The following is a 565,361-nucleotide window of genomic DNA, read 5'->3' as shown; positions in this document are numbered from 1 at the left end:
AAATCAAGTCAAACCCGTATCTTGTTGTTTTTGAGCCATCCAAACAGAGAGAAGCTATCAGAGATACATTGATAAACAAAATAAAGGCAACACAAGTCATTAATAGATTTAAAAAAATAAAAATAATGTTTAATTTTAAACAACCTATAACTAAATGCTTTAAAGAAAAAACGGATATTACTGCTGAATAAAGTCAAAGTCTTCCCGCTTCTTAAAATAATTCCTAACATTTGGTAAGGTGGAAAATGTCTACATCTTCATAAATTGGCGAACTACGCAGATAATTCGAGTTCGTACTACGTACGTAGCCACATGGAGCAATTGTGAATATATTTTAACTATTTAAATATTGAGAGTACCTATATATCATACATGCATTCGTACGTCTGCAATCTAAATTTAAAATAGAATATTTCAAAACTACTGCTTCCATTAAATGCAGTTACCTACGAATACCAAATTATAATGTGAGAGGGATAAAGCCAATAATACTATTTCATAAAAAATGTTTTTCTCGTCTCTACATCTATAATGTAAAAAAATAAGATATGCTTAATATGTTTATAGGTATCTAAGCATTTAACTTTAAAAAAAATTTGATTTACAGTCATTTTCAGAATCGCATTGAAGTCTTTTATTCCCGATATGGAAAATACATAGTTATGTTCCCGTTACTCGAAGATCATTTTTATGAAAAAGATTGATCGCCACTTATTTAAGTTGAATTATTAATTTAATTTCATTACAGCTATGAAACAATGAACCTACTGTTATATTATAGTTACGAAATCTTTATAAAGAATTACATATATGGTTGTTTTTTTTGTAAAGGTAACTTTATTTTAAATTCTTTTCAGGCGGTACCCAATCTGAGCGTCGTGGTCAGCAAGTCCTATCTTATTACATATATACAGTTTTGAGGACGATGAGTATTTCCCTTATCATCGCCTATGCACATTGTATGGCCGAATGATGACTTAATTAGTTGTCATCATATGGTAGACAGGTGAGTCCGTATGCAGAGTTTCATCGTCATCATTTCAAAGGCATCAATCCTTTGCATTTTTCGAGCCAGGATTGTCCACGTTCCTACTACATTAAGAGGGAGAAGGGAATACTAGAGCACGTATCAATCTGATTTTGGTTTTGCTACCAATTCCTCTTTTCTTACAGATGTTGCTTAAACGAGGCATGGCATCTTTAGCCATGCCTATTCGCCTTTTTATTCATTGTCTTGTTCAAACGTTTTAGATACAAAAATTTCAAATCAATAAAAATATAAAAAACTCGTTTATTTGTAAATTTAAACCATTCTCGAATCCAATTGAAATCGGTCCATCCCCAAAGGATGAGTTTAATTTCAAACACTCGCACACAAGACACACATAGATTATTGGTATTAAATCCCTTTCTAACACACAAATAACCAGAATGGTAAATAAAAACAAACATATAAAAAATAAATTATTGCTGCGTTCGAGAAACGAAATGGTCAGTTTCTTTTAAAACATTTAATGACTTGTGTTACTTGTTTAAAAAAATCTCTAAAAGTCTATTTACAATATTTAAGGTACCTTAATAATGTGGAAATTCACCCGTATTTCGTTATAGTAACAATAGCTTGTGATTACATAACATTAAACTACGTTTTCTTCTCAATTTTGTATAGCTTTTATATCAATAAATCATTTGTGAAAATTTTTAACTGAACCTACCGCAATTTTAGTATTGCAAATGTAGGTACGTTTTTATCTTTGATGAGAATTAGATAACTAACTTTAATTTATATTCCTACACTATCGAATTTCATCAACACGAGCAAAACAAGGCATACATTACTTTTACAAAACACTCAAATAATAATCTCAATTTTATGTAGTGTATCTGATGGTTACTCCGCAATAAATTTTGTAATTTTATTGTCTACGCTTAATGTTGAACAAATTGCATATCCCCTAATGTCAACGTTAAATTAATGCACGTGTATTTGCGTATAAAAGGACATGTACGCATGTTTGCAAACCCCAAACGTATAGTTAGAAAAGTATTGCGCCGACCTTGTTCAGTCCTCATCATGAGAGAGACATTAGAACTGCGTCTATTTTATTTTCTTTCTTAAAAACCTCATAGATTATAGAAACTTCTCTATTATCTACCAGAGTGAATTATTATATACGAGATACATGAAGATGCGAAGAATTCATTAATTTTTATTTTAAAGAATGCCAAATATTCGAGATTGCGGATATTTTACATATAAACAAAAATAAAATTTCACACAATTTTTTAATATAGATTGTATTACATATGTAATAAGAATGAATAAACTATAATATCTAATCAATTTAAATTACAACGGAAAATATATTTATGACAAACGAAAGTAGCCGAGTATCCGGCGAACTGCGGTGTCGCCAAACCAATATTATCTCGCATCAAATTCTTATCATGGCTAACAAAGCTTCAACAGGTACAATTAGGTGCTATCAGGAATCAGCAAACCTACCATTACGGCCCCTTCTAATACAACTCCAGCAGGCCAAGGTAACATTAATAGCTTCAGTGTTTTAAAAGGCATTTTCCTGTAGCAAAATACTTATAATGCCTCAATTATGGCTAATAGACTTATGGGTGCTGTATTAGATCATAGATTTAGGTAACGCGCCATCTAGTTAATGTTTTCCAAACTACTTTCTCAATAAAGTGCCTTGTAAATGCCCTCAATGTTTCGTCTTGGTAGCTCTTTTGTTATATTAAGCTATTATATCTGTATGGTATTCTATTGAAGAAATTCCAGCATAAGTGATGTACTTGATTACCGCAACTGTTATATTTAATACTAGTAGACTCGGCCAAGCGTTGCTGTAGCTAAGATTTTTGTTATATTACATAGTAGTAAACTATTCAAGAGAAACAGCAGAAGAACACCAATCCACCATGCTTTTTTGGTGGGTATGCCATTAAATTGTAGCTTATGTGAAACGTTGGTATTTATTTTGATAAGGATCAATACCTAGGTACGAAGAAAGAGCCTTTTCTAGCGGTGGTATTTTAATAAAAAAAATTAATAAAAGGGCGCTTATTGTGACGTTTTTTATAGATAGTGATGTATCCTGAAAAATTGTAATAAATTATTTTGTTCTATCATTAATAGTTTTCGCAGCGCACGCGATTGAAGGAAGTTTTTGTTTATTTTTTTACACCTTGGGTTAGATTATTTAAGTTTTAGTAAGCATCCTTAATTTTTTTGAATGAAATGACACATAGCCTATGTCACTCGGGAATAGTGTAGCTTGCCAACGGTGAAAGAATTATTGAAATCGGTCCAGTAGTTTCGGAGCCTATTCATTTCAAACAAACAAAAAATCAAATCTTTCGTCTTTATAATAATATGTAGTATAGAAAAGATACTATGTAATAGAGTTAAGTTCCATCAAAAATTATCTTTGGTAATTGGTAATTGGTATATGAAGGAGCAGTGACAGCTTAGTGGTTGAGCGTGCAATTTTTACTGGCTTGTATTTGCTTTTTACACTAAGAGATCAGCTTGTAATACACCCAAAATACGTTGATGATAAAGAAATCAAGGAAATAGATGTAGAAACGTGAGTCCGTACATAGTTTTAGTCGGATCATTATTATTGTTATTAGATGCAAAAACAACTACGTTTTATCGATATTTGTTACCTATGGTGACGTGTTAAACAATATTTAACATATTTGAAATAACTAGCAAAATATATAAATAACGTAGATCAAGAACAACTACTAAAAAATAAAAAAACTCGTGGCGCTACAACTTTTTAAGGTGTGGGCTTTAGATTGATGTATCTGTTTCGATACTATTAGTTTTTTCCAATAGTCAAGTGATCAGACTTCTGTCATTGACATGCCGGTTACCACACGGTGTTTTCCTTCGTCGTACGAGCGAGTGTTAAATGTGCACATCCGGGATTCGAATCTGCGACCACAGAGATATAAAATTAAACTACATATTAGTAATATTTAAAGTATTACAAAAACGCATTAAAACGACTTTTGGTCTATAATTTATTAATTTATTCACACTTCTGCGTGATTAACATACTTTCTTATAATTGTATAATTAATACTTGTTCCTACGGAACGCATCGTGAGGATACCAATACGTTTAATATCAAAACATTTTTGTCAATCATAATCATGGCAACTTTTTGGAAATAAAAACTGGAGATTGAAGACTATGATTTCCCCAAATGGACATCTTAGCCTACGAGTTGATTTAGGTAAAAAACTGTTACTTGCCTACCTATACTTAATTACCGTCCAAGTCATTTTTGTGTTGCATTAACATCACATCATTTGACATCACTATTTCCAGTTAAAAAAAATATTACAGCAATTTTCTAGGTTAAGTAATGTAATTAACACATTATTGTGTACATACAATTCAACCATTCCATACTTTTCATTTAGTTATAACGTATAGTCTGGTTTATAGTTTTATCATAATAAAATATTCCAGCTTATTTAAATAAAAAAGAAAATAATTTATAATTAGATTTAATTTCAACAATTTATACAAAATTTAAATACTTCAGTAATTTTAGAACATTATCAAAAATATTACAACTACTAATCCTAAACATAGATTTAATTAGACATGCACAAAATAAAAAATCAACGAGATATATGTATATATCTCTAGGTTTGAAATATTGTTGTGAAAGAACATTTTTAAGTGGTAATTAATATACTAATAATTACTAATAATTAATAACCATTTAACATATTCATGAACACAAGTATTGAATTAATATGTCAATAGTATTATTGCAAATATTTTATAAACACATGTTTTAAGTTGTAGATACCATCCATTGTTTAAAGTTTTTATTATTTTCTTTATAATACAATCTGCAATCACAGTAAAATATTTATTATATCAAGTGTCCATAGTTGTCAATACACAATTAACAATTATTAGTGTACAAGGAGGTTGTTTCTTCTATCTGCTCCATAGAGATGCTTCTATCTAAGTAAAAAAAGTAGAAATTATATATTTCTACATTAAACCCAAGACGTAATTAGAAATGGGCAGTGACTTTTGTTACTAAAACTTTTTCATATCTATTTATTATGTCTTAGCTAAAATTAAAAGGTATATTGGGCCAATATGTAGCCTTATCTTTCTTATTTATAAAGTCCGTTAATAGAGACATCTCTAATGCACATATTTTTTGCCATTTCTCCCCATAAAGCTCTTTTAATTTGTCTTCAGTCATAACATTATCTTCTACTTGTTCTTCAGTTGTATCTTGTTGTTTCCTTAACCTTTCGCGTTCTTGCCTAGCATCCTCTTTAAACTTAGCATTTGCTCTTACAAACTCAATAAACTCTTCACTGACTACAAAATCATCATTCTCATCCTCCATACAATCATCGTCATCGTCTTCAACGATGTCCTCATAACATTCTGCACCATCTATGTTAAATTGTTGTGATTGGTCCTGTTGAGTTTCACTCTCATCATTTTTCTGATCATTAATTTCTATTGAAACTTCCGATGTTTTTAGGTAATTCTTTTTAATAACATCGTGTAATAATCTATTTTCGTACTCTAGCGTTTTTGCTCTGGCTTTCCAAAAGGCAAGTTCATGTTTCATTTGCCAGTTTGATGCCATTGTGAAATTCTGAGCCCATGTAGACATTGCGATTGAAAATTGATTATTTTTGGTTTCTTTACGACACCTTTTGAAACTATGTTTGCGTTTACGTTTTGCTTTCTTGTTACGTACTTTTTCGGTTTCAATTTTGCTGGGTTGAGGGTGAGATTTATTTTTATTTACCTTTGTTGTGTTCATTTTAATAAAATCTCTAAAATGAAAGCTGCCTGCTGCCAAGTTCTAAGTTGCTAGATGCCAATTGTCAAACCGATAAGAAATGAGAATTGAGATTGCTGCTTTAAATAATCAGGTATTTTGTAACTATAACATTTATATCTGATTGTCTCCATCAGCAATTATAAAGATGATAATTGAAAATTCTAGTGTCACAGTGTTGGTAACCAAACAAGTCCGAAACCGCTTGAACAATTTGTTCAAATTTAAGTGACAGTAGGTCGTAAATTTTTTACACCCCTAGTGGCACTGTTATTGTCATAACTATGATTATATACATATATGCATATATGTCGCAGCCAACTAGCTTAATTAGCGGTTTAATTAATAGCTTAGCCTTTTAACTAAACGGCGCCGTTTAACTAACGGCCTGAAAGATATTCAGCCGTAGCGTTTGTTACAACATTTAATAAACTGACTGGCGAATGCTTAGGCCATTCGTACGATAGGGTCATTATATTTTGGCAGAAATAAAAAAGGTAAACATATTATGACATAAATATATTTATTTTAAAATTATATTGCTTACGTCAAATTTACATTATTATTATCACTACAGTCTACAATATTTCATTGACCAACAAAGTTGAGTTGAAGAGTTTTGTTTCGAGTTTGAGAGTGGCAGAAAGTGGAATTATATTTAAATTAACAGTCAACAGGCTAGGCACGTAATGAAACGTCATCGATCCAAGACATTTGCCTAGCTCTTTGATCAACTGGCTAAACATCTTTCAGGCCGCTAGTTAAACGGCTAGGCTGTTAATTGAACGGCTAATTAAGCTAGTTGGCTGCGACATATAATATATAAAGTAAATCCTTTACATTGTCATACACTAGTCACATTCGAAATAAAAAAGGAATTTTTCGAATCAATTAATTATTAAGTACCTAAAGATATGTAAAAAAATAATTATAAGAATGTTTATATAAAATATTAGGTACTGCAATCCAACAACATCGAGTTCTTGTTCAAGTCAAATTACAACACTTGGTGCTTATAACCCTCATAAAGGCGGGCTTATGGGACATTATAATATGCGGATACAAAATAATGATGCCGATACGTCCTATTAATATCGCCATCAGAGTTAAAGCAGACAAAAAATTTTCCAACATCAAAAGAAGTTTGGATAACTTGAAAGCAATCTATCAAAGTACAGGACCAGCAAGAAAAACAACCCTTTTAAAATCTATAGATATTGTGGACTTAGATTAATACTAGTAATATTATATGATACTGTAAGTAAGAACAATAATTAAAGTCATAGGCGATCATACACTGGCAATTGACAACAATTGTAAACATGACAGTGATGACAATTGAAACTAAACCGTCAGAACACCGACTTAGCAATAAAGTATAAACTACTAGAATCCGAAATCAGAGTTTAGTCAAATTTCAAACTAATCATAAATAGGATTCGGTAATAAATATTACTGCAAAACAAATTATCGTTAATCAACATAATATTATGTTTAATATCATATCATGGTAATTTTTAATTGTTTTATTTTTCAAGGAGCACTATGACAACAGTCATGGTAAATTATTGATTTACAATTATTTATTGTCCCAAAGATTTACAGCAAAATAAAAGTTATTCATAAAATCAAAATGAGGTGTTGCAGAACCTGTTTAGGTGAAGGAAAAGAAATGAAACATATTCATACCATAATTTATATTGCTGGAAACGACGTTCGTCTATCTGATATTTTATTAAATTTTTATAATTATAAGGTATGTATGTATATAATATCTTCAAAAAATAAACGGCCTACATTACCGTTATTACTTACTTTATATTTGACTATATCTATTATGTTCTAAAATAGGTGATGTTTTTCAGGTTGAAAAAATGTTGCCTGAATATATTTGTATTAATTGTGTATACCAACTAACTATCACATATTCATTTAAAATATTACTCGAATCAAGTACAAAAAAGTTGATGGAAAAAATGACTTACATGGAGTCAGAGAGTGATAATAATGACGATTATTTTGCACCAGATGAAAAGGAATTTAGTGAACAAGACATAAAACCAAAAATTAAAACAAATAATATAGAAATTGAACCATCGGTTGACCTTTTTTGTGTTGAATGCAAAGCAATGTTCAGTTCTTCTAAGTCACTATATGAACATTGTATGAAAACACATCCTATCAAAAACACAGTCGGTAGAGCTTGTGAGTATTGCTGTGAAAAATTTGAAGACTTTCGATCATTGATCATGCATAGAAAGCTCCATTTGCGACCTTTCATCTGTGAAAATTGTTGGGTGGGGTTCTACCGACAAGATGACATAATCGGTCATCACTGTCAGCCTAGTCCCCATAAGTCTAAAGATAACACAGACAAAAAGCTTTTACGACAGTGTGATCAGTGTGGAAAGTCATATCCTCCCGGCTACATAAGAATACATATGTTAACTCATGGTAGTAATCGGGCCTACAGTTGCAAATATTGTCCCAAAAAATTCAAAGTACCGGGTAGTCTCAATTCTCATATACTATGGAATCATAAAAGAACAAGAAATCATAGATGTGAAGTGTGCAATGCTACTTTTATAACATCTAGTTCTAGAAGTTCACATATAAGGAAAAATCACTTGAAAGAAACAAAATACTCTTGTGAAACTTGTGGAAAGCGTTTCTTCTCTAAATCAGAACTGCAGAGACATTCTCTGACTCACACGGGAGTTAAGAACTTCCACTGCCATTTGTGTGATAAGTCCTATCAAACTCGCTACGGACTAAATGTTCATTTGAAATCTCATCCACAGCCTGTATTATTGAGTCTCTAACTATAAATAAGTACAAAGTATTTTATTAATGATCTCATTACTATCTGGTATTTAATAAAATAAAATGTAGCCACAAAACTATGTCTAAATTTTCCAATTTATTCAATATTACTATTTTGGTAATACATACTCATTTTCAATATAAATTAATTTTAATAGAATTTAATAAAAAAACTTATACAAAACAAAAGATTAAATTAAAAAAAAATATTGTTAAAATATACTTTGAACTATAATAGTCATGGCAAATGCTAATCTTTAAAATTTTAATTTGTACAATTTGCTGATTTGAGTACCAAAGAAATAATAAAGCTTGGCATTGCAGCATATTATTACAACTGATTTTTTGATCTGAATAATTAGCATTTGTGAAAATACAATAATTACTTTAATGAAATCTTTACACTAATGAACAATTATTAATTGTAAATTTTAGAAAAACAGCCTCTAAATTGACAATATTTCAAATACTAATAGGTATAACTAAGAAACTAAACTAGAAGGCACAAATTTAATTTACAGCTGAATATACTCATACAAGTTGGGAAATTTTTAATGGTGGGAAAAAGGTGAAATGTCCTCGGCAAACATTTATATTATTTACTGTATGTGTAAAATAGGATCAAAATTTTGCAATTGTTATTTGTAATAAAAGTAGTTAACTAATAACAACATTACATATTTTTCCTAAAATTAAAAGGTTTGCTAAGGAAAATCTTATACTACATACAAACTAATGTCTACCTGTGTCGTTGTTAATGAGTGGTTAGAGACAAAGTAAATTGTGCATTTTGAAAATTTAAATGAAGGAATAAATTACTGAATACTGTTTAAAAATATTTAACTGCATATAAAAATATAAAATTTTCTCGTCATATCTACATTAGGCAAGCAAGGCCCAAACCGTCTCAGTCACAACAGATATCTGTAGTCCATTATATTCGAGTGTAACCTGAAAGAAAAATGTTTACTTTAAATTCTAGATCCTCCGATATAAATAATATACAAAATCTCTTTGTAATATATTGAACTAACTTACTTAGAATTGACAATATTCTTGTAACAAAAATTCAATACATAGGAATTATATTGTATAACCATAGCTCCTTACTTTTTAAAAATAACTCGGTACAATTGCTCCGTTCTTACAAAAGTACTCATTTGTTTCATGTGAAAGAAAGAGACGAAAGAGTACTTTATGAATAAGGGGGTACGTATCTTTTTATAACATTCCAAAAGATATATTAAAAAGAATATTAGTTACTGTCAATATCAGGCGTTTTAATGTCATTAACATAATTTGAAGTAAATCAAACTTTACACTTTTAAATATTCCTGAAATAGAATTGAAAAAAACTAGCTGTCAAAGTAAGAATAAATTAAGTAAATAGGGTCGACGAAACCGACGATGATGCCTTAATGAAAGTTACCAAGCAAACTAAATCAACAACTTTTATAATTTAAATTATACGAACAATTATTGTTCATCGATTAAATATTTATCTCCCTACCAGTTCATACACATACTATAAACGTCAAATAGCTAGTCCTAAAGACTTCGCAAATAAATAATTTAACTACTCAAGGTCTGTAGTGACTCTATTAGTAATGTTGTAATTTTATTAATATAAAAAGCCAAGCCAATACAATATTTTTATTTATTTATTATATTGTTATTCGAATCAATGTAGCGCCTAAAAATTGAAATCTAATCCTATCTGATACATAACTTCCTCCATATCTCGGTCCATTTTACCATTTGCCTGATCGCGAGCGTTCTCTTCGGGCCCTTCGCCCCCCAAACCGTCAGACCCCAAATCTTCGGAGCCCGATTCCTCGTTACGATCGCTCGGGTCGTTCGCGGCGGTTGGTATTCCGAGGATAATTCTAATTTGGTCGGTGAGATGAGGCGCTGACAGTAGCTGATGGTAGATTCCTTCGGCCGTGCTTAGGATTTTATCAATGTCGAGGCACATCGACAGGTCGTTGACGTGCTGAAAGTAAATCAAAAATATTTTCATTTTATTTATATAATCTCATTCGGTAATATTCTTATTATGAAACGAAATACAGACTTTTATTGGCATATTTTATTTACATACTTCTTTAAGAAAATTAAATAAAAGTTATTCTCTTAACAAAACAATTTTTTAATTATTAAAGTACAATGTGTCCCGACCAAGGAGGTTTCAATTAAATTTAAGTACACATTATCTGTGGTGAGCGCTGGTTCCGAACCAATAACAGACTTTTGTTTCTTTCATATTGCATTTATTTAATGTACCAATAGCTAAGATATTAAATAAAGTAGTGTATGCAACTGAATATAATTAGGTATTAAAACTCGTGTAATCTTAAAAAAACTACACTCATGTTTTAATACCCTCTATTATATGACAGTTGCATAAACTACTATTAAATTAGTGATTATTGTTTATTAAAAACACATTTTTCAAGTATGGTATAGTTATTAAGAATCTAAGTATATGGATTATGGACTCCCGTACATCAAAAACTATGGGATTCGACATACGGAAGTAGTAGTTCGAAGTTAGATGCGAATTTAAGACGCCAACCTTTGTGCCTGCTTATTCATAATTTTCGTAAGTCAGCTAAAGCGAACATATACACATATATGAGTTATTATAGTTATTTAAAAAAACACGACTTGTCTATGTAGCAACATTACAGATTAAATTGTTATTCTTACCTTCAATATTTCGTTAAAACCATAATCTTTACTGATGAGCTCATCCTTTTCGGCGTCGAGTATGGCAACACAGATTAACAGGTGGAAGTTTGCACACGGCAACCCCGTCCACAACACCTCCCACAGCCTGAAATAAATGTGGTTAATTTAATTAAAACGGCTTATGAGTAATCTATGGGGACTTTAGCAGCTCACGTACATAATTTTACTTTGTTAAAAACAAGATAATCAAATATAAATCTCATAACAAATATTCATTAAGAAATAGTAAAATAAACATTATATCAACTCTTCCCATTGCTATCATTATTAGTTTACTTATTTTTATAATATTTACACAAAATAAATGTAAATTTATAGGCTGAGTGCTACGAGGTTATCGATTACAAGCAATCTCTTCCAGGCAACCCGTGCTAAAAGAGCATATGTGCTAAAATTATAAAAACATTACAAATTATATAGAAATGACGTGACTAACAATAATCTCAGGGTTAGATAGAAGAGTAAGAGATAGAGGTGCTTCTATAAGAGATAATTATAAGATGAGAGGATGGGAACTAGCTGAATAGAATTAGGAAGCATATTCCACAGCTCTATAGGAGATTCTGAAGACATTTACCTCATAATATCACTAAAAGAGAATTCCCGTTTGAACCAAACAAGCAGCCATCGGAAACAAAAGTACATATTCCCGGAGTCCTTGGAAGCCAAATGCTTCGCTAGGTCCGGAACTGCGAACGTCAGCAGCTGCTGCAGATTCAGGAGTTGCTGCTTCATGCCGGCTTGGTCCATGTCGAAGTTCGATGCCTTGAAATTGCAAACTTATTTGAACACATTTAAAAATAAATCAGTGGCGCTGCAACCTGAGGTCTGGTCCTCAGATTTCTGTATCTGTTTCATGATCATTTGTCAATCTAATAGGCAAGTAGGTGATCAGTCTCTTATGCCTGACACACGCCGTCTGGATCTAAGGCAAGATGTTTTGGATGGTTTCCTCACGATGTTTTCCTTCGCCGTTCGAGCGAATGTAGCCACTAGGCCAACATTACTCCATTTGAAAACATTTAGTCAAGTTATACAAGGTACATACATATTATTTTAAATATTTATTTTTGAAGTGAAACTTCTTTAGGCGTCACGACGATGTGCAGCGTTTTTATCGAAGAAAATTGAGAGAGAGTGGGCGAATTACCTAATATTTTTAAAATTAAAATTACGTTAAGAGAATTTATGAAATATTAGTATTTTTAATTTATGCAAAATAATTTATTAAAATCTCAAATGACGAATTGTAAATTAAAATGCTACCTTTTTTTTACTATCGAAGAAATAATAAAAAAAAAATTGATTATTTGTATTAATTTTCGGCACTTTAAATATTTTAATGACATTTAAATTCCTAACATAATACCTTGCTTTTTCCCTCCCTCTAAGTCTCGGAAATTTTTAGATTTGTATAAATATGAACAACTCTTAAAAATTTGTTTCACTTCTGACGTGTGTACTTTGTACGCCCTTTTATATTTCCAGAACTTTTTTCATAAATAAATACTCACAATCTTCTCCATAAACCCAGCGAAGCACCAAAAACTGTCGACCTCATTCCCCAAAAGCAGCAAAAGAGGCGCCAACACATCGCTCATTCCCTGAACGTACCCCAAGTCAAAGTTGTACATCACATATGTCATCAAAATATCTTGCAATAAGAGAACATTCGGATTGTTATCTCCAGCGAAAAACGGATGCGACCTGTCCGTCCTATTGACGTCTTTCTCGACCAAACTTTTCCGCTCCCTGTATTCGCTGAATCGCGACTCTTGCTTCTCAGTGATCGACCGCCATTGGAGCTTCATCGAGAAGTATTCCTCCGTTTTTCTCTTTTGTATTTTACGGATTTCCGAATGCGTCGCGTGCCAGGGGTAATAGTCGAGTAGATATTTCCATACCGACGGGCGGATTGAATGTGCTACGCCCTGTGAATGGGAATAATGAATGGTAAACGCCATTTCGTAAGATTATTGTTGAAGAAAACTTTAAATAGGATGGTAACCTTCAGCTAAAAACTAAATAAAAGCGTTCCACGACAGACCGCACTTCTTGCCGCGCACCACAACTTTATAGAAGCAGCTGCCAATCCAGGTATTTCCGAACCGTTACGAGTTAGGGGGAAGATATGCAACACGACGTTCAGTAACGAAGAACGCGACTAAAGATGAAGACGACTGAGAGGCCTTCAAGAGAAGAGCGTACCTAAAGTTCGGTCGGCTGGTGTCCTTTGGCAGCAGTAACCACATAATTCTAAGTGACTGCAGCTTCATTAAGAAGCCTAGTCTTACGGTTTCATCCGCGTTAATTATAAATCATAGTTTGATGTAATAATATAGCTTTTAACAAATGTAATGTCCAGAAAAAAATTAGTTCGATTCGCGCCAGTATTTTTTTAATTATTAATGTAAACGTGCCGAATTTATTATAGTTAAAACAGCCAATTTGTTTAAATGTGAAAATAAAAATAATAAATCCTCCTATATGCGCACATATTTAACTTACTATCTCAAACAAGTTGAGAATATTTTCAAATTTGTTACTAACTTCTTTATAGTATTTATTATGATAACTTTCTACGCGAAAAAAACGATAAGCTTGAATAACAAGAAACTTTAACTGGAGTTACAGAACAGGGGCAAATGGACAGGAGTATCATCTGATGTTAAATGATACCGCCCCGCCATCCATGGACGCTCAATACCAGGCTTGCGAGTGCGGTGCCGGCCTATTAAGAATTGATACTCTTAAAGTACCCTAAGTCGAATAATAATAATAGCTATCATCACAAAACATTATCAAAGTACTTACACCTCGAAATATCAGCTGTTTAACTCCTTCAACCTCGAGTATTCTTCCTTCTGTATCTTGAAGTCCCTCCCATTTCTCTGTTGATAGTGGTGTGCCTCTAGGATAAAATAAAAAATAATTAATTATTTAAAGTTCCACTGAGTAATTCCATAACTAAGAATTAAAATGTGCTCAATGTAATGTGTAATAACTAAAAATTGTATACTTAACATAACTATATATGCGTATCTGAGCTGTATCTTACAAAAATAGATTTTTGCTTTTATTTTTGAAGTACAAAACATCTTTAAAAATTTATCTGACATTACTATTTATATTATAATTTCGCTGTAAAAAAATAAAGCCTAAAATTGATAATAAATTTACCTTGGTATACAAGGCCGGGGTGGTAATGTAGGTTTAACAGTGATCACTTCATATTCTTCGGACTTCGTTATCGACGTCGTATCTTCCAAAGCACTCATACTTTTCGTCAACAAATCGGCCACCTCCTCGGACACATCCCGCTTGCCATTCAAGCCTTCATTCCCGTAATATACTAAAACACTCCACACTACTTAATTCAATACGTACGGGAGATATCTCATATTTTGTTTAGTATTATTTTTGGACTACCCTCACAAAATCAAATTTTTAAATATATGAATATGACGGTAGTACGGAATTAACTTGAGACTTTTGAAAAGTATTCATGAGTAACGCACTTTAGTATGTACGAATAAGAGAGTAAATATATAATAGTATGCAAAGTAAATGGCATGTTTTTTTTTAATCACGAAAAAACTACTCACCTATATCAGTAAGTTTCGAGAACGCCTCCATCGTAGTTTCATATGGGCGCTGCTTAAAATTGGACACCAAACTCCATACAACATCTGTTGTATTTTCCGTAAAAATATCCAACTCAGTGAACGACTTATTTAAAGCCTGGGAATCGATGTTAGACTCGACCACGACGTAAGTGTTTCTGTCATGTCTTGTTTTTGCCGTTTTCACGTGATTCTTTAAGTAAGCCACAAATATTTCTGCATTTCCATGTTGAAAGTAGAATGTGTTCTGCCAAACTCCGGGCTTTGTCGAGAATTGCATTTGTTGGCTATTACGCGTGACCTTAAAGGTTTTCAGCTCGGCTAGAGGTATTCGGACGATTCTCGCGCGAGCCGCTGCATAGTCTGAGGTCATGTTGCCGCTCAGTGTGCGCTGCCGTCGACCTAGTAATCAATAAAATCTTGGCTTCGAGAAAATTTTACATAGCAAGGGATATTAAAGACGTCATTGCAACAATGTTTCATTGTTTATAATTAGCTTGCTTAATGTGTCCAATTTCACACTTATTTAAAATGCGGTATCTAAATAAGTAAAAACAGAAACACATCGTATTGGTGAAGTCCTTTTGTTTTTTTTAGAGTTGGTTACTTAATTCCTATCCATTTTTATTCAATACTATATACCTATATACTTAACTTACTAAAATAACTACTGAAAATCAGGCTTCAATGTCCACAGCATACTGAGTGAGGCCAAATTAACACTGCACATTAATTAATTTTTTTAAATATTTATTTAGTCTTATCTTTCTGTAATAACGTGTAAATTTTCATATTTGTAAAACCAGTACCAGTGTTTTTGAAAGTAAATGTTTCGCATTATTTTATTTTTTACAAATTTACTATTCTACAAAAACATTTTAAGAAAGATTCTATAAAATATATTGTAGGTGTAGTGTAAATAAAACATTGTTTACTCATAAATACATATTTGAAAATGTAATATAATCAAGCATGAAATTAAAAAAAGAAATAATATTATACATTATAAAAGCAATAAACTCTATAATAACTCAATTGAACTCAATTATATCATCTTAAAGAGAATGTTATCAAGTCCTTTATCAGGTTTATTTAATTCCTTGCTAACTGTTACTAAGACCCACAGTACCCTAACCTTTGATTAAAGGGTCAAACCTAAACTAAACCTAAATTATAGGTTTTAGAGAATTATATAAAATTTTCCTTGATCTCAAAGTACCAATAATCAAGGAAAGTGGTTTAAAAATTTTCCTCCAGTGAATAAGTATATCCAATATATTCAAAATTCAGGTCATATAAATAATTATATTTAAATTTATTTTACCAATAGTATTTACAACAGCCCATTCTTGGTCTTGTGTATCCGAATCAATTGTAATGAGGTCATTTGGTCTCCATTCAATACATTTGGTACCGTCAGCATTTTGTACTACACAAAGCATCCCAATAGAATTGAGATCTGATATGGGACGGCCAATGCATGCTTTTAATAATACTCCATCTTGTGTAAATAGCTCCTGTAAAATATGCAACTATTACAATAATGCATATGCATTTGCCTCCTTCAAAGGTCTCTTTTAAAGTTGATCTCCTCTGTGAAATGCTCAAAAACCAAGGACTAGAATTAAGAGTTAAAGGCAATCAGAACAAATAAACTACTATTTGCTTTTATTATAAGAGTTACATTACCTGTTATAAACTAAACTTTCTATATTTATTATTGTTAACAAACAAAAGTTATATTGCCATGAGCAAGAAGATGATGAAACACAATCTGTATTTCGTTATTGTAAGGTAAATTCTGTATGGCAAATGCTACTTAGTTTGAAGGTCGAGTTCTTAAAAATAATTAGAAACAAAGCAGTTATTGAAACTTACTTTGTACTGATCGGGCAAATCTTCTGTAGAACTACACGACATCTTCTCATTTATTTTGTGATGTATACGAATTTATATTCACATTAATTATATTAATATTTTATAATGAATCACACCATGTTTAATAAACTCCAATACGCAGAAAAATAATAAACAACAAACACAGACCACAAAAAGAGCGCCGAAGGAAACAATGTAGACAAATAGACAGAGTAGAAAGTCATACACCAAGTGTCAAAAGATTTATTTTTAATTTTAAAAACATTTAGGGAAAAGAAGAGATAATTTTAATTAAGAATATGGCAAGGAAGTGATTCTTCTCATACAAAAAATATCGATCAGAGAGATCATTTAAAAGGATCCTATTTTTCATTAAACTTGAAAACAATATATATATATATATATACCCTGTATATACAAGTAAATCTGTTCTCAATCATGTTATAAAGTAATCTAAGTTTTAAGTTTTAGCCTAGAAGTCCGAGTCTAGCCGTATTGCTACCGAAAAGCACGACAATCTACATTCATACAAATTTAGTTTTTGAGTTTTGACTACACGTACACTACTGTTAAGGCATCTTGAATAAGCCCCCTTACCTGGTTTTCTGTGTTGTACTTTCAACTTTGTATATCTATTATTCTATTATCTAATAATATCATCTGTATTCTGTGGAAATAGAGTCTCGGAATGTTGTTTTTCTGAAAGTGTACCGAGTATTCTTATTTATAATAAATGTAATTAATAAATCTAATGGTTGAGTGAATTAAAGTTATTGTTGTAACTTACCAAATACACAAATAAATGTAAATGTACATTGTTATCTGATAGTTGCACAAGCGTATCAGACTTCATAAATTACATTCGATTAAATATTATATACATATACTGATCCTTACGTTCCTTCACGATCGATTTATATTCCATCGAAATGACAAATCTTAATGTGAGTATATTGTGTACGCAGAATATTACAAGTCTCTAAGTTATTATGATTTGACTATCCTGTATCCAAGTTGAGAAATATTCAAATATAGCTGAAATTTATTTAATTTCGACCAGGTGAGCAACAGCAGTACAGACAGTAGTTCTGGGTCGAGTTCTGATTCCAGCAGCAGTGCTTCCAGTTCAACCAGCTCAGGTTCAGGCTCTAGTAGCTCGGACTCTGAATCATCAGCATCAGATGTCCAAACAACTACAGCAGCTTCCAAGTCTCCAAAAGTTACACCTACTGATGAACCGAAAAAGAAAGACGAGCTCAAACAGAGAAGATCATCTAAATCCAAAATCATATCTTCAAGTGATGACGACATTCCTAAAATACCTAGTCCTAAACCTATTGCCAGAAGAGGTATGGCCAAAACCAAAAATGCGGCAAGTGTTCTAGCAGCAAAGAAACCATCAGCAAAGCCTGTAGGGGCTAAATCCCGAGCAATAGCTAAAGTTACCAAAATAGTGAATAATGATAACGCATCAAAAAAGAAAAGTATATTTTCTCCTGATAACAGTTCTGAATCAGACTCAGAGAGTAAGGGTAGTAAGACTTCTAAATTAAGTCCAAAAAGATCCCCTAAAGCAAAAAAGACAAGAAAGTCAAGTGATGATAAGGACACCTCACCACCTTCAATTCAAAATGATGATTCAAATTCCAAGGATAGTTCCAAGAGAAGAGGAAGTAGATCGAGTGGGCCCCCTAAAAAGTTAGAAGATAAAAGTGTGTCATCTTGTTCATCCAGTCAATCATCAGTGGAATCTGTGTCTTCAGATAGTGAAAGTGAGCCGACATCAAAGAAAGGTCTATCTAAAACCAAGTCTAATAAAGTAAGTCTTATGACAATTAATTATTTGGCTTTCAGATCTATAATATACATATTACTAGGTGACCCTGCAAACATTGTTTTGCCATGTATATTATTTCTAGGAAACATTTTTTATAAATGTAACTATCTACTATGATAAAAACTAGGGGTTGATTGTAGAGGGTGAAAATTAGGGGTTGTTTGTATTTGTGTATGAAAAAAAAGTTTTTTTTTCTTCTAAAAATTAAAAATTAAATTTTTGGGGTGGACCATCCTTAACATTTAGGGGGTTGAATAATAGATAGTAGCTGATTGTCAGACTTACTGAATATGCATAAAAATTTCATAAGAATTGGTCATGCCGTTGGAGGAGTATGGGAACAAACATTGTGACACAAGAATTTTATATATTAAATTTCTAACAATTACTTTATTAAAATATAGTTAATAGGATAATTTAATACATTATTACATTTGTGGACATTAATTCACAGAATATTGTTAATTTTTAAGCCTGGAAGGTACATATCAGTTACAATAGTATCTTATTTGCTCAACAACCAACACAGACTTACCTTTTTTAATTAACGGAAATAGCTATATGTGATATTTACTATTTATGTAACTTTTTTTGGTATGTTTGGGATTTCTGGTTAACTATCCAGAGACCGGGTTTATAACCTTTTTATGTAGAAGTTGTCCAGGTGTAGTTATTATAATGTTGTTCATGGAATTGGTCATAACTGTAAAGACTCATTGTGTAGAAATAAATAAATTAATTAATATGTGAAACAAATAACCAAAAATTAATGATCTTAATGCTTTATTCAGGAGATTCAAAAAAGTGGTGACTCTGGTGACTCAGTGCCTAGAAAGTTGACGCGTTCTACCGCAGCACGGGCTTCACGTATGGTGTCTTCTAAACCAAATGATTCTGATTCTGAAGCTGAAGAAAAAAGTAATGGCAAAAGGTAATAAAGAAAAAAGTGCGTGCGTACAAAGTAATTGAAACTTCTTTATAAATTAATGATTACTAAGGTAAAAGCCCCAATAGATGATCATGTATATGTATATCTTTTCACACTGTATATGTGCAAATGATGATATAAATAAATATAAAATCTGCTGACAGAATTGCCATCTAAAGTTCTAATATGTAACTACTAAACGAATACACTAACCAATAGCGTGTGTTTTTTCTCGATCTCCCTTACTATCTCTCCCTCCATGGCACTGTGCCTGATGCAACGTTCGCTCTATCTCACTCTCTCTCTCGGTTTTTCTCACTTGCTTGCTACCTACTCTCGCTCCATGGCTATTTGCTTCATGCTACGTTCGCCCTTTCTCACTATCTCTCCATCGGTCTCAATCGCTCTCTCCCTCTTATTCGACTAAAACGCTGCTCTACTTCATGACGCTAATATTGTTATTATTGCGTTTCATCCGTAAAAATTTTACCCTCATGGGCCTAAAGACGTTTCACTTCAAAAATTGTATATGTATATATATACTTGATAGGTAATTAACAAAGCTGAAGCTGAGAGCCACGGTTAGATATAGATAGTTTTAATAATTTAAATATGTACTTGTTTTCCTGATATAGATCAATGATAGCCTTAAAGGTAATCTGTCAACTAGGGTTGTGCTTTAAAAACCTGGCTTGCACAATAAAAAAGGTCCGTTAACCTAAGCGATTCGATAACTAAAGTCGTACAGGGAATCATATGGGCCCATCAGGCACTGTAGTACTGCGGATTTACTGTCCTTACCATGTAACAATTGTATTAAGTACATTTTAATACGCGAATTGTCGGCGTACTCTGAGCTCTATGTAGCCCACAGAACCAAGAATAAAAAGGTCGGATACGTGACTGAGTCAAAAGGGTGCACACCGTATAAGATAGATGTGCCTTAAAAATTTTTTTTCCAACATCACCTAGTTTTATTTCATAGGGAATCCAAATCGCGCAATTATGCTCCATATGAATTCTCACCAGCGCATCACATAACAGTCTCACAGTAGTGATATTCGTGAGATCCTTCGATTGTCTCAGTACTAACCCAAGGTTTTTATAGGATTTTCGACAAAGTTTTATGAGTTGAAGTAACAAATATATAGAAATATATCATTTATAATAAAAAAATAGGGGTTGATCGTAGACCGATCGTACACCGCGACAGGAGAATTTTATATATATAGAAATATATATATATATATATATATCCGTTCTATGTAAACGTTGATCTAGTAAGATATTAAAAGAAATGTTGATCCACCTTCTTGCAGTGTATAATTGGCTCTTTACAAATATAACTGATATACTTTGATCCGAATTAGAAATGGAAGGCTTGTTTGGGGATCTGCATCGGTCGCTTTGCAACATACTTGCCATCAAAAAATACATTAACATAATGTTTTTGTAGATCCGTAACGGTCGCAAATATTATACCGACGAGTCAAATGTGCATCCGTTTTATATGCGAAATCTTACTAACTAACGCTCGGAAAAATGAGAGATTTAGCTACTCTTTTAATTTTATTCCGGAAAAAGATACAACTATTGAAAATCTCAGTGACGCAATTGATCCTGAAAAATATGAAACATAGAACGGATATATATATATAGATCTTTTACTTGCATCGCCCGTTTGATTGATTCCGATCCTATTGTAATTGTATAGCATAGGCACGTTAGATTAGTTAAAACTAAGATGGAACTTAACTTACTTACTTGACTTGCCTAATAACCCCTAGATGGATCAGAGAGCGTCCGCAGTGTCTCCATTGCGTTCGATTATGAGCCTCGTATTTCACCTCGTTCCAAACCTTTCCGGCTCTCTTTGCCTCATCAAAGCAAGCGCCATCTTGGGAATATGATTGGAATCCCTTCGGAGTGTATGGCTATCCATTTCATCGCTTTATCGGTGTTTCTCGGCAGCGCTCCCAAAGTTGCTCGTTAGAGCTTATCTCGGCCATCAGATGACCAGAATATGGCGAATAATGTCTTCTTCTGTATCTCCAGTTTCAGACACGCCCTCTCATCCGCAATGGGGTACGGTTCTAAACTCCAACACGGATTTATTTCGTTTTCCGAGTGTTAATTTTTTCACGATCGGTGATGATACGTTTATTAAAAAAAGAAAGTAAATTTAAAGTTTTGGAAGTGCATTATCTGATATAGTTCACTGCATTTCCAGTAAGGATAAAGAGGATAAAAGGCTAGCAAAAGCTCGTGCAGCACTAGTGAAATCACCAGCCGTTCTACCGAGATCCACCTCACCCTCGGAGAGAAGATGCCCAGTCAGAGGGTGTGATTCGAAAGGACATTTTGGTAACTCAATGTCAATTTACCACATCTTATAACAAAAATGCACTAATTATTTTATAAGAGGAACTGTTGGAGTTCTTTATATTTTCATTTATTACTTATTAATGAATAATGAATCAAATTCAATATAGAATATGATACAGTTTTAATAGTAAAAGATTTACTGGAGTATTTGATTCTCACTTTAACTTGATCCTAAAATATTCTTTGTACTAAAGATATTATAGATCTATTTGGTGAATTTCTTTTAATCAATATGTTAGTCATTTAATAGATGAAGACAAAACAAAGAAAATTACAATATTGTTATGATTTGTTTTTAACAGCATAAGTTATGCCAAATTTAAATACAACAGAAAATCAAATAGAAATGTGTAAACCTTGATGAATAAATAAAAGAAATTTAGTTTTTGTTTACAGTTGTACTCTTCTTATATCTTCTATTCACTTTTCAGGTGGAAAGGCAGAGAAGCACTTCACCTACGACGCGTGCCCCACGTACCACAACGTGACAGGCGCGTGGTGCGTGGCGGCCGCAGAGGAGAGAGGGGCCGCGGCCTCTGCCAGGAAGAAGGCCGTCAGCGCCATGATGCAGAGACCTAGGGCTATGCCCACCATCGAGCAAAGGGCTTACCAGCTCAAGGTCAAGGTGAGGTCTCACTCAGATATTACATAAACATTGTATTCATGATTTGCGTTGTTTTTGAACTTACAAGTTTGTTTACCTAAGGAGCAAAAAAAGTTTTTAATACGTTACTGAGAATTATTTACTTGCTATCATATCAAGAAGAAAATTAACGCAACCTATGGAATTTATTATTGGCGCTGGGCAGACATATTTTTATCATAATTTGAAATGTGTGTTAATTCCTTTTTTTGTCAAGAGATGGCGCTGTCGGCTCAATAGTTCACGAAAACCAAGCTCTTTAATAATTATATTAAGGTCAATGAACTGACAAAAATATCGTATTCTTAATTTCCTGACTAAGTTAGTAATTAAATAATAATAATATATACTAATTAAACAACATTTATGTAATTGGTTAAGTATTTTTCGTGTGTGTATGTATAATAATTATGAAATAAATACAGATGCCGATCGAATCTGTTTTTGGTTTTATTGGTGTTTGAGTTAATTTTCATTTAATTGGATACAATCCTTAGACTTATTAAAAAAAAAAAATTGGTTGGTTAGCTTATTACAAAATAATTTCCAGGACATGCGTTCAAAATGGAAAGGCAGCCACGAGCTCAAGTCGATGTCGAACGAGGACATCGGAGAAGAGAGAGAACCCGTTTTAGACGGTTTTGTGCCGGACTACGATTTGAGATTGTTCAGAGATGCGCAGGCGCTCGCCGCCGTCCAGATCGAGGAGGAACTGGAAGACATCGCTAGCGATAAGGGAACGAGGTAATTGCTTTTAGAGATAGATAGATGGCGCTGCTTATAAAGAGTTTATTTTTACAGATGTTCTTAGGGAGCGTTCAAGTATTACGTAAAGAATTTTGGTGGGGGGACCTTTTGTACAACGTTACGATGCGGGGTGGGGATTGAATTATGCGTTATTGTTAATATTATTTTCGACTTACACCACATAATTTTAACTTTTAAGTATAAAGAGTCATTAGGTGGTCACGAAACGTTGTACTATACGAAAAAACGTTACGGCGCGTTACATGGGGGGGGGGGGGGTTAAATAATCTCCAAAAATTGCGTGACGTAATACTTGAACGCTCACTTAAGCGGTTCTTAAAACTACATAAGATTATTATTAAATGATTACTAGTTTCAGTGTAATTGTGTATAGCTAAAATCGATTCGGTGGCAGATACGTGGTGATGGGCAAGTACATGATGGAGGTGTGGTACCAGTCCCCGTACCCGGGGGAAGCGGCCCGGGTGCCCCGTCTCTTCGTGTGCGAGTTCTGCCTCAAGCACCACACGTGCGCCACGGGGGCGCAGCGCCATCGCCTCAAGTGCGTCTGGCGACACCCGCCGGGGGACGAGGTACGTCCGTGATTATTACTTCAGATAACCTAAACTAACATTGTGGTAAGAATGTTAAGAATGCATACAGACCTTTTAGGACTAAAATTACTTTTATTTACTTCGTTCGATTAACCTTTATTTATTCAATTCAGATCAAATAACAGGACGTGTCTGGATATTTCTGTGTAGTCTATATTTTATATTTCTGAATAGATTTTCTTAGCTTTGCGCGACGGTTACCCAAATGCATAGCTAAGTGCTAAGTGATGAAAACAACCGAGTGCAATTGATGGGTTCGGTCTATATTTTTTGAATTTCTTTTAAATAAATATATTTGGTTACGTATTTTTTTCCTTTAGAATCATTGATAGACCCGTCTTTTTAATTGAATTTATAAGCAATTAACCGCTATTGTACATGAGTGGTATATTATATATTATAGTGAAAATCATGATTCCGGCTCGAAGGACTCACTTATAAAAAACTTTGCACGTGCTTTAAATACTGAACATTTTATTACTTAATGAACAAATTTGATTACAATAAAATAGTATCATCTATATCAAATAGTCATCTAATCAAATAGTCATCCTAACGAATATTTGCTGTCATTTTTAGACCCTTTAAATAAAAATTATGCTGATGGTTATTACATATTTTTCAATTAATATTTTTTGTATAGTGGAGCTAACTATCTTTAGGTTTTCTTTTATGGTATTGTTTTGATAGGCACGTCAGCCTTTTGTGCCTGACACATGTCGATTGGGTCTAAGGCCGGTTTCACGATTTTTCCTAAACATAGAAAGACGGACAGATTCGCATACTGCAGTCACTATACACATATAAAATAAACGACCCGAACAGGTGTACAGAAAAGACACCCTGAGCGTGTGGCAGGTGGACGGACGCAAGAACAAGCAGTACTGCCAACAGCTCTGTCTCTTGGCCAAGTTCTTCCTCGACCACAAGACGCTGTACTACGACGTGGAACCCTTTCTCTTCTACGTGATGACCAGCGCCGACGAGGAGGGATGCCATATCGTTGGCTATTTTAGTAAGGTGAGTCTTTTTTATTGTTTTCGCCATTTATGATATTTACATTTATTGTCTTCTTTGGAAGGGTGAACGGAATAAGTTTAAGGAATTAAATATTATGGCACTAGGGAGCGTACAAGTATTGGCGGGGATTGAATTACGCGTTATTGTTATTATTATTTTCGACTTACACCACATAATGGTAACTTTTAGGTATAAAAAGTCACTGGGTGGTCACGAAACGTTTTACTATATTTGGGTACAGAAATGTCAATAATCTCCAAAAATTTCGTGACGTAAAACTTGAACGCTCCCCTATCTGGTCAATATAATATGTACAAAAAATATAAATGATTTTAAAACAAATGGTACAGAACTAATCTAAGCGTACGACCAACCAGGCTCCAGAAGATGATGAGAATTATCACTAAATAAATTCAAAGCTCTCTTTTAACGTAAATTAATCAATAAAGCTTTTTTATAAATTTCACGAATATTTAAATGATCCTAATCCTTGGGATTGATTTGCTCCAGTTCAAACAATTTGTATGACTTAAAACTTAGCGATTAAAAAGAGTGGCGGAAAGTTTCTTGCCCGTTCTTGCCCGCTCCACCCCCTTGACTTGCGAACTTGTAGTAAATGTAAATTTACAATTAAACTTCTTTTTTGACGTTCATAAGTGTACTTGTTTACCTATATGAATAAAGTTATTTCGAGTTTGAGTTTGAAGGAGGATGAAATGACGTCGCTCGGGGTGATATAAATTAATTGCTGACACACCAACATAAGCAAGTGTTTTAATTAGTTACGAAATGGTCGCTAAGCTGCAGGTATTACTGTACACGGCTACGTAACAAAGAGTTTTTGACAAATTTATTCCATACAAAAGCCTTATTTGACCCGAAAATGATTAAAAACATTTAGAAAGTAGTTAACCTGCTAAAAAAATATATCATTTCACTATATTTTAAGTTAAACGAATTCGAAATTGTGATTGTTTTTCGTCTTAAGCTACGATCGACAAGATTTTTACTTAATAAGTTAGAAACCACACTCCACGAGGCCCATGGTACTGTATCTCTTGTTAAAACATAAAAAAGACCGTTTTCCGTCTATGGAGACGAGATTTCTTTCAAAGTTAACTTGCGAATACTTAATAAAGAAAAAAATTTTTCTTTGTTATATTAATAACTTTAAAAAAAAGGGTGCGTGTACTTACGTACGCGCGTAAGAAGTTATACTTCTTTGGCTTTCTTAATTTTTTTAAATATTTAATATTTAGTATATTATTCAATTATTAATTAATATTAATAATAATACTTATTATTATTTATTATATTATTAATCGACAATCGCTGTCCTCGTCTGACAAATGATGTTACGCGCTAACTCTCTTTCACTCTACCTTAAATATTTATTATCTTTAACAACCAGTAGCCCTTATTTGCGGCCAGATTTAATTAAGCAACTTTATATGATAATTAATAGAAAAAAATTAGCTTCAATTTGACATATAATTAATAAAAATAGGTTATAAACGTATAAATTTATCGAAATCATACCTGTTTATACCTGGCTGCAAAGAGGTGCGGCCAGGTGCGCAACGGCACCCGTGATTTTTTAGAATCTTCATATTAATTACAGTGATGTAGACGTTATTTTATTTAAATAATAAATGAACGAAATTTTTTACCAAAAATCAATAAAAAATTATTTAATTAAAAATAATGGCGGCCAAATTTTGATAGGCACCCTAGTAAATATATATTCTCTTAATGATAAATAAACATAAAAATTTGGTTTTAAACAAATAGTCGATGAGCGCACCAATCCTGCAGCGGGATCTTAGACCATTGGTATCACTACCGTCGTCCGACTTTATTACTTAACTAGTAGACTCGGCCAAGCGTTGCTGTTTCTAAGATTTTTGTCATATAACATAGTAGTCAATTATTCAAGAGAAAGGGCAGGAGAACACCAATCCACCATGCTTTTTTGGTGGTTATGCCATTAAATTGTAGCTTATGTGAAACGTTGGTATTTATTTCGATAAGGATCAATACCTAGGTACAAATAAAGAGCCTTTTCTAGCGGTGGTATTTTAATAAAAAAAAAATAATAAAAGGATGCTTATTGTGACGTAACTATAAAACATAGAGACATGTTATCGCGACATTTTTTATAGATAGTGATATGTCCTGAAAAATTTAAATACATCATTTTGTTCTATCATTAATAGTTTTCGCAGGGCACGCGATTGTAGGAAGTTTTTTGTTTATTTTTTTTACACCTTGGGTTAGATTATTCCAGTTTTAGTAAGCATCCCTAATCTTTTTGAAAATGAAACATAGCCTATATCACTCGGGAATAGTGTAGCTTGGCAACGGTGAAAGAATTTTTGAAATCGGTCCAGTAGTTTCGGAGCCTATTCATTTCAAACAAACAAAAAATCTAATCTTTCCTCTTTATAATATTAGTATAGATATTTAAACACAGTCAGTGCGCACGTACGGCGCAGGCGCCGATAGGAAAGCAACTCTAGCACTTCACGACCGATTCTACGCACTACTGACAGCTTGACTTTGTCAATTGACACATTGACACTTTACAACCTGTAAGATGTCCATGATTTTTTTTAAATTGATATTGCGTGGTGTTGCCATTGTAATCAAACAAATTACACCGTGTTCTATTATAACCTAATCTCTGACATATATGTATCAAATAAGTATATACAGATGAGAAGTGTTTAAAGTTCAACACCGGTAATGCTTTGTGTAATAAAAATTCTACTCCAAGTTCTCTCATTTCGTTGTTTAATCATAATCGTTTAAAGTAAATCGTACTTTCAATGAAAATAATGATCACCCCACTGGTCCACTATCCAACATCTACTTTTGAATAAATTAAAGGTTCGTGAATGCAATACGATTTTTTACTTTTCAGCAAATTGAAATGCTAAAAGCGAAAAACGTATTCGAAGTTACGTTAATTTTTACTAATTTTTAAATCGTACTTAGCGTACAACGCTAGTACTCTACCATTGAAGCGTCAGCTGTGGGTTCGTCGACCGCTAAGCCACGCCCCCGGGGGGAAATGTCTAGATTTGGTCGCGATTTTGCGTATGTTGATGTAGGGCTTTGGGGGGATTTTGTTTTCGTCTACCGAGTCCTTTGAGGGTTTAGAAAATTTGCAATTTTCATGCTTAAGAGATCCGAATTGTAATTTTATACGGGCCTGTTTGGTTTTCGTATTACACGTACCGGATATGCGACGTAAGGAATATTTTATATGCAATAGCATAGTTTGGTTCAAGAAATATTGCGACGAACGTTTAAATGTAAAATAGTTTGTTACTAAATAATTAAAATAAAAATCCAAAATTTTATGTAATATTTTCTCTAAGATTTTAGTTTCGTAGACCTAATGAAACTAGAACACGTGCTTGTTTTGAATAAATACCATTATGGTACAATTTATTAGAAATTACTCGAAAGAATAAAGCCTAACTAACAGGATTATTGTTATAAACATTGGCAATTTGTTTGAGTTATAGCGCGGTTTCACCTCCAGACATTTCACCTTTGCGAGGTTTTATGACAGCGATCTATAATAATGTAGTCTGTGATTTTAAAAGGAGGCATTTTCTGGAGGTTTATTAGATTAAATTATTTTTATTACTTAAGTTTAATGCATAATATAATTGTATGTTTATTTGTAATAGGGACCCACTAAACATAATAGATTTCCTTATTTTATCAGAATAATGAATAATTTTGGTACCTTTACAAAATATGTAAGTACCTCTGTTCTAATTGTGGCGTAAGGGAAAACTATTGTTCGGGTCGTAGTGAGTCATAGTGCCTTGGGGTAGGTCAGTATTAGAATAATACATAAAGGCACCTCTCAACTTTTTGGCTGTTCATTACGTATTCGAACACAATTTCTTGTTTTATATTACATTAGGCTTTAAGTTAGCGAATATGTGTTCGGCGAGACAAAATTTATAAATTCATGTTTATATAAAAAGCTTTATTTAAATATAGATAGCTCTTCATAACACTTTTAATGTTGCATTAGGAGTTGTAGTATTTTTTTGCACTCAAACGAGTCGAGAATACCCAAAATAAATCGAATCAATAGATCTGTCTAGCCGTTTTGCTATAGTTATCGTGATACAACGAGAGCATTCACATTGAGATGGCGGAGCGAACCTAAAGATTTGAGTTTTAAATACACGATTATATATAACCAATTAGCGATTCTAGTCTAACAAGAATATATATAGTTCCCTATAGACATACAACGACCAATATTTAACTTGCTTAAGCTATCGCGGAATAAAGTTAAATTGAGTATTAGGAATATCCATGGCGCATTATCACATGCATAATTGCATAACTTCACACATCACATCCAAATAAGTATTACTTAGTTAAATGTATTGAATAATTTTTATTGTTTTTTACCTTTTGTAAATGTTTGAACCTTTTTGTAAATATTATTTATTCCATCGTTGGCTATATTTTTAGTAAAATTGTTTGTTTTTGTAAATAATTTTTTTCTAGCTAAACGATTACGAAATACATCAATATAGTTTATATAATATACAAAAAAAGAAACACTAATGCATTTATTTGTACCTGGCTGTAACTCGAAACATCTATTGTTTGAAACGAACCATGACACACTGTGTGTTATTTACAAACACAAATGGCGATTTGATACACACAAGTTGTGCTTTTTGTGTAAATCACCTGACGCGACTAAAGCTCTTTAAAAAAAACAGTAGACGGTCGTCCAAAAAGTCGTCAAAGCCACAAGTACTATCGAGTCGGGATCAAAGTGAAGTGTAAACAATTTTTGAACTCGTAAGGCACCCTTCAGCCGATATTAACAGAATGAAGGGGTTTTTTGTGCTATGTTAAAAGTCAGGGTTGTTTGGAAATTGCGTGCTTTGAAATCACCTGCAGGGCCTAACTCAATTTGTAGGGAAGTTTTTGGAGAATCAAGTATAGTAGTGCAAAAACTAAATTAGCTTATTTTTCTGTTAGAATTTCGAATTTACAACCTGAAATCAATCAAGCCTCTTCAACCGTCTTTTTTGCAAGTTTTTATCAATAATTTGTTGTGAGCCAATATTTCTTATTTTTTAATTTAAATCACTCGTTCCCTTTCGTTATGAACCCATTGAAAATGAGTTCGAATTGAATTCATTTCGTTACCTGTGTGTCATTGTCTTTAAATAAAACTAAAAATCGTACCGTCGCGAATCCAATTTAGACTTCGTTAATAATTAAACTACATTACACACTGATCCATTGAAACTACATCTATCGAGTATGCAATTAAAGTTACCCCTATTTCTATTATTCACAGAATATTTAATAGAATTGAAACGTTATTTGCTTTGCCGCAAGGTAGAATTTGAATTGTTTCGCGCTCGCCACTCATTTACGCGAAGTGTCTACGGTGTAGTGTCGTAGCGCTACGCTTACAACGTAAACGTAGACGGTCTACGACTGCCGTAGCGGTACTTGTAGAAATATGAACGGCTAGACAATGTAACGATTTTTTTAATTAATATTATTTTTTAACGTTTTTCTAGCAGTTTGATTCAAAATTGCATTAGTAACTATAATACTTATTTAGTATTTATACTCTATATACCTATAAGGCAGGTCGTACATGGAAGGTGCTTTGTATACTAATGTGTTTATCAGTGTCTTTGTACGTATATTACTAAACGCAATTGACTATGTAATAACTAATATTCATATTTGTAGTGTGACAGGTTGTACCTAGTCGTCCTGTAGTCGTTTTCGTATAGAATATGCAGCACCGTTGCCAAGACTCCCCATTAGTTATTGAAATCTGTTCAAGAGCGTCTTTAGTGTCGCATTTCAAGACTTAAAATTGCCAAAACAAAGAACTCAGACGAAACATTAAAAATCAATAAATCTTATGTGTTTTATATATATATTTGTAGACAGACGAACGGCGAGACAGCGTCTGTCCGGGTCAACGACCCCGCATCCCCGGATGTTATGTTGAAACTTTGATATGTTATACGTTTGTTACCTGCTAAATGTATAAACGATTAGGGTTATGTGAGGATTTTTGTGATTGTTGCGATCATCCCTCACTATAGTGGTGTTAAGTAATTAAATCGTAAAATTATTTATTATTTCACTAGTAATTTGTGAAAGGCTTTCAAATGACATAAATATATTTCAATGAGGGTAGGATTATTCACCTGATGCTAAATTTGGAAATGTATTGCGCTTTGTATAGCATTGCGAGATTGTGTGAAAATAATATTTTTAATAAAGCTTTATTCGAGTTATGCCTTGAAAAATTGGAAACAGGTGGACCGAATTTTACATATGGCTTAAGAGATAATGGCAAATATGTATTACATTGTTATTTATAAAAAAGAAATCACAGAAATTAAATTAAGCTTTATTTAAATTTAGAAAAATTTGACGTAGCACTTATATCGAGCACGATGACGATGATGAAGCTTTTGAGTACTTTTGGGTTTTTTATTTTGTCAGTTTTATGGTTATACATTTGTTGAGTACAGGACAATACTAAAATTATTCAACCCCTTGAATTAATACGACAATGCAGCTCATATCCCAAACCGCACCTAAGCAGGGGTACATTACACCCCACATCGCGGATGTAAACACGGGCCGTCTAGACTTTAGACGAATGCGTAACGCAATAAATCCAGACGTCTGCTTGTCGGGTTCGTTGGTATGGTACAATAAAAAAGGTCTCTTATATGACAAACGGGGATTTGGATTTTGATTGTTATGCCTACGAGAATATGATTGGTGAAAAAATTTATTGAAGGGAAACTTCTTTAGGCGCATGAGGGTAGAATTTTTACGGATGCAACCCAACAGTAATAATATTAGTGTCACGAAGATGTGCAGCGTTTTTGTCGAAGAAAAGGGAGAGAGGGATTGAGACCGATTAAGAGAGACAATAGAAATTAAATTTTATAAAAATGAAAATTTCGTAAAGAGAATTTATGAAATATTAGTATTTTATGCAAAATTATTTATTAAAATCTCAAATAACGTATTGTAAATTAAAATGTGACGTGTTTTTATTGTCGAAGAAATAATTAAAAAAAAATATATTTGTAATTTGTTTTAATTTTCGACACTTATAATATTTAAATGACAATTAAATCCATTAAATTCCTAACATATCTTCCTTTTTCCCTCCCTCTTAGGAAATGTAAAGTTTTAGATGAAATATAAACAAGACTTAAAAATTAGTTTGCCAAAGAAGTTTCACTTCTGATATGTGTACTTTGTACGCCCGCACTTTTTTTTAAATTCCCTTAATTATTACGAATAATAACAATTTAATAATTGTGCACCTTGCCAGCATATTGTTCTTAGTGTTCCATGTCGCTCGCGTCATTAAAGCAGCCGCGCCCGTCCCGCGGGCACGATCGAAATTGGAAAGTTCTTTTGCACATTCTTAGGGTCGTCTAGACCGCTTAAGATTGGGGTGGGTTAAGGCTTTGAACTCTGATTTTGAATTATTTCTAGACTGCTTTAAATTTAGTTAAGTCATAATGTATTCATTGTTTCGACAGTTAATTTTGAATACAATTTTTAAATTTGGAAATTATTTTATTAAATCGGTAACGTACGAGAATGAAAAATATGTTTTATAGGCAATAAGTATTTACATCACACAATATCATTAAACAGGTCAAAAAGAGAAAAGGTAGGTAGGATTAGCGGGCATATTTATGTCTTTTTGGAGGACAACCATTGTCTCATTTGTACAATGGTTGTCCGCCCAATATCAAATTCATGTGTTAGTCAAACATTTTTATCATGGTGTATTATCCGACCGTTTTGTACAGTTGTAATGTAGTCTAGGGGAAGTTGTTGTGTTATTTTCTATAAGAGCACAAATAGACCACCTGGGACAAAATAGTTTTACGTTTTGCAATATAAATTTTGCATGTTATAGTTATAAATTATAACAAATTAATTGTTAACAGGAAAAGAATTCGTTTCTCAACTACAACGTATCCTGTATTCTCACCTTGCCGCCTTACCAAAGACAAGGCTACGGAAGGCTTCTGATAGATTTCAGTAAGTATACTTATCGATTAAATAAACAAAAATAGAGGTGCTACAACCCTTGGTTTTGGAGTATCTGTCTAAATATGAAGTCGGGGTTCGAACTACAACGATAGTCGCACGTTTAAGCCACTAGGTCTCGGCCACCTTTATTTATAACAAGATTTCGATTATTAATTTACTGTTAAAAGCAAATTATCATTGTATAAGGAATATATGTACACGTCGCTTCTGATACAACTGAAGAAAAGTAATCTCATTTGTTGGGATATTATCCCAAAAGAAAATGTCTACCTTTAACGAGTTGTTTCTTTGTCCCCGTTGGTCCTCGAAGGAATCTTAAGGTGTTTCATTCCGAAGTTTGTTTAGTTAGAAGTACGTTTTAAGAGTACGATGTTTACGTATCGCTACCGGTTATATATTATACTTAGTACATAATGTTCGTCGTATATATGGTGTAATCCGTTTTTAGATACATTTTTAATTTAATTAATAACTGTAAACATCTATTTTTATTAAAGCTGTGAAAAATTATTAATAAACAGTAAAACAATTAAATCAGTGAATCTACAACCTGTTTAGGTCTGGGCCTCAGATTTCTGTATCAGTTTCATGATCATTTGTCAATCTAATAGATAAGTAGGTGATCAGCCTCCTGTGCCTAACACACGCCGTCGACGTTTTGGGTCTAAGGCAAGCCTGTTTACTAACGATGTTTTCCTTCACCGTTCGAGCGAATGTTAAGTGCGCACATAGAAAGAAAGTCCATTGGTGCAAGGCCGGAGATCGAACTTACGACTTCAGGAATCAGAGTCGCACGCTGAAGCCACTAGGCCAACATTGTTGCTGAATAAATAAATACCTAAATTAAAAGTGCTACTGCTACGACTTTTCGTAGAGGCTTGAAGTGGTGGCAAAAATCGATGCAAAATTCCCCAGTAATTTAGGTCACCCTCGCATTAATGTGATTAAAACGTACTTGTCGACGCTTGATGATTTTATTGCTACAGAACAAAAAAAATTGGGATTGCACTGGTTTCTATTACTCATTTGGACAGGCGCTCGTGATATTAATCAGATATAAAAAAAAATATGTTTATTATGGAATATTAGATACAGGTATTACTTATTCCACGTCATTAAATTTGAATCGGTAGACATCCCTACTCATCGGCAAAGAAGACAGACAGACAGGCCGAGAGAAAAAGCCGGCGTAAAAAAGTCTCGGTACTCTTTTAAAATATCAAATCATTAAACAAAATGATTATAGCAAAAATAGATAGAAGAAACCAGAAGGAGGGAAATACGGTCCGGATAGTTTTGCAAAAACTGTCCTTAAATTTATATAATGTAATGTTTTACTTTGTTCTATGATACTTTGTCCAAAAACTGAAAGCGTTTGAGACCTGGGTTTATAGACGTATGCTTTAAATATCTCGGACAGACCCCATACGAAATACAACCGTGCTGGAATGCAGAAGAACAAAGAAGTGCTTATGACAGTTAAGAAAAGAAATCTTGAATATTTCAGACACATCTTATAATATACAAGGCATAGTGGCATGTAGAAGGAAACCTAGCATGTCTTGGTTGAAGAATCTTGACAATGGTTTGGTCAAAGAAGCGCGGCATCCAAAATTGATGTAGCCATGATGATCGCCAACCTTTGAAAGGATCTCGTTTTACAAGCAGTAAAAGAAGAATAAGAATCTACTAAGCAAGATAAAACTTCAACACTATTCTGCCTTATGTTTTGGGATAATTTAATTTTTGTATACATTCTACATTAACCGTCAGTTCAATCTTGATGAATACTGAAATTTGCATCAACGCCATCTACATATATGCATAAGTAAATAGCGATTCGAAATAATTACGATTGCACCTGAACGGTCAACATCGTAAGGCGAGGGGCATGTTTTGGGCCGCGGGGGTTCGTCGCGACGGGCCGTTAACCCCGATCGATGCACTGCAGTATGGATCGGCTGTCTACTGTCTAGACGGCACAGGACCTCACGAATAATTGTAGATGCGAGGAATTTTGATGGCCAGCGTTACGTCTGAAATCGCGATATGTAATTAACAGATAGCGAATTTTGTGCTTAACAATATTTTTCGATTCTTTATACCATACTATTGTGTGTGATTTTCGCGTAAACACACACAGCCAGTAATTGATTTTTGACCACTATCAGCAAGTTGTATCTATACTTTCATGGTCATGATTTCAACGTTGAGGACATCATAGGAACACGTAAATTTTGATCATTCACATCAGAAAAATCAGCATAGTCAGCACCAAAATTCTTATTACCACAAAAGCGTACCAATTCTTAAAATGCCGGCAACGCACTTGCGAGCCCTCTGGCATTGAGAGTGTCCATGGGCGGCGATATCACTTAACATCAGGTGAGCGTCCTGCCCGTTTGCTTTGCATCCTGTTCTATAAAAAAAAAAACATCATTTTATTATGAAACTAGCTGACCTGGCTAACTTCGTTCCGCCCTACAACCTTATAATATCGTTGTTACTTTAATTTAACTTATTTTAGGATTTCATTAATGTTAAGTATTACATTAATACAACTTTTTTGCAAATACAGAAATGTTTTATTGCTTGCCATTGCGAAAGAAGAATGGCAGTTTTACACCTTAGGCATCTTCTCTCTAGCGTCAATATACGATACTGCATGTTAAGCACTTTCTGATATCCAACATCTTTTGATCAGGATCAAAGCATGGTTATGCATCTCCTCATTCAACTCAAGATCGGAATTTCTTGAACTGACACGAATTCGACGTAAAATGATGCGTAGTTTTGTCAACAGATGGTTACCATGGTGACCATATGGTTTTTGCATTCGTAAAATTAATTAATTTATTTATTGTTATTCGATAACTTATCCGATATTTTATTGCTTATTCTGCTATTCGGGACGGAAACAAATCCAACAAATCAAAAACCATGGCAATCGGTCCAGCCGTTCTCGAGTTATAAGTGTTGTAACAAACACGACTTTCTTTTATATATATAGATTTATGAAACTTTATATCACGTGATAATTATTAACGTTATACGTTAAATGTATTTTGGTAATGAGTGAAAGGGCACTGTTACAATGTGAAAGTATTTAGCGTGCTGGCTTCTGTTGAAATTTTTGCTTTCCAATGGCATTGCGTGCGGAACACGGTGTATAACTTAAATAACTATTCAATCGGCTTTCACTTATTTTTACTACACTTAATTCAGGTTTCAGGCGTTAGTTTATTCAATAAGTACTTCGTTACACCTGGAGTAACTGAGTTGGAATAGCATTGACGTAAAATTGTGGCTGTTCCAGTGGAAGCCGGCTGTAGATATTTTTTTCAGTTAACACTAATTATTGCGAAATATTCCTGCTCAATTGTGACTTTTGTAATTCTTGTATTTCTTATTCTTTTGTATTGCATCGCAATTCATGAATACGTGAGATTAGCTTAGTTTTTTATTTATTTTATTATTATTTTAGATTAAGGTTGGTCATTCTATATTTTTTTATAAGATTTGGTTATGCACTTCTTGCACTTTACCCATCATATTTCTTTGTTTTTTTCCTTACTAGGGTTGCCTGGAAGAGATCGCTTGTTAGCGATAAGGCCGCCCGTTACATCCTTTATAATTTTTAAGTATTATGTTATTTCCTTTTCTATAAATGTAACAAATTGTATATAATTGAATATTAAGCGTGAAATCATGAGTTAGGTTTGGACTTATAATGTTCAATTTATTTAAAAGAATGTGATGCATAAAATCTAACGAGATTGCTAAAAAGAACTTTTAGCAAAGTAAATAATTGTGATAGAGGAGCGTTATATATATTTTTTTCTTAACAACATACTTATTACCATTTAAAAAAATATATATTTGTCACTTGATTTAAACTTAAAATTTGTCTGACTAGGTTACCTACTAACAAAGGAAGAAGGGAAAGTCGGATCTCCAGAAACACCGCTATCGGACCTCGGTCTCATCTCCTACAGGTCTTACTGGAAGGAGGCGATCCTCAAACGATTATGTTCAGCTCCAGGACCGACCCTGAGTATACGCGACCTCAGCAAGGACTTGGCTATATCCTCATCTGATATAGTCTCGACTCTGCAAGAACGTGGTCTAATGAAGTATTGGAAAGGCAAGCATATTGTCTTGAAGAAGCAGGTTGGTTATCTTACGTTCATTTAGATATGTATAACATATTCATTACTGAATCAAAGATAAAATTTATCTGTTGACGCCGATTTTGAATACAATTGCTTGATATTTACAGTAAAAGCTTCTATCTACTGAAAATTATAATGATTTTTAAGTTTTTCAACATGGCTGTATACGGCAGTCTAAATTTGAATGCTTATATAATAACCATACGGAATTTGGTTAAATTATGTAAAAAAATTGTAAATTATGAGAAATATTTAGAATATGACAAAATAATACAATTTTTAAAGAGAAATTATTATTTGCTTTATTTATTCACAAAACATCGAAACGAGAAATATTTAAGGTATATAAAATAAATATACAAATCTGGTTAAGATACCCACTGAAGTATTTTGGAACGAACTGTACTGAACTCACCAAAGGGTCTTTCAATAAAAGAGCGTACCAATTCTTAATTCCGGCAACGCACTTGCAAGCACTGGCAATGTCCATGGGTGGAAGTTATCACTTAACATCAGGTTCTGCCCGTTGTTAATTAAAAATAATTAACTTATTACCCACACGATACATGAATACCCCTTTACATAGTATAAAACAACATTGCCCTCGGATTTGACATATTATGTCTGTCTTATTAACCGAGAAGAGCCTGATACAGTTCGATTCTGAATTCTTACATTTTACATTTGTTTTTCCTTTTAAAAGTAATGTACAGCAGTGTCGGCCTAGTGGCTTCAGCGTGCGACTCCCATCCCTGAGGTTGTAGCCTGTAGGTTAGATCCCCGGCTGTGCACCAATGGACATTTTTTCTATGTGCATTTAACATTCGCTCGAACGGTGAAGGAAAACATCGTGAGGAATTGCTTGCCTTAGACTCGACGGCGTGTGTCAGGCATAGGACGCTGATCACCTACTTGCCTATTTGACAAATGATCATTAAACAGATTCAGAAATCTAACCCCAAACCTAAAAAGGTTGTAGCGCTACTGATGTATTTATTTTATCTTGATTCGCAGGATGTTTTGGAGGAAGCAACTCGCCGTGCAGGCCGCGTTCGCTCAGTAGAGCCTTCCTGCCTTCGTTGGTGGGGTGGGCCAACACCGCGTTAAACATAAGTTATTGTTTAAATATATATGCAATCGATTTTAAGATTAATTGGATTAATGCGTCACCCATTAGTTTGGTTAGAACAAATCGTAAATCAACAATTCAGTCAAATGTTATACAAATTATATTCTTTATTTATTCAGAAATTTAAGCACTGGCAATATATTTGTTTATTTTTGTATATAAAGATTTTTTTTTCTCTTTTTTAGGGCTTGGTTAGTTTATTTATCCTCAAGATTATCTTAAATGATATCTCAGAATCTAGATGGCCTCATGGCCCATATATAATTATAAATTACTATTATTTGATCTCTTTTTTCTATACAACAAAAATAAAAAGGATCAATCTAGCAATTAGAGAATGTCCCAATTAAAACTCGTGGTCATGACCAGACCAATAAAAACCTAATATGTAGAACTACTATGCTTTTCATGACATATATTTTTAGTATTTTTTATTACCAAAGATGGGGAAATACTGACACTCAGCTAGTTTGATTCTCGAAAAAAATACAAGAAAATACAAAATGTTCAAAATATAATTATGGACCAAAATTTATTTGGTTTTTCGTAAAACCCGTAAGAACGGAATAGACTAACTCAGTTTTATAATTGTGATAGCGATTGTTGTATCGTTAAATTTTGTACCAAATACAATCGGTTTTAATGCGTCCTGGGGCTTGGGACAAAATCATTCTTCGACAACCCACTAAACAAACGAATTTCTATGAAAACGATCACGTGACAAATGGTCAGATAATTTTATTCCTATTGTGGGTCACGCGTGTTGAAAAGTGATTTAGTCTCAAGCCCTTGAGGTTTAAGTTATAAGCATTTCGATGTTAGTTTTTAAGGTTTATAATATTTGTGTCTATATAATAAACGTATATTTAAAAAAAAAATGTTTAGTATTTGAATATTAAAACACACGATGCAACGGGGCACAATAATGCCCTATCGCTTAAGAGAGCTCTTAGAGACACGATTCACATTTTATATTAAAAATATATACAAGATTTAAATCAAATAATACACATAAAATACGTATCCACTCTTAGGATGAAAACTACGTAATTTAAATAGTTACCATAATGTATAGTAACAATACATTTTTAAATCTTTTACGTGTCCACCACCAAATAGTATTGAGCCGAAAAATGCTCGGTGCCTAAAATAAATAATTTAAGAGTAAATTGGCGTAATTTCTATTACAACTAAAAGGAGGATACATTATACCTTGAATAAGAATGACCCTTTTAACAGGACCTGACAAAAATACTCTATTTTAGCATTAGAATAAAAAAAATCGTCTGAAATATTGTGAATGAAATTAACAAGATAGTATTGCTTATATTATATAAGGGCAAACGAGCTGTTCCACAGCCTTAAAACTGAACTACCGCAGCCCATGGAATCCCAAAAGGCCCATTCACCCACATTGCCTTTTTGGGCTTCTCCCTAAGGCCGGCCCAAAGAAATAAGAAGATATTTACAAAATATACTCTATTTTTGATTAGTTGAAGTAATCTCATATAGAAGACCTCCACTGGCAGCATATTTCACAGCTGCGAGTTTGCAAAAGGAAAGGCTTAGAGAAGCGGACTATGGAATATTCCTTATTAAAATACATATGATAATTGTTGCAAGATGTCTTGAGGAGCATGGTGTAATTATTAATGGTGATTGTTTTCTATTGCCAGTATTTCTCGTTCTAAGCCTGGATTTGAGAACTGGCAGTGAATGTAAATTAAGAAAAACTTTTTTTTATAGTCCTTCATAAGTGTATTGTGTTACCTATAAACGATATTTGGGTTTGAATTGTAAGTTTCTTAAAACGAAATTAAAAACAAAGTTAAGTTGTTAATTTATAAACTAAAATTGTTATTGGCATAAGTTATTCTCTACGCATCATTATGGATACAGTAAGTATTAATTGCACCGTTGCATTGCACTGGTCTATTTATTGAGAAAACCGATAAATATGTAGTATTTCTACGAAATACACGCAATCGCGTGACGTAAATAGAACAGTACAAGAAAACTGATTAAAATGTCCTCGTTAGAAGCGGAATGGTATTTTTGATACGCTTTTCTTAGCTTCACCTAAAACTTTTTATACAAGGTTACTCATGGCCATAAACGATGGTCGACAGAAATTTCTAGAAATATTTGTAAGGCATTTTAGCATGCGTATAGCATAAATTGGCTACCCATTCGATTGCGGCGTAAGATGCATATTTTACAACTTCTCTTTAATGTTCTGTTTAATCCTAAAACTCCTAGTTACCTAAAGCAAAATTTTATGTTTCTCTCTGGCGGTAGTTTTGACTTGCGTTCTCTGGACAACCTAATTCTTGAAACTCCTATTCATAAAACTGAATTCTATCACTCCTCCTTTACTGTGCAAAGTATTCTGCTATGGAATTCTCTTCCAATTGACATTAGACGAGCTCAGTCCTTAAATTTATTCAAAAAGTTTCTTTTTGATCATTTTCTTTCTGCCTCGTAATTAGCTGCCTCTGCTTATACGATTATTATAATATATATTGATTATTGTGACTCTGTTAACCTTTTGTATTGTATTTTAAATTTTGTCTATACATAGTTCTATTTATTATTATTGTTATTTTTCCTTTAGACTTTACTTTATTTTAGTTATAGTAACGGTTATTTTGAGTTTTTTTTTTTTTTGTTAATAATTTTTGCAATTCTTGTACTCTATCCTCTGTAGGTGTTTCTTTTTCATTGTTCCACATTAGGGTTGCTTGGAATGGTGGAATTGTCTCAAAGGTATCGGGCAGTCTCACCACGATAATTAAGAGCTTGAAGAAGTCTTCGCCACTATGAGAGGAAGAGAGAAATTAATAAAACAGAGCAATATTCAAATATGATTTACTGTTCAAGGACATTTTCTTAAATACTTCTTACACCTATTCACACCTACATTATATTATTCTAGTGAGCTGTTGGGGGATTGCACCTTCAGCTATTAACATTTAGAACAACCACGTGGGCCGTGTCAGCAGTAGTTCAATGTTCAAATAATATATATTTAAAATTACTCTTCAGCTGTTAAGAACACACGAGAGCCATGTCAGAAGTTGGTTGATGTTCAAAATTAAATCTGAACAAGTACTTTACTGTATTTTTCGGACCCTTCGCTCACGACTGCTGAAAAGGACTAATAAAGCTTTTTTCAGCAACGGCCTGGAGGCTCACCTGACCTTAATTGATACCGCTGCCCATGAACACTCACTCATCCAGAAGGCTCGCAAATGCGATGCCGGCCTTTTAGTAAGGTCATAAAGTAACTTAAACTGAATTCGCGATTATATATATCTGAAAAAAAAAGGGTTTGGTTGTAAGAAGACTCACTTTATTAAAAGATGTCAGTAATAATAATAATAATAACAAGACATTTATTATGGAACAAAAGATACAGGTATCACTTATTCCACGTCATTAAATTTGAATCTGTAGGCATCCTTAGGCCTAGTCATCGGCAAAGAAGACAGAGGGTGTAGACCGAGAGAAAGAGCCGGCGTAAAAAACTCGGTACTCTTTTAAAATAGCAAATCCTCAAACAACACTTATTTTAAAACAAATATCGCAAATACGTATACCACAAATTTAATGGGACATAATACAAATCGTATTGCATATACCTATACAACCTATGGCAGAATTCTTGCGAAAAAACCGGTCCTAGCACGCATGTTAAATTGATATTTTCTTAAACTTAAATAGATTTAATCTTGAGACCATCAGTAAAAAGTGATTGAATGCCATAATACAGTTTCAACAAAATGGCTTTGGTATTCCTTTTTATAAATCATGGGAGAAATCAGGTGAGCCTCTAGCCCGTTTGCCTCCTGATACATACAAAAAAAGTGATACCACCGCCCAAGGTCACTTACGTTGCCAGAAGGCTCGCAACTGCGATGCCGGCCTTTTAAGATTTGGTACGCTCTTTTCTTGAAGAGTCTAAGTCGAATTAGTTCGGAAATACTTCAGTTGGCAGCTGGTTCCACAGTAGTAGAGCGCGGTAAACACTACCTTAAAAAACGCTCAGTTGTGGAACGACGAACGTCGAGGTGATACGGATAACCATCCGTATTCATGGTAAATGCGGTTCTGATAATTTAAAGTAAATAGGGTATTTAAGGCTCAAAAGAAATGTATTAGAGCAATTTGTGGAGCAAACTGTCTTGATAGTTGCGTACCTTTATTTAAGAAGCTCAAAATTTTATCTCTTCCATCTATTTTGTATATTTTAGAAATATCCCTATTCGTACACAGAAACATACATATTTTTAAGTCGAATGTAGATGTCGAAGTAAGAAGTAGACATGGGGAGAAATTGGCTGTGCCAAAAATCAATCTGGAACTGTTTCGGAAAAACACCTTTTGTATGGCAATTAAAGTCTACAATAAATTACCAAAAGATTTAAAAGATCTTCCGACTAGAGTCTTTAAAAAGCGACATAGTGTATTACTTTTGGAAAAAATGTACTATTCAAAAATGATCTTTTGCGTGAGACACTGTAATTGATATAAATTTAATAAATGTATGATATGTACGATACAGATAATATAAGAATTGACTTTGACTAATAATATAAAATGTAAAATTCCTTAAGACAAATTTGCGCGCCATTGTGTGTGGCAGAATATGCGAACAATTTACGATTGTACCACCCTAACATTTTTGTACCATATTCTTGTAATAAATAAATAATTATTTTTAGTATTTAAAAAAAACACTCTAATTTTAAACTTTTGGAATATAAATTTTTGTTGAAAATACTTGCTGTAATACATTACAATTTAACGCAACTCCAATTGTTGGCCATTATGTGATGTTCCAATTTAGTTTGAATCATATTCGAAGAACTGCAAGTATTATACAGGATCATCTTTACACAGGTTTGTAATATATCACCATAGATGGCGTTACAGTACAAGTTATCCGCTGATAGAGAATGATGCGGATGCTGATAGAAGGGGGCGCTTGATATTGTCTTCCACGTGTCCAAATTTTCAGCAGAATGGGCTCGTCAAGGCCAAAGCTGACGTCATGTTACTTTAACGTAATGACTCGTAATCGCAATGCCGAGGTCGACATACTGTGACCGATAAGCGATACAAAATGTTATTCAATTTTCCCATGGAAAGAGTGCGTGCTTCTATTGATAACTGGCCTCAACGTTTAAAGGACTTTATTACCAATGGAGAACACTTCGAATAAGCTTTTTATATTTTAAATTGTTTTATATTGTATTAAACTAACATACTATAAAAGTAATAAATGTAATTTGCAATAATAAAAAATTGTTTCAATAGATATTTATGGCAAGACTATATTGGTAGTGTACAGAAATAAAAACATTTATGTGGATCCATACGATCCAAAGAAGTTTTGGGGTTACGATTCATCTGTAAGACTGGAAACGTACTCGCGAGCCTTCTGGCAGTGTGAGTGTTCAGGTGGGCGGTATCACTTAACAACAGAATGAGCCTTCTGACCGTCTGCCCAATGTTCTAAGTAAAAATCGAAATGAAAATTAAGAAGATACTTTGTTAAATTTACGTACAATATGACAACAGCGGAACAAATGGGAAAACCTATGCTTAAAGTGTAGAACTAGAAGGAAAGCCTTTTATTTTTTCTATTCCATACTACAAACCTTAAGTTGAATTGTTACTCAAATTCGACTCTACAAAACGAAAGATACACTTAAAAATCGCGCCTCAGTAAGTCGAAATTTCATCAGTTAAATCATATGTATCTCGAAGTTCTTGTTATGTCGAGAACTCGTTAACTCAATTTTTTTTGCATTTCCCTTGACATTCGAGTAATAGAGATTACCCTAATCAGCTTGAAATCTAGAAAAAATACAATTCTATAATATAAGAGCAACTTCTAAGTTAAAGAACAATAAATTCTTAAGATAAATGCTAGTCTAAACAAATGGATAAAAATAAGTTCGGGTTAATAAAACTGAGGTCGTGAGGTTGGGCGGAGACAATGGCTCTCAAGGGCGGATTGGCGACCTCACAGGACGAAGGTTGAGTGTAAGGGCGGTTGTTGCACTAGGCCCTAGGTGACATTAGACAGTATAAGTAACGTTGGCTTCACATTATTCGTTTATTTCGACTGTGATCGTCCATTCGATTGGTGGGATGTTTGAACAGACTTCTTTAACGGTGGTTTAAAGGTGGTTTTTGTGTATAGTGATAAAGTGGTGATGGTTTTTTGTGTCGTGAGTGAAAATGGGAATTAACCCAAATTTTTGTGGTAATTATTTAAGTATGTGCTTTCTTTTTCTAGAACATCATTTCTTTTCAATTATGCTTCTTATAGCTTTTACATTAATTTTAAATTAAAGATTTTAAAAGTCTAACAGAATGTATAGATAAAACTCGTTTAAGAAATTTTGCCCTTAACACAACAAATCTATCTATCTACAGATACATGATTGTGATGCTAATACATAAAGAATATTTCTTGTGTATATCAGTTAAAAAAGTTAATACCAAAAGCCAACGAAGCATTGCAAAATCAATTTAAATGTAAAAAGTAGTTGCAACGGGGAAATTACAGTTTTTGTAATAAATAATATTCAACCATTTCATTTCCGGTATTAGGGTTGAATATATAAAAAAAACTGTTGTTTGTGGCAAATTTATTTCTCTGCCTTATACACTGACCATTTTCTCAACAGGCAAGTAGCTAAGACTGCCTGAAATCAGCAACTTGTGAGTGTTTTTAATTAATCATTCAATATGTCTATCAACAACACACAGAATAACTATTTCATTATTAAATCAAATATTAAGTACAGTATAGAACTGCTTCGGAACTCTTGAAAAACATAAAACGTCACCGCAAGTTTTAGTGTCATTAATTTATAAATACAATTCGTTAGGATTATTTTAATTAGTTCCCATACTTCAAAAATTACTTAGAAATGTTATTTTCAGAAACCTAAGTATCAGTAGTGCTTCTCTATCATACAATTTCGAAGCAGCGCAATTTCGAAGTCGCGGGCACGCACGTGTGTGTGTTTGTGTGTGTGGATGCAAGATATGTTAGGGTCGAACTGCTAATGTACTTTAAAAGAAGGCTTAACTTAGAAAGGCTAAGATTTTGCCAATCCCAGACTACAGTTCAAAGTCAGCAATCTGTTCGATGATCAATTAAGCGAACAATCTCCATTGGTGATTCACTGACGTAAATAGATCGCGCAGAGGCAATACCCAACGACCGTGGAGACTCGAGATATTGGTTTGCTCTCTTTGCCTTAAAGAGTCCTTTGTCTGTGACTTTTAAATAAAAGAAAAGTAATATGTTGGTAGTAGAATAACAAATAAAATGGTTATGTTGTATGAAATTTAAACTTAACATCTATATTCAATATTGTAGTATAAATAGTAAATACAATAATATTATTTTTATTATTTATGTGTATGATATAAATTCATGTAATTACTTACATTTTTAAGAAGATAAGCTACACTTTCGATGAAATCTCGAAGTCTCGAAGAAATCTTGATAACTAAACGTTCTTTTTTCTGATGAAATTAGTCTTTGAAATATATATAACAATCCACTAATTATGCTCACAGCTGCTACAAAACGAAACCAACCTGAAAAATACTGACATAGAAACTTTTTATATGCTTGATTTTCCTACTTTTAAATCCTTGACAAATGATCAATTTGAAAAGTATGTGAATTATTACAGGTGCTGAGAAATAAATTTTTCATCAATCTTAAAATTCATTCGAATATATATAAATTCTAAACACAAGCGAAATTTTTCCAATTTCGTCTTAAGCTTATATCGTATTACATTATATATGTAGTTATATTGTATGTGTATCTTGTATATGTGTTTATATATTTTTAATCAGTAAACAAGATTAAAAATATATAAGATTAAATTATTAAAAATAAACGTGACTTGATAATATTAATATGTTTGATGATGTTTAGTAACATTGATAAGAAATATACTACTGTCATTGTAAATTGTTATTGCAATATGGCTTTAACAAGACTCAAAACCAGAAAAGTAACCTTCACATAATAAGAGTATGGAGTTAATCATACAACATATAGACTATTAAATTATAAACATTGCACATTCTCTTATATCTCTGAACTACCAATTAGACATCGGGTATAGTAGAGTTAATTATAATATTATTTAGTTATTAGTTTTAATGATCTAAATAAAATAAATAAAAATTAAATCAGTGGCGCTACAACCTCTTTTAGGTCATGGCCTCAGATTACTGAATCTGTTTCATGATCATTTTTAAATCTAATAGGCAAGTTGGCACTGGAGGCTGACCACCGTCGACTTTTTGGGTCTAAGACATCTCGGTTTCCTTGAAAGTCCATTGGTGCACAGCCGGGGATCAAACTTACGACCTCAGGTATGAGAGTCGCACGCTGAGGCCAACACTGCTCTCAATTTATAAAATATTTTTTGCCTACTTGCCTTTATATATCGAAATTTAAAGGAACTTAACATCAAACGGCGACGTAGATGCAAAAACCCAAACAATGTCTTGATGATGCTGAGGACATAATGCAAATGTTCTAACCAGATGATGATGCAGTTCTGCAAATGCAGATGTATTTCTTAAAATAGTAACACAACAAAGGCAGTCAATGCATTGATTACTAATTTCCTAAATTTTCCTTTAAATGCTAATAATAAGGCAAACACGTTAATAAGGAAATACACTCGGAAGTGTTGATTTATAAGAGTGAATCACTAGTTTGACAAAATATGAAACCGAGTTCTTTGTTACGAGTTAAGGTGGAATTGGTGCAAATCCTGATCACCAACTGGGCACAATTATGGTTGCCGGGGTTGTGGTTCATTAGATTACTGAATTTCAAACAGCAACATGATGTCAAAATAAAAAGCAAGTCGGTAGACCATTTTCTATGTTACTATACTTAACTAAATTTAATTATTCAAGAACCATATAAAATATCCCTTAAAACCTTAGAACTATTTATTTTTTCTATAATATGGAGAACCGGGAACCTGTTAATTTATTCATATTTAAGTGCGTCGCTCTCGCCACATGCTAGAGAGAACATTGTACATATTATTAGAATTTTAATGCGCGTTTGGTTTGTAGGCAGACAACGTGCAAATTATGATAATACTCTAGATCGTAGATATAGCGAGCTATTGACCATTCATCCTTGGTAAACTTTTAAAACTTGCTTAATTGTTATAGTTGATTTCTCACATTGATATGAAGTAAGGTATATAGAGGAGGGACCGGTATAGTCTAGTGTTCCTAAAAGATTAGCGGGAATCGAAATCAAACAAGCTATTGTGCCGCTTAACTCAGTATCACCTATAATATTAACTCATCCACAGTGGAGGGCTGTCAGCGACGCGAGTGCGGTGCTGGTGCGGCGGGCGGCGACAGATTCGCGATTGGGCTTCCGCGGGCGGGGTCGGTGACCTACGGGCGGCGCGGCGTGTCGGCGCGGAGGCGGTGCGGGCGCGCCAATGTCAGGGCCGGTGCAGCGGTCAGCTGACGTCTGGCGACGCGCGGGGGACGCTCACTCGGCTCCGAGGTGCAGTCGAGTCCCGCACTCCGTCGGAGGTGCACGGCCCTCCGGCGCGCCGCGCTATATTTAGACACGAGCGTTGACGCCGCGCGCTACTCCGGCGCCGGGGCTGTCCTCACGAGTCAGGTACCTGAAGTAGCGCGCGGCGTCCGCGCTTCTCTCCGCATCTCCTGGACACGCAGCAGCACCGAGGCCGCCGCACGCCCATTGTACTTCATCAGGTGCTCTGGTGATAATAGTTCCAGGCGCTTGTTGGAGTACACTTACCGTGTTGGCGGTTTTCTTCAGAGCACGTGGCCGGCGCGTGGCAGGTCGAGGTGAGCTCGCGGAGGTGTGGTGAGTCACCTTATCGCCGGTTGATGACCCGCACCCCCTCCTAGCCGCACCCTGCTAATTTTTGCCGAGATGTCCAGATCACATTTGCATTGGTCGTCGAACTCCCCATCTAGAACAGACAAAGGCAGCCTAAACTGGTTTTGGCATATTTCGTCGGCGACCGCCGCCCGACGCCGTTTTCCTGTATGATTCTTATGGGCATGTCGTCGTGTGCGCGATGTGATTAATTTTCAGACAGCTTCAAGGCCTTAAAAAGTGAAATGGAAGGTGACAAAATCATTCTAGTTTAGAAAATGTACATATAGCAAATTATTTTTCTTATCTTTCAATGTGTCAAAGACCGATGTGGATGTATTTATTGATTAAATAGTTGTAATTTAAACTCAAAGTAAATTGATCTGCAGAAATACAATTAAATGCTAAGTCTGCAAGTTTCGGACGACGTCGTCGATAAATACATCTTTAACTTGAATTGAATGGTGTCGCTAATCATGATTTCTTGCTTGTTTCTGTTTTTAATTATTTTACGTAGGTAAATTACATTACTATATTATCTTAAAAAAGATAATAAACTGTTAGCAAAGAAACAAAAGTAAAAGCCTCGGGTGACTCACTGGAATGTGTCTAATTGTTGAACTGACAAAAAGATTCATTGGGTTAGATTTCAACTTAAATTGAAATAACTAGCCGAAACGTACAACAATATTTGCAAGTATTTTAAACATAATTCAAAGTTTCAAGATTAACTACTTTTGCCGGTATGTTCAGTGATTTAGCAGCTAGATAACTAATAATAATTTTCGCAATACTGAGTCAATCTGAGTCATTGGGTGAACGGTCTAGACCTTTGTTATTTTGATTTCTACTTGTGGGCTGTCGCCGCCATACCGAGAAGTTTCGATCGTGAATAATATTTCTTAGAAGCCCAAACAAAAAGTAGCTCACAAGAAAACCGAACAGATAGTAGGCAATTTTCAGAGAAACATTTGAAATTATTTGATAGTTTATTTTTGATAGAAAAATATTGATAACCATAATTACCGAAAAAGTATATGTTCTGCGTCGTCACGATTACATAAAAAACCGCAATAATAATGTCAGTGTAAGATTTTAATAGCAACCATGAGGGAAAATTAATTTGACATTTAACAATTCAAAGGATATTTGAGATAGCCGAAAGTCAACTCATATTCACTTCTTTCGACTTGGCAAACAACTTTTGTTGCTATGCAATAAAATTAATTAATTATCTCATACGAATAATTTAAATTGAGCTTCTTATGAGAAAACATGCCCAAAAAATCTATTAAATGAGAAATATTTAATTGTCCATTAACCTCTTTGTTCTCAGTATTCAATTATTTATAATCAACTATCCACTTATTTACTTTGAACAATTATTATACAAAAGTTTGTTTATTTCATAACTTGTCCATGTTATTTGTATAGGAATACTGACCATAAATAATATATTTGCGTATAAAAGCTTTTATTGAACATTATGTGAAATTTTGTAAATAATTGAACCAAAATGTTACTAAACATATATATTTTAGATACAGAAAGTTAGATTTTGATGAAATAGTATAACAGCATAAAGGTTCTATGCATTAAACACGCTCCCGAACTAGGGCTTCTCAAAGGAATCTTGACTATTTAAAATTCTATATATTTTATAACTTAAAACATTTTATACAGAATATATTTATGTACCATGAGTTGACATTGACAATATAAATTGGAATCGCAGACAATTTAAGTGCCTTCATAACCTTATTAATAATAATAAACATGTGCCACAATTTTCTATTCGGTACTTCGAAAATCACGTGTAATTACTTACACACGTAACTAGTTACGTTAATTATGGTTTTTTATGCTTAGGGAAGCCAGAAGCCAGACAAACCATAGCGACAAAACCTCCCTTAGGCATATAAAATGTCGCCTTATTTGCACGGGCGTGATTTTAACACAGCTCCATTTTGTGGCAGAATAAGTAAACCAGTAATTTTAATTGTTCACCCAGTTTTGCGTAAATCCCAGAATATTTGGATTAATTCTTTAAAAGTATAAAATAAATATGTTCCTACAATATCTCACACCTATAAGAAAGAATTATATAATTAAATAAAAATAATTTTAATGTTATATCTCATTGATAAGCGTGCTCTGTTTACAATATTCGTAATTATGGTCGAATTCGTCATTCAGCTATTAAAACAAATTGCCGTGACTAATAAAAAAAATAAAACCTTAGTTAGAAAAAACATAAATTATCTCTGTGTATTTTTTTGAGGTGTATTCAAGATTCTTAATATTTAAAAAATATTTTTTAGATGAAAGACTAACAATTAACCTATATAACATGCTATTGAGTGTAATTTCAACAGTTTCGCAATCAAAATAAGCATAGACAACATAGAGCCTTAACAGCCATAAATTCGGGGATAATTTGACGCCCACCCTGTCTGCGTGTCTGACCTTCTCTCCCACAAGGACTTGAGGAAGGTCGGGTGCTAGACATAGGGCGGTCCCCTCGCGAGGGTGCCGAGGATTATAACCTCGAAATGCCCTTAGGAACGAGTTCGCGAATCGCGCTACATGTATTTAAATTTAGAATCTGAAGTAACTATTTAATGATAATAAATATTTAGGATAAAACTATATGGAATAAGTAAAGCAAGGTTATAATAACTCAATATCAATATTGACAAAGACGCCATCAATTGTACCAGTTACTAAAACGACTATTGTGACATCAATAATTTTATATTTACCAATTAAAATAAATTAAATATTCCTAGCATGCAAAATAGTTAATTCAAACAATCCAACGAACCAAATACATAATTTAAATAACTTAATTTTATTTATATTTAATCTAATTTAGTTATGTAAAAGTTATACATATTTATTGAAGAGTTTTAATGGTTCTTGGGATATTGATATGTGTCAATCACAGCAGGAAAGTAACTTGAAAACATTATAATGAATAAAGTACAAAATAACCATCCTTAAACAGAATTGTACATGGTATGTATGGATTGTCTAGATTCTGATTTCTTTTACAAGGCACGTTTTTATTAAAAACCTTGTTTCTATTTTAAACTTGTTTTAATCATTGTTTTTAAAGTAAAACAACTGTAACGGATATCAACGCCATCGAGTGCTTTAAGCTGCTTTACGAAGATTCAACGATTTAACTTTTAGTTAACTACTGGCGTTAATCGAAGAGGTAACATCATAACTGATGAAGCCAGTCATAATCTCGCACGTTTATCGCATACTAAGGGTGAATTTCTGGAACTAAATTTAGGACGAATTATGTCTCCCGTATATCAAAATCATTTTAACGTATGAGAGCCAATAACGTACTTAGCGCTAACTTTTCTGAATATCACCCCTTTTTCTACGGCTATACTACTGTAATTTCATTAGTCCTTGTATATTCATCAAAAGCCAGTCGGTCCAGTCATTTACAAACAAGTTGTGTTATATGAATACAAATTTTAACACTACGTAAATTATAAAACAAAAGTAAAACCCACGAAGGCCAATAAAACGACATATCTACCTGAAAAGCGGATCAGGTCGTCGGTCCATTCACCCTCGACCTTGCCCGACCGAGACGTCTGGACTCCTTATTATTCCACAAAGGAAAATTGCTTAGGAAAATAGGGCGGGAAAATTATTTATTACAAGATGCCATGAGCGCGAGTGCGTACGCTACTGCAATGCTTAAAATGTATTTAATAATTAGGGATTGCAATCCGGCGTCATTTTCAGTCCGGCCGGATACGACCGGATTCCCATCAATCCGGCCGGATCCGACCGGATCCGACCGATTGATTAAATCAAGATGATTTTCGCTTTGTAGTACAAAATAAGTGAGTTAATCAAGTGTCACTGCACTTATGTAGGTAGTTTATAAAAAATAAATCACAAATATATAAAATCGACTTTATTTCCTAACCAAAGTTAAGACAAATAGACAACAAGAAAACAATTAAAATTTAGTAGTGTACGTAACTAGTAATAATTTTACTACGTAACGAGTAGCTCAGTCTATCTAGATTTCACTTTCACAGATAGATCAATTTATAAGTAACAATATTAATTATCAAGTAACTATAATATCTAATAGATACAATTAACCTTACGTAATTAACTGAAATGAGATCAAAATCATTATTAAAGTATTTGAGAATGCTAACAAACAAGTCTTATAGGTATTTATGATTATGATAGATACCATCATGATTTGATGAATCTGTCGAACGAATGAATGGCAAAAATTATCACAATAATGAGTTTAGAACTCTTTAGTTTAATCAACTTACGATAAATAATTATTTTAAGTAATAATTGTAAAAAAATATAAGTATTAAAAGAAAATCAATATTGATTTTGAAAATAAGATCGTAGAAAACAAATATTGTTAATTGTGTCATCAGCTAAACGACTTCTAATAGAGCTGCAAATATAGCCTGCGGCCGAAAAGGCCACATTTTCCCATAACCGCTAGCACCGGATCCGGTCTTCGGATACGGTATATTGGTACCGGATCCGGTAACCATTAAATGTTGCCGGATCCGCCGGATTACCGGATCCGTTTTTCCGGATTGCAATCCCTATTAATAATGCTTATCATATGTACATTACTTAGAAATTTATCAAATTTTCTTATATTTGCGTCTTAGTTGACGATACTGTACGTAGACCTACTAAAGAAAATATAAACTTTATTACAATTTACATTCCCGTAAAAATTAACAATTAAACTTATTCATAATATATTAGTATATAAGTTATAAATTATATATATACGTATGTCAACATGTATGAAACTGACTGACTGTCATAATATCCAATACTAATAATATAATTATCATAATAATTATCCATCTTGTAGCTTTCCTCTTTTGATGTAACTGTGTATTTATCGATATTTCGTTACACGTTTTGTCTTAATTTGAATATAGGTATGTTTTTGAAGACGTTTTGAACAAAGTGGTAAGTCAACTTGTATTATCATGACTTTTGTTTTTAAATGTTATGTATCTCAATTTTACCAGCCGAATTGGAATAAGTTTTCCGAATGCACACAATGTGATTTCTTATATTTTTTAAGACAAGACTTTTGCTGAACCAACCAAAGACTTTTTAAAGGAGTTCTATTTCATAAAATGTTTATTAAAAATCTTTATTATTTCGCCATTAAAGGACTTCAGCGGGAATTCAAGGATCGGGCGCCATAGCTGTTGCTACGCTGTACAAATTGAACCAAAGTTTAAAAAAACAATTTTTGATTAATATTTAAACTTTTTGCTCATCGATGATTGGGTTGATATTCATGGCCGTGACAAAATTATACCAGATTTTTTATCAAATTACACGTTACTATGTAGATACGATCTTGATAGAGAAGCTTAAATAGAAAAAGCTTTTGTTTTCGAAAGATTAAAATCTATAAAAAATAATTGAAACAAGTTTTTATTAGCACACAATTTATAGCTGTATTCGTATATTAAATATCATATTATCTGTGAGAAAAATGTTCATACCAAAAAAATAAATAAATAAAAATGCCTTTTTATTTCTTTTTAGTTCATTATATATACATAAGAAATTAAAAATATGAATTTATTGAATGATCTTGAATTCCCTACGTCCCTAAATTTTCCGAAAGTCTTTGGTAAATCAACTGATATACTTTCATCATCAGCGGTTTCGTATTCTATGTAAAAAGCCTGTGTTAATGCTGCAATTGTATAATAAAATAGTACATTTTAAGTTGTATTACAAACAAACATTTATTCCCTTTATATTATTGTAGATAAATGCTATTTATATTAGCGGGCGTCGGACGAAGCGACCTTGTGTCCGAGACAGCCCAACTATAAAAGACTACAATATAAACCGGCATGCTAACGATACATACTCGAATCGATTTACATTGCTCACTTTGTATGTAATAAATGTTTCAGGCTTGGTGTTTGAAGAGTAAAGTATAAAGTGCATTGCGTAGAAGCGTTTGTTCGCGCCTCGTGGTGGGGAAGCGCGCGCGACGGTTCGCTCGCCAATTTTGCACAGTGATAAGTTCAACGACTCGACACTGGAAGTGCGAACCGAGTTTTATGTGGATACACTGACTCGTGTTTATATAAACACTCATATCCCCTAAACACTTTGGTTTTTAAATATTTTGTTATATAGGACAAAACAATTTAATTTGGACGTTATTTAGAGAAAAAAATTTTTTTAGGGAAAACATACATATGTTTTATTAATATAATACTTTTATCCTTGATTTTAATTTGTCATTGCAAAGTCAAATAGTCCTGGTTTAAAAACAAAAGTATTCAATCTTAAAATGTTTAATAACGCCATTTTGACTAACAAAAAAAATACAGTGACGCAATAACTTTTGGTCTTGGCCTCATTTCATATAATTTTTTATTCCTGACCCCTTCTGTGCCTGATACATGGTGTAAATTTTTTTGGATCTTTTTTAAAGTGTAGAAATAATAGTGTATCTTTTTTTTTCTTTTTTTGTGGGTGCAAAACTTGGGTGCGACCTTACAAACAAATTTTAAATAACATGGTGTATAAATAAGATATCTCAATTAGGCCGTCATGTTCTTTATCCAACCATGTCTCTGTTCCAGGCACCATTAATCATCGTTACACGGCTGCTGCACAAAATGTCGCCTCCATTATTCGCTGCTGATTGTCCACGCCCACAAGAATTGTCGTCTTTCGAATTTAATGAACATTTATTGGTAATATATCGAAGGCTTAGTGGTTATAGTTGCATTACATGAGTATGTCCTGAACAAATTACAATTTCGGATACAATAGACTATTAATTAATTTATTATTTAATGACTGCTCTTGTGAATTTATTAAATTTTATATCATCCTATCTATGTATATAATTATCAGAATTTCAATCCGCGAAATACTAGATTCAACACTAACGTACAGTAGTTTCACACAACACTAAATTGCGTTTTATATATTCAATACACACGACTCATATGAACTTATAAGTATATTTATTTATTTAAGTTTACCACATCGTACATATTTTACAAAATCTTCCATCTAAAATGTATGACAATTTAAGTAAACATAAGTATTACAAAAACAATATTAAATAGATATAAATAGTATATAAACATACACAAATATTCTACAGACAGAAGTATGAAATCATAAATAAAATTATATTCACTAAACTTTAGCTGGAGATGGTGATCTGCTCTTGCCCCAACATCATCAAAATGGGACGCCGGGTCACAGCATACCAAGTAATTATACATATATGAAACTAAAACAATTAGCTGTAGCCTAAAACTTGTTTGTTCGTTATTCTTTGCTTTAATTATAATTAATTGTTAGAACTTAAACTCTTTATAATATATTAGCTTTATTTATATTTCCAAGTTTCCAACCCGACACTATTCGGTTAATTGTAAACTAGACAAAAAATTTGCGAATAACACAAGTACGTCACTTCTATTGTCAGACTATCATTAGATAGGCAGAAACGATCTAGCCTAGGTCGTTGAACTTGTGGCATTGGGAGATTTCCTAGATATTTTGTACAGAGATTGGCTATTAAATACAAAGGTCTTCATTCCTGAAGGTCGACGGATATTATTAATATGTTTCACTTGTGGTCTGACCAGAGACATAAACGTTTTATTAAGTATACGATGTTTCTGACAGCTGAACGCATAGAATTTCCATACAGGGTTACTACCAATAAAATAAGCTAGATATTGATAATGTGTAGAAGAAAAAAAAATAATTGACAGGACACAATGCGTTGTTTTCTGTCTATTAAATAGTTCATATTTCACGTACATTAAATTTGAATTCATAATGTCATGGAAATTAAAAACAAATTTCAAAAATGTAATACATTAATCTAGTAATGGGTTTTGTGCTACGTACTATATCACATGCGTTTATTAATTGAAGAGCAAATAATATTTTTTTTTAATTACTCCATAATATTTTAAATTACATATTTAACACACTACCACTTAAACGTCGGGAAAGTGTGCAAATTAATATTTATCCATCGAATTTGAATAAAGGATTAACTATATTTTGTATAATAATACTGTACGTATAAAACACTGCCGCAGTCTTTAGGACGACAAACGCAATATAAAACCTGCTTGAAAAGGGACGTTTAAAAAGTAAAAAGGAATTAAATGAGCAAAAGATATTTGCAAATACGAGTTTAGAATACAAGTATGGAAGCAGATATCAAGTTCAATGCTCCAAATATCTATATTTAATCGCGTGGTGCGTCACTCTAAAGTCTAACACGATGTTTATAAAATGCTAATAAATCGAAAGCGTTTAATATTATTTTGATTTAAAAAACTAAAATTAACTAATTCTTACTATCGTTAAAATACATATGTGATTCGTTGGGTTCTTCTACGGGAAGTTCATCTTAACAAAACAGTTCTTTAATGTACAAATGGTCGATCAACTTAGTTCTAATCTTATCATTATAATAAATGCTTGTCTATGTTACTATTGTTTAATATTTATTTTACCATGCCAAAAAACAAATTAAAATTAATTTATTTTGTATACGATTGTTTATGTTTAATTAATGTTTTGGTTGTATTTGAAAATTGTCACTTGAGTAGGTAATAAGGACAAAACATTGGATAATTTTAGGGTTATATGATAAAAGGAGTAAAATCAATGTAAGAAACTGTTGTAGCTTTTATAACATTATTTGCCTTAATTCATTATTGTTGTTTGTTTGCAGTAGTATAAATTTTGGCGGTGCCAATTGACATTGAAATATATGATTTACGTCACAATAGTTGATAGTCTTTTGTCTTTACAGAGACTCTATTGTCGTTTATACTCACTTGTCGAAATTGATCCTAGACATGGCGTTTATATAGAAAACTTTATCCTACCAGCTACATTTTGTAAATAGGGACCATTTTGTTTATTAATTGTTTGTTTTTATATTTGTTCGTAAGTGCCGATATAAATAATGGATATTTTGATTTGATTAGATGATACGATTATCTTGTGATAACTTAATTGTTAAGAATGTTTACCAAATATTTGTACGCTGTATATGTAAATAGATATTAAATCTTACTTTTTTAATGCATTGTTTTATTTAACTGCTAAGGAAATCAGGACACATCATCCTTCGCCAAAATAATGAAATGTATTGAAATCAATGAAGGCTCACAATAAGCATTGTGTCTTAAATTGGAGCGATTGAGTTCTGCATTAGGTACACCATTACTCATGAACAGATAAGAACCAAGTTATACAACATTTAATAGAAATATGAATCATGTTGGTGAAGTGGATTGACCGGGCATCAATGGGTTTTCTTTATACTCGTTCGTACGGTGAAGCATTGTAAGGAAACCGGGATTCGTAAGACCCAAAAGTTGAAGGTTTGTCAGGCACATAAGGCCGATCACCTATTTTCCTATTAAGAAAAATAAGTGCGAGCATACGAAGTACACATGTCAGAAACTTCATCGGCAAACTAATTTTTAAGTCTCGTTCATATCTTAGAAATCTAAAACTTTAGATTTCCGAGACTTAGAGGGAGGGAAAAAGGAAGATATGTTAGGAATTCAACCGTCATTAAAAGTGTCGAAAATTAATACAAACTATAAATTTAATTTTTAATTTATTTCTTTGATTTGAAACACGTGGCATTTTAATTTACATCGTCATTTGAGATTTCAATAAATTATTTTGCATAAAATACTAATATTTCATGAAATTCTCTTTACGAAATTTTAATTTTATAAATAGAACTTCTATAAGGTAATTCGCACTTCTCACTCTCTCAATTGGTCTCTCCCTTTTCTTCGACAAAAACGCCGCACATCTTCGTGATGTTCCGTAAAAATTTTACCCTCATGCGCTTCAAAAATTATCACAAAACACTTTTTCAAATGATGTTATGTTAAAAGAATTCTACGACATAATCGCATAATATTCTTTAGACTATCAGATATACTTGAAATAAATTATGATTATATCGTCATTAATAAAATTATTATTGATAATTCTCAATAAATGATAAATGTCTCTTGTCCTACATTAAACGCAAATAATTTTTACCCTACCGCTGTCGCCTGATGACGTCAGGTCAGCGCGTGTAACCTACTTCAGCCAGATCGGAGTTGAGTCTGATAACCAGCCTAGACCAAAATAGCATTTGCGCACGACGATATACAGTAATTACTAACAAATAGAGCAACTGTAATTTTTTTTAAATTATCTTTTAAACGTGTAGAAATTGGCTTGATAGCTTTTTGACTTTGATAGAACGAAATTCTAAATTCAAAAATCATTTTTTCATATAGGTAACAAATTGTACACTTATGAAGGTCAAAAAATAAATAAATATATGAAATGCTTCAAATAATGGAAGAGAAGTTGCAGTAAACTCTCCGCCACTCTTTTTTTTTCTTTTCTTCATCTAATAGGTCCGGGATTACTAACCTGTAGGGGTATTATGCACCCCAGAAATCATATCATATCTTCATACCCCATCACGCTCTCAAAATATATGGTCACCAAGCACCACCACCAAAGATACCACATCTAGAAGCAACAAAACCGAAGGAATATAGACAACATGTCCCATGATTGCTTGGAAAAATTGTGAATAAAAAAACAACAACTGTAAGTTAAAGCCTCGCCACAAACATAAGGGTATATTTTTCTCTTCCTTATTTACGAGTACTTGAATAGAAGAGCAGTGTTGGCCTAGTGGCTTCAGCTTGCGACTCACATCCCTGAGGTCGTAGGTCCGATCCCCAGCTGTGACTTGATCGCATTGAATATAATTGTATTGTTCTATGTACAAACATCGTGAGGAAACCGGCTTGGGGAGCGTTGGTATATAAATTGCGTGACGTATTACTTGAACGCACCCTTGCCCAAAAAGTGCGCGGTGTTAGTTAGATTGACAAATGATCATGAAACATATACATAAACCCCAGGCCTAAAAAGGTTGCAGCGGCACTGATTTATTTTTATTTTTTTATTTACCCGAACATAAAGTATAATTCCAATATAAAATAAATTCACAGTAACGACTGAATGCCAGATATGCTTCAAGTTATCACAAACCATTATCCTTCATTCCGAATTCGTCTCTATCTAGTTTCTATAACGAATGAGGTCCACCCAATAAGTCTATCCGTTCAACGAATCTAGTCTAAATCACTAGTTGACTGCTAATAAGAATGACTACCGGCACTTTGATGTGGTTCAGGATAATAGACCATTCTATTATGGACGTGTGCTGAATTTGTCGGCGTGTTGCCATTTAAATCGTGAATTTTAATACTGTAAGTTATTATTAATTAAGCCATAAAGGCTTATGCTGACACCCAGTATAATATAATAACACTAATTTAAGTTACATAAATAAAACTTAATCTAATACATCACTTGACCCGTTTTAAGTAATCAGCGTGTCCTGTGACACATAGGCCTCTACCAGCTGCTTCCATTATTTACTGATGTTAGGCACAACTTGGACAAGAAGTCCAAGTTGTGCCTCCTATTCTCTTTATATCGTCTGCCCACCTCTTGCTCTGTCTTCCTTTTTTTCATCGCGTGGTTGCCATTCTGTAATTATTTTTGTTCATTTCAACCTGATATCTCTCGTCATGTGCCCGGTTCAGCGCCATTTCAATTGCCTTATTTTCTTTATAATGGCCTCTACTTTGTTCGCTGATCGTATCTCTTCTGCTCTTTTTCGATGTCTCAGTGTTACACCACCGTGCTTATTTCCATTCCACTTTGGCATGTTCTCAACTTTAGAAGATGTTTCTGAGATAATGAACAAGTATGGCAGCCGTATGTGACACTTGGTAGGATACATAGATTGAACACCTTTTTCTTAGCTACCATTGGGAAGTCTTTACTTTTAATAACTTCCTTAAGGGACCAAAATCTCTTCCAGGCGCAAGACACTCTTCTTTGTATCTCAAGATAATAATTAAGTAAGTAATTAGGTACAAATTTAGTACCTACGAAGTGTATTAGTATGTTACCTTTATTAATAATAGAAATTAATAACAGATTCGATATTAACCTAAAGAATGGATCTTTTTTGTGATGATGGGATATTAATTTGAAATGAGTATTGTCAATCCTCACTCATAATTCTTTTTGGCTTTGACATAGCGAAACTATTTCCTACATAGTATTTAAAACATTCAAATTTCAAAATTCCATAGAATTAACTAATGATATTATAAAATACCGATTTAAAAAAGGTATCAAATCAGGTGTTTACAAGTAATATAGCAAAAATCGGATAACATTTCAGTATCATGATTTAAAAGTCAAAATATATCATTCTACACATCATATCAAGTTGGTTAGGTATATTCCCAATAGCTTCGGTAACTTTTGAGATATAGGGTTCGACTATCCACCCATTTTTTTCATTATTTTTTACTTTTCAAATTATTTAAGTCGGTTTAAAATTTGTTCAAATAACTCTATCTGTTGTAATAGAATATAATAATTTTCTCCTCACGTTGAAATTTAATGTGGGTGAGGAAATAATCAATAAAACTAGACTGCAACGCAATATCTTAGCGCATGCCGAATGGAAGACGTCATTTTAGGGTGTATTCTAGAAATTTAGCAATCTCGTTTTTGCTTATCAAGACTATGAATCAACGAATTCACGATCCTTAAGCGGGTGGACATCTATGTGTGGTCTTGAACGAGAATTTATAGTAGGTTTAAAAGAATTTAAAGTTTCAGTTATTGAGCTACCAAATATTTATTTTTTTGTGATAGAATTAATATGAATTAATTAATTAATATTTTTACCATAGCCGGAACCGGAAGGTATAAAACTTCACTATTCTATAGAAGAATAAATCATTTCTTTAGATATTTATTAATCTAACATAATATAAGTTAAGTTCAGATAATTCTCGATCATAAAATTGTTGATCGTAATGATATATTTAAGTTAATAATTAATACTAATTCTTTGTCCGAGGTAGCTGCCAGCTATTTAACCTTTAACCAGCTAACCTTTTTGCTATTTCCTTAAAAAGCCTTATAGCGCTAGGATCCCACGGACCAAGGGTCTTAACACCGAATGGGACAAATCATATTCGGAGCCTAGCATGCTTTAACTAAATATAACTTAATGAACGACTCTAAGTGCTAATATAAGTTCCGATGTAATCTTGTTTTTTTTTCAAACCGTAACTTTTCTCTCCTTATTTGTAGGTATCGTCCTGAACATTTTATCAGTGCTCCGCCATACCTTACAACATTCTAGTAATATTAGTTTGTTGTTTCATTAATATATTTAAAAAAGTATGTTATAGTATTGCTTCATTACAATTCATATACTGTATCTTTTATATAAAGAAAAGCTACTTGAACCTTAATTTATGTTTTAGATGTCGAATTTGGGTATTTATTGTTCTTAGGAACCTATAAAAATCTTCGTTAATTTGGAAATTGGTTTGCGGAAATGTTTTGCTACTAACAGTTTCTTAATTCAAATTTTGGAAGATATCTATTACGTCTATTTTATGCAAATCGTATCACCTGATGTGACCGGATGACCGTCCGGTTGGAGGATATAGATTATTATTCATGTTTCGGAGCTTGTGGTAAGCTCTTCAGACAGGTTGACATAATCTGTGTCTACATTAATCTGTGTGAAACCTGTAACACGTAGTCTATTGAAGAATATTAATAATTTTATTTATCAATGTGTTTTTTCTTAGCGGTCCAGGCGGTCTTTTACTTGCAATCTCTACCTACATGAAGAAAAGATGATATGAAAAGTTGTGAGGAATTCCAAGAAGTGCGTGACTACAAAGATTGAAATCATAATAAATCTAATAATATTTAAAGAGTGTTTTATTTTTCACGATTATTATTGTAAATAACTTCTCGTATTTATTTATGTATTTATAAGTAATCTTACAGCTAACATACATATTATAAAACAAAACACTTTGACAATCCAGAAAGCCAAAACAGATTACATAGATAAACAATATAAATATATGTAACAGAAAACAAGTATGTACATTAATAGACAAAAATATGATTAAAATCTGAATTTTTTTTGAAAAAAAATTGAAACAACAAATAATATTACTGCTTAAACAAAATCATAGTTTTCCCGACTCTTCAAATACTTCCGCACATCTTCTTTGGTGAGGTGGAAAATATCAATATCCTCATATTTGGTGTCATAGTTAGATAAAACCCGAAAGATTGGCGAATTATGCAGGTAATTCGAGTTCGTACAAGGCACATGGAACAATTTTGTGTAATCTAAATAAGCAACTCGGTAGGCAGCTCATGTAAAATTAAAGAATGACCGCCACATGTCCCACAGGACGCCTCGCTGGCGCCTTGTACACGGAGCAAGGACTTCTTTGAAGCAAACGACCGTCTATCAGCGTCACAGTCAATAATGTTAATTAAACCATTGAATAAAGATATAAATAGGTTCACCATGGATCTATGGAATAGAAACCTAAAAATATACGCGTCGAATTGTGATGTTCTTGAATTTGGTTACAAAATGTCTTATTGCCGATTAAAATAAGTCGTAATTGTAAAATTAGTTACTGTTTTAGAGATAAGGCTGTCAGACTTGACATATAACATGCAGGTTTCTTGTTAGAAACCTCGTAAATAACGGCAACGCACTCGCGAGCCTTCGGCATTTTGAGTGAGTCTGGGCGGCGGCGTCACTTAACATCAGGTTCTTTTTTTTAAACTGAAGGCAGTTTATAAAAAAAATTCTGTTTTCTTTCCAAAATTTTCACATCATTGCAAATGGTTCCTATTGCCCATTTGCAAGTAGCTCGAAGCATGAAAGCTTTTTTAAAATATGTACTATGATATTTTATTTATAACGTGAATATTAGACATAATATATGCAGCTTCACGTTTTAATTACTTGTAACTTATAAATATGTGTTTTACCTTACGTTACCGGCTGAAAGCGTTTAACTTGGTAAAAGTGTATTTTCTTTAAAACTTACAATAGAATTCCAACGTAGTTCGCCACTCAGTGATAAGTTTTTTATTATTAAAATTCCAGACTATAAAAAGGAACAAAGGTTTGAGCCAATTGCGTCATGGTCCAATAAACTCATTGCTTGAGTGCTTGTACCTTATGTTTTTCATAAGAAATCAATTTCTTTTTACACGTCATTAACTGGACAAAGGCACCTATTATCTATGTTCTTATTACGCAAACAAGAAAGGTGAATAAAAAAACAATTTTATAAAAAAATAATTATTCTGGTATTTCATGGTAACTGCCGTGTTAGAAAAACCAATATCTATTTCGATAATTTAACTAATAACTCAAAATATCATTTATCATATAAGTAGTAATGAATGTTAGTGCACGTTAGTACTGAATAGTGAAAAAATAGAACACAAGAACATAGTGTCTTCCTCTTAATAGAGACTGTAAGTAGTGTTATTGGACACTTTCTTATGTAAAATATCCTTTATAGAATACCAGGTTAGACTTAAATTACTTATTAGTCTTAAGTTAGGCTAGATCGTAATGTTCTATGATGTCTCTGTAAAGAATGTATAAAATTATTATTAGCGTCAGTAAAAAGATAATGCTTCTAAATTTACATTTATTGCCAGTTCTCAAATCATGGGTAGAACGGACGAGAAGAACATTTTAAACTCACTGCCACTCTTTTTAATGGCCAATATTTGTTTACAATGGTGCTACCATAAACTTACCTCTAAACTTTGACGCAATTCATAATAATAATAAAACATGAATAGAAATGGTATTGCACTTCTTAATAAGGAACTTTAACAACGTCAACTATGGAAAAATATTGTATACTTGGAATTAAGTCGTACAAAAAGTAAATATTAAAATCTGGATCGAAATCACAACCAAATAAGTGGCAAGCTCAGTGGTATATCTGTATATATGTTTCGCCGTAATATGTTTTTGTTACTTACCTTTTTAGTAGCCGCATACCAACATATTTTTTGTTATTCCCATTGTGACTGTTAGCTTTTCTAGAATAAAAACCTAAGTACTAAATCATTATTTTTTTTCTCCAATTTTTCTATCCATAAAAGCCCTACACAAAATACTCGAAATGGTTTGCTGTCTTCGAGTTTTGTGCTTAGCAACATATTTTGCGATTCGTTTTTATTTATATATAGATTATAGATCATTAACTATACATTATGTAATGTAAATGTTTGCAGTCAATTCAATGTTAATTAAACTTTATAATATATATTTTTATTAATTATATTTTGTATATATAATCCCTTCAAATATCTACTGTTATGATAATTCAACGTTACGACCCATCAAATATATCTTAATAGTATTTCACACGAACATAAAATATATACCATACCAAAGTTAAACTTTAACTTACAATGATGAGTAACATGGATTACAGGCAATAAAATGCAAACATTCGCTTGCTATAACATTCTTCGTGACTCGTCAAGTCAGGATTGTGACGCGTGAGTCATTTCCGTTCGCTCCTACTGACGTCACGGGGTGCGTGTTCCGTTATTTTAATCGAATTTCATTCAAGAAAAATATTGAGTGAATATGTCTAAAAGATTTTTCAGTTTCAGTCAAAGACTTCCATAGAATGTGACAGAAAAATAGTTCAGCTCGTAGCAATTGAAACCAATGATTTGATATTTTCACGACGCAAATGTATACTTCAAAGTTATATTTGTCGAAATATTATAGAAGTAGGCAAACAACTTGGGTCATTATAAATCACAAAGTAATACAGCCGTATTGTTTGCCAATTATTTCGTAAAACAGGTTTATTAAGCAACTTAATAATAAGCACAGAAATGAAACCGTTCTTGATATTTCCTATTCTAAAAGAGCCTTCTTCCATACCCATACACAGAACATGCCTTTATAAACTCTTGTACATTATCATATTTGTATATATTGATTTCGTAATCTTACAGCTAAATATAAATGACATATAACAAAAAACAATTATACTTAACAAATAGCCCACGATGGAATACATAATATATACAAAAAGGTTCAAACATTTACAAAATTATAAGTTACTTCCGGGGAGCCTATTTTCTGGTCTGCCCATTGTCAAGTGCCGGAAGATACAGAAGCGATCCAATAAATCCTCGTTACGGTCGAAGAATCGATCTCATCGCGTGCGCAGTCAGTTAATTAATGAGAAAAACGCGTCACGGAGCGCCAATCGCGCGTTTTTTTACGTTCAAATACCGCCCGGAACAGCACGCGCGATTGTAGCTTTTTCTTGAATTCATAACGATATTGAGATCAATGTCCGCAGGGGATAAATAGGTGGTTAATTTGTGTGAAACCTTCTCTGAGGTCTATCAAAGTACTAGTTCTCATCTATTTTATTTTTCATAAGTTTTGGAAAATACGAATAGACACGTGAAAATTTAAAATGTCAATTCAAAAACGTAATAGTTTTTTCAAACCTATCCAAAAAAAAATGTGGTCAGTGATTTTAATTCTATAATAGTTTTAATATTTGATTGTCAATAATTACATGGTTATGGTTATGGTTATGGTTTGTGGACTCGTTTTCCGCACTTAGACTCTCACTAGGTCCGTTGTACGTGAGCCCTGGCTAACTAAGCCAGCCTAACTCCTTCCAGAAGCACAGAAGCTTCCTGGGCACTTCGCAGGCTTCACGGAGCGACCTCACTGTTCCGAGGATTTCTGTACGTTGTTTAGCCACAGCCTCGCACTCCAGGACTACGTGGGTGACTGTTTCCTCTGCGTTGAAACAGCCTCTGCACATGGGGCTGTCTGTCGCGCCTAGGACATAAAGGTGTTTATTAAGGAGGCAATGGCCCGTGATTGTCCCTATCATTATTTTGAGGTTATTCCTGGTTAGATTTAAAAGTTGTTTAGTCATTCTTGTGTTAGTCACTGGCAGAACCAATTTGGATTGCCTGCAGTCCACACTTGATGACCAACGTTGGTGCTGGAGTTCCTCAGATCTCTGGCGAATCCATGTTCGCACTTGCGAGAAGGGCAAGGGTAGGAGCGGATACGGGCCTGCCGGCAACATTTCCGAGCCTCTCCTCGCAAGCTCATCGGCTGCGTCATTGCCGAGAGATCCGCTGTGTCCCTTAATCCACTGTAGGGTGACCCTGTTCGTCAGGGCTAATGCCTCCAGTGCATTGTGGCACTCCAGCACCAGTTTGCTGTTTGTCGTGTTACCCCCTAACGCCATCAGCACAGACGCGCTGTCGGATACGAGCTTAATACAAAAGTTATTAACTCCCAACCGCTTTACGCCTCTGGCTGCTTCGGTTAGGGCAACACACTCGCATTGAAAGATCGAACTGTGTATGCCTAGGGGTAGGTGTGTTTTGATGTTGAGATCTTGAGAGAATATGCCAGCACCGGAGCCGCTCCCTGTCTTTGAGCCATCAGTGTATATGCGTAGCTCGTTCGCGGTCGATCGATCACATTCCTCTTCTCTCAGTTGTACATGGTATTTCTTGTTTAGCATGTGTTGATTAACAATCCTATCGCATGGCGCAGCTATTAGCGGTTGGTATTCTATTGCCCTGTTTAGGATCGCTGTGTGTGTGCTGTAATGATTTTTACCCCATAAATCCAGTACCATAAGCCTTATGGCCGCCAATGCTGCCTCCTGCTGTATGTGTATGTCAAGGGGTGCAACTTGGAGGGCTAGCTCCAATGCTGAAGTTGGCGTTGTTTTCATGCAACCACTGGCAGCGGACAAGGCAAGCCTTTGGAAGCGCCCAAGTTTAGTTATTACTGTTTGGAGTTCTGTCCTCGGCCACCAGACTAGGGCTCCATAAGCCAGCATTGGCCTGATTACGGCGGTGTAGAGCCATAGCGTAATCTTAGGCGATAAGCCCCATTTGACGCCTAGCATCTTTTTACATTGATAAAAGGCAATCGTGGCCTTGTTTAGTTTATGTTCAAGGTGTTTGTTCCAAAGCAGTTTGCTGTCTAGAATCACACCTAGGTACTTGACGCTTTCTTTTAGTCTTAGTTCTGAGTTGAAGAGTTTTGGTAGCCTGTACGAGCCAAGAACCCTTCGGTTTGTGAACAAGACTAGTTCCGTTTTTGACGGGTTGACAGATAGCTCGTGCTGATTGCACCATCTCTCAATTACTCTGAAAGCCTTCCTCATGCAATCACATAAGGTGCTTTCAAAGTTCCCCGATGTTAGGATAGCTATATCATCCGCATACCCTACTGTGTAGAGATTGATAGCATTTAGTTCTGTGATGAGCTCATTTACCACTAGATTCCACAAAAGTGGTGAAAGGACACCGCCCTGTGGGCAGCCCCTGCTGACAACACCACGCGTGGTGGTGTTCACGGTGAACTGTATGGCTCGATGTTTCAGCATGTTATTTATCCACTCTGTAAGGGTCGATGGTACTCCACAAGTGACAAGTGCATTGGTAATGCTCGTGAAGTTCGTTTTGTCAAATGCACCTTCAATGTCAATGAATGCGCCGAGGGTTGACTGCTTTATTTTCAGTGAGTTGCCAATGCGGGATACTACGTTATGGAGTGATGATTCTGTTGATTTGCCTGAGCTGTAGGCATGCTGATTAGGATGGAGGAATTTAGCCAATGTTACCCGACTGCGTATCTCCAGGTCTCCCAGTCTCTCCAGTGTTTTGAGGAGAAATGATGTGAGACTGATGGGTCTGAAGGACTTTGCTTGGGTATAGTCCTCTCTTCCTGGTTTAGGTATAAAAATGATTTTTACTTCTCTCCATTTCAGAGGTATATAGCGGTGAGCTATGCAGGCTCGGAATAATGGCACCAGATAGTCCACTACAAGGCTCCCACCCCATCTTAGTAGGCCTGGGAATATCCCGTCCAAGCCCGCAGCTTTGAATGGAAGAAAAGAGTTGATCGCCCATGTTACCTTTTCTCTTGTGACTATTTTGTCAGCTACCTGCCAGTCGGAGTTGACGGTTGCTCTTTCCGCGTATTTCTGCCATGTCTGCTCATTGGCAATTGTACAGCCAGGAAAGTGAGTCGCCAGCAGTAGCTCACATGTTTCTTCGTCAGTTTTTGTATATGTGTTGTCAGGTTTTTTTAGGCAGCCGACAGAGTGATAGGTTTCCCTAGAGAGGCATGATTTCACTCTGTTTGCCTGGTTGTTGTTTTCAATACTAGTGCAGAAGTGTCTCCAGCACTCTTGCTTTCTAGTACGAAGAAGTTTCTTGAACCGCCGCCTAGCGACTGTATACTTGTCCCAATCCCTAGGCCTCATTGTGTTGCCCGCTCTATTGAACAGTTTTCTGACCTTCCGGCGATGTCTCTCCAGTTCGGGGCACCACCAGTTCTGTTTGCCCCCCCATCTTGGCATGGTGAGGGGGCATGACTGCTCATAGCTTGTCAGAAGTAGGGACGTTAGGTTATTTGCATGTTTGTCTATGTCTTGTGCATCAATTATTGTTGGTAATGTTAGTTTTGCTATCTCGGAGCCGACTAGTTTGTGAAATTTTCCTGAATCAGTTCTCCGAGGTATTCTTCTAGGTTGTGGTTTAGGTAGGTCCCCTTTGATTGCAAAGCGGATCCACCTGTGATCCGAGCATGATAATTCACCAGACACATGCCAGTCATGTATCTGGTCTGACAGGCCTGGCGTTATCAATGTTAAGTCAATTATGGTTTTTGAACGTGCGTTGATAAATGTTGGTTCTGAGCCGCTGTTTGCTAGGATAAGATTATTACTAAGTATGAAATTAAGCATATTCTCACCTCGAGCGTTGGTATTAGCATTACCCCATAGCTTGTGATGTGCATTGGAGTCTGCTGCTATGATGAGCTCCAGTTGCTCCCTCTCGCAGTAGTCGGCTAGAAGACCGAGTTCCGGAGTGGGCACGTCCTCGTCGCCAGGTAGGTAGGCTGACGCCAGGACAATGTCTGGAAGCTCGTTCCTGGGTAACCTAACAACTGTGAGGTCCCTTGAACATAGTTCGTTTATTAGTAATGCTGGTACATGTTTGGGTATTAGTATGCAGGTTCTTGGGTTACTTACGCGGGTGTCCAGTAAGGTTTTACCACCGGTGTTACCCAGGCCGCATATCTTGCCATTCCGGATCCACGGCTCCTGGATCGCGGCGATGGTCTTGGGGTTGGTCTCCAGCAGTCTGCGCAGGGAAGCCGACGCTGTTTGACTATGCTGGAGGTTGGCTTGAATGAGGTCAGTTCGGCGAAGGGGAGGAGCGCAGACAGCTGTCGCTGAGTTCACTCCCCCCGGTCTCCTGAAATAACTCCTCATCCGATGTTAGTTGTGCCGTCTCCATGGGAACGTGAGTCTTGGTCACTCGGCCATCCGCAGCCTTCTCCGTCAGTGACGTGGAAGGCGTTGGCCTCGGTGTCGCCGTCCCCGATGTGCTGGCAATGGCTTGAGGCGGGGCGTCAGCCACCTGCGAGGGTTCATCCTTATCCAGGATGCGGATGTAAATGTTCCCCAGCAGGTAGTAAACACGCCTGTCTTGTTTCCTGATCGTTACGATCTCGGACTCTGGCACTCGGAAGAAGAGAGAGACGCCTGTCGGGTCCTTCGTTCTCCGCTCGTGCGTCAGAGTCCACGATCTGATGTTGTAGTGGCCGTTCTGCCTCAAAAGCAGTCTCATCAGGTTCTCCGTGCTGTTAGAATAGTCTGGGACGTGAAGTAAGCATGGAACCTTGCTGGGGATTGCTGACTGAGGCCTAACTACCAGTTTGGTGTCTGTTATAGGGTTGGTGATGGCATCGCAGGTACTGGTCAGCCACCTCAACGCGTAGGCGTCCTCGCACCACATTTTTAGGACGCCATCTGCGAAGTGGGCTTTGCCCCGGAACCTGATGTCTTTCGTTTCTTCTGTTAGAGGAGCTGCAACATCCGCCATTAACTCGTCGTGCAGCTTACCTTGGATTTGTAGGCGGATGGCTTCCGCCTGTTCTTGGGTCATGTCGAGGAAGGGCTCGGTCATTACAGCAACACAGAACTCATTCGTTTTGTATGCTGCCGCCGCTTCCGCGTAACTGGCCGAGGTCCCTCCCACCGTTCGGGGTCGGTTAGGTTTTACCCTTTTCCTTTCCCCAGTCGGTGTAACTGAGTCCTCAGGCCGTACACGTTTCTGGCCCTTCACTCGTTCGTTGGTTTTCGGTTTTTTACTGTTTTCGGGTCTCGTGCTGCACTTGGAGCCGTCAGGCCTTAGCGCGGCATTCGACGCCGTCGGCTTCGGTTCCCATCTCCTGCCACCTGTTGCTCTGCTAGCTCCAGGGGCTGGTTTTGGGTTAACAGGAGGTCCTTGAGCAGCAGCTAACAGCTCCTGCCGTTCTGCCGCCCTTCTGACCCTGTTGAGCCGTCGCCTCTTTGATGAGCTCAAAACCATAGTCATGGTCGGTTCCTGTATTGCGGTTTTCAGGGCCGTCATGTCCATGGTTGAGGACGCTGCACCGGGTACATTCACCGTCTCAGACACGGTATTCCGCATCGGTCTAACCGTGGATGTCACCCCTTCAGACGCATGCAGTACTGCTGCATCATCCAGAGTGACCCCCTTTGGCTCAACCGACGCAGTTAACCTAGCCGTGACGGAGGACGCTTCCCTGTGCAGTGGTTTTGTCGTTTCTGATGGATTGGGTACGGTCCTGGGTGCAGCCCGGTTTGGCTTGTCCCCAGTCGATTCCCTTTCCTTCGATTCACTGGACGCTGCCGGGCTTGGCGCATCCTTGTGAGAAACAGGGGCATCAAAGTGTCGTGTCACTGGCGCCTTGCACCGTGACCCGTCCTGAGACGCAACCCTGTGTTGTTTGTTAGATACCACATCCTTAGATGTGGCCTTGTTCTTGTTCTGTTTATTTGTTTTTGAAGCCTCTTTGTCCATGAGGTGTTAGGTAATAAATTCACCTTCAGAGCTCTCCACCCGCCACGGAGTCCTCAGTCGGGGGCGTCACTTGCTCAGCAAGCAAACGCCAGAGCTACTCCTCCGGTATAGAGCCAGTGCGTAGGAAGGCAGACGCGTCCGCACGCTGCCAGGAAGTACGGAGCTGTTCGCATCACGAGACGATGACGCAAACTCACCCCGAGTCCCGAGCCTCGCCGACGGCCCCCCCCCCACACCCCGACTCTCGCTTGGTAGCCCGCTTATGGGATACCGCAGCCGGTTGACCACAGGTAGCTAGTCCATGGCCTCCCGTGTGAGGAGAAATCCAGACCAAAGAGGCGTGTTGTGTGCAGCGCACAACTGTTCCCGGCGCACTGTCACACTCAACCCCCAGGACTCCTTCATCCCCCCGTACGGGTCCCCGCGCACGGCACAAACACGCGGGAGGTCATTTACTGTCCACCATCCTATCTTTTTGGATGATGAACTTGCAAGGACATGACCTCTCCATCCCTGCAATTAATCGCTTGGTGGTTTCAGTTGCGTCTATTACATAGGGTAATAGACCAAAAACGGGGTCGGCAACCTCGAGAAGGATAGTCCACCAAACTTGCCTTGGGGATCTCAGTGACCTGCACTCCTCCCAAGACCACGCCACCCTACCCATCAGAGGGATGTGGTAGGGTAGGTCTGCACCTGTGCTACCATGCGATGCAAACATGTCGTACTGGGAACCGTAAAAACACAGACCAGACCCTCCCCCAATAATTACATTAATTAATACCAATTAAATTTATAAATTAAAGTAAATACTTAAGATTATTTAAGTTTAGTAGCGGTGTTAGCCTAGTGGCTTCAGGCTTCAACGTGCGACTCTCATCCCTGAGGTCGTACGTTCCATGCTCGGCTGTGCACCAATGGACTTTCTTTCAACTTGCACATTTAGAACGTACGGCTTGCCTTAGAACCAAAAACTCGATGGCGTGTTTCAGGCACAGGTTGATCATCTACTTGCCTACGCAACTGACCCACGATCATGAAACATATACAGAAGTCTGAGGGCCAGACCTAAAAAGGTTGTAGCCCCACTGATTTATTTATTTTTAGATACTTTATATAATTTTATTAATTATTCTATATTGAAACTATAATAATTTATATATATACATTAAAAAATCTCCATAATCGCCTTTACGTTCACGTCCTAACACCTATTGATAAATATATTATATAATAACTATCTATAAACCTAATTACTATCTAATTCTGTGGAAACGCGTATTTGAATAAATTATAGAACTGTGAATTCCAGTGTCCTTAATACAATTGGCATTATCTGTGGGGTCACGATTCGCAAGGTCGGGGTTGACGGCCGGTGTCGGTGACTCCGCAAGGTGCCCGGAGCCCTAGCACGTAATTAATAACGATTTATCTTCGGTATAACTTAAGCCCTATCTTTTGCAAATATAAGAGCGATAAATCGAGCTTAGTAACTAATTGACATTTATAAATATATGAAATATTTCATAGATAATTTATAAGCACAGAACATTATCTAACACACAGACCAGGCATAAGTTATCCAAAAGTTTTAAAGTTGCGGTATTAAACTATTGTTAATATAACAATGTGATGCGAGAATTCTTGGTATTTAAACCTAATTAGCATATCTCTAGAATTATTACTACACTTAAGAGATCTCAGGGCATCACTATGCTTTAAAATGATTACCTATAAAGCTCGTTTAAATAGGCTAATGTACAAAGTTAAAATTACCAAAGATTTTTATCATTCTTTCTTATTTTCATCCTTTGCCGTTTTAATTAATTCTTGTGCAAATATTTAAAAAAGAAAGCAGGGGGATTTTCAAATTTTAAGTAGTAACTTTATTAATCTGCTAAAAAAACGAATGGTTTGGATCTTAAGCAAAAGCACGGTTATCGGTTACGTGATACACGCGAGCATTTAGAAGAGCATCCACGCGAGGCCTTAGAAAAACTAAATGAGGTTATATGAAAACGGGAGAAAAGAAAAACTTAACAAATGGCATATTACTCGAATACAACAAATTATAATTACAGTCTTGGTCATTAATCATTAGGTAACTTAATACAAGCGCAAAAAAGGAAATGAATTTTAAGAAAATACTTTAAAAAACACTTTTGAATCGTAAATTTTTGAGTTGCATCAGAAAGTACTTCCTAAAGAGAGACGTCGACAAAAAGCTCGGTTCGGTACTTATATCCGCTAGAGTGCTTCTTGTTTTATTAAATTTTTTTGAGAATGCATAGAAAAACTAAGGTAAGTTATATGACATTTAATATAATTGTCTTAACTCTTACAGGATATTAAAATTGTCGTCCCTTACTCATTCCCTACGTCTAAAATAATATCCAAATTCCTTCTGCAAAAACCAACATAAGCGTTCAGGCACCTCTCTTTCGAATTCTTCGCAATTTAAACGGATTGAACAGTGCTTATCCGGAGCTGGATATTTTCGGTAGTGGGCTGATCAGTTTTAGAGAAAGCATTGTTGGGTGCCTATCTCTAACCTAATTGTTTTGCTAATGATTTTTTTTGCTTTACCTAAAATTTCTGGTAATTTTATTGTGAGCTTATTTTATCTTGTATGTATTGTACTTGTATCAATTAATATATTTTTTTTAACACTTATGCTTACTTTAATTGTCATAAATAACTAAATAAATTTTGTTAATAAATAACTAAATAAATAAATATCCTAATAAAAATCCCGCGACTTACAATATCTATTATATTTGCCACCAGTCACCACAAGTAGCACGCATTCACGAGTACGACGCATGGCCAGTCATCGCCCCCCCGCCATATTGTAGGGAGAGAGACAACCCGACGCATGGACGCACCACAAGCAATGTCATACAAGTGACTTCATTCCTTGAACTGTAAAGTTGGTCAGATTTGATCAAACATAATAATAAAATAATTAATACTCCATGGAATGGTTTCACCTTAAATTAGTTAATTGAGTACACGCGACGATCGCCGACTCCAAGATTTTTACATCAAATACAGTAGAACCTCTATAAGTCGAACATCAAGGGAGACGCCAAAAAATTCGAATTATAGAGTTTTCAACCTATGGAGGATTTCGACTTAGGCGGATTTTGATTCGACATAAAGAGTTAAATTTCAAAGGGAATCAAAATTGAACACCTGACACAAAGCAAGCAAACACTTGTTTCCATGAGTCATAAATTTATTATTGTATACTCCTAAAATGTTTTCTAAGAAACAATAGTGTACTCACATTGTCGGCAAGTTCTTAAAGTCGGTAACTTATTTTTGTTCGAACAATAGAGATAATATTCCAAATGATCAAGTTGTAAAGGTTGTAAAATAAAACGTTCCTATGTTCGAGATACAGAGGTCAAATTTAATTTTTCGAGTTATAGAGTGAAAATATGTACCAAAATGGCTTGGAGGGACTCGGTGATTATTTCGATTAACAGAGGGTCAAGATTTCAAGTAATGGAGGTTTTGGTGTTTTAAGGGAAGGGAACAAAACATTTTTTCGAGATTTGGAGGTTTTTGACTTATCGAGGTTCGACTTAACAAGGTTCTACTGTAATACATATTGATAATAGCATGTCATATCCAAGTAATAGCTAAATAATTTAAATAATCATTTACGTTATAATAGGCTTTAGCAAGCAGCTGTCTTTTATCGTGTGGTTCGAATTTATTTATTTTTGTGCCTCACTAGGGATTTCATTAAAAAAACGAATGCCATTCCTTGTAAAGAATTACTCGTTTTGTGCTGCCTTGTGGTTGGTGTAATAATTTTGTAATTTTAGTGTTATAGTTATGGAAGCTACTATTATTTTTAAGTGAATCTATATTTTCCCACACATATAAGTATTTTCTTACTATTAGATGTATAGACTTGCTAAAGTTAAAATGAGCAATTATTTCAGGCTGCCAAATTATTAAATTATTCCAGGAAAATCCAGTATTTTATTTTCACTGCAAGAGCTGCGGCGGCCTTTACGAGAGACTTTTTATATGCTGACCCCACTGGAGTTTTCAATCTAAATCACCCTAAGAACATGTTGTTATAAAAAAAGAACGTATAATTATCCAGAAATCGTATAAAAGATGGACGTTTTAGCATCCAGAATTTTTCAGAATCCAGTTTAGAATTTTCCTTAAGCTAGCTTTCATAAGAAATTATGTATTCGATTTGGGCTAGGTCAGGGCACTGGAGGAGGCTCACTTGGCCGCACATGCGCAAATATAACAATGATGTATTGAATGGCATTACATAGTTATCCCATTATCGCCTTTCACCGGCAAGCAAAAATTCTCTGCTGTATTAAATATATACATTTCTGTCCATGTTATGATAAAAACAATTATAAAATATGGACCTGAGGTCCTAAGACATAATCATCATTTATTATTATTTATTTATTATTAGCAAAACAGCAAACACTTTCATAGCGTATTGAGGCGTATTAATTTATTTTATAGTTATGTGTACCTAAATATTCAATTGCCAATGTTACCTCGACCACCGGTACACTGTAACTTCGATATAGATCTCTTAATATCCGGTAGCACTTCTGTCTCACACTTGGGATCACCGTAGGCGCAGGTTTTTCTCATATTATGTGGTTTAAACTTGCTGATTGGAGCCAAAATATATTTCATTCTCATTTGTTTTATTTTGTACATGCGTGCTAATAGGTACAAGTAACAGAAAAAGGCGTTACTAAAAAAATAATATTATATTAATATTAATAATTTAGTAATATTTAATATTTGCATAGGTAACAGAAGATAAAAGAAAAGTTAAGTTATGGCTACGAGTCGCAATTTACGAATCCACCAAACAAAATTTTTCAATGAAATTAAATCAAAGTCAGTTAATATATAAGGCAGATAATTCGATAAGTCCGTGATAATCATAATTGTTACCAATGTGGTAATCAATTTTAATTAAACAAATTGCTTTCTCGTAGTGAATACGTTTCGCAAGTAGCTTTGTAATTTGTATCTCTGGAAGCGCTTAGCAGACAATTTACATGTCTAATGAATGACTGTGACTTGGCCGAATACCAGTTGTCAATTGTCATGTTTTGAATACACTGCTGCCAGGTCTCCCGATTTTCCGGGAGTTCTCCCGATTTTACTAAATGTCTCCCGATATCCCGGATCCTTAATTAAACCTCCCGATTTTAATTTACTGTTCCACAGATTCAACTCAAGTTACTAAAAACACTGCCTCTACTGCGTGAAACGAATCACCGAACCACCGAACGAATCACAAAAGTAATGAGTTTGTAAAGTATGTAGCGTAAAGTATGCCTTGATGGAATGGAATAAAGTTGAATATAAAACAGCAAACCTTTGGAATTCAGAGAACATAGACAAACCGGATATATAGATAAAATTGCCTCGAGAACCCGAAGATCTAGCACGGGATGTGTATAACTATTTGAATGGTAGCCCAAAACGTACCGGCTTGTTGAAAGAATTCCAAGAATTTTTGGAATTAAAACCACACAAATTGCTGCAACCTTCTCAAACAAGATGGCTCTCTTTAGAGGCAGTAGTAAAGAGGTTGCTAGAACAATACGAAGCCTTAAAGTTGTACTTTAGGGACGCTATTTTCAGCGACCGTATTAAAGCTGCAGAAAACATATTGAGAATGATAGAAAATCCAGTGAACAAGCTATATCTGCAATTTATGGCGTATGCCTTAGGAATATTCAACGAACTAAACAGAACCATGCAATCAGAAAATACAAATGTACACATAATTTACAACAGGGTGATGACCGTAATCTACACAATTTTGGGATGTTATGTGAAAGAAGAATACATTTCAAGAAATGATCACAAAAACATCGACTATAAAAATCCCAGAAAGTACATGGATATAAAAGATTGGTATTTAGGCGCTGAAGTAGGGGCGACATTATCTTCACCAACATTAACAATCAGTCCCGAAGAAATAAAAAAATTCAAGTTCCGCTGTTTAGAGTTTTACATTGAGGCAATTAAACAACTATTACAGCGATTTCCATTTGAAGACGATATGGAAATTTTGAAAAAAATGGAATTTATGGATCCAAAAATAGTTTGTAGTGGCAAAATACTATCCATCGCTGACATATTGGGAAGGTTCCCAAATATAGCACCTTCAAATGTTATTCAACAGATTGACACCGAATGGCGGCTTCTTCGGAATACGAAGTTAAATACTGAAGATGAAAATTTAGAAGTAGGAGCTTTCTGGAAAAAGATAGCCCAGATGCATTTGGGTGATGGCAGAAAAATGTTTCCAAATTTAACTTTGACAGTTTTGAGTTTTATGTGCTTGCCACACTCAAGTGCATCTGTGGAAAGGCTGTTTTCGCAAATAAATTTAACGAAAACAAAGTTACGGAACCAACTCTCTACCCCGGTAATATCGGGAGTCCTGCATACAAAAAACATTTTGAAAAATTCTAATTGCTTCAATTTCGAAATTAAAGACCAAATTTTACAGAAACTTAATAAAAATATGTATTAAAACTCTCCCGATTATTTTTGTAATTTTACCATAAGACTCCCGGATTTTTATAGATATACCTCCCGGAAAATTAAATTTGGATCTGGCAACACTGTTTGAATACGAAGATAACATGACAATGGATTAAATTTTGTTATTTACATATTTTTACATTTTACACCTTAATGAATTTGTATATATATTATAAATGAATTTATTTTACAAATAATGAATTCCTTTGTAATAATTGCTTTTTTATTTAATTGGTAAGTGGTTATTAAATATATAATTTTTTTTTTTGTAAATTTCTTGTTAACACACTGTTATTAGTTTACAGTTTACACATCAAATAAACCATGATTTCGATTTATTAATATTTACACAAAGCTGGCCCGCTACGGTTTGTAAGGAATGGAAAAAGATGAACCCTCGGCATAAATGTACAATGCCACATAAAAATGATGCCTGGTCTGTCCATGGCATATGGCCAACTAAACTTGGAACAATTGGTCCTGCCAACTGTAATAGAACTTGGTTATTTGACCCTGAAAAGATTAGGCCTATTGAGGATAAACTATTGGAAGAATGGACTAACATTTTTAATGGTATGCATTATTAATACTCAATTATATTATTACTATTATCGGAGTTGTTAAAATTTTCAATTGAAATATGTGTTTTAGGAACTTCTAACTATGCACTCTGGGCTCATGAATGGACCAAACATGGTACCTGTGCAGCACAACTGGAACCTTTAAATTCTGAATTGAAGTATTTTTCCATAGGCCTTGATTGGTTGGAAAAATACTCTATGGCTAGGATTTTAAGTGACGCTGGTATAATAGCTTCCAACACTGATGATTACCATATAACGGATATAAACAATGCTGTTAAGAAATCCCTTAATATTGATCCAGCCATTGAATGCAGAAAAATGGATGGAGAAAGTTATATGTCAGAAATTCGTATATGCTTCACCAAGGAATTAAAGTTATGTGATTGTGATGGAGTTTTGGCTCGTAGAGACATTGGTACTGATTCTATCATAACCAACTGTGACGGAAATAAAAACATAATTTATCCTCACTATAAGGAAAACAGTTTATATATCCAACTGTATAAGTTGGTTACATGGCTGCAATGGTTTACCCTGTAATGTAAACATAATTATTAATTAACATTATATTGGATAGCATAATATTAAGAGTTTTATAAAATGATCAAGTTAAATTTTATTTATATTGGGTAATTTTTTGTAAAGATTTACCTTGTTTTCAAATTTTTTGTAAAGATTTATATATTGTAATGTATGATTCCTCCTCCATATGTTGAATGTAATAGCTTTTGTGATTCATGATAAAACAAATGCATTCTTAATTATGTTTACAATATTTAAAATGAATTGTTATTATTATTGTTACAAAATTTCTCTATGTCAATGAATTTTAATATCTACTGTCTCTACAATATCTTCTATTTAAACATTTTTTTTTTAACTTGTAAAATTATCTCAATGAATTTTTCCTCTATGAAATTGATCTTTGATTCCTTTGTACTTAAATGTTTTTCATTTATAATTAAATGGTATTAGAATAATCTAATAGTAATAGTGGTATAAACATGTAAGCTGTTTCATATGACAAACCTGATTTGACAAATTATGCATAAGGATATGTGGTATATGAATACCGCTTGAGGGACAAAAAAATAATAAGCTTAAAGTTAGATTAAATGTTAATTAAGAGAGAACTTGTCATTTCTTATGCTTGAATTTAGCACATAAATAAAAAGTTTAATGTATGTGTTTACTATTTATTTCATACCAACTAGCTTTGGGGTTCAATTGTAGCCCTAAGTAACTTTCTTATTAGTAGTTGGGATTGATTTGAATTCCGTGTTGTGTACGGTATTTCTGTATAACTGAATTGTCCATTGTAAAGCCTCTGGTTGAAATCCCGGATGGGGCCAAACATGCAATAAAAAAATTAATTGTTACCATTGTAATTACTATGTTAGGATAATGGTGTTTATACTTCCCTGTTACTTTGACTTAAAGCTTCTTGTCAATAGAGCTAAAACTTCTAACATATTTTTAGTTAACCTTTTACACATGTAATAACTTTATGGTAAGTATAATATTGATTTCAGTTACTTCTTGTTACCTAGTGCGAGTCCATGAGCGGCAATAAAACTTATTTCTAAATACCAAGTTGTTTGCCCCCATTCTTGTAAATAAATTGGTTCTTTAAAAAACGATGCGCCCACAAACTAGTAAATATACATTTGGAATCAAATATAGAACCAGTTTTTTTTAATTGTCACTAAAGAAACTAGAACTGTGTTACAGCATATTATGAAACAAAACTTCTTATTTAATAAGAATATAACCTATATTTACTTATAGATATATTAAGAGATCTACCAACTTCTCTTAATGTTACTTATAATATCCTTCTTTTAGCTTATCACTTCGATCAGCACCTGATCACTTTGAAGTACTACTAATATTTTCTCAGGTCTTGGCCATCAGTTTGTAAGTTAGGGGTGTACAGGATCAATGTTGTTGCCTCCATTTTATTTATATTAGGTTGAAACATATTATTTATTTCATCAATATAGATTGTCGCGAGACATGCTACAATGAAAACTATTTGATTATTTTATTTATAGAAGTTTAATTGTGTTATGATTAATTTTTTCCAAGTTATTAAAAATAAAAATATCAGTCTAAGATAATGTATATTAATTTAGCAATTATACTCCATAATTGATTATGTATTACTTATGCTGAAACATTAAGTAAACACATTATTGTGTATGTTCCATGAACTGTTATGTTCTAATCTATGTCAACAACAAATACATTATTTCCTCAAACCTCCAATCAAGCTAATCGTTTTTTTTTTACATTTTATGGAGAACTGTTGAGCTAGCTTAAATATTATAATTCAATAAACAAAACAATAATTTGAGATTTTATTTCAGTAATGTGTGTAACATTTTCGTTCCCATAAATTTTTAAATAATCATGTAACACCCATACATACTTTAATATGAATAGTTTGTACAAATAAATATGACCACTGTAAACACTTTCCAAATGGAATTTAATTCTGACCTTTAGATACTATTATTACCGCTGATGGCACCAAACCTGAAAAGAAGAAATACTTTAAAAAACCTTCTTAAATAGTTATAGTCAATATTAAACCTTCCAATAAATCATTTATGCTTAAATTATTTATTATATTATTGTCTTAAATTAATAAGTACATATAAATAATAAGTTTAACTTTGTTTTATATATTGTATGGCTATTATTATTATAACGAGCTAATGAATGATAATTAAGTAAATAAATATATATACCTAATAGATCCAATGGTTTTTCATAGTCATCTGAAGTGAATATCTTTTTTGGGAATGTGGTCATGAATTTAAAGTGATCCTCCTCTGAATATTCTGGTTTATTCATTTGTAAAAATACCCTGAAATAAATAAAGCAATATGTAGCCGAAAATATTTAAGCACTGTGCAATTATAATTAGTCTATTATTAAAATAATTTATTTATTATGAGGCATGCTGAATTCTGTAGGAAAAATATTGATTGGTTTAAGAAACCTGCTGATGTTATCTCACCTAACAGCAGCCAACTGTTCCTTGGCACCAAATGTTTGTGTCAGAGACTGACCATCAGGTAGTCGAAGCTGTATCCTGGCCTGGTCATAGGCCACCTTGGGGCCTGGAGTGGAAATAACTTGCGGAGGGGCTGGCACTGGCGCAGGTGCCGTTTGTCCTGATGCAGCTAACCTGCAATTTTTTTCATCCTTCAATGTAGTTTGAAAGGTATTCTTGTAACTGTCTATTGTAATGTGGAGTTTGACATTTTGTGTTTAAAATAATAGATATGTTAAAGACAAAGGCCTGACCCATACTTTAAAACCATAAAGCATAGATGATGCAGATGTCATAATAAGATACCTTTTCTTGAAAAAGACAAATATAAATTTTTAACTAAGTTAAAAAACAAATATAATTATAATTTCAAATTCAAGCAGAGCCTACTAAGTAATTTTTTTATAATACTGACACCAGAACTATTCTTTCAGTTTACCTTATTTCCAACTGTTGTAGCAACTCTTTTCTACAATTTTAAGTTGAAATATCTCGTAACAACTACACACAATTCTACAAAATTATTCATGTTGTGATTAAGCTTTCCCTTCCCAAATTATCATTTGTTCATTCAGCTTTCAGGTTTACACTAAAGAAGCCTATGTGTAAAACTGATCATAAGAGTAAACATACAAGTTTAACATGAACTCTAAATTTGCAAACACATACAGAGTATATTCTCAATTTTGTTATTTGTGTTTTGAAAATATTTGCCTAAAAGCTAATTAAAACAATACTGACTTCCTTGCTTGCTTATCAGCTTCTATTTGTGCTCTGACTCTATCTCTAGCCTTCTGGTCCTCCATTTTTTCTCGCCTTCTCTGTTCTACCAGCTTTTGCATCTCTTGCTCTTGGAGCCTTAACTTAGCTTCTTGGAGGTCTTTTCCAGATTTGATTCTTAACCTTTCTCGCTCTAAAGCTTCAGCCTGAAAATTTGTCAAAAAGAAAATCAAATATGCTTAGTATATTTACAGTAAGAATTACAATTTTGCCTCATGTGCACTTTATACAAAAGACATATTTTGTTTTAGATTTACAGAATGTGTATATAATCAAATTTAAAACCAAAAGGTACTAAATAAAAATATATTATATATATATTAATTTAATTTATATTAAGGAACTTACCTTTTCTCTCTCCTCTCTTTCTTTTCGCTTTTGCTTCATTCTGTCTTCTAATAGTGCTAATTGTGCTTTTTTTTCCTCTTCAGTCAATGGCTTCTTTTCTTCTGTAGATTCAGAGAAATTGCTATGATTCGTTTTAGCTGCATGAAATTCCATTTCATCTTGATTTTTGAATAACTTTCCACAATCTTCGCATTTAAAAGACTTTGCTTCAACTTCAGCATCAGCAGTTGAAGTCGTCTCGGAAGAACTAGCTGGAACAGTTTCGGTAGCGGTAGAAGGGGTAGGAATTGTAATTTCAGCAGATGCCGCCGCACCACCCACTGTATGCCCAGTACCGGCATCCATCTCCTCCGCATGAGCTAAAAGCCATTCCATAGCCGGCTCCACTCCTTTGTAATTTGTAACGGCCAGCGCCTTTTCACTAAAAACAAATATTGAAACAACCAATGAAATAACCTAACATTTCCTGAAAACAAAACATATCAGACTAACTTACGCTTTTTCCTTGGGGAACCCCATTTCCATTAGAGTTTGTATTTCAGCCATTGTCGAAAAAGTAATCGTTATTTTTTAGTAAATGTATAATAGTTAACAATTTTAAAAGTTAAAGTAATTATCACTTTTCATCCCTCAAAGTATCTTTCTCGTAACAGCCAAGTGTCAAATGTAGTGTCACTAGTGATTTGTCATATTATGTGAATAAGAGTTATGACAGTCAAGTGTCAACTACCCTTAAAAAGGTCTGAGATATAGAGATATAGACACGCCCCTACTACATCTGTAGATTACCATTCATAATTTTGAGATATGACATTTATCAATAAATATTAAACCATAAAATTTGGTTTATGCCAACACTACAACACCGTGTTATTGTTTTTTTGAACTCTTTAAAGATGGCATCGCAAAAACGGCATAGCAGGCGAAAAAGTATACAAAACAGCGACCCTGGGAAGATTTTGGATTTAGTTATGAGTCTTACCGATGATAGTGCTGCGCAACTGGAAGTAAAAATAAATACCTACGTTAGTGTTTTATTTAAATGGCATTTTTCCATTATTGAAAAGTTTTATAGCATAATCACTGTACAGTGTAATTGTATATGTATATATTATATGTCCGTTTTCGTCCGTTAAAAAAAGCGTTTGAAAATCATTGGGCGTAAATCATTATCAATTATCAGTTACGCGACGAATGCGAGGCCGATGCAGTTCTGCAAGTGGTGGTTCACAACGCCGGTATGGAGGCTTCACTTGATGCTGTGGATGCTACTGCTTTAGCTAGAAAAAATAAGATTTGTGTAAGTACGTGTAAACAGCCTAATTTACTCGGTTGGTATTGGGGAGAAAAGATTTGAACAATATGTTATGTAAATAAAATACCTACGTTTTATATAATATATTTTTATTCGGACATAAAGTACTTACAAGTGATGACTTGTCCCTTGAAATCATATTTTTCGGTTTAGTAATTTTAAAGGTAGCGTCAGAGATATCGTTACGTCTTTAAATATTAGTACAATTAGCAACATAATTTCGTTAGAATATTCACTAAGAAATAAATGTTGCATGGAATGAATTTGTAGATGACCGCAAAAATGGCGGATGTGTTGAAATCAGTGGTCGAACAAAACGATATTCTAACGAACTTTGGAGCTGATTTTCAAACAATCGTTTCACCAGTAAGTATATTAACACCCAGTTCTGTTAGTAATAGTAGTTGTATTTTTATTGAAATTATTAAGTAATGGTTTTAGGAACAGTTACTAAAGGCCGATTTACATTATCTTAGTGTTTAGTAGAGTGCTTTAGGATAGTACTTTAGTTGAAACATGTAAACGCTACTTGCTTTAGTACGGTTGTACTTGACTTTCAAGTTGATTCAAAATAGAATCGCTTTTTATTTTTGTTTCAAGTGACACCCCTTCCGCGCCCGCGCAACCCCCGAGAGCTTCCCTCGTTGTGTGTAAACACGTAATTTAGTAAAATCTTTAGGAGAGTGCACAAGTGCCGTGAAACCCGTGCGTGTTTTTTGATTTTTAAAGATGGCTAAATGGTTGGAAGATACAACTATCAAATTTGTGTCTGAATATGTTGTTCACGAAGGTTTGTGGAACGTTAAAAACAATTTATACAAAAACAAACAGGCTAGGCATTCGGCATACACTGCCTTAAAAGAAGCTATTTTATTTATTGTTTATATTTAGTTTATTTATTTCGAATACAATCTCGTCTTCTATTTGTTCCATAACTACAGTTATTATTTTGCGTAGAATAGAGCGTATTTGCCGACGTCGTCGCGCGTTCATTGTGGCGCTGTAATGATACTCTACTGGAAGAAATGTAAATGTTCACTCGCAACGCACTAAAGCACTAAAGAACTTGCCTTTCAACTTGTACTAAAATACTCTCCTAAACACTAAGATAATGTAAATTGGCCTTTACGTTACGTTAGTCAGTAGGTACTGACTGGCTGTTATGTGTCATGACTAGCGTTGCCAGACGTCCCGTATTTCCCGGAAAGTTTTAGGCTTAGTTTAAAAGGCCCCGGCGGGACTGTCTCTGTCCCGTATTTGAACCGTACTTTGTTTTTTATTATTTAAAAATTAAAATTAAATAATACGTTGATTAACTGCTGACGCAAACGAATTACTAAAAAAACGTGTTGTAAAGTTGTGATTTTTCAGAAAATAATATTATTTCTATTCTCTCTTTTAAACTTTAAATCTGAAATAAACTACAACAATGTCTAAGAAGCTGCGGAACATTTTAAATTCCAAATAATCAGAAAAAAACCTGAATATTGCTAAGACAACTTCTGATTGCAAGAGTATGGGAGCGATTTAAACTTGGATCAAAGGGTTTTCCAGTACCGAAATCTCAAACATTTTCCGAATTTCATCCTTCGTTTTTAGTATACCTACCTAGCTCAAACTGTTCCTAAAGGCCGATTTACATTATCTAAGTGTTTAGGAGAGTGCTTTAGGATAGTACTTTAGTTGAAACATGTAAACGCTACTTGCTTTAGTAAACGCTACGCTAAAGAACTTGCCTTTCAAGTTGTACTAAAGCACTCTCCTAAACACTAAGATAATGTAAATCGGCCTTAATAAGTGGACTCACACACATTCCCAATAAGTGGATTGATGTGAGAAATATTTACCCTAAATTTAATAAAAAGCGAGTCGATGACCGTTTTTAATTACGATTATAATTATATTGATTTTTTTTATAAATATGTTGAACTAATAAAAATTCTTTGCTCCTCGGAAAAAATTGTCACTATTAAATTTTGTTTTTAAATTGTCCCGGGTAAAAAAGAGAAAACTGAAATTAACCTTAAATTAACTACAACTTTATATATGTCACCGTAAAATTGTAAAAACCGTTAGATTGTAATCTATCTCGCGAGATTATAAACTGTCGAAAGATTGTGAACCTCAACGAACTGCTTACAAATTAACGTATTATTATTCGGTAGTTATATGAAATTGTTGGGAAGTAAAATTAATCTGTAATTGACCAAAGAAGTTTGAATGATAACTAAGTTAGTGTAGTACAGTCTACCGAATAATAATACGTTAAATTGTAAGCAGTACGCTGAGGTTCACAATCTTTCGACAGTTTATAATCTCGCGAGATAGATTACAATCTAACGGTGTTTACAATTTTACGTTAACATATATAAAAGAAAAAAAATTGTTACTACTCCTAAATAAAGTCAAACTCCTCCCGCTTCCTAAAATATTTCTTCCTCTTTAGTAAGGAGGAAAATGTCAACATCTTCATAAATTTATTGTACATTGGCTATAAAATTCGTATTTGGACACATAGAATAATAAATAGTTGTGAATATCTTCTTCTCGCATTCTTTAAGAAATTATTGACTTTAGGTATTCTCGCTTTTCAGTATGTCACGAAAGACAATATTAAAAAACGCGTGATTATGTTTCCCGTAATAGACAAAACATTCTCAGTCGTCGTTTGTGTGATTGCGCCAAAGATTTTGGAAGAGCACGTTACTATTCTGATACACGAGTGTTTTTTGTAAGTACTTAAAAAAATCGATATACATATTATACAATTGTATACGCTATAGGCACAAAATCACAAATAGGCAGCTCAAAATTTTAATAACAGTAGCAACTTTCGAGTTTCGATGCTTTCACTGTAATAAAAACTCATAAATCAGTTGATATTCCTGTAATGATATCAGAGTAAAAAACGTATTCCTGGTAAGCATTAGAGTTCATGAACCTAATGAACTCAGTCGGTTTTTAATTTTTCAATTATTAGGTTCGTGTGGCCAGTACTAAAAAAGGCCATAGCTCTTGAATACGAATGCACTTTGAAGCAAAAATGCCAGCAGTTACTGCGGGTCGCTAGACGATTGTTTACACAAGTAAGTTTGCATGCTTATTCCTACTACATATACAAACCACACCATAAATTATCATTACTTTTTAATAAAGTATTTTTTCGGAGGTTTATACAAGTCCGAGTAAATATATTCTAGTATATATATATGGCTGTAATTAAAAAAGGGAAAGGGCATATAAATATTATTTTCGTATCTCCATCTCCTTTCGACGGTTGGCGATCATCATGGTATCATAATCTCCTTTAATTTTGGATGACGCGCTTCTGAACAATGACTTAGAGCTTTGTCAATGGTTTGGATTGTCTAAGATTCTTGAACCATGACGTGAATCTGCGGCCAGCTTGCTACCTGCCACTTTAACTTGTGTGATTAGTTGAAGGAGCTCGAATTTTATGGTGTTACGTAAGACGTGTCCGAAATATTCAAGTTTCCGTTTCTGAACCATCTTAACCGTATAATCACTTCTTTGTTCTTTTGCATTCTGTCCAGCATGGTTCTATTTTATATTATATATCTGTACTCTGTCCAAGATATTACTACGTATATTATTACGTTTATAAACCCAGAAACGCTTCCAGTTTTTTAGACATAGGTTCTGTAAGCGTCCAAGATTCTACGCCGTGAACAGAGAAGACGTAAAATCGCGCCTAAAGTTCATTTCAGGCGTTTGTCACAAAGTACTTTTTTTGTAGTTTCGAAAAGGCTTTCCTCGCTTGTTCAACAACGGATTTAGATGCTATGGTCACCCTTTTCATCAATCACTGTACCTAGATATCGTATTTTCGAGACACTTTCCAAGGTCTGATTGTTAAGTCAAAAGTCAAAAATCATTTAATCATATAGGTAACACAATGTACACTTATGAACGTCAAAAAAAGAAATGTATATGAAATGCTTTTAACTTTACATTTAGTGCCAGTTCTCAAATCAAGGGCGTATAACGGAAGAGAAGAACTGGCAATAAACTCTCCGCCACTCTTTTTAATCGCCATGTTTTTTTTACACACCGTTTGTAAGGAGCTGCATAAGGTGTATAAGTTGCGTGAATATCGGCTTGATGTCATGTATTTTTACCTTTTGTACCAATAAGATATTAATTTATATTCGAGGTGGCGTCGTTGGAAACATTGCTCCAAATAGCAATGGATCAAGCGAAACAGTTGACGAAAGCAGAGCATTGTTGTGTACTCTTGGTTGACGTTGAGCGAATGGAGCTAGTGAAGAGATTTACAGGAACTACGAATACGGTAAGTTTTGGAAGCATTATGGGGATTTGCCCTACATTCGTTAATAGGTCGACCTCGTGACTATGGGAGCGTTCAAGTATTACGTCACGCAATTTTTGGAGATTATTGACCCCCCCCCCCCCGCATGTAACGCGCCGAAACGTTTTTCAGTACCTAAGTATAATAAAACGTTTCGTGACCACCAAGTGACTCTTTATACCTAAACGTTACCACTGTGTGGTGTAAAGTACTTGAAAGTGGGAAATAATATTAACAATAACGCGTAATTCAATCCCCACCCCGCCTCGGAACGTTTTATAAAAGGTTCCCCCCTCCCAAACGTAACGTAAGAAATACACTGATCTAATTTTATACATTGTGAGTAGAATAAATTCGTATATTAGTAGTATGCAGCAAAATATTAACATAATTTTTCAGGATGACAAAGAAATGTCTGAGCGTCGTTTTCCAATGGACGTTGGCATAACGGGTCAGGTGATAAGTACAGGCACTTTGATAAACTGCAAAGTCGCCAAAAACCACCCTGCGTATTATTCTGAAATAGATTGTAACTCGGGAGTTGAATGCAAGTACGTATGTTTTTGTAGCTTAAGTTTTGCAGAAATGTTTTTAACAATTTCATAGTAAACTGTTTCAAATTAATCGAATCTGTGCCTCAATGATATCGTTAATGCCTGATTAGGTAAGTCTCAAGCAAAAATGATTTTTTTTAATAGCAAATATCATAAAAATTTACTGTTAAACTTTTCGTTAATTAACTTAGTTTCCATTGTGTTAAAAAGTTCAAAACGCTTTATGATTTTCTAGATCCATCCTTTGTTTTCCAATCCGTGAGCAAACCGGTATTATTGGCGTTGGGCAATTAATTAATAAAATTGGCGATCCGTATTTCGATGCAATGGATGAGGAAATGGCTCTCGCATTTAGCATTTACTGTGGAGTCTGTATCATGCACTCGGTGGTCTATCAGAAGATTCAAGAGGCGCATATAAGGAATGCTCTAGCTAACGAGCTGGTCATGTACCACATGAAAGTACGAAATATTTTAATTCGAATGTTTCGATTTATTTGGTGTTTTTTTGAAATCGCGCTTAACCAGTATAAGGAATGCAGTACTTCTGTAAACCAAATCAATTATACTTGTACTAAAAAAGTTTAACTATTATTATTAATAAAAGCGACGTCTTAAAGGTCGGTGACTCTGAAGTATCCCGTCTGTTAGAATGCTCTGGTTTTCACAACCATCCGCACCTGAATAGTCTCCATTTTAACATTCGTGCGCTGCCCCTACGGGAACTACCTTGTTATGTACTGAAGATGTTCGACGATCTTGGATTCGATAAAAAGTATGTTACCTACCTATCTTTAGACAAACTTTAAGGTTTCACAGGACAGCATATACCTTATCTAATGAATCTGCGTCAAAATCCCTGACACCTTATGTTTTTTTTTATAAAATCTGGGGGCCAAGCAAGCCATGAAATGCAGTTACTGCATACCCTGGACATACGTTTATTTTGGCTATACAAACTATGTATTTTTTTCCTTTCTTAAATTAATGTCAATGTCCTATTACTTTATAGCTTGTTGTACTTGGTAAGTCTAAATAAATTATATCCACTAAATATTCGTTTTATTGCAACATCCACATACAATTTTAATTAATTACAGGTTCAATATAAAGAAGCACAAGCTTGCCCGTTTCATACTTCACGTGAAAAAAGGCTATAGAGATGTGCCATACCACAGCTGGCTTCACGCATTTAATGTTGCGCAGTGGGCCTATGCTGCGTTGACTAACTACAAACTTATCCAGCAAGGATATTTGAGGTAGAGAATTCGTAATCATTCGTAGCTAAGAAAATGCTGTACATTTAATTTGTAGATAATCTTAATATAAATCAATTACGTGTCACGTTGTTTGTCCGCTATGGACTCCTAAACAACAGAACCGATTTCAATCAAATTTGCACACCGTGTGAAGTTTGATTGAAATATTTAACTTAATACAAAATTTAACTTAAAAGATAGGAGCTTATATCTAAATGTATACCCGCATATATAAAAAAATGACATTTTAGTGATTTGCAAGCACTCATGTATGTGATAGCAGGCTTGGTGCACGATATGGACCATCGAGGTACAACAAACAACTTTCAAATTCAGGGCCGTAAGTATTTGGATATTTATTTCGTAATCTTACAGCTAACATAAATTATATACAACTAAAAACAATTATACTTAACATATAGCTAAAGATGAAATACTTACGTCATTCAATATAACGAAAAGTCCCTAAGGACTAAAGGATATATTTGGTTGTTGATTTGGTTGGTTTAACACAAAACCCATACATTAATTCATTCTTTATAACGCAACAGCCACTGTCTATTACGAAGAAATATTTTCATATTTAGACATCAACAACACGTAACGAAATTAATTCTAGAAAGGCACCTGAGGTCATGAACAGCCGTCACACCTTTGTTATTGTTATATATATACATTAACACGTTTGCCATTATTTTTAGATTAAATTGCCTGTAGGAAATTTTGGTCTCAGTTACTAAATTGTCACCTATCTAATATAATTATATGTATAAATTATTCTAATTGGTAAACATTTATGAAAAAAAAATCTATTAAAAATATTAAATAAGTATATTCGGCTGTGTTGTGTAATGAAAGTGAAAGTTTGTATGTGGGGCGTGCTCATGATGCAGATGATTTAGCGCTATGGATATTCTTGATACATACTCTTTTTAAGCATATTCCGCGATAAAACAAGTCGAGGGATAAATAGTGGTCGTTGAATGTCCGGGCTGCGCGATATACAGGGTGTCCCAAAAGTCGACGTCAAGTCGAAATTTTCTCATAGGTAATGCCACACCAGTTATCAGAAAAAAAAAAAAAAAAATAAGTCATGTACATATTTTTGAAGTTATGGATATTTTCCTTTTATTTCAGAAAATGTACACCATGTGACAGTTTTTTCATTCCTGTTGTTACAAATATTTACTTTTTGCCAATTTTTTTCACTTACGTCATCCCGAATAGTGTTTTATGTAACCTATGATCCTAAACTATGTGGCAAGTAGCTTTAAAAGTTAGCGCATTTAATAAGGATTCTACAGTGGTATAACACTGAGTCCAATATTTCTTAAGCCGGCCATAAGATTTTTTTTTGTTAAACAAAGTCTGTTTTTAACAATCTCTTTGAAATTACAACAAATGATTCTAGCGCACCCAAAACGTTCCTAATGACCACAGCGTGGTTTAAATAAGATGGAGAGAGACATTCCATAAAATGTGAGCGAGACAGATAGTGACGCTTATGACATACGGACGCAAATAAGTAAAATAGACAGTTTCTTTTTTATGATTAGATTTATTACTTTTTTTATAGAAGATGTTCAAATTGCCGTCCTTCAGCTGCAATACAGGCTCGACATCTCCTTAAAAAAGATCGTGAAATGAAGCGGGCAAATCGTCCATTATTCACAAATTCTACTGCTTCCGCTTTTTTAGTAGTATTCGGTGAGCTGTACTTTTGGGCACACCTGTGCTGGCCTCAATTCCACGTACCGAACAACTTGGGTCCTCATCAACTGCTTGAAGGACAACTGCCTCGTAGGGTTGTGAAATTCTACCTTCACCGTGCACTTGGTTTGGCAGTCGGCCCTCAGAGAACAGTAGACGGTGCACATTGGTAAAAACTCTGTGATCCGGATAGCGATCTGCATTAGGGTATCTCTCGCGATACCGTCTAGCGGCTTCACTGGCATTACATAAACATTCCCCATAAATGAGGTGCATGTTAGCATATTCCTGTGTAGTGTACGTAGCCATGGTATGGTACAAATACACAATAACACGTAAGTCCAGGGAAAAGTAAAGGTCGTCGTAGACCACAAATGTAAAATCCAAATAACAAGCAAACAAGTCCGTAAACGAAGCCAAAGAAGTTAGAACACAAAATAACACCAGCGAATACGAAAAGATGCGTAGTAAACGAAGGAGCGTTGCGTACTGACCTGTAGTGCGTGTGTCAATAGCAATAAGTAGCGTCACTATCTGTCTCGCTCACACTTTACGCCATCTTATTTAAACCACGCTGTGGTTATAAGGAACGCTTTGGGTACACTAGAATAGTTTTATGACCGATCTAAGAAATAATGAAGTAAGTGTTATACCACGTTAGAATCCTTATTAAATGCGCAAACTTTTAAAGCTGCTTGCCAAACTGGAGTAGTACATTTTTTTTCAGGACGATCAGTTGAACTAGTGCGAAAAATTAATTTTGAAAACTTGGTACGGTATAAAATGACATTTTCCTACAAGTTGGAGTGATCGGCACAGGGTTTAGGATCATAGGTTACATAAAGCACTATTCGGGATGACGTAAAAGAAAAAAAATTGGCAAAAGTAAATATTTGTAACAACGGGAATGAAAAAACTGTCACATGGTGTACATTTTCTGGAATAAAAGGAAAATTTCCATAACTTCAAAAATACATGACTTAATTTTTTTTTTTTTTTCTGATAACTGGTGTGGCATTACCTATGAGAAAATTTCGACTTGACGTCGACTTTTGGGACACCCTGTATAACAACGAGTCTGACACTATAAAAAATATTCGTAGGGAGAAGTCCGAGAATCAATCAATTTTGATGTGTTCCAAAGATCTAGAAGAAAGTCGCTTGTGAAATCCTTATCTAATTAAGATTCCCGGTTGTTTCTGTGTGTCTCTAAAATTACTAAACAGATTTTTATGCATTTTTATCACTATTTTGTTGGTATCATGGAATATAGGCAAGCAATATATGATAATTTTCCAACAAAGTCCTGTACGGTACTTGGGTTACCGGGGTGCTTTAAATAATATAGGATTTTATTTTTACTCTATATTAACTACTCGCATACAATAATAGAATATAAGCGAAATAATGAAATGTTAATTGCTAATGAATGAATGCAATGAGACTGTTGAAGAGAGTGCCTACGTCTGGCTATACTTTCGGGGCATAACTCCGACGATTTAGGAAATCGCCACGCTTATAAAATTAAGAAAGCCTGAGTAAGGAAAATGTACAGCCTTGGCTCGTACAGTACCTTTTATAATAATACTGGGGTCGCCTAATTCCTTTCATTTGTCAAATTGGTTCCTCTCATCTCAAATATTTCAGAGACGACTCTAGCAGCGCTATACTCGAGTGAAGGTAGCGTAATGGAGCGACATCACCTCGCACAAGCGATGTGTGTGCTCAACACGGAGGGATGCGATATTTTGGAGACGCTCCCGAGACGGGATTACGACAGAGCCATTATGACGTTACGGGATTATGTTCTGGCGACGGATTTGGCTAACTATTTCAAGTAAACGATTTGAACCTTTAGTGCATATACATTTCTTTGATCACGAAGGCTACAGATTTTTTTTGTGTGTAGATTAATTTATAAACCCTTTTGTTAAACCTGGTTAAATGATAAGATATTGTAAAAACATAGTTAACTCCCAATTCTTGTCGATCATCGCATTTATGTATGTTTTTATGATTGAAACGGATAGGAGGCTCATCTGATGCTAAGTGATACCGCCGCCCGTGGACACTCAGTGTCAGAGTGCTCGCGAGTGCGTTTCCGGCCTTTAAATCATATATAATCTAGGAATGTCATTACAATAAATTGAAGCATTAAAATTAGTTACGTTTTTTGTTATGTTGTTACGTCATTATAGTTCCACTGTTATGATAGATGAGAAAATTTAAAGTAAATAACTTGTGTGAATAAATAAAAAGACGCGTAGTAAATAATAAGTACAGTGGTTCGCATCTCTACGCCGGCCTCATTCCCCCAAGAGTTTCATATGTTTATTTTAAGCATAATTTGTAGGAATCTCAACGAATTCCGTGCAATATCGTATGACTTCCAAAAGGGTAATCGCGGTCATACCACAGCTCTGCAGTCGTTGCTAATGAACGCAGCCGACCTCAGTGACCAACTCAAAGACTGGGGATGTGTGAAGAAGACCGCTGTTAGTTTTTATTGTTCACGCTTATCATATAGTTCTTTATAATTGTCGCTTTTATTTTACATAATAGTTAAAAATTGTACGTCTGGTACTTTCCCATAGTGTCTTGTCTGAGGTCGTAGGTTCGATCCCCGGCTGTGCACCAATGGACTTTCATTCTATGTGCGCATTTAACATTTGCTCGAACGGTGAAGGAAAATATCGTGAGGAAACTGACATGTCTTAGACCAAAAAAATCGACGGCGTGTGTCAGGCACTGGAGGCTGATCACCTACTTGCCTATTAGATTTAAAAATGATCATGAAACGGATTCGGTAATCTGAGGCTAAAGAGGTTGTAGCGCCACTGATTTATTTATTTTTACATTTGCTATTAAACGTGTAACGCTCAATTTATAACTATTCCTAAAACATATATATAACTCAATACATGTGCATCAATGACAAGAAATACAAACATTAAATCGAATCGACAATTTAAAAATTTAATATATTGCTTCTTTGCAATTGTTTTTGGTGACTGAAGATTGGTTGCAGCATCTTACGCTTGAAGACAACTTATGTTCATAAAATGTTTCATTCGCACAGTCAAAATTCACTAGTAGCCTTAACAAAATTACTTCATATTTTGTTGTAAAATTCTCAACCCAAATCAATAAAGCCGCACGAAAATGAGTATTCAAAGTCATTACGAAACAATCTTCATTGTACTGTGCTTAAAGGCCGATTTACATTATCTTAGTGTTTAGGAGAGTACTTTAGTACAACTTGAAAGGCAAGTTCTTTAGCGTAGCGTTTACTAAAGCAAGTAGCGTTTTCATGTACTTGGTAACACGCACTATTCTACGCAAAATACTAACCGTAGTTATGGAACAAATAGAAGACGAGATTTTATTCGAAATAAATAAACTAAATATGAATAATAAATAAAATAGCTTCTTTTAGGGCAGTGTATGCCGAATGCCTAGCCTGTTTGTTTCTGTATAAATTGTTTTTAACGTTCCACAGACCACAAACATTCGTGAACAACATATTCAGACACAAATTTGATAGTTGTAACTTGTATCTTCCGACCATTTAGCCATCTTTAAAAATCAAAAAAACACGCACGCGTTTCACGGCACTTGTGCACTCTCCTAAAGGTTTTACTAAATTACGTGTTTACACACAACGAGGGAAGATTTCGGGGCTTGCGCGGGAGGGGTATCACTTGAAACAAAAATAAAAAGCGATTCTATTTTGATTCAACTTGAAAGTCAAGTAGAACCGTACTAAAGCAAGTAGCGTTTACATGTTTAAACTAAAGTACTATCCTAAAGCACTCTCCTAAACACTAAGATAATGTAAATCGGCCTTAAAGCAGCTGTTTCGTAGGCGGCAGTACTCAGCGAATTCTTTAAGCAAGGAGAATTAGAGAAGAGTAGAGGTGATCTGCCTCCGAATATCATGGACAGGGAGAAGTGCTTTATTCCAGACCTTGAGATTCAGTTCTTGAATACAACGTGTGTGCCATTATTTGAGTGAGTAGTCACGGATTTAATGATACTTGATTGGTATTGGTATAATTATTTAATTTTTTGTATGAATATTCTTGTGAACAGAATAGTTGGCCGAATAATCCCGAAGGCAAGCCCTTGCTTAAAAATTATCGAGAACCACATTGAGAGGTGGGACGCAGCTATTCCTATTTTTGCAGAGGTAACAACTTTTAAAAAGCAGTAGTTCCATAGATGACCTTCTACTACCATTACTTACTAGTGAGGAGCAAACCAGCCTATAAAATTCTTACATACTATACTTATCGTTTTCATTTACTTATTGAAGAACTTAATTCAACCCCAAATAACAATATCAATTTTAATACAATGGAATCTGTGCTCTTTTGTTTCTAATAGTTTGCGCCTGATAACATTAAGAAGGCAACCGCGAGTGCTTTAATACTTGTAATAAATTGATTCAGCTACTGACTGAGTTTTCGAACTAGTAACCGTAAATTCAATTTTATGCGATTAAAGAATCATTTTTAAGGTTCCCATAACAGCTGGCCTCTCGGTCCTCCTGAGTCCCGAATTGGACAACTTGATAGAACAGAACCTCAAAGAGAAAGAAAGACAGCGGTTGGAAGCTGAACAGGAGGGAGATTAATATATCTTTATTTTGATAGTTATTGTTTGTGTCAATTATATTGTTTGGAATTAAATTATTACATTATGTATTTATATTTTTTGTCTCCCGTAATCGCCGTTAATCGTAATAAAAATAATCTAAAGAAAAATATCAGAATACGTTTATTTTGGGTGCCGATTAAGATTTTATTTACACCAGAAGTCGCCAACAGGGTCAGCCGCATTAGGTGGTGTTACGTAATTGCGTGAATTTCACGTCAGGCGCAATGTTTTTTAATGCCAGGTTTACTTATGTCTTACCAATGCCTATCAAACCTCAAGATAGTACATAATATAATATTTATTGTAAAAATCTAATTATTACACTAAAATAGAAAGGGATATTGTTTAATAAATAAAACAAGTTAATTTAAAATATTTATTTAATAAATGTACCTAAAGGTATACTTTGGATATTATCACAAATGTTAACGCGAATAGAGAGAATCTATCACAGCTAATGTCGGTTACTTAGATAATGGAATGATATTTTTAATTACAATGAAAGTTAACCAGTAAGTCCATTTTCTTTGGGCTGAATTAATTCTTCGATAAACTCCTTGACCATGGTCTCAAGCTCCATTTTCTTCGCCTCTTGAGCGCTGAAAGTATAAAATCTTAAATCAACAGTCCTCAGTGTAAAACTTCCAACATAACTTAAAAAGTATTTTTTAACAGTATTTTACATTGATGGAAAATATCGTGAATCTGGTGTGCCCAAATTAAAAAAAAAAAAAAAGGTTGCGTGTACTTATGTATGCGCGTAAGAAGTTATACTTCTTTGGCTTTCTTTATTTTTTTTAAATATAATTAATTAATAATTAATATTTAACGTAAACAATTTAATAATATTTAATATTTAGTATATTATTCAATTATTAATTAATATTAATAACAATTATTATTATTATTTATTATTTTATTATATTATTCATTCAATTTAATAACTTAGTATGTTTCATAACCTTTTAACTAAGTAACACAAAGACCTATCTTTGTGAAAAAACATTGCTAAATTTCTTTGAAAAAATAATTAAAACTCCTTTATTTGTTTAAAAGGTAAATGTCATTATGGTCATTCAAAATTCTTTGCTAACTTCACGCATATTCTATTTCTTTTTACTTGTAGATTGTCTTATTCCCATCTCGCTCGCGCACGCTATGATCACACTGACAACTTTGTGTCACGGTGCGCGCGCAATCGTAAAATTTCACTCTCATCAATTTTTCATAACGCGCCTAAAGAAGTATAACTTCAAAAATCTACATATTCTTAATGAATTAAAATGCAATCTGAGGCCAAGACCTAAACAGGTAAAGGCTCACCAAATAGTATCGGCCTGGCAGACGAGTTCCGTGTAGTACTTGAGCTTCGGTTCGGTCCCACTCGTGCGCACCGTCACGCTGAGCCCGTTCGAGCAACGGAACGTTATCATTTCCCCGCTCGTGTACTTCTGGTCCAGGCCGGTTCCAGAGATTTCTGGAAAGGATTAACCAGTGGTAGAAAAGTAATTATTAATTGCTTTCAAAACGAAAAAGGTTAAACGATTTTTCATTCCGTAGAATTCTGACAGCTATACATTTTTTGACATGTCAGAGATGGCAAACCTTTTTGGCCGAGCACATCAATTTCTATACGATCATCTGAGTCTATACATACATTTTATTTGTTAGTGAATGTATCCATTTTATTAAGTGCGGTGCTCCACATTACGGCGATAATTACGTCCCTTTTAATCACAAACAGTAAAAAACGCAAAAGTTAAGATAACATTTTGTTTTATTAAAAAAGTTTACTAAACCTGGAATTAGTAGGCAGTGATGCCAGCTAAATAATAAAATAAAGTAATTAAACTTAATTCGATATATTGTTCGTGAAATATTTGTTATTTTTGTGTTACGCCACTTGAATAAGTAAATATTTACCTTTTTGTAGGTAAAACATAAAAAATACGTAGCATTTTATTTTATTGTCCTCAAATGGGTCAAATTTGTCCCTTTTTCGGTGGAGAACTTTTTTAGTAGCAAAATTTATGAAATGTCAGAATTTTACGGAATAAAAAATCGGAATATAGACAGTTTTTTTTTTAAATAAAGGTTTCGAACGTTGAACTTACTCAGTTCGCCTTCCGTGTCGCTTCCTTCAGGAATCTTGACTCCGGCCGTAAAATCATTTACGAACACCACTTCGCACGGACCCACTGTTTTTGGGTACTGAAAAAGAAAGTTTATCATTTTCAGTATAATAATTTTATAATTACATAAATATACTTATTCTTACGCATATCTTATAAATTGGTCTAACAAATTATAAGACCTAATTTGTTGCATCAAAAAAAATAATTATAAAAAAAAGTTTGATTGTTTTTAAATAAAACCAGAATATAACTTATAAATTGGTTAATTTCGAAACATTAAGGAATCAATCGGACATATTTCTGTGTCCGTTTGGTCTTTTTCTACTTAATCATTGTTTTAATTCAATGTAATACTTATAACTCACAATTCCTTTTCCGTGAAAATTCCTTATGCGAAGAAATATCTTCTGCACGACGGTCGGTTCGTTGAAAAGAAAGTACCCGTTGTACGAGACGTGATAGCCGAAGTCACGGTACAACACTTGTAGTTGATTTTGAAGACTCGACCCTCGAGAGTAGAGGTGAGAAGCCAGCGATGCCACCTGGAATAGAACCCAGTAGACGGTGAGACCCCAATCCTATGGTATCAGTTGGAATCCTGGGAAATAATGGACTTATTCCTTATAATTTATTTCCCCCTCCCCCACCCCCCCTCGTCAACAAAAGTAAGCAAAGCTAAACGTATGAATTTTTTGTAGGAATCTTAGAAAATGCATTTCGTTTTCAAACATAGACAATGTGTGGGTAATATGTGTATATAAAAAGTAAATAATTACTGTTAACGTAATAATTAAATAAGAAAATCAAAGAAAGGATGTGTACCTGAACAGCAGCCGAAACCCCATCCTTATCTGGGACAGTGGGACTGCACATGTACCCAATGGCCTCTTCGAACGCGAATATTGGGACTTTGCCTTCCTTCTTCAAGAGTAATGTTGCGTTGCCTGTAATATACATTTTTTTTTAAATGTTGGCCTAGTGGCTTCAGCGTGCGACTCTATTACCTGAGGTCGTAGGTTCGATCCCCGGCTGTGCCCCAATGGACTTTCTATGTGCGCATTTAATATTTGCTCGAACGGTGAAGGAAAACATCGTGAGGAAACAGACATGTCTTAGACGAAAAAGTCGACGGCGTGTGTCAGGCACTGGAGCCTGATCACCTACCTGCCTATTAGATTGAAATCATGAAACAGATTCAGAAATCTGAGGTCCAGACCTAAAAAGGTTGTAGCGCCACTGATTAATTATTTTGAAATGTTAGTACTGCTACATTTTCAAAAGATGGTATGAACAGTATGAAATAAAAATTCGAATTTGTAAAATTAACTTATGAGTTTTTGCATGATTGATAAACAACAATATTAGACCAGAAATCCTGTCTTTATTCTCTGATAAAAATAATTAAATTTACAATTTGCGAAATAATGAAAATGTCTCACCCATCCATTTAAACCCAGTGAGGGTCTCAACAAAAAGCCCTTTGCCCCTCGAGACAGCCGCCAACATCTTTGAACTGACAAAACTGGCCAACAGATACACTGGTTCACTGGCACCGGATTCGTCAGATTCAGCTCGGATTAAATGCTGTTTCAATATCCACCATCCCAGAAGAGAGCCCATTTCATTGCCGGAGAAAACTTTCCATGATTTTGTACTACAAGGATATATGAATTTTAGACAATTGTATGAAAATATAAAAAGATTTTTGCCTAAAAAACATGAATTTGGATTAATAAATAAAAAATAAGGCCCTCACTCAATGTTATATTCAGCCACGGCCAGTCTATCTGCATCGGGATCATTGACTAGTACGAGTTGAACCTCATTCTGTTCCGCTAAAGCTTTACTCATCTCGAGACATTGTTTTTCTTCAGGGTTTGGGAAGACCACAGTCGGAAAGTCAGGGTTGGGATCTTGTTGATCTTTTACACTTAGAGGAGCCTGGAATATGTCATAAATATAGGTTGTAAAAGTTTTTCAAAGTCGAATAAAAGCGAGGCCATGTAAGGTCTCTTATGAAATGGATAAGAAGACACAGAACGAAAGAAAATCTAGTATTTAGATATTATTGTGTATTTATTTTTTCTTTATTTTAGTTAAAGGCAGTGTTATATGTTATTTTGAGTATTTTTTTGTAAATTATTTATGCACTTCTTGTACTTTACCCTCTGTAGGTGTTTCTTTTTTATTGTACGATATTGGTTCTATAGGGTTGCCTGGAAGAAATAGCTTGTTAGGGATAAGGCCGCCCGTTGGTTAATAACTTATAACATAAGTCTTATGTTATATTATGTATGTTATAAGGTAACAAAGTGTAAATAAATAAATATTTTACTCAGTGATATTTTTTATCAATTCATATAAGACAAAAATAATCGCCTTTCAATAGTCTACCTTTAGATTGGCAGCAGCAAAAGCCTTCAAGATAAACTCATAGCCAACTCCATGCATTGCGCTATACACAGTAGATATGTTAGCCTGTTTATTCTGTTCCAGTACATCATTATGAAGACTACTTTGAATATACTCCATGTACTTAGAGGTGACTTCCTCCTGACAGTTCTTGACCATTTCATTATTTTTCAGCTCATCAATATTCCAATGATCATCTGGAATCCTAGAATTAACTGCTAAGAATTAAACTTGCCAGTCAAAATTTATAATACACTCCTTATATGGACATGAAACTCAAATAAAGCCAATCTAGTTCTTTATATAGTACTTTTGTTTACTTATGTTTTATTAAAAAAAATTCTTGTATTAAGGGCAAACACAAAAGAGTTAATGAGATATTATCTTAACTCAGGCCAACATTTATTACAAGGTGAGAGCATGCAGTGTACAAGAATGCATTAAAATTAACTACTCACTCTAAACAATTTAAAATTTCATCCAAAATACTGTCATCATGTGGTGAAATCACTTGAGACCCATTGCCCCAGTAAACTTTGTACCCATTGTCCTCTTTGGGATTATGGGACGCTGTCACCATAACTCCAGCAGCGGCACCATAGAGAATGGTTGCAAAAGAAACCAGAGGTGTAGGACACACTAATGAAAATAGATGCACTGGTATTGATGATGAGATAAATACTTTTGCTGTTAATTCTGCAAACCTAAAATATATATTATTTATAATTTCTTGTTTTTGTTGTACTTTTTTATCATCCCATGTATTAAACATTTTATTTCTGAGATCCCTTATCAAATGTACTTACATGCTTAGTGTAGTAAGATAATAATTTCGTCATAAATTTAAGAAAAATAAATACCTTTTGCTATTATATCTGCCATCAAATCCTACCACAATACCATTGCTTAGTTGACTTTGAGTACAAACTTTTTTAACATAAGAACAAAGTCCCTGAAATTAACAAAAAAAGGTTCAGTGTACTATTGACTATTCATGAGTTGCAGGATAAAAGGTCAATATAAACTTGTGATAGAGCTTAATAAGCTTAAACCACTCATGAGCGTAGGTAGCTCAGTGTATTTGTTTTAATTATTTATAATCCAATATAGCTTACATAAAAATATAATAGTTTATTTCGTTCAATCTTAAGTTTAATACTTAAATACCAGGATAAATAATATTCATATGCTTCACCTGTGCTGTTTGTAACACAACTACATCATTCATGCACATGTAACCAGCACCCATTCTTCCACGGAGTCCAGCTGTGCCGAATTTCTGTCTACTTAACATTGTTTTCTTTAATTTATCCCATCTGCAATGCTCTATGTCCTCAAGAACTTCGTGGTGTGTAATAGAATTCTAAAATAATTAAATAGATATTATATATAAAATCTGTTTAATAAATTTAAAAATTAGCACCATTCATATAAAAAATAACAAACCTTGTCGAGCTGAAGCCAGCCATGTAAAACATTATTTAAATTAGAATCACCACTGTTAATTGAAATCATTTTTAAACTTCAATATTTACTTAGAGTTACAATAATGATTTTCAAAGTAACAGACAAGTCCACGATCACTCACAACGTAAGTAACAAAATTAAAATAATCTCGCAATACGGGGGGCAGATTACTCTCGGGTATTCGATAATGAAACCTTGAACTATGAGATAAGAGTTTTCTTTAGATACTTTGAAATAATAACAATTAATAAACAATGGATTTAGTTCACAATTCACAACTCAGCCTTGGCCAACAAAACAAAACTTGCCGGCAGCAACAGCTAAGAAATTGGAGTTTGTTGGCTGTCTCTGCCACTGTCAACGTCAAGAAATGATTGTCAATCATATAAATCTCAATCTCTCAGTTAACTTCATAATCTGTAAAACTATATTTGCCTTCAGCCTTCTATGCTAACAAACTGCGCAATGTTTTGCTAAGTTTCGAACGCATTATATGTTTGCGTTAGCCACTAAGCCATTGGATCAAGGCTGCCAGATGAAAAAGGGAAATTTTGAAATGAAAAGATCGTACAACATCAAAGTGGAAACTTTTTATTTAAAATGACTGTCTTTTGCCTTAAAGAGTGTAACTTTAAAACTTCATATTCTGAAATCATTTTGACGTCACAAACAGTGCACCTGGCTTTAAATTGGTTTTTACCGGGCCCTAACAAGTCCTCAAATAAATCTATTTTTTCCCAATCGGGACGATACTTCTGTGTTCTGTGTTTGTCCCATTCTGTTGCAGAAAGGTCTCCTCTTTTGGCTAATTTCTTTTTGGAGTACCTGGCGCAGGTAGCTCATCTTCATTTTTACTACCCATTCTTGCTTAAGCGTATCTCAAAAAACACTAAAGACAATAGATCAGAAATGTGCAAATGCAGATCTAAAGAGGATATAATCACTTAGAGCTTAAGACTGATGAAAAAAAACAGGTTTTTGACTATTCCAATACAAGTCTTTACACGACAAAAATAATAAGTTTTATAAGAATGCACACATATAGAGGCTTTAAATGAAAAAAGAGTCTTCACTCAAGTAAAAGATCTAGGCATACGTAAAGTTGTTGGGGAGTTCCCCGAACATAATACTTGCCGGAAAAATCGTACATCTTTGTACGATGTGTTTTCTGTACGATCTTGGTCTAGCGATCGTTCATGAGTAAAAATGACAAAAAATCGTAGAACTATGATTTAAATCGTACATCTGGCAGCCCTGCATTGGATCGATCATGCTAAAAAAAACTTGTTTTTTTGTTATACCGTAGTTATATAGGTATTCTAGGAAATCAGGGCAATAAATGCAGAAAAGATTAAAAAGCAAGCTTCAAAAGTTGGGACAAACATTATAGGCAATCGTAAAATAATTTCCGGGGGTTTTCTATTACTATCACATATTGTATCAAACTGGTAAAAACTGCTTTAAATTGAGTATCTAATTTACATTAATCAGTATTTAAACGAATTGAAAAGCCGGATATCAATTTTGAACTTGTGGCATTCTGTTTCTAAAATTTCATAGGTTATTAACGTAACCTGTCTGCCAGGGTCACACTGATTAGGAAGTTGATTTTCCAATCAGTGGCCAATCATTTAATTGTAATTGCAACACCGGAAACGACCACTCCACGCCCCTGGGGTTGCCCCTGCACGTCCGTCCGACCATGCTTTTAATTCATCGGTACATGCTCTTTTTGTTACGGCTTTAATAACCTTTATGTGAGTTTCATGTAAATAGGACTTAACAAATACCAAATAGTCCTGTAAAAATCGGTAACAAAATAAAATTGAGCAATAAACAACCGTTTCAGAGCTACTGGTCACGGTGACTATTGAGATTACTTAAGTAATCAAACTCTAACTTCGCTTATTAATTTAGTATCACGTACATTATGCATATGAACATCAGTTAAGCACTCTCAACCTTACAAGCACACATATTAAAAGCCCGTCTTAATCTGAGAGGATGGAAAAAAGTTACATTTGTTATATTATGCAATGGTATGACTATGAGTAGGTAAATTAATAATTTATATAAGTTTCTCGATCTCGGAGAATTCTTTACAGAATAAACAACGAACAAGCCGACTTCGGTTGCTAAGAAGAACTCGAAACGTGTAGAAACGAAATAATAAAATAAAGTTTTATATCATAAATAACTTTTGAGCAATACAATAAAACGTTCATTTTTGCCGGATGTAGTAAAAAAATACCTAGATATATATGTTTTTTTAGCGCAACAATTGAGCGTAGTTCAATAAAGGTGGACGTAGCTTTATTAGGTTTGCATTCGTGAGTTTCGTAATAGCAACAAACAAACAATTTATATAAACAGTTTCTAATTAGGTTATTGGATACGTCTTTTGAGGTAGTGTAACTCAGATTTAAGGTACATTTAAGGTACACAAGACTATGAAGTGAGAATAGAACTCACTTTAACGTTTTCAAATTTGAAGACACAAAAGCAAAGGGCCGCCATACTTGGCTAAAAGTGTTTCGAGTTGAAGAGAAAAAAATGTAGTTTTAAACTTCCACGAGATTAGGGATATAGATATATTATGAAACTCGGAATTTTCTATCTGCTTCTCTAGAAATACTAACGTCCTGACCAAACCAAGCCTGGAGAGAGAATCAAAATGGTCGTAGAGAACCTTGAGTAATTGATAGGAATATTTATTTTTAAATATGTTGCGTGCCGATCAATTTGTAAGTAGAATCGACACTAGAGATGTGGAACAAGTTATTTTTACTCATTTGCGGTAATAAAATTTGGCAGGGTGGATATCCGGGATAGCCCAGCGCACCTTCACCCACAACATAAGTAATTTGTCAAGAGCGGAAGACTATTAAGTGTTTGAAAGCATTTCAACTTGGACAGGGATTGCGAATATCTATCCTTTGAAGGGTATACGATTTCTTCCTATTTCCCAGTACTATGACACTAAAGCCTTTAGCTTTCACCGCGCAATCTCTACATAGAATCACCTGAGAGCGGAAAGTATTGCTTTAGTAAGCATTCACATATTTCACAGGTGGTGCCGCGTGCAACCCAGGGCTCCAAGCGAAGCCTATTATCATGAGTTAAGGTGATTTGAATATTCATGCATATACCTGATGAACGGTGTAGGAGGCTTTAAAGCGGTGTAACTTCTACCATGGCACTTTACGGAGCCACTTTGAGGCAGAACTCACTTACGCTAAATAATTAAAATCTTCTACGGATGCCGCAAAGAGGTGAATAATTCGTTGTTACCGAAAGGTCTCCTTACCGCTGCTTGTGTCATGGCTGGCAATTACTGGAGAAGTTCTACTGCTGTTGAGAATTTGAGACGTTTGGTACGAAGTGGATCTCACTATGCAAAAATAGTAGGAAGTCAATAATGTTACAGAAGTAATGGAAACAGTAATGGTACAGAAGGAGATAGCAGATCGAGAGAGGGAGCGCTTTAGGAGGAAACGTAAGGTTAGAATACGCATCTCCTACCTCCTACGTAGTGTTTACTGCAACGGAGGTTTTGGGCTTAACAGCAATGCCGTCGAGGCCCCGGTAGTAAGCATGAGCGCCCCTGCAGCTTCTCTATGCGCAAATTTATTTCCGAATAATATTTTATATAATTCTCTAATATAAAAAAGAACGTATCTTGATGTTTTATTTGTCAAATGGAATAACTTATTAGTTTTAGATTTTTTTTGTCTAGTATTGTCTTTAGGAATAATTCGAGAATACTTTTTGGGTTTACATACTATTGCAATGTTAGCATGTCTGTATAGATTTTATTGTTTCTTCTGGTAATCAAGCTGGAATCTCTGCGCGGCCGTGCTATTACCAAGTCACATACGGACGTTTTGGCTAATCCTGAATTCCCTGTAACAGAACAAACCCTTGAGCTAGTAAATCGCTCATTGATACTTGAAGTCAAGTATTTTTATAAATAAATTCAAATCTGGCAGGAGCACTATTTGCGATACCGGTCAGTTACAAGACTGAACGCATCGTTTGTTAACAAATTGATTGGCGAATTATATCATAATAATATAAATCAAAATAAATTATTTGAGTGAAATATGGGGCCAGAAAATATCATGTTAGCCTCTGTGGAATTTGAAGTATTTGGTGAAGTCCAAGGTAAATATTTTATTTTTAAATAAAAATGTTTTGATACTTTAATGTCGTTTAATGAATAATATTTTTTAAATCGTCAGTTTATTGTTTATCATCATGTCGGAAGTTAGTTTATTCTGAAACTGTATGTGTATTGTAACATATATTTATGATAATCAGTGTGTCTATTTACTTTTATGACTGATTATCGAGATCTCTTATTTTTTCCGTTTTTTTGTGAAAATAAAAATTCATGTTGGTTATAAAAATTCAATTACTATCCAGTGATGCTTCCACCTATTTTATTTAGGCCTTTGCCCTTTGTTGAACATTCTTTCGTACGTCGTTAATTTTTGTCATCCTTGCGTAAGTGCTTTTCTTCACCATACGAACACACGACCTTGAGGTCGAGAGTCGCACACTGAAGCCACTAGACCAGAAAGAAACCAGTAGAGCTTTTAGGGCTGGACCTCAGATTTCTGTTTTGTTTCGTTTATAATAAGCAAGTAGGTGAACATTTTGGGTCTTAGACATGCCGGTTTCCTCACGATGATTTCCTTCACAGTTCGAGCACATGTTAAATGCACACATAGACAGAAAGTCCATTGGTGGACAGTTGGAAATGAACCTTCGACCTCAGAAATGAGATTCGTAGTCTAAAACCACTATTCCAGCACAGCTCAATATAAAAAAACAATAATTTATTTCGAATTCGGTTTGGTACATTATATTGAATCTATAAATAGTTGGGAGAGATTTCCAGTTAGGTTGGAATTGGGTTAAAAGCTTCGATTGTGCAATAAAGCAATAGCTTGTTAAACCTTATTAAATACCGTACTATTATACATATATTATATACTATATTCCCAGCCACCATTATGTGACTATTTAAAACGAAGACGACCGTGTTATTGCTTGTTATCAAATACTCAGACGTAAAAGTGGAAAATACCCGCGAAAGTTAAAACCTATAAATCAATTTGAAAAACGGACTAGCCTACGCCTAGAATGGTATCTTATCATTAAATTGCCACACGCTGCTTTCCTCAATATTTGTAAATAAGCCCTGTTTAAATATGCGTCTCTCAAATTGTATTGAGATGATTTTTAATCTGCAGGTTGTTTTTTCACCAAGTACTGCAAAGAGATGGCTGAGCGTTTGGGTATTGGGGGTTGGGTGAAAAATACGAGAAAGGGCACAATCGTTGGAAGGATACAAGGGACCAAGGAGAACTTGGATAAAATGTAATACAAGTTAAATAATTATTAGTTTTATGTTTGCTTACAGATTTTGTTTTTGCTCTATTAAAAGGTTACGGATATTACTTTGTATTGATACTTATAAAAGTTATCGTGTACATTTTTTAAAACAAACATAATTTTATAGGTTTTCTATTATCATTTTAAAAACTATTTTTATTATCTAAACTTATCTTCCTCAAAGTAATTGTACTTAAACAGCATCTAATATTAACTATGTAAGAAGCAGCTTAAGTAACCATTAATTAATTAAAATCATTGTTTACATTACACCTTTAAAATTCGAAAAGAAGTGCTACTTCCTAGTATATTACTGCATTGCAAAGTTAAAAGCTTAATTTAGATTCAATATATTATTCAAAACATTCATACAAAGAATAATAAAAATGCTTTTCAGGCCTTTCCTTATACCTATTGGTTTTTCTCACTTTTATCAACGTAGTCAATCGTGGTATTTCATGATATTAATAGGCCACCGGCTCTCACACTTATCGCTTTCATGCAATAAAGAGATAGAGATCTTGTCATTATATAATCTAAGGTCCATCAAAAGAAAGCTTAACCTTGCCTGCGTAATCGTTCTATGTAACTAATTATATCCGCTGCTTGGGCTCATGCCAAGCAGTTCCGTGTTGATCCAATTAGTTCCTTGTCAACACATCAATGCCAGCTATTGCAGTTCATTGTTATAATAATAACAATGTGTGTTTGTTATTGCAGTAAGTTATATTACATAAGATTAAGATAATAAAAATCCATCTATTTATTATATATTGCACCTGTTTCTTTGATAAGTATTTTATATGCAAGTAGATGATTAGCCTTCTATTCACATGTCGTCAAGACATAACGGTTTCCTCGAGATGTTTGTCTTCCCTAAGAGTAGTCGAGTAAGTGTAAAATGCGCCAGAAAAATCCCCGTAATTCAAACGCACGACATCAGCGTTGAGAGTCGCACGCCCAAGAATTATCTAGGTCTAGATCTATATTATATTATATTGTTTTATCAGTAATAGATCAAAGATTAAATTATGATATTTATAAGATAATCCAATTACTATAAATATATTGTTTTATTGTTTAAGTATGATTTATTATTAATAAAAGGTTGCATTGATTTGTAATTTAAGTTTAAAGGAAATGTCTTATTTTTCCAGGATCGAGTGGCTCAGTACAAAAGGCTCTCCGGAAAGCAAAATAGAAAAATGTGTGCTTTCTAACTTCGAAAACGTGGCACGTCTGGCATTTAACAATTTTAGTATACGTTTTTAAAACATTTTTATTTTATTTTACCACTGCAAGGGCCCGCTACAGAACCCGCTAAAGCTGTGTTTCTGTCCAAATCTCTCAAAGAGTCGTCGAATCAAAAGAAAAAGTGATTGTGGTTTGCCCATAGACCTTTAAAATTTAAATATCCGTAGCTCAATACAATCAATTTGTATTAAATACAATATTTTATTTACTTTTATTAATCTATGACAAATATTATGATGCTGAGAATAGAAGATTAGACATTACCAGATAAGGTATCGTTAGATAAATATGTAAACGTAAACTTCCAGTAATGTTTGTATCGAAGCATGCATTTCTTTATTAAAAACAAATTTGTATATACGCAGTTTGTGCCAGATGCGATTAGAAGATTGAATACTGTTGAGTTCATAGTTGATAACACATAATGGATCTACTTAGGTGCACTGTCTTTTGTCCAAAGGAATTCTACTACAATTATTTTAATGTTGCATTACATCATTATTGTACTAACGGTCATTGGCGTATATTTCAGCGCGCGAAAGTTCGATTAATGATCTATTCGGTCGCCAAACTCCAAAAAAGTATATTGTTTCTTTTTATTTTTTGTCATCGTTTCTCGAAGTAGGGCGAATGGAAAAAATATATGGTGGAGTTGAGTTGTTTATGTATCCATTTTGAAAGATCGAGACACGATATAAATAACTTCAAGGATTTGAGTATTATATTTATTTAGTTATTTTTTTACACAAATACAGTATTTACAATTTTCTTAACCTATAAAGTAATAATAAAAATAAATAAAATTAAAATTAAAACAAATTTAAAAAGTTTGGTCCCTGTGGGAGTGTACCTTTAACGCTGGCAGCATTTCCTCGCTGTATTGCGAGACTTATTCTTTGAGCCAGGAAAGTGCCAGCTCTGCGGTCACCGGTACTATCTACCAGGCGCCAACTTAAATCTTTAATAAGCGCCTGTGCACTTGAACCCCACGGCCCAAGAGTCTCTACTCCAAAGGGAACAAAATTGAAGTTGGAGGAAAGACTCTTATATTTGTGCCGTTTGTTATTTTCTGCCTGCTCTGCGGCCGCGCCAGCTTTTTGGCTTGTCCGAAAGGAGATGAGACGGGGCAAAGGTGTCTACACAGGTAGCATCCCATACTAAAGCCCGTCCCATTTTCCAAGGGATCAAAGACATTCCATCTGGCCGCTTGCCATCGTCTCTTGCGATGCCTGTTGGCTCCAAAATTGCTGGAACATTGACGGAGGCAAGAGAGCGGCGTATAATGTCGTTTAGCGCGGCATGGCGAGAAAAACGACCTGCACTCTTTTGGCAGTGTAGGCCATGGTGTCCAAGGCTACTTACTTCAAAACCACAGGGACACTTATGGGGAGTACATATGGGCACTCCTAAGCGGAGGCTGATGGCAATTCGAAGTGATTCAGGGTCTAAAAGGGTGCCAGTGTTTGGCGAAGGATAAGCATTAAGCCAATGCCCAGCTTCCCTAGACCCCACAGCCATCAACCTTGCACGGTCTGTTATTGGAATGTGACCTAATAACTTTTTGAATTCACTTTTGCAAAGAGGATCATCCCAGCTCCTTTGAAAGTTGACGCCAGAAGGCAAACTCAAGCCTGGGTTGGATGCTATCCACACGTTTCTTGCATCTGTTAAATCCGCAATCTCGTAGTTTGTAGAATAAGATCTAAGGATTTTACCTACCAGACTGCTAGATTTGTGAGCAGATGAGAGAAACGCTGGAAGAGCTACACTTGTTATCTTGCGTACTCCTAATCCGCCAAAGCGAACAGGAAGCGATGCTTGATTCCAAGAAGGTGTATCAAAACGAACATTTAAAATAGATTCCAAAGAAGTTTTTAAAAGATTATCCAAATCACTTAAAAAAACTGAATGATTCCATAGAGGGCTACAGCGAAGTACGTAAGTTAATTTGGGAACAAAAAGGCAGAATTTTAAAATGAACAAAGCTGAGTGTGCTGTAATATCCAGAAGACGGTGAGAAAGATCTTTAAATTTTGATATTGTCGAGTTAATGTATTCTTCAAAACCTTCTTTGAAAATCGGTGCTCCTAAGAGGTACAGCGATTTTTTATTTATTATTTTTATATTTGGGGCTAAGGTATTAATTTTTTTTATTGTATGGTCGGTGTCCATATTCTCACCATGGAGATATATTTAATAACTTATAATAACTTCAATAGAACAAAAATCCAAACATAGCCAATTTTTGACATTTTGAATTAAAATTTTATGACGAAAATGTATATAGAACATGATTTTGACATTTATACGATATATTTTATCGCAAGCAATCCATTACAGATTTTTTTTTGATTTTAGACAATTACATTAATTTAATGTTTTACATAACTAATTGTTATTACGGGCCGGCGTGCCTCAGTGCTCCAGCTCTCCACTGCGCACCGCAGTCCACCCCGAGACACTGACACAGCAATTCGTGCTGGTATAGGGCCTTAAGGTAGCAATCACCTTAGCTGTTATTATATATAAGTTCTATTTGTATCGGTAGTACATTTGACACCTAAAACAGGACAAGTGTGGGTTCATAAACATATGAACCCACACTAGAGATGTAACGGAATGTAAAAAGATGTGAGTAATAAACACATTATTAAGAAATCGTTTATTTGTAGTTGAAAACATTGTATGTACATAAGCCTATTGCTAAATATATAATACAAATGGAATGATCTCGAAGTTTGACTTAGATTTAACCACCTGAAGCGTAACATTAAGTATGTAATACGACAAAATAAGGCAGCACTTTCACATTATTCGTTGATGGAAATATATAATACAAAAATATATATATATTTTAAGGCACTTTTTATTATGTAAATAGCCTGCGCATGGTTGCTATATTAGTCACAACAGTGAAAAGTATGCTGTTCTTACGACGGTTTTTGTTAATACAGATATAATATGTAAATTTTCGTGTAATTTAATATACCTATCCAATTCGCCCAACATTACCGCTATTATTAAAGCAAGATTTATTTATTTATAGCATACCTAAATAAATTCTTAGGATCGTATTTGGTCACGATTTTTGTGTTAACTTTACAATTTTATTTCACTTCTAAATTTAATCGCATTGATAGTGAACTACAGTAAAATAAGGATTACATCTTAACTTTTCAAATAATTTATAAAGAGTATGTCATAATAATTTAGCCACGCATATCCTCTGAACTTATACCGATTACAACTGATATGTTTAAGTTTTTGTATTTAAAGTAATTTGTTTACTATACTTAGGATTGAAGATAATAGAGAAAAACACAAGTACAATTTACAATTAAATTTAAACGTTTGTTTATATAGGATTCCTTTAATCTCATTAATCAGCCTATTAAACTAATACCAACGTTGGTTTGTGAACTCAGGTCTCATTAGGTCCGTTGTGCGTATATATATAATATAGTTTTTAGAGTATTGGTTTGATCTCGTTAAAACTATAGTCTCTCGGGCTTTATAGTACTTAATCACAGTACACTATATCGGAACTATGTTCGTAATAAAATATCGGTACAGAATAAAACTTTTTTCCTTCTGGCAATATTCCAACAGCCATTACACGTCCATGGTCTATACTTTTTCTTCTGGTGTTTGTAAAGGCACACTGGCTTCTTCCATTTTTTTCGTTAAGTCCAGCGCTTTATGTCGTTTTGTTCTTTCCTTGTGGAAGAAGAGTCGGAGGTAATGACAGGGGAAGATGACGCATTCACCAGCCGGTTCTTCTGCGTCAATATAAACTCCTCTTACAAGGATTGAATTTGAACAATTTAAGAGAATCAGCAACGCCAGACTTACGATGTGGCAAGACCAGTTGCTTAAGTGAGGCGAATCTGAAATGACAAAACTCGTTAAAATAGGAATCTAGAAAATATCCAAATATCTAAAAATGTGTTTTACTGTTTAGACGATTCATTTGATTACGATGCATGCATAAGCTAATCTTTAAATACAAACAAAAGGAAGTATTACATTAAAATTTTCAAAAAAGTTAAGTCTTAATACTCCTCTTAGTGCGTATTAATAAATAATATAAGAAAATTCAAAAATCAAAATACTATTTTAAAAAAACATTGTTACTATTACTGTTATTACACTGCGTTATAATCTATATTGTATAAACGAACCTGGCAAAAAATAAATGTCCAGCAATCCCCAAACCCCCCGCCATACATTAACCGTGGAAGCGAAAGAAAGTAAGTGGTAAACATCAGCGATCAACAGCCTTGGGGCTCCCTGAAGTCTTGCGACAGCCCACCGCATCGGCGCCTGCAGCGAAAACGTCACAACTACCATAGAGTAACCTACTATCTGTGGACAAAAAATAATATTATTCGCTATAAAGAATATATTTATAAACAGGAAATGACACATGTTTCTCACATAATCATAAAATTGATATTACTAGCATAATCTAGAATTCACTAGAAGACATGTTTGCATTGATCTTATCATATATTGACATAACTGTGAGAACAGTGCTCTAAATAAAATATTTTTATCAAAGGTTTTATTAACTTTATATTAGTTTTAATTGTTAGTAAATATTATAATGTATTATTTTTTTATTATCTTTATTATAGCTTAGGCTTGCAGTGAGATTCCGAGAAGAAACATCTGCTTTTATCTAAAAACAGTGCAAGATATTCAATGTTTTTAATGAAACTATATTTATTGAGAGAGTAACATAATATATGTATGGTACACAGCGTAATATGTGAGTCAAGTTTTGTAAGGCCGCCATAATATGACAAAAAACTGAACTAGAAAAAGAACAGAAGGAAAATTCAGAAAACTCGACAACTGTACCGATTTTTTGAGAAATTTTCATCAGACTATATTTTTTTTCTTTTTTACGTTAACTAATAACGAAAATATTTTATGCGATCGTCTTTTGTTTTCAAGACTGTTTCGCTACATAGTAGAAAGTGTGCTAAATATAGATGTATATACTTAGATCTACAGTATATTTATGCGCTTATAACACCTTAGCATAGCTTCATAATATAAATAAAAATCGACGTGCGAGATAAACAAAACAATAAAATGTTGGCGCCTGTAATAATACCTGAACAAACATAGTTATCTTTTCTTGAGTCGGATGAACCATAAGCCAAGTAATTAACTTAACACTTTATTATTGTATTTGTTTATACGTTTATTTGTTGTGCGATGGAAACACCCCGAACGGAGATATCATATTATCATAGGGAAGTGCCCTAGTTCGGTACTAAATTTCCTTTGTGAATTTTCCACTAATTACGTAACTTTTTTACGCTTAAACTGCATATTCATGACAGCGTAAGTGCAAATTGACAAAAAAAGATAAATGTGTACTTTAGATAAAAAGTGTGATCGAATATTTGGTTTTTGTGAAGGAAAGTGGATATGGACATGAAATTTAGAATAGTGAAATTTAGTAATGATAAAAAAATTAATAGTTGTAAAAAATAATGTTTCGGATATAACGTATGAAATAAAAGGCTTTTTAATTTTATAAGGAGGAAAGTATAGATTATGTAAAGTTTATATCAGTTAGGAAAGGGATTTACAGAGCATTTTTTCTACTAGCTGGTGCCCTCGACTTCGTCTGCGCAGGATTAAAATAATATTAGTCCAAATGATGTAGCGTGAAAGACATTTTATCTACTTTAAATACCAGAAGCGATAAAAGTATCTATATTCATTAAGAAATCAATTTATTACTACCAAATGTTCATTGATCTACAAGTTAAATTATCAATTTTTATTGTATTGGTTCATTATTTTAGCTATAGTGGATTACACATAAGACATAGATATATTCCATCTTACATTACATATGTGTAACTCTAGAAGTTTTGGCAGCGTAGGCCAGAATAGCTCGCAGATGGTTGATTTCTTCCTACTTACTTGATATTTTCGACAATTCACACAATATCTTTATAAATTGTAGCCTATGTATTATTCTGATGTACAAGCTATATTATTGTAAAGTTTCATTAAAATCCATTCAGTAGTTTTTACGTGAAAGAGTAACAAACATCCATCCATACTTACAAACTTTCGCGTTTATAATATTAGTAGGATGTTATTTGCTAATACAATTTATACTTAGAGCCATTATTTAGTTTTACTCTTAGAAAAATATACTCGATTTTCTGTTGTATCGTTTTTGTGTCGTTGATAAAGGTTGTGGAGTCACACACAACTATTAATAACTTGCTTATTAAAGGTCCCGGAGCAAAAATAGGAGAATTATCCAATTGTGTTCACGGAAATGAGTAAATAAGGTAATATGAGCGGTTGTAGCCGGTTTCCAGTACAAAGATATTTCTACCCACGTGGAATTCAATGTCACTGCTGAGGACTTCTGTCATTGCCAATTCACAGTTTTCTGCAATTTTACCATTTAACCTGAAGTTCCGTTCAAGTTCCGACTAAAGAATAATTTCGAATTGCAATTTCCATATATAATGACTGAGTCAATATTAATCCTATGCTCAATTTTGCACTTATTTATTAACTATTTGAAGCAATATCGACTCTGTAATTAAAAAAAAATTGAGACGTTACTTTGCCATGTCTACTGTAAGTCGAAAACGTTTTGAGTCATAGTTCGCGGAAAATCTTGACACCAAACCTATATTATCCTAAGATTTATATGTATAATGTTTGAAAATACAATCAATATATATTTTATTTATATCTACTTTTTGACATATGTCAGCCATCGCGCTTATTATCAAGGCAACATGTTTCATGTATTGATGGTATTAGTGTGACGTTGAAGGTAAATAAAGAACTAGTTCTAGAACACTTATATTTAATAATTTTAGATGTAATAATCATGTCTTTTTAATTTGATATATTTTTATTAAGGTAAGTATGAGCGTAATTCTAAAAATATGAATTATTTAGATCCTAGCAAGTGTAATATCAGTTCTTATGGGAAAGTAATATTTAGCAAGGGTTTTTATTTATTTATTGATAAATTAATATGATAATGGAGTGTAAAATATAAATTAAACACTTGGGCTAGACCTACTGGAAAAAGATGTATAGAACGACAAAAGAAAAAAATTGACAGATGACGTAATAAAACTTGCAGAAAACTGGATGAATGTTGCTTAAGACAAAGAGAAATGGAAAAATATGGAGGAGGCTTTTACCTCAAGAGTCATACAAATACAAATACTAGAACACTAACAAAACTAACCTCAATTTTTAGAAGTTAATATAACACAACTAATACTTATATTACGAAATGTATTAAACAATTATTGTATGGATTAATTAATAAAGCTTTAATATTAATAACATTATTTTGATATATTTGTCTTGGTAACGGAGAAAGGTAACGTCTCATAACATAGGCAGTTCTTAATAGTATAATTTATTGACCTTCCGAATAAACAATATCTAATCTGATAAGTTAGTGTATTTATAATACTTATTATAAAAAATCTAAATTAGAATCATTATGTGTCACAACAGAAAGTGATAGCGAGAGATACTTGGCTCTACGCAATGTTCATTATGGAGATTGATATTTAGTTTGTTATAATTAGACCATTTAAATCCGAAGTTGGTTAAAGCAGTACGTAATAGAGCGAGGGCAAGGAGAGGAAACGTCAATTGCGATCTAAGTGGTCACTGACTCAATGGCGAGCATCTGACCCATATGCGGAAAAATAGATCTTCAAAGACTTAGGTAAACAGGTAACCTAAGTTACTTGTGTATTGAAAATAAGATTTGTTATATTGAGCTGTGTAGGCCTAGTGGCTTCGAGTGCGACTCTCACGCCTGAGCCTATCAGAAAAAACAAATGATCACGCAACAGATGACTGAGACACAGGCCTTAAAAGGCTGTAGCACTACTGGTTTTGGACATATTCTTAGCTGGTTCATACAGTTACTAGTATCATAAAGAAATAAGCTTTATCTGTAACTAATATGTGTTGACAAGCTATTAAATTTGACCACATAATCTTCAAACTAATCGTAATAATTGTGTCTTGTGAGGAGTTTTTTTATCAACTGACACCAAATTTCAAGAGATTAGATTTTTTCACGCTTAGCAAAATACCTTTTAACCTACTTCAAAAAATTATATGATTGATTGATGATGATGACGATGATGTATGTTATATAATTTAAAATGAATAATACTTAAATAAGATCATTTATTTAGGCTTTTAAGAACATCCTTTTTAGGTATATTCCATCTTAGTGATTCAGTAACTTTTAACATAATATATGGGAATCCACCCATTTTTTGATGGGACACGAGCGAACCTTAAACTAAACTTACGTCGACATATTATTTATAATTTTTGTTAATAAACAGCTGAATTATTTAGACAATTCTTTTTAAGACACTATGAATTTCTGTTAAGTATTGGGATCAAAGACAATATTTACGTTATAACAGTAATCAATTAATTATATCAAAAAAATAATTAGAATTTGGAATTGGAATTGCGTATTAGCTTTGGTATAACATGAGTAACAAAGTCAAATACAATTATTTCAACGAAATTCAATATAGAGCCATCTACATAGATATATAATTTTGTTAGTAGTAGTTAGGGCGGGTCGTTAGTATTGCGAAAAAATTCCGCGTGTTTATTAATAATTGTATCGTATTGTAGTCAAATTGAGTATTGTGTAGCGAATTGACTCTAAGTGCGAAGCATGAGATTTTTATTGGAGTTCAGCTGTATATATTCTATAGAAATAAGAAGTAATATAACTGAAATAACGATATTTCCTGCGGGTAAAACACAACAAACATATACTATTATAATTTAAAACTACATGACTACAAAAATTTGACCTTTTGGGTAATATTATTGCATCTACGTGTGGATAATATTTACATAATATATTAAATTTGTTATCTTATCATAAAATCTGCTAAGAGAACTTTTATATCCGTAACGCACTAAAAATCGACTAAATTTATTAAAAATAATATTTGTATAGACTTTGAGTTTATTATAACGTAGATAACATTAAGATGGGCAGTTATTAAACAAAATGATTGCACGAATTAGAAACAATAAAAATCTGTTCATTCATTTGAAACTAATGTGTAAGATTTGGGAACTTTTAATAAAAATACCTGTATCAGTCAGGCTTCCCAACTCTTTCATAACAAACTTAATAGTAAAGTCCTTTTTTTTTAACCCACTTGTACTAGTAGGTTTTTTTAAATCTTTATCTTAATTTGCTATATAAGTGACTTCTGAGCATTAGAAACAGACAATTAGCTATAAACTGACGTAACTTTATCAAATTTGTCAAGTATTAAAATCAATGAACATTATTGCATTAGATTTTAATCTAAGCTTATACTTACAAGTGACGTCCAGCAAGATTTGGCAGGATCATCTGGATAGAGGTAAATGTCAATCAAAGCCCACAGACCTCGCCACACGAATACCACAAGTGACCCGACGACTGTCACAGAAAAGACACAGTCCAATATGTATAGAGCTGTTTCCTTACTACTCTGTAACAAAAAAAAAAAAAATTATATTTAGCTCCTAGAAGATTTATAAATTCTAAATCTATTTTATAATACATTTCCTTTTACCCTTTGGATCTTAAATATATTGATATATAAGGGACATTAATCCGAGTTAATAATATACGAGTATATAAAATGGGGGGAGGTCTCACCTGCATAACAATACTTAATTATAATTATATTAACTTTTTTTATAATAATGTATATATCGATTGATACAATAAAAGTTTATTATTATTATTGCAAAAATAAATTAATTCATTATTATTAAATATTGTCTGTGTATATAATGATTATGTTTAAGTAAGTATAAAAGTAACACTAAAACACGACTTTTATTCAAGATAGATTATCTTAGGCAGTAACTGTTTAAAAATAATGCGGTTTATCGTATCATATAAGATTTAATATGAGATAAGGATTATTTCCTGTTATACTCGAGTACCAGATAATAAGTTACCTGAATACCGAATACGGTACTTATAATAATGAGTAATAATTAGTTCTTAACTTTTATTTTTTATTTTCGGATTAATTAATACAATATTATCTGCTAATATTTGTTATATTTCTAATTCTCTTTAAATCTAAAAGACTAATAAGCAATAAGTAACTATTCAGAAATGAAAGAAGTCGTTATTTTTCTTTTTTATATTCCTGCTTATGTGCATATGGTAATAAAATCCCAGTGATAAGAAAACATATCTATTACAACGACTAGTTTAAAACAATACATAATAACTTACTAAACAACGTACACGATGATTTTTTTAATTATTTATTTTATTGAAGGTAATATGTATGTTAAATTATGATCTTTGTAAGACTTCAATACATACAAAGGAATATAATATCTCCATTCATAACCTCGTTACATTACATAATAAATTAAACCTAATAAGTCATGGTTCATAACGTTAGCCTAACTATATTTAATTTGCATATTCGAGGAACGACATTGCCAAAAGAGCTTGTAGTTTTGCAACTATTGATTAAAAAGCTTTTGTTTTATTATCTAAATGATGGTGATTTTAGATATGTTATAATAAATGTAATGTAAGAAAGAATTTGCAATCATGCAACCATTTCAGATTTTCAGATCCTCAGTGACCAATATATGACTGTGATTTGAAAAAGAAGAAATGCCTGTTCGCTGTTTAATTAAAATTACTGATGTACTACCAATTCTAATAACAATGACGAATTTTCGAAAAACAAGAGACGATGGTCGGCTCCGTAGAAATAGTAAGTAGCTCCTTGTACTATGAAACGATCAATGCTCTTATAATGTGAAAATTATATTTTTATGCTTTGTAAAAAATTGAATATATTTGAAAGAAGGGAAAGTCAGTCGCTCAAATAAAGCCCAAGCAATTCTATGAACAATTAAAATATTCCACGTTTATTTCACGTGCTTCAACGCGATACGTAATTATAATTTATATTATTTACTTAAACTGATTTCATTGTTATTAGTCGTATTGTTGATAGTAGACGAATCCAACTAGTAATAAGTTGATTATTCTACTACTCGAGGTACATTAATGTAAGCAATGGATATATAAATATCACAAAAAGGCAGGCTTTAGGTATGAGAGAATAGATACCTTTTTTTATCAGTATTTTTTAAATCATCTAGAATCTTAAAACAATGTTTTCAAGGGGAAGGTGATTGGGTTTCTAAAGTCAAGGTGCTTTTATAGCGTAGGCGAAAATTTGGCCTATAAGTTTGACAACAATTGATTATAAATAGCTTGACGTATTATCATGACATTATGTTAATGTCTTTATTATATGACATAGCAAAAATTTATGACATTTGCATGCCTATTTATATATGGCTGATTGTCCGGATATAAAAAATAAATAATGTGATTATAAAATCACATAAGGTTTGATTGTAATATAGTAAAATTCTAATTGTTAATTATGTAAGATAAATTTGCACGCCATTATATGTGGCAGAATATGCGGAGTTAAGATTGTACAACCATAAGATTTTTATACCATATTCTTGCAAATAAATGATTATTATTATTATTATTAATCACTTCCGATAAACCCCAAAATTGCTCTATAACTTGTCGCTTATTACTTTTATTTCATAATCCTTTTTATAATCCATATCATTTATTTATAGATTATATCAATTACAGATTATCATATTACGTAATAACAACTTAAGTATATCTAATAAAGTAGTTCAAACTACTTAGCCACTAGTCCTAATCATGGCACAAATATCTCACAATCTGGTGCAAAGTTAATAAAATAGTTGATTTGCGCTATCATTCGCAGAATAGAATGTTGCTGACGGGTGAGTTAGCGAAAGCATCAATGCTCTTTAAACTAGGAATACTTGTTGGGGCATATGCATATGCTGTTCACATTATTATTATAGACTTTAAATTTTAATTTTTTATTTAAATAATAAATAACGTAAAACAACTTGCTTGATATTATAAAGTGTAGACATATCTTTATTGTTATGCATAAAAGGCATCTGATAATGGAGGATCTGGTATAAATATGGATAAAAATGATCAGCGTAGAGAATTACCATTTTCTCAAAAAACGGAAGGTTTATTTCATCATCACTCTAGGATGTTTGACTGTATGTTGACTAGTAAATGACACCAACCAGTTAAATATATTCAATAAGGCTAACAAGCCTAAGGAGGCGAGAATTGTTCTTTGATTTGCAGATAATTTTACAATCATAGTAAACATAATCAATTTATTTGGAAAATCGATTCCATAAAAGTAAAGAGTACTATTATTCAGGTTTTAAACAGTTCGTCACCTGGCTATGCGAGTGTTTTAGACTAGGGTGTAATGGTATTTCTTTTAAATCTGCTATTTCTTTTTTTTACTACCCTTTCTAGAGGCTTTGAATACTTCTTCCTGTAAAGTAGTTATTAATTTTCAAGTTTCAAAAAGTTCCGTGGTTTATACCTAATTTTCTTTTCTTTGTAATATAAAAATAACCATATACCATTTTATCTAATTTTAACTAAACAAATAAATCACCGCAAAAAATCATTATTTAAAATCTAGGTACTCATATACTTATATTGTATTTCTATAAAAAAAAGGATAGCATATGTGCTACGCGTCACGGCTGGCGCTACGAACATGCTACGGAGCGTGCTATTTCATTTGCATGTATTTATTACGCATTATGCTGGTTATTTAAATTCTATAAAAAATTGTGTTTCATACCGTTCTGTAAAATGTCGGTGCATCAAAGTAACCCTCGTCTGCATCTATTGAAACACTGTACGGAGCTGACTCCAAATTTCGTAACCCTTTCAGACATATAAGGGCTATTGTTGAAACAATAGTTGTAATTGCCGTAGAAAACGCATCCTCTTCGTAAATGTCCATAAAACTCCAGACACCTCTACAAGCCGCTACGTTGATTAATCCACCCACATAATTGTACAATCTAGTCACAATAAAGAACTTAACACTTCCAATTTCAGGTGTTAATTCTTTGCAACAGTATTCTTGGAAAACGCACAGTAGTAGTCCTAAAATGAGTCCTATCGATGTTGTCACCAGCGCACTTAACAGTGGATCTTCGGGGTAGATGTACATATCTAACAAATTCCATGTCGCCAGCCAATAGATGATAATCAAGGGCCCGGCAATCAAAGTTGTAAAAAGAATATCTATGTATTCTATTAAGCCGGAGTAATGCTCAGGATTGAGCGCGGAGTTAATAAGTAGAATGCTGTCACGCATATCGCCCGTACGACTGAACGTTTTCAGTTTATCATATCTCCTTATCCGATTATTTAACGATGATTTCCTCAGATAATCGATGTATCGAGTAGTTGAACATCAAAGTGCGGCGGTCGGGTCGTCTCCACATACCGTAATATTTACAACTGATTTTCACTTTTAACTGTTGCGCAGTTTCTTAAATATAGAAGCAATAAAAAATGTTTGCAAAGAAAGTCTTGCTTACTGCAGGGATTACGTTCGCGTCACAGTACCTACACGATGAGTTGTGCCGCGATGTTTGCTTCAGAGCTAATTATCGTCCATCGAGTTACAAAAAGGATTAGCAAGAATAATAACACTTATTAGGAAATGTAAATTCAAAAACAAGGACAGTTAATTTTTTAAAAATAAAAGTAAAAAGAATCGTAACTGACTGTTAATAAAGAATTCATATGACATTGAAGGTCCCATTTTATATCAACAAACTAAACTCGACTACTCAATTGTATGCGAAATACGCTTAACACTCACGTTTAATCGTTTAGATAGAATATAGTATTATAATATATTTCTTTAAATATATTTGTAACGCTAAAGTAAGCGATTTATTTAAAAACGGTTAGCGTACAAAATTTACATATTGTCTACTTTAAAACTAAAATTTAGATATTGCTTGTCCTTTGATAAGAAATTAATCGGAATTTAAACGTAGCGATTTGTCTCAAGCAACCACGTCCGTTCACTTTTACCACAATACTACAATGATCAATCGATTGTCAAGTCAAGACGAAAATAACTTAGATATCAATAATGACGTTTCATATATACCTATCTATTATTTGGTATAGGAAAGTCACCGTCTGCATGCTTAGTTTCTGAGGTTTATGGCGTGAACTCGGGTTCAATTTCTAACGAAAAAAAAAGTACTCTGATAGAAACAGTGAAACAGACGCAATAATGTGCCTGCCCCATGTCCCATTAAAGAGTTAACTGACCTGTTTGTAGTTAATACCTACCTTTACCTACCTACCTTTCATGGTAGAGAGAAAACATCAGATAGTTTTGTTTGCTGATGACACGTCCTTGATTTTTAAAACCAAACGACAAATAACAAATTTTGCCGATGTGAACAATGCTCTATCTTCGATTGTCCATTGGTTTAGTATGATTATTTTTCCGACCCAAATATCGGCCAATAGAATTGCACCATTCGACGTCACGTGGTACAACCTACATGGTATTATACTGATAATTTTTTGTGAAAATTTTCTCTGGTCGTTGCTTCAAGAAAAGTATTAAGTAGTTGTTTTATTCATTATGAAATTCTTATTTGTTAACTGTACATTTAGTCTCATGGTGCAATTCTATTGGCCGACATTTGGGTCGGAAAAATAATCCCCCGAATACCACACGAGCTTCAAAATTATCGGGTATTTCCCGATAGGTTCGTTGCAAACAATTAATATAGTCGTCATGACGACTATAAGTCGTGGCTCTTGTGGTATTATAAGTGAATAACCTTCTACTTAATGCAAAAAATTCAAAAGTTATACTTCTTTGGCGTAACAAGATAAAAATCTTTTTTTAAATTTTATCTTTCGCCATGTAGTGTAGTTCTTTCTACGTTTGTACGTTTGTAGAAAAAACTACACTTACAATAAAAAAAGGTATTTAATACATTGAAAATTTTATTATAACGCATTATCTAGTTAAATAAAGGTAAATACCTTTATTTATATAATATCACAAAAGATATATTTCTACATAATTAAAGAAATGGACATTTTCTATTTTAAAATGACTTGACTAAGCTAACTTCAGGGAGTCGGTTTTATGTGATTTAGGTTAACTGGGCATTTATAAAATATCTAGGTAATAAAATTCTAGTGAATTGTGCACATCACAATATATCAAGAATATAAAATGAATGAAATCGGTGCCTTTGATTGTAATTGGTTAAAGGGGAAGACGGATTGTGTCGCGTGTCTATGTTTGGACTAACGCTATTGACCAATCACACGAAATGCGGCAACGTTATCACTTCACATTCTCACTCCTAGGATTTCTAATTAAACAAAAACCATGAAAATGACATCAATACTGTAACTAATCTTTATATAGCAAAACAACAATTGCGGATTCTTTTTGAAGAGTTCACTTTTTTTTAATTTAGTGGTAGCGGATTCAAATTAATTGAAAAATAAAAAGATAAGTCATATTATTTTATTCATAATTTACGATATCTTTTTCCAATTTGTTTCCAACTATCAATAGTTGTGCAGTATAACGATTGAAAGTAGCAAGATTTTATATAAAATAACTAGCTGTACCCTGCAACGCTTCGCTGTAGCAGATTTATATGATTGTAGAGTAATCAGAATCAGATGCAATTTTTTTGTAAATAAACAATGTGTACGTAATTGCGAACAAATGTTGTTTTTCATGTGACTGCGCCATTACTATTGCGGTGGTCACCAATACAAGTGTTTTTCTCGCTTCGGGAAGATGGCGCGGTAACAGCTGATCGTTAAAATAACTGTTTTTTTCGCGGTTGTGACTGATGCAAAAAAATTGATAAAAAACAATCCTTGATGCGGATTATATATCATGCTAAAATTTCAGCTCGATCGAACTTTTTGAGTTTTTAAAGCGTACACAAACCAACATACCATTTATATATATATAGATATTAGATTCTACTTCACTCCTATTTTAATAAACTCTTAAAAATGTGCAGGAAGTTAGCTATCCACTAGAAGTTATTTATTGTGTATATTCAATGTTGGTATCGTTAATATATATATAACTACATGAATATAAAGTCTCCAATAGAATAATTAACTGAGCAAATAACGCACTCTGTCAGAGAATCCTTATCGTAAAATACTTCTTAAGTATCATTTAATACGAGATTATGAATATATGATTAAGAAGCCACAATTTTCTAATGATGTGCGCAAATTAAAACATGTTTTTCATTTTAATTGAGCAAATAATACGCGAATTTTAATATTTTCTACAACTGGGTAATAATAATATATGTGTGTAATAATAAAAGCTTGTATTATTAATTAATAGTCTCGTCTCTAATTCGTTATTCAATTAAATAATTTAACCAATTTATAAACTTTTTATTCCTTCAAGGTTTATTACCTATTATGTTTATTTATATGATTTTTTTATATAGAACACGGGGCAAGCAGACAGAAGGCTCATCTGGTGTTAAGTGATACCGCCGCCCATGGACACTCTCAATGCCAGAAGTCTCGCGAGTGCGAAAACGAGCATCAATTAAGACGGATCAATGACTTTATACGTGAGGTGACTTTTATTGGAAGGTTTACCATAACAATAACTTATATACCAACCGTTCTAAACATAGTAGGAACATCGAAAAAAGCCTTAGGCGCATCAACAACAACAGCGAACGGAGCAGCTATTATATTCCTCAGAGTCCGTAACGCTGCTAGAGATAACGTCGCTGCTGCTGTGGTGGACATTACAGTCTGTGCACTATCTCCTGTGCATTCGTTAAGGAGGTTCCATACGCCTCGCCACGCGCCAACACACCCCACTGCAGCCACACAAGTATATAGCCTCGAGAGCACATAATAAGTAAATCTACCCTTGTCAGGGCGAATATGCTTGCTCAACTGCGTTTGGAATACGCACAAAATGAAGTTCAAGGCCAAACCAAACACGAGGGATACTATCGCGCTGTTCACTGGTTCTTTAGGCAGGACGTAGAGGTCCATCAGCGACCAGGTCGACTTCCAGTAAGTCACAACCGCCGGGGCTACTACAGCACTTCCGAACACCTCATCTGCGAATTCAAGAAGCGCGCTATGGGCCCGCGAGCCAGTCGCGAGCGTGTCGGCTAACCCGGCCGTACTCCCACGCATCTTTGGTTACGAGTGCACACAACCACGGGTCCCGAACGACTACGGATCATTTATGTACAACGGTATCGGCCCTTGTGTGACGTATTGTTGAGATCACTCCCACCCACAACTCTTTTCTTCTTTTTAGTGATAACGGGTGATAAAGCAGCTTAATTTTACTCCCCGAGTATTTGATGATAAGCTTGAGATTGTTGGTTCTATCCGGCTTTTATAACATAGCCTGACTTGCCGTCGGAGCTTGCTTGTAGATATAACAGGTGTTTGGTGAAGATAGATATATTTTATGGTCAAGTTTGTATACTTATATGAGACTGGAGAAATAGTTTTCGTTCTACAGTTATTTCTCTCTAATAAATATATACCTACCAGGATTTTTGTAAAATAAGGTTATTTTGTAGTCAGTTGATTACAGTTTGAACATTAGGTGATCGAAAAACTTGCAAACATGCGGTAATACACTCATATTATAGTTCTTAAATGAGAATGAAATGGGACTTTGACCAATCACATGATTGAATAAATTTTAATGTTGATTGTTATAGTATGTACAAAACATAATTATTGCCCTAGATTATAAGAAATTTTGTCAAAAGATAATATTTTTATCATCACTTAATAAACTCATGTTAACGTTGTAAACGTAAAAAATATATTCGTAACGTAATTTAGCTCTGAATAAGTAGTAAAATGTTATAAAAAAAAAATAAATGTTTTCAGGGTGAAAACTAAAACTATGTAATCTTTGTTAGTCAGGTTATGTTAAACTGAAATATAAATATTAAATTACCTTCCGAAATCTTGTAGTAAATATGTAAGTTGGATGTTTTCCATCGGTGACTACGACGTAAGGAGCCGCTTGGAGGTTGCGTGTGGAGCGAAGAGCTAAGATTAACACCACACCTACTATTAAATACAGCGCTATCAACACTGGTCTGTGGAATAAAAAAATCCTTATTAACACAAACTTTAAAAAAAAAACCTTTTCTCATAATAATATTCGTGGTTAGTATGTTATTGTTTTCGAAATGCAAAAAGTGTATGATTTCCTGTTACGAAAAACGGTAAAAAAATTATATATAGTAAAATTGTTTAGTATGTATAATGTATATATAGTTTGATAACTGAGATAACAAGATTTTACTGACCTTTTTAATTTTTTAAAATTAATGGAAAAATATAAAAAGCGTCGACTTTATACGCACTCGCATAGGATTGAGATGTGTGAGAAAATCGCAGTACAGCTTTTACGTAGTATTTTTAGTAGACAAAAATTTCTATGATGCTATTATTTGGTGTCCTATTTAAAAATATAAACTTGGTACAGGCTACATATATCTTGGCTATATTGAGGAATACGTTACGATATTTTTTTACATGTTTTTACGACTAAAACTATAAATTTAAATTAAATACTCCAAAAAATTACTATAATTATTATTTTTAATAATATCTGCATGATCTATTACATAAGGTCAAGAGAAAGAGGTCATGTTTTGTGTATGTTAGAATAAAGAATACAAATTCTCGTTACATAACTATTTAATGAAGATCATGTGGCAATTTTATAAAATAAATAACGACTGCTACGCACCATCACAATTATGCTACGGAACGCGTAACCTTGCTACGGTGGGGTTACGGATATGGGATAGTATTTATACACCACAAAGCTTTGTGTCATTACGATACGACTCTACGACAACTACCTAACTTATTTATTAAGTGTAACAGTCAAGTAGGACACGAGAAAATAAGAATATTAAATGTCTCATCGAATATTTGGACTATTATAATAAAGGCAAAACGTGTCATGTTTCAATATAATGAGTTAATTAACACTAAAACTAATGACACGATTATAAAATTAATTTAAATTTCAGATAGCTCAGTATCAGCTAGGACATTTTTCATACTAAATTTAAGCATGATTAAAATTTAATAAATTTTAAGATGTCAGGACTAAATGCTTACAACGAAAATACCGTCTGAGATAATGTGCAAAGCTACGCGAAGGTCGGTATAACGTGCCTCACGTATATGCAATGTGTCTAATGACGATTCCCTAAAAAACTATAGCCTTTTCTCGTTTTTCATTCGCTCTAAGCCCAGATTAACTATTTAATATTATAAATCGACAACTGAAATTATAAACAATTAAGTAATAAAAGGGCAACCAATCGTCCGCCATCCGGGAGTACTGGTAGTTAGTGTTGAATGTGTTACAAATTAAATTAAATGACAGACAAAACCGATGACCCCAGAGTTGGTACTTTCTTCCTTCAACGTAAAAACATCCAGCAAATCTGCCAGCATTAAGAGTACTGAGTCACAGGGAACAAACTTTTTAAATTTAGTTGCGTGTTTTATTTCTTTATTGTTATTATTATGTGTAGCTTAGAATTATTGATTAGTGTTTATATGTATGTACGAGTATATGGATATAGTATCCTTATTTAATTTACCAACCCAATTATACAATAATATTTTACCTATGAGGATCCTGATCATTGGGCAAAATAGTAGCGACCATAGTATCCATAAGGCCCCAACCACCTAACCAGTGCATAATGTTGGACATAATGAATATGCATGTATAAAAGCGAGATAGTACTCGTTCTCTAAGCCACCGGCCTGCTTTTCCTTCACCCCATGCGTCAACAGATCGGGAAAACAGGCGAGTTCTGAAATATCAAATATGCCATTTAATCGTTCAGGTAAATTAAAATGTTGTATTTCATTAATATTAAACAAGTTTATTTTGGTAGTTTAATTAAAAATTCATAAAATAATAATCATTATATAACACAAGGTTTATTTAAACTTTTTTTGTTTATTTTTTTTTAATAGGATTTGTGACGCCTTGACAATGAGTTGCTGATCTATATATAACTATCAAGCGTTGGTTTTCTGATTTAATTGTATTTAACATGTACATTCATTCTATTTAAAAACATGTTTTATACCGTCAGCAAGTGAAATATTCGTTAAAGAAATTTCAGTTACTTTAAATTTCACAATTTAAAGAAATACGTAAGGTTTAAGTTCTTAATTGTCTAAGTTGTATCCTGGATATATTCTTACAAATGTAATTATCGTGTGCATATTATATGTTGTATAATTAATATATGACAGACCTCCTTCATATTATAATTATCATCTCGAATATAGGAATAAGCTTTGTGTTGTACAATTTGTCCGAAACAATATATGAACATACCTACTCAAAAGTGCTGGTGAGAAGGGATGATTTGAAAAGGAAACTTTTCTGTTTTCTTTTAAAGCCCACAATCATTTTAAAGAGAATTTATACTATTTTATATGCGTCTAACATTACAACGAAATAAATAGTCAATTCTTACTTTGCAATAGAAAAACAGCAGTGTATTAGAATTCCAAGAACGAAGTTTTGAGCGTACGGAAACATCTTGGCGTGCAGTTCCATAATGCCCCATGAACTACGCCATACTCCTACAACTAAAGGGGCCACCACGACACTTGCGAACACTGCATCACCTTTAAAGAAATTGTATGTGTTACATACATTATGAAATATATATTTATATATAGTGGTATTGCATATTGTTAATTTATTGACTTTGTTTTAACTTTTTTTAGACGTAGAATAATTAAATATGGTCGATACATCCAGTGGGCCACAGCAGCAGTTACACGATCTGAGTGAGTGAGTGAGTGATGAAGAGTATATTTTATATAACACTTGGAACAATGGAATGCGCAGATTTAGTCTAGTAATTTGTTGTCTTCCTTCTTTATAACAATAAAATAATTCAAAAGATTATCAGGATTTGTTTGTTTGACGTCAACGTCGTTTTATAATACATAAACCATATTTGCTAAGGCATTGATAGTCGGAGTTTATTATAGTTAATAATAAAGATAAAGCATTCTGTCTAAAAAATTATATTACTTTTGTAAATATAGTATAATGGACTGATCAGCGCTCAGGGACTTTTATGGAATAAACGAAGCCTTTTGCACATAATTATATTTAGCTTCTTATTTTTTATTCGTGTAATGTATTTTTTGCCTGTAATATATTTTGTGTGACAAAAAGGTTTATTTTATAAAATTTACCGCAATATTTCGCCATTAATTTTCACATTGTGCAATGTGCAACTTCAAAAACTGACAAACAATTTGATAATTAGTTTGAATAACTTAATCTGTATTTTCACCCTTTAGTGACTGACCTTATGTTTGATATGAAATGTATGCTTTCCATATCTTATTAAAAAACCTATATACTAATAACATTACATATATACTAAATAATTGTAGCGAATCATCTAGAATCCGCTACTCGTCGCGAATAGTCACGACATTACGTCATGGCTAAAATATCGGACACAATACATCCGTGAAAGTGATTATTCAAGTTTTAAAATCTGTATAAAAAATGCCTATTATTATCATCATTATGTATTCATGAAAATGAGAAAGAGAACGTGTGCGTTTACTTTGAGACTGATCAACTACTTACCTATAAAAAAATTACCATGAAACCGACACAGAAAACTGAGGCTTTTTAAGATTTTTTTTAAATAAATGAACATCACCTCGACTAACATACAGTTGCAGCAGTAACCTATGTCACACGTATGTGACTGACCTACGTTAAAATAATAATTGAAAAAGGAGAAAAAACACATCTTTCTCTAGACTACACAGACCATGACTTAATATTAAAATCCAATGTAGGTACATGAATATCATCATAATTTAGCGCTACCTGCTCTAGTTTTATAAACTCGAAAAAGCTAACGGGTCAAGGTCAATAACGTTATACATGTTATTAAGATACGTAATAAATAGTACTTATACATTGTAATGGCGTAAACGTTAATCGGCTTGGAAAATGTTAAAAGAGGTATATTGAGGCATTTATCGGAAAAAGTCTAATTCACTTTCGGTATTTTTAAGGATTAAAAGATGGACAAACCAGTACCTTATAATTGATTATGGGTAAATTGGTATATACCTGCTCCAAATCCCAGTTCCTGGCAATCACATTCTGTGGCGTCATTGTCCGCTTCAATGTGTTCCGACTTCTCGGTCTTCTCGATAGTAACAGGTTTTTCAACTTTAATAAGCGGCTCGTTCGGCAATAGATTATCTGCGCCATTCGGTGGCATCTAAAAAGTGTTTAAAAAAATATACTATTTATAAGCCACTTCTACTTTTTAGTCAACTTCATATCCCTTAATTGAAAAAAAAATACGCCTGTTAAAAATATTGACTGTTTGACAGTTTTAAGGTTTGGCTAAACATTTTTTACAAGGCGTTTTCGTGTTATAAATAAACTAAACTTTTAATCTGAGCACTTGGACTTGGACTATAAAGTGTATACATGACTTGCGATAAATCTTGCATCCAGTCTAGTCACTTATCAATATTATAGTATCTAGAGGATCTGTACTGTATATTCGCTCGATAATTCTGTGCCGTAGTAGCGCAGCGTTCTCGTCGAGGTGCTTAAACCTATGAGACGCGAGAACAATACTGAACACATAAGAAATAGCGGATTATTATTAGATACCCCTTAAGGTCTTTCGTGTAGGAAAGTTTAAACCAGCCTTGCGATTCTGTAACTCACTTTTCGAACTCGAGTTTCGAGTTTCGAGTTACAGAATCGCAAGTCAGGCTAAAGAAAAAAAACGTTTGTTACGAAACAAATATAACTGCTAAATTTTTATTACGTAACAAGTCCAAATTTCGAATCGAGTTCAGAAAAAAAACAGCAAAATTTAAAAGATGAACTAGTGCGACGTCAGGCCGTAGGAGATACTGACATCACTATTAAATACAGAAATACCTACTATTACCAAAATGTGGCCAAAAAACTCGAAGGAATAAAAACAACGAAATGCATTTACACAGACACGAATAGGAGGACACCTTAAATCTAGGAGTATCCGAGTGAAAGGCAAATCTAAAAAGCTTCAATGCATTTTAAAAACGATTTCTAAAAATGTTCATATCTCTCACTCAATACAGAATCATGTTTCACTAATGAAACTCAGACCCAAGAGATAAGTCTACCTAACTATATTCATTATTTCAATTATAAATCGGATTCTAGAGGTGGAGGCGTCTCAACATATGACATGACAGTATATTGAGGTCATTGACGATGCTGGATATAGTATCATAAAAAAAAAACATTGTACAATATGTTTATTTTTTTTATATTCCGTGATTCGGAAACATGTAAATCAATAATCGACCACGTGTGTTCAATTTTAAAAAGTGATCGATTTCATGTGGCATTTATTGTGACTGGAATGTCCGAACATAGGCAACTTTTTACTAAATATAGTATAAAAAACACTTGATTATTAACTACAAGAGACAATTAACTATATGAAACAGATATGCAAACAAGTAAAAATTGGTACTTAATCTACATCAGAAAGATGAACAGAAGAAAGTGGAGAAGTGAATGAGTGTAGTTCATTTTAGAAACCAATTCTGGGCTTAACTAAAAATAGATTCTACGAAAAAAATTATTCAATGACCATATAAAATACAACAAGAGTAAAAAAAATAATTAACGAATTTATTAAATACGCTAAAAACCTGCAAAAAATGTGGAGTCTAATGAATAAATTGGCTAGTAACAAATTAAACAAAGATTTAAAACTCATAATAAACACTCAAACAACCGATATTTGTACAGCTTTTAATAAATACTTTTCTACCATAAGGCCATAACTAGGCAATGAAATATCAACAAATTTTAACTTTACACTAGCACTAACTTCAAGTCTTAACTCTGAACTATATAATTTTAATCCATGGACAACACATAAAATCACCAATATAATTAAAACACTAGACACTAATTGTAGTACTGGAATAGATGGAATCAAAACTAAAATCATAAAATGTATCATCAATGATATCTCTGAATATCTCTTGATACTACATAAAGGTGAATATCTAAAGTTTACTAAAGTTACTCCTATCTATAAATCAGACTCTAAAGATATGGCCGCGGTTAAATTGCTCATAAAAGATATTTTAAATTATAACCTTTTTTATTTTATCTTCTGTGTGTAATATAGCCTAAAATACAGCTTCGAATGTAAGTTATTTTAACTTAGCAGCGGAAATAAGTACTGGACGAAGCATCAATCGATTTTGTAAACTATGAAATGTCAAGGTTGTATGACCATTTTCTATTGTTTCTGATATTCACGGTCTTACGTTATTTTTGAAACAATATCTTTTAAAGCATCGCTAATAAGTACTCTTCAGAATAAATTACAGCCATCTTTTATATTAATACTTATATTCTAGAACCAATATCGCTCTATTCCAAGATTATCGCAGACACATATTATTCAGAAAATATCTACTGTGTAGAATCACCATCGCGGCACGGTGCGCTTGCAGTGTTATTTTATTATTTTAAATATTACTTTTCCAAATAAAAAAGTAAATGAGTCCGTAATGTGTACCGTTGATATTTAATAATTTACGCTGTTGCTGCTTTTTTAATTAAAAAGCGGCTGATCTTATTTTAACAACTTAATATTTATCAATTTAATATACATGGGCATACGTAAAAGAATGTGTTTATTTAGGGCAACTAATAACCATCACCCCCGAAGTGTGCATCCATATGCAATGTCAACTCGCGCGCTGACGTGCTCGGAGGCCGCACGCGTTTTCCTATTTGTCATTCACCATTATTTGGTCGCGGCATCTGTACAATGGAAACAGACCCCCAAAGTAGCTCACTTGGGCGAGGTGTGTGAATCACGCGCTGCGCCTGCCATTACCTCGGCCCAGCGCTACCGCCGTGTGCTTGATAATAGATTAGTCAGAGAAATTTTTTTAGAAACCAACTTCGATCATCTCTTAAATATTGATTGCCCATTTAAATTATACGACGAGCTATCTACTTTATTTAGAGACATATACAACCAATGTTATAAAGTAAAAAATATGACTGGTAACAGGGATTCTAGAAATAAAAAGTATTGGTTAAACAATAGCTTAAAAAATATGGTTATTGAAAAAGATAGATTATTCAAAATATGGTGTAGTAATCCAAAGAATATGGTAAAAAGACTAACTTATACTAGGTACAGGAACAAATGTCAAAAGGCAATTTTTAAATGTAACGTAGAACATGATAAAAAAACAATTTCAAATTGTAATAACAATATAAAAAAAGTTTGGGATAAAATTAATGAATTATTGGGTAAAAATAAGCAGTCTTTGGATAATCTAATCTTAAATAACATAACTAAACAAGGCGGCACGCAGGCAGTCTGTAATGATTTTGCTGATACATTCTCAAAGGAAATTGATTAAATAATCCTGTGATGAAAAATGGCTGGAAAGGATGACTTATGTTAAATTATCGAATGTGTGTATGAGATGGCAACCGGTCGATGGCAAGGATATAAAACTAATAATTGATAAAATGAATAAAAATAAATCACCGGGCAGTGATCTGATACGCATGTCTGATTTAAAAATAATTGTTGATAAGATTAGCCCTGTATTATCTAATCTGATAAAATATCACAAATTTGCACAAAAATTAAAGGAAGCAATCGTTCGTCCGGTCTATAAGAGAGGCGATCGTAAAGATTTTTCGAATTATAGACCAATAGCTATACTATCAAGTATTAACAAAATTATGGAAAAATATGTTGTCAATCAAATTGGAACTTTTTTACAAAAAAAAATAATATCTTAACGGAATGTCAACATGGCTTCCAGAAAAATAAAAGCACCAACACCTTATTATTAAATTTTACAGATGAAATTAATGCACATTTGGAAAATAAAAAAATTATTGTAGCTATTTTTTATGATTTTAAGAAGGCTTTTGATACCTTAAATACTGAGAAACTCTTAAACCCTTGGTTCAGCGACTGTCTCACGGCGCACTCTTACCGTGTGAAAGTCGGCGACGCATTCAGTGAGGAGAAACAAGTAAACTGCGGCGTCCCCCAGGGTTCTGGGTGTGGGCCAGTGTGCTACCTGATGTATGTAAATAGCCTCTGTGAAGTATTACATCACTGCTCGGCCCACATGTTTGCTGATGACCTTTGTACTCTGAGCGCTAGTACCGACCTCTCGGTGATGTGTCGCCGGGTTCAAGAGGATGTGGATGCGGTAGTTAAATGGTCACATGATAACGGCATAATATTAAACGCTGACAAAACAAAGATGATAATTATTCACTCCCCGTATTTAAGTTCTATTGATAATACGCCTCCTCTTTTTGCGCACGGCTTTGATTGCTTTCATAACAAGAAAATTAACTGTACGTGTAAACCTATCGAAAAAGTTAATTGTGTAAATTACCTAGGAATAAAAATAGATACGTCTTTTTCTTGGGATTCCCATATAGAATTTTTGTGTAGAAAACTAAGAATATTATTAGAAACGTTTTACCATTTACGTACTAAAGTCTCATTGCCCATACTAAAATGTTTATATTTTGCACTTGTGGATTCCATAATAGGTTACGCTCTTGACTGCTATGGGTTAACATTTAAAACATACATTGATAAAGTAGAATCATTACAAATAAGATTTTTAAAATTACTTGTAAATAAAAAGACAAGGAATCAATGTAAAGGAGATTATTATAAACTATTTAAAATATGTAAAATTTTACCGGCTAGCCTGAAGCATAGATTCCTTGTACTTGTAAATAACCATGGTAAGCAGGATCGTTTTACTAGTTTGGTATCATATAACTGACACAAGGTCAATGTCCAAAGGTAAATTTGAAATACCCATGGTGCAAAATTATTATGGAGATAGAACGTTGAAGAAGCGGATTCCATACATGCTCAATAGTTTACCCGAGGACATAAGACGTGAGACTTCATTGGATAAATTTAGAGGTTTATTAATAACCATTTGTTAAATATCCTGTAACCTATAAGTTAGTTAGTAATAGTAGTAGTGTTAGTAATTTAGTGATTTAGAAGTTATGTTTATTTAAGGCGAGTTACCTGCAGTCAAACTGCGTAAGCAGTTTTGCGGGGTATGGTTTGAATTAAGGTGTAACTTTTTTGTGAATAAATATATTTAAATAAAATAAAGAAATGAGAGAAGAATAGCTAACACTCTGTTCTGGTCACTGGGTGAGATAATGAAAAAAGTCAAAAATCATTTATTCATATAGGTAACACAATGTACACGTCTTATGCACGTAAAAAAAATATACATAAATGCTTCTAATTTTACATTTACTGCCAGTTTTCAAATCAAGGGCGTAGAACGGAAGAGAAGAACTGGCAATAAACTCTCCGTCACTCTTTTGAATCGCCAAGTTTTTTTGTTTAACACAACGTTTTTAGGAGCTGTAACTATTACACCATGTTCCACGTGACATCTTAAGTAATAAATAATAATAAAATAAATTAAAAACAAAGATTTGTCCTCTATCAGCTGGAGGCATGGTGAAATAGGAGCACGCACTTACATTCTCGCGGGAAAGACAAGGAAGGAAGAGAGAAAAGTTTACGATGTATTTTGCCTGAGCATGACAGAACAACTGGGAAATATAATAAAAATTTGTCAAAAAAGTATGGAAATAAGTACACACAGGAGTAAAAAAAAATTAAGCGATTCTTAAATAAAATCAAAATTACACCACATACCGACAAATAAAGTGGAGATGGATCGATCATATATTTAGAGAAAAGAAGCAAAATGAACTGATTCGTAACGGTGTGGTACCCTCGAAATTTGAAAAGAGAGGAGAGATAAAATGGGAGGATGATTTAAAAAAAGAAGCGGGTCCAATGTAAATTCGAATCGCTAGAGAACAAAAATCTCTCTTACAAAAATTAAGAGGAGGCAATATTTATTTAATTAGCGTGTATGTTAAGTAGCATTAAAGGCTTTTATTATTGATTTATGATTGATTGATTAAGTCATAATATCTTCTTCAACTGGTTTGGTTCGTACGTAACATTGTATGGTTTAAGGAAAATGAATCTAGTCATTAAAGCGATAAACATCTCAAGGAAAATCGTTTTGTTGCATCGATGTTAAATTATAGTTCGTGAAAGTCAGGGATTGAATTTTGATGGAAAATTACTATGACCTAATTTACTTGGATTCTAAAGAAGAGATATTCATAAGCCTTCTGCGTCTATGACACAATTATTAAGAATCAAATCCAAGACTTCCGGGTTTTTATCTGTCAACGTCAAACACTAAGTTTTTAAAAATCGACTTTTAATTTACTAATTTTAATGTACTACTTTTGAAAAAAAAATGATTACTTACACGTGTCAATCATGTATTGAGTTCACAATTTATTTTATGTATTAAGAATATAAATTATGCTAACGATTGTTGAACTAACTTATACCAGCCCTGCGATTCTGTAACTCACTTTTCGAACTCACACAGCGGTTTTCGCATCGGCGGTCGCTCTCAAATCAGTCGTGAAGCAGTCATTTTATGATTTGGCATTCTGATACACAATAAACTACAAGCTCCCACCGTTTCACAATGCCAAATCATAAAATGGCTGCTTCACGACTGATTTGAGAGCGACCGCCGATGCGAAAACCGCTGTGTGAGTTCGAAAAGTGAGTTACAGAATCGCAGGGCTGGATTTTAAATACAGAATATAACGTATAATTAGTTTCTTCGCGAGCTCTTTTTGCCTCGTGTCACATATTTGTTTATCTCTTGAGACCACTATTTAGCATATTTCTCAAGTAAATCCTTATTATAAACGTATTGTTAATGTGTCATAAAAACATATATTATTATTCACAAGTCAATGGTGTTATAATTTCGCCATAGATTACATTTTGTAATAACTCTGGACGTTGTTAAGTAATATAATTGATCACTTAATCGTAATTATTACTTTTGAGATGACATTATAGACTAATAAACCATCATTAATTATTGTAGTTATTAGATATAAACGCTATCGAAAGAACTGCCTTGATGGTCTCTGACTTAGAAAATTTACCTGTATTAAGGAAATTTATGCCAAATCTTTAATAGCAATGGGCCTAGCAATGTGTTGTAGTAGTAGTGTAATTAGTGCTGTAATATTTTGATTTGTTATATATTATAATAGAAGCGAGTGATTTGAACTTGAGGTCCTGCGTTTGATACATGTGGAAGAATAGATTTACTATGTACGCATTAAATAATTGATCACACGGCGAAAAAATAATTCGTGAGAAAGCAGTGGCGTGTGAAATTATAATGACAGACAACGATAGAGAGAAATCTGATGTCGCCAAAAGTACTACCACTCGTGTATATGATACAAGTAAGTATCAAAAATAGTTTAAAATGTTTCAGTTTTTGTTTTTATGTAGAGGACATACATCTTGTCTTAATATTGTTTGTAAACCTGTTTTCGATAAGAAAAATAATTTAAAGTAATACTAGTTTTGAAGATGCATTGACAAAATCGAGTCTAATACAATTTTATTATTTAAGGTTTAAATATACTATAAAATAAGACGTAAATATCTAATATGGTTAAGTTTGTTTAATTTATACATGACATACACCTGTGCATATAAGAATATTATGTTGAATATTTTATATTACGAAATCTATTACTTACATATTACAAATTTAAATCTAAACCTAAAACTTTTAATTTCTTTTAATACTACGTACTCAAAAACTTTGTGTCGGTCTGTAACTCGGACTGTACCGGCTATTTACTTAAATATCCTTTAGTCAATTAAATAAAAATACCTAACCGATAAAATATAAAAAATAACTTACCTGGTGTATACCTAATAAGAACTTAAATAATCCAATTCCAAGTATTTATTAAAATCTGTAATGCCTAAAGGATAAGCATAAATCGAAAAGTTGAGCGCGGATTATTCAAAAGCAACCTTGCGTAGTGCTAGGAAGCCTTCGAGTCACTGAAGGGCGCGCGCTTCGAGATTTCATTAAATAAATGTCACCCCTTACAAATAGTAAGGTATAGCGTATCAAAATAAAATGCAATTTATCACGACTGCCTCGTACCAGCGTCTTTGCGCAATACGATATATAGATAAAGTATAGATCCAAATTAATTTAACCTATCTGTATACAATATACATATTTGAATTCGGCTTAAAGGCTAAAGGTATAACAAGGATTTATTTCTGAACTCATTTCAAGTAACCACGTGTAAACTTTAAGATAGAAAAGCGTAGTTTTATTAAAAAAGTATTTATATTTTTTAAAGGATTATTGTAAAAGATGCCAAGAGCTAAAAGAGTTTAGCGCCACGTGATGATTGTTTTATAAATAAAATATTGTTTTTGTATCTCGCTTTGCAATTCACTACCACAAGGCAGAGAATTCCTAAAGAAGGCTTATGTGGGAATACATATAAAATAAATGTATATTTGTTTTATAAACAAATTCCTTAAATTCATTATTTGTATCACGCTTCGCAATTCACTACTAGAAAGCAAGATCGGTCCTTGATATCGTTTACATGGGGATACAGATCCAACACGCAGATTCAAAAATTTTGACGTGTAGTAGAGTACTAAAAGCAGCCACCACAGCACTACGTGAGTACAGCCTTAGTCATAATACAAAATATAATAATTAATTCCATTAATTAATTATTATATTTTTTTTGGAAGGGTTTGATGGAAATATCTGGGCCATGAGGACTGTGGTGATCTGTGGCGTCTTCCTATTGATTAAATCACGAGCAAAACAATTCTTTAATATGTTATTATGAAATAATATAGTAGCTTGTTTGAATAGCTTCTTGATTGTCACTAATTATAATGGTTCATTGGTTGTGACCTGGTGTCGAGGTTGTGCATGTTATATTCGTGCAGTGACGTTTTCAGCTCCTTTATGGTTTATTATTGTTTGTACACAGAACACAACACTTTGATTTTAACTATGTAACTTGGTTGACTATATAAAGATAGAATTGAATACAAATTACGTAAAATATTATATCGTTGTGATTAAATTCCTTTTGAAACTGTCTCATTAGTATTTATAGTAAATACGAAACTTTATAGTATTTAATAAAGAAGGCGGCTTTAAGATTTATGTAATTACGGCTTAAGACATATATAACAATAAACTTTATGTTGTTTAAAGTACACATCTTTGTTATTAATCATATTATAAGACATAAGACAGACATTATAAATGACGATTTATGAACAACTAATTGATTAGTTTAAAACTGCCAACTCGAGATCATCACTAAAAAACTAATTAGGTTAGAAAAATAAAAGTTCGAAAAATTCGGGTTTAACACATGATAACATTAACTGTGATTATACACAAATCTCGAGAAAACCTAAAGGATTCATAATAATAATCAGTTATTTAAGACCACACAATTATTATGTTAAATGAGATAAAGTTTAGATTTTTTCTCAGTATAGCAATCAGGTTAGTAACAAGTGACAATCATTGAGAACTGCCCTGCGATTCTGTAACTCACTTTTCGAACTCACACAGCGGTTTTCGCATCGGCGGTCGCTCTCAAATCAGTCGTGAAGCAGTCATTTTATGATTTGGTATTCTGATAAACAATAAAATATAAGTTCTCACCTTTTCAGAATGCCAAATCATAAAATGACTGCTTCACGACTGATTTGAGAGCTACCGCCGATGCGAAAACCGCTGTGTGAGTTCGAAAAGTGAGTTACAGAATCGCAGGGCTGTGCTACTATCACTTTGCCATGCTGTTCTTTTCGGAATGATTATTTAAAATAGTGCCTTCAAAAACATTACCAGATGCTTTGGTAACTCGACAAGACTTTTCGTTCAAACAGCCTTTGGTTCATTTATACTATTAACAACATTAATTTTTTTGCTTTGTTATGGATATCGTTACAGTATATTTAAAAATATTATATTTAATAAGCTTTTAACTAGGTAAAACTAAGAATTGATTAATAAATGGCTTACTTAATCAATATATCGTATCTGAAGAGAAGGAAATTCACGAAACTTTACAGTAAAAGCATGTCTTTGGTGACTTTTTGATAACAAAAAATTATTACATATTTTTTGAATAAGTGGATGGACGTTTAAAAATTAACGTACTTCAATGACTTCCAAATATCCGTTAGCAAATTGAGAGAACTTCTTTTTCTTAAGCTCGCATAATCCACATAATACGGCATACTGCCTACACAAATCGTTATGCAATTGAATACAATATAGATTTAAGTGTTAGCCTGTTTACACCTGTCTTAGGTTTCATCTGCCATAAATAAATATGTTTATTTGATTGAAATCTGTGGTTATTATTTTATTGTACTTGTTAAGGAGATATTGGGTTTTACTTACCTTAGCTTTTATACAAACAAAACAATAGTTTTTAAACAACAAAAGATTTGACAGTACACGTAATCACTCCCAAAGAAGAAGCCGTATAATGTAAGTCGTTTTACATAATTAGATATCTTATACTTAATTTTATATTATGCGTGTAGATTATGATAATTACACACCTAATCTTAAATAATGCGCCGATTGTCACATTATAATGTAAGATAAAATACTTTATTGCAGCATAATTTGTTCATCATTAATGCTAATTTTTTTTATATAATAGGGGGGCAAACGAGCTTGCGGGACGACCAAAAAGGGCAGTCTACGCAGCCCATAGACACCCATTTTTAGTGGGTGCGTTGCCGGCCGTTGAGGGAGGAGTAGACTCGCTTTTTGAACATTTGGAGGTCGTATCTCTGAGGGAAGACCCCCCGGGAGCCGATTTCACAGTTCGCTAGTTCGCAAAAGAAAATGCCTTGTGAAACGGACTGTGGAAGACCTCCATCCATCAAGATGTAGACTATATAACTTTATTGGTTATATTTTGTTACATGCCTATAAACTTCGTCTTGAACATTGGTCATGCTTATGACTTAGAATTATGCTACCTAACGTATATAAAAACATTTAAATAGATACCTATTTCATACGTAATTATTAGAACATCAAACTGAAATTTTAATTAAATTTTATCGTATATCGCAACTATAATCGGTACTCTCAATTGCGCATACAGCAACAAAAATAAATGCCTATCTCTATAAAAAACATTCTTTAATTGTGCACTAAGAAAGGACTCAATTTAGAAAATTTATCAGTTTTATGTACCTCGCATGAGACGCGAAGATTGCCCGTGTTAAGGAGCTAGAGAATAACAAAGATAATTGTTAAAAATATTGTGCCGATGTTTGTGAGGAACAAATTGATCAAATTAAATTAGGTAGAGGAAGAAATAAAATTTATAATTATGACAGACCGGCACTACCCTCTTTGTTGAGAGAAGTATTAAGGGCTGAAAAGGGGTGTAGCACTCCAACAGTATTATGCAGGACACGGTGACAGATGGGACAGGCGATCAGCCTTCGCTGCCTTACATATAGATTTTTGGGTTTCATATATGCTGGTTTCCTTATAATGTTTTCCTTCGCCAGTTGATTGCGCCCATAGAATATTCAATTGGAGACCAGCTGGGGACCAAACGCATGACTTCAGGCGTTGAAGTTGCCCGCTTTAGCTATTAGGCCAAGCCTGAAGCCAAAACATAATAAAAAGTAAGTAAGATAAGATGAGGTGTCAGTGTAATTTTCATCATCGCCTCATATTGCATACGTAGCAAATTTCTGCCCAGGATTAGTCTTCCCTCTTGCCCTCACGGGCATATTAACTTTTATTAAAATAAAATAAAAAAACTTAAATATTGTACACATAACATTTCTTATGCCATATAACAATTAATCTGTCGCCACCACTGGTACGTAGCCTACATCCGACCTGTAACCAAGGTGGGTAAGGCTTAATAAAGGCCTATGATCCTAGTGTTGCTTTGGCTCTTACAATTTTTTATTTCACACATATGCAGAATTCATAAAGTACAATTGTCTATGAAACACATAACTCTTTCAGTCTCATTTATCTATTCCGATGAATTCGCTTTACTAAAACGGCAACTAGGCTTTATCGAAAAAATGTAAGGATTGATAATAAATACGGAATCGGGAACTGTCTCTCAATGTTCAGAACGATTATTGCTTGAAACAAGGAAAATACCAAAACCAATAATAACGTATAATCATACAACAATTACAGTAAAATTGTCACAGCTATCGACTTGTTACAGTGTACTGCTGATGCTGTTTTAAAAAGTGTAGGTTTTAAAAAAAAAATTACGTAATTTTAAAAAACTTCATCTATCAATAATAAATTAAAGTAAATTATGTAACGTAGTCTATGTAGCATAGTTGATAAAGCAAGCATGTAATTAAATATACTACTATATGAATGTTTCGGGTAGAATGTTAGTTATTTGATTAAAATTTCCTATCTCATTACATGATATTAGTATAAATTACATTTTTACATGTGAAATAATTATTTTTCTCAAGGAGTTAAACCACTAAGTAAATAAATAAATGCAGCGGCAATAGTTATAATATATATAACGAGAAAGTCATTGTGGGTATTTTGAGCGAGTACCAAAAATTTTTTTTTCTATTTAATTATATAATAAATTTACCACATTATTACAACGCTATTCGCTGCGGTCAAGCACTCCAAGCGCCAATTAAATGTATTTTTTTTTTAAATAATATAATGTCAATTTTCATTGCATGATTTTTTTTTTAACTTGCACAACTGTTGACATCGATTTTATTATAGTAGTATATTTCAGTATTTATTATTACAATATTCGCCGGGAATTTTTAACCACCACTCACTTAAAAAATAATGTAGTACATAGCTAAAATACAGACCAAAAAAAAAAACCTACATAGTTTTTTAGACAATGTTTACAATTATTTTACGCAGCAGCCAGAGTGTTGTCATCCATTTATTGATTGACTTCAAAATACCTAAAGCCGTGAAATAACAATGAGTTGCGCCAGTTAATCATCGCCGTACCTATTAGAACAACACGGCTAGTAGATATCTAGTTTGTGTTTGTTTACAAAAATAAACATTCTAATACGCTAACCTATAACTGAGACAACCTTGAAGGATATCAGAAAAAGTAAGAACAGAATTAGCAAAAAATCTGAATCTATTACCGCAATAATCTAAAGCCTGACCAAATAAAAAAGAATCCTTTGTTGTACTTATGTAAAAGTTTTCTTGTGAGTTTTGCTTTTTCTACTGTTAAGAATTTTAAATTGGGTTTGCTAGAAAAAGTGTTAAAATACTTATTACAAGTAATTCTAAGAATTGAAATATTTGGCGTTTTATCGCTTTGAAACTTGAAATCAAAAATATTACAGGATCTGGTAAGGCCAACTTCGAAAGCAGATAATTAAATATCAACATTTAATAACAGTGGACATAGTATTTCAAGAAATTCGTTCATTTTTTTTGAGTCTATATTTAAATGGCGACTACTACATACTACTACATTGAATCTTGCTTCGAAGAATGGAACTGTTAAAAGTGAGAGAGGTAGCTCTGCATTGGTTTTCATCCTACCTTAAGGTTAGGCAACAGCGTATTAGCTTAGGGGGTTATACAAGTCACCAGAAATACGTCACATTTGGAGTACCACAGGGCAGCGTGCTTGCACCGACCCTCTGTTTAATATACACTAACGACCTGTGCAGTCTGCCACTGGACAACGGAAAACTTTACTCATTCGCCGACGATACATCTATGATATTTCATGCTAGCACTTAGGAACAGGTTTCCGTCTTAGCAGAGAAAGGTATAAATAACGTTTCCAATTCGCTTCAAAATAATCAGTCTAATTCTTAGGAACCAAATTTATGTGTTTTAGCATAACAGATCGCACCCAATGACACCAGTCATAAAACTTCACACATGCCATACTAAATATCTAGGAGTAATAATAAATCGACACCTCACTTTCACTTCAGTCGACTGAAACGAGTTGCGGAGGACGAAGTTATTAGAATAATTTATCAATTTGTCAGTCCATTCTAACAAACTGTCTATCGGTATGGGGAGGAACGACTGAATCTTTACTGATTAAGTTGGGACGTGCAAAAAGAGCAATTGTTAAAGTTGCCTATAACAGACCACCTAGAAACTGTAATGAAATTGTTCAGTTATGTGGCTCGTAGCGGAAGCGTAGCATTTAGGTTCCCGGTATTGCTACGAATTACGGGCACGTAGAGGGCACATGATAGATATACGAGTATTTATTTTGTTTATTTTACATAATGAATATTAGAATTAATATGGAGTTTCCGTAATCTTATAATATAAACTATTTTCATTGGCTTGATTTTGTTAAAATACCACAATTTCATTTGCCTTTTTGAAATAATAAGAATCGCATTACAGAAAATTCACTAAGCTTAATCGTCTCATATATAAAATTCTCGAGTCTCATTTATTATTTTAATGTTAGTTATTATTTTAGTTATAAATAAATAATAATTCTCGTCACAAAAAGAAAAAAAAGTTTTTTGTTTAACATGATAATCGACGATGGCCTAATTGCTTCTGCGTCGACTGATTGATTTCGAATTGGTATAATTAACTAAAAACATATTTCAGAAACAAAATTTTTATTATTCTAATGCTTTATGATATACAACGTTCTTTGTTTGTTTTTCGCTACACCTGTAAATTCAATAAAACTATTGTATTCTTCTTTATAACCAAGTGTTATGTTAGTATTGTTGTTATCGTTGTTGTTATACTATCAACATAGGTAATTAATAAATTGAATATTATTAAAAATAGGTTGTGCAATTTGTGTAGGTATACTATCTTTAACGAATCAAAGTCGTTGATCTGCAGCAAATTATGAACTCGACATCTTTGAAGTCGGTAGAAGAGGATTGTCGTTTTGTTTCTTATCTTCGTCGATTTTTTTAATAATTTCTATATCAAACTCCCCAACTATCCGAAATATCAATATTAGACACAACATATCTTATTAATCATACTTTAAGAACTAGTTTTAATTTAAATATTGAATTTTATATGTTCTAAACTATTATTTGGAAACGTTCGAAACATAAAAGTTGAACAAAAAGTATGTTTTTAGAATCGCTTATTCATATCATAGTTTGAAGGCACAACGTTCAAATTTTGGTTCAATCGACCGAAATCAAAATGATCCCGTTTACCAAAGCAATTTGCACCCATTACTCTTTGTTGACTAGGCAAAATTTTTCCTATTCTAGGATTAAAGTCACTTGCTAATATAAACTGCTTGTTGCAGTGCTTCATAGAATTACGTACTTGTTCATAGAATTTCTCTAACTCGTTGTGGCTTGCTATGGAAGTGGGTGCATGGACTTGGATAATAGACATATCTAAATTTATTATTCTTAAATTTAAAATGCAGATTCGTTCTGATACACCAATAAAACTCTCAATGTATTGCTTGAGTCTTTTCTTTAAGAGGAACCCTACGCCTAAGTGTCCCTTTCTTTCACCGAAGTAACAAAATATATGTTCACTATCCTCTTCAATGTTATATCCTTCTCTTCTTATTTCTGATAAGCCAATAATGTCATACCTTATTGAAGCAATACTTTCTTTAAATTCTAGGAGTTTTTCGTCTGATGATAGTGATCTCGCGTTAAATGTACAAATAAATATATGGGAATTTTCTGTTGCGGAAGAGATGTGTGTGTGTGAGAGCCGCCACGCTATATGATCGTATATATAATTATATATATGCAGTAGTGTGTACCGTGTGTTTATTTCGAAGTCACTGATTAAAATCGTAATATTTTATTTTATCATTATGACATATTTAGTTCCTATCACAATATGTTCTTTTCCGCATATTACTTTTACAAAATAATGTCGATGTTTCACATCTGCCAGGCGTCCCGTGACGGCTCACATTTTTGTATTTAATAAAAATAAATGTTTATATTAATAAATAAACATTTATTAAAGTCATCGTTATCTGGAAAAAAAATCGTAATATTTTATTTTATCATTATGACATATTTAGTTCCTATCACAATATGTTCTTTTCTGCATATTACTTTTACAAAATAATGTCGATGTTTCACATCTGCCAGGCGTCCCGTGACGGCTCACATTTTTGTATTTAATAAAAATAAATGTTTATATTAATAAATAAACATTTATTAAAGTCATCGTTATCTGGAAAAAAAATCGTAATATTTTATTTTATCATTATGACATATTTAGTTCCTATCACAATATGTTCTTTTCTGCATATTACTTTTACAAAATAATGTCGATGTTTCACATCTGCCAGGCGTCCCGTGACGGCTCACATTTTTGTATTTAATAAAAATAAATGTTTATATTAATAAATAAACATTTATTAAAGTCATCGTTATCTGGAAAAAAAATCGTAATATTTTATTTTATCATTATGACATATTTAGTTCCTATCACAATATGTTCTTTTCTGCATATTACTTTTACAAAATAATGTCGATGTTTCACATCTGCCAGGCGTCCCGTGACGGCTCACATTTTTTTTAATCTTACCACTGTAATAAGGGTCCGCTACAGAATCCGCTAAAGCTGTGTCCTCTATGAACTATTTTCAAAGATTTTAAAGAAACGCCTTCTTTCAACAGTCAACTGGTTTTTGACACTACTCGTACTAATATTTTATTTACTTTTATTATTATCATGATGCTGAGAATAGAAGACTTGACATTACTAGATAAGGTATCGTTAGATAAATATAGGATTATCTGCACTTCTAGTAATGTTTTTATTGAAGCATGCATTTCTTTACTAAAAACAAATTTGTTTTATACGCAGTTTGTGACAGATCCGATTAGATACATTGAATACTGTTAAGTTCATAGTTGATAAGACATAGTGGATCTAGTATATTGTGTACTGTCTTTTGTCCAAAGGAATTATCCAAAGACTATTATTAATTGTATGATGCATTATAATATTATTGTTGTACTAACGGGTATTGGCGTATATTTTAGTGTGCGAATGTTTGATAAAGAGTCAATTATCTTATCTCTTAATTTATATAAGTTCTATTTGTATTGGTTCCCGATAAATCTATATCTAAACTAATATTATAAAGAGGTTTTATTTTTGTTCCGTTATAACGAAGAACTCGACTCTTTCTTTCCAAAAATATGTATAAAAATGGTTAGTCGTGCGCTTTCGGAACAAGCTAAATTTATTACATGGCAACATCTATAATTACTTACCCTAGTTGAAAATTGTTTTTTTAAGCGCTAAGGTAAAGAGTTTTAAAAATGTTCGATGACTACACAACTTCATTTGAAAAGTTTGACATTAGGTGTCAGGACAATTAAGGGTTAATATATTCTCGAGGTATAACGGGATGTATACAGGCGTGAATAATGAACACATTACTATGACATTGTTTATTTGTAGTTAAAAACATTGTATGTACATGAAGCATTTGCTAAATATACTCGATACAAATGGAATGAACTCGAAGTTTGACTTAGATTTGATCACCTGAAGCTTAACATTAAGTATATAAAAATACGACAAAATAGGGCAGCACTCTCACATTGTTCGTTGATGGAAATATATAATACAACATTATATATTTATATGTATATATATATATATATATATATATATATATATATATATATATATATATATATATATATATTTATGATTTTATATATAATAACACACATTTATATTATTAATATATTTAATAATAGAAATGTGTTTATTCATTTTAAGTACAATGTGTAAGATTTGGGAACCCTTTTAAGTAAGAAATATCTGTGTCAGGGTTATCTTATGTGAAAAGCGTGTTGTTGATTCTTACGACTATTTTTATTATTACGAATATCTGTATATTTTCCGACCCGTTTAATATCCATCTAATTCCCCCAACATTACCTCTATTCTTTATGAAATAATTACAAATATGATTGCTTTAATCATAGCATACATACATAAATTGTTAGGATTATATTTGGCCACAATTTTTGTGTTTACTATACTTTTATATAATAAATGCATCGATAGCGAACTACAATAAAATAATTAGGTCCGTTGTGCGTATCGACCTTATGAAAAATAATATAACTAGTTTTCTAGAGTATTTCATTGATCTCGTTAAAACTACAGTCTCTCAGGCTTTAAATAGTAAGTACTTCATCACAGAATACGGTACAGAATAATCCTATTTTCATTCTGGCAATATTTCAAAAACCATTATCACAACGACCACAACCATGGTCTATACTTTTTCTTCTGGTGTTTGTAAAGGCACACTGGCTTCTTCCATTTTTTTCGTTAAGTCCAAAGCTTTATGTCGTTTTGGTCTTTTCTTATGGACGAAGAGTCGGAGGTAATGACAGGGGAAGATGACGCATTCGCCAGCTGGTTCCTCTGCGTCAATATAAACTCCTCTTACAAGAATTGAATTTGAACAATTTAAGAGCATCAGCAACGCCAGACTTACGATGTGGCAAGACCAGTTGCTTAAGTGAGGCGAATCTGAAATGATAAAACTCGTTAAAATAGGAATCTATAAGATGTCTTTATAAAAAGTGTTTTACTGTTTACACGATTCATTTGATTACGATGCATTTATAAACTTTAAAGATTATACAAACAAAAGGAAATATTACATTTAAATTTCCAAAAAAGTTAAGTCTTAATACTCCTCTTAGTGCGTTTTATTATTAATAATATAAGAAACAACAAGATTTAGAGTACTACTTTAAAAAACAATGTTACTATTACTGTAATTACACCGCGTCTATATTGTATAAACGTACCTGGCAAAAAATAAATGTCCAGCAATCCCCAAACCCCTCGCCAAACATTAACCGTGGAAGCGAAAGAAAGTAAGTGGTAAACATCAGCGATCAACAGCCTTGGGGCTCCCTGAAGTCTTGCGACAGCCCACCGCATAGGCACCTGCAGCGAATACGTCACTACTACCACAGAGTAACCTACTATCTGTGGACAAAAAATAATAAGAAACCTTTATTAATAATCATAATTAATAAAGGGTACTCGCTGTAAATTATTTATTTATAACGGGAAATGACACACGTTTCTCGCATAATCGTAAACTTTATATATATATTTTTTTTATGATTGGACAATTCACACCAATTGACCTAGTCCCATACTAAGCTGGTGAAGGTTGTGTTATGGGTACTAGGCAACGGATATACGGATAACTTTAGAAAATCATTTTGCGAGATAAACAAATCAGTAAAATTTTGGCGCCTGTAATAATACCTCATCAAACATAGTTATCATTTATTGAGTTGAATAAACCATAAGCCAAGTAATTCACTTAACACTTTATTATTATATTTGTTTATTTGTTGTGCGATGGAAACACCCCGAACGGAGATATCATATTATCATAGGGAAGTGCCCTAGTTCGTTACTAACTTAGCTTTTCCACTAATTACGTAATATTAATTTATTTGACGCTTCAACTGTATCCTCATGACAGGGTAAGCGCAAATTGACAAAACAAGAGAAATGAGATTAGATAAAAAGTGTGGTCACAAACATTAGAATAATTTGGTTTTTACGAAGAAAAGTGCACACCGTACCTAGACATGACATTAATTATATAGAAATTTAATAGTTGTAAATAATGTTTCCGATGTTTTCTGCAAATTTTCATAGAGAGAGCCATTTCAAGTGTATGCCCAGAGTCCAACATACTCCTCGTAGACCAAGGGCCATATCATCCTTTCACCATAGAAGGTCCCTTTTTAGGTATATTCCAACCTAGTGATTTAATAATGGGGTCGCGCACTTCTTCGGCGCTTGCGCCAGACATAACGTATCTTATATTTATTATTGTTCGATTAGTGGTCAATTTCGTGTAATCTTATTTGTTATTTTTTAGTCATTTTATTTGTTAATTGGTAACTATATTAACTATATCTCTCGAGCAAGCATTAAACTTAACGAACGTCGACGTAAAAAAAATTGTTTATAAATACTGAATTATTAATAAAATATTTTTTTAACACTACCAGATGCTGAAAAATACTGAAATGATAAACAATATTTACGTTATAAAAGTAATCAAAAATATATTTGAATTGTTTTGGCTTTGCTGGAACATGAGTAAAAATAGGTATATTAAGAAAATTTAACGATATTAAAAATTCAAATTATTGAAGGCGACGAAGATGAAGTCGTTGTATCTTCTGGTTTATCATCACTAGTAGTAGCTAGATAGCTAGTAGTAAAATATTGCGAAAATATTTCCGCGTGTTTATTAATAATTGTTTGATACTGTAGTCAAATTGAGTAATGTGTAGTGAATTTACTCTAAGTGAAGCATGAGATTTTTTACGATTTTTGACGTAACTTTCTTGAATTTGTCAAGTAACAGAATCAATTACCCGAATATTATTGTTTAAGTTTTAATCTAAGCTTATACTTACAAGTGACGTCCAGCAAGATTTGGCAGGATCATCTGGGTAGAGGTAAATGTCAATCAAAGCAAAAAGACCTCGCCACACGAACACCACCAGTGACCCGACCACAGTCACAGAAAAGACACAGTCCAGTATGTATAGAGCTGTTTCCTTACTACTCTGTAACAAAAAAATCTATTAAATAAATTGTCTTTATATTTAACTCCCTGATAATTTATTAATACGTAATCCCTTTGGTACTTAACTAATATACATATAAGTGAAGTAATATATAAAATGGGAGAGGCCTTTTGCGATACGTTGCATGCATAACAATACCTAATTATAATTAATATCCTTTTGTCTTCAGTAGCATAACAAATAGCATATATTATATTAACTTTCATTTGTATGTAAGTACAGATTGATTCGTATATGACATTTTTAGTAATAGGTATACTATTACTCTTAAGGTGGGAACTGACCAACGTTACGAGGTGTAATGTAACATGTAATGTAATGTTACACAGCGAGCATTCGTGCAGTTAGTACGTCGTGTTACGTCGTGTTTCCCCGTAACACGACGTACTGACTGCACGAATGCTCGCTGTGTAACATTACATTACATGTTACATTACACCTCGTAACGTTGGTCAGTTCCCACCTTTATAGGTTAAAAAACGTGCAGGAGTTAGCTATCGACTAGGTGTTACTCGTATCATTAATATATATTATATATGCTACATGAATGTAAAGTCTCCAATAGGATAAATTACTGAGCCAACAACGCGCGCTGTCCTATATCAGGGAATCCTCATCCTCAACAGAGAATAGCATCGTAAAATACTTCTTAAGTATCATCTAAAACGTTATGAATATATGATTAAGAAGCCACAATTTCCTAATGCAGTCAATTTAAAAAATGTTTGACCTTATAATTCAGCGAAAAATGCGAGAAATTAATACTTTTCTATAACTCGGTAATAATAATAAATTTAATGTTTGTATTATTAAATAATTGTCATGTAACTAATTCGTTAATTCATTATACAATTATTTATACAAACTTGCAAAGTCTTTTTTATTTTTTCAAGATTTATTATGTTTATTAATATGAAATGTTAGACAAACAAGCATAAATAACTTATTACAATAATAAATCTGTTAATACACATGAGGTGACTTGGAAGGATTATCATAACAAGAACTTGTATACCAACCGTTTTAAACAAAGTAGGACCATAGAAAAAATCCTTAGGCACATCAACAACAACAGCGAACGGTGGAGATAATAATATATTTCTCAGACTTCTCTCAGAACCGGACCACGTTCCTCTCCAGTTAGTCACAACCGCGGGGGCTACTACAACACTTCCGAAAACCTCATCTTTGGTTATGAGTCCACGGGTCCCGAACGAATATTTTAAATTCGTAATCTAATTATAAAATTTGTTAAGAAAACCTCCGGTTTTAATCCATAACGCACTACAAATCTACTGACTTTATAAAAAAGTAAAGTTCTTAAATTTTATTAAAAACCGAACAACTAGATTTTGACCAATTACATCATTCAATCAATTTTGATGTTAAGTATGGTATGTATAATAACATACGTAAAAGATATTATGTCAAACTGAAGATCATAAATAAAATTACCTTCTGAAATCTTGTAGTAAATATGTAAGTTGGGTGTTTTCCATCGGTGACTACGATGTAAGGAGGCGCTAGGAGGTTGCGTGTGGAGCGAAGAACTAAGATCAACACGACGGATACGATCAAATACGTCGCTATCAACACTGGTCTGTGGAGTAAAAATTCACTTCTTTAAAAACAATCCCTTCTCATAATAAAATTCGGGGTTGATATATTATTGTTTTTGAAATGCAAAACGTGTATGATTTCCCGTTACGAAAAACTGTAAAAATTCATATTCATTTAATTTACATAGTAGAAACACTACAAAAAAGAGTGTTCGCGTCTAAAGGTACACAAGGAAATCTAAAAGCATGAAAAAGCATCAAAAGAGCACAGAAGACTCCCTCTACGACCTTGTCGGCTATATACGAGACCAACTAAATGGGAAAAAACTGATAACGATAGTTTCCTTGGACATAGAGGGCGCCTTTGACAGTGCCTGGTGGCCAATGATACGGGTTCGGCTGGCTAAACTAGGGGTCCCGATTAACCTGAGAAAGATAATAGATAGCTACCTAAAAGAAAGAAAGGTTCAGCTAAAATATGCGGGAGAGGAGGTAAATAGAAATACGTCGAAAGGATGCGTTCAGGGATCCATAGGTGGCCCTATACTCTGGAACCTACTTTTGGATCCATTGCTGCAAGAAATGGAAAAAAAGGGGTACTATTGTCAAGCCTTTGCAGACGACGTCATCATGGTGTTTGTCGGAGAATCAGCATTTGAAATAGAACGAAATGCTAATGCTGCTCTTGCCTATGTAATAGATTGGGGTACCAAAAATAGACTCAGATTTGCTCCACAAAAAACCCAAGCTATGATTATAACTAAAAAAACAAAATATGACAAACCACATTTGAAAATGGGCGGAGTGTCCGTGAAACTATCAGATGAAATAAAAATACTTGGTTTGACTCTCGATGCTAAATTGACCTTTAATAAACATATCTCCAATATATGCAGGAAAGCAACAAATATTTACAAACAATTAGCAAGGGCGGCGAGAATTGGCTGGGGTTTACACCGAGATGTAATTCATATTATTTATACAGCAGTCATCGAGCCGATAATCTTATATGCGGCAGCAGTCTGGGCTCCAGCCACTAAAAAGCTAGGAATTAGGAAGCAATTAAATTCAGTACAACGAAGCTTCGCGCTGAAGCTCTGCAGAGCTTACCGAACCGTATCACTGAATGCCAGCTTGATCCTCGCTGGACTATTGCCCTTAGACCTTAGAATCCAGGAGGCCGCTGTGCTATACGAAGCAAAGAGAGGATTATTTCAGTCTGAATTGGAAGGTGACCTGGAGCAAAGAGTATCGTGGATGAATATTCCTCACCCCTCCAAAGAACCTGATATCAAATTTATAGCCTATAGAGAACAAGAGCGTCCTAGAACAGATGCACCGGCAGTAAAGATATATACGGACGGAAGTAAAGTAGACGAATTGGTCGGTGCCAGCGTTTCCTTATGGAAAAATGGTGCCGAATTCGAGACTTTTAAATTGAAACTATCTTCATGCTGTTCCGTGTATCAAGCTGAACTGGTGGCTCTTCTTAAAGCGACTCAAAGGATCCTTTGTCACCCAGAAACAACCTACGGCGTATATAGTGACTCCCGAAGTGCACTCGAAAGTGTTGCGGGTGGTCGCTCTTTCAATCCCCTTGTAGTTGAAATTCGTAAGAACATAAATAAAGCGCATTTACTCAACAAAAAAATTGATATTTTTTGGGTTAAAGCGCATTCGGGCATGGAGGGGAATGAAAGAGCAGACCAACTAGCAAAGGAAGCTGCGCATCTAGAAGAGGCGCCCGTGTACAATAGATTTCCCATATCGCATTTGAAGAACTGTCTACGTGGAAACACGATAGAAAAATGGAATCACAGATATCGAGACGGTGAAACAGCTGCAACAACCAAGTTATTCCTTCCAAATGTTGCTTCGGCCTTTTCGATAATTAAACAAATAAAACCAACGGGATTGATTACTCAGATGTTGACAGGTCACGGTGGCTTCTTGTCGTATCTTCACAGGTTCAGGGTTAGACAAAGTGCTGCCTGTCCTTGTGACGATGCAGCTGAAGAGACAGTGTTGCATATTCTGACCGACTGTCCCATGTATGGATACGACAGGTATAACGCTGAGCAAGCTATGGGCATGAGGGTAACGGAGACGAGTTTGAAGGGAATAATGCTCAATGTTAGGTTGAGGGGCATCTTTTTGGGATTTGCTGTGAGGGTCATGCAGGGGGTTGTCAAAAGAAATAGGTAGTAGTAGAGTAGTAATATGGTAATAGAAAGTAAACATTCGGGTTACCAATACATTTATGTAAGCTTTTTAACACCTCCGACGACTATATAGTCGGGGAATAATCTGGAAACGTTAAAAAAAAAAAAAAAAAAAAAAAAAAAAAAAGGTACACAAGGAAATCTAAAAGCATGAAAAAACTGTTATATTACTGAGATAACAGTATTTTTTTGCTTTTATTCCCTTTTTCAGATGAATGTAAATTTATATAATCAACTTTGACTTTATGTCCACTAGTGTAGGTTTGCGATGTGTGAGAAAATTTTACAAAATTATGTGGTAATTTTATAAGATTAATAGTGCTACGCGTTATCACAATTATGCTACGGAACGTGTAACATTGCTACGATGGGGTTACGGATATGGGATAGTATTTATACACCACAAAGCTTTGTATCATTATGATACGAGTCTACGATAACTACCTAACATATTTATTAAGTAAAGTATGAGAAAATAAGAATATTAAATGAATCACGAAATATTTTGACTAATATAATAAAAGTGTCTTGTTTCTATATAATGAGTTAATTAAGTCTAAAACCATTGACACGATTCTAAAATTATGACAACTTTCAGATAGCTCAGTATTATCAAGTACATTTCGTTTACAATAATTTACGCATGATTAAAATTTTATACAGTTTTAAGATGTCAGATAACTCTTATAATAGAAGTAATAATATTTTTGATGATGCGCAAAGATACGCGAAGATAGGTCAAACGTGCCTCATGATACTCGTATTAGTCGTTTTTCATTCACACTAAGTGCAGATATATTTATAGTTATTAGTCTGAAAACTACCAACGGAAAACACCAGAACAGGTCAAGATACTACCAAACAAGTTTACGAACACATAAGAAAGTTAAAAAAGAAAAAATGCCCTAAGTGCTTAAGCAATGATATAATTAAATTAGGTGCGCTGATTCTACTTCAATATCTAACTCAGCTCTTCAACTGAGTACTAACGATAGCAGAAGTGCCATCACAATGGTACATGTTTGATATCGTTCGGTATTCCACTGTGGGGTGCTGCTGCAGAGGTTCAATCCATATTTGTGCTGCAGAAGCGGACTGTTCGGGGTATTTGTTATGTTTCTCCGAGGGAGTCGGTACGGAATAAGTTTAAGGAATTAAATATTATGACACTATCTGGTCAATATATTCTTGAAGCCTTGTTGTATGTCCAAAAAAATATAAACGATTATAAAACAAATGGTGACTTTCACCAGTATAATACGCGAAATGGAACTAATTTGAGTGTACGACCAACCAGGCTCCAAAAGATAAACCGCTCCTTATATGGAAATTGTATTCGTTTTTACAACAAATTCCCAAGCGACATTAGAGAATTATCACTAAATAAATTCAAAGCCCATGAAAATTAATCAATAAAGCTTTTTATATATTTGAGGAATACTTAAATGATCCTAATCCTTGGGATTAATTTGCTCCAGTTCAAACAATTTGTATGAAAATACTTGGCAATTAAAAAGAGTGGCTGAAAGTTTCTTGCCAGTTCTTCTTACCCGCTCTACGCCCTTGACTTGCGAACTGGTAGTAAATGTAAATTTACAATTAATTTAACTTCTTTCTGACAATTCATAAGTGTACTTGTTTACCTACATGAATAAAGTTATTTAAAAATGTCTTTTTATCAAGTATGTAGAAGGAAACGGCTTGTAAACAAGTGGAGGAGTGGTCCTCCTGGTAAAAGAAACGTGGAAAGACCACAAAAGCGATGGGCTGACGACATAGTTAAGGTTTCTGGGGAGAAATGGATGGAGGAAGCTAACAACTGATCCGAGTGGAAAGTTCAGGAGTAGGCCCAAAAGGGTTCTATACTGCAGAACACAAAGAAACGGAAATAACAATAACGAACGTAAACAAAGAGTATATATAATAACAAAACTAACATCCATTTGATATGTAATTTTTTTAACAGAGTGGAATTAGCTTTATTATTATTATTATAGAAATGAATTATTTAATATTATAAACAGTAATTATTTGAAACCATTAAATTATAAAACTCGGGAAGCAATCGTGAAAAACTAATTTACAGACAAAACCGACGACCCCAGCCGGTGCTTTCTTACTTAAACGTATAAGTATCTCAAAACAGGAAAATCTGCCAGCACTAAGAGTAGTTTTAGATTACTAAGTACTTTTTAAATTTGGTTTAGTGTTTCTTTTATTTATTATTATTATGTGTAGGTTAGAGGATTTGAAAAGTGTTTATATGTATGTACGAGTATGTGCATAATGTGCATATAGTTTCCTTTTAAATAAATTTACCAACCCAATTATAGAATAAAAAGATTTTACCTGTGAGGATCCTGATCATTGGGTAAAATAGCAGCGACCATCGTATCCATAAGGCCCCAACCACCTCTCCAGTGCATAGCGTTTGATAAAATGAATATGTATGTATAAAACCGAGATAGTACTCGTTCTCTAAGCCACCGGCCTGCTTTTCCTTCACCCCATGCGTCAACTGATCGGGAAAACAGGCGAGTTCTGAAATATCAAATATGCCATTTAAATCGTTTAGGTAAATTTAAATGTCACTCAATATGTATATCATTAATTTTAAAGGTGCTTTGAAAGTGCCGTCACCGACTTATTATAATAAAAGATATATTCATCTCAAAAATGAAATGAGAATAGGCTTTAAGTTGCACGATTTTTCCGAAACAATATATGAACTTAAAGAAATGAAAGCTCTCGTGAGAAAGGATGATTTGGAACCCATCGTGGGTTCCAAATCATTATTTTAAAGATGTACTTTATTCTCTTTTATATTATAGGCAAAACAACATTATAGGCAAATAAATAATAAATTCTTACTTTGCAATAGAAAAACAGCAGTGTATTAAAATTCCAAGAATGAAGTTTTGGGCGTATGGAAACATCTTAGCGTGCAGATCCATAATGCCCAATGAACTACGCCATACTCCTACAACTAAAGGGGCCACCACTAAACTTGCAAACACTGCATCACCTTTAAAAGAAATTTCATGTGTTACATACATTACGAAATATAAAAACAAAAATAATATATTTATGTATAGTTTTATTGCCTATTGTTAAAAAATCCTATACACAGGCCACTAAATAAGAGTAGCGACATATATCTTGAATAGAACAGGAGGCAAACGGGCAGGTGGCTCACCTGATGTTAAGTGATACCGCCGCCCATGGACACTCTCAATGCCAGAAGGCTCGCAAGTGTGTTGCCGGCCTTTTAAGAATTGATACGCTCTTTACTCGAAGGAACCTAAGTCGAATTGATTCGGAAATACTTCAGTGGGTAGCTGGTTCCAGATAGTCGTAGTGTGCGGCACAAACTGCCTTTAAAACCGCTTATTTGTGGACGGACGTCCGGGTGATACAGGTGGACGGACGTCAATATCCGATGATGAAACTCAGCTGCAGGTATCTCCAAGTGACATCACCCTGAAGCCTTGGGGTCGGCCAGAAAATGCAAGAAGTGGAAAAAACGGCAATTTCGTTTCACATTTGCACTATGTATATATTATCACTAATCTATTCTAGATTCTCTATAATCTCTATATATATAAAACTCTCGTGTCACAATGTTCGTTCCCATACTCAATACTCCAAAACGGCTCGACCGATTCTTAAGAAATTTTTTATGCATATTCAATAAGTCTGAGAATCGGCTACTATCTATCTTTCAAACCCTTAAGTGATAAGAGGTGTCCACCCCAAAAAACAACAACCCTTAATTTTCACCCCTCCACAATCAATTTCTATGTTTTATTATAGCAGATAATTATTTTTATTGAACTAAAAAATTTTTTTCCTAGAAATAATATACATGATTTGCCGGGCAGAAATATTTTTTATAATAATTTACTTCAATACATTTAAGACGGGTTTACGAGTCATCATTTGTAAATTGTAACGTCGCGACATCAAGGTCATTTCTAAAATATCAGACAAAAAACATCCGTTAAAGTGAAAAAAAAAGTAAAAATTCAAGTTATAAAATCTGTAGGGATACCTAATACAATATGTATTCATGCGAATGAGGAAAAGAACTTCTGTGTTTCTTTTAAGACTCATCAACTAATTGCCCATTAGAAAAACAATGAAACATACACAGAAATCAGCAAAACTACAGAGAGCATAAATCAATATTATAATCCGATGTACATTACATTATCATTATAATTTTTGAGAAGGTAAAACCTATTACGTGGTCTTGTAAGTGTTAAAATACTGTTTTGGGTACGATTAGTTTATATTTCATCCATTTCTATCAACACAAGCGCTACCTGCCTTTTGATAAACTCAAGGTCAACGACGTTACACAACCTATTAAGACGTAATAAATGGTATTTATACATTATAATACCGTCAACGTAAATCGGCTTGGAAAATATTAAAAGGGGTATTTTGTGACATTTATCGAGAAAATTCTAATTCACTTTCGGTGTTTACACGGAAATAAAAACCGGACAAACAAACCTTATAATTGACTAGTGGACCCCACAGACGTTGTCCTGCGTGATATTTCAAGCTATTAGGATATTAAAGTATGAAAGTACCGACTGCAGCGCCACCTGCCGGGCTGATTTGTGAATCTAAACCATTCCCAGATCCCCTTGAACACACACAAAAAATTTCATCAAAATCGGTCTAGTCGTTTGAGAGAAGTTCAGTGACATACACACTCACAGAAGAATTATATATATAAAGATTACGATTAAATTGGTTCATACCTGCTCTCAACCCCAGTTCCTGGCAATCACATTCTGTGGCGTCATTGTCCGCTTCAATGTGTTCCGACTTCTCGGGCTTCTCGATAGTAACAGTCTTTTCAATTTTAATAAGCGGCTCGTTGGGCAATAGATTATCTGCGCCATTCGGTGGCATCTAAAAAGTGTTTAATAAAATACTATTTATAAGCCACGTTTACTTCTTACTCATCATAATATCCTTTTATTGAAACAAATACTTTTATTAACTCATACAATTTAAGGCGTTGCATTTTTACCAGGTGTTCTCGTAATTTGCATTTTAGAAAGTATTTTTGTCTTTGCGTACTGAATATTAACCAATTCCAATGTAGTAATAAAATATTTAATTACTTTTTACAATACATTTTACATATTCACTATACACCAGTACTATTTATGTTGTATTGGGATGAAACTTCGAGTATATTTTGTTGACATCTTATCATATTCCAAAAAATTTAGGGTAATGTAAAGAAAATATTTACGGGGTGGTTAAAAATATCACTGTGCTACGCTTACTAAAAATCATCTATGACTTAAATTCACGGACTATAACTAGCCAACATAAATGAGGTAAATGGTGCTTTATCTCATCTTGTCTTTATTACAGCGTTGTTATGTCTTTGGGTATTTTAAGAAAAAAACTTTTTAACCGGAGTAAGTTATGTATTATTATAAATTTACAATTCTTTAACATAATTTTAAATTTAACCGACGTTCCGCGTGCTTTACAGCGTGCGTGGTCACGGTGACTGAAGACAAAAGGTGTTGGATGTCAAAAAGTATCACAGTTGTAGAAAAAGTTTTTTCTTTAAATGTGTAAAGGTTATGTCAATAAAAGACAATACTATCTTTGGGTATTTCTATTTTAAAATTCTGAAGATATTAAAAAATATTATAATATATATTATTTTGAAACTATTTCACACATTTTATTTCTTATTCTGCAATATCAATCTTTTAAAAAAAAAACAATAATTTTCAATTTCATAAGCATTGGTATGTTTAAGTATTGTACGCTACCAGCTTCTTCGCAATAATTATAGTTTTGCCAGAAGTCAAACACAACATTTCCAAAGTAACATGTGTTACCCACTCCCGTAGTAATGCCTGTAACCTACAGGTGTCTTGCTGATGTTTGAGGAATGGTACGTTCTTTTCTTGAATGTCCGTAAGTCGTATTGGTTTGGAACTGCAGTTCTTATGTGTGTCTAATAATCGCAATTTTAAATAAGATCATCTAAAGCAATTTAGACCTAAGCAATTTAGTTGGACTGGGTCTTCTTAGAGAGTACATGTCCAGCTAACATTGCCTGGAAAAGATCACTTTATCGATAAGATCGCGTTTAAATTTATGCGTATACCTTATTATGCGTTAAAGTATTTTAACTGGACGCTTCAATCGATTTGGATGGATGGATTGTCAAGGATTCTATTGTTTCTGTACACGGTATTTAGTAAATTTTGAAACAATGTCTGTTTAAACATCGATAAGTACTATTCAGAATAAATAACAGCCATCTTGAATATTAATACTTATATTCTAGAACCAATATCGCTCTATCCCACAATTATCGGAGACACATATTATTCAGACAATATCTATTATGGAGAATCATAAACGATATTGTGATCGGCATACACGGCGCGCTTACAGTGCGCCTGCGGTGCATTTTTACATTTTTATTTTAAATTTTACTTATTCCAAATAAAAAAGTAAATGAGTCCGTAATATGTACCGTTAATGTTTCATAATTTACGCAACAGCGTTCTGTTGCTGTTTTTTTAACTAAGAGCTAGCTCAATTTAATATACATTGACTGATTAAAAAAAGTAATTATACAAATTTACGACCAAATAATAGAAAACGTAAACGAATATTTTTATTTAGGGCAACTAATTACCATCACCACTCACTGACTCAGAAATAGAAAGAAGAATAGCCAACGCATGGAAACGGTTCTGTTCACAGGGTGAGATAATAAAAGACAAGGAAATGCCAATGAGTGAAAAGTGCCGGGGCATGACGGAAACACTGGGATATAGAATAAAAAATTGTCAAAACGAGTAATGAGTAAAAAGGAAAGATGAAATAAATTAAGCGATATTGTAATAAAAACAAAATTTAAAGTCGCATACACCTCATACCGACAACTAAAGTGGAGATAGAAGAGTCATATGATAAGAGAAAGGAAGCAAAAATGCGATATAGAAAACGTAGCGGGTCCAATGTGAATTCGAACCGTAAGAGAATGCCAAGATTGGAAAATTTTTGAGGAGGCCTTTGTCGAAGGACAAGGTGTAATAAATAAACAACCGTTTGCCGATGGATAATGAGTATATATAGGGATTAAATTTGACATTAATTTAGGCATTTCTTTTTCAATACTTTATGTTTAGCAGGTATCTTAAACAGCATTAAAGCCTTTTATTATTGATTTATGATTGATTGATTAAGTCATAATATCTTCTTCAACTGGTTTGGTAACATTGTATACGTATGGTTTAAGGAAAATGTTGTTGCATCGATGTTAAATTATAGTTCGTGAAAATCCGGGATTGAATTTTGATTCCATAAAACTATTACAATGACCTTATTTACTTGGATTTTTAAGAAAATAATATATTAATCAGTCTTCTGCGCCTATGAAACCATTATTAAGAATCAAACCCAAGACTTCCGGGTTTTTAGCTGTAAACGTCAACTACTCCAGTTCAAACAATTTGTATGACAATACTTGGCGATTAAAAAGAGTGGCGGAAAGTTTCTTGCCAGTTTTTCTTACCCGCTCTACGCCCTTGACCTGCGAACTGGTAGTAAATATAAATTTACAATTAATTTAACTTGACAATTCAAAAGTTTACTTGGTTACCCACTTGAATAAAGATATTTTGAGTTTGAGTTTGAGTTTACTAAACGATGAAAGCACCCTTGCGATTCTGTAACTCACTTTTCAATCTCTCATACCGGACACCGCTCATAAATCACTCGAGATGGTGTCATGTTATAATATGGCATTTTGATAAACGATGACCGCGACAAAAGCGCCGCTCCAGTGAGATTTGGAACTAAAATTCGACACTCAACACTTACGCACAAAAATTTTACCAATTTGGTATTCTGATAATGCCATTTGACATCTCGTGTGAATTAAATCAGCAGTGAAGTCGATTTTTTACGTCAAATTAAAACTTCCTTGGTAGATTCGTGATTTAAAATTTTTAGCGAAGTTAAAAGTTGTTTTATATGAAAATTTTCTAACATAGGACAATTTATATGTATTTCGTAAGTCGTATTAGTTTATAAAATAATAAAAACAGCATTTTTAAGAAAAAAATATATCGATAAGTAATATAGGCTTAGTAAAATAGAACTTTTTTGTTGTCACCGAATCCCCGTTTCCAATTCAAACCTCTATTTCAAGAAATAAACGATGTAAACACCTGAAAAAGATATTTCTATAGATGGCGAAGAAAACGCAGACACGAAACGATCAATTAGTTTTGGTTACATACACGGCCTTGTTTACATTCGCTGTTTTTTAGAATTCATTTATTTTTTGAAAAAGAAATTAATTGGTATTGACGAAACCTTGAATATATGCTGCTATATTAATTAACGTAGTGTTTGATAAATAGATGCACTAACTAACAAATACTAAACTAAACATTTTGATTATGTATGGCAATTCGATGCAGACAAGACGAGATAAACCGAGAAAAGTTTCATAGCTTTTGTAAAATATTAATATTTTTAGTATTGCAGTCATTTTCAAATTATTAAATTTCAACTATCCTTCAATTTAAAATAAATCATATCAATAACATTATCGTTTTTGGTTTTGGAAAAACATTTTTCTTTTTACACAAGTATGAAATAACATCATTATGTTCATGTTAACTTTATATAGGTACTTATTAAGCTTTTTATTTTATCTTTCATAACAATGACTTTTTATAAACTATATAAATGTATTTGACAACAAATAAAAAGATAGGTTTTATTGATTACTGTGAAGCTGGGTTTGAATTAGTTTTTAACTTAAGTTGTACTACTATTATACTATATTTTGTTTTTGAGTTACTGAAATAGTGTGTAGATCATCAGATTTTTATCATTAAATAAATGTGAAATTTATAATATTATTATTTTATTGTCCTATAAAATAACATGGCCTATATATTTTTAATTTCTGTTTAGCCATGTATTTTACGCGGTTAATCCATAAATTGATAGTATGACGAGCAGGTAATTTAAATTAAACATATTGTTTACAGTTGTTTAATGCTTGAAAATCGATTTCGTCGGTGTCGCAGTGATAAGCGCAACGTTACTTAATAAACCAGGAAGTCGTTAAATAAATAGGAGATTTACTTAAACATTTTATTACTTTAACAATATTAATACACACATAAATTAACTATAGTATAAAATAATCTTAAATACGGTAATACATTTATGCATATAAAAATTAAAGTTTTTCAACTGGATTCAAAATAGATTCGTGATCTTGGCTTAATATCTCTTCTTAACGTTGATTCTGTTACGCTGGTATAATTGACTGGGTGGTAATCAGTGAGACTGGCCATTCTATTCCTAGTTCTTGACGACGACCCATGGTGGCTGTAATACAATGGATGGTTATCTGTTTATATTGTAAATAGTAAGAAGTTTGGTCGCATCTGTATTGGCATAATAATATTGCGTAGCAATTTAATTATTGTATAGTTAAGGAAAATCATAAAAAAATTATATTATTTAGATTAGGATCGACTTACGTGAAGTAAAAGTAGTACCTTAGTGTATGTTTAAAAAAAAATTGGCATACTTTTGTATTTCTAAGTAATATATCTTAAAAACCATATTTGATAATAGGCAAGGCAAATATTATTTCGCACACAGTATTCGAATCAGTACCATGTATAAAAAAAATCGTGAGGAAGCCAATGTTTAGATCCACAAATCCAAGTACATACCTACTTTAAAAACAATTATTTATTAATGAAACAAATATGTGGCTAAGAACCATAAAGGGTATGTTTAGTGCTAAATTGTAGACAGCACCAGTAACTACCTCTTACATATTTATTGCTTCTGTATTTATAAAATAAGTTATAGCAATGTAATAATAAATTCAATGTTATTCACTTGAAATTGTATGAATTTGTAAATTGTGTGAAATTGTAAGCTTATATCTTTGAACCAACATACCTAGCATCATTATTTTTAGTTTTTCTATGATTGTTGTTTTTCTTTTGAACAATAAATTAAATTTTATTATTTCAATTTAAATTAATATTTTTTGTATTTCACGAATGGACTTTGAAGTTAAGAAACCTGAATAAATATTTTATATTTGACATTGATTAATTATAATTGTTTTGATTTAATCTATGACTTTGTTAATTAATGATAGTTATGATGTTACTAAAATTATTTTTTTATGTATGTAAAACAAAACATAGATAATATAATTTTTGTGTGTTTGATCTCTGAATCACTTAAATAGGTTGCAAAATTAGTTTCATGCCATCTCAACAATACCATAGATTCCCTATCATTGTGTAATCACCCAACCAAAATTAATATTTTATGACAACCTTAAGTTACATTTTGAAAATTTGAGATATGTATCCTGTTTAATTTTAATCCTTAGACTATTTGCTGAGGGAATCCGTTTTAGCTGACACTGATAATCATCTTGATAAGTTTGGATATACGTAAAATTGTAACAATATATCCAGATGATAATGTTAGGTATCTGCTGCTGAAACATAATTAATATTTTAAAGTTGTCTGTCCCTCACAAACATTTCACAAACACTACGGCATGTCAGTTACGGAAAATATAAACTCTTAAATAGACAAAAAGTAAACAAAATATATGTAATATAAATAAAGAAACTTATTACTTACCTCTAAGTGGCCCATTTGCTAGATTAAGGTGGGTTGTACGGTAAACAATTTGTCACACAAGAATCATAATCACAATATTCATAGAAGGTTATTATTGGCAAGGCAATTCATCTTCTTTAGGGATTATTGCACTACAATAAACAATTTTATCTATTTTGAAATCAAACTAGGTTCCCTCATAATGTGTTTGATCTAGTTATTTCACTTCGATAATCAATCTAGTTTTTATCAAATAAAATAGTAAATACCTATTTTGTTTACAAGATGAAAATTTTGACAACATTTTGACAACAAACAACAATTAATTTTTTTTTAAATAAAATGGGTCAATTGTCACGATATTCATAGACAACAACTCATTTGGTAATTCAGATACAAACTCCTTCCACTTACCAAGACGTAAAATGAAGTTGCTTAACAGAATGCTTTGAGATTCCAAAACTGAGGTGAGTGGTGAAGGGAGCGCTGGTAGTAAACTGAATTATTTTTCAAAAATTATAAGAAGTGCCTTGTACGTAGATAAATTAATGTTTATTGCGGGCACGACAAATCTTGCCTTGCTCAATTGGTCCTTTTCAATAGAAATAACGACTCAGGCAGATCAATATCAATAAATTGTAGCAGTTTCGATTTTCAAGACAGATAGAGAAACCAATTCCTTAAGGTATCAAGACTTGTTGAAGATGTTCAACAGGTACTGAGTATACAATTTATTTTATTAAGAATACAAATAATTCTAACAATTGTTGAACTAACTTATACCTGGATTTTAAATACAGAATATAACGTATAATTAGTTTTGTTTTATTTTCTTCGCGTTTATCTTTTGAGACCACTATTTAGCATATTTCTCAAGTAAAGCCTTATTTTATACATATTGTTAATGTGTAATAAAAACGTGTATTATTTAACACAAGTCAATGGTTTATAATTTCGCCATAGATTACATTTCGTATAACCCTGGACGTTGTTAAGTAATGTAATTGATCATTTAGATATCGTAATTATTACTTTTGAGATGACATTATAGACTAATAAACCCTAATTAATTATTGTAGTAGTTAGATATAATAAAATGGAAATCGAAAGAACCTGCCTTGATGGTCTCTGATTTAGAAAATTTTCCTGTATCCAACTTATGACGAATTCTGTGTTATAAATGCTATGTATAAAAACGTTTTTATTAGTTATATATTATTATAGTATCAGTTTTTTCGCAGCTAGGAGAGCTAGTTTCAACCTTAAGGTCCTGCGTTCAACAAATTAAATACTTGATCACACGGCGAAAGAACAATTCTTGAGGAAACCCGCGAATTCAAGACTAAAATCGGCAGCGTGTGAAATGATCATGACAGACAAACAAACAGATACAGAAATTCGATGTCACTAAAAGTACTGCCACCAGTGTTTATTATACAAGTTATTATCGAATATAATTGTATATGTTGCTGTGTAAATTCTAAGTATTCTTTGTTTTTATATAGAGGACATTAATCTTATGATATCGTGTCTGAATATTATTTGTAAACCGGTTTTCAATAAGAAAAACAATTTTAAAGTAATACTAGTTTAGAAAATGCGTTGATAAGAATAAAATCGAGTCTAATAAATTTTAGATGTTTTTGTAGTTTAACAAATATACTAGAAAATAAGGCGTAAACATGTATTAACAAGTTTTAAGCATGCATGTTTAATTTGTTTGAGAATACGTTATACACGTACTCAAAAACTTTGTGTCGATCCGCAACTCGGTTTTGTGCTGGCTATTTATTTAAAAAGTCATTTGGTAATTTGCCTAACCTGTCAAAAAATAAAAAATAACTTACCTGGTATACCTAATAAAAACTTTAAAAATCCAATTGCAAGTGTTTTTTAAAAATCTGTGATTCCCTAATGGATAAGCATAAATCTTTGGACATTAAATCGAGAAGTCGAACGCGGAATATTCAAAAGCAACCTTGCGTAGTGCTAGGAAGCCTGCGAGTCACTGAACGGCGCGCGCTTCGAGATTTCATTAAATAAATTTTACCCCTAGCAAATAATAAGGTATCGTATCAAATAAAATGCAATTTATCAACACGGACCAGCGCCTTTGCACAATTCGATATATAGATAAAGTTTAGATCCGAATTAAATTAACCTATCTGTATAAATATTTGAATTCGGCTTAAAGGCTTAAGGTATTACAAGGATTTATTTCAGAACTCATTTCAAGTAACCACATGTAAATTTTAGGATGTTCTTTTATCGTAACAATATTTATATTTTTTTTTAAAGAATTATTGTAAAGCTTGTCTCTAAGGGTTAGCGCCACTCGATGTATGTATGATTATTTTATAAATTAAGAAATAAATCATTTTTTTTTGTATCTTGCTTCGCAATTCACTACCAGAAGGCAGTGTTTGGTCCTTTCCAAGGCTTACGTAGGGATGCAACACGCAGATGTCATTTAAAAAATTGTAGAGCCATCACTGGACTACCTGACGGTGAGTACAGCCTTAGTCCGAGGCTAGGATCTATTACAAAATATGGATAATTGATGAATTGGAATGGGGGTTTAATGGAAAATATCTGGGCTATGAGGACTGTGGTGATCTGTGGCGTCTTACTATTGAATAAATCACGAGCAAAACAATTCTTTAATATGTTATTATGAAATAATATAGTAGCTTGTTTGAATAGCTTCTTGATTGTCACTAATTATAATGGTTCATTGGTTGTGACCTGGTGTCGAGGTTGTGCATGTTATATTCGTGCAGTGACGTTTTCATCTCCCTTATAATTTAGTACGTATTGTTCGCAGAACAAAAACTCAATTCTTTGATTTGAACTATATAACTAGGTTGACTATATAAAGATAGATTTAAATAAAAATTACGTGAAATATTATATCGTTGTGATTAAATTAATTTCAAAATGTCTCATTTGTCTTTATAGTAAACAAGAAAGTTTTTCGTATTTAATTAGAAAGTTAAGCCTTGAACATTAAAGTGATTAAGATAAAGGCTTAACATATATTAACCCTTTATTGTTCAAGTGTGTTTGCCAAGTCCAGTTTATCAATAAAAATTTAATTAGAAAGTCCAAGAAGATAAAGTTATTTAAGACCACAAAATTACTCATCGCTGTGGTTAGTAACATGTTACAATGTTGAGAAAATACGGTACTATCACTTTGACATACCATACTTTTCGGAGTGATTATTTAAAATAGTACCTTCAAAATCATTACCATTATTCATTAGTTACTCGACAAGGCTTTTCGTTCAAACATTCGTTGGTTCATTTATACTATTAACAATTACTAGTAGGCCTTTGTGATTGAAATCATTACAGTATATTTAAAAACATCATAGGGCTTACTTAAAAAATATGGGTTATATGAAGAGGAGGAAATGCACGGAATTGTACAGTTAAAATCATGTCTTTGGTGACACTTAGATAAGAAATTATTTAATGTTTCATGAATGAGTTGATTGACGTTTAAAAATTAACGTACTGTTAATTATGACTCCGAAATATCCGTAAACGAATTGAGAGCACTTCTTTTTCTAAAGGTCGCATAATCTGCCAAATAATTACTGCCTATACAACGTTACGCAATTGAATACAATATAGATTTTTTAAGTGTCAGCAGTGTAAAACAGGTTACACCTGTTTTTGGCTTCATCCGCCATAAATAAATCTGTTCATTTGATTGTAATCTGTGGTTATTATTTATTCATTATTTCTTGTCACTGTTTAAGGAGATATCGTGTTTTACTTACCTTAGCTTTTATACAATCCAAAACATTTGTTATTAACCATAAAAGATTGTCAATCAACTAACTGTCAATCACGTAAACACTCCCGAAGAAATAGCCGTCTAATGTAAGTCGGATAACATAATTAGATATCATACTTATTTTATATAACGCGTGTAGATTATGATAATTACACACTTAATCTTAAATAATGCGCTGATTGTCACATTATTCATTAAGATTAAACTAGGTAGTTATTGCAGCAAAATTTCCTCATGATAAAATTGAAATTTTACACATTTTTTTATCGTATATATAGCAAACACAATAAGTACTCTCAATTTCGGAAACAGCAACAAAAATAAATGCCTATCTCCGTAAAAATCTATAAAAAAACATTCTAACTTGAATTGTGCGCTGAGAATTAATCTGTAACCACCACTGGTACGTAGCCTACATCTGACCTATAGACCATCTGTCCTTTCGTCCTAGTGTCGCTTTGCCACTTGCAATTTTTTTATTTCACACATATGCAGAATTCATAAAGTACAATTGTGTATGAACCACATGTAGGCAACATAACTCTTTCTGTCTCATTTATCTATTCCTATGAAGAAAAAAAATCATTAAATCATATAGGTAACACAATGTACACTTATGATCGTCAAAAATAAAAGAATAGTATATGAAATGCTTCTAGCTTTACATTTAGTGCCAGTTCTCAAATCAAGGGCGTAGAACGGAAGAGAAGAACTGGCAATAAACTCTCCGCCACTCTTTTTAATCGCCATGTTTTTTTTTTTACACAACGTTTGTAAGGAGCTGCAACCATTACACCATGTTCCACATGACATCTTTAGTAATTAATAATAATAACATAAATTAAAAACAAAGACTTGTCCTCTATCAACAGGAGGCATGGTGAAATAGGAGCACGCACTTACATTCTCGTGGGAACAACACGCTAACACATAGTCGTAATTCAAGTACGACCAGTCACCACATGTAGCATCCGTTCACGAGTATGACGCATGGCCAGCCATCGGCCCCCTCGCCATATTTTAGGGAGAGAGACAACCCGACGCATGGACGACAAAAAAGCAAATAGGCTTTATCGTAAAAAAATTAAGGATTGATAATTAATACGGAATCGGGAACTGTCTCTTAATGTTCAGATCGATTATTGCTTGAAACAAGGAAAATACCAAAAGCAATAATAACGTATAATCATACAACAATTACAGTAAAATTGTCACAGCTATCGACTTGTTACAGTGTACTGCTAATGAAGTTTTAACTTATAGTAAAAAGTGAATATTGTAAAAAATAATTACGTATTTTTCAAAAACTTAATGGTTTACTAAATATTTGAAAGATTGCCTTAAAATATAAACTTCTAATCATCTATCAAAAATAAATTAAATTATATAACGTAGTCTTCGTAGTATATATTTTGAAAATACAAGCAGGTAATTAAATATGTAATTGTTTCGGGTGGAAATTTTCTTTATTTTATGATAATTTCCTCATTAAATGATATGAGTTTAAATTATACTTTTGTGAAAGAATTATTTTTGAGTGAAACCTAAGTAAATAAATTCATGCAGTGGCAATAGTTATAATATATATAGTATAAGGAGAATGTCATTGTAGCTATTTTGAGCAAGTACTAAAACTTTTTTAATAAAGTCGTAATTTATCACACACAAACACAAAGCTGTCCTCTGCTGTCAAACACAAGAAGCACCAAGTAAATGTTATTTTTTTAAAACAATATAAAGTCAATTTTCATTTCTTAAACTTTTTTTAACTTATAGTAGTATATTCAGTATTTATTACTACAATTGACGCCGGGAATGTTTAAGAAAAAAAATTATAGTACACAGCTAAAATACAGACCAAATAAATATCCTACACAAATTAAAAGTTGACAGTTGTTTTTTTTTATACTTGTTTACAATTATTTGACGCAGTATCCAGTGTTGCCATCCCTTTAATGATTGACTTTAAAAACCTAAAGCCGTGAAATAACAATGAGTTGCGCCAGTTAGTCATCGCCTATTACAACAAGGCGGATAGTTGATATCTAGTTTGTGTTTGTTTACAAAAATAAACATTCTAAAACGCTAACCTACAACTGTATCTCAGTTTTGACCTTGAAGGATATCAGAAAAAGTTAGTACAGAATTAGCAAAAAATCTAATTCTATTGCCGCTATAATCTAAAGCCTGACCAAATAAAAAAGAATCCTTTGTTTGCGTAAAAGTTTTCTTGTGAGTTTTGCTTTTTCTACTCTTAAGAATTTAAATTAGGTTCGCAAAAAATTGTCAAAATGATTATTACAAGTAATTCTTAGAATTGAAATAAAATGTTCCATCTTTGAAACTTGAAATCAAAAATATTACAGGATCTGGTAAGGCCTCGAAAGGAGAGAATTAAATATTCTCAATATTTAATTACAGTGGACATAGTATTTCAAATAATTCGTTAATTTTCTCGAATCTACATTTAAATTGCTTCTGCATATAATTCAGCATAATATTACTTTTATGAAAATCTTCCCAAGGCCAAGAGGATGTACTACTAGTGTGTATTTTAATTTTAAAATATTGATTTAGTATTATATAAATTAAGTAATTCTATATGTGTTATTGTCTCAAGCAATTATATATTTAAGTAATGTTTAAAAATAAGCGATTTTAATTGTATATCTCGTAGAAATACAAATCGCGACCATTTTGACCACGACGAGACTCATTTAGTCATGCGTGACACGACTTCAAGAAATTTTAATCCAGTTTAAATCGAACCTTATGAATATTTTTTTAATACTTTAGGTAAATAAATATGTAAGATTTTGTACTATTGGTATTACTTTTTTATTTTATAGTTTTAACTTTTATAGTTCGTCTCTTTTCTTTTACTTTGATAGACTCATACATTAATTTAATTATTTATGTATTAAATAATTTTCGTTGATACAACAGCTAAACACAGTGTGACAGAAATATACGAAAGAGTACTGTAGAAAAAAGAATGCAATGTTTTTTTATACTTGGTGTGGCATTTCTGAATTTGATTTTTATTTTATGTTTCGCCTATAATTAGTAAAGCAAAACCCGTTTTTGACAATTTATTCACGATTTATTTAGATGTTCTGTATATTTCGAGATGTGATAAGGCGGGAATTAGTGGTGAATAAAACAATATATTATTTTAAGTATTTCTTTAACAGTCCTATAATATATTACGTTATGTAGATAATATGAAGTTACATTATAGATTAGATATTAAACTTATATATTAAATCATATTGATGATGCAAAAAAACGACTTGTACCATACAACAGGCTAAGGGTCTGTTTCACAATGTGAAACAGACAGTATATATAAGTTCCGAATTAGCTATTTATTACTTATTGGTAGGATAAACACTATTGTTGCGTTTCACGACTGTCAGATAGCGCTATTCGTCACATAAAGTCCATCATAAGTTATGAGTCCGATGAAGTGTCAAATAGCACAAATTATCTTCCAAATAATTTATCAATACATAAATAATACATAGCTATTTGGTACTTTATCCATACATTGTGAAACAGACCCTAAGTATTTAGAATTCGTGGAAGCTTAACTTAATTGATTAAAAAGAGTTAAAGTCCAATGTAAATAATTTCATATGAACATACGTTCGAAAGGTTTTCAAAAATGTACAATTAGCTCAGCGTAATTTAACATTTCTTTGTCAAGTCTTGAAGTATAAAAAGAATAGAACTTTATAAAGCTCCTTACAAAAGCCTTTATACATTTAAGCTACATCAACTTACACATTTGCTTACAAACAAACTGGGCTTATGAGTTTGATATAGTTTTCCAATAATAAACACATTTTACCTAACTTTTAATTTATTTACTATTATAGATAACAAATTCACAATCTTTGTACCTAGTTACAACGGCCTATGTCGAGCTACACAGTAAATGATGCGCAGACTTGTAACATTGGAACAAATTTACCGTGAAGATATGTTTACAGAATAGACAGGAATCTTTCTCAAGCTTTAGGTCCAAGAAGATACACACGTTGATGACACGGTAAACAGTAGGGAAATATCAGTTTAGGGTTCTTTAAAATTGCTAGGAATGGTATTGTAATATTAAAACAAACAGAAAATACCAGAAATTCATTGGCCTTTTTGTAATAATGAGTATCGCCCTACACTTCCCTTGATATCCGCATTACAGAAAGTTCACTAAGATTAATCATAATAATATAGATATGTTGCTAGACATAGAGTTAAGATGGGATAGTTTTGGCTAACCACGGCTCAGTACTTGTATAACTCTACAAAGATGAAGGATTGTACTAATAAGTGTGTTAAAATACAAAATGTTTAGACGCTAAGTGATAAATCATAAATTAAAAGTAGGCAAGCAAGAAAATCTGCTTAAGATGAAGTTAGTATTTAATATAACTTTAATGCATTAAATACTCAGTTCACAATGTTAAGACATCCTTTCAGAAGAATACATGAGAAACTTTGTATAAAATTCATTATATAACTTTTAATAATATATCCAATCAACATCACTACATCAACATCAAGTAGGGCGTATAAAACTGGCTACAACGAACAATTCCCTTAAATATTCCTTTAACATATACAATCACAGTAAATGGTAGCAAATCTAATATTCGGTACTCATGAACAAGTTTATGTAATGACGTGGAAAATAATACATTTAAATTTTTTTTAATGGGATACAAAAAATCAAGCTAAAAAAATGTTTTATGATATAAGATTACGGAAACTCTATATTAATTCTAAATATTCATTATGTAAAATAAACAAAACACAACTATACCCATCATATGCCCTCTACGTTCCCGTAGTTCGTAGCAACACCGGGAACATAAATGCTACGCTTCCGCTACGAGAGACATAACCACTTCATTACATATACATTATTTATATGAGTATCCGTATATAACCACGAGCTCAATACACAACCGAAACATTTCCTTACTTAGATGTCGTACCATTATTTATTACTTGACTCTTAACAAACAATATCAATCTTCCCGACCCCTACTTAAACTGAACCTACGATGAAACTTAAAAGGCTTTTTCTTTTCTTGCTTTTCCTCCGGTTTCCCATCAACTAGATTATCCGTGCTCTTTGTTACTTGAACGCTTTTCCGTCTATTCTTCATTGATTTGACTAGTCTATAGAATTTTCCTTTTTTCTTCGTAGGGTCTATGTTGAGATCGGAAAGTTCTTCAACTTCTACGCTGAACTCTGATGATATGTCTCCCAAGTCTTCAACGCTCTGACTCTCTACTTCCTTGACTTGTACTTGTGGTAACGAGAGTTTCTTGGATGTATTTGGTTTTGGTTCCTGCTGAGGAGCTGGCGGAGGCGGAGCATCCGGGTCAATGCACTGAAAATAGTCAAATAATAATCAATTATTATAATCTCTCAGCTAGTTTATATCTGGCAGCTATTGAATAAAAGTTCTCAACTTCACAATTGGACAGTGAATTTTTTTGAATCTATCATAACATAAGGGTTTATTATTAGTACACACATAATAAAAGTTGTAAGCTGCTATCTCTATATTATATAAGATAGTATTTATGAAAACCTGTCACATATAATATATACATACATACACATATAAAGTTTATAATATAATACTTCACAGTTTACATATTTATACAAAAAAGGATAATTTATTTATAAATTTTTTGTTATGATACCGTATCGTCGGCAGTTTAAAGCCTAATAGTATAAAGATTATTTGATTGTTTATTTGTATTTTTGCATTGAATAGACTCCAAAACTACATGAGTAATTTAAAAAATTCTTTCACCATAAGAATCCTACGTTATCACTGATGAACATAGGCCATTGAATTTTTAAAAGTTAAGGTTCGGTATGAAAGGACGATAGTGTAACCCAATGTGTGAAAAAGGCCAACCAAAATTCCTAAATTGCGTACGCTACGGTAACTATTGACAATGGAGCAAAGTTATGTACTACATGAAGTAGAAGACATCAATATCTAGAAAAAAGTCCGCGATACCATATGTCTGACAAAAAAAAATTACATTTAAAACCTTACCGACCTTACTTTAGACATCAAGCTACCACCGAATTAATTCGGGTCAAACCACAGAACACAAAAAGTAAAATATAAATTTATAACTAAAAGGCGATGTAAATTGTTTACAAACCATTTATAGATAATTATCTCAATTCAAATGCTGTTTATTTTATCAAAAGCAAACATCAAAGGGAACCCTTTCAAAAGCCTCCAAACTTTTCGATAGCTAAAGATCTCTTGAAATGTCGACTACAATCGAAGCGTACAAAAAATTAATGGATTCCTCTTGGAAAGCCGATTCTATAAATGAGATACTTCGTAAATCTGCAAACTGCGGTACTGATACAAGGAACTTCTCAAAGGGAAGGAAATAAACCAATAAAGGTTTATTTCCGAAAAACGATTACTTTAGAAGACATTACTAACTTTTGTAAAGTTAGTGTGACCGGGAATCGTAAACAGCTTTTGTTTTATAACTCACTCGGGCACTAGTAATTCTTTGGAAACTTCTCCTTTAAATATAAAACGTATTTATTTTAAATTTTTATGATTCTAAGTTTGCAAGTATGACAATTCTTACACCTATAGAAGAAACATTTCTCTCAATTTTAAAAGTAAACGTAGGTATATATGCATATATTTAAAAAGATATAGGGAGATAGTTTTTCCAAATTTTTTATTCACTAACGAATCAAGTAAATAGAGTATTACAAAAAACGCACATATCTTAAAACGTTGGTCCAGCATGCTGTCCTTTGTCGTTTTTTGTTCCTTTTTGTTAATAACCCTAGCAACTAAGACCAAATTGTTACTTACTCGAACTAAAACAACATATGGATATAACCTGAAATAAATAAATTATTATTATATGTGCGTGCCACCAGTCAAGTGGCTTATGCATAAAGCATATGAGAACAGCTTGGAATAACTGCTATTGCTAATATTGTCAAAGCACTTACATCTTCAAGTTTAATTCTATATGAGGGGACCTGTTCAGGGTGTCTCCAGGGCTTGTGGTAAGGGTGATCAGTTAGTGCCTTCCACCCGGGGTAGCGACGGGCAGCTGCTTGTAATTGATGAACTAATCTTGGTGCGAGCTGTGCTGTTACCCTGAAGAAGATAATATTTATTTATTATCTTATTAAGTAGATCAACTACTTATAGACTCACTAATATATTGTTATTAAATCTCTGGCTGGTTTATTTTTTTTTTGTCTAAAGAAAAAATATTAAGAATTTACGTTCTTGTTATTTTCTAGAACCATCTAATTTCTATGAATAACTAAGATTACAACTACAGCTCTTTTAAAGCCATCATGATAATCTCGGCTCGATGATATCACTCAGTATTCAAACACGTAAGAGTCCTACATAAGTACAGTAAGTAATAGAAAAATTGCAATAACAATTACCTGTTGACAAGCCAAGCGGGTAACGCGCCTCTCGGGTCAGACCGAGACACATAGCCGAGCCAACTACCCGGACCGACTGGCCGCGAACGAACCACGAACCCGGTCAGCAACGATAGAGCCCTGGAATTTAACTTATAATATTATATAATATGAGCTATTGTTAGCCTAGTGGCTTGAGCGTGCGACTCTCATACATAAGGTCGTAGGTTCGCACCCCGTATGTGCAACAATGGGCTGTTCTGTATATGTGCGCAATGCGCATTCAACACTCGCTCTTACGGTGAAGGAAAACCACGCATAGGGCATGGTTAGATCCAAAAAAGTCGATGGCGTGTATCAGATTCATACATTGATCACAAAACAGATTCAGAAATCTGAGGCCAATGGTTGTAACGCTACTGGCTTTTTAAAGTATAAAGTATTTGTAAAATCTAATGTTGATTTAAATTTAAATAAAGAGTGTGTTAATATCATACTCACCGGCGTTGTGTAACATTCTGTTCCTCAGCATGATACTGAGCCAGGGCCAATTACAACCGCATCACTTAATTAAAACGTACCTTGTTCTTTTTTATATTTTTTTGGTTATTGTTAATTTGTGTGTTTTTGTGTGTGTGTTTTGTTCATAATAAATGTTATGTCTATGTCTATATCTATATTTGGATAAAATAATGTATACCATAACATATAACTTTACTCTTCATATTTAATATTTTAACACAAGATTTTTAAAAGTAAAACTATTAAATTACATCAAAAAATATTCGACTCGTTTTTTCAGACAACTTGAACTACGTTAATGAAGTAAATAATGTTTAATGTAAAGTCAACAAGTGATTGACAATGTAATTGTGTATATTAGTTGCCTTTTCACAATAACTTATAATTATAGCTAATTAACCAACAACAATTTGTACTGTTTCATTTTATTACCTTAATCTCCATAAAATACTGTCCATTATGATTTATAGTTTCATATAATGTTCATGTCACGTAAAAGATTAAAGAAGTCAATAATTAATGTTGTAATATTTTGTATACACTTAAGAATGCTTAGTCTGCATAAATTGAAAAGTTTTGCTAAACCTAGTTTGTGAAACTTTTTTAATAAAAAGTTAAGCCTGTGTCAGAGAAAATTAATATTTAAGCCAGCTTTTATCCCAAGTAACGAAACTGACTAAATTTTGTCAAACTTTTGTACTAAATGGCATTTTTACTTCAACATCTTTAGGTTTTTTCTTGACTGTACTTGTTTTATTACGCTATATAGTGCTTGATTGATATATCATTCACCTACCTATTTTAATTAAGCACATTTAACCATGTGAAATCAGTGGAAAAAACATTATCAGTCTATCGGGTTCACCTTTCCTGGTAATTCTATCAACAATATCGCGCTATTTGCGTAAAATTGTTTGGTCCTCCCGCTTTAATAATACTATACGTAGATATTATGTAAGTTCATTAGCATACAAATGTATGCTGAGAAATCTCAAGGTCTAAAATTAAATCACACTCCTTCCTGGAGAATAGTAGAAAAAAGTTACTTATAACTCGCGCACATTTTCAGTGGGAATAAGTGCATTAAAATTATTGAGAGATACAAATTAATTATCAGGTATATTAACTTGGCACGAGTAATGAGATTCACTGAAGGAAAACGAATCTAAACAATTACAATGCCAATGTCATGAACTCCAGTACATTCACCAAGGCCGATACGGATTGAGGCATATCTTATCTAGAGTGGCATAATGAGATGCGATCGAATTTGCCACGCTTTTTTTGTATTATCTAACAAACTATTAAATATAGTGCCCTAAGGCATGTTTACTATTGAAAGTTTTATTTTTTTATATATAATATGTAATTATAAAATTCAATTATACGAAAGTAAGAAACATATTATAACTATTATTATATTATTAAGAGTGGTTCCAATTTTCCTACCAAAAGTGTATACAACTTTTAATTGGCATTTTTTAAAAATTGGGATCTTGCTTTGGCTTAAAGAGATTTTATGTAGACTTTTTGTTAATATAATATTGTAGTGCAATAAAGTAAAAATAATTAATACTAGAAAGTAAAATAATGCTACTTAATGTTTATTAATGCTACTATGTAATACTACAGTAACTTATTTTTTTTTATGTTGTAGAAGGCAAGGAGGGCTCATCTGATGTTCTCCACTCAATTTTATGGCTGCCTTTTAAACGTTGGTATGCTTTCTTGAAGGACCCTAAGTCGAATTGGTTCGCAAATACTTCAGTGGGCAGTTCAGTTTCATTACTTGTCAATACTCACAAACAGTTCTAGAAAATCAGCTCCATCGAGTGTGTCCAAGTAAAATCTAATCATATTTTAACTGATATCTAGACTTTGATTGGAATAAGTAAATATTTAAGAATATCTTTTCGACCAAAGTCAATCTAGAGTGAAAGAGAGTAATAGACTTGCTCACCTAACAAATCCTTTTCTTGGTGGATAGTCCTTGTGGTACACAGAATGGTTAAGGATCATCTTCTCGTCACCCGTGTCAAGCCAGGAGCGCTGCAGCACGAAGTCACGGTTCTTGAGTGGCGCTGGACATGACACTGAAGGGAAATGTTCATCATCAAATTAAATTCTGAACTAAAACCATTACCTTCTGTTTCATATGTTTCTGTTCTTTACGTATAAAGTTTCGTTTATATTTACTATTTTTTACTTGAATAAGAAATGAATAAATATACAAAAATAATTTTCTATTCTAAAGGCTTGTCAGTTTGTCAACTTTAAAATAGGAATGAGGCAGAATTAGACAATCTAACTGCCTTATAAATAAAATCTATATATATAAAAGAAAGTCGTGTTTGTTACAACACTTATAACTCGAGAACGGCTGGACCGATTGCCATGGTTTTTGATTTGTTGGATTTGTTTCCGTCCCGTATAGCAGAATAAGCAATAAAATATCGGATAAGTTATCGAATAACAATAAATTAATTAATTAATTTTACGAATGCAAAAACCATATGGTGCCATCTGTTGACAAAACTACGCATCATTTTACGTCGAATTCGTGTCAGTTCAAGAAATTCCGATCTTGAGGTGAATGAGGAGATGCATAACCATGCTTTGATCCTGATCAAGAGATGTAGGATATCAGAAAGTGCTTAACATGCAGTATCGCCATATTGACGCTAGAGAGAAGATGCCTAATGTATAAAACTGCCATTCTTCTTTCGCAATGGCAAGCAATAAAACATTTCTGTATTTGCAAAAGAGTTGTATTAATGTAATACTGAACATTAATGAAATCCTAAAATAAGTTTAATTAAAGTAACAACGATATTATAAGGTTGTAGGGCGGAACGAAGTTAGCCGGGTCAGCTAGTATTTATAATAAATTATTATCCGTTATACTTATAAATAAACCTTAGCTAATTTTTCAATGTTTTATACCTATCATTCGAGAATACATGTTTGCGCTAATCTTTGGTTCGTTTGCATAGAATATATTAAAACGTATGTGCTCCTAAGAACTAATATACTGTGGTTATAAAAAATTATGTTTAAATAATTTGAGTAATCAAGAAATAATTTTACAACCATAAAATGAATATAAATCACCTCGCGTTCCACGTTAAATAGGTCAAACCACATAATTGGAAATGTAATTATCGAAAGCATCTATTGTAAAATAATCTCTTTATTTTATTATTCATAATCATTGTATAATGCGGATTCATTAATACTTATATTACAAATATTGCGAGGAATTCACAACATAATATTAGTACCTAATGTAGAATATATTTCAACTTTCGGATACTTTAGTTAATTTCACACAATACACAAAAGTGATAGTGTTTATTAGGGATTAAATATTATATTTTTTGATCGAAATTATTGTATTGGCTTAGCACTGTAAGGTATGTACTTTTGTGAATAAATAAATAAACATTATCTCTGTTGGCATCTACTATATTATAATTCCTATACACTGGGTTTTTGGAATTAATACCCTTTTTATATGTTAATTCCGCTCTTGTTATCGTTAATACCATTAATTGTCAGTAAGAGAATAATGAGTATTTTAGTTTAAACGTTATATTTTGTATCACATACTCAAGATTCTAACAGGTTTCTCCAATATTTATTTTAAGTAAAATTTACTATCCAGATTCCTATTCAAGATTTCAAATTTAGGTTTATAATATAAAAAATATAAAATTGCGATAAACGGGGTTAATACATATACATAAAGTTTATTCTCAAATTACATCAAAGGCTGATGTAATTTGGGAATAAAGTGAATCCCTGACCTGTATATTGCTTACAGCCGAGTGATTGATCGGATCAGAGGATTGGTTTTGAATATACATTTTATAGGTATTGCCACTGCTGTATTGAAGTTTTCCTTACAAGGGAGGTAAAAAAGGCATAACAGTACATAAGCTTTATTAGTTTTTAAGGATAGGGGAAATATGGCTAAGGACTCATGTTAAGTGAAACCACCACTCATGGACACTCATAATGTCAAAAGGATCTCAAGTGTGTCACTCTATGAAGATGTACCTAATACAAAATTGTTTTATACAATTTATATGTTTGATTCGAAAAAAGATATTATCAAATACAAAAATTAGCATCATTTTTTATATTTATTTTCGTCTATAAACTTGTCAAATATCTGATACTCTTAATTGTATGCAATTTTTATTTCGGTCGTACGATTTGGGTTGGAATTATTGGCAGCTGTACTGAATCCAACCAGTCTTTTGTTCCGGGTCACTCTTCCGTGTTGCAGTTAACGTTTTGAAATTTTTTAAACGTCAAAAAAACAGCCTTCTATGGCGGAGTTAGTAAGCAATTATAGGCTCAAAGCTAGGTTATAAAATTGACAGCCTTTAACAACTTCGATATATTTTAGAACATACGATATGTTCCTACATAGACATTGCTAAAGGGCTCGCAAGTGCGTAGGTAGCCTTTTGAGAATTGGTACGCTTTTCTTGAAGGACCGAAATATTTACAAAGATGTAAGAATCAGATATAAATAACATTTTTATTCGAGTAAACATTAACACTATCCCTAAGTACGTACGTACCAAACATGCCATATTTGAATAAATATATGAATATATTTTATAAAAAAGAGCTTTTTTCTGTCAAGCACCAGCTGTATTTCGCATAAAACTCGGAAGCCCGCATTGCAACAGGGTCGCATTCACTATCTAGAGTAATTAATATTTATGAATCTAGGTGCATTACTTTTCACTCTCATTTGAAAGCTCTTTTAGTTGTGAATAATGCAAGTTTCTACTTACTTTAATTCTCATCTAAAATCCTCTCAAAAACTGATATACGTTCTGTGTTTATCTAACTACTAATTACTAAGTATCTTTCTTATATATTTGTTTCAATATATTATCTCTTTACTGAGACATCGTGAAATTTTGGGTCTATATTTATACAATATATTGTATGCACTTAAAGGAACAGCAAGACAAGCCATCTTTAGTTAAATATAAAGATTTGAATTCAAAATTATAAAATATATGTGCGTGGCCATTTCAATGTAAATGTAAATTTTCTACAGGTTTCTTTTAAACGTTAAATATAATTAATTTCATGTTGACTAGTGTATAAAATAAAATATGTAATAGTTCGCTAATAAGAATATTATCTGCATTTTGATTACATATGATTATATTTGGATAAAATAAATTACATGATTATAAAGTAAAATGTGTCTCTCAGTTCGACTCTGTAACTCGCATTCCTGAATCACAACGCTATCACGTTTCATACCTGCAGTGGTATTCATGCCTTGATGCTTTTCATGCCTGCACGTCGCTTATTTACATTCATGCCAACGTTGGCTATTTGCATTGTCATCTGCGTTTAGCCGCGCTTCGAGACTAACTCATATTGTTATCTGATGGTTTCTCTTGGCTTACCTAACCTTTTGATGTGTAGATATGCATATAATGAACTTAAAACGTTTATATTTTGTAATTTTATACATATGCCCTAATATATGTTAAACAACCCACTTTTATAACATTGAAATTAAAACGTATTCAATTACAATAATTAGATTTAACAGTGTTTATAGATTATTCTAAAATATTTTCTGAATTTGGTGATAGAGTTTGTGCTACCACGAGGTTGCTTCTATTTAGGTCTGAACTGATGTGTATTTACTTTATAGTGCGTATTTTGACTGACTGAGGCGAAAGAATATGATTGAATCTAAAATTAAGAAATCTAATTTTACAAAAAAAATATATTGCCTGAACATCTACTTTTTTAAGAATACTTGAGAACATAGTGTTCCTGTGAATAGATGCGTAAAAGGCTGACATTAGCTGTAGAACTAAGGGGGATTGACAAAGCCGCATACAAAATTGCACCCTTTCCCCTCATCCGGCACTGTAGTATGCTCAGGGGACAATAACCTCACCCTCCTTCGAGATAAAACCGATCCCACCCTTAAAACTTTAGTCGTTAAATAAGAATTGCCTATAAACGTTCACCACAGAATATGAATTGTAATCTGACACCTCATAGCTACGTCAAATTACCTCATAAAATGTTTTATTTAATAAATAAAAACAAAGCGGAAACGACTGATTATAATCATGTTTTATGGATGTAAAACATTATCCAGATTAAATGTAGTTAAATGTAATTTTCTGAAAAAATATAAGTACATTTTACGTTAGTACGTATTTAGTGTCGGTGTCTAATATATTATAGTAATATATATTTGTTATCATATCATAATAGCGACGCAACATAATATAGGTTTTCACGTCCATTTCCATATTCTATGTTCATTCCGCCCCGCGGATATTGAGAAAAATATAATTAATAATGACAGTAACAGCAACGTCTAGTATACCCCGTGCCCCCTTGTGCACTATTTCTTTGTCTCTATCTATATCTACGAAAAGAGTTTTGAGGTTAAATTCCTGTGGATAGACAGATAAAATGTAGTGAAGTTAAAGGTACTCTCAATAGAAAACAAACAATTGGTAACAATTGATGAATATCAATACAATAAATAAAAATTAGGAAAATTTTCGGCATACAATTCTTGTTACTCACTGGCATAGTACCCAACATCGTTGTTGACATTGATGTGGCCGGCGTCTTCGGCCGCCAACATATGCGTGTCCCACACTGACCGGTACTCTGGGTCATGGAGCACGTCATAAAGTGCATCCGGTTCCACGTCTTCGAAATCCGCAACCACCTGAAATAATTAATAAATCAAAAAGACCGACCTTTATTATGTTGTAGATAGGGTCTAACGTTGAAACGACATTTATATACGATATATCTAGAAGAGAGAAATAGCATATATACGATATCGATATATTTAGAAGGGGGGAATTGCTTACAAATTGCGGTAAAACCCTCTCCCCTATCGACCTGTGTTTAAACATAATTAAAACTTTCCCACTTCCTCACATGGCGTGACGTGAAAAGTTTTTAATTTTTTCACATGATTTATTTGTCTGTATATTCTTAGATAAAAAATTTAATTAGTTTTAAAATTATTGAGTTTTCGCATGTTGAGACTTCGAATGAAGCCTCGAAGGAATAGACTACTGTATTAATTAAAATATAAAAGGTTTTTCCCATACATATATGTACATATATTAGATTGCATGTTAATAGTGTACAGTTTTAAAAGAGAAAGTTTTCTTGCTTATTTTATTCTTGCCAAATCACCAGAGGTGGTTTGCTGATCGCGATGCTTATAATAATAATGTTCATTATTAATCTAGGAAAATAGTTGTTACTGAGAAATTACTACAACTGATGCCTATTGAGTTCTAATTTTTCTTAATAAAACAATATTTGGGTATATTCTTCGTAAAATAGCAGTAAAAAAGATCTGTACACGGTAATAAATAAAAGATATCTTCAAACCGATATTCCCCAATGAAACCGAAGAATATTTGATGAATACTACTGAATATTTTATAATTTCTCACATCCCTCAGGTATAAACGTTTTATTTTTTTAAGACTATATATATAAAATAAATATAAATTTGTACGAGCTTTATTTGTATACCGATCTAATGGTTGGCAGTAGGTACTTTCAACTGGAATACAGTATTTTTTTAAATTTATTTCTATATTCATAAATATTAAATATACATAGAGTATATTCGTGTATTAGCAGTTTAAAGATAATATATAAGGGAACTAAACCTCATTTCAAATTAAATTTCAATATTAAAAAGCAGAAAAGGAACAGAGTTGCAAGAAAAGTGTGTTTGTAAAATTATCACATAAAGCAGGAAACTCATTTCTGGACTATTTCCCTGGCGAGTAGGTGTGTTCATAAACAATGCTACGTCGCAACGTAGCGTCACGTCTACGAGTTCTTGTTTCAAAGCTTTCCAAGTTTGTCAGATGACATAATACAATTTATGGTTACAAGAACGTATTAAGTATATTTAACTGTATGATTATTTTCCAGTTTTATCCAGTTTTAGAGTAAAAGACTTAATACCGCTGATAAAGGAATTAAACCGTCTTGTGTTTATTTTACTTTTTCTCACTTTATTTGTTCTCTTCAAATGTTACTTAGCTCCATTTATTTGTAAAACTTTTATTGTAGAATAAAAATCATATATATAATTTTTATATACAATACGAATAGTAAATCACCTAATAATCCTTCAATCGTAAGTATAATAAAGTTTCATAATTTGTATCTGACCTAGTGTATGGACACAAAAGACATTTTAGTAGAAGGAAAAAATTGTTTGCAGGACATACCAGTTCCATTGGAGAGTAGACGCATACTGATCTACTACTAGATGGGTATCTAAATACCAAACAATCTTTATTGTTAACCCTAAATCAGTAGAAGCAGCACTTAAAGAAGAAAAATATTTGCCAATACTTAACACTCATTTATTTAGAGCTTGAAATTGTAGAAAATAATTAAGTAAAAAATTCTTCTAGTCGCAATTTGATACAACCAGATTACATCATTAATTCCAGAAAGTGTTCAGTTAAATGAACAAAAAGAATAGTGAATCGTGAGTTCATTGACGCGACACGAGCTTATAAAAGGCTGTATTTCTTGAGGCTTCTGGGTTTTTGGATTTTATCCAATATAACAGTGTATTATATGGATTTATAGCTATTCATTTATCTTGAACTAATTATATGACACAGTTAAAAATAATAGAATAACTTATTGTTGAGTATGATTTCATCTGTGGTAATTCAATTGAAAACGTCTAAACTAGAAACTTAGGTATGTTCTGTGGTAAACCAAGCATATTTGATACATACCGAAGCACAGTATGAAATTTAATTCTATACTACGAAGTAAAGCTTCATGTCGTATCATGTACGGTGCACTTTTTACTATTCACATCAAAAATAAAACTATAATTTTACTAACGGCAAACGCTACAATAGTCTGCCAAGTTATTGGGAAATCTTTTCTTGATTTCTACCGCAGAGAAAATGGTGACTCACTTAGGGCTACCAATGCAAAGGTAGAATAAATTTACACTTAGGACTTGATTAAGAGAACGAAAACTATTGTGTGCGTGCGTGCGTAATTATAATAAGATACCCAACATGCACATTTACCCAATAGTAATGCGAAAGTTAAAAAAAACCACTAGAACTTGAGACGAGGACGGTACATTATTTATTCTCACAAACCTTACGCTTTATTTGACTCCGTTTGTTTTGTTCACCTCATTTAATCGGAAGATCAAAATCACATGAAACTTTAATTATTGCTTAGTACAAAAGAAAATTACGACAGCTAAGAACTGCCTTGCGATTCTGTAACTCACTTTTCGAACTCTCACAGCGGTTTTCACAACGGCGGTCGCGCTCAAATTAGTCGTAAAGCAGTCATTTTACGATTTGGCATTCTGATAAACAATAAACTACAAGCTCCCTCCTTACCCTCCCGCCTTTAAAGAACGAGAGAAGAAACGGTATCACCAACTTCATACTTAATTTAGTAAACTTAACTTAACATTCTCACGAGCTTTCAGGTTGAAAAATAATATGATTTTTGAGATCGTAAATAAAAATAATGAGATGGAGATTCTACAAAAACCAAAAGTTTCGCCGTGTTAAAGAATGCACGCGGCGCAATTATACATAATTTATAAGATTTTTTGGGTAACCACTTCAGACATTGAATCACTTAGAATGTTCTTTAATAATTAATTTCCCTTATAACTTAGAAGTGGTAGCCCTACGATTGATGGCCGGGAAAAAGTGATTCAGCTCCTTTTAAAAGCAATCTTTGCCTCGGTCCCAACGGATGCGACCTCAAATAGTGGCTATTACATTATGGGATAAAGTTATAGACACAGCCTTCGATGACATTTTAAATAATTTGACAAGTACTATATATTTTTAAATTAGGGATTATTATCTAAGTTACACACCATATACTTTCAGTATTTATCCATGTAGTATTTAAATATTTCTTCAAAAGCTAGCCTAATAGAATTATTTAATCCAATGTCTAGTATTAAATGAACTATTTATAACAATAACCAGTTGTTATTGTTAAAAATCTCTAAGAAAACGGCGTTTATACTGGAACAGTTGCGGATGATATTTTTCAATGAATAGAGTTGAGGTCGTAAAAACACAGTTGTACGAAAAAATTAAAAATAATAATAATACAATACTCAAGAACATCTCCACATTACAAACAATAGCATCGACATAATCCAAACTACTGGAAACTTATAAACCAAGAGAAATATGTATGTATATATGCCTAGTAGAATAAATTTCATTTAATAACTCACGTTATTGAACCGTCTAAAGATTAAAAATATTTCAAGTATATATGAAATAGAAAAGGTTAAATAAAAGACTAATAATATATTGAATTAATTTAAAAAATGGCGCAAGTGTTATCTTGGCATGCTGGCTGGAAGCTGAAATATTGCACTCGTTGCGAAGCCGGTGTGAGCTGCTAATTTAGTATCTAAATGGACAAATTTAAATGTGGTGTAATGTACTTCGTTTAGTGTACAGTCTATAAATTTATAAGCTAAGTAAACTAAATTAATGACACGAAGGCAGACTTTATGGATGAACATTGTAAATTGTAATTTAAGATATATTGTTTCAAAATTTCAGATTCATTGACTGAGATTTGATTCTAATCTGAAGCAGCTTTTGACTGTTAATCTGGTCTTCAAACACACTTAGTGGTCTACTCGTCAATATAGTATTGAGTCAGGGACTAATTTTAATTATCCAATAAAGTCTAACCGACCATTTACCATTAAGTACCTTAAGTTATATAACCTATCATTAGTTAATTTACATATTCATTGCTGGTAACAGATTATTACAGGTGACAAAAAATACAAGAAATTACTATAGGCTTAGTGCCTATAGTAGTAATTTAATTTCAGATAATAGAACTATTGACAGTTCACTCAACGGACAATGAAAAAGGTCCGATAACCAAAGCATTTCGATAACTAAAATCGTACAGGGAATCATATGTGCCCTTTTCAGAAGTTTAGTTCTAGCTGTGGGCACATGAAGTTACGGCGGACGATGTCGCCTTCTGACGTACCCATCAGGCACATAGAAGCTAAGGTACTGAAGAACTGCCGAATCACTGGCCTTGCCATGTAACAATTTTATGAAGATTTATTTGCAAGAATATGGTACAAATATGTTATGGTCGATATATATGAATTTATAAAATAAAAATAACTTACCTTAAAATATAAAAACTAAAATATATTTATTATTAAAAGGAGTCCCTTTAGGCAAGGTTCAAAGATACTGGCAGCGTTCCCCTTTTGAATAGCTAGACTAATTCTTTGTCCGAGGTAGCTGCCAGCTCTTCGGTCTCCTGTGATGTCGGCTAACCTTTCTGATATTTCCTTAAAAAGCTTTACAGCGCTAGGAGCCCACGGACCAAGGGTCTCGACACCGAATAAGACATTTATTTTATGAAGTATATCACAAGCGCGAATTATCGGCGTACTCTAGATGTGTCACTTAGTTTTAAGAAACGATAAATAACTTAAGTTACAGTTTTGTTAGTCGAGCGTCGCAATCCCTAATTTTATGTTAGTTATGCTTTGTTCTGAACCATTAAAGATAGTTAACACTTGGCTTTGAACACAGTGTTTCATTTATTTTAACATCCGGCACCTAACTTAATTCGCGTAAAATATTTGTTTTCTCTTGTATCTTTATAGTAAAATTTTGCATTAATAAAGGTACCAAAAACGCCACCTTTGACAACACCACTGTAAGGACGGGACTAATCTCCAGTTCGAAGATACATTTAATACTCCCTGCTCTAATACAATGCATGAGAATTTATACTAATATAATCATCAATATAGATATAAGGCATAGGTACGCCACACCACAGTCTCTTTTTTTAATTATATTAGAATAATAAATTAAAGAGATATTACTTCTTTAACGGATGTAATACGATTTGATGTTTTGATTTCTTTACAGCAGGTCTTAACAAATTATGTAGTACATGTTTGAGGCATTTATACCATGTACAGTTTTAAACATAAACATTATTTTAATAAATATTATTTTGAGTTTTCAAGAAAGGTAAAACTGAAATATATTTTGTTTAGAATACAAAATGCAGATGCACGTTTAGCGAGAGCAATGAAAATTTAATGTTCATACATTTGCGTTAAAATCAAGTGCATTTTCCTAGAAACTCGTCAAATACAAACTTTATGAATATTCAACAGTTCGTATTTAATTACGCTTCGTCGGTAAGACAAGAATTGTACAGCAAAGTACGGCTGCTTCGAAATTATTTTCGCTATTGCATATAACATCATCAGTTATTATTAAAAAAACTTAATATTTAAAAGAAAAAGGTTTTAATTTACTAGGTGATGTACAAATTCCATTCCTATTTATGAGTCTTCTATTTTCAAATAAAAGTCACCATATTCATATACAAGTAAATTGATCAAAAAATACATATATTAGAACTTTTTGTGGAACCTTGTACTACAGTGTGTGTACTAACAGTGTTCATACTCATACTGTGTCATACACTTTACTATAACGTGTTTATTTATTATTATAGCATTAAAAAATATGTGTTTATTCATTAGACAACAATGCATTATAATGTGTAAGATTTGGGAACCCTTTTAAGTAAAGAAATACCTGTGTCAGGGTTCCCAGCTGTTCTATAACAAACTTAAAAGTAAAATTCCATAAAAATGTGTAATTTAATTAAATCTTTTTTAATATTTTTTTGCATGTTTATACTGTTTTCTAACTATGGCGCTTTATACCCAAAACAAGCCCTAACTACTAAGCTAATAAAAAAAAGTTTTTTCTCTTATTAATTATATATATAACTAATTTAGGCATGTAAGTTAACCCTCCGGAAATGTTGTCATAAAGTAGAATTATGAGGTCAAGTTCCCCCTTAATATTCAGTGGTTGATTTTATTTGTGATACGTGTGAAGATTGTGTTGGACTGTGTGTGTTAAGGACTATTTTCTGCCAAACGTATTTTTCATGATTAATATCTCCTATATTTTGGCGATGAAAAGTTCTGGAATGCCAATAACAATATTACTTTAATTAATATAACTAGATAGGCATATTACGTTTATATTGATAAAAAACTCAATATAATATCAGATACAGCATTTTATAAATTGCTCACGTCACGTTATTTTTATCATTGTTTCTGAATATTTCTTCATTAAATTTTAAGCAACTTCTTGACTGATTTTTGTACAACGCACTTAACGTTCACAAGAACAAAAACAAGAATTTAATGAATTCTCAAATAAATGATAGTTATAAAATACGTTTGCTTTGAAGGCAACATCGCAACAGCAAAGGAATTCTCTGCATAGTTTGATTTCGGAAGTTAGGACAAGAAACTCGTGGTCTGCATATAATATGAGATAATTCCACGAGATGTTGATATTTTGTTCGAAGTTTGATTTAAGCATAACTCTGGAATTGTACATGAACCAAACTTCTGGGACAGAAGTCTGAGTTAAGACAATTTTCTTAACTATATATTGTGTGAAATTTCATATTCCTTTTAGTTGAATGGTGTAAGTAATTGAGTACATCTTCGTATATAAAATAGGCATTTTTTATTTCGTTACATTACAGGAATAAAATGTAAATTCCTTCGGTAGCCAGAATTTTGATGGTGTGTTACTAATAATCCTTAATATAATACTAAATCCGAATATAGATTTTTTAATTCGATTCTTAGAACGTCAGATCTAAGTATATAAACAAGACAGCTACAGCGACGGTTGAACACTTTTAGATTCTGGAAAATGTTTTTCTTCATAATATTTAAATAAAATTTCACCTAGTAATTACATACATATTTGCTTCGAAAATTTATAGTGGGTGATTTAAAATTTAGTAAAAAGTTATTTACGTTTTTTACTCTTCTTTAGAAGAATATGTTTGTAGCCTTTCATATAGCCTTAATAGAACAATAATAATAAATACGCCTTATCAAAAAACAAGTTCAATTAGCTATTACGCTTAGAATCCTGCTCAAAGTGCCAATTATTACCTAAGAAATGGAATAAGCAATTACTCGGTCTGAGATGAATTTCTTAAGAGAGTATTAAACACTTGGTTAGTGTTTAAATTGCAACTTAAAAAAGAAAGTACTTTCTTCGACAACAGTATTGAGACTGTTCTTTGTAAATTTATAATATCGCTTTTTCTGAGCAAAGTAATGTAATTTTTAAATGATTATTTCATAAATTGGAGGAGTGCTTCGTAGCTGCAGCGTACACCTCTCAACCCAAGGGCCCTGACTTCGCATTACGGCTGTACACCAATATATTTTACTCTTTAGTTACGCACTTATTCTTACGGTGAAGGAAAACATCGTGAGGGAACCAGCATGCCTTAGAGCTAAAAATTGACGGCGTGTGTCAGCCATAAAAAGCTTCTTTCAGGTGATAGAGGCGCGGCCTATCTTTTATCGACGGTTTAGTTTCTGCTACACCTACATTATGTACACTCGTAGTAAGAGATAACTCAAAAACAAAAGTTTTCAATTGTCTACTTTTAACAAGAGTCATTACAAGTGGGTGAAGTCAGAGACGTGAGGAAACTTTCACATTTTGGCTCCGCTAAGTGTAGGCTCGTACCAAGCGTGTTTGCCCTGAATTAAAATTAGTTTTCTCTTATCACATGACACTCTCAACATACTTGGGTCATCGTTAGACACGTAATGCCTTAGCCTAATTTAGCAAGTTAAAATGAAATATTAAAGTTCAGAACTTTTATGACTAAATTCCAGATAAATCTCATGACATTTTTAATAGACGATACACTACGAAACTAAAATATTTTAGTCCTTAAACAGACGGAGTTTAGCATGGTTATTCTTTTAAATGGATTTGTTAAATTTTGTCAAGACATTCATAATCGAATTAACTACTATACTACTTGTATGATTAAGCAATATATTTTATATCTCACAATTTACGCTAATATATTACTTATATAAGATAGGGATATAATAAATAAGATTCATCGTAGTATTAACTCAATATACATATTGATTAAGCTAAAAGCTTTTCATCGTTATCATTTAAACACTTGTAACATTATTAAACAAACCTTGACGGTCCGAAGCGCGCCATGGGCGGCATCTTCAGCCCAAACTTTGACGCCGTCCCTCTCATACTCCAGATTCCAGCCGATGTCAGAAGCAAGGAGGTTCTTTAAGGTTTGGAAATCAGAGTCGTCTGCCACTCGCGCCTCACCACGCACCCAGCCAGTACCGCCCATTCGCGCGACATCACAGTACGCGGTCCAAATGACACACTGCTACCGGCCGCGCGGGACCCAGCGAGGCACGCATGCGCAGGGTAGCTTTTTTCGACCGCGTCCTAAAAGCGCGATTTGTTTGCATATTAACAGTGGGGTTTAAAACTGTTTAGCTTTTATGGAGTTTAATTCTATTTCATTATCTTGGACAGCCTTTATGATTTTTCCGAGATTCCAATTGCATACTTTTAATGTTTATATATAAACTTTAAGTAAAATTATAGATAGATAAGGTAATAATGTTAAAATAAAACTTTATGTGACCGACTAAAGAATATTATACTTATCGTTTTTCAGTTTCCGTAGCGCAGTCAAACGCAATGCGTAATGCGGAAATTGCCTTTGACTCCCAGAGGAAAATTGGTTAAGGAATTCGGACTCTACCTTCAAACATATTTCTTTTATTATAATAAGAAGACTTAATATTAAAAAGGACTCATAGACAGACACTTGTATGATTCTGTGCTTAACAGTACGAGATGTAAGAATATATTATATGATATTATATACAAGATTTTCCATCATATACCGTAAAATCAATAATTAAAAAATAACCACAACATTTTTTTTCAAATGTTAAATAGTAAGTAAATAATAACATAACTCCAGATCTCTGTTCTAGATAGATATCGCTTAGTTCTATTCTCTAACCACAGTTAATAGGAGACGGAATGGCATTGCAATGTCAGTTGTCTCACCGCTCGTCACCACCACATACCACAAATAGATACAATCGAAACGGAATTGATTTACTGTAGTTATTAATTCTGTGTATTTCTAAATTTTAACGCCTTCGATTATAATTTAGCAATATATTTGACAACAACAGTATTTAATCATCTTACATCTCTAGTTGTTCTCTTTACTTCTAAGTGAATTGTTTTAGTTATTGTAAAAACATCCTTGGTTTCGCACGTAAAACAATAATCAATTTCCCGCTTCATAATTACGTGCCACAGTCTACTTAATAAACATCTCTTTGTCCTAGGCGATACAGACAGTCCCTTGTGCATAGGCTGTTTCAGCGCTGATAAATCAGTCACCCACGTAGTCCTGGAATGCGTAGCTGTGGCTTCCCAACGAACAGAAATCGTCGGAACAGTGAGGTCCGGGCACTTCCCAACTGAAACATTTTAAAATTACGCAGCAGGAATTTCCGCACACGGATCCAATGGGCGTCTAAGTGTGGAATCTCAGTTCACACTACATGCATACAGTTCCAGCTTCTTCACAAATCTTGTATCAGTGGTTTCTTCCATTCGGAATGCCTGGAAAAGGCCGCCCTTTGCACTTTTCATTTTGTATTTTGTGCTCAGACAAAGAAAATGTTCCCTCTTTCTATATAAATTATAATATATGTTTATATTAACTTTGATAGGATATACCTATTAAAACCAGCAATAAATAATAATTGAAAACACATTTATCGTAGAAAATAATGATAGACCACACCTTTAGTGCTGACAAACCCAATTCTGACTTTCACGCCTCGTAATCCTCTTATACGCGTAGCAACTAGATCCGACCTCCCTCTCACTTCGTTAAGAATGTAATTAATCAATGGTATCCACTGTTTGTGTGGAGAAATTTAGTGCAAACGATATTTAAATCGTATCGGGTGGCCTTAATTGAGGACATTTGTTCTACGAGATTTTTTTTCTACTTAAGCTTCGTATGGTAACCATTTGTTTAGCAACAATGTTGAATCAACATCTTGCTGGCAACATAGCGTGTTGCAGAGTCGACACAAAGTTGAAACAAAGTTTTCAGCAACATTCTTGCCGCTCATCAACAATGTTGATCAACTGTTGCTAAACAAATGTGCTTCAGGCAATACGAGTACCTACACATTTATATCTATATCCTATATGCAGCTTGATGATATCTAGATATGAGGCATGCTTTTTCAGTTCTGATGTATTATTAGCCTTTAGTGCCTGACACTCGCCTTTGACTTTTTAACTGTAAGGCATGACTATTTCCTCATGATGTTTTCTTTCAACGTACAAGCGACTGTTATTTGCACATAGTAAAAAAGTCCTTGGATTTTTTCATCCTTGGTATACCAGAGATAAATGACGAAAGTAGCACAGTCAAGCCACTAGGCCAATACTGCTCTATAGAATCTACTTTTATAGAAAAGTTACATGAATTTCAATTATAAAGTAGTATTTGTCTGATCGTTTAAAATGTTCTATTACGAATTCCAGCACAGTATGTAGACTCGAATAACTATTGTTTCAGCCCCTATGACCAACCACGCAAAGCTCGAAGGATATTTGTTTTGTATCTTAATTAAAACTTCTTTTGTTACAGAATATATTTATTAACAGTCGAACGAAAATAATTATAGCAAATTAATAGTAATAACATCTTTAATATGCTGTTTGTTTGCTAAAACCAAAAGCAATCTAAGTAATTAAATGTCTTTGATTTTAACAGACGACTGTAACGGGACTTGAACGGGAGCTACTCGTGGTGACTGAATATTAGACTGTATTGAATTCGTGTATTATTATTATTATTTACTTAACACACTGGCAGCTTTTAATAAGCTGATGCGCGTGTATTATGGGATTTGGAGAAACTTATCCAGTCTATTTTTAAAGGTGTTCACGGTGGTGAGTGTATGCGGTGATGTTAGTTGTATCGATTATGTATTTGCCTGTTGTTCCCACGAGAATGTAAGTGTGCTCCTATTTCACTATGCCTCCTGCTGATAGAGGACAAATCTTTGTTTTTAATTTATTTTATTATTATTAATTAACTATTATTACTTAAGATGTCATGTGGAACATGTTGTAATGGTTGCAACTCCTTACAAACATTGTGTAAAACAAAAAGCTTGGCGATTAAAAAGAGTGGCGGAGAGTTTATTGCCAGTGCTTCTCTTCCGTTCTACGCCCTTGATTAGAGAACTGGCGGTATATCTAAAATTAGAAGCATTGCATATACATATATATATATTTTTTTTTTTTTTTTTGACGTTCATAAGTGTACATTGTGTTACCTATATGAATAAATGATTTTGACTTGTTATTAAAATCTTATTGGTGACGCACTCAGAGTTAACTCGACGATTTCAACGAACTCTTTACACTTATATACATAAGCTAAGTACACAAAGGTTAGGGCTATATTTTGTAGTTAGCAGTGGCCGATCTGCGGCAATGATGACTGGCAATGATCACGCCAGGCGTACCAAGCTGAAAAACCGTGGCGGGCGAATATTAACTTAGCACATCTTGCTGCTGGTCCTATGTCTTCCCTTCTGAGTTCTGAAACATTGTATATTTAAATACGAGTCATACAATTATATAACGAACATACAATGCGCAGAGGCGATGAGTTGGAGAAACTGATCGTGGTTGGCAACACGGAAGGCAAAAATCACGTGGCCGTTCACAAACCAGGTGGTAGGTCCACCTTGTGTCAAGTGAAAGACTCATTGTGCTCAAAACTATACACTGATATAAGAGAGGCGCTGAACAGAAACCGGTGGAAACAGATGGTCAGCTCCAGACGTTTCCATGCTGACTACTAGCTCACTCACTCACACTCAGTCGGTAGCTCATGTCTGAGAGACAGAGAAGAGAGAGAGTATATTTAAATACAGTTGATATTACAAATTTTTATTAGCTTAACGCCATGCCTTAGACGACGAAACGTCAACGGCGTATGTCATGCACAGAGCCTGATTATCAACTTGCCTATTAGAAACAAAACTGTTATCTGGAACCAAGAGCAAGGGTACGCCACTGATTTCTTTTCTAAATAAATTCAAGGTCTACTCACGATCACAGGTGACATGGCATTCTTTACTAGGCCAGTTACTTCTGTTGCACCAATAGCGATCATTTATCTGAAACAAGCCGTGGTCCCAGGAGCCATCTGCATTCATCATACCGATGGCATCATTTCTTCGACCGCTCTCTTTTTCGATTAAACAAACCCCTGAGAATATAAAAAATATTCATTCAAATAAAACAACATTACGAAGCCGCAAGCCGGTTTCTTTACGATGGTTCGAGCGAATTTTAAAAGCGCACATAGACAGAAAGTCTATTGGTGCACAGCCGGGCGATCGAACCAACGACCTCAAGGATGAGAGTGGCACGCTGAAGCCACTAAGGCCAACACTGTTCTTATATCAAATTTTTTATAGTTGCTAGTTGTATTGGCACTAAATTTTTATAGCAATAAAGCACAAATAAATGGATTATGGAATTAACATTAAGAAATCCTTAATGACAAAATTATATTATTTTACCATGATACATATATAATATATCTTATATTATCTTATCCTTTTTTCCACTATTATTAGATTACCTACAGATTAAATTACAGTATAAGAATTATTCAAGATTTATATAAAAAAAGGTTTTTTCGAATTACAAATTAAAACTAAAAAAGTTCATTCTTTATACCATAATACAATAAATACAAATTATCGCTGCGACTAACTGGACGTAAACTAAAACTTATTCAGCCATAGGACATCGTTTAGGTGAGGACTATAAGTCACCTCTGGAAGTCCAAAGCTCTTAAAACCCAAACGTAATGTAAAAAGTTAAAAACTTACAAAATATACTCACAATCCCGCATTTTGCTTTCAGGAAAACCATGGTGTCTCAATTGTCTCACTAATTCACATGTCGAAAATTCTCGAGCCGAAACCAAAATTAAGACAGAAAAAGTTGTAAAGAAAAATAATTTCATTTTGCAATAAAATACGCTTCTGTTGAGAAATAAAGTGTACAACTTTTGTGGATTCAACTGTCTTATATAGTCCAGATCCGGAAAAAATAAACCGTTATGACGTTGCGCATGAGGATATCTATATTCCGTACGTAACAGGGAGTAAAAATAAGCGTCATAATTTTGTTGCAAAGTCATAAACAAGACTTTGAAAATTTGTATGATTTTTAAACTTTATGTAAGATAAAAATAAAATTATCTTATATAATAGCACTCATTCAAAACTCATAACATAAATAAAAATAATATATTTCATTTAGTGGTTTTATAGTATTAGAACTTGAACCAGAAATATTGACCACTTTTCGTCTGATATACTTGGTTCGTTACGTGTGTCAATTGTCAAACTAAAGCTTTTTGTAAAATATATAGGTACATTTGTGAGTTGTATTTCATTATATTATCTAAATAATAATTTAAATATATGCAATTTAAAACCCAAATAAAATAAAAATTCATTAAATTTAAATATATATGTCGCAGCCGACTTGCTTAATGAGCCGTTCAATTAACAGCCTAGCCTTTTAACTAACTAGTGGCCTGAAAGATATTCAGCCGTAGTGTTTGTTATAAGATTTAATAAACTGCCTGGCTAATGCTTAGGACGTACGATAGTGACCATGTGACAGAATATGAAACATCTGACATAAAAAAATATTTCTTTAAAAATTAAATTGCTCGAGTCACAGCTAATTCACATTATTATTGTCACTACACTTTTCCATTGTACTTGTAATTTTTCATAAAACTTTGGAAAACACCATCAAAGATGAGGATTGACAGTTTTAGTGTTTTGTTGTTTCGACGCTAGCCTAGAAGAAGGTGGCAGAAAGTGGAGCTAAATTTAAATTAACAGTCAACTGTCTAGGCAAGTAATGAAACTTCATCAATTCTAGCCATTTGCCTAGCTGTTTTATCAACTAGCTTAATATCTTTCAGACCGCTATTTAAACGGCGTTATTTAGTTAAGAGGCTAGGCTATTGATTGAAAGGCTAATTAAGCTAGTTGGCTGCGACATATAGATCACATCGAAAGATAACTTATATTATTCTCAATATTTTATGTTAATTAATACAAAAACGACATTAATAATATCTTAAAGATTTTATTGTTTGTTTTGTCTACTGATTTGCTGCATGCGCTAATATTACAAAATGTTTTATATGATGACAATTGTATATAATTTAATCTGAATTATATTTTCAAAATGTTTCTTGTCTTATGTGCGTGCTAATTGATTTTTGTTTTAATATCTAAGTTTTTAAATATTTTATATACAAACTTATATTTGATAGGTGTATGATACGTATGTTTTTATATAAATTATATTAATAAAAATATAGTTGTCTAAATTAATCAGAAATAAAATTATTGTCATATTGAGAAGACGGAATAGGGTAATTAAGCTTGTATTAGATTTATTCAATATTTTCCTGTTATGATCAAAAATTCATGTGGAAAATGGCTGTTTAATTAATTTGGAAGGAAGACTTGAGCAAAAACTCAACAGAGAGCAGCCTTGCGATTCTGTAACCCGAAAAGTGAGTTACAGAATCGCAAGGCAGTAGTTTAGTATCCGACTCTTAATCCTAAGGTTAATCTAAAGGTAACATATTGAAGAAAGCATGTTTTAGAGCCAATAATCGATAGCAATTTTCAGATACAGAATGCTCACAAACTTGTTTATATAAGAAAATTATCAAAATAAAGATGCGAGGCCAAGATTTATAAGGTTGTAGCGACACTGGACTATTATTAAGTACTTCTTACAATTCAATTCTTCGGTTATAGGTCCACGAACACCGAAATATTTTCGTTCAAGATACACAGTTATTCACCTGCATGACTGTCAATTACCTAATTGACATCAATTTGTTGATTGGCAGTTTGATTTCTTTATCCTTCACCTTTCCAATAAAAGACAAAAATTCGCGAGGCGACACTGACTGACAAGGATTGATTTACAATAATTATTATATTACGAAACTCTTTCTGGCCTTGACGTATGTAATATATAGATAAACTCGGTCTAGTAGTTTTTAAAATTAGTAGTCTTTATATATGACAGCTGTAAGGTGTAACTAAAAATGGTTTAAGTAAACAAAACATAAGAAAGAAGTAAAAAGTCAAAAAATCTGATATAATTATTTTTTATTTATATAGAAAAAACTAACATATATGATTTCACAATATTGTTTAAGATCGTAGTCTTTTATAAATTATTGTGTAAAGCGTTTAACAAGGACTTATGTCAGGAAGAGAGCCTTGGCAGTGGTTCTTCCAACCATACCACGCGTTGAATCCATGGCGCTTGAAGATCTTTTTGGCGCAGGTTGCTGCTTTTGTGATGTCGTCCGTTGTCACCTCTGGAAAGGGATTTATAATTAATTTATTTAAAGTAACGCCCGTTAGATCGGAACATTAACCATTAAGGAAAGCAAAGTTATGTTGATGAAAACTACTCCTTATACAAAACACTGAGCAAATTCCGTGCCAATGCAGAAATAGCGCCTAAAGGAATTTTTATCAATATCTATCATTTAAGTTATTGACTAGCATAGCTTATTCTCGTAAATTTGCAGAACTTAAATTTCCTTTCCTTTAATGAGTCAAAGTCGTAAAAGCATAAGCAACTTTCAAAAGGTACAAAAAAATCCAATCCTACCAATACCGAACAAATCGATATATTATGTTTCGTGTCATAAATATGCCAAAAAAGCCAAATGATAGTTTTTGAGTCAAGGAAGAAGAGTAGATTACTGCGTTTTTAATTAACAACTGCATGTTACGGAGTTACTAAGAAATGAGACTTAGGTGATTGAAGATTTAGGTAGATGAAGTTTTTAATATTGGTCCTATCTCCCGACCTTAAGGATAATGGCAATATTGAAAGAGAACGAGTCTCGTCTCTCTCCGTCTTGCACGTTTTAGTGATCCTATATTAATAATATGATCAATTACATTTATCAGAGCAACATGGACTACCTTCTATACATATAGGTAGTGCCTGGGCTAGGTTCACTCCACAACATCCAACGCTCTTCGGGTGATTGATTGATGGGAATGAGGGTTTGAAGGACTGGAATATCTGGGTATCTGGGTAGTGAAATTTTTTTGTGTGGATGGCCCTCAAAATAGTCGGTAGAAATGGCATGAAAAGGCAATTATTATTGTTAAATGTAGGTAGTAATGCCACTTACGCGCACAGGTGACATTGCAGTCTTTTCCGGCAGTGTTCGTATTGCTGCACCAGTACTTGTCGTTGATCTGGAAGAGACCGTAGTCCCTGGAACCATTCTTGTTCACTCTTCCCACTTTGGCTGTGTTACGGCTACTCTCGTTTTCAACCAGACACACCCCTAAAACATTAATTAGATAAATTTATCTTTAACATAACATAGATATTAGATACCTACTTATTAAGTTTTATACAATAAAGAAAAAGAGATAAAATAATTTGTTACAGCATACTAATTTCACTGTTTTATTTTAAATAACTATTACTTACACTAAACTAAACAAGATGTTTTTATTAGTTATTATTGAAAAAGAGAGGTCTATCGTGAGAAGCTCGGAACAAAATAATAATCACGAAACAGATAACGATATCTGAGGCCAAGATTTATTGTCTGTTCGCAAATTATATTAAAACATAAGAAAAATTACTTACAATCCCTTAGTTTATTCTCAGGAAAGCCTTGATTCCTTAATTCGTGAACCAATTGACATCTTGTAAACGTAACGGCTTCTGCTCCGAACAGAGCAACAAGTGCAAAAATGAATACTGCTAACTTCATACTTGTGTTCTCTACTGTTGACCTAAGGCGTATGAAGAATAAGCAATGTATGGAGGTATATATACCAAGCTCTGGGATGTTAACGTAAAAGGGGATTCCTTGGGCTTATCGTACGTGTAATTAATGTCGATAGCGCTGACCAGACTATTATAAATAATGTATAATTTTTAGTAGGCCTTTTTCCACAAAATATAAAAGCGTACCAAGCGTTCAAGTATTACGTATCAAACGAATTTTGGGGGGGGGGGTCGTTTTATAAAACGTTACGATGCGGGGCGGGGAACTTTCCGGTACTTTACACATAATGTTAGCTTTAAGGTTTAAAGAGTCACTGGGTGGTCACGAAACGTTTTACTATCGAGTACAGCAAAACGTTACGGCACGTTACATGGGGGGGGGTCAATAATCTCTAATAATTGCGTGACGTAATACTTGAACGCTCGCCCATCGTAAAGTAAAATTGTTTTAAGCTTTTTGCATTTATATTCGGAATCAATAACAATGACATAAAATTAAGGCAAGAGTAGGAAGTCGATGGTCTATTGTTAAGACTTATTTTTTCTCAGAACCTACCAAACCAATTGAAAATTCTTTTTCTTTAAGGTGGATTTAATAAACCTTCATACAACATGGCCTATTCATTACACCCCAAGTAAATATGTATAATTAGCATAATTTAATTTTCCAATTCAAGTATTCAGCCCTCATAACTCATTATTCACAGGGAATTCCCAACATATTTATCAATAATGTAGATAACTTTGCGTTTTTATATTCTCGTTGACCTTATGAACTCTATATCACTAAACCAATTCTGCGTCCGTTTTACTGTTCTTTTAAGCGTCATCAGTCATCACCAACCCGTAACAATTAATGCACAGGACAAATCTTCAGATTTCTCACTTATTGAAGTATTTTGTTTACACAAAGGAAAATAATCTATTTGTTCAGTCTAGCCGAAACTAACAGCCAGTTATGGATAATATTGTTTCATTTACGGTAAACTGTATTGTTTTATAAAATCAAGCGTAATATAGAGAAACTGCATGACGTTAATATGTACACGTACCTACGTAAAACGTTATATATTATAATAGCGTTTATCTATTTCGTAGGTGCAGTATACATTTTAATTCCCATTTTAAGTAATATTTATTCATTGATTTTCGTTTATTCATGATGTTAGTATGATTATTTATTAGGAATTAATTAGGTAAGCAATGTTCACATGTACATAAAACTTTCTTAAAGGTAAGTTATATTTAACTTATCGATTCGCATATAACAATAATTTTGTAATTCATTGATAACGCTTAGGTCATTAAGCGATAAGATTTGCTTAACGAGGGGGCAATATTACTTAAGATAAAATGAAACAGGTATAAAAGTGAATATTACAAAACCTGAATTGAAAATTGTTTTTGCGTTGTACAAAGGTAAAAATAAACTAAGTTAATACTAAACCTGCTTTTGCTTTGAAAGAACGATTTCTTTACAACATAATGGAAGTGTAAATACTTTGTTTTAATTGTCCGTTGTATCTGTGAAGTCAGAACCCTCAATTATAACGTTAATAAGAGCGACCAATAGTAAACACTTACGCAAAATAAAATGTGGCTCAATAAAATAAATGTATTAAGATGAAATAATATATTAAATTATGGTTATATTCTAATGGGTTTACTTTATCAACCCTTGAATTTCATATTTTTATATGGGTACGGTACCACCTATAATGGGATAAAACAGAAACATTCAACCTTATACGTACTTAGTACACAAACGAGTATATTACGGAGTATACAAAAGGGGTTTCTTTTGTTAAAAAAACTTTGTTTATTAATACTAAAACCGGGTAATTACTAACTCTAACTAAAACTACATAAGGATATAATCTGAATGAAATAGGTTATTATTATACATACAAAAGCACACAATTCTTCTTCGTCCGTTTACCAACGGGCGGCAGTACATTACTTTCTTGAATTTAATCTCGAGTTTAATAAAAGCCAGACGCATCGTGTCAACGATGGATTAAATTAAAAATTATGATGTCACGTTTGTCCCACATACTAAATATAGCTGTTTTATAGACTTCCTAGATTTAAAGTATTTTATATTTCTAGCTAGTAGTTTCTGATAATAGCGCGGTCAACCATACAAACTCTTCAGCTATATTTTAACCAGCCCCCATTGCAATGCGGAAAAAGCTACGCTGTTACCGTGTCCTACCTCGTGCGATTGCTGGTGGGTTTTAGTGGGTACCTATGCACAATTGCACAGTCCCACATAACCCTCCACCACAAGGCAGTGGTGGCGCGGGGTGGTATGTGTAACGCATTTGCCTACAAAAAAGGCCCATTGCAAGACTACAAGGTATATTAATAAAAACTATAGAGTCATACGATCATTAGTAGGTACAGTGTAAACTCCATGTAAAGTCCGTCGATTTAACGACAAACCCCCTAAAGCGTCGAATCACTGAGCTTTGGTTGGTTTACCTTGGCTTCCACACAATCGTTCACTCTGCATAGTATTACACCCATCCTCAATAACGACAATTAAATAATAAAAAGTACTTTTTAAGTTACCGAAATTATTTAAAACTTCAGAGCTGTTAATGTTCTTTTGTCGCTTTATTATCCTAGCCCGTAATAATCTTGACTGTCTGCATCTCACATACCAATCTTTCTAAGAAATCCGATCTATCGTTTACAAATTGGGATCTCGCCTCAATATCGCAAAATGAATAAAATAAGTAAAAAAATACAACATAATTACTGGTGCAGCAAAAGACGTCAGACGAAAACAGACTATATGCAATAGCGTTTAAATATTTTTTTATGTAATTACTATCACTAAATAAACATTCGTCAAACAACGTCTGAAATAAACATTTTCTAATACAGATTTTTCTTCTTTCCATTTAACAACAGTTGAGTGTCGTTATATAGAGTTTACACTGTACTTGGTACCTAAGTTTATTTTCTGCTTCATTTTGTGCTAAAAAACTCAGGGAGGTCAAAAACAATCGTATATTAGTGTGTATACATGGTGAAGTCCACAAATTTTATCATTTCCTAGTATGATTCATCGTCTCAATTGAGAACGTGTAATGCATACAATATTCGCAATAACAATATTTACGTTTGCTATCTTATTAATACAGTTTTTTTACCACTATTCCTGTCTACAGAGGAACGTGTTTAATCTTGGTAGGAATGTCTCGGCAAATCAGAAAAATTTAACGGCATTACTTACATTAAACTCAAACTAACTTTATTCATATACAAGTACAAGTATCCAAGTACACTTATGAACGTCAACAAAAAAGATGTTAAATTGATTCTTAATTTACATTTACTACCAGTTCGCAAGTCGAGGGTGACAAGAAAAACTCCGCCACTCTTTTTAATCGCTAAGTTTTGAGTAATACAAATTGTTTGAACTGGAGCAAATCAATCCCAAGGATCATTTAAATATTTACGTTTAACGAGGGCTTTAAATTAAGTAATAATTCTCTAATTTCGCTTGGGAGTTTACCATAATACATGCAGCTTACCGTGATTTTTTTGCTAGGCTTGCGGGTGAATCATAGTCAAAACTTATTAACGGGCCCACACAACGTAGGTATAGTAATCTCGTCGCCGCTTACTGGCTTGCGTCACGAGGTACAAAGGTAGATGCAGTTGGTAATTGGGCCAACTAGGGCCGCAGTCGTTTGCGTTATAGGAACTATCGAAACATACATTGCTTTAGTTCTACCTAGTCCTTAGCAAGCAGTAACTTAGCATAGTATGCTATTATGTAAAACCCCAATAGTACTCTGAATTAAAATGTATATATTATCATTTATTTATTATACAAGGAAACTTAATAAGAAACTCGTGAATTTCATGTAAACTTAGATTTAATTTCAACTCCAAACGTCTTAAACGCTTCCATTAATTCTTCAGAAAGTGATGTGATCTGAAAAATTGAATGTTTAAATATAATTTGGGCATACACCTAACAAAATAATAATATAATTGCAAAAGATGACGTGAAAACAACAACAATTCAATGGGCTCTCATCATAATATCAAAAAAAACAATCTCCAGCCAACCACTGGAGATACTTAAAACTCAAAAATATTAATTAAATCTGATTGAAATATTTTAGCTTTTAAAATAATTTATTACGAGACATACTTGTCTTATTAACTGCTCTTTGATGTTAGCCGGTTCTTGCTGATATAAGGTTTCATTCTGTTTCTCGTTTGTCATATCCTCTTCTATCTTCTTAAACTGTGACATCTCTTTCTGTGCCTTCTCCTTCCATTCTTTTCTTCTCATATTGAGGTCATGCACTTCCCTATAATTAAGAAAATATATAACTGTAGAAGTTAACTATGAGATTAGTTAAGGTAAACAGGTGATTGTCTAGACTTTATTGAACTCGGGAAATAACAAGCAGTTGAATTGACCTCTCCATGAAAGCCATAATCTGTTGCCTCAAATCGTGATCGTTTTGCCTCTTGTTTCTCGCGTCGCGCCTTGCCACAGATATTTCAGAGAGCTGAGACATCAGCTCCGACAATTCCGTGTTCAACATCTTCAGTTCTCCTTCTTCGCCATCTGCATCACTCTTTTCAGATTCCCTGTAATGAAAATGTCATGCATAAATTATGTTTGTTGAACTGAGAGCCATCTCTAATTTATTTTAATTGTCAAAATACATTTAGTTTAAAAAGCAATTGTGTAAATATATACTTACCTCAAGCTTTCCACAATTACCATAATCTCATGCAAGCACTCGTTTGCACTTTCAAATATCTGTTTTATTGTTTGCAAATTCATCAGTCTATTTTCTTTTTGTGTGAGTGCTTCTGACTGTGTATTACACAATTTCTCAGCATCTGCCATTTCTTGAGCCATCTTTTTCTCTTGCTCCTTAATATCGTCGGCATCCAGTACTATTTGTGCTTTGAATTTTTTTATATCAACAACTAACGCATCTCTCTGAGATGTTAGTTGCTCAACAATTTTCTGCTCTTTCTGGTTTTTCTGTAAAATTGGCTGGAGTTCAATGCTCTCAGAGTTAAGAGCTGCCTTTTCTCTTCTTAATTCTTCTTCTAAAGCCACTATTTCTATTTCCATCTGCAAAAATTTTGTATATGCCTATTTAGTTTTTATAAAAAAAAATTTAGTTATATGTTTGAATTAGAAAATAACTGAAGTGAACTGAGAATACAAATGCATTGAACCTTTTGAATTTTCTGCTCGCTTTCTCCCTTCTGCATAGCATGATTGTTAAGACTCTGTATAACTTCATTTCTATAATCCTCCAAGCGTGAAATCTGAAAAGTATTATATTATAGGAATTATTACTATTTATTGAACATGATGTTATATGCATATTTAGTAGAATAAGATTTCGAAATGGAAATAACAGATACCTTTTCTTGATTCCCTAAAATTTCATCTTCATATGGCTGTAATGTATCCACCTGTTGCTCAATAAATAACATATAATTTAAAAGGTACATAAGTAATGCGTATGATGTTTTTGGTGTCGGTTGCAAAATAGATAATAGAGTGACATCAGTTTGCAATGTTTGAGGCTTGATTGTTATATAGTTAATTATCTTCGTTAAATTAATTATTGGTATTAGATCCCAATAATAACTAGTGTTTTCAGTTCTCTCTTCTTCAGGAGGTGGCTGGAAATAATAATTATTATTAGTCTGTATTAATATTGAAGAGTGTCTAATAATGAAATATTAATTATGTTATGAACTCCAACACAACTACAATGCTACAGATTTATAACTAAAATACATTTCCTAAAAATACAAAATAAAGTATGTACACTAAAAATCTATGTTAAGATATCAACATTTCAAAACTCTTACCTTTACCAGCACTTCTGAGTCAATATCTAATCTTTTTAACATTAATAAGAGGCAGTTAACAACAGATTGAGGTTGTTTCAAATCATTAGCAGTTATAGTATTTGCAGGAAACATAGTATTCCACATCTCAATAAACTTGTCATAGGTAAAAGCTGTAAAAGAGTATTTGAAACATACCTTCAATATAGCCTTAAAAAGAGTAACAAATTACATAATATACAAAGCATTCGTGAAACTTACGTTGATCCATGTTTTCGATATTTACAGCAACACGGTATCAAACACTAGTAATAGACAAAATAAAACAAATTTTGCAGTAAAATAACAAAATTATAAGTTTTTCTAACTTTATTTCTCTTTAATCCTAATGTAATTGTGTTTTTAATATAAACATAACACAAAAATACAAATCATCAACGACGTTTACTTAGACGAAATAAATTTTTGAAACTTTATAAGTTTTAACGTCTCAAACGAACTTTAAATTTTTAAAATGCATTATAGACTATAGTACATTACATAAAGTAAGTCACAGATAAAAATTTATTATGCACATTTTAATATATACACATACATATATAATATATGTATTTGATTTTTGCCTACATCATAAAAACATTTACAATTCAATTAAAACTCCTAAACAATGTAGCGTAATTAAATTAATAGAAGATAAAAGAGGTTAGCACACCTAATTTTCATTACCATAGTGTAAATTTAGTAACTTAAATTAGTGATCTGTAATATAAATGTTATGGGATGTTCTGTCTTATAATAAATCATAACCCATATTTAACTTTGTTCATTGGTTTATTCTTCACAAAACAGTCATTAATTTATATTCTTATAGAAAAACCCATGGAAAAAAATATACATATCTCACTCCTCTGAAGTCTGTCTTGAGTGACATTAGTTTTCTTCTTTTTATTAACCGCCGGTATTTGTGTTGCCACATACATCAAAATATGAAAGAAAGTACTACACAAACGCTACACCACCCCCCTACGGAGACAGAAAAACTAAGGCGAAAAATTGTAGTATATAACAATAAAATAAAAAAAAACTTAAAATATTTGACATTACAAAGAAAAACTTAATATTTACAAATCTAACCTAGTCTTAAATCTAACCGTTCTGCCTGACCTGGTAACAACAGGATTAGGGGCAGAAACGGGAGGAATATTTTCCACAGTAGGCGAGAGTAATGACGGCAACGCAGGACCAGCGGGTAAAAAGCTAGGTGTGCGAGCTGAAGGAAAAACAAACTGCTCGACGAACGCTGGTTTAACGCGATCCACACTTACAGTTACGTCCTTCCCCTTTAAATCAATGTTCAGGGTTTTACCATCAATGGCGTGCTTGATATCAGTTGTAAATTGCGAAATAAATGAAAGCTGGTTGAGCTGTGCGGGAGCCAATTTCTCTCGACGCTGTACAGCGTACAGCAATGGTTTGTGGTCTGTAAAAATGGTTGCATGTTGCACCTCGAGAATGTGACGGAAATGCTGTACACTTTCGTACACCGCCAGAAGTTCGCGATGGTAGGCAGGCCACTGCGACTGATTGGGAGTCAGTTTCTTGCTGAAAAATGACAGAGGGCACCATTGTCCATTGATCAACTGCTGTAAACAGGCGCCGATGTGCATGCTAGAAGCATCTGTAAAAAGACCCAAAGGTGCATCATTTACTGGATGTGTAAGTAGCGTGGCGTCTGATAAACTTTTCTTGCAGTCTTCGAAAACTCTCAACAGCTCGGGCGTCCATGGATACGGTTTGGAGCCTTTGCCATTGATCTCGACTAAAGCGTCTACTAACTGCGCTTGAAACTTGGCGGCATGAGGGATGAAACGGCGATAAAAATTAATCATACCGAGAAAACGCCTCACGCCTTGCACGGTGTCAGGAGGGGGGAAATCTAATAGCTTTTGAACGCGGTCCAGAGGAGGCCGCGTACCATTAGCGTTAATGAGATATCCGAGAAATACAACCTCGCTGGCACCAAGAATGCACTTAGATGGATTTATCACCACCCCGTAATCTTGTAGGCGCTTAAAAAGGACGCGCAGATGCTCTCTGTGGCTGCTCTCGTCCACTGAAAAAACAAGCACGTCATCGATATAAGGTAAGCAGAAATCGAGACCCCGCGTGACCTCGTCGATAAAACGCTGGAAGGTTTGGCCAGCATTGCGCAGCCCAAAGGTCATGAAAGGAAACTCGAAGAGGCCAAACGGGGTAACGATGGCGGTCTTCGCGATATCTTCTTCAAAAACGGGAATTTGATGGTACGCTTTCACTAAGTCAATAGTGCTGAAAATAGTAGCTCCAGCGAGGCTGCAGGCGAAATCATTGATATGACGAACGGGGTATCTATCTGGTATGGTCCTAGTGTTTAATGCGCGATAATCGCCACAAGGACGCCATGTGTTGTCTTTTTTGGGTGTCATGTGCAATGGTGACGACCAAGCGCTTTTAGAGGGTCTTGCTGTGCCGCATTGAACCATGTCTTCAAATTCTTTTTTGGCAGCAGTAAGTTTTTGAGGTGCCAGGCGACGGGGACGACACGACACGGGAGGACCATCAATAGTTTTAATATAATGCACGGTGCTGTGCTTGATGATTCTAGGTAGACCAGGTGGACGCGTGACATCAGGAAACTCAGTAAGTATGTGTGTTAAACTAGAGTTATTAGAAATAACGGTCTTGACACTGGATTGACTGGAGGATGCAATGGAAGTGGGGATAGATAACCCAGTGCTACCATCTAAGAGACATTTGCTTCGGCAGTCCGGTAATAAATTATAATGACTTAAAAAATCGGAGCCGATAATCGGTGTGTCAACATCCGCAATAACAAAATTCCAGTGGAAATCCCTGCGTAAACCTAGGTTAAGATGCAAAGATATGTTGCCATAGGTTTTAATAGAACTCCCATTCGCAGCGCTTAGATCAAAATCTGCAGAAGCACGACGGTTTTTTGCAAGACGCTTAGGAAAACAACAGAGATCCGAGCCAGTATCCACTAAATACTGGAGTTTCGAATGTTTATCTGTAACAAAAATACGGCGGCTTTGATGAGAACAATCAGTCGCCGCGTCTACTGACTGTGTTTCCTGTTTTCCGACGGCGAGGTGTCGGGTTGCCAGTTGCAGGGTTTGGTACATTTGGTTGCCCTGCTATTGAACCTTCTATGGTACCAACACATATCTGGATTTCTAGGTGAGGCACCGCGAGAACGCTGTCTAGATATTGATTTGCTGCGTGAGCGACCGCGAGGATGCGAGTTGGTAAGAGATGCAACTTGCTTGCTTAAATCTTCCACTGTCTTTACTAAAGAATCCAGTACCGATGGTGCAGGCGCTGGCATCGCACAGGAGTACACCTGGTGGCTGGGTCCTGATATCTCTGTGATCTTGTCTGCGAGGTCTGCTATTTTGTCCAGACTCAGTTCAGTTTGCGAAGCTAAAATAGCCTGAATATTTTGAGGAAGACGGCGCATCCAAAGCTGGCGCAAAATATTTTCATCTGTAAGGGTGTTACCCGCTAACGAACGCAGATGACGCAGAAACTGCGATGATCGCCTGTCTCCAAGCTCCTCTACACTAATAAGCTGGCGTACCCGCTGTTCCTCTGACATTGAAAGACGCCGTACTAACTCATCTTTTACCTTTTTATACCGTTGGCCTATGGTTGGGGGTCTGGTAATGATATCCTCAATCTCCCCAGCTAACTTTTCGTCTAATCTACTTATTACATAATTATATTTGGTATTATCACCAACAATACCCGCTATATCAAACTGAGCTTCTACCTGCCCAAACCATACTGCTGGTTTGTCAGGCCAGAAAGGTGGTAACTTGACAGCTACCTTGCACACCGCTTGCTCTTCAGACTTGAGTGTTGATTCTGATGTAGATCCAATATCAGTCAGTTTCTGCTGAAGAGCTGCATTCTCCAGTGTCAGCTGTTGTAATCGCTGTTCTAATTCCCTATCAGCCATTATACCACACGACCAAGCAAGATGAAATAATAAAAAATAAAAAAAAAATTGTAGCTGTGAGAGAGGTGCAGTGGCAGATCACACGGTTAGTATACAGGTAAGCTAAACAGTAAACATATAAGTTGTCATATCAAATAGATATAAATATAACAAATAACAATATATGCACAATAATATAGTTGAAGCGTTTTGTAAATGCGACAAATGACTCGTGAAAGAAAAAAAAACCATCCAGACGATCGCGCTGCTGGCGCACCTGGCCCTGGAGCGACACGATTGGGGGCCGCACCTCGTCGTTGCGCCCTCGTCGCTCGTGCTCAACTGGGAGTTCGAGTCCAAAAAATGGTCACGTCACGTCGGAAACTTCACATCACGTCGGAAACTTCACATCACGTCGGGGTCACCAATTATGGGATGTTCTGTCTTATAATAAATCATAACCCATATTTAACTTTGTTCATTGGTTTATTCTTCACAAAACAGTCATTAATTTATATTCTTATAGAAAAACCCATGGAAAAAAATATACATATCTCACTCCTCTGAAGTCTGTCTTGAGTGACATTAGTTTTCTTCTTTTTATTAACCGCCGGTATTTGTGTTGCCACATACATCAAAATATGAAAGAAAGTACTACACAAACGCTACACCGTCATAGTCAACTGGTTTACAAACGTCACCGAAGTTTGTGCTTCACTTTCAAAATCGGCTTTCGTGGCTACATTTAAAAATAAAAAAATAATATCAAATATAAGTTTTCTTTGTTATGCGGTAAAATTAAAATTTTCTATAATGAGAATTACTAACGTAAGACGTGGAAGAATTTATCGTGTGGGTAGCTTATGCGCAATTCTAGTAATGGTATTGTATGCTCTTCATAAATACGTTCAATCGAACGTTTCAAGTGACTCTGATGAGATATTGGATATAAATTCAGCTGCTGGGTATTATAAATCCCATAAGAATGTATACCCCACTTTAAAAACGGGTAAGCTGTATGTAAAAACATTAACAACACCATGTTCAAAAAAATAAGTACAGTTATATGGCCTAGACCGGCGTCTTACGTTTTGTCACCAATTCATAATACGAGCAATATTTCTATAATATTGGTTTTTCTATGATCAACAATGTATTTATTTTAGAATCTAATTGAAAGAATATCACAATAAATTTTAAGTATCAAAATTGCTCCTATAGTTATTAAATATGTTCAGAGCTAAATTCCTTTTTTTTTTTTCATTGTATAAATAATAATAGCTAGTATTTTTCTGAAGTGTTCAATAGTTATTATTTTTATAAAATCATCCAGAATGGACATCTGTTTTTTTCTGATTTATATTTAAACATTTTAGAGCTAGGAAATTTTGAGCCTAAACTAAAGAAGAATGTGAAAGGGCCTGGTGAGGGTGGGGAGCCCTATCACATGTCCCAGGACAGGGCAAACGACATTGCCGAGTCTGAGAGTGACTATGGGATGAATATTGCTGCATCAGATGATATAGCAATGAACCGGTATGATCTAAATTATTATTTGACTCGTACAATATGAGTAAATGACTTTCATTAAACAGAAATCTTGATCATCACTTATTGACATTGTTGTTTTAGAATTTACACTTTGGTTGTACTCATATGTTACCCTCTCTTGTGTACAATGAACAGTTTCAAAGTAGATTTTAATTTATATTTAGTTAAATCGTTTTATTTATATTTGTTTCATAGGACTGTACCTGATACAAGATTGGATGAGTGTAAATATTGGCATTATCCTGAAGAATTGCCATCAACCTCAGTCATTATAGTGTTCCATAATGAAGGCTTCTCTGTTCTTATGAGAACGGTTCACTCAGTAATAGACCGCTCTCCACCGAATATTCTTCATGAAATTGTATTGGTAAGTGACAATTAAAAAAGAAGTAAATTTTCTACAATTTCAAACTTTAATGTTTATTTTTCAAGTGTTTATTGTACCTAATTAAAATAATAAATTCATTTATATATTAACATCCTTATCTTGGTATATTTAAAGGTAAACCACCAGGAGGTTGCCTGCTTGCATAAAAGATAAAAGTCCAAAAATATTATAAACAATTGAAAACATGAAATATTAAACACTAATGTCTGTACTAATATTATGATAAAAATCTCAACAAATTCCTATTTACAGGTTGATGATTTCTCTGACAAAGACAATTTAAAACTGAACCTGGAGGTCTACATCAGACGTTGGAATGGTAAAGTGCGTTTGATTAGAAATTCCCAAAGGGAGGGGCTGATTAGAACTAGATCTAGAGGTGCACAGGAAGCCACAGGTGATGTCATCGTATTTCTGGATGCACATTGTGAAGTGAATGTCAACTGGCTACCACCATTACTAGCCCCTATATACAGAGACTATAGAATTATGACCGTACCCGTCATAGACGGTGTAGACCACAGGACCTTTGAATATAGACCTGTCTACCAACACGGCACAAATTACAGAGGAATATTTGAGTGGGGAATGTTGTATAAAGAAAATGAAGTACCAGACAGAGAAGCGAGTCTTCACAAACATAAGTCTGAACCGTATAAAAGTCCGACTCACGCTGGGGGTCTTTTCGCAATCAACAGAAGGTATTTCCTCGAAATCGGAGCATACGATCCGGGATTGCTGGTATGGGGAGGAGAGAATTTCGAATTGAGTTTCAAAATATGGCAGTGCGGGGGAAGCATCGAATGGGTACCGTGCTCGAGGGTGGGTCACGTGTATCGGGCGTTCATGCCTTACTCCTTCGGAAACTTGGCGAAGAACCGGAAAGGATCGCTAATCACAATAAACTACAAAAGAGTCATAGAAACCTGGTTTGATGAGGAACATAAAGAATACTTCTACACGAGAGAGCCCATGGCCAGGTTTTTAGATATGGGCGATATAACTGACCAAATCGCTTTAAGAGATAAGTTGAAATGCAAAAGCTTCAGCTGGTTTATGGAGAATGTGGCCTATGACGTGTACGACAAGTTCCCGAGGTTGCCGAAGAATACACATTGGGGAATGGTCAAAAACAAGGCGACGGGTGTTTGTTTGGATACTATGGGGAAAGCGGCTCCTGCTTATATAGGTAAGTAAATAACAACACACACTCGAACACACTTTATATACAGATCATGATCTAATTTGCTTATATTTATTCACCTATTCATTTTAAAACAATATATGGATTCAAAACATCAGTGGTCCCCTCATACTAACGGATTGGCGAAGAGACTCAGTTATGCAGCTTACGCGGTTAAAAAGATTCGCTCACTAACTGATGTCGATACAGCTAGACTTGTTTATTTTAGTTACTTTCACAGCTTAATGACTTATGGCTTATTATTATGGGGTCATTCTGTTGATGTCGAAACTATTTTCATCCTGCAGAAGAGGGCTATTGGTGCAATCTATAAATTAAACTGTAGGAAATCTCTGAGAGATAAATTCAAGGCAATTAATATAATTACTTATCTTTTCTACGCAATATATTTATAAAAATTTTATGTATGTATACAAGAATAGTGATAAGTTTACTAGAATATAACATACGCATAATGTTAATACTCGGAACAAACTCCGGCTGCAATTTCCCCGTACTAGACTTATTAAAGTCAGTAATTATTTATTGGGAAAAGGGATAAAGTTAAGAAATGTATTCAAGAAAAGCTGTGTAAAAAGGCTTACTATAAAGTTAACCATTATCTAGTTGATAAAAAAGCCTGGCACTAGTGCTAGACAGGCTACTTCTAATTAATTTGTGATATTTGTTTTAAAATAAGTGTTGTTAGACATAGTCATTTTGTGTGATGATTTGCTATTTTAAAAGAGTACCGAGAGTTTTTTACGCCGGCTTTTTCTCTCGGCCTACACCCTTCTGTCTTCTTTGCCGATGAGTAGTGATGTCTACCGATTCAAATTTGATGACGTGGAATAAGTGATGGCTGGGGGCCTACCATGAGCTCTTATTGCGAGCCTATTGACAACCTACAACTGAGAAGCATCGCTAATTCGTACCATGACATCGAAAAAACGAGACAGTTTATGTTCCCACGTGCCCCTAGCGGTTATCAGATTTCGTTCGTTCAATTTGTATGAAAATTCGTACCATGACCGCTCGGCTGAACCGAATTTTGACAGTTGCGCTTTCCAACTATGACAGAATAAGCGATTCTAAGAAAGTTACTTTTTGTTCAACTTTTTTGTATCGAAATGTCCAAATAATAGTTAAATCCTTTAAAATTCAATATGTATCTACTATTTCTATGTTTCGGATATTTTGGGGTATTTTGAGTTTAGAAAGTGTGATTATAAATACATAATTAAAATTTCGACGGAGATGATAAACAAGACGGCAATGCCCTTCTACCGACTTCGTAGATATGGAGTTTATAATTTGCTATAAATTTACGACTTTGATTCGTTGAAGTTTTCAGTGTACCTACAAATAATTGCACAAACTGTTCAATAATATTCAATTAATTATTTAGGCATGTCTAACAAAAACATAATTTCCTAATATTTTATAATTAATAAGCATGCCATATCAGTAGCAGATATTTATTATAATTAAATTTTTCCTCATTGCGTTCATGAACTGTATGATTATCCTCTGCTTTTTGTTGTTTAAAAAAACATAGGTATTTTTCAAATTTATAATGTGTAAATAATAAGCAATTTGAAAATATTATAATAACAGTATTTATTTAGTTAGGATGACTCCATCAAGATAGAAAAAGGTGTCTTCAGGCAATGTTCAATTGGATATAAACATATTATATTCATATATTTCATTCTCTCAATTCAGCGAGTTTGTCAGGTTTAAGCTGTAAAGAAGATATAATTATTTATATTATATGAATTAGTTAACGTATAAACTAAATTTGTACAATTTGAAGGAAATAATTTTTATTCTGATTTTCGAGTATTAAGTTGATTTGTGATATCTTTTGCAAAGAGTTTTATCAGGAATTAACTTCGATATAGGTATTTATTTTTAATCAACAAATTTGTGAACAATACTTACCCCATCATATTATTTTATAAGTTAAACAATTTGTAAAACTATGGTTATAAAACTGAAATTTTGTAAACACCAAAATATTGAAAGCTCCTATTTGAGGGAAACGTTTAAAAATAATAAGTGTCACTATCATAGCACCAGAAAACTTTACGTTTAAAATATTTCAAAAGAATAGTTTTATATTAAATAAATATATATATTAAGACATAATAGCTTATTGGAATTGATGAATTATTTAAAATAATTTAATATTTTATTTATTTTTATAGAAACATCTGTCAAAGAAAGTTTAACAGTTAAATTTCAAAACTTACATAGAAACCTCAAACAAAATTATCGTTCTTTCATTCGGTCTTGCGATGCTTATACGTTTCAGCTTCATGCAGTCATGGTACGGAAAAATTCTATTGACCACTGCATTGTTTGTTTTAAGAAAGTTCATGGTAGGCCCCCTGTATCTTATATTCCATAATAAACATATTTTATTTTAATAGCATCAGTGATATCTTTCACAGAAGTATTATTTTAATTAGCAATATAATATATAGTTGATAAATATAGACACAACTGTCGAAAGAAAATATTGATTCAACTGAGTTGGTTGACGTTATTCATTGGTTTTTGGTCACAGTTTATGCATACTAAATAATAAGTAGCTTCTACACAAATGAAAAAAAAATCGCATTCAGCTTAACAAAGTCAACATTAACATTATTCTTTCCCAAGAACACTTATTGTTGGAAAATTTTGGCCAATTTTTTTAGATTAAATCCGAATGATCCGCATAAAATAAGAAACAATATTATATCATATTTTTATGTTATACCTAGTATTTTTTATTATTTTGTGTACCTTACGTAGAATTAAATACATTGCGTGTTGCACTTGTGTCATGTTACCTCACATATTTATATTTAAAATAACACATTACAGAAAAAAATATGATCAGTAGTAGTAATAATTATTCGCATATTTTAGTTCAAACAAACATAAGTAACAGAAATATGTTGTGTTCCCGCTCCATCACCATAATAAGACAAAAGAAAAGATCGGTTCTCGCAACATTCGACCTCAATCGGGCTCGTCAGTAGTAGTGACCACTATTCAACTGTACCTTATGCAATTTGTTTCAGTGTATTTTATATTGCAGGTACATCCTCCTGCCACGGCGCCGGTAATAACCAATTATTCAGGTTAAACGAAGCCGGTCAATTAGGCGTGGGGGAGAGATGCGTGGAAGCCGACTCGGACAGTGTCAAACAGGCCATTTGCAGACTCGGCACTGTCGACGGGCCTTGGAGGTGATTCTCGTGTTAGAGATGTGATAAGTGAAAACTGTTCAATAATCCATACTTAAAACGCGATTTATGAATTCCAGATACAACGAAGAACATAAGCAAATAGTGCATCGCCTGCACGGCCACTGCCTCACCCTTCAGCCGCACTCGCGGACTCTGGGGCTGGCTCCTTGCGACGACAACAACACCTATCAACAATGGACCATCTCTCACAAGAAACCCAACTGGTGACGGCGGACGTGAGATTATGTCGGCTGTTGTAAATGCGAAAGTCGATTTCAGTGGTGATGTCCGTTCGCGATATACCCAGAACCACTGCACGGACTTTTATGCGGTTTTGGCGAGGATCCCGTGCGAAGCCGGGACGGGTCGCTAGTATAGAACTAATGATACGACTTAAAATTTTATAAATAGAAAACCTTTGCCATTTGATACATTACAATGTTGTGTCGATTAATTTTGTACTATCCAGTATGAAACGAGGAAATACTCTCGCATTTACAATATTAGTTTGGAATTTTATTAGATGTGTTGTTTGTTGAGAAGTGTCTTTGACACGATGTGTTCGTTATTTTACTTTTTATTGGTAAAAATAAGTAAGTATAGAAAAAATGCCTAAAAATAAAACCTCATGAAATTATGAGAAATAAATGACGTAATATTGCTATCTAGTTATAATTTATATCACCTTTCAAATTATTTCCACTTTCATTCTCTCAGAATTAATAGTAAAATATATATAATTTACTTTAGGCTATATATATATATAGTGAATTCCCTATTTATTCCGAGATAAGATGAATGATGACGATAAGGATTCCACCTAGATCCATTGATGTACTTAATCATTCCTGCCGTTTTGGCTTATAGTAGTATTACTTTAAATATTGGGGTAATTTACCTATAGGTTAATATTATTTAGTCAATATTTCGAAAATAAATATTTGTTACATAATATAGTCAGGGGCGGATCAACTTAAGGGCTTTTTGGGCTGCAGCCCAGGGCCCCATGGAAACATAGGGCCCCCAGTCCCACTGAAAACAATTATATTATAAATTTAAAAAAATCCAATCATAATCTTCTATCTTACGAGATCGCTATTGGGAATTACAAAGTACCCACACTGATATCCTTTTTTCTCATATGTGACCCAAATTAATTAAATATATATATTATTTCTATGTAAAATAATATTGCTATATGACTGAGCTTGTAAAATTGGCTCATCTTCAGAATATTTTCAGCAGAACTTGTTATATTGTACTGTCACACAAGAACCCAATCTCTATTCTATGACGGCTAAAGCTCACTACTACTATAAGATATGTTATATGCAGCCAGTGAGCCAGGCAATATTTTTTTAATATAAAATATGTGAATATTATTTATTTACATACCTAATACTTAACGAAAATACTCTTTCCAGCTTTTCAATGAAATTTGTCACAAATTGTACTTTTCTATGTACATAAATTCGTAAGACATTGCTCAATTGTATATTCAGAAAAATTAAGTTATATCTGTAAATTTTCCACATTAGTATATAAAATGTCATTTGAATAAAAACTTTCATATTTAAGTAATTTAATCCTTTTATTTCTGACCTCCAAACCTTGATGTTCTCACTTCAATGTAGTTTAGATAACATAAAAACATTAGATGTAGGCACTGTGATGTTGTTTGAATTTTATGTATTTTCTATTACAGTAGCAATAAACTCTTATACATTGTTAAAGGGACTTTAATTTGTGACCTCGAACACAACGCAATATATAAATAGTATTGGTATTCATTAGTAAACATTATTCATTGATACTTCAGTAATTAAAATAGCAAATAATATATAAAATCATTTTATTTGTCATTAGTTGATTTAATAAAGCTAACTAAGGTTAACAAGGCTGTTACAACAAATTTTCTACATCTACTTGTGAGAAACTACTAAATATGTAAGACTCAAGCACCTTGAAATAAAAATGCATTTATAAATGATAGTATTAATTTGTATCAAAGATTAAGCAAAAAGGGAGGCCATCAGCTGTTACTTTGTTAATTTAAATATTACGAGGGCAGCTCAGACCACCGTTCTGTCCAGTTAGAAATACGTTGGGTTGACTCTAATGTTGACCAATTTGGAGATGGTACATCCGGAGCCAGCCAGTTGAAGTCATCTAAAGTATTCCAATTATTACTGTTTTTATCCAAAGATGACATGTTGAAATGCTTTTCTAAATCGTCATAATTGAAGTTATATGGAGCCGTCCGTATTTGTGTACAATCTTCAATAATTCCTTTGCTCGTTACGTGTAAGTATATGTCACATTTAGTGGAAGTGTGCATACGAAGCTGTTGACAGGCAGTCACAATTGTACAATTATTGCATTTATCCACAAACACAGATGATGTCACTGGACCAGAAAGAATAATGCAGCTCTCCAAATTCGTTAAATGTAATGTTGCCATAACCCCACACAAAACTACTGTACAATTCTTTAAATTACGTAATGCCACATCTCTTTGATACAGCTCTTCATTCCCTATAGATAAAACTTCATTTTCCTTGGAATCATAACCAAATAATTTTTCATCCCATTTATTACTGTCAATTTTACCAGTTCCATCGTTTTCATCAAGGGAATCTTGTTTTCCTGTGTGAGATTTAGGCAATTTTTTTCTTGAAAATCCAAACTTCTTGCGGGGAACATATCTGTCTTCCAGTTCATAACATTTTGTTTGCAGGTTTTGGACAATACCAAGATATTTACGCAAATTGAATTCTTTAAGGAAAAATGACGAAGTGACAACAAATTTTTGCAATTCATTAACTTCTCTTTTAATATTATCGAAGTGGGCTGGTAGAATTGTTGTTTCCAAAGTGGGGACTTCAGAGAGTAAATGCTCGACAATTTCTGCACGAATTTTAAATGCTCCTGAAAAATATTCTTCATTTTCATTTGATGCGTCTACCTCTTCCTTTGCTTTGTGTGCTTTTTGTAGTTTTTCAATACGCTGTGCTTCCCTTCTACTGAGCCTTTCTAAAACAGCAGATTTTTCATTCATTTTCCTTTTTTTATTAATTCATCTACTTTCTTAGATATATCGGAGTCTTGCTTTAGGGCTTCTTGAAGTACTGATACAGTGTCCCGACTGACTTGTCTTGCAGTTGTGTGTTTTGAGTCTCTATCAAACTGAAATATTGGATATATATTGATTAACAAACCAACAATTTACTGACATAGTTAATGATTTTTAATGAAATTGTTCTAATCTACATATTAGAATTAAGCTTAAAGGGTAACTATTGATCAAACATGATGATAATGTGTATTTGTATTATGCTTATTTTTTAATTAATGATGATTTTAACAACCTTGACCACTGATTTTAATACTGTGTATATATTAAACACCCTAGTTACCACAAACAAAGAAACACCTAGAAAAACAAAATATAGCCCTGATGTTCATTAAAAATACCACAACAAATAAATTATAAAACAAAAAATTGCCTCTGATGTCATTAAAGTAAACAAAGAAATTTCAATAATTGTTTTAGTTCATTCCAAATAAACATAGACAACACAAATTATGTTAAAAAATATAAATAAATAACACAAAGTTAAAACAAAAAATCAGTGACCAAACAAAGATAATTAAAATTTAATGACCTGCTTAATTAAGTCATCATCAGGTTTGACAAATGTGAAGAGGCCATAACTGATTGTGCCAATGGAGAAAATCCAGAAGAGAGACCTAGCAGCTATATTCATCTCACCAGTTATAGTTTCCCTTCGTTTTCCCAAATTTTCTTGTCCTGTTCTCTAGTTTTTAACCCACCCACAGTTTCACCCACGGAATAGTAACCCTCTATTATCCAATTGTAATTTTTGTACATATACAAACGAAAATCTGGAAAGGAACGTGTAAATATCATTTTTTGACAATTTATTGAAATTTAAAAAAAACATATTGAGGGCTGACACAGATACGAATGTCGCCCTATCGACCCATTCTTCATGTCATGCCAATCGAAATTAAGTCATAAAACACATGATATAAACATAATCTTATTGTTCTTTAATCATAAATAGTTCAGAAAATCACCTCTTTCAGTGTTTAATTTGTACCAGAGCCCGTAAGTAACAGCTACACCGGCAACTTCAACCACAAATATACTAGCCGCAGCTACACCAAAAATACGTCTTAACTTTGATTTAGGTTTGTTTGGAAGCATAATATGATTAAACAAAACCGTACAATAATAATTTTTACTTATCAAAACCCATGGAAAATCACGAGAAAGAAAAGAATCAATCAAATCACAAAATTAAAATGTCGAACAATGTTTGAACTTTGATGACGTAAGGTTAACCAGTTAACCACAGACTAATACAATAAGTCTTAAATGTATGTTTATGCTATCATACAGATGACTAAAATTAATAATTATTATTATAATAATTTGTTAATATCTTTAAAACTGTTAAAATTCCCTGTTACACCTATAATAATCCAACGCCTAATACGCATAAAGTTTAATAATTTCGACATATTTTTGTTTGACGCAGCTTCTCTATACGTTATTACTATTACCTGAATGTATAAATATAAGTATTTTTTTAAATATAACTAATAAAGAGAGCTATTGTTTTAACGGAGATAAAAAAAAGTCCTAGTCAAGTTTTCCTCGCAATTCCAATAAAATGTATTAATCTATTTACCTAGTATATGATGCCCTAATGTACCCTACCTATTGTTATTTCAACCCAAAATCTAAAATTATACAAAGTAATGTTATACTTAATATGAGTTTTAATTATTATGATAATAGTATTCCCATTTTATGAAAGTTAATATTCACCAGTGTATGTACATAAGTACCAATATCTTACGTCATTGATTGAGTCTCTTTTGCTTTAGCATAATTCAATAAATATTTAAGAGTCACATCTTATACATTTGATTCGGCGTTGCCGCACTTGCAATTTGCATGTTTATAGTCACCATTCAAAATTGTACAACCTCGCCTACGCCTCAGGGCGTAAGTAGGATTTTCAAAGCGATATCTCGCGGCGGTTCTCTTAACATTTCGTGTTATTAGATAAATATTCCTGTTTTGATACAGCTTGTGGCATCCATGGTCAAAATTTGTTACCGTGAAAGTTACGACTTTTCCTTAGCAATGATTCGGCTATTTACTTTAATTGTCTTTGATGTTACGTTTTATGCCCTTGGTTTCTTGCTATATTAAACAGCAAGTCTCTCACCCAAAGTCTTAAATCAAACAATCTCTACTACCCCAACTTCAGGAGCAAAAGAATAAAAGGATCAAGATTAGTATAAAGTATGACAGACTAGTTACCAATATATAAAAATCCCTGTTTTCCTATGGCATCACGCGTGAACGGCTGGACCGATTTCGCTAATTCTTTTTTTGGTTGTGTTTGTTATTGTCAGGAAAAGGTTAACATAACATTGATGATGGACAGAATGCGTGCTGCAAATATCGTCAAGGAGGATGTAAGAAAAATTAATATCGTTTAAAACAAATGTTTCGATCGGAGTTATTATATTGATAAAATACGCAGAGGGACCAAACTTTTAAAATTTGTTTTAATTTTATATCGTAATACTGTACATTTGTGTGTTGGATAAAAGAATAGTTTCTATACTAATTTTTTAAAGATAAACTTTTATATTTTTCATTTGGAATAATTTTATTTTAAGCTCAAGAATCTTCCTCTTGGTTGCAAGCTTCTTCACAAGCTTGTAATTCACTGTCTTCATAATTTTCTTGACAGTATCTTGATACTTCTTTATCTGCATAAGACGGTCCCTGTGAAAAGCAGAAAACGATTAGGTCAGATTAGGCTATTGTTGCATATTGCTCAGGATTAATTTTATATTCTCTCTTATCACTTACATAGACTCGTTTTTATGCAAGAAGTTCATCTAAATTTCTGGGTAATTTTTAAACTAAAGGACAAAGAAGAATCTCTGACGGAATCTTACATTTTCTACATACTTTCCAACAGCAACGCCATCAACAAGGTGATAGCGGAACCTGCTCTGGAATCCTTGTAGTTTGTTGTCTATGCATTCCCCTTCACACGGCAACCAATCCTCCCATTCCGTCATCGGACATTCTGAAGACGAGTCGGGGTCCACGGAAATTGATACTTCGCTGCAAAATAAATTCACTCAATATGAAATGGGATCTATACGTATACGTATGAGCTGGGCTAAACGCCTTGCATTAAGCTAACCAGTGCGTAACCTGTATTAGTTTTTTAATGAATATATTTGGTTGGTGGTTGCCTGGAAAGCGACAAGCGTTGGCGGCGTCCATGCGTCGGGTTGTCTCTCTCCCTAAAATATGGCGAGGGGCCCGATGGCTGGCTATGCGTCATACTCGTGAATGGGTGATACTTGTGGTGACCGGTCGTACTTGAATTCATGTATGCGGTGATGTTAGTTATTTCGACTATGTATTGCCGTGTTGTTCCCACGAGAATGTAAGTGCGTGCTCCTATTTCACCATGCCTTCTGCTGATAGAGAACAAGTCTTTGTTTTAAATTTACTTTATTATTATTAATTATTTAAGATGTCATGTGGAACATGGTGTAATGGTTGCAGCTCCTTACAAACGTTGTGTAAAAAAATACATGGCGATTAAAAAGAGTGGCGGAGAGTTTATTGCCAGTTCTTCTCTTCCGTTCTACGCCCTTGATTTGAGAACTGGTACTAAATGTAAAGTTAGAAGCATTTCATATACATTTCTTTTTTGACGTTCACAAGTGTACTTTGTACCTATATGATTAAATGATTTTCGACTTTGACTTGATAAGGCTTGATAAGGCTACCAGTTGCCCTCCTTTTTAATAAATTATTTTAATTGTACTATATTTACACTTGCAACGAAGCGTTAATGGATTAATATTTTTCTTACACTGGAGGTGGCGTAGTAGGTTGATTATTGTTAATTTCTTTATATTCATGTTCTTCTGAAACAAGTAAAACTTAATATTTATGAAATGTTATAGAAATATACGAGATCTCATATAATAAAACAAGACAAATATCTACATATACGAATTGGGGTCTAATCCAGGACAATATGTACCTTGTATGTGCGGTTCAGAGGATTCTTCAGAGTCGCATAGTTTTGGGTAAGTTCTGGTAAGTTCGAAAATTAGTTTGGCGAAAGGTTTTATCTGTTCCTTCGGTATATCCTTGTTAATCGGCGCTGAAGATATCGGTTGTGGGGGCATAGTGTCATCGTTCGATGCCTTAAATAATTTGCCATAATTCTTATTTAAATAATAAATCGTTTACATGCACCGGTACATTCAGATTGCTGCATTATAAAAAAAAACACCGCACAATCAGCCATATAGAAATAGGCATAAATAATATTAAATGTCATATTAATTATCATGATGTCATAATAATAATAACAGTTAATTATAATTCTTGTTAAAACTTATAGTCTAAATACTGTCCAACGATATGAAGGCACCTTGCCTTTAAAAATGTAATCACCGTACCCTTGAAAGCATTACACGGCAGTTATCTATAACTTCTAGGAAGGTGATTAAATAGTTTGATAGCCATAGCGTAACAATTTTTTTAATACAACGGTGCATCCATGTTGATTCCCATGATACAGGCAAGTTTCTTTAAATGTTTTGAATAATTTTGAATGCTTTTTTAATGTCATAACTGCTTTTAGGTTATATAAACTTGGTTCTGTCAAAATACCGTAAAAAAATTATATTAAGTTATTTATTACTGCTACCTATTAATTTAATATTAAGTATATCATATCTTAATATGACCCAACAACAACTGGAATAGAATATAAAATGACAGGTGTAGGAAAATGAATACGTAGTAATATATTAAATTAATTTTACATCCGTTTTGCGTTTAATATTATATATACCATTAAAATCACAAAAATACCTACCTATATAACGCCTTAACTTCTTAAAAATCCTTTAATTGATAATTTTGTATAAGAAAAGCTACTAGGGCAAGACAATAGCGTTAAGATCCACTAGGTCACTAAAAATATGTTACCTCAAATGTAGTACCACTATCCGTTCCAGCATCCAAAGGGTAAAGATTTAAGGTCAAATTCGGTGCCCATTTACGTGTCACAGCATCACACAGTTCCATATTGGACACGCCGAGGAACCAATCTGGTGAAGGCAAGATGGCTGTCACCAGTGACACCCTATGGTGCTGTCGAGTTACTCTGAATGACGTTGTTGTCACCATGTTCGGTTTCGAACGACCTGAACCCTTTATTACTGTACGGACTGAAGAGCCCAACTGGAATAGAATATAACAAGTTTTCATGCTTTTATTTTAGCTCAAAGTACTTATAAAATTATTCATATAGGTACAAAACTAGTTTCATGACCCGGAGATTGGCGATGAACGGTGTCGCCGTGGGGTTTCTGTGCTGTGGAGGGATGGGTTCACTAGACTGAACTATAGCACTACACTGTATGTGTTATTTAGAAAAAATATACCTGTGATAATATTTCCATTTCCAGTTTTGTAGTGTTTCCTTGTTCCGCTAACATTTTCAGTCCCGCACTCGCTTCCGAGTGTATTTTGTATACATTAAAACTTTTACTATGCGAAGCACCGACTACATCACTGAATCGGGCCAATTCCTGTGTCTTTGGGAACATGCCTGGATGTGTATTATACGACCAAATACCGTCAAATGTTAGCTAAAAAAGGAAGTATTCTAAATATATAATATAGTATATATTCAGGTATACAAATTTGTCTTAATGACCAAGCGCACTTTTGAGTCACCCAAAATTGCACACAAAAACAAGTGTAGAAAAAACGCAGAGGTTTTACATTGCCTTTGTTCGTTTTAACGCTCATAATATATACGATTCCAATTTCATGGACGACAATGCTCGCCTGCGCCATTCTGGCGACGTGGAAGACGTGGACATCACAAAGTGGGATTGTCCAGCTCGAAGTCCTAACCTCAATCTAATTGAGCATGTCTGGGATGTTCTAAAGAGTCAAGAGTAAGGTATTCCTCAAAACATTATGAAAAACATATGCTTTCCATGCCCAGAAGGATTCAAGCTAAGATTTTGGCAAGAGGAGGGCACACTTGTCATTACATTTTTACATTTGTAACTTTGTTTAATGAAAAAATCTTGTCCCTATTGCCGACAACATTCCGTTATTTGACCGTCTACATGGGTTTTAAAGAATTCATCAAAAATAATTTTGAAAATGCCAGAATTCACTTCGTGTGTATTTATTTACACGATTATAAGCTAAGCTACGTCAGAGTTAAATTTCATTTTAAACTGAAATCTACCCTAGGACATAAATTCCTTAAGTGTCCGTTTTTTTTGCAAAATATACCTACAGCAATACTTTTTATTCTCAATGTGAAGAAGAAGGTTTTAAAAGTTTAAATTGGTGTTAATATTAAGTATTTTATGATATTAAAACCTAGTGAAACATACTTAAAATATGGCATGGTAGAGAAAATGTATATTCAATAATCTATTAACACCTCACCAAATATCTCGCATCTTCACAAGCCTGACAATTATCATTTTCAACAGGCTGCATGTCTTCCATGTTACGCCTATCCTCACACACTCTCTTTGACAAGGGACCGTCGGAATTATACCACACATCTTGTTTCACTGCCAATACTGCGTATATTGTAACGCATTTGTTGTCTTTCGCTGGTGCTATCCACACAGCCTATGAAATGTAATAAAGAAATATGTTTATTATTATTGTTCCCTCTTGATGTTATATGCAACTGTAGCCGTCATAGTCAATAGTCTCATATCGTACTTGGACATCCATTACATTGTAAAAAATTTTTATTATAACCAATGTAAGGACGTGTCCTTGTAGTTTGGATATATATATTGTAGCTAACTTCTTATATAAGCAGTGTTGGCCTAGTGGTTTTAGCGTGCGACTCTCATCCCTTAAATCGTAGAACCCCGGTTATGTGGGCTCGCTCTTACCGAGAAGAAAAACTTAGTGAGGAAACCGACATGCCTAAAGAGGGCCATAGACGGACCGCATGTTGCAGTCAAGACCGACTGCAATATGCGGTTTGCTCAGGAACTGCTCGAGCGGTCCGTGTATTGCGAATATGAATTTAGTATGGAAACTGCAGATCGCCGTGCGGCGGACCGCATGTTGCAGTCAAGACTGACGTCTATGGCCAGCTTAAAGGTGGCGACTGACTTTGATTATTCGCTCAATGTGAGCACGTTACAGTCGCCACTTTTAGATCTAAAAATTCATTGGCGTGTGTCAGGCACAAAAGGCTCATCACCTATTTGCCTTTTAGCAAAAACAAATGATCACGTTACATGAACAGATACAAACATCTGAAGTATTTTACTCTGCTTAGAAACAGCTGGATTCCTACATACCTCTATCGACTTTTTTGGTTTAATATCCGACTGTATAACCGAATTTTTACATGGACTAGGCACAGAGGGCGCATCTGGCGATACTTTAATCGCCCCGGGATCCAATAAAATAGGTTTTCTTGGGTTCTTTTCGTTGTATTTGGTATCTTCTCGAGCTGATATGGTAAAGGCTATGAAACTCGATACACCGTCGTTTGAGTAAAGACGAACTGAAATTTAAGACAATTATTCTCATTTAACAATAAAGATTTCAAAATAAACAACCCATAAGTCCAGGCAGTTAGTAAAAATACTTTTAAAAACTATTTGAGCAAATCGGTCTGGATACCCAAACCTTTAAATTTTCTCAATAGAACTTACCTTATATCTTGTTTTCTTTTTTTGTGTTACATATATGTAACTGTTAATAGTCAGTGCAAAGAGATTAATTGTAGGTATATTAACGTTTCTGTGTAGTTGTAACAGATTCTTTAACCCCGCTGATTAGACTTGACAGTTGATGACTTGGTTTTAACTTTAAGGCACTGATTATTTATTTTATTCGTTTATTCACTTAATATTACAAGACACTAATTTTGTGACTCCAAAACCACACACGCTATGGAGTCACTTTTTTATGTCCCACTTTATTTAAATTCCTTATTAATTACGAAAATATGTACTGTACAAACCTGTGTACTGATGCCTCGGTATGTACATATCATCATTTATGCCTATAATATCGATTTTAAATCGGTTGTCTGGGGGCAAAGGTTCGGTCTTAGTGCCTAAGGGACGTCGGTTGCAACCAATCTCACTTTCGTAACATTCGTAGCGATTGAGGGCGAAAATTAAAATTATTAAACCTGTAGAGAGTTAATAATTAACGTAGTACACTTAGAATTGTAATAAATAGTCTTCAAACTGGTTTGGGTATCGGTTAAAATCTTTAAGAAATTAACGGATTTGTAAAGGTTTTAAAGCGTTTGTCGTTTACAAAAATTGAACATATGCCACAACAATTATTATCAGACCTCCAAGTTATGCCCCATATACAAGAATCATACGACACGAAGACGTTTTTATCTTTGATAAACCTAATATTAAATTCAATGAAAATTCCTCACCAGTAATTCCAAACATTGTCGACATTTTATTTCAACCACGAGACCATGTTCCACAATTGTGATGCAACAACTGAATTCAGTTTAATTTGTTTTAATCGAGATGATTAAACACAATCGCGATTCTAATATAACTTCTGTATATTTGTTATGTTTGCTTGTTAACATTCATTTCAAAATTAATTTCTTTCATTCATTTAAGGATTTATATTTAGATGTCATTTTTCAAGAAATGGAAACACAATATATAACATTACACATTTATTACTAGTTCACAGTTTAAATAATATTATTAGTTTACTGCTGATATGCAGTCATTGTACCTACTCTTAAATGAAACATTTTATTAAAAATATCTATAATTAAATTAAATCGCAATTTCTTGTTTGTTTAACGCGCGACTTCATTCTGCTCTTCATCACAATCATCTTCACATTCCCGTCTTTCAAAATCCTCGTAGTGATTTTTGCAAAATCTTGGAACTTCTTTTCTCGTAGAAGGATCAACCTATGCGTGATATGAAAAAAACTCATAACAATTAACTAAACATATAATAATATAGGTATATTAATAGTTATACATGCAAGAAAGTAACGGTATATATATATTGGTAACGGTGGTTACGAGGAAATGCTGCCAGCGTTAAAGGTAGACTGCCACTGGGACCAAACTTTTTAAATTTGTTTTCATTTTCTCCTTATCCATATTGGTTGGTTATGATATATTAATTTATAATAATAATAATAATAATAATAATAATGCAGCAGATCTAGACCTAGTGGCTTCAGCGTAAGACTCTCATCTCTGAGGTCGTAGGTTCGATCCGCGGCTGTGCACCAATGGACTTTCTTTCTTCGCAAATGAACATTCGCTCGAACGGTGAAGGAAAACATCGTGAGGAAACCGACATGTCTTAGACCCAAAAAGTCGACGGCGTGTGTCATGCACATGAGGCTGATCACCTACTCGCTCGACAAATGATCATAAAACAGATTTAGAAATCTGAGGTCCAGACCTAAAAAGGTTGTAGCGTCACTGATTTATTTTATTTTTATAATTATAATTTATTTATTAAATGTGACAATCATAAGTCCATATGGTTATTATTTCGATAGTTACAATATTGTCCTAAATATTATATTAGTAGGTTAGCTTTAAAATATATGCACATTGCACACACATTTAAGACACAATTAAATTTTTAGTTAAAACTTTGGACGTACATTAGGATCATATTTCTCCACGGCAACTCCGTCGACCAAGTGAAACCTTTCCCTCCATTGAAAACCCGAGACCCTTCCGTTCTCGCATGGACCGTCACACGGAGTCCACTCTAACCACTGAGTCATGGGGCAATCCTCTGACGATTCCGGATCCGTAACCAGAGGGGGTTGGCTGAAACGTGTCCATAGATATCGTCTTGACTTCTACTGGGGTCAATTTTATGTTTTGTTACTCCATCTTTTATTTAGATAACATATGAAATGCTAACCCCTTTTATAAGCTTTATATATCTATGTAAGCCAATTAGGCGCAACATTATAAACAAAACGATATAAAATATTTTATCAATTGATATCGTTCGAGATGCAAATCTACAAATAAAACTTTAACAACCCAAAAAATCTTACTAAAATGCCGGACCAAAATAATGATTACGCTGAGGTGACAAATGAAAAGCACAAATGTGTAGTGGACACAGGGATTCTGTTGAATGTGTTTCATCTTAAATACCACGGTATCCATAGATAGAGGGAGTAATAAAACATAGATAGAAGTGTTAATGCCCTGTCCGTCAACGGGTGGGTGTGTATAAAGCAGCTCACCCTGTGCTATCTGTGTATCGGTACCTTGAGGGCTCCTCTGGCTCCGACAGACCTTCGGACTCTGTTGATGGTTGCTCCGTTGTCGAAGTTCCTTCCTCAGCTGTGTGTAATAATCGGCTCGATTATCGGGAAGATCTCGGAAATCTATTACTATTTACTCCTAATGAACTCGTTGAAGACACGAATTACGTCCTTACAAATTAAGCAACAAAATATTTAACAACTGCAGAGGGCTAGCGGTCTTATTAAGTGGCAGCTAGGTGAGGGGTACCGGGTTCGATTCCCGGTTCGAGGGCAAGTTTTAATTTAATTTAAAATTAGTTCTTGGCCTTTGGGAGGGTTGTGCGGGACCGGGCGAGTGCCTAAACCGTACATGGAGGACATGGTCGAATTTATAAGGCAAAAAGCACGAATTATAAAAATCTTATAGGTACTTGACGCTGGCTAATGCACAAACCGTGCCAGAGCCATAAAAAAAAATAAAAAAAAAACTGCAGAGGGAAATGTATAAAACAAGCAATTCGCGATACAGATAAACCTGTAATTAGAATATCTCTTACTTGTCGTGTCCGGCTCCGAGGGCTCTTCATTTGTGTTACTTGTGCAGTCCCTTTTGTATGTTTTAACTAATTTGATGCGTAACGTTCCAAAGGGATGCATTTCCTTCATATCCATTTCGTAGAAAGGGGAATGTTTGTCGTACGAGCTGGTCTCTACGCGGGAAATGGCCGCTTGGGGGAATGTTGGGAAATTCGCTGACTGAAAATATGAAGGGAAGACTTCCAAACATTGATGACAAAAATTGGGCACACGAGGCAAGGCATTTATGACGGATTTCATGTCTGCTGCTTAACTCGATTACCTGTGTTGGCCTAGGGGTTTCAGCTGTGACTCATGAGGTCGTAGGTTCGATTCCCGGCTGTGCACTAATGGACTTTATTTATAATTCTGCTGAACGTGTGTATGTCACTGAACTCTTCTTAAACGGCTGGACCGATGTGAATGTTTCTTTTGTATGCGTATCGGTGACGCCCTGGATGATTTAGTTTCACAAATCAGAAGATGGCGCTGCAGTCGGTACTATCATAGTTTGTTTAATATATCTAAGTACGAATCGCCTGAAATATCATGCAGGACAACGTCTGTCGGTTCCGCTAGTATTTCATAAATTCTCTTTACGAAAGTTATTTTAAAAAATAGTATTACTATATGGTAATTCGCCCTTCTCACTCCCTTTCAATCGGTCTCAATCGCTCTCTCCCTTTTCTTCGACAAAAATGCTGCACATCAAGTCAAAAGTCAAAAATCATTTATTCATGTAGGTAACACAATATACACTTATGAACGTCAAAAAAAGACGTTTGGTAAATCTTCGTGACGTTTCCGCAAAAATTTAGCCTCATGTGCTTTTTGCGCGAAAAGGAGTTTCACTTCAATAAATGAATATTTTTATAGAAGTGATATTTTGTACAAGCACATACCTCATAAGACACTCCATTATCCGTCCCAGCATCCCACGGGTAAAGATTTAGTTCCCTCTCAGTTAGCCAACTGTCACCCTGACATAACTCGAACCTACTGACCCCAAGAAACCAGTCCGGCGAGGGATGAATACCCACGGCGGCAGTAATCAGATGGTTCACTTTGTCCGTTCGGATAAATGAGTATGTTGGATAATTCATTTTAAGATATCCATGACCTTTGCCTTTTATTAATGTACGGACACCGCTGCCAATCTGAAAGGTTAAATTTTTGAAAAATTTTACGATAATTTTATTAGTTTTTCTACCGAACACAAAAAAAAATACAAAATTCAAAATCATTTATTCATTTAGGTAACACAATGTACCTACACTGTACCCACTGTACCTATAAGTGTAGTGTACACTTATAAACGTCAAAAAAGAAATACATATATATGAAATGCTTCTAAGTTTTTACTGCTAGTTCTCAAATCAAGGGCGTAGAACGGAATAGAAGAAGTGGCAATAGACTCTCCGCCACTCTTGTTCATAAATACAACATATCTAATCAGTTATAAGTGTTCAAAAACACGAATTTGTTATAATAAGTAATGTTTGGATGTTAGCTCTGATTCATTCCGTACTAATATAGTATAGTATCTCAAGACTAATAACGAATTAAACTGAGACAGGATCAAAAAAGAAAAAGAATCAGAAAAGGTATACACTCCTTAATAACCTATGGTAGATATGTATTCAGTATTTTGTACCTTCTCCCGTATTTCCTGTTCAAAACGTGTTGTATTGGCATACTCAGCGACGTCTTTAAACCCGTCAGTTGTCAAGGAACCTGGCGCCCAGAGGATCACGTCTGCCGCATGAGATGCTCCAACAAGGTCACTATATCTGGGTAACCAGTCATTTTCAGGGTATAGCCGAGGATGGGTATTCCTCGACCATATACCGGTGAATGTTATCTAGAGAAAGGCAAAACGTACATACACCAAATAAATACAAAACAACTATGTTTTTTTTCTTTCCTCTTTATTAATGGAATAGAAGTGACAATGACTCACTTCGTATTTAGCTTCATCACAAATTCCACAGTCATAGTTGACTTGTGGGGTAATATCATCTGGCTGTCGCATATCTTCACATAGGTAAAGGGACAAGGGTCCTCCATCTTCGTACCAGCTCTCCTTATTCTCTGCCACCATTGCTCGTAGTGTAACACAACCATTTCCTGACGCTGGAGCATGCCAGTACACCTGTTATAGGTGACGCCTTCAGATCAATGAGGTCTGGTCTTTCAAATAAACTACTTAGATTTTAATCGGTTCAGCTATCGAAGGACCGTCTCCATGATTAATTGTTTACGCAGTGCGTAGCTATAGCTAATAATGCATAGATATTAAGAAAGGTGCGTTTTTTCAATTTGACGCGAGAGTAATATGTGTTCAATATTTTTTCTTAGATTATACAGTAGTACAGGATACTTCAGGAATAGGAAATTCAGGATAAAGAAATTGATAAGTTGCTCGATTTAAATTAATCTATTAGCACTTTTTGCGTTAATTGCAAACATATGTGTCATACAGAATCGATAAAAATTCGAAAAATCAACGATTTTTCCAGTTTCAGTTATTGTAGACGTACAAACTAGGTATTATACCTCTGTTGAAGACTTCGGAGTACCAACAGCATGTTCGACTGAAAAATGACAGCGGTTACTGAACTTGGTAGTGAGATAATTCCGAGGAGTCACATCTCCTGGCGAAAGTGTGATCATTTTCCGAGGATTCTTTGGATCTTGACGCACTTCTCCCTCAGCTGATATCATGAAACCAGTGAATCTTGATTCTCCATCCGTTTCTGTTATTCGTACTGCAAAATGTTGCTTTTTAAATTGTTGTTATTAACATTGTGGAATTTCTATATGAAATCGAAATGCTATACAATGTCCACATTCCCGCGAAAATTTAAACAACAGAATCAATTTAGATGGTTCTAATTATATTTACAATTGTATAAAAGGCAAATTACTCTTGCACTCTTTCCACTTTATTTCGAGCGTAATCGCATGTAATCTTACAAAAAGGGAATAAATGACGATTCATTACGTGGCCAACACTGAAAATGTTTAGAACTGGCCAGTTAGAGAAACATTACTAATGAAAACTTTTTTCAATGTCAATTTTAGAACTCTTTGGTAACCTAATTTAGTATAATATTGCATTCATTTGTCATTTGTTTTTGTGAATTGGCGGCAAATCTTAAACTCTTGTTACAAGTGAAAATGAACCTAACACGAGAAAATTTTCGGTCAATGATTTTTTTTAATGAAGCCCCATCTCGTGCCACTATTTACAATTGGTTTAACGAGTTTAAGCGTGGACGTAGCAATCTCAATGATGATCCGCGTGAGGGACGTCCTTTAACAGGCAGGCGTCGAGATGATGAGTCATCCGCCATACAGTCCTGACCTGGCGCCTTGCGACTTTCGTTCATTTCCAAGAACTAAAGATAAAATTCGATAGGGCTTTACGAGCCCTGAAGATGCGGTGAAAGCGTACCAAAATGCCATAGAAGAGACCCCTAAAGCGGGCTATAGACGGACCGCATGTTGCAGCCGATACCGACTGCTCTAAGCGGTCGCCGCACGGCGATCTGCAGTTTCCATACTAAATTCATATTCGCAATACACGGGCCGCTCGAGCAGTTCCTGAGCAAACCGTCCGTCTATGGCCCGCTTACGGTAGAATGGGCCCACTGCTTTTCTCAGTGGTTCCATCGAATGCAACGATGTGTAGATAGGAACGGAGATTACTTCCAAAAACAATAAAAGTATTGGCAACTTTCTACATTAAGCCGTTTACTATTAAGTCTAATAGTATTAAGTCAAGTAAATTAAACTTTACTTTTATAATAATAAAGCCTTTTTTTCCATATCCTTCATTTCAAATGTTGTTAGTATTTACGTATACCTATATACCTAAATATTAGTAGTAAAATGTTAGTCTCCTGTGGATATGGACTTTAGGTATAATCCCGATTCAATTCTAAGAAATAATATACTTATATGTAGTTCGCTAAAAACCATTGCAATGTGCTTGACCTGTTTACTTAGCAAGCGCTCCAATTATTAATTAAGTAGTAGTAAACAAAACTTATTCATATATTTCAGGGAAAAAAATTGTTATACCTACCTGTGTACAATTGATTTGGAATATAGGTTTCGTCCGCTCCTTCAACTTCCAGTTTGAACCTTCCATCAGGAGCTGATGGTTGTGTCAGAGAACCATATGGTCGCCGATCACAGCGGAAAGTAAACACATACTGTGCAACATAGAATATAAAAAGACATTTCAGAAGAGACTGCATAATCACTGCATAGAAATTTTTAAAAATTGCGTAGGATTGATGTTGTCTTTATCCGGTTAACTATGCGAGTGGTAAGAAAACTGGAAGTAAACTATAATGTGAACTTCCATTACCTCTTTAGTACATGAGGATCAAGTTACTTTTAAGTGATTGATGCGCGTTAGACAATAATACGTTAGCCGTGACCCTATTTGTTAAAATGGACTTGTGAATTGGTCCAGAAGTGTAGAATTACAAAGCTTTTATCACATATTTAAAATCGTACGTGCAGGAATTTTTTATCCAAGTTAAATTTTGCAAAGCCTAGCCTTAATGGCTTAGCCTTCATGGTCAATAACATCTTCGAGTATAATTAAATTTTATTTTATCAAAATTTCGAACTAGAAACCTTACATAGTACCTACATAATTTGTATAGAATATACAGGACTTTACTTTATGATGCTTTTGCCTATCATCTGTGGTGTATATAACTGTATACATAGATATATATAGGACGTAAAGTTTAAAATATTTTAGATAGATCTAATCATTGTGTATAAACTGGCCGTAGATACGTACACAGTATTTAGGGGTGCTCAATAAAAAGTGTAAAATTATTATTTTATGACGTATGACGCAATAATGTTTTGTTTAAACGTTAAAGAATTATAAGTACACTTTGTATTTCTTTTTTCTTAAAATTCCCTTTTTATAAAATACATCTTCCTGGTCCTTTAAAAATCGTGTACCGTGGGCCGCGGCGACAACTTTGTCATCATCTTCAAATGTATGGTTCCTTTAACCGCGGAGATAGGCAGAAATCACTAGCAACAAGGTCCGGTGAATATAGAGCTGTCCCTTCAATTGGATGTCAGCTTTGCTACTCCGTCACTAGCGTATTTCCCCTCGTAATTTTGATCCTACTACCGATCCCTCACGTGCGGGGGTTGTTCCGACATGAAGCAAACAAGTGAGTTCTATTTTATTAAAACATGAGATGTGATTGCTATTTTGATTATTATTATGTCTAATTCTGGGCTATGCTTAACAGTTTTTTGTCTTTCCAAGGTATCGCATTACTGAAGATCACTCGTATATATTTGAATTCTTTCTTTATAAGAAGGCTTACCATAAAACTAGAATGTAAATTTTAAGCTTTTGAATTTTGATTTCGGCAATGTCTCGTAAACAATTTGACTTGTTAAGTGACAGTTGACAAATAGATAATAATGAGAATATCAAATGTCAAGATTTACATTGTAATTTGCTCAATTTAGGTTGTGCTACCTGGTCTGTGATGTGATTAATGTTTTCCTAGTGTTTTTGAATACAAAATTAAATTCTGTTTCCTGTTCTACGCTTTCGTGTCCAGGAAGTCTGTTGTCAAATGGTGAATAAATGTCGGTAAAGCCAATAAAAATGCCGTCTGCGACGAAAGATTCGACCATTCTGAAGATTGCAGTGGAAATGTTAAATGCACCTGATAAGGTGCCACAGTTGATAGAGTTTGATCAAAGTCAACCTCTCTCCAGCATAATTCAGCTCTTGTGTAAAGCTTGGGGCCTTCCAGATCCTACTAATTACGCTTTGCAGTTCTCGGAGAGTAATAATCAAAATTATATTACAGAAAAGAATCGAAATGAAATAAAAAACGGATCTGTACTTCGATTAGAACAGTCCCCCGCAAAGACGGTCCAGGACATATTAACAAAAATAAACACTGGTACAGACTCCGAACAAACGCAAGCTTTAACGAAGTTATCCACAGTTAGCAGTGACCTCACTTTTGCACTTGAATTTATTAATAAAAAAGGCCTATCTTTAATAATAAGCAACATAGAAACTGGGAAATTCAAAGGAACTGCATTGAAGTATGCTTTAGTTACTTTTGTTGAGCTCATGGATCATGGCATAATATCTTGGGACATTTTGGAAAATCAGTTTATAAACAAAGTTGTTAGTTTTGTCAGTAATCAGACTAATACACAGGATCCCAAGATAATTCAGTCCTGTCTCTCAATACTTGAAAACATTGTTCTTAATAGTTCTGGAAAAAACTCTCATGTTGAAAAAGAAATAACAATTCCTAGTTTGATTTCACATTTAGAAAATTCAGATAGAATAATTCAGCAAAATGCCATAGCTCTAATCAATGCAATTTTCTTGAAAGCTGACATGACCAAGCGCAAGACCATAGCAGCTACCCTATGTTCTAAGCAAGTTCGAAATAAAATATATGAAAACTTGATTACTGAAAATGTATCAAAGGAAACTTCTGTAACTGAGCTGGCTCATCAACTGTATGTCTTGCAGACTTTAACTTTGGGATTATTGGAACCAAGAATGTGTCAAAGGGCTGACTCACAGGAACAAGAGTCACAAGAAAAAATTAAAGAACTAAGGAAATATGCTTTTGAAAATGATGCTAACACAAACATTGAAGTAACCACTAGACGCCAGACAGGTAGTTTATCAAAGGATTTCAAGAAGTTAGGTTTTAAATGTGAAATAGATCCAATAAAAGATTTCAATGAAACCCCACCAGGAGTTTTATCTCTGGACTGTATGCTTTATTTTGCACGAAATTACAGAGAAGATTATACCAAAATAGTATTGAGGAACAGTTGTCGTCCTGATGAGCTTGAATGTCCTTTTGGAAAGACAAGTGTTGAATTGGTTAAACTATTGTGTGAAATATTGCTTATTGGTGAAGCTCCAAGTGAGCAAGGACAAACTTATCATCCTCTATTTTTTACACATGACCATCCTTTTGAAGAATTATTTTGTATTTGCATAGTTCTTTTGAACAAAACATGGAAAGAAATGAGAGCTACCACAGAGGACTTTGTTAAAGTATTGAGTGTTGTTCGTGAACAGATAACTAGAGCTTTAGCTGCAGCTCCAAAAAGTTTTGATAAGTTTAGGCAAAAGGTGAAAGAATTAACATATAATGAAATCACACACTTATGGCAGCAAGAACGCACAAACAGAGAGGTATGGGAGTCTCATGCCAAACCCATTGTGGAGTTGAAAGAAAAAATTACCCCTGAAATTATAGACTTAATTCAGCAACAAAGATTGGGTGTGTTAGTTGGAGGCACAAGATTTAAAAAATACCTAAAAATTAATAGAAAAGACAAGTTCTGGTTTGTTCGTTTGTCACCAAATCACAAAATACTTCACTATGGTGAGTGTGATGAAAAAAGTACACCCAGTTTAGAAGAATTGAGTACTAAGCTAGCTGTGGCAGATGTAAAGTGTGTTGTTGTCGGCAAAGAATGTCCTCATATGAAGGATTTGAAAGGTAAAATCAGTAGCCCTCATTTGGCATTCTCTTTAATATTAAAAGCTGCAGAGGTCCCCTCGTTAGACTTTGTAGCACCCGATGAGCAAATATTTGATTACTGGACTGATGGAATTAATGCATTACTAAAAGAAAAGATGACAAGCAAGTCTTTTGATAATGATCTTGAGACTTTACTATCTATGGATATCAAAGTTCGTCTACTTGACGCTGAAGGCATAGACATTCCCCAAAACCCACCACAAATACCACCAGAACCTGAAGATTATGATTTTTACTATGAAAATAATTAAAACAGTAATATTCAATGTAAATATTAATGTGTGAGCACAACTATATTATGTGCATTTATTTAATGCTGGACCAGTTATAATAAGTTCAATGATTATTTTTTAAATGACAAAATTTCAGTGATTTATTATATTGATTTTAAGATATTAATTATTAATCAACTACTGTTTAATTACCTATTTATTCAGTACCGTTATTGGTTATATTATTCATTGGTAATTTTGTAGTTTATTGAAATACATACATATTAAGCCAAAGATTATTACCATATTTAAGGAATAAAAGTCAAGAAAAAGAAACTTTTTATTAGCTACAACCTTTTGCAGGGAATGGGCATAACATATTTTCTACATGAAAAATCAAAACACATGAATTGGCATTCGTTTAATACTTATTGCATCTTTGACACTTCAAACTTAGTGTTAATAATTTCCTCATCCGAATCCAGTAAGGGCAGAGTACTTGTTGGAATGTTTTCTTCAACCCATCTCAGGTCTGAGTCGAGCGAAATTGTATTTGGTTCAGGATCCCGGTTGTCCGGCTCACTAATACTTGTCCCACGCATTTTCACACCATATGCGTCATTTACGAACTGTTCTTCTTCTTCTATTATATAAAAAAAACAATTTAAAGCCACGTTTCATCGTAATAAACTAACTACTTACTTTTTTAAAAGATAAATTGAAGAAATAATAATTTTTCCTTTCAAACTTCTTTAACGCTATAATTTTTAAGGGCTAAGCTAAATATTTAAATTGAGAGGAACCAAAACTTAATTTCGCGTTACACAAATGTGGGTAGTTGCAAGTCTCGACCTACCCTCATCATCCTCGGCATTGTCGAGTAGAGGCGTGAAGGCATATCTCTGATTATTATTTGTCGGTCTCCACAGAACCATAATAACGGTGAGTACACCTGCAAATAATATGTGCCAATAGGCCTCGTCCATCCATACTTCCTTCCACTCCTGAAAATATTTGCAATTTATAGATATTATAAAAGTAAAATCCTGAAACTATACTTTTATAATTGGTGCAATAAATGAATTCTTTTATAGAGTTAAGTTCATATAATATTACAACTATAACGTACGTGACATACTTAAAGAGTGGTTTGTGTTAGTAAATAAAATTTCTAGTAAACCCTAAAGTCCTAAGGAAAAATTAATTATTTCGGGTCGGTACAGAAGAAAGTATGAAATGACACTTACAGTGATACAAAACTGAATGCGATACGACTTGAGCGAGTACAGCATGAATATGACCGACGCGATGACTGCGAATATCAGGGTGTTGGTGAAGTGACGATACAGGGAGAGCTTTATATTGTTTCTGAAAAAAAAAGATAAATTGTCTTCAACAGTTATTATAGCAGTGATGAGACCTCTCATCGACGATCGACAGACCTCCTCAGCTGCAGCGTGCGCATGGTGTGCGCCAGAGAGACGAAGACCCACCAACAGATGGCGCTGTCCAAAAGCGAGAGAGGCGCCTCGGACAGCAGCAGGTCGCGGTTGGAGTCTTCGGCCTTGTGGTGCAACCGCAGCCAGGCCTCGATGGCGCCTAACAGGGCCCACAACGCCCCCGCTCCCACCACGCGCTGCAGGGCGGGCCCCAGCCGCGGCTTCACGATGCCGAAGCCCAGAGACACGATAATGACGAGCATCCGAGCCAACGCCCGCTTCGCCACCGACACCCACTCCGCGAACATGTACGCGTTGGGGCTGAACTGTCTGAAACCGTATAAAACCTCTACAATTTGTAAAAATTCCACTTCCGTGAGGAATGATTTCGCTCGTCGAAATGACAGACCCGGTGCTATTGATGGACGAGTAGACTCCGTAGTAAGTGGCGCTCTCGACCATCCCGAGTATCGCAACTCCGCCGATCCAGTATTGGATGCGCAAGAGATCTCTCCACTGAAGCCCGCAAACGGCCAGCCACCCGGCGCATAGAAGTGCGTATACGCCACACATTACGCCGAAAAACTGAAAATATCTATCGTAAAACAAAACAACAACAACACACAAAACTATACATGCCGTTTAGAAGTTGAGAAGAATTCAAATGAAAATGTAAGTATGAATTTACTCACTGGTAAAAGTGGCCAGATGGCAGCCGACAGATAGCCAGAGGGAGCCACCATTTCAATATGTATGGATGCTTTGAAATTGGTGTTGCTTCTCACAGACATAGTTAAAGCATATATGCCCTCCCGCTCCACCGTTAGTAGGGATGGTGTTAACTGCAAATTCAATCATTTTACTACATCCAAATCTATCCTTGACATTTATTAATTATACTTTTTTACACAGATCTAAATTTATAAATTTGATAGCCTACACATGTAGATTTTTGTTAATAAGATAATTTACTTTAATGTCATGTTAAATGAAGTGAAGCCCCATATTTGCCTAATATTTTTTTATGTTCTTGGACAATTTTTGTAAAACAAAGATTATTCTTAAGAATTCTATAATGTTTTAAACCAAAAATTTGTATTAAGTACGAAATAGCCTATTTTCGGTTCAGAATAAAACTTCTAAATAAATTACGGTAAATTCTCTTATGGTATAGCAAGTATTTGTTTTTAATGTTGATAAATACTTACAGACTTTGTATTCAATGTTTCTGATGCTTTGTCTTTTTCATTATAGAAAAATATAGGATTTTTACCATCGCATGTTACAGTTTGTACTACATTTATCATTTGGGTAGTACTGTGGTTGCTTTGAAAAAGTGGCCTTTCAACTGTATTCGAACAATCTACAATTCTCTGAAATAATTAATCAAATATAAGCTGATAATGCTTCTTAAACAGCAATTTTTTTATATTATATTACTTAATTGAATTAGCCCTTGTTAGTGGTTAGTTAGATTAGGGAAAGCACACCCTAATATCAAGGTAATATAATATATTCATCAAAAATAATTATAAAATATCTTAAAAACTTTATTTTATAAAATAAAAGATATAACTTGTTTAAAGGTTATAAAATACCTTAATTAAATTATTCTGAATAACCATACCTTTTCAAAAAAGTGGAAATAATCTGGTGAACATGGTGTCTGCCTCCATGCATATGCCACTGTTAAATTCACTGGTATCTCACAATGCACTAAAATAAAAATAATGTTAATACTGTATATTTGTGTACTGGAAATAAATAATATTCTTCATTACATATACAACTTTATTTAAAACAACTGCAAATGACGCATCAGCCTCAATAAATTATTATAAAAAGAATTTTGTAGGGTATGATACCAACAATTTATAACCACAAGTTCAAAAAAAATCTGCTTGTATTACTTACATACTATTATCAATTTGGAATCCTTAAACAAGGATTTGGCTAGTGTAAAATTGCAGGTTTCCTGAAATCAATTAGTTAAGATTATTTTTAAAATAGTCCTAGTAACAAATTCAACCAAAATTAAAAATCTTATCTAATATTAAAAGTTTACCGATAGTAACAGATATAAAGTAGAACTAAAAATGACTCATTTTAACATTTTGTAAGTAGGCAGCATAGTGAGTGTTGAAAATCGATAATTTTATCACGTTTATGGAACAAGCACAAACTGAAATAAAAAATCTCAAACAGAATCTACTCACCCCATCAAGTTGGAGGTCCCATTTCCCAACATCAGAAAAACTTAACACTAATCTAAAGGCTGCGACGACTAGTATAAATACAGTTCTAAATAAAATATTCATTGTCACCTTTAAGTATCTAAGTTATTTCTTACTAATCAAATATTGTCGGTACATATTTCTAATTAGTTTAAATAGAAAATATATTTAAAGAATGAAACTAAAAATAAAAATTGATAATAAGCCTGTACATTTTCTAATAAAATGCAATGCCGATTGCCGATTGACGTGATACAGTATTCAGTAATTAGTATTAGCTGACTCCACAGACTTGGAAGATTATGGCGATTGACTTCCATTTAAAAGTTGTCAATGTCTAAAAATCTGTTTGTGTGATTGACAGTTATTATTCTATAGTCCTTTTCATGAAAGAAGTCCCCCAGACGCGGCGCTGCAATCGCATGACGTAATGTTGCCATTTATGAGTAAAAAATTTACCTATTTTATTTACATTTAGCAGATGTAATTTATCAAATAATACTATTTTCTGCATACTTCGATGAAACAATATTTCTATGTAAAAAGTATATTTTTATTATAAGCTTATCAATAAAATACTTATTTGCACATTTAATTGAATTAAGGACACAGTTTGGAACACAAAAAGAAAAGGACAAGGAACACTTAACTTTTGGTTAAATCTCTCGATGTGGCACTTTAGCTGTACTACTGCTCGATTGATTATTTCTTGATTAATATTCTTGATTAATCTTCTATTTCTTCTTTGATCCCCTCATGGGCCACCATGTTCATTCTTTAGGGAATGACTGGGCCGGTAAATGAAACTCTTTAAGACTTCTTGTACAAACTTGTTTAATATGACCTTTCGCTAGTCAAGTACAAAGAGAAGTGATGGCGCACGTCGCCCCACCTTACAATTATTATAATGAAAAAATGCGCCTGATATAAACATTGCGCAATGTCGCAACAACTTATATTAGCGGTGTTCTACCTACTTACAGGGAACAGATGAGAAAATAGGGTAAAGAAAAGCATTACAATTTTTTATTCAGAGTTTTATTGAATAATTGTGATCAGGGGCCATAGGAACATCACTGTCTGAAGAGTGGATGGGAACAGAATCTGATTCTGTTTCAGTATCACCAGCCGTAGATATAAATGTTCTTTTATATTGATACTATTTCGGATGCGGGCGACTCTTCCCCGGGGTGACAATTTTCTTCGAAGTACTCGCCGCTGTTATACCTTCTTTTGTAATTCTTGTTACAGTTCTCTCTGACACACCTGCAATTAATTAAGTTTATAATGCTTATGTACTATGTAATATATGTTTTTATTTCAGTTTCATTCGTTATGTATTTGTTCAAATTTGTCGCAAAATGAATTTATATCATAAAAGTCCCATAAATACAGCAAAAAATTATTATGTGGCAACTCTAAAAAATACCTGTTATGGCGGCTACTCTGAACTCTCTTCTAAACATTGTTTAGTGGTATTAAAACTCCTTGATTCTTTTGTACCGCTTCACAGAACTCTATCACCTTCAATATCATTTCTCGAGCCGAATTTTATACAACTTTTGGCATTGTCAACAATCTTTAAAATGCACTAAGCTAGTTAAAAACGCACAAAAATCTACCACAACAAACGAACTTGATAACATCGACGAACGACAACATGGCCGACCTGTCAAATTTAGTTCCAAAAATCTCCGCTGGACTTCTTTCATGAAAAGGACTCTATATAGAATCTGGAGTGATCTAATTTTTTTTAAAGATTTTTTCGCCTGGTAACGAAGATTTTAAGCCCGGAGATCATCCCTGATGACTGCGATGACCATCCACGATTCTATGAAATGCCGAAACTGACTGGCTCATTGAGTAGATCCAAATGGCTACAGATTCTCCGCTCGGGTCCGTCCCAAGTACAAGATCCCGTCCGCCGAAATCGTAATACTCGGCGACTTTAACGCACACGGTGTGCGACAGGTCGGCTCTGATACAACCGATCACGTGGGTTTTTTATGAGTTTGTCTTCCCATAGGACCTAAGCAACGACGACGACACAAATGATTTCCGCAATTACGCGAATACCACATGTGGATGGGTCCACATGTGGTATTCGCGTGGACGATGGGCAAAGTCTGAGCACATTGCTAGAATTGGGGCGAGAGATTGGCCCGCCTCAGGGACTCGAACTTTCTGGTCTCTCGCAAAGCTGTCTAAAGTAATTTCCGTGAGCCCTCTGTTCCACCCTTGCACAGGGAGGAGGACTCGCTGTCCCATACGCAACGATTCGAAACGTTGCAAAAAAGCGGATACATTTTTTATCTCGACTAAGCGCTCGAATTTGGGGTTCTACGCTCCGCTGAACAGAATAGCTAGAATTTGCAATCGGCTGCAGGGCCCGAACAATATGCTTAATATTTTTTGGATCACCCATCCGATTACAGGAAGGTCATTCTGTTATCACTTTCTTAGGTTTTTTTCCTATGCTTTATAATTAATGCTCTTTTTTGTAATATTTATCGTCCAAAATCTTTAGGCGCATAAGGGTAACATTTTTAGGGATGAAACGCAATAATAATAATATTAGCGTCACGAAGGTGTGCAGCGTTTTTGTCGAAGAGAGAGTGAGTAAGTTGAGAGAGAGTGATAAAGGGCAAACTTAGCATGAATCAAATAGCCATGGAGCGAGAGTAGGAGCTTTAGTGTGAAATATTGAGAGAGAGAGAGTAAGGGAGATCTAGAAAAAATACACGGTGGTGGTGGTGTAAATTTATCTTAAATTTTTGCCTATACAATTAATTATTATTTTTTATACGTCTTTAGTTTAATTTAATATTTTTTATGTGAAGCGGATGGTGGAAATGTTAACTAGTGTTCGTTAATTTAGTGCGGTTCTTGTTATTTAAATTTACAACTGATAAAAGCGCGGTTTCTATATAATTTTCATTCTCTAAGTTTAAACTTTCAAGGGGTAATAACTGACGGACGACATTTGACAACGTCAGTTGTCAATCGTCAGATTTTAATTGCAACCTTGAGAGTGTGCTGCGTTTGGTGTCCAAATATTTTTGTTTTTATTTATTAAATTTTCTTTAAAAACATGCATAACATATAAAAATTATAACACAAAGAATTTATTATACAACAATATAAAATGACACAGTAAGTGACATCGGAAATTGTCATGTTTTCGGAGAACTACTTCCCATAGTCCGTGGTATTAGTCATGTCAGATTGCGCGCTGGTGACCAGTGTAAACGAGCACGATGCCAGTATGGATGTGGGGAACGATAAATCTCTCTTTGAGCCTACTGTTGAGATGATGGTAAATGATTTTGATGACGAAAGGACCTTAGACGAAGAAGAGGCCTTGGCTGCTGGTGAGCACCAGGACCCTAAAGCGGAACTTAACAATTTGCAAAAAGAAGGGGATATGCCCCTTGAAGAATTACTAGCACTGTACGGATACAATAGAAACATGGACAAACCTGTTCCAGAACAACCACCAGAAGCAGTTCCAGAAGAGACTGAAAAATCGGAGTCTGCTTTACAGCAGCTTTATACTGAAACAAATAATCCAGAAGCAACTCGTTGTTTGCGATCTGGTTCTAGGCCCCCATCTGAAGAGGAAGATGATTATGATTACAGTCCAGATGAAGATGATTGGAAAAAAACTATAATGGTTGGTAGTGACTACCAAGCTGGTATACCAGAAGGATTATGTAGCTATGATGATGCTTTACCATATGAAAATGAGGATAAATTATTATGGAACCCTAATATATTAGATGAAAAAGTTATTGAGGACTACATGAAAAAAATATGTTCGTTGAATTCAACTACTGGTATTGATGCTGTACCTCGTGGTAAGCAGTTACGTGATGATGAAGAAGCTTTATTTCTTCTCCAACAGTGTGGGCACAATGTAGATGAAGCTTTAAGGAGGCGACGCATATCCTCTCAGACCCCAGCTCATGCAAATGTTTGGTCAGAAGAAGAATGTCGAAACTTTGAAAGTGGTATTAAAATACATGGTAAGGATTTTCATTCAATAAGACAGCAAAAGGTAAAGACAAGATCCGTGGGAGAACTAGTACAATTTTATTATATCTGGAAGAAGACAGAAAGACATGACATCTTTGCAAATAAAACTAGGTTGGAAAAGAAAAAATACAATTTGCATCCAGGTCACACAGATTATATGGATAGGTTTTTGGAAGAACAAGAAGCAACAGGAAGTGTGGTTCGTCCCGTGTCACCCTCTATGATGGTATATGTGCCTTCTCCTGCTACACAACCGGATCCGTTAGCACTGGGAGAAAAAGAAGTGTTCTCTCAATTAGCGCATACATCACCTCCCCGAACCTTATCAACAGAGGAACCAGAAATGGAAAATGTTTCCTAATACACAATTGGTTGTCATTTTTTTGTAAAATGCTGATGCCTTCTACAAAAGAATGTACATACATTTAGGTATTTAATGTATAAGTTAAATAAAATGTTCTAGGGTTAAATTAATCTTGAATTAAGGTAAAGTTTTTTTTTAAATTATTTTATTGATATTGCTTTTAGGTCTATACTATTTGTTGATTATTAAAGCATATAAGATTTTGGTACCCTGGAAAATGCAATATCAGTAAAATAATCCTTTGATGTATTCTAAATATAGATAAGATGGTTGAAGAGTGAACAAAGTTCAATAAGCAATTTATACATTTTGGATTTACAGAATCTTTGTTTAACCGTAGCAGTTATTTTACCTCAATGTTTGTTTACATAAACATGTCAATTTTTATAATGTGCTTTACAACTACTGGTACTTAATGAACATTATTTTTTTTTAATAAATAATCATTATTCTGTTCCATTGTACTTTACCTCCACTGTATAGTTAGCTAAAACAGATGGGTTCAATTATGATGCTTCCAAGCCCATACCACTAAATCAACTTCATTACATTTCAATAAATATATACACTAGAATTGGTTACTTTTATCCTTATTTTTTACAGGAGATGTAAAAGTATTGACTGGCTTAAGATTAATATGTCAGAAAGCACTAATTGTACATTTCGCTAATTAGTAATATTTCCTCACCTACTATCAAACATTTATTGTTAACTAGAAATATGTATGATGAAAATATAGATATAACCTGCCTTAAATTTGTAACAATTTGTACATAGAAATACATTTTAAAACCAATCTAGGTAAGGAAAATCTTAATTAAAATATTAGGTCTACTAATAATAACGTGGTTAAATTACATAGTAAACTGTTAATTAAATTTTCTAAAATAAACTGCAATTGACTGCCACATTTGTTACAAGAAATGTCAAAACACTTCTTTAGTATTTACATTTATATTCTTAATATTATATTCTTCTATATTATTAATTCTATACTAAAAACATAAAATACAATAAGCTCCATCAAGTCAGGATAGGCTTATGAAGCAAAAATCATTATGTATCTGCTAAGGCAATCAATTGCAACAGTGCTAATATTATATATGTTATTGGTAAGGCTTTTTTTAATTTTTTTTAATTACAAAAAAAAATGAACACATACTTGCAAAAGGCATAATATTCATAAACAAGAGTCATATTGTGTCCCTACTCCCCAGACTAACCAAGGGTTTATTCATATAAGATTCATAATTAAATTGTTACATAATACACTTTATTTTATATGAGCTGCATAGTTTATATAATAAAATAAGCCTAATGGCTGTTAAATTTGTACATATTATACTGTCCCATGCTAAATATTTATACAAATTCCCATATTATTTAAAAAATGTATAGATTTATAAAACTAAAGCACTAGTCTTTAGTTTCCTAGTTCCATTTAGTTCTTATTTGTAAGGCCAAATTGTGAAAATTTTTATTCAGTAGATTTATAGCATGCCTTGACAGCATTAAGCTACGTAAGAAGCTATAAACATTATACAGTATACTATATACAGGGATTTCTTGTAAAACATTAATTTTAAACCCCATTATATTTAATAAAATTTACTGCTTTATTGTTGCATTAGAATCCTTTAAAGTAAATTTTATTTGGATTGTCATTTATTGAGACTAATTCTGGCGTTATTTAATTTTATATCATTTATCATCCAATCTAGAGATTCTCGTACACGATACATTAAATGAATTGAAAAATCGTACCCGTTTTTTTAGATAAACCCAATTACCTGCACATACTATTAATATATTAAAATATAAACGTTAAAGACCTTGTATCCAAAACGTGACGTGTTTAAATCTGTTAAAAACAGAATTAAACGTTAGTTGTAAACTTGCTTGGTAGAAGTAATTTCTATCTTCGATGGGATAGAAGATGTGTTCCCTACTGGGATTGTGTGAGTGATTTTCTTGTGTTAGTTTTTCATTGTTTTTTTAGCAAGTATGATGTAATTTGAATAATTAATAAACGAATAATTCGCACCTAAAACAAATTTCCAGCGAAGAAAAATATCGGCTACAATTACATGATTGACTCTGTTTAGTTTAGCAGTCCTCACTTCTCAGACTTCTCACCATTGTCCAATGCCAGTTGTCATTTGTCACTGTCCAGTGTCAACAATCAAGTGTTTTTTTTGTATTTTTCACTTTTCAACACAAAAGATTGAATTATTACTATTAGACAGTGTGTGTAAACTTTAACGTTTCAGATTTAATAATCATTATGCTGTTCATGTTTTAAATATGAATTCACTTGTATTTTAATTAAACTTTTGAAGTCACAAGTAACACGGTAATAGCAGTTAAAATCTATTTTGAGGTAGTAAATTTCTGTCTGCTTATTTTATTTAAAAACTAACTCCCCATCAGATCAATAAAAATATGATCGTAACAACAGACATGACTGCGAAAGAAATAATCAACGATTTTAAAGAGACCTATGCTAAAGTGAGGAAGTTACTTGACGATGATGCACCTCATGATCCAGCTAATGAACCATATTTGTCACATTATAAAGCAAAAGACATCTTAAATAAAATGCGAGAAGCTCTTATGATGACAAAAGGCTCTGAAACAAATTTGGATACTGTAAAAATTGATGCTATGCTTGGTGTTGTGCTTCTTAACATAGGCATTATCGATATGGAAACTGATGACGCACCAGCAAGTGAAAAAGTATTGACCGAAGCAGAAGCTCTTCTCCTACCACATTCATCAAAGCCAGAAGTAGTATCCACTTTAATTAACATTGAAAATCACCTTGGCTTATTGTGGTCAAATCGGGACGAGCCAGAAAAAGGCAAATCCTTTCTACTTAAAGCAAAAGATTTTTATGAATCTTTTAAATGTACAATGCAAATGCCTATATCTATAGAACATATAATACATGTTAGTGACAGCATAACAGGTGATATTATGTTACTGGAAAAACCTTATACTCTCACTCTTTATTACTTAGCTCAAGTTTACGGCTCTTTAAATGAGAATTTAAAATCTGCTATTTACTGCCATGTAACATTACGTAGGCAGTTGCAATATAATGATTATGATCCAATAGATTGGTCCTTAAACTCTGCTACTTTATCTCAGTTTTTTGCTGAGAGAAATGGTTTTATTCAATCACGACATCATCTTGCTGCTGCATCAACTATATTGGACCAGTATGAGGCTAGGCTACTTGCAGATGAAACCAATGATGAGGTATTGATGGCTAAAAAAGAACAGTTTAATCACAGATCAGCTGATGTGGCAAGATGTTGGGCAAAATATTGTATTATATTGATGTCTGCCTCAAAAAATAGACTAATGAGTGACCCTGACAATTTAGATGAGGCAATTACAGGTAAAAGAAAATCCTTCTTTTTTGTTGGGTTGTTTCTTTTAAAATCCCTTTTTTTAATGAAAACCTTTTTAACTTTTATTTTAAAAAACTACAAAATATTTCCCAAACTATCCACTTGAGAGACGGGCTAACTGGGGATGGAAATTAGCTAACCACACTTAAAAGACCAATTACACAGTAAATGTATGTTCACCCTAGAATTTATGACATGTTTTGTTTGATTGACCATGTCCACCAGCAACTCACAAAGTTAAACCGTTTCTTACAATGTATTTATATTGATCTTCCAGATTTATCGAATCTTCAATTAGAGGACAGTGAAAACATTTGTGGTGTAGATGTAAAGAACCTAATTTTTCCTGATCTGGATGTATCAAAACATGAAAACGAAATCGGCCATAAGTTTCTTCTCACTTACCAAGATGCCAGAGAAGTCTTTCTCAATTGTCAGACATGGCTAAATAAGGCAAAAGAGTATTACAGATCTGATACTCTAGCATCCGATTATATCCAATTGGTTCAAGATAACTCTGAAGCATATTCGTTCCTAGCATTTTTTGAAGAGGATGACGGAAGAAGGGCTAAAATGCAGAAGCGAAGAATAGATATCATAGAAGATTTGCTGAAAGAAATAAATCCTACATATTATCTACATTATTGTCAACAGCTGTGGCATGAACTTGGTGTAATATATTCTGAAATTTTGGACATTAAACTTGATTCAGTAAAAAAAAGTGAGGGTAAACCGACACCTCACCTTTTGAAAAAAATCAATATGCTTTGTGAAAAAAGCATTGAAAACTATGAAAGATTTATTGAATCTTTTAAAGATAAGAATGGAATTTTACCTTTGAGAATGGAAGAGGAATTTGTTAGACCGGTTGTTTGTGCATTTGCATATATTGGAAGAAATAGTATGAAACGCATTGCATTAGACAAACAGACCCAACTAAGTCATGTGAAAAAGAGCTACGAATCGTACCAAGCGGTTGTGGATATTTGTTCAAAAGATAAAAATTCTGCAAAAATGATGTCTACAGAATACAGTTTATGCCAAGAGATGGTTAAGATATTACCAATTAAAATTAAGAAGCTTGAAGCTGAAATAGTTGCACAATCATAATCTAACTTTGCTCCCTTTAGATTGCTGCACCGACAGTGTATTAGAAATCAGACATGTCTCCTGTTAAAAGGGCAGTAGTTTACATACACATAGTCATCTTATTTTAATTTTATGCTTGCTCTTGCATTTTAAATAATGATATACATTAAATTGAGTGAAATTATTAATTTTTCTTATTACATTATTAGATGAGGTTTTTGAACAATCTTTATACAATTAATCTACACATAAAATAGCATTGTTTGTGGCTAAAACGTAGCTTATGAATATTATTGTACGAAATTGTAGAAAATCATTGTGTTTCAAACATAAGCAGGCTGTTGCGAAGTCATTATAAAATTTGTTTTGTGCTTTTAGCTATATAGCTTCTATATTATAATATGTAATAAAGAATTAAAATTGTTGCTAAAGGCAGTTTTTATTCACTAACCAGATCTTAAACAAAACATACATTTTCGTTTGATTCGCAAATTACCTATGCCTGTATTAAACACTTTGCACATATTAAAATGTGTGACAAGGTTAATTTCGGCAAAAAAGGGTATGAATTATATTAATTCTTGGCATTACGAAACACATACATAATATGGTAATTTTATTAGTTTTTAAATGATTAAGACAGGCCATAATAAGAATTTATGGGATACTAAACTATAATTTGTGGTTCTCTTTATGGTAAATTATTATCTTTGATAATATTAGTTGGTTCAGTAAACGAAAGACAATTTATATTTCTAAAATACTAACATCTGTGTTAATTTATTTTCTCTTTTGATTTACGTCTTACAATGATAAATAAATATTTAAAAATATAGAAAGATGTAACAATGAGAGTTATAACAAACATTATTACAAAGGCAGCGACATCTAGGAGCGCATACTGGTAGAATGGGAGATATTTCGCTTGTGAATAAAGTGGTGACTGGTTGCCCCATCTTATTACCCTCTCGGTCCAGTACACAGCTGTGTCTAATGGGGGTCTCTCTCTATCGTGCCACATTGAAGATACAAGACGAGCTCTCTCTCGCATACTAAAATAAAAAATAAACATTATAAATACTTTTACTGCATACTGCTAATAGGTAGAAAGATAAAGAACTAGCTTCTCAATCTCTGCCGTTCCTTATGTTTTTTAGCAGGTAAGTTGATTACACAATAAAACTAAACACGGATTCTCTTCATTATCTTCGTGATTTTTATAAAACTACTTTGGATAATTTTTAGAAGCATTGCTACTATGCACGCGAATATATGTATAGAGACCAAACATGTTTAAAAGCTACGATATAATATTTTATTACAAATTTATGAAGGATCATCGTTGCGATATAGAAGATGCAGGAAATAATTTAAGGTATTGTTGGTACAAATACCACAGGAAGTTTCTCATTTACTGCTTATTATGGTCCGAATATCTAAAAATAAACCACGGAAGGAAACAAAAACCCAGTTCAACCTCTCTGAACTTTAAAACTAATTGACCCTGAATAACTCGAATATATAAAATAAAACGTAATCTAGGTCAAGCTTTTTAAATCTATAATATCAGATAAGACTAGTAAATAGTTACTTGGCTATACATATAATAAAACTGTTATTCGAGAATGTCTGTTTATTAAAGAAAATATATAATAAACTCAAACAGTTTCCACTGACTTTTGGTCGGCAGTTAATTTAATATCGTCCTTCCACGACGATTTGCGTGTCGGGGGTACCTGTGTGAGACCTTCTGACTGTGAGTGGTCGACAACCATATGCTCATCTCCACTTACGTCGTTTTATTGTGGTGATGGACAGTATTAGGTAAAAGTACTTAGGTATACAAAATTTTATGTTAAGTCAATCGTGTCTGCTATAAAAATACAAGGTGTTCAGTAGACAGTTGTTAGAAATAAATTTAATTTTTTTGATACGCCGCAATTACGCTCCACTATTATAGCGATAGTCAAATAGCATTGATAAATTAGAATGTAAAAATTTAAACCTCTACTGACCTCGTACTCAAAATATTTTTCAAGGCTTTGTCTAAGTCTTCCTCCTTTAAATTTGCTAGAGATAAAATTTCGGCTGTCCTTCTATCTTTCAGAGCTGCTGCGTTTAGCTTTTGGTCGGCAAATACTGGTATTATTATCATAGGCTTGCCAGCTGATAGTGCTTCCAGTGATCCTAGCATACCACCGTGGCCAATAAAAGCTTTTATTTTAGGGTGTTCTAAAAAAACACATTCATTAATCGGTATAAGATATTAGTAACTGACGCATATTCAAGGCGTTTATAGGTGAGAGTGCATTCGATTCCCGAAAAGAATAACAGAATTAAAGCATCTGGTCTAATCACTCAATTGTGTGGTAAAATATGATCTGTGAAACAAATGAAGGAGGTATGAAATCATATACCAATGTTTGTAACATTTGGGGTCTAATTGCTGTGATTCTACTATTTCTTATAGAAATTGATAAAATTGCTATAAAAATATTTCAGGCGTTAATTTTCTTCCTGTTATCCAATTCGCCTGTTCTACATAATATTAAACATTTTAATTGTATCGTAAATTATTTTCCAATAATGATATAATTTTAATGATACAAGAGCAAATATAAAAAATGCTTACTTAATAATTCATTTTGTGGCATCCACTTCACTCGCAAAATGTTATGTGCTATCAACGTTCCCTCTTCTGCACTGTCTGCATACTTCCATATAACTCGTTCTTTAAGTTTTGAAAACGCTCTTATAAAAATATCCTGTTTCTCTTTAGAAATTGATGTGGAACTTAATTGCGATCCTAAACTGAACAATATAACACCATGTTCTGAAGCAGCAACAAATTTTTCGACATGCTAAAAATAGATAGCAATAATAAAATTACTTGTAAAATCCTTTATCGATATATTCCCGTATAAAATCTAACTTGAATATGACTATAATAACAGTGTAACCCAATATGGGTACAAAATACATATTTAAAGGAAGTGCTATTTAATGGACTTCATACTTTGTATGTATTACCTACCAGATTTTGAAGAATAGATGGATTCTTGCTTGACGATGTAAAGGAACATCAAATTTTATTCTAAATGTACGCAGATCAACTCATTTTTAACTAGTATTAAAAACAATTATGCTGCCAAGGAATGTACGATAATATAGATTTGGTTTCCATTTGAACACGAAGTTGGTCTATAGCTGCTAATTATATTAAAAATCAAAATTATTAATTTTTATTTAAGTACTTACATTAGGTATATTTTTATTCTTTGGGTCGATATGAATGCCTCCTACTTCGACGATACCAGGAACAAGGGGGTAAACACCGTTACCAACAAAGAATGAGTTAACAAACAACAATGACATTTTACTAATTTCCGCGTCGAGATCGTTAATTTTTTTGCCGAAATGGCCTTCAATTACCGCCTTCTCCTTCAACCGAGTAGAACGATATCTTTCTGTAATCAACATTAGAGCGAGGAAGTTTTCCAATCGTTCGAAAAATGACATTTTATGAGTAAACGAAGACGTAACCACTGGTATAAACGACGGATTGATTTCAGCGCCCATTATTGCAGCATCGCCCGGCATAAGCGTACAAGACGATATCCCAATAACAGGTGCTTTTATATTATAAACATTTAATAAACCATGAACACACGCACTGTCAAATCGCTCTACGATTACGGCATCATACTCTTGCTTTAAAACTTTATTCAAGGGTAAAAATCTCGTAAGTTTTTCGCAAATTGTCACTGCCAGCGTGCCCAAACCGTCGTGTTGGTTGTATTGATCAAGAACACTTCCTAGAACGGGTATCCTCATAAGGGTGCTCGGGTATTCGTAAGTTTCAGCGCCAAACGACTCTAGTCTTAATTCAGCGAGGCTTTGTAGGTTTATTTCTGTGTAATTTTTCGGTGGATTTTCTAGTGGAAAAAACGTTGCCACAGTGACCTCATGTCCGCGTTCTGCAAGTTTCCTCAATAGAGGGTCGAAGACCATCTGGTGACTTTTTCCCGGGTGTGGAAACAGGCCCAAAATACGCGCGGTATAAACATTATTTGTAAATTGCAGGGTTATGAAACACAATATGTACAAACGCATGTTGCACCTATCCGCTTCAATTACGTACTGACGGACCGGCTCAATCGCTGACAAATAAATATATTATTTGGACTTGAGGTTATTTTCATGCACGTAGTGCGAAAGACATTCACGCATAGAATCATTTTATTAATATAATTATAAACAAAAATAAACTATGAAAATTTTACACAAAATACAATTGTATTATTCCATTCAAATATTATTCTCTCGGTTGTTAATATATTTGTTGTGATTATATAAGCTTATTAACACGTAATCGTTTTTATATAAATATAATAAATATAAATAGGAATTAAAGAATAAATTATCTATATATAATAGGAAATGTGATTAAATATTCTTTATTCCTTGGGAAATAAAACGGATTATTTTTATAACTATCCCAAGTGAGTGGAGTGCGTGCTGGCCTTTAAGGAATTATGCTCTAAGTCGAATTTATTCGGAAATACTTCAGTGGGCAGCAGGCTCCAAAAAGCGGTGGTGTGCGGCAAAAAGTGCCTTAAAAACGCTCAGTTACGGAACTACGGACGTTGAAGCTATACGGGTGGAATTTCGTATTCTGCCTCGACGACAAACATTCTCCTTGGTCAATGAGGTAGAAGATGCTGAGAGATTCTACATCTCTACGCAATGCCAACGGATCAAACCGCTCGGAAACTTGACTGGTCGTCAACGATTCAAATCTTCGCTTTGTTGAATATGGCCAAGTGGAAAGAGTTGGTATTGGGTAGCTCCCACCCAGTGGTTAGAACAGTACTACAGTATCCTATGCAATATTTACCTACTAGACTTTAATTTAATTATTCACGCCTTTTTCCCGAAGGCAGACCACGAAACCCCACTTACTCTCTCATACCTCTCTCGCTTCATCCACTTTCATGGCATTCACCATGTATGCTCGTCGTTTATAGTTAGGGTAGACTTGGTTGAAACAATTTATTTTTTTTTTTTATAAAGACAATTCACACCAATTGACCTAGTCCCATTCTAAGCTGGTGAAGCTTGTGTTATGGGTACTAGGCAACGGATATACATACATATTATAGATAGATAGACATATAAATACATATTTAAACACCCAAGACCTAAGCACAACACCAAATGCTCATCACATCGATGTTCGTCTCAGCCGGGGATCGAACCCGGGACCCAAGGATTCGCAGTCAGGGGTACTAACCACTAGACCAATGAGTCGTAAATTTTGCTTATGTCGTCTGTTGCATCGGAACTATTTGTACAAGCGATGACAGATGGCAATATTATTTGAGATCGTTATATTGTATTTTATGTGTAAAGCTAGATTTAAAAAAAAATATAATTTGTTTCAACCATCCCCACGTCAGGGTCGGTTGAAACAGTGCCTGGTCTCGATTGAAACGCATGCAAATAAAACAAATTTAATATATTAATTTAATTTTTATTGGTCGTGTAATTCAAAAATAATAATGCACTTAAGCTATAACTTAATAAATAAAAATAAACCTTTTATTTCTATATAACAACAATATTTTTATATTGATGTTTAATAAAAATACTTAAATTAATAAAATATCAATCGGAATCACAATTGTGGCAAATATAATTAAGAATACCTTCTGTACACTCTTCATGCGCCCACATTTTACATTATGTGCATTGCATCCAGTTTTCCCTCGGTCTGCTTTCCGAATATGGTGACATACATACAAGACAGCAGCTCTCACTCCTCATTTGATGATGACGATGCATTTTTGCGTGTACTCTTTTTTCCTGTTCCCAGCATTTGTATTAATCTCCCCTCCATATTATAATCTTTTCTTTACTTGTTTAGCTTTGGTGTGTTTCAATCTATTTTCATGTTCTTTCCTTATATTTTCAGTTGTTTGTAGATTAGACTGTTTAGATTGTAGATTTCCTAGTTTTCGTCCTCTATTGTTAATTTCCTTGGATGGGCTTTTGGTAGAGGTCGTACTGCTTCCGGCGAAAACATAATTTTTTTGTTCTCCATCATCAAGAAACAAAATAATTAGATACATAAACTGTTTCACCCGTCCACAAAAATGTTTCAACCGTCCTCAGCAGCGTTCCTAACATAAAATTGTTAATAGCAAGCACTATAATAAATTTGAAATAAATCTAATCATACAGCATTAATCGACAAACTTTAAAGAAAATAACACAAAAGTCTCAGTATGATACCTTTTATAGAATAATAGGAATTACAAAAAGAAACGAACAAAAAATACTTTTCAGACAAAAAACACAATGGGGTCTCCTATACACATTCACAGCACACGAAAGGCGACGCAACACCACTATTTGTCACCACGACTTATCGGCTGCTTATTTCTCCCTTTGTATCCATCAACACATCACGCACGGTTGTCGAGATATTTGCTCTGTTTCAACCGTACCCCGTTCCAACCGCACCCAGTCTACCCTACTTTTAACTTGTCTCTTCTCGGAACGCAGACGCAAGTATCACTTGATCCATTTTGGCATGGCCCATTTTAAATCTCCGTTTACTCTCTTCTATATCTTTCAGACAGTTGTCCACGAATAAGTTTAACAGTCATGGGGATGCAACAGAACTTGGCCACACACACTTTCATTCCCTTTAAAGCTTTTACAACCTCATTCACACTTATCTCGCCTTTATCTCCCATACAATGGTTATACGTTGAAACGTGGCGAAAAGAAAAGCGACAGGGTCCTTATCAAATATACTTTCAAAATGCTCCGACCATCTATTTAGTATGCTATTACTATCTACAATGCTTCCGCCTTGGGCATCATTTCTAACAATTTCGGATGGCTGGCTGGATGGCGGAGTTCGAGAGCAACTCGAACTCTTGAAGACAGAAAATCTGTATATTGGTTCGGAGGTCACGAAAAGTCTCCTATGGAATTCTTCTTTGACATCATTTCCATACGGCTTCTATGACTTTTTTGTTTCTTTGTTTCTTTTGGCTTCCTCCACACCCAGACACGATGCTTTATTCAGCTTTTTACTACCCACACCCAGATTAACCATGTTTGTTTTTCTTGCCTACGTCATCCATTCATGCATTCCTTCTACCACTTATCTTTTTACTTTGCCACATGACTTGGCAGCCGTTGAGAGTATAGTATCTCTTAATGTTGCCCGTACTTTTTCAACCTCTTTTACATCGTCAGTTACCCTTTAACTTTTACCTGTAGTATTTAAAGCTTGCTCTACGTTGCATGCATATTCCTCTTGCAAATCGCTATCTTGCAGTGGTTTCACTTTTATTATTTCTAGTCTATATACACCGAAATAGGGTTTTCCCAGGTATAAATAAATCAGTGGCGCTACAACCTCTTGGCCTCAGAATTCTGAATCTGTTTTATGATCATTTTTAAATCTAATAGGCAAGTAGGTGATCATCCTCCAGTGCCTGACACACGCCGTCGACTTTTTGGGTCTAACACATGTCGATTTCCTCACGATGTTTTACTTCACCGTTCGAGCAAGTGTTAAATGCGCACATAGAATGAAAGTCCATTGGTGCACAGCCGGGGATCGAACCTACGACCTCAGGTATGCAGACCTCAGAGTCGCAGGTTCGATCCATCGCGTTTTCCCAGGAATACATGTGAATATTCATACGATCAAACGTCACGCAAAGTCCACTTTAAACACACGTCCAGCAATATCTTTAAATAAACCTTTAAAATTTAATTTTAAACTTTTAAATTAAATAATACGTGGATTAACTGCTAACGCAAACGAATTACTTACTAAAATACGTGTTGTAATGATATTATTTTTTGAAAATAATATTCTATCCAAGGTAACCTTTTAAAACTTTAAATCTGAAATAAACTACAACAACTCCCAAGAAGCTAAGGAACTTTTCTAGATAGAAGAAAAAAATATGGATTGCTTGTAACAAGAATTCCAAATAATCAGAAAAAACCTGAATATTGTTAATACAACTTCTGATTGCAAGAGTATGGGAGCGAAACTAGGCAAAAAGTCATCAAAGGGTTTTCCAGTACCGAAATCTCTTACATTTTCCGAATTTTAACCTTCGTTTTTAGGATACCTAGCTCACACTGTTCCAAATAAGTGAACTGATGTGAAATAAAAAAATAAATTTACCCGTAATTTAATAAAAAGCGAGTTGATGACCGTTTTTAATTACGATTATAATTGTATTGATTTTTATAAATATGTTAAACCAATAAAAATTCGTTGTTCCTGTATTTTTTGCCTATTTAAGCAACTGCCCCTTATAGGCTGAAAAAAAAACTGACAACTCTAATTTACACCCCTAGCCACCCCCTCCCCCCCGCAACCCCCAATTCGGGCGACGTAATTCTAAATCTTTACCTAGATAACTATGTAGGTAGTTACTTATTTATATGCAAGAAAACACAATTTAATGCTAAATGCTCTTTTATAGCAAAACAAAATTTGTTCCACTATTTACTTTTTTCTTTTATTACGACTTTTAGATAGTTATTTTTAAAAAAGTTAATTATATATTTTGTTAAATAATATAATGTTAGAAGAAGTAATGTAAACAATAAGGTTAAAAAGGCAGCGACATCTAGTAGCGCATACTGGTAGAATGGGAGATATTTCGATTGTGAAGAAAGCGGTGACTGGTTGCCCCATCTTATTACTCTCTCGGTCCAGTACACAGCTGTATCTAATGGAAGTTGTTCCCTGTCATGCCACATTGCTGAGACATGACGAGCTCTCTCGCGCATTCTGAAATGTGTTTAATTCTAAATATAATATAACCTAATGAATGTGTGTGCGTAACCTCGGCTTCGAACTATAAATACACGAAAAGATATAGTAATTTAGATTAAATGTTATCAGACATAGATTTAAGGCAGTAAAGCTTAGCTAATACAGTTTAGTTCCTTTGAAGAAAGCTTTGTTGTTTTATTTTTCATACTCGGCAGTCCATTCGTGAAAGCGTAGGTACGACAGGAATCTGGATTGATGTTTGACACTACACGAATAATTACTCACACATTACGAAACTCAAAAGGAAATTTTAATATAAGTTCTTTGATACTTTTATAATGCAAACAACCCGTTTCCTTGAGAAAAGAAAAAATGGTTAATATCTATATTTATATCTATAATATATCTAATTATTCAGTGATAACATGTCGGCAGTGAAAGATCCATTGCCTATTGCGAATCAAATTCCTTACAAAGGTTAGGTATTCTATGTTAAATTCCACGTGACGGAATGCTTCCATGTGGAATTTAAATCATTTTCAAATTAACATTAATAAATATCTTAGCATTTCATGTATCTTTACTTTAATTAACATCTTTTGTTTCTGAATCCTTTTTTGTTTACCAACTTTAATATTTGTGACATTTTAAATTGCGAAGTGCTACAAGTATGATCTTGTTTAAGTGACACCAGCTTGTCCTGTATTCAAGATAATGTTATCATTGTTCAACGGGCATACTTGGGCGACTTGTAAATACTTTCGTTAGGAGAGTATTACCTACCTTTGACTTAGGACAATTTCGATCGCTCTCACAAAGTTATTCGCCTGTAGGTCACTAATAGGCAATATCACACCAATACCCGCAGTTTCCACTGCCGCAGCATTGCTTCTATGGTCGGCATATACTGGTATTGCTACGATTGGCTTACCAAACGTAACTGCCTCCATTATACCGAGTAATCCACCATGTCCAACTAGTGCTAGGACTTTTGGGTGTTCTGTAATAAATAGAAGTTGGTACGTGAAGAAATAGTTGAAACGTTACAATGATATAATTTTTTTTGTGATAGTCATTCTTTTATTGATTTGACTCCAAAACAATAGTAGCTAATTTGAGAATATTATATGGCTTTCTAATCTAAATTTTAATGATTATGTAATTGAAATGAACTCAAATGTAAAAACTTAAAATAAGTCCTTGAAATATGCATAACATTGTAAATTGCATAATTAATATATATGTGCTAAAGTAAACAAAGTTAGACTTGAATTGTACAGAAACAGTTCAAACTTAATGTATTACTTCTATATTATTTAAAACACAATCTAAATAAATAACATTACGAAACCTAGTATGTAAATTATAAACTAATTACTTTGATATCAGAAGTTTTATATAGTTACTCACGCAATAGTTGTGCTTGTGGTATCCATTTCACTCTCAATATATTTTTTCCAATAAATGACCCTCCCTCGGAAGATTCTGAGTGTTTCCAAATTACCCTTTGTTTCAATTTTGAAAAAGACTTTATTAATTCATTCTCTGTTTTTCTTGATAATGACGAAGAGCACAAGGATGACCCGAAACTGAACAAAATGACTCCGTGGTTGGATTCATTTAGATATTTTTCAATAAGCTGGAATGATAGAATAAAGTTTTATGATAACGCAAAGGGGTGTTCGACACTAGGAATGGTTCAGCAGGTGTTGAATTAATATTGTTGGTAAGAATAAAACAAAATATATGCCACACGAAATTACCGATGTAAATTTTGACGAATAAATGTAGGTATAAATGATGTAAAACAAAGATGCCTCACCGTAGGGATCGTGTCGTTTTTAGGCTGTATATGAATCCCGCCAACTTCTACAATACCAGGTACTCTGGGATACACGCCGTTCAAAACATGATACGAATTAACAAGAATCAACGATTGGTTATTTGCTAACTCTTGAATATCAGGGATTCTCCTTCCAAAGCTTTCTTCTATCAACCTCCGTTCGTTTTCACCTAACGTTTGATATACTTTGTCACTTAAATAATGTACTATCGTGTTTTCTACTCGTTGGAAGAACGACATTTTATGTGAGAACGATGAGGTTACGATGGGAACATACGCAGGGTTGTCATCTGCGCCCATTCTGCGAGCCTTATTAGGTAAAAGCTGAGGGCTAGACAGACCGACGACTGGGGCTTTGATCCCAAAGGCACTTATAAGCCCAAGCATACAATCACCCGCAAAATTTTCGACAATCACGAGATCGTACTGTTTCTTCAACGTATCGACTACTGGTGGGAATTGTATCATCTTCTTACATATTTCTAACGCATGATTAGCTAAATCTATATGCTGTATGTACTGATCCCAAATGTTCCCAACGATTGGTATTTTCTTGATCCAACTCGGTTTTTCATAAGAATCGATCGTAATGAAATCTAACTGTGGTTGGGTAAGACTCTGAAGGTTAACTTCTTTGTAATTTTCTGGGGCTACCAGATGCGGAAAAAATGTCATAACTGTGATCTCATGGCCGCGTCCTGCTAGTGCTTTCATAACAGGATCGAAAACAATCTGATGACTTTTACCCGGATGTGGAAATAAGCCGAGTATTCGAGCTGATTGCGCTTCATTGAGAAAAAAAATCACCCAAAATTGGTAAAACGAACCCATGACTGCTTGGGAGCTAGTTCAGGTGTCTTCTGATAAGTGCGTACAAACATTTAATTTTGATACATGTTAATATGATAAGCGTTTTACACAGGATGTTTCCAAAATTTAAAATGATTGCACATATATTTATAATTCTATATATTGTCTTAACATTCACTATAATAAAACTTAATTATTTGATTTAACTTCATTCAGTGCTGGTGAAACAGGTCATCTTTTAGAAACACTTAAAAAATTTATTAATATACTTTGCGGGGAGATAAACCAAGCTATTGCTCCTATTTTATATGGGGTAAACTTGGTGGCTCTTACCAAAATAGATGGGGGGAGTGAGGCCAATTGCTGTAGGTAGCACTTTTCGTAGATTAACCTCGAACATTGCAGTAAAACATATAATTAGTAAATTAAACAAAATTTTTGAACCAACACAACTTTGCTTTGGCACGAAGCCGCTATCTATATACGTACACTTTACGCACTCTTTTTTCTAACGGAAAATTTGATGTGTTGTTGAAAGTTGACGTCAAGAATGCATTTAATTCAATAAGCAGGGATACCTTGTTGACTAAGGCTTTTTAAAACATTCCAGAAATATATAACTATCTTTTACAGTGTTACTCAGAGCTATCAAAATGAACATACAAGAGTTACGAACTCCCTTCAGAAGAAACTACGAGATTGCGGTTTTCAAATGAGTTCAGAATGATTTCTTTCAAAGGAGCTGAGATGATCCTCTTTGCAAATCTGAATTCTAAAAGTCACATTTCAATAATAGAAGGTTGATGGCTGTGAGGTCTAGGGAAGCCGGTCATTGGCTTAATGCTTATCCTTCGCCAAACACTGGCACCCTTTTGGAGCCTGAATCACTACGCATTGCCATCAGCCTCCGATTAGGAGTGCCCATGTGGACTCTTCATAAGTGTCCCTGTGGCTTTGAAGTAAGTAGCCTTGGACACCATGGCCTACATTGCCAAAAGAGTGGAGGTCGTTTTTCTCGCCATGCCGCGCTCAGCGACATTGTACGCCGCTCTCTTGCCTCCGTCAATGTTCCAGCAATTTTGAAGCCAACAGGCATCGCAAGAGACGATGGCAAGCGGCCGGATGGAATGTCGTTGATCCCTTGGAAAATGGGACGGGGTTTAGTATGGGATGCTACTTGTGTGGACACGTTTGCCCAATCTCACCTCCTTCGGACAAGCAAAAAAGCTGGGGCGGCCGCAGAGTAGGCAGATATTATTTTCTGCACAAACATAAGTCTTTCCTCTAACTTCGATTTTGTTCCATTTGGAGTAGAGACTCTTGGGCCGTGAGGTTCAAGTGCACAGGCGCTTATTAAAGATTTAAGTTGGCGCCTAGTGGATAGTACCGGTGATCCCAGAGCTGGCACTTTCCTCAATGAGAAAATGCTGCCAGCGTTAAAGGTACACTGCCACAGGGACCAAACTTTTTAAATTTGTTTTGATTTTCTTTTTAATAATTTCTACTATTACTTTGTAGGTTAAGAAAATTGTAAATACTGTATACTTGATTATAAATATAAAATATGTTTAATAAAAAGTATCCTAGTAATAATAGGTATTAATTATTATTATGAAAATTTATTATTATTTTCTTTAATTTAATTTGGTATTTGTTTATTGCTATTAAATATACCTAAATAACTTCATTATATTTTTTTACAAACCTGAATGTCAGTGCTTTTTAGCATTATTTACTTAAAAAGTATTATAGTAGTAGTTTACAACATATTAAAATATGTTATTTCTCTGTCAATTTGATAAACATAAAAATAACTTAATTTTCTTTGTCTTTTTTAAAAAGTGAAGCTCTTAAATATTAAATAACTAAATAAATATTATTAAACGATCATTAAGTCACGATTAATTCATTTAACAGACCTATTTTTTTCTGCATATCGATTACAATGTAGAAAGTAGCATTCCAATGATGTTCTAATCACTTTATTGCTATAATAAGTTATTCATAGATTATTACAAAATATATTAATACTTAGGAGGTTATTTGCAATTAACATTTCTAAATCATGTTTTAAAAAAGTGAAATTGTAAAATAACCAAAAAAATATTGTAAAACCTCAGTGGAAACCTTTGTTTTTTTACATTTACAAAAGACATGCAACCTATCATAATGTATAAAAAAGGCTTAAATAGAAGGTAACTTGATAATTAAATAAAACAACTATAACATTTAATACTTATAATTTAGCGAGGCAAACTTTGGTAACATAGTTTCGGCAGGCGCTATAATTTGAATTTTCCTAAGGAGGAGAATGTTGCGAATACCAAGGACTGCAAAAAGAACCAATAAGTCCAGTCTCAGCCAACTATAGATCACCACAAGACTGTCAACTACCATTTACAAACGGGTGCTTAGCTACTTTGGTAAAATTGCCAGAGAGAATCGAATAGTCTCGACAAGCTGGTAATGGTAGGGAGGAGTGATGGCCTGAGAAGTCGGGGTCGATTGCCTACCCGTTGGTCTGACCAGATAAAGACAATTATGGGTGTCCACATCCCTAATGCACTGAGACAAGCTGAGGATAGAGTGTAGTGGAGGCAGCACGTCGACGTGTCGGTTCGGGCTTTTCATGACAGGCAAGACCTTCAGTAATGAAGACTACGAAGAAGACGCTATTTATAAATCATGATCAAATTGGCTTAGTAAATAACTAATAACAATCACAAAACGACGTGTTTGTGTATAGGGTTGTACTTTTATCCATTTTATATTGATTTTTAAAATATAGCTAAAACTAAATAATATGTTGTCGAGCAATGATACATTTGTAAACCTTTGCTAACACTTTTAACTATTGATATAATAAACCCACAAAAGTTATGTAAATAGTTTTTTTCTATACATTTATTAAGTTTCATGTTATAAACAGCACCATGATTATAATAACTTAAAAATATGTTTAATAAGTCAAATATAATATTGGGTATAAATCACATTGGTTCTTTTAAAGATAATCGCAATTCTTTAAATTTTTCGTAAAGTATTATTTACATTATTATAAGTTTATATAGTTATATATTTTCATTATTAATCTAATTACCTCTGTTTCTAGTTAATTCTTATATTTGTTCTATTATATCCTAAAAAAATAACAGCTCGTTTCCAACCACACTATAGTTCTATTATTGGCAAAGCAATCATTTTGATTTATGAAATGATTTTAGTGTTATAACTCTGGAGGTTGGAATGTACAGTTGAACGAACAGTTGTTTGATTGTTTTCACAACCAAGCGATGCATATTGATGTTTTGTAGTTACATCGTGAACTCTAAACCTCCAGGAAGATAAGAATGAGTACCTACCAATGTATATAAGCTTAAACGTAAACTTAAAGCAAACCAACAAAGTTATTGTGTTAATGTAACTTCTGCTTCCGTTCCTTAACAAAGAGCCTTGATACCCTCATAAGAATAAACCAAATAATAACAACAATAGTAATAACAAAAGCGATAAATGCGGCCGCAACGTCGAGCAAGGCAAGTTGGTAGAAAGGCATATCCCTGGCTGGAGAATGGAGTTTCGCAGCTGGACCCCAACGAATCACCCTCTCAACCCAGTACACGGCGGTCTCGAGTGGCGGGGTTTGTCTGTCATTCCAGATATTTGAAAGTAGACGCGCTTGCAAACGCATTCTGAAAGTGAGAAATATAGCTTTAATATTGTTAGTAGTCCAGTTGTATATCCCGTGTTTTCGCCTGAGTAATAATGAGTTTTATATAATCCCTTTTTCATAAAAATACATGTCTAATTGCATCGTTTACCTAAGTACTCATCTGTCTCTTTTCATCGCAGCGTTTCAATAACACAATTTTATAGAAAGAAACGAAAGAAATGTTAAGGTAAAATAGTTCAATTAGTTTTTATGAAATATTGGGGTAATTTATTATTATTAAGCACTTTATGGGAAAAGTTAATGCGTAGATTGCTTGATTCCAGTGAAAATTTACAAATGAAACTGGTTGGTCATACACTTGGTCGGAATTATACTAAGTATAACTTCTGGTTTGAAAAAATATTGTGTTTGAGACTAGTAGGAACAGGAGCTAGCTACTGTTCTAAAATAGTGTATTATGTTAGACAATAGATATAACTTCCGCATATTATATTGGCATCGAGCCCAAATTTCTTGCCAAGGGCTTGTAATACATGGAATATTTGTAACATTAATTATTATTGTAGATGAGGTGTAATATGTTTAAAATAATTATTTTTCTATAAAGACAAGTGAATGATCAGCATGGCGGCAGACATTGGCAAAGACGGGATTCGGTTGAGAGTTACTGCTCAACTGCTCGGCTAACATTAAACATAGCGCACGAAGATGTTTGGTGTTCCTCTTTATTTATTATAATTTTTTGCTTATATTCAATAATTAAATGCTTTAACATATGAGAAGTATGGTGTAATGGTTACTTATAAACATATTGTAAAATAAACTAAGCGTTTAAAAGTTTTTGCTCGTTCGTTCTACGCCTTTGATTTGAGAAATGTGCACTTTATTAAGTATTAAGTTCGTATTCCCTGGTTGTTGTCGAGTTATAATTTTAATTATGAACCAGTTCGTTTATTAACTAAGGAACACAAGCGAGGAGATCGTTCTATTTTTATGTTCTATACATAAATATCTGCAACACAAACAGTAAATAGCTACTATTACCGAGCGTCTTATTCTGGTTTAAAAGGTTCTCTTATTTAAAGGTTCGTCTTTGATATTCAGAAAATATCCATTAGTCATTTAGTAATAATCATATTTAATTTATGTTAAAATTGCGAATATCAATGTCAAATGTAACAAAGACAAGTTATTGTATCATATTCTATAATATATTTAATATTATAATCTATGCGGTTGCATGTGACTAGTCATAATTTAATGAAATTTTTAATGGCTGATTTTATTTACGTAGTTTAATATTTATGATTATTTTATAAATACAGCTTATACGATTGCAATATCTAATGTAACTAATGAAGTAAATAAATGAAAAAAAAAACAAATATAGGTCGAATATAACCGATGTGTATATATATATATAATATGTTTTGATTAGAAGTTTCACGCCTACTAACAGCTTAAGGCAATGTTGACGTTGCAATTTTACAAGTAATTTCGTCCATTACAAATATATAAGTTTATTAAAAACTATTAAACTACATTAGGTATAATGAGGTACTTACTCAGCACTTAAGACCTTCTCAAGGGCAGCACTTAACGCTTCTTCAGTAAGATCAGAGTAAGAGACAACTTTAGCCAATCCTGCTGCTTCTGCCGCAGCGCCGTTGGAGGGTTGGTCTCCGAAGAAGGGCACGACCACCATGGGTTTACCAGCTGATACCGCTTCAGTCATACCCAAAAGGCCTCCATGTGCCAAAAATGCCACTACCTTTTTGTGACCTGAAAAAAAAATTGTTATTATTTTTTTTTTAGTAAATACGTGTATGTCTTTATAAGGGTTCCACTTATTTTGGCATCGTGGGTATAGAGTAAAATCTGTCATTGAATCGGAAGCCAAAATGAATTGCGAGATCCATAAATAAATTCAAATCACATGTCAAACCAAAGCGAAAGAATTTTTGAAACTATCAGATTCAAATTCAATTCCTGTCGGTTCAAAATTACTCAAAATATTTGTAAAAATTGTCGAAAGAAATTAAACCCGGCCGAGTTTTCATGACTTGTTCTTCGCGAACGGTCGTGTTCTTCAGACATGTCTACGTGTATACTGTTAAGTTCTTAGTGATGTTCACAAGTGATCATGTATGATGCTATATATAGCTAGTTTATTTATATTGGTACGAAAATATCTCAAAACTTAAAGAGTTTATAAATGTAAAGACAAACTTATTTTGATTGAATCAAGCCTTAATAAACCCGTATAACTTCTTAAGTATAATCCTTTTATAAGAAGCCAGTCTAATGGATTAAAATGTAAGTAGGTCAATCATCAATTGACCACATTACATTTCTGGCTTTCTATTTTCCTTGGATTTCCTCACATGTTACAGACTAAGACTCGCTCTACGACTTAAGTATACATTACTCTTACAGTTCATTAAACATATAAAGGAAATACGTATACAAGAACAACAATAAGCCCACATTGTAACTTAATAGATGATATGAATAGTAATGAATACAAAGGAAAACCATATAACATGTCAACGTGCATTTAGCAAGGTTCTTCCGAAGTGCCTATTATACAAAATCTTTAAGGACTAATAAAAGATGCCCTTGAAGTAAATGATATTCGTTTACACATATTAATTCAATCTGATTTAAAGGAAAATCTTTGGGGATAGTAGCTGTATTTAAAAATTGTTTTATTTATTTGCTTTATTGGCAATTAGCAAAATGTTTTAATGAAATAAAGCCTTTATTTGCAAGAGTTTACCAAGTGAACTTTTTTGATAGTAACTAAAATCTTAAATATCATTTTCCTTAAAATTTGTAGTTCTTAGTTGTAGTTAGTAATTAGTTGTGAATATAACGTATTGTGTCTTAATATAGAAATGCCATATAATTAGCATGAAAATACGGTAGGTAATAATTTTACAAATGAGAAACACGATTCTTTGAGGTTTTACGTGAGCATATTTGAATTTTCCTCAGAATAGCGTTATTTCTGCTAAACTACAAGATGAGATATTTTCCCAGAGTTGAACATACAAAATAGCAATTATGTCATAGCCTTGTTCATATTGCTTTGTTTGAACAAAAAAAGATTCTGCAAAGTTAAATATATTTTATATATTTATTACAATGTCACGCCTGTCTAACACTATTACAGTGTTATAGTAAACATGATAATTAACTGTCAGCCTCACCTAACAATATTGCTTCGAGAACAATAATATTAGGTGAGTGTGTTTTTATGATGTTAAGTATTGTGTAGACTTTATTCGTAAATAAAGAAAGAGATCTCGTCTTTCTTGCTAAGGCGCCAGGTTTCAGAACCATAAGTGAGCACTGGTCGCAGTAGAGTTTTGTACAAAACAAGCTTGAAGTTCTTTCTGAGAAGGCCAAAGTAGAAGCGGTTTGCCATCATGATGCGTCTACTGAATTTATTATTATTAGATAATTCTAAATGAATTAATATGTCTCTATGAAAAAAACTTACGTAATAGTTCGTACTGAGGCAGCCACCTCACTCTCAAAATGTTTCCAGTAAGGGTACCTTCCTCTGCACTGTCTTCATACTTCCAAATCACCCTCTGCTTCAGCTTGGAGAGCGCTCTGGTTATTATATCTTCTTTGTATTTAGGAATCGTTGCGGTCTTGATGAGAGAACCGAAGCTGAATATGACCACGCCATGCTCGGATTCGTTGAGGAATCTCTCCATATACTGTAAAAGAAAGATATTTGATAATAGAGGACACATGTACTTAGATTACTATAATATTATTACATTTTTCAAATTGAATAACTACTTAGTAGCTGACTTATCGAATACCTTATTCAAATATTAGGCTATATTGTAGATATGATTTAACATTATTATCTTAAACAGAACGTATCTTTTAGGGCAAACAGGTAAAAGATATATGCTATTTAAGAAAGTACGATGTTACATTTACAAAGTATGAAATAAACTATGAATATACAGAGTTACTGTTATATTAAATTGATCTCATATGCACAAAAAAGAAGACTGTTACACTTTTTACTGTTGATAAAAATTTGCAATATCTATGTTATGCCTTCGGTCATTGCACCGGTCACTGACCTTTATTTGCGACACCGAGTAACGAGATATTGTAATATAATTTTATCGTAACGTTTCATTATACACATAATTTATCTGCATGCGCGAATTATCTTTGTTATAATGATGTTATATATTATAGTTGTATCAAGATACACTTAATAGTAATTAATAATTTACAAGATTCTATATTCTATTGTTCCAAGTACTTCATTTAATATATTATTATTATTTTAGAGTACGCATTAAGCAGCATCTTTAGCTTTGCATTATCTATAGAAATGAATACATATTTGTATTAAGGGCCATTTACGTTACCGCTCTTACCATTTTAATACAATATATAGGTTTTTACAAATAAAGTAAAAAAAATATATTTATTCGATAAATAAAAGTGGTCATTTAATATAACGAATGCTCTAGTGTTCTTTCGTTGATAGATTTGACCTCGATAAACTGCTTGATTGATAAACCTATTAAGGCAAATGATTTAGCTTCGTACGTCAGTGTCTATAGATTGCATTCATTGCAAACTATTGGAACACATAACTTGTGTAGACAAGTTCTTATATTTATCTTATTTAACAGAAAATTTATAAATGCTTGGTTTAGGTATTATGATAACGTATCTATCTCCCTTTGTTGTAAATACACTGCGAAATAATTCCTACGATGAGACTTAATTCCTAAGATTAGTCTTATTTACAAATGTATGCCTTAATTAGTTGAAGTATATTACACTATCATTCGTTTATTTGTCGCAGTAATGAGGACGAAACATTAGATATCAATAGGTACTTTAAACAAATATCTATTGTTTGTTATCAGTAACAAGCGCATAGCTTTAATCAAAATAACTTGACTTCAATTGTTTTAGTTTGAATATAGATTAGATAATATGCAAAAATTGTAACAGCGTTTAAAAGTTAAATACGAAGAATTAAATGCAATTGACAACATCGAAAGGTTCTTGTAACTGTGTGAGAGAGATTTGCTTCTGTAATAAGTAAAAACCTGACATCAAATATAGCTAAGGAAGCAATATCAGGCGCATATAAATCTACTGTATTTCCCCTAAGATACAAGACATGGGAAATAATGAAAATCTCTAGAGTTTTTTTTTGGATGCGACTTAAAAACAGAGAAGTGTAAGTGGAGTAATTGTGAAAATTAAATAGTGATTAACCCAATAAACTGATTTTGTAATCAGGTAAATGGGTTATCGTTATCACAATAATAACGTTGTAGTTTGCGAGTCATTTGTTAAAGAGGTCTTAGTCGATAATATTAAACAAAACACAACGTACTTATGAGCTTTTATCTGTGTATTTGGGTAAAAAAACTTAGAATATGTATTAGTTAAAATAAGATATGTAATAATAATGAGGTGTTATCACAATGTGATGCAACGTAAATATTTTTAATTTTAATTACCTCGTAGATACGAAAGAAATAACCAACACCAACTACCCTATTTTCGCTCTTTTACACCGAATTAAATGCATGGCTACGAAACATAATTAACGTTAAAAATCAATAAATATGTATAGAAAAACAAAAAATTGTTTATGATCACAGATAAATTTTAGCGAAATAATAGCACAAAATCTTCTTGTCCATATAATTTATTCCCAAGATAAAACTTAATGTGTTTAAGAAACATTTATAACTAAAACAGATTAAGGAACAAGTTTTGGACATAAACAGATATATTTTGTCACTGATAAAGTAATATATATTAATGGCGTAGGTATCTAAAAAAACAATCGTTATTAGTATTCGGTATTTTTGTTAGTGACCTTTAAAATGTTGGCAAGGTAGGTAAATAAATTCAAAATTCAAAAATCATTTATTCACGTAGGTAACACAATGTACACTTGTGATTCGTCATTAAAGAAATAAATATTAATGCTTCTAATTTTACATTTACTGCCAGTTCTCAAATCAAGGGCGTAGAACGGAAGAGAAGAACTGGCAATAAACTCTCCGCCACTCTTTTTAATCGCCATGTTTTTTTTTTTTTTACACAACGTTTGTAAGGAGCTGCAACCATTACACCATGTTCCACATGACATTTTAAGTAATTAATAATAATAACATAAATAAAAACAAAGACTTGTCCCCTATCAGCAGGAGGCATGGTGAAATAGGAGCACGCACTTACATTCTCGTGGGAACAACACGCAAACATATAGTCGAAATAATTAACATCACCGCATACACGAATTCAAGTACGACCAGTCACCACAAGTAGCACCCGTTCACGAGTATGACGCATGGCCAGCCATCGGCCCCCTCGCCATATTTTAGGGAGAGAGACAACCCGACGAATAGATTCACTACGTAAAGACTTATTCCGGTTCTTGTATTAATTTGAATGAAATTTGAAGAGTATATTCATAGACGACAACAACGCAACATACAAGCATACATTTTACGATTGTGTTGTAAATTTTTTATTCAGTATGCCAATAATTTTTATTCAAGATGCCAGGGTATCTTAACCTACATAAGTGGGAAAGGCTGTTGTTTTTGTTTTCTATATAAAGAAGCCGAGTTATAATGTTACGAGAATAAGGCCGGAGGTGGTACAGGTAAAATTTAGAGTATAAAAACGTGTTCACTTTTATCTAAACACAAGAGCATAAATAAAATCCTTGAACTTTCTTAATAATTATCATAATATTATTCTTGCGGAACTCACCCCCGGTATGTGCTTTCTAGTATCATCAAGATGCATACCGCCAACTTCGATCAGTCCCGGGAGAGATGGGCGCACACCATTCAGAGGATGAAACGTGTTGACCATCAACAATGTTATATTTTTGGCCAAATCTTCCAGAGGCACTTTCAGACCATAATGCTTTTCAATTAACGACTTCTCCTTCTCTTGAACATCGAAATGGAACCAGTATTTCAAAAACAGATTCATAAACGTATTCTGCACCCTTTCTACATAAGTCATCGAAGTTGCCCAACTTGCACTAAGCACAGGTAAATACGCCGGATTATCGACAAATCCGATACGCTCTGCAGCCCACGGCACTGCATTCGATGACGACAATGCAACAATCGGTGCTTTAATTCCATAAACATGTAGCAATCCCAGCATGCAATCACTGTTGAAGTTTTCTACTATCACGATGTCGTAGTCGCCTTTCAAAGCCTCCACGAGCGGCGGCCAATCAATAGCCTTCCCGCAGACGTTTAAAGCCATTCCGGCGAGAGGTTGAAAACCGGCAAACTGTTTAAAAATTTCACCCACAAACGGCAATCGGAACACTAAACTAGGATTTTCGAACCATGACATATCCAATGTCTCGACACCTATACCAGCGATACCTTCAAAACTGACATCGGTGTAATTTGAAGGTGGACTTTTTAAGGGAAAGAATGACGCGACTGTCATTTGGTGTCCACGTTCCGCCAGCTGCTTAAGAAGGGGTTCAAAAACCATGTGATGGCTCTTCCCCGTATGTGGAAATAGACCGAGAATTTTTGCGCTTTGAACATGATGGAGCGCGACGAACGCGAATATTATAGTGAGTGCACGCATCGCACGCTCTTCCCGGTAGAGAGGCGAGTAAAATACTGGCAGACACAGTGCGAGCAGCCCGACACTGAACAGTCCGACACTATTTTCAGAATGAGTTACATGACATCCGCGGCTGTTATAACGCATGACAATCGAAGATTATTGAGGTTAGACCTCAGCCTTTAACCTCGATAATGAACTACTTAGATAAGGTTTTGATACTTTAAAATATACATATTCATTCAAAATAAGAAATGTGTAATTTTAATTAGCCGTTTAGCCAGCAATTACGATTTTTTTACAGAGTAACATCCGTAATAATTTGACTGAAACTCATTATGTTTTTAAGTGTGAGCCATGGGAACTGACCTCTCAGATTTTTTTGTCTCTAAACTTATTTCTACAAATAATATTTAAAAAATCTTATGTATTATCGCGCCAACTTTGTCTATTTTACTAGAGTATAGTAAGTACTTTAAATACGGACTATTTGACCTTTACGAATTAAATCTTCGTAAAATAAAATAAAAGAACGCCGAATTTTTCTTGATATTAAAATATCACGCAATTATAACGGCACAGAAATTATAGGTCATAATCATAAGTAGTGCAAAAATGCGTACCTATGTAAATTTCTTGCGTTATACCTAGATAGGCTGTATACAAAAAACGATCATATTATTATGTTCATATAAAATATTAATAACATATTATAGACCTAGTTTGCCTCTCAGTGAATAAGTGTCAAGGTTCATAGCTATCTTGTGGAAATCGGAAATGCACTGCATATGCCTGTCTTTATAACATCAATAGGTATATATGTTAGCTTAGTCTCTCGTGAATGTTTGAATTTTTACTTTCTCCTATTATTGCTAAAAAACCTGTCAATTGATTTTTTTTTTAAATAATTCACTAGAACAATACTATATACTTTCGTATGCATAGATATATTAAACATATTAAGTAGGCAATTAGCAAGTCATTCTGAGTCTTCATTTGAGTATTGATATTGTTTGACGATTGATAAGGCAAGATATTGTGTGAATTATAAAATATACAAGGCCTCATAATTGAATCGTATTAAAATTAATGAGCCTAAATATAGTATACCAATACGAAATTCGTATGTTACGCTGTCACTTGTAAACTGTTGATTTTAGAAGATGGCAATAATCAATTATTTTGCCCAAATTGTATATTGCCTAGTATTTGTTATTAAATCTATATCAGGCATTTTAATTTAATTGAGGTGACCTAAAATTATAGCGGATATATATCAATATAATAATAAGGATAAAACCAAGTAGTACTTGAGTTAAATGAAAAAGATTACTTACATCACATGATAATACAAATGAATGGAGTTAACCTCTTCAGTAAATATAGATGCAATTAACTTTATCGTAACAAACATTCTAAACTCACTTGTGGAATCTTCTTTCCTTCTGCATCAAGGTGCATACCACCAACTTCAAGCAGTCCTGGTACCAAGGGGCGTACCCCGTTTAATTGGTGAAACGTATTCAACATCAGTAAACTAATATTCTTCGATAGCTCGTATAATGGCACTTCCTTACCATAATGCTTCTCAATAATTGCTTTCTCGGTGTCTTGTACATTTTGCAGGACGCGCTTAAGATATACATTCAAAACTGCGTTTTTTACTCTCTGTATATACGACATGGATACAGTCCAAGGTGAAGTTATCACAGGGACGTAAGATGGATTGTCAACAAAACCTAAACGTTCTGCAGACGATGGAAAAGCGTTGCAAGATGAGAGCGCTATGACTGGGGCTTTGATACCATACACGTGTAACAGACCCAGCATACAGTCACTGTTAAAATTCTCTACGATCACGAGATCGTAGTCATGCTTTAAAACTTCAATTAATGGCTGGAATCCCACTAATTTTTCACAAATCATAATAGCGCTTCTGACCACCGGTTGTGGATCATCGAGTTGTTTAATAATGTCTCCAATAATTGGAATGCCGTACTTCAAGGGCGGGTTTTCGTACATAGACATATCTAAAGCTTCTAGTCCCAAACCGGCGAGACCGACAAAGCTTAATTCGGTATAATTCACTGGGGGATTTTCAAGTGGGAAGAACGAAGCGACTGTCATTTGATGGCCGCGTTGAGCTAATTTTAGGAAAAGAGGTTCGAACACCATGTGGTGGCTTTTCCCCGGATGAGGAAAAAGGGCGAGAATTCTAGCTCCTTGAACATGGTACAGACACGTAATTACAGTCAAGATATAATATATTATAGGACGCATCACAAACACTGCTCACGGATCTACTGTTAGCCAGATACTGCGCAAGTTCACTAAAACCTGTAGAATGTTTGTGTACTTTATCAGAATGTAATAATTTTTGAAAATGATAATTAAAAAAATTAACGTTACGAGTTATCAACAGCTATCTGCTCGTGTGTCAATCAGATGATGTAGACTAGAGTGTAGACACGAAATAATGATAGAAATTGATTTCTCTGTTCCACTTACATGATTCAAGTATTCAAATAAATCGACACAAAATGTCATTCAGGTTTATTACATTTATTTATTTCTTAGAAATCTTTCTACCCGAATTTATACATAATAGTCAAGTGTATCTAGGGAACCACGCACGCTGTACCTACAGCACGCGAAACATCGGTTAAATTTAAAATTATGTTAAATATGTAATTGTAAATTTATAATAATACATAACTTTAATCCGGTTAAAAAGTTTTTTCTTTAAATGCGTAAAGGTTATGTCAATAAAAGACAATACTAAGAGTTCTTCATAATAAGAAAAACTATATGTATATATATGTCGCACTTCGCAGCCAACTAGTTTAATCGGCCGTTCAATTAACAGCTTAGCCGTTTTACTAATCGGCGCCTTTTAACTAACGGCCTGACGAAATACCTGGAGATCCTTGGAGGAGGGTTTTACCTGCGGAAGGGTTCTTGCAAAACGAACAATAACGAACGAACGAACAAATATACGAGGTTATAATTAATCTTGAACTTGATACATGACTTTGGTCTTAACCGGTAACTTTTAGGTCAATGTCTTGAGCCGTTCGCTGAGTCAACTTTATGACAATATGGATAACTATATCCAATACAAACAAACAAACATTATACTTTTTAAAAAAAGGTTATGAAAGGTGAAGAAGTAGCCTATATGCACGTTTCAGGTATATACCGTAATTCGTCTATCTGTTGGAAAATTAACATTATACATATAATGAGCCATGTTCTGCAGATGTATAAGGTTTCGACATAATTAATTACACTCCTATTTATTGCACATTTGATTTTAACACGTGCCAACTTACTGTATCAGTATCATACAATTGTTCTGACTTTAGTCCAGTTTTTTTCAATTTTAGACTTACAAAAATGTCGTAGTTATTAAAAAAAAAGTGTGTGTGTGTACTAGTGTACACATGTAAAAACGTAAAACTTCTTTATGACCGTATTTTTTGAAAAATGCAACTTTACAGATATTGGTTAAAGAAAAGTTTAATTAGATAAAGTTTAACAAAAGGCTTTTATTATCATAGGATTGAATACAAATAATACAATTATTTCATTTTACTTTATTACCACTAAGATTATTACAGAATTTTATTAATTGTAATAGAATTATTACTATCATTGTTATCGTTATTATATATATTTTTAAAATTAATGGCTTCGAATCTACCGTGGTAGGAACAAGAAAAAGAAGCGTGTAACGGATAAATATGACACGTAACCGAAAAATGTGACGGTAAATTTTTTTCCAATGCCGATAAAGAAGTTTCACTTCAAAAATAGGGTCGTTTTGGCCAAACATTTAGATTAAGGGTCTGTTTCACCATGTACGGATAAGTTGTACATAAGTTCAAAATTAGCTATTTATTACTTGTTAGTAGGATATTAAGCACTATTGTTGCGTTTCATGAGTGTCAGATAGCGCTATTCGTCACATAAAGTCCATCGTAAGTTATAAGTCCGATGAAGTGTCAAATAGCACAATTTATCTTCCAAATAATTTATGTGTTGCATAGCTATTTGGTACTTTATCCATACCTTGTGAAACAGACCCTTAATGTAAAGAAATTGTCTATTTTAAGTAAAGCACTATAGGTTTTTTGTTGTTAATCTATAAACTATGAGATTATATCAATACAATAGACCTTTTGTACCTATCGCATTTGTTTCGCATTTTTGCATCGCTTATGTGTCTACCTATTGCTGTGAAAATATAAGTAGGCGATATCTTTTGTTAAATGTCAAAACTTTGTAGAAGATTATTATTGCACCATTTTAACACAAACATAAAAAGTAAAAATTATTAGATGTTTAATATTTTGTGTCTTATCTTTTGAGCTTTTAATGCACAAATACGCCGAGCCACTCCAGGTGAAAAGTTGGTTTTGGGTTTATGGGGACACGGTAAGAGAAGCGAGTGAGGCAAACTACTTATTGACTTCTGTTTAGAAAAACAATTATTTACTGTGAACTCTAATTTTAAGAAAACCACTTTTATTATTAAAATACCCTATCATCATACCGTCGAAAAAATGTATAAATATTTCTAATTAATACCACCCACCAACGGAACACCGTATGGTTCGTGCAACAGTGACAATTACAACAATTTAAAGGCAGACAGTCAGGAGTAAGCCCACTAGAACATAAAACACTCAAGAATATTGGCTGTACAGTTTGCAAATTCAACCACTAGATAATATACAATGTAATAAGGATGATGAGATCCCTAATTGCTGCTGGAGAGTGAAATCAGGCATACCATTGCGAACCTTAAATCTGCAAAAATCCAATGCAATAACAACATAACTAAAGATATTACCTACGTAACACTGAAAATGTTTAGAAAATGATAAACGACTTAATGTAGAAAGTTGCCAATACTTTTATTGTTTTTCGAAGTAAGCTCCGTTCGTCTCTACACAACATGCAACGAGCATTCGATGGAACCACTGAGAAAAGCAGTTCAATTATATATTCAAAATTTTGAGGCACTTTGCCAATCACCCATTAATAAATCGTCTACCTTTCACTATGTCAACCCATTCTGAGCTATTGTATCTCTTCTTGGGGTGGCTCCGCAAAAACCCACTTTTTGAAAATAGAGAGAGCTCAGAGGGCAATACTCAAGTAAAAGTCAACTCCTTTCGCACAAGTTTTGCCCAGAAATTCTTCTGTTTTTTTGGGGATTACTTGTATAATAAGGTCAACACTTCCATTTCCATTCATCCTCTAACAAAACATGAGTGCAAGAAGACGGTTGCACTGTGGCTACTGGACCTCAACTATGAGGAAACAGAAAATATGCTTACCATAATTAAATAGTTGAGTATAAGGTTGATACTAATTCATGTTAAATGTTAAGTTATAATTTATAGTACAATAGTTTTAGCTTTATTAGATTAACAATTAAGTACTAATACATACATACTCACGTACACACACTAACACACAGACACACACCCACATACATACTTTTTTTTTGTTTACGTTGCAGTTGCGTTCACTAAATTTTTCTGTACTTTTTAAGACCTTCTGTCGATCCGAAGTGGTGGAGGCCTGATGACCTGTAACACAGGTACTCTTACCTTTAGCAGGCATCAGTCTCACACAAACTAGCATTTTCCCTAAATACGAGTAGAAGTAAGGCTTTATTTTATACATATATCTATATTGATTATTTTATTTATAACGGTATATAACTGTCACTTGTTTATGTACTAAGTTTTTGTGAGAAAAAATGAATAAAGATTATTATTTTTATAATTCACTAGAACAATACTACATACTTTCGTATGCGTAGGTATATTTTTAAGATAGCAAGGAAATTTGCAAGTCATTCATTTGAGTACTGTTATTGTTTGACGATTGATAAGGCAAGATATTGTGTCATATTTAAAATATAAAAGGCCACATAATTTAGACATATTAAAATTAATAAGCCTAAATATAGTATACCAATGCGAAACCCAGTTCGTATGTTATGCTGTCACGTGTAAACCGTTTAACGAGTTATGTTGATTTAAGAAGATGGCAAAAATAAATTATTTTGCCCAAACTGTATACTAGGCATATGTGCCTAATATTTGTAAAAAATTATCAGGCATAAATATATCAGGCATTTTAATTTAATTGAGGTAATTTAAAATTATAGCGGATACTAAGACTATATCATTTATCAATATAAGGATAAAACCAAGTAGTACATGAGATAAAAGAAAAATATTATTAAATCACATGATAAAAGAAATGAATGGAGGTCTTACATTAAAAAACATTCTAAACTCACTTGTGGAATCTTCTTTCCTTCTGCATCAAGGTGCATACCACCAACTTCAAGCAGTCCTGGTACCAAGGGGCGTACTCCGTTTAATTGGTGAAACGTATTCAACATCAGTAAACTAATATTCTTCGATAGCTCGTATAATGGCACTTCCTTACCGTAATGATTCTCAATAATTGCTTTCTCGGTGTCTTGTACATTTTGCAGGACGCGCTTAAGATATACATTCAAAACTGAATTTTTTACTCTCTGTATATACGACATGGATTCAGTCCAAGGTGAAGTTATCATAGGGACGTAAGAAGGATTGTCAACAAAACCTAAACGTTCTGCAGACGATGGAAAAGCGTTGCAAGATGAGAGCGCTATGACTGGGGCTTTGATACCATACACGTGTAACAGACCCAGCATACAGTCACTGTTAAAATTCTCTACGATCACGAGATCGTAGTCATGCTTTAACACTTCAATTAATGGCTGGAATCCCACTAATTTTTCACAAATCATAATAGCGCTTCTGACAAGCGGTCGTGTCTCATCACGTTGTTTAATAATGTCTCCGATAAGTGGAATGCCGTACCTCAAGGGCGGGTTTTCGTACATAGACATATCTAAAACTTCTAGTCCCAAACCGGCGAGACCGACAAAGCTTAATTCAGTGTAATTCACTGGGGGATTTTCAAGTGGGAAGAACGAAGCGACTGTCATTTGGTGGCCGCGTTGAGCTAATTTTAGGAAAAGAGGTTCGAACACCATGTGGTGGCTTTTCCCCGGATGAGGAAAAAGGGCGAGAATTTTAGCACCTTGAACATGGTGCAGACACGTTATTACGGTCAAGATATAATATATTACAGGACGCATCACAAACACTGTTCACGGAACTATTGTTAGCCAGTTACTGCGCAAGATCACACAAATTGAATGTTTGCCTACTTTATCAGAATGTAATAATTTTTGAAGATGATAACAACAAAATAAACGTTACGAGTTATCAACAGCTATCTACTCGTGTGTCAATCAGATGATTCATGTAGACTAGAGTGTAGACACGAAATAATGATAGAAATTGATTTCTCTGCTCCACTTACTTGATTCAAGTATTCAAATAAATCGACACATTTTGTGTCGTTTCAGGTTCATTACATTTATTTATTTCTCTTACTACCCGAATTTATTTAAATTAGATACATAACTAGCTTCCCATGCGAACTTTGTTTCTCCTTAATGTGATTTTACTTAACCTACTACTTTGGCTTACCAACATGGAACATTTTGCTATGCTACCCTGGAGACTGTTCGATTTTCCGAAATGAAAACTTTTCTGTATATAAACCTCTGAGTTCAAGTCATAAGTTTTAAATAGACAAATAAAAAATAGGGGTTGATCGTAGAGGTGTGAAAATTAAGCGTTGTATGTATTTTTATGTTGTATCATAAAAATAAATAAAAAATTCGCGCTAAATTTAAGAGTAAAAATATTTTTTTTAGGGTGGACGGACACCCCTTGACACTTAGGGATTTGAAAGATAGATAGTAGCCGATACTCAGACTTACTGATTATGCATTAAATCTAGGGTCTATCTAGGGAAGAGTTCTTCATAATAAGAAAAACTATATATATATATAACATTCTCATTCATTACGTACGTAGTATTTTCACAAGATCACTTTCTTATAACGTAATAACATCCGGCTTTTTAAGTTTCCATATTAAGTTTACAAACAATACAATAAATTCAAAAACGAAACTCTATTGTAAGAGCAGCAAACAAACTCTACATACTAACATACAATGTCAGAACCCTGTCTTCTTATGCCTCTTAGAATTAACAGAGGCACTTAAAAATATAAATTACGATATAATTGGATTATCGGAAACGCGGTCTAGGAACAAAAATTGAAGAATATTGTAATAAAATAATATACATTGAAATAAATAACTAACCTTAACATAAACTAAAATATATTATTAAAAGGAGTCCCTTTAGGCAAGGTTCCGAAGATACTGGCAGCGTCCCCCCTTTGAATCGCTAGACTAATTCTTTGTCGAGGTAGCTGCCAGATCTTCGGTCTCCTGTGATGTCGACTAACCTTTTTGAAATTTCTTTAAAAAGCCTTAAAGCGCTAGGACCCCACAGACAAAGGGTCTCGACACCTCATATTGTAATTGTATATTGTATATTCGGTTAAGTAGGACTTAAAAAGTTAAATATAGAGTCAGCTTTTTAGTAAACTTACACCAGGGAAGAAACATTGAAAGCTTCACTGGAATTTCTGACCGAGTCCCACTTTTAAACATGAATGTGCAGGGCACCAAAATCTTTTTTATACGCCCCCACATAAACAGCAAATGAAGACGAGCTCAAAACGTTTTATGCAAACTTGTATGGAGGCTTGGATCTTGCACATGATACACATATAGTTATGGGCGATTTAAATGCCAAAATAGGCCAGACGAAATACCTGGAGATCCTTGGAGGAGGCCTTCACCAGCGGAAGGGTTCTTGCAAAGTACTTATTACATATAAAAAATAGTAAAAAAAATTAAAGTTATTTATAAAACATAATTAATATAGGATTAAGATTACTTTTTTTGGCAAGAAATAAAAAAAACTTTTTTTATTATCATGTTTATAAGTAATTTATACTTTTGAACGGCTCTGAATCCACAAAAGGCCACAAAAGCTCGTCAAAAATACAAATAAATGGATATTATGATCTCACAAAGCAGAGCTATAAAAATTTTATTAGTAGCCATACCAAATTAAATAATATTCTATATGAAAGCGTGCGTTATATTCAGATATTTTAAAAAACGCGATTAATTGTATAACATATCAAAATATACGAGGTTATAATAAATCTTGAACTTGATACATGACTTTGGTCTTAACCGGTCACTTTTAGGTCAATGTCTTGAGCCGTTCGCTGAGTCAACTTTATGACAATATGGATAACTATGTCTGATACAAACAAACAAACATTACATATATACTTGTTAACGATATGTTGATTTATTTGAAACTCTTCTTTTTGAGGACTTATTAAAAAAAGTTTATGAAAGGTGAAGCCAAGGTACTCGTACTTTGCCAGCCATAACATACTTACAATGAAGGTTTGAAGAAGAAACTACTTGGAAATTGTTAACGAAACACAGTAAGAAGATTTTAAAACATATAAAGAAAAAGTGAAATTCAAATTACAAATATTTTTTATAAATTTTCGAACTTTGCGAGGGGCTCCCCTCTCCTGAAAATTTATTCTCCCTTAGCTTTAAAATTATCTACGTGTGGAGCACGCTTACCACCACTGGAAACACTGCTTTAGACTGATAAAAATGTCGTAGTTATCAAAAAAATTGGGTCGTTTTGTCCAAATTTTTTTCTTATTAACAGAATTAAAGTAAAGCACAACATGTTTTTTATTGTTAATATATATAAACTATGAGATTATATCAATACAATAGACCTTGGTACCTATCGTATTTGTTTAATATTGTTTGTGCCAGCTATATCGCGTATGTGCCCAGCTATTGCTGTGAAAATATTAGTAGGCGATATCTTTTGTTAAATGTCATAACTCATAACTTTGTGGAAGATTATTGTTGGACCATTAATTTTAAACATTTGAGTTCAAGTAAAAATATTGGATGTTTAATATTTTGTGTCTTATATTTTGAGCTCTTAATGCACAAATAGGCCGAGCGACTCCAGATGAAAAGTTGTTTTGGGGACACGGTAAGAGAAGCGAGCGAGGCAAACTACTTATTGACTTCTTTTTAGTAAAACAATTGTTTACTGTGAACTCTGATTAAAAGGGTCTTTTTTATCATCATACCGTCGAAAATATGTATAGATATAATTAATACCAGGACTACACCCACTAGAATATAAAACACTCAAGAATAATGTTTCAGTTCGACACACTGAAAAATCTAAGAATATCCAAGAACAATATGATGTCACATCATGAATATTGTAAAAAAGGCTAATTCCATGCTCTACTTAGTGAGAAAATCATTCCAATGCCTTTCACCAAGAACACTCTTAAGGATATATAAATGTTACATTAGACCACTATTAGAAAAAAAAGCCACGAAAATGATCAGGTCACTAAGGAAGAAATATTATAATGAGCGTCTGAAAGCACTTGATCTTACTGATTTAGGAAGTAGGAGATTAAGAGGAAATCTTATTGAAACCTATAAAATCCTCACTGGCCACTATAATGTTCCAGGAATTGAGAAGCTCTTTATTTTAAGTGAAAATACACATTTGAGGGGTACAAACTTTACTTGTGGTCCAGAAACAACATGTCTTATATCATTCAAAGGATTTATTTATTTACAGCCCAATGGCCAAACTTAGACTAAAAACAATAAAATACAATTAAGATTTACAAAATTTACAGTAAATGCTATCCTCTTATCCCCTCCAGGTATACTCTGAAACCACAGTATACTACCCCCATAAGCTTCCCAAATAGGTCGCTCTCAGGTGAAGAGTCGAGAAACCCATTAAGCAGCGAGAGTAACCGGGGAATGGGCGCTTGTTGTCGCTGGACAGTGCGAGCCGAACGCACAGCGAAAAGGTTATGTTTCCGGCAGCGGTAATAGTTGTCCGGAACGTATAGCCTCATGATCTCTCCCAGCAAGTATGCGCTTTCCGTTTCATTCTTTATTACACTCAAACCAAACCTGAGCACAGAAAAATCCCTAGGAAGCTCTAATGAATTATACCCTAACACCCCCATCAAGAACTTAGTAGGGTAGAGGTAAGGAAAAAAATTGTATCTTCTTTTATACAGATTTCTCAGGAACTTCTTTTGCACTCGTTCAATAATATCCCCATAATACCATTCATAAGGGGACCATATTACGCAGCGGGTTTCGAGAATTGGCCTTACTAGTGATGAATATAGCACCCTAGTGGCAGTGTCCGTCAGACCAACCGAATTTCGCAGGACAAACCCTTATCTCCTAAAAGCAGCATCCGTAATCGTCCGAATTTGCTCCGCAAATGAAGGATGAAAGGTCTTCAACACTATCGATATATTAATTAATATATTTAATGATAGCTCATTTTAAATTAATTCTTCGTCTTATGATACTTTTTCATGTGTGGGTGGGTGCCAACGTTAATAATTAATAAATATCCTAGCGTTAATTACAAAAACTTTATTATTTGCCTGTAAACTTGAATAGTTATAATTATATATTTAATTTATATATTTATATTAAAGTAAATGCTCAGTAATTGCAATAATTAACTTACAAATACTACTCAAACTTTTCTTACTTGATATCATTATCTATTGTGCAAAATAAATGGTTATTGCAATAATTATAATTCTTATATTATATTAAATTACTTTCAATTATTATAGTATAAAAGGAACGCAATAATTCACGTTTTTTTTAAATCCTACCATTTACTAAATTATAATACTAATAATATATACTAACGCAAGCATTTCCAACTTTGTCTTATTTGATAGTATCATCGTTTAAGATTAATGTGGTTATTTCAACACAATTATAGTATTAAGATATGCGTATCCTGGGAAAGACGAGATAGGAAAAGTATGATTGACTTTGTGATAGTGGGAAATGGGTACTAGATACCAGGGTGTAACAAGGCACGCCTATACACACCAATAATTCTTTGGTGATATCTCATATAAAAAATCTATTTCGGGGTTGGCGTAAGATGTACATGTCGTACACGGATGGTTGGACTAGAAAGAATAAAAGTGAAATAACTGCGATTTGCAAGAGGAATATGCATGTAACGTAGAAAAGCTTAAATACAGATAAAATGGAAATTGACGAAGTATGTGAGGTCTACCAAGTATGGGTGAAATTAAAAGATACCTTAGTCTCTACGGCTACTAAGTTATGTGGAGTCGCTTATCACGTCATGACTTCGGAACCAATATAAAGTTTTTCTGGAAAGCCGTCAAGATGCGGTAGGGTTTCCGGAGAGATGATGGCTGGGCGCGACGCAGTATTTAATCACTCTCACTTTTTCATTGTAACTGGAACAGGGCACGGTGCCGTGCACGTGCCCACGAAGGGCGAAATGTTATCATTGTTCCATTATATAAAAGCAACGGGTAATAAGAAGATTGTACAAAATACTTAGTAGATTGTAAAAAAAACAATGCGAAGATATTAATTGAAAAAGTGATAAAAGAGTATTGGATATGCAAGCAGGATTAACAAAAGGCATTGGATCAGGTCTTTTCCTTTCAAAAGGCCAAAAAGTTTTCTGTACTTTTGTAGATTTGGAAAAGGCTTATATAAAGTCATTGTTGTCTATGTACCACCAGGTGAGCGGCCAGTTGATTCAGGCGTTGAAATCTCAATATAGGGACTCTATGGCACGCGTCAGAATCAACAGAGCCTGCACGGGTTGGTTTCCTGTCGAGAAAGTGGCTGTTCAATCTATTCACAGATAATTATCTGAAATATATGAAAGTGAACGGGGATTAAAAATGGTCCAGCTACTACTGGATTGTCTCCTATTCGCTTACGACCATGTGATAATTGCATCTTCGGTGGAGGAATTGCAGGAGCTGGCAAGTGAACATTGTGGATTAAAAGTAGATGTAACGACAAGGATGAGAAAGGTAATGCTTAGGTGGTTTGTGTAGAACGGATGAATATGAGGCGGAATGCGGTAAACAAGTAAGACATACAAGGATACCGTGGATGGTGAAGTCGGATCGGGTAGGCTTTGCCGTACATACCTGGACCAAATCCAGGACGTACTCGATGAGGGAGGAACACTAACGTGCATGAATGGTGAATGTCAGAAAGTGGCTGAAGCGAGATAGACCACAAGCCCATGAACAAAAAATACCTGTGAAATGACCCAACCTGAATTACGCTTAGAAGGCTGTTACTATATCTGAAAATAGCTCTGAGCACTATGCCGTCATTTCTGAGCGGTACATGTGAGTACGTGAGTGAATGGACTTTCTCAGGTACAATGGGGGAATTTCGACTAATTATTAATGTACGGCTTTGTTATAAGTGTATAGATGATTAAAAATAAATGTCGAAAAACCTAGTGCCGTACAAAAGTGATGGTGCCGGAAGTCGGTGAAAATTTTTAATTCGACGACAGTTGCAGAAGCAATATAGGTCATTTATTACTGTACGGCATTTGTGTGATTCCTTTTGGACACATATACAGATACTTTACCCGTAAACGCCGTACATATTCCCAGCGGAGCGGTCGAAAGCCAAGGGTCGGAACCCTACCCCTACACCCATATACCCTAAGGTCATTGTAAAATGTACGGCAACATGTTCAAAATATTATTTAACACGGACAATAATGTTTTATAATTATGCCGTCCAAATATTATAGTTAATATTTGTGTAATTAAATATTTATCGAAATTTCAGGATTTACCAAGTTCTTACTTCTGTAAGATCAGAGAATAATGTACGGCAACTTGTTTTTTTACATAATGTTACTAAATATTACCGTTGTACATTATAGCCGTTCATTATAAATGGTAACAAATAAAAATATTATGATAAAAAATATATGAAATTTCCGAAATTTAGATGACTTTTCAAATGCTCCTAGAGTAATATGGGGAGTAATATTTTCAAAGATTATTGTTATTTTATATGTAACAAATATAAATTAACAAAAAAAACCAGATGCCGTACATTTTACTCCAGATTATTCTTTACGGCTGATAAAAACTTCGACGACGTTTGAGGTGTCCCTTAAGGTCATTAATAACTGTACATATCTGAGTATACTACCATAAGGCTGTAAAGTATATTTACAGCCTTATCGTACCAGCAGAGAGAGGTAAAGGAAAAATATTTTTAACAAAAATAAAAATATAATACAGGGCGTCCCAAAGTTATGAGACATGAAGGGAAAGTACCTTAAATATCGCAGATAGGGTATTTTACTAAAAGAAGTCTTTATGTTATTTTTAAAAGTTAGTAATTCTGCATTCAAAGATTTTTTAAAACTACTTGCCTCGTCTGGAAATCGAACCGGCTTAAATTTAAAAAAAAAAACACCCCTACTTTTATGATGCCAATCGAAAGAATGGCCAAAACCTAATAACTTTTCCAAAGTAACAGACTCGTAGGGGATTTTTTTAGGTCAGCCTATTCAGATACGATAGATAATGTTTTTAATTTGATTAAAAAGATATATTCACGCTGTTCCTTTCTTTTAAAATACTATGTTACTTAAGAAGAGTTATTAGTTTTTGGCCATTCTTTCGATTGGCATCATAAAAGTAGGGGTGTTTTTTTTACATTTAAGTCGGTTCGATTCCCAGACGAGGCAAGTAATTTTTAAAAAATCTTTAAATGCAGAATTAATAACTTTAAAAAATAACATAAAGTCTTCTTTTAGTAAAATACCCTATCTACGATATTTAAGGTACTTTCCCTTCATTTCCCATAACTTTGGGACGCCCTGTATTGGTAGGCGGTGGTAGCGGACTATCGAAAGTGTACGGCATTTATCTTTTATTGAAGATTGTCTAAAGTATTAATAACCTGTGTTATTGCCGTACAGATAAAAGTCACCGGAAAATGACTCTTTTCTGAGGAAAGTAATTTACCCCATACACCTATGTGTTCCACAAAAAATGTACGGCATGCTGGAAAATGTTATCTATTTGTGAAGTACTCTCAAGATCATTTAATTTTATGTTGTTTCATATCATCATCACCTATATGCTAATCAGACATATGTTGCGACCCTTAGCTTTCGACCGCTCCGCTGGGAATATGTACGGCGTTTACGGGTAAAGTATCTGTATATGTGTCCAAAAGGAATCACACAAATGCCGTACAGTAATAAATGACCTATATTGCTTCTGCAACTGTCGTCGAATTAAAAATTTGCACCGACTTCCGGCACCATCACTTTTGTACGGCACTAGGTTTTTCGACATTTATTTTTAATCATCTATACACTTATAACAAAGCCGTACATTAATAATTAGTCGAAATTCCCCCATTGTACCTGAGAAAGTCCATTCACTCACGTACTCGCATGTACCGCTCAGAAATGACGGCATAGTGCTCAGAGCTATTTTCAGATATAGTAACAGCCTTCTAAGCGTAATTCAGGTTGGGTCATTTCACAGGTATTTTTTGTTCATGGGCTTGTGGTCTAAGAGAGATATGTCAGGACCGAGGTCCGTGGTGTCTGTCGCTTTGGGAAAAGGGCGTGATGATATAAATAATGAATTTAATGAACATTAATATAGTTTAATTTGAATTAAAATGTAAAAACCGGTGCTTAAATGCGTATCTTAGACACTAAAAAAGGAATATCACATAACAAAAGATTCTATACAATGCAACGCTATGCAATAATATGTTCAAAAAAGGTATTACATAACTCATATACCTTGTTTTATGCAATAAAATGAACTTACAATAATCGTCAATGAATTATAGGTACTTACTTATTTTTAGTTTCAAGTAGGTACTTTGCTTTTGATTAAGACTAATTAATATAACTTGTATGTTATCGTCATGGTCCTGGTCAAATATTATTTAATATTAGCGCGGCGATTAAACACAAAAAAATTTTTATTTCTATAAGACAGCAAAAACAAGTGAATCATTGCAAATTTTATAACCAATTTGTATGGTTGCGGTAATCTTCTATACTAAGAATATATCACATACCTTTGGTACTTCTATCTCGGTCTTGTTTAGATGAATGCCCCCAACTTCCACCAGGCCCGGAACATAATTTCGAACACCGTTCAAAGCATAAAACGTGTTCACCATTACTAACGACATGTCCATAGATAATTCGTACAAAGGCACGTCTATTTTGTAATGCTTCTCTATAATATCCTGTTCTCTTTGCTGAACGTAGTGCTGGAACCATCTATTCGTGTAAATGCTCATAACCGTATTTTGAATTCTCTCTATAAGGGTCATCTTCGTAGACAGCGGAGTATTCACACACGGTAGATATGATGGGTTATCGACAAGCCCGAGACGAGGCAAAGTCCACGACAGTAAATTGCTCGAAGACAAACCAATAATTGGCGCTTTAATTCCAAACACATGCAACAGTCCTAGCATACAGTCGCTTGTGAAGCTTTCCACAATCACCAAGTCGTAGTTTCTTTGTAACGACTCTACGAGTGGCTGCCAATTGATAATTTTCTCGCAGAGATTAACAGCCAAATCGCCAAACAAGTCTAATAAGTCAATTTGCTTTAAAATATCGCCAATTAAAGGTATTTTGTGATGCAATCTTTGATTTTCTACCAATTCCAAGTTAAATGTTTCCAACCCCACTTCGGCGACCCCTTTAAAGCTGACGTCTTTATAATTACTTGGCGGGTTTTCAAGAGGAAAATACGATGCAACCGTCAATTCATGGCCGCGTTCTGTTAACGTTTTGAGCAACGGTTCAAAGAACTTAAAGTGGCTTTTACCAGTATGCCCGAAAAGCCCCAAGATCCTGGCACCGTCGCCATTGCTTATTAATAAGAAAATAACCAATAAAATGGGCATAGCTACGATCTTTCTTACGCGATGTCTCGCAAAATACTGCGTATGCATCCGAATGCCGAGAAATTTATACTATTTTCAGCGGAATATAACGTCACTTACTCGATGCTAGTTCATTATTAATAGGTACTTAGATATAATTTCTGCAATTAGTGTAAGCATGCGGAACTAAAATAGTACTGAAGATTAGGGTACTTATAGAAGCAATTTTCACTTAAAAACAATGTAAGACTGTTTCATCTGTCTAAATGTAATACTAAAAAACTATGAAAAATAGACTAGATAAATGTACAAACATACAAATATAATTCAAAGCGTCAAAATTGTTTAGATAAATAAAATAGGAATCCTTACTTTTACTCTGAATTTCTTTTCCAAATTTCAAGCTCATAATATTGGTCTAAGATCCCGATATACAACGACCTTCACAGAGATGCTTATTTAATGAAATTTATTTTATATTTAATTTAATATGTCAATAAATATAATCCATATGGGTTGCCTAGCAAATTTCAGTCCAGAGTATTTTAATTAATATTAAAAAAAAAATTATTTTTTTAAACATTTAACCGGTATGATTTTTAGATAAATTCAATACCAATCGAAAGTATGAAGCCCATAGAATATGCAAACGTTAGGTTGTTTTTAATCAATTAATTATTTATGAGTATATTTTTTATGTGACACTAAAGTATATATACATCTTTAGTAAAAAAGAAAGTTATAGTTATACATATATAATACTACCCTGATTAAAAGTATTGATTGAAAAAAATTAAAAAAGTTTACTACATGCAAATTATAAAAAAATATATTTTTTTTAAATATTAATTAAACATACTCTGGACTGAAATTTGCTAGGCAACCCATATGGATTATATTTATTGACATATTAAATTAAATATAAAATATGTTTCATTAAATAAGCATCTCGGTGAAGGTCGTTGTATATCGGGATCTTATACTATATGTTACAACAAAATAAAAAGTTAGCTATGAGGTAGGTAGGGTGGTATTATTTAACTTAAAAAAATTCTACAAAATGATTTAATTGTTTATTAATTATCAAAATATTTCACAATCAACTATTATTTGCAAACGCTTATTGAATATTGACTGACACCTTATGTCGGATAATAAATAAAAACCTAACAAATACTGAGTTTTATACTGCAATAAGCACCACAATCATTCTGAAACAAAACATTCTCATCTTAATCACAATAGACAAAATAACTTACATTATTTTAAGACAGTAATAAGATCACCTGTCTAAAAGTTCTTTGCTTTAACATGAGTATTTATAATATTATAAAAATTATACCATATTTTATTTAATTTTAATGTATTTCTTACAAAATTAACCCAAAACAGAAAAAGTAAAAAAACATTTTGGCTGTATCAGTCTCCACGTATCACTTCATCAGAAAGCTGAATCAGACATATTGAGCAAAAAAGCGAAATATGAATTACACTATAATATACATTTCTATATAACATATTGTTGTCACTTTACTTACAGCATCAAATTTTTTAATTTAAATTTGTAATTCGTAAAGCTATTTCTTATCACAATTTTTATTTTCTTAAATCCAATCCTATCACTTATTGATCAATACTTTTGTAAGATTTGCATGTCTAGTCCAATAGCATTGTGTGTATATGTTATCATTCTCTTATCACATGATGTTTAGATATATTTAAAAAAGTTAGGTAATACATTATATTCCTTTATAAGAAATTATTGTCTAATTTTAAGTTCAAAGCTTAACTTGTGAAAATGCAAGATTAGATTTCCTATGTATTTATTACTCACAAGAATTTTTAAAAGATATAAACAATGCCTGATCCAACGGGTGAACAATATATATGAAAAAAAAATCGAATTGTCAAAAGAAAGAAATATAATCTATAATTTGGTTAAAAACTTACCCATATAAGTATATGAAGAATGAAAGCAAATAAAATGCTAATTTTATCCATCCTTCTCGTTGACAAACAGTCAAAACATCAGCATTCATTATGCTCGTCGGGTCATACAGACCAGGCCCCGACATCACAGGTCGGTTGCGATATCTAGAACAATAAACATCTTTATATAGTTCTGGTTTAATATGATCAGTAATTTATAGTCATTTATAAATACAATAAAATTATGAACAGTAGAAAAACTGAGATATATCTATTCAGGTTACTTAAAATCTGGAGGACGGCAGTGCGCCCGCCAAGTCGAGCAAAAAAGCTTAAGCTTACCTGAATATGTGATAGATAATTAATGGTAAATTGATTATTAATGCAAACCATTCTTGCGACAATAAAAACAACACGTTAATAAATAAATGCAGCAAATATTCCGGCAGCACCAGCTAAAATTAAATTTGCAAATTAGCTTATGAGGTTATTCGCAAGTCACTGAACTCCTTTACAAATCGATAATACATACAGGGTTTAAGCTATTACATTGATCAATTGGATTCTTATAATCAGTTTTTAATTCATCAAATGCTATCACATGAAAGATGGAAAAAAATATAAGAAAGGCGTCAATAATTAACGCAATAATGTATGAAAAAGCTGGGAAACTAAACGCCATTTTGACAAAACAAACATTGAGGATTGAAGATTCAAGAATATAAAATGAAGTATAAATTAGAAACTGTCAAGACTGGAAATCTTGACAACATGCTAACCCAAAGAAATGATAACTTGTCTGTGATCATGTGATATCCACAGTACATGTATCACAGACTTTAGTAATAATAAAAAAAAATCTTATTTCTTACTTTATGTTAAAGTTGATATAAGTATAATAATAATCATAAACATTTATAAAAAACAAGTAAAAAAATTGATCAAATCAATTGGGCAGTTTAGCGCGCTTTTGATTTTATTTTTTATTCTAAGTTTGACTTCTGACACACATTGTCGTTGGTCGTTAATCGTTATAATATTGACAAATTACGTTTCTCCAACTCAGCTGACAGTACTATCCAGAGTTTATCAACCAATAAATAAATATTTTATTAAAATTTAAGTGTTCATATTCATTTATTTGAATAATAGTTAATTTTCGAACAATATGTAAATTTACTACTTTGTTTTTTTTATTCAACACTTATATTTATATCATAAAGTTCAGATTTTACAAAGTACTGTTACGAATAGATTATAATGAACTTTTAATTCGATTACTTAAAGGACAAGATAAAAAACCATGAATATTTTGTTTTTAACTTTTTTATTAATTAAAAGTTCTCTTTCTGTACATCATGATTACAAAGGATTTGACGACACCATTCTATTTTCAATCAATTGGCCTGGCTCTCCAGAAGTGTTAGAGAATTTAGTAAATAATAAAGAAATTAAACCTGAGGTAAGTCAACCAAAATTATAAAATATCTTCTCAATAACATCTTAAATCACTGTGAGTAAAATAAATTCTCAAGCATTGTGCTGCATATAATATATCTATGTATATCTAAAGTTTAACTTTCCAATAGTGATAATCAATTTGGATGTATGTGTGATATACATTTTATTTTAAAACAGGATTTATGCACAGTTTGAACCTCTAAAAATGTCCATGTGTGAGATTATATTTTAGACCACACTACTAACTACAAAGAAAAGCTTATTGGATAGCTGTGTATTGTTGATTGTATTTTGTAATATCTATAACCCATGGTTTAAAATTGTACAATATACAATATATTATATTTTGCAAAGATGTATTACATTTTTTTAGTATTCTTTTTACTTAATTAACCAAATATAGTATACACTTTAATTGAACTAATAATTTTTAGGAAAATCAGTTAAAAGTGACAACAACACAAAAGGAGCAATATGAATGTCATTTGCCAATATTAAAGGATAAAGTAACAACAAATGTTGAGGATTATGATGGTCCAACACCATTTGATTTATTGAAGCCAATATTTTCTCAGAAGATTTGTTCGTACCGTTTAGAAAGCTACTGGAGCTATGAAGTCTGTCACGGACGGCATGTTAGGCAATATCATGAAGATCGGGAAGGTATTTACGAAAGTGATATTTTATAAAAATAAGTTCTTGTGTATAATGCACACAGCAAAACAATTTTGATATTGTTTTGAAAACTGTTTATACTGTGTCATAGAAATTATGCAGGAATCCATCATATAGGAAGTTCACAAATGCTAAATAGTTCATCATACTATGCAATTGTTAAGGCTCATTAATTGGGTGTGGAAAAGACAAAGATAGTCTTGACTTTTCAAGGATAGAATCAAGATAAAGAAATAGATGCACCATACATACATAATGTGGTAAAAAATCTGTTATACTCAATAATAACATACTATATGATAATGTAGACATCTATAAAGTAAGGTATTATGGGTCAGCCTTCAGACTGAGTTAAAAAGAGCACTTTCTATGAAAGAATATGTGTAAGAAAAATTACCCCTTCAATGAAAAATCAAATGATTGATTGTAATTTAGTAATATGAGTTGCAACAGCTCTCATTTAAATAAGTGTATACTGTTATTATATTTTATACTATTAGTCATATATATTTCTAGTGAAATATACTGTGTTTAACTTAATATTTTACTATGTTTATAATTTTTATAGGAGGTTTACACGTTTACTTTACAGGTAAAGAACATAAGACCCACGAGTTTTTCTTAGGACGTTGGTCAGACGAAGAGCATTCGAAGCTTAGTAGCGAAGTAAAGGCTTTACAAGAGGCTAAAGAGAAGCCCAAGACTACAAAAGTCCAGGGCTCATCGTTACCTTACGTGGAGATTGCTATGAGCGATGGTGATTATTTTATGTCGCTCTCATATTAATGTTTATTTGCCAAATAATTTCAAATCTATTGCACAAGGTATTTTAAAGGTTTTCTTAATTTAAAAGCACTTAACTTTCCAGGCACCGTTTGCGATCTGAGCGGTCAGCCTCGCAAAGCGAGAGTGCTGTACGTGTGTTACACGCATGGCAAACATGAGATTTACTCGATGAAAGAAACCTCAACTTGTGAATATGAAATTATAATTCTATCGGGATTGTTATGCGAGCATCCCCAATTCAAGCCCAAAGATGTATCTGAAAATGTAATTAACTGTCTGCCGATTGGCGATGCACCTAAGAAACCGAGAAACCTATTGAAAAGCGAAGTCGACAGCCTGCGGCTGAATCATCAGTCGATAAGATTGACCAATGTGAGTCCGGTTGAGGTTTTCTTTAAAATATGTACGGCTTTTTGATTTATTTCTGTAGTTTGTATTAGTCAATAGTAAATGCCTATTCTGCTTACGAAGAGTTTTGATTGATTTTATTTTGGTAGCTTTTATTAACAGTAAAATTTTTAGAATTAGAACATGGTTGAACTGGCATCACAATTCACAAAGCATGCAAATATTTACAGTTTTATAACAGTTGTGATCTAGTGAAGTAGTATTTTTACAAATCTTAATGATTTCTTTAGTATTTCTTTTTCTAACAGTCTAATAGTGTTTAGTGATTAAATTTGCTACTTTTTTGTTGCCTTTTGTTTTGTATAATTTGTTTTTATTTCTTGGCTTTTAAACGATCCCAGGACGAGGCGGATAAGGATGTACTCGCCGTTTTGAAAGTTGAAAAGATCGAAAAGGTTCGTGTTGCATTTTATGTTTATTTTTATATTCATGATTTATTTATTTTCAGCTTCTTGCGTGACGTTCATACATTATTTTGCTTTGGAATTATGTGAATATCTATTATAGCAAAATATTATAAATATTTGCAGGACGGTGAAACTCATTTGAAGTTCGAGTTGCATCCGTTGTCGGAAGAGGCCGAAGTGGTTCAAAACCAAATAGGAGAAGACAAACCCGCTCCCGTCACCGACGACTCCCCGGTGCGGGCCTTTCTCAACGGAGAGAACTGTTTGAATGGGGTGAGAGTTTTTTCTTAATATTAAACTAATTAGTAGCCATTTAGGATTACCGAAAAGTTAGGCATTCAAGGAAATTTGTGTAAGCGAGCATAACGGAGACTCGAAGGGGCGGGTCCCCCCCGTGAGGCTTTCTGGAATTTATTGTTTATTTGATTGAGAAGTGTTCTGACAATAGTATACGTACATTTTACCGTGCACAAAGTATAAGTCCCGCACGTTGATATTGCGACTGGCGGCCATCTTAGTGATGTAGTCGAACTGTTAGTCTCAGTACCGTGCGCAAGGTAGCCAGCGCTTACGCGTATTGAGTAGATCTACCACGTGTATTTTATTGCTTTTTATTTTTGTTGTTTAGTTTTGTTATCATACTAATCCTATTAAAATGAGCAAGAAAGTAATTAATTTATTATTATTAACTTTTTTGTTGTCTGTACTTTTCTGTGGTGGATGACGTCACGTAGCTGTTATTGTGAAAAGATTCCAACGCAATGTCAACGTGCGGAGCTTATAACTCAAGCCTTGCTCGCTATGAATTTATGTATAGAGTAAATACACATATTTCTTCTGTCAATTTCTTCATACCTCTACTAAAAAGTAAAAGTAAACTCGTAAGGGCACCGGCTGGTGGAAGTACGAGTTCTGCTACGGCCGACACGTGGTGCAGTTCCACGTGGACCGAGCCGGCGAACGCACGTCTCTCACGTTGGGGGAGTTCGACGAAAAGGCGCATCTGCAGTGGATCAAGGAAAACCCGGCCAAAGCGCCCAAACCCGTCGGTGAGTTCTCTTATCCCTACGGCTGACAACTGCGTGCCTTTTTTCGTGTCTAGGAAGCATCGAATGATTGTTAATACACCTTTATTATTGTCAAAGCTAAGTTAAAAGGTTTCCTCGCTGCAGAAATCCGCACTTCGGTCTCGCATTTCTACTCGAACGGCGACGTTTGCGATAAAACGGGCAAACCTCGTCAGACGGAAGTGAAGCTCAAATGTCTGGAGAACTCGTCTAGTCCGGCCCAGGTGTCCCTTTACCTTCTGGAGCCCAGGACCTGCAACTACATCCTCGGCGTGGAGTCGCCTCTGATCTGCGAGATCCTGCCTTTGGCCGACGAGAACGGCCTCATCAAATTCAAAGCGTTCAAGGGTGATTAGTTTAATTTGTGTTGTCGTGTGGTTTAAGCCTTAAATTAACTTTAATTATCTGTGTATATAATAAATATGTGTATGTACAAGATGTGTTTTTCTTGTAACTTAAGCATTTCTTAGTGCTTGTTCACGTTGACTCGCGGTCGCGGTCAAAGTGTTCACATACGAAAGGCACGTGCGGTCTAAGTAGCGCCATATGTTAGATATTTCGTGACCGCGCCCACGAGTCAACGTGAACAAGTACTAAGTCGGTGGAAGTTATAAAACTTGACTTAGCTTAGTCCGTATCGGTGATTATTATTTTTCTTAAATAAATTAGTTCTCAATAAATAACCAACGCGTAGAAATCCAGGGCATTTATTGTATAAAAACAGAATTCCCTTTTTAAAAACCAATCTTGAATCGTGTTCGCCCTTAAGAATAAATGCAAAACATACTGAAAAAACAGTATTTTACAACCAATTACGACATTGCTTGCGTTCGGTGTGCTATCTATGAGTCCCATAAAATAAATAAAAATTAAAACAACAACTTTAACTTGACATTTATTTACATTTATATCAACAAAACGGGTGTTGTATAAAACAGTTCTTTTTTTACATCGATTGTACATGGGATAGGATATAGGTGCCTTACATTAAGGAAAAATATATTTACTTCGGCATTAGCGATATGACTTTGTTTGACCGTGACGCCATATTGTATTTTTAATATTAAAAAACTGTATTCTAACAAAAGTGTACAATGCTTAAAGTAATCGAAAATTCTTAATTCATAAAGACCCGTGGAGATTTGTCAATAACTTCAGTAGTTGAATATCGAATAACGTAACGTAAGTGTTACTTAATCCCCCTTAAATCTCACTACCTTTAGACATTTGCCACCGTAGAAATAAATCTTTTGTAATTTAATGAAACATTTAAAAGATAACATTACGATTGAAATTTAATCAAAAATTGTAATTGAATGAACACTATCGAAAATGCAGTACCATAGGTAAGGTAACTTAATTATAACATGAAAAAACATCAACGCCGTAGCGGTCGAGCCTGAAAAGCCTTGTACCTAATCAATGTTTTTTTTTCTGTACAAATCTAACAGTTTTATCGATTTTACAAAGTACAACAACAATGGATTCTCACCAGAGACACCTAACTATAGTTAAGTTAAAATTTATACATTTCATTATCTAGCTTACGCTTCAAATTCACCGAGTTTTTGACGCGTCGTTTTCCTCTTACTCATCAGTTTAATCCATAAGAATCAAGTTTGGAGAGTTATCTCCAAAACGTAAAAAGTCGGTGAAGAACGAACATAGTCTATTCACAATGTGGCCAGTAGCCGACTTTTATTTATAAAGAAATAATTTAAAAACTCAAGCCGATCACTGAACAAATTCATATAGTATCTTTCAAATTTTACACCGTCATCTACAAAGTAGTTTGTCTATTTCCTAAAACAATATGCGAAGAATGCTGTTTCGCAGAACGACCCGTTTCAATAAATTAAATTAAATGTTAGTTTTGATAATATGTTTGATATGAATAAAGAAAAGGGAACTTATTCAGTCTAAATATTGGTATTGTTTTGTTCAGACACCGAGACCAGACTAAAATTAACAATTGCTACGGCTCCACTTAGGTGCTCCATGATCATCAGTACCTGCATCGCTATCTAAGGGCTCTAGTGGGGCCGCAACTTAAGACTATAAATAAAGTTATACAATATAATTTGCTAAATATAAGTACAGTAAAAGCCAGAATAAATTGTAAATAACATGATTTTTTTCAGTAGTATGTCACATCATAGCAATACCGATCGTAAAACTCGTTGTCAAACAATTGTAATATAAAAATCACGCAAACGGTAGATGGCGCTATCCTCAAAATAGTTTCGTTATTAACCAGTTAGAATAACTGCAACTCTCAATTTGCCGAAATTAACGTTTACAATTGGCACAAATCTAAGTAGTATTAAAATATGTTTTTAATTTAATTTTCTAAATAACTTTTATAAGAAAATTATACGAACACTTAATTTTAACAAGAAACATCTAATCAAATATGGTGTAAAGTCCCACGTAAGTGCCATATATATATATATATACATTTTTTTAAACATACTAAACATAGTAAAAGCAGAATTGAGCATATGTGCTAAGTGGTCGTCGCTAAACGAATAGAAGTTGAAAGAAAGTGAAACTTACACAAACTTAGTATAAGATATTAAATACTTAAATACTAAGACATTTTGACTATATCAGCGTTCGATGTTCCGAGGTGTGGTCATTTGCGATAAAAAGTTCATCTGTCTAGAATTTCTTTTACAGAAATTATAACCCGTATTCCTAAACCTCAAACTTAGTAGATAAACAATCATTTGACAAGTTTTTAAACTAGATTCGGTTCCATATACGTCTCGGAATACGCCTTTTATAGTTCTACGAATCGAAGCTTTGTTAAAACACATGTTAAGTACACTACGACAGACAACAAGGTAAACAATAAACACATTGATCACTTTGAGATCATCTTATTAACCTAAAACCTTATTTTGAAATCAAAGAACTCTAAAAGTCTGCTTTAAAAAATGGCCACATTTGTTGGTAACAAATACAGGTATATTTGAAAATAACATATTTATTTATTCGTAGTAACAAGTAGTAAATAATAACTATAATTACTTCATGCCCAAGTTCGTTAACTTAGAACGGCCTGTTCTCTTTTGATTGAAAATAGGCCGCTACAAATTGCCGAACATTGGCCTCAGTACCAAAACGGTAGTGCGGCTCTTTGGACTAAAACTTAAATTAAAAATATGACACTCGTTGAAAAGAAGTTATCTCAGCTCTTTGGCGTCTTCGTTTATTGGTTTTAGAACGCAACTAAATAGAATATGACTTAAAATTTAATAATAAAATAACACGATAGCTATAAATGATTTTGGGGAATACTTTGGAAACGATAATTTTTTTGCTGAGGTCAACATTAAAAAATACTAAGCGTGAGTTGTGATCGATAAAGAGTCGGCAATTTAGTGTTATCAAATTTGGGACAAAAAATGTGAATACTGCACGTTCTCGCTTAGTATTAGTTATTTCCAGTTAACACTCAGCATCGACACAAACCTTAAGCTTACACTTATTAGTTAACAACTGTGCACATGGACTCATTTCCTTACAGCTAGCCGTTCGAGTGCACCGGATACATCACAACAAATGTCAAACAACCATTTCGTTCACAACTCACTCGCCACCGTTCATCTAGTACGGTCTCGAGAGCTCTTTCGAACGTTTCAATTGAACTTTGAGTCTCTTTGTACCGATTTGGAATCCGTTCATGGCCTGTATCGCGGCCTGCGCCGACGCGGCGTTGTCGTACGAGACGAAACCGAAACACTTCGAGAGGTTCGTCTGTTTGTCTATGAACACTTTGGCGGATATCACGTGGCCGAAGGGCAGGAAGGTGGACGCGAGGTCCGTGTCCGTGAACTCCTGCGGCAGGTGGTAGATGAACAGGTTGCCGCCCTCCGGGCCTATAAGTTAAATAGGGATGGTAAGGTACAAATAGATCACGACTTATACAATTGAGAACTAAGAACGATCTTAGGGAGCGTTCAAGTATTACGTAACGAATTTGGGGTGGTCTTTTTGTAAAACGTTACGATGCGGGGAATCGTTTCCTTGAATTACGCGTTATTGTTAATATTATTTTCGACTTTCCAGTACTTTACACCACATAATGGTAACTTTTAGGTATAAAGAGTCACTAGGTGATCAGGAAACGTTTTACTATACTTGGGTACAGAAAAACGTTACGGCGCGTTACATGGGGCGGGGGGTCAAATAATCTCCAAAAATTGCGTGACGTAATACTTGAACGCTGCCTTAGATGGTTTCTATAAATATGTAATTTTTAATATTAGCTAGCTATATCTATCAAGTATTGTCCCACCTTCAACCTGCTTCCCAGCAGCTGCAGCAGCGGCGGTACCAAGCACAGACCCCAAGGGCGCTGCAGCGAAAGTACCAAACTGTGCCGCGTACGCAGAGCTTAGAGGTTCAGCTGTTGACCCTGAAAATATATTAATCATTTTTTATAATTTTCAATATTATTTATTGGAGATGAAGTTAGGTCCGAGCTAAGATGAGAAAGAAAAAAAGGGAAATGCAATTAAAACAGTAATATAGTGTTAGTTAAAAGTATTCTTAATAACGTAATATAAATCTGTAACAACTCATTACACATTCATGTATTTGAAATTATCGTCTAAGGACGTAAAGCCAATATTCAGTTTTGTAAATAAATTAGGATATGTTCTGTCTTAAATTTAGCAACAAATAACCATGCAAATAAATTGTTTTAATTACTCAAACAGTTAACAAACGACAAACTTAACACTAGGTTAATTCAAATGTTATTTGATATTATTATAATAGACGATGATAGCGATAAAAAGTTGACGACAACTTATGGTTAGTAGAATAACAATGCCAAACAAAAAAAAAAACAATACACAATGATTATTTATAATTCATTTAGCGAACAACAAACCAATGATTCACAGCCTTAGATATGCATCTACAAAGATATTTTTTATCACGTCCTATGCACTATTCACAATTTGTTAAATGAATGCACAGTTTAAAAAGTACTTTTAATAACTAGTCTTTGAGAAACATTTTGTTATAAATGTTGCAGATTTAATCGTTCTATAAATATAATAAATTAATGAATTATGTACATTTAAAAGTCAATTTAAAACAACGTAAAGTTTTCTACATACTACACATTATATAATGATATCTATGCACTATGCACTACAGAAATATAACATCTACCTAACACTAGGTACTGACTAATACCAGTGGCGCTACATCCTCTAAGTGTTGGCTTCAGATTATTGTATCTGTTTCGAGATAATTTTTCTTTACAAGGTGATCAGCCTATGTCTGACGCCGTCGATATTTAGATTTAAGGCATCCCGGTCTCATGATGTTTTACTTCACCGAACAAACGAGTGTTATTTATGCACATAGAAAGTGTCCATTGATGCACAGCCGTCGAATGCACTAAGGGTTGTGAGGTCAACGCTTCAGACACTACGCCAACACTCTCTTATTGAATTAAAATAGTCAGTCGAAAATCTATAATCGAGAAGCACCAGAACCGACATTACATTCTATTTATTTAAGCAATTATTAATAATTAAGTTAAGATTAAGACGTTGGTGAATTACAAAAATGCATTTTCAAAGCCTTGGTAGACGACGGGAAAAGGATAAAATGCACAGAAAACAATACAAGCCAGCCACAGAATATACGATAAATGAGATTTTAAAAAGTAACATTTTTCTTAATTATTGGATATAATAGCCGTATATTCATTTTATTTAATGGACTTTTACGAGTGACAACTCTGCTCTGGAAGTATTTTGCTTGACAGGAAGGGTTTTAGTGCCTAATGTCATTTATTGTTAATATTATTTAGGATGTTGAAGGTAAATAAAGATTTAAGTAAAAGTCAATCTTAGCATTATATAACTCCTGATACATAAGAAGTATATAACGGGAATAATCGTAGCAATGATAAAAGCATCAAAAGAACAAAATAAAACTCATTTATCGCATTCGATGATTCATAAACTCGCATTAGATAAAATTGTCATTCCATAACACAAATTTCAAATCCGGCGATGGATTACCTGTGATGTTAGTCTTTCCGAGAAGACCTGAAGTGTGAAAAAGTTTCGTTATTAAACCTCTTTTTTAATCTGTCAACGTTATAAAGACGCACAATCTGAAAGAGGAAATGTTTGCGGGCGAAAAGAGATCGTTATAAGTACGAATATCTTACGTGGCTACATTCCAATTAGAGATTTGGACAGGTTCAGCAATTAGGAGCGAATTTATGGAGGCGTAATTGTTCCGGGGACGGTAGACGGAAGGGGCCGAGGACGAAGCAAAAACGTCAATTAAGCCTGCCAGATTGATACTTTAAGTATTTTATAGCCTCTATTTACGTTTAAACAAAACTGAAAATACCTTATGCCGAATATTTGAATTTTGATTGCATACTTCAGGAACGATGTTTTCGTACACAATTCTGGTAGTTAAAACTTTTAAATGCAATTTTCTTTGTTAAAGCCACAAGTCCTCTCTAGATAAAATTTCCGTTGAAAGGAATTTTTATGAATATTTCTGTGAAGATATAATTTCATATACTTACATAGTTGTGGCGCTGGAGGCTGTTGGGCCGTAGCGGGGGCCATAGGCGCCGCTTGCGTCACGACCGGGGGCTGCGTAATGGCCGCTAGCGCAGCTAAGTTCTGAACAGACACCGGCGCTAGAAGCCCACTGAGTTGGTCCGATCCACCAATTGTCCCAACCCCACTCACCGCTCCGCCACTAAGCCCTGCGCCATTGAAAGCGATATCTGGGTAGTTAATACCTAAGACACCCAAATAAACGCAAATTAACAAAAATAGGACAACAAAATCAATAAGGTTGTATGGGGTCAAAATAAAAAAGAAAGAAGCGAATCAACTATTTACCTACTACTACAATATTAATTGTAAATAATGTATCACCAAAAAAATGAAAAAATTAAAGGGACAAACTAGGTTAAGCGTAGATATTTAAAATAGGGATAATTGCAAAACTTCCTCAAACTGAATGCGTAATTATCTACTTAGTTTAAATCGGCGCTCGTTTTTAATTATGAAATTGTAGCGTAGTTTTTTAATTATGTACCTACTTTAAAGAATCATTAACTAGGTAATAAAGCTTTAACTTAATTATTCATCTAAGTATATGAAAGCAAAGAATATCCACACAAGCAAGTATATAACCTATTTAAAATGTACTTAAACGTGGTAATACATTTTATGGTGTTGAATGTTTATTTCTTGATTTAATAAGTATAGATTTTCTATTCATGTGTGTAATATCATCGCGAGCCTAAAATATTCTATTACTACCTTACCTTGTAACAACGTTGAGCCTTGGCCTTGTAGAAGCTGTTGCTGCAGTCCAACCGCCTGCAACTGCTGCAACAATTGCAGCTGCGTTGCCGGTGATAAGGCCGCCTCAGAAGGCAGCTGATAAGTCGGCGTCACAGGCGTCAGGCCCCAGAGGCTCGCCTGCATTGCTTGCAGTTTCTTTTGTTCTTTTTCTTTTTGCGTATCCGCGAATTTCACAACAAGTGGTGCTGAACAACCTTCCATGGTTTGGCTGTGATGAAGCGTCTGGAATTATGTAAATTAAATGTTAAAGTAGTTTTGTGTGAACTAAATAATAATAACACTAGTAAAGTCGCGACTTGTAAAAAAAATTTCATATTTTGTGAAACGTCACAATGGTTAAAAGCAGATTGAACTAAAAATATTACTTTAAATATCATATTATGTACTATTTATGTATTAAATCTTGCCTTATGTATTAATCTTATATACTTTTTTTTATTTGACAAAGTATTGTTAATTGTACCTTAATAGCAGCAATTGCAGCTTGTTTAGAGACGAATGTTACAAATGCACACCCTTTGCTTTGGCCCTGTGCGTCCCTTAGCACTGTACATTCCTCTATAGCGCCGTGTCCCGCGAACAACGATCTAACATCATTCTCTGATAGCTTCTTGTTGAGCATTCCCACAAATAACTTGCGCTCTGAAAAAGAAAAATAGTCTCTATTAAAATGCTGTCAAAAATAATTCTAGTAAATTTTAATATCTGTGGTATCTTATATCATTCTAATAGAAGGATATTTTAAATTTATTCCGTCTTTTGAGATCTGAAACCATGATACAAAATATATAATGAGGGAACAGCCCTTCACCCTTTTTGTTTCAATATTCACACCGTATTATTGTATTTTATCTCGCATCCAGTCGACAAACAACGGCGAATCCCTATTAAATTACATTCATATCTGAACGCAAACGCTAAATCCCGTTGCTGGGTAATTTTAACGCTAAAAAATATTGCACATATTCTTTGTCTACGAGCAATCATGTCACGCTTGAGCTTTTATCATGGCCGCGGGGTTCAATTCCGTTTCCTTATATTAAATAATAAATCGTAGACGACACATGTTGCGCTTGTAAAACAACTTCGCTCGCGACCACCGTACAATTATTTGTGGTGGCCCAAGTAGTTTTCAACCGAATATTTATAAAATATTTAAGAAAATCCTCGTAGAGTTCACAGTATTCCAATGTAAGAGACAAATATTATGAATGATTTATTAGCCCTTGTCGCACTCGCATAAGTATTTGCATCACACTTTGCAAGGTGCATTGTGATAGAGACAACTGGCGCGAATCCCCTCAAGTGCTACTGAAATATGCATCCTGTGAGCCTGACTAGCGTTGCAAACTTACTAATAAATTAATAGATACAATGTTTTTGAATCGCATACATCTTTTGTTCAGCAAGAACTGAAAGTGTTAGCAATCTTTTTAAAACACATAAGATAAACCCTAGCAAAATAAGTGTTTTTAAATTAGAAGAGTGTTTAATGGACGGGGCTTTCGAGAAGCATCCCGGTTTAGGAAGGTTCTAGAAATGTTTACTCGTAGAACGACGCGAGCGCGCCTTTATGAATACAAAGAACATGCAGGTCACGTAACATTTTGTCAAGCAAAGAATTTCACCTGTATGTTGGTAGTTTTAATACATTTTTATTTTTAATAAATAAAGCATTATTCAAGGATGAATATCACTCATATTATCTATATATACATACATATACATAAACTGAAGTTTAGTTTACCGTCTACAAGTCAATATAATTAACTAAATAGGCGGTATAACTATAAATTTGACACAAAATAAATGTTTAATGTTTTAAAACATTTCCTGAATCAGTCAGATATTATGACAAGCACGGAATATGCTTTTAGTAGAATATCAACTTCACAAGCGACATTTGATACCATGTTATTTTACACGTAAAATTCTAACACATTAGCATTTATTTTCGATAGTGGGCCAATATTTTATAAAAATTGTTTTTACCAACTTTACTGACAATGGATGTATTTTTATTTGTTTCATCCCAAATGTTTGATGGTGCTTACATTTTATATTCAAAGTCACACCAAAATTCATAAGACTCTCAAACCATTTCGTGTTTATCGATAAGAGTCGGTGGGAAATCCGGTAGTTTCACTCACTGACAAGTATTTTAATCTACTTTTCGTATTAGCATTAATTAATAATTCAATGCCATTCAGTTTCAGGTTTCCGTTCTATTTCTATGTTGATAAACCGAGTGTTCTATTACATAACCACTGGAAATGCACGGCTAAGTAAAGGCGAGACCTATTTAAAACAAAAGCTAAATAAGCAACCAAAGTGGCACCTAATTAGAATATTCGAGCCACTCAACGGCGGCTAATCAGTTTAAATGGCCAAGTAATTGTGTGCTCAGTACAAATAACGCTTTAAAATGTTAATGCCTTAAGTGCACTACGGCCGAGGGAGGGCAGAGTCGTTAAACAATTTACATAGATTGCCAAATGACAGCCTCTAGTTAACTTCCATGTTTCGAAGGATAACCTGAGACCCAAAATCCCAAAAGTTCAGAAAAACAAACAAATAATTTTACAATATGTGCACACTGCACACATGTATGAACCCTATTAAATTGATATTCCGCCTGGAAGCTGCAGCGCTATAACATTAGTTTATATAGTATTGTTACCTCAATTATCTCACAAAGACCATTGATAAGGCAAAGTAGTGAATAAAACAAGAGATTAACCCAACAGGGTCGACCCAAAACAGTCGAATAATTAAATTTTAAGAGCATAGTTTAGTTAATTAGCGGTATCGGCTAACAGGACAATATTACGCAAAATTTGAGTTTTCATAATTATAGTTGCTTATTTCCTCCATCAAAATCCCAATTGAAACAGACGTTTTTGTTATAGGCCTGTAATAACTGTATCTTTCTTTTATTATTATTAGTTTTAACAATAAGAAAATACGTAATCTAACGAAACGTTTATTTGTATAAACTCTTTTGCATAAAAAAACGGGCCCCTAAAGAAATTCACGTTCAAAGGTCGATGTCAGTTCATTAAATGAAATGTAATTGTCTAACGTAGTCTAATGTATACTTATAATCATGTAAATTAATACGCTTGAAGTGAATTCTGGCAAGGTCTTTTTTAAATTAAATAAAGTTAAAAATGTAAAAACCTAATTACTAGTGTGCCCTAATCTTGCCAAAATGACAGCTTGCGTCGTTCTGGGCATGCTTTCCACGATGTTTTTAATAACGTTTTAAACAATAGGTTCCCACTCTGCTGCATTCACTCTTTTTAGCTCCCTGATGTTCTGTGGAGCAGGTTGCACTGATCTTACTCTCTAAAATTATTGATCTTTTTAGAACATCATAGACATGCTCAATTTGATTAAGGACAGGACCAGCTGGCCCATTTAAACGACGGAACCTAACTTCTTGCATGTTCGCTACCACGTCGCCAGAACAGTGCGGGCGAGCATTGTCCTTAGGTGGAGTTTAGTTGTGAAATAATAGAGCTATCGGACAAGGTGACTTGAAGTGCTACGCGTTAGGTATTGACTCAAATACGATTATATTATACATTGTTAATTTAAAAAACCATTATTGATAACAACAATTTATGATTTGAGCAAACCCAAAGGAGATATCTAGTCGTTTTTAAATACGTTTCCGCGTCATGTGCACACATCGCACACTTCAAGGCTTCACGCCCTAAGTGGAGTGTCATGGAAGCGATACGCCAACATATTGTGCACACACGGCACACTTACATACAATTAGCACTTCGACGCTGCCTTCTTAATATCAACTATAAACCTACTTCACCTACTTGCTAACATACACCGAGGACACGTTGTACTATATTACCAAGTGATTATGTTATATTATAAAATACAAGAAAATTAATACTTTTTATCACGATTTTTAACTCGAAAATTAATTGATGATTGAAGACTAAAATTGTCAGAATCATGGCAATCGACGATGAAGAATATATCTAGCAGATGATATAATATATTATTTATGCTTTTTTTCCTTGCTTGTATGTAATTTCTGATTGATGATATAGATGATATCTTACAAACACACACAAAACATGTATTTAGCTTAAAATAATCCGTATTCAGTAGAAAATTATTAAAAAGACACTTTAGTAAGAACCAAAGTAAAGTTCATATAACCCTTAAGAAAAATCCTCTTAAATAAGTAGCAAAAAACGCTTTATTATCTAATACAACATGAATAAAGTGAAAACAATCGAGTTCTGTATAAAAAAGAGTTTTCAAAAAACATCAACACTCGAAACAAATTGCAAAAGGAGAAGGTCATTTCTTGTCTGTCGCCGGTTAAATAGAAAAGGTGCAAAACCTAAATGAGCTCTGAATAGTACTTAGAGCTCGCTGCGAATGCGCGGCTAAAGTTCAAAATCCATCTCTTGCAGACGGCAGTGAGGTTAATTACTTCTTTATTAAGTAGTTTCAGTATCGTTGGAATTAGTTAAACGCTCGTCGAGTTTGTCTAGTTCCGTCGCAGATTAAGCCCGCAAAGGTAAGTGCAAAAGAGCAAGTGGCAGTTGAGATGAATATGGATAAACTCGTTTAGAGTTAACTTCTTAAAAGCGTTTTCTTCAGTTAAAGTTAAAGTATTAAGAGTATCGCTGGTTTAATAGAAAGTGTGATATTATAGGAGGATTAATTTTTTTTTTTAAATAATAAGTTAAAAAAAAAAAATCGTATTCCATAAGAATATTCAAGTATAGTAAATGCGGATAAAGCTAACATAGGAGCACAAATTTTTAAGCCGTCCCCAATTACTTTACTTCGTTGACTACGTGAAAATCCGTTTAAGCGATTTACTCACGACTGCGTACCTACAGTTGATCTTATTAGCCCGACGCGTTCGCCATACGAATGGAGCCAGCTACGTGGATACTTCGTGATCAGTGTTGCCAGATAATTAACTGAAATCTCCTTTAATTGTAAGTTGTATTATCTCACTGTAAATTGTAGGTTAGAAAAGAATACAGATAGGTCGGCATTTAGGTAAACCTTTTTAATTTTTTTAAATCTCTGCTACACAATACATGTGTAGGACAATAGCAGAAATATCCTCCAGTATTTTATGAGAAATAAAATCGATTCTGAGTCAAGGTAAAAACTTGCAAAGTGTTAGGACTTCTCCGCACTATGATATCGTTCACTGCCCGCAAGTCATTTTCGACGGCATTGATACGATTAAAAACTAATCCCATTTCGGTACGATGCCATTTCCTTCCGACCGTTCCAGCGCAAAGCTGGCGCACGTAATAAAATACCGTCGAATTAGATAAACACTGCGAGCAGCGGGTCTTTCTGCATTTGAGGGGTAATTTGCAAAGCCTGCGCCCCGAGAGAGAGAGAGGATGAAAGAATTCGTTTGTTGAGGGAAATATTTCGCACTGTGAAATACGTTGCGGTGCGAATGAAAAATCATCTCCAAGGAGGCGGTAGTCGGAATAGCGTGCACCACCCGCCGGGGAATCGCCGCCGAAAGATTTGCGAATTTAATATTGTTTTCCGCGTTGGCACCGCTCCAACGTGTGGCCAATTTGAGCAACGTGACACTAAATAACGTAAATGCGGATCATTAGATTATTGTTCGACATTACACCTCTAATACTCTATGAAGTTTCTTCTAATATCGAGTGTTGTTTAACTTTTCCCTTAACCTTTAAATCGTCAGCACGTGTAGTGTACTTAATGAATACAATTCAGAAATTAGTTTTTTTGTTGTCAATACAATTCTTTAAAGGGCACAAAGTTGCGTCAAAAGACACGGCCAAAACATAACAGCTATTTAACTCATACCCTCGATTAAGCGATGTAATGAAACAAAAACTGTATAAGGTATGTAAACTATAGAGGTTAGTTCGATTACGATCCAACAAACCTTTAAATATACTAACCCGTTAGCTGAAGAGTCTATTTACCAATCGCTTGTGTCCATTTTGAACAACCATGTTTTGTTATCTCGGAAAATTGAAAATTCCTGAATGTCATCGGATTGTTAGCCATGCATTCAAACATTCCAAGCGTGAATTCAACATCTGATAGTGTTCATTTCACCTGGAGGCTGCTCGACATTTAAATTGAAATGCTTCACTTGAGTTAGTGACGTCACAGGAAATTACATCCACTACACTTCTCTCCGACATCCACCTAGCTCGTGTCTTTGTACTAGAACGCATTTTCTGACACCTAATAATTAAGATACTTTATCTGGTAAAATCAATTATTCAATATAATGTAGATTTTAGGTGTTGTCTTCGTGTGCGTGTGTTTCTCACACACTAATACTCATTTCGACATTACCAACCACATTCGTTGAATGTAAATTGTGAAATAGTGTGAATACACCACTAACAGTTGTTTAAACTCAACGTCACCTAATTTACTTTTAGTGAAGTGACAAAACATAATATATTTTATATTCTAGCGATTTTTGTAACGGTAGCAATTTGTGCTTACGTAACTCGTAATTAAATATTGTTACTGTTACTGAGAAGCTGTCGGAAATCAAAACACTGCGTTTTTTTTAAATAGAGTAGTTTGTGAATCAAGGAAACCTGCTATTAATATTAATTGGATTTTGATTTCGAATAGATTTCGAACGAAACGAAAACAAAAAAAAACAAATTTCGTAATAATATTCTTGATTCAATATGTTAAACTATTCGTATTTTCTGGTAATTACAAAGTTATAAAGCGTGGTAAATGCCTGGAGAAATAACACAAAACGAAATAGAATAAAAAAAAATTTAGATCGTCTATGGCCTGCACTATCAGTTCGTCTTCACCAAGTTAAGTAACTATGTCCAAAATGTCTATCTGTTTAACGTGGAACACTGTGAGTTTTAAAACAATATAGGAATAGCTTCGATGTATATGGGGCCCATACATTAAAATAAAAAATCGGTTCACCGGTTACAAATATCTCATAGAGACTTCAACAAGAATAGTAGTAGTGGTCTGTGTATCTTTAAGACGCAATCAATAACATGCAATCATCTACGGCGTCCCGCAGCGACCCTCCATCTTCCGTTCGAGGGATGCTGTTCCGCACGGAAACGCACCGAGACGTTTCATTTCCACATGGAACGGCGTGGAATTGAATAAATTTGAATAAGCACATAGCGTGAAAGATTTTATATGACTCGTTAAGAGGGTAAGGTTACATAGCAATATACTTATAGCGCTCCAGTCGACACAATACACAACACACAATACACAACTGTAATATATTTAAATTTAAAATATTACACATCTATATACATTTATTCTTTAATAAAATATATACAGTATAAAAAGTAAACTCAGTTTCCCGTATTCCAATTCAATAAAAAAATAAAACTTTTTAAACAAATATTTAAAAAGGCTTGGCTGAAGGCCGAAATCAATATTGCAAGTTGCGTATTTTGAAAGAAACAAAGTAACACCAACAGTACCTGAAGATACATTTAATAAGTACGGTAGATTGCATAAGTACGGTAGATTGCATTTCTCTTGAAACAATTTTTAATGACACAAACAACAAAATATGTATTAAATTTTGACATTTAAGAGTCAAGACATATATTTTAAGCCTTCTACATTATAACACTGGCATTTAGATTGAATCGCTCAGGAATACACTTAAAACACTTGTATTTTATCGGAAGAGTTCAGTTGTGCAGCCAATTTAAACAATGCATTATGCAACACCGTGTGACTGCGACTGTATGGAAAATAATTCCATAACGTTAGACACAAAAAGTTACATATCAATTCGATTACTAAATCAGCTTTATTTTAGTTAAAAACAATATGCTGAATTGGTTGTATACGTGGGACAAACTTTGTTTGTATTCCTTAAAAAATGCTGGCATTAAACGAAAGTCCGAAATGTAAATGCTATCATAAGACTGGTGCAAATAAATTATTTCTAACATTCACCGTATAGACATAACAAATTAAACATGAAATGGAAAGCGTCATTGTTCCATAACATTTTCTCACGAGTGTGACATCTGATGCAATTTTCATTTTTATTCTTACTTGGATATATTTTATGGCCGCTTTCGTGTCTAAATTGGTCACGCACTACCATTATACGAGACAAGCTATAAAGTCTACGATTGAGTCCCAGGAAAACAATTCTAATTCTACCATGGGCGGTAGTATAACTTAACATTAGCTGAAAAAAAGGAAGATCAGGCAAGAACATTACATTTATCTACGGCTTGCTTCAATAGAGGTTATTTAGAAAAGTGCATAGTGCACACGAGTTTTCATGTCTATGATTCTATGTACCTACTTGTACTTCATAAGTCGCATGTACTTCTTGAATTTTTATTTTATTCCGTGAATGCAGAATTGGACTAATAAATTTAGGCATCTCACAAATAATACCTGTACTATATAGGTAGGTTTACAGTATTGCATCAACGCCTAGCTCGTGTCGACAAGGGTGACAATAATTAAGTATAAATACAAATGACAAGTTTTTTCGTTTCAACATTCATAATCCTTTTTTTTAAAGACATAAATCCCTTCACATAAAATGCAAACAAATTACGATCGTTTTCAAATTTATATACGTGTATATTAAACGTTAAGGCTGACTAAAAATCATATTAATTTAGTACTAGTAGCGCCATCTCCGCGTCAGCCTACGAACTTTATAACCCACCTGATATTTATCTTATACAAGGTATTACTTTTGTATATGTAACTAGCCACAATAATCTAAACATTAATCAAAAATGTTCCCATAGGTTATGCGATTTGATTTAAAAAAAAAACATTTCTATATTTTATTCACACAAGCAATCCAGAGTTACGTCGTAGTGTGGTGCTAGTATTACAAGTGTCAATATTTGGGATCACCGACGATCCAACTGAGTCTCGGATCGATCGCATCCGTGATAACACCAGGTATCGAGCGCAGCTTAATTGGGTACAGAGAGCTCTAGTGACGTCCGCTTCGTTCGTTCAACTATAGTATTAAAACAATTATTTAATTGATCATAATGTCCATTCTATTCTTAATCTTTCCTTTAAGTTTTAGTTTTTATTGCACGATAGACATGCCCCAAGCAAATTAAATTTCCCGCTTTGTTAAATATGTAAACCAAACATTACATATAAGCGTAACGTTTGCACCCTAAGACATATTAAATATCGTAATATTAAAGTTAATCAAAATCAAGCAATTCAGTCAACCATCAACGTAATTAATATAAAGAAGGAAAAAATATTTCTGTACTACTTATCTGTGGCATGTTAATAATGTTGCCCGACAAAAACTTTGAAACGACACACAATGTTGCATGACTGAAATAATTTTCTTCATTACATTAAAATCCTTATGCCCTACAACGGGGAGGGTTAAACCGATATTTACCGGTAATTTAGTGCTGCCCTCTCGCGGTTTATTGTATTAAGTATATAGTTGACTCTATAATTTGTAAGCCTAACACTTCGTGTGGTGTTAATAACACAAAGCGCGTGTAAAATTCTAAATAAATCAATTTGTAGTTATGTACTTTGTTTATCAAAAGCCGAGAAATGACAGCATAATTATAGGATAAACGGCCGTACTACGAACTCTGTTAATTACGTGATTAATTTATTTAAAAATCAAAGACTTGAAAAAGTTGTAACGCCACTGGCGTCTGATCCTCAGATTTCTGAATCTGATTCACGATCATTTGTCAATCTAATTGGCAAGTAGGTGATCAGCCTCCTGTGCCTGACACACACCATCGACGTTGTGGGTCTAAGTCAAGCCGGTTTCCTCACGATGTTTTCCTTCACCGTTCGAGCCAATGTTAAATGCGCACATAGCCAGAAAGTCCATTGGTGCACAGTCGGGGATCGAACCTATGACCTCAAGGATGAGAGTCGCACGCTGAAGCCACTAGGCCAACACAATTTGATCAAGATTATATTAATTAATTCAGAGTGAAAGCATAACATACAAATTTTCGACTTACGATTGTTATTGAAAACATAGCATTGCATTCATATCATCTTCATATATAAAAAATACAAAAGTTCATAAAATTTTACGCAAATTGTATTCCATAATCACACATTGTTAATTAAAAAAACAGGCAAATAATAGTAGTGTAATTAACAAAATTGCAACGCGATCCGTATCGGCGTATCGTCCGGACACAATATCATCGACATTTCGCGCGAATTTAAAAATAACCTCGCCCGACTGATGCACGGCGACATGACACGATTAATTGCGCAAGCTTTCGATAATCACAAGTGTGTTGTCGCGTCATTTGCATTCGCTGACAATGTGCGGCGGGGGACGCTCAAATGTCTGCTATTTTATCTATCTTTAGCAGTATGTATTATGTATGGCAGGTATTTAATATTAATAAAGATAGATTCTAGATTTGGTAAAAACTTACAGATAGTTTTTACATAGTTTTTGCCAGCCGCAATACTTAATTTTAATTATCAACATCCTTCAACATGTAAGTTTTTATATATATTTTATATCTAAGAGAAAAAACAACATATATACTACACTTATATTAGATGTACCTAATATTAGCTGTGTGCAGCAAGCAGTGGCTTCTATATAATAACATTTTTGTACCACACCACACCTAATCACTATTGTTTGGAACACAATATTACAAATGCAAATAAAACATCTAACAAATGAGAAGAATTTAATCGAGTCAATTACCATTCAAATTCCTAAGGAAAAAAATTATTCACTCAAACATTTTTCCCTGTAAACAAAATACCTATGAGTCAAGCGTGGAATCACAAATTCCGAGCATTTCCGTCCGGATTACACCGTTTCCATGTTGGGGGCTGATTAAACTGTCTCGTCTCCAAGGTGAGTAACAAATTTTGAAAATTTCCACGAGTGTGTAATATATCGTCGCGATAACGTGAAATGAGAGGGGATATTACATATTGATTTATCGCTGTCCTTGTCGATCCGGGAACGAATGGGCGCCGGATTATCCGGAAAAGAATGGGCCAAGCTCTTGCGGCGAAAGTTATTACGGCTTTAGAATATCATCTAAATTATGGTAACGTCATTCTTTTATCTTATAATCTAATTTGGTTCGATAATGTGAATAAGCGCTGTAGGTAAGTGGATTTACCGAAATTACCAACTTCTGTAGTCCAGTTGGCCGAGCACTTACAAAATATTATTAGTTATTGATGACGATTCTCGTAAAGTAATATCTGAAGAAATAAGTAATAAGGAGTTTCCATAAAAACGGTTTTCCTTCATTCTCTACGTATGCGTCTTCCAAGAATTATGTGAATTGCTGGAAGGATGTAAGCGGATCACGTTTATTTGACGACTTAACTTTACCGATAACCACACAACGAATCGCGTCAATCAAGATAATATCTCAAACAAAAATAATAAAAAACAGCGTCAATCTGAGAAAAACAAATAAGAACCTTTCTTAGCTGAATCTTTATTCTAAAACCATACTTTATTTACGGCTGCAAATGAATTTTGCCTGACACCTCGAAGCACACCCGAGGCTACGGAGACAATCGTGCTCTATGCTAATGAAAACGCACACAGACAACAACACCTTGTTATAAATTACTTCACACAGAGGCGCAGGTACGTACTCATACAACACCTACAGAATATGGGAGTCTTGTTTGTACTTTATGTTTATGTCAATATTAAAATAAGATACATAAAATAAAATATGTTTATTATGGAACATTAGATACAGGTATCACTTATGCCACGTCATTAAATTTGAATTTGTAGGCATCTCTACTCATATTGCTAATATATGCAAATTTAGAAAAACCATTTTGACGTATTGATCAAGTAGATAAAAGCTGTAAGGAGAACAACTAAACAAATTTACTATTGTTAAACAAATAACTAGTGAAAAGTTTTTGACTTGTGTCGTATATATAGAACATAAGTTTAGCATAATACATAAGTTTAGCTATGATATCTTAACACCGAAAAGTAAGAAGAGATTTCCACAGTCTTATAAAGCAACACACGGCGCGAAGTCGGCATAACACTGCATTGTTATCATACCCTACACTCACACATGTTCACAATCGTCTACACACACACACACATATGAATCAGCGCGACACTTCAAGGCCAGGGCTGTCGCTGAAATTTCCGGTCAAAGGCGCGGAAAAGCTTGTCGCCGCAATAAATCGTGATTATTTATGCCGTGGAAAGTGTACGTTAATGCATGTCCGATTTTATCAATGCAAATACGGGGCTTTATTGCGACCAAAACGCTGATAATATTATGATTTCTATTCCAAATTCTGCCATCACTATTATGTTTCATTGATGATATAATTTTGCCGTCATTTATTTTCTGATTCAAAACTAAGGAAAATACTTAAAATATGGAAATACCTAGATTAGTTTTGTTTTTGAACCGTTAATAAAAATAACTGCTTTACATTATTTTTCACATATTTAATATATATTTTAAGTGAAAACCCTAAGCGCATGTTTGTATGTTCCATTGCAATAAAGCTTTAGACAACACACACGTGCATTTATAGACGATCATATTGTGTCTTCCTTCGAATTTAAGACAACAATATAATATATCTTTTATGCCGGGATATTATTTTGATATACCTTAAAACCTTTTCTTGTCTTGAAATTAATTTGTTGATCATATTCATAGTACCTACCATTTTGGCATTGTTTATTATCATCTTCGGATATAATAATGGACTTAAATTCTGCTATATATATAAATAAAACTAATTAAAATAAAATAATAATAATATACATATTATTTTATTCATATTCGGTAGTTGGCTGGTCAATTAAAAAAAAAACATTGTTAAGTGCCTATCTGATACCTAATCCGCTGTTTTACTAGTAACTAAATACTTAACAATAAGCAATAAATTACAAATTAAATCTAAAATTGAAAGTGTATCTGTAATTTTAATTTTTTTTTTTTTTAAATTAAACCATAATTGTCATGTATTTTAGAATAGATAGTAACATACATGATATATTGTAGATAATATGATGTGGTGAACTTTAATACATGAATATATAAATAAATATTATATATAATAATTTCAAATATAGAATTATAATATATTTCTTTGATTTTGTTTCTATAATAAATATGTATAAAAATTTGAGTCAGGATGGATAATATATGCATACACATACATATTTTAGCATTAAACACTCGTGACGTGGCTTTTGTCTATTGTTTTACGTTTCTCAAATTTTAAAAATGACTTATGCACACAAGTATTACCCACTATTTACTTAGTTCGACAAGGTGATTGTAATCACTTAACTTGTGTTGTTGTTCTGTTATTCAATAGCGTGTTCGTCGTGAAGATAATTTTGGATCGTCGCGCATTACAATAAATAAATAAATAAAATAAAATAAAAATAAAAAAATTAAAATTAAAAAATTAAAAAGCCTTTATTGTTGTTAACAAGTTTTACACAGAGTAGTTTCGTGTGCCTAAAATTAATTTACTTATGACAAAAAAACACATTTTGACTATTAACTAGAGTTTAACTAATATACTAACAATTTTACTATCTATTGATTATTATCGGCAAACGGTAGTTCGGGTACAACTTGTCTCCCGACAAAGGCCTCCTCTAAGGCTCTCCAGTCTTTTCTCATTTTTGCAGTGCGAGTCCATGTTGAACCCGCTATTTTCTTAATGTCATCCTCCCATCTCTTAGCCTGTCTTCCTCTATGTCTCTTTCCGTCGAAAGGGCATTACAATAGGTTAGGAATAAACTATTCAGCTAAACCCAACAAATAAAATTGTCAACAGCAGTATCTTTACGTGTCAGGTTTCAATTTCCGGGAAATGTGATTTAACCATAGCGGGACACCTTTACTTTTTCAATTTATTCTTGTGAAGAACCATTTACTATTACACTTGTACATCCATTTTGAAAAACAATAGCGAATATCCGAATATAGCGACAGGAAATATTATATAACTAAGGTATCTGTTAAATTTTGCCTCCTAGCATCTGCGATACAAATGTATGAAATGAAATGAAATGAAATAGTTTATTCTTGCAAGTAGGACTATATAAATCACTTTTACAATGTCTTCCTAAACTAGATGAAGTCGACATTTCCTAACTGACTGCCCTGAGAAGAAATGTCGAAACAAACTCGGGGGTCTTAGTCTCTTTTATAGTCCAGATAATCAATTAATAAATTGGTGTAAACAAATGCAGAGTATTTACTGGACTGGTCTTTGGAAGAAAGAACCAGATCGATCTGAGCAAGCCTGTGCCAGCAGACGGCTAGCATGCCCCGAATAGCTCATGCAGCTCAACCATTTTTGAGGGAGCTGCACAACCCGGTACACAACAATACCGCCAGTGGCACCATAAAAATATGTGGGGCAACAACTCACTCAGATCGCCAGCCCAAAATAACTATAGTATGTAGATTGCTACCTGTTAATTAAGCACAACTAACTTAATACAATCTCTCTGATTTACGTATTAGAATAGCAGTGTTTGCTAAGCGAGTGACTCTCATTCCTGAGGTCGTAGGTCGAACCCCGGTTGTGCACCAAAAGACTTGCGCGGTGAAGGAAAAAGTCGTGAGGAAACCAACATGTCTTAGACTCAAAAAGTCGACAGCGTTTGTCAGGTTGAAAGAACTACTTCTACGTCTATTAGAACAATCCTGTAATCATGAAACAGATAAAAAAGCCCAGATCTTAAAAGTGTTACGCCACTAGTTTCTTTTACATGTTATTGATTTGGTCAATAAATATCGTGTGCTTATTAGTTTGTTGTTTTCTATCATTTTAAAATATTATTATATTTCTAAAGTACAAACTTGAATGATATATTTTATATATCTTGAATAAATAAAGTTTAATCGTGGACCATTTAATATCTAACAATTGTCAATAAAGGGGTTGAGGTGCGAGTATCATTAACAGAAGACAATAGTGATACAGCGCTGAATCGCTTGGGCCTCGCTACACTTGTCTGTCGAAACGATAATCGCATTCCACGTTATTTACCAAATGTGTGTGTCACTGCGATCAATAACCTCTGGGTGTCGACACAAATGCCGGTGTCACCTTCCTCAGGATAACTGGCCGTGTAATTGTTATTTAATACGATGTGGTAGCTCGTCACATAATTCTCAACAAGCACTATATCCCAATTAGATGTCGACAAAGTGACATTTTAATGTGGCTTATGCTTATCTGGACACTCTCAATAACAGGAGGCTCGCGAGTGCGTTGCCGGCTTTTTAAGAATTACCTTAAGTCGAATGGTTAATGGTTCGGAAATACTTCTGTGGGCATCTGGTGTCACATAGTGGTTTTGCGCGAAACTTTACTTATTAAATTCATTGTCTTAACGTAATATTTGTCATATGAATCTAAATTATACACTAACAAAATTCATTGTGGCACAAACTTTCTCAGTAGACGACATCGATCGAGACATTAATATACAATGCGCGTACGCAACGCGTCCGCTTCAATGTACAATGAACTTGTTATAGGACTCTTTTCAAATTCTAGCCAAATGAATCGGCTTTTGTATACAATTCAACAAGTATTCTTTTAATTATCCCAGTACATATCACATGTACTGAAATTATTACTGGAACAGCATAATTTATTTTATAACTCTTTAAAAAATTAATAAAACACTGGCGATAGAATCGTTTTACGTTCACCGTACGAGAACCGTTCGAGCGAATGTTCGCGCTCGAACAGTAGAACGCTAGAACGAAAGTCCATTGGTTGTCTAGCAAATTTCAGTCCAGAGTATGTTTAATTAATAATTTAAAAAAAATATTTTTTTAATCATTTCACCGGTATGATTATTAGATAAATTCTATACCAATCGAAAGTATGAAGCCCATAGAATATGCAAACTTTATGCTGCCCATTCTTTTCCGGTCACAACTATCGGGTTGCCAGGTATAAACAGGTAAATCTGTACTAGCATTTTGCAACGGTCTGTTTATTGAATGAAATTTAAATGAAATTAAAGATTATTTTATTCTGAACACGGTGGTATAGGGTTGGCTGCGAAAAATCTGTCCAGAATTGCGGTTGTCGAATTTTCAAAAGTAAAATATTGCTCCGAGTGAATGTGTGCGACTGAGAGGTCCCAACCGACCATCCCATGCGATAGAAGAGGACACAGCATAGCAGCCGTTTAAAGTCCGCCCACTTAAAGAAAGAGCATGCGCATGCTATTTGGGCTTGGAAAAGAAAAGGATAGCGATGGACTCGTATATACTATGCATCATTTTGGAGTAGTTTATTATTTAAATAGAGAAATATTTATTTAATTTTTTTTTAATCAATTAATTATTTATGTGTATTTTTTTATGTAACACTAAAGTATATATACATCTTTAGTAAAAAAGAAGGTTATAGTGATTCATATTGTATAATACTACCCTGATTAAAAATAGTGATTGAAAAAAATAAAAAAATTTACTACATGCAAATTATAAATCTATAAATGTAAACAGAGAAATTGAATGAAAAAACTGTTTTTAACGGATTAAAGTTATGTATTGTTATAAATTTACAATTATTTAACATAATTTTAAATTTATCCGACGTTTTAAAATAATTGTAAATTTATAATAATACATAACTTTAATCCGTTAAAAACAGTTTTTTCATTAAATGTGTAAAGGTTATGTCAATCAAAGACAATATTTAGAGAAATTGAAATCAATTGAAAGTATTGGAAAAAATTAAAAACCCATAAAAGTGAATTTTTTTAATCAGGGTAATCGTGCAAATTTTATTTTTATCATAAGACAAAATAAAAAAAACAACAATTAAAAAATTACTTCTATTAATTGTAAAAAATTAAAAATACATTTTTTTTTAAATTATTCAGAATCCGAGTAATCGGACATAAAACTACGATCTTCAACTTCTGAATCTTCTTCGTCATAACTCTCTGTTTCACTTTTTTCGACAATGTCTTCTATCTTTAAAGGTGTATGATCCCCAATGAATCCTTCTGGTTTTAAATATTCGTAAAACGTACATTTGTGATTTTATATCTGTATTTAACCTTGGAATGATGATCTGTGCAAAACGCTAATCTGTGCACAGTGTCAAAACATGTCTCATTTACATTTACTCTATATTCAGCACTAAAATTAAGAAATTCTTCGTTATATTTTTTATTCAAAACGGTCACTTTTTGTAGCACGTGGTATGATAACCTACAAATTGAAGAGACGCACTGGGTAGCTCAACAAAATTGTATTTAAAGTGTTTTTGAAGTTATACTTCTTTAGGCGCGTTATGAAAAATTGATGAGAGTGAAATTTTACGATGCGCGCGCCGAGCGTGCGCGTGCGAGATGGGATAAGATAATCTACAAGTAAAAATAAATAGAATATGCGTGAAGTTAGCAGCTATGCCAAGAATTTTGAATGACCATAATGACATTTGTAGTACCTTTTAAACAAATAAAGGGGTTTTAATTATTTTTTCAAAGAAATTTAGCAATGCTTTTTCACAAAGACCTATTAGTACGGGAGGTAGCAACGTTTTCGAGAAAGAATTTCAGGTCAGCTGATTTTGTGATATGTCTTCCTTCTTGCACTTCCGGTTAGAGTCTGGGCAATCTGGCTGGCGGTAGCGGTTGCGTTCATTAGTGCGCATCCTATCTGTCCAGATAATAATCCTGGATTTTAAAAGCATTTTAAGAAGCGTAATTTTTAATTTTTCGTTTTTAAATACGTCTACCTGACATACTTTTTTTATTGCCAGACATTTTTCACGTTGCTAACTATGTGCCAGACGCGATTTTAAGTTTTATTTTTATGAAAATTTCAAAGCATTTTAGAATGTCTGTAATTTTAATATTATGTTATTTAAATATAAGGAAAACTGAAAATGAATTTGCCAGACATTAATTCGGTTGTTAAGTCTTGAATTAAAATGATAAAGTTTTGCAGTATGATGAAGCATTGCATTTTAAGAAGCGTAATTTTTGATTTTTCCTTTTTAAATACGTCTACCTGACATACTTTTTTTATTGCCAGACATTTTTCACGTTGCTAACTATGTGCCAGACGCGATTTTAAGTTTTATTTTTATAAAAATTTCAAAGCATTTTAGAATGTCTGTAATTTTAATATTATGTTATTTAAATATAAGGAAAACTGAAAATGAATTTGCCAGACATTAATTCGGTTGTTAAGTCTTGAATTAAAATGATAAAGTATTGCAGTATGATGAAGCATTGCATTTTAAGAAGCGTAATTTTAGATTTTTCCTTTTTAAATACGTCTACCTGACATACTTTTTTTATTGCCAGACATTTTTCCCATTGTTAACTATGTGCCAGACGCGATTTTAAGTTTTTTTTTATAAAAATTTCAAAGCATTTTAGAATGTCTGTAATTTTAATATTATGTTATTTAAATATAATAAAAACTGAAAATGAATTTGCCAGACATTAATTCGATTGTTAAGTCTTGAATTAAAATGATAAAGTATTGCAGTATGATGAAGCATTGCATTTTAAGAAGCGTAATTTTTGATTTTTCCTTTTTAAATACGTCTACCTGACATACTTTTTTTATTGCCAGACATTTTTCACGTTGCTAACTATGTGCCAGACGCGATTTTAAGTTTTATTTTTATAAAAATTTCAAAGCATTTTAGAATGTCTGTAATTTTAATATTATGTTATTTAAATATAAGGAAAACTGAAAATGAATTTGCCAGACATTAATTCGGTTGTTAAGTCTTGAATTAAAATGATAAATTATTGCAGTATGATGAAGCATTGCATTTTAAGAAGCGTAATTTTTGATTTTTCCTTTTTAAATACGTCTTCCTGACATACTTTTTTTATTGCCAGACATTTTTCACGTTGCATGAATTATTCATAACTTACATTTAGTAATTAGGACAATTTAAATAAAGTGTTGATTATTAATTTTAATCTAATTTTATATTCCTTTTTATGCTCGTACTACAAGCATTATACTGCAATACTTTTTCATTTTAATTCAAGGCTTAGTAATCGAATTAATGTCTGGCAAATTCATTTTCAGTTTTTCTTATATTTAAATAACATAATATTAAAATTACAGACATTCTAAAATGCTTTGAAATTTTCATAAAAGTAAAACTTAAAATCGCGTCTGGCACATAGTTAGCAACGTGAAAAATGTCTGGCAATAAAAAAAGTATGTCAGGTAGACGTATTTAAAAAGGAAAAATCAAAAATTACGCTTCTTAAAATGCAATGCTTCATCATACTGCAATACTTTATCATTTTAATTCAAGACTTAACAATCGAATTAATGTCTGGCAAATTCATTTTCAGTTTTTCTTATATTTAAATAACATAATATTAAAATTACAGACATTCTAAAATGCTTTGAAATTTTTATAAAAATAAAACTTAAAATCGCGTCTGGCACATAGTTAGCAACGTGAAAAATGTCTGGCAATAAAAAAAGTATGTCAGGTAGACGTATTTAAAAAGGAAAAATCAAAAATTACGCTTCTTAAAATGCAATGCTTCATCATACTGCAAAACTTTATCATTTTAATTCAAGACTTAACAACCGAATTAATGTCTGGCAAATTCATTTTCAGTTTTCCTTATATTTAAATAACATAATATTAAAATTACAGACATTCTAAAAGGCTTTGAAATTTTTATAAAAATAAAACTTAAAATCGCGTCTGGCACATAGTTAGCAACGTGAAAAATGTCTGGCAATAAAAAAAGTATGTCAGGTAGACGTATTTAAAAAGGAAAAATCAAAAATTACGCTTCTTAAAATGCAATGCTTCATCATACTGCAAAACTTTATCATTTTAATTCAAGACTTAACAACCGAATTAATGTCTGGCAAATTCATTTTCAGTTTTCCTTATATTTAAATAACATAATATTAAAATTACAGACATTCTAAAATGCTTTGAAATTTTCATAAAAATAAAACTTAAAATCGCGTCTGGCACATAGTTAGCAACGTGAAAAATGTCTGGCAATAAAAAAAGTATGTCAGGTAGACGTATTTAAAAAGGAAAAATCAAAAATTACGCTTCTTAAAATGCAATGCTTCATCATACTGCAAAACTTTATCATTTTAATTCAAGACTTAACAACCGAATTAATGTCTGGCAAATTCATTTTCAGTTTTCCTTATATTTAAATAACATAATATTAAAATTACAGACATTCTAAAATGCTTTGAAATTTTTATAAAAATAAAACTTAAAATCGCGTCTGGCACATAGCAACGTGAAAAATGTCTGGCAATAAAAAAAGTATGTCAGGTAGACGTATTTAAAAAGGAAAAATCAAAAATTACGCTTCTTTAAATGCAATGCTTCATCATACTGCAAAACTTTATCATTTTAATTCAAGACTTAACAACCGAATTAATGTCTGGCAAATTCATTTTCAGTTTTCCTTATATTTAAATAACATAATATTAAAATTACAGACATTCTAAAATGCTTTGAAATTTTCATAAAAGTAAAACTTAAAATCGCGTCTGGCACATAGTTAGCAACGTGAAAAATGTCTGGCAATAAAAAAAGTATGTCAGGTAGACGTATTTAAAAACGAAAAATTTAAAATTACGCTTCTTAAAATGCTTTTAAAATCCAGGATTTTTACCTGGACAGATAGGATGCGCACTAATGAACGCAACCACTACCGCCAGCCAGATTGCCCAGACTCTAACCGGAAGTGCAAGAAGGAAGACATATCACAAAATCAGCTGACCTAAAATTCTTTTTTTTCAAACGTTGCTACCTCCCGTACTATATTGTTACTTAGTTAAAAGGTTATGAAACATACCTAGTTATTAAATTGAATGAATAATATAATAAAATTATTATTATTATTAATATTAATTAATAATTGAATAATACACTAAATATTAAATTATTATGGTTAAATATTTATTGTTAATTGTTTAATATTAAAAAAAAAAACTTAAATAACTTAATAAACTTCTTACGCGCGTACATAAGTACACGCACCCTTTTTTTTTTACGAAAAGCTAACTTTAATACACAGTTTTTAAAAGTTTCATCATTAAAATCAATTATTTCATCATCCGATCCACACAAAAAACACTTTTTTTGCCATTTTTCCCAACAATAAATAGTAGCACGTTTTTTCAATTGTATTTATAGCGACACTACTCCAAAATGATGCATAGTATATACGAGTCTATCGCTATCCTTTTCTTTTCCGAGCCCAAGTAGCATGCGCACTCTCTTTCTTTAAGTGGGCGGACTTTAAACAGCTGCTATGCTGTGTCCTCTTCTATCGCATGGGATGGTCGGTTGGGACCTCTCAGTCACACACATTCACTCGGAGCAATATTTTACTTTTGAAAATTCGACAACCGCAATTCTGGACAGATTTTTCGCAGCCAACCCTATACCACCGTGTTCAGAATTAAATAATCTTTAATTTCATTTAAATTTCATTCAATAAACAGACCGTTGCAAAATGCTAGTACAGATTTACCTGTTTATACCTGGCAACCCGATAGTTGTGACCGGAAAAGAATAGGCAGCATAAAGTTTGCATATTCTATGGGCTTCATACTTTCGATTGGTATAGAATTTATCTAATAATCATACCGGGGAAATGTTTAAAAAAATATTTTTTTTTAAATTATTAATTAAACATACTCTGGACTGAAATTTGCTAGACAACCCGTATGGATTATATTTATTGACATATTAAATTAAATATAAAATACGTTTCATTAAATAAGCATCTCGGTGAAGGTCGTTGTATAGCGGGATCTTAGACCAATACGAGTATTTGAGAATTTCAATTAGCCTAGCTGAGTTGGATCTAGTAATTCTAAATTCAAATTATTATGATATCCGTTTTGAGAATTAAATTTCGGCCATGTTCCGCCTAGCACCACTAACAGCTTACGGACAGTAGCTGTCCAATAACAAAATTAACATCTATGTCGCATGTCGGAAGCGAAGCGGCCGTTCGATTCGCTATCGAACCATAAAAACTTAACAGAACTAAAATCCAGTCTTACGCAAATATTGCTAGATTTGTATTATGTAAGTATGCATTTGTAGTAATACTCAGTAGGCTTCTACTCCTTCCTACATATGCGTTTTCAATATTCATATTATAGTTAACCGTTAATCACACGCTGTTTAAATATAGATGGCCGTTAGCTGGAATCAATAGTGAGTTTAGACACTTCATTTATTAATTATAGTGTAAAACTGTAGACCTGTTCTAATTATAACTGCAGTCTGTACTTAAGACTGTAGAATCTATATACTTTTATTTCATTTATACATATAAACCATAATTTAAAATTAACTTTATTTATTATTCATCATACTAAATCTAATCTATATGTGCTGTATATGTTACAAATAATATATATATAATAAACGGTCTAAATTTAGACAAAAGAGTTGTCTAAATTTAGACCGTAAAACATAAATGTAAAACGACACGAAAAAAAAATACATACAAGATAAAACAAAAATATCAGAAATGTTTGTTAAGCAGAAAAATATTCCCAGCAAAACAACAGATTAGGCACTCAACAATGCTTTCTTTCAAATTGATCAGCCCACTACCGAATATATCCAGCTCCGGATAAATACTGTTTAATCTGTAACATTCGTGAAGAATTCAAAATAGAGGTTGCCTGAACTCCTAGGTAGGTTTTTGCAGACGGAATTTGGATAATTTTGCAGATTTTAGACCTTGCTATATCATTAATATTTTTTAAAGTTAGCTTGTAGTATGTATTATACTCTCAATTTTGAAAAAGGTGTTAAGTTTTTCCACGCGCAAAGTGAATACATAATCCATACATATTCGTGACTCCATAAAAATATACAAACTACTAGCTATTAGCAGATAACTTACGTATCGGCATTTTCATGTAAATGTTGCTTACCTGAAAACAAAGAAAATTGCCATCAGTTGCAAAGTAGTACAAGGTTTTTACGACATAATTCAAGGACACTCAACTAAATTAGCATAGATCTTCCATTTCTCATTGTAAACAATTGACAGTCAAGGTGTTTATTATTTAGTAAAATCATATTTATTCCAATTGATTTTTAACGTAGGATCAATATTCTAGAACGGCACTTACACTATGTTTTAAAAGCTGTCAAACCATTTATTTCCATTTCCGGCCTCAACACTCAAAATTCCATATTTTGGGATTTACGTATTCAAATATCTGTTAACCAAAATTTGACCCCATTTGGGTAAAAGCCTCCTCTATTTTCTTGAATTTTTTTGTCTTCCAACGTGAAATAAGTAGATAAAAAAAAAATATATATTCCATAAAGCTTATATATAAATCGATTTTTTTTATCAATTATTTCGCTACAACAACTAAAAAAACTCAGGTGTGATGAGACAAGTACAGAGGAAACAAACAATCGTTTTTTAATAATAAAACTCTTATCGTAAAACATCCGTCGTCATCTAAACCCACAGTAAACGTGTATTATCTTCATCCGTGCTTGTTTAAATTGTGTAAGTCAAAGATAATCTATCATTGATGCCAAGATAGTGGCGCTATCAGTTAGACATACAAAAATTCCATGCACATAGAGATTTGACACGTTTTTTGGTTGGCTACACTGGCAAAAACGTCAATATAAAAGAAATAATCTCTGATATGCGTATTAACTAAATCTTTACTACAATTCAGATAAATGATTAAAAAGATAATCAAACCTAATTTAACTACGCAAGAGGCATCAAAGTGTACTTCAAGAATATGTTTTAATAGAAATTTCTTAACAACGTGTTAATAGTAAGAGAATATGAGACGATCTCGTCCGAACATAAATAACGTTCTAATAATAAATCACAATGTAACGCACAGACAAAAGAGTAAAGAATATTGGTGACATTATTTTTGTGACAATTTTAAATATACGTATAGCATTATAAACATTTCTTCTTTTTAAATCTCACGTCAAACATTTACAAAACCTCAACTAAATTGGTTAGGCGATTCAAAAGTCAACTCACTTTTCGTCTGTGTATTATAAACTATCCTGACTTTGGTAAAAGTTACAGAGCTAATTATAATTGCAAGACGAGAGTCTACAAGAACCTTATACTTTCTTTACATAAACACGTATCGAACAACATTGTATTCAATAATTTTCATGATCCTCCTAAAAGCTTAGCAGGGGCTTACTATTAACCAAAGCATAAAGCGATCTGCAGTAGCGGTAAATGCATTAAAGCCTCTATTCTCTAACCTAAGTCTGAAGAAATCGATACACCTATACACAGTACGTCGCATTCAATCTATTTATATTTAGTTTCAAATCAATACAATACCTCGGCAAATGGTTGGAATAACGAAAGGCTGCCAAGGCGTAACGAACGTTAAAGATTCATTACGAAAATACTTGTTACAATGCAAGTAATAAATCAAGAGATTCGTTTTTAAAATCTTATATTATCATTATTCTAGAGTATTTTATATACAACAATTAACAGTATTTTTTACGCTATAACAACTAATCAGCTTGTCTCTCGACCTCCACATTTTGATTTTGTCCCTCGCTATTCTATACCATTCTAACCCAGCTATCCTTCTTATAAGAAGACGGTATGCCGTCAAACCAACGCCTCACATATCACCCCTTGCTTATCTTTATATTCTATTATATATATTATACTGAAAGCACACAGCACGGCTTCTAATAATAACAAGTATTTAATTAAATTTTCAAGTTACGTTATCAATTTATTTGTTTTTTTGGAATTGATAAAGAACACGAAATGTTAAAAAGGTGCGCCCGTCTGTTTAATTTATCCCTTTTCAAGCCCTTATTGACACGCTGTTTTGATTACGTTCAAATGTGTAGAAAAACCTAGACAGCATTTCATGGATTTTTGTCTGAATCAACACAATTTATGGTTCCATATTTTTTTTGTATTATTCAATTAGAATTAATTTGCATTTTTTCACTGTTATAATAGTAATCCTTTTATGCGAGGCCTTCATTGGAGACGATTGACACGTAGTTGTTCCACATCGGACGCACATCGGTATTCGGGAACCGAATCGCCGACCGTTAAGTGACATCTCTATTTATACGACCCACCAATATACGTTGACCCCTTCACCTGGACCTATTTTACAGTTATAATATCATTTAATTAAAGGGTAGCTACGGTCTTACAAAGTAATAGGATTTAAGTTAGTCAAATAATTGTTATAAAGGTATTGTAATAAACTAAACTTCTAGTATTAGTTGTATATAACGTATACAACAAAAACAATATAATTACTTAAAATATAAAATAAGAATGAAAATATCTTTAATAACGAATAATACAATATGTCAAAAACAAAACTTTAACCTAATAAACATATTTTTTACACAGTTTTCCTTTGTTTCAATTATTTTTATAATAACATTTTAATTCAAATAGTACCCATTTAGAATAAAACACTAATTAACAGCGGTGAAATGTTGAATAAAAGCGAAAAGCGTAGCTCAAGATAAATTGGTCACATTTATTTCTAGTACACTAATGACCGACCGATGTGTCATGCGCTTGATTTTTTTAAACAATGGACAAACATTTGGTTAGCTAATGGCCGCTTGCTTTAACTATATAATTGAAATAAAAACTGAAAAACATTTCCAAGTCTTAATAATCGACTTATTTTATAAGATAAGAAAACCGTTGTAACTTTATACTGTTTTATCGAATCTTATAGTTTAACTCTGTTGGTGTGTACCTGCGTTTATAAACGTTTTAGACAGTTATCATTTTATTAAAGTCTATTATCATTTCTTCTTACTCTTAGCCATAAATAGAATAACACAAGTCTTCTCGTGCTTAAATATAGTTTATACAAATATTTCTCTTCATAACATTAATACAAAGCTACAACTATATTACATCCTTCTATATCACAACGGTATCAGTGTCAAATCAATCAAACAGTGGCACCGCCCGCCCACATTGGCGGAGCATCCGACAACGGCCACTCGACCGGATCGAATCTTGACCTACCTCAAAATACGTCACTGAGATGTAGGCAAAAATCGTGAGACAAAATTGTCCAATGGCCACTGTCGAATCATGTTTCAGTTAAATTATAACCTTGTATTTAGATCAAAACATAAACGTTACTTACTCAGACGCATTTGGTCTTGAACTTGTCAAGATTAGTGATTTGAGAAATCTTGCCACTAAGTTTAGATTTTAACCACATTATGTTACTTTTAACTTTGAAACAAAATCATGTTTGATTTGTTATTTAAGACAATCAGTTTGACTGAACAACTTTTTCCAAATTAAACTGGCCTCGTTACATGTTTAGCACAGGACAGTAAAACAGAGGTAAGACCGATCTTGTCTTGATTTTAAAATGTTTTGTGGCTGATATAAATTCATCTTATTACGTTTAGAAGTTATCAAATAGATCGGGTGTAACACGCTAAACGGTTTATATAATCCGACAGCTTGGCGTCTCGTCTTTAATCCATCACGATAATTATCTGTCCACGGCTAATGCTTCACAACTATGTTAATATCAGACGATCATTTCGCACGTCCCATAAATCTTGTCAAATATTATATAGTTATTAGGAGAGATTTGTACAGTCGAGTCACTAATTTCAGAATAAAAAAATACATGACACACTATATATGACTGTATAAATGCCATATGTTTTAGAATTTCTTTTTAAAACGTTCGTTTCTATTATTAAGTATTTATATAGTAAGTAGAATGAGGTATAAATTGTAAGTATATTTGCTTTCGCATAGCGTAAGCTATAAATTAAATTATTAAAACGGACGAGACTATGTAAAATAAATTAAATTTACACAAAAACGTATCAATTACAAAATGCTTACGTGAAACGCTTCAATGTTCCGTTCTGTTGCGTCGAAAAATATGCAAAATCGCAAAACGATAACGTCCCTCGGCTCCGATGATATATAAACGATCGCAATTCGCAACTCGAAATTACCATGAATCATGGCTCTGTAATTCAGCGCAGGGCAGGTTTCATTTCGACGGAGAATTGATGTCTTTCATGTGTTAGTCATGGAAGGCTTTTGAACAGTAAGAACAGGGTGATTTAGCAACTATAGAAAATCCGGAATCATAATTATTACTCAAGTATAATACGGAAATAGGATAGAATAGGACGTAATTTTCAATAGATTTTTAAAAAAAGAAACACGTTCTTTTAATTAAGCAGGAATACAAAGAAATCATATACGTACTTTTAGTAATAGACAATAGAACGTGAGAACGGAATATGTAGTATACGAGAATAATACCATAGGAGGCGTACTTAGGTTTAAACCTAAACCTACCCTTGAGTTATCTCAATCCAGGAAAATTATGCGAAAACTCCAAAAACTTCCTATTGCCAATATTAAGCTTAGAGGGGCGGAGGATATAGTGAATTATATCTCCCTCAACCTCCCCCCCACATCTCCCCCACATTACCCAAAGTGGGGTGACAATGTAAATGTGGCTTTAGGGAAAACTTCGCCAAAGTGCGAATAGTAATGATATTAATCTGCTTTATGGATGACGTTTATTGTTTTCGGGCCTTGACTTTCACTTTTCCGTTTCGTTTTTGCTACATTATTGCGAGAAATTTATACGATTATTAATTTTGGCGGTGAATTTGCACAGAGTATTACAAAGCGGCCGCAGCAATTGCGCAATACCATTAAGTGTCTTACGAAAACTATCGTACTTAACAATATTATTTATTCATAATTTAACCTTCTTAAAATTATTAATTAGACGCGGCAAATATAATTATTAAACATTAAGTTCTACCTTGAGTTCTCGCTTAGTGTTATGTATTTTATTTTACGAAAAATATTACAAATCATTTCAAATCAATTTGTATTTCTTAAAGTTTTATTTTTACTGGTTAAGTTGTCTTATCGCCATTCATATATATCGTAAAGAAGAGATTTGTAATTTGTATGTTTGTAATGAAAAATATTAGACAGATAACAAAAAAAAAATCTAAATTCTTTCACTGTTAGAATACTACGAGTAACATACGCTATTTTTTTTAAACATGAAAATATCTTAAGCCCGGATATAATATTACGAATATATTATTTAAAGATACACTTCATTTAAGCAAACCCCTTTTCAAGATATAATTATATTCGAATTTGCGATTTGTGTACTACATTAACTAAACTTTAAATTCAATTTGATCCTTCTTGGATCCTCAAAGTCCTATCATAGTTGCGAAACCTTAATTAAGGTAATAATTTCCGAATAGTAATTATTTAAAGAAAAATTACTTCACCATTGATTATTTATCCTCAACCTTATTGTTAAGGTTGTGGAAATCAGTAATCGTCTACAAGGCCGTATTATGGAAATCACAATTCGCAACGTCAATAGAATCATACGACCGTTTTACTGTACATTGCTACATTTACAGCGTCTAAAGAAACAACATGTAACAAATACAGCAATGAATACAGTTCATTGTGTTAAACACGAGTGCTCGGTGAAGATGCTCTAATGGCCTCTGAGCTGTTTATTAGCATGCTAAGTTTATGTGCACATTGATTGAGTTTTGAATGCGGTAATAACATGCTAAGTAATATTGACCGTAAAAATGTGTTTTAGAATAATACACTTCACTCTTCTATTGAATTATGTAGTGTTGCACACACCCGTAGTTGTGTGTGTGTTGTTGTTACGCTCATACAACTTAACGGTAAGGTAGTAAGTAGTAAGGATATAATAATCTTGAAACTGTATTTTTTTTAATTGGATAACACCAAATATGCCAATAGCTGGTGCGATACCGGATTTACAGTTTGGGTAGTGATGCCTAAAAGCCTACCTACACGGTACGCTTGCTTTGTACAGAACCAAACCTATGTTCCTATACAACACAAGCCACAATCCATTACATAAGTACTTTTTGTTCTAGTGGGAATTAACATATTCTATCCTAGACCCGTCTTCATATATTCTATTCATAATAATGTAAACTAAATATGTGCATTACCGCCAATGGCTTTAAACAATTACACTTTCACGCCCAAATATACCATGGATAATAGAGTTACAAGTTTTAGAATCGTGTAACAAAATATACGAAGCAGACCTTCTGTAACGATTAGCGATGCCTTGTCAATTTGTAGTGTACGCTTGCCCGTGCCACTTATTACGTACAATTGCCTAGTTTATGGAATATCCAGTATTAGCATTCAATACTTTTGTCTTGGAAATACTGACTGAATGCGAAAGGAATATTTAAAATACTAGATTTTGTTTTGGAAACGGCTTAGAATTTATTTCAGAAATAAGGGGGCGTCCATAAATTACGTGAGGTGTTAAAGGGGGGGAGGGGGTCGAGTCAAATCTCATTTAATCTTACGTTGGAGAGAGGGGGGGGTCTCGGCAAATATCACGCAATTTTTTTTCTGATTGAAAAAAAATTTAGGAAAACGGTTGACCCTAAAGGCCATCTCTGCAACTTCCCACTAACTCCATTCCTAAACGCTCAACATTTCACTTATTTTGTTTTAGTCGTAAATAAAAGCACGAAACAATTTTTTTTCTTTTTACAATAACAATCCAATGCGTTTACGTAAGAAACCCACATTTTGAAAAATCTCACGTGAGATTGGGGGATGGGGGAGGGGGTTGAATAAAATCTCACGACATCTCACCAGGGGGGGGAGGGAGTTACAGAAAATTAAAAAAAACACCTCACGTAATTTATGGACGCCCCCTAAGACGTATGTCACTAGCAATGCCACTAAAGATGCTTGAAGTCGCCTAATAATAAATCGTTTATTTGCAAAGAGAAGGTACATTTAGAGCGGTTAATTATAAAAAATGCCCCACAATCAGCTATATAAAAGTAGGCATGCAAATGTCATATTAATTTTCATAGTGTCATATAATAAGAACATTAACATAATGTTATAGAAAGTTATTTGTAATTGTTATCAAACTTATGGCCTCAATACTCGCCCACGCTATAAAGGCAGCTTGCCTTTAAAAGGAAAAAAGACAAAGTAAAAATCAAAATAGTTACCGCAACAAATGCGTTATAAACAAAAGAAACCATTTATCAATAATCTTGACATATTTGTATCCAAAATAAAACCTACACATCACAAAAATCCCATGTAAAAGGGCCGATGCATCAATGACACAAATTAAACGACGCAAAGTCGAATCGCCATTAGCTCAACGTAGCGAAAACCAACGGGAACGACAAAGCGGACAGGTGAAATATCGAATGTTACTTATAAGACGGAAAAATTAATGCTACTCGCATCGCATTTAACCGTACTAAAATGACAGGTTTGTAACTAGAAAAATAACATCAGTGTATTTTTATTTAGCATTTTCCGCATCTGTTTCACGAGGCAATACAAGTCGTGGTGAATATCGGGTTCATTCGAAAACGAAATATTTGAGCACTCATAACTTTGAAAAAGGTTAATTAACCCTGAAACTTTATTACACAAGTTACAATATAACAATGCTTTCCACTAAAGCAATAACTTATTGAAACCTGACGATGTATAAGTTAAGAGGAGAAGAGGTCAAGTCTCTTATCGGGCGAGGCCCCACTGCTGCGTTGCGTCCTCGCACCGTCGCCACTGCGACGTTTCCCATATTATTTTTTTTACATGCCCCATTACACCGTTGCGTCGTCGCGCGCGACGTTTAAACGGATCGACGGACAAGAGACGAAGCAGGGGGGAGGGTTATCACTATTTCTTGATGCTATCAGAGGAGATATCCAGAATCTTCTATGGTTTCTAAGTTGTTTCGGCGGTGGCGTAATAAAATCAACAAAAGAGCACGTTTGTGTCTGTCCATTGCGAAGGCTGAGACGCAGATGCGACGGCGTATATACCCTCTTGCGTCGCGACGTTGTGCGTCGACGCAACGCAGATGTGGCATACAATGCGTCGATCCGATGCGACGACGCTACGCAACGCAGTAGTGGGGCCTCGCCCATAATGAGACATAAAAATTTGACTATTTAACTTATCGATTTATATTTAAAGACGAATCGATAATCGTTATTAAACCCATAAACAATAGTTTTTTTGCGAGAAATGAACCCAGTTTCACCATAAATACCACCTGCACTCCATAATACCATACATATAGTACGTTTCAACACAACTATCAACATAACATCATTGCCTAAAACAATTAGGGTAATAATAATAAGCCTGGCTAATTAGCCCCTTTATTGGATATTGTTATTGGCTTCGTAATTACAAAACTATTAACGTCCAATTCGACTGGAATATTCTAACAGGGTACTAACATATTATTATATATTAGGTAGCAATAATTAATAATTAGTTTAGTTTTAGTCTCAGGGTTTGGTGATCAGGGTATCATTGATCATTGATCATCACTAATAGCTTGATTTAAACGTTTAAAGTTATTAATATGTACGAGTATATTGTATAACTAAGTTAACAAAACATATTTTGATGACTCGATTAAGTTTATAGATATTATCTTTAACATTTTTTTTGATTAAATTTATTAGTAAAACAAAATCAATTTCCTTTCATAAATCAGTTTCGATAACTCTCTTGATTTAAAAGCTATAACGTAGCATTAAAACTTTGATTGGAACAAATGAATACTTCCCTTCAACAGTGTCATTTTTCTTTATTTATATTCAGATTTTAATGACATTTCTGCAAGCTTCTTTTGTTACCCGTCAAATATATTTCCACATTTTTATTACTTTAAGCGCTCGTGTATTTTATTACCACTTATTTTTTTTATTCCACTTAATTTATTACACAAATACTTACCTTTTTATGACAGGTGAATATGTTTAAATGGCATTGTCATAAAAAATATTTCTTGTTTATTCTTTAATCAAGAAATATTATTTTACTTTACAAAATAATTCAAAAATTTTTGGCTTTTGATGACACACAATACTCCAAAGATAAGGAAACAATTCATCATTCAAAAACAAATTTCAAATCGAGCCCCAACTCGAAAAGCAATTACGATCTATCGAAGTCATGAAACAATTTTCTATTTGCGTAAAGAATAAAACAAAGGTTACGATAAAATCGATTTATCGTATAATCGCGTGCAGAATGCAACTGCAAGTGATCGATTCTCCCACAAACTGGGTCGTACCTACTGTAAAGCAAATTGAAAGAAATCACGGCAACCGAGCGTTTCTTTGACATATTCGATTATGTAAGAAGTACTTAGACGTTATTAAACATTCTATAAAAAACTATATATATATATATTATCTTCGTATAATACTTGCATTGAGACTATATAACATTGAAAAATATAAAGTGTCAAAAATACAATCATACATTGAAGTAACATAAATGATAATTTACGTTTTATTATTTAATAAAATATTAATCAATGCTTTTGCATAATCATATTTACTTACAAACTTAAATTTATGTTATTTTAATAAACATTAACAAAGTATATATAGTATACCTAGATGAAAATTTTCGCTGACAATAGTAAAACTTGATTACATTGCGTACGACAATTCGTATTTTATTGAGCAATTGTTTTATTATTAAAGCAAATATTGCGACGGCACCAAATGGTCTACGCCTACGGTCGTCGTTTGGCCAAAAATAAATTTAACAGGTCAAAAATTCATTCAATTACTGTAATAAAACAGAACGAAATTCATAAATACACAATCATGCGAACAAACAAATACCTCGTACCGATGAAACGTCACTATTTTATTAAAAGCAATTTCCTTTGGTAGCGTATTGTGGAAATATTTTGATAGGAATTCCGGTGATGCGTTACTTTTTCGCGCCATATTAGGATTCGAAATGCCAACAGCCTCACTGGAGTGCTACTTGATGCCCGTGACGGGGTCTGCCTAAATCTGGAGTAAGAAATCTAGTTTTTTCTAAAATGGATTCGTAGACGACAGAGTAACAAATTAAACTTACTTATGTTATATTTAATTGGCTTAATTCCAGACCCTAAAAGCCGCCATCGTTATTAAATCCACGTCTCAAATGTTATTCTCGAATATTTCTCGATTCGCAAATCGAGTACGCGTTCCGAATTTCTGGGTCACCTGATCGCATATAATAGTTGCAAGTCCCGAGGATTTGCCACCGGCAGACGTCGAATGTCGACGCATCACTTCAATATGTTCGCTACATCGATCCCTATTCGATTTGATGCATCGAAACACGATTCAATAGCCTCTGCATTGCGATTCACTGATGAATCTCACACTTGCATTATAATATGATGTGAATTTATCGGGCCTCGCTATTTGGAACATTACTAGACATCTTGCGTATTTAGTTTTGCTGTAATGGTGGCAATGTTGCCAATGTGTTTTTACTGAAATAATGACGAAAAGTAGTAAAACATACATAATGTTATACGTATTAAGCTTAAATAAAAAATCTTTTAAACTTAGACTACCACCTGATTGATTCGCCACTGTATAGGTAGGTATATAATTATTACAGAGAATAGAAAAAACTCAGCAAAGTCACCAGCAATATATCATATTTCTATGTAACTAAATCTAAATACAGCTACAAGAGCCATTGACAAAAAGACCTATTCATTCTAAACATTATGAATCTCGCTACTGTAAAAAGCTTTTAAAAGGATATCCGCCAACTCTTTTTCCCGTATCTTGTAAAGGGATAGTCTCAAAGAGGTTTTAGTAAATGTTTTACAAATGTGTCAAAAGAACTCAAATATTATTTCAGGGGTTCAAAACCTTTGCGTTCGCACGTCGCGGCTGAAAGTAGACAATAGTTATTCACTGTATGTGAGATGACAACAGAATGTTTTAAAGAATTCTTTGAACGTTTAAGTTACAATACAAGAACAAAACAATTTATTCACATTTTACGTTTTAAATGTCTAGTATTTAATTATTCTTGCACAAGTAGTTTGTTATAAAAAAAATAATACAAATTATTTCCGATACATTATTTACTTATTATTTAATCTTGTGCCACGATAAAAAAAAATCAAAACTTATAGTTTTTTTTACGAATTAAGTTCAAATTCATATATTTTTTTTAATGTAATGTCAACTTTTATATACATATATGGGTCCTCGCATGAACCCCTCATTGGAGTTAGAAGTCTCTAGTCGTTTCCATTCCTCTCTATCTTCCACGTCTTTCTCCACTCATTGCTTTAATTCCATCTTAACCATCATCGTCTACCCGATTTCAAGTCAGCCTTGCTATGTCCCGTCTAATTCCATTTAAGCTTAGGAGCATGATCAAGGGCGTCTTTGGCTTCCGTCTTTCCTCTTACCCAGTTATGGAACCTACTGCATTCTATTAATTTTCATCATCCTTGTTTGTTCCCAAGCTCTAACGTTAGTAATGTTTTAATAGAGTAATAGTAATGATTTAGAACAAAAGAAAATTTAAATCCAGATAAGCTTAGAAAATTTTACAGCCTTAGAAGGCTGACCGTAAGGAAGGTTAAATATCTTATAATAGTCAAGTATTGCTCTTTTCGATCTTTACCACATATTGTACATATATGTGAACGTCGCTTTAGAACGTAAAACATAATTCTCCCAAAGACAAATAATCTCTAGCGCTCGCATCGACTAAATTGAAAATTCACCAGTTGCCCCACTTCCAAAGTCGCAACTCACAACGGATCCTAACTGCGCTGTCATTATTACTAATGCACGCGCGTCTTTAGGGATGTCCCTATTCAGCAATAGTGACTGCGACCGCCTTTTGTTTTGCAACTCAATTAAAAGTTGAATCGCTCCGAGACAATACCGTGCGACGGTCTCGGGCCTCGGGATGTCGTTAGCGAATTGGAATAGGACTGTTGTTTCGCAGATTGGATAATTGGAATGTACACCCGAAACTTGCAATTAGAATTATTGAACTTGTATTAGAACATAAATATTTACATTTGTATCGTGTATTTGTGATATATATATGTAACTTAAATCAAGATGGCGCGATATCTATTTAAAAAAATGTAATAGTATTCATGATAATACTCTGTGCTTTTGTAATGGCGTAGTACGTGTTCGAGCACGATAAGAGCGTTGTTCTAAGGTAAACTTAATAGCTACTTATAAATTATTATATTTTGTGCATTATTACATAATAATACTTGATAATAATGTTTAATTGTTATTATTTTTAATGTAACATGACTTGGAGACATGAAACAAATAAGTGTTATATGTTTAGGTTAGTCTCTGACGACATTAAAGCGTTCTTATTACGTTTTAGGTCAAACAAAGCTGCGCGTATACTTTCAGCAAACGGGTGATACATATCGAGCCATTTCCTATTACCCTAAATTCAGGAGCGTACAGAAAAGCGGTTCAATAAGTTTAATCCTCCATAATTCAAGCGATCGCATTTGCCCCGGGCTTATCCGCAGGTGAAATGCCACCGCGCCGACGATGTAAAGTTATTCCCGTATCCCGGTGCATCGCGGGATTGTCCCGGGACGCATAATTCACGTCCCTAACTGGGAGCGATTCGCAAGAGTTCTGGTGCCGGAATTTTATGCTTGATTATTTTAAAGTAGGAGAAATTTTTAAAGTTATTACTTAAAGTTACCTCCGACGAGACTAAATTTTATCAGTTTGTTTCATTTATATATCAACCAAAATGCGTTTACGTTTCGCCACAGTAAGTATTCTATATTGTAACACTAGACAACAGACATATTATCCATCTACCTTTACCTATATTGATACTAACAAGATAAGCAGCTTGTTACGGAAGCTGAGATAATATTAATAAGCTTATTTTATAGCAATTTTCTTTGTTAACTGCACCTCGTATTTTCATACGAGAAATATTATGACGTGTATTCAATATAATTTTTACGTGTCAATTATGTTTGATGACTTCAGTCATCGACCTCGATTATAAGTATATTTTAATATGAAAATCAATTAAAAAATAATAACCGTCACTTAACCGCAATAGTAGTAATGTGTTTTAAACGATTTCATATCTAATTTCGGCTGACGTTGGTCATATAACAAAACTGAGAAAACCCCAGTTGCTTCTCAGAAAAATATCAGATGATGCCTACGTATTTTATTCTAGAGAGGAGAAAAACATAAAAAGCTTTGTAATATAATTAAACAAATTAACCTAGAAATATGCCTAAGACGCGTCTCCAGGGGGCACGTGACTTCACGCATCTATCGCTTAGTGTATTAATGCGCAACCTACAGAGTATGGAAGCGGTCAACCATAGTATGACGTAAAAGATTTGGTTTCACTCATGGCCGCGATTATTTTCCTGTAATTACTTCTATAAATACTTATTCTCTTCTTTAATACCATTCCTTCATCAGCCTTACAGAAACGTAGAAAAATATATTTAGCTAATAATTAAAAAGAATATGCAAAAGGTGGGCGTTTTTTTTTCTATTAAGCGATACAAATTATATAGCTTGTTTGAGCTTCACTTCCACGCCACACACGAGATCCGTTACAAAATACGAAACACGAGCACTCTAACGACAACTCACTACCATAGTACAATAACGCAACGCATAACGGCGACAATTTACTTCAGCTAAACTGTAACATTTTCACGGCTCGCTGAGTTTGCGCGTAACAAGCGAGATGCAATTGAGAGCGAGCGTTGTACCGCTAAGTGAAATTAATGTTGGCCGGTTAACTTGAACTATGGAGAGCACATTACAGAGGATACCACTAGGATGGTTGGGAGAGGAAATTTTAGCTCGTTTGTTATTCATGCAACTTGCTAGAGTTTAAAATCTATTGCTCATACGATTCGAAATCAGCCGAACTGGTTGAAAATATAGTATTATAAAGTTGAGTTTTAGTTAGTAGCTCTAATAATATTTATAAAACATAGGTGATAGCTTATCAACTTTGTGAACGAACACGAAGTACCTCACTATGCTATAGAGTGATATTAAAATAGTGCATATACCACAGCAGGTAATTATTTTGTTCGTAAGTCATAGTAATACTAATAATGTTGTAACAATAGTGGCCCTTTCAATAGCCAAAATTAATACTTGTAGACAGAATCTTTAATACAGATAATTTATATATATTGGGATTTTTATTATAACATTATTTTTCACTATAAACAAGATAATACTATCAAACATCTTCAGGCAAATTTTTACCAATTTTTAAGCAGTCATTTCTCGAGATATGAAGGCCTCTTAATTAGTGTTTAAGAGCAAATAGAGGCAAAACCACCAAATTTCTCTTAAAACACAACGGTACATCAAGGCCGGTACGCCCGCAGCTTACGTAAGCTGGTGGCACTTGTAAAACTGCGCGCGCGCATTTGATAACGATCAAGTTTACGGTGATATATGTGCTGTACGTGCGGGACACTATATACCCTTGTTGAAAATATTTAATAAATTTTTACAAATGCTTTTACTTCGAGGATATGATAAGCATCAGTTATCTTAACGTGTGTATTAAAGAGCTTCACACTTTTTCCATTAATGAAAACGTTGGTTTCGTGTATATGTAATGTATAGAATAATAAGGATTTAAAATATTTTTTATTTAAAAACATAAGCAATTTATTAGGAAAAACAAAATTACGTAATAAAAAATACAAAAAATTAACTATTACACTTTTGTCAGTTCACTCGATTAGTTGGCACTTAAATGATTTGAACAAAGAAAATCTGTTTCAAGTTTTGCTGGTGCATAATTGTAGGCGGAATCGAACCTAGGATATCTGCCAATATAGTAATATACCACTTGCGATAACTAGTAAAACACATGGCCATCTTTACATAAAATATCGTAATACAGTCAAACCTAGAGCTCAAGAGACCGTGAATTCATCTTCTTTGATAGAGGTTTCTCAGTAACCCGAGTTTCTAGCTTACAGAGTTACAGAAGGGATCTGTCCCACATATAGAGGTCTACAAAACTATGGAAAACAATAACAGAGAGACATTTGGTTTGAAATAATCGAGTTTCGAAAGAGTCCCTCGAAATTTCATAAGTCATAAATAGCATAAGTTCAATGCGTTTAATTGTCGCTTATAGAGGTATAGGCAAATATCAATCTCACTTATAGAGGTTCACGCGTGAAAAATGACTGACACTTACTTACTACATGTTACTGACTTATAAAGGGTTAGGAGGGCAAAATCACGGGACCCCGTAAATACTCTCATTAATAGAGTTTTCTCGCTTACCCAGTTGTCACTTACTCAGGTTTGACTGTATATCTATTTCCTGATGTCTTAAGTACTAATTTCTTATCACATTTAACTGTTACAATAAATTTCAAATAGCTAATGTAAGGTAATAAAATTTGAAGATGGTATTTGAAACAGAGCACTGTTTGTTTACAAGATTTATAAACAAATACTCTTTGATTCATAATATTATTGACAACGCGAGTTATTGTCACTAACGGACATCCCATATTGAGAATGTATCACGTACATTTTTAACGTATTTAGGAGTTTATTACATTGAGCTTATAGGTTTTCTATTTTTCGTGGTTATTTATTATTGAACATGTTTAAATTACTACTACTTAGTATTAAATCGATAGTTAACTCTCAAGTGAAGTAAATTTCAGGAAACAAATGACTGATGATCAGGTCCAATATGGGTAATATGGGTAATGGAGCATGGGATAAACGTCATAAGAGACGGTGATTAGCCCAAGATATTTTACTTTCCCCGTCCTTTACTGATTATACATATAAAAACAAAAGTCATACGATCTCAGAGTTAGGAAGTGCGCGCACACGAACCAGGCAGACAGTTTGCTATAATACTCATTACTCCTCTGTCACAGACCTCGACTGATATACAGCATTCGAAACGTCTATGTATGTTATGTAAATTCTCATTTATATCCGTTAAAAAAATTTAATTGAAATTTCCCTAAACATACAAAACACGAGCTCTCAACACGGCGTCATCTCATTGGTATCATCATTTTATCTCATAAACTGGAGTGCACAAGGCCTCACCCCAGCGACGATAAGACAACAGCCTTTGAGGCTTTTGATGACACAGGTGCACTCCAGTATCTACTCTATTATACAACAGATTAAATTACGTTCCATCTTCGTAATAATAAACCGCCTGCGTAACTCAGTTGTGTGCGCACTGTTTATTCAATACGATAAGCGTGGTCCTCACTTTGTCACTCGGATAATCAAAAATATATATTTCGGTTGTGTAGACAGTTACGGAATACTGGTCCAATAAAATATAAGTTAAACTAAAACGAATGCAACGTTTCTGTTTTTTTTATGTTACAGGAGGCAAACGGGCAGGAGGCTCACCTGACGGTAAGTGATACCGCCGCCCATGGACACTCACAATGCCAGAAGGCTCGCAAGCGCGCTGCCGACCTTTTAAGAATTGGTACGTTCTTTTCTTGAAGGACCCTAAGTCGAATTGGTTCGGAAATACTTCAGTGGGCAGATGGTTTCACATAGTAGTGGTGTGCGGCAGAAATCGCTTTAAGAAACGCTCAGTTTTGGAACGACGGACGTCAAGGTGATACGGATGGTATTTTGTATTCTGACTTGACGTAAAGAACAAACGAACTTCGAAGAGGCGATATGACTCTTTAAAGTATTTTCGCTTGACATTAGGCAAGCAATCAACGCCGAAAGTATTAATTTAGATTAAAAGGGAAATAGAGCAGTGTTGACCTAGTGGCTTCAGCGTTCGACACTCATCCCTAAGGTCGTAGGTTCGATCCCTGGCTGTGCACCAATGGACTTTGCCTATGTGCGCATTTAACATTCGCTCGAACAGTGAATAAAAACGCCGCGCCGCTGGTATTAAAAGGTAAATTATAACTTTTCTAGGTTGTTAATTAGATCTGTTAATAAATAAAATTGAAGTACGTAACACTTCGCCTTACTATTCGTTAGTTGACTACATTTAACAAGAGGATAATGCAAAACGAGGAAACAAAATAGATGTATTTTAGTCATTGGTCGCCGTCTTCCACAGAACAACAAATTTATAGACCCGGATAAGATAAATTTGATATTATGTTATCCTACACCACTTGCCAATAATCTGTAAATTAATAGTCTGTTAATAGATAGTATTATTACACTTTACTCAACAATATAATATTTATTCAGTAAAGTATAATAAAATGGTTTAATTACATGCTAGAGCATTACTAGAGTAACATTTATATTATACTTTTACTTTTTCATAAATAATAGAACAGAGAAAAAATATATTTATATACAATCAGTTTAAAATAAATTCAACAGAACTATTAAAACAATGTTTGTTTTTAAATCCTAATGAATTTAATAAATGTCTTTATTAAATATGCTTTTCTAATTGCAAAACCCAAATTGGTAGTTTCGTATCTTCTAAGAGATACACCTAATACTCCAAGCTAGACAAAATCCACTTCCTTTTTACTAACGAAATCGACTTTGACGTATCTCACACACTGTTTGACTGTATGTTAATTATTCTATATTTATAAAGTTTATCTATAGTTGTTACATTTGTTAATATGTGAGTACCATGTATCGATATATAATAATATAGTTATCTGCGGCATTGTTTTTTATAACACCATGCGCCTATTTTATTTTAGTGTTTTTTATTCTAGGTACATACATGGTCTTCACATATAATTATCATATCAATGTATACAAAATATTGTAAAAACTATTTCAAAAGAGTGAGTATGGTGTTTCTTGTCCATCCTTGGGAAGGGGCAACTAGAGTAATTTTGTATATGACTCTAGTTTACTTGTAATTTTAACTTTCAAACGTGCCTTTTTAATAGGCCTAATAAAAATAAATAATTTGACTTTTTGACTTTTGAAGTCACGAGCATTGGCAAGATATAAATTATTTCAAATATTTAGGAATGTCGTTTTAAAAAAAAAAATTAATCGGAACATCTACGTCTTACGAATTCTATGGTTATAGGTAATCAAGAACTAAATACATACCTATTGTTACATAAACACGAGTAATACAATCTATTATCGTCCAGTCAATTTATTTGTTAGTTTGTTGCATAGATGATACTAGAAGTGTTTATGTGAGGAACAGAACAAATAAACATTTGAGATGGTTCATACTATCAATCCAAATATTGAGGGTTATTTATGAACAACAAGTTTATTTAATTTTCTATTTCGTAGTGAATCGTGTATCTATAGGCACATATTTTTGCAGTTATTAATAAAAGTTTAACCGTTTTTTACGACTGTATGTATAAGTTATGTTTAGTTTTTATGTGTTTTTTATATGAAGTCAACACAATGAATTTTTATCAAATTTTTAAAATATTCTAGATATCTTTGACACAAAATTGATATGTTTTGTACAATAAAATGTTTGTTATGTTAATTTAACTCGGTGCGAATAACTCTAACCTGCAAAATTGACCTATAAAACGCCTCTATCGTCCCACTTAGCATACCTAGCTTTACTCGTGTTGTTGCCCCGCGATAAGGCACATATGCTATTCATAATTCACACAAAATACTCCTTAATGTGCCGCAATAAAGTTCCAATTTAATATGCCATAAAATACTGTATAATATCTGCAAATGCACCGTTCAAATTTCACATCGACCTGTGAAATACTCTTTAGCCAAGTTGTTACGACACCGGTTAAGTCTATTGTTTTTCAGTATTAATGTCGGTCAATGTCGCTCAAGAATTTATTAAAAAGTGTAGCGCCATTCGTTGCGGTTACAATAAGGATAATTCAGCTGAAAATTGAGAAAAACCTTGCGCAATACAACGTTTGCCAAGTTCGTGAGGTCTCATTAGCACATTGACAATGTAGATATCTTACATTTACATAAATATATTTAGGTTAACGCATCGTGGTGTATTATTAAAACGAAAATCCGATGCGTCAGCCTCTATGTAACGATCAATCGGAAACAATCGCAAACAAACAAGCGTAATATGAAACGACACTGATTTACAATAACATTGATGTTTCTAATTCGTAATTCGTACTCTTGGTGTTGTATCACTTCAACTATAATCCTGAAAGACATGAAAATTTAATGAAAATGAAGGTTATTGCCGACTTGTACACCATTTTGGTGATAAGGGACTGGGTTTCGTATTTAGTAGAGTGATAAGCGAACATCGAACCTGGTACATGGTAGGGGGTGGGGTTAGATGGCGGCAGCCAATACGCAGCGCTGATGGCCGGATAGTTGGAGCCCGACTTGGCTCCCTTGCCGCGGGCCCCGGCTGCCTCTCCACGCATCCTTCACTTCACAACACAACCTCACAAGCACTCACAGCCACATTGCACGTCTGCATTGAACCGCGGACGCGACACTACTAAAGACGTGTATATAAGACTATAGGTGCGCGTGCGTTGACGGACGATCAGTCATTATTCGTGGGCCCGTGTCACTCTGCTGCTCCCCCCACACCTCCCACTAATGAACTCCGTCCTGTGCACGTCACGTTACCGTTTTCCACATACGGAAGACAATGTGTCTTTAATATTGTTTATACGACAGACGAATCGCTTATGTGGCTTTAAGGCAACAGTAGATTCAGAAATGGTCGCAATACCATTTTTAAAAAGAAACAAAATTAAACTTCGGCTTTTTTCGGAAATATGTCAAAAGATATGAGATTTTATAGATTTATTACTTGCGTATAATGTAAAGTACCAGTGCAATAAACGTGTATTAAAGAGACAACAAGAGTCATATTTTAATGTCAAGCTAATCAAGTGTGGGGAAGTGTAGGGAACAATGGTTCAGCCGTAACCACTAAATCAAATAAATAAACCCGCACAAAGAATAAAGCCAACCCAAAAACAATAGAAATAAAAATAAAGAATAATTTCGTAACGCTCCACATAAGGCCAAATTATTTAAATGTCCAAATGAACCAATTATCATAGTCATAAAAATTGCACCTCGAGAACGTAAAGAGACCTCGCTAGAGTCACACACTCGTTATCATAATTAATTACTTCAAACGTTAAATAATTGCATAAAAACGTGCCGCGCTGAGTAGAGCCGACGTTTGTTTGTTTAAGGCCGGAAGAACGTGTGGAGATCACACATACACATAGTAGAACTAATATCCCACAAAACCACTATTTATTTAATCTTAAGCAGGAATTGTAATTAGTTTTATCAAATTTAATATTATTGAATAATTTAATATTATTTTACAAATTATAGGCATTACGTAACCTTAAACCCATTTACGGCAATGTAATTTTCAACCAACCATTTACTAATTAAGTCCTAATGAATGACTCTTTTAACAATATTGTATCTATATAGTATATCTATAACACTTACTACCTTGGTAAAAAGTCTAATTAGTAAGAATTTAAACATATTAATAGCAAAGGCGTGTAATTAATTATTTATAACGAACGTGAGATTATTACTCTTTTGGGCATACATTCAGCTGAATATTGATAAAAGCTATATATAAATTGTTATACGTTTTGCTTTTACATTAGTTATTAATGCATTATGTATGGTGACCTTTATAAACGGAATGTAAAGATTGTCTAGTTGTATTCACACACGTGCGCCGCACTCGCTGTGAGCCTATATGACGCGGACGCGGCGGACAATCGATTGCTCATGCCGTTTAGACATAGACTACTGTAGAACAGAGCTGACTTAAGTGTAAAAGACTTGTTTGGGCTCTATTGTGTTTGACCTCGATAAACCCTGTCACCTAAGATTACTTAGTCGTTTACCTAGTTTGATATAGATCGGTTGGTTTAGTTAATAGGGCTCATGTCAATTGTTTTATCTCATAAGCAAATAGAATTAGTGAGCCAACAGTGTGCTTAGAAAATTATCATTTCTACAAAAGCGAATGCCATATCGAACTATTTATTTCTATTATATTCATGAGCAAGCGCCATCTATTTTCTTTGGTTAAGTTATCGTTTTTATTTTATATTACTGCAAATTAAATGATCATTTTCAAACTGCACAATCAGGTACTTATAACTACTGACTATATTGCTCATAATGAGCGTTCGATTGCTCAATTAGTCAAATTAGTTATTAACGACCTCTGATAATGACAACAAGCCTATCGTAAGTGATTTTAAATTGCATCAAATTAATTATAACTCAATATTGTATGGCGTGGCATAAACAAACCATTGTAAATTAAACTCAATCATTCAAAAGATAAAACATTAAAATAAGTGGCCAAGAGTTTCTTGTTAGTTCTTCTCTTCCGTTCTACATTTTTGATTTGAAAACTGTCAGTACATTCAGAGACATATCTAAATGTACACTTACTGCCAGTCACTATCTACTGCAATAAATGATATTTCATTTCGATTTTAAGCTACTTAAAATCTCTGTTTATGATTTTTTTCTTAGGCGTCTTTATGGCAGTGGAATCTTAAATGCTAAACAAAAATAATAAAAGATTTCACTCACCATTTCTATTTTCACTGTCAGCCGGCTTCATTTGAATCGGATGGTGCATCTGAAAGGGAAATGAAAATGATATAAATTTGTGCGTTAAAGGCTATTCACAATTGTAACATAGATTTAAATGTAAGAAATAATGCTCAAGGTACGGGTAAATCAAAAATACACCAATCAAGTACAGTAAACATGCAAACTACACTCTAATTAGATTTGTTTTAGGTTTTATAAAAAACTACTAGGTATTAGTAACTCAATAATTCTATTTGCATTGAATAGCTTTGTTATAGTATGCATTTGTATCTTTATGGTTTCATCGATTTTTTTAACAAAGATTATAATGCCAAAGTAACTGTATTAGTGTAGTATTAAAATCACTCTTATCAAACTAAGAATTACATTAAATAACATCAAATTCTAAAATCCATATTTTCTATCAAATTATTACCGCCTATAGCCAACACAAACAAAACATATCGATCGGCGCGTCGCGTCAGTTTAATTAATGCTCTCAATAATAATTATTTACACAATGCGTTCGGTGCACGGACAAACAGTTGAAACTATTTTAATTATTTGTAAACACTGTGAGACTATCTATTGCATAGACAAATATTTTTGAGTCTTAGCTGTATAACGGTAGCTTTTTAGCTCTTTAAATTTTTATTTATTTGGTCTGGCCCTTTGAGCTACGGTTTCCTAGAAAAGCGTTGCCGTTATCCAACGGCTGCAATGTAACGTTGGGTGACGTCACCCATACGTTGTCTATGAATAACATAGGAGTAGGTTTTCTAGAGAACGTTGAGTGTCACCGTAACGTCAAATAGTGGTGCTGTCATTTGCATGACGGCCGTCATAGCGGCGATAAACAGTAATTCAACGTTTTTCGCGTGTAGCGGTGCCCATATTTAATTAATACAATGAGTGGAAACGTAACTTGGACGAGCGAAAATGTTTGTTTTTTGCATTATGTTAAAAAGTAAAGACGGCCGTTATTAACAACCGTAAAATGACGGCCGTTAGTTAACGGCACCGCTTTTCTAGGAAAGCTTTATCAGCATATTTACAAAGGAATAAATTACTAAATAATTTAATGTCTCGTTTGTCATCGACTCGATCGACACTTAACGAAACAAGGGTATTATTATGTGCATAAGTACTTGTTGTAAGACATATGAACTCTTTATCAATTAATATTATGACTCTAATACTTTATTATTTTACAACCATTTTTTATCCACAATTTCTGTATCCAACCAATATATATGAGTAAAAGCTGTCAAAACAATTTTATAACAATCAATTAAAGATAAATCACAACAAATGATAAAATGTAATTTTTAACAGAGCTGGTTTTCGTTATGCGATTTTTCGATGTAGCCTGGATTTATAGTTCCGCGGAACAAAAATAACGCTTTTATCTCTAAAATCATTGCAATATCTGCCAGAACCGATATCTGTTCCAGGAATGTAATATGGATTGTAAAATAAATGGAAGAATGAAAACTAAATAAAAAATAGACATTTCAGCAGCAGTAAGGTAAACATAATATGACATTTAACTATATTGAATTTGTATTTTTATACCGCCTCCGAATATCTAATTTTTTTGAGAAATTGCTGTATGATGTAATGATTTCTTCTTATTTCGGAAGGCATAACACAAACGAAGCAAGCACTTCTATAATGAATAAATATAAGCTTTTTTCGTCTGTGGTTCAACGTTTCCGTTAAATAAGTAGAGGCGTGCAACTATTGTTCCTACGTATATTTTCAGCTTGAGTCAGTCAACGCTTATAGATGCAGTGACCCAACTCCAAGGCGTGTCAATCGTGACGTGGTTATTTTCATAGGCGCGTTGAGTGATCCCTTGTCATATGCCGGTCACTACAACGGTACACTCGACAGTTAAGAGAACTGTTTATTAATTTTACATTAAATTAAATATATCTGTATCTAAGTAGAATTATGATAAGTCGCCCAATTTATTTTTTCCATATATATTTAAAAAAAGCTATTACATAAAGCAACCTTCAATATAATGTAATACCTTTTGCATTGTCATGTTTTGGCTTATAGATGGGAGTTAAAATGCAAAAATTACAATATTTTTACAATTTACCACAAACTACTACTTTACTATTGCTCAATATAGCATATATATTAAATTTGTACACCAGCGTTGTTTATTGTTAAAACTGTTAAAATATTGTAAAATACACTTGTGTTAATTTAGATGGAAAACTCGAGTTCGCCACGTTACGCCGCACACTCACGCGTACTCATGTTTCATTATATTACACTCTTCACTAATTAAAATCCACAGAGCAGGCTAGATAATACACAAAGTTATCGCGTAACGTTATAGTCTGCTTAACAACAAAATCTAATAATCACAACTATCGCGGCTCTCAACGCTCAACACTCGAGCCCTTATAAACAAACCCCTTTAAATTTGATGCCGACAACTTTCAACTTAGTTTCACTTCATTACACCAGAGGTTGAGGCGAATATGAATTTGTAGTGCTATTTACACATGTAGCCATATTCTTTGCCGATTTAAATGGGACGATAAAGTCCATATCACTACAGCGTTGCATATGGCAAAGTTTTTTTTATAGAACAGTGGTAAACGGGCAGGAGGCTCACCTGATGTTGGGCGATATCGCCGCCCACGGACACTCTTAATGCCAGAGGGCTCGCGCGTTGTCGTTTTAAGAAATGGTACGCCTCTTTTTGTGAAGGATCCTAAGTCGGAAATACTTCAGCCTGCATCTGGTTCCATATAGTAGTGGTGCGCGGCAAAACCTGCCTTAAAAAAACGCTCAGTTGTGAAACGACGGACGCCGAGGTAATACGGATGGAATTTCGTATTCTACCTCGACGTCCTATGATCAAACTTAGCTGCAGGTAATAATCCGAACACTCTTCTGATCACTCTCCATGGTAAATCCGGTAGAAGGTGCATTAAGACCCCACATCTCTACGCAACGCCAATGGATCAAGCCACTCGGAAATTGTTTTTTAAAGTCTAAAAGCTATTTAACAGACTATCTAGATAACAAGAGTGATTAACATCAAACTCAGCAAATAATAAACTAGTAATGTTTGTAAACGACGCCATGACCCGAAATACTTTCAGATCATTACCGGATAAGTTGATTCATGAATCTCTCGCGAATCGCCCGAATCTCATAAAGCGTATTCCTTATCTAATTAGGGACCAGATGATCATCAATCACTGGGCCGGCGTGGACAAACACTGTACAAAGTGTACAATTTGTCACGTCACGCTCTAATCAGAGTCGCCTTGGATGCGCCATTACTGAAGGCGAGATTGAGAGCGCTGCGTGCGATAAATGAACCTGGGACTCTACACACTCATTATCACGATTAATGTGAGGTGGGTCTCTTACAAAGGTTAAATATCTTTGTACTTTCAGTATAAGAGATTACAAAAAGGCGAAAATATTATGTTTTATCAAAAATACGTATACTCAAACTCAAAATAATTTTATTCATATAGGTAACCATGTAAACGTATGAACGTCAACAAAAAAGATGTTCAATTGATTCTAAATTTACATTTACTACCAGTTCGCAAGTCAAGGGCGTAGGGAGGACAAGAAGAACTGGCAAAATACTCTCCGCCACTCTTTTAAATCGCTAAGTTTTGAGTCATACAAATTGTTTGAACTGGAGCAAAGATCATTTAAATATTCGTCAAATTTATAAAAAAGCTTTATTGATTAATTGAATTCATTTCGCTTGCGAGTTTGTTGTAAAAATGAATACAATTTAGTATTTACATATAAGGAGTAGTTTTTCTTCTGTAGCCTGGTTGGTCGTACACTCAAATTAGTTTCGTTTCGAGTATATTATTGGTGAAAGGCACCATTTGTTTTAAAATCGTTTACATTTCTTTGTACACACAACAAGGTTTCAAGAAAATATTGACCAGATAGTGTCATAATATTTATTTCTTTAAACTTATTCCGTACCAGTCGGTACGGAGAAACACAACAAATACCCCGAACAGCCCGCTATATAACTGTTATCATTCAATTTATTCGTGATAACATTGTACACTGAAAAATGCATAATTAAAGTAGCGCTGTCATAATATAGGCATTATGCAAATCAATATAAATTAAGTAAGAATAAATGTACAGAGTCCCAAAGATGAAACAGTTGGCACTTGCAACAGTAACAATCGATATTAAGCTCAATAGACGACTGTCGATTCGAACAAAGGCGACGCGTGATTAGTAAAACTGTCACGAGCGAACGGAACTATGAACGTCGGACATGTACGGGAATGTTAATTCTGCGTACAAATACGGATCAATGTCGAGTGACCCTTTGGTTATAGGTAATTATGGACGCATTACAATTAATGAAACGTCTTGTATCATAGTAGTTACTGTAATGATAACAGAAATAATTGCAATATAATAGGTAAAAAGAAAGTGAACGTATCTTCTGGTTTTTAATTAATTAATTATGTATTATATAACTTATACTTCGTCACATCGCTTCAAATCTACAAAACATTTGTTTACAAATTTGCGGAATTATGTCGATCAGTCGAAAAATGTTAAATTTCAGTATAAATAACAGTGAGTTCAAATACAGAGCCGAAGAATCTAATTTCCCAGCATCTCCTTTGTATTAACGGTTTTTCACAGAAAAATTAATACCACTTTTACATCTACTCAACCGTGAAATAAGCCTAAAAGGTCTTTTAAATGAACCCTTCAAAGATTGGTTGTTAAATCGATGTCCACCTTTATTCTCCATCGTCAGCGGTTTATAAATCCAACATTTTTGCCTTTATTCAGCCGTTTGATCTGACCCTTAATCTGCTTGGGAAATAATCGGATTTTCAGTTATAACCATTTATATAAATACAGTGGTACCTCGATATTCGAGTGTTTCGACATACAAGCAGTCAACAAAAGACAGCAAAATTTTACATACAAGAAATCGCACAGTACACACTACAGTCTCTAAGCATTTTTTCCTTTTTGTACATTTAAATTCATTATCACATTTATTTTTAACCATGGGTCCGAAGAATAACTTGATGTCTATTAAATTAAAGCGTAAAAAAAAAATATATAAATTATTCTATATAGTATATTATTATAGTACTTAACAAAAGCTACTGAGGTGGTGTTTTGGAAGCTGTTTTCAATCAAGATTACGAAACGAATTATATTCGTATATCGAGGCACCACATACCAGATTACGTATATAGCTAATACTCATTTATTTGAATAAAAAAAACAACGAGAGTGTCACACAGGTGACATAATGACACTTGACCCGACTTCAGCGGCCAAATGATTGTTTCAACGAGATTCACCTCTCCTATTATTCAGTTACTCTATAGTCTATTGAATTTACAGTGAAATGCTATAAATAGAGCTTTAAGTTCCACCTCCCCTTTTTCTTTGTTCTAAATAATTAAGAGCAGTGTTTGCCTAGTGGCTTCAGCGTGCGACTCTCATACCTGAGGTCGTAGGTTCGATCCCGGCTGTGCACCAATAGACTTTATATGGGCGCATTTAGCATTCGCTTTAACGGTAAAGGAAAACATCGTGAGGAAACCGGCTCACCCAAAAAGTTGACGGCGTGCGTCAGGCACAGGAGGCTGAACACCTACTAGCCTTTTAGATTGACAAATGATCATGAAACAGATACAAAAATCTGAGGCCCAGACTTATAAAGGTTGTAGTGCCAATGATTTATTTTTAAATAGTTTACAAGAATTAGAGGAAATTTTCCGTGAGTAAAAAAAACAATTTATAGCAAATTTTCCGTGAGTAAAAAAAACAAATGTTTCATAAATCAATGTCTAAAATTTCCCCGATAGCTTTTACCGCATTTGAGCAGGTCCAACGACTCATTACTGAATGATATTTAACAATTTTTATTTAAAGGCCGGCAACGCACTTGCAAGCCTTCTGGCAATATGAGTGTCCATGGGCGGCGGTATCACTTAACATCAGGTGAGCCTCCTGCCCGTTTGCCTCCTATTACATAAAAAACACATTTTTCGCCACTGAAACACTAGACTATAGCCAGCCAGAGTGAGAATACTTGATCACGGCCTCATTCCTTGCCGGGGCAAATAAAACGGGAAACAGCGACTCCAATGATTTCCCTCGACATTTTACACTTTTTACTGTTCCTGCTTTTTGGGCTAATGGGATTTTCTTTGCGACTTTGTGTATGCTTTATGTGTATTTTAATCAAAGAATTCATATAACACGAAACTTTAAAAATTATATTTGGAATTCTCTTTGTTCGAGTTCGTAATTGTACAAAATGCTATTTAAGATAATAAAAATGTACCGCTACCATTATTGACATTAGACCAAACGACATAATATTTAGGTTATTGAAGCTTAATTTTATTTCAAGAACCTTTAGTCTACTTTACGTAAGTAGCGGTAATACATTGGGTACTTTCAAAGAATACCTCGGAAACCCACTGAAAACAGTAAGTACGAGTAACATAACATTTTATCGCGTCGTAAGCAAACCGCAAGCACTCAAATCTTGATGTTATTCGCCAAAAAGTAACGGCGTATATCTACAGTTTATTTTTGTACCTACATATTCCGCACGCAAAATTTTTTGGCACGCTCTCGCCCAAAAGTGGCTAACATAGTAGCATTGTGTAAGCGACCCAATAATCCGCATCTTTTTTGGACAAGCTGCTAAAATACATTTCGGGTGTGTAAATACACCAGTAGTATTATACTTTAGTTTGGTTTATGCATCAAGAAAACAACTTAAAAAATCGTCTGAATTTGTTTATATATCCGTTGAAAACGTTATATTTAAATAACAAGCATTTTGGCAATCAAATAAAACTGGGACGGAAAATGCACAAAAGCACATGCTTTCATTAGCAAACACACTGTAAACTAGATGATTCGTTCACATAGCACTCCGGGTGTAATTGCGAAAATCCCCGTGATCCCTGTTTATTTTCGAGGGACTGCCGACGACCTCCGAACTGAGGAGAAGCGGGAGAAACTCGGCAAACTAATAGAGCATGTCCCGAATCAACTTCGAAAGTTTGACATGAACTCTTTTACTCGACTGACTGCACACAAGGGAGTATATTTTCGTGTCCATCTCGTCCGTGCTTTATGATGAAGCGTTGGTTAAAAATATAATAATGTGATATTAATATTATTTTTCTCTATTACACTCAATCTTAAGTTTTCTTTTATTCCATTTGTAACATGCTTTCCGCCATCTTTTTCCAACTCAATTACAGGCAATGAGTAATGTTAAAACAATAAAAGGGATTAATTTCAGTTAGTTTCTCAAACAGTTTTCACTATATAGCAACGCAATATTCCAACCCACGTATAAAGTCGAATTGAGATTTAAAACTTTGCGCTACCTCAAAGTTTTTATTCTGTAAAATCTTCCGTAATCCAAATACACCCGTCGCGAGGAGCGGACGTGAGTCGCGTACCGAAACTTACCGTAAAAATGATTCCTACAATATCCCCAACTTAAATGTCCACCGTCGCTTGAGCCAGCCCTATTTAAATAAACTATGAGTTTCCTAAATGGGACAAAGAACCCACGGAGTTAGCCACGCCGTAATAATTTAATAAGTCTACCCTTAAATATATTGATTACAAGATAGATATTTAATATCTATCTTGTAAGTTTATTTATTAAAACTTCGATACATTACAAATAAAATCAAGTAAGACACGATGAGGGATGCAACGGGCGGCCTAATCGCTAACAAGCGATCTGTGCCAGGCAACCCTAGCGAGGAAAAATACTAAGGGTAAAGTGCAAGAAGTGCATTATATTATTTAACTAAATTAGCAAAAACAAAATTACAAGTAACACTGCAAAATTATATAGGTAATTACCAATGTGGCCTTGCCTACAAAAGGTGAGAGATGAAATTTCCAAATACTCAAAATCAGAGGAGCGTAACATAATATAAGGACCTAAGAACTTGAATTCATTTTTAAAATAACTCTCTTATTTTTCTCCTAGTTTTGAAATTGAGTATAGAAGATGAAGCAGTTTCATGTTCATGAAAGGGGTGGTGTCCGAAGTATTAGCTACATCAAATCAGCATGCAAATGTAAAAATATATTTAATAAAAACTTATTATGGCAAAACAGAAGAACAAACATAAACTGACCAAGTGACGTTGGAGTGAGCCAGTTAGCAAAGGTTAAGAGATTGAAGCTCACAGACGATGCGGAACGACTTTCTTTTTTAATATGTGCCGATGTAATCTTAAACTTAATGCGTGCAAGGAGAGGGCAGTTAAAACGAGATTTTATTCTTAATTAATTTAGGCTTACAAATGTGTTCAATAGTCGGAATTCGGTAAAAACGTGCAGGAGTAATAAACATACGCCTTTCAATTCTAACACACAGTTTAAATAATAATAGGATAATATCTACTAAGGTCATAAAACGCAGATAAAGAATCACTTTCAAACATTACTTTAGCGTTTAGAACGCATTTCGGGCAAACGACATCGGCATTACAGTAAAAGCTGTAACGGGAATACATCGTACGCGAATCCGGGGTTTACTTTTATTAACTATTTGACGACGGCCGCCGAGGCAGTGCTTCCTTGAATGTAAATAGATTTTATTGCACCCTCAACTATTGTATGGAAAACATTTGGATTCTACAAGGGTCGAAGAGGATTTGAAGTAATGATATCGGAAGTATTTTCCGAAACCAATTCGAAATTCGAATCATCACCCTATATCGAATTATTTGAATATATGTATTCTATATTATCATTAGGCATAGAGAAAAGGATAAAAGTAAACTAGAACCCATGTCCCGTTCTTAGTGAAGACAAAGTCAGAAATTAACTGTGAAATTCATTGTTATGATTCCATTTCAACAGCAACATTGAATATCACTTATCATTTATTGCTGACATTATTAATACCTATAAGTCGTTAAATACCTATTCAGATTTGTAATCGATACCACAATTTTGTTATCTAAATTGAAACATGAAAACATTCGGCTATTTCAATTCGTCCATGAATTATCTATTAACGATTAATTTCACATTCAATGACACATAAATCATCTGGCGAATATTTCAATCAATCTAGAGTGCCATGGGAATATAAAGTTTATAATACACCAGCTCGCTATACTGTGTACAATTTGAATCAAAGCGGAACACATAAAATCCAGGTAATCAGTCAATACAATCGAGTCTCTTACAAGTTTTGAAAGGTAAGGTAAGTTTTTGTAGGTAAATAATCTATCATAAGTCCGAATCGTTGTTGTTTTGTTTTTTCGTCCTAGAAAGATATTAGAGCGACTTATGGCCATGTGTAATACCTTTTCAGAATCCCTATTAAATGCGCCAAAACAGGGTTTGTAATACATGGTTACTTTTCGGTAGAGTATTTTTTTTTCACAGTGGGGTCCGAAGTAAACAAAAAGTGTTGATTTTAAAAAAAATTATATCGTATAACTTAATATTATCTTCAATACACTGAATAAACAACTATAAATAGTATGTCTAACGCAAGAACTCATCAGTACCAATCTAGTGAATATTATGAAAAAGACACAGGATGTATTTTTTTCGATTTTTAATAAGAATTAGTAAAAAAAAGTCAATTTTATTACACAACACAAAATAAATTATAACTCTGCAGGGGTTGAGCTTAGAGACCTCCCGTAGAACAATTTTTTGCAGCTGATGACCTCATCTATTCCCTATTTGCGTTTGATCCACGACTTTTTGGCCACCCTGTATATAGGTAGGAAAAGTTGCCTTAAATGCTCGCTAAGAAAGGATGAACATCAAGATAACCTACAAAAGTTCCATGATTATTCTAATTCCAAGTATAGAATTAGAATCATCGTTATCCCTTATATTGAGCTCTGGGAATACAGAAGTAATGCTGTATTCCCATGGCCGCAAAATAGTATTGGGCGTATAGGATCGGTACGTCCTTATTACATTAGTTTTCCAAGCGTGAAAGCCAGAGGAGCTTGCCCTCGTTTCGGGTAAGGGGTAATATCTCGGTTATTCCACTTTTTACATATACCGTTTAATGTGTTTTATCGTTTTTTAAATAATAATGCTATTCAGATGTTTCTGTCAAATTATTTCTTATTATATTTCACTACGTAAACCAAACATAAGCACCTAAAAATTGTAGTATAATGTCCGCCACTAAAACTGTAATTATAATAAACTTCGCTTTCTTCCATTCCTGGCTATAACCAAAGCACATGGTTCCAGCTGGACGGAGCAACGTCACACACGTCCAATACGTCTCTGCCACGAGTTCGTGAAATTTTCTTAGGCAAATTGATCTCCAGGAGAGGTGACATAAATTGGCCTCCACGCAGTCTTGATTTCACCCATACGGACTTTTTCTTATGGGGCTATCTTTAATTTAAAATCTATGCCAATAAGCCAAGTCGGCTCTCTGGCGCAATTGAAAGAAAATATCCGTCACGAAATAGCAGCCATCACTGAGTCCACCTGCCGAGCCGTCATAAGTAATTTTATTGTTCGATTAAATGAGTGCCGCGAACGCGATGGTCTACATTTGGACGGTATTATTTTTAAGAAATTAATTCCCAAAATGTGTACTTTTATAATGAATAAACACTTTTTTGATACACGACTTACTTTTTTTGAATCGATCAACTAAATATGAACTTCCTTTTGAGACACCCTATATAACTTAAAAATTAGAAAAAAAATAAGTTGCTTTTGTGAATATTAAGTACGAAAAATAAAATATGCTTGCTCAGTAATAAAGGCGCAACCAATAAAGCTCCGAGTAGTGGGTATTATCTGACAATGTCCAGACAAAACAAAAAGTATCGTCAAACAGAATGTTGCGTCGTCCATTGTATTATAACTTATTGCTCAATATATTCCCTACTTGAGACACTGTTCTTGTATCGGGCCCTCAGAAATAATACCGGATCTTGTATATTTTATTATAGTATAAGAGCATACTACGATACCGAGGACAAAAGATATCACAGTAAGCTTCAGCTATGTTTGTAAATCCATTCAAACTTGAAGAAATATGTTTCCGTGGATGCGATGGATGTAACCGCGAGTAAAAGCGAGTTATTTTACTGATAACCCGTCGTGAAACTATGTAGATCAATACTTTTTACGCGTTCTGCAAGTTTTTTAAAATATTTCTGGATATTTTGCCTTCCAACTGTAAATTAATTATTGAAATTAGTTTTGATTTTAGTAAAATCTGTAACAAACGTAATGTTGAAACCTTTCGGAAAATAAATTTCTATTTGAGATAATAGCAATTTTACAATCGCTAAAATTATAACCACAACCTCAAGACTAAGACTCCAGCGAGCTCAATATTGCAACCGAGTCGTTCCTACCTTCCTATAATATATATTTAAAAAATCAAATTATATAATATATATTTAGAAAATCAAATTATATAATATATATTTAGAAAATCAAATTATATAAAATCAGTATCATGTGTATCATACGCAGGTTATGATACACATTTTCAAAGATTGAAATTTTGCTTACAAAACTATGTTGCATCGTGTCGGAATATCTGTGACCTCGTAATATTTTGGCAGCTTTAGATAGTAATATGATTAATACAAAAGTAACTCCTTTATAATAGGTAATCGTTGATTGTTAATTAAAGTCTATTTTATTAACATAAATGTTTGTACAATAATGCTTTAAAAAAACATACCTTGTCTAAGGTCTTTTTAAAATACATAAAAAAAAGTTTTTTTAGTATTTATTTATTTTTATATAGATATTTTATTTAAAACTTGTAAATAAATAGTGTAATAATCAATTAGATAAACACTGCAAAGCACTGAATAATTTTAAATACGACACAGCAACACAGAACAATTTTATTCGTAAAATTATATTGTTTTAAAATTGTATTATAGCATTAGGCAATCTGTTGCATCAATAATATTGGATTCCTGGATCGGCAATACGATACATAGTATACGAAATATCTGGCGTATCGTAATATATTCTCAGATGGAACTAGTCATGAGCTGATAGAACACGATTTCAATATGTATAATATGTGAATCGCGTGCAATTGGAAGCGATATCTCTCTCATACGTGTTCCGGCAAACCATCTAGCATAACGTGACCTATTCCTAGTACGAAGTCTGCTGATAATTCCGGTTCTAGACAAAATTGCTGCGGCGTAACTAGTAAGAGTAGTTAGGATAATGGCGGGCTGTCGATGAACGCTAAGTTGTCTCCGTAAAATGTATTCAGGGCGTATGATTTGTCTAACTATTCATATTAAAAGCTTTTCACGTAAAGTACTTGACATACGTAGTAGTAGCTTTTACGAATTTTACATATTTTAATGTTTATTGAATTAAGCGCGTGATGTATAACGTTTGACAAATAATAAATATACAATAGCAGAAGCAAGTATAAAAAACACTAAAACTCTTAAGCAAAAACGAAGAGCATAATAGAAATTGTTAGCAATATATTCATTGTGAGAACGATATTTTTTGCAAGGAATTATACTGGCTTTGACAATAAATATGCAGGATAATATATATACACGGAAAAATAAATATGCAATTTTATTTTTTATTATTGTAATATAAGGAATCTGATATAAACGATACTTTACTTAAAAGTAAAAATCTGAAATGTGAAAATATCGTCACCTACGTATTACAGAGTTTATTGCCAGTTCTTCTCTTCCGTTCTACGCCCTTGATTTGAGAACTGCCAGTAAATGTAAAATTAGAAGCATTTTCATATATTTCTTTTTTGACGTTCATAAGTGTACATTGATTGTGTTGCCTATATGAATAAATGATTTTTGATTTTTGACTACAGTATATATACAACAATATTTGTGTTTTTTATTTGATAACAAATTATTTTTAAGTTTCATTATCAATACTAAAGTTGGTTAACATTAGAGTCAATAATTGTATTGAGCTTTTATTAAGCTCGCATATTACGCTCAGATTATTCAACTGTAGGATAGTTACTGGAGGCTTAGCGAATTAATACATTTGAATTAAGCACCTCATGTTAGCCCAGCTACGTATTAAGCATTATTAACTAGTAGCTTATCATTATTATACTAAACAAATTTATTATAAAAATCATTTATACAATATATTTGTTCAGTGTGTGTGTACATCAGTGTAACCTCCTTTAAATTCCTATCGCTATTATATTATTCGGAACAAAACGAGTAGCTTGCTTCTTAATAATTTTATGCGAACGGCGCTAGCTAACACACAATATATAATAAGCAAGATTCAGTATTATTGTTAAATCTCCCGATCCTAATGATTAAACATAACAATCTCGGAGGCATGGACCACATTCTTTTAGATTAAATCGCGCGTATCAGCAACATATTGCAAATACATATTCGAGTTAACTAGAAATAAAAAAAATGTGAAAATTCTTCCAACATAATTAGATGTAGGAATAACAAGAACAAAATAAAAAAAAAATATTTTTTTTCTCAAACGTCACAATAAAGTAGTCAGCAAGCGCGGTGATTGTCATATTGGTTTAGTTCATATTTTGTAAGATATTTCACAAAAATATTATTAATTAATAGTTGTTTAGTTGTCTAAGCATTACAATTCGTAGATCGTACCGTCACGCGAAATCCTTGTAAGCTGTTTGCAAAGCAAGCATTGACGTTGTGACTACGGTGTAGCGTGTTCCGGCTACGCCGTAGCAATTCGTAGCGGATTTACACCCTAATAATTTTAGCCGCATAATCTAGGTAGCTACGGAACGAGAATAAATGAATTTTACAGCCCTTAGTTTGCAGACTACGTTTTCATTAAACGTATTTTGTCTGAATCGCTATTAACATATTGAATGTAAAGGTCCCTGACCTATTTAAGCATATATAAGAGACATATGCAGATATGTGACACTATACTTACACTCAATTATTTTTTATTATATAGATATCTATATGAAACATGATAATAATAAATGTTTCGTTCAATCTATGTTATATCATTCCTATTCCTTGCTATTCGTTCAATATAACCGTAGTTGTATTAGTGCTTCAGGAATGGCTAATAATTTTCATGATGCAAACTGCTTCAGTCAAAGACTCGAGATTACTATCAAAGAGCATAATATTACTGACAAAAAGGACCGCATTAACAGTTCCATTCTGTGTCACTTTGTGAGAGGTGGAGCTTTGAGATTTACTCTTTAGCTGAGAGCACACCGGGCTCAGCTGATTATTATATAATGGACTCACGAATGCGCATGATTGTATGTTGTTTTTTATTTACAAATATCCACGCATTTTCAAATATACATACAATTCAATTTTAATATAGGAGAATGTAACTCTAAATTTTAAATATCGGGAATTAACAATCTATTATTATTGAGTGACCTGCGTACGTTATACATTACTTTTCAATTTTGGTGTTGTTTTTTTCAAAGTTTTATCCTTTAAGCAGCTTTTATCGTTTCTATAATAAACCTTTTCCCAAATACACTAAATACTCGTTTAAACCAACTTATGTAATGGGAATATAATAACATTCCCATCCCAAACGGTCCTATAAAATATACCCGGGCCATCGGTTATCCCCGTCCGGGTGAAGCGGTCAAAATGATACACGGCCGGATAAGACAATGTAGCGGAAAGGTGCAGCCGGGCAACCTTTCGATTTCCTTTATTGTCCTTAAGATCGATATTTGTCACTATAGCTTTTGGTCCTGTATGCTTTTTAAATTTTAAAGACAATCGCATTTGAATAAAACATTAGTTGAACGAAGTAGATGAAGCCGTACAACCCAATAATAGTTAAATTATATTTTTACGGATTTACTTATTTTTAAAGGTATATTATTATAGATCGCTGCTTTGCCAACAAAAATCTTACATATTTATTCTGTGGCTATATGAAGAAGCTTCGCCTCGATGGGAGCGAGATGTCTATCTTGGGATATGACACAGGCGTTAGCGCACCGCGTCCGTGACGTAGAACAATTTGTTATAATAATTAATTTGCTAATTAATCAATATAGTTTGAGTGCCAATATATCCAGTGTTTGTATAAGCATTGTTGGCCTAGTGGCTTTAGCGTGCTGAGGTGCTACGTGCGTCGATTCCCGGCTGTACACCAATGGACTTTCTTTCTATGTGCGAATTTAACATTCGCTCGAACGGTGAAGGAAAACTTCGTGAGAAAACCGGCTTGCCTTAGACCGTCGACTTGCCTATTGGATAAACAAACGATCATAAAACAGATAAAGAAATCTGAGACCTAAAAAAGGGTGTAGCGCCACTGATTTATTTTCTATTTTATTTGTATGAGTCGTGACGGACCGTCACCTATAACTCATGCCATTAATGCTCTAAATTAAAAACAAAGCAGCATCATCAAAGCATGTTATTTCATAATTAATATAGAATTAAAAAAAATAATTACTAAAAGGCTTAACCAACCAGCAATCATCCCTTCGGATAAGTCCATGTTATTACAAATAACAATTTTACCGGGCAGGTGTAACAAAGGTGGAATCGGTAAAAGTCTTACCGGATTAACCGGTCCGTACTAATTTAATACTCCGATTATATCTTCCGGGCAAAACGGATATCCAGTTTTGTTCTCAAGAGGCTACAAACGAGACAATGCTAAGCAACTAAACTATTACACGGCACACAATGTAAACTTTTGTTATGAGATGTTCTCAAATCTGTGATTTTATGAAACTTGTTACTGAAGGATAGCTTTTGATACGACTTATCGGCGATAACGCGTATCAACGTTAAATTTTTTAACAACGATTTGAAATACTAAGTCCAATAAGGTTATGTAAATGAATTGTTTGTCTTAAATTTGCACGTGACTATGAGAGTTATTTAATATTAGTCGATAAGTGCTAACTATTGGATCAGAATAAATTGGACAGTTGAAAAATTAAACATGGAATATTTCGTCAGTAACAAGTACAAATTATGATTTTAAAAATCTATTGAAACTTTATTCAAATGTTAGGGTTAAACATTACCTAACAAACTTAAAAAAAAATCTATGGTTTTAATTGTAGTGCATATTAAAGGTAGACATGTAATCATTAACCACTTCATATGTGTAAAGCAGGTAATTAGTACAAGTAGTGTTATATAATAATAAATCGCGCAGATAGCTACGCGGGCACTAACAATGCCAGATATTAACCCTTCAGAGTTCATTACATTGGATGGAGTTACGCAGGCATTAAGCCGATGACTGACTAGCTGTCTCGACATAAATCTAAAATCAATAGGCGATTACTTCGGAGGGATCCGGGGGGATATCTTAATTGCGCCGAGTTTCACCGCCCACGCAATCTCAATAATATACACGATATTATCAAGTTTCATACACAACAGATATTGTTAAGTAATCACCTTGCCAGTAATTTACCAACGTCAAACATTGTAAACTCATCAGTTACTAATATTACAAATAGGAAAATGTTTATTACTTATTTGTACATGACATGTTACGTGACTACGAAGAACGAAGGTATAGTTGCGTTTTGTGCAGTGAATCAGTATATTATTTCTTTAGATTATTTAGTAATTGATCTTAAATGATATAATATATTATTCGGGCTATGGTATATACTACGTATATAATAGCAATATCGAATACATATTACACACGACCGTATTGGTAATATGGAACTTCAAAATAGGAAATAATATTTTTGGTTTTCTCGGAAATACAATCAATAAAAAATATTCATCCATGCACAAAACATGTAAAAAATTATAGATTATAACAAAGAATATTATTTTATTAAATTTTTCTATTACTGATGGCATGGTGGATACAAGAATAAACTATATTTTTTACACTTTTTAGTTACGGACGTTAACCGGATATTTTACGAAGTAGGCTCGATTAGTTCTAAGGTTACACGGCACATAGTCCCTAAAGCCGTAATTATTCGAGTGATTAGAGGCGCGTCAGGTCCTCTCAATTAGTCAATTAGTAGGCGCCACGAGTAGGTTTCGAAAGGGATCACCATATACCATACACCATAAGTTATACATACAAACACGCATTTAAAGTACTTGCACTTCCTTGTGTGTGTCTCATTTGTTACAACACTACGCTACGCTATTTCAAAATTGTTCCTTTAAATTGTATATATCTGTATGACCGCTACTAAGATATACTACAACTTTATTGAACTATAGTTCAATAAATAAAAGTTTGTTAGGATTTTCTTTATCAAATTACGCAAAAGCGGGCACGTAATGAGATTATTATACCGGAAAATAAAAAATTACGTACCTAACTTAAAATTTTAGCTAACCTTAATTTTATAATGAAGAAAGCTGTCAAATCCTAAAAGGAAGACCTAAGGACAATTTACTCATAATTATTGTTATAACAAGAATTTCCACAGAGTGCAGTCGACCCTCGTAATTTTTTGGCAAAAGTTTTGCTTACATTTAATGGACTTTGCTTTCTAATAAGGCAGATACTTCATTAGTGTATAAACAATTTGAAATATGTTAAGGGCCCGCGACCCTATCGCTGTTACATTCAAAATTCCATACATTTAATAAACACAGCGGGAATTTCAATCAAACACTATTGAGGGAGGGTGTGTTTTGACGCTTGGCTAAAAAAAATTGGAAAACTTGTATTTATGATTACTTTCTAACCACGACTTTAACCCTGATAGCGAAACCATTTTTTTATTCTAATATTATAATAATAATAATAAAACATACTATGAATTCATATTTTATGAAACAAAACTTTTATCAAATTCCCTTTGATACATTTTTTACAACGCTAATATATCTCTTACGCTACTATTCCACCTTTACGCAAAGTGGATATATTTTTATACGTGCGTACTTTGTGAATAATAACTAAATTATAATAAAAAATGCTACTCTGTGCCACTCTTATTAAAATTCCATCCTAAATTTTATCCACATTCTCCGGAATTTTCAACACATATTTCTTACAAGTTTAATCTATTCAGAATTTATATTTAAAATTGAAGACATTCCACAATTTAACAGCGTTTAATAGCAGGTTGTGAATGTTCTATTTAATTTTTTAAAATTTTAGCAGTTTCGTACTTTTATTATCTTAATCTAGACATATAGATATCTAAATTACATACAGCCATCAAATTGCACAAATCTGCATTTTAAGAGATTCTACTAAATTTACTTGAGTGTGCCCCATTAGTTTTCGATGCCTAAATAAGCCTTTTCAAACTCAAAATCAAAATACTTTATTCATATAGGTAACTTAAGTACACTTATGAACGTCAACAGAAAAGATGTTAATTGATCTTGAAATTACATTTACTGCCAGTTCGCAAGACAAGGGCGTAGAGCAGGCAAGAAGAACTGGCAAGAAACTCTACGCGACTGCTCCTTTTAATCACCAAGTTTTGAGCCAATCAAAGTCGTCAATCTCAAGGATTAGGATAATTTAAATCGTAAAAAGCTTTATTGATTAATGTACGTTTAACGAGAGTTTTGAATGTAAATAAAATATGTAATTAATATATGCCGCTATATCGTAGGCTATATTTTGCTACCACCATACCAAAAAAGCCTTTGCAATTTTTACATTTCTCAAGCCTTTATACTTATTGGTGCATAGAAATACTTATTCCATTAATAAATAGCCTTCAAAATCACTTCTCAAGAGTATCTTCTGTTCAAGTATTAATAATTACTAAACTTTACAGAAGTCTAATAAAGACGAAATATTGAACATGTCGGGTTTTATTATCAGCCGTTCAAAGTCTACGTAAACTCAACTTCACAATAGGGTAATAATAAGCAGAGTAGTGGAAGGAAGTAAGCTAAATAACACCACTTACTTTTACATTTTAAATAATTTTTCAAATGTTTAATTATATTAAATTAATTATAATTAAACATTTTCAAAACTCTGTTTTTGATAAATAATCTGAAAACAGCCTAACCTTTTCGTTAAGGTAAGATGAAAAGTAGGACAGAAATGAATACTATTCGGTTTTAGCGATATAAAGAATTTCCTCAATGTAAATCTATATTTAAATGCTTTCGACGACTCCACCGTTGAAACGTTACAGGAAGACAGTTTTAGTCTTGAGTAATTAGGTCAAATAGCTAAGCTCGTAGCTCAGCTACAACGTGTCCTCTACTCAGCGCAAACTTACATTATAAAATCACCGTTGGGAGCCATAAGTGCTCCACCTTCGTATCGAAAGCCTTTGTATATTGGAAGCTATTAAACTTATTGACATGGGATTCCAACTTTCCCCCTCGCAAGCTCCAGCTAACGACTAGAAATGTAATTAGCTGGATGCATGCGAGCGGGTGGTCTGTATGATAATTTTGTATGGACCTATAGATTGGTTTATAGGGGTTTAGATTAAGTTTTTAACAACTGGGATATTATATGAATCAGATGAAAAATTGCCAATGTAGTAGCCCGAACTATCTAAATGAAAATTGGTTCTATGTTACATAATATGGAAGTATATCCAACTGAAAATGTAACAGTAAAAATTATTGTATCAAGTTCAATCAGTAATTAAATAAAAAGGAAGTGAAAAAGTATAAAAAGGTACTCGTGAAAACGAATATTATTCCTATCTTTTGGCAACCATCAAATATTAGGAAAAATCGCATGCGAAAAGTCAATAGCGATAAATGAATTTTCGACGGTTTTCTTTTGAAAATAATGTTTTTTACAACCGGGTAGCGTTTTTCGTGGCAGTAAATTTTCCGTTTCATTCAATGTTTTATTTCACAAATCACGTCAATTAGCTTTTAGTATGTTTATCTAAAATCTAAAAGAGTATAAATGTTTTCCAGTAAAGTATTTTAAAACTACCTAAACTTTATTATAAGATGCATAAAATCAATCAGATTCATTCAAAACTGAATATACGAGATATATACTTATACAGATATAATTTAGAATTTTATGTCAAAGAAAAAAGATAAAATGTTGTCCTTCTTGAATCGGTGATTGCGATTGAATTGCTGAATCAATTATGATTAATTTCATAGTTTTACATGTTTATATACTCTAGTTTTATATAGAACATGTTCCATTGCACTCACTTTTTAATTCTGGCCATACATACTTCCTCATACTCACAAAAATCAGAAATTGATTGACTAATGTCTAGTCAAACTCGCATTAGGGCTGTGATTGAATACACGGGATAAAGTTATAAGAGGCACCGTCATAAATCTAACTTCAGTCGACGTCATTTCAGGGCTGCCACTCTTCAGAAATAAATTCATAGCCCAATTAATACAAGCATTTTTTGTTAAAATAATTGATTGTTGAAACTGTCAAAAGTGAAACCTACTGATAGCAGTATGGAGGACAGCGAGAGTATGTGGGAACGGAACAAACGGGCAGGAGGCTCACCTGATGTTAAATGATACCGCTGCCCATGGACACTCAATGCCAGAGGAGTCGCCAGTGAGTTCCCTTTTATGAATTGTTACGCTCTTTTCTTGAAGGACCCTAAGTCGAATTAGTTTGGAAATACTTCAGTAGGCGCTGGATCCACATAGTGGTTATGGCGCGGCAAAAAATGCAGTCGCGGTGATACGGGTGGAATTTTGTATGCTGCTTCGACTTGCCCAAGTTTCCGAGACCCGCCGTATCCGAGAATAGAGCCATGAAAATGACATTAAAATCTAAATCTTCTGGATGGAGGCGCACCTCGGCACACGTGTGTTTTGAAACAGAACCCGTCACAAGAATAATTTTCAAAGTTGCAAAAGCGGCATACTAGCCACAGGGCTCGTCCATAATATCATGAGGATATTGCCGGAGTTGTCATCGCACGGGCCCAATGGGAGACCTAGCTTAAGTTAATAAGGTCCCTTTCTAGGAAAGGGGATAATAGATACTATTGCAGTTTATCTTCTGGGCCATGGATCTAACCGATCGCGTGGTTGGTAAGATTTAAGGGTTCTTATACAAAAAATACTAATTATGATGATATATTTAAATAAATACAATAAACATATTAAGGAAACGAAAGAAAGATTTTTATCAAGAAAATAATGGCTACGACGTTTAGGTAGTTACTGTTACTCGTAATAGATAAACGCTTTAATATTCCACGTGATTAGAGTAAAGGTCAAAGGCTAGAGGGCATTAAGTGAAAAGCCCCCATAAACTATTACAAACAAAAGCCAAACGTTAAAGCGATCAATACAAATCTATAAAGTAGTTGGGAAGGCTTCCCTCACTAATGGAGCGAGTCAATTACTTAAGACCGGGGGAAACTCGATCATAAAATCCGGGTATATCGATCAGAGTCCGCCCGTGACCGCCGGTGCCCGGGTATCCGGGTGATATATAGTTTTTTCCATTTTCAGAACGCTCACCGTTGCCCGATAGATTGATTTATTATAACTCGAGGAGCGGTCGACAAACGGCTAAAGATTTCACGTCGCCTCTTACACTGACAACTTCATGAGACGATATTGGAAAATTTGTAAAGCTCACTGATTTTATATACTCGTTTAGGAAACTTTGCAGACTTTCGAAAATATAACATATATTTTATTTTCAAACTATGAATTATACTTGCTTTAATGTAGAACAAAAATAGTTAACATTTTTGTTAAACTTCCTACAATTAAAACCTTATATAAAACTAAATTAGTTAAGATATAATAGAAAATAATAGCTCCAATTATGTCTATTTTATTAGGTAAAAACCGGTAAATTCTTTCTTTAAATTTAGTAAAATGTTTATTAGTGCCTATATGATATGTTAGAGTATTTTCAGAGTAGCAATATTAGTAGAAATGATTTATAGGCAAATATAACCACAGATTAAACGCTTTCGAACGAATTAACTATATTCTTCTGATTTCTATTGCTGCTTCAGTGCCAGGATAAAAATATCAATAATTTACACAAAAAAAAAATTATAACAATGTCGAACTTAAGACAAAATATACCATAATTATGAAAAACAAGATATTCTGTATTTTCCGTAAAGAAGAAACGGAACCACTAAAAACTTCAACTAACGTCTTTATACTTTACAAATAGTCCGAGCTATTAGTGGACTTCAACAAGTGAGCGCTGTCGTTTAATGCTTTTATTTAACGTTATAAGTTATCTTTAGGATTCAAAGTTAATTATCTCACAACTTAATATTTTAAGGTGTTTAAACAACAACAGTTGCAAGTTACAAGGAAACCTTTTTGGGAATTCCAGCGTAAAATTGATAAGATTATTCTAGCTAAAACATTTACTTAAGTTTCAACCTACCCCAGTAATTACCATATTACTAAAGGTACACTTGTTAAAGGAGGCTGACATATGTAAATATTATATATTTTGGGGTTTCTGATGGACTGTAAAGGACTTATCTCAGGAGAGTCACGAACTAAAGGTTTTAATAAAAGGTAGTTTATTATAGGCGTTTGGTGCCATGTTTGTGTTCTAAGTTGTGTATTCTCTTTGTCTAGCCGAGGCACTGACGTCACGCCGTACAGTCGTGACTGGTCGTTTCTGACCATAGATCATTTCTGCTATCAGGTGTTTACATAACATAATACTCATCCTTCAATATTTTATATTTAGGAACAACGACGACAATTAACGGTGGTGAGGTACTAAGGTATACAGAAATTCAAGGAAATTAAATTGTTGTCTTAGGATCGAGGGTTGGAAAACAATAATTACGCATCGTAAACAGAGCTACGAAAACACTCGACGAACAAAGATCGACGAACAAAAGCTCATACAATTAGACGTCCACGTAATCGCTTCGAGAGGGCATAAATAAGACGCCAACAATTCCCACAATCAGCAAATATTTTCCTCCAATTCGGTGGAAACCGTTCGACGTACCTGCCCGCCGCTCCCGATCAAAGAGATGGAATCAATCGAGAGAGAAAAAACCACCCCGATAATATAATAGAATTGAATTATCGCCGAACGAAGACTTCGAGTGGGAAGACCGAGGAAATTCAGAATAAAAGAATCGGTAATTCGATTGTGCTCGCTAACAATCGATAGGACGATGTTTGTGCCACGATCGTGTAATGTAATAATGAAAATTGTTATGTTTCGATATTGCAACAGGTTCCGATGAGAAGTGAAACGAGAAAGGATATACTGTCACGGTTATTCGCGTCTGAAATGGCATCGCAGCTATTTTCACGTCCCTCATTGCGTTAAACTCCTTACTGTGGATTCCGTACGTTTTAACATTCGATTTCATCAATGTACTTATTTGTTATAAACTTGTAAACTAAAATGTCTCAGTATGACATAAAAACGTTTAATTTACTCCCAAAATTAATTGTTGGTAATTTGTTTTTTACGTAATCATAAAATTAATTTTGAAAACTTATGGTATCTCATGTCTCAGAATTGACAAAAAACGCGTTTAACATCGATTTAAGAGTTGAAATTATATATGGTGTTATCAAAACAATGCTTTTGAAACAAAAAACAAAAATTAAATTTAAATTTTCATTTACCGTCTGTTTCATTTGCGTATTGTTAAAAGTTTAGGTTTACCTCGTTTGTTAAATGATGTTATATGATGAATATAGTAATAAAAAAACATACAATTTCTAACACACAAAACATCATCCGTTGTTAAAAAATACTAGAATTACGCAGTATAGGATCATTAGCATTACAAAAAGGGGCCACCAATATTTTTCACACGTAAAAATCTTCTTTATCAAAGCTGGAGTTCACATTAACACCACTCTGAGCATATCGGTGACCCCAAAAACAATGAACATAAAACGCACTTACCCCTGACAAAGTTTTGATATTGTGCAAAGCGTCTTGCGCTTTCAGGGCTGCTTTTCGCGTGAAAAACGTCACAAAACAGCATCCTGGAACAGAAGCGAACGCTTACATGACGTAACAGCACACCGAGCGAACGTACATACAAATATATTACATGGGACGGTCCACACGTCAGTTAATATTTCTATTACATCATTGTATAATTAAAATTACTGACTACACTTACACTAGATATGACTTACTTATAATGTATAGACATCTATTACAAAAAAACACTGAACATACACCCTTTAGACTGTTACATTCAATTTTACAAACGTGATCGAATCAAATGACAAAATAATATTCTATATAGATAACTCTAACGTTTGACTTCTTAAGTATTTAATAGTTATTGTTAAAAAATACTTAAACATATTTTTATTCAACCTTTATATAGTAGTAAGGATAGGCGAAATAAAATCAAGTACAATAAGCTGTTAAAAGTCGGAACATAAGTACGTGAAATGTTAAATACTTAGGTAGCTTCAGCGATAATTATATGCTTCACAGTTGAAATTGTCCCTTGAATGCCTACCGTAAAAAGCGTGATAATTGCTTGGTCCATTTATAAGAAATAATTGGTGGTACTTAAATTTTAAGTTTTACTGTATCTAAAATATACGTACAAGATTTTATTAAAAAGGAAATTAGTGTTTTACAAAATTACCCAAAGATGGCGCTACAATCAATGTCGACGATTAGTAATATTGTGATGGACAGACTCTTAAAAATCTCCATTAAAATGGCTACAAATTATAAAAATAGAAAGCGATCGATACAAAAAGCAACAATAACATGATATTATTAGAATTGTTTACAAAACAGTGGCATTGACATTACACGACAATATTCTAAATACATTTTACGAATTGAACACCTGTTGTTAAACTCGTAAAATGTATCTATCTAGTATCTAGCGAACTATGTGTAGAAAATAATTACTTCGGATTTTCTTTATTATTTGCAGGTATTTCAAAAGACCTCAGATTTCAATTTCACTATTTAACCGCCTTTAAAAGATGAAAAATATACCTGAATTTCATAGAACCAAGTTTAAGGCTACAAAGAATTAAACAAAAGATATGCTATTTGTATGCGACTTACAAAAGGAAACCCGTACAAAAGAGTTTCAACAAAGCAGCAAAAACGTCAACATGTAACATGCGCGGCATTGTCGGAAGAAACAATATCAGGCGAGTCTTAGAGGGTCTAAATTGAGCCGTAATTTAAAGAAACAAGTCCAAGAGAACCGTTTCACTCATGAAAGTATTAAGACTCGAGTAGAAACTTAGGTACGTACTATATTGCGAGTTGTACCAATAACATTTCATCGTAACATTTATGATGTTTGAGACGAGTATTAGCTAACTTGGGTGACAACTGCCTTCTCAATGGCATAGTTGGTGGCGATTAGTTTATTAGAAACGCTTTCTTTTTTCGGTTCTATTGTTCATCGAAAGAGAAACACTATGAGAAATGATAATGAGGAATCTATAGTATCATAGAATCTGATATCCGAAAAAATTACGGGTACCCTAATAAAATTTAACCTTAATATTTCATTACTAAAGGTTACTATTGCCGAGATTTGTCAATAAAGTTTTAAAAATGCCTAAAATACAACTTAATATAATATTATATGCCGATATAAGTAAGGAAAAAAGTTGCGCAAATGATAAAATGTTCATTAAAAAAAGACGAATAGACAAATTACAATTATGCTGCTCTAATACACTCGAATGAAAACGAAAGCATTCGAACTGAATTTGAATTAATCGAGCCGACGAACTTCAGGAAAATTTCTGAAGTTTCTTCAACAAAAAAAACTAATTGACACTCTGTTATATCATTTCTATTCTCGTCCATCGCTCGTTTAATTAAACGGGAATTTTGTTAACTCAGTGGGTTTTAATAAAATTACTAAACTGGGCGCGTATTATTTCAGATATTTGATATTTATTTAGATTGTTTACAGCGACATAGACTCGTGCAAATATGAACCCCGATTTCGATTTTGTAATATGTAAATTGAAGGTACAGCTTCAATTATATCAATATCATAGATTAGATAACACCTGAATAGGTTTGTAACGATAAGTTCTGCAAGTTTCTGGAATTTTATTAGTACATTTGTTTGTAGATATTCTTCAAAACAAAATCCAGCACCATGCAATACAAATTTTTATTTCTCTTCGGACTTGATTCCAGTCGTGTTACAGAGCAGTAACGACGCTTCCCAAGTGAAAATAAATTAAATAGCGATGTCAATATTAAAAAGCTTTCCTATATATGTTACAAAGTTTAATAATTCGTAACATATTTGCGGATCGTATCCTACACGAAGAACCGAGGCTTGAACTCGACTTCAAAGAAAAGGGTACGTTTTTAATCACGTAGGCTTTTGAAGTGAGTAATAATTGTACACTCGTCTGCGCCTCAGTCTACGGTTGTAGGTGCTCGCGACACGTTAATTAACCGACTTTGGTTAATAAGACTCAATTCGCGAGCGAGGTAATGATTAAGCGTTAGGTTACGTTATAAGCCGCTTTGTTTGAAATCTACGTTTAAAATCTACTCCACGTTGCTCGTACTACAAACTATTACAGGGCCTTAACTATGCCATGAACAAATTTCTAAATGACAACACGTACATCTTATGTGTTATGAGACTGTTTTGTTGCAGTACCTTTTTCTATTTTTGGAAGTAATAACTAGATAAGATTACAAAGATTAATTTAGTAAAATTACTTATTTATCTTAAATTGAACAAATCTAAACTGTAGGCGCAAGTAAAGTGATGACCCATTTCAACAAAAAAATTTATTCTTGAGATATTTCCAAAGAAAAATGTCAAAAGTGATACACAAGCGAGAATGTCCCGTCTCCAGTTTCGCAGAAAGAAATGGCACTATATTATTTGCGTATACGAGTGCTTCAGGTCGGTAAAATTGCTTCCACACACTGAATGGGATGAATTTATTTTAAAATACCTTAAAAACTATGCGCATTCTCAATATATTTTTTTCTACAGCTTCTCTTCTATCTTATTACACATAAGAACGACCTATGCTTCATAAGGAATTGAATATAAATAATAACGAGTGTACAGGAGAATTTAGGCAAACAAACCCTTATAAATTTAATAAACACTATGTGTTTGAATTTTAGTTCGTACTATCTAAGTAAAAGAAGATTTCTTTTACTCATATTATATTATGCTTTTGTAAGTAGATTATGAAATATAATATAAAATTATCCAAGAAACCACTATTCAAACTCAAACTCAAACTCAAACTCAAAATATCTTTATTCAAGTAGGTAACTAAGTACACTTTTGAATAGTCAAGTTAAATTAATCGTAAATTTACATTTACTACCAGTTCGCAAGTCAAGGGCGTAGAGCGGGTAAGAAGAACTGGCAAGAAACTTTCCGCCACTCTTTTTAATCGCCAAGTATTGTCATACAAATTGTTTGAACTGGAGCAATTCAATCCCAAGGATTAGGATCATTTAAGTAGTCCTCAAATTTATAAAAAGCTTTGTTGATTAATTTTCGTTTAACGAGGACTTTGAATTTATTTAGTGATAATTCTCTAATTGCGCTTGGGAGTTTGTTGTAAAAACGAATACAATTTCCATATAAGGAGTGATTTATCTTTTGGAGCCTGGTTGGTCGTACACTCAAATTAGTTCTATTTCGCGTATTATACTGGTGAAAGTCACCATTTGTTTTAAAATCGTTTATATGTTTTTGGACATACAACAAGGCTTCAAGAATATATTGACCAGATAGTGTCATAATATTTAATTCCTTAAACTTATTCCGTACCGACTCCCTCGGAGAAACACAACAAATACCCCGAACAGCCCGCTTCTGCAGCACAAATATGGATTGAACCTCTGCAGCAGCACCCCATAATAAAATGCCGTACGACATAACGCTATGAAAGTAGCTATGATACACAATTTTAGCCGTGTCCTCATCAGTAAACTGTCGGATTTTCTTTACTGCATATGCTGCAGAGCTCAGCCTATTCGAAAGAGTCTCTATGTGTGGGCCCCATTGGAGTTTACTATCTATTGTTATGCCTAGAAAAACAGTTTTGTCAACAAAGTTTAGTTCACTGTCCTTAATTTTCAGGTTACCAATATCTCGCTTTACGCTAGTAGTTGTAAATCTAATACATTTTGTTTTATTCTCATTAAGCAATAAGTTATTTACATTAAACCAGTTAACTATACGAGAGATAGAATTGTTTACGTCGTCCAATAATACGTTATTCCTATTCACTTTAAATAGAAGTGAAGTGTCATCAGCAAACAATACCATCTCATGAACTTCGTTGACAAAGAATGGGAGGTCATTTATGTAAATCAGAAATAAGAAAGGCCCGAGAATCGATCCTTGGGGGACGCCCATTGATACCTGCGAACCCGGAGAGGTGACTCCATTGACATGAACTCTTTGGATCCTTCCCTTTAAATATGAATTCATCAGGCTGGAAGCTTTGCCATCAACGCCATAGTGTTGAAGCTTTCCAACGAGTATATCAGGATGAACACAGTCAAAGGCCTTTGACAGGTCACAAAAGACGCCGACTCCATCATATGATTCTTCCCAGGCGTTAAATATGTCCGAAATCAACTTCACACCGGCATCGATTGTGGAGCGACCCTTAGTGAAACCATACTGTTTATTATGTAAGAGTTTATTTTTATTAAAATGTAAAGAAAGCTGGTCTAGCATTATCTTTTCAAAAACTTTGCTCAACGCAGGGAGCACGGAAACAGGTCTGAAGTTTGACGGATCAGACTCACTACCTGCCTTGAACAACGGTGTAATCTTACTTAATTTCATTTCGTCCGGAAAGACTCCACAATCGATACAGCCGTTAAAAATTATAGACAATTCAGAGCTTATTACATTAATAACGGAATTTAAAATGACTGTTGACATACCCCATATATCTTTACTTTTTTTTAAATTAATAAGCTTAAAAGTTTTAACGATATCATTACAAGTTATATGTTTAAACTGAAATTTAATATTACATTCAGGTACACATTTTTCTAGCAATGAGATCGCAGCAGCAGGTGAAGAATCTAGGGACTTGGTCGTATTTAGTGGTACATTTGTAAAGAACTCTTCAAAAGAAGAAGCTACCTCTGGGTCAGATTTTATTAACTTCCCTTTAACTTTTAACATATAATCAGTTCGTTTGTCAGACGTTTTACCTGATTCTTCATTTATTATTTTCCAGGTAGCTTTTACTTTATCCATGCTATTTTTTATTTTTGAACTTAAATATTGAGACTTTGCAGTTTTGCAATCTTTTTTGAAATTATTTGAATACAACCTAACATATTCCCTAAATTCCACACTAGTGTTATATTGCATTTCGTCATAGATTTCATATAATTTTAACCTTTTCCTGTGTAACTCCTCATTTGCCCAGTCACAGAAACTTGTTTTCTCAGAGACCAATAAAGTCTTTTGAGTAAATACTTTCTTGAATTCATCAATAAATGATCCAAAAAAAGTATTGTATAAATTATTATTGTATAATTATTATTAATTCGTTTAATCTATAGATTTCTAAACGAATTAATAAATTTCGAACACATTGTATAGTCTTTAAGTTTAAAGCCATAGATATTAAATAATTAAGTACAAACCTTTACTAGCACCAGTGATCTTATCCCTCAGCACGTTAATCTGATGCACCCGACCAAACTCCTCAAACATCAGCCGTAAGTCATTTTCGTCCATACTTCGAGGTACTTGCCCAACGAACATCTGAAATATTAAACCGTCTTCTGGTTAACTAAATAATAAACATCTACCACTCCTCTTATATCATCTGGACATATTTGATCATACAATATGATCCACCTACGATACTTAAAACTAACGACCACACGATAAGGTCGACATGTAAAATTGAATAATTGATTTTGTAGACAAGTAATAATATTTATAGACTAATATAATATTATAAGGCTCTAAACGCACCCATGAATATTTATGATTTGAATACAATTCTAGTACTAAATTATAAAAATTGTATGAAAAATGTAACCGTATCGATAATTTTAGCAGCATTATTTCTAGTTATTTAGGGCCCAATTCAAAACGCTTTCACAACACATGTGTATATTGGTGTGTTTGTGTAGGCATATTTGGTTATACCGAGCGATGTGAGAATCGCATTCCCTTGATAAGTTATCGCACAATGTAGGTCACCTGAAGTATCGCATCGCTGATCCCTCGAGTTTCGTGATAACAACCTTTACACAGATTATACGTACAGGTATATTCGCTATCACGAAAATATAACTATTTACAGAGGGTCAAACTTTGTTTATGGGATAAAAGTTCGTTTCTGCCATTTGCAGATTTACGATATACAAAGGCATGTTATTTATTTCTATTACAATTTGTATATAGACTTAAGTATTGGCTATTACGATAAACATCTTCTAACAACTATATAAGAATAATCATTATAATAATCAAAGTTCGCGTTGGTCCCTATTAACGGCTGTATATTAATATTTTTAGGCCGCTATTACCAATTTAAATACTTAAAAAGCTTTCAAAACTTGTAATTCATCTACAAAATTCCACAAGATTAAATGACATTTTCAAGTTTAAAATGAGACAATATCATAACTGTCTGGAGGGATTTAACTTTTCATTTTAGTTTCAGAGAAAGTGAAACGTTTAATTATTAACATCAACTGCTTAACAATTCTTTACTTAAGTAACAATTTCAAACTTCTGTTTCAATGAATTCCACCTTCTTTTCAATTATAAATAAAACTATTCTTAAAGTGAGTAATGTAGTTTTAACATTTTAATTAAGAAATAATTCGTTTTACTAAAGCGTATCTAATCATTCACCATTTAATTTCGACATTACAATTATTGATACACTGTGAAAAATTAAGAAAATATTTGTAACTATCATGCATTATTTCCTATATGGCATTCATTATTGTAAAGTAAAATTACTTCATATACGATTAGAATAAAATAACATATTAATAATAGTAATAAAAATGGAACAATTAAATTTTGCAGTTTTCAAGTCAAATATGTTACGGACACTAAAGTAGATTATAGCACCATTAGCATTTGTATATGCGATACAAACACACGGAGAGTCGGCTAATGCGGCAGGATTTATGAGCGCGGCGTAAGGAACACTCGCCCGGATCAAGGAATCGGGATGTGTTTACACTTGAGGCTTTCCAGAGATTTGTAGTATATAACGAGATTTTCAACCTCTTTAATGCTTAGTCGGTTACCATTTTGATAAAGTACTCATCATTGGTTTGGGCCAAATATTTGACTTGAGTAGAACGCACTTAGAAACACTAATAGCCGTTTTCAGAATTCATCGCCTATACATAAGTAATTTAATGCCCGATTAGTTAAAGACTGAGGAAGTATAAGACGGCGAAATATTTCTTCTGATTGAATTTATCTTTGAATCAATAAAATGTTTACTTAATACAAATAAATTTACTATCTAGTATAAGTAATCCATTTGCTTAATATTTCTAAAAACACCTATATACATAAAATTACCTATCACTTCCTTAATCCCTGTATATAAGATAGTGCAACCTGAATCAAGACACTTAGTGGCAAGATAGTACCGTATATAACCTCTGTGAGGCTGCTAGCCACTAAGTAGACGCTTAGTAAATCACCTTAGTGGCGCCAAGCGGTTTTGAATTTCTAGGGGTATCATCAAAATTGTTTCATAAACAACTAAATTCTAAGTTTAACGTGTACATAATATTAAAAGTTATTTAATTTTTTATTTTAAAAAAGCATGTATTTTATTAGACATTTTTTAATGTACTCGTATTGAAATTAAAATAGATTAAAAATTACCTTAATATAGTCAGGGTCCGGCATCTCCGATGTCTCGTCATTGTTGTTGTTATTGATACTCGTACAGTTGTTGTTATTATTTATATTCATATTATTTATCCCACTGAAACAAACAGAAACAGCCTTTTAGAATTATATTTAATCTACCTGATAGCTTACTACACATATTTTGAAGACACTTCTTGCCGCGCAGCATCGTTTAATGGAACCAACTGCCTTTACATATATTTTCCAATCGTAACGACTTAGTGGCGTTAAAGAGAGCAGCATACCACTAACTCAAACGCCGGCAACGCACTTGCAAGCCTCCTGGTCTTAAAGGTGTATATGGGGGCAGTAAGTACTAAACTCTCAGTGAACCGCCTGCTCGTTTGCCTCCTGTCCCATAAAAAAAATGTGAGGCGTCACAGGACGCCTGGCAGATGTGAAAAATCGACATTATTTTGTAAAAGTAATATGCAGAAAAGAACAGATTGTGATAGGAACTAAATATGTCATAATGATAAAATAAAATATTACGATTTTTTTTCTAGATAACGATGACTATTTATTAAATAAACATTTATTTTCATTAAATACAAAAATTTACCAATTTATTTCAAGTCGTGACTACTTAATTTGTTTACTCAGTGACGAAACACACACGGTACACACTACTGCATATAGACTGTATATATATACCATCATATAGCGTGGCGACGGGTCGCCACGGTATGCGTCGCCACGCCAGAAATCGGTTTTACGTGCGGCTATAGATGTTTCACATCAAAAACAAATATTGAAGAACTTTGGTGCCGTTTACTTCTAAACATGCCCGCTACATGATCGCTACTCAAGCGTTAGATATCGATACAAAAGTTATCAGGTTATTCTGTTACGCTAACTATTTGATTTAACATATTGCGCTATAGATCTTTTGTTTTGATAAACTTATTTTTATGTCTGCTTCTTTATTAGGTTTCAAAGTTTAGGTAGTGGTAGTATCATTACCGTTAAAGAGAGATCAACATTTTGTCTCTTTTCACGATTCATTCATGTAAGACAACAAAAGCTTATAATTCAAAAGAATTCGACTAAATTATGAAAAAACTTATCTTGAAAAATAGATAATTTCTGTAAAATATCATGGGATAGGATGAATATAATATAAGCAAATTGTTAGCAAACCAGGTAGTTCAAACTATTTTGGTTTGTTTTGCTGCAACCATTTTAGCATCACCGTCCTGTCGAATTTTACTAGTACCATATTTTAATATATGTGTAAGGAAAACATAATATATTTTCCTATACAAACTCTTGTCTATATTGTATTTTATATAAACTCTTTTGTAATGTTGTCTTTGCCGTCTGATCGACGATGTTTAATTTATGTCATTTCTTTTGTATTCACAGGTGAGTGAATAATTTGTAAATATATATTTTTTTATTAAATGTAAATTAATAGATATTTCTTTTGTAAATAAATCTTTTGTATTCACAGAGAAACGCAGTTGCGCCTTATTTATTCCCAGTATAAGCGATTGATACTATTATATATGTAATAACAATTTGTATGCATGTAACAAACCAAATAAAAATAATAACAAGTTATAGATGAAATCACGAAAATAAGATATTGAAAAGACAGAAAGTCTTTTAAATTTCTTAACAACGTAAACATTAAACGTAACCTCAAAAATGTATACTCTGTCACATTATTACCTGAAACGTTTAGTATATCTTGCCGAGCCTGGCTTGTACCCATAGTACATATTTGCGTTCACGTTATCACTGATAAGAGGGAATATATCTCCTGATAACATTATCACTTTATAACACGATCAACGCGTCTCGTTCCAAACCGAACACACTTGCCTAACATTATTGCATTTTTACTGTCATTATTACGGTAGAATTAAAAGTGATGCACAACTCAAGCGATTTTGTACTTTAACAGCTTGTTTGAATGTCTACATTTCAATAGTTTATTTTCAGGCGTTGACCAACCTACAACATTTTATAAATATAATTGAGTAAATCAACTTACCAATATTATCAAGCATTATAAATAAAATAAAAATTTTTATTAAATTAATACCAACAATTAATATATTCTTTTATTTTCACAAAAAGTATATAAAATATTTTCAATCGTATCTACTATTAAATATATATTGTAAGAATTTGATGTAGAAATAGGCAAAACATTTTCGTAAATCGATTCCTCAATGTGATGTCATATTTGACACACATTATAAATTGTCTCATAATGTGCACAAAGTTTTCTCTAATGGTGTATGATTGCTTATAACCCTGTAGAAACGTGCAACATTTGCTTTATTTTGCCATTTGTTGTAAGAACAACTACGACCATTTGAAGCTCGATAAAATGTTGTTTTCATATCATGATAACTACCATTATTATTATCTACAATCTGCAATGTATGTTTGAATATTAATCTACGCTAAATAGTTCGCAACAAAATTATCACACCCCAGGGATTTGGGGGTGATGTTTGTGTTTTGATTACCTATTAGTTAATTTAATCATTATTACTGACTAAATTTAAATTATTATTAGATTTTGAAACATCGGAAATTTTTGGTACAATTCATAAATAATTAATGGTACAGCCCAAAATGTTTCGATATCAGAATAAGTCACTTAAAGAAATTATTAATTGGGATGATATCATAGCACTATCCTTAGTACCTATTACCCTAGCACTTAGGACAGGGCCTGATTGAAAATTGAAAGTAACGAAATATATATATAAATACTAGTATATATTTTATGCTATTGGGTATGTCTATTAATACACGTGCAATCCCCGTGAGTTACTTATCTTGCAATCGACGAAAACACTTGTACAGTAGTTCCAAATTATGGAAATTTTAACATTAAATTAGGCCACAATAGTGAATGAGTTAAGTAAAATAGAACGTTTGTTGAGAAAATATCCCTTTGATTCTTGTTCTTTCAGATTGTTTATAATAATAAAGAGTTAAAAAATATGCGATATAACAAGATATATTGTATTGAATAAAAAGCAGCAAGAAATTTGAGACCAAAATAACGGTTTCTGTTAGTGTAACACACTTCTATACAATCAGTAAATTAATAAGGGTAAATTTATCATATTTATATGTATGCTAACATGTTGCAGGACCCTACCGGAGCAGCTGTCTAGGGTTGCGATAAGTCCAGGTGAACCAACTAGATTTCAATTGACTTTACAGTGTTATAAAATTGCTTTACCTTTTTTTAAACTTAATTTTTTTTCCACAGTTTTCATAATTCCTGTTCTTAAAGAGTTTCGGCTCCATGAGGTATCGTGACATCACCTCATTGACTCAACCCGTCACAAGATTATGTTATTTTAACAGCCTATCTTATCGCAGGTTATGAAAGTACTTGTATATACCAGTCATTTCATAGGACTGTATATTAATTTAGAAAAACTATTTTTATTACTACAACTACTTTTAAAGAAGTAATTCTAAAATAAATAAAATGTTTAAGCTTGTAAAAACCAGTACATTGCCTAATATTGTAATATTTACAACCTAAGAACCTAAGAACCTAAACCATTTAGATACTAATCCATTCCCTATTTTAGAGTGCATTACTAGATTCGAGCATATTTTATATATTAATCTGTAGTGAAGTTACACAATATTTGTTCACAGGTGCCTATATTTTTGGCTACGAAAGTATCTAACAAATAAATCTTATCACAAAACATCCACATTTTTTTTCTCATTCTAAAAATGTCGATCATGTTACATTCAATAAAGTTTTTTTTCTACAATACATATTATCAAGCATTTAAAATAGTAACTAAATTATATATACGGTAAAAGATGATATAGTTGATATCATCAGATTAGTGCTTAAGTTATCTTATAATATATATGTTAAGTTATATAAGATATTGGATGTAGTTTTTTATTGAACTTTATATTCAGTATCTTGCTCTTATCGATCGATTGAGGTGACGCAGTCGCTTTGCTTCATAGTCTAATTAATATGTGAGATCTAAGACTTACTTAGTTTTGGAGTAGGGTGATGACGGCGCATACGCCTTGTGGTTCCTGTTCGGATGCGTGTGTTTGTTTGCGTTGTTGTCGAGGCCGCCGCCCGGCGATATCTTGCCGGCGAGTGCGTTGAGCGAATGAAGCATGACGGGCGGCGGCCGCTGTCTAGCAAGCAGCCTGGTCACGGTGAAGACTTGCCTACGTTTGCCACTAGGCCGATCTTATCAGCCACCGCCTTATCTCCTGATAAGCGCGGGGGCACACCCGCTACCCGCGTCATTGCCACCTGACAGACGCGTCCCCGGTAACCAAACTTCGCACGGGTCAGTGTCCTGTCCGATCACACGGACACATTTTTTTTCACACACTATCACTTATGGACTCTTGCTTAACAAACACTTTATACGCACATTGTCTATCTGTAAACGAATTATTTCAAAATGGCTGTTGCGATATTGCCGTATAACGCCTGACAAAAAATCATAGCAATACTTAAATTAAATGTAGATGTAAGTTTACTTAGTATTAAAGATATGTGCAGTGTGCACCTATTTCATAAGGCATATTCACGAGGGCCTGAGACGTAATTATAATTTGGCATCAGGCCTTTTAATTTGGCGCATCAAGATGTTGTTTATCAGAAAAACGTCCGAGTTTCGTGCTTTAATTCCATTAAACAGAAATTCAACAGATAATGGGCAAGCAGCGGTGCCAACAGCTGAGTGGTGTTGCGTGGTTGCCAACGGCACCAGTTTCTGTGTCACATTCATTGCGTAGATGTTACGAGTTTTTATAAAACTGCATTACATTATTACATTACACGTTAATGCACTTGAGTGTTGATCGTTATTAATTAATATTTTTATATAATTGCTTTAGATTTCGAACAATGTTTTCTGGGCGAAACTCAGCGCACTGTTCTGTGAAATACTTTTACCTTATTGAAGAAATATATAAGTTACAGTCTTTATAAAAAACGGATAAAATTTGAATAAATATTATCCAAATTAGATTCAACTGTATCAAATGGTATTTTCCAAAAGCCACGCAATCAAAATCACATTAGCAAATGAAAAAGAACGTCAAAAATCCGACCCTACGTTCGTTTCTAATTTAAATTGAACATTCAAACGAAATACCGAAGGGGTCACAGTGCCTCGCTTCGCGAATTATCCGCACCGCCTTTTTCATGAACATAAATTGACAATTTTTTTATTGAACACGCGAATTCTACACTCCAATGTCACGGAACAAGGGGCGTTGACCTCGCTTTGACTCTGTATAAAACTATGTATTATTTTTAGAAATAACCGTTTCACTGCAACTTTGTCTATCTATATTAAAAATCTATTCCTAGAATAATTCCCCACTCAGCAAACCGGACCGAGTAAGAGGTTATAAAAAAAAGGAGTGGAACACCGGATTGGGGGATTTCCGATTTGGGGGATTCTGCGATTGGCTCTAGGACAGACGTTTCAGTTGTGTTTAGTTGTTGTTCTATTTAGTTGTGTTAATTATTATTTTTGGTCGATTATAATCTTGTTGTAATTAGTTAAATAAAATCATTTTGTAAGGAATAAAACTTCCTAGGTTGACTAAGTGCTTTGTTTTTTTTAAATATTTACCGCTTCCGCTTCCGATCCCTAAGACTATAATATCTTCTATTACAATTAATCCATTATTATGTCACTATCTTTATTATTAGAGTTTTTTATTGTCAGTTAAATGAAAGAGGAATTGAATCGAATCTTAAACATTGTTACATGTTTATCATATTAATACGACGGTTAGTCATGTTGTGAATCAAGTGGGCCGTGGGCCGTGGGGCAGAACAAGAAATAGTCAGCCCTTTCTTAGTGTTCAATCTAAGTTCTTAGCAAGTTTAATTAAAATGTTTAGAAGGATTAAGCTGTGTGTCTGTTCTGTAATACAAATACTGGTGTATTTGTTTTCTATCTATGGCTTCAGTTTAATGCCTTTTTATGATAAAATGATTTGTGGTAAAACATAGTCATACCAATAAGTGATTTGTTTAGTTTTTCTGTTAAAAACCCTATGCACTGCGTATAGTAGGATAGGTTTACAATACGGCGAGCCCTTGCGAGTAGGGTCGACTGAAAAATCTTAACAAAGTAAAGTGGTTGCACTATGCTTAGTTCAAAGGGCGCTTTAGTTTGTGTAATTACTGGCCAATTGAGACATCAAGCAACGTGTAGGGTTGAAGAGCATTCAGGGTATTTCCGTTAAGGTGGGAACTGACCAATGTTACGAGGTGTAATGTAACATGTAATGTAATGTTACTCAGCGAGCATTCGTGCAGTCAGTACGTCGTGTTACGGGGAAACCAGCGAGCAACGAGCCGCTCGTTGCTCGCTTTGAGTGCTCCACCCGGCAGTCGGTTTTTTGGCGAATCCTTTGAGTGTTACGCGGTTCGGTCAGTACGCTCTTTGTCAAAAGTCGTCCCGAGCGCACGCGCGTCGCGAGTAATCACACGTCAATCAATCAATCAATCAAACATGGAGTGGAACAAAGAAAAATCTCTGTATTTTTCTATAAAATGGAAGAAAAGAGGAAGTGTTGTGGAACCCAGCTCATCCAGAGCATATAAATTCAACAGTTCTTCAAAATCGATCAGAGACATGCGTACAAAGTTTTTATACTGTCCAGTAATCATTTGGTTTTTCAAAGTTGCTATCAATGACAAACCACCACATACGCCTCTGTTTTTAAATAAGTTTGATCTCCAGTAACGTTTTTTCTTCTTCTTAATTTGGAAGAAACAATAATTAACTAGAATCAAAGATACCAACGCGTCCTCGCTGTCGGCCATCTCGTGAACACTGGCGGCGAAAGCGGAGCACAGACGTTTGACGAGCATGTTACGCCGATTTTAATACACAGCGTAACATGCTCGATGCGTTACACGCTCGATGCGAATGCTACATTACACATCGTAACTTTGGTCAGTTCCCACCTTTACGAGAACGTTATCAACAAAAAAAATATGCGAATTAAAACTCAGGTAATAACTAATGAATAATAATTTATTTAAAACGTATAATAAATACGGTAATCACAGATATTTACACTCTTGCATCATATATTTATTATGACAATAATTTTCTTTTAAGTATTAATTGTATACGTATAAAATCGGCCGAAATTTAGGGGTGTAGTATATGTAACATGGCATGTTTTTATTGACCAATTTTCGACCTAAAAATGCTACATGCTTAAAAATCGTTGTAGTTTAATGTCGTTAAATAGGTCAAGGCATAGTGTTTCACACAGCGAGTGCGATTCATTAGTGTTGCACTAATTATGAGCCGGCATTTACGAGAGCTTTTAAGGTGAATTTCAAAAACGATTTCCTCTATCGAGAGTGAAAGAAGCCGGCTTAATGAGTGCAGCACGCCTCTGTATTGAAATATGGATCAAATTGACGGTATTTACTACTTTACTAATTGATTACAGACACACACAATCAAAACGTTCCATAATTATTCACCTTCGTATTGCTAATTGTAATCCAGGATTAACAAGCTTGTAATTTCTGAATAAATTGATAATGTGGCAAATTAAACCATTGTGTTTAATCTTAAGTAAAACTACGACATCACTTAGGGTATCAAAGTTAGCCGCTTGAAAAACTTTAAAACAAGTTAATTGCAGCTGCGGACCTGACTTGTGGTATCGAATTACGACACCGGTGTCCGGATCACAATAATTCAATTAGTATTTTCAAGAGCACACTAATTTCGTTAAATAACTTTGTCTTCACAATTCCGAACTAAAGTTTCTTACTTTTTGAAATCGTTTCAAGTTTATAGAGTGAGTTTTATGCCATTAATTATGGTTATTGCAATCAATGTATGAATCAGTAAAATATTAAGACTTCAATTTAAAATAAAATATTTTTCTAGTTAACGATTGTCAAATTCCTTGGTGTTATTTAGTTATTTGAGATAAATTTGAGACTAGACCATCATATAAAATGTCGAGTCGATAATTACTTACAGCTTTAGTAGGACTAGCAAATAAGTATTAAGTATTAGTGAATTTAACAAAAACCATCATAATATTATTTTGTATATATTCTATCTAACAAATAAATCTACGAATTAACCATCGCCGTGTAATGACAATCACAAATCGTATAAATCCCAATTACAATACTAATTAAAACCGTCTCTTTAAATATGGAACAAAGTCCTTTTTCTTCCGACAAAGTATTTAAAATTTAGCAAAGTTCCCAAGACGGTTTGGGAGCAAGTTTTAAAATTAAAATAGCACTGCAATGTCGGACTCCCGAGGCAGTCAACTGTAATTATTTGTTTAAGCTTCAACAGTAGGTCAGTTGGGTGAGAAGTTTAAAGGATTCATTTAGGCCTTGAGTATATTATGGTGAAGAGGTAAAGATTAAATATACCTTTCAAAAATTACTTTTTCTCCTTGATATGGATGTATGGGGTACATTTAGGTTATAAGAGAATTTCAAAACTTTCAATAATATATATTATCTTAAATACAAGTCATTTAACTTATCAAATAAGTATATTCTTCATTTCTATGTTAATGGGTACCGATTGTTTGAAAAAAATTGGAGTAAATTAACACTTTTAATGGCAATTCTAGCAAGCAATAAAAATAGCCGAATAGCGAATAATTTATAGAAATATTAGCGCAAGAAGTGAACACTGTTACAACTCGAATAGACTCAAATTGTAGTGAGTATTCAAAAATCAAAAAGCACCCATTCCGACATCCAAGTGTTAGAAGCAATTTGGCGGATTCGCTCCCTATTGCCTTTTCGTATTAATTTGCACTGTTTTCCTTCACAACAGAAAACCAGCCGCTCGTTCGTTCGCTGAGCTCTTTGTGAAAACGCCGCAAATGCTGAACGATGCGGAATTTCATTAATTTTCATTCGACCAACTTTCTGCTGCGGTCCAATGAGATACGTTGTGAAATTCACATCTAAGGTCTCTTGTACGGTTAGTCTAATTCACTTTTCCTTTTCTTTTTCTCATCACGAAAATGGATTGCAATAAATATCTATGCCGATAAGCCAATCTGCAACCTTTTTTATATTTACTTATTTTAAAGAATAGTACAATAATTATAAAATATTACATCAGGAATGTGGTTTGCAGTAACGTAACGGTAGTAGCAGTCTTGCCTGGAGCGCAACAAATTAATATGAAAATATTTTTTTCTAATTTATTTTTTATGTTGCATAACGTTAAACTGTTTAATAACTGACCTTTGTGTATAGTGGTAGTTCAGTTATTAGTCGCGGTATTAAAATATACTTCTACGTTCTCTCACTATAGACGTTGTTTGCTCGCGATGTACGGAGCTGTGAGAGCGCTAGCGTCACAGCTCGGGTCTGTACGTCATGCTTTAGTTTTTTTATTATCAACTCGAAAAAGTGTTCAAATAAAAGATTATTTTTTTCTGATATGGGCAGGATTTCTCAATGTTTAATAATTTCCCTTCCTTCATTTTCATATCATAGTGAATTTTTCGAGAGGATGACTCGTTTTAGTTTGAGATTTACACAGTTTAGAGGTTATATATTTTATTGAGATGTGTTAGGTTACTCAAAATTGTTTATCTGAAGCACAGAAAAAGAAGTATTTGGAAGAAAGAAGAAAGACTTCAAAAGTTCACAAATTAAAATAAAAACGAATGTCATGGAGTACAGTTTATTTCCATCAACTTCATATGCGTGCCAGACCAGGACGTTTACAAATCAAGTGAGAAGCACAATTAGAACTTGTCAACGAAGTATGGAGATAGAATGCGGAAGGTTCGTCGCACCAGGATAAGAGAAAAGATGAATATAGACGCCCTCGCTCATGCTGTCAAGCTAAAATTGCAAAACCTTTCATGATATTCATCAAAGACAACGTCTTTCATCCTAGAATTTAATTGATTTGTATTTTTGAAGCTATCCGATACCCGATTGTTGTGGTAATTGTCTCGTTTTACTTCAATTTTTTTGAGTAATTTATCTCTAATGCAGTACTGAAGCCTTATTTGGGGTTCACGCGCCTTCCACTGTTGTTATAGTTTTTACGTTTATTTCAGAAGCCATTAAGGCTCATCATAATTAACGTTCATCAACGTTTATCGTCATAGATCCAGCATGTTAAGCTTTTCAGTATATTTATAAAGATATATTGATAACGTCTTTGTTGGTGTGCCATCACATTTGTATTTTACTAATTATTTAAATACAGAAACCACAAGTCTCAATATTGAAATATGCGAGGAATATATATGCTCTGTAATCAACCAATTAGCATTGATATTCAATACATCAACCACTAAATAGAATAGAAGATAGGTCGCGAATCCTTGTATAAGACTTTGAGAAATTAATTGGTAAGCGAATGATGGCGCCTTTCCATGATTCGGATCGTCGTCGAACGTCAAACGTTACGTCCTATGATCAGGAGCTCTCGTATTAATTTGTGACTGCCAATGCTTTCGTTGTTTGAATTTTACACAGAATGATGACCTGTTATTACTAAAAAGAAATAAATTTAAATATGAAACGATATTGATATTGATTCAAGACCAACATTTTTTAATTTTGTAAAATATAAACTCTGTATAACTGAGTTTCTCAATGTTAGATTCAAAGCGAATGATTGTATGTTTAAGGATTATCCACAACATTCTGAATTTATGATATTAGAATCATTAATGTTTAAAGAACTTTATTTCTCATTACAAAAATTATTTTTTACATGAGAAATTTAATATTAAGTATATACGATCGAGATACACGTCGCCATCAGCTAGCCCAATTTTAGTCTAATGGGCCCATTCTGATGTGTATCTTTAATGCCCTTTTGAACTGATCAATCACGCTAATGTTACGAACCTTAGACGGCAACCGATTAAACAATTGCACACCCTCATACCTAATAGATCTCTTTAAATAATTTGTGCGCGGCATTAAAACAACATCAGCTTAATTATTTTCCCTCATAAGAAATATTTGTAGTTTATAGAGTACGCCACGCTTATTACACCACGTGTGAATTATAGTCAAAACCAAAGGCTCGATAGGGCGTTGCCAACCGTTTGATTGCCAATACGCTGCGGGCGAGTTGGGGTGAACTAATATAAACTTTGTATATATGAACCTATTCTTATATTTGTTAGAAAGTTAATTAAAACCCTTTTATTGGTACATAACATCGTTAGTCACTTATTGGTTATAAAATTTAATGTCAGAAGCGCACCTCCTACGGAGCTACGATTGGCGTAGCATACTATATGCTTCTCCGATACAGTTTATTTTTAAAGTATCTTTATTAAAAATCATTCATAATAATTCATAATCTAACTTATCTTGCACGTATACACACGTATTACACAAATTACAGATGAATTAAGTTTGAAACGACGAAATATTCAATTTTCATTATATAATATTTCGTCGTATTGGCGTACTACCGAAAAAAAATCCTAACTACCTAATATATAAATAGCTATCTGTGTAGTTAAAAATAAATCAGTGGCGCCCACAACCTCTTTAGGTCTGGGCCTCAGATTTCCGAATCTGTTTTATGATCATTTCACAATCTAATAGGCAAGTAGGTGATCAGCCTCCAGTGCCTGCCTGACACACGCCGTCGACTTTTTGGGTCTAAGACATGTCGGTTTCCTCACGATGTTTTCCTTCACCGTTCGAGCGAATGTTAAATGCGCACATATAAAGAAAGTCCATTGGTGCACAGCCGGGGATCGAACCAACACTGCTCTTCTGTGTAGTTAAATTATTATATTTTGATACGCCTCCCAAATAACGACTTTAAATGTTCCTCTGTAAAATTAGGTTACAATATTATTCAAGAAAGTTATACTTGAAGCAAAACGTCGGCAGTGGTTTTTAAACTCCATCCCAAGTCAAACACACCTCGGGGTGGGTTCAGAGCTTTCGCCGGTTTACACTTAATTAACTAATATTTACATTGGACGTAACGATTCCAACTCTGAAGTACATCCACACCTGCCATCGAGCAGTATCGTTGATAATGTCGCCGCGAATCCAATTTGGACGAGAACAATATTTCAAGTTGACTTTACCGTTTGTTATTCCCATTTTGTTTTAGATTGTTTAATGAGCTCGAAACCTTTCAAAAAGTACAAAGTAACACCTTCACACATGAATTTATTATACTACATCACCAATAAAAAACATTCATATGCGATGCATAATAAGAGTACGATAAAATTACAATAAAAATACAATTACAACATTGAAGTTGTAAATTAAATTCAAATTCGCTTCAAAAATATTTGCAATGCCCGATGCATAGTAGTCATAACACGATATATGATAAAAACTCATGTCTTACTTGAGATCCAGAAATTTAAAAAGTCAATTTAAAATTAAAATTTGAATTATGTAATTACACCGCCAGTTTTTTCCTAAAACAGTGCAGTTTAACCTAAAGTTTAGCAGCGAGATTTAGAAAAGCAATACTTGGCAATACAGTGTCTTAAATTGTCGTTTAGCTTGTGTCTATTGTTCGTTTCGAATGCTTTTCGGGTCGTTCTTTTGCAATTTAAAAAACGTGCTGCAATCTAAGAGTGCATTTTCTGCATGAAGCAGGTAATCTGTAAGTTTTTTAATATCGTGGGTTAGCACAACAGATGTCTTATTTATTATACGACCTTATTAAAAAGATTATTAAATTTTAAACTTAACGTAAGAAGTTTCCTCTTATTAAGTAACAGACTGTGAAGTTTTTAATAATTAAAACCGAGTCATTTCTAGTGAAAAATTGCAAAAGATTGTTTTGGTATACACGAATTTATAAAATTTAGCTTAGACAAACTATTTCGTATACTTTCTCATATGGTGAAAGAATACACCATGACAAGACATGTGTCCACCCAAGCCCCATGAACGGGTTACGGGAGTTTGCTCATTTATTAGATTAGAATTATTTTTTAGATTTTATAAAAAGTGCAATTGCACGATGTAATATTGTTATTAGCATTATTATTTGATATTCATTTTAAACTGTCCACGTTAATAAAATGTGGTTAACCATCTATAATATATTATAAACAAACCTTTTAACGAAAAGACCACAAACTCTATTAAGTATTTTTATTTTCTGTTATTTGGTAAAACTAGAAAATTTATGTATGTCTTAATGTTGACAACTTTGTTATAATTTACTGTCCTAAAAAAAAATATTTTTATTTTTAATTGTAATGCTTCATGTTGAAACCATCATACACATTGTATAATAACACGTTCTCTCATTTTTCTTTTGTTAGTCTCGTTTGAGCGTAAAGTGTACCGTCGGTGTTTACGTGACACATTTCCATGCTTTAATTCAAGCGCTCTCCACTTTCCACCGCACACTTCTCATGTTGGAAAGCAAATCATTATTTTCCTACATCAATTTATCGATTTTTGGTAACGTAACGAGGATGTAAGCGTGAAGAATTGACAAGAATTTATTATGCAATACGTAATATAGAACAACTGAGGATAATATTTGCGCATTGTTAAATAAAGAAGTTCAAACAAAAATATCGATTAATGTCATATATTATTTAGAACTATCACGCAATTACTATTATTAATTTCATAGATATAAAAAAATAAATATAGAGTCAAACGTTAACAAGGGGAAGGTCTGAGAGTACAAGTAAGTCCGTAACTCGGTTGCTTGACACTTGAACTCAATCAAACGACGCAAAAACCGAGTTCAGAGAATCGGCCCCCTTGAAATCATCTCTTCCATGGACATTGTTCGCAGGTTGTCGAGTAGGTTAGTAGGGCTGCCTTTGGGCTATCATAATAACTTTAAATATTAAATATTATTCATGAATAATTGTATTTGATGCACCAAAAGTTTACACCACACATTCTGACTTGGGTCACAGGAGCATTTTCCGGGAAATGAGGCAAAGTTGACATGCATCTTTAATTACTTAAAAACTATCGAACATGTTATTTCTCTATTCAGTAAAGCTATTCGTTACTATTAGGTAATAAAACCTAGCAAATAATATATTATAAGCGTGGGTGCTAGCCCTATGACGCGATCTATTTTTTCTGCAAACTCTCAGGATTAAGTATCTCCACTATTCGCTGACGCAGGCTGTGTCACAAAAACTACAATACTCGTCTGATGATCTCCTCCAACATAATAGTTTAATCCTTTGTGGGTTTTGCAGAGAATTCGCGGAACATATTTCATTTTATAACAAGTTGAAAGTAGTTACGCATGACTGGCAAAACTTGCCAAAGTACTTTAAATTAGTGCCCGTTTTACTCATTAGAGATGTAATATGGCAAATGTTGAATGATTTGTATTATAAAATATATATTTTTTATTAATATAGCTTATATTTTTTTTCAATATTTAAGTACGTTAATATGTATGAATAAAGCAATCGTACATGCTCTGTGTAGTAAATAGTTAGGATTGACATTTTATTTTAATAAACAATTTAGTTTTACATAAGGAAGATAGGAACTAAGGTTCAAGCGTATGTGAGTGCATATTTAGAGATTCAACTACTGTCACTGTGGCACATGACTTTAATTGTACTAAGACTGTAAATTAACATAGATTTGAAAGTATTATAACTTTCAAAAATCTGAATTATGTTTTCTCTATTTACTTAATTAAAAGAAGTTCAACTTCAACTAAGCGCGGCGTAAATAATCTCTCAGATAAATTATCAACCACGAATTTCGCTCCAGGCTCGTTGGTTCTATAAAAATTTAATCCAAATGCAGAGTCAAATAGCTGTTACCGAAAGCAATTACCTGGCGGAAGCCAATTGTAAACTTATTACGAACTTTCGCAATCTCAATTTTCCATACAACAAAAGAGCTTTTATTTCATTAAACAAAACAGACTCTACAACGGTCAACGGAGGCCGCAAAAGTGGGCAGCGGAATTCGCCAGCGCCAGCAATCTTATTAAAAGTTATCCCACGAGGCATGTTTGTTTAACTTTATCCCTTGACCAGTACACACTCGTACCTCGGGATCGTGCCGGGAAAACTGTCCAAATCTCGGAAAAGATTTGAAAACGTGGCACTACTGGCCTCGGTCCGAATTAACTTGTATGGTACAGCTACAAAATTGCTGGTTGTTTTGATTTTGTTGTTATAAATAGGATTCCTTTTGAGGTAAAATATCGTTTATGCGCTTGCTATAGCAAACGTCAACACTGATTTAGTGTCCGTTATTAATAATAGTTATATTTTAAACTTAATAGAGATAAATCCATTATGTTTCAATTTAAATGAATAATTTGACTGGTCCTTCAAAACTCAGATAATCGACGTCTAAGGAAATCGCCGGAGGTCACGAATACTGTAAATTGATAGAGTTTCGATTCTATTCGCAAACTTCTCCTTCCAAACTGCGAAATCAATTTCAAGTTTATTTACAAAGTATTCAAAAGTTCGGAAAGTCAAATTTTCATTTGAAATTCGTATTAGTGGAATTTAAGGTTAACTTTGGCGTACATATAATTAAGTATAAAATCCATACTTATGGACTGTATGTAAAAACAAAACAGTCAATCTTTTAATTAATTAGAATTATATAGTGTTAGCGGACTAACGCTATTTTGTTGCAGAACCCTATATAAAGCGTGGCAACACCGGCGTTGACTCACTTTTATTTCGAGACTTCGTGCGGAACGGACTGGTTACTAACCTAACCTCAGTAGATTTTAAAAGTCTAAAGTACCTACACGTTCTAATCTTTTGTGTTTACTAATAATAGGAAATTTTATGTTTTATTCTACTAAATTGGATAATCAATTCAGATGAAACATTTCGTTAGCGACTCACTGCCACGGGTTTTATAAACGACGCGTTGCACTTGGGGAATGCCTCCGTATGTACAATTTCACAACTAGAAACAAGTATGGCAATTCTCTGGTAAAAATGATCTAAGCAGATTTAATTATTTTCTTCAGTTAAATAGTCATTTAAAATCAGATTTAAAAAAAAAGTGAAAAGTCTAGTTAACATAGAATTATTTTCTATTTTCGCTAACTCTTCAGTGTCCCCAATATTCTAAGGATTTAAATGTAAATTTTTAGATGTAGCGGAAAACGGTTCACTCGTCGAGTTTTTTCCAGTCAAATAAATGGAATTTTAATTAGAGAGTTGTTAATTAAGGTAGCTAAAGGATGCGCAGCTCAAGCCGTATTCAATGGTCATTTTTTTATCCGCTGTTTAATTTGAATACGGGGTCGGAAGTAAATTTTGTAATTAAAATCGCCGCCTTTTTAAACATTTAATAAACGTTATTTTATTTATTACAGCTAAACTAAGATGCCCTAAATTGTTATAAATTAAGAAACTTAATAGGTGAAAAAATTCATATTTAAAATACTCAATAGTACTGTAACCTATCTTAATTATTTTAAGAGAAAACCACTCAAGGTATTGATTGTAATAACTAGTAAAAGATAATTAAAGATAAAGTTATAATCAGCATTTCTTGATGGTGATACGAACGATAAAAATATAAAAAAAAAAGTGTATTTTTCCTTGAAAACAAAAATGTAGATGCACTTGCATTTTCTCGGCGCAATTAAAACCAAGAGCTCGGAGCGTTTATTTAAAACGTTGGTCATCTATTCCGCCGTTTCATAATCCTTAACTAAGAGCAGTCATTAGAATAATGCTGGCATTAATTGCAACTTCGCTGTTTGCTATCTTCAGACGTAATGATAGGTATCTGGCGATTTTTAGTACAGTGAGGTGAAAAACAGTTTAATTTCAAACCGTAGCTGGGAATGGGGCGATATTTCTGTTTTTGCAACACTAAAACTTGTTTAACGTCAAAAGCAAATTAAAATTACCATTGTAGCATAGTTTCCAAGTTTAGTAGCACTAGAAAATCCAGCGTAAATCTTAGTCTTAGCTAAAAATACTACAAGTTAAAACGCCAAAGTTTGTGAAAAATACTTAACAAAAACCGAACACTCAACGCCTTTTCCCGAACTCTTGTTTACACAATAAACACGATTCGGCCCGAACTGGCGAAAGGACAACTTGTTTTTTCTGTCCGTTCACATTATGTAGATGCGTTCTGTCGAATTACTTTTTTTGGCAATAAATGGACCCGAAAGTCGCATAAAAAGCTTCATAGAAAATGTTTAGCGTTACTTTGCAAATACTGCTTTATACAGTCGTGGTTCATACAATGAAAAGACAAAGAAAAATACTATGTTTTTTACATAATCAATAATTCAGGGTTTATTTTACATTTAAATTGATTTCATTTTTCGAATCATTGCATTTGACAGACCTGAATCTCATCAATCAGAGAAAGAGATACAATTTTCATCCAAATAATCTTCTTTCCTGCACATCAGCTATTTCTAGTATGGTTTGAAAAAATAAAAAAATTCTATTAGACAAAATTCACCTAATTTATATTTATTCTACGTTTAATCTCTTGAAAAACAGTTCTTTTCAAAGTTAATAATACAGCATTGCGTCGCCGTCAAACAGTCGTTGTAAACAAATTGTCGTCTCTCCGGCGAGCCCGCGTTGGAATGGGGCAGTTAAAAAGAAAACTTTCGTCATAACCATTATCGCCGTTACCATTCGGCCGCAGCTGGTGCGAATCAACTGTTTTAAAGATATACGGGAAAATTACATTGATATTTCAATATTTCTGAAAATGAATATTTTGTCATACTCCCATTTACAAACTTTTATAGGTGACATTTATCATAATTTGGTGATGATTTATAGTCAAAAATATAGCTGTGCTTTTGCAGCTTGTCCACTATGCTCTCATTCCAGACGATGTAAATGTGTACTCGACATTTATAACTTAGCATTTAGTAACAAAAATATGCATTTTTTCTTTATATATTAAATCATGTTGATTCATAAATTATTATTTAAGTATTCGTGGTATCTACTAGGTAACATAAATAATTATACGATATGAACATTACATCAGATACGAATCCCGTACTCGTAGCCCGTAGCCCGTAGGTCGTAGCCCGTTACGTGGCGCGTAGGCGGTCAGGCGTTAAACGGACCCTCATAAATAAGCCTTGCTCGCGATAAATGAATAATTAACGGCACCTAACCGTTTTATAGACGTACGTATACTGATATAGCACTCATGGTTTTACATTAATCGCGCCTGTTGAATTAAATATTACACATTTAATAGTTCCAACGATGTCCGTTTTATGAATACTTTTATTTACTCTAATATATTATTGCCTATAATAAATAGTAATATATATACACATATATATTTTATTTGATGCTGCAGCCCATGGAGGCCCTTGTTAATTGTTTTAAAGAAGAAGTATGCTCCTATTTTTAAAGTTTGGATGTCGTATCACCCAGAAAAGATCATAACAAAAGAAAATGCTCAGTAAAGCGGAATGTGGAAGACTTAGAGCCATAGAGATGGTGCATAATATGAAACTTGGAATTTTTGCGGTTCGTCATGTAATGTAACAAGCAGCAGAGATCAGCTCAAACAGTTCTTCAGAACATTCTCCACAGTACACTTAGTAAAAAAATTATAGTGACGCAATCTCCCTGCGTAGAGAAAAAAAATCAAACCAATCAGTAATAGATTGGAGATGATTTGTCAATGACAAGGATGAGTTTGGTTAAAAGAAAGAAGCTGGTATTTAGGGGACCGGCCCAGATATGTAAGCAGTATATTAATAGAGTAAATGTAAAGTTTTAAAATTGTTTTACTCTTCATGCATAATAGGCCATGTAAAGCTACTTCAAGTGAATCCATTTTACCCAAGATGTTATAAACTTGATATGACAATGAAACACGACACAAGAGATGCGATGTAACAGTGATTTCACTGCTATCATTCTACATAACGACGCCTCCGTTCAGCCAATTTATAGGGTCCACTTCGAATAGACGGGGGCTATTCAAACGTGAGCCGAATGGAATTAGATCCCTCACGTACAGGACAAATTGACTACATGCGTCGATACGGAATAATTGTTAGCCGTGATACTGTGAAAAACGTCAATCGCTAGATTCAAGTGATGCTTGAACATTCAATGTCGCAAATATCATTGGATCTGTGGAATTTACGACATGATATTTCCAACAACCGCGAGGAAGCAGAAATCAATTAATTTATACAATTAATCAAAAATGTTTCGGCTAACCATAACTTGTAACGTTGTCAGCGCATAATTACGCTACCACAAATATAAATTATTAAGTCTTTTTTATTAAGACTTAAAGCGAAATAATGCTTAAAACTCCAAATGATAAACTCTGCTAGACAACATATATTGTGCACGCAAGTAATATAAAAATACTGCACGTAAGTAATATAAGAGTACGCCAGCGATGCGATATTCAAAGCTTTCATGCAAATTAATTTATAACAATAAAGATACTGTTTAAACAACTAACTTTAGCGGCGAGGCCAGAAATAAATTAAACGAGAGGCGACAGAAGGTGTGGCGACTGGCGAGTCAAGTTTTCAACTTTCCTTTTGAGGTCTGAAAATTGTGCAACAATGTTAACTTCGAGACTGTTCACGCGAACAGAAAGAAAATTCAAACTCATTTTAAGCAAGTATATTTTATATTGGAAAGTTATATTGTACATAATATTGTTTTAAAATCGACTGCACTTTTATGAAATCAAAAGTTTGTCACTCACTACTTGTCAACAAATATGTGATCATCATACAGTTTGTCGTGTTTTATGACATCTAAAGCTACACACGTAGAATACCATGCACATGAGTACACACTAGAAATTTCTAAGCCTTTCTGATGAATCTGTATGATTAAGTAGAACAGTTAAATAAAAATTGTGTATACGACTAAGGATTAAACAGCGCTACCGTGTTTGTGCTCACGTGACTGAAAATCAAATTACTCACATTAAAACCATTTATTAACGCGCCCCGCCCACTGAAGCTTAAAGTTACATTAGTGCCACTGAAAAGATTATTATGTTTGTAAAAACTGTACGTAATTTAAACTATTTTATTATTCTTATTATTCTTTAGGCTATTCTGAAAATATAAGAAAGGTTATCAGTCACCATTTACATATACACGTTAAGCATCATCATTCATTTTGGCTCAAGCACTTAACTTAATAATATATTATTTAAGTTATAACTAAACCATATGGACCAAACAATACGTGTAAAACTGATTTTAAATAAATCAGTTCCAAAGAGAATGACTAAATACCAATTTTTACGGAATCTCCATGTTGAAAGGAAACGAGAAATGTAAACTTCGAGATTCTCAGAAAAAGTTCTACACTATCAATCATGTAATTTTTTTAAATTGTTCAGCTTCTAAGATGACGAATATTAACTCTTATTAAAAGGATAGTAAATGATGGACATGGATATATTATGTATTAACTATTTTCAACAAAAATTTATAGATCATTTTTGAACATTAAAATCATAGTAACCAAATACAATTGTTTAGTAATACATTGTTGGTGTCATGTGAAATACTCATAACGTCGAGCAATTAACATAATATTTTACTACTATAAATGTAATATGATAAAAATATTTTATATATTTCTTTATTTATATGATTAATGGGAACCAACTCAATTGTATATTGAGTGGTTAGTAACTGTATTATGTAGTACTCAACATTTTAGTTCGATTTTTATTATTAATGTTTTTATTTAACGTAACCAGGATTGATTCTATTCACTAATTAAAAAAACTTCGTTGTAAATGTGATGCAATAAACAATACAAAAAAAAATCGTTAGACATTAAATATCCTTAAACCAATTGTTTTCTGCTGCCCCTTTCTCTTTAAAAATGTGAATATTTTATGACATACTTCGACGTACATATATTACTTAGAAACTTAAATCACATATAAATAGTCATCTACACGTAATCTGAGGCTCTATATCGTCACTGTAGAATGATATCCTCGTATGTCAAAAAAACCATTGAATTTTTATTCTTAGACTCTTATGTCATTTAACTAGTATAATCATGAAGTAAGGACCCATTTATGTTATTAAAGTCCTTTTTAAAATCTGAAACTATAGACAAAAACACATAATAATCTTTTAACGAACTTTGACGAAATAAAACATTTTTTTCGTTTCCTGTAATGTTTGGTTGTCTGGACATACGAGGTTATCATTCAACAGCGACAATATATAGGTAATAAACGTGGACGTATAGACTGCCCAATCTATGGTTTTCTATGCAACCAAAATGTCGTAATATCTCTCAGACAAACGAGCCACAGTTAGCCCAACGACTGCATTAATCACCATTGTACGCTCGCCGCCAGCGTTTGTGCGATTTATAGCTACAACTAAATGTTTTGTCGAACTATTGTAATGAGCGGAAGTTGGGATCGTTGGTAGCTATGCTCGCTATTTAGCACTAGTTTACTTGAAAGAAAAATATTTATTTATCTTAAGAACTGTAAACAATCAAAGGCAACATTACAGAGAAACAACTTTTATATTATATTCAATTCATAAACAAAAAATAGGTTTTCTGAAATGATAGAAAATTAATCACAAGAACCGTCGGAACAAAGAGCGTCTAGCCCTCTCCTGTTAGACTGAGATCGCTTCGATCTCTCGTTAAAACACAGTCCGCCTCGGCAAGGAAATTAAGGAAAAATACAGAGTATGCAAACAATGCTCGGGAGAAATATCGAGTGTTCCTCCTTCCTTTTGTCATAAGCAAGACTATAGTTGTTCAAAGAGGAACGATGCAGTTATTCAAACTGTGATTTATTAGTCGAAGCGTTAAAGTATTGTACTTAAGATTTATTCCTATTCAATAGCTTTACATAGGCTTTTATAATTAAATAGATAATAAAACTACATATGTGAACGTTTTATCTTGAAATCTTGTAGCATTTTTACGCACAAATTACAACTTATTTGTCTGAACATAGTATGCAGTATCCATACAAAGTCAATTGCAAATAACTGAAATAGTAATCGCAAAATTCGGTTTAGTTTCGCAAAGACCTAATATTTAATTTAGCGACGTATTTGACTAATTAAACACAAACCTACCTATACCAAAGGGCCATTACGAAACCTCCTAAGGCGAGCTCATCTGAATTGAGCGAGGACTATAAACAAGAATAACTAAAAAGGACAATACAAAGACGTTAGTAATAAATTAAACAGAGCCGTCTCACACGGTCCTAATTTACGATAAACAAAACAGTGGCTCGTAAGATACGAAGCAAGAGTAACCTAGCGTCGGCGGCGGTTGATATAAATCAAGTGTACAATGCCAGCGCTCCTGTACTCTGTGAACGTAGATTGATATAGTGCTACTGTGTTTTTAAAGTTTACTTAATTGTTTTTAATCTTACAATAGTTAAAAATATGAGTTTAATTATCCATAGTTAAAAAATGAATCATGATAGCGTATTATTAACTAAACAAATTGTAAACCCCGTGTCTGATTAAAATATAAGGAGAATACCAAAAAAAAGGTACCGAGCTACGCTGCTACGTTGTGATTTTTACGGAAGTACTTAATATTTGCATAAAATTTGAGAATTTGAAATACGTGTTTTTCATAAAAATTGCACTATTTTACGTTAAATAATATAATTCAGTATCCCGCTTCAACTATAGAGTCATTAATGAGGTGTGGAAGCGCTGGCTTCAGCGTTACTTCCGACAAAGTCAGTCGACCGTTCACTCGATAATGACTGTGTTAGTATATCTCAACGTGCACTTTATCAAATTTCGGTAAAGCAAAGATAACCAAATGTATTTCAAACATCAAGTTGGTTATGCTTAAATATTATTATTGTGTATTCAAATCTTGCGAAGAATTAGGACATTGATGTCTACCATACACGTTAATCGGATTATAACCAACGGTCTAAAAATAATATTTTCTGGGTAAAATAGATATAGTGCTTTTATACATATAAATGTAAAATGAAAAATGTAGACTTTTTAGAATTTTCGTTTGTTATTTAGGGAATATACTGAATTTAAGTAGTTAAGACACAAAATAACGGTTTCTTGGAAACAGCTGATATATTGATAGCTAAACGGTCGCACATTTGTAGCTATTAAGGTATTGAAATAAATTAACTGCTTTTATCTAAATTGACGAGTACAAAATTATCCTAATTTGTTGTTAGTGACACATTATTGGAAAATAGTACACCAGATACTATTAGCCTATCATCCATTAAAATGCTGCGATTTAAGCGGGTAACAAAGAGATATTATTCGAAGAATGTATTTATCAAAATATAATGCAAAAAGTAATATTGATGTGGTAAGATTGAAGGTAAAACATCGTGAATAACTGCCGTGTCTTCTGGGTCAAGACACAATAACAATATTATTACATAGACAAACTAAGTAGACCTAAGTGAATGAAACACACAATAGGAACAGCCGTAAATTGATCTATTCACTCGAATACAGTTCACGAAAAATGGTGAAAAACTAACATTTTATAGCAAACCCGCGGCTTGAAACGTTGGGTGCGATATTAGTGGAGTTAGTTTCAGTGATTTGTCGGATTTCAGCAAAAAACAGTCAGTGACCGATGGTCGTTAGGCCGTGCTAGTGATGACTGCGGGTGGACTTTTTCATCAATTTCCAAAAACATCGGATGTAAACTTCAACGCGACTAGGCATTGTAAATTATACAGAAACGTGATGATGAACACCTTTATAATTTGAACAGAGTCTGAGCGGAAAGAAACTCGTCGTGGGATTTGAGCTCACAGCAGTGCTAAATTACGTTCTCTTGTCATTCTGATAACACAGTTACGTCATTATAGTTTTCATTTTATACTTAACATGAATAAATTACAAATATATTATATTTATTGAGAAAAATATATTTTAGTACCGGTAACCCCCAGAGCTGGTGCTTTCCTCGCTCAACAAATATCGCAATACAGCGAGGAAATGCTGCCAGCGTTAAAGGTATACACTGCCACAGAACTTTTTAATATTCTATTTATTAATGTTTAGTTAGTGTTATTATTATTATGTAGGTTAAAAAAATTTAAATACTGTATATTTGAGTACTTTAAATGATTGGAATATAATATATACGTTTTAAGTATTTATTGTGAATAAATGAAATTTCACCTTTAAGAATAAAATTAGTTCGCATAACCGCCACGCCGTTCTCTTTCCGCACAGTATTTAATAAATTTATTCAATATTTCTTATATTATGTAAGGCAGATACCCCAAAAAGCACCACAATATAGCCGCACATTTTCTAACCTCTAGAGATTAGGGCCACAACAATTATACCAAGAACTCACGCATACCAAAAATCGTAGACAGCTCAAAATACGCCAATCACACGATGCATTAGTGCTTTCAGCATTTACCATTGAAAGCGGAAATAAAAGCGAATAAGCAGCAGTCGGGTCCACTAATTGACATGTCGAGTGAAAAGGCACTCGCGCAAGCTAGAGGTATCGCCTTACTAGGCTCCAATCCTTTTAATAAGGACTGAATTAATTGAGCATTTGAAACAGAAGCGCATTTCTATATAAGTTCTTCAATAAATTGTAATTGACTGATATTTATCATTTTATCAGTCATTAAAGTCACTTAAAAAATATGTAAATGTATAGTTTGAATAATGTTGTAAAATAAACATTTCTTTCGTTCTGCTTGGATCATAAATAAGAAGTATTATTCAAAATTCCGGTATTTTTAGCAATTTTGTTACGAAAATGTAGCGTAGATTACGTAAAAGAGTCTATAAAATTAAATCTGTGGAATATTTTTTTTTTCAAAAGATTTCGTTGTTTTGACGCTTTCAAAAATACCACGAATTCAAGACTAACGAAATATTTAAAGCATTTTATTCACAACTATAATCCTAAATTTTATTTTACCTTTGATATATAATCTCCTTTTTAAAATAAATAAAAACTATTGTACTATTGTTTGGGACATTGACCCGTCTAATTTGCACTTATATTTTTTTCTATTGTCACTTGTAACATAATTTACCTGAACACAATACGACCCCACAGTTTTGAAACGAGCTCTATTTCACGTAGATATATCTGCGAGGGGGAGTTTACATTCAATTCCGGCAACAATACGCTGTTTTTCGCGTAAAATACCCACTTAAATATAATGCGGGCGATACCGTGCCGCTGATACGAGCTTTTTATTTTATTTTAACATTTGAACGACAGGTGGTAGAGATTTACTTTTTTATACAAGATTAAACTTTATTTTTAAAGGAATCAAATGAATACTCCATTAATTAAGTATAATTACGCGTTAATATCCGAACCTACAGCCGGTGAAAATAACCAACCACGAAGTAAACCAAACCCAAATAACTTATTTATAATGAACGAAAAACAATATAATTTCACTAATCGGTTGATATAAATATTTAATATCGGTTACACAAAAGCATATTTCCTTTGAGTTCCACTCAAGTTAATAAAAGTCTAGTTTTACCATGTTCACCTAAGTAACTTGCCCTGCGTGTAGTGTTAAAAATCAATTAAATAAACGGAATTTATCAATTCATATCAGTTTTGAACAACTAATTCACACAATAAAATATCGTAATTCAGATCGGAAGTCTTCTATAAATGTTTATATTGTAGGAGTTAAACGCTGTAAGTTTATAAATTCAACGAAACCAACAAGCACCCAAAGGAAATGTTTTAAGTAGAAAATAGAAAGATAGTTTAAAAACACATCAACAATATTTCATGCAAACAACAATAATACATCTTTATGTTATAAACAATTTTTTAATGTTTAATGACATACTGGCGTGTATATATCGTAGCCAACTAGCGAAATTAGCCTTTCAATTAACAGCCTAGCCGTGTAAAGCGGCCTGAAAGATGTCCCGAAAAAAATCTGAGTTCAGGACTCCGAGATATTTTTTTTTCTAATGGGCAAGTAGGCGTGGCACATGTTGATTTTTAAGATCTTATAAGTTAAACCAGTTTTCTCACGATGTTTTCCTTCACCGTATGAGCGCGTGTTATATGTGAACATATAGTAGGCTAGTGCTCAGCCGCGGTTCGAACCTACGACCTCAGGAATAAGAGTCACACGCTCAAGGCACTAGAGCAACACAACTAATGTTTATTATACAACAGTAAATGAGAAAAATGTGGAATTTTCATTTAAAGTTTGTTAAAATGCAAAGCCGTGGCTCGTTCTAAAATATTCATAAAATACATCGGTATATGAAATGAGTAACTGTTATGGCCTATGGTGTGTATAATGTTTTTAATACATTAAAGTTAAATAATAAAAATATAAAAATAATAATCCATTGGTGTGTGGTGGCGAGTTAAGTAACCTAACATGAATTAGGTAACGTATATATATATTTTAATTAATAATTAGAAGCGCAAACCAAATGTTAACAATCTTACACTTGTAGCCGAATTTGTAAAACGTCAGTTTTGGGATACACTCATAAATTGTACCAAAACATTTTCGTTTCCTATAATGCCAATAGGCCGTCTACGCATATCCTTTATAGGTAACAGATGTGACACTTAGATTTAAGAACTCTTAAATAAGCCAAGTTAGTTTTATGTTAGTCTAGCGTCACAACCCCACTATCCCTAATTTTGTGTTAGTTATAAGCTCATATTTTAAACTATTAAAGCGAGTTGACATTTAGCTTAGAAAATATGAAGTTTATTAAACAGTAACACGCTGTAAGTACAAAGCGTTACAAACCATCTATCCTTGTCTTAACATAAAGAAGGCATAAAGATAGATAGCAATAAGATAGATATATAATATTTTTTAATGATTAACTATCTCAAAAAATCTATATTATATATATCCGATTATCGTATCGTACAGTCGATATTCTACAAAATATATGTTCCTCTCTAACAGAGCAAAAATAATTTTCCATAATAAGTTGGGTGGTTCCAGTCATTAACCGATGTCGTTTTACAACAATTTATTCAGGCGTCTTGAGATGCCTTGTGACTTCGTTGTGTATGCTCCAGTTTAATGATGTAAGAAATATGAGACCCTGTTGTCGACGTTGCGCGCTAATAGTACATAGAGTTGCGCCGCTACGTGTTCCACTGGACAAACTCTTTTTAGTATTGGACTGGCTTCCTATTTCATTTCTCTTCACAATTTATACATAAATAAGGAACAGTTTTAGTGTATGTACTTTTGGGTCACTATCACCGAATATGGTAAGCGGATTCCAAATAACAAACGGTCTTGTGCAAGTACAAAGTTATATTTCACATATCTTGTTAACAAATATTGAGCAGTGTTGGCTTAGTGGCTTCAGCGTGCGGTCATACCTGAGGTTGTAGGTTCGATCCCCGGTTGTGCATCAATGGTCTTTCTTTCTATGTACGCATTTAACATTTGCTCGAACGGTGAAGGAAAACATCGTGAGGAAACCGACATGTGTTAGACCCAAAAAATCGACGGCGTTTCACTGGAGGCCGATCACCTACTTGCCTATTAGATTTAAAAATGATTATGAAACAGATTCAGAAATCTGACGCCAAGACTTAAAGAGGTTGTAGCGCCACTGATTTATTTTTATTATTTGTTAACAAAAAAAAGTAGCCATATTTTCAAACATTAATGTTTTTTTTTTCAACTTATAATTTCTATCGATATAAGCACTACACTAGCCAAGCAGCCTTTAGGCGTCCCACCCGTACACCGCATCGCAAGTTAATGATACAAGCGACTTGCAGATGAAATTTCGCGGTGCTCATAGCGCCCTCTCCCGGGGTCACATTACGTTAATCAGTTCTTGGGGCTTCGGGGGACTTCGGCATATTGTATACAATATGGCTTTAGCTGAGAAAACGAGAATGTTTATCTAATAATATCACAAGCTATATTTATAGCATTCATTAAGGAACGTGGTTATTTCGTTGTAGTTACATATATATATATACGTATATTATGTATATAGAATAGATATATACCTTATTTAATACTTAATATGCCTCTTATACACCAGCACCTGCTGAATTACCATGATTTCATTAACATTTACTCAGGAGAGATATTTATTTATTTCAATTAAGGGTCTATGCACACAAGTCAATAACAAAAGCAATAAGCTCAAATCAAACGCAAAATAACTTTATTCATATAGGTAACCAAGTACACTTATAAACATCAACAGAAAAGATATTAAATTGATTCTAAATTTATATTTACTACCAGTATGCAAGACAAGGGCGTGGAAAGGGCAAGAAGAACTGGCAAGAAACTCTCCGTTTTTGTTTAAACTGGAGCAAATCAATTAATCACATCTTATTTGCGTGGTATTATCGCCATATATATATACGACTCGGCGTATTTTGAAGTAAAAACTGATTTTAGATTTATTCAATACAATACTTTTGGATAAAATATCCGATCACACTTTATAGCTAAAATATATCAACTTCCCGCGGTGTTACTTTTCACAGGGGTCCGAATGCACAAATTATTCTCCAGGGAGGGGTTCGGACGGGCAAGAGGGTTGTAGCTAATCGTAGTGATTCGTTAGAGCATTTAGACGTGTACCGAGACCAAGTGTGCGGCCAGATTAGGGGTTCACAGTGAATAATTAATTTGATTTCTCTCTTGAATATTTTATGAGACTTTAAATCAATTATTTCGTGACGTCGTGTCCCTTATTAGATTATTTACTAACACAAGTGACAATGAAGGCCCATTTTATTTATCTTGAAAAAATACATGACTGAAAATATGTGCTGATTTATGAACTTTAACTGTTTCGCATAGTTTCAATCAACCTCACATTACAATCATAATTACTTGTCGTAGCATGTATAAGTTAGTACCGTCGTTGAGGTGGAATCAATAATAGTAAAAAGTAAAAAAAAAATCATTACATTTCATTTCATGTTATGCAGTCCTCTTACCCTGTCCCTATCAGCATTATATCTTGAAGAGTGAGACGGACATATTATTACACGGAACATAAGCAGGACAGACACATTATTACTGCCGCTTGCTCCCGAGACCCGTACTCGTTTGATTAATAAGACTTCTTTTGTTCGGTTATGGCGCACCTTTTTATTTGTTACTTATTTACTTCAAAAGAGTGTTTGCATGCCGAGGACAATGACCTTTCAATTTTATTTAAAAAAAGAACACGCTTCTAATCACTTTACTACACAGCCAACTAGTCACCTGCACTAATCAGTCGCTGTCCACATTTGTTTTCTCCTAATCACTAATCAAAGGATATAAGAATACAGGCCTTTACTCAAGAACGGAACCGATTTGGGTGAAAATTGGTGGGGAGGTAGCTTAGAACCAGGAACATAGGATACTTTTTATCCTGTTTCAACACAAATCTAAAAATTTATCAGCCAAACATCAGTCTAGCCATTCATTTGTTAAAGCAGTATACCAAAACGCAACAGTCGACGACACGTAATGTTAAGTATGATTAAAATTTTTATAATTAGAAGTTTTGAAATTGATCAGTTGATGTGTTTAATTCGAATTTCTATTAGCTTATCGTGCCGACATTATCATTAACAATGCCACTACCAATACGATTGAATCTTTCCGGACAAAGCCGTGATGCAATAAATGGTTGGACCGATGTTGATGAGTGTTGAAGTGGATACGAGAATAGTTCAGATTATTTACAATTATATGCTTTTTGTTTGTTTATTTAAGTTTTAAAAGTTTTGTGTTTAAAATGTATGTACAGGACATCTGTCGGGTCCGCTAGTTTATTAATAAAATACAAACAAAAAGCTTTACAAAATAAAGTAGATGTGGGAAGAGATCCCTTGCATCCTTGTAACTCGACACAAGTCCCAAATCGATCTTACAACTTGTCAAAACGTCGTCTCATTGAAAGCATTTTAAAAGCAGTCGAAAGCTTTTCAAATTTTTTGAAGGCGTTCAAGGAACAAAAGAAAATACACGCCGTATGAAGCGGAATTCGTGTACAAATTATGTCGAGAAGATTTCGAAACGCCCGCCAGAAACTGCTATTCGTTTTATGTATAACGTAGGTATTGTATGCATATTTACTTATTGTAGAAGTTTAGGTTATATCGTAGATTATAACATCCACCTGAAACAAAGAAAAAACTATTTTAGTAAATATTATTGCCAACAAGAAATTAAATCACTGCGTTTGAACTTGGAACGACATCGGGCAAATGAAAATTTAACCGCATCTGAGAACACTGCGGACTTGTCATTAATTATTCATTAATCCTCCAACGATTTAATGATTGTAAAATAGAGGACGTCTGGAGTGGCTTGTAGTCGACCGGCTCGGGAATCGCGATTTGTATTCCCGGAATCACGAGTGCAGTGTACGAAACTTATCAGTTATTAACAAGAGATGGGCTCTCGCCAATAAGCAATTTTTGACTCTTGCAACATGCATGATACAATTTTGTTGATTAAGATACTTAGAATTTAAATAGATGTACCCAAATTTTGATTTGATTGAATAAATAAAAATTCGTAAATGTAATTTTGAGTTTTATATTCTTGACACCTCTGAAATATTTGTGAATATTACTAACCCAACCCATACATATTTACAACTGCTTGTGCTTATTCTGTGGCAACGTAGTACAGCTCTGTGATTTGTATTAACAATAAACATAAATAATTTTGTTGATTCAGGAGGGAACGGAAGCAATAAACGTTTACTTTGAATGGGGCACTCGGATTGTATTTACATAGTGTTGTTTTATATTCATTCATTATTTAATTCTGTATTTATTCTTACGTCATTACATTATTTTAAAATAGGTACAAGAAAAAGTTATTTATGGCAAAGCAATAATTTAGGGTTAATAAAGATAATAAATAAATACATTAACGATTTAGTTAGTAATAAACGAAAATAATTAGCGTAATACATTATATGTTGTAAATTTATTATTATAATATATTCTCAGACAAGCCCAGACTTTAGATGTTATAATATTACACAAAGCAATCGACTTTTATGTTTTAAAAAAAATAGAAATCATACGTTTGCGTTGTGTCGGAACGTGTTTTCATAAAAATTTTAAAAATTGAAGTTCGCGCGTAAATAAAATATCTTTGCTTCAATTTTTTACTACAGAGCTGATAAGTCAAGATTTGAGAGCAACATTAGGTACATGCTCCTCCATATTCTATGATTGCGCTTTGGTGTGCTGAGAGCAAGCAAGGAAGAACTTCTATTATGGATGCTTTCGCACGGCACGCCCTACAACTGTAGTGACTGAACATATCATAGAAAATAGCTGAAAACATTGTCTTCGCGGATTGTCGTATTACTGTTTGTTTTAAAGCAGAAAAAATAATGATTTTTAATGAAAGTGTCCATAATATTACACACAACCAATCGGATATGAGAAAGAGTAGCGTACTGGGTGCCCAAAATTGGTTCGGCACAAGCCAAAATCATACATTTATATTCACTTTTAAATAGAATTTTTGAATAGTAAGATGTGGAGGTCACAAGTCGTAAATTATCGCGGTCTGAATAATGGTGGCCACTTTTCTCCGAGACGCGTTTCCCCGTGGGAATGCGATGAGGCAAGACTTCCGACACAGAATATATTTAAGAAAGCACTTTTGAATTTGTTTTTGACGTATGCATATATTATTTAGGGTGATTTGGTTAACATTTTAAAATACTGTTTATAGAGCTATTAGCATTTTGTAATAATATTACGATTTAAGTGATAATACATACACAAAAACACACTCACGTACACACACTAACACGCACACATACTTCATGTGGTTTCCTTATATGTATATCCTTATAAATAAATTTTGTTATCGTTGCAGATTATGTAATAATTATTGTTTATTCGCACTATTTTTTTTTCTACTTTTTAAGACCTTCTGTCGATCCGAAGTGGTGGAGGCTTGATGACCTGTAACACAGGTACTCTTACCTTTAGCAGGCATCAGTCTCACACAAACTAGCATTATCCCTTAATAGAAGAAGGACAATTATTTATTAGAATTATTCTAATATAACTGTCACTTGTTTATGTACTAAGTTTTTGTGAGAAAAATTAATAAAGATTATTATTATTTAATTTTCTAGGTCCATCGTCTCATATGTACCTCGATATTGTCAGCACAAAGACAAGTACAATTTTTAGAAATTAAGTTAAGCAAAATTTAAAGTAAAATATTTTATTATTATTACCTATGGACGTAATTTAAATATCAAATAGTCCACATACACCAATGTATTTCCTCTACCGTGTCTCATCTCGCAAAATACTCTTAGACAACGCATAAATCAGAAATGCCCGCTACGGAACGTAATAAATGACTCGCTCTAATGGCCAAAGTATTATTTATATAGGAAAACTCCAAGCTAATTTAGTGGAAAGTATTTTGCGTATCAACTTTTACACTCAACACCCAAGTATTTATGACCGTTCAAGTGTATACCTCCCTCCATAGTTTGGTTTGTCACTTACTGTTCTATTCAGACTCCCGCGTTGAGTTCAAGAATCCGCCAAGGAATACAAGTAAAGCCTTTAAATACACATTTACCTATTTAATTTTTAAATTGGTTACGTAAAACACACAGTTAAAATAGTTTAGACCCTGTAAGACAAGGTGTGTATGTCTGTAAGCCATTCATTATTTGAGTAGCCAAGTAATTAAAAAAAATATGAATAACATTTTAAAGTTTTATCAAATTATAACTAATAATGACATTTTGATCTTGATGCTATGATTGTTTTTCAATTTATTCTATGCCTTTGACTCTTAATAAAAATGTCATCTACTTACAAGTACCTACTCGTAATCTTGTATTTTTTTAGTAATTTGTAAAACATGTACGAGTATCTTTTATAATAGCTATAATACTTTCTCCCCCGGTTCTTAAAAGCGGAAACTTTGTTCCCCTACATATAGGGTCCCGACTTCTTCCCCTTGTATAAAAACTTATTTTACTGCTCTGCTAAGAGTTTAATGCGCGAGACGAGACTGAGCTAATAAAATATAGATTTGGCGAAATTGGGTGAGCAAATACTTGATACTTCAACTTCTGCTGCGCGAATTATATTCAACAATTAAATTAACAACTTATTTGTTCAAGACTTCAAAATCTCATCATATTTAACATGCTTTTTATAGCTTACGACATATTAACATCGTTATCGTAGCTATCAATGTTTTTACCATAAAAATGAATTCCAAATGATCATTACTTTGGTGACAATTTATTACTTTACTTTCATTGGTAGATGGATGACATAAGTTTCATGTCGGACTAATAACGCGGTGATCACGTACTGACACATAATAAGGAAAAGTTTTATATATAAAAGTCCACAAAAAGATTTGGTACTTTCGCGTTGATTAGGAAAGTTTGATCGTACACGCTCTCATAAGTCCTGCTAATTCTACGTCAGGTGATTGAATTTATTATTCCCATAAGTTACCTAGTAATACAAGCACTTAACAAGTTTGATACAAATTATTTGCATATGTCATATATCTGTCATCATTAGCCTTGTCTGCTATATTATTAAATAAATTATTTTTGATTGACGTTATGTGTTTAATTTGGTTACACGAAAACATGTAATGTGGTTATTATAAATTCTATTTGACTGCTAACAATCGACTACTTACTGCAAAAATGTATTTTGGGGATTTGTACTACATTAAAACACATAATGTTCATTCAGTTATTTAGACCTTGACAATGGAATTTCCACTTGAATCGCAAGTAGGAACACCCAATATTGTCACAGCAGTACAAACTAATTATCATAAATTACGAAATAATACAGTAGAAACCCAAACTCATAATTCAGTCAACATCTTCGGAGTGTTTGCAAACGCTGTACAAATTACAAATATTGATAGTCCCATAAATTATCTTCAAAGCCCCGTAAGCGCCGCAAGTCTTATAAGACCCGAGAGCTGGAACTTCGTGGATGTCAATAGGCGAGCGATATTAATTGAATCCTTGATTTATTCGTCTACTTGTACCTTGATCACAATCGGCTTATGATAATAATATTTAATTAGGTACTTTATTATTTAATTAGGTTAAGCTTTTGTAAGTAAATAGCCAATTTATTTATCGCTTAGTTACCGCATTAGGAATCTTGAACTAGGATTTAGATTGTATAGCTTAATTTACAAGCTAGGAAGAAAGCTGATAAACTACATGCCTAAAAATCAATCAATAAAGTAGGAATGTGTCTACCCTATAATCAATTAATTCTAATGATATTGGTACATGTATACATTATCTCTTCACCTTGCCCAAGGGTATTTAACAATCCAACATTGCATGTTCGTTAGTACTTACATTAACTTTACCATGTAGCTGAATTTAATTTACTATTACAATCTAAGAGATTGTTTAATTTATTGAGAGTCTTTTGCAACCATCATGTAAACACGATATTAATACAGAAAAAACAATCCGACAAATTTCCATTCTTTTGACCACCATTTACGGACGAAGATACAAAATCAAAAAAGAAAATAAAAATCTATTGAATTCTAATTGATCGCAAATCAATATTACTTTTGTAATTTACTAACTGTGGTTCTTATGTGAATGTTAATGAAGCCTATTATTTATATTCGTATGTGTCCTTAAACAAAAGTCGGTCTGTAATCCCATTAAAAAGTTGACATAATTTATTAATTTAAAATCAATGCAGCTTGCTCAACTGCCAGTCGTTACGGACAGATTGACGTGTAGTAAAATTTTATTTAAATTCAATATTCATATAAAACAGCTTAATGCGTCGGTGGCGAGTCATCAATGAAACGTGTTCAATATTCATTTTATTGTTTTGCTGCTTTTAGAAGAAAAACTTATGGTTTATATATACGACGGTACTCTTACACAGACTAGTAATGTTATGTTTTTAAACTACATATACATATATTCCATGTGTATACTGATTTATGTTTGCATTTAAAGGTCGATTTACATCAAACGAGCGAATGCTCATTCTATCCCCACTACATCAAATTCTTCTAGTGTAAACAGGCGTAGAGCATTCTTTCGTTGTTCTTAGTGCGTTCGCAAAGATTCTATAGAATATTCTAAGAATGCTCGTTCGCTTGATGTAAACGGCGCAAGAGCGCGCGAACAGTTGCTTAGAGCGTTCTAGCGTGTTCGGACGTGCTCGCGCCACTGAGCGGTCTTTTCAAAGCGTTCTTGTGTTCTAGCTCTAGCTCTATGTTCGTTTGATGTAAATCGATACCTCTAGTTTTCGTTTACACTAAAAGATTACGAAAGAATGCTCTTGTTCTAGCTCTAGCTCTATGTTCGTTTGATGTAAATCGACCTTACGAAAATAAGCTAGAATAAATCTAGGAGCAAGGTCATAAAGAGAACGAAGGGACTGTTTTAGGGCAGCTGTAAACCTAATGCGATGATTTAAGACCACCTCGCGTTTCAGCCGCTCTTACATAAATCTACTGGTACGTGCTACTTATCTACTAAATAATAAATTAATGAATTTTGTCTTATACTTTTTAAACATTTAAAATTACCAAGTCATAAAGTTACTCTTGGAAAAAAGGTACCGCAAATTATTTATATCACAGGAGTGAACGAAAAAGTCCGCCTGAAACAACAGCTTAACGCACAAATCCCCATTTCTAACTTAACTTTTTAACAAAAAACGTAGAGTACGCAATGTTTTCCGACACCTGCCTAGCCGCGTCGAGGGAGAACAGAAAAAATATTATGAAATATATGAAAAAGTAATAAAAGCGACGTTGCCCAAACAAAAGGAGGCCCGCGGGGTTGTAACTTACAGCGGCGACCCTTTTGTTAGTGTGACGTTGCTAAATCCACGCCGGCGCATATTATTTACGAGAGGGTCGACGGACGCCTTAGGTGAGATTTTGAAATAAAACATATAAAAATGATAAACATATTTGAATTTGAATAAAATTTGAAAAATAGTAGAAGCGGTGATGTAAAATGAAGGTCATTCACCCCAGCTCATTCCTTCCTCTCTGCAGGGATTGTTGGTCTTTAGTTCAGGAATACTTTAAGCACTCGACTCGAGGTGCACACCTCACGAGTACACTGACAATCTGGGTTAAGTTTTTATCGTAAAAGTGCTGAGTCAGCTAAGTGTTCAGGATTACGCCATCCGCTTTTTTATCTTGTAGGATTTTTACTAGATGAACCAAATTAATGAAATGTGACTAGTTGAAAAAAAATAGTCACAGAAAAAGAACAGAGTTTGTTCTGTTGTTTAGTTGTGAATGTCTGAGGCAGACATACATACAGCGAATAGGAAAAAGGTGTTATAAGGCCATGTAAACAATTCTATAGCTCGTATAGTTAACTGGTTTAATGTAAATAACTTACTACTTAATGAAAATAAAACAAAATGTATTAGATTAACAACTACTAGCGTAAAGTGAGTTATTGGTAAACTGAAAGTTAAGGACAATGATATAAACTTTGTTGACAAAACTCCAGTGGGGCCCACATATAGAGACTCTTTCGAATAGGCTCAGCGCTGCAGCATATGCAGTAAAGAAAAAACTACAGTTTACAGATCAGGACACGGCTAAAATTGTGTAACGTAGCTACTTCTACAGCGTTATGTCCTACGTTATTCTACTGTGGGGTGCTGCTGCAGAGGTTCAATCCATATTTGTGCTGCAGAAGTGGGCTGTTCGGGGTATTTGTTGTGTTTCCCCAAGGGAGTCAGTACGGAATAAGAAATTAAATTTTGTGACACTACCTGGTCAATATATTCTTCAAGCCTTGTTGTGTGTACATAAAAATATAAACAATTTTAAAACAAATGGTGGCCTTTCACCAGTATAATACGAGAAATAAAACTAATTTGAAAAAGATAAACCACTCCTTATATGGAAATTGTATTCGTATTTACAACAAACTCCCAAGCGAAATTAGAGAATTATCACTAAATAAATTCAAAGCCCTCGTTAAACGAAAATTAATCAATAGAGCTTTTTATAAGTTTGACGATTATTTCAATGATCCTAATCCTTGGGTTTGTTTGCTCCAGTTCAAACAATTTGTTTGACTCAAAACGTGGCGATTAAAAATGAGTGGCGGAGAGTTCCTTGCCAGTTCTTATTGCCTGTTCTACGCCCTTCACGAACCGGTAGTACATGTAAATTTAGAATCAATTTAACATATTTTCCGTTATTTTAGGATTAGAATAGTCAAAAGATATTCTTATTCCAAAAGATAAGATATAATCCCGCTATCCCACCCCCAGCTCACATTAATTCCGCCGCTTGACGTTACGTGGGATATAAATATTCCTACGACATTACCACTTGAAGCAAACAAACCGACTTCGCAAATATCGCCCTTGATAAATGCGCTCGTACGTTACGCATCGATTGAGTGAAAGCGTCTCGTAGGCCAAGAGCTTCTCGGTAATACTAACTGTAATTGTTCAAAATTCTCTTAATTGTGTTAGCTGTAGGTTTTATATAATCTCGTATCCATAACATTTCAATAAGGAACGTCAATACTAATCCATAATCACGTAATTTTAACTCAAAATTGCTCTGACTATTTTAATGATTTTTTATAATTTAAAAATATATATGAAATGCACGCTTGGCAGTCATGCAATGTTCGTTTTAAAACCCTGCGAACTGCGGCAGAAAAATAGTCTGACACCATCGTAGCGCTGCATTTTCTATTAAGAGCGCTTTAAAAGTAGCGCCAAAAAAGTGTGCTATATCATTTCCTCGACTCTGCCCCCTTGACTGTTGTTTGTATTGCTTATAAAAAAACAAATGAGGCAGACCCAGGCCACTGATATTCCAAAAGCAGACCATTTGAATTTTTTGAATGTTATTTATTATTATTTTTTACTTTTCTATGTTTTTTTTCGGATCGGAATTCATATTATGTTCGCAGGTCAATAAAAATTTGAGAACTACAAAAAAAAATTAGTAATACTTCGAATAATCGCATCAATTAACCATAATACTTTTGCACAGATTCGCTTAATTCAACGAACTGTAAAGGTTAAAGTCAGTAAGTAAAAAATCTGCCAATTTTATTTTGTATTTAAGGAGTTTTAATAAATGGAACGGACCCAATTAGAGCTACGAGCAAATGATTTAATTGTTTTTTTTTTTTTTAATTTTTACATTTACCTTCAGTGATAAAGCAGGCACCTGGATGTCTGCCTTTCGTTATAAAAATGGTATTGATCACTAACCTCTGGGGCAGACACGAGCAAATGATTTAGTATCAATTTTTTACAGATTTAAACCCCTGTAAAAACGTACACCAACGTACGACCTTAATTCATTATAAAAATTGTGTTGTATTAATTCCTATCAATACGAAATACGAGCAAATGATATACTTAAATGCTCCCTAGTTATAGGTTTTTACATTGACCTTTTTAAATATTTTTGATTAGATTTAAAAAAAAAAAAAAGGATTCCTTGTTTAGGTATTAAAAAAAATATTGGTTGTTTGTAAAGTAGGTTTACGATCGAGATGTTTACGTGATAACGTCTTATTGGTGATATAAGTTTTTGGGAAGTAAGGAATTAATGAAGATAACAATTTTTTCAAATTTTAAATTACATCTATCGTTTTATTCACACTTTTGATGATAAATTTCGGGTGTAAAATGACAAGTTTACTTATTCGACTATGATATACATTTTTCTTCATACATTCACGGAATGACTGGCAGCGCTCGAGATGAGACGGGAGATCGGTCCGTCTCTCTCTCGTTATACCTGCGATCGCGCTCGTGAGGTTTTGGTGTGACACAAGTTTCTGAACATGTCACCCGACTAAAACGATTTTAAAGACGTTATCAAGTCAATATTCATATTCTTTAATAATTAATTAGGTTTAATATGAAATAAAATGTTAATAATCAATGACTATATATTAATGTTGTTCTGTTTTAAATTTCTTATCAACATTTTGCATTCACTATTTATTGCACAATGTATTGCGTACGCGTGTTCCACTCTTAGGCTAAATGGAAAAATCGCTGTGAAAACGCAAGTCACATACGGATTTCCGTTCGCCACATCTGAATACATTGGTATATTAGTGAATGGTGGGATTTATTGCCAGAGGACATATCGTAATTTATAACCCCCGAAAAATCGCTTAAGGATTATTAAGAATAAACAAATTTATAATATCGAATACACTTTGAAAAGCTAAAAAGGCGAGAGGTGAAACTTGAAAGTTTCTTCTTACGATCCCTATTTACTTTTGATTTATGAATTTACAGATCCATAAATCAAAGCTGATTCCGATTCACAAGTGCGCTACACTCGAGCCGATCTTAAACCAAAACTTTTATTCGCTCCATAAAAAACTTTTCTCCCTTGCGTGCCTACTTAAAAGAAAATTCAAGGCAATTGGAGTTTTCTCAATATTTGCACATGTTACTGCTACTGCAGTCTTAATACAGTAGTAAAAAAAACCAATATGAACATCTCCAGGCCAATTAGGATACGGCAACTAAGACCTGTTGAGACTGGCTACATAAAACAAGGTAACATATTTATATTTTTTCTTTCACATATAATTTCTATTAAATGTGAAATTAAATAGCAATATAACGACTTGTTTGAAGAACTCAGGCGTTTAAGCTCATAAAACAAAAGAGCATTCAACGAGCGATACGTTTAAAAACAGCATTGTAGGAAATGTTTACGGTTGCGGTAAAATATTTATTTTGTTTTTAATAATGATAATTATAATTGCACAGTCTATCTCTACAGTTATTTGTACGCTTATATTGTTTTTTCTAAATATCTAAATAATGACACACTGTAAATACATACTAATTATATTCCAAATGTTACCCAATGGCCTTAGCTTTAATGCCATAATTATTAGAATAAACAATTTACCTTCTTATTAAACTTCTTAATATCTAAATACTATATTTGGTAATGGTGAATAAATAAAGAAATATTTAAGATTTATAGTGTAATCTCATGTAAGTGATACCTATAAACCTAAAACTAGGTCCAATGTTTGCGTTTTAAATGCGTACATCTGAGTCATTATTCGTGGAAAGCTTCACTTATGTAATTTCTAACTTTTTCATATTCACCCATCAATATTTGTAACATATCACCGACGCCTGTGCCATTGCTTCCTATGACATAGGAAGGACACTAAAAGCCGCAGAATGAACACGGCGAGGTACAATAAATGGCGAACAAACACATCTACATTAGTCCCCGTAATGGCCGACATTAGGGTCATTCGCTCAAACCAGATAATGTAGTGTGTAGTTCTAGAGATAACGACATTTTCTTCTGAATATACAAGATATATCACCATGGCACTCTGTTGTCGTATTTTTATTATTTCTTATGACACGGTATTTATTGTAAAGTAAGCCCAAGAAATCTAAAGTTCGATTTTACAAAAAAAAATATACTGTTAACGTAATGATAATTTTTATCCTTCAACAGTGTGTAAATTATTATTATTATATCATATTTTATTAACACGTTAATTTGCATGTCTTTATTCGTGTTTAATAAAACTTACCATAATTTTTAGTGCAATGAGACTTTATTATTAAAGCGATAAACTTTGTGAATAAGAAAAACATCGCTATCTCTTGCACTGTCACTCGGCTGTGTGCGGTTTTTGTTGATACACCTTGTTTCCTTGCATCGTAAACGCTCAAACGGAAAATTTATTTATAAACACTTTACTTGTACACTCAAATAGCTTTTATTAGATTGCAGAGTACAACCGTTTAGACGGTGAAAACTTTTAAATCGTATTATTATCAACATTTATCCTCAAATTTCATTTAACACGTTTACGCTTAATAATCTATGACATAAAAACCCAAAATACTTATGCCAGTTCTGTGTTCAATTTAGATAAGTCTAGTCATCCATTTTAAAGGACAACGAATGACTGTTTTGTATTCGTATGCGCTGCTATATTTTTGAAATAGTTTCTCTTTATGTAGGTATAATAGAATAACAGGAATCGGTGGTTGGGGTTACAAATTCAAATTGAAATTGTTCGAGCACACATGAAAGTGCATCCGACTAAACATAAAATTTATTAGCAGAAAATGCTAATGCCATTTGGAAAACTTTAATATCTCGCTTGAAATACATTGTAACTAGAATTTTTTGAATAATGAACCGTCAAGATACATTAAATCGAATTGGTTGTTACATAATACGATATTTATGACAAAATGTTAGTTTGGGGACCCTAATAAAACCTAAGCTATAAGAAAATTATTATTGCATATATTACTTAATATACAATGCTATTGTATGGTATTTATTTATGTTGTTGCAGGATTTTAAAGTGAAAGAACAATTTAATCAAGATTGCCTATTAAGGCACGTAGCTAAGTATCAAAATTATGTAAACATTCGAATTGCCAATTTAATTGGTTTTATTATTAAAAAGTTACGTAGAAACTCAATAACATGAGGATAATTAAAGCAATACCCAAACAGTATAATGTTAGAACTCGTAAAATAAATACGATGTTTGTTCGGCGGTCTCCGTACCTGTAACAAACAAAACAAAGTCGTTAAAATGGGAAAACAATAAAACTTATAAATCCACAAGCGGTTCGGTTCCTTCGATTGAACAATGGCAATTTGTAATTGTTTGTGGTGGAAACCGAAAAAGCTGTCCATTTGTGCACCAATCGGTGGCCAAACTCGCTATGTCAACGATGGACCGTGTATATTAAAATGATTTTACTATAAAACTTTACATACAACCAACAAATGTCCAATCAACATTTTCAAATTCTGTAAGAAGAAGAAATAATACCGTGCGGATTAGATTAATCATAAATCTTATGAAGGGCCACAATCATCCAAAGTAGTTAAGTGTAAAATGACTTAACATAAACTTGTATCTAGTATAACCGGGGTATGTCAAAGTTGGACAACGCGATAAGTGGGCATAACTTATGAAACTGTGGTTGAAGATTGTCGAGCTATTCCGATTCGGTCGTAAATCGAAATAGGTCGACGCTACGGGTGCGGATACAATTTAAACTTCATACAATTTACTCGATATAAATGCGAATGTTACACCTTGTTATCTTACATATACATATCCCTGGATATTTTTCACCTGTATCTCTGTTAACTGTTAACTTAAATCCTAAAATACTACACATACGTAGGGACAAGGTTTATGTAAAAAAATCTGATGAAAATCCACAGAAGAATTTAAAACTCTGCGTGAATACAGGACTCTGATAACGAAAATCTCGGCGATATTCTCAGTTCGACGCATTTTTCGAAAATTGTTTTTCCGAAGTTTATTTTCGCAATAAGAGATTTGCTGTGTACATATACCACTACCGATCCATTCGTGTAAACTTATAGAATTTTGATATTGCATTTTTCAAACAGGCAATTAAACGTACATTACGTCTATCTAATCACAACTATCATAAAACTTAAAAAAGAACATGTAGTATTTTTCCACAAGTTATACGAAAAAAACCGACTGTCAGAATTGCCACAACGAAGTAAAACAGATTTAGCTAAATACATTGGCACCTTGAAACACGACCAATTAAACAAATCCGCAAACGTTACACTCAGGCCGCAGCCAGAGGCTGCTACGTATAATTAAACCACCGAATTCGCGAGGCGTCGACGCGCTAATATAATAAAGCCAGTATAAACCGCTCTAAACCGGTTTAATATCAAGAGGGCTGAGGATAGGAAGCTCAACTTTTCGCTCGCGGTTTCACGTCTCAAGCAGACGTAATACTGTTTAGATCTACGGATTAAAACAATGATATCTCACCAAAGATACACCAACACCAATAACATACATTACACAACCTGGATGCTGTAAATATATATATGTATAATGTATATATAATATTCAATGAAGGATTAACAGCTGGTGTGTTCGTGCCGTAATTTCTTTGTTTGTTTGGAACTTTGAGACTTAAGCCTTCGTTAAAACAACTGATACTTTTTAATTAAATTAATAAAATTTCCGAAATGGGCGTAAGGCGAATTAGTTTACGGGTAACGGAACTATATTTATTTTTAAAATTCTATGTGTGAATGCAATACTATTTATTTCTTTCCAAGAACATTGACTGACTAGAGCTCCGGGTTAATCAGTAATTATTCTACACATTGAATTCAGATTTGATTCGTATTTTATGGGTCGATCAAATATCTTAAAATTTATTATATTCCAATAACGTAAAAGTTATAGAATAATTTAAAATAACTTTAAGAAGATGGAAACACCGAAGTGTCCTCAACGTCGTTGTGTCTCAATAAAGTGAACCCGGGCAAATTGGATTCGCAACCTGTGACTTCATCCCGGTCACCGCTATCGCCCCCGGACACACTTATATCCTTATCTCGGAATTCAGATAACAGCGTTATAGGTAAGTGAAAACAAGCATTGGTCTGAAACAATTCTTTATTTTACGTTAAATATTTTGAATAAAAAAATTAGAACGTTCCTTGTAGTAGAATAATTTACCACCTATATCTGATACATGTTTCCACATATTGTTCCATAAGCATTAAGCATATCAAAATTAATAAATTAATTGTACATTTTATTAACCAATAGTATTAAGTAGTAGTAAGTATATGAAACTCCCAAAGATTAAAAGAAATATTATTTCACTGCACAAGTTCAGAGAGCTGGAAAATGGAGTTTCATCTTATTACGAGATATCCATTTGGACAATGCACCGAAGATTTGAAAACCTGAATTACCGTAATATGATACAATTTCATCCTCGGAAATATATATTTAGTACAAAAATGACTGCTAGAAAAGAAACTATTGAATTATATACTATTTCTTTACTTTAGATTTTGTAAGCGTTGAAATAGTTCACGAGATCTCAAGAACTCCTCAAACGCTGGCTTATTGTAATTGTTCCCCAAAACTTGGGACATTCGTAGAAATTTAAAAGCAACCGCAACATTGGCTCTGTCTGTATATTTTAGGAAATCTCTGATCTCACTGAATTAAGAAAGTTAAATAAGTTTTACAAGCAACGAGCTCAAGCTCGCGTTTACTTTTCGCTATGAATGGATCATATTATTTGTTCAAAGCTGCTACTTATGTCTGTGTGTAAAGCTTACAAAGATATTATAGCAAGTTATTTAAATTAAACTAATAACAAGGTACTAGGATGATATTATAAAAATAAACTGTTTTTTTTCTCATTATTTCATATTAAGATGTTCAAAACCTTCTAATTCATAAGCCACAATTCATCATTACGAAAGCAACCCCCGCTAAGGGTTGCTTTATAATATTTTATTTCATGTATAATTTATTAATAAATATATAATTATTTAATGTCCAGCCTTTGCTTCTAATCTATCGTTTATTGAATATGGGGTACACAATGGGGTTGGCAAGAAAATGAAACGCCTGCTGTGACATTTGGTCGTTATTAAGAAGAGCTCAGGGAACGGACGTACGTGACGAATTCTTTTAGGGAAAATCGCTACTTTATCTCCGGAATGTTATTAAAATAATGTACTCTTATAAGAGAAGAAAACCCGAAAAGCTTTTATGTACTTAACTAGAAATAAAAACAAGTTTCGTGGTTTTATTTTTGATAATTCTCACTGTGAACTATCAGAGCAATGAAAGTGCATAAATTCTTTCAATACCCTTTGAAAACTTAGTTTACAGGTATATTATTGTATAGGTGTGAAAATGGGTAACATAAAAAAATAATAATTAAAAAAAAGTCAATATGAATATGAATAGAATAATCTTAATATATATAAATTACAAGTCACGTTGTTTGTCCGCTATGGACTCCTAAACTACTTAACCAATTTCAATCAAATTCTTCCACCGTGTGTGTGCAGTTTGATCTAACTTAAAAGATAGGATAGCTTACATATATAAATATATAATTCTACTGTACGTGTGTATGACTCCTTTCAAACGGCTGGACCGATATGAATGATTTTTGAATGCGTTTGGGTGGAGCCCTGGATGGTTTAGATACAAATCAGCCCGGCAGATGGCACTGAAGTCGGTACTTTCATACTTTATTTAATATCCTAATCGCTTGAAATAGCATGCAGGACGTCTGTCGGGTCCGCTAGTTATAATATAAATTATAAAATTTTATAAAAAAATCCAAGAGATTCTTTGTTATTTTAATATATATACCTACTAAAACATTTAAAGTAAGTATAGTCAGAAATGCTACATATTCAGTGAACAAGTGTTCGGTAGAAAATTAATCTTCAGGAACAATGGGCTTTAAGTGGCGATCCTCCGGCGGCCATTGTTAAATACTCACTTCACTCGCGAATGAGTAGATGAGTGAGTGACTGACTGACCCGTTCTTGAACACCTACTCAACTCGGGCACTTTTATACTCTTTGTCGCTAATGATCTGTTTTGAGCTTGAATGACACAAGAATCGCGAGAAGGCCGACACTTTATTTTTGTTAATGTTTCGTGTTTATTAAAGAAACCTTATCAAACAGGAAAAAATTACGTTCTTCATATTTTTCAGTTATATACTTGAATGTTTATGATGACTTATAATTTTTTTATTAGTTACAAAACGTTAAAAACTAATAAATTTTCTGAACTTTAAATACTTACTTAATTAAAAATATTTTGCTATTTTGCACAGTCGCATAAACATCATCAAAGTCACCTGTTTATATTTATGAAATGGGCTTTTGAAAAGTTTTTACATATGTACGACTGTAGGAGCGGCGGTGAAAGGGTAGTATTGACATTCAGGAGAGTTGAAAAGCATTGGAATGTCCAATGCAGGGGTCAGGGTATTTTCATTTGAGCCACAGTTGTGTGTCGTGAATTACTAATGCGTGTAGTGTAGGAGACGTTTACTTTTTGTTATGACATTGCTCATAGTTTTGCATATAAATTTTAACCGTACCATATTCAATACACGATAGAATAGAAACAAAGATTGTATAAAAAATTATATAACTGACTTTGAAAAATCATTTTTGTATTAGATTCAAAAAGACTACAGGATATTATAACCATACAAAAATGCCACACAATACATATCATCACGCTACCACCACTGGTAGCATATATACTTCTCGGTATTTGCTATCAATTGATACGGTGTATACCTATACTTCACAAGTACCTTAAGCCACGCAGCGAGAAGATAAAAATCCACAGATAGCTGTCACAAAATGTGACTCACAATCAATACAAAATAGAATTATCTGGTCAAATACTAATTACCACTTATTTCACCGTAATAATTATTGCCACAGGCTCGGCCCCTCGAGGCCTGATATGGGCCTATATCAAAAGTTAGATTAATAGACACTACCGAAAAGTGGAACTCGTTACGAACGTGTTTCTGGCCTATAACATGGGTTATATTTATAACAGAATCAGTTTTATTTAGTTCTGTTTATTATATCGTGTTCGTGTATTGTTAATACATAAAGTTTTAGCCTCAAACAAAAAGTATTGCGTAAGATATTTATTTACATTTGTGATTAAAGAATTACTATAAAAGTTTTAGTAGCATGGATATCTTGTGCGTCCAACCATAGGTTACATTACAAAGAAGCATCGACCAGCTGCAAAGTTGTTGAACGATGTTCTTAAAAGATAGTCTGTGCGGAAAGAGAACTGGCGTGGGCTTATGGGAATTAATTAAATTCTCACTGCTACGCGTCATATCCTTTATTCACGAATATTTAGCCTATCGTATAACAGAAAGAAACAAAATAATTTCTGTCGAACTATTAATGACGCAAAAAAAATAAGTAATCACTGCTGCGACCTCAACACTGTCACTCCGCACAGACTTTATGCCATACTCAAACATCTAAGTTCCCTTAATTAAGCATTTTAAGTAGAGGATTCAAACATAAAATTAAGTTTAGAAGTTGCCAGCGTGAAATTTTAATAAGCGATGCGAAAACATTGAAGCAGATGTAAGTCTTAGAAGCAGGGTTGAACAAAATCTTATTTAAATTACTGTCAAAGCAATATTGTCTGTAAAATGTTGATTAATTAAAAAGCCTTTCCAGACGATTTTTTGAAGTTATACTTCTTTAGGCGCGGTATGAAAAATTGATGAGAGTGAAATTTTACGATGCGCGCACCGTGACATAAAATTAACAGAATGAAGTTGCCCACGGAAGATGCTACGGCATTGGACATAATTTAAAAACAACATTCGACTAATAATAGAATTTATGTTACACTTAATGTAAGAGAATAATAATTAATATTTATTTATTTAATTTTTCAAATGTAAACTGAACTTTATTGACTATAATGACTCCTTTTCCAGTCTTTGATTATTTAATTGTAATTAATTATTTGCATGCAATCAAAAACTATTTTTAATAATGCCAAAGAAGTATAACTTCTTACGCGCCTACATAAGTACACGCACTTTTCATCCTATTTTGGTATAATGTTTGTCTTTGGTCTAACCTCAAAATATATATCGAAAGGATTGCAAGCTTATCTTATTTTCGTATGTGTTCATGGTTATGTATATGAAAGAGTTGTAGCATTTACAAATATAGGTGAAGTGACGGTTAAAATCGTGATGCTTTTAAAGAATTACGTGCTTTAAGCCTTACACCGAATTTCCAAGTAGGGGAAGATCGTTACCCTTCGTACGCGGGGCACATTCATACAGTCAAAATAAAACTTGAACGAAACAAAGTACAGTCTTGCTTTTGTATGTGTGCATGAGTCGAGGTACCAAATATACATCAACGAAGTTTCGTGAAATTCGCACCGATGAGAGTGAAGTTACAGGCATGGACGTGTTTTCGCGCTCGGTAAGTAATTTTTTGATCTATGTTTTTATCTCTTGTTATCGTAGATAAAATAAGTTTTCGTGTAGAGTATTCTATCAGTAACTAGCAAAATATACTTAAGATACGTCTCCAATACTTAATTTATGACGTTTTCCTATTAATATTAAAATAAGTTATATTTTGTTGTTATTCAGATAGTGGGGTACATTCGGACAGCACTAGATGGGGCACATTTGAACGAATTGTACAACTAAATTTGTATAAAAATTTGTCGACGCGAACTGTCATTTTCATACAAATTAAGTTTTCGACTTTCTACATATTACACTACTGTTAAGGCATCTTGACTAAGGTTGATTTTGATGCTTGTGAACCAGATGCTGTGAATAATTTACCAATCCATCAAATAGTAGTTCCTTCGAAGTCAGTTTTGACACCAGAGGCATTTCGACCCTATCCGCATTTTGTAAGAAGTAATAAAACAAACAAAATGACGATGACGGCCAGGAAAACCACGAATTTATACTGCCAAACCCGAAAATAAGAAGTGCTAATCCACACCAAAGTGTAAAAAATGTGATTCTAAATTTAAGATACCTAACTAATTAAATTTTGTTTTACATAAGAAAAGTATTTTATTTTTGTTTAATAGAAGTTAAATCTTTATTTTTGTGTTTAATTTCATTGCTAATAAATGAATTTTGAACTACCTCACAGCGTAAGAAGGTACCCCCAACACTGTACGAAGGTGCCCCGTTGATGGGGCAGATTCGTACGTATTCCAGATTTAGTTTAAATCATAATTATGGTTGAAACATCGGATGAAATCATTTGTCATTTTTTTATTTGAATCTCAGATAGTTAGACTATAAATTTAAGCTATCAGGTGATTGATTCATGGAAAAAGAAAAAATTAAAAAAATAAAATGTGAAAACCGTACGAAGGGTCCCCACCTTCCCCTATATATAGCATCAGTATTAACTAAATAAAATATTCCATTATACAGAGATCCCATTATATTGTGAAAGTAACCAATATGTATTATGTATTAGGATTGGCAACCCTAGAGAGTCCCTTTGTACTACCCCCTAAAGAGGAGCTATAAAGAATATAATTAGGAAAAGCTGCACGTTACGAGAGAATTTATTTTACTAGAGATTAAAATAACCCCGCTCGTTGATCTTAATTTCGAGATCAAATTAAAAATTATACAAAGTTTCACTAATGACCTATTGATTATTCGATTTTAATTAAAGGAAGTAAATATTTTATCGTTACATCATAATATGCAGAAGTTAAAATAAAAACAAAATCTGTTGAGTAAGCCAACTTTTACCATATTTGGCATTTACTTAGACTGTTTCTGCTTCATCTAATCGACAGCCTTTTTACTTTGGAAGATTACAGGCATATTTCAAGCACCCGTGTCCCAGTACCGCCTCAATTTATCTCCTAACATTTTGCTGGTGTCTGGCGCTTCCCCAAATGTCGAAAGGCAATGACGATGCTCTCCATTCTGTATGTTATTCGATTGAGGACACTTTAAAATGTTCCATGTTTTATATTTCTAAAGCACACACACAACTTACTTTTGTGGATCTATTATAGATAAAATGTTTTTCATTAAGAACGCTTAAACATATGAAACTACAATAATCAAACAACTCCTAGGAACTTTGTAAAAATTATTGATTTTGTTTAACATGTCCTAATCAATAAAGAAATCCAAGCAACTACACGAAACCCTCAACGGACGCAAAAAAGATTCAAGTATACCAATTAAACTCGATTAGTACAGGAAAGCTAAAGTTATCGTGACTACAAGTATATGCTAAAGTTAACAGCATTCTTGGGCTCCAAGATTAACTAGTACAATGAATCAATATTCATGAGCTTTTCACGGTGGAAGCAGACCACTCGATATTGCATTTTATTCGATTAATACCCGATATTGATGTTGAATAGATCCTGTTTTATCGGAACCACTCAGTGTTCGCTTTTAAAAGGTTTCTTTGGCTATGAATATTCTAAGTAGTCAAGTTAACAAGCCTGAGTTGTAAAATGTTCGTTGTTACTTTTCATAATATTTCTTTACGGGATCAGCCAATTTAATTTCAATTATGGAATGTATATGTAGTTGCTACGCCGTAGACCATCGCACAGCAAGAAATCTCCTTGAGCGAATGAGCGATTCTAGATAGAGGCGGTTAATGCCAAGCAAGTTTTCAAAGAAAGTAACTATAAACCCTCTCTAGAGCCACCGCATATTATTTTTAATGAGAAAACGTAGTTTCATTGGTCCATATTTCGCAGGTAAGTTGCTAATAAATTGCAAGGGACCAAGGGCGGACACCGGTCTTAGTTGGGAATGAATTTATTGTACGATAGGTTATCTCGAGAGGGTTCGGTTGTTTTGGTAGTGTCGTTTAGGAGGTCAAGATTCTAACTTTCTTAGTTTATGATATATTGGCCGGGGCGGGTTGGTGGCGGGCTGGCAGATGATATTGTTATTTACGTCATAAAGTTATACGACTGTGTGCTTAGTGAAGGGGTTCTCACGTAACATATTGTTGCTAGACGTGATTATATTATCAAACTCAGTTTTTTTTTAATTTGTTGTTAGTTATTTCTAAAAATGTGCAATGTGCCCAGCAGACCTATATCTGTCTACATACAAGAAGAGCAACATATTGCAGTTAAAGACAATTAAATGCCGTTAAAAGCATATAGCATTATTGAGAATAGAAAAAGGCGCCTCAGATTTATAGTATTAGTAGTAGTATCTGTTTCGTAATCATTTATTTTTCTTAATATATAAGAAGACGATCAGCCTTCTGTGCCTGACACATGCCTTTCGACGTTATATTGTTTGGGTCAAACGCAGTATGAGAGAGTGTTAAATGCGCACATATCGTACACATTTCGGCTGAGTTGTTACTCAGTCATGGAATTTCTCTCCATACGTGTATCACAGCCGGGATTCAAACCTACCCTTTAGGGATGGGAGTCAGAATGGCTGAAACCATTGGGCCAAAAATCCATTAGGGCAAAACTGCTCAATCAAAGACGTAAAATATGCGATGTGGCTTACTAGCTCCTACATAGCATACGGTATGTTTGTTTGTGTTATAAAGACCAACAGATGATTAACTATCGGATTGGATTGGATGATTCATGTTTAATAGGATTTTATACAAGAGGTCACACTCGTACGAAGATGAAATTTAATAACACTATTGCTATGAAGCCCATCCATTCTCAAACGGGCCGCACATCAGCAATAAATTATATCGCACTAAAATATCAATTGCAACACAATAAGGTAGAGACGGAGCCGCGTCGCTCGCCAAACTTTTAATTGGAACAAAATCCCCGCAACGAAGGCGTTTTAATTAGGAAAATTTCCTATGAACAAGCGGAGAACGCAATATAATTTCTATGCAAATTGAGCGTTTTAACTTCCGTTGACGCGCTCTCGGCGGTTACTTTAAGAGACAGATCGCTATATTCCACTGTAATGCACCAGTTCATGATTAAACAGCCAGTCTAATTAGTGGAATATCATTTCATCTATGAACTAAAATATAACTAAGTTTACTTTAACCTCTGTTCCACCTCCTCTATAGAAAACGAGGGTAGAGGGAGATTTTATTTGCTACTGCTCTATTTCGGTATTAATTTTCAGTAATAGGTCTTATTAAAATCAATTATAGACAACACGCCCCCGAGACAAGGCATGTCGCAAACTAAACACTAAACCAATCGTGTCTTATCGCATTACATACAATAAATATGTCTCTAAATAAATGTTTCATACAATGCAACAATATTACAATTCAGTCACCTGAATTACCTTTCCTGAATAATATGCGAAAGTATTGAAACAATGTAATGAGCACTCAACTGCCATACGAGTGTATAAAACTGGCTGAATCACACTTAACGTAATATTGCATAATTAAATGTAATGTATTTGGTCTACCCATATTTATAAAACTCTTCAATAATGTGATGCAATAAGGTACCTCAATATCTCAGTTCATGTATAGGTTAACTACACATGCGCTTGTAAATCAATTAGTACCTGGCGTACGTCAATATACCAGCTAATGCTGTTTATGTTTTGGTTAACAAATTAGCTTAGTTAGCTGTATACGAAAGGTAAGCAAGTTGTCAACTTTACACAGCTCTCATATGTGTATGTCAATTATTTATTTTAAAAAGGCATACATACAAACAGTTACAGAGAACACACGACATACAAAAACAATACATGTGCATCAATGACAAGCGTGAAAGTAAAGGGAAACATTACAATGATAAAAGAGAAAATAAATTATACAATAACAATCAAACACAATAAACTACATTAAGAAATACAAATATGCAATTTTAAATTTAATATATTTCTACTTTGCAATTGTTATTGAACGTAAAGGACCGATGTGTTTCTCTTTAAGAGGAAATGTCAATCAGTAATAATATATCTTCATCGTAATCGTAATCAGAAGCATAAGACGCATTTCATAGAAGATGAAATACAAAATGACGCTACTAAACTTCGTCAATGAAAACTTAAATAAAATATCCCCCATTTTTTATAATTAAATAGTATTTCTTTTTCTCAAATATAAGACACAATTAAATTTGCATTCAATACTGTTGAGTTACTATACAGGGCTATAGTATACGTAATGTTTGATTCCACTATCAAATGTCACTTACAGTTCGTCGAGCATGGGACAGACGTTGATTATTAATCAAATAATGGCTTTTGACATGTGAGACCGAGTTTGCGTCTTAGTTGGATGTTCCCCAAGGCCCAGACAATGTATCATTCAATTATCTATAACCATATCTGTAAGTGGCGATTATAACGACATTATATTATTTAATAAGATATAACTTTAATTTACATTACGTTTTTGGAAACAAAAGAATCTGCACACTCAATTCGCAATCAGATTTAAAAACAATAAGTGCTCTTGTGATATATTTTTAATAACGAGAGTTTTATTAATATTCATTAAATGTGCGGTACGGCTGCGTGGCATTTACGAGTTTTTAATCGGACGACGGATTTGTACAATATTGAACTTGGGTTCAGGTTTTAACTTATAATTTATACAGTTTAATAGCGTATTTATGAAATACAAAGCTTGATTGATAATAGATGAATCTGGTCCTAACGGATCTTGCTGTTCAAAATTAACTCTTGGTTTAAAAACATGTCCACGTAATGGATATTAACAATTCGAGATTACGCACAAGGGAATTAAAGGCCGCATAGTTCAGTGACTATTCCCAAGAACCGTCGGCAATCGAGTTAGTCGTATAATAGTGCAATGGCGTCGTTGCGGTGGCATACAAGCGCCATTCGACTTTTTGAAAACACCTAACGAGGTACTTTAAACCGCTTTCAGGGAACCAAGACGAGCATTAGGAACCTGCGGTGGACGAATGGTCGCAATTGTGTGGGTTCGACTGCTTTCACTTTTATTCTTAATCATTTTTCAATTCAATCACTAGTTACATAAAAAAAAAGTGTGTGTGTGTCAGCTACGACGCACGATTGGAGTTTACTCCTTACGAACGATAATTATGATATATTATATCGAATAGAAAAAAAGGGTAAATGAACGCATCTGCTAAAATTATAAGAGAAACAAACATATATCTGTAATTATTCGGATTATTTATATTACTTCAATAAAGCGTATTACATAAAGTATGTTATTTAAAATAAATCTTGATTTCTATACAAAACGGCACGAACGACTTCCATACTTTATACGCTGTGGTGTTTCCCAGGCTTATAGTTTCGGCTTGTGTCAAATGCACTGCAGAACAAAGATGGCGATAATGTTCTGTGGCTGTCGACCATATTTTCATACTAAAGGTGGTAAGAATATATGTTTTTATAATATAAATGTTTGTAGTAGTAATAAAACGTACCTACATCATCTATGCCCAAATAGGATTTTCTTTCTGTGGCCAAAGTTACCTTTATAGTAAGAGAAGAATAAGAATGAACAATCTTTTTAGTTTTAATTTCACTGACCATTACTATTGACAAAATTCTATGGCACGCTAGACAATCTACTTTGATTTTTTACACCTGTCAACACTGACAATGTTGTAACGTGGCTGTCAAAACGTGAATTCAAAATAGAAAAGTCTGTGTAATGTATTCCATCTCATTCTTTTACACGTTCAATCCTACAGATATATATGTTTGTCTCTTTCTACATAACGCCTCAACTTTTCGTGTTACACTTGATTTTACTCCTCATAAAATTTCCGTACCGGGCCTTATAACTCAAATCGTTTCTTAAGGAGTAAACTCCAAAAAATATAGTTTCTTTAAAGATAAATCAATAGTTTTCAAATTAGTCATTAAAGATACCCGATAGCTTAGCCTTACGTTTTGACTATTTTATGTGTAAGAAACAGCGTGCGCACTTTTTAGTAAGAAACCCATCGTACCATAACATCAGACATCATTTAGCATAAGAGCATTCCTATAGAGTATTTTGTAGCATTCATGCTCACTGTTTCACGAGGCTTCGCAATTAAACCTAAACTGTCCGCCACACGAAATAGCTCGTCACGCCTCTTATTTCGTATGTATGAGACGGATCTGTATCTGGAGTTAAGGATGCGTAGACACGACAATTTAAAAAATAGAAATGACTGAGAACATATTAAATAATAATAAAATGTAATATGTGTCTCCGTGTAATAAAGGAACGATTGCTGGCCATTCGTCGTGCTCGTGAATGGGTGCTACTCGTGGTAACTGGTCGTGCTTGAACTCTTGTATCTGGTGTCATTATTTATAATTTCCACCAGTCACTTTACACATTCAAAAAATCTAAATCATTTACTCATATAGGTAACACAATTGTACACTTAAGAACTTCGAAAAAGAAATATATATTAAATGCAACTAATTTACTTTTACTGCCAGTTCTCAAATCAAATCATTTTAACCTTGATTGACAATAAGTTTGGTTTTTTTTCCTCACGTAAGTGCGTGTTTCTATTTTGCCCGCTGATACTTAGCGTTCTTTAGCTTATTATTATGACATTATCTTACAATATATCAAGGAAGCATGGCGTAATGGTTGCAGTTTCTTTTAGTTTCCTCGTACCCAAATATTCGGGGATTTAAAAGAGTGACGGAAAGTTTACTGCTAGTTCTCGCCCTCTCTACGCCCTCTTGTTTCGGGAACTGTCGAAAATGTCCATTTTTAGATTTTTTTAATACTGACGTGTTCATAAGTGTTAATGTGTATAATATGTTTAAATACATTTTGATTTTATATATTGACACATTAGAAATGATTTTAAGACTATCGAGCATAAAGAATCACTTACTTATAAACACGTCTTCATTAGGACTTCTCACAAGTTGTAACCAAGACTTGATGGCATATTATTAGGATATTATATATCTTTAAAATAATGCCAAAGTAACAGTTATATGTTGGGCCTTATCTGAGACGCGCTAAAACCAGCGGCAGACGTATTTAAAAGCAAGAGACATCTGTAGCGACGTCAGTGAATACGAAATAAGTCGAGCCATTTTGGTTATAACTTTAACACTTAAGCAAACAGTCACGTATTTGCTTTCATAATATAATTTTTAATCAGTTTATTTTCAAAAATATCACAATATAGAATTAATATCCTTACATTTTCAAAAACAAAGTAGAAATCTACAGATATCCTTTTTATTTTTTTATACACATAAATACAAATATCTGAAAAGCGTAGTAACATCAGAAGCTGAGTGCGATTCGCCGTGGGCTATATAAAAACTTTACTGCTCTCACAAGAAACCAAGGCAAAGAGCGCCTTTGAGCAAAAAAGTAAAGCTAAGCTATTATATAGGGTGTCTCAGTAAGAGTGCACTTTTTCATTTTTAAATAAAGACAAGTATTTTATGACAGAGTTCTGATATTTTTATTGTATTGTAAAGAAGACATGTTCCGATTAAGTATGGAATAAAATATCCGGCAAATGACCTCCACGGCTCTGATGACAGGCCATTACACTTTTCATGATTTTTTCCATGATTTTTGCACAGAGATGTGGCTGTATCTCACTCTCTCTCTGATTTCCGATTGGAGCTCAGGAATGGTTTCGGGTTTATTCGCATATAACTCGAGATTTCACAAAACCCCAAAGAAAAAATCGCACGGCGTTAAATTGCACGATCTTGGTGGCTAGTTGACACCAAAATTTCGTGAGATAATGTGTTCTGTTTATCGGAGAAAAATACTTTTTTCGAAAAATTGGCATCGACTTCCCTTTGCTCCATTACTCATTGAGTAAATTGCCGTTGCTTTCCTTGGTCTGCTGGTTTGAGCTCCTGAGTTAACTGAATCTTGTACGCATGAAGGGTATTCGGCGACACTCTCGTTTACAGCAGCAATGTTTTCAAGGGACCGACCGGTACGTTGACGCAAAGGATTCTTATAATCCATAATTGACCCAGTTTCTTCAAATTTTTTGGCCACTCTTCGATTATTAGGTGCACTTTCTCGGCTGAAAATTTGGTGAAGTTTGCGAGCGTTTTCAGCGTTACTTTTGTGATGAGTTTTCACAATTATAACGAGTTGTTCTTTCAAAAAGTGCTCCATTTTTAATAATCGGAACAAACAGAGGTGACACCTGTCAAATTTCAGAGTTGCAACTTGCAGGAAAACAAAAATATTACAATTTTAAAAAGTGCACTCTTACTGAGACACCCTATACAAGACACAAAAGTGGATGTACAATAGTGAGTACGAGCTCTGGTATGTAGAACAAAGTTTCACAGGTGTACGTAAATAGTTGCTTAAGAATGATGTCACGTTAAAACTCTCCATATTTATTGTTCTGGAATCTCAGAAAACTCTAAGAGAAAATAGAGAAAAGCTAAGGGGAAGGAATTAAGCATAAACAAGTTGGAATAGAAATGACAAAGTCATAAGTTTAAGTTCGAAAAATAAGTCTAATACATATAATTACTATCATACGAATAAATGCGTTAACTTTAAGTATTCCATACTTTTAAAATAGCTTATCTCTGTTATTATTAAACTAAAACTAGAAATGTAACCCGATGCATAAGGAAATTAGTAAAAATGATTAAATGTCTAATCACACATATATTAAACTTTATTTATATGTGCTAAAATACTACTAGGAAAGCCCAAAACACAAATTGTTTTATCATTATTTCAAGCATATAATAAAATTTTAAAATAAATTTTTTGTAAATTTAATTAATTTTTCTCGAGCGCTATTTTTTAATCCAGTTAGAATTTTGTGCCGTCCTACAGAGACCAATTTACTGAATTAGTCGAATAAACAGACCGACATTTTATGGGCAAAGGCATATCTCAAATTACTTTGGAGTGAATACTTTAAGGCATATGTCTATGACTTGATTAAAATAGAAGAAGTGCAAGTACTTTTCAATACTTGGTGCAAGAATTGTCAAATTTCATAATCTTCGTTGATTTGTCATATTCAATTTAACAGCAAATTTTTTTTAAAGTCAGCCCTGCGATTCTGTAACTCACTTTTCGAACTCACACAGCGGTTTTCGCATCGGCGGTCGCTCTGAAATCAGTCGTGAAGCAGTCATTTTATGATTTGGCATTCTGATAAACAATAAACTACAAGCTCCTACCAAAGAATGCCAAATCATAAAATGACTGCTTCACGACTGATTTGAGAGCGATCGCCGATGCGAAAACCGCTGTGTGAGTTCGAAAAGTGAGTTACAGAATCGCAGGGCAGGAATGATTCCTTAAGAGATCGCTGTTCTCCACTAAGCAACCGCAGATGAGTACCCCTCGAGTACCATTTCACGTTTTGTGTAATATCAGTTTTATTTACAACCAAGCTCGGAAAGACGAGGTTATTCTATTTCTCTTTCCTTTAACGTTATTTAAAAAGGACTGAATCAATTGCGAGTGGGATTCTTCGCAAACTGTACGAGTATTCATACAACTCTTTGCTTTGTGTATTTTTGTTTGAGACGTAACGTTGTTATTATAACGTTTTGAGATTTTATTACGACTACTATGTTTCTTTGCTTGATACTTAAAAATTAAGTCTTTTAATGTAACGTTAACGTTGTATTGATGGATATTGATTCAAGCTGAACTAAATTATGTACACATATTCACACACCCACAACTCATGCTTTAGTTATATTTCGCTTATTTTATTTTATCTATTACTTTAGTTTAGTCATAGTATATAGTCATGTTTTTGTATATTTTCTGTCCGCGAAGCTGTTGTGACCTGTTGCCACACGACTTCTATAGGCACCAGCCTCTCACAAAGATGGTCAATACCTGCAGCATGTAAACCCACTAAGTGCTATATTGTGAAGAGGCAAAACAAATTGATTATTATTATTAGTATAGTATTCTCTTTAAGAAATCGTACAACATAATATTAATCAAGTCTATCTAGTTATGGAATACGCATTCAATGTCTGTTTACCACAGCATACAAAATAACGTATATTTTGCATTGTCTTCTGTGTTTATAAAGATAAAAAGAGTATGAAAACAATTGCCGAGTTTTACTATTTTTCGTTCCCCCATTTCCTTTGAATGAAAATACAAATTTTCTATGACTTCTTGACGTTTTCACTCTGCTATTTCGTTATGGTTTCGCGTTGATTTGAAATGGTGTCTACATCATGCGGATATTGAATATTCCTTTTTTTATATTACAATATTTTTTTAATTTTTTTTTAATAATCGTATGCTTCTTTATTAATTTCCTCATAATAAAGATACAAACTCTTGATATCGTGCCACACACAATAAAAAATATATATGTATGTAAACCACACTGTAATATTGAAAACAATTTATATTAAACGATTAAAAAAAATTCTTGGAAATAACAAAAAAATAAATAGAAAATAGTAGTTTCATAATGTTTTGGAAACACTACGCTACAAAGTACCACATATCCCGCATTCAAACATTCGAGCCTTTTTTTTAAAGAAATATATCCGCAAGACAAACATTGTATGGTCACCTCGTGGTTTCAGTCTAAGGACTCGACATTCAGCGAAGGGCCCTCGCATCGTCTCCATTCATTGTGACGATTGCGCTTCCATTATACCAACAAGGACCTTTCATACTGGCGGTGGGAAAAGCAAAAAAACATACGCCATCAGACGGAGTGCTATCGTGTAGTTTTTCAACTGTTTCTGGTATATGTATACCAAAAAGTCGGATATCTTTGAAAAGACGAATATATTTGATAATATATTCGTCTAACCGCGTTTTTATAACGTTATCTGATGATAACGTTATAAAAACGCGGTTAAACATTTTTAATTTACCACCGCGTGCTTTTAAGGTCAAAATCATATTCATTATTTACTTATAAGAAACTTATTACTTTTTTTTAGGTTTAAAGACATTTATTTATTCTCATAACAGACAATAGTCACTTACATGAGAACTTATATACTAAAGATACAGTTTATCACGTCGTGCTTAAGCTTCAGGGATCAATTATCGAAGTAAAACTTGGGTGGACTTTCATTTATGCAGGTAACTGGGATCACTCAGGAGATGGTTGTCGTCGATGGTTGTTGGATATCTGCACTTTTTTTAATAATGTGTATTCAACAAATATTAGCAATTTTCTCGTGACGATTGTATATTGTTTTTGTATATAAGTGACGAAAGCAAAATAAAAAATCTGCATTTATTATTTTTATCTCATCTCTACAAACATCAAGAGAAAAGAAAGATCGCATTTTAAAACACAACCTTTAATTACTCAATATTCCGCATTCAAGAGCGGAAGCAAAGAAAAGGAATCCACTCGTATTTTGATGGCGAATAAAAAGGGACAAAGAAGGAAAAAAAGGAGTCCTCCACATTTCCATTGGAGCTAGAGTCTGATTAATGACGCGCCCATTCTGTTCCGATCCAATTACAGTGTGTGTTTCATTTGTCCCGATTATTGATTCGGCCCGATTTGTGAAAATCTAATGATGTATGCTTTGTCATATATCATACGAATTAATTTCGTGATAATTCACAGACAGCGCGAATAGCAGTTCTGCTTTTGGCCTATTGTTTCAACAAGTTTGAATGCGTTTAAAATGTTTAATTGTCATTGGATGCCTATGCAAGATCTAGCACGTATCTATACTGTAACAAGAAATGTTTATTAAGAATTTATAAGTTCCTAGCAAGTAAGTGTAGTCCTAAAGCATATCTTACGACGCAATAAAGACAGCGCTCATCACAAAGGCACACAATTGATTTCGTGAAATCGACGACGCTCATTCTCGCCTGCGACTTCAAAGGGCAAATACTTGAATATCTCACGCGCAAGTGCACACAGAATACGTGAAAGGACGTCTTCATTGCTTTTCCCTTCACGACAAACTAGAAAAATCTTCAACAAAATGAACGCCATTACCGGTATTTACGTTTGAACCTTTTTAAACATGCAAACGACAAAGAATGTTTGTAAATCAAACTTGTTAGAATTCCTCCTTCTTGCGAAACGTTACATATGTTCAACGTTTCGTAATTACACTATATAAATTATAAAAAAAAAACTATAAATTACAAACATAAATCAGATAAATATTATTAAATGACACCGGTGATCATGCAAAACATTTGAAATTTGATAATTGTGCTTCCAATTTAAAAAGTAATGATTCGTTAAAATCAATAAATCTATTTTTTAGTTATGGTGAGAGTCCCTACATGTTTCGAAAAAATTAAATAATTTAATCTTGGAATATTTTAAATAATATATATTTCTCTAACAAATGTTAGTGTAAAAAGTAAATTATAATATCAGAAAACCGTTTAAATTCAATCAACGTATTCATTTAAGAATATAAAACGTATAAATTTAATATATCTTATATTTATAACAGCAAACGCTCCAGACGACTCTGATTTAAAAATCAAAACCGCGTATACATTACAAGTATCAGTATCGGCTCAAACAAGGCTTCTATTCGCAGCCACAAAAACGGTCCGATGAGATGTAATTATCTGAGCTGCTTTAGAGCGCATTAATTATTCATAACGCCAGTGGCCAGAAGCGTATAACGAGTAACAAATTGATGGCATTCGCGGCAGTGGAGTTCCGCAGTAATGTTTTTTTATAGAAACGGGTTAATCGCGGTCACTTTACCGAACAACCGCGATTTTATTGAAATAAAGGTGGAATAAGTCAACATTGGAACAACTGTAAAGCGTTCCCAAAATTTAGTCCTTTTTAATATGTATCACTAAAAATCCGCAAAAACTTTTGCTTTATTTAATGATATAATAACCTTTATAGAATTTTAATTGTAACTACGACTTTTGTTAATCTCGTGTCTGATATAAATAAAAATAATTACTTTTGTTTTACAATTATAGAGATAAAATACACAAAGTCAAAATATACGAGTAGTCGGATCATTTAACAACAATAGTCAAATGACAAACGCAAAAAGCGTGAAACTGCTAAAAACTAAAAGGCCTACGTGATTGCACAAAAACGGTCACACTAAACAAATTAATTATCGGCACCCGAGCGTAAACTAAGGCCGGCCATGTCAATCCGAGCCGAAAACAATTACATCAACAGTGCCGGACTAAATTTGCATGAGGGGTGTGCGTTCACAACATAAAGAGTTAAACAGGTGAGGTAAAAACAATGTTCATTTAAATAATAATAATGAAAAAATATGGCTTATCAAGCTTCTATTGAGCGTAAAAACGCTAGACCAAGAGCCATATCGTCTTAGTCGAGAAAGAGCGCCAAGTGACGGTTAAGTGTGTAACACCGCATAATTATTCGTGTCATCACTTCCGAGGGACGTGATTAAAACCCCCGAAATACGTCAGCGTGTTGACATTTTGATGAGGCAAAATTGCGACCGGGGTAAATGCCCCGGGGAATCCCCCCCGGCCAAAGACACCCCGAGTGACGCGTGCCGGCTGGAAATGAAGCTAATCATCGAACTGAGTCCCTATTCTAAAGAAAAATAAAAAAAATCTTCGATTAACTCACGAATATACTGCGATATAATTAATCAAAATTGTCAATAATAAATAAGAGTGCCAATATTTAGTTGTTGGCTGAAATTAAGTGTCACTTGTTCTCATTAATTATAACGTCCTCCTTCAATTTATATACTTATAAAAAAATTGCCCGTAAAGAAAATCCCTTATCCAGAATAGGACGCCACTTCGTCCTCATTGTGTAGTGGCCTAAATAGCAGACAATTTTTTCGAAACAACGAATAATAAGACAGAAACAATAAGTCGGAATAAAAGATATCGTGTTAAAGTGGCGTTTGTGAAATCATATTTTTCTTCTGTAATAAAACTCCGACACGATTTTATAATTGGACGTGGAACGTGGCTTAAAATATAAAGAATTGTTATAACAAAAGCGTAAATATCCCTTTTGTTTTTGCATTTCCATTTAGACAAAAACTGATATAATTGTCTTAAATTACTATTAAAGCGAACTTTTTACCTAGCACCAGTCAAATACAGATTCAAACAGAACACAATTTAAACTCGGCTCCACGGAAACAATGGGTTGTATAAGCAAGTTCGACAGCGCAGTCACACACAAGCCCCGCGTCAAAAGGCAGGCGACATCAAATTGTCGACGTAATGGAGCCGTCACACGCCGACACCTCGTCAGCGGCACAAGGGCGATCGTTTAAAACTTTCCAAACGCCAACTAACACTAGTGCGTTAGAGCAGGGGATAAATTTAATTCGCACGATTTCAGCAGACTACAACTGTCATCAAGGACAAAGTGCCGAGTTCATTTTCTTTGCTTCAAGAGTGTCAGCGTTTTCACTACCATAAAAAGTCTACTAACTGCGACTTCTGAATAATAAAATCGTAAATCGCTATAAAAAAACATGCCAAGACTTTCACCAAACTCGAGATCGTACAAGACGCGGCGTGTGTCGTAAATGGAACGTTATTTCACAATATTTGGGGTATCCGCGGTATTTCGCGTCATAACGTAAAACCTTTGCGGTTTACAGCGCTGCATGAAAACTTGAGTGCCGTGTGCTTCGCGCTTTATGTATGTGTGCTGAGAGCCAGCTAATGTTTTATGTTTTAACTCTAACACAACGCTAACGAATGACGCTATAAAACGTTTAGTACTTCTTAATCATTGCTTAGATTCAGTTACTGTGGAATTACCTATATTTCCATGAACATTTTAGGGAACGATTGCAATTACCTAACTACTTCTTTGACGATGAACTAAACTTAATTATTGAAAATTATTAATTACAATTATTTTATAAATATTGCATCACAACAGATATGTGTATAGATGTTTTCTCTTAAAATATTTAACAGCTCTTACACTCCACAACAGCGTGTGACGTCAAGATGGAGCAATTTAAGTTTAAACAATGCGCGCGCGGCCCTCTCGCCGCGTTTATCATAACCGGAACAAACGAGCCCGCGTACAAAACACACGTTACGCTATTTACGAATTATTTGACAGAAACTAATGTGCCACCCTGTGGCTCTCTCTACGGCTTTGTTTAGTTTGTATTGTGATGACAACATTGCCTTGAAGATTCACTTTATAATGCTTACAGTACGCTCATGAATGTAATAAACTAAGGTTTAAAAGGAATTTGCTAATCTTCAATTGGCAGAACAGCAAAAAGCCCTGTGTTTTTAGACACTAGTATTTATTTATTTTCATAAAAATTAACAGGCTTTTGGAGATACTTCAACAGTACCAGAGCCTAGTAATCACGCCTAATCAGATGTAGTATTCTCAAAGAAAGCATTCATTCAAAGGCAGCTGAACCAACTATTTTTTCTTTATATGTGTTACTCGTACAGTGAAAGGAAAGAAACTCTTGAAAGATGACCAATGAACCTATAATTTTAGAAATCGGAGCGTCACTAAATCGTTATTATTACTTAAATAAGTGCTGAAAATATGAATTGAATTTTTATAAGTAATTTATGCTTCGGGTAAATTATTTAAGCGGCGCAAACTGTTTTACCGGAATCGTAGCAAAGTATTTATCGCATATAATAAAATTAAATGTTCGGTGGTTAACTCAATGTTTCGGAACAGTGTTGGGCGTGTGCAAATCAATGGAAATGTCAAAAATACATGTTGGAACGTGCCATTGCATAACAAAGGTACATTTTTCATCAGTGGTACCAAAAGTACTGTTCAATATAAGAAACTCCTATACGATTTCTAGACGACTGGTTATTCCTAAATGACATAATGTATGTATGTACACCTAACATTAGTTAAGTTACATATATTTTAGTTAATAATTAGCAGTTATCGCACATTTGAAGAAAACATGAGAATTTAGTTCTTTGCACACTCATAAATTGTAATATAACATTCACGTCTCCGATAATGTCCAATAGGTCGATTACACTAATACTCTATCGGTCTTACTAATAAAAAATCACTATACATGCGTTATGACAAGGTGATAGTAATTCAGTGAATAGAGCTTGTACAGGGCATAAACTCCTCTTTGACCAATAATCGATGTGTATTGGTTGAATAACAAAACGACCCTTATTTATTGTTACCCTGGCAACCCGCCGTGTTTGATTGACGTTTGATTTAATAATTTTGATACGACTCATAATTCTAATGTAAGTTGTATTTATTTTATCAACCAAAGCAATTATATACACATTTACTCAATATACTAATAACATTTTATTATTTGCAGCTAATATAAACTCCAAAACCTCAGACAAAGAGGACTAGAATTTTACATAAAAAGCCGCGTTCTGCAGTACAAAAGTTAGAAGAGGTTAGTATCAATGTGATAGAGAAAGGACTATTTCATTCAAAATCCCTCAACGATCATACTTAAATAATTTTTTAGGCATCTCAAATAGTGGAAAGTGCCAAACTCCGCAACACGGTAGTGTTCCAGTGTTTCCAGGAAGAGCACGAAACAAAACAAAGGCAGATGGCTGAAACACATGAGCTCAAACAGAAGCGACTCGCCGAAGCTCACGAAAGGGCTAGACAGAAGCATCTTCTAAGGCTCAAATTGTTACAGCAGCAATTAAATAAATAATTATATACTTATAAAAAAAATAAAACCCCCGTTTTAAATGAAATATAACTTTTTATTTATTTCAAGTCCTTAACTATCCACACCTATGTAAATAAAACAGCCTTAAAAATATGTTTCAATAAAAGCAGCTCTAGCAGCTTGTCTAGCCAGATTGCTTGGGGGCGTCTAGGTTGGCCTTGGTTCTTCTGGAGCATTCTCAGTGTCATCAAACGTAACATCCAGGTCTTCTTTGATATCAATAGCAATATTGTGGAGGATTGCCAGTGCTACTATATATAATTTGGCATTTTCTAATGACACTGAGAAGCCATGAAGAAGACACCTAAATCGAAAACCCTCCACCTCTAGTACTCTTTTCGACATCAGCTCGCACTCTGTCACAGATCTTCATAACATACTTCTTTGAAAAGCGGTATTTTGTTTTGAAATCGCCATGCGAAAGTAATAACGGATTGCACCGAGTTTGGTATGTTCTTTGACTTTCCTTGGAGGCGGCAAATCTTCAATCGTATGTATTAGCTGCATACCAATATTATCTAAATCTTCTATTCTAGATCTATAAAATCTATTTTCAACAAACACAAATATCTACTAACTTAAGCCCCATCCACACGCTTGACAAACAATGGCAAACAGCCAACAGCAATCAGCATACACGAACGTGTGGATGGGTGTTCGTCGTTGTTTGCCTGTTTGTGTTTGTGTTGGGCAGTGTTCGGCATCGGTGTCGGTTTATCTTGCCAGATCAAAGGATGTTTGGCAAACAGTTTGCTACGTATCCACACGTTTGGCTGCGATCAGTATGCGCGCAAGCTTGCGGGAGGCGGACGTATTTACTTGATACACTTTTTCGTTGGCGCGCAAAGCGTAAAAAATGTCTATTGGTATTGGATACGATTTTGACATTTTGGAGGCTTATCAAAATGAGCTCATTAACTTTTTCTTCTATAAATTGTCTGAAACGAATAAAAACTTTTAAGTAAAATTAAAATAAGTCTAAAGCAGTACTTTGTACGATTTCTATGTATTTTAATCATCAACCATCGTCTTTACTTTCTTCTTTTTTTCCTTTTTTCTTTCTCTGGCTTTAATTTATAATAAAAATATGTCAACCCGAAAGTAATAGCTGCCACAAGCTAGTCGTCCGCCATGTTTGCCGATTCGGAATGTTATGAACGTTCGCCAAGCATGTGGATGGCTGTTTGTGTTGGGTGATTGTGGTTGGTGTTTGGGACTTCGTTTGCTGTTTGCGGTGTTTGTGACAAACAGCCAGCGTGTGGATGCCCCATTAAATCTTTCCTTGAACTAAACAGTCAAAAAATGCTGTCAAACGCGAAATCAGATGAAATTACGCAATTTTTGTCTTATACACCCGTTAAACTAGGCCTCTGCGTTGTATAAGCATTGTACAAGTCTTCATACAAACCAGACACTTGTTATAACAGCAGTATACATCAACCTTGTCAATTCAGACATTATTAGTAACATTTTTCTTATAACAGGCTTATACGATGTGCATAAATCTTTATTAGTAAGGCCGTATATAGGTAACCGATGTGTCACTTAGATTTAAGAAGAACCCATACATAAGTCAATTCAGTTTTTTTATTATTCTAGTGTTACAACACTATGGGAACAGGGATAGTGGGGTTACAACCCCACTATCCCTAATTTTGTGTTAGTTATAAGCTCACGTTTTAAACGATTAAAGACAGATGACACCTAGCTTACAAAGTGTTTCGATTAATTTAAAACTTTCAACAACCGTCACTGAACTTAACTCATTAAAATATAATTTTATTTAATAGCATAACATACTCGGTTAATCTTAACTAGGCTGAAAAAAAATTAATACTAAACAATACAACGATTAAAATAGTGATATAGTGACTTTAATGGTGTGTGCATTGAAACATTGCGTCGATTTGTGCAATCAGCTGCGATAGGAAACTTCATATTAATAATTTTGGGCTAATCCAGTGTTTGAAGCTCAACGCCATACGTTAATATGTCGTTTTTGAAAATTTATTTCCAAAATTGTGAGATAAATTTGGTTAATAGTTTGAACATTTTAGTAAAACTTACCTTTTTTATTTTTTCTACCATTATTAAAATTATGTTTTCTAATTATACTAAAATAAAATAGGTGTCAGGTTAAAGTTTAACGTAGAAATGAGAGAGTATTCGTAATGTTAAACTACTACTTCACCCCTTAGTATAAGGGACAATGTACCCTCACCCTACGGAAACAATTAATTGTAGTTGTCAATATAATGCATAGTACGGAGTTTTGTTTACATTCCCAGTATTTTCACAAAATTAAGTTATGCCTTTATTTTCTCGATGAAGTCATGGATATACAAAATAGCTAAGCTATATAAAGTATATAAATATTAGTCCCCTTACCCAAATCAATCACTTAAATAAAAATAATAAAAGTGCAAACAATATGATAAATCCGAATACAATATGAAAGCGCGTCAAAGGGCCAAGCACGTTTCAATATTTCCAACGCAACGAGGCTTATATTTACATTCACATATTTCAAACGGAACGAACAGACAAAAGGTCTCTATAAATCTTATGTAAATCGAGTGCAGGTGTCGTGATTCGTACATCTCTTGGCTAATGTGTTACCCTATTTCATCAAGAGGTTTCACATCCACTGTAATGTGACCTACCGCGACCCGCGCGTAGCAAAACAGGAGTATTGGAGCCGCGGACAACATTCGCAGGATGGGAGGTCTTAACTATTTTGCCACAGCTAAAAATATAAACGTAGGCTTTCCTCAAATAGCGTAGACGCGTTTACATTAAGTTTTATTACTTCCTCTTGTAATTATACTTCCAATGTTATAAGTGTATAAAGTATAAAATCATGATTTAGTAAAATATTTATGTTAATAATATTCCGCCCTTTTAATTTTTCCTCTCAAACATCTTACATGTTAAAATTAGGACAATCAGATACTTATGAAAATCTATTAAAGAATATATATCCTATACACGTGTGAAAATAATATGAGAACTTCTTCCTTCTTAAAGGCGCAGCGCTAACCAAATCCATGCAACCTCCTCACAATCGAGTAGCCCGCAATATCACAGCACACAACCCACGAGAGTATTGAAGAAGTCACATGGGTCCGCCTAGCATCCGCGAATATACAACGTCAACACATAATTCTTTAGGAATAAAGAAATTAATAAAAGCAAATAATTAACATAGCAACATTAACGTAACAACAAGGTTGCTAAACGAATCGGCGAAAGGTCTCTATGGAGTTGCTAAAAATGTCCACCGAGTATTTTTTCATCACAGTTTTATTGTAACTAAGTCACTAAGTTAAGTTCACTTTGTCAACTAAGATGATTATGTATAAGATATCGTCACTTTTTAACAGTGACTTATTTTTCTATGGTTCATAATTAGAACGGCGAAATTAAACACTAATCATATTCTCTTCACTACGCTAAAGTTAATAAAAACATATTCCACAACTTGTTCAGTATCATTAGTACAAGCAAAGCTTACTCATAAAACTATTGGAATATAGCACACATCTATTAAAACTTAGTTTTAGCGACAAATTAATGTCATCATTCATGTGAATACGTGACGTGAAGATAAAATAATAATATGAAGTTTAAGGTTGAAGCAAACATCGTCATATTTTCAGCAATCTATAAAAGTTAATAAAGTTAGTTAAAAGAGAGATGTTTGAATCTTTAAACTGGTCTTCTCAGTATATTTGAGAGTACTTCTTAGAGGGCACATCCTCACAAGTCAATCAGAATGTTGACGATGAATTAATTGACGTTAATGCATTGCTGCGAATGACGAAATTGCAATGGTGTTCATGACTAATTAAATCCTTCGTAATGTAAGCTTTTGTGAATAAACTAATTAGGCAATTCGGCATACATTAACATCCTTATTCAAACAAAGGAATGCTAAGAGTTTTGTTTTTGAGGTGCTTATGTATATCTTGTATGATTAGATCATACTTTGTTGCCCTATATATAAATTTTTGTTACACCACTGCTTTCGCCTTTTTAGAATTCGATTAAAATCAACCTGGTATTATTTACTAACTGTCAAATATTTTTGTAATGCATCAGCGTTCAGGTGTGAAACGACATTCGTTTCTAGTCATTGTCAATGGTCCATTGATGCGAATGTATTACACAAAGCGACTGTAACGACGTACCGGAAACCGGCCGTGCAATGGACAACCTCTCGGGGATATTTCCGCATCACGTTAGCACGTCGCAATGAGACCAGTATGAGGTGCATTTTTGTAGGTATACTTTATTGAATGGCGCCTTTAAAAGTAACACGGGCCTCAGTAACAGGTTCCTACTGTCGCACTTTTGTTCCTAAGATTTTGAGATTATTTAATTTTTTATTTCTATGATTTAAAGAAATTCTGCGAGCCAAAAAATATCTTGGCCTCCGAAATGAGAACCTTCCAGCGCTCCATGTCCCGACGCGGAGTGAGTGAATTTAATGACATTAGTAATTAATTCTAGCAGTTATTTTTGTTTTTAAGTTTTATAATAGCACTGTATTGAATATCGTCGCCTCGGTGGCCGGAGAAATTGTGTTCAATTTGTGTTATACAGTCAAGTAAGTTCTGTATTTTTTTTTAAATTTATAAATCTCCTATGAAAGAAACATCAATAATCAGTATTTCATTGACTAATTTGACAACTATATACTAAATATTCGATGTTTCCAATTATTCTCCGAATACTTAAGAAATTACAGTCTAAGACGAGTATGTAGGGCACGCCGGACACGGGCGTCGTGACGCCTAGCCTGACATTTCCTGACTCAAAATGTCTTTGCTTACTTATGTGCTAGCAAAAAATGGTATAATCATTTATATGTTATCTAAACGTCTAAAATATTCACCACACATTCTATAAAAATAATATTAATGTACAAATATCTTTATAAATATGCAATAAAAAGCTAAGCGTTTGCGAGGATATATGCGTTTTCAATACATTTGTGCAAGGTGTCGCTATTTTTAGATTTACTTCAAATTGCCATCGATAGGTTTCGACTCTATTTCCGTTCCGAAACTGACGTATGTTCCTTTTGGCTGGCGCGTCATAGTCGAGCCAGCGTACACCTGAATATTTAATTCTCACTTCATAGACAAGCCTCTATAATTTTAGAACAAACTCATTCATTTTTAAAATGAAGCGAGTAGTTTCACTCACATTTGCTATTACAAATATTTTTTAGACTATACAAAAATAAAAGAGAATTCAGTTTTAGAATAAGTATCAACGGTGTACACCGTTCGGCTATAAAGTATTTTTTTTATAATAAGTCTAACGTAACGTAATACATTAGTATTAAGTAATAGATCCTCATTATACAGTGTTACAACCTAATGAATAATCCACAACCAGATATACCGGAGGAATGTCAACCATTCTAAGACACACACAGTGCACAGATTAGGCTCGCATATCGAAACTAGAGGCAACAGGTGCAGCTTCCCGACCGAAATAAGCTCGAGATATAAAACCGTTCTCCTCTGTTTACACTTACACTGTGTACAGAATTAACTAGGCTGTGTATACAATTTGTTAGACGGTGATGTTAGCGGCATACTAAGTTAACTTCACGTAGGCTTGAAGTAGTCTACGGTATTTATACATTTGTTTAAATAAAACTAGTATTTGATCTATTGTTGCACAAATAGATTATTTAAATAATTAAGTTTGAATCTCATCCTACATGCCTATTTATAGATCACAGAAACATAATTAAGTTACTCTGCTACATTGAACAGCAGGGTTTCCTTTGATTGGACGGCAAACCCTCTCAAAGTCTAAAAAATGTATTCACGACCCTCTTTCAATACGAGTCCTAATTACCGTCCAAGCGCTCGTAATAGCTACACAATATCTTTCCCCTTCGCATAGAATTCTATGAAAACCATATAAAGTGTTGGAAAAAGTTTAATTAACCTCTATGGTAAAATGTATAAGACTCTTGAAATTTTTTTTTAAGTCATTAAAAAGATTTGTTGTATTCAACATCAGAAACCCACCTGCCAGTCATAACACCAAAAAAGATCTAAACAGAGCTGCAAATATTCAAAATACTTATCAGTTTTTTTACGATGATTTACATTCAGATTAGAATGTAGCAACATTGGCCTCGTAGTTAACAGAGGAAAAATCCAAAATTAAATGATGATTTACTTACAGCTCATGCATGGCCAAACTCAGACTGAAAATAACATAAAACTACAATAAAATACGATTAAGTTTTTACAAAATTGACAATAAATGTATAGTAGATCGAGCTAGAAAGCCCCCATGTGTCACTTGCAATATTCCTCAATCGTTGTTTCCTCGGCATCAATATCGTTCACCGTAATGTATATCTCGGATCCGAAATCTCCAACGACGGCAGCACTGTCCCCCAGATAAAAAGGAGAACCGGCATGGTTAAGGATGCCACGACACGTTAAAAAAACCAAATCAAAACCAAAATCAGATTAATACGGGCTCTAGCAATCCCTATCTTCCTATATGGAGTAGAAACGTGGACTATCTTGGGTCGAGAAAGGCAAAGGATTGACGCCTTCAAAATGTGGTGCTGGAGGCGAAAGTTAAGAATACTTCTTACGTCGTACTTTCTACGTCGATCATGACATACGGACGCGTCTGTGGCCATACAGTGCATATACGCAAAGAGACCTTAGAGAAACTCATCGTGGTAACATAGAAGGCAAAATATCACGTGGCTGTTCACCTACCAGATAGGCCCGATCAAGTGAAAGACTCCTCATAACTGTACACTGTAATAAGAGAGGCGCTGGACAGAAAAAGATGGACACAGATTGTCCGCTCCAGGTGTGACATGACCTACCTACTGAATAGAAAGTTAGAGAGACGTTCAGACTGCTCAAACAAAGATGACAAAAATCTAAATAGTTCAATTAGCACAAATTCAGTGCAAATTGTAGACATTGTTTGGCAGCAGAACATCATGCAGACAATTGCAACGTCTCTAAGGTTTTTAGTATATAAAGAGTTAGAATAATGATTGAGTTGGGTTACAAATTGAGTAACGTTGTATCCGTGGATTATAATTTAATTTTACATTTTAGGAATTTAATACTCAGAAACTTTAACGAGAGTAATTGAGTTTTGAACTAGATATTCTGGAAAAGGGCGTGGGGTGTTATTGAAAGGGCGCTTATTCTATTTTACTTTTGATATTATAAAACAAAAGCCGAGAAATAAGATTTTCTATCAAATATTTGGAAATTTAATTCTATTTAAATAATTTAAACATTCCTCAAGTTATTTTAAATGTACAAGAAAATCTGTCCACATTATAGTCATTTTATTTAAATATTCATGATACTTCTCAACAACATTATATAATATATTTTTAAATAAAATAATTATATTTGCTACATTTCGGACCGCGACGTGATTTTTATTTCGTGCATCCTTCATCGAAATCGAGCCATCTGCTTGATCTGTCAAACGGATGATTAAGAGACATTTACAGCATACACATATTATATGGGCCGACTGTCGACACATCTACTACTCACAATAACAACAGCAAAAACTACGACTGGCCTTTTAAATTGAAGAATGTCTCACTATTTAAGACGAATATCAATTATTATTAACATACGCATGTAGGTTCTGAGTTTAAAAAAATAAAAATGGACCACAAATATGTTGCTAAGCGCGAAACTCGACGACGGCTGACACCAATTCGAGAATTTTGTTTTATTTATTCCTTGAAGGTTTTTTTGGAGAGAAAAATTTAGAAGTTTAAAAAGAAATAAAAATTTAGTTATATCTAGTACATCGTTGGTACATAGTACATAGTTTTTAATCTGGCAAAGCGAACAATCTCTATTGGTCATATAGCAAAACAGCGAAACGAAGGTAAAAGCGGTGAAGCTATTATATAAAAATATTAAATTCGTTATTGTATACTTGTCTATTTTTAATAAATATTACGAATGATTTATTTATTATATCAATTAATTTGCTTAACCAAGTATTGGTTACATTAAACATTTATAACTTAATTAAATCAATTTGAACATTCGTGAAAAATAAATGTTCATTCAACTCTCACAAACATAAAAATCTATAAACCCAATTATAGTGGAAACCTTTCATTCCAAATTTAATCAAGTAGAGAATCATAAAACTTTTATTCATAAAAGGCAAACGTTGTAGAATCGGTCGTAAAGAGTTCAGTAATTTTTAATGACTACTTAACTTTTATCGTTCCTTTAAGTAATTTTTAATGCATCAACCTTGATTGAGTTTTACTTTAGGCTTTATTGTAACTATAATAAAATAAGACATTTTACATTATTTTTATTTCATGTTGTGTAGTAAATAGTAAATATTGAAAATTGGAAAAACGTGTGAAATTACAAAATGTATCGTGTAACCGAAATAAATCACGCTACTTGAGTTTCCAAAAGCATAGCAATTTCAATTACATGCTGCTACATATGCTAGGTATATTTGAGGAATAATAATAATTCGTTTAGTGAATTTGGACCTTGGTGTATACAATAGTATTAATACATTGTTTATGCATAAAATAATTTATTCCAACTTTTCTCATAATAGAATTATAATTATTCATTTAATGCAAAAATCGGTGTTTCAAAAATCGAAACTGAACAGTATTCAAACACTTTACTACGTAACTCTTCTGGGAGACAATATTTATTATATAAATTTACATTACATTATCGTAATTCTCTGCTAAATGTATCCATGTACAAAAATAAAATGTATTTTTTCTCAACTTTTATGAGTTTACGCACATTAATAACGTAAAACACTGAGGCAAGATAACATTGCTGTTTATTATAATATCGTGGAATATCAATATATAAGAAAAGTGTTACCATAGCAACGCATCTAAACAAGCACGACTCATCTGTCAATTGACGACAGGTGCCGGGCGATGTGGCGCAGGTCCCTCGCCCGGGGTGAATCACATTTCGTCCCCTGCTCCGGGGCTTGCCATTTATAATTGATTTCCCCTTTTTACGGTTCGAAAAACGCGTGTGCTACGCGTGATTCATACAAAAAACTAGAGCTGAAGGATCCTTTACAATATTGTATTCGAATTCATTTTGAAAGGTAATAATGTTAAAAAGGACTGTTTCATTTAATTGGCAACGCTTTACTAGACTTTATAATAACATGGGGATATATTTTACATGAACTTGGCAATTTTATTCTATGTAATATCTTAAGACAGTAAATTGTAAGTGAAATCGTATGATTCGAGTATTTTTTTTATTTTACAAATGATTAGATAAATAGGTAATTGTATGTCTGAGCAATAACCGACGATACTTCAGCTGGGTGCGTTTTATCACCGACAGAGGGCGCTAATGACGTCGAATAATTGCCGCTTTAAATGTAAATGATGATACACGCTCAGCCCTTGGCTTTATTAAATTCCCCTGCTTTATGGGTGTCTGCGATTGTTTTCAAAAATAGCAACCAGGCAAATGTTTGTTGTAGCTATTAGAGCGAAATATGAAGATATTGTTGCTTTATTATAAATCCTTATGGTTAAGCGTATAAAAAATTATATAAAGAAACAATAATAATCAGATTAAAGGGCCATTATTTAAAATATTTTAAGCAGTTGAAACATAGTTTTTAAATGAAAATTATTTAATCATTTTTAAGATTCAAGTAATATTTATTTTTTTAAACTTCATTGAGTATTGCAACATTATCAATATTATTAAAGCTTAAAAAGCAAATAAAACAGTGGCAGCTATAGAAGTGCGGAACAAAACCCTTCAACTTCAGCGCTCGCCCGAGTAAAGTCAGTGGCGCCGAATTAATTATTACAACAAACTAAGATTTAAGCGCAGTTCAAATTAAATGCAAATTTCTCGCACTCGCCGTGAATAGAGAGCAGCAATTGGGTTCCATTAAAACAATACGAATTTAAATCACATTCAAATTATGCACTTCGATTAAAGAGCTCCAAGAGGTACGCGTGCCTAAGTGCAAAGCAAACAGTGGTAGCAGTTAACTCGAACCTATGCCGGACGGACCAATTTAATCGGACCCCCGCCGTTACTTATCGGCCCCCGGGTGCTTCAATAAATCGCCAGCGACGAAGGAGGGTGAGAATGTCAAAGTAGATTGGCCCGGTCCATGTGATCCCAATTACTATGTGTTGAGAGGCAAGCCGATTATGCAAATGACGATTTCCCGCGGACGCGTCTAATGGACCGTGTGGGGGTGGGGACACTGCACTTTTAGGACCAACTTTCCTTCACAGTTCACCGTTACGTTCCAATTTCAAATCTCATTGCCGAAAATTTTAGGACTTTACTTATTCATTCTTTTTCTTATATTGTATTACTGATATCCCCTAAACACATTAAGTTCAAAACGCTAAGGAACGATTCAAGGTGAGGCATATACAACGTACAAATTCCAAGCGCAATCGTATTTAGTCGAGAGAAAAACACTTTGAGAGCGTTAACACTATTGGTTCGGAATCTAAATCACTATTTGGTTCGTGTTCTACGCGGGACTACTAATTGATCAATTTATAACTCGATCGTAGACTTTTATTGGCGCTTATCTTGTTTAATTGCCGTGAAACGAATTAAATCCTACCCATATTGTCTATTCCCCGTATAATTGTGTGTATTAGTTACGTGACATATGTTTTTTGTTCGAAAAGATTTATAATAATCTATGTACTTAACAATTTCACAATTTTCGATGCAAATGACGTTTTAGTATTTCATTTCTACTGAACTCAAAGGTTAAATAAAGTATTTAGTTTCACATCCCAAAAATCTTATAGACACATATGAAACTAGAGCACGCGCGAGCATCGATTATAAATCCAAGTTAAGCCGAAGGAACAAGATAAAACCTGCAAGGGACACGGCAATTTCCCCAAGTGAAGATACAATTCGAATACAAACTAGCTACAAACTGAGCGTGGGCCAAAATCGCATCGCTATCGATTGCACCGGCCGAGCCAATCCACTCGGCATAGTTTATACAAAATATTCCATTATTTGCCAACGTTTCAACTTTTTTAATTTCGCATTCCCCTCACTCCATTTTATGCTGGGGTGAAACACTGTAATCGGTGAAACCACATGGGCCACGCGCGGATTATATTTCTGATATTACTTTATAAATAAAGAATGTGTAAATGAGAAAAGCAAAAATATGGAAATTATATTATGTAATCATAACTTGAACCAGATGTACTCTTATAATAAGCTAGATGTAAAAAGTTGGAGTAAAATGATATCTTCTGTGTCTGGAAAAATATTGTTAGTAAGCTTATACAATGTATGAAACCTGCAATTTACACAAAAAGCTGGCTCACTTCTGAACTTATGACCTAGCTTTGTTTTGTGTTTTGAATAGTATTTGTAAATCTGCAGGTCATAAGAATCTTCAGTCCGTTTTTTTGTAGCTAAATATGTATGTAGCAAATTTTGTCCGTATATTTTTTTTGTATTGGATAGGACGGCAAACGAGCCTACAGGACTCCAAAAGGGCAGTCATTGTACACCCATTTTGGTGGGTGCGTCGCCAGCCTTTGAGGGTAAGAGAGTCCCTTTTTTAGGCAATTGGAGGTCGTATCTCCCAGGAAAGACCCCCACTAGGAGTCGGTTCTACAGCTCGCTAGTTCGCTCGCTATAAGTTTAAATAAATAATTATAGGAAATACTAGTATCATTACACATATATTTGGAGCTTTTTAGCTGAAAAAATTGATGTCGCATAAGGGTATGATATTGATCATAATGTATTATATTAATAGTTAATTACGAACTCTTTGTTCGTTATATGGTATAAAGTAGATTAATATTTTTATGACTTTTACTGGCTTGGTGGACTCTTGATAGCTTAATAACTCGTTAATGGTGGATACGATAAACGTAATATATATCTACAAAACTATGTGCTACAATCCTACATGCATATACATAAAATCTATGTATGTTACTACTATTTTACAGTAGAAAGAACATTTCAAAAATTGAATTGAACTTCAATATTTTTCAGGAAGTTACATAAAGTCTAATTGTTTAATTTCCTATAGAATATTTACAATTTCGTATATAGCGGATTTTAAATTAAGAATACAATCACGTATGAAATTTTTAACTGATTACAAACAATTTGAAGGAGAGGATTACTATTCCACGTATATTTTTGTCTTAAGATATACCTATAGAGAAGCACTTAAAAAAAAATTACGCAATTATTAAAATAGGAAAACCATTAACTTTTTTACAACTTTTATTTCTTAATACGAATGCAGACAGAGCAACTTAGAACAAACAAGGATGTAGGAGGTGGTGTTTCGTTTTGTGTGGAGCTCGTCAAAAATTTAATTACTCGCTATTTAATTAAATAGTACAAAGGCGCAGCGAGGACACGACGGGCCATTGTTTTTCCAGAACCCTTCACAGAGTGTGGTCAGCTTCATTTTACAACAGAAAAACATTGCATGAGATTTTTTGTAGCAACACTATGCAAACTGTGATTATAAAATAAATTAAGGCATTGTGTTTTCTGTTTCTTTTTATTTTGAAAACGGGTCAATCTGTTTAAACTTGGGTATTTAATATTTATACCAGCTGACGCAAATTTATTTCCATACAATATTTATCCACTATAGCTTACATATTAAGATTTGGAAAGAATATTGAAATTTTAACTGTAATCCTATTGTATTAATGAAATATAAGAAATAATATCAGTCTAATGACCTAAAACCACATCATACATATGTATGTAAATAAAAAATAAATAGTATTAGAATGATATAACTCCCCATTTCTTAAGTCTCATTAACATAAAGGATAATCCACTTAAATGGGCTTGGTTTCGGCACTAGATCAGTTTTATGTTCATAAATTAAGTCCAAAAGTCATCATATAAATACATTGGTTTTAACCACCGTGATTATGTGTAAATTTCAATAAAGAATTTGAGTCTACCGGGAAGACAAATATGAACAAATAAGTCTTAGTAATATATAATTATTATGTGACGTTATTAATTTTAAGTGTTTTATTAAGTTCAAAGCGTTAGGTCCAAAACAAAAGCACAGATAACTGGGGCTTAGCAAAAATAATTTCGACAAAATAATCACAAACCGAAGGGAATAGGATGTTAATCCGTCGTTAACAACAAGGGATCAATCAAAAGAGAAAGTGAATTCATGGGTGCTGAATTATTATATAAAGCCCCAATATAATTTTTTTTAATATTGTTTTAAATCGTAGTGGCGAAGATGTCACAGCGTAGATTTTTAAAACAGAATTATCATTAATTAATTCAAGTCGAAGACCCTAAAGGCCCCATTCGTCTTGGTGATAATCCGGCCCAGAGGTCTCCGTTCTTAATTGAAATAGAACGCTTTTATTTACCAACTCGTGTTCTTGGAATTTCGTTTAATCATTAGATCTAATAACAAACGGGTGCTGAACTTCAATAGGATTTCCTATCACACTTTGTTGGCGGATGCTAAGAAAATCGTAATTCACAAAATAAAATTTGTTTGTAGAATTATCTTTTGAAATAGGCTTATTGGATCGACGGAATTTCGTTTGCCTCGGGTCGTTCGAGTTCAAGATAATTAAGACTAGTCAATTATTTCGTTTTCTGTGTCACGAGATTCATTTTATAGAAACTTAAAAAGGTAAATAGGAAATAATACTTTTGCAAATTTAATAACAATTAATTATTAAATGTAACTAAACAAACCATATCTGAAATGCAATTAAAGTTAGTTGAATTTTAATAAATAATATTCTCAATCATTCGGCCTTACCTGTCTGTAACTTGCTAATGGCCTCACATTGAAAATGATTGGCACTCGGGAAATGTGTAGCGGAATATGGAATTTTTGCTAAATTACAGGTGTGCCAATTTATAAAATACAATTTTGTTGTCATCGTTAGTGGAAATTCAAACTAAATATTTTTTTAAACAATATATGTTTGTACTAGACCAGCTGCCTGTTACGCCTTCGCACGGCTGGACACAATATAAAAATCTTAACAACAATGTTTGATATTTTTATTGACTGGTGATATACATCATTTATTTATAAGGTTGTAGTGGTGTAATTATTGTCTTTATAGAAATTTCGCAATTGTATAATTGTAATATTGTCTACGCATCATTATTTCGTAATTCCACTTGCACGTGGATTAATCAGTCGCCCTATAACCGCCATGTAAGTCAGAGGACAATAAAGCTAGTGAATTCTATTATGGTTTTCATTTAGTGTACCTCAAACACTAAAAGGTCTTGAATTCAAAACCATTTCATTTCTAATCATAGGTTATTAAACCATCATATGATTACTGACATCTAATCAATGGGACCAATCTGAATTGTTTACACCTCGATCATACAAATCGGTCCACGTACGATATCAAGCATAGCCTTGCTTGAACATATACATAATTTTTACAATATTTAAATTAATATAATATTTTTGAAAATTATTTATTTATTTGTTACAAACATACTAAAAAACTAATATTTAAGTATAGATGTGATTGTATTAAAAATTACACCATCAGCCATTTAGTAACTTTTCTTATTGATTGTAGATTTGAGAAATGATATGAATGAATAAATCTATATATATAAAAAGAAAATGGTGTTCGTTTGAGGCTCAATCACGCCTAAACCACTGATCGTATCGACATGAAACTACCACCATTCGATGCGAAATTTTCTAGATGGTTTATGGCTATTTATTTATTAAATTCCAACGTTCCTTCATTTTTATTGCTGTTTTACTTTTATGAAAATTTATCCATACGGACTTCACCGCGGAAACATTCGGGGAGGCTTCCTAGAACCTCTAAACGTCAACATCTGTTAAAAACTCGATTTTCGAAATATTTCAATTTTCTTAGCGGGAAGTTAAAAAGAAGAATAATAAAAATATGAAAAAAAATAAAATAAAATAATGAAACATAAAATTTATTTTAATTCGTCCAGCAAAGCGGGCGCGAAACGGCTAGTAGGTAAATAAATGTTTGAAGATAAAACATGTATTCCAAATAATCACAGCCGTGTCTGCGCTTAGCCTTATTTTGGTCTGCCCTGCATCCATTACAGGTGAATTACACAGCAGTGTGTAATATAAAGTACCGCAACCGCATCGGGGGCCAGCCGCGGTCTCTCATTAAAGAACAATTAATGAGGGGATAGAAACAAAAAACCGCATCGGCCGCCGCCGCTTCCTAATGAATGTAGTCATGCGTTTTATTATGGGATGCGGGATGATTTTTTAATAACAACGTCATTTAAGGGTTGGAGGGGATTAAATTGGATTATAATTGCACACTTTTTGTCGTATATGTATTACTCCTTAATAATACATTAAATACTTCACCTGGTAGAAGATATACCTACATTTTTAAAAATATGAATAGATTCCATAAGAAAAAGAGAGACAAGATGAAAAAATAAACGGAGAGTATTATACAGTAAGTTCATAAGTCACTTTGCAGCGCTCAACTTGGAACACTTTTATTTTTATTCCTAAGCTTTCCTTCAGCTTTAATATTAATATGAATTTAATTAAAAACTTTCATTCGTAATAAACCCGGTTAGTATATTTATTTTTATGTGGGCTTCGCTTGTTAATGTATAGAAGAAGACCTAGGTTAACAGCGATATCAGTAAAATGGTTGTGCTATATGTAGGGTGAATATATTTTACGACTTGCCGCTTTCATTCATTATTTTGTATAGTTAATTACAAAAGGTAGTAAACGATAAATATAGAAAGCTAAAAACTAGCTTACAACACTCTGTTAGTCTATCTGACACTGTAATCAAAGTGATTTATTCGTGTCCTTAGTAAAAAGCTTTCCAGAAACCAGTCCATCCGTTTCTTTTCGAAGACAACTATAATGTAATGTTAACTGTGTATAAATTCAAGAAATTAACTTCCCAATTAATTCAAATATGTACACTGATACCAGAGCAAAATACTACCCTACGAAAGGGGAAAGAGATCAGAGAATTATGAACATGTATCTAGATGTGGCATACAATGGCATGCAAAAATAATATAAGATATTGTTTATAGAGGGTATTGTTGTTCGAACAATGCGAACGCGCTACTTTACTTGAAACAAGGATAGGTTTCATTGAACGATAGAATAGATGGAATGGGTTATGAAAATAGTTGCAATGTAATTAGAACTCACTGAATAGTCTCAGTATTTGATTGTGGCTATGAATATTGGCTGTATTATTTTATACGACAAGAAAGCGGAACATTTCCATAACATAACATTTTAATTAAAAAAAAATCTTCCAAATAATAATAGTATCAAACAGACGGTATAAAGGTAAATGGACTCATAGTAACACCTCAAATAGGTACAGACAGACATGTTCATTACTATGAACAACAAAAGCATGCTGTTATCATTAACAGCATGCTTTTGCTCATGCAATTGAGCAACTGATAAGTACCCATGAACATTCTCAATGCCGCTCGCGAGTGCGTAGCCAGCCTTTTAAGAATTGGTACGCTCTTTTCTTGAAGGACCCTTAGTCGAATAAGAATATTATATAATATTTTGCGATCTTCAGTACTGATTAAAACGGCAACGACGCAACGTCACGACATCGCTGCATCTCCGTAATATTTATTTTACTTAAGTTAAAGTAATGTATAATTAATTTATACTACGACTTCACCCGGATTAGAGTTCTCATGGTTTAGTATCCGTCACCCATAAACAAAACCTTGATAAATGATGTATCCAAATATTGAAAAATCATTATCTATTAATAAAGTAGGGTCTTTGTTTAATAGTACAATATAGTGCTAGTGATGTTAAGGAATAGACGGACTTATTAATTTGAAATAGTATTAAAATGTTCTCGATACTAGAACGTTTTAGCTCTACAGATTACCAGCTGTAAAATGTATTTAAGTTAATGTGACAGGTGTCAGGACTCTTTGTATAGTAAATGTAGGGTAATGAGTTTGGCTTAATATACAAATATATGAATAATTACGGGACGTGTGAACTAGTAACCAGAGGTAACAGTTGGAGTTGCGTTGGTTGGTATCAGAGTAAGATAGTGGGATTATGAAAGCTTAGGAGGGCTAACCATTATTGTTAAGAACTTAAAAGAGTTTTCGCCTGTTCAAGTTGCAAGAAATGAACAAGACCATGTTCAAATCTAATTTTTATACTAAATAACATCTTAAGTACAACATACCCATATTTGTACGTGTATATTATTATTTTAGTGAGCTATAAAAATTTAGTGCACCCGCGTCAGTCGTGTCAGCGGTTGACCAATGTTCAATGATATCTGAACAGTTAAAAACGGTAAGATATAACTATTGACAACATTTTATAAATGCGTATAACATGTTTATGTAAAATTATATATTACTTACTTATATTACTTTCTTACTTACATAATTACTTTTAATTCATATTTCTTTGTTTACTTTTATTTTTAAATTTATTGCATGTACGGCTATATTTTATTGTGATTATTTTAAGAACGACTACAATGTTATGTTATGTAGAGTATTATTCTCATGTAAGTGACATTTTTTGTCTTTTTTGAGAAATAAAGTCTTTAAACCTATATAAGAGTGTTAGATAGTACTAACCTTTAAAACGAGATCAAAACTCATATAATCCGGCGCCAGATGAAATATTTACCGATTGTACGCGGCCGTTGTTTGCGGATCGAAGTATTTCCCTCATCATTTATTAATTTTAATGTTGCCTCCGAAAGGGCGAACTCATTAAATATATCATGCGGCATATTTTACATGACGATTATTATTGTTTACAGTTCACTGAGTAACATAACATGGGCGCTTGAAACGTTTTACCGGGATTAAAATAACCTGTTTTTGTATCATAACAATATAATTAGTTTGTAATGTTTTTAGAGTGGAATTGTAATTACAGGTGCTTAAAAACAGGAAAAGTTAAGATGCCGAATAAATAGATAAGATGAAAGACATTAACAAGTTGTTAGTATTTGGAATCCCACTATTAATTATTGAATATATAGATGCCACTAGTTTAATCCAAAATGACTTAACATAGAATATAATATGAACATTAGCTAATTGCATAACACTTTGCGGCGTAATAGGGCTGTGATTCAAGCGGTAATTTGAGTAGATAATAGCTTTATGGCTACCAGATGGGAGCTCTATTTACTTCGACATAATATACTAGTGCATAATAACAATCAGCTTTATTTCTTTACCAATTATTGGTTCTAGGTCGAGTTTAACTGTGATCCTGTTTCTGAGTCCCTACTAAACATAAATGTGCATAATATATTACATTACATCCGTAAAATCGTTTAGTTGTTTTGCTGTATATTTTTTAAACCATGAATAAATAGTATGAACCATTTTTCCTAAGAATAATTATTACTATGGACGAATCATAAGTTTGTATGTCAAGAATTAATTTAAGTAAAACTAGATTCAACAAATAATTGTATGAATAGTTAATTTTTTAGGAAGATGCAAGCGTTATCATAAGTTCAATTATGAATAAATACAACATATTTTTGAATTGATAATAATAGTTTACTTGTGTGATTTTAAAGCAAAATATTTAATTAATTTTAATTATTATGTTTACTTATATAAACAATTTAATAAACGTAATAGAAATGAAAGTCCCAAAAATATTTATTAATTAATTTCTTTGTTTTCATGCAAACAATGAAAGCAACATCAAATCATCAATCGTTCAAAAGTGCCATTTTAGTTGGTCTAATTGAAATAAATGATTTGACTTTGACTTTGAATCAAAGCCAAAATTTATTCATTTAGTTGACAATTGTGCACCTTTGGACATCAGTAACAAAAGTTCTGGTTCCAAATTTACATTTTCCGAAGTACTTAAATCCAGGGTTATAATGGCTATGTAATGTAATATACTAACAATTTGTTTTAAATTCCAAGGAGGAAATGCCTCCCAAAGACTTATATTATAAATTAGTAAAATTTATTATAAAACAATAATTTGCAGTAAGATAAAATTTGTTCTTTAGATATTTAAACAACTTTATTGCTTAATATAATAATTACTGAGGATAAACTTCCTATTTGTTCATCAAAGGACTACGAAAATAAATCCAGCACTCACCGTTTAATGTCAGCGCGTAGGTGGAAAACGGAACATGATATACATAGTAACGTTTTAAATATCGCAACAGCCATCGACACTAAATCTACTTACTAAAAGCACAACACAATTTTCGTGTACAATTACGCGGTGTCAGAACGAGAGCAGACAAATGATGTGTCTTATCCCGCCGAGAGGCCCGGCCACACTGCCGGCCTGCCGCCCGCCCAACACGTGCCCCGCAAGCCCTACAGGCTCTTTCTTTGTTTCGCATCCCCTAAACATAGCCAACGAATGTATAGAGATATACCACTACTACATGATAACAATAATGGTATCGAAATTCGTATAGTTATAACTTACACACAGTAAAGTATTAGATATATTTTTATTCAAATTACGTACTTATAGTTACTACAACAGACAGAATTAATTATAACATTTGAAAACAAAGAAATTTTTCAGTACATCGTTTTTTAGTAGACTATAAAAGTCTGTTTAATAAAATCATACAAAATTAACAAGAATAGCGTAAAAAAACATTATATTCATTTCAGATTCATAATATTCCTTCATAATAAATATAAAATTAAATAAATTAAATAGCATAAACCTTGTGGAGCTCTGTTCAACTGTACTCTGTTGAATCGTGTAGGACAAATTTTAATCTTATTCTCGGCGATCTTGCGTTCGTCAATTGACTCGACTTTCGCGATCGCGATAATAGACTCGGGCTTGTCAACGCGTTCACGCTAAACGATTGAAACGTTTCATCATTCTTTCCTCTCGAATGATTTATGTAAAAGGAATCAGTTACATTTTGAACACTACCCTTTATGACTTCGTTTACTACATTTGGAAATTTAAACACGCATCTTATAGTCGCGTACTACTAAAACTTAAATTAAATCATTAAAAAAAAAAAAAGCATCAGTCATATGTTGAGACGTGCCAACAGTTTTAAATGAAATAAAACAATTAGTGGAACAAATGGTTTACCACATTTTTGGGAACAGAGTAAAGTGGCCTTGCTCATTTAGCGAATATCTAATGATGCAACGTAGAATCGTCACAATCCTCAGTCCACAGATATCATCAGGCAGTCAGATGTTGAATGCCAGGGGTTTTTTTAATCTATCGCTCAGTAAAGGTATCGATATTTAATTAAAACAACACACACATGCTTACTGAACGGTACCTATCTTGAGTAGCGTGGCATAATGTATCAGTGTAAAGTAACGCTCGTAAACTGTAAAGAACCATGGAATAGAATGGAATGGAGCCAGGAATATTTAGGACATTAGGAAAACTCGCAGAAAGCTCCAATATTATGTATTAGGGAACCGTCGATTAAAATTCAGCGACCTCTGTATTTGTAGACAAATAGTACTGTATAATGGTACGCTGTCCAAAACAGTCTTCCAATAATTTATTCATAAGCCACAGCTCGAATGCGCCTACATTTTCGCACTAGTGTAATTTACACCGATGTAAACGCCTTATCCAAACGCATTCGAGTAAACAATGAGGCATTTCAACGTACGACGCTGCCAGCGCTGCCGACAGCCGCTACAAATCTTAAGCGATCCGGCGCAGACACGTCAATGAATTATGCATGACGATGCTGCAGCGCTTGCTGCTACTGGTGCACGTAAACATATTCCTTCCTTCTATTTATTGCTGGGTTTAACACATCTTACACGGAACGGGCGCTAGATCGTGAATCAATTCATGCGATGAACAAAATCTATTTAAGTTACGGTTAAAATATTTGCTTTTGCTCCTGGTTTCAAACGAAGGGATATATTTAGGGATTTTATTGTTTGATATAACTAATTTACCTACTACTTATATATTTGCAAAACATAGTATATTATCAATCATAGTCTAAACTTTATAAAAGTAATATAATATAATGATATGTTAAGAAGATTTATATATTCATTAAAGAAGTTACCTGTTCAGTAGATTTAACACTGTACCCTTTCCCAATTTCGACTAATAAATCAACTTCCATTAACATACATTTTAATCAAACATATATTTATAAAAACGTCATATGCAACTAACCGAAAACATTCCAAAATCTACTCTATATATAAGCAATAAGGTATCGAACTTGTTTACCACTTTATTCGATGGCAAATAACGGTACGCGAGAACGACATTCAATACTATGCTCTAGTGATTGCATTAAGGCCTAGGCGCCAACCTGGGCTTAATTAAAGCGGCCGTGTTACTAGCAACGGCGATGGCGGCTCGTAGCGGTTGCTATGCAACGGGACGCTTTGAAGTGCGCCCATTGATACCACTCGATGCTAGGGGTGGCCTGAAACTGACTTTTTTCTCATCCCTCGTATTATTAGGCTTGTGACATACAGTAAAATACACATGCATATATAGTTTTGCAGCTGACGCGGATAAAAAACTACGCTTAGCTTAACTACTTCGCTCACTAACTGATGTCGATACAGCTAGACTTGTTTATTTTAGTTACTTTCACAGCTTAATGTTATGTGGTCATGCTGCTGATGTCGAAACTATTTTAATCCTGCAGAAGAGGGCCATTCGTGCAATCTATAATTTAAAATGTAGGGAATCTCTTAGAGATAAATTCAAAGAAATTAGTATGTATACTTACCTTTCCCTCGCAATATACTTATGAAAATATTATGTATGTATATATATAATATATGTAAAGAGTACCGAGAGTTTTTTACGTCGTCTTTTTCTCTCGGCCTACACCCTCTGTCTTCATTGCCGATGAGTAGGGATGTCTACCGTTTCAAATTGAATGACGTGGAATAAGTGGTACCTGTATATTATGTCTCATAATAAACATATTTTATTTTAATTTCATAATTACTATGTTTATTTAATAACGTTGAAAAATCCCTAACAGAGCATCATTGTATCTAAATATTATTATTCTGTTTTATTCTAATATACAAATAATGAGTATAAAAAAAAATCCATGTATTATTTAAGTTGATATAATTTTTTTCGTCAGTGTAATTGGTTTAATATAGAATAATTATTGGTATTAAGAAACATTTGTCAGTATAGATCAATATTGAAGCCACAACAAGTACAGAGTTACCTCGACTGTCAAAGTTGGAAACGACGCAATGACAGTGCGGTATGTGGTCATCGATCTCGCCATCAATCACGTGTCCAGCGCCATCTGCTGGCACGTTTTATTGTTCTGCATGGACTATTCATCGCACGTGAGCTCACGGTGGTTTAATTAACGCTGCTCTTACAAAGGATTCTCTGATCAGCGATTTTAATTGCAGTGCCTAATTACACGGGGATTTTACAACAATTAATATTTACGTAATATATGTAGTTCTATTTAATAAAGTGTAGCTTCTGCTGAATATGTATCAATGTTAGTGACAGAAAGATCAGGCCATTTCTTTAAACGTCACAACTTGTCTTGCACAAACATATGGCTGCAGTCAAACTTTTCTGCACTCGTTGTTGGTGGCGCATTTCCAACTCGTAAATATCTCTGTTGACGTGCTTCTTTACTCGAAATAACGCTTTCTTATAAAAATCATCGTTTAATACAATACGTATCTTCAAGCAAAAATGTTTAGTTTTGTTCTCGCCTAAGAAGTTTATACAGGTACAGTTTTTTTTATGTTGTTGAAGATTAGATAAGAAAATGTTTAAATTTTCTTTAGAGATCGTTAATAATATTAAGTGAGCAAGAAAAAAATATTCCAGTCTCAATATTAGGAGTATAGATACGCTACCTTCAAGAAAAACGGCTCCACAATACACTATAGGAAAACCCAACCAGATTCGCCGGTACGGCAACCACAACGGAAACTCAATTAAGAATCCGTGCTTCATTTCCGGATCTTTGTAGAGCGCGGCCGAAAAGCAGCCGAAATTATTCACATTCAAAGAAACGCAAAATCAAGGGGAGGCACGGTATGCCTGCTAATGATTCATTTGCATTCGGATTCGATTCCGAAATATGACTTATAAAAACATTAAGATTAGATTAAATTATATGATGAAATATATAATAAAAACAAACAATAGTTTTAGTTTTCCTAATGGTTTTAATTCATTTTAATTTAGTAATTAGTTAACAAGTTTGAAAGAGCATGTCTGCTTGTGGCTTTTTTAACTACTTCAGCTTGTTTAAATATCAATTAAAATGAATTACATTAATTCAATAAAACAATACTTCACAATAGAGTACTCTTTACAATAATGGCAATGAGATGGCTCGTATGAAAATGTTTATTTTTGAATTTTAAAGTTTCAAGAGTTATATTAAACTGTTTTAATTTGTAAAATTTATGTACAAAAGTTATATGAAGTATTAGGTCCACGGAGACATAGGACTAGGTAAGTAACAGGTCCATGAATGTTACGTGGTATATGTTTTCTCTTAGGCTTTCCTGTTTTTCTCGGAAATTGAAAATTATTTGAAAAAAGTATCAACTTTATATAGCATTGTTGGTTAGTGGCCTTAGTGGGCGACTCTCATCTTCGAAGTCATAGGTTCGATCGGCTGTGTACCAATGGACTTTGTTTCTATGTGCGCATTTAACATTAGCAAACTCGAACAGCGAGGAAACCGGCTTGTCTTAGACCTAAAATGTCGAGGGCGTGTGTCAGGCACCGGAGTCTGACCTACTGTAGTATTAGATTGACAAATGATCATGAAACAGATACATAAAACTAAGACCCACACCTAAAAGAGTTGTAGCTCCACTGATTTATTTTATTTTTTATAAAATTATTGTGAATCAATTATAATATGTGTGTTACGTCATATGTCGACGATTTGAATATCACGTCGAATTCTGACAGCAGCTGCGTGCGCGGTCTAATTCAAACAAATTATAGCAGACCAAGGGGAAATTGGCGTCAAACGACCGAAAAATTATTTCTGACATCGGACGCTTTTAATCACGACCCTCTGGTTTCTTTTCCCCGAGTAATTAAATGTGGAAATCGAATCCTTTTAAATCACTTTGAGATCAATGTCATCAGGTACTTACAACTCTCTACGAAACTTCAAGCGATTATAACTCGTTTCTTATTTATTTTATAACCGTTTACTACGTTGAATCTAATGCATATAACCATTTCACAGTACAAATCTCAATAATTACTTTTCCGTGTATTGAAAGAGTTTCTTGTATACACAGGGATATTCAAAATAAAATAATGATAATCATATTCATATATGATAGAAACAATATTGTGTACATAGGAGAGATTTTCTTCAAGAAAAGAGCGTACCTATTCTTAAAAGGCCGGCAACGCACTCGCGAGCCCTCTGGCATTGAGAGTGTCCATGGGCGGCGGTATCACTTAACATCAGGTGAGCCTCCTGCCCGTTTGCCCCCCGTTCTATTAAAAAAAAAAAAAAACATAGGAGAGATGTGTGAAAAATTAAAAAAAAGAATTAAAAAAACTATGAATGTCTTATAGTTTTTATTCATAGTCTAGTGACCAAACCATTCTTCAATGAAAGGAAACCTTCGGGGCTAGACACAACGTCAAATCCCGTAAACGTAAATAGAATTATTCAGACAAATAGGTCAGAAAATGTGCTCTGCACTACACTCCGACTCTAAACAAATGAAGCTCGCCACAAAGAGTAGATAAAAGGCTTTGATCAGTCCACCGCGGTCCCTACACCCCTCCACCCCTTTTCCAGTACCTGTTGCGAGACCAATCAATCAGGGGGTATCTTTGCAAAGTTCTCTTTTCCATCCCTCCGTATTTTTCATTGTGTTTTCAGTTTGCCTTAATTTATTAAAAGCCGAAGCAGTGGATTTTTGCGATGTCCAAATGAAAAATATCGAAGTTGAGACAATGTTTGCATTAGACTTTAGACTGAATACTTTTCAAGGCGTATTTGATCATTTAACTATAGCTTTCTAGTAAACTATTCACGAATAATAAACGTAGCTACGACAAACTTCTTCGTAGCTCTATTCTACGAAATTGTTGAATTTTAATTATTGAATTGAAACAAATACCCTTAAACATGACGAATTTAAATTGGTAAAAACTGAATTAAACAATAAATGCGATATAAATACTTCAAAGCTTATACCAATATTTAAATTATTTTACACCCACTTGTTGCAATCTAATCAATCAGTTGTAATCGCTGTTTCAGCTTCAATCCCCCTTAAAATATTAGCATGAGATCCAATCGCGTCTGCAATCGATCATGTTCAAGACCTTTTTTTTTTTCATTTTCAAGGTATAATTAGGTGAAATAGACTACACTCATAATAAATGTGACAGTTTGGGAAGTGGTTGCGCAGAAAGATGTTTAGGTATAGACATTCGTGTTCTAAAAAATAGTCCCAAAAATAGTTCGACTAAATAAAGTCTCGTATTATTCAAAATACACAAAAGAAAACAGAATGGCTCAAATCTCCTGCGCTAATCCGCTAAAACCGCTCCACAGGTAAATATTTATACCCCGGCAGGAAGGTTGGCCAATACGAAATGCCGTGTAAAGTAAAACTAAAAAAAAACTGGATACGAATTTAGGCATAAAAACTATAGTTACAAGTGTTAGAATCCATTGCACAGCTAAAGACTTGAATCGAATTACAAACGAATATTCGTTTGCCGACTTAGCTGGCCCTTTCGCGAAATCTTGTACAGGATTATAGGATTTAAGTGTGTGTAAATCCTATGTTAGCCTCTATGTACCTATACAAAAAATCTTTGTATAAATCGCTAATGATGATAAAAAAATATAATATTCTGAAAGCAAAAAGTCTTAACTACTCAATAACGCGTTATGAACCAGGTTAAGTATAAAAGTATCAATAAGTAGTAAGCAAAAGTTTAAATGTATATTACTTTAAATTAAAAAAATCAATTGAACCATAGCCAAACAATTGTCTTTACTTTGTTGATATTACATTTTGTGTTACAATCATATTTTCAGAGTTGCAGAACAGCAGCAGCAATGGGATTCATTTAAACTCGTAACTATACGGGTAAAAAGAATGTAAAAGAGAATCAAATGTAAAAATTTCAATGATTCATAAAGCTTTTTACTAAGAAATCTTAAAACAATGAACGATAAGAACGTTAGTACCATTTTTTTGACGTTCATAAGTGTACCAAGTTCATAATTGCTAAGACTGCTTTTTCACATCAAAAGAGCATCCAACTGTCAGCTTTTAAAACGCCATTTAATTCTGATACTATACCAATCAATAAGAATAAATAAATACAACACATATAATATTACTTTACAACTTTATGCCAATGTGTGAAACACCTGCTAACTTAATCCAGCATTCCTAGAGCTGGGTTGCGGTTGAGTCAATTCGATAACTGTAACTGTGTTCCAAGCGTCACAGCGGCCGAGGCCCGCTTTCCTTATAAAGGTACCCGCCTCTGTTGTAGCGATTATTGTATTGAATATATATAAATACCATTATTGAAATGGATTTAAATCCCAGCTAGCAGTCCACGTACTTGGCATAAATTGACAATTACAATGTACTTGTTTTGCCAGTGCATAGGCAAGTTTTTAAAACATTGTACTTTGTACAAAATAATTACATTCAAGTCGTATTATATCGTAAATTCCTCTTTAGTGCACTAGTGCACCAAAGTGCTACTCGACCTAAAACATATTAATAGTAGGTACCTAATTTTTATAAAATATACAATATTTCGCTTATTGTCTGTATTTTTTTATATAAATAATTAATTTTATCCGCTGTTACTATAGGAGGAGGTTAAATAAAACCGCGAGCAAAGTTCACCAAGAGGTGTTTGTATTGAAATTGATTTATGGAAATTTCTCGGCGAAGACGTTTCAGCCAAGAGTCGCGGCCGATTCTCAGATTGTTAGATTGAATCCGACATTTTTCATTTAATATTGGGTTAAGCATCGCAAATCTAGAATAATATCCCTAGACACTATTTGCCTCACCCATTTCATAAAATCTAAACGCAAAAATTAAATTAAATAGTTTAATTATTTTATTGACTTTTATTTGATTCGACTTTTGTTTATATTCTGACACAAGTTATTTAAAACATGAAAATCTTTTAAAAATGTCGATTAACTGTTTGAATTAAATGAGCCACATCTGCGGTCTCAACATATTTCACTCAAACTTACTCATATAACATCATTGAAGTTCATTGCGTGCTAGGTTTTGTTGGATCCATAATATAACTTAATGACGCGCCAATGAGAAAAACAAAAATGAAATGAAATGTTGTAGAATTAATTCAGGCCTAATTACTATTTTAAAAATAAAAATATAAAGTCATCCTTTAATATGTTCTACACCACTTTAACAGGCACCGTGATTTTTTACGATATGAAGATTTTTTATTCTCCTTCAATTTGCGATGCGATTATGAAATTACCATTTTTATTTACCAAATTGTACCTTGTGCCTTGTGAGAAGTGACAGTTAGCTTCTGAAATGAATAAGTAAAGTTTTAATGAATTGATCAAAATAGTTTTGACGTATAAAGCTTCCGCAATGTATAGTACACAAGACCATATAAACACAGTGGGCCGCCGAGTCCCATGTGCATTTCTCTTGCACGCGGTACGAACTAGCCATTTATGTTATTGCAAAGTTATTATTACATTGTGACAGCGCACAATTGATAGGAAGCGTTTTAAAATTTTATTCTATGTTACCCCTGTAAAATGGCTTTATAAAGTATACCGCTTTTTAAAAGCGGTATACTTTATATAGCTATTTACCGCAAGCTATGTATTACGAATTGCAGTTTTCTTCTATGTACAAAGTTATTAAATATTTAATATATATTTTTAAGCATTTGCGTTTGCAATGATATTTGGAACAAAGACTCAACCGGAAAATTTGCCTTCTTCAAAGTTAAATAAACTATCCGAAATATTGATTTTACAAGCGACTGACAGTTTAGGAACGATAATAGGTATTTGTCATTATATTTGTTTTGAAATTTTTTACAAATGGTATGAGATAGTTTGATTGAAAAATTATTTTTAAATTACTACAACAACAACAAAAAAGTTAACTGATCCATAGCAATTTATTAAATTTAATATTCCCTATACCGATACCCTTCAAACCGCAACGAAAATATTATAGGTAAGGAAAATTTTCCTAATTCCATTAAGCTGTGAGAGTATCGGATCCACTCGACAATATACAGGAGTTCGCAATCGGCCGGACCAAGTTTATTATTAATAACCGCGGTCTTTACTTGGAAACACGAAACATCCATTCCCGTAAAATATAGCAAACACTCATCATTTCAGATAACTTGAATTCAGGCCATTTCATTCGTTACAATGATAAAGAGTCAATATGGGTATTCTCTTAGAAATAATGCTTTAATAACCACTAAATAGGTGTAAAAACATTTAATAAAAGCGCTACCGCCCGTAGCTAATTCCTTTTGTATTTTAGATATATTAGATTAGGTAGTCCAATATAGGTCTAGTGATATCAGTTGTAATTGTTTTTGGTATACATTCAATCGTCCGTATTAATAATAATTTTTAATATAAATATTACAAAACAAAATTGCTAAAGCTTCTACATTCGCAAAACATTTTACTTAAACGCTCGTAATAACTAAATATTTTTCTCAAACATTTAAATTGAAAAACAGTTAATTAAAAATATATTTTACACTAGAGATTTTCACAAAGCATTGTTTCGTAAAATGAAAATATGAAACAGAGCATTCTGAAGCATTCCAGGCACTTGCACGTACAGTAAATTTCCACGTACGCCGTTTGATTCCACGATAGAAGCCTAAGTATTTTCTAATTAAAATAGAAATTTATATTACTCGCATGGGTAGGTTTAAGTTTGGGAGCTTTTTAGCTAAGTGGTGTACTTTTATTTCCATTTCCGTGACTAAACTAAACTGGATTAAATAAAAGAAACGTATCTATACATTACCTATTTGTTAATTGGTAAATTTTTAATAAGAATAAGAATGAAACTTGGGTGAAGTTCAATTTTGGATCGTACATTTCAGTCAACAAATATTACTGAAAAAATACCATATAAAATTATGTTAAAAAAGCATCAAATGTTCGACGTAAATTTTCATCTTATATGCCAATCCAACTGGACAGTTTCCAGAGTTGCCTGATTAAAAACCAAACTGGGATGAAAAAACTTTAGCAACAAACTCGCTTGGTTGGCTTTTTTCTTATTCGTAGAAATGTTTCGTTAATGGCCAATGTGTTTGAAAAAACTTTGCGTTGATAAAAAAAGTATGTGGACTGATGAAAGGGATTTCAAAACACAGGGAAACAAACTGCAGAATTTTATATTAAAGAATTTAATAAATTATCTAGAGTTAGATATCATACACTTTACATATCCTGGTGGTCACGGTCAATGACTCTCATATTAAGTAGATACTACGGGAGTTCAATAAAATGTTAAATTGAGTACGACGCAATGATCTAGTTCTCAATTTTATTCTTCAAAATAGTCCTTTAGACATAGATGCAATATAGACCATTCAGGTTTATACCCTTATTCTTCTGCCTGATCCCTTAAAAATCATGTACCGCCACGACTACTGCGTCATCATCTTCAAATTATGGTCCCTGAGATGTTTCTTTAATCTAGTCAAAAATCGGTCAATAACTTGTTGCAACAAACCCAAACAGTTTGCAAAATTCTCAGTTTCACTTGTTTCTGCTCAGCCAAAAGTTTTCTGGGCACCCAGTGCGCTGACACTGTCATACCCAAATTTGGTTGTGGATAATATTATGAACACTTTCTTTGGAATTTTTTCCTTTTTTTTCTTTAAAGCAAACAGCAGCACGAATTTTTTTAAGGTTTTTCTTGTAATTATATCTAATGTCTGGGCTATGCCAGACACTACATATTTTTCTTGATAAGAAGAATGTATCGGATTACCACTGTTTATTAAATATTCCTCGGGTTCAATAAACAATGAAACCAAACAATAAAAACCTATATTAGGTATTTATTGCAACAAGTTAGCAAATGATATACATGATTTGTATTATTATAAGCCTATAGTTGATATTGTTCACGGGTTCAAAGGGCTATTAGACAAACAATGCGCTCTTCATCTCTCTTAGTCCTTTAGCTACGCAAACCACCCCGGCCGCTTTGTAATTAAATAAAAACATAAAAAGCATTAGCTACGATACCACTTTCACATGTTGAAGTGACCCGCCGTAAGTAAACAGGGTGAGAGGTGTAATAGTATCAGCTTGCAGTTCCCTGTCTTTTACTTCTACATTATACATGAGAAAATAAAATTACAATTGTAAAGAAATGGGCATTTGATTTTTTTACTTCGTTGCTCATGAACTACTGGTTCTAATTAAAAAATCTTGTGGGTCTATGAGTCGAAGGAGATTATGGAACGTTTCAGTTTTGTTTTTGTATATTATTCATCTAACCGATGACATGAAGCATTATTGGTTACAATACCAATCATAACATTCGAGATCTTCGCATAATAAAGGTATCTCACATGGACCATTAGTGATGTAGCAAATTCAAAGCCATAGAGTTGAATAAGCTGGTAGACGTTAATTAAACAAATTAATTACGATTCAGTGCAAATCTCGCGACAAATCCCGACTTTGAAAGAGAAGCGGACGTCGACGTGTGTAATTTACTAATGCATGTTGCGAGCAAGCCACGCCACCAAATGAAACCTGCGGTGCGGGGACCTTCACAGGGGAAGCGAGTTTAAGGAATAACATTGTTTATCTATTAAATTGTACACTTAAAAAGTAAAAATGAATTGTGTAATAAAATATAATGCATTTGTTGTAACTAATTATTTTTACTATAATAACCTATTTCAATTAAAATATGCTCAAACTATTAATTAAAGATTAAACAAGGAGTCAATCGACTGCAAATGTATAGGTACATTTGAGAATTATTAATAAGTGAAAAAAATATCGCTTATGTACATGTCCACAGTCTAATTGAGTTGGCACCCCGCGCTGTGTACTGTTGCATCATATTTGCAGCTTTCATTACAGTTATTAAAACTGTTACAAAGATCACATCAATATTAATAACGAAGAACAGAATATACCCTACCTGTTTTGTTTTATGCTATGCTATACTAAAAAATATTTTTTTAAATTAAATTGAGCATTGACTAAACTTAATATAAGGGACACATTATTCATAATTACTTATGAATTGAGTTTGATATGAGTTGACTTTTTTCATATTATGATATGATATGTTTTTAGCTTCATTGTTGTATTAATAATAAGTTTTCTATTGCAATGATCACTTTACTTTAAGAATAGAAAATAAGGAAATAAATAAATTTAATTTCGAAATACACACGACAAGCTATAAAATCAAATTGCGATTATCACAAACTATTACTAAATTAAGTTTATACCAAAAAATTATGAAAAATGTTAAGTCGTAGTTACTCCTTGTAACTATTTCTCAACATTTCAATATTCCTAAAACTAAAATTTTTAATCCAATATTGGACTGTTCGTTATAATTCACATAGGGTTGTGATATAATAAAACTCGTCACCGTACAACCTATTTCACATTACATGACCGGTAAATTAGTTTGAGGTTGGCTATTTTTAAACCTCACTTCGTTTTACGGTAAACTTATAAAATTCAGTGATGTATGAATGATTGGTTTATTCCTTTTAATATAATACCAAATTGCTTAAAGAGTACGATTCAAAAGTCAAAAATCATTTATTCATATAGGTAACACAATGAACACTTATGAACGTCAAAAAAAGAAATATACATCAAATGCTTCTAATTTTACATTTACTGCCAGTTCTCAAATCAAGGGCGTAGAACGGAAGAGAAGAACTGGCAATAAACTCTTCTCCACTCTTTTTAATCGCCACAATTTTTTGTTAGATTACCTCCGTTATTGGTAATTTTACATTATATAACTTTTTATGAAACATCTATCAAAAATGGAGCCACATAAACGTGTGTGCATTAAGAGGTGCTAATTAAGGAATCAAATATTTCCAACGTTCGAACGCGATCACGTATGTTAACAGTTTTATCTAAAATAAGGTTGTGACACCGTAGTACTCAAATGCACGCAGCTTTACATCCAGCCCGAGGCCTCAGAACTCTCACATTCAGTGTCATACCTAACAGTGTTAATAGCCTCCAATGTAATTGAAAATTGACCCGCCCCGAGCGTTTGGAAAACGTGATTTAATATCAGATAAGTGAAAACAGAAGGTCGATATTACGTGCGAAATGCTACCTCGCCGACAACAAAGCTTTTGATATTGGAAGGGATAATTAAAACTATGCTCTCAAGTTGTATGGAGCGATTTAGCAAGCAACCCTTTGCTGATTAGTGTCAAAGGCCTTTGTTTTAAAGGATCTTTCTGGACTCACACACTGGCCATGAACGTTCTGGAATCTTTAAAATAAAATAAAAAATAAAAAAGCCTTTTATTTCCAGTATTATATAAGTTTACACTTCTTACAATTTATTTTTAGTGTTAGTTCATGTTATTAATCTATATTAGTTAAAAAAATATATACATATATATTCCTTTTAAATATTTAATCTACTGGAACCCCAAGTTGGGTGTAGGCCTCCTCCAGTGACGCCCATTTATCTCTGTCCTCGGCCACTTCACTCCAATTTCGACCAGCTATCGCTTTAATGTCGTCTTCCCATCGCGTAATAGGTCTACCTTTTGTTCTTTTGCCTAGTGGGCCTTTCCAGAAAGTTACTTTTTTAGTCCATCTATGGTCAGTTAGCCGGGCAACATGTCCTGCCCACTTCCATTTCAGTTTTTTTGCGTAGCTTAAAGCATTTGTTGCTTTGGTTATTTTTCTTATTTTAGTATGACGTATTTTATCTGATTTTCTGATCTTTAGCATACTTCTTTCGAGTCCTCTCTGACAGACGATTATCTTTTTTCTTGTTTCAGCAGTGAATTTCCACGTTTGGCAACCATATGTCAAACAAGGCAAGAGGCTTGAATTCATGACTTTGGTTTTAATGTCTTGTGGTAGATCACCTTTAAAAATTTCCTTGAGACCCCAAAATTTGTTCCATGTTAATTTTATTCTTTTCTCTATTTCTGTATTTTTATTTTTTCTGTGAAAACTTATGGTTTTTCCCAGATAGACATAATCTTCAACGTATTCCAATGGTTTGTTATTGATTGTTATTGGTCTTTGAGAGCTGTTTGTCATTGTCTTAGTTTTTGTAATGTTCATCTCTAGGCCTACTTTTCCACTAGCTTGGTTCAGGGTTTCTACCATGCTCTGTAGTTGGGAAGATGACTCGGATAACAGTACTAGGTCATCCGCGAATCTCAGATGACTCAAGTAAGTACCGTCTATGTATAGACCTTGTTTACTCCAATCTAGCTTGCTAATGATCGACTCAAGAACAGCTATGAATATTGTTGGAGACAGCGGGTCCCCTTGTCTTACTCCTCGTTCTATTGGAAAACTAGGGCCTAATGTTTCAAGCTTAATTTTACCTTTATTGTTTTTGTATATGGATTTGATGATTTTTATATATATTTCCTCTACTCCCTGTTCTTTCAAGCTTTCCCAGATGCTGTTATGTCTTACTGTATCAAAGGCTTTTTGGTAGTCTATGAATGATATATAGAGTGTTCTTTGTTTTTCCTGATACTTTTCCATTATCAACTCAAGGGTATGGATGTGGTCGACTGTTGAAAAGCCCCTTCTGAAGCCTGCTTGCTCCACTGGCTGTTTTTTTTTCAATGTGTCTCTAATCCTTATGTTTATAATTGTGGAGAAAAGTTTATATAGACTCGGCAGCAAGCTGATTGGTCGGTAGTTTCCGATATCCTTCGGGTCGCCTTTTTTGTAAATTAGTATCTTCTTCTTCTTAAAGTGCCTCTCCACTACTGGAGGTTGGCGGTCAGCTCGTCAAACTCCTTCTTATTTTTCGCCAAGCGCATCAGCTGTTCTACGCTGGCCACTCCCGTCCATTCTCTAATATTGCGGAGCCACGACTTCCTCCTTCTGCCAGCGCGTCTTTTCCCTTCGACCTTGCCCATCATGATTACTTGAAGAAGTCGGTACCGTTCGTGTCGAAACACATGTCCCAAGTAACTTATCTTCTTCTTTTTAATGCTCAACGTGAGTTCTCGGGATCGTTTGACGCGCCGTAGAACTTCTTCGTTCGTGACTCTATGGACCCAGCTTATCCTCAGCATTCTTCGGTAACACCACATTTCAAAGGCGTCAAGTTTCTTAATGGTTGCCTCCTTCAAGGTCCAAGCCTCGCAACCATACATTACAACTGGCCAGATGTAACATTGAAGCATCCTACTTCGGAGGTGCAGACTGATGTCCTTGTTGCAAAGTACCTTTCTCATTTTGTTGAAGGAAGCACGAGCAACTTCTATTCGGGTCTTCACTTCATTTTCAGACTCCCATGCTTCAGTCAGCCATGTGCCTAGGTACTTGTATTTATTAACTCTCTCTAAAGTAGTACCTGCCACCGAGATTGTTGGGTTTAAGTCTTCTCTTCTGCTAATCACCATATACTTGGTTTTGGCGAGGTTCATTGATAGCCCCGCTCTTTTGCTGCACTCATAGACGTGGTCAACTATACTCTGTAGATCTTCAGGTATTGTTGCTATAAGAGTGGTATCATCGGCGTATCTCAAGTTGTTAATTATTTGCCCATTGATCTTGATACCCCACTCTTTGCCTTCCAGTGCTTCAGAGATAATTGCTTCTGAATACAGATTAAATAGAAGCGGGGACAGAATGCACCCTTGCCTGACTCCACGACAGATTGAAATTAGTAAATTAGTATGATGTTGGATTTGGACCATTGGGAAGGTGTTTCCGACTCTTGCAAGATCTTGTTAAACAGTTCCGCTAGCGGCAGTGCTAGAGTTTTGTGTCCAATTTTTAGTGTTTCGTTCGTAATATTATCTGAACCAGGGCTTTTATCTAGTTTCAGTTTCTTTATTGCTTCAATTATTTCTGTTGCGTCTATGAGTTTAACGTTATTTCTAGGTGTAGCATCTGTTTCTGTGACAAGATTAAATGATTTCGTGTCTCTGTTTCTGTAAAGATGTCTATAAAATTCTGTTGCGGTAGATATGATGTCGCCTCTAGTGTACATTTCTGTATCTTTTTTCCTCAGTCCTTCTATCCATGATGTATTAGTTTTGAGCTTCTTATAGGCCTTCTTTGTACTTCCATTTCTTTGTAGATGTTCTTTTATTGTGTCTTTCCTATATCTTTTGTAGTCTGCTTTTATATACTTATTGACTACTTTGTATATTGCGGACAATTCATTTTTCTGACTTCGTGATTTGTTTTTAGTTTTCTGTAGTTCCTTCCTTCTTTTTAGTAGCCTTACTGTACTTGCCGATAGTATTTTATGTTGTTTATTTTCTTCTCTCTTTGGGCGAGCTTGTTTCAAGCTAAAAGTGATAGCCTTTTCTATCATGTCGTAGCAGTATTGTACCGTGGTGTTTTCGCAGCTAGTTGTAGATAGCTGTGATATTAGGTTTTCGTTGAACTTACTTATTTCCTCTTCGCTCTTTAATTTGCTATTTTGGCTGTTTGTAAACTTGGCTCTTGATATTTTTTGTTTGTTTAGTGTTATTGTTGATCTGACTATTCTATGATCGGAATTGTAGTTCAGATTGAGCGTCTCGATGTTTTGGAATATTCTATGTTGGTTAGACAAGATAAAATCGATTTCGTTTCTGTATTGTCCGTTAGGAGATCGCCAGGTCCATCTTTTGCTCTGTCTTTTTTTAAAACATGTGTTTATTATCATTAATTTGTGTCTTTCGTTTCTCTCGCCGTATCCATGTTTTTTTAGTAACTAAGTATTCGTCAGCTTTGGGGGTTCCAAGCTTGGCGTTGAAGTCACCCATTAATATTATGGTTTTTTGCGCTGTGCCCAAGGCTTTCTCAACTGTAGTGTAAAATTCTTCTATATCAAGGTCGCTTGCCGCTTCTGTTGGTGCATAAACTTGTATAATGGATATTTTATGTCCCTGTATATTTATGTTTAGTGTTGCCACTCGCTCTGTTATGCCATTGAAGCTTATTATGTGTTTTTTGAGAGACTTATTTATAATGAAGCCAACTCCATGTTTGCCAGGGGTTTGCCCTATGTAGCACAGTATAAAATTTTCGTACTCTTCTATTTTATTTCCATGTCTTCTCATTTCAGATATTCCGATGATATCGTATTTAATATTTCTTATAGCCTCTTCAAACTCGAGCAAACGGTCATACGATGAGAGGGTTCGGACGTTGTATGTTGCGATCATTAATTTGTTTTTATGCAAGGTGTTTCCCTGCTCCGTTGGTGTGATCATTGGAGGGTTTTGGTCATACTGTGTGTTGCTGTTAAGTGTTGTTATATGTGTTGCTATATGTATCTTGTTGGATGGAGGGTAGTAGTCGCTGAGCCCCACGGTGACCAGCCGGCTTGAGGTGGTTGGTGCATGTTTTCTTTCGTTGTCCTTTGTTGGTGTTGATCTACAGTTAGCATTGTTTTTGTTCCGGTTGTCGGGGGCAGTTAGTTGTTTTTTGATACCTCTGAAAGTGAGCTAGACCTTCCCCTTGCTATATAATTTAATAAATTAGGTTTTATTACATCCTTTGTATTCGTTGCAGTTGGCATCGTTGCTTTGTTAGGGTTTGACCTCTTTTGTGTAGGTGATATCGGCGAGCCACTCTGTTCCCGCTTCCTTTTTTCACGGCCTGGATCATTTGGTTTCTTAACGATTAGCTTATCATATTTGATATATGCAAAGTTACCCTTGTTTCTTTCTTCCTCTACTTTTAGTTGCAGTTGCTTTCGGGTTTCTAATATGTGTTTCGGGTAGTCTTCTTTTACATAGATCCCAGATGGAAGGCTGGATTTATTTTTAAGTATCAAATGTTTTTTCCAATTTGTCGACAAGGAAACGACAACTGGCCGATTCTTGTTAGTTTGTGCTCCAATTCTGTAAACATTGCTTATTTCTTGGCTGTCTATATGTAAACCTGTATCTGTTATAATTTCTTTGATATAGTCTACCAGTTCAGATTCCCTTTTTCCCTTTTCTTCAACTCCAAAAAATACCAAATTCTTTTTTCTTTTATCTATTTCCATTTGATCTAGTTTTTGTTCAAGTTTTGCAATCTGAGTTTTTAATTTTTGTTTTCTTGAATAATTGAATCCATCTTATCATTTATCGCTTCCATAACGTTTGTGGTTACAGCTGATGTTATAGTTACAGTTTGTTGGTTTAATTTTTCCTCTAATTTTTCCCAAAGCATTTCGATATTTTTATCCATTTTAGGGAAAAGTGGAATTAATAAATTGTAACACCTTTTAATAATTTTTTTTAAATCTTGCAACACTGCCCGGCACTGCTGCGTAGGTTGGTACTAGATGAGATGTCAGTTGTCAGACGCGAATTACGATTGAATTGTGTAATGGCGGACTATGAACTTTCACTTTTTACTGGGATATCAGAAGTTGTTTCGGGATTGTTTTACGATATAGTTTTTAATCGCACTGTTTTTATAACTGTATTTCTTATCTTTGCACTTTTCTTATAACTTTATTGGTGAATTGTAGTTGTATGTTCAGTATTTAACCTGAATCTGGGAAGAACTACTGGAATCTTCAAATATATGTAAATAGATGACATAAAGAAACAACGAAACTTAACGAACCCCTTACCCCAAAGGATTTCAATAGCATGTTGCCCGGGAAAAGTCGACAAGTTCTCCTATAAATAAAGTTGGATAGAGTTCTCGACGTCGGGTAGTTCACAAAATTTTTGATATTTGATCAAAATAATCACGAACATATTAATATGCCCTGATCTACGAGACAAAATAAATGGATATCAACTAATATTTTCATTGGTTTATGCAAGTACCTCACCTTTTCATAAAACTTCTTTAACGGATTTAATCGCGAATTTACTAAATATTTACAAAACAAACTTTATTAGAAAATATCGATTTGAACTCCATGTTATATATATACGGCTGTTTATAAAAATCAAACCCTAAACATACTGAAAAACAAGGGGACACAATTAGTATTTTTTTAATTTCCAGTTTGCGGCAATAGATGGTGTTAATATGGAAACATTTCTAAAGGCTAATCATGATATCAAATTGGTATCTGTCAACTTATAACTTATAACGCATATAAAACAGATTTAATTACCCTTTATTTCATTACAGATATATCCAGCGCTACGATCTTAAGGTCTAGGTCTCAGATTTGTGTATCTGTTTCATGTAGCTGATATCTTTTTCGTTGTAGCTTTCCGTGAGTAGTCCGATATAATACTTTTTGTTACTATTAAAACTTAAAAAGGCATTAATTAATTGTTTTAAAAAATAAAAAGTATTATAAAGCATCCTTTTTCAATAAACATTATATTTAATATTTATGTTGAAAATATATTTTATTATTGTACTTCGTACAAAACTTCATACTCTGTACATTTCCACGAAGCTGAAGCTCCCAACTTTATAAAGCTTATACTTATAAGCTCTATTCTAATAATTTCAAAAGTATCTTATACTGTATTGTTGGTTCAACAGCTTCTTATTGTTAAATTACTATGAATAAAAATGTATGGCGTATCGACATATTTACTAAAAACGAGAGTACATACTACTAGAGTATCACTGCTCATAAAAAAAACTAGGCAGAGAGACCGGAGATATTCGTCTGGCAGGAAGCTTAAGCTACTTCTATGGCAATGAAAGAAAGATAGTTTTTTCTTACAGAAAACCGGCGTGAAGTGATGCAATAGCCTTATTGTACTAGCGTTTTATGCGCTGAGTGAGATTCCGATAGTCCGTCCATCCCCCAGGGTAGTCTCTAGCTACTAGTAGCTGGCGTATGTGTGTCCCGCGCCATAAAATATCCCTCCACATAACGGACGCACAGGCTGTCCTTTGTATTTTGGGGAAGGCAACTCTGTGCTCTATTAAACTATCCGAGTCGCCCTCTTACACACTCGCCGTAGACTTCACAAATGTAAGGTAGTTTAATTATAACATCCACGGTGCCCACTACACTTTGGAGACTGCTAAGCCGGTCTTGCTCTTTGTAACTAATACTCAGATATCCCGGCTTATACCTCCCACCTTTCCTACGCGGGGTACAAATTGGAACATTCCTTTGTGTCACGGGCGGAGGTTTGTGTATATGTCAGAGAGGATGTTCTGTTCTCGTAGCCTTGGGACGCTTGAAGGAACGGAACCTATCTAACATCTGGCTTCGCGTTGACTGCGGTTCTACGCGTGCCTGTATAGGTTCTATAAACCAAACGACAAAACTGATTGACTCATTAAGCACATCTTAACAGCTATGGATTCCCTGCTCGAAAGGGTTTCGACCGCTGAAATCGAGATACATTGTGTGCAGGCGTTGTGGCAATGCTCTGAAACGACAGATCACGCGGGATGATCCTTTCATAACTTTGCTTTAGCATAAAACTTAACACAAATGGTCCCTGTGATTGCGTGAATACTAGATGTGGACCATCCACATAAACCATCTTTGTTGGCCCTTCTACTTCACTTCCGGAGAACTACCAAGTCTCTGTTGACCTGCCATCGGGTTCATCGGATCATTACGTGGTCCGGAGTACTGTACTGTTCACGCGAGCGGGCCTGATGGCATCCCCCCCATTGTGCTTCTGAGTTGGCTTCGGCCCTAACGCGCCTTTTCCGGTACCTTTACTTGCTCGGCATTGTCCCTAAAAAAGGCAATCGCTCTGATCCTTCCGATTATTAGAATGCACTTTTAATAAATGATTTAAAAGTGTACTGTAACAGTAAAGTTATATTGTCTTGTGATAAAAACAAAGATAAAGCACAAAATAAAACGAAGTGTTGATTGTAGACTACAAATTTTATTGGCATCCGACGATAGCAGTTAACCGCCTAATCACAAGAGGTAACACTAAGCCGTCCGGCTAAGATTGGTTATCGATCCAGAGGAAGATTGCACTTATTTTTAATCGTATTAAAACGTTTCAAGGTATTAAAATTGAATGTACATAACAATAATAATATATTTAATATTCCAATTATATAAACGTATATAAAATTTACCATTTCCAAAAAAAAACTTCAGAAACTAATATTTTTAATCGAACGTTACGGACGTTTTATTATTACATAAGGATTAAAACTAGTGTAAGCTACATTACTAGCTATATAAGCAGTCGATGCCGTTAAACCTACCGCTTTGCCCTTTGTGGTAATAATTTGTAGTCTAGGATAATAGATGGAGCGATAATTTTTCACAACATTGATGATGACGGCTTATTGTTACGGATGTTTACTCATTATACGATAGAACTGCTACGGGTCGCTACCAGTCTACGGCGTAGCAATTTGTAGACGTTGTATACGAAGTATGTAGAACACTAGTCAGTACAGAACACGATATTACTTTAAATAATGTTCATACGACGCGATTGTTTCATATAATACAATATTAATGTAAATTTATAACTAACAACATTACAAGTAATAAATCAATCTTTTACAAATAATTAAAAGAAAATTCTCATCTCATACAAATTAAATTATAATCGCTGCCCGCTTATAATTTAAAACATAAAATTAAGGCCACCGATCACAGCTAAGAATAGTACAAACAGCCCAGTTCCATCGCCTCAGCGGGTCTTCGGCCAGTCGTGAAACCCGTGTGTGGTGGGTCTCATGCATCATTGGCTGAGACAGTCGGGCGTGCGTAAACGCCTGGCTGCTTATAGTGCAGGGTTTGTGTGGCGTTGTGTTAGATTAGCCCGAGCCAATGACGTCCGTAATAGCTTTAAAGGTATTAAGATTAGAATTAATATTATAAGTTATATGTAAATAAGTTTTTTAAAACATTATCTATAAATTGTAAATGTTTTGAGAGTTTATTGCGACGTCATTAGTCCCTTAAAACAATGCGGGGTACCTAGGACGTCATTTGTCGAAACCTTTGTTTATAGTGAAACAAATCAGTACGTACTGTTTCTTCTAGGTAACATATATAAAAGGACATAAAATGTTTGTGTTATTATCATATTTTACCACTTTAAAATACAGAAAGAAAAAGATCACGTAAGCGCGTGTTATTGAATGAGGATATACTTCGAGTGCAGTACATAATACATCTGTTACTCTCAGAGATCATATATCCGACAATATCATCTCGTGAGTCGACGTACCATGAAATACGTCTTGAATGACTCGGCACAAGGTACCTATATCAAAGATTAAGACAATGTTTCACATCAAAAGATAAGCGTTTAAGTACATACCGCATAGGTGTACTTTTAATTGTTGGAGTTTACTCTTACCTACTATTTTTTAATAAATCATTTATCTGACATCGACTTTTTAAAAACACTGCATAAATAATTTGTAAGTAAAAAATATTTATTGTTACACGATGGTACCCAAACTTCCCATAAGATAAGATAAAATTGAATAATCAAGATCAGGTAAAGGTTATTTTTCAATGACGATGGCAATGGGTACGTACCCTGCATTAATATAAAAAAGCACGCCGGTTGGTGAACACTGGTGAACAGTCCTAATAACTTGGGCCGGTACAAGTTAAACTCTCCCGAGTAATATTTTACCCCACCAACCAAATCATGAAACTTCTCTTACAGTGATTTGATGATATTGCACTTTGACGTATACGGCTATCGGTACGAGGGGAGGAAAAATGAAACAAGATGGATGAGACATTTTTGTCTTCTTTTAGGTAGGTATATGTAGGTTTTTATAGGTTTTGCTTGAGTTTGAAAGATATGTTAGGTTTTCATTACTAAGTGAGAAATGAGTTTGTATTAATAATAATTTCGTCTTTTTCAAGAAATCAATACCTATAAATAAAATCATATTAAATTATTAGTAAATGTGTTTCACATATATATACATATATGTAGAAAAAGAAACTACCGCTTGTGATCTTCGTTTAAAAACAAAAGCATACGTAATAAAATGAAGTGTAGTCCATAAGTCTTTGTAAACTTTAATCCCATTTCAGTGCATTCCTTTGATGCTCCGCGGCATATTATTTTTCTTTTCCTAACAACTCATAAAACCACTATAAAGCAGCGAGTGTTCATACACTATCTTCAAGACTCGTCAAGTCTCGACATCACATCTTTAATATCACAACGCGAGTGCTTTTAGCATTATTCAAAAGGTTTTTATTACTTTTTTCTTTATCGTTATTTTTGCAAGTACGCTTTTTGTTCTCGGCGAATAATAAGATCTGCTCTTTTATTTATTATATTGTTTTCGTGGGACAAATCTTATTTGAAATGTTCATAAATCCGAAATAGTTTTTGAGGTATCCAAGGGTAACACAATAATTTAATAAGTATGTGAAATTGTGAATTATTTTACTAATATTACCTGTCTGTAACGCCACACAATTTGTATTCCTGCATATCCATGTCCCCCATGTAGTGTGAAAAACCTGAAACAAAAAATGAATACATCACACCACGTTTAACGAAGATGAATCTCACTTGCGCCATAGACAATAAAGGACATCCTTAATGTATCCGATTAAATTATTTTCGAGTGACAAGTCTCACGGACCCAGACGATTTTAACCCTGAACGTGCCCAAGAATTATTAACTGCATTCGGTTTACCAAGCCATCCAGCACCCCCACGGCAGCATTCAACACTACATTTTGATATTCGAATCACGCCGCTGAACAGCTACGGGCGACGGGGCAGCGATTGGCAAATCACGCACGCCGCCGCCGTGGCCGCTTTAATGAATATTGACATCCAACTAGCAGTGAACGGGTTGAATTGATAATCGACTGTGTGGATAAATGGGGCTTAGAATGTAGCGGATCAGACAACAAAGCTCTTTATCTTATTTGCAACGCCAAATATGATAAAACAGGTGGCAAGTAAGAAACGATTAGGTGCTGCACAACTGGTGATTTTTATGTATGGAAACTACAAATTTTATTCATAGTATAGTTTAGTTTAATGAGATATATGGGTATGTAAATAATATTCTGTTTTAATCTTAATTTTTAGTAAATAAATATTCTTAAATCTGGAGGCCAGATAACAATACAAATTATTCATCGGGCTGAAAGGCTTCCATAAAATTGTCAGTTCGATAAATCTTTCGATAGATCTTACAAATTTCATTACACCTACCGATGGCTGTAAAGGATCCAATTTCACTAAGTACTAAAAGTGAATCGTTACCGTTTCTCATAATTTTGCCTTTGTCGGCGTCGACAGAGCAGCCCTTTCGCACACAAAAAATCTAGTAAAAATGCATCTGTCATTCAATTGGTTGTATCATCGAATCAAAAGTAGTCCTCTTTCTTATCAGAATGTAAAGTGTTTCAATAAGATTACCGTTGCGTAGACGCAACAGAATCTTGTAATAGTTGTGATGTACTTACAGTGCTCAGTACTAACATTCAATATGTATCAATTCATAATATTTTTACGTATAAATATAAAATATTATATCTATAATTCGTGTGTACAAGTTCTTACTTCATTATTTAACATCTCCCAACGGTGACAGTAAAAAATGAAATTTCCGCGAAACCCTGTCCAATTTTGGAGGTGGAACAAAGGAGACGAGATCTCAGTGAATTGAAAAAGATTGTGTCATCTGTCTAACGTAAATTATATATAATTGCAAGATAGAGCTATATTCCGCTAAGATTTCTTTTAATTTATGCAAAATCTATATTTTAACGTATTATAATGTCACGCGATTTTAAGAATAACTTAAGAATAAATTATTTAGGTACGTTCCCTTTTTCAAGTATATTTATTTTCATACTAACAAAAAAATAGGTACATTTTTTAAGTTTTAATAAGTAGGTATATTCAATATTTTTAATGTATTAAATGATGTCTCATTTTGTACATTACGTAACGATAATGTTTATTTTCACGGCGAGCGGTGGCAAAATTAATGGAACAGATTTTGCATAATTAAAAACGGGTGCTGAAATCATTATTGAATGAATAATGATAGTAGTAGCAGTGGAACTCTTATTTATTACACTTTGAAAAGATGACACCTGGACCAGAAAAGGGCTCCTACTAATTACTATTACTACGTTTACTGCCTTTACCTTAATTAAATTCATTATAAAAAACAACAAAACTTATTTTTTATTTGATACACTATGCATAAATATGTTTCGATTAAAACAGTAGAAGTATTTTTATTTTACGCATCAAATGTCACTGAAAACAAACATTGTTTGACAAACAAGGCATGTATGTATGACTATTATAATAAGTCATATCCTCGATTCACTCAGCATGCCTTCGGATAAACTGGGGTAGCACTAGTTTAAGTGTTAATCATCAAGATCGACAGTGCTCTAATTACCTCTTCCATTTACAATAACAGAGTTACAGCATTACTTTTAGTCTCTACTTTTTTATAGTCTATCATCTTTATTACCCAAACTTAACCTCTGCGTTGTAAAAACGTAGCAAATAAATTGAAATTGCTCGGGAGCCCAAAATCAGTTCTCGCCCTCTCGAGATCTGCCATTTGGCGTTTACGTGACGAGGGCACACTGGAAGTGTAAATCAATGCATTTACAAATTATTTGGTTCCTTTTTGAGAAAATTTTCTCATTGGAACATTGGAGAGCACTACTAAGGAAGGCAACTGAACATTTCCTTTCTTTCAAATGATTGGTGACCAATTAAATATATGTATATAATATATATCTAATAATAATCTTAGCCGCTATAATTGTATATTTAATATTGATAGCATATTCGTCTAACCGTTAATGCTTCCCCCTAACGGCCCGTGACAAATAAAAATAATTGCATCGACTATTAAATCCACAATAATGGGCACTTTGCCCCACAAAATTGAAAGCAGGGTACCTCGATTGATAGTGATATCCAAGTAATATCACAAATATTTCTTTTCTCCCTACGCGCCCCATTACGGTTATTTTCTTCGAGACACCCCACAGTTAAACGTTTCAACAGTAGGTAAATTTAAAGATTGTACGAGATTTTAGACAAGAAAATTGAACACAAACACCAACTTTCTGAAATCACAAAGGTATGTGTTTTTGATGTATTAAAGAATCCTTAAATAATGTAGCGCTAAACAGTACAGGCAGCTCAGTCAGAAGATGTAATAAAATAAACATTTGCTTGTTGTGTAGACTGTGTATCCGCCCTTTGTCCCTTGGAGAATATTTGATGACACTCATCTATTTCGCGACATAATATCTTCGATAAATAATGATGTTTTGAATTTATTCACGACGCTCTTGATCATCTGGAGAGATTGAAAATGCTCGAGAATTCCATTTAGAATACAGGAACAGATAATTGGATATGTGAAGCAATTCCACTTTAGGTTAATACGTTGTTTTATTCACAAAAATTACAACTTACATAAACTAATTTTGCTATGTTTCGAATAACATTACATATTTATTAATTAACCTTAATGTGATTGCTTTTAATTTAATACATTTTTACAAATAATAAGCGTAAATATTTTTCTATTATATATACATTATAACATTCCCGTTTTAAGAAATGTTATCCATAAGGGTAGTCCGTTGTTATATATAGATATATAATTGTTCGTATGTGAAAATAAGAGTGTTTTTGAACTCTCCACAAAAATGTCATGAAAAACTGTTTTAGCGTAGGTAATTTTACAAAAATAAATCGAAAATTGACTAAAGCAAAAATTCTTTTTACTTTCAAAATACACTAAGAACAGAAGTTCCACATTAACGTATAATTTATTTAGAGACGCATTACATTCGCAAATTCTTTTAGGGTGTGTTAAGTAACGTGAAGGTAGACATTTTAAGGAAACTTCGGCGGAAATTTAAAAAGTTTTTTTGGGTTCCGTTTGCAAACAAGAAAACTTTAAATAGAACCATCGAGCTGTCAACAATAATATTTAGCTACGAGCGAGCAAAATTAAGTTTATCATCAAATGCGTTATTTTCATATTACGATTTATACAATATTGTTCATAGTATTGTCTTTGATTAACATAACTCATTTAAATAAAACACTATTTTGACCGGATTGAAGTTATGTATTATTATAAATTTACAACTATTTAACATAATTTTAAATTTATCCGACGTTTCGCGTGCTTTACAGCGTGCGTGGTCACGGTGACTGAAGACAAAAGATGGACCCTCCATCTTTTAGTCGATACCAACTCCGGGAAAATAAATACAGATAATGCAACTTTCTCTGCAGCTGTGATACTTCTTGACATTCAACATCTTTTGTCTTCAGTCACAGTGACCACGCACGCTGTAAAGCACGCGAAACGTCGGATAAATTTAAAATTATGTTAAATAGTTGTAAATTTATAATAATACATAACTTCATTCCGGTCAAAATAGTGTTTTATACAATATTGTTTATAGATTTTTTTTTTTCAATATTATATTTCAGCTTCCTTATATACAAATGAATAGAGAACCTCATAGTTACATTCATCAGACATTGTCTTCGCCGATATCTGGTATTGGCGCCCTTTCTTTATAATTTGGCACGTATGAAGGGACCAGAGGGGGACTTAGTCGAAAATTACAGCGACATAGTAAAATATTAAACTTTGGCAGGGATTTGTATTTATAGCTTTTATGAAATACTTTATTCTCGATGAAAAGGTTGTTTCCTGCACTAGTACCAACATTGCCGATCGTTTATGATACTTTCTTTATATTTTTTTATCAATACAGTATTTCATAAAGAAAACAATGAAAAGCCGAATATTGAAAGGCGGAAGGAATGATACTTGGCATAAATCCCGCCTCTGCCAGCGCCCAAATCAAAATAGTCACAATTTTTTGTGCCTCAACGATTTATTATATGAGAGTAAGCGATTCTTTGGCCCGTCGGAAAATCTCAACATTCGCTTTTACGTAAATCCTTTTAACGTGCTTCAATGACGATGCTATGCTATTTCTTTTGACAAACAGATACGCGAAACAGAATTCGCAATTTTTCGCTATGTTAACCTGCTTTTCTTGCGGCTTTCCAATCCAGGAACAACTATTTGTTATCATTTCAAAAGCTAGTAATCGTTTTTCTTTAATTTTTAATTTATACAATATATCTTAATTTCTTTACATTATATGAATCTTGTACAGTTAAATAAAGCCTAAATTAATACAACATCTACACAAGTACAACAATATTCTATCCACGCAGCGCTGCCAACACGCTAAAGCATGAAAGTGTCACAAAAAATCAACGAAAGTGAAATAGCCAAAATTGTATTACCATAAAGTCCTGTAATCATCGTCGCGGCATGGCTCGAGGTGAATATAGATTCGGAGCTTGGTCAGACCCCACCCTAAGTCTGTCGATGAGCGTTCAATTTGGCGGGTGACGGAATTTCATATTAAAAGCCTTTTACAAAGATACATAATCGTAAAACGCAGCTAAGTTTTGATCTGTTTTTTTTTGTTAAAATATAAAAATTACAAATAAGTTATAAGTTTGCAACATCATCTTTAATTAATTATGATCTCAGTCATGTGTCATTATGGCCTTTCTTAAGGTAACATCCATCTCCGTATGACATGGGATTGAATCTGGTCAATTCCATCATCGGACGTCGAAGCAGAATACAAAATTCCACCCTTTTCATCTCGACGCTAGGCGTTCCACAACACAGCGGCACTTTCTGCCGCACACAGGTCGTGTGGAACTATTTCCAAACTGATACAACTTAGGAGCCTTGAAGAAAAGATTGTACCATTCCCTGAAAGGCCGACAACACACAATTTAATCAAACTGACCCGGTTGCTCGTTTACCTCTTGTCCCATAAAAAAAGGCTTTTAATGATAAATACACAAACGCTTTTTAATATCTCATACAGATAGTATTGCAGTCGCGTCTATCAAAATATATTGGAATAAGCTAAAACTTCAAAAAATATTTTAACTAAGGATAACTTTGTCTTATTCAAAAACTTATTCTTTAACTTTGCCATTACTTATAAAATATATACATATACGAAAGCAGCGGGGTCCTTATAAGAGAAATTTGTGAACAATGAAATGATAAAGCATGATTGCAGCATTTTTGACAAAACCTCGTGCCGATCACGTGGCTGTAACTTAAAGGGAAGCACGCTGCTTTAATTGTCGTCCTCTACATAGTTGGCGAGGGTTTTCAGCAGCAAAGAACTGTAACATAATTTATTGCAATTGTTAATCAAATAAAGTTTAGTCTGAGCAATAGAGAACGATATTACAATTAGACTATAAGAAATAACTTCAAACTATGCTACAACAGCTGACAGAAGCTAGCAAGATAGTTGGGCTTTCTATGAAGAAATCTAAAACGAAAATAATGACGTATAGAGAAACTATTATCATACAAATAGGAGGAGATGCTATCAAATATGTAGATCATATTTACGTATATTTAGGGCAAATAATATCATTTAATGACCAAATAGATCTGGAAGAGATTTTGGTCCCTTAAGAAAGTACTTAAAAATAAAGACTTCCCAATCGTAGCTAAGAAAAAGGTGTTCAATCTATGTATCCTACCTTGTGTTACATACGGCTGCCAGACTTGTTCATTATTTCAGAAACATCTTCTAAAGTTGAGAACAATCCAAAGAGGAATGGAAAGAAGCATGGTGGGTGTAACACTGAGACATCGAAAAAGATCAGAAGAGATAAGATCAGCGACCAAAGTAGAGGACATTATAAAGAAAATAAGGCAATATGAATGGCGCTGGACCGGGCAAATGACGAGAGAATGCAGGTTGAAATGGACAAAAATAATTACGTGGTTGCCACGAGATGGAAAAAGGAAAAGAGGAAGACAGAACAAGAGATGGGCAGACGATATAAAGAGAATATTAGGCACAACTTGGACAAGAAGCCTATGTGTCACAGGACACGCTGACTACCTAAAACGGGTCAGTCAAGTGACGTAGTTTTATTTATGTAACTTAAATAAGTGTTAATATATTATACTGGTTGTTAGCAATAAAGGCTTAATAAAAAATAAGAAATAGAAATAACGTATTTACACTTATATTTTGTATTTATAAAATGAGTCTACTACCACTTTAAGGCTGTCCGTACTCGACATCATAGTTTATTAAAGCAAAACATCGTAAAAAAGTAAGGGGTATCTGAACTATTATTATTCGCCCGGTAACTGTTGTAAATTACAGTTAATACTTTGTCCTTCAGCACAGATGTGAAGTTCAAAAGGTTGACCAGGCTTTGTCACAGGTCCAATATCGTATAAATACAATACCTCTCCCGCGTATAGGAGTGTATTCAAACCATTGTCGACGCCAACAATGACTCCGATGTTGCGTTCCAATGAAATTTTTTCATTAATCTTTGATATTGGACTGGAGGGATACAATCCGATGCATATTAGAAGAGGGATATTTCATTATGTTATAAATATATGTAAGTCTTTCTTCCAATGATATAATATGCATTTTAACTCTATTCTAAACATATATTTTCAATACCTTAACTCAACCTAAAAAATCAGCTCTTTTAACTGCTTTATATTAATATATTCAATCACCTAAATGACATATAACTGCATTAAATATTCTCTTAAGAACTATTTAAAAATATAACAAATAATTACCTTCATAAGCGTAAGATAAATTGACGAACACAGTGTCGTGAGATGTACCACAGTCTCCCACATTATTAAAGCACTCAAAACGATACCTTGGTAACGTGTTTAAATTTTCCAAAGGTATTGATTTTGCGCCCTCAGGCGAGGGTTTTCTATGGGCCGTCAATATGCTCCTCGATCAGACAACACTATTGTCTGTTGGCACTGCGCACAGCCCCGAAGCAGTTTGGGCTTTTTATCAGCGATCCCTTTGATGTGCATCTACGACCTTTGTTTGATGCTATTAGCTATCGGCGCACTTTTGATAGGGAGTTTCGATAGTATTGTGAAACCGATAAGTTATGCTACACGTGAATAGCTGTTCAAAACAAACTGATTAAAATACCTCTTTGTTCTGACACCGGTGGCTCATATAAAAAAAAATGCAGCCTTCAGTTCGATTGAGCGGTCGTACCAAGGAGAAGCCTTTAATAATTAGACTTTTATGTCTAAATAAAATGAATAATGCCAACAAAATATTTTTTGTTATTGAAGATAATGACGTTAGCTATGCTGCAGGTCCTGTTTTTGTTTAAATTCAAGTCGTCCTTTCTAGTAATTGTTCAGGTTCTCGTTTGTTGCTTTGTCAACAGTCGGTCCCTGTCTTTGCATTTCTATCGTTAAACAACAATATTCCTATCGTTCATTGGCAGTTACTACCTCTGACTGTCTACCTTCCGTCCTCCACTCGTAGTCCTTGACCTTCCTGCACCATTATTTAGGTGCCGCCCTCACTGATCGCTCTTTAACCTATTTCTCTCTCTAACTCCGTTTTATATCATCAGAATTTTAGTGGTGTAACAATAAGAAACTAAGACTTATAGAACCTGCTACAATCTGACTTCATAAGGTGCTTTCAAGCTATGAATTTAAATGTATTATTGTCTACACTCGTTACATATTCACATTTCTTGTCTACGAGTTAAAGCACAGATAGGGATATGTTTGAGAACCAAAAATGTAAGAGGTACCTTAACGATCAACTCAAGCGAAAAATTGATTCATATACTCCCCTCAAATTGAATAGTCGTAAACGAGTTTAGCAGTCATGCTCGAATCGCTATAAGGGTCGGCTGCTTTGTTTTCTTACAATATTTAAATAATATCTGGCTCAATATTTATAATTCATAATTAGATATATGCGACAAATTAATAAATTATACACTGTAGGTAGTTAAGGTATTCTTTAGTAATTGGCGCTGCTCAAGTTATAATTTCGTTTCGTTACCTATTAAATACAATATGTGGGTACATGCTTACTCCAATCTAACTGCAACAAACAAGAACACTTACTTAGGAAACGCATAATGATATAAGATTACTTTTTTGATATGTCTCTAAGATATTTAAATACGATTATAAACGTTTTATTACAATTGGTTTTACAAAACTTGCTGTTTAAAATCGCATTACCTTTTACAACATTAACTTTTTACACTTTACGGGCCGAGCAAAGGATAAGGAGACAAGAACCGGGTGCAAATATATGTTAATCATAGTCAAAACAAGAGCAACTCAAGGCGTTTGTCTATATTATTCATGTAGCCGACTCTATCGGGTATCATGTATTATGTTAATCCGATCATGTAACTGGCACCCTTTCACTGAACCCTACGTCTTTGTGACGTAATTATGCTAACGGCTGGATCGCTTCTCATCCGATGACATCATTTGTCTATATTATATCCTCTACGTTTAAGATACGTTAGACTAAATGCTTACAACTATTGTGTGAACAAATAATAATCTTCGCTCATATTTTCTTTTAATATCACTCAGCCGAGCCGATCCCGTATCCTAAACAATGTAAGCAGGGCAAATATTTACAATAAACACCGCGTGGTCACCCCGAAAACCTGTCAAAATGACAACGGCCATGATTGATAGCGGTTTTTTCCTCCTCAATCATCATTTTATTGAAATTGATGGCTCGCGCTCGCAGTTATTTGATAATCGGACGATTCTCGAGAGTTATTAATGCGGTATCGTTATTCCGACAACTTAATACTTTGGCCGTTAAAATTTAACGGAAACGTCAACTTGACAGAATCCGAAAGTTATTCGAGAGGAAAATTATAGGAACTGGATAAGACTAGAATAAAATAATAAGATAACATAAAAAATATGTATAACCCTATAATAAAAAACGGTTTAGTACACTTGAAGTCAAAATCTCGGTGGTAATTACGGTAATTATAAAAAAACTTCTAATAGTAAAACAAATAATAAAATAATTTCTTTAGTAATCAGGAAGTTTCTCAAACATCGTAGATGTAATTGGCGGTTCGGTACTCCGTAGGCTTGTAATTGAGTTACGACACGGCCACTTAGCGCGATTGAATTTAGGATTGTTGTTGAAATTACTCTCCAAAATATTATTTTAAGTGTTACATTAAAATAATATAATTTAAAAAAAGAGATCAATGAAAGAATTAAATAAAAAATTAACAATTGATCTGATCCTCTTCTAGTCTAGATAAAACGCAAAAAATTAACTGAAGGGAAAAACGATGGATTTCTTAAATTTGGACAAATATTTCAATATACTAAAAAGCTATGAAAAATATTAGTTGTTCTTGCTATCGATATATATTGTATATCAAATATTACTATAATACCTACAGGGTAAGTTTTAAACATATAGGTATATTTTAAGTAAAAGGAAAACGTATTGCCAGGGAAAATAAAGAACAGTTGCAATCACAGATTTATTTCCTCAACGTAGGACGTCACGTCCCCATACAACGAAAGCCACTCACGAGGTTGAAATAAAAAATTACTTATTCTTTTAACACATAACTCCATTTTTAAACCCGTATTGTGTATTTACGTATTTAATAATAGATTGTGCCTTACTTGATGAGAACATGCGTAATTAGTATCTACCTACATGAATTTTTTCTAAAAATTGTTTCACAGTTAACGTTCGTAATAAATCGGTTAAATTTAATCGTATTGTTGATATTTAATTATATTTTAAAGTTAATTTTGAAATAATTAATTATTATTTGCTGAAAAATTGATTGGTGAATGTTCACCAAACGGTGAGTTCACGCAATCAGTTCCAAGTACATATTATTATTTATTGTACATATTATTATATTATTATTTATTGCAAGCATGACAAAATTCGTATTTTTCTTAGATTAAATCATTATACGATTTGACGGTAAATCTTGTCAGTAAGGAAGAGAAAAAACAATCCAAATCCAAATGTTTAATATACAAGCACTTCGTAGGGAATGTAATAATTTAGTATCTCAATTAAATATTGAGCAAATGAAGCATAATCCTCAATTCACTTCCTTCTTTTTATACCTAAGCGACAGGAAATTAAAAGTACTACAGTTGAGGAGAAATTAGATCATCCAAAATTAAAATTGCCTCCAATTAAATTACCACAATTTAATGGCGACCCAAATAGTTGGGCTTCATCCTACGAAGCCTATAACCATTTAGTGCAAAAGGTCAATTTCAAATTCCGAAAAGGTGTTCTATCTTTGTGGGCAACTATCAGGGAAGAACCTTATTGTGATCGCCGGCATTTTATTTATTCTACCTTAATTGAAAAACATCAATTCATACGGTTTCTTGGTTTTTATTATTTAGATAATATTTTAAATTTTAAAACATTAACAAGTTCTTCTACAATAGGTTTAAAAAGTTTTCTTGATAATGCATGATAGAGGGAAGGGAGCATCCTGGATATAGCTTCCGGATGCCCAGGCCAACACAGCCTGTTTAATCTATTTACGTATAAAAATAATTGAAATGGCTTTGAGCACATGCATTATGAACACTTAAAGTTCTGAGCCACGGCAGCGCACTGGCCGGGTTTCACCCTTTTCTAGGGCTTCGAAAGAGCGACTACTGAACCTTCTGGTTTATACATTGTAATTATATATTCATATTAAAATTATAACATAGTACAAAGGCGCACCCGAGGTTTTCCAACAAACATTATTGCGTCTGTTTGTTTGAATGTCTTCGTCTTTAGGCGATTAGGTCATTAGTTGTCTGGATATTCTCATTCTTAGTCATGTCGGTTTCTCCTAACCGTACGAACCGAAGAAATATATGAGTATGCAAGAACTATGTCCGATTTGCTTTTTGTTCAATAGCCTGACTCGGCAATATTTCGACACCACCAAGGTATTTGTTTTATATTTTTCCTCACTTTTATTTTGTATTTTGTATCACATAGAAGTATGTAAGGTAAGGTAGGAGGTTTTGTTCTGTTTTTAAAAATAAAACTAATATCGAGGAATTATTTTCGTTTTGCGTAGTATTCTCATTGAGACTCCTACATATTTCACACTTCAGAGGTTTCCAGGATCCTTTGATACTTCAAATTGGTAGTGATGAATACTTCACGCCTACTATACCTTGATCTCGGTGCCATGTCCTTCTTTGTGCCACATCGCTTTTATTAAATCGGCCATTCATATTCAGGAGAGAAAGAAACATGTTATAATATAAAAACCGCCTTTTATCTATTTTTTCTTCATAGAAAAAATTAGTTTTTTTACTTTTTCTGTAGTCAATTAAATGTCAAATTATGTAATCTACACATATATCACACATATTTTCAAACACACAAAAATTTACTACAAATTACATTAACTGAAATTAATTAATCCTTAAATATGAATAGTATACATATTGAATTGTAAATTATCCTATTTTATGTGATTTTTTATTTCGATACATAAAACAAATATGTTTTGCGATAAAAACACCTGCCGCAATCATCGTAAAAAGTCTCTTTCATATTACGGGTTTCCTTAGAAATAAACTCCACATCTATAACACAAAGTATATTCTTTGTAGTGTACTGATAATTCCACAAATTACTAAAAGTCTTTTTAGTAAAATTGTGTGTAAAACTACAGCTTTTCACATAAGATCAAATATCATATAGAGACTCATTGAGGAAAGGACTTGTAGTTCACCCAAAGATAAATGAGACTGCGTCTTTCAACTCAAACGTCATTATAAAGTTTTGTGTACAGCGAGGTTTATAAGATGCAAAAAAATGAACTCTAGAAGGTTTATCGGTAACCTAAGTGAGAATATGGCTCAAACCAGATCTGTAATTCAAAGAATAGAAAATAAAAATTGAATTCACTAGAACTCAATCGCAATTGTATAGCAATCAACATAGAGGAGGTAATTGCTTTTCAACTTGCGTACGTTGCATTCTCTCGACAAAACAAACGGTAAAGAATCACTTCTGTTCAAGTAACTTTATTGGTCTTAGAGCATGTGGCAGATTTTATACTAAACATTAACATTAAGTATTATGCTGTACTTAATCTGCACAAATAAAAGTGTAACTTACTTTGAGTATAAAAACAAAAATTACTTTAAGTATAAAAAAATACGCTTTCTATAGTTTTTTAATAAAATTGCTTTACATTTATCGTAAAATTATTATTGCATCAATTATAATTTTACGATAAAAATTAAAACAAATTACGAATTTTTCCAGATTTAGCCTCAACCAATCCTGCTGTAAGTCTCTTATTTTCAAGTGGTACCAGAGTCCACTTACAACTATTTTATCACCAGCTCCTAAGCTTGCCCCTCGGGTCAAACGGCGGCCATGTTTGAACCTTATTTACAAGGCGGGAAAAGTAAATTACGGCTGAACGATTGATTGCCGTAGACCTCCAGGAATTGTTCACTGCAGTCTACCTTGTACTCTTAAGCGTTTCAATATTTATTAAATTGTACTTAATCAAAACCTACGACCATAACCACTAAGCTTTCGTAAAGGTAATGTTCTCTGCGTATTCAATAATAAAGGTACACCATATTTTTTTCATAAACATGTAATACTTCTATTCAAACAATAATACAAATACATCTGCAAACAAGGTAAATTTATAGAGCAGAGATGGTTTTCAATTGTGGCAATTAATGTTAGGAGCTACTGTGCGCCCCAGTCCAATTCAGCATCCTGCAGGATTTCCAATTAGCGTGCATTGTTCCACGCTACTGCTTACGTCATGCGATATGGGCCTAATTGAGATAATATCAAATGAATTCTCTGTTTGAATATTGATTTTGCTAATTTTGAATAAAGTCTCATGAAGGCACCGAGCTCATTAGGTAAGCATTTATTCTGAGAGGTCACGAACCTCTCATACAAAGCAAGAAATCAATTCTGGTATTGTTTCAAAATCACGCAAACAACAAAAACAGGCACACCAAATACACTCATAAATCAAAATGGACGCAAGAAAATATAGTATTCAAGTAACAAATACAATAGCTTTAAGCTGGCAGTCTATGTTTGGATGCTCGGATAGCTGTTTTTACTTTTCAACCTAGTAAGAGAATTTTGTGTAATTTCTCAAGTCTACCAGATACAAGACAAGTTTTTGAAGACACAATGTGAGCATTTGTCCCACATTATTTGGATAAAGGCCAAAAAACTTGTGACCAAATAATGCAAACTTAGACAGTTGTTTGCGGCTTGACGCGACGCTTAAGTAAAAAGTTAGTAAAACAAGCAAAACTTAACTATTCAAGTTTTAAAGTAACGTACTTAAACTCAGTAAGGCATAAAGTAAAAAACTTCATTATGATAAAAATGTATATATAAAGCTTAGATAACTGAGTTGTTTATCGCCAGAACTATTTATTTTATCAGAACAACAAAACTTCTATATAAGCTACTCACGGTGAAACTAAAGCCCAAAGACTTCATTGCACTGGTCATCTTGAGAGAATTGGAGAAGATCAGAGTGTTAAAAAAGCGTATCTCGGTATACGGACCGGCCGCCGACCCGTCGGCATCCCCAGATATCTTTGGATAGACGCCGTGGAGTAGAAGCTACGTCAGCTCCAAGTCCCCGATGGGCAAGTGCTAGCGCGATATCGGTAATGGTCTCTAGTCCATTAGTAGATCTCTAGTTTCGAAGGTCTCACTTTGGGTCACTGTACCTTGTTTAACCTTCTATGCCTTTCTGAACAGAGCTATCTCTGAAATGACATCTTTAATTACTCATATTAACAAAACATTACATAAAGGGTAAATTAATTTTCAAAATTAATTCTCAAATCATCTATTCAACAATGTCGTAGCAATAATTCGTCTCGGGAAAATTTACTGACACAACCGAGTAAATTGGAGTGATGTGCGACACTTTGCAGACAACGCATGTTCATCACTTAAGTGAAGATTTATTACTAAACTTGGCGCAGATTGACGCGACTCGTGAAATGTTTAATAATAATAATTGATAAATAGTGGAGAAAGTGAGATGGTATCAGTATACCATGAAACTCAATACATAGAATTGAAAACTTAATTAAAATACAACTTCAAACGCAATCTTAAGGCCCTATCCCAGCGCGAATTGCTGTGTCTCGGGGTGGACTAAGGGGCGTAGTTGAGAGCTGGAGCACTTAGGCGCGCCGGCCCGTAATAACAATTAGTTATGTAAAACATTAAATCGAGCAACATTAAAAAATGAGCGACCATATAGGTTAAGATTAAGGTATGCGATGTTCGACTAAAACCTACTGCTCTTTATAAATTTTTGTTAATATAAATCTAATGCAACAAAATGGATGCCAGTAATAATGTGAAGGGTGTTTAATAAATAGTGATAAAAACTAAAACAAAGTAGATCCGATATCTGCCCAAACGGATCACAGTTGTTTGAACTTTTTAAGCCTTCATCCCTACGTTCATGTTTGATTCACGTGCACGATGAATCAAAAAAGAAATACAAAATATTATGTTCTTTCATCTTTTCTCTGCATATTATCTGCTATAGACCATACATGACTACGGGAATGATAGAAATACGTATACGTATTATGTAACTTAGAAGAACCTCTATAATAACAAGCTATCTAGCTTGCGAGTGAGCATTTACGCTTTACCTGACACATTTTTAAACATTTCCGTCAAATTTTGTTGGGAGCTATCAATATAACTTGGTATTTTTATGGTAATATGATGGGGTAAGAATTGTTCACAAATTTGTTTTCCAGAAATAAATACCCATATCGAAATGAATGCTTGAGGTAAAACCCGATTCAAAACATATAACAAAACCACTTGTAACTCGTAAATCATAAGTAACTTTAATATAAAACTAGATTTCTTTACATTGTACAAATCGATGAATTAACTTCTTCATTTAAAATGATGTGATCACGTAGGCGAAGAACAGCCCCAATTAAATATATGAATATATATTTATACCCAATTAAACATTGCCTGAAGTCATCTTTTTCAAAAAAGTTTAACAAAAAGCTACTTTTTCATGTCCTAGTTTATAGGCTAAACGGTCTCATTTAGGTTCCGTCGCGAGTTCTTAGTCCAAATTTTCTAACAAATTCAATCAGATTACCGCTGAGATCACGAGGAAACCTAAACTGACTGGATTATTCGACGTCATGGTTTGAATAGATGTAGGTTATAGTGCAGTTGTAGGTTATCATTAGGCAATAAGAGCTCATGGTAGGCCCCCTGTACCGCCGAAGGACACAGGTGGACTTGACTCACTCTAGACATTCTATGAAATCCAAAATCACTTCACATTCTACTAAGATCTCAGTGGTGACGCAAAAGATAGGTGTGCTACTACTTTTCGGCTTTTCTTCTAATTCTCATGGAGTTTGCTCTCCTTCCAAGAAAACTACATTAAAACTACCCAACTGCGTACGATTTTAGCGTATTTATAAAACAGACTATTAATTTGTTTTTATATCTAGTTTGAAAAAACACAAAGTAATATAACTTACAAAAAGATATTAAAATCTTATTCAATAGATATTGCCAGTCAGTACTTATTCTCTGTGCACAAAGCGAGACGTAATCTTGGTTATTTCAAGTACATTTTGGCCTGCTTTAGTCTTGAATAAACGATTTTTGCTCAATGACTGCGGAGCGCTTTGTTTTGGTGAACTCTGCTTTGTGATCAGGTAACCAAGCTGTAAGCTCTCATTCTGCTACGACTTTTGTTGATGTTTTTAGATTGTATCGTTACAAACGAAAAAATAATTTTGTTTAGGTATGCTAAGTCTCAACTGAAACCTCAAAACTGATAATACTTAATATTAAATAATTTGTTGTGCTTATCCTCTACTCAGGTGAGAAAGCAGTCGACCAATGGACAATAAATCGATTATCGAGATTAAAATAGGAATATCGAGAGCAATGGCCTCCAAATTCTTCAGCGAATACTTCGCTAACTTCATTCACAGACCATTAGAGTCCGGTTCAAATGAATATTGATGGTAACCCCATTTAGTCCGGAGTTCAGTACTCAATATTTAGAGGCGAAACTTCGATAAGGTGGAATCGATAAAGTTCTAGTTCCGATTGTTTCACAATCAGGGCCTTGTTTAATGACTCTACTATTTATTTAACCAGTCTTATTGCTATTTGTTTATGGCTCTCTGAATATTTAAATAAAAGTTAGTTCTAATGTACAAGATATATAAATATTTGCAAAGTGAAGAAAGCAGTATTGACTTCGTGACTGAAGCAAAAGACTCTCAACCCTAAAGTCGTGAGTTCAAATCCAACTGACCAATATTTTTTTCTTTTTTCCGTGTGATGTGATTGCTCGCTGAATAAACCAGCCTGCACTATTGAATACGAGTGTTAGACATACAGAGCTTACCAACGAGTAGTGTCATAAAAAGTGATATGAATGCCCCAAAAAGGGTTGTAACGCCATTCAATAAAAATAATTATTTGTATCTCGCTTTCGAAGCGTAATTATATTTAAGAATTTTCTAGAACTAATTAACCATTTTATTCTACTCACTTATATGCGCCAGCTTGCCGACTTTTGAAGAACCTGCAACAAATTAACGTTCTAATGAAACTTTTAAATGAAAACTTAAAACTGATGACAGTTGGTTTTAAATCAAATAATAAGACGAAGGCGTTTTCACCTCATTTAACGAGGGGAGAATTAATTCTAAAGGGCAAGCATATAGAGTTAGCGATATTAGCTAAAGCTATGCTCTGTATTTTATTATATTTATTAATTGTTAAGTGTATGTTAAAACAAATACATTTTAAATATGAAATCGTCAATCATCGTCTAAGCCCATGCTAGAATGAATAAGTATATAAAATATTAGTAAATAACGGAATGGATTTCACATTCACTTCTAAGGAAGGAAGGAATAATAAATTTACACGAGTTATGTAACCTAACATTAGTTAAGTTACATATATATTTAAGTTAAATAAATAAATTGTTTATTTGCAAAGAAAGTGTTACATTTAGATCGATTAATTATAAAAATAATATAAAAATAGGCATGCAAATGTCAAATTAATTTTCAAAACAAGAACATTTGCATAATGTAATAATAATAAGTTATTTATAATTGTTGTCAAACTTATGGTTTAAATACTCGGCCATGCTATAAAGGCCAAGGTGCCTTTAAAAATTTCATAATAATTAGAAGCGCATACCAAATGTTAGCAATCAACTTACACATGTAGCCAATAAATGGTAATATGTCAATTTAGTAATAAATGTGCTCTTTAGTTTTTCATACACTCATAAATTGTAATATTACATTCTCGTTTCCGATAATGTCCAATAGGTCGCCTACACTTATATTGAAGTGTCACTTAGATTTAAGAACCTTTAAATAAGCCAAGTTAGTTTATTATTAGCGTTGCAACCCCATTACCCATTATTTTATGTTAATTTTAAGCTCATGTTTTAAACGATTAAAGCCACTTGACACCCAGCTTCAAACAAAGAGTTTAATTTTTTCGACTTTCCGCCACCAAAATTAACTTACGGTACAAATTATTTAGTTTTTATATAAACATCAAGCAAAAACAATGAGTTAATTTTAGACGAAACTAATAGCTAAAATCAATTTTCCCAGAGCTAAAGACTTGAGTTAGTTGATTTATATATTGACCTACTAACGGACGTGCCAATATTACGTGTTCATACATTTCGTAGGATTATTGCATTCATAAATAAAATAGGTGTTGACAATTCTATTAAAATATGAGACACTCCTTAGTTACAACAAAACCCTTAAAAATATTCAATATTAGGTTTAAAATAAGTTTTTTGTGTTTTAAATTATGGTATGTATAAATATAATGCAAAAGTATAATTTATTTTAAGTAGCTTATAAAAAATAAACCAGTTTCACGCCGAGTCAAATAGAGCTAAAAGTTAATTAAAAACATTTTTAAAAAATATTGAAAACTTTATTTCTTACTTTCATAATAATATAATAAAATATTCCAAAAACATTAAATAGTTACATGATGTCAGCGGCAAGCTACTCGTATTAAAATAAATATGTGAAACCTATAAAGTGACCTGCTTACTTCGTTAAGGCAATTTGCTAAAGAGGTAATTAAAACTTGAGTAAAAAGCAAAGTTAACTTCATTATTATAGTAGCTGTAGGTATTGAACTCCTTTTAATACTTCTAAACAAATTGTTTCTAAGTTTATTGTCTAACCCATACCTTACACTAAGCGGTTGCCGCGCACTACTGTCAGCGATTCAGTCGGCTCTCGTTAACGAGCAAACACGAACGAAATTAAAACCTTTATCTTTGTGATACCTTTTGAGGGACTCTTGTAATATATCAGCACGTTACATAGCTTCGAGCCCCCATTCAATGATTGGCAAGAAGCGCAAGGTAGGTGCCGTTCTCTGGTTTCGGAGGCCAAGGCAAAGAGGGTGGCTCTTTGAATCAGCGGAGATGACCCAAAGAGATGTGTGATTCATTAAACATACTCACACTGATTAAGAAAAAATCATCTAGGCAAATTTTAGTTTTATTACAATTAACATATATTAAGACACAATTAATTTCTATATATTATAATTAATAGTTGTTGGACATGTTGTCAAAGACAACATTTTAGCCTAATAAAGAAAAACAATGTTTTGGCCTCTGATAGATAGAGATATTCCTTGACACATTTTTACTTTATAGGCAAGAAGGTGATCAGCCTTCTATGTCTGACACAAGCCGTTGGATTGTGGCAGGCCTGCAAGTTAACTCTCAATGTATTTTTTTCTTGCACAGTATAAAAAAGTGGTCAAATTGCGATCATTGAAAGAAAACCCCGGGTCATAGCCGCGATAAATATTAATAGCAATTGCAAAAAATCACCCTTTTTTACTACTTCGAAGACACTCTCCTTAAAGCCACAGCTAGGATCAGAATACTGAGCGTTGACATATCGAATGACATTCAGTTTTGCGGTCATTTAGAAGGTGATGCTGAGTGAGCCTCTAAGAAGCTTGGTGTCAGCAAGGTGAGACGGTGCTTCACTCCGGGCCACGCTAGTAAACTCTATGAAGCGCAAATTCAGCCCCACTTGGAGTACTGTTCTCACCTGGTACTGGGCGAGAGCTCCCCAGTACCAACTCCTTCTACTTGACCGTACAACGTTTCGAATCGATCGATTCGAATCTTCGACGACCAGTCACTTTCCGAGCGAGCTAGATCCCGTAGCGTTTCATCTTCTATCGCATTTACTAGTGTTCAAAATTATTCGGATAAATACATGCAGCTGAGTGTCATCATCTGACGTCGAGGCAGAATACGAAACTCCACCCGTATCACTTCTGCAGTATAGCGCCGGGTACTCCAAACAATATGGTGTATGTTTTGGACCAAAATAATCGTTTCAAAATGGAATGCCGCGTATCAACGCTTTTTAAAATTTCAGCGTGACGGTGATTTTAGCTAATTATGGTTTTTGGGTTTGTTCGATTACTTCTATAATATTGTCCCTAGTTCTAAACCCAAAACCGTAAAGACGAGGTCTCGCTTGGTATCTTTTAGGCAAGTCATGATAATTGTTTTTGAATCTTTAGACTCTATATACTATAAATAAAATATGTCGAACTACTTACAAGATTTCACTCAAATAATTGTTAATTTTAAAAGTTACAAGTTATTATAAAACAACTAGCTGCCCCCGTGAATTTCATCTAACTTTTTAGTACATCCTTTTCCGGTTTTCCGGAATGAAAACTTTTTAGGTTTTTCTGTGATTTTTCTCTATATAAACCTCAGAGTTCAAGTTATAAGTTCTTAACTAACAAATAAAAATTAAGGGTTCTATGTATTTTTGTATGTTGTATCATAAAAAAAAACCAAAAATATTTGAAGAAAAAAAAAATTGTTTGTCCTTATCACTTAAGGGCTTGAAATATAGATAGTAGCCGATTCTCAGACTTACTGAATATGTATAAGAAATTTCATAAGAATCGGTCGAGCCGTTTCGGAGGAGTATGGGAACGAACATTGTGACACGAGAATTTTATATATATATATATTTCATATTTACATATTTACATCTCGTAAACATGCCAATCGTTGTTAAAATGTCGAAAAAACTAATTAATCTAACTCAATTCTTATTATAAAGCTTTCTCTTTTCGGGATAAAGAATACAAATATGTTTTGTTTTTGTGGACAGCGAACGATATGCCACCTAACTATCCCATCTTGAATAATATAATAATAAACATGCAAACTACGCGACCGTATGTACCAATGCCCCACGGGGCACATAATCCGCTTACTGCCAGCATTCTCGAAAAAGCTCCCACTTAAGTAACTTAAACCTACTTGAATAGATATGGAATTTTCAGCTGGGACTTAGTGGGAAAATACGTTAAGTCTACAATTTTAATACTAAAAATAGTGTTTTGTTATTTTTTTCGTTGACTTTTGTTTTACTTCGGGGTTAGTTTATATTATATACCGCAAACAACGGTTCGGTGGCCGTTAATACACAATTTTTTTTACCTCGATTACCTGTGATACTGTTTAACTCCAAAAGACGAAATATGTAATACACACAATTGTCAGTCGTAGGTATAAGGTGTCAAAAAGATCACAACATACACACAACACTCACAAAATAATACACTACTAGATATTTTGAGGGCCTAAAAAATATTACAATCAAAATTGCTACATATCAAATCAATTATAATAGCGTCTAACAAAGCGATACAACCACGAAAAAAATAATGTGAAATCAAACATATATAAAAAATGTAACAACATGTTAAAGTTGTGACTGGATATATATAATTTTCAAACAGTTAGGGGAAAATTTAATCGACAAATACAAATCAAAGATATCGTTCTTGTAAGACACGTTCACGTACCGCTCCCAGGTATTGCTTGTAATAACTCTCAAATGGGGTAAAAATGTTTTTGGTGAATAGAAAATGAGGCTTCTAAGCTAAGGAAATAAACTCAGAATGTAGATTTAGAAACTTGAATAAGCAACTAATAATGGTTTATCCTCTTAACTTTTATTTATAAAAGGATATTTATTAAACAAAGGCTAGAAAGTAAAAGGGCTTAAGCTGAGTCTAAATATTTGTTAGTTTAATTTTTTATAATACAAAACTGTATTTACCAGGTTTCATGGCCTTTTATTACGAGGGGGAGGAGATAAGGGGGCTGTTTTTGACGATTTCATATAAAGCCTTAAAAATCGAATAGAGGCAAATTCTGGTAAGTCTAGGGTCTGAAGATTCGACAAAATTTTCAACGGCCCCATCTAAACAATGACATCTACAGGGATGGAATTTGCGGCATTTGGCAAGAACTGGTGGCAATTTGATAGGGGGTGGTAGTATGGCGTTCGAATTATGAATGTTTCATATTATGTTGGTCAATTCATACTGGTTTGGAGTAACTGGCGCTATACTCAAAAAATGTTAGTATGTTAGGATATAGGAAAAATTGGGAATTCTGAAACCTTCCACCTCTTTTCTCTGAAAACGCCAACATCCTGGACAAACCGTAAGTGATTGAGTGGAGGTGTTTAAACAAAAATTGGAGAAAACCTTGAATAGTTATTAGAGGAAATTAAAAACATCAAAATGCCAACTTGGGCGTTTCTCGCGCAATCGTGCTGAAATTTAATTTTTGTCCATAAATTGACTCGTAAATTAAATTTTTTGCGATCTCTGGCCCCAATTTCCTATACAACCTCCAATTAGACGGTTGTGGAATAGTGATGTATGTAGAAACTTATCATAAACGTGGGGTGCTTTTAGGGGAGGTTGAAAATTTTCGAAAAAATCAATCAATTATACAAATCTAAAGTATAGAGCGCCCTTTTCCACAGATAAAAAACAAGTTAGTTTCAGCCATTTGGGTCTTTAAATTTGGCCAGGGTGTTTATCCGGGAGAGTTTCAAAGAAAAGCATCCATACGTTTTTGCGTGCAGTCCAGCGCACTTTTAACCATTGACATAAGAAATTTTCCAAGAGCAGAAAGCATTCGACTGAGAATTTTACAGAATTTTAAACTTATTTGAAAATCGGACATTTGTGAGTGATGATATGATCTATTTCCCTAAATAATAGTGAATGCGCTATCACCCTTCAGCCCCACGACTCATGGGCTGCGTGCAGCCCATCGCACCGCGCAATAGCTGAGAGCGGACAGTTTTGACCCAGTATTTGAAGGGATTCTAATATTTCATTGGTACTTCCATTATATAATTATTTATTCTCTCCTTCCTCTAACCCCTAACCTACTGTACTGCCATCTCGCGGGGGGAGCGAGCTAGATTTTCATAAATGTCAATAACCAATCACCATTTATCTGAACTTATACATTAAAATTTAAGTGACTTAAATAAAGCACGCGGGAAACAACTCCCTTTAATGTTACTAATCTTGGTAGAGCAAGTATAAAGGTTAAACTTACCGGTACAAAAATATTCTTTTTAAAACGGTCACGGTCTTAAAACGCGATAAAAAACACTAAAAATTTCGGTCAAAATAAAAAAAAATCTAAATCAATAAGACTACATATAAAACACACAACACAAAAATTATACTAAAATTTTAGTCACATTTCTCCGCCATTCGTGTCACGACTGTCAGTTAATTTATTTTTTTATTAAACATCAATTTTGTTACTGGTCAGTATAATTCTGTCAAAACTATTTATTAAACACGGAAATCTCAGATAATATTATCATACAATGTAACCTAGATATACTATAACTACAACTAAAATTGTGGAAACCTAACACAATAATAAAAATACTCCCGTAACTTAAACCTACATGAATGATAAAAATAATACATTATTATGTGACAAACGTGTGTTTAAATAACAATTTTAACACCTCTATGGCAAGTGTACGATTCTTACCACTGAGAACCATTTGATATGTTTAAACTCCAGCCGCGCATGAATTGCATTTTTTCTGTATGGTCAATTGACACACACGAAAGGAAATGAAACGTTCATAATTTGAAGAAGGCATTTCTAGGCCATATGGCGTTGCACTAGGCCCCATGATGTACGTCTGTAAATATGAAAACATACTTCACGTTTTTTATGTTTAATATATAATAATATTATTCGACTAAAATCAGTCTCCGGCGATAATGAACTCCACGACAGTATTATGATTATGAGTTATGAGTATGAAACAAGCATGAAACGTCTTCGACAATTCGACTAATGAGTAACCGTTTTGTGTCATGTCACTGACATATAAAAATATATATTTTTGTATATAATTATTCATTATTTACGAGTTATTTTATCTACAACTATGTTTTATATAGATTACTCTCAATTACTAATTTATTTTATCGTCCCTTTGACTGTTTACATATTATGTTTTAATTGCCTTGCTTTGTTCTATTAGTTTTGTCTAAATAATTATGTCTTATGTAGTTTTGCACTCCTTGCGCTCACCTTATGTAATTTATTTATTTTTTCTCACAGTGCTTGCGTGGTAGGAATCGATCGAAAGCGGTAAGGCCGCCAGTTGCTCTTGATTTTATTTAATTATTTTAATGGAACTATAACTCTGTATACTTCCAACGAAGTGTTAATAAATGAAGAAAAAATACTTTATTTTACATACTGTCAAATTGCCTATTTTGTTTATCTCATAAACGTGCCAAAAAATTAATTTAAAAATTTTCTTTAATTAATGACTCAATAAATCAGAAACTTTTACGTGTAACTAGGGTCGGATTTGAGGAACTCCTGTTCAATTATTTATTGATTTACTGTTAGATATGTAATATAACTCAAAGCATTTATGTTTATATTAAAATAAGGTCTCATCAGAAGAAAGTCCATTGTTTGAATGATGTCAACATAGTTATGGATCGCAGCGAGAAATGAGAATTGATAAATCACAGTAACATTATGCGGAAGAGATAGAACCTTATAAAAATTCAAAAATGCCTCTGAAACTTTATAATCATATTTTATCAAGTCAAATCGTGTTTCGACATTGTAAAAGCTCTGTTACTGACCTGATTGCATCGCAAATTGTTCATGAATAAATAATATTGTGAGAAAGCACTTAAGGAGAAGATTACGGGGCAAGATTGATAGCGTATTTTCTTAATAAATATCACCATAACAATATTTTCCACCAAAAACATACACAATCAATCTTTCCCGTGAGTGTTTTATACAAAAGAAGAGACCATCCGTAATTGTCGCATCATTTTGTAAATCTCTTCTCAGCTTTAATAAATAATCGGATTATAAAAACTCCAGTTTTATGTAAAGCAGTAAACGTTGTAATAACATTTAGCTTCACGATAATATGAACAATGAACATAATTAGAGTCGATCGTTGCTTTTTAATATGAGAAACTGATATGAAGGGATATTAGAATTCCGATATTATATTTGAGACATGAATTTTTTTAGCAAATGATTGAATCGCGAAATATCAAAATTGTATCCCGTCAAAGGTATATACTGTCTACATAATGTTATATTGTATGTATTTTATATATACTTACACAAAATTTAAAAAATCTGAATCTTCGTGAATTATTTAACCACGTCTTTAGTACTTTATTTTTCGGGAATTATTAATTTATATTCTTTATTAAGACAATGCTGTTTGCAAAGCTCCGATTCGTGTCGCAAATCTCACATCTCTAAGTATTAATATTAATAAGTTGCTGCTAATGAGCCTTGTCGCCTAGCCTCGACACACATGCGTAGTTCACTTTAGAGGATACATTTTAATATGTGATTAATTTATTTTTATTATCAAACGAAAATAATGTAAATACATCAAAAAGTAAATCCAATTCAAAATTATAAGAAAATGTAAAAGGCTTCTTTTAAAAATGTATAAATAATTTATTTTTCTTCATCTCATATTTACTATCCCCAGAAAACCCCTTAAACGTCGCAATCAAATGCCGTAATAATAAATGAAGACTGTAAAGGGGCATATACAATCGCTTGTTTATAAAGGCATAGTTTATGTTATATATGTTTAAAGAAATATAGTTGTAAATATGAATTCCAAAACTTATTAGGTCAAACCCCAAATACAGAACTCGCAAGGCTGGAGGCATTGGGGTCTAGGGAAGTCACGTTCATTGGCTTAATGCTTATCCTTTGCCAGACACACTGGCACTTTTAGACCCTGAACCGCTTCGAATTGCCAGCCTTCGCTTAGGAGTGTCCATAAGTACTCGCCATAAGTGTCCCTGTGGCATTGAAGTAAGACGAAAAGAGTGCAGGTCGTTTATCACGCCACGCCGTTCTCTTGTCTCCGTCAATGTTCCAGCCATTTTGGAGCCAACAGGCATGTGACAAGTGGCCATATGGGATGTTTTTGATCCCTTGGAGGATGGGACGGGCTTTGGTATGGGATGCTACTTGTGTGCACAAGTTAACCCCGTGTCACCTTTCTCAAGCAAACACAAAAACTGGCTAAAGTAAAGAATATCTTTCCTCCAAGAATGTTGTTCCCTTTGGAGTAACCCTTGGGTTCAAGTCCACAGGCGCTAATTAAAGATATTGGCCCCTGGAAGATAGTACCGGTGACCACAGAGCTGGTGCTTTCCTCGATCAACGAGTAAGTATTGCAGTACAACGAAGACATGTTGCCAGCATTAAAGGTTACCTGCCACAGACACCAACTTTTTAAATTTGTTTCAGTTTTCTATTTATAGGCTAAGAATGCTGTAAATATTCTATAATTTGTGTTATTAAATAAAAAATTAGGTTTATTTTCAACCCACAAATGATAATCACAATGCCATTTATTTAGTTCATGAGTTTTTGAATATTAACATAATAAATAAAAATATAAAACTTATTTGTATTTTAAGCGTATTATTTTATTCTCCTATATTTGCTACGGAAATCATTTTTTCTCTAATTTTTTTAATAAAACTAAAAGGAACACGAGTGTAAAGGGACCTTCATGTGAATACTATTCAAATCGGTCAATACATTAGTGTGTCCATCCGTATCTAAGTAACTGGCTTACCAACAATGATTGGATATTGATCGAACTATACTTCAATACTTTTTTTATTTATTTATTGAATAGGAAGCATTTTTAAACGATATTTAATACATTTAATCTCATTGGTTTTGTTGTTGACAATGTACTAACTATGAATGTTGGTAACATTCAATGCAATTATAATCTTAAAGTTCATCTATCTCTGTAGTCAATTGAGGTTTGATCGAATCACAACAATGTGTGGAACGTGTCGCTATAGAATTGTATAATCACTGAACATCAGCAAGCTAATTAATATCATCCTATATGAATAGGAATATTGTTCCAATGTACTGAATTCCATGTCTATTTGTTCCTAAGGTTGACAAACTGTGAATTCTATGCGGTATATAAACAAAATTGACTGTTTTGTTTTTAATTTAGGACTATTTCTCTGAATATGTATCGTTTTCACTAATATATCATCAAAATTACGAGTTAAAAACCTTAGGGGATGTAAGTCAATTCAAAATATTGGTGCATTACAGTCAAATTGGTAAAAACGTAAAAGAGCTGTTTAGACAGATGAATAATCACTTCCTCGGTCTAGTTAGGCATGAGAATGAATTCAAGACAACTTCTTAGCAAGAGGCTCAAGGCATACTACAGATGTGACTGTAAGAAATCACTTGTTCTTGGACCGTATGCATCTCAAAGCTCGACTTGGCATAACATTACTGATGGCTGTAATGTCCTAAGTTAAGCCTAGTAACTCCTACAGTAAAAACCCGCTTATTTTATGTTATGCTCTAAACAAACTTATAATTTACTTGCATGTAAACAATCTCGCCTCTCGTAATGGTGATGTAGAACATTATTATGTACCTAAATAAGGTTTTGAATGCGATAGTAACCGCAATAAGACAGGCCGGTGCTAGGAACACTAATTGTTTTGGAGGCCATCCAAAATACGTACTTTAGCGAATTTCACGGGCAACGTGATGCATATGAAATTGTTAGCGCTAACTTCCTGAATTCTATTAGGGAGAGGATTAGGAATACATTTCATATCGGCTTATTGTTGCTACTTGTATTAATAACGGGAACCTCTGGGGTAGCTCTTGGCTGTCAGGATGAAATCTGTCTAAATAGATAAAGCATTTTCCATGCAAGAACTAATTTAGAACTTATATTTGATGTCCATGATAAAACTTTGCTTATTATATTTGGTGTCATCATCATCCTCATCAGCCTCTTTACATGGTCCATTTCTGGACGTAGGCCTCCTCTATTTTCCTCCAGTAACCTGCCCTGCCTGGCCTGGCCTCTCTGAAACCACAAGGAGCCAACCTATTTGACGATTTCGTCAGTCCACCTAGTAGGTGGGCGATCGCGCGGTCTTTTGTTCTGCCGAGTTCTCCATTCAAGGAGCCTGCAGGTTCATCGGTTCTTGTCCATGCGCGCTGTGGCCTGCCCACCGCTACTTACGGCGGTCTTTTTCCGAAATATATTTAAAACAATAAAACTATATAAACTATCAATGTATTGTTGTTAGAAATATTAGACATTAATGATTTACTCTATCTTCCCAAAAGCGACCGATACACTAATATTATATATATTTTTTTTTCATTTTATTACTTGACTATGGATATTGGATACAAGTCCTTCAGCATAATAGAGACAAATTCGACTTGAGTTATACAAGAATATAAAGGCGGAAACATACTACCAAAACGCGACGCCACACCACGCCATCCGACGCATGTCAGTACTTATCAATCCCATATATTAAATATAGGTAAAAGTGTTCTGCCATTCTGTCATTCTGCCAACTGTCACATCGGCTCTACGTTGTCGATGGAAATTATGTCAGTAATGATTTCCTCTATTTCAGTCAATGCTAGATCATATCAAAAATTCTCTGGAACAATTTCGTGAGCGACACAGTTCCGTATCTTGCAGCCGCGCGTTTCGCATTGCAAGACCGAAATAATTATAATTTGGAGGCCGCGCCTACGCATCGCCATTTTATTTTCTTGCAACCCAGACTGGCGATAACTTTTTTCGAATGGCTCTGTTTTCGCAAAATAAGCAAATTGTTGAAATTCCAATATATTGTTTCTCTGTAATGTGGTAACGATATTGTACATTTCTTGAAAGAACATGCAATTGATATTTATTGATAAAATCATCCCCACCTTCATTGAGATTACAAAATATATAAATTCTAAATTCCCTAGATCTTTCGTCTATAATTAAAACAAGTAGTAAATTCTTTTTGAAATTAGTATGTTTACGAATAGTTTGCATTGTTTGGTTTTCTATGTCACTTCAGTGATTGCACAGCTAGTGATTTGTATGTCAGATGATTGCGTTTATTTTTGTTGTGCATTAAGAGTACATTGTTCGAATATGTGAGTGAAGTACATTTTCATAGTTTGTTTTTCAGGAATATGGACTCTTTTGTGGAAGTTTTAGCTTTTATTTTAACAACGTATATTTGGATAATGGTCCGTGGAAACATTTTACAATATTTAATTTTCAATTCTCTTTGTTATCATTTTGATAAAAAAATAACGGTTAATATAATCTTCTCGACTAGTAATAGACCAGTGCAGATAGCCTTTAAAATAAATAAAAAGTGAAAAAAATTACAGTAGGATGAAACCCATTAGAAAAGCAGGGGAATATGATCAAAATGAAAGGAAAAATAAATTACGGTCGATCTGAGGTCGGGAAGGGGTAGGGGGGGGAGTTTTAAGGGTAAAAAACGGTTTATCTCGATTTCTGGCAAAACTAAAAGTCCTATCGAAGAAAGTTAAATGGCAAAGTTGTAGGTAATAAAAAGATCTAAAACTTTTGTATTCACACATTTTTCACATAACCTCAAAATTTATGTGAAAAATTCAAAAAACCAAGTTTTTGGTTTTTAATTTTTATCTTATACAAAAATATTTTTTTTTTAACGAAATTTGGTGAAAACTTACCTTTCTATGTCCCAAATACGCTGTAATTTATTTGATTAAAAATATTTATTTGTTCACCTTATTTTGAATTAATATCGAAAAAACACCCTTATTTTCAATCGGAAATTCTGACGTCAAAATTTCAGCTTTTTTTAAAAAGTTGGTGTCCTTTCAGTTCGTTGAAATCTCTACTTTCCTATGGTAAAAAAATATATATATATTACCATAGTAAATCTTCTCAGAAAATGCAAAAAATCGTATGCAGTAACGCCCAGACCCGTCATCCCCTTCCCTACTTCTCTATGAATCTTCTTTAAATTATAATCAGATGCCTATTTATTACTATTTTAAGATAACTTATATATACCTGAGTGACCTAAAAAAAAAATTTAGCCTTTAGATGGGCTAAAATTTTCGTATTTCATAGAGAAGTAAGGAAGGGGATGACAGGTCTGGGCGTTACTGCATACGATTTTTTGCGTTTTCTGAGAAGATTTACTATGGTAATATATATATATTTTTTTACCATAGGAAAGTAGAGATTTCAACGAACTGAAAGGACACCAACTTTTTAAAAAAAGCTGAAATTTTGACGTCAGAATTTTCGATTGAAAATTAGGGTGTTTTTTCGATATTAATTCAAAATAAGGTGAACAAATAAATATTTTTAATCAAATAAATTACAGCGTATTTGGGACATAGAAAGGTAAGTTTTCACCAAATTTCGTTAAAAAAAAAATATTTTTGTAAAAGATAAAAATTAAAAACCAAAAACTTGGTTTTTTGAATTTTTCACATAAATTTTGAGGTTATGTGAAAAATGTGTGAATACAAAAGTTTTAGATCTTTTTATTACCTACAACTTTGCCATTTAACTTTCTTCGATAGGACTTTTAGTTTTGCCAGAAATCGAGATAAACCGTTTTTTACCCTTAAAACTCCCCCCCCTGCCCCTTCCCGACCTCAGATCGACCGTAATTTATTTTTCCTTTCATTTTGATCATATTCCCCTGCTTTTCTAATGGGTTTCATCCTACTGTGATTTTTTTAGGTTTCAAAAATTATCGGCACTGGTCTATAAGTAGTTTCTTATGAAAACAAAATTAAACATTATTTTTGTTGAGTCACTCAATGATTAAACAATCAGCTGAGACGAGCATGTCAAAAACTTGGTCTCTGTTTCGCGAATGTCTTCTGAATATTTTCAATTAAAACTTTAGAAGCCAAAATCACGATTGAGAAACTTGCGACTTGTTTGACGTTTTGATAATTTACAATCCGAAGTTATATCAATACAACTTTTTGGCCATTTTAAGGTAAATCTTTACTTTTACAACTATGACGTTGTCTGTTAACAGATTATGTGATGGCCTTTAGCAAATTGAATTTAGACGTAAACGAAAAATACTGATCAGCATCCTCTTTAATTTAATTAGGTCATAGATCTGCGATACTTCTCATTTAGCAAATGTCGTGAGGAATTAATTATCGGTATAATATTTGATGTCTACTCCCACTATCTTATAGGAACACGGAAACTGATACATTGCAAGAAGCAAGTAAATACGGCAATAGAAAGGGACGGCACTAGATATACACGATCACGGAAAGAGATAAGAATAGTGCAAAATGCGTTGACCCATAGACACGCTGATAACTCACGGGTCATTTGAAGGGACTACTGTTTTGTTTTGCCTTTTGTTGAGGGTTGTTTTTTTTGTAAACAAGAAAATATTATTTTCACAATACATTTATTTTCAATTATTTCTTTTAGGGAGTAGGTTTCAGCTTCCTATATTACTAATTATTTACAAAAGACTTTTAAGATAGACTTCTTAGTATTTTAATTATTATATTTTTAGTAAATTAATTTTTATATTACACATGTTAGTGTAATGTAATTTAATTGTTTTTTGACATTTATGAATTTAATCAAGGTTTAAAATACATATAAAACCATATCGCTCGATATAATATAACAGACATTCAATAAATATTTTATTAAGTGCTAAATAAACTCAAAAAGGAACTTACTCCGGCTCCCAAAATAATCCTTAATACTACATAGACACACACACACACTAGCACGTAATCCACAACACAAGCACCACTCGATGCCGCAAGTAACTCACAACTGACCGTCACACGTTAGGACTATTTATTTTCATATACATAGACGCATCGGTCGCATCAATCGATGTAATAAGCCTTTTATAGCTTCAGGAATTTCCTATTCTTACCTTTTATAATGTTTAAGCATGTCTGACTTTACTTCGAAATAAAATGGTTCTTGTGCTTCGAAACTTTTTTCTAAATAAAAAAATCAATTAAGGTTCGATTATCGATGAAAGAATAAGTCACGGTTCAACAGATTCAGTAAATATTTAAAATGTACAGCTCTACGTCTCTAATAACCTGATAAAAAATTAATTCAAAACTTAAAGGATTCAACGATAAAAAACATTTAATGATTTTATTTATAATTATGAAATTATTTTAATATAGTATTTGAATTGCAAGTAGAGTAGAATTCAAATGAGATAAGACCGTCGACATAAACATTTCAGTTTTAAATAGATATTTATTTTTGGAGGAAAAATAATTATTAGGTGAAATAAAAACGAAGGACATAATATAGAAAATTGACAAAATGCCAATGCTCTTTTCTTTCCGATATTAAATTCACTAGGCGATGATTGCTATTTCTTGCGAACAGTTGCGATTACGAAGAACGTAGATTAAAAGCAGCATTCGTCAGTGAAGTTGTGTTTTATATGAAATTACCATCCATCCCTTAATTTCTAATTTTTGGAAGAAATATTTTTATTACTTTATTGTATTACAAAAACCTTCCATGTTAAATATATTGTTTCCCTGTTGTTATTAACGGCTACACACGATATATGAAAGTGCTTGCCTGAAGTATCTTAAAATATACGAAAGTGTCGTTAAATAAATTGTAACAAGTGATCTAATCTTATTGAAAATGTTTGACTTACATTCAAACTTCACAAATCTCCATCTCCATAAAGTAGGTGACGCACTTTCATCCGATAATAAAGAACTCTGCAGATATAAATCACACGAAAAGAGTTTCTATCAAATAAACAGAATTTATTTCTAGCGCTTTCATTCCTTAATAAAACATCCGAGCTAGTGGCGGGTGACTAGGCCAGCGATGGTTTAATATTAGTTTTATATTAAACCTAGGACGTTGAGAGAATTACTAGATTCTAGAAAGTACTACACACTTGTCGCTATATTTTATTAAACTTTCATAACGCAGCTTCTATGAACCTAAGACACTCGTGAATAACCTTCTTAAGTATCTCTATTTATGTTTTCGCTTCTGAACTCAGAGAGCATGGCGTAGAAACATCTTTATTTACAACAAATATAATGAAATTCTCGTGTCACAGTGTTTGTAGCTCAAACTCCTCCGAAACAGCTAGACCGATCATAATGAATTATTTTGTATGTATGTCCATAGGAATGAGAAGAAGTCGGAATCTTTTTCCGACCAACCCCCAATTTTTATAGCAATATGTCAGAGTTTGAAGCCGATTCAACCACTGGGCTGCAGAGACTAAAACAAAGAAACTATAATTATTTTTGCCTATTACGTGTCGTGTTTTCCCTGTAAAATATCTTGAAATATTAAATTAAAATAACAATGTACCTTATTGTAAGAGAACATTTTGCTACCAAGTAATTTGTAGCGTGGAGTTTTACTAATAATAGACCAGACAGAGTAATAACTTTAAACACGATATTATCGAAGTTTCCCTGCTAGCTAAGGAACAATAGCGGCACATAGGCTGTGGACACATATAGTTCGCCGATCCACACATTTACAATTTCATATAAAAAGATGGCAATACTCTCAAAAACCGATTTGCTTTATCTCGTTGCTATGGCGACCACTTAAATTTACTTGAGAAGATCAATAAGAATAACTATTGTAGCTAAGCGCTTCCATGTAGGAAGTCCATTCCATATGTATATATAAGCGAGCAGTTTTATAATAATTTACGGAATTTCCTTTTAGTCAGTTCTAAGATAATTGTAATGGGATCTATATTTTATAAATTCATACATTCCCATTCTCATTGATGAGTTACGTTTACACACTGAAGGCACAGAACCTAACATCTCTTATAATGATACAATAACAAAATATATAAAAAATACTGAAGACTGCCCTTAGTGTATGCTAAACCTATATGGGGTAAAGGACAGTTCGAAGTAAATGACCAAAATCGATACAAGGGTTTTAATAATTGATACGAATGGCCGATGTCCGAGGCCCAATACCGATTCAATTCCGTCGTAAACATTTGTATGTTTTACGGGTTTTATCGATCTTCTATCCACCGACTTAGGAGTTTCGAGCGAAATTCTAGATTGTTCGACGGTGACATTGAAATAAAATTTGTTTATTCTTTTATGAAAATATAATAGATATTGAATTTTGCCCTATTGTAAAAGCGGAAAAAACTGTATATGTGATACAGTTTCTTGTTTTGTCAAATAAATCAATTAATTAGTTGCGGTTTCCTGTCACAAACAAACAATAAACAGAAACTACTATCTCTATCAATTACTGATAATTTCCCTTACGGTAGGTACACAGAATGCATTTGAATAGGACGGACAGATCGATATTCTATTCATAGTAACATTCTATAAGGCTTCATTGCAAGTAGCACAACTCACTTAGACCGTTCAGGTATTTTATAATACTAAATAATGCCACACGATTTTGCTTTCTGAGCCATGCCAAAAATTGCCAGTTTTTTTTATTGCAGAACGAGCTGATCTCTGCGACCGTGTAGCCACTGTTTAGGAAAGAAGATATTAAAAATCACATGACAATATAGAAGTATGATCCCGTATCAGTTGGAGTTTTATATTTTAGTTCTGCAATTGCAAACAGCATTTCTACTCAACAACAAAAGAAACAAATATAAAGCGTCGAAATGACCGTCGCATTCCGTTCACACTCCATATCACCGCAGTGATCTGTCTCTCGAGGGTGATCTCCATAAAGTGACCGACAGCTAGCTGGCATTCAGCCAAATGTGTGAAACTTGGTACTAACCCTCAACTTATATGAAAATATTATGTGCCCTAGTCAAATTGACTACCGTTAAGAAAGGTAGGGATGGCATAATCGTTATTTTGTAAGTTATGACACTTACTAATCTGTTTTTTGTATTTAAGTAAAAGTTGGAGTAAATAGATGACAAGAAATGCAATTGCTCAAAATACGGTGAAATGGAAATTAATGACCGAAACACTATTCAGTATCCCGAGTGTGTTTCAATAATGATTTTACGGCAAACATATCGATAATTAAAATAGATATCAAATGACGAGGTATTGAAAAGCGATACAAAATGATGCTGAAGCGACACACATCTGGCGCAGAGCCAAGAGATATCACTTCACCACCGAAATGCAGAGCTACCGTAAACATAATGTATAGCATAGCGCACTATTTTATGTACTGGTGTAGCTATTCAACAATCTTTGTAATCCTCTTATTTACGACCGAGAATTACAAATAAGGTTAGCCAAGCGACTGAAGAAACATCAAAGATTTTAATACTTACTGAATCACAGGGTTGACTACTCAAGAAAGACAAATAATAATACTTAATTAATATTGTTCTCAACTTATGTTTAAAATGTCATGAGTAGCGATAATTCAATTAATCTATCGATAAGATAAGTTGATAAGTCTAGTCTGTATATATTTGTAAAGTTCTTATAGGTATGTAGTTTGTATATAATTGTAGGGTCAAAGCGCATTAAACATTAACTTTTTTAATCTATGATTTAATTATTTAGTGCTCTTACATAAGAGAACAGTCAAAATACTATATATGTACAAATAGATTATTATAATATTTGCTACAATTTCCTTTTACTCAGTGTTTAAAAACTATAACGCCTGCACATATAAATTCGGTAGGTGTGGATAAAGTTTTTATCGATATTTTGGAAGTACCAAGTTATTAAAAAAGTATCCAAAATTATTCAAGACATTTAAAGAAACTTCCCTCATCTAGCGAGGGATCCAACACGGCTGTGGGTACCTGCATGTTGCATCACGTTGTTTTCAAAAAAGTTATGCCATTTTTAAAGGCAAGGTGCCTTCGTAGCGTGGGACAGTATTTAGACCATAAGTTTTTACAATAATTATAATTAACTGTTCTTATGACATCATGATAATTAATGCAACATTTGCATGCCCGTTTTTATATGGCTAATTTTGCGTTTTATTATTATCAATCAATCAGAATGTGCCACTTTCTTTGCAAATAAACGATTCATTTATTTAATAGAAAAGCGCCTTATAAAATCGGCTTAGCAAAGTGTGCGTCGGTAGAAATAGCGCTATAATAAAGTTGGTTATCTTCCTAATATTTCTAAGACAGTCAATATCGGTACATTTAAAGTCCATAATTATATTGTTTTATATTTATATATTGTACGTCTAAAAAATATCTTAAAACTGTAAGGCCTTGCCTGTACCTTTAATTCGGGATAAATATTTAGATTAGAGCTACTGAAACATGTGTGTAGTCTTGGTCTGAGTTATGAATGGAACTTGATATTTAAACACTGTAGCAGTCGAGCCGTTCTATAGATGTCTTGTAACCATTGAGTGAATCTCTTGGCAAACAGCCAGATCAGCATAGCTCGGTTATTATTCTAATACTCCTGTTATTATGCTGTATTAATATGTAACCGTGTAGGAATTAATACTTATTACAACTAGTTAATGCCCGCGGCTTTGTCGTAAAGTATACTCTTAGCTTCAGTATACTGGGAATATTTGCCATATCAAAAGAAGTCCAATTTCTCATTCACCTAGAAGCAAAAGCTATATTGCTTCCCAAAAACGTGATTATTTTGGGAAGAGCTAAGCAGTACTTCACTGAGGTAAAACGTAAGCTCTACCAGGATCTGGTACGACCTCATATGGAATACATTGCATCTGTATGCGTCACCATTCACGTTCCGCTTCTTTAGGCATTTTTTTTGTGAACTGGCGAAGTGTCTTTGGGCTTATAAAAAAAAATTCAGTCTCTCTATAATAAAATTCTACTATGTTTATTACGAAATAGTTAAATTGTATGTTGTTTTAAACAATTCATGGGCATTATGTTATGTCGCTTGCCTTTTGACTTATTGTCTTTTATATTTGAATGTATTTTTCTGAGACCAGATTTCACCAAAACATACTAAATATTGCCTCGAGATAATCTGTTTTTTTTAATCGCAGAAGTCCTAATAGCTACAGATTAGACCTGGATTTGACGCACGTAGATATTATCGACGCATGAGGATAATCGCATTTATATTTTTTACAATTCATCTGTATGATTAAGCGGTCGAATATTATACTACGTCACTAACGCTTACTATATATAATTATATAAATACCATACATAGTTTTTCAAACGTTTCAATTAAAATCAGTTTGAAGATAAACTACGTATATTAATCGCTCGAATAGTTCGATATCAAAGTTCAGTTGGCGGTAACAGTTTGTTAGAACTACGGACTCAGCCGTTACCGTCCATTCAAAACATAAATTGGTTACATGATTGTCTGCACTTGAAGCGAAGAGATGAACGCTACAAATATGGTGTATCATATATACATATCATATATATATCATGCTAGAAAGTCCACAAATGTCAGCACACAAAATTTCTTGCTTATGCCTATCTTATCTGACTGTTTAACTGAATTGACTTTATTCATTTATTGTTAATTAGTATGATGAATTTTTTTATAACATGAATTGGGCCAAGCAGTTTCATTTCAATAACATATAATAGACATAAAATATTAATAATACATACACATGTATCGTATACTATCTATCGCAAAGTTCATAACACCCGCTATGTTAAAGGCTGACTATTTGTGGTCCAACAGCCTTATAAGTCCATTCAAAACATAAATTCATTGTAACTCGCTTCGCGTCTTTCGAAAATGGTCTTTAACGTCTTCCAAGCTTTGTAAATAATGTTCTTTAAATTTATTGCCATAATAAACGTGGCTTTGGTTTTTCTATGGAAATAAGTTCACTCGTTTAGACGTTGCGCGACATTTTCTCGTTGGGCACGCTTTGCTAAATGAAAATTTATGTGATATGCATACACTAATAATATTATAGTGTTAGTTTTATTTTTAGATATATTCATTTTAACGGATATTTTATGCTAGACGTGTTTGATGCATTTCATAAAATCTGAAAACATTTCTTTGGTATTTGCGAACCACTTAGAGGCTTATAAGAAATGAGCTTTTCGTTCTTTTAAAGGACGGCAACACATCCGTAAGCTTCTTAGAGTTGGAGATGTCCATGAGAGGTGTAAGCACTTCTTTCTAAGTGACAATTTCTAAGAAGTTCCGTATCTTCGGTAATAAAATAATTCCATTATAATTTATAATGAAGTAGCGTATTTTCTAAAAGATTACAGCACAAAGTATAACCGAATAACTTGCTGATATACGGAGATTGCTGCGAGAAAGAGAAAAACTCAAAAAACCTATTTTATCTCAATACACAGGAAGCGCAGGTACGTGCTATTTATGCCAACAAACGAGTTTTAAATTATGTAAAACTACCGCAAAAAATCGTACGGAAAAATTTGGCTCGAGTTGCAAGCTGAAATCCCCCTGTGACCACTCCGGTTTATTTTACCCAGGAAATAGATCCGGAATACCCGGATATACCCGGGCTACACCGGCATGAAACTCTTTATCCGGGATTAAATTTTGCAAAGAAGCAACTTTGCGACGTCTGGATATACTCATCTGTTCGGATAAATACGGGTGAGTTCAGATAAGTTACTTTTTTAGTTTTGTAATTAAAAACGAAATGGAAATGCGCTGCGCCGCCATTTTGTGATATGAAGCTTTGTAGGTGTACCTTTTTTAGAGAAATTGTGTAAACTCTTTTCATGATATGTAATATATAAAGTAAAATATTATCGGTAGTTTATCGCCGAAGTTTAAAATGAAACATAATGAAGCTTATTTGGTTTTCTGCGTAAAAGTAGACAATAGATTACTTGTCTAAAAAGTATGTTTTGATACTAATTTATTAGATTTTTTCGAAGGAAGACAGTGGCTATAGCTATTCTGAAAAGTATTGTCAGTGTGAAGGGTCTATCTAAGGGGAATCGAAGGCAATAAATAAATAATAATATAAATGTACCTACAATATAATATAATAATTAACTACCAAGGATTCTAATCATTCTGAGCGATTTAATGCTTTTACAATAAAAACAACAAAAACCTTTCATATTAGTAACGATAAATTATATAATGTCTCAACCTCTAAATATTTTCTGCGATCATAAGTTGCTAGTAGATTGCACGGAGAGGCAGTGAAATTTACTTCGCTTTAACTGCTCCTCTCTAACAAGTACCCTAACAAACACTAAGGAGAAATTATAGGAATTCATTGCGTCCCCTTATTAAGTCGCTTGTAATAAAATGTAAGGTATTTTACCGGCCATTTCAATATTAAGAACCCCAGCTGTTGCCGAACTCATTTTCATAATTATTTTTATCCATAATTTTCTTAAATCTTAGAGTTTTAATAAAATTTACCTGGAATTTTCTTTCGAATTCTCATTAACATGACCTCGGGGTTTTCCTGAATTTATTTTCTGTTCCTTTCTGTCGTAAAATCAAATTTCGATAACCATTTTCCATGCTATCTTTTAGGATAAGCATAGAAGTGAAGTTCTTGAAGCTGCAATATCAGTACGCTGATTGTTATGCTAAAACTTACTTAAAATATCACAATAGACATACTGATTTATTTGCGTTTAATTGGAATTCGAATATAATTGAATTTTCGCCACCTTTCTAAAATAATATTATAGTACGTGATACAATTACAAAACATTTAATTGCTAAGAATTTGAATAATAAAAAACGTATGATAATGAATTTCGTAACAAATCTTCGCATTACCGGACGATTAAATGACCTCGCATAACTCCGAAAGTAGTTTGAATATTTTAGTTTGTAATTAACACCATTAATTGGAGTGTGGCTTTTTGTTAAATGTGCGACTCTCAATCCTGAAGTCGTGCACTCCAGGCAATCGGTAATGGCACAAGTGACTGATCATGAAGATACCGGCGCCGAGGACGGCTTTATATGAATAATAAGCATATACAACAATTATGGCTAATAGTAGACTTAATTTTCTACAATACCAGTTAATAGCTTAATCTAAGATAGTGTTCATTGACAGGTACTATGACCGTGTATCCGAGATACCGCATTTACACTTATATTCATACTACACTACTAATTTCACTAACTGAAAAGGCGCGTTGTTCGCGTCCCATCAACATCAACTAAACAAGTAAGCATATGCTCAAATTTACTTTTATAAAAGATTACTTTTAATTTTATTTGAAATTATCAAATATTTTACGTAAGCTGGTACAAAAGTGGAGTTCATTATTTTAAGGGGGAATTAATTAACGACGCTACAAATCGATAAAATATGGCTACACTACATATCATATTCAATTATTCAATAAATTCATGCGTATAGTATTAGATATTTTAAGCTAAGCAAGTTAGAATATTTAATGAAGCATTAAATATCCTAATTTCATTCAATAGCCACATAAAACAGAAGTCATGACATCTTTGATCTCATAAAATAAGTGGTCCCCTTGGAATTGGTTGTAAAAAATTGTGTGGCTTAACCGAGTGTCGTCGTTCTTAGGAGAGGGTGACTGTTCGCTATAGATAACATTGTGTCACTGCTTTTTGTCTCGTAATACGTGAATCTCCTAGTCCAGGAGCTTTCGCTAATCAGACATTTCTTCATATATTCCATGAAAATGCACAAATAATCAATAAATCCATGAAATTTTATGTGGTTTTGGGTCGGCCCTGAAAAGAAGAACAGTTGTTCTTTTGATTGTTACGTCGATAGAAATGCTCGGTGATTTCATTTATCTCTACTTTCTACGATGAAAATCTAATTGTAATATTTAATAACTGTTCAATAGCATGTAAGCATGCAACAAATTAATATTATCGAGTAGAAAATACAATATTGTAAATTAAAAGTATCTCTAGGACCATTTCATATATCTTAACTTCCTGCCAAATCAGCTCGTGAAGGGCTTAAGTTCTTGAATGAAGTGAGGGGTTGTCGTGTAAGATGATAATAAGTAAGACACTTGATTGAACTCAACTCTGTGTTAGGAATGTCATTGATATTATTTGTTTTTTGTTATATTATATAACTGTCTCTTTGTATGTGTTACCGAGGGCGACGAAATCTAAATCCATATTGTTTGGCTTTAACAAAATTGTAGGTGCACACAACGCCAGTATGTATATAATATAAATAAATACATAACCGAGATACAAATACATTGAGGCATGTAATCGAGCTAATTACCTATATGAAAGTGAAACCGCAAGTGTTTCTCGCGTTGGTCTTAATTATGATGAGGAGTTTATGTTGAATTTTTATGGGCTTACAAGAGGTTCATTTTCTAGATATGAAGTTGACTGGAAAGAGTAAATATGTGGCTTCCTATTTTAATAACTATAACGCGTTTTGGTCGCTAAGGTATCTTTGACATCTTATTGACAGATGGATGTAAACAAAAAAATATTATGCTGTATTTGTTTTAGATAAGAATAAATCTTACGAATCAACAATAAACAGTAAAAACCTACCTTTCCGGAATATTTCATTGAGTCTATAAATATAAAAGCGTACACATATAACGGAAAGTGACTTAATACATTTTCTGCGGTTCCGATGGAAGCCCGATGTCGGACAGACAGCTATTTGATAGAGGTCGCCATTAGCAGATTGGAGATGGGCCATCAATCAATGACTTGCGTTCAATTATATACCATTGTCGATAACTATGTGACAAATCGGGATTTATGTAAAAAAAACTTTAATGTTATGTATAACTATTGTTTACTAGGTTCAATGAAGGGTACTTAATGTTTAGCTCTAAACGGTATCAATAGGACGGCTTTAATCGTGACTTACAACCATGTTGAAAATGTAATATAATTTTTGTTTTAGTTAGTTACTGTTGATAATCTCCTATTATTCTACTCAACTCTTTCTGAACAGCTCGAGTTACGATGATTTCCTGAAACCTATTCAATCCACGATAGCGTGGTTACGATTCGATAATCGGAATACAATCTCAAGTTGCGCATTGTCCGTGATCTCATTGTATGAGAGTCTGAATTGTTTTAAGGGTAATTAAGTTTTACGGTATCCCGGGAGCCCTTTTGTGGTCTGATTTATCGGCAAAGTATAGTGAGATAAATCAAACAGAAATTGATCCTGTCTCAGTTCAAAATGTGCCGTGGGGTTGCTAGTTTACTGTCCTTAAATAAATTTATAAAAAAGGTATAGGAGTATTTGGTATGGATGGTTTTGGAACGATTTTTTAAACATAGCAATTATGTTGTCTTGAACTATACTATCTATCGTACTTTGGCCAGATTTTGCGTGGTGATAAATGTTTAGCCTAAGTGACATTAATCGACTCATTTGAATTTATTGTCAGAAATATATAACGTACAATAAGGTAGTTTTTTTTTACGCAACGTTTGTGTAAGTTCTTACTTAAAATTCTATTGTAACGATTTAGAAGAATTTATCGATGTGTTCAGTTGTTATTAGGAGGTTTAAATATTAAAATTAGTTTAAAACTCAAAGGTAAATAAAAACTCGAACATTTTCCCTCGCTTCCATCGGCAAACCGAACACGTATCTTCGAAACGGAATTGCTGGAGCAAATGTCAGATGAATTTCTACTTTTTGTTGATTGTATAAGGTCTATTTTACGAAAAGGTCAGAGGGGCTAGCGGGCCCGGCAAAATCTGAAATCTTCAGGAGGCTGTTCACTTTGTATGGACAGCGGCGCGCGGTGTAGGCACGGCGAGCAGACTTACATCAATTTTCGTATTACCAATGGATTAAATCCGTGGGTAGGAAAAGTTTTCGATTGGATGGGAGGGCGCTTGTCGTGAATCAATGTTATAAAATTTGTATTCAGGTGGCACCACTTTTTTCTGTGAAAGGTGTTCTATCGATTTAAAGCGGCTTTTTGTTGTTTCACCGCGTTTAGGGCTAATAAAAGCGGTAAATAATCTATTTAGATGAAATCGAGGATCAGGGTTCAAGACGATTCCTATTTAAAAGTTGGTTTTTGGGAATAATTATTTTATTAAATGACTATGGTTTTTTCTCAATAAAACGGTCACGATTCATGTAATGATGATTCTAATAAAAGATAAAACTAGATTGGAATAAATTCATTAATTTCTTGAGCGCAAATGTTTAAGCAGCTAGGTAATGCTCACAATATTTGAGTCATAAAAACAAAATGATCTAATTTCTTAGAGGTCACAGATTAAACACGATAGTGTTATGTTTGCACAGATGATTAACACCATACGTAGTAAAATATTGTAACATGCTTTACTTTATTAATCACACATTCACGTTCATTTACATTTATATCATAATTTAATATTTATGACATAAATGAAAAGAAATTAGCGAAATAATAATAAAGATAATCATATGCGTAAGTATTTTACTGAGCATAAGCTAAATAGTTATAACTAAAGTAACTACAACTATAAAGCAATAGGTAATTGTCAAGTGAGGTCAAACTCATGGTTACGAGAATACTATTAGAGAAAATGTTACGGCAACCGGAAGTAAACAATTCTATATTTTACAAATTAGTGTGTTAGTAGAATGTTTTAATTTAAAAAATAAAATATAATTGTTTACACTAAAAAAATTCTACAAGCTTGTGGTTCCCACCTATCAATACAGTACGTGTTTAGAATGTATTATTTTGAGAAACATTAAGAAATATTTTTAATTTAAGATTTACTAGGCGAAAGCAAACATTGCTTTTACGCTTATTAGATTATTTTTTATTCAAATATATTAGCTATAAGACAATCCTTTATCCCCATTGTTATAAATTAACAAGTGATTAATCATCTACAATAAAATTTAAATGTATTTAATTCTCTATTGTATTTCCCACGTTAAACGTAAAGTTGTCTTTAATTACTTATTATTTTGTTAGATTTAAATCTTAATTTAATCATCTTGACCTTCACGGATTATGACTAAATCTGTGACGTATAATGTTGACAGAGTATAAACTAAGATGGCATTTGGTAAATCTTTGAGTTTGGGATTAAAGGACATATCTGTGAGATGCTGTACTGGACAAACAACCGCTTGATAAGGAAAGAGCACCTCGATTTACACTGCAGTAATATGTTAATATTCCGCCATTTTGATCATGGGTTTGTAAAAGTGGAACACACTTGGAAACCGAATTCTTACTCAAAATATACTCAAAGTTTGATATAACCGTGCCGGTCAGTGGACACGGCGATTGTAATTATCTACTGTTTTTATTTTTACTTTACTGCGATGTTCATTTCCATAACTGCGTCAAGTGCGGTCTAGCGTAGTTTAGGGATGTGCACTAGCAGTCAATTCACTTCCGGTTCTTGTCGATATACGACTTTAGAGAATGTTAACTAAAAGTTTCTTAATCATTATAAGACATTTATACAGCAGGCATTCGTCGGTTTCATTTATAATTTTCAATCTTAAAAGAAACTGTATTAAGATACCCATACTATGTATGCATAAACGTTTGTGTTTTCTCTTCTAATAAAATTAACCAGATTCCCGATTATTTTCTCATTTGGATATTTTTTTTCATTACTTGTTAGTTAAATGACCGTTAGTTTAGTTAAATTTTAAATGACCGACGACGATTAAGACAAAATTCTCAGCTGTCAAATTAGAAGATAACAACGGCGCATCACTACGCGCACCTTCCTCGTCCTATTCAGTTTTACGTGTAATGCGCGTGCGCGCGACCGTCTCTTTACTTTCCAAGTTTGATGAAAACTAATTGTTTTTATATGGCATTAACCCGACCGAATTGTGTTGTGACTTCTGGACGTCTCGACGCTAGCTTCTCGAGGACTCGTCAATATGGCCGGGTAATACTTACGATGCTTAATGACCTTGTTTGTTTGTAATATTGGATTGCGATTGAGATGTTTTCTTGCTATTTCATGATTTTTAAAGACGCGATCGCCGGCGTAGTTATTGAAACAGATGTAATAGAGTCTACTCAGATTGTCTAGGAAAATCCTGTTCCACGAGTTATGGAATAGTTTTGTTAATAAAATAACTAAGAACGTTATTAGAAAATGTCTACATAAAAACAACTGTGTACTTGAGAAGATTGTACATTGATACGTAATAGGTGAATAATTATTACATATTTTCCTCGTATTTTCCAGATGTACCTAATATATAATTTATATATCGACTCAACAAAATAGTCATTTGAGTCACATAAAAGAATACTGCGTTTATTTATTATTTAACCTTTATTCAATTAATTAACTTAAATATTTCCATAACTTTATTTTATATTTATTTTATAATTAATATAGCCCTTTGAGACGTGTCCTTGATCAATATAAATTTATGCCAACTATTGACAATATTAAAATGGAATGTGTCAAAACTCCTGGAAAAGAAATACGTGATACATGGCACCTACTATACATCCTATTGCTAAGCTTAAAAAAAAGGTAATTGAAAAAAATACAAATATCACAAAAGAACCACCAAATAATGTTATCCACAGTCCAGAAGATTATCAAAATTTAATCCAGATTTAAGCATAAAGCAGAAAGTGAATTTGGCTCAAGTTTATAAATATAAAACTAAAAAGTAAAATATGTCACTGAAAAGGGGTAGAAGTGAATGGTCCATCAAGGGTGTTCCAAATTTTGTTTTGTATTATAAAGGTTTTATCATCAAATAAAGATTTACGAGAATATTAAGTCAGTGTTTATTATAATATCTACATATTAAAGCTACTTTATTGTTTTTAAGCCTTAACGTGATATACAATTTAAATTTAAGAGCTAAAGTACCTACTTTAAGACAACTACATTAAAACGTTTATTATTATGCTTATTAAGTAATAAACAATTGTATTTATTAAATTATAAACTGAATGTTAGGGTGCCAAGTAAGATATATTATACAAATATTGTGCGTGTGTATTTATTATTCATAAACGTAAGCTTTTAAATTAATCAAATGATGTTTCACAGTGACAATGAAAATAAATTAGCACACTGTATTTTAGGTTTATATTGCGTTTACTAATCTAGGTATATGTAAACAGTGCTTCAATAAGTGTTTCTACAGTATCTGTTTTTTATGATAACCTAGATACACATAATTATTACCTTAAATACTATTACGTATTTGAAAGATAACTGTAATTGTTTTTAAATAGTATTTAGAACGGAAAAGAAATTAAAAGTTAATTATGTATTGGAAGTGAAATGACAGTCGTAAAGTGCTAATACACGCGACGCGTATTTTAAAGAAATTAGATATTTTTATAATACAATACATTGTGATAACCATTAATTTGAAGTGTGTTAAAGATGATAAATGCTTGATAATTATGGCAAAGATTGGTACTCCAGTAAGTTGATTATGCACTTTCTCAATTCTTTTTTTTGCATGTTATAAATTATGTCGTAGAAACATTGTTTGATAAAAATAATAGTAACTTTAAAAGTAATCCTAATTTTATGTTTTGCTATGCTAGCTTTATCTATTAATTTAAGGGAACGTACATTTTACAACAAAAACTCAATACGATAAATGTTTCAAAAAAAACGTTATGCCCGTTTACAACTTAATGGTAGTATGTAGAATGTGAAGTATGAGAGAATGACGCGAAAAAGTGTTTCTATTTACTTATAGATAAGAAAAATTTATGTGACATAGATTCCATCAATAATCTTTATGTGAAAAGATTATTATCTCTCCTATCAATCTAACTTCAGAATGCAAAAGAAATATCTTTTATATTTTGGTTAAACTGGTCTCTTAAAATTCCTTAATTCGATATATTTCTTTTGAAAAACCATTTCACCATGGTTCTGAATGCACTAAAAAATTTAATAACAATATATCTTTTTTTCTATTGGTTGGTCTTGTTTAATTTATTAAACAATAATTACATTATTTATATACGGGGTATGAGGATCAGATTAGACTTTCTTTTGGATACCGCCGTCCGTCGTAGTCCTCAACTGCACGATATATGATAGAAGTAGATATGGTGATAGTCAAATGATTAATAATTCTGTGCCAATACAGAATATATTTCTAAAGTTTCCCAAAGAACCACAGGATCGGTTTTAGTATACACGGGACGGATACGACTTTCGGACTAGCGCAGGAGATAGAGTATGCAACTCGCAACATTTTAAACACTAGATTAATAGATAGATAATATTCATAAATATTTTCTCTTTCTGAACAAAGTCCACCTTTAATTGAAGAAATATGACGTAAATACTTAATAAACGTAATGAGGGGTCCTTAAACCGGACACGAACAGCCGAGCGTGACAACATCGGGTCAATGTTAGCTAAACAATACTTCTTTTACATGCTTTGGTTAAAATGGAAGATGTTAAGCATTTGCTTGAAACATGAATCACTTCTATTGTCAACTAAGCAGTAGAGAGACAATCTGTATTAAAAAATAATTTTAATAAAAATAAACTGAATGTGGTGGTTTCAATAGCTATATTAGGGACCTTTACTTTTGCTGTATGTCAAAGATGTTAGCTCTAACAAAGGTTCATTACATAACGTAAACTATTACTTTTTAGAATAAGTTCTTCTTAATCCATTTTCAAGCTTGGACATTTTACTAACAAGTATATTATATGAACGATGTAATGAGGTATATGTATCAGTGACTATACTCCTAAAATAAGGCTCTCTCTAAATAAGAAGCCGGTCCCATTATAACAAGACCAATTATCTCATTGACCTACACAGTCAGGTAATTGTCAGCAATTACACTGACTATTGTATTAGAATGATTTTTTTTTGCTTTTATGGGGTTTATATTGATACTGACACGGAATTCAGATTCACTTCAAACAGCCAATAGCCCTAAATGCCCAATAGCCCAATAACACTAATGTGTTTCCAATAATAATTTTATTCCTTTAGTTTGGGCCTGTCTACTAGGTTCGTCATATGTAGTTTGGTTCGCCCATTCTGAACTATTTTAATGGAGTGGTAAATATATGAATGTATGCTTTTAATACTCTTTGGAAATTAAAAAACGGCACAAAACATGACTACTTATATTTGGGTTTTTCTATCTTTAAGGCTAAGTTTTACTTCTATAGACAATGCTTGGTAAAACGATAGCAGTTGTGAAATAACTCAGTTTCAAATGATACACCTCGAATGTTTTGTAAACTCAGCTACGTGTCACCCAGCAACATACCGACAGAACAAATAGCAACATACTTGTTTTATAAACGTTTTGCAACAATATACTTGGACGGCTATCTTTATTTAATTATTATATTGTAAATGTTTTGTGGCAATAAAACAGAATACATTGTCATTATTTAATAAGTGTGTATAGATGTATATAGAAACTCCGTGCAAATAATATCTAATAATTATAATTAAAATTCAGTGTTTTTTAAATGTACATATTATAAAACTTTTTTGCTTGATAACGAGTTCTAAGTATAGCAAATTTTTCACATTTTAATCACTGCAACAAAACATTTTACAAAAAAAAAGTGTTATGCAAAAATAGAAAAAATAAGTAATTCATCCTTCAAACTGGCACCAACAAGACAAAATTAAATAAGCTGAGGAAAAAAAATATAATGATGCGTTTACGTCATCTTCACAAAATCACGCAACCAATTGAAATTAAGTTATATTTTTATCTTCAGGTTTTATCCGCATAGATACGACTTACTGTAGTTATAATGTTTTATTAATTGGCTTTGCCCTCATACATAAGAATAAGTATATTCTTGTGAAGAAAATAATGGAAACTAATTCAATTTTTCTTAACTTTTTTACCATTACCCAATTAAATCATAAGTCTTACGTTAATCTTTCCTTTCCATTCCTTCCTGGTACAAAAAACAAAGTTATAGAAATATAAAACAAAACATTAAAAGTCACGTTGAGATACGATCGTGATTCAGTGATTTTTTATTGTTGTTGTAAGTTTCAAATGCTCAAGACACGTGATAATATTTAAATTTCTCTGTATAATTAAAGTTATTAGATCAATATTCCGAGTCAGAAGTTGCGTGCGCGATGCGATCGTGCACGTGACAATGAAAATTTGTTTGTATGTCATTTAGCGATGTACAGCGATCTCCATCTTTGCGCCATAGAATCGACTTTTTAATAATTAACATTTACCTTCGCTTTCAAATGAAGAAATAAACTATTAAATACTCATACCCTTTTTTGTATGTAGTGTGATAAATGTTAAGTCATTGCAAGTATTAAGACACCTATGTTGTTTCAGACAGTCAGACGGATGCTGGACATACTCAAGACCCAGCTCTTCACCATAGCACTGTCTCTGACTCTATTCAACACGGTCCGACTACCCCGTGAGGCTTTCAGATATGGAGATGTCCAGTACCTCGCGGTCTACTCGGTCTGGCTTGTGGCCGTTGGTCTCCCGTGTGCATTGCTGCAGCTTGCCATGGGTCAACTGAGTCAGCAAGATGCTGTGGGGGTTTGGCGTGCCGTCCCAATATTTAGAGGTACATTTCTAACAGCTCGCAGTTAAATAACACGTTACGCCTGTAATAAGATTGTCTGTGTGTGTCTGCATTATTGATCATTTTGAAGCTTACCGTTTAACTAAATTAGTTTTTGTACCAACCCAATCAGTTTTATCTTCACAAAGAACTCAGTATCATCCGGAAAGGCTTAAATAGCGAGATGCACTAACCACACCGGAGTAATCCGCTTTCATAGCGGTGTGGTTAGCGCGGTATAAACCCAAACCCATGTCAATAACAGCTTCAATTTATTACATTTTTCAGGAGTTGGTTACATCAAGGTCCTGACATCATACCTTTGCTGTATCTACAGCATGGTGTATGTGTCTCTTTCGGCAGCTTACATGATTTGGATTGGCAAGGGATCATTCCCACTGAGGGACTGTGCCAGGATTCAAATGACGCCGGTATTATTATGATTCGATTGTACTTAGATACGATAAAAAAATGATTTTAGAAAGTAGGCAAAGGGAATCCCCTTTACCTACATTAAATTGTTTCTTAGAACACCTTTCCTTTTATAAAATGCTTTATTTAATTATGTTTCAGCAACATTTATAGATCTAGTAAAGATGAAGCTATTTGGTGATATTATTGTTTTCTTATTTATTTCCAGATTTTCTGTTTATTGATTATCAAAACCTTACTGAAATCGTTAATAGTGAATAAAAAGAATTACATATGGAGTTTTATTTTAACAAATAGCAACATTTCAATATTAATTCATTTGGCAAATTTCCATTATTTGGTTTAAAATTAACTGAAATAACAGAGTTAATTCTGTTTTGTTGTAGCCAATAGCTTCTACTTGTATTTAACTCGTATAATGGGCTCGATACGAGGGTACCAATGTTTTTTACGTGATAATGAAAATCTTGTTTCAGGATGGATATGAAAACAAAATGAATGCATCTGAGTGTTTTAAGTGAGTAATTCTGTATTAGATTATTATTCTGTAATAGACGTTTTTACCAGTTCTACATTTGAAACGGAAAAAAGTGATAATATTATATCATTACTATTACAGCTCGACATTTTTGGCGCCGTTCACTGAACAACCACAATATCTCGGAATAATGGCTATATTAATATTCATTTTATGGTTCTTCGTACCGCTTATGTAAGTATTTTACTATGTTTCTTAATTACTAGATTTAAACGGTGCATTTTTATGATGTCTGTTGAACTTTGGTCTGGCCAAACGTTACTCTACGATTGTATCCATTTTATTATATTTTGCTGTTAAATGCCATCATTATATGATTTCAAATATAATATATATATAATTTTTAAAATTGTTATAAAGCAATATGAAAGTGACTAAAAATAAATAAATCATCATAACTAGCTACATGATTCTGATAAACGATTCGTAAAATAGTTGTAGCAGCTTATAGGAAAATCCCACACAAATTAACTTATATTGGTATTTATTGGATGCAATCTCATTTTGTCCGCCATCAAATTATTAGCGTTAAATATTTAAACTATAATAAACAGTTACGAGGAGTTTATAAACATGATCCAGTGAGCTGATGAAAATGGGTCAATTTTATGTAATAAGGCAAAAGATCTTGCATTTATAAATGGGTTTATTAAAATTAAGCTGTGTTGGTCTTAGCCTTGTGTGAATTAAACGTGCAACTTTCTACGAGTATACAAATACTGGTTTGTACCAATGGCAATTTCTTAATCTAAAGGCGCAGCTAACACTTATGTATACGGTGCTGGCAAACATCGTGAGGAAACCAGATGGTCTGAAGGTGGTATTCAGAGTCAAGGCTTAGCCTTAGAATTATGACTCTCATGTGTCAAAACCGTTTTAAACGAATACCGAATAACCGATAACTAACAAAATCGGTGGACACGAAATAACTTTTGAAGAAATCTTTTTTATAAAATGAAAGTGCAATCGATTCAATAAATAAGTTTATTGAATCGATTGACTCATGCGTACGTATAAGCTTAATAATTAATTCAGTCACTTTTTTTGAACTTATATTTTAGTATTAACGTAAATTTTCAGGTTATTCAGTCTCCATAAATCTCTCAAAGCATCACTTATGACACTGGCGCCGATAATATTCGCAATAGCCATAGTAATATGCGTGTTTCTCTCAAACGGGACGACGCTCACGACCTCATTGGAGACGGAAGACAGGTCATTGCTATATCGACCTTATATTTGGCACAGTGGCTTGGTTCAGGCACTCTTGTCGACAAGTGTTATGAGTGGCTTTCTTATAAGTGCAGGCGGCACTCTTTATAAACAGTCGGATGTCAGATGGTAAGTCATTCCGAATGGAGTTCTAACGTTTTAGTTCTGACATTTTTAATTTCATTTCTGTGCTTTTGATTTGAAATCAGACTTAAAAATTTTGCATTGAAAATTGCTTATGCTTACTCAATTTGCTAATTCTTTATCACATAAGTAGCAATATCTAAAATCACAAATTATAAATTTAAAATACAATTTTAGCTAAAATCATATCCTAATGGTTTCAGGACAGCGACATTTTTAATCATAACAAACCTGCTCACTGGCTGGCTGAGTGTGTTCATGTGGGAATCACTTGCCGGTGAAGGCACAAAGGATAAGAGTTTCATTACAATTTTAGTGCTGATCTATCAGTCTTCAGTGACCGAAGCCAGGTCTAAGGAGTGGCCTTTGCTTGCTTTTGCGATTGTATTAATATCAGGAATTATTACTTTGGTATGTTTTCAAACAAAGAAGTTAGTGGCTCTTCAAGCAATGGTCAAATGCTCAAAGCAAGATTGACCTTACAGTTATTTTGATATTATTTTAACGCACAAGTAGGATCAGCACAGACCGTTCAGCAAGTGTTAATTGCCGTCAATCCAACGGCATTGATCGAAAACATCAATTAATAGTAATTTAATGAAATAGTAATTATTATAATACATGGCTATTATTGTAGTTTTATCCAAATCAGTTCAAGTAATAATGTTAGATTGAATAAAATACACTGTATTCTGTGTAATCCTTCCAAATAATTATTGTGTTCGTCGGTGGGGAGATTATCGAATTTAACAGCAGCCTACTAAGCTTGCGGTCAGCTGGCATTGAGGGCTCATACCGTATTCTGGCTTATAAAGTTTTACCATTTATACATTGCTTATCCCATTCTTATGCTTACTTTTAAAATAATAAAATAAATATTTCAATAAAGGACAATTGGATTTACTTTTATAATAAAAGTATGCAAATTGTAATAAGATAAACAGGATTCGCTCAAATTAGGGCAGAATTAACATACATTTATTTAGCTACAGAATAACTTATTTTACAAAAGTAATTTCAAGATAAATCATACATTATAAAAACATAAGCTACTACTACGAATAGTCATTAGTAGGACCGCTATGGTATAACTTTTTATAATTGCAATGTTATAATTTCAGCTAGTTCTTCTTTTCCCCATATACGACAAACTCCATCGTTTATGCGGAGATCAGTGGAGACTATTCGCGGCGGCGACTTCAGCATTAGGCACTGCGTTGACTGTCACAGTCCTGTCCCGGGGCATTTCCTTTGCGGAGGTGCTAGATGACTTAGTAGTACCCATACTGGCAGTTATAACTGTGACCTTTGAAGTACTCGGTTTTGTCTACATTTATGGTAAGCACTACGGGGAAAGCGAGAACATTTTTAACATTAATCGAAAACATATGAATGCATTATGAATAGCTCGAATCACAAAGTATATATTATTTAATCATTTTCACAGGTTACTTCTATCTGAAATTCGACCTTAAATTTATTACGAGCGCCAAAATGCCACGCTTTTGGATGGTGACCTGGTGGTGTACCCCTATTTTAGTGGTGGGGATAACGGGATGGTGGTTGAGGGCAGTCATCAGAACTGCCTGGAGTCAAGGACATAGCTTATGGCCACTAGTAGGAGCCTTCATAGGGGTTCTGCTGATTCTGATTATTTTCGCTGGAATCGCTGTTGCGAAAGAAGAACAATATAATTTGTTTGCCGTAAGTATGCCTACAGTATACTTTAACGCATCAAACACATTTTTATTATGTGAAAATGATATAATTACATACGTCTTTATTATTTTTAGAAAGTAGCGGCAGCTTTCCATCCTTCCCGACTATGGGGACCAGAGGATCCAATGACCCGATACATGTGGATGTCCCAAAGGTTTTCTAATGGAACCCTAAGTTCTGAACAGGAGGTCACCGATACGAACAATTACACCAACCTTCACAACGATTACACGACAAAAAACGATGTCAAATACACCGAAAATTGGGTTAAAGATGACCTCTATGATGTGAATCCACAGAATGAATTTAATTTTGAGTATTTAGGTAAAGATAACATAGCATACTCCGACGCTGGTGATTTATATGCGATACCAACAGTAACAAAAAGTAAAAAGCGAAAAAAGGACGACACATTCCGATCACCAAATATTTGTATGGCTAAAGGACAGATGGGGGGAGAAACTAACTGTAATTGTAATAGACATTTTCAACTGAACGTCCCAGATTTGAGGAATAATGAAATATCGACTAGTCTGTAGACTTTGAACAATGTACAACGATTGCTTTGTCTAGTCGTGATAGTTAATACTTTATTTAATAAGTTTCAACGAAGACGCCTTTAAGAATAACGGTGTTAATATATTTTAATGTAGTTTTAGGCAGTACTTTTTGTGATATAATTAGGAATTATAGTCCTAAGTTTGATCTTTCGGTGAGGTGATTGAGACCACAGTGCGTTTTAAAGACATGCATTAAAAATTATCTATGAAAAATAACAAGAGGTTGAGTTGAATTGAAGAAATACACAACAATGTTCATGATACCCCACATATTAGAAACAAATAAATAACAATAAGATTTTTATTTAAGCAGACAATCATAAGTCCATATGGTTACGGCAACTTTTTTAAACCCTGCACAGACCTCAAAAGCACCGTGTCATCGGCGTAGCTAATATTATTCAATTAGCCAAAATGCAGCTTGCTGAGCTCCTCGAGGCCATTCATGTACATATTGAACAAGCCCCCCTGTCTCACTCTACATTCTAATATATATGGGTCTACGCACTTGATTTGATTTCCATGCTATTACTTAAAAATTGCCCTTTTAAATTGAGATAATACCTCCCTGCTCGCACCTTCACATTTTCCTCGCACGCACCGTTCACATGCCATAAGGAAAACAGCGGTGGCCTAAAGAAAACTTTAATGCGCTATGTTACGCCTCCTCATGATCACTCACTCTATCAATAGTCACCGAAATGGCAACTCTGCTTTTGAGGGGGTTAGTGTTCTCCCAAAAATCCCTTATAGTATTGCTTATGTGTATTTGTGATAAGAGGTGAGTAACGTACGGAGCTATCTGGTCAGGTGTTTTATGTCCCCAAACTCCTCTATTTGTGGTTTTCACAGAACACCTTTCTTTCTTCAAACGTTTCAAAACACATTGATATATAAAAGAAAAATTACGCGACCACAAAATGTCATATAAAAAATAAATATCCTAAGTACAGTGACTTCGGCTGATTGAGATATCGCACAGTGATCCAACCAGCGTTTTACCCACTTATTGGTGCAATTAATACTTCAAAGGCTAAGTCCATGTTTTAGGTCAATATTTAAAATCATTACAAATACTAGTCAATTCATTACAAAATAATGTAATTGGATGACCATTAAATCCTCTAATTTATAAATAGGTTCCTTATTTAAGTTATTACTAATGGCACTTACAGTTCCCAAACAGTTCGTAAAGGCAGACGGAATATCCTGTTTCTTTACCGGCAAATATACACTCAGAACTATATACGGCCTAACTGGCGCAATAACGCGTACAGCACAGACTTGCGGATTAGAACAATTTATCACTATAACTCTAGGAAACTCACTGGTATTCAACAGCAGTGCTACACCACCATAAGGTCTACCTCGTAGCAGACCTTCTGCAGAGTCAGTAGCAGAAGTACCGGTACAACTAAATCTGTCATCGATGCTACCCAAGAAATCCAGGAAACAACCAAACCTCCTGTAGCGCTACAACCATACCCTCATCACAATATATTTGACGTATATCACTTACTGCTCTTTTGAAATACAATTAAAGATAACGAACTTGTAGGTAAATAAATTTTTGTCTTTCTGTTTCTTAAAATACTTTTTGGTCTCGGTTTTAATAGACTTAATTTAGGACGGGGCACATCATAAATGCTCTATTTTAAAACTACGATATTAAATGTAATCAAATTGTGAGATTAGAATTTTGATCAAAATTGCATGCTTGTGAAAAAAGAAAATCTTTAAAGACTGACAGGATGTCATAAACTTTTTAAGGCGAACAATTTCGGTACATGCGATTTTTGTTTTATCAAAGCACGCAACGGAAGCTCGACATTTTATTTGATACTTCTTCGATACTGATGATGCTCCGATCCTATAAGTAGTAGTAGCCTTTCTCGAAAAATGGACCAACTAACACACAAATAATTTTTCGACTTGGTAATTCCTGAGGTTAACGCGTACAACGAACCAATCAAACTCTTTAGCTTTATTATATTAGTAAACGTTACGGAATAATTTAAGAAACTTTTGACTTAAAATGCAAAAATAATAATCACTCGGAACGCGATAACGGATAAGAAAAAATATGAAAAATGAGGTAAGTTTTAACGTAAATCTTCGAAATTTTCTCAAAAGAATTACTTGTGAATAACACGGGCACTTTTATATTTATTAGCCTATTTAAAAACACAGATATAGTCCACGACTTGTTAAACTGAACATTTCCATGCTTGCTATAATGATTGTTTTGGTTTTCGCGAGTAAAAGACTACGGAAAACTTCTTTAATGGATTAGAACGCGTATTTATCACCACTCACCTCACCCACCTCACTGGTCAGCGAGTGTCACTAAAGCATTCCAAACGTCGAGCTTGCTATGTTTATAATGCTTATAAGATGTTATATTTACATATCTTTACGGATTTTTTTTTAATTATAGAAAAATAACTTTATGAAACTAGTGTCATACAAATAAAATTAAAATGTACAAAAGAAGTTAATGTCTACATATTAATACAATAAACATATTTAGACCCAATTTTTCTTAGTGGCAGGCAGTTTCGTGACTGACGGTGACATATGGGCCCGATAGTCTGCTATTATTGAGCTAATATTTTTTTAATTATTCAAGAATCCAACGTATATTCATTTATAATATCTATATATAGTCCAGATTGGTCAAGACAAGAGAGTCTCGATAATTAAGATCCAATACCCAATCACTTATTTTCTATAGACCATCAAGCGCTTAATTAAATTCCCTTCGTGAAGCATTTTTACCCTGAAGACAGAGAACAAATTATACAATTTGTCTCATAGAGGCCCATAAGTATCAGTGAGAACGATCCCGTAGATTAGACTCTTGGGAGATAAAGTTATATTGGCGAGGAAAATTTATATGATCCTATATTTATTAAGTTACCGAGAAAAGGCTCAAACGACCTTTATTTATAATTATTACGAGAGCGTAATGAGGTCTCTGTTTTTAATTAGTTTATTAATTTATAAATTACGGCAAGATATTTATCAAATATATCGTTACTAATTAATTTTATATTTAATTTAGAAAAATTAAAGATTTAGTACCGGTGACTCAGGTGACACAGCTGGTGCTTTCCTCGCTCAACAAATAAGTATCGTAATACAGATATGGAATTATAAATTTTACAAAAAGGTTCCTGCGAGCTCCTTTGAAAATTTACGTTAGAAGGCAAATTCAAGGTTTGACGCTAGGTTCATTTATAAAGCAGCAAGCATTCAAGGTTTCGTAAATAGCTATTAATTTCTTCGGTATTATAAAAAAAGCGATTACTTTCACTTAATCAAATTTTTCTTCGCCATTTTTATATCCTTTTTCTATTAATACACTTAATGTTAACGTCGTTCTTGAAATATAGGTTTAAATTGGAAACGGGCCTTCTGTAACAACAACAAAGTTCTATGTTACTAGGTCTAATACATATAGATATAATTTTTTCTAAAAAAATGCTCTATTTATTTATTATTTTATAAGCTAACCCTTACATATACATTGTCCTATGTAAGAATATTTTCATATAAAATAACTCACTAGTAAGTTGTAAATCACCGAAGTAAGAGCAACTTTTAATCTGACGTACAAATTCGACTTCACTGCCGATTTTAATGCACGTGAGATGTCAGATGGCATTATAATTTATTATTATTATTATTGGAGCTTTACAAAATCCTAAGTTATAACATTAATAAATAATCGCCATTGTTGGAACCCTACCCTGCCCCCATAAGAAAACTCCCAAGGCGTGGTGACTTACGCATTTGTCTCTGACACGGTATCAGAAGTTTTGACGAATGCGGTTTGAAACATGTGTTTATGTCATTATAATTTGTAATAGAAATTCCTACTTTACTGTGGAATATTATGAAGTTTTAAGGGACCCCTAATTAATATAAAAATCGCTACTGTAATTTAGATTACGCCGCTGATAAAAGATGATTTAAACTTTATGACATTTAAAAAAAACGTACTTAAACTTCTTTGGCCCCGAATAATATTATATGATACAATAGTAAGTGTACTAAGCAAACTGTGTATGATACCTAACAGTATAGAATAATAAAATGATTATTATTATTTCTTTCTTTCTTGTTCCATAAATTTAAGTTCAAAGAATACTCTATTGGTGTAATTTTTAGATAATGTATGCCTCGAGGCCTTCGACCCTCATCAAATAATTAACATGAAAGCTATAATCACGTATTAAAAGTTTAACCATAACTTCTAGGAGCGAATCATATGGGGTTCTGTTTTCGTAAATCACCACAATAATAATTTGAGTAAACAAGATTTAAATTTAAACAAAATGATGAATTATAAAAAAAATCCTATCAATTTAATGACTCTGTCTTGCTATGACTTAAAATGTCTAGAAAAGTTAATAAAGTAATCAATTCGTGTATATATCAGGTAAGTCCGTAAATACTGGTAACTTTAAACGGCAATATCACCAAAGCTCCATCGATAATTCACCAGCAGTTCGGCCTAATGTCACCTCCAAGTTGCACAAAGTGCGCAACTTACACAATATACTCTGGAGCGTCAGGGACGATCTAAGTTTAGCTTTCATTACGATATTAGATCCTCTAACAGCGGAACTATTTAAACACGTATAAAATCTTCTAACTTTGATATTTGCAGACTACTTTAGATTATACGAGAAGCTGAAGAACTAAGATTTGTATGAACAGAGATGAATGTCTATTTTTGAGTATTCATTCTACGTATTGTATGTATTTCCACGCGTATTTCTTAGTGTAAAATTTAATGTCATATATATGGAATTGGCTACTTTTATATTATTTTAATTGCACAGGGTAGAGAGTGAAGAATGTCTTCTCTGCAATTAAATCGCCAAAGGACAATTGCAACGACCGACATTATTTTTAATTTTTAAACATAGACAACAGATATCACCTTGATTGTGCTATAGCTATAAATTATTTTGTACTGTATTCAACTTCCTTAATTTTTCTTTGGTAAAATCCTTCTCCTGAAAATTTAAAATAGAATAAAATAAATGTTTAAATTGTCCCATCCGTTCACGTGCGATTATTTATATTGCCTTCAATTCTTCGGTATCAACTTTGGTCTTCGGCCGTCCACAGCGTTCTGCAGGTCGAAATTTCCAGAACGAAAACGTTGGAACCAAAAACGCACTGTGTTTTCTTTTGCGACACCGCGGCCATACACATCATTAACCCTTTGAGCCGTTTCTGCAGCACTGGTGCCACGGTGGAGCTCGTAATCGTAAATAACGCGATATTTCATGTTTTCCATCTTAACGTGGTTATCGTTAAGGCCAAAATTGATAACGCGGTGTTAGTGATAAAACTGTATTAATCCACTTGAAGCAAATTAGGAAGGTGAAAAAGCTTGTAAGGGTACCTCCCGAATTGACTGAAGCAAATCGACAAACGCGCCTCGACTGCTGCGTTACATTACCCAACTGGCACAATAATGAAAGGATTTTAAATCGAATCATTACCAGTGATGAAAAGAGGAAAAAGCGCTCATCGCAATAGCTGAACCCAGCCGAACCAGCCAAATCGTGCCCCAAGCGAAAATTGAATCCTAAAAAGTTACTTGTTTGGTGGACTAGTGCCTGGGTCATTCACTATAACCTTTGGCCTGACGACTATGGCAGATGTCTATTGTCAGCAACTGCAAACCATCATGGAAAAGCTAGTTTTTTTTTTTTTTTTGATATCCGAGGTGGAAATGCATTTGCGCATCCCCTGAACAGGGGTAAGTGGGATTCGACCCACGCCAAAATCTCTGCTATTCAGAGACTGGGTGAGCAATACCCACTAAAACCACCTCGAGTAGTTCCGACAAAGCCGCGTTACAGAGGTTCCGGGGTCGCTGTCGCATTCTACCGGGACCTCAACGGCATGTTTCACTCAGAAACCTCTGGTGCAGTATACACTACATAGGAGGTAGGAGATGGGCATATCTTCTCCTATTTACTCCCCGTCTTCTACCCCTAGGATTCGTCCTAAAGCGCTCCCTCTCTCGTTCTGCTGTCTCCTTCTGTAGCATGACATGCTCACAGAAGGATACCACTGCATTCCATACCTCGTCACTGCCGACCATTTTTTGTACAACACAAGGCAAAGCAAGGTTATGATCCACCACAGAACTAAGATTATGACGTAACTGAGACCACTGCGGAATGGAAAAGCTAGCTGCTAAAAAACCAAGGCTGGCCAATCGCTCTAGGCCACTACTCCCCGAACCTTGCTGCAACAGATTACCATTTTTTTCGAAATTTAGATAACTTCTCGCAAGGTAAAAAATTCAACTCTGATGGGGCAGTCAAAAACGTCTTCAAAGATTTTTTTGAATCCCGTCCGAATGTTTTTTTAGTATAGGGATTAATGAACTACCTATACGATGGCAAACCTGCATAGATAGCAATGGTACATACTTTAATAATTATTATTAATTAAATATATAAAAAATATAATATTTAAAAAATTCTACTTTTTGTTCGTCCCATACAAAACGCCAGTTTCATTTGTAAGGACCTAATATTTACAGTTAAGACAGGGCAATGTCTGCCAGATCAGCTAGTCTGGTATAATTATACTACCCTGACCCTCTATTTTCCCCCTTTTAAATTGGTAAGTCTTGAGTAGCAATGGCGTAATTGCTGGTGTTTATATTCGTTGACTCTACTAGGGCAGTACAATTAAGTGTACGCGAATGTTATGGGATTTGGCAACATTATTAGCAACATAAGCAACAAAGCGCTAAGCAATACTCAATACAACTTACGACCAATTCTAACTTGTACCATAAAAGTGAATTTACTGCGTTCCGTGCGATTGTTGCAATCTACCATTTCGGGGTGCGCTCATTCGAGGTTCGTTAACTCTGTTGTACGACTGCGTTGTACTTAGTTCATGATTCCACTTGAAAAGCCACCTCTAAAAGTTGCAGTTAACAATAAGCTGCTATAACATTATAGCTAACAAAGGTGCGATGCTCATTAGATTGAATTTTTATATAAAATAATAAACGTTATTACTTGTAATTGAAATTGAGTGTGCAAAGTTTTACAATAAACTTATTCTGAGTCCATCTCTTACTATATTATAACATATAATCTAAGAAAGCGTCACAAACATATTATACTCAAGCTCAATTAAAACGTATACAATAAATTAGGCTTTGTACCTTTTTAAGTTTCACGTTTAACTTGCGTGTTTTGTTCCCTAAATTATTCCACTAAGATTCATGAAGGTATTTTAAAATACCTATATATGTATAGTCTGCAAAGTGAATAAATTTAAATTGAAACTAGAAACTTAATTCCTAATTTGTGTGATTTTATCTTCTAATGAGACGAATTCCTTTTTTTATATTTAAAAAAATTAGTAATGTTACAAGAAAACATCCGTCATAAAAATAAAATCAATCTTCGCGCCGGATGTTGCGAATTCGAACATCATATCCTGTGAACACCAACGACTTCCGGTTGCACGGCTGACTTCCGTTACCTAACGGAATTCTGTGAAGCCTGTGTGTTCCGTTCTAGCCAATGTCCGGTTTTAATATATAGTAAAGATCTGGTTATTAAGCTAATATAAAAATAGGGTTTTGTCTCCAAATATATACGCAATATATAGCTTATATTTACTGTAAAGTACATACTTATATATTATACAACGGTGTATGGGTAACTAAACAAAATATATTATACCTAATAATAATTCAATTGTACGTCAATCAGCGATTTAATTAATTCTCATAAAAAGCCCAATATTCAAAGTTTATAAATGTCACAATTAAGCCATTTAATGAATAGTAAACAACTGTCTGTTGACTAATGCAATATTGAAATTTGTTCAAACTCTGCTACCAAAATCAACTTAGCCTGATCCCTAGATCGAAATTTGATTAAGATAACTAAATAAAGATCTATTCTTACCGAGTAAATGTTTTGTGTTTGGGCCATGGAAAGAGCGATTGCTTTTGGTATAATTGTCGTAGATTGTTTTAATTTTATCATGGTATAATTTTGTGATGTTGACTAATATAAACTTACATACATCCTTTCTTCTTTCTTTTAAATAAATGCCTAAATGTTTCCTTTAACAATTACTTCTATTATTCTAAGGATTTCTTTTTTTTTTCATTTATTTCATTTTTTACTGATTTTGACGACGCTGTGTTTATAATTGTTTAAAGACCATTTCTTGTAAAACAGACAAAACATATAATAAAAATTGTCTATATTAATCGCTTAATGCGAGGCCCAATGCTGACTAGACACGATCCCTTGCAAGGTGTGATTAATCTGGAACGTTTACCCTAACCTAACCTTCTGCCCACATTAACGAAATAGACACATTTACTTATATTATTAATTTACTATAATTAATGAACCTATGTTTACATAAAATTTCCAAGTTAAACCGATCAAAGGGGATTCATTCAATCGGCAAAACGGTATTATAGAAATGATAGAAAACCTCGTAAGTAATTAAAACAATTCATACAAGTTATACCGGCCTATTGACGCGCCTTTAATAGACTTTTCCTTAAATTACGTAAAGGAGTTTGGATAAAATCTCATTGCAAAGCTTCGTATAATATAAACATTTAGCGGGAACATTCACAGGGCTTCTCCTTCACCAGTTTCTAATTAGCGGCAGTCAATACCAGAACGCCTTACGAACGAGAGAGGCAATTACGCGCCAATTAATATTGCAATAACCCTGTTTTCGTAACATGACACCTAATTTGTAATAAACGAAACAATATATTGAAACGTATTACTCCTAATGTAAGCGACTTTAACTGTGCTCGGTTGTTAAGGTATTTGGTTAATATAAATAATAACTATCTACTTCATGATCTACCTCTATGATGTGCCGATTGAAAGAGTAATGAAATGTCGGAAATGGATGTGGCCATACGCTCTGGAAGGAACGTTGCTGCAGGAAGCTACTAAGACCTGGAGAGATACTTTGGATGCCTAACAGCTCTACCTGACCTTGATCCACTTTAGGAACATACATCACATATTATGTTGAGTTGATTATTAAAATTATAAACGGGTCTGTTTGCGCAAAAACAGAAAATGTGATTTATTTAAAGTAGTATTTTATACACGATATTGTATAAAGATTGTATACGATGAAACTATTAAAACACTTAGTAGGTAAAAGTTATAATAATTAACCCGGTTACTCCTTTAGATTAAACTATTGAATCTCAACGGGTTTAATTATAATAAAAGATTTTCATGTAACAATTACTCTCTAAGTTTAAATGCAATGTTATGAAAAACTTGCCAAGTCAGGTGAAAGGGAAAATATTAAAATTCGTTCAATCTATAATAATTCTGAATAAGAATCCTTTGGAGAATATTTTATGATCGTCGATCGACCTTATAAACGTCGTCGCATACATTATACTAAATAAATATAGCCTGTATTCCAATAGTATAAGAATAACATTAAGTTTATGTTATTATATTTAATATTAGTACACGACCTCCGACGGAGTAAAGGCATCCTCCAAGTTCGGCCATTTGTCTCTCATCGTCGCTACTATTTTCCAATCCCCGCTATCTCTTTTTTTTCAGCTTCCCAGGTTTCTGGTTCGGGTCTCCCGACGATGAATAGAACGCTCCAGAGCTCTTTGGCATCCATATGATAGACATGGAAGTATGCATGCCTGTTCTTTTTATACTCGAGTCAAGGTCTGATTTCAGAACTTTTAATGCTCAAATTTTGTCCCATGCTAGGTTCATCCTTCTGATTGTTTAATCCTTATGTCGGTAATGATTAAACGATATTTGCTTAACCTAACTTATATTTAATATAAGATCATATATTAGATACAAGTCCTAAAACTGAAACTCCCGGTTAACTTAACCTTGGAAATAACAGATTATATTTTAGTGCTTCCCGCAATACCACCCGGGAGAATAATGGTACATGGAGAAAGATTTTTTTTATTACTTTTGTTTCTAGTTTTTAACTGGCTATATATAGGTTGCAGCTCATCTTGGTACTGAAGCATTGTGTAGACAGGTGATACATTTTATATAAGCCTCTACTGTGCACTTAAGAACTTCCACGACACAGTACAGAAAGCTTTGCGTCCCAAACTTTTAAGTGTCTTCTGAATTTCATGTCTAGATTTTCTTGTATTACCTACAGCTCATAACTTCCCTTGTGTACATCGTCTTAATAGTATCATTATGTATAAAAAGTATATGTTCCAGACAAACTGCCAATATAAGTTTTTTATCTATACCGTATCTCTCCATATTATTAGGTATCATCATCTATCAATCCCCGTCGGAAATCCTGAAATGAGATGAAAATATTACTACCCGTCAAATCGGGCTCAGTACAGTGATTATTTGCTTTAAGAGAAGTTTTAAAACTCCCTTACACTCCATGTAAGTTATTTACATAATAATATATTCCATCAAGAACTTCCTCCTACAATACTTTCCGTTGGAAAATATTCAGAAATTGTTAAGTTTCCACTTAATACTCGTGTGAGTATGTTATTCTTGCGAATATTCATGCAGGATTTTACGACACATGGAAATGGTAATAAAATAATGTAATTTAATTAAGTTTTATCAAGTGTAAATGTTCTTTTTATTAAGATTACTTTATACACCTTTATGAACGTTAAAAATACTTGATCATGAATTATTTAAATTTTATTTTGAATAACGCACAACTATATAATGTTTTACATAATGCGCTATGCATTATGTTTTAGAAATATTTTTAAATTTGATAATAATGTATATTCCAAGTTTCAACATAACACATAAACTAAAAATATAGATTTCAAATAAGAACACACAAACATACAACACAAAAGTTAGCAGGAAATATTTCGTATAAATACATTTTTAATAAAACACAACAACCTTTGTGGGGCGAGCCCACTTAATGAGGTTACCTCGGCTAATGAAAATAAAAGCACCGCTATGCCTTTATAATATTATACTCGTAGTTACAGAGTTCTATCAGTTTACTGAGCTTTATAAAAATAGGACTCTGTCACGTTTAATGCCTCTCTAATGGAAACGATGTTATGCAAATATTACTTTATATGCTTCGATTTAACATGTTGCTTCACGTTATGTAAATAAAAGTACTGCATAATTAAAATAAAATAATATTAAGCTACTTTGGCCTTATTTGGATCACATTGTTCCCAGTTTAAAATAAGTCATCCATTAATAAAATATAGCAAGTATATAAGAATGTATTTCTAAATATAACACGATAAGTACTCGTATCACTTTAATCTGTCAAAAGCAGATCTGAAGAAGGGTTTTTAGAATCATCAAAATAATCGCGTTGGGTACCGGATGGGCCATTTTTCCCGCAGAGTGTGTCTGGCTTTGACGTAATATGGTTATGGAGTGGTACGCGTTTATCATGTTTTTTGAAACCTTCTTACCTGTTTTGGTTTTTGTTGCTATTCTAGGCGAAAGCGTTCCACTCTCTTATTTACATACTTTTTTATTGTTAATACGAATGACGACTCTAAACTATGACCAATCAGGGGAAGGAATTTAGAAGGTGATGGAGGCTTCTATTGATGAGGCTTTCGAATCGGAAAAACGATACATTACCTGTAATAGCCTTAGCCAAACGTTAACAGATTATCAGAAGCAAAGTATACGTAATAGGAATAAATATATATTGTCTATAGGTTGGATAGCCCTTTGTTCACAGTATGTGTATGTGGGCGCAAATTCATATATAATGATTATATTTTTACAAACGTGTAAAGATTGATATTTAATTCAGGTAAATATTTATTTAATTCAAGTAAATAAATATATATGGACGCAAATTTATACATAATCATTATATTGTTACATAAATATAAAGATTGATATTTAATTCAAGTAAATAAATAATATTAAGGATTGATAGTCTGTGGTAAATTCATAGCATTTATTATTTATGTTTAAGGAATGGTGTTGATCAGCTGCTATTGTCATTCATCATCATTTGGTAATATCGGGGTAAAATTAGTTCAAAACCGTTATATGGTTTATTTTATTTACCAATATTAATGGATCTGCAAATTAAGGACTATTTGATAGTCTGTAGTCTTTATTATTTATATTGAAGAAATGGTGTTAGTGTCAGCTGTCATTGTCATTGTCATTTATTAATGTCAAAGTCAAATTACGAAGCCGTTAATACGAATGGTCTATTTGTCAATGTTGCTAGATCTATAAATTACCGACTATTCAATGGTCGATAATAATAACGACTCCATAGTCATTATTATTATTAATTAAAGTCAATAATTAATATTAATTATCATATCACTTTAAACATTTAAAACTTATTGATAATAAATATTAAAGTAATCTTTGACACTTGTTTCTATGACTGCCGTTTGACTCTGTGGTCGATTCGGGTTCGGTCGTGGAACGAGTACACGAAATGTCACGAAACCTCTTTATTACAAATTCTGGTTGCTATATATATGGGAACTGGTTGGTGAAGCGTTTAGTTCGGTTGAGCGGCCGAACCAATCAGAAGCCTTTAAAAAGTGGACTTTAATGTCGAAAGTAAATGGCTGATGCCAACAAACCAATTTATGACGTCTTTATCTTCAACAATTCATCGTGATGTCCGGACACAACTATTATGGCGCGTTCAATCGCCGACAGCAGCGGTGGGATAACTGCCCCAAAAGACTTCTGAATCTTTGAATGGCACAACCTTCACTTTGGAACAGGGATTGGTGCGCCAACGCGGACGAAAATATCACGAAGTTGATGGTACCTCCACATGAAGCTCGAATAAAGGCCATGCATAGCATTTTACGTTAAGTTACGAGTTAAAACATGGGCCGACAGCTGGTTGTTGCATTCAACCAAGTGGGAACAAGTGAAGAAACCATACGTTTGGCAACGAATTTCGGTATGTGAATGAAGTGCAGAAATGGTGCAACTACAAGCGAGCTGCTACGCAGTGTACGCTACAACGGTATGGATGCGTTTTTTAGAGGATTCGACAAGAAACTACCGACGCCGAGGTAATGGATGCGATGGTCACAGGTATTTACTCTTGAGTTTATTCGATCTGAGTTGCTGAGTATTAGCCTCGATTTACTTAATAAATTAGTATTAGTTTTTGAAACGTTTTGTAAACGTAAAATCGAAAATAGTTCACGTGAGCCACTTGTTATGGTCCATATCTTAAAGGATCAATTCGTTTGTTTCACTTGCAATGAACCGTCATTTGTCTCGGTACTGCATAGAGAGAAATCCCTCTAAGGCTAACGTTATTTCGTCACTATTCAGTAAGAATAATTCCAGTTTTTGTGGCACTTTTAATAATACTGAGGTTATTGAATGATTACTGCCATCGTAAGAATCACTTCGAGAAAAATTGCGTGACGCCCTAAATAAATGTAATAACTATTTATCTATTCATCTATTGAGGTTAATACGAAAACTGTATTTATTGGTAACAAACATTATTACTGTCTTTTTTATACTGGTGCAGATCGTTTCTTAATTCGAGAAAGCATTGCTGGTTTTAATAGTTAATTCTTGGTAAACGTAAACAAGTTGACGTACAGTTTATGGGCATTGAGGGTCAAAAGTTTGTCTCAAAGCAAAGCGTTACAGCTATGGTAGAAATCGATAGTGTCATTTTAGAGCTAGCGTTTTATGTAGTAGGTGACAACTAAACTCAATTTGATATTTTAATACGGTCTAATCTTCTTTAAAAACAAACCCGGCCTTAGCGTTACTCTCAGCGAAAACGATATGTCTATTAATCGTTAGTTTATTGAGTGTTCAAATTTGACGCCCCCTATTAAAATAAATACCGATTAATGAAATTTACAATATCATCAATGTCGTACGAGTAACAATTGGTGAGCTAAAAATTAGATTTAAAAAAAAATATACCCGATAACATTGTACAGGGGAAATGTGGAAATTATTCGAGATTTAGAGTAATATGGCATATTAAGAGATAGATAGCTCTTCCCCATTCAGAGCTCAATTTTATTAGTCGAGAAAAGGAACGGGATGGACCGACATTGCGTTTATTTTCGTGAGTTAAATTCAAATACTAGATAATTTATTATCCTTTACCTTTAATTGCACACCAAATTAATAGATTAGGCAAAGCCCGTTACTACAGCTGCCTAGATATGGCAACTAGCTTTCACGGAATTCCTATATTTATTTATTACATTTTAGGAAGATTTACAGTATTTTAAAGAAAAATTAAAGTTTGTAAATTATGCTTACAAAAAAAAAACCAATTAATAACAAATATCTACCTAGGGATATTCCATAATACCTTAGGGACAATAGGACGAATAAAATTAAAATTTATAATTATTAATTTATGAAAACTACGAAACAGTTAAAACATTTCAATTAAGTATGAAAAATCAGATTTAAATTTATAACTATTCTAACGGAAATAGCCGGTGTGTGTGAGTGTGTGTCACACAGTCATTTTATGAACAGAAAAGATCGATGTCAAACTGGGTTGAATATTGGTTGTAGGTCTGTACATTTCGAATCATGAATGTACTTATCAGAAGACTTTTGAAAAACTGCTTTCGTGACACCAGATGGATAGTTTGAATATTTAGATATGCCTTTCGGCCAATTTATGTATTTTTTTCCTCATTGCGAAAAGCGAAGAGAGCATTTTATAATGATCATCATAAACATTCCATATGTTATAGATATGGCGAAGTAAGATTCAAATCAAAGTTGTCTATATAAATTTGAACCATCCAATATTTTTAGACGTTTACTGTTCACACATAAAATTTAATTTGATTAGTCATAATAGTGTAATGACAAATATAAATTTTGTATTAATACTCAATACGAAATGCTTTCTCTTCAGCTCAGTTACATTCTAAACATCAAAATAGGGTGATGTTTGTCTACCGTACGTTGCGATTTCTTTCTTTCCACTTTTCGGTCTTATTCTGTTTTGTTGGGTATTACTCATCACTAAAAACTAAGCGAGCATTTTATATCGATCATTATAATGAAGGATCGATGGGTAAGTGAAATTTGAATCACAGTTGTAAATATAAATTTAAAATGAACCTTCTAATATTTTTGACGTTTATTTGTTGAACATCAGGAATGTAATTTGATTTAAACCCCTAAAGTCGTAACAGTGTGACGACAAATATCATGGTTTTTGTGATACCATTTTACCGTAGGTTTTAATTTTTATTTATTTTTTAAAGAGATCGGTTTCCCGTATATCTATTCTTATATTCTGTCATTTATACAGCTTATAAGAAGAACTGTTTCATAATCCTTAACCTAGTTGTCAGCAGGCCGAGGCGGTTTGTTGTCGTTGGCTGAATAACCAATTGAGGCAATTGTTTGAACGTCATGGTAAGTTACCAGTTCAGTCGAATGGACCGTATGGGCGGAAGATTCGTCAGAGCGATTTACGTGAGGAGGCTTCTACTTCCTGCTAACCTGACGTTGTTGGACCTAGGTAATTGCATTATATTTATATAACCTTCATGACGAAAGATGATGTTTATTTTATGTATGCGCATTGATGCGTTTACAAAATATTATATTTTTCCTATCCAAACCATCCTTCCTAAAACGCTGGCTGGCCACCATGCGTATCCTTGATCCTGGTCTGGTTGGCTAGATCTCGTAATGAGTGATGCCTTGTGTTGGCTAGATCTCTTAATGAGTGATGCCTTGTGTTGGCTAGATCTCGTAATGAGTGATGCCTTGGTTGGCTAGATCTCTTAATGAGTGATGCCTTGTGTTGGCTAGATCTCGTAATGAGTGATGCCTTGTGTTGGCTAGATCTCTTAATGAGTGATGCCTTATGACTTATGTGTTGGCTAGACCTCGTAATGAGTGATGCCTTATGACTTATGTGTTGGCTAGACCTCGTAATGAGTGATGCCTTATGACTTATGTGTTGGCAGATCTCGTAATGAGTGATGCTTTACGTGTTGGCTAGATCTTGTTATGAGTGATGCCTTGTTTAAAGTTGTAGCAATCTAAAACAGCGCAAGGGACGCGCTGGAGTCAGTATGGCCGTGTGGGCGCAAATTCATATATAATGATTATATTTTTACAAACGTGTAAAGATTGATATTTAATTCAGGTAAATATTTATTTAATTCAAGTAAATAAATATATATGGACGCAAATTTATACATAATCATTATATTGTTACATAAATATAAAGATTGATATTTAATTCAAGTAAATAAATAATATTAAGGATTGATAGTCTGTGGTAAATTCATAGCATTTATTATTTATGTTTAAGGAATGGTGTTGATCAGCTGCTATTGTCATTCATCATCATTTGGTAATATCGGGGTAAAATTAGTTCAAAACCGTTATATGGTTTATTTTATTTACCAATATTAATGGATCTGCAAATTAAGGACTATTTGATAGTCTGTAGTCTTTATTATTTATATTGAAGAAATGGTGTTAGTGTCAGCTGTCATTGTCATTGTCATTTATTAATGTCAAAGTCAAATTACGAAGCCGTTAATACGAATGGTCTATTTGTCAATGTTGCTAGATCTATAAATTACCGACTATTCAATGGTCGATAATAATAACGACTCCATAGTCATTATTATTATTAATTAAAGTCAATAATTAATATTAATTATCATATCACTTTAAACATTTAAAACTTATTGATAATAAATATTAAAGTAATCTTTGACACTTGTTTCTATGACTGCCGTTTGACTCTGTGGTCGATTCGGGTTCGGTCGTGGAACGAGTACACGAAATGTCACGAAACCTCTTTATTACAAATTCTGGTTGCTATATATATGGGAACTGGTTGGTGAAGCGTTTAGTTCGGTTGAGCGGCCGAACCAATCAGAAGCCTTTAAAAAGTGGACTTTAATGTCGAAAGTAAATGGCTGATGCCAACAAACCAATTTATGACGTCTTTATCTTCAACAATTCATCGTGATGTCCGGACACAACTATTATGGCGCGTTCAATCGCCGACATGTACAATGGCAGTCTAAATCCGAACAAAATTTCGTGCCTATCCAGTTCAGTCATTCGCGAAGTTTAAAAGTTTATCATCCCCAAATGCCTCGAAAACTATGCTTTAGGGACGTCACCTCCGATAAAAGTTTTATGGCGTGGAAGAAAGGGGTTCGACTATCAAGAAAATACAGCCGAACTTTTTGTATTAACTTTCCTTTTATTTATATTTTATTTTACGTTACCTCGAAGTGTTGTGCTCAATTTACCGTGGATAAGTTATGAGTCTCCTATGTTCCCTCTAAATTGTGGATAGTAAAACTAATAATTTGTAAAAGTTTTATTAGAATAACGTTACTTTTAGCACATTAAAGTGTCATCGGTCGTCGCTAGCTGTGCTTTGTTAAGCCTGAAGAATAGGGTATACATTCTATTTAGTCTGCCTAAACATTACAATTCATGTAATTTATGTCACCTCGATATGTGATTTATTTCTTGAAGTAACGTAAACCTGAAACTAGTTAACAAATTAGCACGATTTTGAATAACTTTGCAATTCCATTACTTTATATTGCTACATTCACATTGTGGCAATAAAAAAAAATAAAAAAAATATACAGTGACTTAGTTAAAAAGATTAATGGTTAAAAGTTAATAATAAATGCTTTTTAGTTGGTGAACTAAAACTATATTCTTCACTTAACTGTAACAACTGTCAGATATTACTCAAAAGAGTTTCGTTCAAACAAACGGTCAGAACTACAGTTTAAAATGTATTCACGAATCCAGCCTGAAAACTGCTTAACTACGTTTATATGTTGAGTTATAGGAAGGTTTGTATGATGTTTGTAAAAGAGGTTTACTAGTTTCATACGCATTTATAGGAAGTGTTACTTAATGCATTCATATAGGCATGGGCACTCAGACAAGAATAAACGGAATGTCATCTTTCAGACTCGGTAGCGCTGCTGTACCTAAGTATATTGTGACTCCGTTCATCAGCCGAGTGAATCCATAATTTCCATTTATTTTATTCGTGTAGGTGATTTAGAATTGATAAAAATAAATAAATCGACCTGTTATATATGATTAATTCTTTAAATAAGGCAAGGCCACTCAATATAACTAAAAATATTGCAGTTTGGAAAAAAATTTTGTAAGCGTTTGAATGGCCTTAGAAAAAGCAAGAAATATAAAAAAAATGTGTTTGTCTAAACTAAATAGACATAATTATGACAACCCTACCTTCCACCACTTTCATAACATTCGCCATGCATGCTCGTCGGTTATGGATTTGCTCCAGGTATGTTCGACAAGGCCTACCCAACACAACTTTATCATCCAAGGTTCAAGTAGAAACATATCATTCATGGAAATAGACCTTTCTGAGTCTAAACTTAATTTATAACCCAATAACTAGGACGCGGTGACGTACATTTTAGAACTAGAATCGATTACCTCCGGTTAGTAACGGTTTATCTTCTTTTGAGATCTTTCCTTCTATTTCAGAAAAGCTACAGTCTGATTACAATATTTATATATATAATAATAAATATATTTTATTGTTTTCAGATCAATATCCCTAAAACTATAGGAAGTACCTAAATTAAAGTTGTAGTCATGTATACCCTAATCAATTAAAATGTAATAAACATAATATATTGTAATGAGTTGGTACCATCTGTACCTTAGAAAGTGTCTTTATTTTATTCTTGTCTCTTATCTACCAGTGGTTATCCTTATTTCCAGATACATATGTTTTCGTGGAAATTATTAACACAAAAGTCATGGGAAGTACTTGTTTTCCAAATGCACACTTGTAGTTCCTAGAAACATCAGTCTATGTTAGCGCTTTGAAATATACCGAGATTTGTTTTGATTGTTTAAACATTATCTTAAACATTGTTGAAGGTTTCTCGTTCGGTATTTGCTTAGTCTAATTATTTTCAGGGATTTAAAGTTAAGAATGCCATCGATATAATTAGATTATTATTTTTATTTATGTGTTTACACAACTATGGCCTTACCTACATAAATCTAAATTAGATTTTCACTATTAATGCTGGAAATTACTAGTTGTATAGGCATGGTTAAACGCTGCTCCGGAAAAGCAGCTTTGGGTTTCATTCTTCAACAGAGTCTTTTCTCACATGATACTTCTCAGATGTCAAAACTACGACTACAAGTGCATCGAGCATCAGCTTCGGGGCGTCGGTTTAATTTAAGTATTGCCACGTAACTACAATTATTAATATTAAAATTGAATTGTTTGCGTTAATGTTGTTTTAAGTAACTTGTCGATAGTATTTTACCATTAGATAAACAACTGGAGGAATATGATATTAGTACAGAGTAATAGTAACATTTAAAATTGACTAGCTTTGGTAATTCGTGATTCCTTAAAACTATTTAAGATCTTTTGTATATTTGATACATAGCTTCGAATACAGCGTTACTCTATTTAATTTTGCAATTTAACCTTCCTTTTTTATTTTTACAATGAACTTGGCAAAATATTTTTTTTTGCGCGCTAGCTTTCCCTTGTCAGTCACACTTCATCAATATATTCGACCTATTACATAATGTTTTTTTTGTTATTTTAGCCAATACCAATTCGATATGATATAATTTTCGAAAATCAAAAACCCTACATTATAATATTCAGCTGTCAAATTTAGTTCTGAATATTAGATATACATACGTTTTATTACGTATGTTGCTTGTGTATATTGGATGATTTTCTACGTATTGCTTTGTAACGTAAAAAAAGTTATTGCAGTAGTCGTAGTATGCTTACAGTTTTTAAATAAAAGTACAAAAAGTGCGTCTATTTAATTTCACTTTCAAATCAGTGTGCATCGTTAGAACCATATTAATTAACCAATCGAACCTATTGCAAACATAACTTTACAAACACAACAAATAATATCTCCTACTAGTGAGTTAATAAACATTTTAGTGAAATTAATGTAGAATATGAAATTGAAAAGCATTGCAGTGCCATGGTTCAACGGGCACTTGATTTGTCCCTGAATGTTGCACGAAAATTACCAAACGCTTTCTTCATCTACAACTGATTGAACTATAAATATCTCGGTAAACAACGAACACCACAAGCAGTCAACATGAAGTTGATTGTAGCAATTGGTTTGCTCTGTCTTGTGGCGGTGTACGCCAGGGAACTAGATGATGACCAAAAAGACTTGGTAACAGCCGCCAGCGGAAAATCCCATAAGCATGAAGAAGGAGGTGGCAAGGAGCATCACTCTCATCACCATCATGAACACGGAGAAAAGGGACACAAGGGCCACAAAGGACACCATCACCACCATAAAGGAGAACATGGCGATCACGGAAAACACCACCACGCTGGGCATCATCATGAGCATGGCGGTGGTCACAAAAAACACTGGGATGAACACGACCATCACGGTCATCATCACGAACATGGACATCATCATAAAGGCGAAAAACACGGTCATAAAAAACATCACGACAAGGGAGAGAAAACCGATGGTTACCACAAAAAATACCATAAGGACAGCTACCATAAGGATCATCACTTCTACGATGACCACCATCATGAAGGCAAGCACCACAAGCATGGTAAACACCACGGCCATCACGAAAAACATGGAGGAGACCACAAAAAGGGAGGTCATCATGAAAGTGGACATCATGAACACCATCATGGCAAGCATGGTCATCATGACAAGCATCATTACGATGAAGATCACCACGGTCACAAGGGACACCATGGACACGAAGAGCATCATCACCATCATCATGACCACGGCAAGAAAGGTGGTCACGAGGACCATAAGAAATGGGGCTTCCATCATGGCAAACATTAAACGCTTCTGTGATATTAATGATAAGAAATGTTGTTAAACGCAATATGACAAAATATGTTCAAACAAGATAATCATAATCAATATTCATTGATTATGAAATATTTTTCAAAAATACCTGAAGATGTTTTGTCTCTTTGTGGCGTTCTAGTTGATACGGGTTTTGATACTTTTATAAAATAATTTGTTGATTTATAATAAATGATTAAATTTACTTCATTCTTTTTTAACTAT

The 565,361-nt window shown here is 33.5% G+C and overlaps 32 protein-coding genes and 3 long non-coding RNA genes across 56 annotated transcripts; 15 read left to right on the top strand and 20 right to left on the bottom strand.

The window, feature by feature from the left end:
* Positions 1–4,857: 4,857 nt before the first annotated feature.
* LOC125051158 lies at positions 4,858–6,045 on the bottom strand. The gene has a single exon (XM_047651332.1). The coding sequence runs from the start codon at positions 5,841–5,843 to the stop codon at positions 5,124–5,126; it is 720 nt and encodes a 239-aa protein (XP_047507288.1). The 5' UTR covers positions 5,844–6,045; the 3' UTR covers positions 4,858–5,123.
* Positions 6,046–7,209: 1,164 nt separating this feature from the next.
* On the top strand, positions 7,210–8,764 carry LOC125050903 (gastrula zinc finger protein XlCGF17.1-like). Of its 2 annotated transcripts, none has more exons than XM_047650977.1 (3): positions 7,210–7,303; positions 7,400–7,617; positions 7,727–8,764. In XM_047650977.1, the coding sequence occupies exons 2-3, from the start codon at positions 7,495–7,497 to the stop codon at positions 8,681–8,683; spliced, it is 1,080 nt and encodes a 359-aa protein (XP_047506933.1). In that variant the 5' UTR covers positions 7,210–7,303; positions 7,400–7,494; the 3' UTR covers positions 8,684–8,764. The 2 variants fall into 2 exon arrangements, with proteins under 2 accessions (XP_047506933.1, XP_047506932.1); XM_047650976.1 differs by having other exon boundaries at positions 7,214–7,371; positions 7,459–7,617.
* A 162-nt stretch (positions 8,765–8,926) lies between these two features.
* Positions 8,927–17,121, bottom strand: LOC125050902 (TBC1 domain family member 15). 4 transcript variants are annotated; one of them, XM_047650972.1, is made up of 10 exons: positions 16,937–17,121; positions 16,383–16,575; positions 15,041–15,460; positions 14,616–14,802; positions 14,250–14,346; positions 12,950–13,366; positions 12,013–12,200; positions 11,394–11,520; positions 10,414–10,677; positions 8,927–9,635 (listed from the first exon to the last, which is right to left on the bottom strand). In XM_047650972.1, exons 1-10 carry the CDS (start codon positions 16,976–16,978, stop codon positions 9,567–9,569), a joined length of 2,004 nt encoding a protein of 667 aa, XP_047506928.1. In that variant the 5' UTR covers positions 16,979–17,121; the 3' UTR covers positions 8,927–9,566. The 4 variants fall into 4 exon arrangements, with proteins under 4 accessions (XP_047506928.1, XP_047506931.1, XP_047506929.1 ...); XM_047650975.1 differs by having other exon boundaries at positions 10,440–10,677; positions 16,937–17,120; XM_047650973.1 differs by having other exon boundaries at positions 14,616–14,787; positions 16,937–17,119.
* A 491-nt stretch (positions 17,122–17,612) lies between these two features.
* LOC125051080 (histone acetyltransferase KAT7) lies at positions 17,613–39,701 on the top strand. Its single transcript, XM_047651228.1, has 11 exons — positions 17,613–17,880; positions 17,997–18,755; positions 19,565–19,704; positions 21,932–22,065; positions 22,518–22,711; positions 23,280–23,473; positions 23,892–24,069; positions 24,916–25,110; positions 33,126–33,219; positions 37,148–37,401; positions 38,418–39,701. Exons 1-11 carry the CDS (start codon positions 17,866–17,868, stop codon positions 38,508–38,510), a joined length of 2,250 nt encoding a protein of 749 aa, XP_047507184.1. The 5' UTR covers positions 17,613–17,865; the 3' UTR covers positions 38,511–39,701.
* Positions 39,702–48,103: 8,402 nt separating this feature from the next.
* Positions 48,104–57,613, top strand: LOC125051130. Its single transcript, XR_007117247.1, has 2 exons — positions 48,104–48,721; positions 55,123–57,613. It is a non-coding gene; the product is annotated as an uncharacterized LOC125051130 (long non-coding RNA).
* A 20,459-nt stretch (positions 57,614–78,072) lies between these two features.
* On the top strand, positions 78,073–79,751 carry LOC125050894 (ribonuclease Oy). Of its 2 annotated transcripts, XR_007117219.1 has the most exons (4): positions 78,073–78,217; positions 78,282–78,556; positions 78,635–79,212; positions 79,243–79,751. XR_007117219.1 is itself a non-coding variant. In XM_047650960.1 (3 exons), exons 1-3 carry the CDS (start codon positions 78,180–78,182, stop codon positions 79,105–79,107), a joined length of 786 nt encoding a protein of 261 aa, XP_047506916.1. In that variant the 5' UTR covers positions 78,073–78,179; the 3' UTR covers positions 79,108–79,751. The 2 variants fall into 2 exon arrangements, 1 of the variants encoding a protein (XP_047506916.1); XM_047650960.1 differs by having other exon boundaries at positions 78,635–79,751.
* Positions 79,752–80,914: 1,163 nt separating this feature from the next.
* On the bottom strand, positions 80,915–83,428 carry LOC125050893 (UBX domain-containing protein 1-B). Its single transcript, XM_047650959.1, has 6 exons — positions 83,253–83,428; positions 82,757–83,177; positions 82,370–82,554; positions 81,593–81,763; positions 81,321–81,439; positions 80,915–81,105 (listed from the first exon to the last, which is right to left on the bottom strand). Exons 1-6 carry the CDS (start codon positions 83,300–83,302, stop codon positions 81,059–81,061), a joined length of 993 nt encoding a protein of 330 aa, XP_047506915.1. The 5' UTR covers positions 83,303–83,428; the 3' UTR covers positions 80,915–81,058.
* A 103-nt stretch (positions 83,429–83,531) lies between these two features.
* Positions 83,532–96,629, top strand: LOC125050892 (cGMP-dependent 3',5'-cyclic phosphodiesterase-like). The gene is made up of 16 exons (XM_047650958.1): positions 83,532–83,781; positions 83,940–84,056; positions 84,342–84,437; positions 86,666–86,802; positions 87,052–87,157; positions 88,246–88,383; positions 88,801–88,952; positions 89,191–89,416; positions 89,575–89,729; positions 90,055–90,213; positions 90,465–90,553; positions 93,571–93,760; positions 94,277–94,418; positions 95,789–95,934; positions 96,016–96,112; positions 96,443–96,629. The coding sequence occupies exons 1-16, from the start codon at positions 83,605–83,607 to the stop codon at positions 96,557–96,559; spliced, it is 2,244 nt and encodes a 747-aa protein (XP_047506914.1). The 5' UTR covers positions 83,532–83,604; the 3' UTR covers positions 96,560–96,629.
* A 317-nt stretch (positions 96,630–96,946) lies between these two features.
* On the bottom strand, positions 96,947–102,914 carry LOC125051139 (phosphoglucomutase-2). Its single transcript, XM_047651302.1, has 12 exons — positions 102,576–102,914; positions 102,325–102,492; positions 101,990–102,081; positions 101,588–101,833; positions 101,112–101,334; positions 100,474–100,658; positions 100,157–100,371; positions 99,540–99,661; positions 99,083–99,259; positions 98,697–98,793; positions 97,906–98,059; positions 96,947–97,181 (listed from the first exon to the last, which is right to left on the bottom strand). Exons 1-12 carry the CDS (start codon positions 102,642–102,644, stop codon positions 97,088–97,090), a joined length of 1,842 nt encoding a protein of 613 aa, XP_047507258.1. The 5' UTR covers positions 102,645–102,914; the 3' UTR covers positions 96,947–97,087.
* Positions 102,915–106,496: 3,582 nt separating this feature from the next.
* Positions 106,497–109,464, top strand: LOC125051076 (acylphosphatase-2). Its single transcript, XM_047651224.1, has 3 exons — positions 106,497–106,760; positions 107,855–107,981; positions 109,154–109,464. Exons 1-3 carry the CDS (start codon positions 106,700–106,702, stop codon positions 109,266–109,268), a joined length of 303 nt encoding a protein of 100 aa, XP_047507180.1. The 5' UTR covers positions 106,497–106,699; the 3' UTR covers positions 109,269–109,464.
* A 2,433-nt stretch (positions 109,465–111,897) lies between these two features.
* Positions 111,898–141,872, bottom strand: LOC125050972. Of its 4 annotated transcripts, none has more exons than XM_047651078.1 (8): positions 141,775–141,872; positions 131,450–131,603; positions 129,810–129,963; positions 128,940–129,131; positions 127,238–127,382; positions 118,649–118,801; positions 113,432–113,615; positions 111,898–113,137 (listed from the first exon to the last, which is right to left on the bottom strand). In XM_047651078.1, the coding sequence occupies exons 2-8, from the start codon at positions 131,601–131,603 to the stop codon at positions 112,878–112,880; spliced, it is 1,242 nt and encodes a 413-aa protein (XP_047507034.1). In that variant the 5' UTR covers positions 141,775–141,872; the 3' UTR covers positions 111,898–112,877. The 4 variants fall into 4 exon arrangements, with proteins under 4 accessions (XP_047507034.1, XP_047507030.1, XP_047507035.1 ...); XM_047651074.1 differs by lacking the exon at positions 141,775–141,872 and adding an exon at positions 139,225–139,383; XM_047651079.1 differs by lacking the exons at positions 127,238–127,382; positions 128,940–129,131; positions 129,810–129,963; positions 131,450–131,603; positions 141,775–141,872 and adding an exon at positions 125,917–126,509.
* Positions 134,812–142,004, top strand: LOC125051265. Its single transcript, XM_047651477.1, has 3 exons — positions 134,812–134,833; positions 135,248–135,853; positions 142,000–142,004. The coding sequence occupies exons 1-3, from the start codon at positions 134,812–134,814 to the stop codon at positions 142,002–142,004; spliced, it is 633 nt and encodes a 210-aa protein (XP_047507433.1).
* Positions 142,005–149,465: 7,461 nt separating this feature from the next.
* Positions 149,466–168,463, bottom strand: LOC125050974. The gene is made up of 8 exons (XM_047651081.1): positions 168,312–168,463; positions 160,551–160,704; positions 158,650–158,803; positions 158,128–158,319; positions 153,453–153,597; positions 151,824–151,976; positions 150,177–150,360; positions 149,466–149,892 (listed from the first exon to the last, which is right to left on the bottom strand). Exons 2-8 carry the CDS (start codon positions 160,702–160,704, stop codon positions 149,633–149,635), a joined length of 1,242 nt encoding a protein of 413 aa, XP_047507037.1. The 5' UTR covers positions 168,312–168,463; the 3' UTR covers positions 149,466–149,632.
* A 5,328-nt stretch (positions 168,464–173,791) lies between these two features.
* LOC125051196 (START domain-containing protein 10-like) lies at positions 173,792–193,740 on the bottom strand. Its single transcript, XM_047651400.1, has 6 exons — positions 193,400–193,740; positions 184,847–184,994; positions 180,210–180,342; positions 177,749–177,868; positions 177,296–177,446; positions 173,792–175,670 (listed from the first exon to the last, which is right to left on the bottom strand). Exons 1-6 carry the CDS (start codon positions 193,568–193,570, stop codon positions 175,302–175,304), a joined length of 1,092 nt encoding a protein of 363 aa, XP_047507356.1. The 5' UTR covers positions 193,571–193,740; the 3' UTR covers positions 173,792–175,301.
* A 2,895-nt stretch (positions 193,741–196,635) lies between these two features.
* LOC125051197 (lysozyme-like) lies at positions 196,636–198,456 on the bottom strand. Its single transcript, XM_047651401.1, has 3 exons — positions 198,208–198,456; positions 197,405–197,563; positions 196,636–196,887 (listed from the first exon to the last, which is right to left on the bottom strand). Exons 1-3 carry the CDS (start codon positions 198,329–198,331, stop codon positions 196,757–196,759), a joined length of 414 nt encoding a protein of 137 aa, XP_047507357.1. The 5' UTR covers positions 198,332–198,456; the 3' UTR covers positions 196,636–196,756.
* A 2,049-nt stretch (positions 198,457–200,505) lies between these two features.
* On the bottom strand, positions 200,506–202,210 carry LOC125051002 (lysozyme-like). The gene is made up of 3 exons (XM_047651120.1): positions 202,042–202,210; positions 201,572–201,730; positions 200,506–200,737 (listed from the first exon to the last, which is right to left on the bottom strand). Exons 1-3 carry the CDS (start codon positions 202,166–202,168, stop codon positions 200,607–200,609), a joined length of 417 nt encoding a protein of 138 aa, XP_047507076.1. The 5' UTR covers positions 202,169–202,210; the 3' UTR covers positions 200,506–200,606.
* A 3,789-nt stretch (positions 202,211–205,999) lies between these two features.
* Positions 206,000–208,527, bottom strand: LOC125051315 (chromosome partition protein Smc-like). The gene is made up of 8 exons (XM_047651540.1): positions 208,303–208,527; positions 208,063–208,214; positions 207,607–207,870; positions 207,415–207,507; positions 206,925–207,307; positions 206,635–206,808; positions 206,360–206,522; positions 206,000–206,137 (listed from the first exon to the last, which is right to left on the bottom strand). The coding sequence occupies exons 1-8, from the start codon at positions 208,310–208,312 to the stop codon at positions 206,063–206,065; spliced, it is 1,314 nt and encodes a 437-aa protein (XP_047507496.1). The 5' UTR covers positions 208,313–208,527; the 3' UTR covers positions 206,000–206,062.
* Positions 208,528–212,729: 4,202 nt separating this feature from the next.
* On the top strand, positions 212,730–219,983 carry LOC125051306 (N-acetylgalactosaminyltransferase 7). Its single transcript, XM_047651525.1, has 6 exons — positions 212,730–213,047; positions 213,415–213,574; positions 213,785–213,956; positions 214,230–215,166; positions 218,252–218,402; positions 218,480–219,983. Exons 1-6 carry the CDS (start codon positions 212,852–212,854, stop codon positions 218,628–218,630), a joined length of 1,767 nt encoding a protein of 588 aa, XP_047507481.1. The 5' UTR covers positions 212,730–212,851; the 3' UTR covers positions 218,631–219,983.
* On the bottom strand, positions 216,756–217,482 carry LOC125051314. The gene is made up of 2 exons (XR_007117263.1): positions 217,105–217,482; positions 216,756–216,904 (listed from the first exon to the last, which is right to left on the bottom strand). It is a non-coding gene; the product is annotated as an uncharacterized LOC125051314 (long non-coding RNA).
* A 254-nt stretch (positions 219,984–220,237) lies between the features above and the next one.
* Positions 220,238–222,774, bottom strand: LOC125051313 (tubulin-specific chaperone C). Of its 2 annotated transcripts, XM_047651539.1 has the most exons (4): positions 222,504–222,774; positions 222,068–222,308; positions 221,498–221,588; positions 220,238–221,438 (listed from the first exon to the last, which is right to left on the bottom strand). In XM_047651539.1, the coding sequence occupies exons 2-4, from the start codon at positions 222,167–222,169 to the stop codon at positions 220,462–220,464; spliced, it is 1,170 nt and encodes a 389-aa protein (XP_047507495.1). In that variant the 5' UTR covers positions 222,170–222,308; positions 222,504–222,774; the 3' UTR covers positions 220,238–220,461. The 2 variants fall into 2 exon arrangements, with proteins under 2 accessions (XP_047507495.1, XP_047507494.1); XM_047651538.1 differs by having other exon boundaries at positions 220,238–221,588; positions 222,175–222,308; positions 222,504–222,772.
* A 1,216-nt stretch (positions 222,775–223,990) lies between these two features.
* On the bottom strand, positions 223,991–230,089 carry LOC125051310 (spondin-2-like). Of its 2 annotated transcripts, none has more exons than XM_047651533.1 (10): positions 229,961–230,089; positions 229,526–229,699; positions 228,855–229,063; positions 227,971–228,162; positions 226,941–227,147; positions 226,483–226,737; positions 225,524–225,689; positions 225,350–225,404; positions 224,412–224,583; positions 223,991–224,235 (listed from the first exon to the last, which is right to left on the bottom strand). In XM_047651533.1, exons 1-10 carry the CDS (start codon positions 229,983–229,985, stop codon positions 224,128–224,130), a joined length of 1,563 nt encoding a protein of 520 aa, XP_047507489.1. In that variant the 5' UTR covers positions 229,986–230,089; the 3' UTR covers positions 223,991–224,127. The 2 variants fall into 2 exon arrangements, with proteins under 2 accessions (XP_047507489.1, XP_047507490.1); XM_047651534.1 differs by having other exon boundaries at positions 225,350–225,401.
* A 161-nt stretch (positions 230,090–230,250) lies between these two features.
* LOC125051308 (spondin-1-like) lies at positions 230,251–237,207 on the bottom strand. 2 transcript variants are annotated; one of them, XM_047651530.1, is made up of 9 exons: positions 236,453–237,207; positions 234,919–235,130; positions 234,323–234,514; positions 234,017–234,223; positions 233,265–233,519; positions 232,344–232,542; positions 231,784–231,883; positions 231,181–231,352; positions 230,251–230,464 (listed from the first exon to the last, which is right to left on the bottom strand). In XM_047651530.1, exons 1-9 carry the CDS (start codon positions 236,625–236,627, stop codon positions 230,348–230,350), a joined length of 1,629 nt encoding a protein of 542 aa, XP_047507486.1. In that variant the 5' UTR covers positions 236,628–237,207; the 3' UTR covers positions 230,251–230,347. The 2 variants fall into 2 exon arrangements, with proteins under 2 accessions (XP_047507486.1, XP_047507487.1); XM_047651531.1 differs by having other exon boundaries at positions 231,808–231,883.
* Positions 237,208–237,872: 665 nt separating this feature from the next.
* Positions 237,873–240,502, top strand: LOC125051304 (engulfment and cell motility protein 1). Its single transcript, XM_047651523.1, has one exon. It carries the CDS (start codon positions 238,007–238,009, stop codon positions 240,203–240,205), a length of 2,199 nt encoding a protein of 732 aa, XP_047507479.1. The 5' UTR covers positions 237,873–238,006; the 3' UTR covers positions 240,206–240,502.
* Positions 240,503–240,572: 70 nt separating this feature from the next.
* LOC125051311 (transmembrane protein 87A) lies at positions 240,573–244,121 on the bottom strand. The gene is made up of 10 exons (XM_047651535.1): positions 243,822–244,121; positions 243,520–243,580; positions 243,233–243,321; positions 242,814–242,978; positions 242,298–242,447; positions 242,015–242,190; positions 241,609–241,935; positions 241,414–241,534; positions 241,023–241,170; positions 240,573–240,809 (listed from the first exon to the last, which is right to left on the bottom strand). The coding sequence occupies exons 1-10, from the start codon at positions 243,921–243,923 to the stop codon at positions 240,595–240,597; spliced, it is 1,554 nt and encodes a 517-aa protein (XP_047507491.1). The 5' UTR covers positions 243,924–244,121; the 3' UTR covers positions 240,573–240,594.
* Positions 244,122–246,840: 2,719 nt separating this feature from the next.
* Positions 246,841–250,001, top strand: LOC125051312 (mesoderm induction early response protein 1-like). The gene has a single exon (XM_047651537.1). The coding sequence runs from the start codon at positions 247,057–247,059 to the stop codon at positions 248,233–248,235; it is 1,179 nt and encodes a 392-aa protein (XP_047507493.1). The 5' UTR covers positions 246,841–247,056; the 3' UTR covers positions 248,236–250,001.
* A 426-nt stretch (positions 250,002–250,427) lies between these two features.
* Positions 250,428–253,174, top strand: LOC125051305 (KIF-binding protein-like). Its single transcript, XM_047651524.1, has 2 exons — positions 250,428–251,641; positions 251,932–253,174. The coding sequence occupies exons 1-2, from the start codon at positions 250,681–250,683 to the stop codon at positions 252,762–252,764; spliced, it is 1,794 nt and encodes a 597-aa protein (XP_047507480.1). The 5' UTR covers positions 250,428–250,680; the 3' UTR covers positions 252,765–253,174.
* Positions 253,175–253,346: 172 nt separating this feature from the next.
* Positions 253,347–256,903, bottom strand: LOC125051309 (UDP-glycosyltransferase UGT5-like). The gene is made up of 4 exons (XM_047651532.1): positions 256,002–256,903; positions 255,376–255,604; positions 254,759–254,975; positions 253,347–253,795 (listed from the first exon to the last, which is right to left on the bottom strand). Exons 1-4 carry the CDS (start codon positions 256,854–256,856, stop codon positions 253,519–253,521), a joined length of 1,578 nt encoding a protein of 525 aa, XP_047507488.1. The 5' UTR covers positions 256,857–256,903; the 3' UTR covers positions 253,347–253,518.
* Positions 256,904–261,287: 4,384 nt separating this feature from the next.
* On the bottom strand, positions 261,288–264,257 carry LOC125051264 (UDP-glucosyltransferase 2-like). Its single transcript, XM_047651475.1, has 4 exons — positions 263,387–264,257; positions 262,975–263,203; positions 262,348–262,564; positions 261,288–261,579 (listed from the first exon to the last, which is right to left on the bottom strand). Exons 1-4 carry the CDS (start codon positions 264,236–264,238, stop codon positions 261,288–261,290), a joined length of 1,590 nt encoding a protein of 529 aa, XP_047507431.1. The 5' UTR covers positions 264,239–264,257.
* Positions 264,258–266,440: 2,183 nt separating this feature from the next.
* On the bottom strand, positions 266,441–292,375 carry LOC125051307 (UDP-glycosyltransferase UGT5-like). 3 transcript variants are annotated; one of them, XM_047651527.1, is made up of 4 exons: positions 291,524–292,375; positions 271,396–271,621; positions 269,456–269,672; positions 266,441–267,909 (listed from the first exon to the last, which is right to left on the bottom strand). In XM_047651527.1, the coding sequence occupies exons 1-4, from the start codon at positions 292,367–292,369 to the stop codon at positions 267,633–267,635; spliced, it is 1,566 nt and encodes a 521-aa protein (XP_047507483.1). In that variant the 5' UTR covers positions 292,370–292,375; the 3' UTR covers positions 266,441–267,632. The 3 variants fall into 3 exon arrangements, with proteins under 3 accessions (XP_047507483.1, XP_047507485.1, XP_047507482.1); XM_047651529.1 differs by lacking the exon at positions 291,524–292,375 and adding an exon at positions 276,942–277,834; XM_047651526.1 differs by lacking the exon at positions 291,524–292,375 and adding an exon at positions 274,686–275,668.
* Positions 292,376–293,408: 1,033 nt separating this feature from the next.
* Positions 293,409–295,013, bottom strand: LOC125050965 (protein cornichon). Its single transcript, XM_047651065.1, has 4 exons — positions 294,810–295,013; positions 294,620–294,732; positions 294,299–294,442; positions 293,409–293,559 (listed from the first exon to the last, which is right to left on the bottom strand). Exons 1-4 carry the CDS (start codon positions 294,957–294,959, stop codon positions 293,532–293,534), a joined length of 435 nt encoding a protein of 144 aa, XP_047507021.1. The 5' UTR covers positions 294,960–295,013; the 3' UTR covers positions 293,409–293,531.
* Positions 295,014–295,341: 328 nt separating this feature from the next.
* LOC125050963 (endoplasmic reticulum lectin 1) lies at positions 295,342–299,517 on the top strand. 2 transcript variants are annotated; one of them, XM_047651063.1, is made up of 8 exons: positions 295,344–295,739; positions 296,173–296,401; positions 297,006–297,170; positions 297,282–297,571; positions 297,949–298,002; positions 298,138–298,287; positions 298,901–299,063; positions 299,187–299,517. In XM_047651063.1, exons 1-8 carry the CDS (start codon positions 295,581–295,583, stop codon positions 299,435–299,437), a joined length of 1,461 nt encoding a protein of 486 aa, XP_047507019.1. In that variant the 5' UTR covers positions 295,344–295,580; the 3' UTR covers positions 299,438–299,517. The 2 variants fall into 2 exon arrangements, with proteins under 2 accessions (XP_047507020.1, XP_047507019.1); XM_047651064.1 differs by lacking the exon at positions 297,949–298,002 and having other exon boundaries at positions 295,342–295,739.
* Positions 299,518–299,963: 446 nt separating this feature from the next.
* Positions 299,964–521,997, bottom strand: LOC125051432 (CUGBP Elav-like family member 2). Of its 7 annotated transcripts, none has more exons than XM_047651734.1 (13): positions 521,907–521,997; positions 507,444–507,476; positions 490,369–490,432; positions 382,764–382,866; positions 380,534–380,654; positions 374,819–374,901; positions 350,978–351,026; positions 306,918–307,096; positions 306,415–306,676; positions 305,659–305,880; positions 305,135–305,161; positions 303,385–303,504; positions 299,964–302,965 (listed from the first exon to the last, which is right to left on the bottom strand). In XM_047651734.1, the coding sequence occupies exons 3-13, from the start codon at positions 490,416–490,418 to the stop codon at positions 302,694–302,696; spliced, it is 1,488 nt and encodes a 495-aa protein (XP_047507690.1). In that variant the 5' UTR covers positions 490,419–490,432; positions 507,444–507,476; positions 521,907–521,997; the 3' UTR covers positions 299,964–302,693. The 7 variants fall into 7 exon arrangements, with proteins under 7 accessions (XP_047507690.1, XP_047507692.1, XP_047507686.1 ...); XM_047651736.1 differs by lacking the exon at positions 521,907–521,997 and adding an exon at positions 513,372–513,481; XM_047651730.1 differs by lacking the exons at positions 490,369–490,432; positions 507,444–507,476; positions 521,907–521,997 and adding exons at positions 386,793–387,199; positions 412,855–412,897; positions 466,953–467,130.
* Positions 447,074–447,768, top strand: LOC125051433. The gene is made up of 2 exons (XR_007117277.1): positions 447,074–447,452; positions 447,528–447,768. It is a non-coding gene; the product is annotated as an uncharacterized LOC125051433 (long non-coding RNA).
* Positions 521,998–534,815: 12,818 nt separating the features above from the next.
* On the top strand, positions 534,816–544,540 carry LOC125051133 (sodium-dependent nutrient amino acid transporter 1-like). Of its 2 annotated transcripts, none has more exons than XM_047651295.1 (10): positions 534,816–534,974; positions 539,390–539,629; positions 539,915–540,057; positions 540,535–540,575; positions 540,678–540,770; positions 541,677–541,937; positions 542,156–542,363; positions 543,074–543,290; positions 543,400–543,656; positions 543,746–544,540. In XM_047651295.1, exons 2-10 carry the CDS (start codon positions 539,398–539,400, stop codon positions 544,208–544,210), a joined length of 1,917 nt encoding a protein of 638 aa, XP_047507251.1. In that variant the 5' UTR covers positions 534,816–534,974; positions 539,390–539,397; the 3' UTR covers positions 544,211–544,540. The 2 variants fall into 2 exon arrangements, with proteins under 2 accessions (XP_047507251.1, XP_047507250.1); XM_047651294.1 differs by having other exon boundaries at positions 539,386–539,629.
* Positions 544,541–564,046: 19,506 nt separating this feature from the next.
* LOC125051222 (histidine-rich glycoprotein-like) lies at positions 564,047–565,282 on the top strand. The gene has a single exon (XM_047651431.1). The coding sequence runs from the start codon at positions 564,402–564,404 to the stop codon at positions 565,128–565,130; it is 729 nt and encodes a 242-aa protein (XP_047507387.1). The 5' UTR covers positions 564,047–564,401; the 3' UTR covers positions 565,131–565,282.
* The last annotated feature ends 79 nt before the right edge of the window (positions 565,283–565,361 follow it).

Source organism: Pieris napi, chromosome 7 (genome assembly GCF_905475465.1).
Source record: "Pieris napi chromosome 7, ilPieNapi1.2, whole genome shotgun sequence".
Classification (NCBI taxonomy): Eukaryota; Metazoa; Arthropoda; class Insecta; order Lepidoptera; family Pieridae; genus Pieris; species Pieris napi.
This window is presented reverse-complemented; position numbering and strand designations above follow the sequence as displayed.

Bases quoted from the DNA above. Each gene is read 5' to 3' on its own strand.
- LOC125051158 (XM_047651332.1), bottom strand. From the start codon at position 5,843: ATGAACACAACAAAGGTAAATAAAAATAAATCTCACCCTCAACCCAGC.
- LOC125050903 (XM_047650976.1), top strand. The intron at 7,618-7,726 runs GTATGTATGTAT...GATGTTTTTCAG, and splicing joins TAAATTTTTATAATTATAAG to GTTGAAAAAATGTTGCCTGA.
- LOC125050902 (XM_047650972.1), bottom strand. From the start codon at position 16,978: ATGTCGTGTAGTTCTACAGAAGATTTGCCCGATCAGTACAAA. The intron at 14,803-15,040 runs GTGAGTAGTTTT...TGAATTAAGTAG, and splicing joins CTCGAAACTTACTGATATAG to TGTGGAGTGTTTTAGTATAT. The intron at 14,347-14,615 runs GTAAATTTATTA...ATTTTATCCTAG, and splicing joins CCCCGGCCTTGTATACCAAG to AGGCACACCACTATCAACAG.
- LOC125051080 (XM_047651228.1), top strand. The intron at 19,705-21,931 runs GTAATAAAGAAA...CTGCATTTCCAG, and splicing joins GAAAAAAGTAATGGCAAAAG to TAAGGATAAAGAGGATAAAA. The intron at 33,220-37,147 runs GTAAGTATACTT...TTGTCTGACTAG, and splicing joins AAGGCTTCTGATAGATTTCA to GTTACCTACTAACAAAGGAA.
- LOC125050894 (XM_047650960.1), top strand. From the start codon at position 78,180: ATGAATTCCTTTGTAATAATTGCTTTTTTATTTAATTG. The intron at 78,218-78,281 runs GTAAGTGGTTAT...CACTGTTATTAG, and splicing joins ATTGCTTTTTTATTTAATTG to TTTACAGTTTACACATCAAA. The intron at 78,557-78,634 runs GTATGCATTATT...TATGTGTTTTAG, and splicing joins ATGGACTAACATTTTTAATG to GAACTTCTAACTATGCACTC.
- LOC125050893 (XM_047650959.1), bottom strand. From the start codon at position 83,302: ATGGCTGAAATACAAACTCTAATGGAAATGGGGTTCCCCAAGGAAAAA. The intron at 83,178-83,252 runs GTAAGTTAGTCT...ATTTGTTTTTAG, and splicing joins GGGTTCCCCAAGGAAAAAGC to TGAAAAGGCGCTGGCCGTTA. The intron at 82,555-82,756 runs GTAAGTTCCTTA...ACAAATTTTCAG, and splicing joins AAAGAGAGGAGAGAGAAAAG to GCTGAAGCTTTAGAGCGAGA.
- LOC125050892 (XM_047650958.1), top strand. From the start codon at position 83,605: ATGCCAACACTACAACACCGTGTTATTGTTTTTTTGAACTCTTTAAAG. The intron at 90,554-93,570 runs GTAAGTATTTGG...CAAATATTTCAG, and splicing joins CAACTTTCAAATTCAGGGCC to AGACGACTCTAGCAGCGCTA. The intron at 94,419-95,788 runs GTTAGTTTTTAT...GCTGTTTCGTAG, and splicing joins GATGTGTGAAGAAGACCGCT to GCGGCAGTACTCAGCGAATT.
- LOC125051139 (XM_047651302.1), bottom strand. From the start codon at position 102,644: ATGATTTCAATTAACAGTGGTGATTCTAATTTAAATAATGTTTTACAT. The intron at 102,493-102,575 runs GTTTGTTATTTT...TAATTATTTTAG, and splicing joins GCTGGCTTCAGCTCGACAAG to AATTCTATTACACACCACGA. The intron at 101,834-101,989 runs GTATTTATTTTT...TATATATTTTAG, and splicing joins GGCAGATATAATAGCAAAAG to GTTTGCAGAATTAACAGCAA.
- LOC125051076 (XM_047651224.1), top strand. From the start codon at position 106,700: ATGGGGCCAGAAAATATCATGTTAGCCTCTGTGGAATTTGAAGTATTT. The intron at 106,761-107,854 runs GTAAATATTTTA...TTTAATCTGCAG, and splicing joins AGTATTTGGTGAAGTCCAAG to GTTGTTTTTTCACCAAGTAC. The intron at 107,982-109,153 runs GTAATACAAGTT...TTATTTTTCCAG, and splicing joins AAGGAGAACTTGGATAAAAT to GATCGAGTGGCTCAGTACAA.
- LOC125050972 (XM_047651078.1), bottom strand. From the start codon at position 131,603: ATGCCACCGAATGGCGCAGATAATCTATTGCCGAACGAGCCGCTTATT. The intron at 127,383-128,939 runs GTAAAATATTAT...TTTATTCCACAG, and splicing joins AATGATCAGGATCCTCATAG to ACCAGTGTTGATAGCGCTGT. The intron at 113,138-113,431 runs GTTCGTTTATAC...TTGTCATTTCAG, and splicing joins GGACATTTATTTTTTGCCAG to ATTCGCCTCACTTAAGCAAC.
- LOC125051265 (XM_047651477.1), top strand. From the start codon at position 134,812: ATGGCTGGAAAGGATGACTTAT. The intron at 134,834-135,247 runs GTTAAATTATCG...TAAATTTTACAG, and splicing joins GGCTGGAAAGGATGACTTAT to ATGAAATTAATGCACATTTG.
- LOC125050974 (XM_047651081.1), bottom strand. From the start codon at position 160,704: ATGCCACCGAATGGCGCAGATAATCTATTGCCCAACGAGCCGCTTATT. The intron at 158,804-160,550 runs GTATGAACCAAT...TTTCTTTTAAAG, and splicing joins GGAACTGGGGTTGAGAGCAG to GTGATGCAGTGTTTGCAAGT. The intron at 149,893-150,176 runs GTACGTTTATAC...TTATCATTTCAG, and splicing joins GGACATTTATTTTTTGCCAG to ATTCGCCTCACTTAAGCAAC.
- LOC125051196 (XM_047651400.1), bottom strand. From the start codon at position 193,570: ATGGGCGGTACTGGCTGGGTGCGTGGTGAGGCGCGAGTGGCAGACGAC. The intron at 184,995-193,399 runs GTTTGTTTAATA...TAATTATTTCAG, and splicing joins GCGCGCTTCGGACCGTCAAG to GTGGTTGCGGATTTCGAAGA. The intron at 175,671-177,295 runs GTAAGTGCTTTG...GACTATTTTCAG, and splicing joins ATAGAATTAAACTTGAAGAT to TGCATTGACCCGGATGCTCC.
- LOC125051197 (XM_047651401.1), bottom strand. From the start codon at position 198,331: ATGAAATTATTTTTCTTTACAACTTTTTCTGTCTTAATTTTGGTTTCG. The intron at 197,564-198,207 runs GTGAGTATATTT...TTATATTCTCAG, and splicing joins TGAAAGCAAAATGCGGGATT to GGGTTTGTTTAATCGAAAAA. The intron at 196,888-197,404 runs GTGAGTAGACCT...ACAATGTTTCAG, and splicing joins ATGCCATGTCACCTGTGATC to AACTCAGAAGGGAAGACATA.
- LOC125051002 (XM_047651120.1), bottom strand. From the start codon at position 202,168: ATGAAGTTAGCAGTATTCATTTTTGCACTTGTTGCTCTGTTCGGAGCA. The intron at 201,731-202,041 runs GTAAGTAATTTT...TTAATGTTTTAG, and splicing joins TGAGAATAAACTAAGGGATT to GGGTGTGTCTGGTTGAAAAC. The intron at 200,738-201,571 runs GTAAGTGGCATT...ATCCCTTTCCAG, and splicing joins CTGCAATGTCACCTGTGCGC to AGGTGACAACGGACGACATC.
- LOC125051315 (XM_047651540.1), bottom strand. The intron at 207,508-207,606 runs GTATCTGTTATT...AATACTTTTCAG, and splicing joins TTTTAGGGAATCAAGAAAAG to ATTTCACGCTTGGAGGATTA. The intron at 206,523-206,634 runs GTCAATTCAACT...TCTTAATTATAG, and splicing joins ATTATGGCTTTCATGGAGAG to GGAAGTGCATGACCTCAATA.
- LOC125051306 (XM_047651525.1), top strand. From the start codon at position 212,852: ATGAGAATTACTAACGTAAGACGTGGAAGAATTTATCGTGTGGGTAGC. The intron at 213,575-213,784 runs GTATGATCTAAA...TTTGTTTCATAG, and splicing joins GATGATATAGCAATGAACCG to GACTGTACCTGATACAAGAT. The intron at 215,167-218,251 runs GTAAGTAAATAA...TTTATATTGCAG, and splicing joins AGCGGCTCCTGCTTATATAG to GTACATCCTCCTGCCACGGC.
- LOC125051313 (XM_047651539.1), bottom strand. From the start codon at position 222,169: ATGAATATAGCTGCTAGGTCTCTCTTCTGGATTTTCTCCATTGGCACA. The intron at 221,589-222,067 runs GTCATTAAATTT...CCAATATTTCAG, and splicing joins ATGATGACTTAATTAAGCAG to TTTGATAGAGACTCAAAACA. The intron at 221,439-221,497 runs TATCTAAGAAAG...AATCTGCTGTTT, and splicing joins CCTAAAGCAAGACTCCGATA to TAGAAAGGCTCAGTAGAAGG.
- LOC125051310 (XM_047651533.1), bottom strand. From the start codon at position 229,985: ATGTCGACAATGTTTGGAATTACTG. The intron at 228,163-228,854 runs GTATGTAGGAAT...TACATTTCATAG, and splicing joins AACCAAAAAAGTCGATAGAG to GCTGTGTGGATAGCACCAGC. The intron at 224,236-224,411 runs GTAAGATTCCGT...TGCTTTTCACAG, and splicing joins TTGGAAAGTATGTAGAAAAT to GGACCGTCTTATGCAGATAA.
- LOC125051308 (XM_047651530.1), bottom strand. From the start codon at position 236,627: ATGCAGTCTCTTCTGAAATGTCTTTTTATATTCTATGTTGCACAGTAT. The intron at 232,543-233,264 runs GTATGTGCTTGT...TCATATTTTCAG, and splicing joins ATAATGGAGTGTCTTATGAG to TCAGCGAATTTCCCAACATT. The intron at 231,884-232,343 runs GTAAGAGATATT...TATTACACACAG, and splicing joins CTCGGAGCCGGACACGACAA to CTGAGGAAGGAACTTCGACA.
- LOC125051304 (XM_047651523.1), top strand. From the start codon at position 238,007: ATGTCGGTAAAGCCAATAAAAATGCCGTCTGCGACGAAAGATTCGACC.
- LOC125051311 (XM_047651535.1), bottom strand. From the start codon at position 243,923: ATGAATATTTTATTTAGAACTGTATTTATACTAGTCGTCGCAGCCTTT. The intron at 241,535-241,608 runs GTCTGTCGATCG...TTTTTTTTTCAG, and splicing joins CGCACGCTGCAGCTGAGGAG to AAACAATATAAAGCTCTCCC. The intron at 240,810-241,022 runs GTAGGTCGAGAC...TTTATATAATAG, and splicing joins CAATGCCGAGGATGATGAGG to AAGAAGAAGAACAGTTCGTA.
- LOC125051312 (XM_047651537.1), top strand. From the start codon at position 247,057: ATGTCAGATTGCGCGCTGGTGACCAGTGTAAACGAGCACGATGCCAGT.
- LOC125051305 (XM_047651524.1), top strand. From the start codon at position 250,681: ATGATCGTAACAACAGACATGACTGCGAAAGAAATAATCAACGATTTT. The intron at 251,642-251,931 runs GTAAAAGAAAAT...TTGATCTTCCAG, and splicing joins TTTAGATGAGGCAATTACAG to ATTTATCGAATCTTCAATTA.
- LOC125051309 (XM_047651532.1), bottom strand. From the start codon at position 256,856: ATGCGTTTGTACATATTGTGTTTCATAACCCTGCAATTTACAAATAAT. The intron at 255,605-256,001 runs GTAAGTACTTAA...ATCTATTTTTAG, and splicing joins AGAATAAAAATATACCTAAT to CATGTCGAAAAATTTGTTGC. The intron at 253,796-254,758 runs GTCAGTAGAGGT...TTTTTATTTTAG, and splicing joins AAAAATATTTTGAGTACGAG to TATGCGAGAGAGAGCTCGTC.
- LOC125051264 (XM_047651475.1), bottom strand. From the start codon at position 264,238: ATGGGTTCGTTTTACCAATTTTGGGTGATTTTTTTTCTCAATGAAGCG. The intron at 263,204-263,386 runs GTGAGGCATCTT...CTATCATTCCAG, and splicing joins AAAACGACACGATCCCTACG to CTTATTGAAAAATATCTAAA. The intron at 261,580-262,347 runs GTAGGTAATACT...AACACATTTCAG, and splicing joins GAAATTGTCCTAAGTCAAAG to AATGCGCGAGAGAGCTCGTC.
- LOC125051307 (XM_047651526.1), bottom strand. From the start codon at position 275,663: ATGCGTTATAACAGCCGCGGATGTCATGTAACTCATTCTGAAAATAGT. The intron at 269,673-271,395 runs GTAAGTTTTTTT...TTTTTTTTTCAG, and splicing joins GCCTCAGTACGAACTATTAC to GTCACAAAAAGGTAGTGGCA. The intron at 267,910-269,455 runs GTAAGTACCTCA...TCTCACTTTCAG, and splicing joins GAGAAGGTCTTAAGTGCTGA to AATGCGTTTGCAAGCGCGTC.
- LOC125050965 (XM_047651065.1), bottom strand. From the start codon at position 294,959: ATGGCGTTTAGTTTCCCAGCTTTTTCATACATTATTGCGTTAATTATT. The intron at 294,733-294,809 runs GTATGTATTATC...ATTTAATTTTAG, and splicing joins AATGTAATAGCTTAAACCCT to CTGGTGCTGCCGGAATATTT. The intron at 294,443-294,619 runs GTAAGCTTAAGC...TTATTGTTCTAG, and splicing joins ATTATCTATCACATATTCAG to ATATCGCAACCGACCTGTGA.
- LOC125050963 (XM_047651063.1), top strand. From the start codon at position 295,581: ATGAATATTTTGTTTTTAACTTTTTTATTAATTAAAAGTTCTCTTTCT. The intron at 296,402-297,005 runs GTATTTACGAAA...TTTACTTTACAG, and splicing joins ATATCATGAAGATCGGGAAG to GTAAAGAACATAAGACCCAC. The intron at 297,171-297,281 runs GTGATTATTTTA...TTAACTTTCCAG, and splicing joins GGAGATTGCTATGAGCGATG to GCACCGTTTGCGATCTGAGC.
- LOC125051432 (XM_047651730.1), bottom strand. From the start codon at position 386,926: ATGCTTCATTCGCTCAACGCACTCGCCGGCAAGATATCGCCGGGCGGC. The intron at 351,027-374,818 runs GTAAGTGCGTTT...TTTCCCTTTCAG, and splicing joins ATATCAAAACTTTGTCAGGG to ATGCACCATCCGATTCAAAT. The intron at 307,097-350,977 runs GTGAGTGAAATC...TTTCTTTTTCAG, and splicing joins TGACAGTGAAAATAGAAATG to AGCGCAAGTTATTTGTGGGA.
- LOC125051133 (XM_047651294.1), top strand. From the start codon at position 534,873: ATGAAAACTAATTGTTTTTATATGGCATTAACCCGACCGAATTGTGTT. The intron at 540,771-541,676 runs GTAAGTATTTTA...GTAAATTTTCAG, and splicing joins TGGTTCTTCGTACCGCTTAT to GTTATTCAGTCTCCATAAAT. The intron at 543,291-543,399 runs GTAAGCACTACG...TCATTTTCACAG, and splicing joins CGGTTTTGTCTACATTTATG to GTTACTTCTATCTGAAATTC.
- LOC125051222 (XM_047651431.1), top strand. From the start codon at position 564,402: ATGAAGTTGATTGTAGCAATTGGTTTGCTCTGTCTTGTGGCGGTGTAC.